At 38.4% G+C, this 487,495-nt stretch overlaps 1 protein-coding gene and 1 long non-coding RNA gene across 3 annotated transcripts; one reads left to right on the top strand and one right to left on the bottom strand.

The window, feature by feature from the left end:
* Positions 1-76,494: 76,494 nt before the first annotated feature.
* LOC5571129 lies at positions 76,495-465,889 on the bottom strand. 2 transcript variants are annotated; one of them, XM_021843403.1, is made up of 3 exons: positions 465,484-465,889; positions 206,472-207,182; positions 76,495-76,800 (listed from the first exon to the last, which is right to left on the bottom strand). In XM_021843403.1, exons 1-3 carry the CDS (start codon positions 465,622-465,624, stop codon positions 76,510-76,512), a joined length of 1,143 nt encoding a protein of 380 aa, XP_021699095.1. In that variant the 5' UTR covers positions 465,625-465,889; the 3' UTR covers positions 76,495-76,509. The 2 variants fall into 2 exon arrangements, with proteins under 2 accessions (XP_021699095.1, XP_021699096.1); XM_021843404.1 differs by lacking the exon at positions 465,484-465,889 and adding an exon at positions 412,504-414,241.
* Positions 367,185-369,714, top strand: LOC110676254. The gene is made up of 2 exons (XR_002500210.1): positions 367,185-367,383; positions 369,570-369,714. It is a non-coding gene; the product is annotated as an uncharacterized LOC110676254 (long non-coding RNA).
* Positions 465,890-487,495: the final 21,606 nt, after the last annotated feature.

Below are 487,495 nucleotides of genomic sequence, written 5' to 3' on the forward strand. Positions count from 1 at the left end.
CTACCAGACGATTGCTTCGAAGATTGTCGATGAACCTGTGTACATACGCAACAGCTTGTACCAGACGTTCCCATTTGGACAATCTTTCAAACTGCAGGAGTTGCTCCTTGGCTATGTTGCACTAAAGGTGGATTAGGCGAAGATCTTCCAGGTTCTCTTCTTCTCTTGTTGCTTGCTGAGGCCAAAGGTCCAGATGTTGGTACAGGAACGTCGGAGCTTGGAACCAGCGGCTGTTACCAAGAGAGGAAGGCGCAAGAATCACTTCAGAAGACTGTGCATTTAATTGGGATTGTGTGATTCTCAGCAACGGATTTCGATAACCTTGCGCAGAAAACAGCTGCTGACAGCTTCAGCCTTAGTATGGACAGCAGCATTGAAGCAACTTTTGTCTTTTCCGAAACCAGGAAATATCGAACTCGGGATCCTTCAACGATACGCTTCTCGGGAAGCGTCCACGAAAATGTGCAGCTCAACGGCTTGGTAGTCTTCTGGAGAGCAGTGATGAAAGTAGCAACGAGGGATTTCAACTTAATCCGGCTGCTTCAGCAACTTAATTGATCGCTTCCATTGCTCCATCAGTGGGTCTAATATACGCTTCTCTTATTCCGAAACCTAGTTATCCAGAACGCCAAATGTGCTGCACGAGCACCTTTTCGTGGACAACAAAAACTGGGGGTCCCGATGGGGTCGAAGACGCTCGTGACGATACGCAAAACCTCCCTTTCAGTCAAAATCTATTCCTCCTGTAGAAGCACTTGAAATTCTTCTCGAAAAACAACTTGGAAGACGAAGACGTCATGTTTTGGTTTCCAGAACACATCCAGAACACGTTCGTAAGGGTCGACCTATCGACCAGAAACTTCTTCGGCGATTCTGTTTGCAGTTCTCCGACCCGTACGAGAACATTGGATGAATTCAAAAGCCAATTGCGAACTGCGTTTCGGTGTTGGTGAACGTACTAGCGAGATTGGTAGTGATACGCTGTATCTCCTCTTTCAAATCCCAGCTAGCCCTCACAATGTTGGTGCCCCGATCGCTGAATATTTCCTTCGGAGCGCCCCTTCGTGCGATGAACTGTCTAATCGCCATCATGCAGGACTCCGTTGTCAGGTTGTGCACCACCTCATGATGCACTGCGTGTATGGTCAAGCATATGAACAGTACGACCCTTTGCTTCAGTTGCGTCCCTGCTTAACTAGCATCGGCCCGAAGTAGTTTAAGCCGATGTAGGTGAAAAGTCGAACGTACGATGCAGTCCTCTCTTCACTGGCAGTGGGGAAAACTGGAACTGCCTTATAGATCTTGCATCGCTTACACTTCTTTCCGGCTTGCTTCAAGGCGACTCTCAACTCCGACACGAGGAGTCTTTCACGCATCTCGTTGACCGTCGTTTCAGCATTGCAATGCTTGTACAACAGATGGTACTAATCAACGAGAAGTTTCGTACCTTCATGTTCTTATAGGAAGAATTGCGGGAAACTTTTGTACCCGTCCCTTATATTGTAGGGTTTGGTGGTTATTCGAAACTAAAATGTTTCTAGATATAATCGCCTTGAAATTTGGGCAGTGCTTTTATGAAAATATTAATCGGTGCACGATAAACACGTGATTCACCAGGCGTCTAGACACCTCTCAAAACTATTGGTAATTGTCTATGGGTCAGGCCAGCTAGCCACACTATATGTAGTGCGCTAGCGCCGAGGGAACCATACAAAATGACTCAAACGATGGAAGGCTACTAAATTTAGTTATCTATCATGTTTTGCTTCTATTCACTCTGATGCTTCATGTCCATGAACATTACTGCTTCCTATACATTATCTCTACTCACTAAAGTTATCGTTGGCGCCCATTCCGCTGCATACGATGCATCCATCTATTGGCAAGCTTCATCCATGCACGTCCTTATGTAGCGCGACAGAGAACACACCGATGCACCGTAGTCGTCGCACTAAGAGCGATGTGACATGGTCGTTGATGCACTACTGTACAAGCTCGAAGGCTTGTGATATACCATCATAGCAACGTGATGATTTGCTCGAGTGCACACACCTTGTCGTCGTCGCTGGCGGCTTTTCTATGCGATGCAGTTTGACCCCGATCTCTCTCAACTGGAGCTTGCGGTTGAACCTCTGCGGCCTCTGGTGTAGGGTATTTGAGATGACGTCCTCCGCTTCAGTCTCCTGTACCGTGACAGCTCTTCTCGGACTTCCTGAGAACTTCGTCTCTTGGAACACCGTGAGCGTTGGAGCCTACAAATAAAAGGCCGTCTATTAAGGTGGCTGTCGTTAGCTCATAAGTCAGGAACGGCGGTGACGATTATGTTTACCTGGTGAAGGCCTTCCTGCGCTTAAAATGGATGTTCTGCCACGAGCTGGTCCAATTGTTACTGGCACTGCTAAAACCACGCAATAGAATTTACAATAGTGCTAAAGGTTTACGACAACCAAGGTTACCTCATGTAAATCTTCTAGATTTGTCAACTCTAATGAGGCTTTGAGAATGTGGTCTATACTGGTGTTTGGTGACCTAATATGCGAATGTAACTCCGTCCGGTGATACTTCATTACATTACCTCTATTACACCTTTTAGCCGATGCACTCTGATTGGTGCACGTGGTTTTCATGCAATCTATACAATGCTGTTAATGGATCAATGGGAGGCACATTAGATACAGTTTTAGCGGTTTATTATCGTGTACACGGATTACCTGCTGAATCTCAACGTTTCGTGATGTACGGAGTATTTTAACAACACTTTGGCACAATTTAACCGCACTGATATTAGTCATTTCTTGGCTCATGCGACCAACCACTAGTTTTGACAAAGGTTCAATGAAGTCTATTGTTCGGGGCCTCCAATGCAAGGAGTTTCGATCAGATGGTCAAGGTTCAATAGTGTGTGAACCTAGTCACGCATGTAGTGTGTATTCTAGTGTTGACCAGTGAGAGAGATTTCGCTTTTAGATAATTTCTGCATTTATTGGTATAAACATTACACTCAGAGAATGTTTTTGCGCATTTTGTCCGCTTAATCTTGATAATGTAACAACAATCCTTCCATCCATCCAGATAACACCTTGCTCGTCCAGGAAAGTAGAAAGCTGGATTATCTTGATTGTCTTCTCAATCCTCTTATGTTCTCCAAATGGAAGGTCTTGGTTAATCTTGAGGATGACGAGGTCGTCACCGAAAGCATCTTGCTGGATCAGCTTGACGATAGTTGCCTCCGCCTTGACCATTTCATCCCAACTCAGCCATTCTCGTCTACCAGACGATTGCTTCGAAGATTGTCGATGAACCTGTGTACATACGCAACAGCTTGTACCAGACGTTCCCATTTGGACAATCTTTCAAACTGCAGGAGTTGCTCCTTGGCTATGTTGCACTAAAGGTGGATTAGGCGAAGATCTTCCAGGTTCTCTTCTTCTCTTGTTGCTTGCTGAGGCCAAAGGTCCAGATGTTGGTACAGGAACGTCGGAGCTTGGAACCAGCGGCTGTTACCAAGAGAGGAAGGCGCAAGAATCACTTCAGAAGACTGTGCATTTAATTGGGATTGTGTGATTCTCAGCAACGGATTTCGATAACCTTGCGCAGAAAACAGCTGCTGACAGCTTCAGCCTTAGTATGGACAGCAGCATTGAAGCAACTTTTGTCTTTTCCGAAACCAGGAAATATCGAACTCGGGATCCTTCAACGATACGCTTCTCGGGAAGCGTCCACGAAAATGTGCAGCTCAACGGCTTGGTAGTCTTCTGGAGAGCAGTGATGAAAGTAGCAACGAGGGATTTCAACTTAATCCGGCTGCTTCAGCAACTTAATTGATCGCTTCCATTGCTCCATCAGTGGGTCTAATATACGCTTCTCTTATTCCGAAACCTAGTTATCCAGAACGCCAAATGTGCTGCACGAGCACCTTTTCGTGGACAACAAAAACTGGGGGTCCCGATGGGGTCGAAGACGCTCGTGACGATACGCAAAACCTCCCTTTCAGTCAAAATCTATTCCTCCTGTAGAAGCACTTGAAATTCTTCTCGAAAAACAACTTGGAAGACGAAGACGTCATGTTTTGGTTTCCAGAACACATCCAGAACACGTTCGTAAGGGTCGACCTATCGACCAGAAACTTCTTCGGCGATTCTGTTTGCAGTTCTCCGACCCGTACGAGAACATTGGATGAATTCAAAAGCCAATTGCGAATTGTGAATTCAGCCTTCGAATGCAAGAGTCTCACCTGCTCGACCAGTTCCACTGCTTTATTATCCGTCCAGTTCCATTGCATACACAATCATCCAGATAATGATGCTTCGTGATCGCTTCTGCTGCTCGCAGGATCTGTTCAGAAAACTCCTCGGCATCCCGATTTTCATATACTGGGCCGCAGATGGCGAACAGATGGAGCCGAACGTGGCTACGTCCATCACGGAGACATTTAAAGGTTTGGACGGATCATCCCTCCAAAGGAACAACTGAGCCAACCGATCTTCTGGTCTAATCGTGATCTGGTGGAACATCTCGCATATATCCGCACTGACGGCCATCTCGAACTGCTGAAACGAAGTTATTACTGCCGGCAGCGGAGCGAGAAGATCTACACCGGCGAGAAGTACGGAGTTGAATGACTGGCATTGAACCGTGGCAGTCGCATCCCGCACCAGTCGTATTTTGTTCGGCTTCCTGGGGTTTCGTGAAAACGTTCAACGGTAGAAACCAAACCTGCTTTGGGTTGAAACTAGCTAGCTTCTCAGGACACGCATTATGCGAGTACCACTTGACCTGAAACTGATTGATCTAGTTTTTTACTTTGTCGTACATCTTGAGCTTCCAAGCTAGATGACGTTGGAGGCAGCGGGATCACTTTTTTTTTTGTCATGGGTCTTCTGTCCAAGAGCCTCACGTGGTCGTTTTACCACAGCAAGCCTGCCTGGAACCTGCCCGACTCTGTACGTACAGTAATGCTTTCAAGGTGCTGCTTCGCACGTCGGTCTTCGTCATTTTCCATCGTAGAAGATTCAGGAACTACACTCTCCAGTGCAAAAAAAAAACCTTCGCGAGGTCGTGCAGCTTTTGATCGGTACATCGAACCGAGATGTGGAATAACTGATGAGTTAACTGCCCAATTTCCGCTGAGGAACTTCCATAGACCGGGTTGCCATCACGAACGAGTGGAGACAGTATTTGTGTAGCGTTGTACCAAAAGGCCTTGAAGATGTGAAAACTGTTCCTAGAGATCGCTAAAATCCAGCGGCTGAACTGAAAGGTTCTGCCACTTGACGGTGTGAACTTTCCTCAAGTCATATCGGGTGCCCGCTACGACACCCAAAATTTGCAACTTTATCAATTGCGATTCATCTTCTATCCGTTCAGTGCTACTCGTCCACTGAAGATAGTAGACAGTGATTTTGGAAGTGTTCAGATTAGTCCCAACAAACTGTTAAACGAAATATGTCGTAGGCATATTGTTAACATCCAGGAAGGAAACTATAAACCTTTGAGATCTCTCTGATTTGCGATGTAATAAAAGTCTGATAGTCAGACTTCAGAATATTTCAATAACTGGTTAACCGTTTACATGTACTTTGGACCGCACATTGTGCCCCAAGTATAAGAAACCCAGAAGTTTACGGTCTCTCACCAGCAATTGCCAAACGTCCCACGCTTCTTTTGTCCCCACAGCAGCCGGACTAAAAAGCTGAGATTTACATGTGACAGTTTTAGAACGCTGTGCAATTTCAACAACTCAACAAACCCGTACAGCACATTCGCAATTCTCGGCTTCTAGCAGCAAGTATCTCGATTGCAATCTTAGCTGACGTATTTCTTTCCATCTCAATGCGCTTTATTGAAATTAATTTGCTTTTTTTTTGTCGAGACGTGCGACTAAACGAATGAGGGAGATCGAGTTGAGGTGACGCTGAAGAATAATAAACCAGATGCAAATGGGTTTGCATGGAAAGGAATCGAATTTCATGGGAGAACGAACGGGCGCACAGTGCTCCAATGATGGAAAAAAATGTTTGCGAACTCCGTTCCCATCTAAGCCAAATTCTATGTTTTGGAGATGTTTTGAATAATATTTGATATGTTAAACATTTGAGAAAAACAACTAGTGTATGAAAAGAATTCTTTGGATAAAAAAACTAAAGGTACATTTACTCTACAATGTTTCACAGATGTTCCATTCGATTCGGAAGGTATGGTTTGAAAAGTCAAATCATCAATTAGAATCGCTGATTGGCAGACCACACGAGCTGTTAAATTTTCTAGCAGCTAATAACATACATATAGCAGTTATTCCTGAAACTTATTTGAAACCTGAAACCAAACTCAAAAATCTTTAAAAAGTCACGTTTATTTTTATGCATTTGACTTTTAAGGCGATTTGATTGCGATGTGTATTATGAAGCTCGACCACTGTGAGATGGCCAGTCGATTGAACCGCGAAGTGTGTGGTTTTCGTTCTAAACGAGAGTGAATTGAGATTTGATTAATTGAAATTGATTAAATTGTCCCAATGGGGAAATCTAAACGCGGATATTTGTTTCTACATGCAGGAGGGTTGTCGTAGTGTGCCACGTGGGTGTGCGGAATTCAATCAGCGAACGATTTGTGGCTGTTTTTCGTATCCGGGAGAATGAGATGATTTGTTTGAACAGAAGCGGTAATTCGATTCATGTTTTGGTTTTTGTGTGAATGATGTGTTTATGGAAGCTAAATGCTTTTGTGTCAGTTTACCGTGAGAATACGGTGATTCAGCTTTCTAAGAATGTACATACTGTTTGTGCTACAAATGAAAAAAATGAATCAATTATTAAAACATACAAACACGTAGAGTTTAATAGATAATTTAACTATTTAAAATGTTCAAAAGATATTTTTTTTTATTTAGAAATGTTTAAACATTTTGAATAGTAATGCACGTTTTTCGAATTGCAAAGAGGACGAGTTGTTTGATTGTCTAAAAATAAATATCATAACTACATATAAGAGGCCCAAACGCAAAGGGTTGTAAGTAACATGTTTTTCGGTTTCTAGTTAAGTAGGTTTAAAAATCTGTTTTCAAGCTTTCCAACCATATTGAAGATGAGTTTCTGTCACTTACACCTCTTTATTTTTATTCCCTTCTAATAGCAGTTATTGGGGCCTTCCTAAGCCGAGTCGTTAGAGTCCGCGGCAACAAAGCAAAGCCATGCTGAAGGTGTCTGGGTTCCCCGGTCGGTTCAGGATCTTTTCGTAATGAAAATTTCCTTGACTTACCTGGGCAAAGAGTATCATCGTACCTGCCACACTAAATACAAATGCGAAAATGGAAACTTTGGCAAAGAAAGCTCTCAGTTAATAACTGTGGAAGTGCTCTTAAGAACATTAAGCTGAGAAGCAGTAAAACAACTATTGATACGCATTAATTTCCTCATGAAAACTAAACTGATGGAAATTGCAAACAACCTTAAACATGGCAAATTTACACTTCCATAATTGGTGTATCATTAACCAAATTTACCTCGACTTTAAAATGCGAGGTATCAGGTATCATGACAGCGTCTGGGTGAAATGACCTGCCACCTCGCAGATTAGCCACCCAAGCGCCAAAAAATCCAACCTGCGGAGGAGCATCTTGGCCAGTGAACGACGCTTATGCTGCTGTTTTCTTCTCATCACCGTCGTGAACGTTGATGAAGATGATGATAATGATAATCTTCGCGCGCTCGAGATGGGTGTAAAACAATACTCATCGCTGCGCACAGGGGTAATATGGGTTTATCATGGCAAAAATCTAAACTAGTTGACCCAATCGAAGAACAATCCTAACCCAAATCTATACAGCGTTTACCGTACTTTCAGAAGAATTGGTATCTGCTGAAGTTTAAAGTTATCATTGAAAATATTCGACAATTGTTCCAATGCTTCAACATTAAATATTCATTATATAACTCAAAGAAGAAAGCTTCAAAATTATTTTCAAAATTTTATTCAAGCAGCTAGTTCATTAGAGTGTTCAATCCCGGAAACATTTCCCGGGAAATGAGATTTCCCGGGATTACCGTTTCCCGGGAAATGATTTCCTGTTTCCCGGGATTCCCGTATATCCCGGGATTTCAGTATTTCCCGGGTATTTCTATTAAAAATGGATTGACCATCCATTTTCAAACCAAAACTATCGTATAATTTACTTTCCATATCATTCTAACCAATGACCTTACTAGATCACTAGTTATACTTCGATATTGATTTGTTGTTTTTTTTTCTTTGTAATCAAATAGTTGTTGATGAAATGGATAGCTCTTTGACGATATGTATATTTTTTTTTTTCAAAATAGATTATATGCTATACAACAAACAGGATTTTTCGAGGGATCATCCATAAATTGAGAACGCTCATAAAGTTTTCATGGATTTATTGTAATTTTCACGAATGATTAGACTTTCATGACGAAATTGAGAAGCTGCCAATAATGTACTGATGGTACATTTTCAAACATCATTTACCTTTCATCCTTGATTTCTGTCACTACTAGCTGGTTTCGACACACCAGCTGAATGTTAGAACAATGACGATGACTGTAAACATCGGAAGACCAGCTGGTTTTGTTATGTAAACCAGACCAGCTGGTGAGTCGAGAACAAAGAGAAAATGGTAAACACTGAGCCGGCCGGAGTGAACTGTCATGAACATCAGGATAATTGCATGGGCGGCGGTGATCGAAAAGGGGTAGCGAAATCTGAGAAAGACGAAATTCAGATCATCAAAGTCTAAGTGGTAAAAAAATCGCAATAACCATCACATTTTCCATCGTTAGCCTCTAGTTGGTTTTTATTCTAGTGCTTGAAAGGTTTGATTTAATGTTGGTGCAGGTCGGACTCGATTATCCGTTTTTTATCATTCCGTATCGTTTTTTATCATTTCAGATAATCGAATCTTCCTTAAAATCGAATTACTAGAAGAAAAATTAAAATCTGCATTAAAAGAACTAAAAAATTTTTCTTTTTTCGTTGTTTTATTTATATAATGCTGTGGCGTAGCCAGATATTATTTCTAGGAACATTTGGGGTCTTGGGAAGCAGTGTTGATAAACTCATCCTCAAATCTCAATCAATACGCTCTCCCGTGAGAGCAAACTTATTAGAGATCTGCTTCGCAAATGTCACGCTTGAGATGTTGATGCAAAATCACTCAATTAACTCAAACCGTAAAAAATGATTCAGTCGCAAAACCCATCAAAAACGGTGTGTGAATAAACTGTGGAAATACGAGATGATGAGTCAAAAAGGTGAGCCAACTCATCCATGATTTTTTGATTGCTGAGTCGCGTGATTGACAACTCACGCATGAAAAATCTCAAGCGTGAGTTATGAGAAATTGAGTTTTTCACAACACTGTGGGAAGAAATTATTTTGACCGGCATACAAAAAACCTATTTTTCAAACCCCCTTTTTAACCTACACCCAAAGCTGGAAAACCATTCATATTGTATATCGCAATACCAAGTTATCTCAAATGTATGCATAAAATCTCAAAACCAAGAATACCAAAGAACAGACTCCGTATAATCGAATCCCGGATAATCGAATCCGTCCTGTACATATTAGTTGAACTTCATACGATTTGTCAAGAATAATCTTCACATGGACTCAATATCATAATTTGTGTTGTTTTGAAGCCTAGCGTACACAACGAAATCAATGGATTTGTTTTTAGAAACATAAATAAGGCCGGAACAAATTTAAAATTTTACTTTTGTCTCCCCCCCCTTCAAAATTTTCAAAAAGTCAGAAGGGGAAAATAAATAAAATATCTTATTTGCAGTGTAGATTTTCATTATTCTTCGTGTTTTTTAGCTAGCTTTGTAATTGTTTTTTTGTAGCTCACCTGTATTATATGAGATAACGGGTGTTATTGGATTACAAGTTCTCAATCTGTTTGTTTTACTGTAACAGTGTGGCCTATGAAAATAGATTTTGTTTTATGATTTACATGAATTCTTCTTCTTATTGGCATTACGTCCCCACTGGGACAGAGGCTGCTTCTCAGCAGTGTCCTTATGAACACTTTCACAGTTATTAACTGAGAGCTTTCTTTGCCAAAGTTGCCATTTTTGAATTCGTATATCGTGTGGCAGGTACGATGACACTTAATGCCCAGGGATCGATCCTTACCATAAAAAATGAGTTCGGTGAAACTTTCAACTCTCTAGGTGGTGATTTGAAGGTGGCCTAAAGACGATGTTGGTTTATATGGAAATAACTATGGAGAAATGTTGAAAAATGTTCTAAGCAAGTTAGTACTGGAATGTAAGTACAAATTTATCATACCATAGTAAAAACTCCTTCTTCAAATCATAATAAGAAGAGAGCAATTCAATCCGACCGATCGGAGAAAATATATTCATGAGTTTGTTAGCTATTATTTAGCTTCACAGCCCTACAAACAAAAACAAAAATCCCAAACAAAATTTGCTCAAAATGCATTTGTTTCTTCAGCAACTTCCTCCATTAAGACTTGAAGAATAAGTTTTCTCTATGGGATGATATGTTTGTACTTACAGTACTAACGTAATTACAACATTTTTCTGAATTTCTGCATATTGATTTTCATATAAACCTACATCGTCTTTGGGCCACCTTCAAACCACCACCTAGAAAGCTGAAAATTTCACAGAACACTATTTTTATGATGAAGATTATAAGACAGATATGAGAGATTGGATTTTCAAACATTTTTAAAATTTGAATCGTCCTAATGTTATATACATGTTGGACCAAATTGATACAATCTAAATATGATTTCAAGTTGCATATAAGTGCAACATTTTCGCAGTCTTCTTGAAGTTGGTAATAGCTAGAGTACAATTTGAAAGCCGTTTTATGAAAAATGTTATGCCATCGATGTTAAGAACAATTAAAAATATCGTGTTTAATATTCAAACATTTTGATTTGACGGATATATAAGGCAAAACATGGTTTTTCACCATATGAGAATAAAATATGATGAATTTCCATTTCATTATTTTTGTCCCCCCCTCGACACATTTTGATGGAAGGTGACAAAAGAAGATTTTAAGATTTGTTCCGGCCTAAATTACTTACAAAAAAGAGAATGTACAGTATGGCCCATAAAAAAATGCGAAAATTGTTTGAACGTTAATATAGCATCCACAAGCGTTATTTTCATTGTATTTGATAGTGAATGTAATTTCTGATTATTGTAGTATATACTGACACAACATTGCTATCCAGGACAATTCATGTAATATTTGTCGTACTGTCCTAACTTATTTAATAAAGTAAATAAGTTCCAAGGTTTTGTCTGCCCAAAGCTAGAAACAGCGTCTGATTGTCGTATACTCTGGTGATGAACTTTCCAGCTTCAAAAATCACACTTTATTGTTGAAAATTTTAGTTTGTTTGGTTTTAGAGGATGGAGGAGTTCTTAGAGAACGTGTTCTTCATGATCACAATAAAATATTTTGCCAGGGTCATAGTTTTGAGGGCATTTGCGTCTTATAGGTTTGATTTGCCTTTATTTTTTGTTAAGGTAGAATACAAAATAAATATGAAGGCCTATAATAGATTTTTGAGGATGAAATTTGTTCCTTTGGTTAGAGACAACTTATAACAATACTAGCTCATAGGTTTTGAGCAAAACGGAGCCGTTTATCACACTTATATGAAGGTTCAATCAAAGCTCTCCAGAATTAGCCGTTTTTTTCGAAAATATGGTTAGGTCTCCAATCACCCAGGTATGAACCAATTCTATCGTTTGATATGGGCGTATGCTGGAGAAAAGGCCTGTGAAGAATCCCATGCCATCGTTGATGTTTTAGAAGCTTTCATCACACAGATATTGAACTCGACGTCCGCATGATAAAATTTGAAGGTGTGCTTTCAATTCCTCTCTGATAAGGTGAAAGTAACAGATAAAAATCATGTCCAAAGCGAAAAACTGAGTCTAAATAGATTAAACAATACAAATTATGAATAATATTTATGTATCATTCACATTTTCTTTGTAAAAACTACCATAAAACAAATTATGACGATTTTCACATTTTTTATGGGCCATACTGTAGGTAACATACAAGTTTACTGGTATAAAAATAATATAACAAAAATACGAATAATTAAAAAAATCATCAAATTTGCTTCATTTTCACGTTTTTACAATTTTCCCGGGATCCCGGGATTTCCCGGGAAATGGCAACTTTATTTCCCGTTTCCCGGGAAATTTGAAAACTCTATAGTCCATATTGGTATAGCATACAATATGACCGGCCTGAAAGTTTGGTTGAAGATCAAAAGTTTTGTCTCAAGACAAAGTTTCGTTACATATAGTTTGAATGGCCTCAATTTGATTTTTGACAAGTTAATTCTTATCTAGCATAAACTCTTGATATTTAACTTCATTTGTCCTTTTTATTGGGACTCCTCTCATCGTGGCAACATATCTAGTCTACTTGAAGGTTTCAAATAAAGAGCTCTTGGTTTATGTGGGAATATTTAAAGTTGAATTTTGGAAGCATTAAAAGGAATCTTCCGTTTTTGCAAGCATGAAGAATAAATATCCAAACATGTTTGCAATCTATTACAGATGACATAAATTTGGCGGATAGGCCTGAGTCATCCACAAGCAAAGATTTTTGACATCCTTGAGATAACTCAGGATGAGATGTGAAAATATTATACAATTTTGGTTCCAGAATGTTGCTTTCAGGAAAATTTACTTTTACATAAATTTTGTCAGACTTGGTGTTCTGATAATTAACCTGAGGTCAGATAACTTTGGATTATTCTAACAATGAATGTTGTGAAATTGAAGTTTTTTTTTTTATTTTACTATCAAGTATATATGCCAAACACTGTTGGTTTTATTATGTCTACAAGAGCAATATCAGTAGAATAGCCTCCAGATTTGTTGAAACGAATCAAATTTGTTTCAAGTTAAACCTGGTGAGTGGTCGAACGTCCATATCTGAATCCGAACTGTTCATCGGTAAAAATTGAATTTTCGTTGATGTGAACTATCATTCTGTTCAAAATGATCTATTCAAAAAGTTAGATAGAGAAAATCCCAGCTGATTGGACGATAGCTAGAAAATACAGCAAGATTTTTGTTCGGTTCTCAAATTGAGATATCCTTGACATTCTTTCATTTGTAAGGAGAATACGCCATCCTAAAAGAAAAAAATAATAATTAAAAATTAAATTATTATTTTTTTTCAAGCCTTAATGTTTGTTGACTTCTTTTTTTTTTAATTTGAAGCTATGGCCACAATTGTATTGTACTTACTCTTCTGTGCGCCGCGCAATAATTTCCACGAACATGTGGGCCAAAGACGTGGAAGCCAAATGAGCAGCGATGGGGTGGATTTTGTGTAGCACTAGCTCTGCCACTTGCCGCCCCATCAACTGCCGTTTTTGGACAGGCGCACTGACCGTCAATCCATCCATCTGGACAGACGCCTCCTCCTCCCCCTCCCCCACGTCTTATCATCGTCATCGGTCGAGATTGAGAGTGAAAATTTTTCGCGCTTTCACTTTTACGCGCGGCATTTTTTATCGTTTTTCTTTGTGTTTTGATATAATTTTTTGGCGCTGAGACCTCAGACTCGGTTTTGGGTGCCTCTGGAATCGGCGCGTGAAACCGGTGGTAGGGAAGCTATTGATACACACATTTTCGCAAATTATTTCCTCTCCGGGAATCGGTGCTGATTGGAGAACGGTATGATCGATACAAGATTTTTATGGATCTTGGGATTAAATCGTATCCCCGAAATAATCACATATTGAACACACCATATTGAAAGTTGGATTTCATGGCTAGCTCAATGGTCCCTTGGATCGCAATTGCACTGGTGTTATGTTCTACTAGTGGCCCCGGCAAACTTCATCTTTCCATCAAGTAGGCTGTTGAAAAACGCTTTTGATCGTCTCATAATAAAGTTAGTTCCATTCACTTACGTTTTTTCATCTTTCTCGGTGAATATCCTGGGATTTTTATACACACAAACACGTCGGAACCCTTAACGAACAAAACGGAGAAAGCATCGTTCAAATCCATTGACCCGTTCGTAAGCCATTTCGTGACATACAAACACCAATCCATTTTTATTTATATAGAAGATAGAAGATATCTCGATACCTCCCTAATTCGATTGTCCCTTCAATATCGAGGAAGAGGAAGTCAAGTAATTGCTCCAGAGTAAAGTTACTGTGCACGTGTTTTAGCCTTTTGTGCAAGCGCGGCATTGCTTGCCGACTCGTTCGTGCTCTGCACATTCAAAAACCTATGTTGGTGCCGGTGCGCTCCGTCGCATGCGCTGTTCAAAAATCAGCGCAATTTAAGTGAGGACAATAATTTTCAACAAGGATCGAAATTGTAACTCTCGGATCGTGCGTCTATGACCGTCTATGTTGTGCCGTCAATCTTTCAGACATGACGGCACAACATACTAGCATGTTCGCAAGAACTTGAAACTACACATTGAGCACCAGAGTCACAGGTCTTTAGGCCTAGTAAAGGTTGATGGTTGTGATAGCTATGACCGTGGTCATGAGGTAGAGTACAAACGGACAATGCTGTATTTATTTTTTACTTCGGATACAAAAAAGCTTCAAAAGCCTGGCCTGTTGTGTGTTGGCCCAGTGTGGGATTCGTGGGAAGCGTGCTTATCCAGGAAACAATTTTCTCTACTGCTCCTACGTCTCGATCTCCTCCGGAACTACATCACGCAACTTTATCCGGAGAAGGCTGTACTCATGCACTTCGTCAGTCTCAACCTATATCTGTTTTGCTATTTTGATGGTAGGATTCTACTGTACGACACAGAGGAGGGACAGAAATGCGTTTGAATTACCGCGGGAGTACCCCAAGGTTCAATCCTGGGTCCGCTGTTATAGAATGCGATGTACGATGACGTACTGAGACTGCCCCTTCCGACAGGTGTTGAAATTGTTGGCTTCACCGACGTTATCACCCTATTGGTCTATGGTGAATCGATGGAGGAAGTAGAGTTGACAGCAGCGCTCTATTTCCATTGTTGAGGAATGGATGAAGTCTAGGAAACTAGGACTGGCCCGTCACAAAACTGAGGTGGTGGTGGTCAACAACCGCAAGTCCGAGCGGGTGCTTATGTCGGTAGGTGATTGCACCATAGAGTCGAAGCGATCCCTTAGGCATCTTGGGGTAATGATCGATGACAAGCTCAGCTTCGCTATCCACGTTGAATATGCCTGTAAAAGAGCATCTATGGCTATAGCGGCGCTTTCGAGGATGATGTCTAACAGCTCTGCTGTAATTGCCAGCAAACGCAAGCTACTGGCAAGCGTGGCGCTATCCATACTAAAGTATGGAGGACCTATCTGGTCAAAAGCACTTAGAACGAGCAGAAACCTAAAGCGGTTGGAAAGCACGTACAGGATAATGTGCTTAAGATTAGCAAGTACATACCGGACGGCATCTAAAGAGGCCGTGAGCATCATAGCCGGGATGACGCCCATCGGGCTCATCATCAAGGAAGATGTTCAATGCTTCAACCAAAGGGGTACCAGAGGAGTCCACGACACGTGTAAAGAGGAAACGCTCAGAAGCTGGTAGCTGCAATGGGATAACTCCACTAAGGGTAGATGGTCCCATCGGCTAATACCAAATGTGTCAGATTGGTATGGTAAAAACCATGGGGAAGTGAATTTCCACCTGACGCAGTTTCTGTCAGGACATGGATGTTATAGACAATACCTGCATAGGTTCGGGCACCCGGAAAGTCCTGCGTGCCCCAATTGTGCTGGTGTGGAGGAAACAGCGGAGCATGTCGTGTTCGATTGCCCTCGTTTTATTGTTGTGAAAGGTTACATGCTCGCTACATGCGGAGGGGACACGTCCCTACAATATAATAGACAGAATGTGTGCGGATGCCGAGTGCTGCAATGCAGTAACTACGGTTGTCACTAACATTATGTTAGAATTGCAGTGCCTATGGTGCGCCGACCAAGAGTTGGCTTCAGAGGATTAGTCCTGCCGAGGCTGGTCCCTTGTAACATTGTTTAAGTCGGCTAGGCGAAACCGTTTGCCTAGGGTACTTCTGCCACACGTGTTGTGCTATATGCACAGGCCCCTCCCCGAAGAAATACCGTAAGGTGGTCCCAGGGAGATAAGGGTCTGAGGCCAAGGGTAATGTCGATGCACTGTTCACCACTTGAGCAATTCTAAAAGAAGTACATAGGCTGGTTTTAGCGGGTCGTCGTTGGTGCGTCATCCCCGCATTCCATGAGTTACCTTGTCAGGGGATCGGTTTGCAGATTTCCCCCTTGTAAAAAAAAACTATAGCTGTTGTGCTAGTTCCCTGTTGGAGCCTGTCACCAAAAACGCTGCTCACTACAACATTTCTACGGCGTCTCCGTGACTACTTGTTTTGCCCAAATGGCGGTTGAATCGGGACATTGCACTGCTTCCAGTGCGACGATGAGTTCTACTCTTGAACTGACCTCACGTCAGAGCCCTGTTCAACTTCTACTGGACGCTCATTTGAACTTCGCTACTCTAAGACAATTTGTTCCCCGCTGCTCTGCGCAAATTGTTGCTTTTCGAGCTCTCCTGGTTAACCAATTGGATGCCGACGCCGGTCTAGTGATTCCAATTGGAAGGTGACTTCCGGTTCACTGGCACCCCGTCGACTCAAAGCTGATGGTATGTGACCGATGACATTCTTCAGAGCAGTATCGAGCAAGCATATTGGTATATATGGAGCGAGATCTCCCGGCGGTTCTTCCGGTTTTGGTAGCAACACAAGCTTCTACACCTTCCATCTGTCTGGGAAGCAGCCTTCCGCTAGACACTCCAATCCTTTGTTCAGCTTGGTGGAAGTATGCATAAGAAAGAGACCGTCTACTATCACGTTCAGTTTGTCGGGGTACTTTTTAGCTGGTGTTACTGGGCCCATGATCTTCGCCATCACCACTAGATAGGCATTGCCTCAGGGATTTGCGTCATCTTCCCGGCACAAACCCTTTTTAGCAGTTCGATTTACTCGTCGCTATCTCCCGTTTGAACGCTGTTTTGGTCAGCCGGTAGATCACTTTACGCTCTTCCATGTTGACTTCCGATTTGGCTGTTTGCAAGAGCCAGAACTTAAGCAGGCTGCACGGAGGGTGCTGAGTCTGCAAGCTGGACTTATCATAACTAGTTGCGTCACACGCTCTCGCCAACGCTTTTATCAGCTCTCCTGCATTCATGTTTGGAGCGTCGCTTACTGCTCGGATTGCGTCGACGAAATCCTTCGTATTCCACTTCCGTTCTCCATTCCCCTGCCTCCAGTTCATATTGTTCGTCAGCGACGGTCTGCAAAAGGTCACGTCGATGAAGAATTCCCTACCGTCTTTGCGAAATGTGCTAGCGAGACCGTCGTTGCACAGCCTTACGTCGAGTTTCACCAAAGCTTACAGTAAACTATACCCTCTCAAGTTGGTCATTCTGCTTCTTTACTTCACGGTCAACTATTGAAGTCTTCTTCGATGGTTACCGGCGTTTATCCGATCAGCTTGTCGGTCAGCACATCCAACATCTGGGTGTACTGCTCCAGGACAATGCTATATCGTGTCAGCACCCCAACACACAGAATAGAGTATACCCATTGCAGAGGGATTTCCATGCTGAATTCGGCGTACACAAAACTGTCACGCATATTGTTTAACAGACTGAGATCTCTCAAGCAGCTTTTTGACGGAAAATAGGCTGGTTTTCGTGAAGACCGCTCGACAACAGATCGGATGTTAACTTTCGGAATAATTTTATATATATTCCGGTAGTGTAACTTGCAGACTCATTATCTGTTCATTATTTTCAAGTGTTCTGATTGCAGACGAGGTATCAATTGCGTTTGTGACTAGACGCATTTTCGAATTCACTGTTAAACATATTTTGGTCAAAATCATATTCACTTCTTGTTGCACACTATGAAAAAGGATATGAATGTAAAAAATAATAGCAGTTGGCTAACACACAACTGTATTTAGGTATGTGACATTTTGAAATGTACAATCAACTAAAAACACTCAAAAATTTCAATAACGTTTACTTGAATTTTAACGGTTTTCACACTCTGCCCTTCGAATGTGCGGTTTTCCATTGACAATTGGTGATAAGTTCCCTTGACTTTTGTGAACTCGCAGTCTAAGCCAGCTGTCTTCTCTCTCTCAGGAGAGGCCCTTTGTTTGGCGTTATCAAAAGTTAGGGTGGTACACATTTTCAAAGAAATAGTATAACTTTCTTATTTGCAGAAACTATAGTATGCATGCTTCAGCAAAGTTGTTAACCATTAAATCTCAAGCAACATTGTCATAAACATTTTTTCTTTTGTATCTCTTAAATTGATCGATTTAGAACTTTTTCCCTACGATGACATGGGGTGGTTCAAACAAAACTGGTTTTCTGGCGCTAGCGTTTTCGATTCAAATTTCTCGTCAAAGTAGTCTATGAAACACTTGAAAAAACGTAATTGAGTGGGATAAGAAACTCACTATCTCCTTCCGTAGTGAAGTTATTGTTGTTTTTCTCATTAAAACATGCCTACTTTGATAGTGCATATCTCTGATTGGAGCTAAGGGTATGCGAAATATGAGATGATTCCGTCAAACACGCTTCGAACGAAATTCCGCGGAATTCCACGAAACTCAAAGCGAAATTTTTATTCTACGATTTCATCTCGTTTCGCCAAATTGTAAAAATATTTGCACAGAATTTTGAACACAAACGGAATTTTGCGATATTTCAAGTTTAATTTCGAACAATAACGGCATAGCGCTCAATTCTACTCCTTTGTAGTATATCGCCCACATTTGTGGTATATTGCCCAGTGTTCAGGATTCACTCAGATTGCGCGGATCATTTATGGGTGCATAAGTTCTTTCTCTTACTTTCACAACTAACTGACGAATACAGAACATGTGAAGGTAAGTATTTACATTGTGTTATCGGAGCACTTTGAGCTAAAGGTGAAAATGAATCTGTTGTTTTGACCTCAAATCTTCAAAAGCACAAATCCAGGGAACCAGTCATCAATTGAGCTGAAGACTTGATCGATCGGTCAGATAGATAACTGGGTACCGGTTTCAAAGTTTTGAAATTCTCTTGTTTCTCCATCGTTCGATTTGTTTTTCATTCATTTTTAGGAAAAGTAACAAATCAGTTATTGATTAATTTGAATTTGATCATAATTCCGGATTTGAGTTCAAATTTGTTCAAATCGCAAAACCAATGTATAAAACCAAGCATAAAGTTTCACACATTGAAAGATGATTCTTCTTATTGAACATGGATGTTCTTTTCAATACAATTTGCAGTTCCTCAATGCAATGTTGTTGGAAATACTGTCGAGACTCAAAATTTATTGAAACTTTGACTGTGTAGTCAGTTTTAAACCAACAATCATTTTATACCAGAAAAAAATCCCAATTCTCACAAAAATCATCCAGAAATTCATTCACAGATTTTGAAATAGGATCATTTCATCAGTATTTGCTCAAGAAAATTAACGAAAATACCTCCAGTCATTCAGTAATTTCCACATGGAATACTTCAAAAAATTTCATTTCTCCAGATTTTTTCCATTTATTTTTCTAGTATTTTTTTTCAAATTATCAACCCCAAACGCGTTAAGGCTTTACGGAGCTGATTATTCTTGATAATAATCATCATTTATTTGACAAACCAGAGTCATAGCTACGCTTTGATCAAGTTTCCCAAAAAAAATGTTAGGGACTCCTGAATAAACTCTACCAGGGAATCCTTGTTAAATTCCTCCAGCAATATCTCTCGGAATTTATCACTTTTGCAGTTCTCTTAAATTTATCTTGATTGATTTTTCAGGAATAATTTCATAGATTCTTTAAAAAAATCAATTCAATACTCCAACAAATACTACAGCAATTATTCCGGTGATGCCTTCGTTCTTCTTCTTTCTGACATTACGTTCCAACAGGGATCCACTACCTGACAAATTAGTGAACCTGTCAAAAATATAAGAAGTCACCCTATTCACGTATACCAAAATTATTACTACCCAATTTCGTGAGGTTTTGATTTTGTATCGGCCTCTCGGAATATTTTATTTTTTTCTTTTCGTTTCGCTACGGTTCGTCTACGCTACGTTTCGCACGGGTCGTGTTGATAATTTCCACATATTCGTTTCGTACCGCCATCGAAAAGAAATGAGATCTCACATCACATGCCCTTTATTGGGGCAAGCATAAAAAATATCTTCTGACGTCATTTAAAAGACAAAATAAAATTGTATATTATATCAAAAAATAACAGATGTGTTATTCTTATAACTTATAACTTATAACAAAATGCCTTGAACAAAAAATGATTTTAATCATAAAAACTTTAAACTCATAAACTTAAAAACGCAGTTTTGATTTTTTTTCTTACTTCAAAAAAAAAATGGATGGATTGTTTTTTACTAGAACCTTTCTTACATTCCGCATTAACTTTTAGGAAGTTTGGTTTCCTTCCTTTTCTATAGAAATTTTACTACAAAAAGAGAACTCATTACAAGATTTCATCACAAAATTTTCAAAATCACCTGTAATTTTGAAAAAAAAACTGAAAAACCACCACCACTTATTGACCAATTTTAAGAGGTGACCTTGAAAATTTTTGATGTGTGCATGAATGATTTTTTTCACACTAGAAATAGTGTTCATTACTATTTCAACATCTGAAAAATTCAAATGAGTAATTTGAATTTTATTAAGCCTGCAAGACGTCCACACCTTCTACGATACTGTTCCGAATATTCATTATTTTAATTACATATGTTATACTGTGATTGACAAAATCTATAAAAATAAATATTAGATTTAAAGGCTCTGGTGCAAAACTAAAAATATATCATGTAACAAATTAAGCTGTAAGAAACTGGGGGACCGTAGACGCAATACAAAAATTGTGGCTTATCCACAGTTCATTCAAATAAGATGCAAAATACATTTATACTTTTAATTTATGATTGCATTCGATCATGCTTGTGTGAATGAAATGTATGTGTCATTATTGATTTAATTCAAGGCGATACTTCAATTTTTGTTTCGAACATCTAAAAAGGCGTGTATATTACAAAATGTTATTGAGACCTGTCCTAAGCCGCATGGTTATTTATGGCGGAAATGGGCAAATGTACTGGGCAAAGACCTCGGTCCAAACAAACTTTGAAATGGTTTTGTTAACTGAAGGCCACAAGGGGGAAAGAGGTGTGTAAATCCAAACAAATGACCATGTGGTTAACGCAATGCCTTTTATTCTATGCAAATTTTGTTCTTCAGTTTTTCTACGAGGGCTAATGGCTGCCGCAAACAGGCTCGCCGTCTGGTAGAGATCAAACGATATGATGTTTGGCCTGGGTCCGTTTAATATAAACCAGCCCAAAACAAACATCATACTGACGGATTTAAACTAGAGAGCGAATGTGTGTGCGGCAGCCATTAATGTCATTAAAAGCTGGATTGTAGCTCAAGTCTTTATGGTGATAAATGTAGCTTGAATGGCGAAAATTAAAAAAAATAATGAGAATAAAGTTTTCTACAATTTAATGTTCAGGGTTTATTTTTAATCCAGTCCAAATGGTTGTCGACATTTCTTTCATGGAATATTTCATCCGAAGACCAAAAAATTTGGAACCAGAAATTTTCATCATAAATTGCCTGCAAAACTCATAATCCCTTATCAAAAGTTTCTTTTGAGCCAATCTTATCGCCTAATATACAGAAAACACTTATTCTGTGAAACTGGAAACATCTATTAAATTTAATATAAAACAAAGATTGTAGAGCAGATAATTTGAACTCTAATTTCTCAAACTTTCGATCCTTATTTTAATTTCCAAATTTAATTTCCAGGCCATCTTACATTTTTCTCTTCAGACTATATCCCAAAATGACAAAATATTATCAGATATTGCTCGTGGTTTATTTTTGGCATTTCTAGTTTCTGCCGCACCGCAATCGACCGAAAAAAATCAGGTGATCATAAACAATATGGGATCGTTTTTTTATTGGTTGGTAAATTATTTCTCTTCTGATTGATCGTACAACTTTTTCCAGAGAATTTACGATCCGTGTACTCACCTGATACGGTCAAAGAAATTAATAATATTATTGAATCCAAAAACAGTACGTTTCGTTGTCATCCATCTTGCATCTTGCGTCGTAGTTCAATCGCCCCGAGCTACCAACGGACAAGTGGGTGGAACGGAGAGGAACGAAGATGACGGCTTCAATTATCGTCTCATATTCGTTCATATTGGAAGGTAATTAAAACATTTATGCCATGCACGCTTCCACGGCTGCGGCTGGTTATTTATGGATTGCCGGATGAAGGTTTTTTTTTCTCAAACTGAATACGGATGGAATGCAGAACATGTGGTTTATGCTTCATTTCAACATTCTTCGTTCAACTGCGTTGGATGTGTTTTCAATTGTTGTCAGAGTCTGACTCACTCAATTGAATACAGCTGCATGAGGATGACAGGTTTTCTACAAAGTAGCTGTGCACAACTCTCAAAACCGATCAAGTTGTTTCCAATTCGTAACATCATTAATCCAGACCTTTCAAAAAAACGACGACGTTACTCAAATGGCTTAATGTCCATTATGGCGGCAAAACAGAATAGTATAACTTGCTTAGCCGAGTGATTCGATTCTGCGGCTACAAGGCAGAGCCATGCTGAAGGTGTCTGGGTTCGATTCCTGGTCGATCCAGGTTGTTTTCGTAATGGAAATTTCCTTCACTTCACTGGGCATAGGATATCATCGTACCTGCCACACGATGCACAAATGCGAAAATGGCAACTTTGTCAAAGAAAGCTCTCAGTTTATAACTGTGTAAGTGATCATCGAACACTAAGCTGAGAAGCAGACTCTGTCCCAGTGAGGACGTATTATGCCAAGACGAAGAAAAGGCTTGCCAAAATCTGTGCTTCTATCTAAGAAGAGATATGTTTTCTAGAGTACCAGATAAATGAGTTGAAGAAACATTTAGCCAATAACATACCACCAAGTTAAAATATAGATTTGTAGTGAATTTTAATCAGAGATCACATTAGTACAAAAGTAACATGATATGATATAAGTCAACTTTCTTGTACTCAATATTCCGTACCTCGAAATCGAGTTAGTAAAATTTGGTTTTCATGGCTACATCGAAGTTCCATTATATCTCGTTTCCCCTAGTTTTGTGTTCTATAATCCGATACATCCCTAAATCGATGATCCCTTCAATATCGAGTTATGGAGAGTTGACTAGCTGTAACACGATATTGAAAGGACCATCGAGTAGGGGAATAAAAAGTTATAGAACATGAAATCCGTTCAATTGTGGTTCATGTAACCATCAAGGTAGCCATGAAAACACGAAGCTATAGGTATACTACTGAGTCACTAGCGTGTGAACGTTGAAAAAAAAACTTTCCTAGAATACACTTTTAAACATTCAACAATCGATCGTACCAGCGCCATAAAAATAACAAAAAATGCTGAAAGCCCATCACTCACAGTGAATGATCCATTAATAATCGACCAAATAGCTTCACGAAAACACAAGAGGTTGACATCATGAATCAATTCGCTTTTTTCGGTCGAAGACGATTCGTTTCCCATTAGGGTTGCCATCCGTTCGCTTCTAAAAGTGCTTGTACTCTTTGTTGCCTTTTAAAAATTGTGTACCGTAAAACGGGGTAACTTTGATAGTTTTTTCGAAGAAAACTTGAATATTTATTCATGCTGTTTCAAAGAATAATAATTTATATTTTTAAAACAAGTACTGGCATCCTAGCTATCGATTGCAGTCGATAGATTTCCAAAAGATTTATTATGAACGGATATATAATTTTTCATATAATCGAAAGTTGGTTTTCTGTTTTGGGGTAACTTTGATAATGGAGTATGAATCGAACAAAATTGAATGAATAACGAACATTTGTAGGGCATTGCATATCTCTAGGCGTTTAACGTTATATGGAAATTTCTGACTTAGATTACAAAAATGGTCCCAGTTTGTGAAAATGCTATTCGCTAAGAGATTTTAGACCGTATTCAAGTTCTATGATAACTAGGCTGTCAAAGATAAGTGGCCAACTATTCAAAACTACATCAAATAGTGATCGTAGAACAGATTGTTTGTAAGCGTTTCGAAAATGCTAAAATTTTGTCAATTTTTAATATTCGTATAAAAAGCCTCAAATGCACTTGATTCCAATGAAAATAGCTTTGACATGAAGTGTCATACTAATACTCTTTACTTTTGCATTTGTTTTGCTTAACTGATTAACAGAAACTTCGTTATTTCGTTTAATATGTTGTGGGTCTCGCACTATCAAAGTTACCCGCATTATCAAAGTTACCCCGTTTTACGGTACTATCCTTTTTTGCTGTACGGTAAAAAAAAAGCGATCGCATCGATTGCCCATAATCCAACATATAGAAGCGGTAGTGTGTTAAAGTACGTACCGTAATTTCGGGTGAAATTGATCACTTTTCACTGTTATCCATGTCTGTTTTCTATGATGTTGCCAATTCCAAACAACTTAATGAAGGAAAACAAGTACGACAGTGAGCCTCATTGATTTATATACTCAAATTTTCATATAGTTGTGATTTTAGTGTTGGAAGTCGTCTCTAAAAAAATATCAGGGAATTCCATATCGGGGTGAAATTGATCACCTGTCAAAACCATTATTGTTTGTTTTGAAAACAACTTTACTTATTTAATTTGAGCCTCCTGAATCCAAATATGCTTGCCAAATTCTTAACAATGCATAATTTATGGAAATAATAAACAATTAATTTTCAACAATACCGCAAAAAACGCCTAAATGTAGGCAATTTCTGAAGGAATCTTCTGATATCAATAAAAAATTCAATAATTACAAGAAAATGAACAAATTGGTACGAATTTTGATGATAAAATTCGTTTTGGGGATATATTTCAAGCATTTTAATAATAATTTTCAGGTTGACACCATGTCCAAGTCCTTGTTTAAAACTATAAGTTTATTGATGTCTGCCAATACCACACAGAACACGATTATGGAATTTTCAATTATTTTCATAGAAATAAATATGCCTTAACACAAAAAGCTTCATAACATGCAATTCGACAATAGTTAAGACAAACAACGTTCATTTACATAGGTTGCATTGATTTCTGTGCTCTACTGGAGGGAAATAAAATCGTGTGACACAGTGATCAATTTCACCCTGATCAATTTCACCCGAATTTACGGTAGCTCTCAATCTGTAGGTTATTAGTTCGAAAGCCCTAGTAGCTTTTTTTTTTTTTTTTTGGGTGACCTAGAAACTGATCATGAATTGATGCGCGAATCATGATTCCGAGCAATCAGCTACAAAAACATAACGCTTTTGTTGAGTTACGGCAATCTGACTCTCTGATTCATAATATCATGAGTCCAAATCATGGTGTATTTTCATAAGATGAAAACACTCAAGAATCATGATATCAGGAGTGACAATCATGGTTTTGGGACTCTGATTTCTCATTTGTAATACAGAATCCTTTATGAAAAGCAATTCAGCCTATTCGTTTGCACTCTTTTATGGAGTTCCAAAAGTGTTCTCCTTTCAGGCAAATATGGCAACCCTATCCCCTATATCGATCCAACCCGCTATCGTTTTGTTTTGAGTGACAACAACGTGTGTCATTTAATTGAAATGTAACTCGCACGATGAAAGTTGATGGAAGGGCCTGATCGCATATCCGATGGATGCCTGGTTGATTCCCCGTTGATATCGAAGAGACAAATTGTTTTCGGCGATGCAAAGCAATGAAAGGGAACAGCATGACGGGAGCAACCGATTCCAATCGTTGTTGTAGGAACAGCTACCCTTTGGGATCCGATTCCAAGCGAAGGGAAAGGAACATGGTACATTGAAGAAAAACTTTTTTTAATTGAAAGCTTGAAAATTTGATGGTGATTGATATTCTGGGCAGCTTTGCGGTGAAGTCGGTGCATGACTGTTGATTTTTTGTTTTGTTGCGTTGGAGCAATTAAGAAAGATCATCGAACCGGGACCACTGTGTGTATGAAAGGGAAAACTTGATGATATGTCGTTTGGTTTGGTTGGTTGTGTCTTCTTCTTCTTGGCATTGCGAGCTCGATGAGACAGAGCCTGCTTCTCAGCTTAGTGTTCTAATGAGCACTTCCACAGTTATTAACTGAGAGCTTTCTTTGTCAAAGTTGCCATTTTCGCATTCATATATCGTGTGGCAGGTGCGATGATACTCTATCCCAAAGAAAATTTCCATTACGAAAAGATCCTGGGCCGACTGGGAACCCAACCAAGACACCTTCTGAATGGCTTTGTTTTGTAGCCGTGGAAACCAAGGCTTCAAGATTTCCCTGAAATATAAATCTGGAATCTACGAGTATAAATTGAATGATTATACAAGCAGTAGATGTTAAAAAACTTCGTGGTAACGTAAGTTACGTACGTATGTAACGAAGTAACTTAAGCAAGTGACATTTCACACAAACGACATAACAAAACACTAGCAACTTAGACACTGGTGTACAGACTTTTGTGGAAAGTTTTGGGAAGGCCTCTGCTCGGACTTTAGGGGAGAGCTCTTTTTGGATACCGTTCCGGAAACTTGTGGGAAGACTTTTGTAAACTTTTATGACAATCTCCGCAAAGGCTTCTGGTAGGCGTCTGTGGAAATAGAGATATCTTTGAAGACCCAATGGTTAAGAGTCTGTCTTAAATAAGCCATCATTAGTCAAACGTTCAGCTTAAAGATCCTGAAGGCCTTTATGCCATGGAGAGCTTCAAGGACCATGAGAATCCATACAACTTACGGTGCGAGTATGAGTAGATCATTGACTGTACTTATAGATTCAAAAACTACAGATCACTGAATAAGTTGTCGATTCAGAATCTACATTTCTGAGTGTTCTTAGTTGATATAAAACATTTGTTGATTTGTTTTTTTTTTTCTCTTGTCGATAGTCTTTCACTTTGCTTCAACTGTAAGTGCGAATTCGATTAAAACATATTGTCTTCAGAGTTGCAATGGCTTATTCATTTGCCAAATGCCAATTAAGTTCGGTTACATTAAAACACGGTGGTCTACTATAATTCATTTATATTTTCTTAAAGACGAAGTCCTGCAACAACGGCTAAATGGCAGAGTGGTAATGTTTCTGACTTGTGACTTGAAGGTTAGAAGATCAGGGCTTGTCTGACGATTTTTTATTTGTTTTCTTGTTTGTAAAAAAATAAGTTATGTAAGGTGCAACACACAGTCATACACGCATTTATAGTGAACGCCAAATCAATTCATCTGAAGTTGTATTGATAATGATGAATTTTTATAATGTACGTATATGGCCTCCAGATTTGTGCGAATAAAGGGAGTTTGTGCATACAATCTGTTGTTACCGAATAAGTGTTCACTTTATTGAGTTGCAGTCTCAGTTATGTAAACATAATTATTGTTGAAAAAACATTCTAGAGGTTAGTAGTAATTATTCCACAGATTTTTTCTGAAGTTTCATTAGGTTTCCTAATCCAAATTGCTTAAAAAATCTCTTGGACTTTTCGAACATTTCTCCAGAAAGATCCTCTACGTACTTATTAGATTTAAATTCCAATTGTTAATTCAAAATATAATCCAGTTGATCATTAATAATGTGTTTAGGATTTTCAGGAATAACTATTGTTTCCAAGAAATAGTACAAGAGATTGGCTTCAAGATTACCAAACAAGGATTATTTTCACCCACAGTTTTTCCTGCTTTGCCTTAACTTCATCTTCAGATTCCTTCAACAAATTTCGAAATTTCTACAAGGATTGCTTGAAAAATTCACAGCAAAAATTGTGCTGAATTTCCTGCAAAAAAATAGATGATTTTGCCTAATATTCCACAAGACTTTCATAAGCAATTTAACAAAATTCAATTGGGAAAATGTTCTGACCCTTTTTTCAGAGAAGTAATCCGATATATTGTCTTTTGCACAAAATTTTAAGATTACTACCACATTCCCTTAAAACCCACTCAAAAAAAAAACCTAAAATTTCTTCTAAATGCCTACTTTAGAAAATTCCAAAGAATTCAAACACTTCTGTGATGTTTTAGCAGAATATGTCCAACTGTTCTTAAAAAAAAATTTCCGCGAAAATGCTCAAAAATTTCCAGAGCAAATTGTTCAGAGATGTCTTCAGAGAATTATATAATTGTATCCCAGGGATAGATTCCTGAACTTCTAAAAAAAAGGCATAAATGCAGGAATACCTCAAGAATTGGTTAAGGATTTCTTTAGAAATAACTCCAAGAATCACTCCAGATCAATACCAAAATTTTCAGATTTCTAGAGTAACATATCCAAAAAAGGTTTTGGAATAACTTCTGAAGAAATAAGTTGGATAATTGCAGCATGTTAAACTCAATTCGAATAAATTAAATGTACCGTAATCCGGGGGCAAATTGATCACTATTTTACAACTTTTCATTGTGTCATCCTTTGGAATTCAAATATTGTTAAACAAATTTCGACATAATCAGTACTTTATTGATGTTTATCAGGTTATGTTATCCATTCTTCATGAAATAATGTTTAACAAATTATAAATTTCTATATCAAAAATTGATAACGGTACACTAGAGCGAAATTGATAACCATATATCGAAGCAGATTTAAGAATAAAATATTCTCCTGGCTATTAAATTTGGGCATCCTGAATCTGAAAATGATGTCAAAATTCTTACAACTCGTGAATTTAATAATTTAATTTAATGTAGGCATTTTCCCTTGAAATAAGCATGATAAATTAACATTTAAATTTAGTGGTATAAAATAAATAAACATGAAACAAGATTGATTTATAAAAAAAATTCTATGAAATTATTTGCTTTTTGTCCTTTTGTTTGTTTTTTCTTCACGCAACTAGGGTTGTCATGCCTTATACTTCTCAGCCCAGCCGACGGTGTTTTTGAAAAAAAGTTGGTAGACACAAGAGTCTATTTGGAAAAATTGAGATGTAAAATAGTGAAAAATAATTAAATCATTCTGGTGACCATTTTTGCATGTGTACCTCGTGTGGCAGGTACGAAGATACTCTATGCCCTGGGAATCGAGAAAATTTTCTTTACGAAAAGATCCTCGACCAGCGGGATTCGAACCCACGACCCTCAGCATGGTCATGCTGAATAGCTGCGCGTTTACCGCTACGGCTATCTGGGCCCCAAGTGTGAACTACTGAACTATTTTTTTAAATCATGCAGTATTACAATGCAGTTTTTTGCTCAAACGTTTTATTAATCTGAAAAAAAAGCATTTTATTTTAAGGGAAATAGCCTTTTTTGCGTATTACGCTCATTCACATAGTTTAATTTCACAATGAAATGCAATAGACAAATTGTAAAAACTTTGGCATCATTATTCAAAAACCTTTTTTGTTATATTGTTATCATTTACGCACCAGAGTGTCATTTTCAATTGTCAACATCCAAGTTAATTTTATGAAAGGATAAAAATGATGTCATAAAAATTGATACAGATCAATGAAGTATTGATTTAATCGGAATTAATTCGACAGTATTTGAAATCCTAAAGATAATATAAAAAAGTGGTAATCAATTTGCCCTCGGTTTACTACTTTATAATTCGCACAAATGGCATTCGTCCGACCGGTTCATTTGGCCAGATGGCCCTCGGTCAGATGGTATTCGGCCGAATGGCGTTCGCCCAAACGAAGTTCGTCCGAACATGGTAAAATGGCCGAATGACGAATTGAGTTATGGTAAAACATTGAAATAGATATTCGGGATCACCCAAGAACTTTCTGGAATGTAGATCTCGAATCTACAAGCATAAATGTCTATCTATTGAAAAAAAATTGAAGCAATAAATGCTCAAAAGACTTCGAAGTAACGGAGTCTGTAACGGCCTCTGCGGAGACTTTAGGGGAGACCTCTCTTGGTACCATGGTGGAGTTTGGTTTGAACATTTTCGTAGAGATTTTTATGAGGACCTCTGCAAAGACTTCTGTGGAGAACTTTGCAGAGACATCTGTGTAGTCTTTATAAAGATTATTTGAAAACCATTGGGGAGACTCAATGGTTAAGTTATAGAAGAACGAAGCCACACCTCAAATTTTCAAGAGCACAAGACTTGAGAACCAAACAGCGCTTCGCGTTGAAAATTTATCCCATTGGTCCCAATCCTCCGCTTAGAAGCATATCATTGAACTGTAACGTAGATCGATAACAGACTCCACGTCGTCTGCTCCGGAAATTACATCGTCCATGTAGAGAGGATGGCCTTCGCAGCCAATGGAAATCGTTCCCTTGCATCTTAAGCCAATTGTCTGAGAGTACGAGTAGCTAGCCTTACGTTAATAAATACACCGCCCCTTAACTCAATAAGCTAAAGAACCACAGAAACAAAAATAAATAAAATTTTCAATCCCGTATTCGACAATCTATAATATAAGCAATCTTATCTGTCAATTATTCTCCAATAAAAATTAAAATTACAAAACTATGTTTTTTATGTGACTCCACAGGTTAATGTAATAACAAAATTGGTGCAAAAATAAAACCCTTGAACAAATAGTTATCACGATTTAGTATTTTCAAGGAGCATGTTGATACATAAAGAACAATGGAATTAAAATTGATTTCTACAGTTTTTATTTGATTCACTTACTGAACACACCGGCCAGTTAACACCGCTTATAACGTCACTCACCTGAAAAATAAAAAAGAACCTGGTTAGCATACCAAATTAACAAAATTACTCTGGACCTCCCATCGAGTTAAAAATCGAAATTTTACAAATGAGTAAAACATATTCTTCATTTTTTAAAGATCCACCTTAATTGCTTAATTTCCGCTCACAAACATCATTTTTTGGAAATGCACCCAATCACGGTAATCACTCACTCTAATGATATGCATTCCATCATTTGCAACAAAACCCCGAAATCGTTTTCCAAGCATTCGAACGAGAAATGCATTCACGTGCAACCCGATAATTTAGAACCGAAATCCATTTAAAACCCAATAATCGTTGGCATATGACTGGAAAACAGAACAAGAGAGCCTTGCAGCTGCTTTGTTGAGACACAAAAAATGATGCAGGCTTTTCGGGCAATCGTCTCGTTTCGGTTGAAACGTCCCCCGCTTAGGATCCGAGTTGCATACGTGAAACGAGTGGTGTTGCCGTTGGGACATTGAACTTGAAATACTTAGGGGAAGGTGATACAGACTGCCAAACAGAGCTGAATATCAAACTTGGCCACTAAGTTTACAGTATTTTCAATTGTATGAAGTATTTTTCCAGAAATCAGTTTATTTAACGTAATATATTGATTTTCATGAATAACAATACTGCTTAAAAATTCTACCTGGTAGATTGATTGTCTTTGTGCAGTAAACTCTACTAGAATCTGGTATCCCGAGATGAACTAACCCAACCCGAGATGAACTAATCAATCCAGAATTGTAATTCTTATTAATAAAGAAAACAAAATATTAAATAAAATCTTTTGTGTCTCTCCCTCGAAACCCTAGAAACGTCCATGCAATTTTATTTTGGTTACCCTTAAAACCTCTCGGATATAAATAATTTTTTTCTGAACCTTATGAGGGAATAGTAAAATGGGACCATGACAGAAGGAAGTGTCATTATGCATTATAGAGGGATTTGAAGAGAATCGAAATATAATTTAGAATTTGTATATGAAATATTAAGAGGAAACAGATATTAAAAAGTCAGCGATTACCCTCTCTTACACTTCCATTGGAATCTGGTTCGCCTGTTATTTTATCATTTTATTTCATATTTCATTTTATTTCATATTTCAAAGAATTTTCAAACAACAAAAATAAATAAAAAAGATCAGTTTTAAAAATTATTCAGAGATTTAACTCCGATTTCAAATTACATTCAACATGATACCAAATCAAACAATTAGCATAGATTAAGGTTTCACCCATTTTTATGTTCAAAACATCCATTAAACTAAGGAACATGTAAAAAATGGTGAATCCTATAAGATAGACAGTATAATATACATTGTAACTATGTTTATGACAAATATCCCTTACCACAGGAGGAGACAAATTACTTTCCATGGCGTCATCTTACAAGGTACTAAATCGCATAAAGCCATCAATTCTACCAACGGGTCTATCGTTACCTCCTCTGAGTTGAGATGCAACCCCAAGGCCTTTGCATGAAGCAAAAAATCTCCTGCCACACGATATCATCATATTTATTAAATGTTTCTTACTCAAATAATAATTATCATTAATTTATTGGCACTCAAAACATCGGTTACTGCAAAACGGTCCTTTCTGAGCTGACGAAGGCTTGATGCTGGTCGGATTGAGCCTTATCTAACATCGCAACCTGTTGTCAAGTTGCGTGTTGTCCCCATGGATGGTGGAACTTAACATGCCCAGCTCGTGTCGTCCGTTGTGGCAGCCAGGAAGACTTCTGCCGAGCAAAATGCACCGGGAGAGGGCGCGAAACCGATGAGTTATTGGCCGAAAGGCTCAGGCGCGTGCATTCAACGACCCAACAGCGAGCATCGATCAAACAGCTCCAAACCAGGGATGAGAAAAGTACTGGAGCAAACATTTACCGCCTCTACATTTACATCTTTCTACACGACCATCAAAATCCAAAGCAAACCATGACGGTTCAAAACAAAAAAATGTCACGGCTCTTCAAAAATGTAATCTTCTTCTTCCTAACGTTTTTCAACCCCGAATGCGAAATGACTCGAGCACAGTGGTGACACGATTTTTGCGGTTTTCGGGGTTTTGCATTTTTGCTCGATAAAGGCAGTATGAAATTGAACTTGTTTATATGTATCGTAACGGAATGATTGTGGTCTTTCTGTTAGAGCTAATAGATTTCAATTAGTTGAAAACACAAGCAAAATATTAGCGATTGAATGATTTAACACTTTTTTCAATCATTCAGCTTGGAATGGCTGCCCGAAAATGGTCATAGCGGAGAGACAAAAACAGTCAAGCAGTGTGTGAACCGTTGGCAGCGCAACGCCTGATGGTATTGATGCTGCTGCTGCTTTGTGTTTTGGTGGAATGGCAGAATCGATGAACTGTGGTGAATTGTGGTCACAGTTCCCAAGACTGCTCCAAACACACATGCTGCCTTCGAACTACACTGAATCGTTGTTTTATGAAGACTTTTTTTACGCAAATTCACCACATTCGCATAATAAAATTACGTTTCATCAAACGTTAGAATTTATTGAAAATAGATATTATTCAATTCTCTTGATTTGATGGCCTGAATTGGGCAGGGTATTTCTAATTTGGCCACTCCCATCAATAAAATTAATATGGTAGGCGCATTTAAGAAATAAAGTATGGCTCGATCTAGTTCATAAATTGAGGTTCCAGTGTACCTATGATGGGAATCTATGCAGACACCTAAAAGCTTCGTGACGCTTTTCACCTGTGCTTATCAAAAGCCCAATGCATGACCAGCGACAGCCAGACCTGCATGGAACGTTCACCTAGCGCCTACGACACGGAGTAGGACAATTTGTACCTCATTGGAAAAGTCACCGTCGAATCTCATGGATTACAAACTATCTAAACGACAAGTGTGAAATGGCTCAATTAAATAACTGTTATGGCAATTATTTTATTACTTTCAATCGTGATGGTATTGATTTATGATGCAAGTTCGACCCACACTCTCGTGCAGATGCTCAACGTGAGAGGCGAGCTTATAAAAATTAAATTATTTGCTTCGAAGACGTTAACATGAGATCTCACTATCAAAGAACCTTAAGTAACCCTCCGACACATTTAATCGGTTGATTAATTTCATCCCATGAAGGGAACAGAAACCATACTTATGTTATGTAATATCCCCAAAACCCGACGATGGCAAGAAACAAAAGGAAATGCGAATCATTTTACAGCCTTTTGAGTACAATTATGTACTTTTCGCTTTTAAGCAATGCCGCTCCGATGAACTGGGAACTGGGTGCGTTCAGTTTTAACAAGCTAGCACTTATTTCAACAAATCCTCGACTCATAAGCCGCAGAGATCAACGCATTCAGTAATTGCAGCTCTTTATCATTGGCGGTTGCGACCAGTGTTTCGGAACTTCAAGAGTAGATTGTGAATTTGACAAATTAGCTATGACATCACTAAATGTGTGAACGAATGCATGAGCAAAAATATAATTTTATAAAAATGTTTACCACATTATACTGCTTCGATATTGTAGCACCTTAAAAGAGGCACGAATTCCGAAAAGAATTTCTTGGATACTAAAAAGAATTCCTTGAATTCCTTAGATAATACCGTGGATTCTGGAGAGAATCCCTTGGAATTCGGAGATAATCCCTTGCCTTCCGGAGAAAATCCCTTAGATTTCGATGTGAATCCCCCAGGATTCTGCAGTGAATCTCTTGAATTCCGAAAAGAATCCCTTGGATTCCGAAGAGAAACCTTCAGGATTTTGAAAAGAATCATTCAGGATCCTGAGAAGAATCCTCCGGGAATTCTGAAAAAAATCTTCCAAGATTCTGAAAAAAATCTTCCAAGATTCTGAAAAAAATCTTCCAAGATTCTGAAAAGAATCCTCCGGGATTCTGAAAAGAATCCTCCGGGATTCTGAAAAGAATCCTCCGGGATTCTGAAAAGAATCCTCTGGGATTCTGAAAAGAATCCTCCGGGATTCTGAAAAGAATCCTCCGGGATTCTGAAAAGAATCCTCCGGGATTCTGAAAAGAATCCTCCGGGATTCTGAAAAGAATCCTTCGGGATTCTGAAAAGAATCCTTCGGGATTCTGAAAAGAATCCTTCGGGATTCTGAAAAGAATCCTTCGGGATTCTGAGAAGAATCCTTCGGGATTCTGAGAAGAATCCTTAGGGATTCTGAGAAGAATCCTTCGGGATTCTGAGAAGAATCCTTCGGGATTCTGAGAAGAATCCTTCGGGATTCTGAGAAGAATCCTTCGGGATTCTGAGAAGAATCCTTCGGGATTCTGAAAAGAATCCTTCGGGATTCTGAAAAGAATCCTTCGGGATTCTGAAAAGAATCCTTCGGGATTCTGAAAAGAATCCTTCGGGATTCTGAAAAGAATCCTTCGGGATTCTGAAAAGAATCCTCCGGGATTCTGAAAAGAATCCTCCGGGATTCTGAAAAGAATCCTCCGGGATTCTGAAAAGAATCCTCCGGGATTCTGAAAAGAATCCTCCGGGATTCTGAAAAGAATCCTCCGGGATTCTGAAAAGAATCCTCCGGGATTCTGAGAAGAATCCTCCGGGATTCTGAGAAGAATCCTCCGGGATTCTGAGAAGAATCCTCCGGGATTCTGAGAAGAATCCTCCGGGATTTTGAGAAGAATCCTCCGGGATTCTGAGAAGAATCCTCCGGGATTCTGAGAAGAATCCTCCGGGATTCTGAGAAGAATCCTCCGGGATTCTGAGAAGAATCCTCCGGGATTCTGAGAAGAATCCTCCGGGATTCTGAGAAGAATCCTCCGGGATTCTGAAAAGAATCCTCCGGCATGCTGAAAAGAATCCTCCGGCATTCTGAAAAGGATCCTCCGGCATTCTGAAAAGAATCCTCCGGGATTCTGAAAACAACCCTCCGGGATTCTGAAAAGAATCCTCCAGGGTTTTGAAGAAAGTGCTCCAGGATTCCGAAGAGAATCCTCTGAGATTCTGAAAATTCCGAGAATCTCCAGGATTCTGAAGAGATTTCTCAGAATTCCGAGAGAATCTCCTGCATTCCGAAGATAATCCCCAGGATTCCAAAGAGAGTCTCCCCGGATTCCGAAAAGAATACCCCAGAATTTCGAAGATCGTCCCCAGAATTCCGAAAAGAATTCTTCAGGATGCCGAACAGAATTTCCAGGATTCTGAGGAGAATCCTCCAGGATTTCGAAGAAAATTCCCCAGGATTCCAAGAGAATGCCCCAGGATTCCGAACAGAATTTCCAGAATCTGAAGAGAATCCCCCTAGATTCCGATGAGAATCTCCCAGATTCAGAACAGAATCCCCAATGCTTCCAAAGAGAATCCCCTACGATTTTTGAGAGAATTCCCAAGATTCCGAAAGTAATCCCCCAGGATTCCGTAGAGAATCCCCAGGTTTCCGCAGTGAATCCCCCAGGATTGCAAGAGAATCCCCTGTATCCGAAGAGAATCCTTCAGGATTCTGGAGAAAATCCCCCAGGATTCCGAAGAGAATCCCCAAAATTCCGATGAGAATCCGCCAGGACTCCGGAAACAATCCCCAGGATTCCGAACAGAATCTTCCAGGATTCAGAACATCCAAGGCTTCAGAAGAGAATCCCCAGGATTTCAAAAAGAATCCCCAGGATTACAAAGAGAATCCACAGGATTACGAAGAGAATGTCCCGAATTATGAAGAGAATCTACATGATCTCTACGCTTCCAAAGAAAATTCCCAAAATTTCGAAAAGAATCCCCAAAATTACAAAGGGAATCCCCAGAATTCTGGAGAGAATCTTCTGGATTCCGAAGATAATCCCCCAGGATTACGAAAACAAATCATCAAGATTACGAAGAGAATCCCCAGAGTTCTGAAGAGAATCTTCTGGATTCCGAAAAGAATCCCTACGCTTCCAAAGAAAATCCCCAGAATATCGAAGAGAATCCTCAGAATTCTGAACAGCGTGATTTGTGTTGGTAAAAAAAATGTTCCTGTTGTGTTCCGATAATTTTCAAACATAATATGAATTGAAATCTCTCATTCAACGTGTTTGTAGTACAGGAATTTTCATATGTTTTATATAAATGTTATTTCTTTTATTTTTATTAATCTTTTTGTAAGAAATGAAATTTAATCTGCATAATGGAATAAAAGAAACTGTGACATTATTCAGTGAAAATTGTAACTAGGATTGTTGCTACGTTATAAAACTCATCAAGATCAATCCAAACTTCCGTCGTCAAGAAAGCTGAACGATGCAGTTATAGTGACGACTTCCTTCGGAAGGGAAGTAAAGCCGTTGGTCCCGAGATGAACTAGCCCAGGGCTAAAAATCTCGTTAATAAAGTCAAACCAACCAACGATGCACAAGGACCAAAAGCTCATTATAATAATTTGTTAAATAATCGAGTTTTCCCTTTCACTTGATTTTCACACGCAATGCGCCTTTTAATCTACCTTTTTTACGCAACATCAGACAAATGTAAATTATTTTAATCCGGCAAACAAAAACAATCCGAAATACAAAATCGGCCCTGTTCCATTCATCTGCTGCCAGCTACCAGAAGCTGCCGTTTGCTGCAGATCACTCTCTCTGATAACGAGCCATGGTCAAAATTATTTACCACGCAGTAAAAGAAAATTAAACAAACCCAATATCAATGAATTTGATTAATTACATATGGTACTATCTCCGGTGCATCAAACTATGTTTAACCATCTCCTTCTGAACCGTTCGGCCGTTTCATGTGCGTGTGAGGTTCAGGTTGCTCCGTAGGTACTCTTCGCCGTAGCCTTTCACCGGTATCTCGTCGGATCGCGCCCTTTTGATTGGCCGGCCTTAAGACTCCGTACGATGATGAAGCAGACGATGCTCCCGGATCGCGCTTACACAAGTGCGTCTTCGAGTCTTCCCTTTTTCGAATGTAGCCAAGAATTACGCCTACCGGTTGGTTGGTTTAAAGACCACCGAAAGTTCCAATCGAAATCGAAATTAAATTCCCATGGTTTGTTCTTACGTGTGTATCCGTCGTCCGGTCGAACGTCAAGTTCATGCCCGATGGCTATCAGTAGTTGTGCTCTTCTCTGCACTACAACCGAGATCGTTGTGGTTGGTCAAATGAAATTGAAAACAAGGCAAAGAAAGAATCGAACTGATTGGGAACTCTCCATTTCGAACCATTGCAATTTTTTGGCGCACAATGCGTGCAATCACCGGATCGCTCTGAAACGGAAGATTCTTATCTTTTAGTGTCGAATTTCCGTTGGATTGTTGGCAGCAATCTGCAATGCAATCGAAAATTTCTTTCAGCGAGAATTTTATTGCTCTAGGGCTTTCGATCCTTTGTAGTCGAAAATCACATTAAGTAATGAGATGGAAATGTATCTTGCTGTGCTCGAAAGTAAGCGACAGGCAATTTAAAAATGGTGTTTTACTGCATTAAAAGGCTGTTATCTCAGCCTAATTCAGGATAACAATTGAGAGGTTAAAAATGCAAAATTAGCTTACCTTTGACCGTTCTGTAAACCAATTAGGTTCCTCGGCTTAACCCTTTCAGATCGACATTTTTTCTATACACGTTTTACGCATGGATTTACGTTTTACTGTGCAGATGTACTATGCCAACACAGTTACGGATCACTTTTTGACAAAGAAATTTCTCGATTAATCGCTTTGGAAGTGTTCATCTAACCCTAAGCTGAGAAGTGAGTTATATCCTAGTGGGGACGTAATCCTAAATTGTTCAATAACATGACACGCTAAAAAGTTTTATTTATGACAAGAAAACGTTTTTCTCAGAAAAACTTCTTATCTTATTTTCCTTACAAGTGCCCATCTTCAGGGCATGAACGGTTGGTAGTTAGCATAATTAACTATCTTGAGATACAATTTCATCAAAATAAGAAATGACATTTTTTATAATCTACTTTAGATATATATATATATATATATATTTTCAGTGTGAGCTTCAAATTACATTTTTCAGTGTTTTTGTTCAACAATTTAGACAATTATCCCCAAGTCATGCATACAACACTTTTTGTAAGAGTAGCCATTTTTAGATTACATTATTTGGAAAAAGAATCGGGTAGAATATTTGGCCCTTTCCAAAAAAAAGTTCAGATAAATTTTGTACATATTAAGTATGTAAAGTGGCTTAATTAGTCAAAGTCTACACATCCAGAAAGTTTCAATGAAATCAGAGAGGGTGCTGCCAGCTAGAAATACGATTTGACGCGAAATGGGTCAGCAATGATGTGCAAAAACCATCAAAACTACGTCATTTTATTATTTACATCAAGTATTTTGCTTGCAATGAAAGCTACGTCATGTGCGAGATTAGTTTTTGTGTGGGGGTTCAAACTAATGATTCAAAGTAAGGCTTTGGATATTTCAAACACGTTGAGCATTTATTATTATTATAAGCCTTCTCCTGAACCATAAAACAATTATTTTTTCTGGGATTGCTGAGTTTTCCCTATTCCATTACGTGTTGACATCCATCAATGAGCGAGCCGTCTCAGCAAATATTTATTGTGTTTTCATCACAGCAAAGCATAAATAGCCTTTTGAGCGAAATGTCATGCCAGCAAACCTCATAAGAAATTACTAGTTTTGCGTTTAGATCTATCAGCATCAGCAATTATAATTTATTTAGAATATATACAATAGAATATATTTAGAAATACTGTATACTTTATAATGCAAAAAAAGGATGGACCGACAAAACAGAGAATGGTACAGTGCAGCGAAAGCCGAAGTTGAAAGTGTGGTAGCTGAAGCTCAAGATGCCATGAACTGGACTGATATGCGGAGATTTTATGCAACGGTCAATAGCGTCAGCACAATACCGTACCAGTGCCCATATGCATTGATCGGTAAGATAGTTTGCTCACCATTAATAAGGCGTTGGCTGCCAGATGGAAGGAGTACTTACAGCAATTATTGAACGATAAAAATGTAAAAGTACCTAGAAACATGATGATCAAGGATGATGACGACCAAGCTGTGGACCAACCGACCTCTCCTATGGGTAAAAATCCTATCAGCGAGCTGAAGAACTGCAAGGTTACTGTGAGCAGCTTCACCAGTCGATCCACCGAGTAGGGGGGCTGGGGGCAAGAAGGACACCTTAAGATATGTAGGTTCAAATCATGGTTGATTAGCACAATTTTTGATGATTATTCCAGTGTAGGGGCAAGCTTACCTCTTGTTCTAAATGATGTTATCGATAGATTTCAAAAATATAAGAAACACATGATGATTTGAGATTTTTGAAAATGTCTCTTCTTATGAGATTTTTAAACGAGGCACGGGGCAAGAGTGCCACTCGTATGGGGCAAGAAGACCACCAGAGCAAAATGCCACAAATTTTGTATATTATTATTTCCCCGCCTAAACGATAAATTGTAGAGTAAGTAAAGATAAAAACTGAGGGATGAAAGTTGACTCATAGTTAAAAAGTAATTTTACGAAATTAATTTAATTCTCATCTTATTTGACTGTAAAAATTTTCAGAAACCATTATGAATGTCCAAGATGGTTTATTTTGATTATATTTAGTAGGAAACAATAATTGAATGCAATATTAAACAAGAAAAATAAAAGTTCATTTGATTTTATATGAGAAAATTGCGGTGTCCCTCTTGCCCATAAGACATACTGTTATTATATATGTAAAATTTAATGTCAAAAGGACTTTTTCGAAAAAAAAATCCTCACAATGAAAATCATCAATAATGTGCGGAAAAATCCATATGTTTTGTATTTATTGGGAGTCAAACCTTGTTTTCCAATCTTAAATTCTTATAATATTTCGCACATTTTGCGTTGGTGAGTTAAAGACATTTTACTAATTTTTTGTACTAAACATTTTTAACTGTAATATTTACACAACCCTCAATTAGTACTCAATTTATACTTATCCTGCGTTAAACATCGAAAAATTGTTTTGAACTACGTGAAATTAGAGGTAGCACTTTTGCCCCGGGTGACCTTCTTGCCCCATGTCCCCCTTCTTTTGAAGGTATGGGAGGACAAAGAAATTCCCACAGGCTGGTTAGATGGCCTAATACGCCCAATCTACATGAAAGGGTCAGATTGAAATGTGATAATAATAGAGGAATCATCCTGCTGAATTCGGCACACAAAATTCAGTCGAGCACCCTGTTTAACAGATTTAGCCGCGCAGTAGTGTAGCTAGGCGGGTGCGGTCCGCACCAGGCCTCGAATTCTAAGGGGCCCCGAAATCATAGTGAAATTTTTCATAGCAGTATAACTTTAGTTCGAAAACAAAAATAAAAACAGATTTTGATGGGACCTAAATTGGAAATGTGTAAGGGCCCCTACAGCATCCAGTATAATATTTCAACGTCATAGAACAGTATATTATAATAGAGCATCGTTTTTTGGATTCGAAAATACATTGTTCTGTAAATTATTGAACATTCAGGGGCCTGAAAAAGTCAGAAACAGGCTTGGAAACATATTCTGAACCAAGCCAAAAAACTGAAATGTAAGTTTGTATACAATATTGTATAGATTCTTGAAAAGTACCAAAATGCGAATAATGATGAATCAAGATCTCTAAATATGGGGTCGTGATGGACTTTGCTTTCATGTTGGCCGATTGCGCTGCAGAATCGTTACACGTTCTTTGGCGTAGTTGGTTAACGCGCCCAGTCTAGCGTATTGGGAGTCGTGGAACTGAAGCCTACCAGAACGATTCCATTATTCTTCACAATTTTACATCTCAATTTGTCCAAATTTACTTTTGCGTCTACGACCTTCAAGTTCTTTCAAAACACCGTTGACTGGTTTAAGCCATAATAGACTTGACAAGCCTAGTAGCGTATATACGTAAGGTTTTTCTAATTACTTATTGACGAGTTCTATTAACCTTAGTAAGGACCTTGGGTCTTTTTCGACCCATTTCAAAATTCAAATCAATGTAACTTTTGATTGAAATAACCTAGCAATTTGAAACTTTCTGACAATTATTTTTTTGTGGGAAATTTTGTTTTTGCGAAAACAAAACTTCTGAATGACCCCTAGGGGAGCTTCCATAAAAAAAGTTACAAATTGTGACTTAGGGTCGTTTTCGACCCGAAAATTCAAACAGCTCACAAAAATCAGTGTGTTGACCGAATTTAGTTCTGTTGGGCTTGAATGAAGGGCATACATGTCTAGTTTCAGAAACCCTCCCGGAGATCCGGATTTGGTCACTGTGGCCACCGGGAACCTGCTACATATGAAAAAAGTCCCTTAAGAGACCCTTACTTTGACGACCTGTAGTTTCGTAACTAAACAAGTAATCTGAACCGTCCTCATATTGTTGAACAGGTATTCACGTGGACTGTGAATAGAGATTCTCAAATCACTTAGTTATTCATACCCGGTTCCGGAAACCCGGAACATCCGAAAAGTAAGTTTCCATCGCTGTTCTGTATATGTAATTCACATCGGCACTATTCGGTTGATGGATATTTTGGCATACTTTTTTTCTGTAATGAGGAACCAATTACCGGCGCACATTCCCTGAAAAATTCGGTCCTGTATGGTCCATGCGGAACCGGTTCCTGGAGTTCCGGGAGGTGGCCAATCTGGACAATTCGATGAAATTACTCAGATTTGAACCCCAAAACCAAATTAACTGTGTCCAATTCTTTACGATTTCTTATGTTTGGATGTATTTTGCCAAAAGAATGAATGGATGGTTATTCTGGTCCTTTTGGAGCACCGGAATGGCCACCGGGAAACCCGTAATATGGGACCACAAAGTTTTAGCATCAAAAGTAGGCATGCGACGGCTCAATCTTCATGATTTTGCATCCCTGTGGCTCTGCTAGTTCAATTATTAATGAATGACCACTTTGGTTCTTCTGGCCCACCGAAATAAACCAGGAATGGCCACCGGAAATACCCGTATTGTGGGACATTTCAGTTTTTGTACCAAAACTAAGCATGCGACGGCTCATTCTCCATGATTCTGGATACCTGTGACTCTGCTAGTTAAATTTTAGATGAATGACCACTCTGGCTCATTGTTACCTCAAAATAACCCAGGAATGACCACCGGAGATACCCGTATAGTGGTACATTTCAGTTTTTGTACCAAAACCAGGCATGCGACGGCTTAATCTTCATGATTTTGCATCCCTGTGACTCTGCTAGTTCAATTATTGATGAATGACCTCGTTGGTTCTTCTGGCCCACTCAAATAACCCAGGAATGGCCACCGGAGATACCCGTATTGTAAGACATTTCAGTTTTTGTACCAAAATTAGGCATGCGGCGGCTCAATCTTCATGATTTTGAATACCTGTGACTTTGGTAGTTCAATTATTGATGAATGACCACTTTGGTTCTTCTGGCCCACCGAAATAACCCAGGAATGGCCACCGGAAATACCCGTATTGTGGGACATTTCGGTTTTTGTACCAAAACTAGGCATGCGATGGCTCAATCTTCATGATTTTGAATAGCTGTGACTTTGCTAGTTCAATTATTGATGAACGATCACTTTGGTTCTTCTGGACCACCAAAAAAACCCAGGAATGACCACTGGAGATACCCGTATTGTGGGACATTTCAGTTTTTGTGCCAAAACTAGACATGCGACGGCTCATTGCTCATGATTTTGAATACCTGTGACTCTGCTAGTTCAATTATAACTGAATAAGCACTGCACAATGGTCCGAATCGACAATTTAGCCGGAAAAAAGTGTTTTCTCTGATCTCGTCGATTTTAGACGTTCGTTGTCGTCAGAGAAGTTATTCGTAATTGAGTTTTAAAAGTCAATTTACACCCTCTTCAGCCATAGGCTGCACAGACTGAACATAACTAACATTAGACAACGGACACACGGAACGACCAGTGGACCTGTGAAGAATTTTTCGTTCGACGAAAAGATTTCTCCGACTGGGGCGGGAATCGAACCCAAACTCCGTAGTACAATACGCCTAAACGACTGACGCAGCTAACCGCACGGCTACGAAGCCAACAATGCATCTTCTAAGAAAAAAGTTTAAAAAGGTGGCCTCTATTTAAGTTAAAATTTTGACTCAATCTTTATGGTTTGATAAAATTTGTGGCTGCCCTCTTCCAAAAACTTTTGAAAAATACTTGTTTTTAATTATGAATCGTGGTTTACGGCCAACCAGCCGAGTGGAAGTTTAACAACTACCGAAAAGCTAAACATTACATAATCCAATTGCAAATTATATGTAATATTTAGCTTTTCGGTAGTTTTGAAAAATGTTATTTTGAACAACTTTGTCGAAAACATTTTTGATCTAACTCTTCATTTTAGCTAAGAAAATTGATTTTGAAAGTTTCAACACAGGGTGGACCCGAAAAATCAGTTATTTTGGTTTATCTATTGTATTTTCAGTTCTACGTGAATGTGGTCTTCAGAAGAGTTGCAGAGGAAGTAATGATATGCATTTTTAGAAGATGCAAAACTCAATAACGAATAACTTCTCTGAAGACATCGAACGTCTAAAATCGATGAGAACAGAGAAAACATTTTTTTCCGGCTTAATTTTCGATTCGGACCATTGTGCACTGGCTCTTCGGGACCACCGAAATAATTCAGGAATGGCCAATGCACTATGGGCCAGGGACGCAATCTGGCGGTACAAAATTAATAACTCGGTAACGAAGCGTTTCTGGTATTTGGTGTCTTCGGTAAAGTTTTTTGTAACAACGAGGACCATCTACTGACATAAACGGATAGTTCGTAAATCGTCCGCATAGGTGGCGCCACAATCTAACTTTTTACTGTGACGTTCTAGAGACTTAGCATGTTCGGTAAAGTTGTTCATTTTGATAAAATAAACAACTCTCTCGAAGACGTCAAAATTCCACAGCCTACTGTTTTCGAGTTATTGGCAAAATTAGAGAAAATTAGTGAAAAAACGATGTTTTTCACCGAATCTGACATTTTTCCTAAGAACCATGTCATATAATATTTTTTGCTGATAAATATATAACAAACACAAGCTCTGGTGGAAAAAATTTAATAATATGACGCATAAAACTTCAGAAACTATGAAAAACTTGAAAAATAGAGCAATTTTTGAACCTTAATGTCTCCAAAAGCGCAAAAAATCGCAAGCTCAAATTTTCAGGCAACATAGAGCAATACTTGATGAAACGGATGTCAAAATTTCAGAGAGGTATATTTTGTTGTTTTTGAGATTTTTTAATTTTTTTACGGTTTTCTTTTCATTACGCGATTAATATTTTCGTGGCAAATATTTTAGTGTATTTTAAAATTAGCGGAAAATTATGTTTTATTCTTTCATGAAATTATTATATCTGCTCACAGTACAAGCTGGCTTTGGATTTCATCTCTAATTCATTGGTACAGTTTTCCGGAAGCTCAAAATTTAAGTAAATCCGGTGGTTAAACCCATATTTGAGGTTAAACAACCTAACAGTTCTCAATATCGAAGGAATCTCCAAATTGATACCTTTGATCTGTATCCTCTGTTTCGAAACATGCAAGGATCAACGCTCTTTCCGCTTTAAAACAAATCTACAAGCTCCGAACAAGAGATCGTTCGCTTTGAAATTTTAGTATTTAGAGATATCGACATGAGTATGCTTTAAAATTTGATTTTCCGTGTTAAAAGTAACACATTCACAAAATAAATTGCTCACCTTGAACCATGATGACAACAATTAACTGACACATGATCAAGTTTTTCATGGCATACTATATCATTCGAATTATTAAAAAAAACACAAATATGTACCCAGTTTTAATCCACACTTTCACCTACATAACTCGATTTCAACTCAAGGAACTGCTCTTAAACTGAATTTCATGGCTACTATGATGGCTTTTTAAACAGTTTTCTGAAAGATTTTGTTCCACGACTCGTTATTTCTTAAGGTCGATCGTCCGTTCCGATTCCTCATGGAAATTAGAGTAATATAATCATTGTAAAAAAATGAAATATCTCAAAAACACCAAAATATACCTCTCTGGAATTTTGACATCCGTTTCATCAAGTATTGCTCTATGTTGCCTAAAAATTTGAGCTTGCGATTTTTTGCGCTTTTGGAGATATTAAGATTCAAAAATTGCTCTATTTTTCAAGTTTTTTCATAATTTCTTAAGTTTTATGCGTCGTATTATTAAAAAATTTCCACCTGAGCTTGCGTTTGTTATATATTTATCAGCAAAAAATATTATATCACATGATTCTTAGGAAAAATGTCAAATTCGGTGAAAAAAATCGTTTTTTCGATAATTTTCTCTAATTTTGCCAATAACTCGAAAACAGTAGGCTGTGGAATTTTGACGTCTTCGAGAGAGTTGTTTATTTTATCAAAATGAACAACTTTGCCGAACACGCAAAGTCTCTAGAACGTCACAGTAAAAAGTAAGATTGTGGCACCACCTATGCGGACGATTTACGAACTATCCGTTTATGTCAGTAGATGATCCTCGTTGTTACAAAAAACTTTACCGAAGACACCAAATACCAGAAACGCTTCGTTACCGAGTTATTAATTTTGTCCCGCCAGATTGCGTCCCTGGCCCATAGTGCAATGGAGATACCCGTATTGTGGGACATTTCAGTTTTTTACCAAAACTAGGTATACGACAGCTCAATATTCATGATTTTGAATACCTGTGGCTTTTCTAGTTTAATTATAGATAAATGACCGCTTTGGTTCTTCTTTACTACAACCCAAGAATTACACCTTAGATACCCGTACTGTGCGATATTTAAGTTGTTGTACCGAAACTAGGCATGCGACGGCTCATTCTTCATGATTTATAATACTTGTGACTCTTCTAGTTCAATTATAAGTGAATGACCACTCTGGATAAATAGATTGTATGACATTTGCCAGAAAACCATTTGCCAGAATCAATTTGCCAGAATGATTTTTGCCAGAAAACCATTCCCCAGAATCATTTTTTGTAATAAATTTTCAACTTTGATATGAAATCTATTGAACGAAAAAATTATGGAAAACTTAAGGCTACCGAAGTATTAAAAATTGTTATTTGAGTATTTTGATTATACTTATATTGGGGCGCAGAGCTACTTGGGCACTTCCATGATTCATGTTGGTTAGGAGAGTGTTTCTCGGTCGAATTATGTAAAACTTTGCGATAAGAAGCACTTGAATGCGACTCATGTTGTGTCTAAATATGAGCCCAGTAGCTTTTAAAAAAACACTACCGAGTAAATTAAATGTACCGAGAATTGGATCCAGCTCCTTATTTGTACTTATAGCACGAAACAATGTATAACCAACTTTCAGATAATTTTATCCAGAAGGGTGGACTACTAACACTGCATAGCTACTGCGAAAACTGAATTTGATTTTAGCATCCCTACTGCAGCAACATATCATTCGCGTCGTGGATGTTGGGCCAAATCAAAGTTCAATCTTGTAATATAAAAACAAGTGTAAAACAACGTGATTCGTCGAACTATGTTATTAAGTCTATTTTGTTACAATCTTTTGCATACAATTTTATGCATTTTTCATAACGTGAAAGATATATGGGGCGAACTGTCACCAGATTTCCATTTTTGTTGCATAACTGACCTGAGAAAGAGCAAAAATGTTAGGCAAACATACTTTCAGTCGAATGAATATTTGACTGAAGAGTGTATCTTTGTGAATTATCGCAAAACAATTAAAAGACCCGCTTTTCATTGAAATAAAAAAAAATATTTGAAATATCATCAGTTTGGCGCCAATAATTATCAGTATAACTCAAATGAAGAAGAAAAAATTCAGCTAAACGTTTTTTCGGTCATATATCTAATAAATTATTCAAAAATATAATGTTAAACTTTTGTTATCTTGAAAATAATTTTAAACCACGTACACTCCCGTGCATAAGTTTGGGTTCACCCCCTAAAAAACATGCAAAAGTGTTCTGTCCATATCTCTGTGATTACACGTCCAATTGAAAATCTCTAAGTCGCATTCGAAAGGCAAAGAGTTATTCTTACTTCGTATGTATTTTTCCAAAAACATTCTTTGAATTTTGTATACTAAATTTTTACTTAAAGTTGTGACATTTTTCAAAAAACACACTGAAAAATCATATTGAATTTCCTTAGCATTGGGTCGACCAAAATTTTAAATCAAAGTGTCATTAGAATCTTAATCTTATATTCTTTGAAGAGACCACACGAAATTTTGACGAAAAAATCTGAAAAGTATTCAAAATCAATGAAACAGTCAGTCAAGTCATCGTGCAAAAGTTTGGGTTCACCCATCAGTATGGTGTATCGTGCAAAAGTTTGGGGCTCCATTATTTGCGCTCAAAAAAGCTTTAAACTATTAAAATCGATTGAAAAATGGCAGAGATATTGACAAAAATGATGTGCGTGCGGCTCAGGTGAACCCAAACTTTTGCACGATTTGCATCATACTGAGGGGTGAACCCAAACTTTTGCACGATGACTTGACTGACTGTTTCATTGATTTTGAATACTTTCCAGATTTTTCCGCCAAAATTTCGTGGGGTCTCTTCAAAGAATATAAGATTACGATTCTAATGACACTTTGATTTAAAATTTTGGTCGACCCAATGCTGAGGAAATTCAATATGATTTTTCAGTGTGTTTTTTGAAAAATGTCACAACTTTAAGTAAAAATTTAGTATACAAAATTCAAAAAATGTTTTTGGAAAAATACATACGAAGTAAGAATAACTCTTTGCCTTTCGAATGCGACTTAAAGAGTTTCAATTGGACGTGTAATCACAGAGATGTGGACAGAACACTTTTGTATGTTTTTGAGGGGGTGAACTCAAACTTTTGCACGGGAGTGTATGTTTTAGTTATAAGATAGTTTTATATCATTTGCGACAGGCTGCCCAAAAATTCTTCAATTTTCAGTATTTGTCCTGATTGTAAGTTTCAACTATCTGTTACCGGATATATTCAGAAATCCTTTGGAGGACTGCCACGTGGACATGATCCATGATGTAGCGTGAGCATTTTTTTTTTTTCTTATATTCGGCCAATTTCTGTAAAAAAACAAATGGGTGATGGAGATTTTTGTTTTTGGAATCACTCCCTTAAAGATTACAAATCATTTTTTTTTTTCATTGTTAAAAATTTAAATATGGCTTCTTTATTTGGAGACAGGCATTGATTATCAATTTTACGATTTTTGAATTTTATCATTTCGTTAAAATCCACATTGCAGAATTTGTATTCCCACCTGTGCTTTATTCAATATTTTCAATCACTATATTTATTGAAAACTGAGATGACAGAATATTGTTGATAGAATTTTCAACAAATTTTCAGTACAAATAAGAAGAACAGCCAATGATATAAAGAAGGGTGAATCTCCTATGAAGCATATAAGTTCTTGTATAAATTAGTTCTAAAGGACAGCTTTATAGTCAAAAAAGGGAAAATCTTCAATATAATATTGAAAATAGAATTGTCTCTAATGGGTGTTATAGAATAGTCTGAAAGATGATCATCACAGAATTGAAAAAATAGTAATTTTTCGGAAATTATGAAAAGCTCGGAAGCATATGATATTTACTATAATTTGTTAAACATTTTATATAAAAAGATGAAAATCTTACGAAACAATAATTTTTCGTTTAAATTAACACCGAATGCTGAACTTCATAATAATTTGAAGGATTTTACACGCCTCAGCATTGCCATGTAAATCTTAGTTATGATGTATTATTATTTTCTGGGGAATGGTCTTTCTGGGGAATGGCTTTCTGGGGAATGGTCCATTCTGGCAAATGGTTTTCTGGCAAATGGTTTTCTGGCAAATGGTTCATTCTGGCAAAATGATTCTGGCAAACGGCTTTTTGGCAAATGGTTTTCTGGCAAATGTCATACAACCGGATAAATATTACCACCGAAAAACCCCAGGAATGACTACCGATGTTATCTCTATTGTGGGACATTTCAGATTTAGTTCCAAAACTAGACATGTGATGGCTCAATTTTCCTAATTTTCTGAGCACGTGATCCATCTCACCAGGCCAGTCTGGTCCTTCGCTGTCACTGGAATAACCCTTGAATGTCCACCGAAGAATCCCGTATCGTGGGTTACTTTAGTTTTTGTACCAAAGCTAGGCATGCGACGGCTCAATCTTCCTGCTTTTTCGGGCATGTGACTTTTCTCACACAATAATAAGTAAAAGTCCACTCAGGTTTCAGGTTGAGCGACTACGTTGTAGAATGGTTACCCGTTCTGTGACGTAGTTGATTAACGCGCCCAGTCTAGTGAATTGAGGGTCGTTGGATCGAAACTCACCAGAACGATTTCATTATTTTTTCACAAATTTTACATCTCAATATGTCCAAATTGACTTTTGTGTCTGCGAACTTCAGGTTTTGTTTTCGGTCACAATTATCCCGAATGATCATACATCTATAATTTAACTAGAAAAGTCACAGGTATTCAAAACCATAAAGATTGAGCCGTCGCATGCCTAATTTTGGTACAAAAACTGAAATGTCTCATAATAGGGGTATTTCCGGTGGCCATTTCTGGTTTATTTCGGTGGGCCAGAAGAACCAAAGTGGTCATTCATCAATAATTGAACTAGCAGAGTCACAGGTATTTAAAACCATGAAAATTGAGCCGTCGCATGCCTGGTTTTGGTACAAAAACTGAAATATCCCACAATATGGGTATCTCCGGTGGTCATTTCTGAGTTATTTCGAGGTAACAATGAGCCAGAATGGTCGTTCATCTAAAATTGAACTAGAAGAGTCACAGGTATTGAAAATCATGAAGATTGAGCCGCCACATGTCAAGTTTTGCTACAAAAACTGAAATGTCCCACAATATGGGTATCTCCGGTGGTCATTCCTGAGTTATTTCGGTGGGCTTGAAGAACCAAAGTGGTCATTCATCAATAATTGAACTACCAAAGTCACAGGTATTCAAAATCATTAAGGTTGAGCCGTCGCATGCCTAGTTTTGGTACAAAAACTGAAATGTCTCACAATACGGGTATCTCCGGTGGTCATTCCTGGGTTATTTCGGTGGGCCAGAAGAACTAAAGTGGCCATTCATCAATAATTGAACAACCAAAGTCACATGTCCTCAAAATCATGAAGATTGAGCTGTCGCATGCCTAGTTTTGGTACAAAAACTGAAATGTCTCACAATACGGGTATTTCCGGTGGCCATTCCTGGGTTATTTGGGTGGGCCAGAAGAACCAAAGTGGTCATTCATGAATAATTGAACTACCAAAGTCACAGGTATTCAAAATCATGAAGCTTGAGCCGTTGCATGCCTAGTTTTGGTACAAAAACCGAAATGTCCCACAATACAGGTATTTCCGGTGGCCATTCCTGGGTTATTTCGGAGGGCGAGAAGAACCATAGTGGTCATTCATGAATAATTGAACTAGCAGAGTCACAGGGATGCAAAATCATGAAGATTGAGCTGTCGCATTCCTAGTTTTGGTACAAAAACTGAAATGTCCCACTATACGGGTATCTCCGGTGGTCATTCCTGGGTTATTTCGAGGTAACAATGAGCCAGAGTGGTCATTCATCTAAAATTTAACTAGCAGAGTCACAGGTATCCAGAATCATGAAGAATGAGCCGTCGCATGCTTAGTTTTGGTACAAAAACTGAAATGTCCCACAATACGGGTATTTCCGGTGGCCATTCCTGGTTTATTTCGGTGGGCCAGAAGAACCAAAGTGGTCATTCATGAATAATTGAACCAGCATAGCCACAGGGATGCAAAATCATGAAGATTGAGCCGTCGCATGCCTACTTTTGATGCTAAAACTTTGTGGTCCCATATTACGGGTTTCCCGGTGGCCATACCGGTGCTCCAAAAGGACCAGAATAACCATCCATTCATTCTTTTGGCAAAATACATCCAAACATAAGAAATCGTAAAGAATTGGACACAGTTCATTTGGTTTTGGGGTTCAAATCTGAGTAATTTCATCGAATTGTCCAGATTGGCCACCTCCCGGAACTCCAGGAACCGGTTCCGCATGGACCATACAGGACCGAATTTTTCAGGGAATGTGCGCCGGTAATTGGTTCCTCATTACAGAAAAAAAGTATGCCAAAATATCCATCAACCGAATAGTGCCGATGTGAATTACATATACAGAACTGCGATGGAAACTTACTTTTCGGATGTTCCGGGTTTCCGGAACCGGGTATGAATAACTAAGTGATTTGAGAATCTCTATTCACAGTCCACGTGAATACCTGTTCAACAATATGAGGACGGTTCAGATTTCTTGTTTAGTAACGAAACTACAGGTCGTCAAAGTAAGGGTCTCTTAAGGGACTTTTTTCATATGTAGCAGGTTCCCGGTGGCCACAGTGACCAAATCCGGATCTCCGGGAGGGTTTCTGAAACTAGACATGTGTGCCCTTCATTTAAGCCCAACAGAACTAAATTCGGTCAACACACTGATTTTTGCGAGCTGTTTGAATTTTCGGGTCGAAAACGACCCTAAGTCACAATTTGTAACTTTTTGTTAGGGACTAAGGAAGGTTAAATTATAGGATTTGAATTACAATTTATTGGTGTTTACAATTTAGTTCACTGCGTGCTCTGAATCTCAAATATTGTTTTTGATTCTTAGGTAACTGTGTCTTACTTGATTTGCATTCGATCCATTGTTGTATTAAGACAATTTATTTTGAATAGAGCAAGAAATTTCAAAGAGAAACAATTGCTTCATTAGAACTTTTACCGCACGTTAAATTACTGTTCGCGACGATGTACAATGTATCGAAAATTTCTTACAGCGAGATTTTTTTTGCTCGAATGCTTCCCAGTTTAAGTCACATCGAACAATGAAATGTCCATAAATCTTGCCCTACCAAAAACTACCGACAGGTCATTTAAAAATACTCTTACCACATTAAACGGCAATTATCACAGCTTATTCCAGGAGGTTGTACTCCAATTGACAGGTTAAAAATGCAAAATTAGCTCACCCCTGACCGCTCTGCAAAACCAATTACCTCGGTTCAATGTGTCTCCTTCATCCGACTCAACGAGCTCACACGAGCGTGAAATTTAACCAGCAGCGCATGTCGCATCTTTTTGAACTTTCATCCACCTCTTGCCGATAATAAGCTTCAACGACAATCCCAAAAATTAAGCCGATATTGAGATTTCCCGCAATTGCTTTATCATCACGATCACGCTCCATCTGCTTGGACCGTTTAAGTAAGTGCGCACTGAGTCGGGTCATCCGCTGCTCAGCTTAAGCCGAAGATTAACACGCGCCCCAACCAAGAAGTTGCAATTATAACCGATGCACCCATCGCACTGTTACTGCCTGCTGACCGGTAGGTGCCCTTCGGAAGATAAAGTCACGAATCTTCAAGACCCCGTTAAGCAACCAGCTGGGACGTCCACACCGCACAATGGTTCAGAAATCCGATTCACAAGGAAAGATTCCTTTAGATCTTCAGAATAATTTACAAAAACTATCTACTGAAAAGTTTTTTACATGGGTGCCCTTTGTTTGGTGTTTTTATATGAAAAAACTCAAATCGTAAATAAAAAGCATTAGTATGGCCAAGAAGGCCAAGGAATCTCCCACGTAAAAAAAAACGCTTTCTGGACCATAGTGCACCGGGCACACCGCGATCAATGGGTGAGAAAATTAACGAACAAAAAGGGGTCATTCCCGTCCCGTGGTCCAACATTGGGAACCGACCGTGCGAGACCCCAACTCGGTTTGGCGGCCGGTCGGAGGTGGTGCAAATATGGGCCGTTCGGATTGCCATAAATTTTGGTTTCGTATTCCGTTGTTATTTATGGCAAACAACGGAGGTATTTGTCATCTTCAACCGATCTCTCATCTAACCGGCTCGTAGCTACATCAGAATGACTTGCAAGAAAGGCATCGCAAGCTGAGTGGATGCATTTTCATGGGCATTGGGGTCGTAGGGTGAATATCGATTGGCCTTGATGACCCAGAAATGGGCGCTTATCTATGCGATTTTATTTCACTGATTGCAATTGCCTATTTATGGATATAAGAAGCAGCTTGTTCATTAGATGGTTCAATTTTTGTTTGAACAAATTACTGTGATATTGTGGGTTTTTTTGAGCATTGTAGTATCAAACCGGAAACCTCATGATCGTAAATATGGTTTATAGTAATTCAGAAAGACCCTAGACTTGTGTAACAAAGCAACATTAAATGCAGCTACTCTCTTAAATAAAGTTACTCAAAATCAGTCTTTTCTTGACTAACACACCATGTGTGTCATTTTCACACATCCTGAAAAGTCGATCTTGTACTGACTACTGACTGATTCATGTTTAATTTTCTCAAACTTCAAGATTCACAGAGATGCTTAGTATTGTGGAGCTTAATTATGTCCCGCATAGCAAAAAACAGTTCGTCTTATATTGAGAACAGTAAACTTCTTCTAACTGAAATGGTTAATGTACCACAAACAGTAGTTTTGATATAATACAATATGGATCTCAAAACACATTACTATTCAAAACTGTTCAAATAATCCATACCGAACAGTAACAGAATAATATACTGTTGAGATATCGTTAAATAATATGAAGATGACATTTTAAAGGATATGGTGAAAATATTTCGCCACCATTTGGCAAATGAGTTTTGTTTAAATTTGTGCATCATACTAACACATCTGCAAAAGTAAAATTTGTTTTACCAATGCTCAAAAATTTGGCGAATAGTTACATGCATCGGTATCTGTGAGCAATTTTTGAAGCGTGTAATATTTTCGTCAGTTTATTTTTTGTTTTGTTTTGTTTTCGTTACCAAAGTGAAGTTGCTTCAGGATTAGAGTGGAAGTGAAAAAATTTTAAGTTTATTTTAGAAAAGGTTTACGGAGACAGATGGATTAACCTACTGCATAACGGAAACATGCCAGCAGCAGCTCTAAGCCCTCCGGCAGATGATTCCTAAAATTACTCCTGTGTCGTAAGTCACGGCTTGCTTTCAAACTTTGCTCCTTCTCAATGTCAATCCGGAAGCGCCACCAGGATTTTCCCGTAATGACCAACAACTGGATGTTTCATTACCAACAAATTCCACATGCTGGGTGGGTGGCGTCCAGTAGTAGATGTTTTCTAGCGGTAAAGTACGGCAGATGATCTCCGTTGGAATCCCGGTTAAAAGAAAATAGATTACTTCGAAGCCTCCGAAGTGAATGAACCACTAGTCGACCGAAAGTCAGCGAACGGTTTATCGGTGTATCATTAGAAGGAAAAGAGGTATAGTATGAATATTATAATGTAATAACTCGTAATGAGGAAATAAATGATACAAATGATAAATGATTTATTTTAAATGCTTGAAGTGAGAAGAAAAATACAAAAAATCATGATTAGCCTTAAAACAATTTCCGAAGAATCCAAATAAAAACCAGCTGTAGGAAGAGAATGGAAATAATCAAATTAAACAAAGTTTTTTTTAATTGTATTCTTTATAAGACACAATGAAACAAGGAAAAATGTGTTCGTATTGTGAATACATATTTCCTTGTTTAATTTTATTTTCTAATTTATTCAATTTCATATAATAAAATCTCACATGACAATACAGTATTGGGTTGAAATACACCAAACAACCGTAACAAAACAATTAGACATACGTTATTTTTTTTTATAAGTTTATGGTTCAACTGTTTCGCAACTGTTTGTCGTATAATAAATTTAGCGAAAAACGGATAGCAAGGTATGAGAAACAGTACTGATACGGTTCATATTTATTCGGGGTGTCATATACTTTGGAGAAGAAGACATCATACCAGGAGCAGGCCTTTTTCGCATATTTTAAAATTACACCGGTTGTGTAAGTCCAGAACAGCTCGTAAGAATCGTACTTTATTTTGTGTTATTTCGTTCAAGTATGAAAGTTTGAATCTTTGTCAGTCATGGATAATTTTTGGTTGGAAATTAGCTTGACTTTGATTAAAATATTCTCCTTCTTCTTGGCATTACGTCCTCCTTACTGGGATAGAGCCTGCTTCTTAGCTTATTGTCCTTATGACCACTTCCACAGTTATTAACTGAAAGCTTTCTTTGCCAAATGGCCATTTTTGCATTCATATATATATATATATATATATATATATATATATATATATATATATATATATATATATATATATATATATATATATATATATATATATATATATATATATATATATATATATATATATATATATATATATATATATATATATATATATATATATATATATATATATATATATATATATATATATATATAATTCTATTCCAAAACCATGGATCGGACCTTAAATTTTTCAAATGGCCCCCATGAGATCAAATAATTTGAAATAATTTTTTAAGTAAATCCAGTCTTTCAACTAGACTACGTGGACACGAAGGTTCCAAAATTATTTACCGTTATCAATTCAACGGATATCTCAAGATCCAGATGAGATAGATGCTTGAGAGCTTCGGTAAAGTTGTTCAGCAGATCAAGGGCTATCTGACAATAGAATTAATTGCGAAATTAGGCACTAAGTGGCATCAGCAATAGATTTAATTCATTTAAATGTATTATGTGTTCTCCAAAATCCTGATCAGCTAACAGGTTGCTGTCTTCGGCAAAGCTGTACACCAGATAAAGGGTTGTCTGGCGTCAGAATGAGAATTCATTCGCTAGGTGGCGCTAATAACACATTTTCTTTAGTCGTCTGTATCCCAAGATCCAAACAAAGATGTTCAGCTAGCTGATGGGATATGTGATTGAAACACATGCGCTATGTGGCGTAAGCATCAAATTTTCTTCATTTTGCAATACTTCAAGAACCTTTTCAGCTAGGATGTTGGTGTCTGATGATCTGGTGATAAAACACATATTTAGGAATTCATCCGCTAGGTGACGCTAGTATCTATTTTCAACCCCTAGAATCTCGGTACGAACCTTGAATTTTCAACTGGCCACAATTTGGAGACCAGTAGTTTAGTTAATTTGAATTAAATTTTGAAGCAACACCCAAACAACCAAAATATACGCATAACAAAATAACCTTTTGCGTTATGCGATGCTTATATGTGAAACGTTTCCGTATAAGATGTCGGCAAAAAACCTTATGCGTACAAAAGTGGAGGCGATATATGTACATATTTTACATGATGAAAGTTGGCATGCAATGCGAGTGTAAATATTTTATTACGAATTATTATGTAATCTTATGCAACTAAAATTCTGATAACAAAGTTGATTTGACAGCTGCTACGGATTGCTTCGTACGTAGTTTGTACATGTATACGGAATGAAACAAGATGCACTGATGAACTCGGAAAACAGTGTTTTATGCGAGGGAACTCGTCACTCAAACGATTTCCGACATCGTTTTGTGTGGGTGTGATGTTATTTGTACAAGTAAACGAGTTTTACGTTAATTCTTATGCGACTTGTGGTTGTCTGGGTCTGGTCCTATTATCCTAGGATGAGACAACCCCTTGTTGTCTTTCCATTTTCTGGGTATCGGAAAAAAACGTGGACACGAGGAGTCCAAAATTGGTCTTATCACCAATTCAATGGATATCTCAAGATCCCGATGAAAGAATGTATAGAAGGATGGTGTATTCGGCAATGTTATTCAGCGGATCAAGGGCTATCTGGCGATGAAAAATCTAATTAAGAATTTAGGCACCAGGTGTCGCCAGTACCAAATTTTATTCAGTCAAGTATATCTCAAGATCCTGATCAACTAGATAATCAATATCTTCGGCAAGCAGTTCAGCAGCTAATGGGCTATCCCAAAATGAATAATCTAACTGAGAATTTATCCGCTAGGTAGTGCTAGCAACAAATTTTCTCCGATCTCCTGTATCTCAAGATCCTCATTAGCTGCGAGGTTGCTGTCTTCGTTATCCAGCAGATAAAGGGCTATCTGGTAGTGAAAATTCTGATTGGAAATTCATTCGTTAGGTTTCACCAGCAACAATTTATCTTGAATATTTTGTAATTCAAGACACTGCTCATCCAGAAGCTATTCAACAGATAAAGTCCTAACTGGCGGTGCACAATCTGATTGGGAATTCATTCGCTAGGTGCTAGCCTTCCTTACCCGGGTGGTTAGAGTCCGCGGCTACAAAACAAAGACATGGTGAAGGTACCTGGGTTCGATTTCCGGTCTTTTTCTTGGCTTCCCTGGGAATTAAGTATCACCTGCCACGCGATATACGAATGCAAAAATGGCAACTAAGGCTAAGAAAGCTATCAGTTAATAACTGTGAAAGTGCTCTTAGAACACTATGCTGAGTAGCCAGCTTTGTCCCAGTGAGGACGTAATGCCAAGAAGAAGAATAAAAAGAAGTGACGAAAGTAACAACATTTCTTCAATATCCAGTATCTCAAGATAAGTACTAAAAAGCTAAAAGATTCGTGTTTTTGAAATATTCTCTAGTTATTTTTTTAAAACTTCCCATAATGAATGTTTCTCGGCTGTGCCATTGGACCATAATTAATGTTAAGCTCCAGACCGTGAAGCTAAATTGCTGAACACGGTGTCTGTTTATTTTTTGTGTCGCAGTGTCACAGCCTCAGATAAAATAGTCGTTGTGGGCAAAGCATGCGTCCTTTGCAGATGTGTGGATTTATTGAAAGAGGTATTATATTTTGAAGAGCGAAGACACCAACCTTCTAGCTGATCAGCATCTTGAGATACACATGATTGAATAAATATTGTAGTTCGTGCCACCTAGTACTCATTTTCTTAATTTGAATATACCATTAATCGTATATACTTACCTTAAAATTTATTTTTAATTGGTTGACTACTGGTCTCCAAATGGTGGCCATATGAAAAATTTAATGTTCGTCCTGGGCTGTTAAGGGTTAGCCTTGATCTTTTCGGTGTTACCTCCTCGTTGACCACAGCATAGCATCACGCTATTGCCACACAGAGGTCCAGCTTTAAAAAAAAACTGGCAAATACCCAATATCCAAACCTAGTTTTAAGTTGAAAAACAGAGTCAAACATTCATCTACATTACCAGATATTTAATAAAACATACGATAATTTAAACAGAAAACATTTTCGGACGCTGCTCATCTCCAAAAGCCAAAATTTTTGCTTCAAGTCATTTTTGCCTAATCATTTTCACCATAACCTGTGCAATTTCAGATTTCAGCATATTTTTTCTGTTCGGTAAGTCTTCTTCTTCTTATTCTTGGCATTACGTCCTAACTAGGACAGAGCCTGCTTCTCAGCTTAGTGTTCTTATGAGCACTTCCACAGTTATTCACTGAGAGCTTTCTTTGCCAAAGTTGCCATTTTCGCATTCGTATATCGTGTGGCAGGCATGATGATACTCTATGCCCAGGGAAGTCAAGGAATCAAACACAAACACCTTCAGCATGGCTGTGCTTTGTAGCCGCGGACTCTAACCGCTCGGCTAAGGTTCGGTAACTCATTCTTACCTAAATTTAGCATCCCCGGATACATTTTGTTTTTCAAGTGTCATTAAGTTTATTAAATAAATACTTGTCTCTGTAGGTACGTAAAACAATTGCATAACATCTTCTTTATACTGTGAAAATCGCCTCCCGCTACTTTCCGCTAAGATATTCCGCTCAAACGCGCTACCAAAACGAAAGAATCCAATTGAGAACATTATTTTTGTCTAAATTATCCCAACTGTTAGTTTTTTTTTTAATTGAGATTTTTAAAATGTATGAAAAACAGATATTTTGTATGAACTTTGACCTATAAGAACCAAATAAATATTGATTTAGAATACTATTAATGGCTAAAAATAGTAAAATATTGCGAACACGCAATTTTCGTCTTGGTTTTTAAAATGTGGTCCACTTTCTGCCGGACGTATTGTAGAGCTTCACCTTCGTCAGTCTTGAGCGATAGGTTTCCAAGTCAAAAGTCAAAGCTACTGAAAAGTCCAAAGTTCTTAGCATAAACATATCTAATGTAAGTAAACTTTCGTTATAAATCTGCATCAAACTTGTAAAATCCTCAATATGAATTATATACAGACTCAATAGATGTTTAGCAAACCCTACTGCGATTCTACCTCATTAACCCGAATGCCATTAATCCGAATGCTTTTTCCCCGAATGTCATTCATTTATTTAGTTAACATCTACACAGATAACACTGAATCAACAATTTCACGCCACAATACTCAGTTCGTGGCCGCATCTCTCCCGCCAAATCGATACGTACTTGATTCGCCCACCTAGCTCGCTGCGCTCCACGCCTTCTTGTACCAACCGGATCAGAAGCAAACACCATATTTACAGGGTTGCTGTCCGGCATTCTTGCAACATGCCATACCCATCGTATCCTTCCAGCTTTGGCCACCTTCTGGATACTGGGTTCGCCGTAGAGTTGGGCGAGTTCGTGGTTCATCCTTCGCCGCCAAACACCGTTGTTCTCCTGCACTACACCGAAGATCGTCCTAAGCACCAAACGTTCGAAGACTCCAAGTGCTTGCAGGTCCTCCTCGAGCATCGTCACGTTTCATGTCCGTAGAGGACTACCGGCCACTGTCGCGCTCGGCCTCATCAGCTAGCATGTACTTTGTTTTGGCCGCATTCACCACCAGTCCAACTTTTACTGCCTCGCGTTTCAGGCAGGTGTACAGGTCTGCCACCTTTTCAAATGTTCGGCCGACGATGTCCGTATCATCCGGGAAGCAAACAAGTTGACTGGATCTCGTAAAAATCGTACCCCGGCTGTTAAGCCCGGCTCTCCGCATAACACCTTCTAGCGCAATATTGAACAACAGGCACGAAAGTCCATCACCTTGTCGTAGTCCCCGGTGGGATCCAAACGAACTGGAGTGTTCGCCTGAAACCCTCACACAATTTTGCACACCTTCATTCAGGTGCTCGTCGAAGTGCTGCTTCCACCTTTCGATCACCTCACGCTCGTCCGTTAGAATGCTCCCATCATTATCCCTACACATCTCGGCTCGCGGCACGAAGCCGTTGCGGGATGCGTTGAACTTCTGATAGAACTTACGCGTTTCTTGAGACCGGCACAGCTGTTCCATCTCCTCGCACTCCGTCTCCTCCAGGCGGCGTTTTTTCTCCCGAAAGAAGCGGGTCTGCTGTTGCCGTTTCCGTTTATAGCGTTCCACGTTCTGCCGGGTCCCTTGCTGCAGCATGATCGCCCGCGCTGCATTCTTCTCCTCTAAAACCTCCTGGCACTCCTCGTCGAACCAATCGTTCCGTCGACTCCGTCCCACGTACCCGAAGTTGCTCTAAGTTGCATCGTTGATGGCGCGGCTGCGACATCCGGTTGCTTGAGCCGCTCTAGGTCATACCGGGGCGGCCGTCAGTACCGTACGTTGTTAACGACGAAGAGTTTTGGGCGCAGTTTAACCATCACCAGATAGTGGTCAGAGTCGATGTTAGCGCCACGATAGGTCCTGACGTCGATAATGTCGAAGAAGTGCCAACCATCAATCAGAACGTGGTCTATTTGCGATTCTGTCTGCTGTGGTGATCTCCAGGTGTATCGGTATGGAAGGCTGTGCTGGAAGTAGGTGCTACGAATGGCCATATTCTTGGAGGCGGCAAAATCAATTAGTCGTAGGCCGTTTTCGTTTGTCAGCCGGTGGGCGCTGAACCTTCCAATCGTCGGTGTGAATTCCTCCTCCTGGCCAACCTGAGCGTTTAGATCTCCTACGATGATTTTGACGTCGTGGCTTGGGCAGCTGTCGTACTCGCGTTCGAGCTGCGCGTAAAAAGCGTCTTTATCATCATCAGTGCTTCCGGAGTGAGGGCTGTGCACGTTTATTATGCTGAAGTTGAAGAACCGGCCTTTGATCCTCAACTTGCACATTCTCTCATTGATCGACCACCACCCGATCACGCGCCTCTGCATATCACCCATCACTATAAAAGCTGTTCCCAGCTCATGTGTATTGCCACAGCTCTGGTAAATGGTATGGTTACCTCTAAACGTTCGCACCATTGATCCCTGCCAACACACTTCCTGCAACGCTACGATGCCGAATCCGCGGTCCTTCAGCACAGCCGATCCTTGCGTGTGCTCCCGATGAAGTTGAGAGATTTACAGTTCCACGTACCGAGCTTCCAATCGCTAGTCCCTTTACGTCGCTGTGGTCTTCGCCGATTGTCCCGTTTCGTATTCTCTCGTTGATTATTCGTTGCTTGATTTTAATGGCTGGCTTGCGGGGCCTGACACCAACCCCCTAGATTTCCGGAGGACCATTCCCCCTAAATGTTCGGAGGACCATAGTGCACAGTTTAGCTTAGAGTCCTTCTCTGGCACTCGGAGGATGATCAGCCGCCCCTGACATGTTGTGAGCCGCTCCTAACATGGAGTACAGACGCTCAAGGTTTGCAGAAGTAAAAGCAAACACCCCCCCCCCCTTCCCAGTCAGCATACGACCAAAGTTCCCACCGGGGGTTGGTTACCCGATCTTCCCTAAGGTTACTCGTACTCCGGCCAGTACCGCGAGGAGGTAGGGATAGGAGTTGCTGGGCAAGAGGCTAAGGACCGCACAGAGGGGTCTATTTTATTCCTTCAGGTACGCGAGGTACCAATGGTACGCCATGCCCAGCCAGGTACCAACCAATGTATAATTACCTTGAATGACATTGACCCGTGATTTCGGTATTCGGGGTAATGTCTTTCGGGATAAAGGATCATTCGAGGTTATGGAATTCGTGGTGATGTCATTCGGGGTGATGTCATTCAGGGAAATGGGATTTGGACTGATCGTGACTAGGTGGCCCATAATAGTGTGAGCAGTGTATAATGAAAAAAATCGGATTGTAACTTTAGCTACTACAACAGGCTGTTCAAAGAAAGTGGTGTATTTTTAGGATTGATCCGAATACATGATTTAAACACATGAGGCGACTTCAGAGCCATCACACATGTCACACAAGGGCGGTTCAAATTTTAAAAATGTTTGAAAATCCAATCTCCCATATGTTCTATACCATCCTTACCATAAAAATAGTGTTCTGTGAAAATTTCAGCTTTCTAGGTGGTGATTTAAAGGTGGCCCAAAAACAATGTAGGTATATGGGAAATACTATAGAGAAATTTTGAGAAATGTTTCAAACACGCTAGTACTGTAATGTAAGTACAAAATTATTATCCCATAATAAAATTTCATTCTTCAAACCATAACAAAGAAATTTGCTGAAGAGAGAAATGTTAATCCGACGGATATCAGAAGAGATAAATATGCGTTTGTTTGCTATTAATGCTTAATATGGGATTGTAGCCCTGCAAACATGTAAAAAAATCTCAAAAAAAAATAGCTCAAAAAGGATTTGTTTCTTCAGCAACATCTTTGATTAGGGATTTAAAAATTAGTTTTCAATATGCGATGATAACTTTCTACTTACATTACAGTACAAGCGGATTTGGAAAATTTTTCAAAGTTTTTCCATAGTAATTTCCATATAAACCTACATTGTCTCTGGGTCATCTTTAAATCACCAGCTGAAAATTTCACAGAACACTTTTTTTACGGTAAGGATGGTAAGGAGCATATGGGAGATGAGATTTTCAAACATTTTCAAAATTTGAATCGCCTTATTTTTACACGTAGGCCTATTTTAAGACATTTTAGTTTTTTTGATGTTTGTTTTTCATTTATTTACATTTTTTTCAAATTCCCAGAGATAACGCCTTTAAAGGAACAATTTATTACCTTGAAGCTTTCTTTGCAATTTTCGTACTCATATCGTGTGGCAGGAAGGACGATACTTTATGCCCAAGGAAGTCAATGAATGTCCATCCCATACTAATCGGGGATCGAATCCACACACTTCCAGCGAGGCTTTGCTTAGCAGCCCCAAACGATACAACTAGGCCAAGGAAAGCCTTGAATATCATTAGGTGTATAAGTAAAAAGACGGTAGACTTCAGTAGACTGGTTACGTAGTGTGAATTTTGAAACAAAATTTGTGAAAACACTATTCCGCAGAGAAACAGATAAACGTCGATAGCTACTTGGTATGCTACAAATGCGTTGGCTATTTGATTCCCCTATTGAAGTGTAGAGTAAAGTGGGGCAAAAGTTCGAGTGGGGTAAAAGTTTCTTTTTAAGATTTCTAGCTCAATTCAAAACAAATCTAATAAATGTCATGGTGGTTCGAATGCTATTCAAGTAAGAGACTTTCACTCCAAATATCATAAAAATCGATTGAGATTTGGAAAAGTTATGGCTATTTGTTATTTTTCGACGTGAATATTGTAATTTTTGGTCAAACTTTCGTTGCATGTAACCAAAAGAAGATAAAGTCTTTTTCAATATTTTATGTAAGGCCGTTTCTAGGCCTATCATGAGGATGCTTTGAGGTGTACTAGTTTTTGCATAAAGGCTTGAAAACAATTTTTGGCCCATAGTGGGGCAAAAGTTCGAATCAGCGGGGCAAAAGTTCGAATCAGCGGGGCAAAAGTTCGACCCATGTATAAAATTACGGAAAAATTTGCAAATTGCCTAAAATCCACATATTATCTTCAAATTTAGTTAAATTTGTCTGATCGTGTGAAAATTGTCACAAAAATTTTACATTTCCACTTAGTTTCGCGAAAAACTGCTATTTTTGAGTATATTACAATTAACTCGGTTTTGGGCAATTTTTTGATGATAATTTAGTGTGTATTTTTCGTTAAACTTAAGTTTACGGCTGGTGTAAGGTATGCCTGTCATAAAAGGATCGATATTTTGTGTTTTAGCCAGCGAACTTTTGCCCCACACTAGATTCGAACTCTTGCCCCACCGGTGAGGCAAAAGTTCGAATAAGACAATTAATTTTGAAACTGTTATAACTAAAAATGAGTAAGTATTTTGACACAAGTTTGTTCAGCAAAATTATAGCCAATATGTTGAAGGTTCACTGTATGATATTTGTTTTGTTTTAACTGCTATTGCTTTCCTGGAAACTTCGATTATACCACTAAGGTCGAACTTTTGCCCCACCTTACTCTACTCTTATTATGTATAACTATGAAAGGAAATATATCAAACAGAGATTTTAACAGAGAGAAGTTGATAGGCAGGCTCATTGGGAGAGTAACACCAGAAAGAAGAAATATGTAGAACCATACAAATTTAAAACATGTTTTTCACATTTGCAAATGCATTTCCCTAAAACATATTCTTTAAACGTAAAATAATATTACAAGTCAAATTACAAGTCCAACAATCAACTTGCACATATAAATTTTTTACCCAAACATACTTCCTACGATGGTACATTCTTTCAAAGCTTCTTGATCAATACAGTGTGAAATAGGCTGAACTTTCCGTTGAGTTTCATTTGGACAAATTCTACCCTAATCAAGAAATTCTTCAGAACTTGCCATCATTCGTGCGGGTGAAATATTCCCTAACCCATATTGGCTATCTCTTTGTTGCGGAGATCCATGTTGAAACCCAATTATAGAAAGATTTATCGTCCAATAAAGCTCCAATCAAGATGCTCACGGATAACCGCCGTCGTTACCTCTAATAGATGTAGCTCTCAGGAAATGAAAACCCATTGAGGAGCATTGGATGCGCGTTCAGGGTGACGCGTGGACCCAACAGCAAGAAATCGAGAAAAAAAATGATCATCAACCAATAAGTTTGATTCTCCCGATTTCAACGGTCCCATATTCTGCTGTTCACGATCATCATTTCCAGCATAGTGACCCAATTCTGTTTCCTCTATTGGTCGCCGGCTTGTGTCCGGCTCTCGGAGATAAATAGACCCTAATTGGGCACTTTGGATGCGTCAAGATACTTCAGAACAAAAACCGGGCATTCCTTTGCTTGCTTTGAGAGCGCTGGTCTTCAGCTGGAGACTGCGTGATGCAGCGATTAAAGGTGAGAAAGAACGCTTCCCCACGCAGCTCGTGCAACCGATGAAAGGACCACACGTGGCGTTGGATGGGTGCCTCGATAGAGGTATTATTATTACGAAACCGGTGGTGACATTCCCTGCCTTCCTTCGATCAGTGATTGGATGAAACGTAACTTTTCCTGCCTTGTCGATCGGCGACAAATGAAGGAGACGATGCTCGTGTATTTCTCCTTCCTCTTGGCATTAGGTTCCCACTGGAACAGAGCGTGCTTCTCAGCTCAATGATCTTATGAGGACTCATACAGATATTAACTAAGAGCTTTCTTTGTCAAAGTTGGCACTTTTGCATTCGTATTTCGAATGACATGTACGGTTATTCTCTATGCTCAGGGGAGTCAAGGAAATTTCCATTACGAAATGATCCTGGACCAACCAGGAATCGAACCCAGACACCTTCAGCATGGCTTTGCTTTGTAGCTGCGGACTACATTAAAGAGGCTAAGAAAGGCCCCTGCTCGTGTACGTCGGTTTTCGATCAATTGATCCTGCCGCCAAGATTGAATTGTAAGGCGGTAAGGTGCGTGGTTCCAGCTATTAATCTTAATGATCGCATTTATCAACGATCGAGTTATCGCATTTAAAGGCGTCACACGTGTGAGGGGCGTTTGAGCGGTAAACCATTATACATAGGAAGGGACTAGTGAGGGTGAGCCGAGGTTGATTATTTTTCAACACGTCCGTTTCATGTTGATCTTATGATCTGAGCGCTATAATAAACGACAACTTTCAATGTTTGTAATTGTTATACAAAAGAAAATAGAAAAGCTTAGATTTCAAGCGTTGTTATTTCATTAAGACCTCGAATAGTAATTATATTAAGTTGTATTGGATTTGGATTGGATTTGCATTACCATTGTAGGAGATTGGAGTAGGCAATTTACCAGATGCTCTCTGTATTTTGTATTTCACCATATAGGGACTGTTCATTAATTAATTTTTCCTCCATTGTAATTATTGCCTAGTGATTCAATTTACTCTGTATTCAAGTGATTCCTACCTGCTTCATTTCATATTCAACTGTTTCGGGTTAGATTTAATTAATGTTCAATTGAATTTAAGTGGTTCATATCTGTATTACTTCATTTTCAAGTGTTTCGAGGTTGATTCACTTTATGTTCAAGTGATTCAAACTTGATTCACTTCATTTTCTAATGATTCAGGATTGATTCATGTCGGATTCACTGCGTATTCACTAGGTATTCAAGCGATGCAGGTCTGAATTACTTCATACTCACCAGTTTCAAGTATGAAATACTTGGTTTTTAAAAAGTTCAGGTCTGATTTACCTAAAATTAAGGTCATGTAGTTTTGTTTAAGTGAATTTTCTAGTTGATCACTTCATGTTCAAGCCGTTTAGGACTGATACATTCAATTTTCAATTGATATCTGAGCAATTCTGAGAACTTCTTTACTTAATTGATTTACTTCATTTTCATGTGGTTTGATTTACTTCATTTTTAAGTAATAAAGTTATGTTTTAATCTCTTCATTATTTAAATTCTTCTTTTTGAAATCTCTTCATAATTGAAACTTCATATAGAAGTAATTCAAGTCTGATTCACTTTATATTCAAGTGATTCAAGACAGATTCACGTCATAGTCAAGTGATTCATGTTAGATTTCCAAAACATGTAATTAACTTAGTTTTCTATAACCTAAACCAACATACAAAAAGGGTACCAACTATGTCTTTTTTGCGTTCATCCTTGGCGTGCAAGGGAAAATAAGCTTTGACTGTTTATGTATTTTCACTAGCAAATATAAAACAAAAAATTTCTTTGGTTCGGTTCGGGTCCGGGTTTGGTATCAAATTATTATCTCGATTCGGGTCGGATCCGGGTTTGATGAAAATAAATAAGAACCTGGTGCTGGTTTGTTATATGTGAAACCCGAACATTTCTACTAAATACGAAGAATAGTTTAAGCGTAAGGGTATATCCATTCTTAATGTAGTATTCATCACTCAATCGAAAAGTATCGCCGCTCTGTATAAGCGTGACGTAATTCATGAACGATTCCTATTGCAGATCAACAACAGCACTTTATTGGCGTTTCTATGTTGCAAATGCGATTAAACCTCGATGTCCCATTACTCGATATTGACTCATGAAACTATACAAAAAATCAAAATTATTTTATTGCATGTTTGGGAGCATTTAAAAATTACGTCCATCGTTCACGGGAAGGTGGAGTCTATGAAAATGTGACAATGCATGCATTAGGTACTGTAAAAATCGCGACAGGGGATTGAGGGGACGGAGTGTAGAAATCCTTTAAATATGATGGAGGTCATTTTTTAATCTTCCCTTACCATGATGGTCCCCTCAAACAATTTTCCAAAGCATTTCTATTCCATATCTCGATGGTGTCGACAAGTCGATGGTTCTCTTCAATATCGACCTCTGGAGGGTTGATTGTATGTTGAAAATAACGTTTTATAACTGCTGCGCATAGTAAGGAACATAGTTGAAAAATGGTTCCTTACTATGCGCACTTAAGAAGAATAAGAAAATGGAGAGAAAATAAGTTGAACTTTATCAGTGATGATTGCTCGATAAATAAACTAGAGCCTACGTACTAAAAATCGAAAATATTCTCTTTAATTTGCTTCAAATGACTTAAATGATGAGGTACTCCCTTAGCATTTTTGCTAACGGGCAGTCAATTTGGAAGTTTTTCAATATTTTTAAAGCTATTTTATTTTTTATTAAAGTAACAAACGTAAATTTGTCAAGAAAATTCTTCGTGTGCTTTTTTATTACTATTGTAGCAATATATGAAAAATAAATTTTGAACAAAAATGTAAGTATTTTACCAGATTTTGGTGGATTTTGGTGAAAGTGCGCAGAGTTAGGAGCTGCGCAGAGTTAGGGGCCTTCACGGTAATTTAGGTCTGATTCATTTCGAGTTTATATTATTCATTTTTGTTTAACTGCATTTTCCAGTGATTCATGTCTTCCGAACAGTTTAGGACTAATTCATTTCATTTTCTAATGATTCAGGTGTGATTAACTTCATGTTCAAATAATTTAAGACTGATTCACTTCATTTTCAAGAAATCCTGGATTGCTCTACTTATTTTTAAACAAATCATGTCAGATCCACCTCTTATTAAAGAGATTTAGGTAGGACATCATATTCAATAGTTTCAGGTCTGATCCACTTCATATTCCAGTGTTTCGATCTTGATACAGATTCCTGCGAGGTTGTCTTGGTAGTGTTATTCTAAAAAACACGCCAAGCCGTTCACATAGGGGACGTTAGCCACAAGAAAGGATGTTTCAAGTAATACTGTTTCATATGGTATGCCCTCTTCAACATCTAATCCAATTTCTCTCGCCGTTCCCTTACGGTACCTTTTTCTTCTTTCTGGCATTCACGTCCCAACTGGGACAAAGCCTGCTTCTCAGATTAGTGTTCTTATGAGCACTTCCACAGTTATTAACTGAGAGCTTTCATTGCCGATTGACCATTTTTCGCATGTGTATATCGTGTGGCAGGTACGAAGATACTCTATGCCCTGGGAATCGAGAAAATTTCCTTTACGAAAAGTCCCTCGACCAGCGGGATTCGAACCCACGACCCTCAGCATGGTCATGCTGAATGGCTGCGCGTTTACCGCTACGGCTATCTGGGCCCCCTTACGCTGCCGTTATACGCATAATTGTCCCATGTTACTTTTTGCGCATTTTGATTTCTTGTCATCAAACACTTTGTATTTACGTATAGTTTTAGAAAACACTTGCCAAAAATTAACTTTGTTCGGAAACTCAATGAAAAGCAAGCCAAGTCTATTTGTCCCATTGTTAAATTTCCACGCATAACTGTCCCACTACTGTATTTCTACGCATAATTGTCACACTATACAATTCGCTGCGCTGATCTCGAACAAAATATTCAGTAGACATTTCTGAATTAGCTGATGTTTGGGAAAATCATTTTGAATATCTTCTTACGTTGGATTTACACCCCAAGCGAAACACAACCTGTTTTATGTGTTTGTATTATCAGGATGCATTCATCATTCATGCGAGCCTAACGTCAAATTTGATTGAAATTTTCAATATCAAAATATTATTTCCGATCAGGTTTTCAATGAATTTCAGTTAAACTTTCAGGGTTGATCACAAAATTCTTCTAGTTTTTGGAACCACGTTCATCTATTAGAAATTTACCGTAATTTTGGATTCATCACGGGGAGTACTTAAATAATCCGACTTGAATAATCAGTAATCACTTTAATTTTGAGTCCATGGCTGGCGACAAATCAACTTCATGATTTAGCAAACCAAGTCTAAATGAATATAGTTTGACCGTTTTTGGATGACTTGGCCAAATCCAAAGGTTCTTGGATGATTGGATAACATGTCAGGTTGTTTTGGATACGCTGTTTTCCAGAGGAAGTGGCCATTATATATGCGGTTCTGAGACCTTATCTTGCGATATATCAAGCTTAGAATAGTTCAAGAGGTTTTGGAAGACCTGGCCACATAGTGGTTTTTTCTGGATAATTAATTCTTCGGTGCAAATGGCAAATATGTTGGTGGTTCTAAAACCTAATTTAAGATGTATCAAATATCGTGATTTTGCAAATCAAGTCCAAAAAAATGTCAAATCGTTTGAAGATTTGTGTCTTGAATTTTGAGTTAAATATTTACTTCGCAGAATAACCTTGAATTCGCAGACGAGTTTCTGTCAAGCCTGCAGCTGGAAGAGTCGATATAGGAATTTATTATATCTTTTAAACTCTCTAACTTACTCATCCACTCTTTCTTTCCCTAATTCATACATTTTCTTATTATCACACATACAGAAAGCTTTGCTTTCTATCCCAAACTATAAAATCGTTTTTCTTCACTTACCCACACGTGGCTCCGTTTGGCACATGTCCCTTGAGCCTTCATTAAGTGCCTTAACATAGACTTGAGGATAAACGTCCTCTACATTCGGTACATTCTATACGTAAGAACGGTCATCTACATCAGTATACTTAGCACATAATTGGTCACTACTATCAGTGGGACTGTTATGCGTAGAAATTCACCAAAAACCCCGTATTTCTAGGCATAACAGTCCCACTATGAATTTCGTAGGTAAATTTACTTTATTCCCATCATACAAACTCTTGACTTTAATGAACACGCTATTCTTTATACTATTGTAAAGTTTTTAATTTAATTTACCACACACCTGGTTAATACGAGGCCTAAATGTGTTAAAATCTTTAAACGCGTTTTTCTCGATTGCATATTTTGGAACATGGGACAATTATGCGTATAACAGCAGTACGGTACCTATCCATCTAGTATTCATTGCTTTCTTCTCCATGCTCCCTCTTACTTCGAGCAAAATAGACCAATATGCCGGTAACCAAATTAAAAAAAATCTCAATTTTACATGCTCACTAGCACCACCTATCGGCAAAATTTCGAACCAAAATGCTTAATTTTACATGCTCACTAGTGCCATCTAGCGGAAAAATTGCAAACCAAAATGTCTGTCTTCCGAATTAGAGGGTCTTGTCCCGAGAAACCGGAAATATTTTCGAAAATCACGAGATTTCTCGAAGTCGCATGTTGAACTATAAAGTGCCGTTGTATTATTTTCAAATAATGGCACAAAACAAGCGGCATGTTTTTTTGGTGACTGTTGATGCAAGAATGTATTTTATTTATTGCATTTAGCTTACTCAATAAGAGTTTTTCATTGAAATTTAAGGCCACTTATGCTTGAACTTGTGTTTCTCTGGTGTGTGAGTGACGTAATTTTCAATAAACTATAACAGGTTTGTTCCATTTGTGGTTGATTTTTTATCTTCCCGTAACAGTTTTAGTTATTATTTTATTAAGGTGTACCTTCCACTTTTCCTGGTCTAGCATGCCTAACGTGGCTCTAACGTCTAACGTGGCTGTTATGCCAACATGAAGATTCCATATGATACAACAATATAGGGAGTCGATGCCGGTTATGGACCCTTTGCGTATTATGGACCATATGGACGTATGTTTCAGAAAAAAATATTTGGTTTGAGACGCATTGAGATTTGAACAGTTTTAAAAATGAAACCACACAAGAAGGTCCATAATACGCATTTCCAGGTGGGTCCATAATAGGCAATAGACTGGCCCTAAAACAAAAATGTTGTAAAACTCAACGGGGCACCCCCTAGATATAAACCTTAGGGTAAGAAAAAATCTCTCAAAAAATTTCAACTCGATTGGTTGCTCCACCAGCTGCGCATCCAATTTGTAGTTTGTATGGGATATTCATTTCAAATATATAGAGAATTGACCCAATGTCACTGTTTCATTCCGTATACTAGTTGGTCGCGTTCTATTGAGCCCAGAATGACAAATACACTAGTTGATACCCTAATGAACATAATTGCAGAAGGTTGTATCTGAATTTGAGCTCGTTTTCATTAACTTTTCAGTTATTGAAAGTTAGGCTGAATCAGCCTCCCGTACAATCACATATATGCATGTGCCTTATGCAGCAGTTCGCCCAGCGTCATAGGTGGCTATGATGCGCTTTGTGGCTATGTTGAAGAAATACAAAGCAGTATAGCATGAGGTTAGCAAATCTACTTCAAATAGTTAAAACACCAACTTTATCAATTTTAATAATGATACAACCTTCTACAATATTGTTCACTATGGTATCAAGTAGTGTTTTTGACATTCTGCAATTGAACGCGATCAGCGATTTTCCTGAACCAAACAGTAAATAAAGTGCTGAAACCCATATGTTTGAGCTGGAAATCCCATATTAATTTCAATTCAAATGCGCCAGCTCATGGAACGACTAAATGAGCTGAAACTTTCAGGAAGGCTTCTTCCAAATCTAAGGAATAATCCTGGAGGGTGCCCTCTGGAATTATACAACTTCAATTTTCTCCCATACTAAGCTGGGCCAGTCTATTAGGCAAACGAGAGAATGAATTTCAGCTACTAAGGGGTCCATTACTAGCATTGAAACCCTAAATAAGTTGCATAACCATGAGAGTAGATTTCAAAAGATTTCTTGGCAAAATTTGAGAGTGATTATGCAAAAGGAATCACGATTGTTTTTAATAGGGTAACGACTGTTTATTTCGTTCTTAAATGCTAACAGTTGGCGCCAGCGGCAAGAAGTACAGGCAACAACCTTTCGAACTTTCAGTTTCTTTCACTGGTCGCCGAGCAACGACACTGTTGTTTATACCCATTTTCCAGATTATCTTGTTTCAGCACAAGCTTGATTATTCCAAAGTTACAAAACATTCATTAGAATGTTGCGGACCTAATTCCATTTACGTAATATCATTTAAAAAAACGTGGATTAAGATTTTGGTGTACGTCCAAATGGCTGACATTCCTAGCAAAGTTCACATCGAGGTTCATACAAGTCCGCACCGCTTTTATTTTTGTATTCAAAGCAACACATTACTTAATCCTTAACTATTTGTAAGAAATTACATAAAGAAAATTATATTCAGTTTTGTGCCCATTCAAAAGTCACTCAAGGCCGTAGTTTAGACGCAGAAAGATTTGCTTTCAATTGCACACCCAAGCAGAGCAATATCATCTGTCTTCCAATAATACCATATCTTTTGCATACGTTGGCTTCACTTAAAAAGGAGATCTTCACGTGCAATTTTTCAATAAGTCATTAATTACCTTCCCTATTATGGACCCGACGACATCAGCGGCGTCCAGAGAAGTCAATAGAATGCTGGCCGCCGTGCACCGATCGGCGTCTTACAAAATCGGGCAACAAAGTATCTAATGGGTTCACTGTCGGTTCAGTTGCCTATGGCGTCCACGGGTTCCATTTTCCTGCAATCTCCCCGAAGACGGCACACGGCGGGAAAACGCGCTTCGGTCGGAAGAGTCGCCTGCTTTTGTAAATGCCCAGAAGAAAAGGGTCGTCAAATCAGTCCACTTAGCCGACCGGCTCCAACCGTGCATTGATCGATGATTAATGGCGGGAAAATATGGACAAAACGGTCAAACAACGTCCTCGGGCCGGGTTCTCATCGGACTTTGTAGTCGTGGATGGCCGTTTAACATGGAGTGAACCCCTGGTCACCGTGGCAACCCGATCGGAAGAACATAACAGGATTGTAACACATTTTTATTAACAGCGGTTCAAAATAACAGAAGTAGATAAAATATAATTATGATTGCTTTGTTCTTAACTAAATATATTTGTTGTAACACATTTATAACAACATTCATTATATTTTTGACATTTGTAAGTTTGTTCTTAATAACATCTGAAGTTATGAACACTAAGATAATATGCAAATATTTTGTTAAATCCTAGAAAACCATTTTTTTATAACTATAATGAAATTTTTTGTACTTAGTGCAAATTTTGTTAGCACTTTTATTATATTTACCAGAGTTGCTTGCTGTCACCATCAACGCTTGAAATTTGCTGATTTGTACAGGCCAACTACGATACAATTCGGATCATTCCATATCACATCAACATCATGCTGTCTACTCCATCACCAATGGATTAATGGCGATAGGCTATGGATATCACTGATGGGTCAAGTTTAGTCTTAATTTAAGCAAATAAAATGGCACTTTATCAGTACGATAATCTTGATAGTGCTGCAGACGGATTGAAACTGTGTGTTGGTCACTGAAAAACATTGATAGTGTGGTTAATTACCACGTGATCACTCATTCTGCAGTGATTGTGATCTAGAGTGCGATGTCGCATCACCGCAGTTGGTTGTCAGATCAAAGTGATATTTATAGTTCGAAACTGATATTAATAGTTTTAGTCCATCAGCCATCAGCTGATATGACTGATACTGTGCAACTCTGAATATTTACTACCAACGGTACATGTTTTATAACAGCTGGTGACATGAAAAATCCTATCAGAGTAAAACATTCTAGTACAATCTTGTTTCTTCCGTCTGCTCGGGGACACAACAACAAACTGACTTGGCTGAGACCACATGAGATAAATGGCTAAATTAACACTTGCTGACAGTGAAATAATGTCACCGTGGGTTATAGATAAATTTTGTAGCCGGACGAAAAATTGCGATGCTTCTTCCGCTCGGATAACTGCAATCCGTTTGCATGTGCAGTCCAGGTTTGTCACTCGTAATGCCCGTGACTTCTGCGTATGCTTGTAGGGTTCCGCTGCTGTCTTCCATTGGCATCCATTACGGTTGCTGCCATTTGCGGTTGGCTCGTGTCTCTCAATTTCAACAGGTTTCTGGGAAATTAATTGACTTTGTTGCCAACCGTTTGTAAGTAGTTCAAGATGGCATGTTTACATGGCGGGTACAAATCGGTTGGATGGAAGTGGCGCTGCTTAGGAAATGAGGGTCTAATTTCTCTAGAGATTAAATTGTGAGCAATACCAGAAAGCGGTAGTGGAATCGACTGTCACTTTTTTATCGATCAATTCCGCAGAGATTTTTCGACTTGTTTGCAGAGGCAATGGGGCAATCTTAACGCAAAGCATTTTAGTATAATGCAAAAGAATTGTGCTTTGATTAAGAGGCCAAAAAATACGGTTCGATGCGGCTCTGGCACCCTATTTAGGAAGCTGTTTGAACCGATTGTTGATAACATGGAACTGCATGCTCTCATTTCGTTTATGCAATTTTCCATCTTCAATTTACCCACTGCTATTTCATCCTCCCGTTTCCTTCCTTTTCCCATCACCTTGATGATTAAATAAGATCAAATATGACGATGGCTCAAACCTCCAGTGGGCGGGAAACGTGTCTCTGAAGCCGACTTCTGAAACCTGATGCTCATAAATCAAACAGCGAAAATAATAAAGTAGCAATCGTAGCATACTTTTGATGAAGACAAATTTGCTGACACATATTAATATTTCCCGCCTCTAAAACATTTCAAATCAGCTAGATCAATATTGCCAATACATTTGATCCTGATTCTTATTGTCATACGTTTTCATCGCATGAAAAGAAATGGCAGAAATTATAAAATTCAAATCTATGTTGTAGACAATTTCCTGTTGATTCTGTAATTGGAATCATAGAATGCTTTAAATTTTTTATCATGCTTCATTCTGTATAAGCAGCGGCTATCTTTCTGTAGATACACCATCTTTTACGTCACACAACAATCGTTCCTTTGAATCCCCATCCAGAACAAAACTGTCGATTTGTTTCCCGAGTTCATCGACATTCTCCGGTAATAAATCTCTGACATTCATCTGATATCATTATGTTACCACAACACAAGCAACACAAAAGCAAATATGACAATGCCCCACTCTATTTTATCTGCATACATCTGCCATGCACTTCACGTCATATGAGAGCCCCATATTTAACTTCATACTGAATACGCAATCAGTGCGCAGTGAATCCGATATGCTCGTCAACACTTTTATTTTCTGCTGGACATTATCATTTGTAAGTACTTTCTTTCTCTGAAGCAGGAGGAAGACAGATTTCATCCAGAGATGGTTGACCTCGCTTTGCTGACATGTTCTGCTTTTTTATGTTTACTTGAAGTGTGCTTATCTTACACCTCAGTCTCTGACGGAGAAATGCATCTGCAGGTGTAATGAGAGCGGATTGTGGAAAGAAGAGGGATGAAGTTGTCGTTTGTTGATAAGGAAGATGTTAACACACTTTTTTGGGGTTCTTTGCATTTTGATATGACAAATCTCGGAACTGCAGTACATACAGCTGCAAACTGCAAACAGGTGACCTAAGCAGACTAATTTATTTTTGAATCTTTTAAATTAATTTCTTATGTCTAGGTGTTCTATTATTTTAATTTGTTGTTTCTAATCTTGATTTCTAAACTAACATCTCAATTTGGTAAAACTAAATTAAGCTATAATTAAGCTCTTTGTCTGAAACCTCCAAGTAGACATGTTGGCATGGCAATTAAACTAGACTGACACCCACAGTAACTGACTCACCTGTCCCTGAAGATAGCTGCTCTTCAGTTCGCCGACGATCGAAGCCGCCGGACGCAGGAAACCGGCCTCGAATCGTTCCAGGTCGCCATGGAAGGTGCACACCAGTAGATCCCGCGCCTGTCGGATCAGAACCGGCCGTGTGTGGTCTGCGTAATCGGGATACAGGGGCCCAAAGTGCAGGTCTACCAGCTTCTCGATACCGTTCGATGATAAATTGCTGTTACCCACTGGCGGCGGTGATGGCTGTATCAGAGGCCGAGCCTTTCGTGTACAGCGTGATGGAAATTTTTACATGGAACGAAACAAAAAAGAAGAAAAAAGGAACATCACCGAAGGAAAATGAAGCAATCATTTAGCGAGCAGTTTGAGTTGATGCAAATTTTCGCGTGCTTTACATCGTAAAAAACAGTCATTGGTAGAAGGTGATGTACAAAGAGGTGTTAAGTTAACATCATTTCCAGAAGATTGGTTTATTTCTTTGATTCCCATACAATTTGTATGGAATGAAAAATTGCTGAAAAAGCTTCAAAGTCGATTTTTTAAAACTAGGTTCTTATCACTTTCACCTCTCTGCTTCTAACCGTCTCATTTGATCTCCTTAGCTCATAAAACATAAATTCTTCATTTTTCGTGAAACTTATTTAATAATTCTAGTCAGCAAAATGTTCATAAAAGTAAGATCACCTTATTATTGATCCGAACTCAACCCTACATACGCCTTTGTTAGCTTCAGAATTGGCTAGAGTCGTTCGGTTCCCGCTGGCTATAAGAAAAGTGCAGAAAACAACATAAGTAGCCAAACTTGTTTACCCAAGGTACTATACTACTATTGCTATCCGTGTCTGTCGAACCAATCCGATAGGGATTTCCGTCGAAAAATTCGTATGATGATACATGTAACCAAAACACTGTTTGCCCAAACCTGTCAATTCTCAACATCCTTCAGAGCAAAATAATATATCAACAATAAAAGAATTTAAACTGTAGTACCAAACAGCCGTAGTGGTAAAGGTGTAGCAACAGCGTGTGAGGGCGTATGGTTCAAATTTCATGTTTTCGGGACGGAAATTTTCTCTACATTTTAGGTCGTAGAGTATCACACACATGATATAAAAAAGCAACAGTGACCAATCGGCAAAGAAAGTTCTCAGTTAATAACTGTAGAAGTAAGTAGGTGAATAACCGAATTTAGTACTACAGTCGACTCTCCACATCTCGATGTTATATATCTCGATATCTCTCCTTATGTCGATGATTGCTTCGGTCCCTTCATTCTGCATACGATTTCTCTCTCCATATCTCGATGAAATTCTGTTGATTTTTTGTTCCTAAATTTCTGTCCATAACATTAATAAAGGTTACTAGACCAGATTAAAGTGATTCAGAACAAGACGGGGTTGCACTGTGTTTTATTTTCTCGATTTCATGCGCTTTTTGAATAGCGCCCAAACCGTTGATTTTAGCGATATAGTTTGTTCGGAGAAGTCTCTTGGTATATTAAAGCGCAACTTTTGACGAAAAAAGTTTTGTGATCAATCCAACTAGCAGTGAGATAGGAAAACTATTTTTTCAAAATATTCAATATATTTTTCATGTCTTCTACAAAGTTGTTAAATATCTTTAAACGCGTATTTTTGCTGAACATCGCACCTCTCTATCTCTTAAGGAAAAAGAATTATCAGTCGAGTTCGTTTTAATAAGGCTTATTTGTTTGATAGTAAAAACCCATGCAAAGACGCTTATAGACAAAAGTTTTTATCAACTGCCGAAAGGGGAGATATGGTACATTCATGATTTGTAAGAGTTGTCTGCGCCATTTTACGCCGAAGCCAGTTATAGAGGCCTAAACTACACCTTGAAAAAAGAGTAATTCATGAATAACTTAGTTATTTCAAAAGATAGGGTGATGATATGTTCAGCAAAAACACATGACAAACAACTTTGTAGAAAACACGAACAATGTTAAAAATCTTGGAAAAAAGTTATGATAAAACATATTATTTTTAGGGGCCATTCACATACAACGGCATATATCTCAAAAAGTATAAGAGATAGAAAAATTGTGTCTTCGACAAAGTTGTTTCAAATTGACAATTCTACAACTTTGCCGAAGACACCATATGTTTATCTAAATGTTTTGAAAAAATAGTTTTTCTATCTCACTGCTAGGTGGATTGATCACAAAACTTTTTTCGTCAAAAGTTGCGCTTTAATAAACCAAGAAACTTCTCCGAACAAACTATATCGCTAAAATCAACGGTTTGGGAGCTATTCAAAAAGCGCATGAAATCGAGAAAATAAAACACAGTGGGTTGGTGGTCTAATGGCTACCGCTTCTGCTTCATAAGCAGAAGGTCATTGTTTCAATCCCAGCCCCGTCCCTCTCCTCATACTTTGAAGTTGTATATTTCCCTTGCTTCTATCTACCACTCATAATACATCACAGTTGATGTATCTATCACAGTTCATAGCATTTGCTAGAACCCGAGACGGGCGGAAATTCGCGTCTACGAAGGTAATTACCACAGTTGACCCTATGCGTGAAGCTCCGATTATTTAACATGGCAAAGCATAGGAAGTCAATTTTCAAATGCTTCTAAAAAATTCAAAACACTTTTTAATTAAATTCTGTTAAGTGTACGGGGTTAGATTATTGATCAACTATAGAATCAGCAGCATATTGAGAAAAAATATAAAACTCAAAATTATATGCCTATAATGTAGCCCATCAAAAGTATATCGACATATACTGAAAAGATTTTAAATAACTATTGTAGTTAATTTTATAGGAGCATTTGAAATTTCGCTTCCTATACCTTGCCGGGTAAAATTATCGACGCTTCACGCATCGAGCAAACTTTTCCCAGATGGCAGCACCGTACCTTCGTTTACTCGAATAAACCGTTTCCCTACGCTTCCATTCGTTCATCATTATAGCATGCCTTCCTTTACGCCTGATACATAGGCAGTCTGCTAACCAAACCAGCAAGCCTCTCTGCCATAAAAACTACCCCACCCATTCACCCTTCCCGCATGAACTGGCGTTGACGCAGTGGTATACACCCGATTCTGTTTTGCACGGATTTTTATTCTTACACGGCCGTGCAAAAAAGTTTCCATACATTTTTCTCCGCCAAAACCTTATTTTGGCATGAAACGTCGAGAAATGGTGTAAGGGTGCAGAGCTACTTGGGCACTTCCATTATTCACTTTGGCATGGCGGGTTTTTCTCGGCTGAAACTTTGCGATTAGAAGCACTCCAATACGACACGTATTGTGGCCAAATATGAGCTCAGTAGGTTTCGAAAAACCCCACTGCCGAAGTGAATCAAAATTGCCAAGAATAGGATCCACCCCTACTTTTTTTGCACGGTTTTTGAAATTTTGAACTGAAAACTTTTTTTGCACGGTACGCATCCCCCGTACAAAAACAAAATCGGGTGTATACGGTCGACCGTGGGAGCCAATTGAGTGCATCATCAATTCCTCCCCCTTCCCCTCATTGGTCTACATTCTGACGTGGCAGGCACCATTGTTACCTAAAAATAGAAGATCATCAGCACTTATACACTGAGGGTGCCAGTGCTCAAGCAGTTATCCGATTGGTTCCTTGTGTAAGTGCAGCTGATCTGGTGATACTGAAGTAGCAGTCACGGGCGGCCAAGCTCAAGCTCTCAGATTAAAGTGATTCAGAACAATTTGGTAACTCGAAACAATGTTTATTTGTTTATTATTTTCCTAGTAACAGAGTGATTTTTAATCTAGTGTTCATTTAATTGATGTTCTTTGTCTCGATCTTTCCCTATCTCGATGGTCCCTTCGATATCGCCACAGCTCGATAGGAGACTGTATACCATTTAATTCCACTAGAGTTTGTATCCTTTGACAGATACACGTATTTCGATCGCAACTGTAAGGCCGTCTTCAGTGTCGTGTACTAGAATCGACTTTCAACTTTCTTTTAAGTCAAGTCTAGTACACGACACTGAAGACGGCCTTACAGTTGCGATCGAAATACGTGTATCTGTCAAAGGATACACCTACTTATAGGTATTCCACTAAACAGCTCAAAGATTTATTATCAAGAACTGTAGGAAAAATGCACTGAAACCCGATTTACTGTAATCCACGTGAAGTGCTGCAACTCGAAGCGTTTGCTAACTCATCATCATCAACAAGAATCTTAGTTATCACTTCCATTATGAAGCATCAGGTTTAGTGTAGTTGGGGCGATGCGAGGTTCCTCAGACGACGATTTTAATAATATTGACTTCGGTGACACACTGCATTTAACGATCGGTTCTTTATATATTCTGCAGACGTATGATCCCTAATAAAAAGGAATGGAAAATCTCCAAATCAAAAGTTCGTCACAAGAAACATAAACCAAAAATTGGTTGTGTACATAAGACAGTTATTGGGCAATCGTTTGGACTTAGTTATTTAATAATAATTGCTTGAAAACATAATTCTATATAAAAAACGGAATGGCATTGGTATGACTCGAAGTAGCTTGAGAACGACTCAACATATTTGAAGGACTCTTTTTTCGGACTTTTTTTTAGACGGAAGCGGCGCCAGCAGAACCGCCTCTTTCGGAAGAAAAAAACGCCGCCTGTAGGAGACGGAATGCGAGGAGATGGAACAGCTGTACCGGTCTCAAGAAACACGTAAGTTCTATCAGAAGCTCAACGTATCCCGCAACGGCTTCGTGCCGCGAGCCGAGATGTGCAGGGATAAGGATGGGAGCATTTTGACGGACGAACGGAGTGATCGAAAGGTGGAAGTAGCACTTTGGCGAGCACCTGAATGGCGCTGAAAGCACAGGCAATGAAGGACGGGACAACGGAGGAAATGCCTTCGTCAGTACTAAAGAGGATGGAAACCAGCCAGCCCCCACTTTGAGGGAGGTTAAGGATGCCATTCACCAGCTCAAGAACAATAAAGCTGTTGGTAAGGATGGTATCGGAGCAGAACTCATAGAGATGGGCCTGAAGAGGCTGGCCATTTGTCTGCATCGGCTGATAGGCAGAATCTGGAAAACAGAACAGCTACCGGAGGAGTGGAAGGAAGAGGTAATATGCCCATCTACAAGTTAGATTGTGAGAACTTTCGAGCGATACCCATTCTTAACGCGGCCTACAAAGCATTATCCCAGATCATATTTCGTCGTCTGTCACCTGTAGTAAACGAGTTAGTTAGGCCGTTCGACAACGGATCAGATCTTCACTGTACGACAAATCCTCCAAAAATGTCGTGAATACCAGATCTCAACGCATCGACTTTCCATCGATTTCAACGTGGCATACGACAGTATCGACCGCGTAGAGCTATGGAAAATCTTGGACGAGAATAGCTTTCCGAGGAAACTCACGACACTGATAAGAGCGACGATGGAAGGTGAGCAAAATAGTGTGAAGGTTTCAGGCGAACACTCCAGTTCGTTTGGATCCCGCCGGGGACTGCGACAAGGTGATGGACATTCGTGCCTGTTGTTCAATATTGCGCTAGAAGGTGTTATGCGGAGAGCCGGGGTACATTTTAACGAGATCTACTCAATTTGTTTGCTTCGCGGATGATATGGACATTGTCGGCCGAACATTTGAAAAGGTGGCAGACCTGTACACCCGCCGGAAACGCGAGACAGCAAAAGTTGGACTGGTTGTGAATGCGGCAAAGACAAAGTACATGCTAGCTAGTGGGGCCGAGCACGACAGGGCTCGCCTAGGTAGCAGTGCACTATGGGCCAGGGACGCAATCTGGCGGGACAAAATTAATAACTTGGTAACGAAGCGTTTCCGGTATTTGGTGTCTTCGCCAAAGTTTTTTATACCAATGAGGACCATCTACTGACATAAACGGATAGTTCGTAAATCGTCCGCATAGGTGGCGCCACAATCTAACTTTTTACTGGGACGTTCTAGAGACTTGGCATGTTCGGCAAAGTTGTTTATTTTAGTAGAACAAACAACTCTCTCTAAGACGTCAAAATTCCACAGTGTTTTTGAGATTTTTCAATTTTTTACGGTTTTTTTTTTCACTACGCGATTAATATTTTCGTGGCAAATATTTAAGTGTATATAATAATTAGCAGAAAAATATATTTTATTATATCATAAAATTATTATATCAGCTCACAGTATAAGCTGGCTTTGGATTTCATCTCATGCGGGCGATTTACGAACTATCCGTTTATGTCAGTAGATGGTCCTCTTTGTTACAAAAAACTTTTCCGAAGACACCAAATACCGGAAACGCTTCGTTACCGAGTTATTTATTTTGTCCCGCCAGATTGCGTCCCTGGCCCATAGTGCAGTTTTACGATAGACGGGGATACTTTCGAGGTGGTCGACGAGTTCGTCTACCTTGGATCCTTGCTGACGGATGATAATAACGTGAAATACGAAAATACGGAGGCACAACATCAGTGGAAGTTGGGTCCCCAGTAAACACAAACTCGTGTACGATAGCGTATAAGTATACAAATGTGGAGGCGTTATACGTACATGCGCCATAAGGCTGCATGCAAGATGTACGTATATCGCCTCCACATTTGCACTCTTATATCCCATCAAATACGATGGTGTGTTGACTGGGTCTACTATGGCCTCCACAAGAAGCTGCGGTCAACAAAGATTGACAATGAGATTTCCCGGGATTCCCGTTTACCGGGAAATGATTTCCTGTTTCCCGGGATTCCCGTATTTCCCGGGATTTATGTATTTCCCGGGTAGTTCTATTAAAAAAAGGATTGACCATCCATTTTTAAACCAAAACTATCGTATAATTTACTTTTCATATCATTCTAACCAATGACCTTACTCGATCACTAGTTATATATCGATATTGATTTGTTGTTTTTTTGCAATCAAATAATTGTTGATAAAATGGATAGCTCTTTGACGATGTTTTTTTTTTTATTCAAAATAGATTATATACTATACAAAATACATGATTTTTCGAGGGATCATCCATGAATTGAGTACGCTCATAAAGTTTTCATGGATCTAACCATCACATTTTCCATCGTTAGACTCTAGTTGGTTTTTATTCTAGTACTTGAAAGGTTTGATTTAATGTTGGTACAGGTCGGACTCGATTATCCGTTGTATCGATTTTTTTTTTCACTCCGGATAATCGAATTTTCCTAATAATCGAATCACTAAAAGAAAAATTAAAATCTGCATTAAAAGAACTTAAATATTATCTTTTTTCGTTGTTTCATTTATATAATGCAGTGGCGTAGCCAGAAGTTATTTCTAGGAACATTAGGGGTCTTGGGAAGAAATTACTTTGACCGGAATACAAAAAACCTCAATTTCAAACCCCCTTTTTTACATACATTCAAAGCTGCAAAACCATTCATATTGTATATTGCAATACCAAATTATCTCAAATTTATGCATAAAATCTCAAAAAGAAGAATATCAAAGAACAAACTCCGGATAATCGAGTTTAAAAGTCTGGATATTCGAAACCCGGATAATCGAGTCCGTCCTGTACATATTATTTGAACTTCATACGATTTGTCAAGAATCTCCACATGGACTCAATATCATAATTTGTGTTGTTCTGAAGCCTAGCGTACACAACGAAATCAGTAGATTTTTTTTGAGAAACATAAATAAATTACTAACGAAAAAGAGAATGTAGGTACCATACAAGTTTACTGGTATAAAAATATATAACAAAAATACGAAAAATTAAGAAAAAATCATCAAATTTGCTATATTTTCGCGTTTTTGAAAATTTCCCGGGATCCCGGGATTTCCCAGGAAATGGCAAATTTATTTCCCGTTTCCCGGGAAATCAAATCCCGGGAAATTTGAAAACTCTATCCAGAAGGTAGCCAAAGCTGGAAGGATACGATGGGCAGGGCATGTTGCAAGAATGCCGGACAGCGACCCTGCAAAGATGGTGTGCGCTTCGGATCCAATTGGTACAAGAAGGCGTGAAGCGCAGCGAGCTAGGTGGGCAGATCAAGTGCGCATCGATTTGACGAGCGTGGGGCAGAACCAAAGATGGAGAGATGCGACCACGAACCGAGTATAGTAGCGTGAAGTTGTGGATTAGGTGTGATCTGTTTAGATGTTAACTAAATAAATGAAAAATGAAATATAGCGTTTTTGACAGACTTACATGATCGTTACCCACAATAGATTGTATTCCCGTGTTATGCATGTTTTGTAGTACCGTAATCCGGGGTAACATTGATCAGCGGGGTAACATTGATCGGGATGACTTATCTTGTTAAACGTTCAAATAAAGATTTATTGATGAAACATTTTCGAACCATGAATGGTGCCTCTCTTTCGTATATTCATAAGCTAATGATAATTAAGGTTTTTGCCAAAATTGCGTTTAGTTCATGCGCAAATTTGTCAACTTTTTGAAATAATGATTTCTATCATTTTCACTGACACTACCGAAAATTCATGCCTCACGTGAGTTCTGCACACGATGTGATCAAGGAAAATGCGGGTGTACTAAAAATGACATCGCCGAAAACGATTCCGTTGTCAAATCTTTCATAAGTTTATTCAATTAGGCAACATTAACTAATTACTATTACGAATGTAGAATTTCATGAGGAAATTGCCTACTTTTAGGCGTATTCCGCGGTTCAAGGTATTTTTAATTTTGAAATAACTCAAAAAGTAAATGACTTGTAAGAGTTTGGTCTTCATATTCGGCTTCAGGGGCCCTGATTTTAGTAAATAACGACATTTCCAATATTAGCGAACGTTGTTTACTTGGGTGATCAATGTTACCCCATATCAGCTGAATCAAAAAATCACTTAAAACATTTATTTAAACATGTTTAAATCTTTCGAAAAACAAAATAAAGTACATAGTTAGGAGCGGTGGGTGCCAGTACTTGTTTTAAAAATATGAAACTTGTAACATTTGTATTGTGAAATGAAAAATTTAAGAAAAACTAAAAAATGATCAATGTTACCCCGGATTACGGTAGTTTTAAACTGGTCGGATCTTTTGACTGCGCTGAACGTTACTCACAGAAGAAGCGGCTATGCATTGTGCATCTGGCTCTTTGTTGTTTTAATTAACGTCAATTCAAAAACTCTGTGTTCTTAGGTAAAATGACAACACTTTTGTAGTTTTTTTCGAGGCTGACCCTTCAGACTTGTCGTTTGTTTGTGTTTTTTCCTGACCTGACTGGCAGAAAATCCCTTCAATAAAAAAAAATAATTCAAACTCCAATTCAACTCAATACATCCGATTATACAAAACATTACAATATATGGTGAGCTCATTGGAAAATACATTTCGTTCTATGGTTAACCTTTTAGAAAATATGGTATCGTAACAATAAAACCTCTTATATTTCAATGACATTTTTTATCAGGGATGGTCAAGAAACCGATCTCACAAAACGACCTGCCTATGTCTGAACTGAAGTAGGAAGTCGATGCCGGTTATGGACCCTTCGCGTATTATGGACCCCCTACAGAAAAACATAAAATTAGCATTAAAAGCAACCTTATTCCTATGAAAATCCACCGGGGGAACTTCGATTGCATTGTTAGTCAGCAGTTTCAGGCAAAATATTTGGTTGAGGCGCATAAATACAGATATTTGAACGGTTTTGTAAATGAAACCACACAAGAGGGTCCATAATACGCATTTCCAGGTGGGTCCATAATAGGCACGTCGGCAGCGAGCCGGATTACATGGGAATCAAATGGAGGGTCCATAATACGCAACGTCAAATTTGTAAACAATCCTATTATGGACCCCGGGAGGGTCCATAATAGGCATTCGGACAACATTTTTCCAAATGTATATTTCTCTGGGAAAATCGTATGATTTTGTATCTTGCATGGGTGTACTGTGAAGTAAAGACATTGATATTGTTATTAGACTCCACAAAACGTATATCGGCCTGAGATATAATTGCGAAAAGGCGTCGAGAATGAATTTCAGCTACTAAGGGGTCCATTACTAGCATTGACACCCTAGTTTCATCTTGACCAGGGATCGAACCTTCATTCGTAGAACAAAATAGGTAATAAAAAGTGGAAAATCTCTGACAAATCCCACTCGCAAAAGCTTGGTTAGAACGTGATTACTGGACGCGACAGCCAGTCGTCATTTGTTTTGCGGTCCCAAGCAGTCGTTGGTTAGGCCGAGACCACCAACGTTGATCGCGGTTCTAGTCTGTAGAATCCGACCGCAAGTTAACTGCAGCTCAAACCATGAGCAGTAAATTCCGGAGTCTTGGCATGAAGGCAATAACCAATGCTTGACACGTGACACGATATTGGTTTCAATTGCAGTTTGCTTTTATTTCTTATCTAACGCGAGAAACTCCTAGGTTCTAGAAGCGTGAAGAAAACGGTTCTAAACGAAGAGCGTCCGCAAGTACATGAGACTGCAAATTTATGAGTGGCTTTTGTTATGGGTTTGTTATGGCTATTATGATGGAGACGGGTAGTCATTAGGGTGCGGCTTATTTTTCAAGTGTGCTCTTGTGGATTCCAATCACATAAGATTAAAGTCAAATGTTGAGTAAAAGATATTCTTAATGTTGAATTTTTGGGTCATTAAATATGATACTCAGCAAATTTTACATGTTTTTACGAAGTCAATTATGAATTATTCAGCACCCCCTCGAATTTAAATTTATGAAAAGTTGGCTAAACATCATATTTGTCTTAAGAATATAACAAGTACTGCATAAATGTAATTTTATCCACATTTTTTGATTTTAACGAAAAACCAGCTCTGTTAGACTATAACTTAATTAATTAAATGATTCCAAATATGTTCACACAGTTTTGAACATAATTTGGTTTTAATAAATGTGAATGTGAATAAATGGTTTTATATACTACAAAAGGTTTTGAAATCATTATTTTTTTGTATTCTCCAAATTACAAGAATTTTGAACGAAAAATTTAAATTCATGTTAATATTTGGACGACGATTCGAATTAACTGTTAAATTGAAGTTTTGGAAGCATCCTCATGCAACTTCGAGTGTAAAGTTGAATACAAGTCAGTCTAAATATTTCAATAACATTCAATATTCAAACATTTTCCAAAAATCCACGAATGTTTTAACTCATAGGAAACTTTTCTGATGTGCGTGTTAGAGTACTAACTAGTGGTCAAAAATAAAATTGGAATGATTACACAGCTACAGGAAGACGATTAACAATTACGCATCGCAAAACGAGTTTTAAGGACAATATGCCACATTTTTAAAACGCTTCACTTTATCATGTTGATATTCCGTCTCAAAATAATTATTAAAAATCTTTCACCAGTCAATAACCAATAGTTAAAGATTCCTTGTAATTTTTGTAATGTCGCCATTACACGTACAAGCTCGCTCAGTCCACGCATCACGATCGGCAATAATGTGCAATCAAAAAATTTCGGCAAAATTGTCGAACACATTTTCACGTGTTCTTTTCCTTTTCTCGACCACAGACAGTAATTTACGTTTTAATGAAAGAAAATTGAATTAAAATTTATCACCCATTCTCGTAAACCTATTACCCTCCAGCGTTGTTGAGCCATTCACCACAATTCCTGAGAGCGTCACACGAATGAATGTGACATGCTCTCGTAAGGACTGCTGCATAGCGTTTGGTGGGCTCACATGCTTCTTCTTTCCTCGGTCGATGTTCTTGCCGAACGCGCGCGATTATTGAAAATTATGATTGATGTACGAGCTTATGGGTGATCGTAAACATGTTACACGAAAATTGCCTTTCGCCCCGTGTGGACAACTTCAACAACTTCAACAGGGCGCATCGCAGCCGGCGACAACAACAAAAGCCCAAACGCGGCGGAACGACAAAAGCCCAAGTTCCAGTATTTATTGACCGGAAAAAAATATATCTACCGGCGCTTTAGGCAAATCTCTATGCGCAGAATGGATTGTAAATTTTTAATCATTTCACTTATGGCAACGTCACTATGCCAATCATCTTTTCTTGAAGATGATACAAAAATAGAAACAACGGCTGCCAATTGGGAGTATCAACTTTAACCTAAGTATTTGAAAAGACAAGACTTCCTCTAATCGTTGAAAGTATTCGTCACCATATTCATTATTGATGTTATAGGGCCTGTTAGGGTCCCAGAGAGTCGTAGCGATAAAAGCGCAGCTATACAGCAAGACCAAGCTGAGGGTCATGAGTTCGAATTCCGACGGTCGAGGATCTTTTTGGGTTGGAAATTTTCTCGACTTTTCAGGGCATAGAGAGTACCTTCATACGTGCCACACAATATACACATGCAAAAATGGTCAATCGGCAAAGAAAGCTCTCGGTTAATAACTGTGGAAGTGCTTATAGGAACACTTAGCTGAGATGCAGGCTATGTTCTAGTTGGGACGTTATTTCGCAGAAGATGTAATAAGTATCATGGGAGTATCCAGGATTTCCGTCTGGGGGTGGGGAGGCCACAAACCTCAAATCTGGACTCACACATATTAAAGGAAAACACTCTAGTAAGATATTCTGAAATTTTTCGTGAACCGTGAAACTATTCAGGCGGCATCAACAAGTTATGTAACGCTCTAGGGGGAGGGGGAGTAGGTAACGACTCATACAAAAATTTGAAATTTTTGGTACAAAAAGCGTAACGGAGGGGGGGGGGGGGGCGTTCGATGGGGTCAAAAATTTCCAGTTTTAGCGTTAGGTAAAAAATGAACGCTGCCTCAGGAATTTCTTATAGAATTAGTCCACGAATTATATCAGAAACTCCTCCAAAGTCATAGTTTTTTGTCTAGAAAAACCTTTTGCAATAATTTCAAGCGTTACTTTTAGCCGACTCTGAGCAGAAATATTTTGAGATTTTTCCACAGTTTTATCTAGAGCACTTCGTGGAAGTGTATTTATTCTGATGCTCCAAATATGTGCATGAAAATAAACAATTATTTACAACATTTGTTTAGCTGTGTATGCCCAGGGAAGTCAAGGAAATTTCCAACCCGATAAGATCCTGGACTTACCGAGAATCGATCCCAGACACCTCAGCATGGCTTTGCTAAGCCGTGGACTAGACTAAACCGTGGTTAGACCCCATGCTAGATAACACGATATATAGCTGAAACTTACATTATGCCATTGTAATTTTACACGATGTGACGTGTAAATTTGCGACATATCTGGCATTCCTTTTATGTGCATGTTTTTAATCTGAAATTTAAATGTATTTTTCTTTCTGTACGGCTAAGGAAGGCCCCCTTACTCTTATACTCACCCATACTCACACATAAAATGAACTCTTGAGTGGTCCATCCGAACAAAACAGGCTTCGCAGAGTTGTAATGACACTCTTGTGTCGCATCTTCCTTGTTTATTTTTCGTTTCAATTCTGCTTTGTATGTTTTGCTTTTCACAAAGAGGCAGAGATAGCACGCTGCTCTAGAGCATGCTAACGAACTCTGGTGGTATTAAGGAGTATTATCAAGCCATACCCAACTAACAATTCAGAGCCACAAACAAGCATGCATGTTTAATTATTGTTCAATAATGGTAATGGCAGCTGAATAAAAAAATTGCTCTATAAAGAGCTGAGAAGGTGCTTTTTCAACACAAACTTAGGTCAATGTTCAACGTTATGCATTAGAATGAACAAAAGTTGAATCGCCACTTATTAAACGTTTCCAAAGATTCTCATTCGACTAGTCAAGATTGTTTTATTAATGAGCTGAACAAGACATGTTTCCCCCAATTAAAAAGCCAATATTCCACTAAACAAATGTATATGTATAAAAGGATATTCAGAAGACGAACTAACGTTTTACTTGCGTCGCACTTCAGCTATTCCCACATGTTTAACATAAGCATGAATAAGAGCTGAATAAGTATCTTATAAAATCCTAATTCAGCTTCAGTATATTATAAGAACAGTTGATCCAATAGAGGCCAAAATGACGATTAACAAACACATTGTTCAGCAATAAATAAGCCTTGTAAAAGCGATCACACTATAGCTAAATTTCATAAAATGGACAAAATATCCGAAATTCGTGTTGAGTTCCGAATGCATTTCAAAGCTCATAAATTATGCTTTCTTAAAACTTTTGAAATAGCTGTTCAGAAAATAAACATGGTCAGTCTCCAGAAATGCAGAATTATTGTGAAAAACAAAAATAAACATTTAAGCTAAGTACTCCGAGTAGGAGCAAAGTACTGACAAACAAAGCGTGATATTGACTTGATTGACATAAGAGATAAAACATCAAAATTTTGTTCCTGGAACTTCTAAACCTATGAAAAATTTGAAGTACGCAGACCTAATGAATAGCTCGCAGCTATTGGTAAAATCTTGCAGAATCTAAATATGACATGCCAATTTTGTTCTAGCAGTTTATTTTAGATATCATTTCCAGATATTTTATATCATATATCTATCAAGTTAATATCACTTTTAGCTATCCATATTATATTTTCTATTGCTAAGCTTTTTTCGCCTGCTCGGGATGTTTTTCCGTACAAGAAAAATGGAAATTTCTTTGACAGAATTGATTAAATAAATTTCTATAGCCAGCTACATTTGAAATGAATTTCTTCACAACTGAATGAATACTGCGCTTCAAGAAAAATGATTTACTTGGCCATTTCCGAAAATAAAAATCGCATCAAGATATTCGAATATTTTTCTATTCAGGTGGGTTCTGAGGACTAACCCTTCAAATGATTCAAATATATTCATACAGAGAACTTTTACTTCAATGCATATGTAATAGGTTTATGAAAAATACAAATAAAAAAATAATCAAACTATAATTTATAAAATTATTTAAATTAATTAATCAGTTTTAAACAAACTAAAACTTATTATGAAATTACATTAATCATTTCAGACTGTTTTTACTTTGTGTAAATAAACATTATTTTGACCAACATCGACATAAATTTTCTCACTGTGCGCTAAAAATAGCCGACTGAACTCAGCTTGGATCAGCACTAAACAGCAGCTGAATAATATGCTTGTTCAGTTGTAGATTGGCGTACCATGCGTTGATGAGAAGTTGTCGAATATAAGCTCGAACATGGTCAATATTCAGCTATGAGAAGTTTATATTTTGCACTGGACGGTATAATCATCAACTCTAGGATGGCGCAGATGGCAAGGCATACCGCTGACGATTGGAAGGTCTCGAGTTCGAATCCAGTATACAGGCGATTTTTAAATAAGATTGATTTACTATCATAATAATAGTGCACGCTACATTTATAAAGTGCCTAGAAAAATATTTTTTTGTTTTTATTAGTCTTTAATTATTTTTAGACCAGCCGTATAAAAGCTGAACTAAATGCTTGTAAAACGTTTTTAAAGCTGAAAAATAAAGTTGGTATTCAACGACATGCTTTAAAGTTTCTCCAAATTTGTGTGAACAATGCTTTAACAAAGGTTGGCCATGGAAATTATTAAAATGTTATAAAACATGATGCTGGATAAAACTGCCATAAAGGTGTTTGTTAAATGAGTGAATGTTAGTTGGGTAGGAGGCCTCCTATGTAAAATTCCTTAAAAACGAATTATTCAGATGATCCCTGAAGTCATTACTTCGATAATCTTTAAAGGGAGCAACTGGTGGAGTTATTCAATGCGGTTTTGCTGCTAAATGCTTCTATAAATTCGAGAACTGAACGATTATGCTTATCTTCATTTAATTTGTTTAAATAGGTCATTAAAAAAATAATTATAGATTTTTCGCAAGTTCCAAAAATCAACCAGAGCCGGATCGAGTAGACCACAGTTTGGCTTCGGTATATCTCAAAATCCAGATAATTTAGAAACTTGGGGTCTTCAGTAAAGTTGTTCTGTTCAGCACAATCTGATGGTACCTTATTTAATTCGGAATTTGACCGCTAGGTGGCACTAGTGGGCATGGAACTTCTACTTTTGTTTTGCAGATATTTCAGGATCCTGAACATTTAGAAGGATGGCGTCTTCGGCAAAGGTGTCCAGTAAGTTGAGGACTATCATTGTTCAAGCCAGTTGATTCAAAATTTAGCCACTAGGCAGTGCTAGTAAGCATGGAACTTTTGTTTTGCAGATGTCTCCGGAGCCTGACCACTTAAAAAGATAGCGTCTTCGGCAAAGTAGTTCAGTAGCTCAAGGGCCAAGAAATATGATATTTTGTACCGGCTGTACAAGTGAGCATGAAACTTTCGTTTTGCGGATACTACATGATCCTGACTTTTTAGACAGATGGCATCCTCGGCAAAGTTGTTAAGAAGCTCACAAACTATCATTATTTTAACAAATCTCGAGTTTGAAGAATGAAACAAAGTGGCGAAATCCCGAATTTCTTGGCTAAAATAATGATAGCCCTTGAGCCCTTAATCTTGAATCTCTTAACATGAATAATAATAGCTCTTGAGCTATTGAACAACATTGCCGAAGACGCCATCTTTCTGAGTAGTCAGAATCATTAGATATCCGTAAACAAAAGTTTCATATACGCTAGCGCCGCCTAGTGGCGAAATTCCGCATATAAAAGGCCACGTCAGTTTTTGGGTTCCGGGTCATTTAGCCGAATGCCGTTGGGTGGAAATTTAAGACAATAGTGAACTACTGTTGGCATTCAATTGTACCGTTTTAACTCATATTACGGACAGCTTCTTATTTCGGACACTCTACTTTGTATGGGAAACATATCACACGAAATGTTTCAATTTTCGCCGTCCAAAAGTTATCACTTTCGAGGATCGTTTGAAGAAGCTTTTTCCATAGATATCTATGGAAAGTTATAATGCCCAACTGCCTTTGTCATCTCTTTAGTTGCTGCACGATTTCAATTGATAATTTTACTTTTCCATTTGTGATTTTCATGAGCTGTCCGGAATTCGAATCAAAGTGTCCGGAATATGATACAAAAAGGAAAAAGCGTCCGGAATGAGAATCATGAAATGCCCGCACATTTCTATTTATTTAAAATTTTCCATGTAATTGAACCAAAATTTTCACGCCCTGTTCGCAAGTTAAGTGTTTTGAAGGCTCGATATCGCGAAGAAATCGTATTGAATTATTTATTATATATGCTTTTCGATGAGTTATAGTTATGAGTTATGAGGTCTAAGGGTCCTTAATATGAATCAAAACGGTAATGAATTTCTAAGTAAGGACTGTTCGTTTCATAAAGTGGACACCTTGTACATGTAATATCTTTTTAATGTATCAATAAAATTGGAATCGGTTTTCTGTACATCGATCGACATATATTGTACAATATTATGATAATAAAAAGCCACAAAAATAATAAAATTTCACACTAATAAGGCAACAGTCGATTCTTGGAGGTTTTCAAACAAAATTATTATTAGAAATTGACTGGAGAATTCGATAATCTATATTTCTTATTTTCAAAAAAGGTTTGTTCTTCGAAAGCATCATGAATCAGAAGTCTTTACAAAATATCTGGTTATTTTTGGAGCAACAATTTTCCAGCTATAATAAACTCATTTTTCACTGAAATTTTAAGAGAAAACTCTTTCAAATTCCGATGGAACTGATAAGGGTAGAATCTTTAAGTTTAAAGTACGTCCTGATGGAAATACTAAAATAGTATTAATATGGAAAATAGCCTACGCCTTCATAGAGTTTCTTATCTGGTCCCCACGTTACACTAAAAGAACAATAGAAAAACATGTGTTATTCTTAGATAACCTATTAAAATATTTGAAGAAAAACGCTTACAATTTGCAGTAGATCAATAAATACGCGTACAAGATTTTAAAAGTACGAGACTTTTCAATAAAACGTCCAGAAAGGGATTAATTTATACCTAAAAATACGATTAAGATTCGCGATATCGCTCTTTTTCATTCAAATATGGTTTCCTTAGTAATCCAAACTAAAATTGGTTTGGTAACACGATTTTTAATTTATATTTTTGCTGAGATTGATGGGATGGTGTTTTATCAAATTTGACCGTAAAGGATAAATTACTAGAATGACGCAGTGTCAAATGACGGTGGAATTTTATTGATATTTTTTAATGCGTTACCTTTAGTAGAATGATAAAAGATACCAACATACAATTTGTTCATAAAAGTGAGGATTTTTGTTATGCGAAAAATAATGCTTAACTTTGACGAACAGTTTTTCATAGGAGTTTTTGGCAAAACTATATAGTTCTTCAACCAAAAGCATTTCGTAAGATTTTATTTTTTCATAACATTATAGAATAATAGTTGAACGATGCACAGAAAACCGATTGCGATTTTATCAATAAATAAAAAAGATATAGCAAAAACAAAGTGTCAACTTTATAAAATGAACAGTCCTTACTTATTCAGCTTATCCATATTTTGACCATCCAGCTAATGGCTGCCGTAAATAGGCTCGCTTTCTGGTAGGGATCAATCGATATGACGTTCGGCTTGGGTCCGTTCAATATAAACGACCCAAGCCAAACGTTAAATTGCCCGATCCATACAAGAAAGCGAGTCTGCTTGCGGCAGCCATTAGCGGTTTCGAAAAACTAGATTCTCGAAGAAGGATAAATCATCAATTATATACAAATCTCGCGTTCAGTATCATACAGGCGTAACTGCAATGATCGATTTCTTTTCATCGATTTTCTCTCTAGCTAATTACACGGCGTGTATATGGGAAAGGTTTATCACAAAAAAATAGGCATCGCTAAATCTTTCACCATTCGAAAATATAGGTTTTTAGCTTCCATTTGAAGTGTTCCCCAAAAAAATCCACCGAGGGATCCCGAACATTTTTTTTATTTAATTTTTTTGTTCTTTAGAGTACATTATTTTTAAATGTAATCGTTGTGAAAAACAGTTTGGTATTAGGCTCGATGAAAGTTTCATTTCCATATATAGGTTCATAAAAAAATATACATACATATATATTTGGTTTCATTTAGTAAAAAAACAGAACTGTCCTATTTGATTTTGAGAATTTAATGAGCTATAGGACACTTTTTCGATTAGATACGTTGAAAGTTCTGTTCACTGTTCACTTCATCGTACTGTGGAAGTATATCGAACCGAGCACTAGGAAACAGTCATGGTTAGAATACATCAAATTTATTCTTCTTCTATCTGGCATTACACCTCTGCTGGGACATAACCTGCTTCCCAGCTTAGAGTTCGTTGAGTACTTAGTTATTAATTGAGAATTTTCTTTGCCAATCAACCTTAATTATTAAGAGGTTAAAAAAAGTAGAATGGTTGAACATTGCAATAGCCTACGAGAGTAAATGGAATGTTCTTAAACGTCCTATAACAAAAAGCTTAAAAATCCTCATTAAGCATATTATTGAGGCACCCGGAGTGAGTGACAATTCAAAAACTTTTTTAATAGTATTGAAATTTTTTTGATGTTTTTTACATAAAATATCAAAATTTAACAAAAATATTGTGGAAGATATTTCCTGTTTAATCAGACCATAAAAATAATTCCACCGTGAAAGTGGTTTTCCGACAAGCATAACAACAATAACACATTTTTACAATTACTGTAGTAATTAAAACACGTAAGCAGCTTATAAACAAGAAAGTTTTACCATTTTATTTTCCTTTTGGATTGATACCATATTCAAATAATCTATGATGTCAACATAAAATGTGATTATTGACAACGGTAAGTGTTATGAGGTAGATTAAAAGTTAAATTTCATGTGCCCACTTGCCCCGCAGAGTTGAGTAACTTCACAGTGGATTTTTAAGACTTTCTTCACATCAGCGAATACAGGGTGTGCCATCTTTTACGTCGGTCAATTTCTATGTATGATGTATTTTGATATAATTCAAACGTTTGCAATTTATTTGGGCTATTCATGAAAACAACATAAATCAACTGGCTGCATTTATTGCTCGTAGCAAAATGGGCTCCATGCAGCATGCTGTTTACATTGCCTTTTGGAGCTTTTTGGGGGGTTTTGCGATGATATCGGCACAAGAGTCTGCCTTGAGCTCGCCAATAATCCAAGATTTTCTAGCACACACTTTGCTTTTCAAGTAGCTCAGAAGGAGTCAAATTAGGATCTTCAAAATCAATTCATATGTCCCCTATTTTTATATCAGATGTCCATGGAATTTCCGTTGCAGAGACAACAAACTTTCAAAGATATCGCATTCCATCGACTGTTCCGTACTGCTTGAAAAAAAAATGACTCAATGATTCTTTTGGCGCGAACGCTGGTACAAACTGTTAGTACCTGGTCAAGAAATGGCGTTTCTTGAATCTCGAATAGATTTTATGTTTCTCAAATGTGGCATTTTTGCTTATTAATGAAGCCAGATGGTTCCTGTAGACCACGATATTTTCAAGGATATAACGGTTGAGTTAACACAACTGCAAGAGTATTTTCAACTCTAAGAGTCACAATTATGGCATGTTGTATCGGTGTTAAATTATTCATGGTTAAAGGTGTACTGAATTGACGTTTCAAAAACATGTCAAACCAAATCAATCGGTTAATAATGTCAAACTTATTCAATATTCACATACTGACATAAAAGACGGCGCATCCTGTATGCTATCACAAGGTGATAAGATATTAAATATATTTGGAATCGAACATTTTATTGGTAAATTTACTGAATAACTTATATGTTCAACTGGCCCTGTCCATCTACTAGCACAGCAACTGCCTTTCTACGCTTACTTGTACATGTTCATTGTAAACCTTATAGACCGCGGGACAAATATGCGTAGAACGGCAGTCAACCATTATACTACATAAAAACATAGTTTTCAACAGATTGAAGGATTTATCTCCTCTTCCTTATTTTATCACTATCAAACTACAAAGTAAATCAAGCATCTTTGTATATCATATTAATTGTGAAAAAGATGAAAATATCAACACAGCAGCAAGAATTATTGATTTGTAAAAACTGTTTAAAAGAGCTCTATTTCGTATCAATCGTTTTCATTTTGAATTTGTACGAAATTAAACAGTGAAATATGTAATTGTAGGAAAAGTTACGTGAAATTGTAATGGATTACGTTTTTTTTTCAGGATGGTTGATTCGATCTCATCGGTCGAGAATATTTTTCTTACATACAATATAAAAAAAACACATTAATGAACGATTGGCGAATCAAATTCTCAGTTAAGGAGTAACCAAAGAACTCTTATCTGAGAAGCTGGCTTTGTCTCAACAGGGATGTAATTACACACAAAAGAAAAAGAAAATTCATCTATTCTAAACATGAAAAGAAACAGTTATACACTAGAATCAAATACACACTTAAATCAGAACACCGATCTCGGCTGTTGTAAATCTCGGTTAAAGGTCGTTTGCTGACATCTTAGTAAAAGTGACGTTTGGTGATGGCACCCAAAGGAGCTGTTTTGAGTAAACTTGATTTTTTGCTGACATATCAGTTAAAATTAATTTGCCTACCGCTCAGCTATGTGGATTTCGGTAAAAGAATGAAAATTAGTTGAATTCAACTGAGTGTGTCCTTCACTGTGCGAATAAGTGTCCTATGGCATATTAATCCACAAGATAACATAGGACAGTTATGTCCATTACAACATGTAATCTTATATATCTTTGTTATATAAACTTTCATTTGAAATACGGGCTACCATCGAGCTTGAGAGAAAAAAAAAACTGCCTTTTATCATGATTATATTTGAAAAAAATGTACTTCAGAGAACAAAAATTTAAAATAAAAAAAAATGTTCGGGATCCCTCGGTGGATTTTTTTGGGGAACACGTCAAATGAAAGCTAAAAACCTATATTTTTGAATGGTAAAAGATTTAGCGATGCCTATTTTTTTGTGATAATATTGTTCTACCAGACACGCCGTGAATTACTTGGCTAAGCGAATATTTTCGATTGTTATTAGTGATTCAGTAGAAAGTACTCATCGTCCTTCGTCATCCTGCATCGTAAAATGATTCGAAAAACGTTTGAATTTTGTGTACTAATCCAAAGAGAAAGTCGATGAAGAGATACGCCTGTGTGATACTAAATGCGAAATATAATAAGCTCATTAGAATTAGTTCCAGAAACATTCAGCGCTGAAAGAACATCCTACATGTAAGGAATTATTCACTTTTCTGCTAGCGACAATAGCTGCTGGCAGAGGTTTTTGCATTGCGTGTGCAGTCAGCTTTTGACAGTAACTAAAACGGTTTACGACTTACATGGTACTTTCTTACTTGGTATTTAACATTCTGCAGGATCGGTTTACTTCGATCCCTCGAATCGAATAAATTATTTCATACCGTCGATGGGGGTGACAATAGGCCTAGGGGGTGAAATCGGGTCAAATCGAAAAAATATGCTTAATGAAATATTTCAGCCAATAAGGCTGATATTACTTAAATTTATATTTCATATGCTAAAAACATATTATTACACATCATTAATCGAAATAAACACTTTTAAAATAAGTAGTTTTTGTAAAAGCTGTGAATGATATTGCCAGGGCCGCATTTACAGGGGGTCCCCACATTTCAGGAGTCCCACATAATACCAATATGGTGCTAATATTTTGAATCACATTTGTTGACGCACATTTCAGCATTTGAGAGGTCAGTGCCGTGAAATGACCAGCTTACGAAAGGAGCACAAGGACGACAAACTTATGGTTGGGCTTATATTTTAACTAGTCACACGTTATTAGTCTTATATACTACTGGCTTATTCTGCCCATAACTGCATATTTGTAGCATTCGACAAAAGTAGGCATTGAGTAAATGGGATATCAAGTTTGCATTTTATTGCAGTATGGGAGGAAACTAAAATTACAAAAAATCTCCAAGAATTCAAAAGTGCTTATTTGAGGCTGAGATTTTGTACAACCCATTTTGCATATTGGGTGAATAGTCAGAAAATAATTCTGATAGAAATTTCGTTGCTACTGCATTATGAGGCTCATGTATAATCTCAATGTGACTGTTATGCGATAACAATTGCCAATGTGACAAAACAACTTGGTATTTTTTCGAATTTTCTAGAACAATCTCACAGATTTCAGTAATTGGATCGAAAGTATTTGTCATGTGAGAGCATAATCCTTTGGCGTGCAATCTAAATGATTTTTGGGCTTCTCTGTTGTGTGCAGTATATTTTCCCTATTGTTTTGTATCTGAATTTCAGTTTGTGTTTGTTTCTAATAATTTTGTTTGGTACTCTTTCAAATGAATCTTAAAATAAATGAAAATGAAAAATAATGTTGAATCACTGCGGTGTACACATTTCTTGAATTGTAAAGAACAGATACAGGGTACTCCCGTTGGTTTGGCCACTTTTAATTGGAACACTATTTAATAGGTATCATTCATTGCTCGTGGAACGGAGTAAAACGAAGTGGAACGCTGTAAAATAAATTTCAAAATCAAAACAAAACAGGGTAAAAGTCAACACATTCTTCTATTGTTCTTAGGGAGACTAAAAGTTCAAATTAAAAATGGTTTGCATGAGGTATCGTTCAAATTAGCGGGGGTTGGTGCGTCAAAAAGTAAGGAAATTCAACATTAATTTGATATATTTTAAATAAGTACCATTGAATTACAATTGAGCAGTCCAATGTTAGTGAAAGTTACTTCTTGATAGATTTTAAGTTAGGTGTATTTGTGGGTAGTATTTCTAGTATATCATAAATCGTAGAAAATTGGCTTGATTTTTTTTTAAAGATCTCATACAATTTGTATCAGTGATGCATTTTGAACTGAATGCGAGCCTAAAGTGAACTGAACGCGTTCTGATTTTGTACGAGAACCTAGTAGAAATTGAACTCTTGTGCATGGTCATGAACGGCCGGTTCACTTCAAAATGCACATTGAAGTTGAAACCCAAAAAAAAATGTATCAGAACATAATGAATTCCTATCATTGCCAATATATGATACCTTAATGTTTCTTAACATCTTTGTAAAACTCCCGCATTGAAAAATGTCATGTGTCTGCCATGACGACAATTTTCATTTTGCGTTCAATTTTCAGCCCGCACGGGTTCAACTTTTTGAACTGCTCAATGTTCAAGCCTACTTGATCCCTCGTTCAAAGGTTTGAACTGGACGCGTTCAAATGCAACACTGATTTGTATTGCTGTTTGCGGTTGAGATGCAAAACTCGACTAAATGTGCCCCACATGCGGTAAGACAAAACACCTAGCAAGGATTATCTATATCACCGCCAACCAAGCATGAAAAAAACAATCTTGACACCGCATTTCTTGAGGACAATTTTACCGCGTTTGGTGTTACCGTATTTCATATTTGCGTTTGAAACGCACACAGCAATTAAAAGTACAATATTGCTGAAAAACTTCAAAACCGATTTTATGAAAAGCAAGTTTTGGGCACTTACATTCATTGATCCCAAATTGTACTTCTGAGTGGTTTAAAGTGGTTCAAACTTAACTTGTGATGGTTAAAACTTTATCCAGAACATTAAGCATGAAACCTATAAGGGAAATTACCAAAGAGAAACTACTGTGCCGACATTTTTTTTTTTTCTGAGAAAAAGGCTCCCACAAGACTTTGGCCCCAGTGCCCCCACATTTGTAAATCCGGCACTGAGTATTGCAATCATATTCTCAAAAGTTATTTCAATAACTATTACCCAATGTCACTCCATCTCAGGGGTTTGGACAGTTGTTAATGTACCATCAAAGAACATACACCACAAATTTGAAGTTTATTTGAGTTAAACGACGATAGTTATTCAATAAATTTTTCGTGCATATGCTTTAGAGTTCAGTTCACACGTTGCAATCGTAATCTTGGAGGAGGATAACATCTCACCTAAGTTGAACCTATATAAGCCTATATTCCAGTAACTATGATAAATAGTTTTATCTTGGAAGAACAGCCTTATTTAGATCATAATAAGGAAAAATTCTTTTGAAAGTTAAAGAAATTTTGCATTATGCATCGTTATATCTTTTGACTATAAGGAACTGCCGATGATTTAAACAAGGGAAAATTCCCAATTGACATATAAACTTCATTATTGCCAATCGTAATGAAACCAGTTTAACTCGAAAGAATAGTCAATGTTTGAAAAAAGGAAAAGATCATTTGAAACTCTAGCTCACCGTTGGTTACCCTAAGTGTAATCAACCATCAGCTTAGAGTCTTGGCGCAACCTGAAATGCTCAAAACTTCGTCTTGAATTAATGGCTCGATTTTATCATTCTCTTGAAGCACTTAATAACGACAAACATGACGTCCCGTCAAATAATAAAAATCAACAAATTAATAAGCTACTTTTAAATCCTACACATCCACGCTGTTGCAATTGGATTATTTTTTATTCATATATCGGCCAAAAAACATTTGGCCAAATGGCATTCGGCTAAACGGCATTCGTCCAAAAGGCCGGATACCCTTTATTAGCTACTGCACATCTTTGTCGAAGACACCAACCTTCCAATTCCTCAGTATCTAAAGATAATATATGTTAAAAATATTACATTCTTATCTCTCAAGGTTCATATAGCACCTCTACCGGCCGGATTCTCAACTAAAAGAATGATCCTCAACTCCAAAAAGTAGACCGTTCGGAGTACTGAAACTTCTTCGAAGACATTGTGCTATTTCTTAAGGGTTGCGTGATATTCAACAACCCTCCAAAATGATGAAATCCCATAACCTCTGGGTCTCCTACAACGCCCCCAACAATGTGTTTAATAAGACATCTGATTATATCACCGACTACCAGTTTGAAAAATATTGAGACTGTACGACGCATGGATGTTCATGTAGGTTCTCCTGAGATATGTTTGTGATCCTAAATACTATCTGATTGAAGGGTATTTTTTTAACAGCAAAACAAGGTTTCGCAACTCGTTGAAACACTCGATTTTTTCAGCACTCGTCGTTTTTTATTATGTTTGGTCGGCTCTACGTTTCTAAGAAATTCAAAAAATCTACAGGAAAAACCCAGAAGCAGAAGAACAGTTAATATTTTGATGCATTGAAAAATATTTGAAGCTGGTTATGATATGATTCACTCTCAATCATTTCATAATTTCAATCCGGTAAAAAGAACTATATTCCCATAATTGTTCATTGAAAAGATAAATCCACTAGATGAGTCACGTGACCTTAATATACTGACTGTTCCTTGCTTCGCAATAATGGTAGTGATGCACTCCACTATCATAAAAAGTTTCCCGCATTGAAAAGGGGGAAGCACCCTCCATGTCATCAACCAACAAGTGTGACCAAAAAGGTCGCTGCCATTAACTGCACAATTAACGTTACCCGGCGGCAGCCACCACCAACCCCTTTCTTAATATTTCATTATGCTTATTTACAACTGTAAACATTATTGTCCTTTCTTAGGATGCACCCTGATGTGACCAAAACGATGTGACTTTTTCATTTGATTAGACATTTTTGGAGGGGTTAATTATTTGATATATTGTCGATTTCTCTTTAAAAAATAAATAGGGTAAAAGTATAGCAAATTTGAGATGAAAGCACACTATGGAAATTGCATGGAAAAATCTAACGGCACTATTATCTTTCGTATTTGTTTGCTTGAAGCCGCATCGAAACGGTTAGTAACCTCAGAACGATAAATCTTGCTTCCTCCATATTTCATTCTAAATACATTGTTGTTTGTTTGGTGTCAATTACCGAAGAAACCACAACCGGCAGACGGTTTGGCACGTGGCATCCTCTCGACCACGCGTATCTCATTCAACTAGATCTAACACTGGACAGGGCCGCATATGATTCTCAATTCATAGCGAATCGGGGGAGTGTGCGGTTTCTCCCAATTAATCTAACGCCATTGGTTTCATTTATGTAAGAATTTGTTGATGACCTAAACTCATATAGCCATCGTCAGCTGGGACCAACTGTCACATTAGTTCCACTCTCTCTTTTGGGTTAGGTCTTCAACAACGTAGTCATGAAACAGGAAAGCCTTATCGCTCTTCGGACGGACCAAGATCAGAAGTTTAATTGAAAGATTTCTCGATGTGAGATGGACACTACAGCGAATGAAGCTTATGTGTAAGCCATGTGTCTTGCTTAGGAGATAGTTCAACACAAGGTGACCGTTGGTGTTCACGAGACTGCGGGCTTAATTTACGATCCGTAGAAGCACAGGTCAAAACGGTGTTCAAAGCTTTCGCGAGCGCTTCTCCTCCGCGTAATTAATTTGATTAAAACATATTGCCTCCTATTCATCATATCCATCGAGCGAGCACAGTGAATGTCGAATGCTTCCCGACGCTCCAAGAAACAATCCCCCAAACTTTGATGTGTTCGACAAACTTGCTGACACTGTAACTGGTGGGAAGCTTCATTCATAAATTGTGCACCCATCCACCGTTGTCGGCTAGCCATTCGTCCATCAGTTTTCTGAGTTCGTTTGAAGTGGTTTGCCGATTTACCTCTTTCGTTGATTATCTCAAAGATGAAATCTAGCGCCCATGTCATTACTAGGCGAAAGCAGAAGCTTTGGCGGCGTTTCATGTTTCGGTGACGGTTCAAGGTAGAAACCGTGGTTCCCAGTCAACTAGAATGGACGTATGAAGAAATCACTTTTTGCATTATGTGATGCTTAAATTTGCAAACTTTCACGTATAAAATGTCGTCAAAAGGCCTTACGCATAATAAAGCGGAAGCGATATAGGTTTTTATGTTATATGATAAAAAAATATCATACAATGCGAGGGTATAGATTGTATTGAGAAATAATCTATAATATTATGCTGCTATGGTTTGGCTTGGCTTATTTCATGAGTGTAGCGAGAATAATGACCTTGAAATTTCATTCAAGAATTTTACGCAAAAACGACAATCTCTGCACCCTTTTCCATGAAACGTTGAAATATAAAGAACATGTATACATGTACACGACGATGTATGTGTCAACTGTACATCTCATATATCCGAACGAAGTTTAGACTGCGAAATAATGATCCCATGTGCTTTGGGTTAATCGAGTTCAGTTAACCTTCGAGCGTCGGGGTCTCTTAAGGGGCTCCGGAGTCGTGGGTTCGATCCCCACCGGAGCACGTGGTTTCTTTTCGCAGTTTCAATTTCAGTATGTACATTTGACACGTGTTCCATCGTGTACATGTAACTTCAAAACGTCAAAACCATATTCATCTAGAAATTTTTCAGAAATTTCTCAAGGAAATGTTCCGGGATTCTAGTAGGGATTTATTCAGCATCTGATTTAAGTTCTTCCTTCGGTTATATATTCTATCAAACGCAAAACTTCGAAAACACAAGGCATAAGTTCATCAGTTTTATACTAACACTAGTGGTTCCGGCAAAATTTGTGATGTAGAGTGACAGATTAGCTTTCTCACGGTTTTTCAATAATTCCGGAGACTTTCGCGGACTTTATCTTTCTACGAACACGTCCGAACGCTTCATCAATGCAACAATGAAAGAGTCACATAACTTCATTTACTCGTTATCAATCCATTTAGTGACAAACAAACACCATTACATTTTTTGATTAAAAAGGAGATATGTTGCAAATATTCCTCTGTAAACTACACAGATAAAAATATTTAAATTTCAATGTAGCGTAATCAGAAGTATATAGTAAAAGTGAATCAAATTCATTTAAATATTTAAATTTCAATGTAGCGTAATCAGAAGTATATAGTAAAAGTGAATCAAATTCATCTATTGTTACAGCACCACGTTTACTTTTCAACTGAAAATGCTTGAATGTTACATGATCGTGTAAATCTAAAGTGCATTCGAATGAAAAATAAGCGATTTGTCGTTGACATTTCAGTTTATTTTGATGGGCCAAATATGTGCATGAAAATAAATTGAAATTTACAACATATTTTTAACTGTGTACTCCAAAGATTATCTGGATTCCTCTAAGTTTTTTACGCAATGTTCCACTAGCATTCAATTTCTCAACAGATTCTGCTGAACATGTCCTCTTGAATTCCTCCATGAATCACATTCATAATTCTTCTAGGAATTGTTTCGGGAAACTGTCAATATTTATTCCAAGATCAGTTCAAAACTATTTCAAGAGTTTTTTCTTAATTTTTGAAAACCAGGCTTCTTTAATCGATCTCTTTTGAGGAATTTCATTGAAGATTTTTAATTAAATATATTTAAAGATTTCTCCAAAAGTTCTTTAATATTTCTTCAAAAAAAAAACCTTGCTGGCATACTAACTGCAGAATTATCACCAAATATCCAACCTATCAAAGTGCAAATGCAAGTATCAAGCATTACTCTTAGATCACTCAAGACTCCTACAGTGGAGCTTCATATAAAAGTTTCACAACGAATTCATTTCGAAATTCTTGGCATTTATTACCATAAATTTTCCCAAGAATTCCTAAAACTCCCTAAAGTTTCTTCGCAAATGTTCATGCACATTTTTTCTAAGAATATTCTTCGCAGAAATTTATCGAATCTAAGAAGCAATTTTCGTAAGCAATTAACATTAAAAAAAAGCAATTTTCTATAGATTCTTCAGAACAGTTTAGGTAGTGTTCTTAGAAAAAATCATAGATGAATTATTACTAAAACAATAGAACACGAAGAATTCATTGAATTAAGTCCTGAAAAATCTCTGAACTATTTTCAAACTAATCCTTTGGAAGATATATGATAATAAATATTCTAGGAAAGTCACAGGATTAATTCTTGAAGAAACCAATGTGACATGTTTTAGATGAACTTTAATATAACACAGTCAACTCTCTATAACTCGATATTGAAGGGGCTATCGAGTTAGAAAGGTATCGAGTTACAAAACACGATACCAGTACATCCAAGATATCACCGGTTCTCTAACTCGATATCGAGATACGAAAGCATTCGGAACTAAAATTGGAACAGGGCCGCTTTTTTAAACAGACTCAAATAACCATTATTATGTTATCCGGGGGCCCTTTTAATACTTTAGCCTTTAACACTGACCAATTCATATCAAGATAACTTAACAAATGCTTGGAAAAAACCTTCTGAGATTCATATCAGATTTTTGGAAGATTTCTTGCTAGATCCAATGCAGAATGTTGATTAAACTTTAAATGATGTCTGATAAGATCTTTAAAAGAAAATCAGACTTCTCAAGTTTGATTCCAAGAATTATTCAAAAATTATAATGACGCAATTCTGCATGAACATGAATTCTGAACGATTCTTTCAAGAGTTCTTACAAAATATACACTTCTGTAGCAAACTTCTTCAAAAATAACTTCCTTCGAAAATTTAAAAAAGTTGTCTTTTTGTTCGCGTGAAACCTTATTCTAGTCAATTCTTTTTCCAAAAACCTAAATGCTACCGAACCATCGAATTTTGATTGTATCATTCAACGTCACTTCAATTTAGTAATGGTAGTTCTGAAACCTATCTCCTTTTAAGCGCCGGTCACGTTTTATTTTACCTTCTATAGACCTCCCTGAGTTAAGCTCACACAAGCAAATGAATCGAGTTTAGCAGTAGGTATCGCCACATCCAGCGAGATACTAAGGTGCCATATTTGCCAATTTTGTCGTCACCGCAATCAACCACCCTCTTCTTATATGACTAAGTACGTAAACACAAACTTTCTGCTCGATTTGCAACGATCTAGCTTCAGTGCCGATGACGCGATGCACACTGGGACGAATGCAAAAAATCCTTATATATTTTCGATAGCGTGTAAAATGTATTTTCTCATTTTGTAACTTTCGTCCTAAGACCAAAATATATTGCGCATCAAATGACCAGAACATCTAGTTCAAAATTTCACCACAGGTGGCGCTGTGAATTTCAACATTTTCGTATAATAATTTTCAAACATGGTATCCTTGGCAAAGATGAATATCGTTAAAATGTCAAATAAATGAAACTCTGTACCAAAAAAGCACTTTTCAAATTTTGAGAAAATTTGTATTTAGAGAAGGGAGCCGGATCTTACTCCTGGCGCTTTTGATTAACTGCGGCGGTGGGATTGTTTGAAAGCTACTGAGCCCATATATGGCCTCAATATGCGTCGTATTGAAGTGCGTCTTACAATGTTGAAATACACTATTTTTTCCAAGATAATGGGGTTCTAAATGGTCATATTAGAGATAAGAATAGTTACTTATGTATATCAAGTTTCCTCGTTTGGATAGCTATAGATGAAACCATTAGAATATGCAACTGCTTGTAATTGTGTTTAAACGCAGGGGAGTTTTGTTTACATCCACTTGCCTCCCTTATGACAACAAAACCGTAAAAAAATCATTTTTTCCGAAAAGTTGGCCATCCTATTTTGTTTGCACTTTAGAGCCCTATTCACCTCAAAAGAGCTGATTATTTTGGGAACTTGCATAAATTTTTAGAATATTATTATCATCAAAAACATGAAGTTATGAAAGTTTTTGAATGAAATTATATGTTGATGTTCCTTTATAAACTACCTCTGTATTTCGTTAGTGACCAAAACGTAACATAAAATAGTAGAATCTTACAAAGACGCGTTTAACGAGTTACTGAAAAAAGTTCACAATGCTAAGCATTCGTCCCACTGTGCAACGGTGGGTTCTGTATCTGATTTATTACCAAACTAGTGCGATTCGAGCTCATGGCACGGCACAGGGCTCCACAATAGGTCGGTAGAAGTCAGAAAAGGCAATGAAAGCGAAATCAAAGCGCGGGTGGCACAAGAACTCAAAACTCGCGTGCTGCCAAGCTGTCTCTGTGAGCAAATCAAAGGCATGATTTTGAAAGAGTCTTTTCTTGGGTATGATTTTTTTGTTCGTTTTCGGTTTCGAAAGTGGGTCATCTTACCAGACCCCAGCGCAGCGACCAAAAGCGTTGCCTTTCAATTGAAAACCTATGAAGATTGCGCTAATCGATGGGTTCGGAGTGTTGTGCCACGATAAGAATGTCCGTTTCCTTTCGTGAATAATGAGGGTATGCGATATTTCGTAAGATTCTGTGAAATATCGTTTGAAACAAAATACCGCACAATTCTTCGGAATCGTATGAGACGAAATATTATATTTGAAATTTTATTTTGTATTAACATGGAAAAATTCATATCGTACACCCTTAGTGAATAATGGTGCGATCTACCCCTTGCTGAGCATTGGCACTAGAGAGACCCCTAAAACTCGTGGGGATCGGTGAGGAAAAGATTAATTTCTTTAGGAATCACAAAATGAAGAGACCTCAACCGTTAAATAGTCATGCCCATCAGCACTTTAGCCGCGGGAAAGATCGACCCATTGCCGAGTGAGAGAAGGAGAGAAGGATGTGTGGGCGTAATCAGCGCGCTGGAATTGACCTCGATGCACTCGGTGAGGATCTCACGTCCCATCTCATCAATTAAGTGGGTATCCCTCCACTGACTGTTTTGCTTCATGCTGTCGGTTGCTCACTTTGTCCGTGTGCAGTAGGGTGCGGTTTATTTTTCGAAAATTCTCTGAATAAAAAATTCGTTTGCTCTTCTGAAGTTAAATCACATAAAAATAAAAGCCTCAAAGTCTGAGACAGATATTTAAAATTTAGAGGTGACACAAGCTATTTGGAGATGAATTTTCTAGATATAAAATATGATATCTAGTGAAGTTAACATAATTTTCTTATTCTTCGATAAGTTTATATAAAATATAAACTTTCAACAGGAATCTTTCTCTCTTAATTTGAGCTATAAAATATATGTGACACCTCTAATCTGTGAATGAACTTTCAATCTGCAAAAACCTTTATTTTTTTGTAAGATGCAGAAATATGACTTAAAATTACTTTTAAATAATACTAGCAATAGATTTAGACAAATGAAATGTACAAAAAACGTTTTATATTTTTTATTTTCAATCTAAACGATTTGAAATAGCTTGAAAATTTGGAAAAAATGTGAACTTTACGAATCCACCTTCAATTCGCTTGCACTAGCTCTAAATTTTGATATTTTGATTTGAGAAGATCACACGAACTTTTGGTTTAAAGAATCTTGGAAAAATAAGCCACACCCTAGTGTGCAGTATGCTGATGAGGCAGTGAAATATGGCTCAGTACGAAGGAGTTTGTCCAGGTTGCGGGATAGCACGCCTCTGTGAAGGTGAAGCTATGAGGTTGGAGTACGTACGCAGAGACCGTTGCTCGTCTAATTAGGTAATTTGATGGATGTCTCGTACGTGAAGAGCTGCCGATGGCTAGATGGTATGGGAAATTGGCAAGGAATTTCTCCGGTGAAGGTACTTACAGGGAAAGCTTATAGCGAAATTTGTCTTATTAAGATGGTTGGTCTTTGTTGATGGTTTTGCTCATATATTTAGGAAGATGTATAGGGATTCTTTCTGTGTCGCAAATATTGCCAAAACTAAACTGCGCGAAATATGTTGCAGCTTTCTAGTCATTCTCTAACAAAAAAAAACCTCGTTTTGGAGATAGAGTCTGCTTCTCAAGTTTAATTTTCTATGAGAGCTTCCAGACTTAGCCACGGAGATCTAAGCTATAGCATAAATAATTAATTACACTTTTCGGAGGATGATGTAAATGTGTTACATTAATCTCTCCAATGCACAATGGTCTGAATCGACAAAAGGAAAAAAGTGTTTTCTCTGCTCTCGTCGATTTTGAACATTCGATGTCTTCAGAGAAGTCATGCTTTGAAATTTGAAATTTGACATTAAGCGAATGACTAGAGATGCTAGTATTAGAAAGTCAGCAGAAATTGATAACGCCAAACAATTTTTCGACTGGGCTGTGTCGCAAAAGGTGAAAGACCAAATTAAAAAAGATTGGGAATTTATCTATGCAACTGAAAATGACTATTCAAAGAAAGATTTTCTTACCTTGTTCCAATTCCTGGAACAAAAAAATATCATTCATTTATACCAAAAGACGAACGAAGCATTTTTGCTAGTGAATTCTCAGATGTACATGAAAACTAAAAAAAATACAGCATGCTTTGTTCTTAATAATACAAAGAATGGTGTTAGCAACCAAAGACAATCTTCCCGGTTGAAAAAATAGATAGTCTTAAGAAAAAAATGTAAGTTATATACTGAATAATTGAATAAATAATATTTAAAAAAAATATAATTATAATCATATTTGTTCCATAGAAAAGAAAGAATCCCTTTTCAGTGTGATGAAAAATTGAGGCAGAAACAGTTTTTTTTTCAGTTTTTCTTAGCGGTGTAATTTTTCATGAAAAATATCATCCATTGCGACTTATACTTCATTAAAACCAATCCCATATCTTTTTTTCAGATGTTTTAGAAAATTTGCAATTGCTTTGATAAACAATCTTTGTTTTTCCGATGCTTCGATTGAAATATGGGTTTTCAAAGAAAAGGCTTATATGGTCATTTTCCACAAAATTTCAGCGATTAAAGCTTATGAAATTACCTTCTCAAAGATATATTTTTGAAAGTTTTCCACTAATTGGAACATAGTTTTTCCGGCTTTTCTTTACGAATTTTCTCAACGGTGGAAAATTTTGTGGAAAACTGTTTCCAGTTAATATTTATTTTCCATTTTCGAAAAAAAAAACTTTGTTTCTTTGATGCTTCTTCCTTGAGTTATAATTTTTCAAAGATTGAGCCTTTTTGCACATTTTTCATCTTCTCAAAAATATTTTTTTGAAAAATTTCCACGAGTTGGAGCATAATTTTTTCGGATTTTCTTTACGAATTTTTACAACGGTGGAAAATTTTGTAGAAAACTTTTTCCAGTTATTATTGTTTTTATTCCTTGAAAATTTGCTTTCATTTTCATAAAAAAAAAACTTTGTTTCTTCGATGCTTCGTTCTTGAGTTATGATTTTTCAAAGTAAGTAGTGTCAGAGGAAAACAAAAAAATCCAACTGAGTTTTCCGGGAAAATAAGTGACCCTGAATTTTTCTCTATTATTTTTTTTATTCATATATTGATGAATCCTGCCTGTGGAAAAAGTTTCATGAAAACCTGAGACCCTTCGGCCCACTTTGTACGGAAATGAAAAAAATCCCCTATTGCATCTTCTACGGGAAGGCTCAAAAGGGTGGTCCTTATTTAAGTTTAACTCATTTTTTTTTTGTTTCTGCAAACTTTTAGAAAATGTTATTTGAAACAACTTTGTCGAAGACACTTTTCTTTTAGCTTTTCATTTGAGCCCCGGATTCAGCTCCAGAAAATATCGGATTTTTTATAATTGACACTACAGTAGAAGCTCGTTATAACAACAACTTTTATAGCGACAAATGCGACATCTTTCGATTCCTTGGAAACTATTTCAATGTTATGACTATTCTCTCGAGTTTTCTCTATTACGACGGTCACTTGCGATGTCGTCATAACAAATTTCGACTGTATATTGTAAAAATCTGTATATTGTAAAAATCTCAAATTGATTCATATTATACTCCCAGTGAAAAAAAAACGAAGATTGATGTGTCGTATGATACAGATTGCAATCATTGGATTGATGTCCTTCTCCAGGGTCAGGAATCAGCTTCAGAACATCCCGAATGTACTTGCTAATGGTCCTATGTTGCAAGAAATTACTCAATATGCATCATATTAAACTTCTGGCGGAAAATCTTGAAGATTTTTTTTTCTATCTTTATTAACGAGATTTTTTAGCCCTGGGCTAGTTCATCTCGGATCCTTTTGAAGATTGATGTGTCGCATGATACGGTTTGTGCTGTTCAAATTTTAAGCTCCAACTTATTCCAGGAAATCCGTAACTAGCCAGAATGATTCCGAATGAATTGAAAGATAATTATGGAAATTTCTCGAATGACCTTCGGACGGATCCCAAGGAGCATCTGATAAATCCAGAATCGACTGTCCGACTGAGGTTTCCAGTACAGGTCACAAAACTTGAATAGTGTTGGGGTTTTGTGTCAAAATTTTATTGAAATCGGCTGAAATTTATGGAAATTAGAGGAACGCAGAGGTTAAGAGCTCCTTTAATTAGAATTATTTTCATATAATTTTTACATGAATATTGAAAACTTTAGAATCGTAATCTTTTGTAGGACGGAAACGGAAATCTTTTGTATGACTGCTTTAGAATTGCCTACAGTATTTTGTGAAGTAACCTATATATAAACCCGTATGTTAAATATTGATAAAATTCTGGTATAAAGACGAAAGGAAAATTAGGATATAAAACTTCAACAACAACATGACAATAAAGCAAACAGGTGAAATAAATGTCAACACATTTTTTGGCGGAAATTCCTAAATATTCCATGCATTGACCTAGCCAGGATTTCCGTCAGGGAGGGGAAAGTGATCATAAAAGTTCATACACAAATTTTACGCTAAAACGATCATTATACACAATGTTTGCACTTTTTTTTTGTATGAAACGTTGAACTATGAAGAAGACATATCCCTATTTTACATTTAAAGTTAGCAATATGGAGCTGAAACCCACTCTTGATTCATTTTTTTCCTAAGTAGCATATTCATTAACAATATAAAAAATACTATATTGTAAAAAAAATCTAAAATTTGATTGGTAGGTTTCTTCAGGATTTAATTTTAGGATTTTTCCTCTATTACACTCCCGTGCATAAATTTGGATTCAACCCCTAAAAAACATACAAAAGTGTTCAGTCCATATCTCTGTGACTATACGTCCAATTGAAACTCTCTGAGCCGCATTCGAAAGACAAAGACTAATTCTTACTTCGTATGTATTTTTCCAAAAACATTTTTTGAATTTTGTATACTAAATTTTGACTTAAAATTGTGACATTTTCCAAAATAACACACTGAAAAAAAATTCAAAATGAAGTGTCATTAGATTTGTAATCTTATATTCTTTAAAGAGCGCTCACGATTTTTTTGCGGAAAAATCTGAAAACTACTCAAATTCAATGAAACAGTCATTCAAGTCATCGTGAAAAAGTTTGGGTTCACCTGAACTTACCTGGAAAAAAAATTCTATGAAATCTCAAACTAATCATGTACAAGCCATTATTTTCGTTTGAAAAAGCTATGAACTATTGAAATCGGCTAAAAAATTGCAGAGATATTGACAAAAATGATTTGCGTGCGGCTCAGCTGATCCCAAATTTTTGCACGATACGCATCATACTGAGGGGTGAACCCAAAGTTTTGCACGATGATTTTGAATGTTTTTCAGATTTTTCCGCCAACATTTCGTGAGCGCTTTTCAAAGAATATAAGATTACGATTCTAATGACACATTGATTTAAAATTTTGGTCGATCTTTACTGAAAAATGTTGCCATGTTTTTTCAGTGTGTTTTTTTAAATGTTCCAAATTTAAGTAAAAATTTAGTAAACCAAATTCAAAGAACGTTTTTGGAAAAAAAAATATATACGAAGTAAGAATAACTCATTGCCTTCCGAATGAGCTAAAAAGAGTTTCAATTGGACAGTTATCACAGAGATATGGATAGAACACTTTTGCATGTTTTTTAGGGGATGAACCCAAACTTTTGCACGGGAGTGTATGCGCCAACGAACGGTAAGCCGATAACATGAAGGATGAATTCTAAGAGAGCCTATATAAGGCCTACGGAGAATGTCCCGTCATTGGAACAGAAAGCCTCTATTCCGTTACCCGTGATGATGACCTACGGCTTGTACCCTTCGCTGCTACTAAAACAAAAAACGGTGAATTGACGAAACATTCACTTAAAAAACATTATTTTGCCTTGTTATATATAAATGCTCGAACTTTTGGATTGATTCTATGCATAATTTTTTGCACAGTGCTCTTAGTAACAGTTTTGGAATATTTTCCCATCTTTTTTGCAACATCTTACGCAATATTTGCCTTTTCTTATGTTTCTGCGTGATATTGATTTATTATGGCCCAAAATCCCTCAATTGGTCGTAGCTCTGGGTGTATGGAGGGCCACAATCTTTTGGTACTATTTTGACGTCATGAATGATTGAAGTTATGAACGCGTGGACTATTTTAAACGGCAATAGCAATTTCCGCAGATATTTTTTGATGTTCTCTTAATGACTAATTGTACCGATGGTTATGAAGATCATGTTATATAAACTATACACTTTTTAGTAAATTTTGGCAACTGTTTGGTCCGGAAATTATCGTCAATCTTGCCTCGTTGAAGTGCAGTACAAAATGCAAGACCTGGAAGATGTTTGAAGTCTGCTTCAACGTATGTTTTTTGCATAACCACGCAGTTAAAGTTTTGGCAGCAATTTGCCATAAAGCTTACGTGCTCGCGTTTTTGCAGTTGCTACTTACTTCCGTTTCTGCTCGGGGCTTTATTATCTAGATCGACTAATACCTTGTTATTTCCATAACATTATAGACGTATGAAAACGACACTTTGACTTTTAAGCCATATTTTGGATGCTTATCCTAAGCACTGCATTCCGTTACAAGCGGAAGTTAACATTCTGCTTCCCACGTTTCCAGGTTTACATTTAAAGGCCCTTGTGCGTATACCATAATAAAAAGATTTTGTCAGTAAAGTATTAAAAAAATTCTCTACTGCTCACTAGTACGTAGTATACTCGAATACGCTGCTCCCGTATGGTGTCCTTATTATTCTACGCTGGTTCTCAAAATTGAACGCGTACAAAGGAGATTCATCAGGTTTGCACTACGCAATCTTCCGTGGAATGATCCCGTCCATCTTCCGCCTTATCCAGACCGATGCCGCTTGATCGGTTTGGAGACTCTATCACAACGACGTGTTTCGATGCAGTGTGTGTTCATTTTCGACATCATTCAGGGCAACATCGACAGCCCTGTGCTCCTTGAACAAATCCCTTTATACGTGCCACCCCGTCAGCTTCGTTACTCCTCAATGCTAGCAATACCACACCATCGGACGAATTATGGCCATTTTAATGCACTTGACTTTTGCCTACGAGAATTCAACAGATTCAGCGATTCGTTCGATTTCAATGTGTCAAAAAATGTTTTTGTTAATAGGATAAGAGATAGAATTTAAGTACATAATATTAAGTTTTCAGTCTGTGTGACGTGTAGTCAAAGACGGTGAATGAATAAATAAATAAAATGTGTATTTTCTTACAAGGGAAAGTAAATATTTACTTGAGGCTGTATTGAGCATAAATTATTTTTCTTATTTTTGACATAACATTCTAAATTATTTTTCTATGAATATTTCCATAGTTTTAACCCTCTCTTTCCCATGGTAGCGCAGGTGATCCACCGATTTTCGACGAACGCTAACTAAACCGAATTGCTACGATCAGCCTAATAATAATTGAAATAAACTTATACGCTCATGTGTCTCAGCAAACATCGAAATAAGTGACTAAGTGTCAAACTATTAAAAACAATCAACTAACTATTGAAAAACAATCAAATTTTTTATGATGATTTTGAATATTTTGAGCTAGGAGTGCTTCAACAAAATGGAATATGTTCTTAGTATACAAAATATATCAATAGTTGCGTATAAAATTGAGATTAATTTAAAAATATTCAAAATTATATTAATTTAATAGAAACAAAGAATACTTCACATTGAGATTGCGTCGAAAGTGAATTTAATTTCAGTCAAGAGCAAAAATTAGCAAAAAACTTCTTCTAAATCAACAGAGTGACTCGAGATATGCGTTTGTAAAAGCTGGATTACGAGTAAGACCAATGGAAGTCATGAGAACCTAAAATCAGACGAAGAAAATAAAGAGTGATTCAAGAATGAATCAGAAGGAGAGAAAATCTATGACAAATCCAGGATAAATCAATAGTTCACCAAAAAGAGGTAGTTATGACATAATCAAAATTATGCAAAAATGATAGAGTGAATTTAATGTAAATAAAGTGTTAGGCGTATAAGTATTCAGAATGTTTGGAGGAAACGTGCCTCTGGAGGTCAGTTTCCAGATTCCTGATAGCATATCGCAATTGGTTTGCTGTTACGTGTCGACCCACAAGTGTTGAAACAACTTGAAATGAATGAATAATTTCTTTCATGAAAAATTAAATCAATCTTGTTTCAACCTCATATTTCATTGATATTGTTTTGGTTCATGTCTTTTCCGTTTCTGGTAGTATTTCCAAACTGTTTTTATCGAATCAAAAAACTTGAAACTTACAAGAAAGGATGTGATTCCATACCCAATTAGTTCCGCATGTAGATGTCTGTCCCGGTGAAGTGTGACCCTGACTGATATTTTTGGTCATCGGTCTGTCAGCACCCGTGTTGAACATGCGGTTCCCGAAGGCCGTAAAAGGAAATTGTTCCACTCCTTCTTCAGTGCAATGACTCCTTGATGAATTAATGAACCAGACTCCCGGTTGTCTCTGCGCGAAGATGTGGAGTGCATTAATGGCGTAAAGCCGGGAAGTTTCCGATTGTGGATCAACCCCCGAAAACAGAAACTCGTTGACCTGGGTGCTGGACAGGTATGGGGTCCGATCCTGGAAGGGACTGAAGTTTGGGCACAAGTTTGCGCGGTGACCGTGTCGAAGAAGAGGTGTCTGCTTTCGATTTCACTGGCGCTATATCACAATGGCCAGCTGCATTGGCTTGAAGTCCAATATGAGCTCGTTGTTCCTGTTGTTGAATGTAGCTCTGTACGCCCGACAAACCGCAGACTGATTTTTATTGTAAGTTAATTGACTGTTCGGTTAGTTGTTTTTGTTTCGGCCCGGGCTTTCGATTTTCACTGATGCATCCTTGTGAGAGATCTTGTTAATTCGATCATTCTTTTTTCTTTCATGTCTGCAGCCATAATTTTGCGGTAGGAATAATTTTAAATTCGAAACAAATGATGTAGGTCTGTGGGGAAATTGGTGTTTTTTTTTTTTTGGTGGACGAGTTCTCTTCGCATGAGTTTAAGCTTTCTTATTGACGATATGGTTGCATTATTTTATTCCTTTGTGGTCAGTTGAACGTCCCGGGTGGCCAAGGTGTTGGACTGTGGCAGGTCATAAAATTATTTTGAAGTATCCCGCTTATGTAGAGTGTCGATACCAATGGTTGTTACTGTACCAGTAGATTGGACTTTGGGATAAAACTTATATCTTCAATAAAACCACATGTTCTTTTTTTTTTGTTAGATAAACTCTTATTTAATCAATTTGCAAAATTTAAACTTTTTATCATACTAAAAAGTCATAACAATAATTCAGGTTTGGCAAAAAATTGGCTCTCTCACGCTATTTGCAACTTCTGGAACATGTGTATCAATTGTGGCTTAAGTGATTACATGTAGAATAAGTTTTAACTCTCTTTTTTTATTTTGTTGCAGAGAAATACTACGATTGACGCAAAATGATCATTTATATTACTTTTTGTTATTGTGTTATGATTTTTTGTTCTAAGTACTATTGGTACTGGTATCCTAATGAAACTAATGAAACACTGAAGATGCAATTCTATAGCAGTTCTACATGAAATTACAAAAGATGTGTTTGTAGTTTTCGAGGAGATATTTGTCAAATTCATGTAGAAATTAAATGAAAAATCTTGATCAAGAAATTCTAAAAAGAGCCTCCGAAGAAGTTGCTGTCAGAGAAATTTTCAAAATTATGATTTGTGATCTAGAAGAAGTATTTAGATGACTGAAGTAGTTGCTGGTGCTAGTTTAGGAAAAATATCAAGAAAGAATCTCTTAATAAACTTTTAAAGTTGCTCTCAGAGGTATCTCTGAAAAATAGCCTCAAATTATGGAACCGAGTAGAAATGCGTGATGGAAATGTTGAAGTGACTAATGACTCTTGAGTATAGCAAACATATGTCCTGAGAATGTCTCAAGACAGAAGTTGGATTAATTAAGGAATCGATTCTTGATATATCCTGAAAAAAAAAATAGTTTTAGTTAGTTTTAATAAGTATTTTCTATAGATTCGTATGTGTATTTCGACTACTACTAATAGTTTCCGCACTGTTTTGGACTCGGGTGGTAAATGACTGGACAAAGCATATCATGGTACCGTAAAACGGGGTAACTTTGATAGTTTTTTCGAAGAAAACTTGAATATTTATGCATGCTTTTTCAAAGAATTATAATTTATATTTTTAAAACAAGTACTGGCATTCTAGCTATCGATTAAAGTCGATAGATTGTCGAAAGATTTATTTTGAATGGATTTATAATTTTTCATATAATCGAAAGTCGGTTTTCTGTTTTGGGGTAACTTTGATAGTGGAGTGTGAATCGAACAAAATTGAATGAATAATGAACATTTGTAGGGCATTGCATACCTCAAGGCGTTTAACGTTATATGGACATTTCTGACTTAGATTACAAAAATGGTCCCAGTTTGTGAAAATGCTCTTCGCTAAGAGATTTGAGACCGTATTCAAGTTCTATGATAACTAGGCTGTCAAAGATAAGTGGCTAAATATTGAAAACTACATCAAATAGTGATCGTAGAACAGATTGTTTGTAAGCGTTTCGAAAATGCTAAAATTATGTCAATTTTAAATATTCGTATAAAAAGCCTCAAATGTTCTTGATTCAAATGAAAACAGCTCATACATGAAGTGTCATAGTAATATTCTTTAGTTTTGCATTCGTTTTGCTTAACTGATTAACAGAAATTATGATATTTCGTTTAGTATGTAGTGTGTTCCGCACTATCAAAGTTACCCGCATTATCAAAGATACCCCGTTTTACGGTACTTCGCGTACCTGCAGGTTTAAAATAGACCCCATTTGTGATTGCCTCTTGTCCAATAACTCCTATCCCCACCTCCCCGTGGTGGCTGGGAGACGAATAAGCATAGGGAAGATCGGATAACCAAGCCCGGTGGGACCTTGGTCGTATGCTGACAGGGAATGAGAACCACAGAGCCAAATCCCAATCGGCGCCAAGACAGCCGTGGATGGTGAATGTTTCTAGTTTTTGCTAGAAGTGCGAGAAATCTAAAAAAAAAAAGGGGTTGGTGCAGGCCTTACAAGCCAGCCGTAAAAATCATCAGTACAGGAAGCATACAATGTAAATTCGTACCGGAACAATCGGCATAAACCTAGGCATCTAAAACGGACTAACAAGTGGAAACTCGGATCATGGAACTGTAAGTCTCTCAATTTCTTGGGAAGTACCCGCATTCTTTCCGAATTATTGCGGGTCCGCAAGTTCGACATCGTAGCGCTGGAGGTTTGCTGGAAAGGGTCGACGGTACCTACGTACAAGGATGGTAATACCATCTCCCAGAGTTGCGGCAACAGACATGAGCTTGGCACAGCTTTTATCGTGATGGGCGAAATGCAGAGGCGCGTGATTGGGTGGTGACCAATCAACAACGGAATGTGCAAGTTGAGGATTAAAGGCCGTTTCTTCAATATCAGCATAATCAACGTGCACAGCTCTCACCTAGCAAGTGACGATGACGATAAAGACGCTTTCTACGCGCAGCTGGAACGTGAATACGACAGCTGCCCCAAGCCATGATGTTAAAATCGTTATCGAAGATCTCAACGCTCAGGTTGGCCAGGAGGAAAGATTTAGACCGATCATAAGGAAGTTCAGCGCTCACCAGCTTTCGAACGAAAACGGCCTTAGACTGATAGATTTTGACACCTCCAAGAACATGGCCATACGTAGTATCTACTTCCAGTACAGTCTCCCGAATCGGTACATCTGGAAATCACCCCAACAGACTGAATCGCAAATCGACCACGTTTTGATTGATGGAAGACATTTCTCGGACATTATCGACGTCAGACCCTATCGCGGCACAAACATCGATTCGGACCACTACCTTGTGACGGTTAAAGTGTGCCAAAGACTTTCCGTTGTGGACAACATTCAGTACCGACGCCCACCACGGTACAATCTGGAACGACTCAAGCTACCCGAAGTCGCAATTGATTACGCGCAAAGCCTTGAAGCAGCGTTGCCGGAAGAGGGACAGCTCACTAAAGCCCCTCTTGAGGAATGCAGGAGTAGTGTCCAAGCAGCCATTAATAACGCAGCGGAAGGTGCCATTGGGTTCGTGGAAGCAAATCGACGGAACGGTTGGTTCGACGAGGAGTGTCATACGGTTTTGGGCGAAAAGAATGCAGCGCGGGCAATTATGTTGCAGGAAGGCACCCGTCAAAACGTGGAATGATACAAACAGAAGCGAAGACAGCAAACCCATCTATTCCGGGATAAAAAGCGCCGCCTGGAAGAGTTGGAGTGTGAAGAGATGGAGCAGCTGTATCGTTCTCAAGAAACGCGTAACTTCTACAAGAAACTCAATCCATCCCGCAAAGGCCTTGTGCCGCGAGCCGAAGAGTGCCGGGATAAGAATGGAGGTATCTTGACGGACGAACGTGAGGTGATTGAAAGGTGGAATCAGCACTATGATGAACACCTAAATGGCACAGAGGAGGAAGACCAGGGTAGCTGGATGAATGGCTTCACAAATTTCGTATCGCTGAAGGGGGCAAAAAATGTTGTGGGTGGTGGTACTCAAAATGTTACAGCCTACATAAAATATGTTGAATTTCCATACAAAAATATGGCACGAGAGGGTGGGTAAGTGTCAAAAATGGCAATTTTTACCGTTATGAAATTTGTGAATGAATCCTTGAAGTGTAAAAGTGCCCACTGAGCTGATAAGGCACTGTTTCAAAAAGAATAAGAAGACGATAGTTGCCAACAAGATATTTCGAAAGAATAGTCGACATATAAAAGAAGGGAAAATATGTGATGAACATTTTACCGACGAATTTTACGCGCTATTAATTACCAGTTTTTATTACAGACGAATTTTTGCCCGCAAAAAAGATACTGCACTGTATCTCATACTATTCGGGGTAATGGCTCATTCGGGGTAGTGGCGTTCGAGGTAATGGGATGGAATCCATTTCACAATACCCCCTCCCCGCGATGAACCAGCCTTTTGATTATTTTTTTAATTTTTAGTACATCGCATTTAAATTCGCTTTCCAAAACTACAAAGAAATTGAAAATCTATTTGTATTTCGCGAAGTTACAAAGTCGAATTTGGGGTCAACACTATTGACCCCAAATTGAGTACAATACAATGGACTATTTTCATGAAAATTACTGTAGAAAAATATATTTCAAGATAATTAAACAAAATCCTTTCGCAATAAAAAAAAAAACTCGCGGAAACTCACCAAAAAAATGCGAAAAAAAAATTAAATTGGTTCGCTAACAAAAATTTACAACCCCGTCAAAATGCTTTAAGGTTGTTCACAAAATGGAATAGCTTAATGTTGAAAACCTCTTCAATAAATATGAAAAATCATTTATGTATTGGCTACCTTTGATTAATGGTCTGTCTTCATTATCAGTGAGGCAGACAAATTGACTGGATCGTCTGACAGGAACACTTTCTATCGCAATGTTGAGCAACAGGAATGAAAGCCCATATGGGTTCCTGGGATAATATGCACCACTTGAGAAAAATGTGCCGAAATGAACACTAAACAACATGTATGTAGTATTTTAACACACGAATCTAGTAGGTTTGGGTTCACTTTACATGGTGTTGAGCGAATTTTTATCATAATCACATTAAAGTGTTGGAAAATTTAACTTTAACTAAAAACTACTTTTGCGTGAATTAAGATTGATGCGGAGCACGATGCACCGCTTTTTGGGGCAGAACGCACCACAACATTGAGGCAAGACGCGCCTAAACAAAGGGGCATGATGCACCACAACAATGAGGCAAGATGCACCATCGTGTTGTAAACGTATTTTCACTTATCAGAGTTTTGGATGATTTTCATCTACAAGATAATACAATTGTGTATAAATACGTTAGTAAAGACTTCTAATGACCAAACTTTTATGATTGTAGTTTATTTTGGAATGGATCGTTCTGCCCCGATCAATGGAGTGCATGTTACCCCAACCTGGCGCTTAACAGAAAATGTTATGGAAAAAATAAATCGTTGTGTTATTTCGCCAAATCATTTCGTCAACAACTTACCCAGTCTCTAATTATCTGTTTTATGATGAAAGGTTGTAAAAATTCTCAATTTATCGCTTTCAAAACAACAAGTGAAATGATCGGGAAAGTTACATAAACATCGCGCTTTTCGAATGTATTGTTCTATCTTCCTGTTATGTTTTTCAAAATTTATCAAATTCTCAGGGTGTCTACAATTTGCAACGTTTCAACAATCCGCAAAGTGTTTTTCTCTCAAAACCCGTTTATTTCAAAAATATTGACAAGGTGCATTTTGCCTCGGCAGTGCATATTACCCCAGGAGCCCCTAATCTAGTCTTAGCTGGCGGTGGGATTCAACAACCAAGAATGTATTCCGAGATCTTCACCCAATTCTGCACGTCGTTCATCGTTGCTTTCACTAGTTTTATTGGCTTCTTGGGAAAGTTGTTCTCGTCCATAATGTCGAAAGTGGGAAATGCATAAATGATAAGCGTTTTATGTGTGGATCTTACCGTGCTTTCCCATAGAGTCACTTGCTAAAGTGAAACTGGTACATGATGTTTCAATAGGTGCAAAAATGTGTTACCACCTCTTAAGAATGCATGCTTCTCGTATGAAACTTCCGCAACCTTATTGATACTCTATAGCCGGAGATGACTTCGACAACGACAACGATGACACTCGACAATATTGTCGCACATCTGATGATACAACATTCTTCCCGGCTAATGTTTCCCTTCCTCGAAGTTAGGAGAAAGTGGGTCGAAATGCATCTGTGATACAAATATACTTTACTTTTAAATTTTATGACACGCTTAGGGGGAGATCCCCCACTACCAGATAGCACCCAATACCGGACAAAGTCGAAAAACTGAGAAATCATGATTCAATCAAGATGGTGTATTAGTAAAAAAGGAAACTATTATGGAGACTAATGTATGCGTAGAATAACACATCCTTGAAATATGCATGCCTTTTTAAAAAAGTAGAAAAGTTTAAAAATCTTTAAAAATTTGTCGTATCGTCTTAATTTTGAGCCTATTTAGTAATTATTTTGAATATGAAAAATTACTTTGGATTATGGAAGCATGTTCAAACATATTTATTATTTATAATTGGTTTGTCATACTAATTCATTGGCATAATTTCCAGAAGCATCATGGAGTCATCGGAGATACTAACATAATCACTGCTATTAATATTTCAGCATGTCGTTCTATTCCGGAAATTGTAATTCGTCCTTATTTTGGAGACTACCTAATGAGGTTCAATTCATCACATTTAAAGAATGGAAATTCTGAAACATCTATATCACTGCGGAACACGGTTTTGTCTCAAGAACCAAAATACCGCTATTTACTAAATTAAGGGTTGCTGAGTCCATTGCCGTTTTCAGAAATATCATGGCACGTCTAGTTTTTGAGATATTGACGGTTGAAAATGCTAAATTTGGCTGTTTCAGCCAACTTGCATGCAAGTTTTCCAACTTGTACAGCAATTTATTTACTCAATTTGTCACAGAATTCAAACTTTATGCATAGAACAATAATTATCAATGAAGTTCATAATATTTTCGATGGTAAAATGTTATTTTTTGGTGGTTCAGAAAAGTATTGTATTATGCCATATAAGAGAAACGAAGAATTTTATATGAAGACTGCAAACATGTTGAAAAAAATGGATTTAACCTAAATTTTATGGTAAAATTTCAACTGATTTGTATCTAAATTGAAAGTTCAAGTCCTATTAAGCATGTTTGGTAGATTTTATCACAAAAAAGTTTGATAAATCATACTTTAAATTTCATGTAAACATCAATAAAACCAGTGTTTTATACAACTTTGGCGACCTGTAGCTAAAAATTGTGACGTGCTGGAACATTTCTGAGAACGGCATCAGATTCAGCGACCCAAAATCTACTAGAGACACATAATTTGATCCTTGAGACACGCGAAAGTGTCATTTTTGTTACGCTGTGTATTCATATCATATACAACTATAAATTCCATTTTATATATTTTATTATAATTATTTCATTTGTTATATGCTGGGTATTGAGAGGGTGGATTAAGGTGAAGATAAATCGAAGCCAAACCTCAAATTTCCAAAAGCACAAATCTGGAGAACCAAGAATTCTTTTAAGCTGAGAATTTAATCGATTGGTCACTAGCTGGTGGTGACCAATCGATTAAGTTTTCAGCTCAAACTGGTGTTCGGTTCTTCAGATTTGTGCTCTTGAAAATTTGAAGTTTCGCTTCGATTCATTTTCACCTTAAGGCATCAGAGAAGTCACAGATGGACGATTTAGTAGGGTGTCAGCCGGAGTCTAAAGAAATGTGCCGTAACATCCTTGCACTACATGCTGCTACAATGACCTTAATGTAATTGTCCTTGTTTACTACAGTAGTCTACAGCGAATGAAACGAAGCGTCTGATGTAATATTATTTTGTTTGTCCTCCCTAAACATATGGAAGCTGCAATTTTGTTTTTGATGTATCCGGAAACTTCATTAACAAATCACTGATTTTTTTTATTTTTATTAAAATTATTTGTTTATTTATATCATTCTTCCCTCGACCAGCCTAATATCGTCAGTAGGACAAATATTCCAAAGAAAAATGTATGTCAGCCGATATAATACTGCATGCATTCAGATGCTGTTTCACTGCGTCATATTTTATTGTTACTACCATTTTATTTTCATATTTTATTATCATATTGTTATATATATTATAATCTGTTCTAGTATATAACGTATCACTATAATTGAATTTATCATGTTTTGGGGAGGGAGGGAGCATCAGGGCATCATTGAATTTACAACTGGACAATGAAGTGGAGTGCCAATCGGAGTCAGGAGGAAAAGTGTTAGTCGTTCGCGTCTAGTACTTTTCTCTCCAACAGTTGTAAAAGATTTGACGCGCCCTTCTTCTAACAAACCTTTCCGTGGAAAGCTCGAAAAGTATTGCAAATTCTAATAGTCAATCTGTTGGATCATATTGCTGAAAGGAGATTTTCTATTTCCCGCGGGTTTCGCGTAAGTGTTTCTACTTACGGGTCCGCCACTCCCCTTTTGGCCCTTCATACAGCGATATGTTGAATGCAGATTGGTAATAAAATTTGACCTTACTGTTGAGTGGAGCCGCATGCAGAGCAAGACTCAAGCAAGGATTGGTGGCTACCTACATACATACATACATACAAACATGTTCAAACATAATCCTATTTTGACAGTATGAATGTTTTTTGTACCAAAATTTGAACTAAATATGGACAAATTTCAATTTTGGTTAAGCACCTCCTGTCCCAAGCTTCGGACAGCTTGATTTGTTATATGATATCTTTGTACATAACGCACCAGTGTCTCAAAATACACTCGTTTTTCATGGATTCCGTCGATCATGGTATCAAACATGCAATAACATTAAGAAGAATGAACATCCAAAACAACATCGTAAAATGTGCTATTTTTCATCATATATAAAAGAGGTTTTTGATAGACATCTTGCAAACTAAGAAAAACTCAGATTGTTCTTGTAAATGTTACAATCGCATTGAAGTGGCAATGATACACTATTCCTATAGTAAACACATTCAATGATGTTCAAATTTACAGAATTCGAGGCATTTCCAGATCGTGTCCGGTATTGGGAGCAACCTTTCAAGATCGATCAATTTGGTACTAAAATACAAACTGCAATGTCAAAATTCATAATTACATTTTCAAATTTATTTTTGTACTTTATAAAAATGATAATATTTATCATAAATGGGTAACTCGAGCACATAAAACCAATATTTTTGGAATTATAAATTTAGTGGTTTAAGTGTCCGGTACTGGGGGATCGCCCCCTACTTGATACGATGATAAATGAGCAAATGATATTTTTTGAGAATGTGTTAAATGTGGTGTCTGAAAACATTATTATTCAGAACATTTTTAAATTTTGATTCTTCACTTGGCAAACCTGCCTCATCTTAAAGCTTTTATCCCTAACGACTTTCCTATCCCGCAAAGATGTCTCCATTCTTGCCACTATCGTCACCGGATGATGGGTGAGAAAAAAGCGTGCATACGCCCACCGACCGATCTGCGCCAAGTCAAGTCGTTTATCGCATTTATTTAATCACCGTGCCTGTGAATAATGCACTTAATTCGAAGATATTTATTCATGCCATCGATACACAATGGTCTTTTCACATCAACACGGATCGAGCCAGTTAGGAGCATTTCCAGTGCAAAACGCAAATAAGAATAGCTTTTTCAGACTGACTACTTTCAAATACCTAAATTATTATTTTTGCAATGTTTCATCATGCCAATCCGCCATGGAACGGCTTACTTTACTGTACTGAATACAGTACGCTTTTTCGTTACGCATGAGTTACTTAATGAATTATTACACAACAATTTTCCAAAATAGCAAAATAACGGTGAATGCATTCCTATATGATTTCTGAGGCGCTCAATTGGTCTTCTACGAAATTGCAAAAATATTGTATGTAACTCGAAGCAAGGTGTTCTGTATTCGGTAACACTATCATTCTAATATGGTAAAGCTATTTTTTTTTACATTTTGTTAATAACATGCTGCATTTCATTTGCCGTAGCAGTTCAGATATTTTGCAGGTGATTTTAACTAAGCTGCTAATAAGTAAAAAAAAACGATTTCAATTAATCAAACTGATTTAGCCTTAAAATATACCGCACTAATCGTGACAATAGAAGTTTGTAACGATTGTACTCTTAAATTATTAATCATTTTATCCAACATTTGTTCCAATGCTTCAACATTTGACATGCTCTTATTTATTAGTACTACACTATGAAGAAAATCTCAGAATCATAAAAGTACATTGAATTTCATTCAATTCAAAATAGATAGCATCTACGCGATTTACGTTTTGGGCTGGAAATGCTCTTAGGCGAGAGTGCTTTCGATTATTTGCCTTCCGTCGTTGCGTTGCATCGGGGCAGAAGGAAGACCAAGTTGATGATCGTGGGTCCCTCCAATGGTGTCACTTGGCCACCAGACAGGAGTACCTTTGCCTAGTTGGTTCACACTGAAATGCACAACGTCATAGCTTCTCGATCAGCCAACAGTAGGTCAATGGGTTTCGTGAATTTCAAACTGTGTCAATGAAGGTGAGAATGAATGCAAACGGTGCTACGCATTAGATCCTGATTGGTTCGAACGGATTGACCCTCAACAATGGGCGCCAATAGATTGGCACTGAGGCATTTTGATAATGGCCCACTTTTAGATTACCGCTTGCTCTAACTGCGGGGGTGCTTGTCACTGTAATAATATAGTTTTCAAGCGTCACTGTTGCTCTCAATTCAGAAAAATCCGTTTCAAGGTTTGCAAGTACGCGGTTGACCAGATTCACAGCGAACAAGGGCAATCAGACAGTGGGTGTCAGTCGCATCGCCAAATTGGTGCCAAAAAATGATCATTGCATTGACCAACTCTCGACAATTACTTGTACACCCACCGAAGCCAAGCCGGGTGTTCTGCTTGCTAACTGGATCAGAGTTTGCTCTTTTCCATAAGTTCAAGGTCCAAAGATATCGTTTTGGGCCAGACAGATCGGATGCAACTAATTTGATTGACAGCTGGACAAAAAAGTAACACTCCGTGGTAATTGGGTTCTTCAGTCAACTTCAGTTTCACGATCAAGATTCATTGCGCCTCGTCTGTCCAACCGATTGCCTTATTGGATTACGCAATTCATGAGGTAGTGGAACCATGCGACGCGATATTGAAATTACCTTTTCGCAACTTAAATTTTATTGGACGCTCCATTCAACCGAAACTGAGCCCTCTCCATTAGCAAGCTTTTGATGTTTGCATTAACCCTTTGTCTGTGTTCTGGGGTCCATATGCTTCTTGAGAAATGTGATGTGGGGGGATTAGGGGCATAATGAACATACGGGGCGAAATGGACACCCTCTCAATATCTGATAATACACATATTTCATCAAAAGTTCATTCACTGCATGAAATCTGTAATGCATTTGAAATGCTTGACGGTAAAAAAAAAATTGTTTTGCTTCAATTATTCTTTAAAATTTGACTTAAAATTTTTCTCAGTTTCAAATTGGCATATAAGCAAGACCGTGGAAGAATCTAATTTTTGAGCAAAGTAACGAACCCAGAAAGGTTCTTTTTAGCTATTATGATTGAGGGAGAGTCCTTTTGCATATCGGAATGATTGACAGTCATTGAATATGTTGGAATAACTAAATTTCATACAGGTGTTCATTTCGCCCCGATACCTTTTTACCAGCCTTGTTTTCGACCCAATTTTCTATCTCGCTTTTCTGACATATGATATGATTTTTATCACTATGAATGAATGTGGCACGTCATACTAACATCAAACTTGAAAACTAGCCGGGGGTAAATTAAAAACATTGCCATTTAAGGGTCTTAAAACGAACATTTGCTTAACGTGTCCATTATGCCCCTAATTTCCCTGCTTGGAAATAGTACGTTGTCTGTTCCTTGCGATCATATTGATCCTAAATTCAAATCCGCTGATTTTCGTTTTTTTTTTTCAAAACTATAAGTGATTCGTTAATTGAAAATTATAAGATATATATGAAGCGTGATGGTGTGGCACGGAGAAGGGTTGCTGTGGACAAAGGTTCTATGCTAACAACATTTTAAGACTTTGAACGCTTTTACCTTAGTAACAAAACCATATAAAATCATACATATCTCAGTAAATATATGCAACAGTGAGGAGGCTGCTGCAGTAAACTTTGGATAGCTTGTAATTTCACCACATTGTGGCACTAGCTTAGAATATGTTACTTTAAGCAGCCCATATATATGTAATGGGGCACGGTAAATGGCTGGGCATGGCGTACCTGCAGGAATGAAATAGGCCCCTTTGTGTGGTTCTTAGCCTCTTGTCCAGTAACTTCTATCCCTACCTCCTCGTGGTACTGGCAGGGGTACGAGAAACCTTAGGGAAGATCGGGTAACATACAGCATACGACCAAAGTCCACCGAAAATGTAGAGGGTTGGTGTAAGGCCCTGTAAGCCAATCGTAAAAAAATAACAAGCGCAGGAACGTCAACAGAATAATGCAGACCGGAACAATCGGCAAAGACCACAGCGACGGAAAGGGACCAGCGATTGGAAACCTGGTACGTAGAACTGCAAATCTCTCAACTTCAATGGAAGTATACTCTCCGATGTACTGAAGGTCCGCGGTTTCGGAATTGTAGCGCTGCAGGAGGTGTGCTGGACAGGATCGATGGTGCGAACGTTTAGAGGTAACCATACCATCTAACAGAGCTACGGAAATGGGTGATACGCAAAGGCGCTTGATCGGGTGATGGGCGATCAATGAACGAATGTTCAAGTTATGAATCAAAGACCGATTCTTTAACTTCAGCATGATCAACATGCATAGCCAAAGCTCCACAAGCACTGATGATGAGAAGGACGCATTTTACGCGCAGCTCGAACGCGAGTACGACCACTGCCAAAGCCACGACGTCAAGATTATCATAGGATATTTGAACGCTCGGGTTGGTCAGGAGGAGGAGTTCAGACCGACGATTAGAAAGTTCAGCGCCCACCGGCTGACGAACGAGAACGGCCTACGACTGATAGATTTTGCCGGCTTCAAGAATATGGGCATTTCCAGCACAGTCTCCCGTATTGGTACGCTTGGAGATCACCTCAGTAGACAGAATCGCAAATCGACGTTTGATTGATGGACGGCACTTCTCCGACATAATCGACGTCAGAACCGATCGTGGCTCTAACATTGACTCCGACCACTACCTGGTGATGGTGAAACTGCGCCCAAAACTATCCGTCATCAACGATTTACGGTACCGACGCCCGCTTCGGTACAATCTAGCACGACTGAAACAACCGGATGTCACCAATGCGTACACGCTGCATCTTGAGACAGCGTTACCGAATAAGGGCGAGCTCGATAGGACCCCTCTTGAGGACTGCTGGAGGAAAGTCAAAACAGCCATTAACGACGCTGCCGAAAGCATTGTCGGATATGTGGTACGGAACTCAAGAAACGACTGATTCCACGAGGAGTACCAGGAGGTTTTAGAGGAGAAGAATGCAGCGCGGGCTGCAATGCTGCAGTATGGTAAGCGGCAAAAAGAGGAACGATACAGACTGAAGCAAGAAAAGCAACCCCGCCTTTTCTGGGACAAAAAGCATCGCCTGGAGAAAATGGAATGCAAAGATAAGGAGTTGCTGTACCGTTCTCAAGAAACGCGAAAGCTCTATCAGAATATCAACACATCCCGCAATGGCTTCATGCCACGAGCTGAAATGTGCAGGGATAAGGATGGCAGCAACGCATCACCTTTTCATCGATTTAAAGGCGGCATACCACAATACTGACTGTGTATAGCAAGGGAAGATCATGGACTAGAACAGCATTCCCGGTAAGCTCACAAGATTGATTCGAGCAACGATGGACGGTGTGCAGAACTGCGTGAAGATCTCGGACGAACACTCCAGTTCGTTCGAGTCTCGGCGGGGACTATGACAGGGTGATAGACTTTCGTGCCTGTTGTTCAATATTGCGCTTGAAGGTGTCATGCGGAGAGCCTGACTTAACAGTCGAGGCACGATTTTCACAGGATCCGGACAATTTGTTTGCTTCGCGGACGAAATGGATATTATTGGGAGAAAATTTGAAACGGTGGCAGATTTGTTCACCCGCCGGAAACGCGAAGCAAAAAGAGTCAGGCTAATAGTGAATGCGTCGAAAACGAAGTACATGCTGGTAGGCGGAACTGAACGCGGCAGGGTCTGCCTAGGAAGCAGTGTCACGATAGACGGGGATACCTTCGAGATGGTGAATGAGTTCATTTACCTAGGTTCCTTGTTGACGGCTGACAACAACGTTAGTCGGGAAATACGAAGGCGCATCATTAGTGGAAGTCGTGCCTACTATGGGCTCCAGAAGAAACTGCGGTTAAGAAAGATTCACCCCCGCACCAAATGCACGATGTACAAAATGCGCTTTAGACCGGTAGTCCTCTAGGGACATGAAACGTGGACTATGCTCGAGTTAGACTTGCAAGCTCTTGGGGTTTTAGAACGCCGAGTGCTAAGGACGATCTTCGGCGGCGGGCAGGAGAACGGCGTGGGGCGGCGAAGGATTAACCACGAGCTCGCTCAACTCTATGGCGAACCCAGTATCGTGAAGGTAGCTATAGCTGGAAGGATACGCTGGACAGGGCATGTTCCAAGAACCCTGTAAAGATGGTGTTCGTTACGAATCCGGTCGGAACAAGAAGGCGTAGGGCGCAGCGAGCTAGGTTGAGCACCAGGACCTGGAGAGTGTGGGTCGCAGTCGAGGATGGAGAGATGCTGCCATGAACCGAGTGAATTGGCGAAATGTAGTTGGCGAGGTTTTATCATGCTAATTGATGTAAAACCAAATAAACTAAATATAGGAGATAATACGACCCGGAACCCGGACTCAGATGTAGCCCAAGAATACTCGCTGTAGTTGGAAGTGGCCCTGCCAACGGTAGAGCAGCTTGGCGCCGCCACTCTTGAGGATGACTGGAGGCACATAAGATCCACCATGGGTAGCACCTCAACAGCAGCACTAGGCTCAGCAGCCTCGAATCAGAGAAACGATTGGTACGACGGCGAATGCGAGCTATTGAAGAATGCAGCATAGGCGAGAATGCTGCAACACCGCACGAGAGTGAACGAGGCACGTTATGAACAGGTGCAGAGCAGACAAAACTCAACCTTCCGAAGAAAAAAGCGCCAGCAAGAAGAACAAGGTCGCGAAACGATGGAAGAACTGGTGGTGGTACACTGACAAGAGCGCTGCACTGGATTGTTTCCAAGATTTGTAAGAAGGAAGTATTACCGGAGGAATTGATGGAAGGTGTCGTGTCGTGTGGGTGTGTGTGTGTTCCATCTACAAAAAGGGTGACAAGTGTGATTGCGTCAATTATCGTGCGATCCCAAATTTTGAGCGTCGCCAGTATCAGGCAGGATTTATGGGTGAACGAGCTACAACGGACCAGATATTCGCCATGCGCCAGATGTTGCACAAACTGCAGCAAATACAATCTACCCACTTATCATTTGTTCATCGATTTTGAATCGGCCTCTGGTACAATCGATTGAGATCAACTATGACAGATCATGCACGAATACGGTTTCCCGGACAGATTTATAAGATTGATCAAGGCAACGATGGAGCGAATGATGTGCGTAGTCCGAGTATCAGGGACACTCTCGAGTCCCATCGATTTTCGCTATCGAGCCTACTTTGGATTCCGCAGAACTCTTCGATCGAGAAAATGTCGCCATCGCACGAAGTTTATCAAGATGCTGATAACTCCTCTTGGGCATAAAACATGGACCCTACGTGCAGAGGATCAACGCGCCTTTGAAACGGAAAGTGTTGCAAACCATCTACATCGAGTGGATCGATCAAGTTTAGGACGATCTGCGGACCCTTCGCAGAATGCGTGGCAGGCAACGGGTAGCCATATGGGTCTAGGCCTTAGCCTGACTGGTAAGAAAAGGTATCTAAACCACCTCCAAGAATGAAGCGCTAGTTCTTGAAGTCAACCACCATCTATGTGGCGCTAGTGCTGAATAAACAAATTTAGGCTTTGCCTTCATCAAACCCCGCGCGGAAGCGACAAATGTCGTGTGAGAAAAATATACTTATGAGAATAGTTTATCATAATGCCTCATTTTGTGATTGTGTTGGTGGTATATTTTGCCTGTTTGTGTTTGTTCAATTCTTGATTGCATGTAGAATGCCTGCATTATTGCACTTAATCCATTTGTATTTGTTCTTTTGTTGATACTGTGCTCACTGTTTACTATATGGCACATTTCTAGACGAGGTAGTTTGTACTGTTTGTAATGTTTGTCTAAAATTTTAACTTTTTCTAGATCAAAACGAAGATTGTTCTGGATGCTGTGTTTGAGTAATGCTGTTTTATGGCTGAGGAGGATGATCTGTGGTTCGGTGGTGTTGATGTTTGCTGCATTTTATCGGTCCTTGATGTTGGTGAAAATTTGTTTGACTGTTCTTATGTTGGAGATTGCCTATTTTATGTTTGTGTAGTCCTTTTTCAGCAGCCTGTCGATTTTGCTCGACAGGCCCGGTATGTATGCCAGCGATCGGTAGGTATGTTTCTGGTGTTGTTCCTCTGCGTTTTCCGGTTGCCTATGATGATGTCGTTTATTCGTCCTGTTCTCAAGTCAGTGGCGAAGAGTTGTTGGATAGGGTAAATCGGGATAATGCGCCCCAACCGGGCAGTACGCCCCATTCCATTTTCAAGGGATTGAGGCTTCTTTAACACGTAAATATGATTACATATCTTGAATATCCACGAAAAAATTATGTTGCACATATTAGATCTTTGAGAAGTATGAAAAACCAATAGATATTTCAAAGATATTGAAAATCAGCTTTTTTGCGTAAAATTTCTTAACCGATAAGCAAGCTTCGTTGTAAATGAAGCCCTTCCATTACTATTGTACTTATTACAAAAACTTTTAACGGAAGACGACTGCTAATGGTCCCTTTTAAGCTTAGCAAGTGGTAGAATTTCTCTTGGACCATTTGTACAACGCTGTGGAACGTTTTTTCTGTGGGAGGGGCATATTGCCCGGTTTGTTTTGAAACGTCAAAAAGGTAGGGTAATCTGTTACACAAATGAGCGGTCACAAAACACATTACAACACACTGGACCGATTAAATGCAGCAAACATCAACACCACTGACCCACAAATCATCCTCTTCAGCCATAAAATAGCATTACTCGAATACAGCATCCAGAACAACCACCGTTTTGACCTAGAAAAAGTTAAAATTTTAGACAAACATTAAAAATAGTACAAATTACCTCTTCTAGACATGTGCCACATAATAAACAGTGAGCACAGTATCAACAGAAGAACAGATACAGATGGATTAAGTGCAATAATGCAGGCATTCTACATGCAATCAAGAATCGAACAAACACAAACAGGTAAAATATACCACCAACACAATCACAAAATGTTCAAACACAATAAAAACACACAACATCAAGGAAGAACATACACTTACTAGTTCATTTTCATCAGTTAGGAAAGGCAAAAGCAATAGTGCGCGGGCGATTATCGCGTAGAGCTTGTATCGAAAAGCGGAAATACAGTGAGAACCACAAAGGATGATACGCACAGAATAGGTTGGAAAGTGAAATGTTAACAATCAATTTTGAAGGTAATTTTTGAAACATCAGTCATAGTGGGACGCCATTAGCAATTTTAGACAGTCACAGGTCGGACAAGACACCAATACACACAACAAAACGCAGCATCTGTAAGTCACACAACAAAAACCACTTTTTTCGAAAATTTGTAACCTTATTTGAATCTTGTACTTTGTAAATCACCACAATCATTTATAATTGTAGAAATCCTTGAAGAAGGCAAAATATACGCCGAAACGTCGGAAAGTAGAGGAAAAAGTCGTTTTAGCTGCCTTAAGACGGATAGAGCCGATAAAATTTTAGAAAGAAAATAGTCAGCACAGTCGAAAGCATTGATCAAATGATGCTTTTATCATAAAATCTCAAAAATAGTTTTGAGTCGAAAGCAAATACAATCTTTGCAGCGTTGCTGTCCAGCATTCTTGCAATATGCCCTGCCCATCTTATCCTTTCAGCTTTGGCCTTTTTTTGGATACTGGGTTCGGCGTAAAGCTGAGAAAATTCGTGGTTCATCCTTCGCCGCCACACGCCGTTCTCCCTTCACCCCGCCGAAGATCCTACAAAACAACTGGTGTTTGAAAATCCTATGATCTCGCAGGTTCTCTTTTAGCATAGTACACGTCAAAACTCCTGCTTCTGGTCAACCTGAGCGTCTTCAATAGTGATAATAACGTCGTGCCTTGCACACTCGCGTTCGAACTGCGCGTGAAAAGCGTCACATCATCATCAGAGCTTCCAGAGTGAGGGCTGTGCACCGTCATTAAGCTAAAGTTTGAGAACCGGCATTTGATTATCAACTTGCGACCAATCACGCTCCATCAATCACTGTAAAAGCTGTTTCCAGCTCGTGTATATTGCCGCAGCTCTCTTAAATAGTATGATTACCTCTAAACCAAAGATAAAATTATGCCTCCATGTTCCTTGCAGTTGTCCAAAATTTTATGGCACATTGGGTAATAGAGCTAAATCTAGAATGCCGTGAAAAGTGTACTGCGATCTGCCAAACTTGGATACCTTTTTGCAGTACAAAGGGACCAAATGCAGTACTAGAAGTGGTACCCAATTTGAGCCCGAGTGGGACGGACCTGCACCATTGATCCCTTCCAACGCACTTCCTGCAACGCTACGATGCCGAATCCATGGTCCTTCAGCACATGGACGAGTATGTGTGTGCTCCCGATGAAGTTGAGAGATTCAAATAAAGTTCTACGTACCGAGCTTCCAATCGCTAGTCCCTTTACATCGCTGTGGTCTTCGCCGATTGTCCCGGCTCATATTCTCACGTTGATGATCATCAGCCCCTGACATGAGGAACAGACGCTGTTGTCAGCCGCTTCTAACATGGAGTACATGCGCAGGAGCAAACCTCCCCTTCCCTGTCAGCACACGACAAAAATACCTAACGGAGTTGGTCACTCGATCTTGCCTAAGGTTACTCGTACCCCGGCCAGTACCACGAGGTGGTAGGGATAGAAGTTGCTGTAAAACAGGCTAAAGACCACACAAAGGAGTTCATTTTATTCCTGCAGGTACGCGAGGTACCAATGGTACGCCATGCCCACCATTGACCAACCATCAAAAATAGCAAAAAATCGGAAAACCATTGATATTTCGCGAAGCTATCACAACAACGTAACTTTTTTAATACAGACAGAAGGTTGACGATAAAAATTAACCGAGCTCGAGGTACCACCGTGATGCCTCGGTGCATTAAAAAAATCGATCCACTCATGGAGTCGATTGCGAAATCCATGCCAACTTTTGTCCATTTATGTTGCCCAAATTTCCGGCAGTCAATCGCGATAAGACGATCGAACTAGGCAACAGTCATCGCCGTCAGCGCCTGGTCGCATATCTAAATACACACTGGATAAAAGCGCTTCGCATTCGAAGCGATATTAATGGTTATTATCGTTCGACAGTAATGACCCCGCTGCCGCTGGAATCGATCTTTGGCCCACCCGTCTTGATTGGAACCTTTCGTGAAAACGGTCATTTTTCTCGGTGATGTTTTGAACCCACAACGTTTTCGGATTTCCGCTTGCAACCAAATGAACACTGAATCAGATTCAGTTGGTTTATTGATTGATTGATTTGACTTTATTAACGAGATTTTTAGCCCTGGGCTAGTTCAATCTCGGGACCAACGGCTTTACTTCCCTTCCGAAGGAAGTTGGTTTAGAAGATGATAGAAAACTGAGACGTATGGCCTGGTTTGGACAGCAAGCAGAATTCGTCTTAAATGTACTGCAAATATTTATTGCTAAAGAATAAATCTTCTTGTGGGCTGCGGTGAGCAAAACTAAACAGCATGAATACCATAGTTTAGCCATAAATTAGGAGAGCGGTGTTGGTGCTGTTCTTTTGAACCAATGAGCAGCAAAGAGTAATGCACGGGAATCTTTAAAACAATATATTTACTATTCCCAGCTTTTAGAAATATTTGATAATTTTCGGTCAAATTGAATAAATATATATATATATATATATATATATATATATATATATATATATATATATATATATATATATATATATATTATATATATATATATATATATATATATATATATATATATATATATATATATATATATATATATATATATATATATATATATATTATATATATATATATATATATATATATATATATATATATATATATATATATATATAATATATTTTAATATCACAAAACTTTTCAGTCACATAGAAAGTAATTTTAGAAGAATGGCGCATTTTTAAGTGAATTCTATTAAATTTACTAGAAGATACCCCAGGGCAAGTGAGAATTCGGGAACACCATTATTCAACCGATACTATCCATTTCCCGAATGCAAACAAGTAGCATCCGACTGGAACGAGGTCATGTTTACACTAGAAAACTGAAGCCTCAGTTTCACTCATCGACAAACGCATCCACTCTTACTTGTCTTTTGCAACCATTTCATCAGAAAACCCACACGCGCTGCCACAAACAAAAGTGACACATCTCAGTGGCAGATCCGTGCAAACGCAGCGAATCCACGTGCAAATCCAACAGAGAGGATAGAACCATGACAGCCAAATCAACAAGCATTTAAAGAAGGGGCTCACTCTGTGGTTTATGAACAAAAAGCAACCAATCAAATGATTAATCGTAAACATAAAGTTTGAACATACTATGCAATAAATAAATTTAAAATACATACGGAATATATTTTTCCAGTAAATCGATGATATGTAATTGGCAATTTATAAACTGAGCAATTAAAAGATCGATCAATATTCAATGACTAATGATAAATAAGCAATAACAAATGAAAAAGGCACTAATATATGTAGAACTAGCTCTTCAAAATTAAAAATACTACAAGAAAAAATGTTAATAAGTACAACATAATTGAAAAGTGTTCAACGAAAAAATAAAAACTCAGCAGTTAATAATATGAAAAACTTCAGCAGTAAGCACTAGAAATATAAAAAATACTAGCAAATGCTGTAAAAAAGCTGATTGCTATTAATAAGATTTAATGACTATTTTCGATTATGCTTTGGAAAATGTATAAAATGTGGTGTTGGTTTTCAGTTTTTCTCAAAAAAAAAAAATATTTCGATTGTCGATTTTTATTGCCATTTTTGCGGATTATTTCGATGATAATATTTTCCGAAAAGCTGGAATATTTAGTTTGCTAATTTATACCCAATTATTGTTTGTTTCAAATTATTGGTAATTTCTGGATTAACTAGTGATGGTTATCATTCTCAAAGGACGTGATAATATTTTTTCCATAGAAAAGTGACAGGGTTCGATTTCCTGAAGACCAATTTGTTTGCCAACTTCGCTATCAGCACCGGGTGCAAGATGGAAAAGAGGCTTCAATGATGCATCGTTTTAACTGGATCCGCGCATGCATTCGCAAGAAGAAGCCAACTTGTGTGCTGACCCTGTTAGAGTTACACCGACTGAAAGTGTTTTTCTAAGATCCAACTTGCGCATTTGCCGTGTTTGCACTTTGTAGCCTGTGCTGCATTAGAGGTGGAACAAGAAATTCATACAAAGAGTTGCAAACTCCATTTTTGATGAATCTGATCGATGCGTGCCCCCTTATCGTGACTTTTTTGTGGCGTGCAGATGCAACTTTGTACGAATCGTAACATACATATGAACCAACTCAAAGTCTGCATGTGCCTTTTTGAGCAATATGAGAGTGTTTCAGGTTTGGATAGCTGACAGAATTATGTTGATTATTTAAGTATTAAAACATATTTCACGTTAGCTTTTCAGATATAGAGTAAGGTGGGGCAAAAGTTCAACCTTAGTGGAATAATCAAAGTTTCCAGGAAAACAATAAGCAGTTAAAACAAAACAATAACCATACAGTGAACCTTCAATATATTGGCTATAACTTTGCTGAACAAACTTGGTGTCAAAATATTTACTCATTTTTTAGTTATAACAGTTTCAAAATTGATTGTCTTATTCGAACTTTTGCCCCACCGGTGGGGCAAGAGTTCGAGTCTAGTGTGGGGCAAAAGTTCGCTGGCTAAAACACAAAATATCGATCATTTATGACAGGCATACTTTACAACCAGCCGTAAAACTTAAGTTTTGCCGAAAAATACACACTAAATTTTCGTCAAAAAATTGACCAAAACCGGGTTAATTGTAAATATACTCAAAAATAGCAGTTTTTCCGCAAAACTAAGTGGAAATGATAAAATTTTGGTGGACAGTTTTCACACGATCAGACAAATTTAAATAAATTTGAAGATAATATGTGGGTTTAGGTAATTTGCAAATTTTTCCGTGATTTTATACATGGGTCGAACTTTTGCCCCGCTGATTCGAAACTTTTGCCCCACTATGGGGCCAAAAATTGTTTTCAAGCATGTATGCAAAACTAATACACCTCAAAGCAACCTTATGATAGGCCTAGAAACGCCCTTACATAACATATTGAAAAAGATTTTATCTACAATTGGTTCCATGCACGAAGTTTGACCAAAAATTACAACATTCCACGTCAAAAACAACAAATAGCCATAACTTTTCCAAATATCAATCGATTTTCATGATATTTGGAGTAAAAGTCTCTTGCTTGAAATAGCATTCGAACCACCATGACATTTTATAAGATTTGTTTTGAATTAAGCTAGCAATCTTAAAATGAAACTCTTAACCCACTCGAACTTTTGCCCCACTTTAATCTACTGTGCGAGATTGCTGGTAGAGTAAGGTGGGGCAAAAGTTCGACCTTAGTGGTATAATCAAAGTTTCCAGGAAAACAATAGCAGTTAAAACAAAACAAATACCATACATGAACCTTCAACATATTGGCTATAATTTTGCTGAACAAACTTGTGTCAAATATTTACCCATTTTTAGTTATAACAGTTTCAAAATTGATTGTCCTATTCGAAATTTTGCCCCACCGGTGGGGCAAGAGTTTCGAATCTAGTGTGGGGCAAAAAGTTCGCTGGCTGAAATCCAAAATATCGATCCTTTTATGGCAGGCATACTTTACACCAGCCGTAATCTTAAGTTTGCCAAAAAATACACACTAAATTTTCATCAAAAAATTGCCCAAAACCGGGTTAATTGTAATATACTCAAAAATAGCAGTTTTTCGCAAAACTAAGTGGAATGTAAATTTTGGTGACAGTTTTTCACACGATCAGACAAATATAACTAAATTTGAAGATAATATGTGGATTTTAGGCAATTTGGCAATTTTTTCCGTGGTTTTATACATGGGTTCGAACTTTTGCCCCGCTGATTCGAACTTTTGCCCCATATGGCCAAAAACTGTTTTCAAGCATTTATGCAAAATCTTAATACACTTCAAAGCAACCTTATGATAGGCCTAGAAACGCCCTTACATAAAATATTGAAAAAAGATTTTATTTTTCAATTGGTTCCATGCAACGAAAGTTTGACCAAAATTACAATATCCACGTCGAAAAACAACAAATAGCCATAACTTTTCCAAATCTCAATCGATTTTCATGATATTTGGAGTAAAAGTCTCTTACTTGAAATAGCATTCGAACCACAATGACATTTATAAGATTTGTTTTGAATTGAGCTAGAAATCTTAAAAAGAAACTCTTACCCCACCTCGAACTTTTGCCCCACTTTACTCTACGGTTAACCAATCATGACAATGAAATTTTTCTTCAACAAACAATTTGCTTGAACCATTAGACAAACTGAAGCACAAATTAAATTTTAATCACGCGATGCTGGACATAGTCACATTTACTGCACTGCTCAGTGATTTTTACCAAAATTATAGTAAACTTAACAGATTATTGTAGTCGATTGAAAACCGTTGGTGCAGTTCTTAATTCTACCATGGCTTCGGTAGATTATACAACAAAATTTGGTGTGCGTGTTGCTTGGAACTAGAAGTACACGGCCAAAAATTAAGTGTAATAACACGTCAAATTAGATGCACATCATCCACGACTCAGTTGTGATACCACCTCCTAAAAACGTAAAAAAAATATATTGAAAAAATAAGATGTAATGTAAATTGAACGTAAAGAAGTCGATGTAATGAAAAACGTACGTAAAAAAGCTGCCGGCTGGTGTTTATTCGTATTTATTGTTTAAAAATTGAAAATATTTGATTTTTTTTTGCACTTTTTCACTTTTAAAATCTCATATGTTAAATCATTAAAATGTAAATTATCGTCATGCATGATTGAATGGCAAATATCGCCAGGTTTTATTTTTCATTGGTAATTGGTATTAAAATAAAGCCCACTGCAAAATTTCAAATAAAAATTCATGTTTTACGATTTTTAACAAATTTCTTATACTTGTTTTTAATTATGAATCGTGGTTTACGGCTAACCAGCCGAGTGGAAGTTTAACAACTACCGAAAGCTAAACATTACATATAATTTGCAATTGGATTAGATGGACAAATTGATGTGAAGATTTGCGAAAAAGTTACACGTCTTCTCAGTGAGAATCGAACTCACGACTCCCCGATCTCTAGTTGGGGCGCGTTAACCACTACGCCATGAGAGGACTCATGAACGCAGAAGTTAACCTTAATTCGATTTCAGCTCAATAATCACGTGGTCCTTTTTCGCAAAGTGCACCTCTTTCGGAAGAATTAGATGCCCATCCAAACACAAACGCTTTATATCCAATGCTTACCCCGAGAGCGAATTCAGGTTAACTTCTGCGTTCATGAGTCCTCTCATGGCGTAGTGGTTAACGCGCCCCAACTAGAGATCGGGGAGTCGTGAGTTCGATTCTCACTGAGAAGACGTGTAACTTTTTTCGCAAATCTTCACATCAATTTGTCCATCTAATCCAATTGCAAATAATATGTAATGTTTAGCTTTTCGGTAGTTGTTAAATTTTTCTTAGTTTACTGACTTTCTTGGTAGTGCAAAAACCCAGTAATTTTTACCGAACAGATTGAGTGTGTAATAATCACTGGTGAAACTCAATCAACACATGCCAATGATGTAAAGGTACAGTGAGAGGCAAAATAAAGTGCCCACCTTACCAGTTTTCGAATTTCTCTCATTGATTTGGTTCAAATTAAAGTTAACACACCTAAATCTTTTGTGATATTTTATTTTTGATGTTCTTTTAAAGTTGCACTTACGAAATTTTGATAAAAAAAGAATTTTTACTTAAAGAAAAAGAAAATCAATTTGTATTGAAAAAAAGTAGTGACAAAAATAAGTGCCCACTTCCTTCTTGGCCCCAGAAAAGATGATTTAAGAAAAATAAAAAGCAATTTAATAGTTAATGTGTCCTCCTTTGGCCTTAAGGACTTGCTGGAGGCTCTTCGGCATGCTTTTCACCAGGTTTTGTAGGTGTTGTGGATCTAGTTCTTCCCAGGCGCGCTCCAAGGCTTCAAAATAATTATTTTTGTTGGTAACACCAGTTTTTTCAACCCTAGCATCGAGAATCGCCCACAAATTCTCGATGGGGTTGAGGTCTGGGCTTTGTGGAGGCCATTCCAGCGGTTTAATCCGACAAGACCGGAAGAAAGACTTGGTCTTCTTTCCAGTATGCTTCGGGTCGTTGTTCTAGAGAAATATGAATTTCTCTTCAAGGCCCGTCTGGATCAGCGAAACCTCCAGATTTTCCAGCAAGATGTTAATGTAGGAATCTGCCGTCATTATTCCGTCGATTTTCACGACGCTTCCTACTCCACTCCATGAAAAAACACCCCCAGACCATCACATTTCATCACATCACACTTCCATGCGTCACCGTTCCTTGGATGTGGCGCTCCTGAAGCTCGAGCTGTCTAACCGAGAGCGGCGGGCTCGTGTGTGATGCAGAGCACCACATCCAAGGAACGGTGAAGCATGGAGGAGGAAATGTGATGGTCTGGGGGTGTTTTTCATGGAGTGGAGTAGAAAACCTCGTGAAAATCGACGGAATAATGATGGCAGATTCCTACATTAACATCTTGCTGGAAAATCTGGAGGTTTCGCTGATCCAGACGGGCCTTGAAGAGAAATTCATATTTCTCTAGAACAACGACCCGAAGCATACTGGAAAGAAGACCAAGTCTTTCTTCCGGTCTTGTCGGATTAAACCGCTGGAATGGCCTCCACAAAGCCCAGACCTCAACCCCATCGAGAATTTGTGGGCGATTCTCGATGCTAGGGTTGAAAAAACTGGTGTTACCAACAAAAATAATTATTTTGAAGCCTTGGAGCGCGCCTGGGAAGAACTAGATCCACAACACCTACAAAAACCTGGTGAAAAGCATGCCGAAGAGCCTCCAGCAAGTCCTTAAGGCCAAAGGAGGACACATTAACTATTAAATTGCTTTTTATTTTTCTTAAATCATCTTTTCTGGGGCCAAGAAGGAAGTGGGCACTTATTTTTGTCACTACTTTTTTTTCAATACAAATTGATTTTCTTTTTCTTTAAGTAAAATTCTTTTTTTAATCAAAATTTTCGTAAGTGCAACTTTAAAAGAACATCAAAAATAAAATATCACAAAAGATTTAGGTGTGTTAACTTTAATTTGAACCAAATCAATGAGAGAAATTCGAAAACTGGTAAGGTGGGCACTTTATTTTGCCTCTCACTGTATAGTTACAAAATCACTTACCGTGTAAGAAACTAGATTTCGCATCTAGTCTCCAGTAGAAACGTTACTACGAACAAACAATAGAAGCTGACGCCGCCATTTTTGGCAGCAATATGCTTTAAAAGATGAGCCTTATTATTTCCAGAATTGCTGCGTTTTCTACGATTTGTAAATTAAAAATTACGCCATCTGTTGTAATAACGCATAATATATTTGACATTTTGTTGTTGAACGGAATGAAACGTGTAAATGAATGTTATCATACAATTATTTATAAAATTAACCCATCAAAAGAATTTTTGTTTCAATCTGATGTGTGTTGGAATATAATAGAACACACTAGATGTAATAAAACATTGAAAAGCATGTTAAATAGCGATGGCATGAATATCACTTGAATTTTCAGATTAAAGAGCGAACACGAAATTACTGCAACACCGAAAATGTCATACCAATTTACTTATAATGTTAAGAATCACACTAAAATTCTAGGGTAGTTATATATATATTTACTTCAGAAGTCAGAAGAAAAATTAATCGATGGAGCCTTGAGTGTAAAATTATCGCTTGATGCCCTCCATAAAACTACTATCCTCCTTTTTTTTCATTTTATTAACATGTCTTTCTCGTCTTTGACTGTCTTCTTGCTCTTCCGAAGTTCCCACTTCATTATTTCCAGTACTGCTCCACCGAGCGCAGCTCCGGACAGTTTGGCGAATTCATGCCCTTTGGAACAAATGGACAGAATTGGCCTCATACCACTCCAGGACACTTTAAGAATAGTGGCATGATGCCAAATCTGGGGGCAAAGAAAGCTCTCAGTTAATAAATGGCGATCGAAGTGTGCGGTGACAGAAAACGGAAGCAAAAAGTTTCTGCTCCGTCAGTTTTATGAATATTTGAAGTTTTATTATCTTTTCTAAAGTTTGTGTACGTATTCGAAAATCATCCAACCAGTTCGTGATTATTCAAGTTCGTTTGTTCCGAGATGTGATGTATCAGCCATTCTATTATGCAGCCCGTCACTAAGAACTACCGCTACACGGATTGTCAGCGCGCTCGTCATTCCCTTTGAACGGTTCCGAGACGACGCAAAGCTTCAGCTGAGAAGAGTTGGATCCGGTGAGTTCGTTTCAATTGGGTCTCACTTGGTTCGTGAGTGCTCGAGGACTATTGATGATCGTTGTTTGTTTGTTCTGATGAACTCAGAAGCAGCAAGCTGCACAATCAGTTGTCCATTGCTTCTGAGGGTTTTTACGATTGCTGAAAAACGGGGGAGCCAGGTAGTTAGTTTTCTTTTCATTTCAGAGAGCGAGTGATGGCGCTATAGCCTAGACTCTAGAGCCAGGACATACGGGGAAAATACCTATGTCTCATCCCAGGAAAAGGATTGGAAACAACAATGGAGTGCGCAATAACCTTTTTACCAACGCCACTTCCAACGATTTTGCCTATCTCCCATTATGGAACGGTTGATACGGTTGTCCTCGTTTCTTTCGAAACAATTAAAAAAAAATCGTCTATCATGTTATTCATTCGTGAATAATCTGATCGCCGTAATTTTTCAAATTTTCTTAAAACCACAAGTCTGCACAGTGGGCCTGGCCGTTTTAGTATTTGTATCAAATCACTGATATGCTGCAAGTATTTATGCTGACAAGAAAATACTGGAAGCAATTTCAGTATTTCCAGGATGCTTTTCAATATTGGCTGTGCAAGCACTTAGAATAGATTAGATTAGTGGCATGATGCCAAATCTGGCCAAAATAGCATAGCTTCGTCGTGCTGCTGCAAGAACGGCAAAAGGCGCTTCTCGAGGCACTCAGATTTGTAGATCTCGCCATTTACTGTGCCCTTTGTCACGAAAGGCTCACTCCTCAGTCCGCACAATTAGTTAATTATATACATATTTACAAATTCAATTTTTAAAGTATGATCAGCTGGTACTGATCAGACTAATCACAGATAAGATATAAATTATTATGCAAAAAATGTGTCAAAATGAAATTTTGAGGATTTTTATGGAGAGTTTCAGGACTGGACAACTGAGGTTTGAATAGTTTTCACTGATAAATCATCGACACTACTTATTATTGTATTTTAACACCTTTTTATCAGTTCTTTAAGCAAAACATATTTATTGCCGAAGATGTGAATAACTGTTCAAAAAATAGATTTGATGAAATCTCTGAGTACCATCGTAATGGAATCAGAAGTTCACAACATGTCATCGGATGGATTTGTTGATATAAGAAAATTCCTCATTCCTGGCATCACTGTTATGTGAATGGTGAATTAGCTACCGCTTCTTGCAATTTTACATATATTATTGCTGAACTTTGTGTTCTAAAATTACTTTTGTGCGTTGCCGTGTTGTATTTTACCGACAGTTTGCGTGTTTTACTACAGTTTCGATCGCTCGTGCCCCCGTTTCACTAATTTGATAGTGTATTTTAGAATGTTCAATTCGCGTTGTGTTATAAATTGAGCAGCTCACTACCTCCACGTTATTTTTTTCCGAGAAGCGACATCTACCGGTAAACGAGTGGAAACAACACTGCATATTCAGCTTATTCAGCGTTTTTTATCATCGAAGAAGCTTTCAGCCAAGGCAGATGCGCAATCCCCATTGGCCTTGCTTACCACGGCAATCACAGAACTGCGCACCGAAATCAAACATTTGAACAGATTTGAACGCAAAACCAACTGCTCAAGCACCAACACCTGGAAATAACCGTTGGCCGCCACTCGAAATGCGTAGAGCCACAAAGCGGCCACGTGATATTGAAACTGTTGGATTACCATCCGAACAATGTAAAATTGGGAGCAAACAAGCCTCGAAAAATGTTGTCACGGTGCCTATGTGTAGCGACTCTACAGACAAGAAATTTTTGCTTTATTTCTCAAGAATTAGGCCGGATGTTACAAACGAGATGATATGCTCTATGTTTAAAGAAAAACTCGCTATGGATGATGAACCCGACGTCGTGAAGCTTGTTCCCAAAGGGACAGATATTAGCACGCTGAGCTTTATTTCCTTTAAGATTGGATTGGATCCATCGATGAAAACTCCAGCTATGGATCCAACTAATTGGCCCAAAGGACTGTTGTTCCGTGAGTTTGAGGATTATGGAATCCCAAAATTTCGTATGCCATTAAAAACCAGAAAACCAAATACACCATTGATTTTGCCGCAAAATCCATCGTCTCCTGCTACCTTAGTAATGGATCTCAGTTAGATAACTTCATCCCGGGACGCACCAGTTATTGCATGATGGAAGCCCCGTATCCTCCCAACACAGTTGAGCCATTCCTGCTAGCGACCAACAGTCGTCCCGGTCCTGTGTTTGGGTCTGGAGAAGGGGTCTTTCACCCTGCATTCGCGGGCAGGTACTCTTTTCACATCAATTTTTCGCCACTTGATGAATCCACCGCTTCTAGTCAACCGACATCGATATCGTTTCTCACCAACCTGTCACCGGAATGCAAGCCTGTCAGTTGCATGGAAGTCCCAAATCCACTCATCGCAGTCGAGCCCTTCCAGCCAGCGTTCACCAGTCATGCCGGTCCTGCGATTGAGTTCGGAGGAGGGGTCTTCCAAACTCCGAATACAGGCAAGTACGCATGCGTTATGAACTAGAGATGGTCGGGTCTCGGGTTTTCAAACCCAAAACCCGACCTGAACCCGACGGCTTCGGGTTTGATTTTTTAAATTTTTTTCGGGTTCGGGTTCGGGTCGGGTATGAAAGCTAAAAAATATCGGGTACGGGTCGGGTTCAGGCTTGAAAAAAGTCGGTTTTGGGTCGGGTTTGTTGAGAAATGTTCACAAAGTAACAACCTGAAAGCTTCCCAATGCTTCAGAAACGATGAATTTTTCATCATTTTAAACTCGGGTTCTATTCGGGTTTTTCTTAGAAAACTTTTTCGAGTTTCGGGTCGGGTTCGGGTTTGAACAGCAAAAATTTATCGGGTTCGGGTCGGGTCCGGGTTTGCTTTTCAATTTTTGTCTCGGGTTCGGGTCGGGTCCGGGTTTGAAGGAATAAAATATGTCGGGTACAGGTCGGGTTCGGGTTCGAATAATGCGAAACCCGACCATGTCTATTATGAACCATTCGCTTCCTGAGCTTTCCACCGTTTGCAGATTTTCCTCCCATCTCCAAGCAACAAACCAATCAGCCACTACTGTGAGACTCACTTTAGACGAAAGTCGGTCTTCATCTAGCCAACTGGAATCCATCATTTCCATACGTGAACCGGGACGCAATGTTGCCGCTTGTACTAAGGATGCCCCTATTCCTCTCAACTCAGTTGAGCCTCTCCTGCCAGTGACCCACAGTCGTCCCGGTCCTGTAGTGGAGTTGGAAGACGGGGTCTTCCGAAATCCAACAATAGGCAAGTACATTTATCCGGAGCCCTTATTTGTGCCTGATGGAATTTCAATTTCCAGCATGACTACTTCCAACTCTACTCAGCCAGTTGCGACGATCCGTGGCACTCAAAATACGGAAGCACAACACCTATTGACACTATATTACCAAAAAGTACGAGGCTTGCGAACCAAATTGGAGGACCTGCGGTTGGCGCTCTCTAGCTGCGATTACGATATACTAGTCTTCACCGAGACATGGCTCAGGCCCGACATGTGTGATTTGGAATTATCATCTGAATATTGATTTTTCCGTTGTGACCGCAATGAGCTTACTAGTGAATTCCTACGAGGTGGAGGAGATCTTGTTGCTGTAAAAACTAATCTGTGTTGACGTGGAATGACCCTGTAAATTTACCGGACTATCAAGCGCGTTGCAGGCTTATTGGGCTGGAGACTTTGTCAGATCGACGGAAAAACAGCCAACGATTGTTCGTTTTTGACGTTCTTGAGGGAAACACCGATTGTCCAGAGCTTTTGGAACAAACAAACTTTCAAGTTCCATCACGAAACCTGCGCAGCTATCCCGCGATTATTGTACCATTCCATGGAACTAACTATGGACAACACAGTAGCTACAGTTCTTGTTTAAGAGCATACAATGAAGTAAGCAGATTACATGACTTTGGTATGTCGAAGACGCATTTTAAATCTAGGATAAGGAGAATAGAATAAGAACAGTCTGTACAATTTTTATAATTGAAGACGAAGTACAAATACAAATACAAGTACAAATACAAAATCAGTGAATATACAGTACTGGACAGAATAAAGTACGCATTGGCCGTTTTCTCATACAAACTGGTCAAGTTTGGAAATCTGAATCTCAGCTTTTAGTGTTCCGATTGATCTGAAATTTTCACCACAGCCTAGATATAACATAGATTTTACTCAATTAAAATATCACTGCATTTGAAACACAATCTTTTAAATTATTGAAAATCTCTCAATTTGCAAAAAATTGCAAAATTTAGTTTTGAAAATATTTTGAAAACAATCAGTTTTACCGAAAAATGATGTTCTGCAAATTTGTGTGTCTTATCAAATTGTACATTTTTGCAGAAGGATATATTGCTCTAAATATTTTCATATAAAAATTATTTTTACTTTAAAATTTTGTCATTTTTATCAAAATTTGAGATTTGCGATAACTTAAAAGTTCGTTAATGAAAAACTATGAATTTCTAGCCTAGCAAATTTGAGGTTACTTTCAAGCTGCGGTGAAAATTTCAGGTCAATCGGACTTCTAGAAACCGAGATATAAGACTCCAAACTTGATCATTTTGTATGGAAAAATGGCCAATGCGTACTTTATTCTGTCCAGTACTGTAATACTACATAATTAGAGACAAGCGCATATTTTTGTTGTATGTATGTTCTGATGCATATATTTTAACAAATTCTTATCATTATTATCATAATTATCATTTTTTAAGGATGACGCCAAGTTAATTGGTAATTTGAAATATTTTCGGTACAATGTTGATAAGATACTGATCAAAACTTCAGCAAAGTATAGCGTTTAATACAAATATTCTAATCGTATACATGATTCAAAAAAATATTGCCCTCAAGTGGGCAAAAGTCAAAAAAGTTTGAGAAGCACTGTTCTAGAGAATCGATTTATTTGTCGCTAAAATTACAATTCTACCAAACGATTTAATCACTTTTTAACTCTCGTGTTTAATCAGCTCCGATAATCCAAAATACAGTGTCTGTACAACATGCAAGCTATTCACAAACCTACTGTTCAGGGATGTTTATATTAATGTACTTGCAGCAATGCAAATACACAAGGAAAAAAGTTTGTCCCTTGACTGCGTATTATGAACTCTTGACAAAATGGGCAAGACTAAAATGGAAATACTTAACTATAACGTAGGTAAGATACTATTAAATTTTTGTGTGTTTTTCTCATAGAGGTTCTACAATTCGATTCATGACGATGCACTAACAAAATTACAGTAACTATATATTCATTATACACTAGTGGTCCCGGCAAACTTCGTCTTGCCATCAAGTAGGCTGATGAAAACCGCTACGAATCGTCCCATACAAAATGATAGTTCCGTTCACTGTCGTTTTTCCGGCTTTCCCGGTGAATGTCCTGGAACTTTAATACACACAAACACGTCGGAACCCTTGACGAACAAAATGGAGAAAGAATCATCCAAATCCGCTAACCCGTTCGTAAGCCATTTCGTGACATACAAACACCTTTCCATTTTTATTTATATAGATAGATACGGCCCAGAGTGATTTGCTCGACTTTTATTCCAAATGTTTGTTGGGCATGAACACATTATAATGCAATACAAAAAACAATATCATATTCAACGTAACAAGTAGTTCCCATTGCATTCCCATGACAAAACTTAGAAAGCAAAAGTGCACCACGGTGGTTGCCAAAGCCAAATGGATAATCCAAAGCCGCCTTATCATTAAATTGTAATAAAAAGCCATCGACAATTGCCGCCGCGTGGTTGTGCTTTTTCGACGACACTTTTGAGCATAATTTCATTGGCAACTCACAGGCACGATCGCTACAGAAATGGAAGAATTCCTTCGTCACAGCCACAGACAAACAGACAAAATACTTCGAACAACTCATCTGCTGGCGCGGATTACAGTGTTGTGCAACAAGTATCAAACAAAAAGAAACCGCGCGCATCTGATTTAGGGACGTTCCGATATTGCGAAGTATCGATATTTGATTCGATATGATTATCGAAACAAAGTATCGATACCTCCGATATATTGATTCAAAATATCGATATATAGGTATATCATATGATATATTTCAATGGAGCAAAATTCATCTATCGCTTAGTGACTTGCCGTTTAGTTTCCCAAAATTCGACAAAAAGTCCTTTAAATACTTAAGATTATTGCAGTTTTTACCGACATTAACATAAACATCTTCTACATGTGACAAACGCGCGCAGGAGTTTTTGGTTCTAGTTTATTTTCGTACTCATGTTTCGTGCACTAGAGCAGCGAGCCCGATTTTGCGCACGGGGGTCATCTACCCCTGATAACTTTAAGGCCGATGGGGGACCACTTAACGTCCACGTACTGACTTCAAATTTGTACCTGTTTTTTTTTTTTCTTACAAAAACGAGCACGACGAACTTATAACATTCCGCATTTTCAAAAAATGAGAGAACGTCCCTAATCTGATTGTGAAGTTTACAATATAGCGAACTTGACATGATTGTTAAATGAGTAGCAATTATGGGAATTTCATCAGTGTCACGTCTGTTATTCTGTGTCAAAGCTATTGTCGTCGGTAAAACCTGCTGTAGCATAAATTCGGACGATTTTTTTCGTGGTTTTCTAACGATGTCGTAACCGGTAGGGCATCGCGTTGCAAGGTAGTTTTTTGCGATCGCTAAAACATGCTGCAGAATATTGATAATTTCCTGTCTCCCCGGTGTGATCGGTAACGAACGTTTTGCTAGGCAGTAGCATCGATGGGAAAATGACTCGGTAGAGATCTTTCTCCCTCAGAGGCGCTTGGCTAGACAGTTGGAATTGCGAGTGGTGATGGTGAGAGCATAGAGCAAAAAAAAATGGCCTATAGTATCTATTTGACTGCGACGTTTGAGCAAGAAATTAGTGTCACGTTTATTAATTTAATTTACATATTTCATGACGGAGGCTAGGGCGTCTGGAAGCTGGACGACGAATGTGAACAAGGCGTTAGATCGCGAGTTTAGTCATTCTGCGGACATACACTTGAATAGATCTTTTTAGCGTTGTAAAATGGAATTATTCAATAATCACGCCATCCTGCAGATCACACAAGAACCATCAGTGCACCAGTTAGTGTTCTTATAACTACTTCCACATTTGTCAACTGAGAATATTTTTTGACAATGGAAGACGAGGAGACAACAAATTTTCCATCTCCAACTGGCACTGTTTGGTTATGATAATTTGTATTGAAGATAATCTTTTTTTGAGGAAAATAAATGAAACATGATTATGCAATATACTCAACACAGTTTTCCCAAGCAAAATGTTTGCGAGACATATGCAGATTAAGAAAAATACGAACCACCGAAGTCATATTACAAATTGTTCTTTAACTTGCGCCGCCAAAGTGCGGCTACGTTGAAATTGAAATTAATTTATGCGCACGATGCCTATAAATTACCAGAAAATAATCCACTCTAACCACTCTCACTGCCAGTCTGGCATACGCGGGCTCGTCCCACCTGAAGCAACATGTGAGTGGAAAAACCTCCAAGCAGTAACATGCTCGAAAGTGAGTGAATACTGTCGCCATCAGTAAGTATGCAGCGAATCTTTGATCTCCGTTCAGGATGTGTCGCGATCAGATTCACCGCATGGCTCCGAAGAAGGTGCGGGTGGAGAGGCGAATAAAAGCAAATCGCCGAAACGAATGGGACATGTCGGTTGTAATGTCGTGGTTTTTCACTACATTGTTGGGGGTGAGCACGAAGTAAATTCGTACGCGATAAAATTAAATTCAAAAACGATTAAATTCATACGATTTGAGTTCAGCATGAAAAGCAAGCCGAACATTTTTAAACCGCGGGCCAAATCGCAGCAACAAAATTTGGTGGTCGACCATATTATTCGTAGGATGATTAGGGAATGAACACTAGGGCGGTTCAAAATTAAAAAATGTTTGAGAATCCAATCTCCCATATGATCCTTACCGTCCTTACCATAAAAGTAGTGTTCTGTGAAATTTTCAGCTTTTTAGGTGGTGATTTAAAGGTGGCCCAAAGACAATGTAGGTTTATATGAAAATTACTATGGAGAAATTTTGACATATGCTCCAAACACGCTAGTACTGTAATGTAAGTACAAAATTATTATCCCATATTAAAAACTCATTCTTCAAACCATTATAGTTAAATTTGCTGAAGAGAGAAACTCAATCCGACGGATAGCAGAAGAGATATTAATGAGTTTGTTTGCTATTATTCAGCTCAATATGGGATTATAGCCCTGCAAACATTATGAAAATCCCAAACAAAATGAGCTCAAAAGGGATTTGTTCCTTCAGCAACATCCTTCATTAAGGTTTTATGAATGAGTTTTCAATATGGTATGAGAAGTTTCTACTTACATTACAGTACTAGCGAGCTTGGAACATTTCTCAAAATTTGTCCATAGTAATTTCCATATGAACTTACACTGTCTTTGGGCCACCTTTAAATCACCACCTGGAAAGCTGAAAATTTCACAGAACACTATTTCTATGGTTAGGATGGTAAGGAGCATATGGGAGATTGGATTTTCAAACATTTTTAAAATTTGAATCGCCCTAATGAACACCCGGGGCGAAATGGACACCCCCTCAATCTCTGAGAATATGCATACTTCATCAAAAACTCATACACTGCATGAAATCTGTTTTGCGTTTGAAATGTTTGACGGTAGAAAAGTTTACGTTTTGCTTCAATTGTCCTTTGAAATTTGACTTTAAGTTTTTTTTCTGCTTCAAATTTGCATATAAACAAGGCGGTGGGAGAATCTAATTTTTGAGCAAAATGACGAACCTAGAACAATTATTTTTAGCTCTTATGATAGGGGGAGAGCCCTTTTACACATCGGAACGACTGACAGGCATTAAATATTACCTATTTACTAGCCTCGTCTTGGACCTAATTTTCCACGTCACTTTTCTGGCATATGATATGATTTTTATAACCATGAATGAATGTAGCACGTCGTACTAATATCAAACTTGAAAACTACCCTGGAGTAATTTGAAAAAATGTCATTGTATGGTCTTCAAACAAGCATTTGCTTGATGTGTCCATTATGCCACGATTTCCTCTACTCCACAAAGACAAGAAACTTCCATAAGGGATCTTGGCAAAAATCAACAATTCATGCAGAGCAAGTAAGATAAACCACTTGGGGTTTTCGTCATCCAATTGTCTGAAACACAATAGTAAGCTACATTTATGTACGGTTCAGAATGAAGTAAACTTTGACACTTCCAGGATCCACTTTGACAGGGGTGTAGCGAGTCTGAGGAGGTCATCCGAAGTGTTCAACTCCGTGATTGCGATACGAATGAATTTTATTCAAGTCTAATAAATCTATTGAGCCTTAATCCTAACCTACATAATTGGTTTCACGGAGAGAAATCGAGAGAATGAGAGAATCGGTAAATAGGAGGCGCATGGTAACATCGATATGCGTTAAAATTATATTGCAGTTGACAACCCGTCGATAAGTGAAATTCGAGAATCATTTAGCCTGGGAATATTGAGTTTGGGAAAAGAGCATCGTTGGCGATGGCAACATGGGCTATTGCACTTGGGTGCTCTTGACCACGTTGCAAGACCTTGACGATGGGAATTATTGTTGATGTGCCATATCTGTTGGCAATATGCAACTCAACTAATTTATGCACTACAGGGGGAATTTTCTCGGCCGAATTGTCTGGAGCTTGGTAATACGAAGCGCTTGAAAGCAACGCATTATTTTATTTATTTATTTGGTTTTACATCAATTAGTTTGACAAAACCTCGCCAACAAACTTTTCGCCAATTCACTCGGTTCATGGCCGCTTCCACCAGGTCCTGGTGCACCTGGTCAACCCACCTAGCTCGCTGGGCCCCACGCCTTCTTGTTCCAACCGGATTCGTAGCGAACACCATCTTTACAGGGTTGTTGTCCGGCATTCTTGATTCTTGCAGCATGCCCTACCTTCACGATACTGGGTTCGCCGTAGAGTTGGGCGAGCTCGTGGTTCATCCTTCGCCGCCACACGCTGTTCTCGTGCACGCCGCCTAAGATCGTCCCTAGCACTCGGCGTTCGAAAATCCCAAGAGCTTGCAAGTCCTCCGCGAGCCTAGTCCACGTCTCATGCCCGTAGAGGATTACCGGTCTTATGAGCGTTTTGTACATCGTGCATTTGGTGCGGAGGTCCCAGCCGAGACTCGAACGAACTGGAGAGTTTGCCCGAGATCTTCACGCAGTTTAGTACACCGTCCATCGTTGCTCTAATCAATCTTGTAAGCTTCCCGGGAAAGCTGTTCTCGTTCATGATCTTCCATAGCTCTACACGATCAATACTGTCGTATGCCATGAAATCGATGAACAGATGGTGCGTAGGGACCTGGTACTCACGGCATTTCTGAAAACAACGCATTGTGATCAAATATGAGCTCAGTGGTTCTAAGAAACCCCAGTCGATGTGAATCAGGAGTGCAAACAATAAAATAATTCACATGGAAACATTCCGAATTCCATTAATAAACCGTCAATAATTTTCCCAGGAGTTAGCAAATATGTCAGATATTTCCAAGGATTCCTGCAGAAATTATTCTAGTTTTTAATAATCAAAATCACACTGGATGGATCTTGTAACTATAGCTGACTTGCAATCGTTTTCTGACAGGATCACATTGATGGTATTTTTCTGTATTTTCACAGTTGAAAGGAACATAATAAGTTTTAGTTTTAAAGTACTTCACAGATCAAAAATTTGCAATTAGGTAATAATGTTCTCTTGAAACCAAGTTGGATTAAAGAATAATCACATTTCTCGCATTACAATTTTAAAGTACCAATGATCAAATTGCAAACAAATCAGGCTTTGATACAATTCGATAGTATCTCCCAACATACACAAACTATGCAAAAATTGTCAACATAATCATAAAACTTACCGTTATAAACCCGATTTTCAATGATCGAATCTCTCTTCATGAAGAGGGCTTACAATCGTAATATTTCGCGAATTGTCATTTGCCATAGGATGGTGAGGGGCCAATGACTCTCTCTCTTGCTCATTCGTTGAAATTTTAAAGGGCCTAGCCTTGGGCTACGGCACGCTAAAAATATCATAAATAGGCCAATGCCAAAAACGGGCCTAGTATTAAAACTTGTAATTTTTCCACATCGATTCCAAAATCGATTATTAACCTGTAGATATACCAAATTGTCAATCAACGAGCAAGAAATCCTATAGATTGATTTGAATACTGAACAATAAAAATTTAAAATGTGGTGAACAGTATTCTGATCTGAATCCACAATCTGAGGATTGGCCTATTTGAATTGTTACGCTAGACTTGTTCATCAATTAGGAGAAACGACACTTGCTCTCAATAGCTTCGCGGACCCCCTGACAACTCTTCACGGCCCCCTAGGGGTCCGCGGACCACCGGTTGAGAAACCCTGGTCTAAACCGATGCCGCGCTTCTTTTGTAATTTTGTAAATTTTGAGGTTTCACTAACTACACTTCCGTGCAAAAGTTTGGGTTCAACCCCTAAAAACATACAAAAGCATTTTGTCCATATCTCTGTGATTATCTGTGATTATGCTAAGGACATCAGCCATGTTTTTAGAAGAATGTCACAACTTGAAGTTAAAATTTAGCATACAAAATTCAAAAAGTGTTTTTGAAAAAAATACCTACGAAGTAAGAATAACTCATTGCCTTTCGAATGCGCCCTAGAATTTCAATTAGACGTTTAATTACAGAGATATGGACAAAACACTTTTGTATGTTTTTAGGGGGTGAACCCAAACTTTTGCACGGAAGTGTATGTGATTTGAATTCAAAAGAGTACACGAGTTTTTGATTTTGAGAACTTTTGAAAAATAAGCCACACCGTACTGGAGAAGTAGCTTATTATTATTATTATTATTATTATTTATTACACACGTAGCATAAGATTTACATCTTTTGAATGCTACAACGTTTTTTTGTATGAAGTGCGTCACAGAAATATTCAAACTACTTTCTACCATTTTTCTTTTCTATAACGATTATTTTACTAACAACTAACTATTTGAAGTGAACCTTGCATTGCTTCTTAAATTTAAACATTGAATTTAACTCCTTAATGACATTAGGCAGAGAATTCCATATAATGACACCTCTTACGAAAAAAGAACCTGCGTACAAAGTTGTGAGATGTGCAGGAATTAAAAAGTTTCTTATTCTATTACAGTGATACCTCCATGAGTCGATGTTCCATGACTCGATATCGACTCATGGAACCATACTAAAAACACAATTCCATGGTTACTATGATGGTCCCTAGAAACAGCTTTCCAAAGGATTGCTGTTCCATGACTCGATATTTCCATGAGTCGATGGTCCCTTCAATATCGACTCATGGAGGTTTCACTGTACTACGAAACGGTTGTAACTTAGAGTGTAGGTAAGAGGGCTGTTTCGTTATAATTATCTTATATAATAAAAGACATATACGTGTTTTAAAGAAACTAAAAAAAGAGTTACCTAACAATGTATGTTGCAGGTGTGTAACATGATCTTGGCGCTTGAGATTATAAACAAAACGAACACATGAATTTAATGCAACTTTCAATCGTTCTTGAGTGTTAGAGGACACATTGAAAAATAGAAAGTCACATGAAATAAAATAGGGTAAAATGAACGTTTTAAATAGTTTCAGCTTTACATTTGTGCTTAATAAACTAGCTTTAGTATAAAAAGATCGCAATGAACCGTAAATTTTACCACACTGACCTAACACATAACTATCCCATTTGAAGTTATTCCCTACAGTAAAACCTAAGCTGGTTGCACGATCTACAAATTCAATAGTTTCGTTACCTATTTTAATTTCTGGATATTCGACCTGAATGTAGCGAGAAATCAATAAAGCATTAGTTTTCTTCGCATTAAGTTTAAGCAAATTTCTCTCCGACCACGCTCGGATACATTCCTCATTGATTTTGTTTGCGACCATATTTAGATCGGATTTATTACAGTTCAAATAAAGCTGGACGTCGTCCGCAAACAAATGAACTTGACAGTGTTTGATAATCGGGGGAAGATCATTAATATATAAGCTGAATAAAATGGGACCTAGGACAGAACCTTGTGGCACACCTGATGAAACATCTAGAAAAGATGACAACATATCATTTGAAAAAACAGCTTGCTTACGATTTTTTAAATAAGACGAAATCAAATCGACAGCGTCCTTATAAAAATTAAAATTGTGTTGGAGCTTTTTACAGAGTAAAGAGTGCGATATAGTGTCAAATGCTTTTGAAAAATCTAACAATATCATTATTACACTATTTCCCCTATCTAGAACAAGTCCAATGTCATCACAAATTTTTATCATGGCAGTTTTTACACTATGGCCAGGCCTATAACCAGACTGACATTTTGAAAGTAAATGATTCTCATGAATATAAGCGCATATTTGTTTTTTGAGAATGCGTTCAAATGCCTTGGATAACGCGCTTAGAACGCTAATAGGGCGGAGATTGTCCAGCGAGCTACAGTTGTTCTTTTTCTTAATTGGAATTATTTTTGACAACTTCCATGCTCTCGGAAAAACTGATTTGGTGATGATACAATTATATAAATACGTGATTGGATGCAGCAACATCGGTAGAACGAATTTGATAAATTTAATCGGTGTGTCATCCAGTCCAACAGCATTTGAATTAATATTGATAACATCATACTCTTGTATATTACTAAATCGAAAGCCATTTGAAACGAATGATTCAGATTGAACAGTATCACTAGACGACGTTGAGAAATGTTTGTGGAGTGACCAGTTGATTTCATCTGCGGTAAAATTATTCTCCACATTCAAAGAGCGTGTCGTAAATCCTAGCTCCTTCAGTTTATTCCACAGTTGCTTCGAAGGCAAGTCTGTATTCAATTGACAGTTAAAGAAATCACGTTTTGCTTTTGTTACTAAAGTATTCGTAACATTTCTCAGTCGCTTGAAGTTTTGAAAATCGTTATAACTTTTTGTAATTTTCCATTTTTTGTATGCACGATCTCGATCTACCATAGATTTCTGGATTTGTGCGTTAAACCATGGATTACTTCTGCCTTTTGGATTTTTTAATTTTCGTAGGGGTATAAGGAGTGTATCGAAAAGTAGTCGCAAACATTCAAAACGGTATATCTCAAAGAATATTTCATCTTTTTAAAAGCTTTTTTCGGGCAAATCTTCATCATGTCATCAAATATTGAAGTAATTAAAAAAGTATTGAATAATATGCAGTCTTAATATAAATACAACAAGTTTTATAAAGCATGGAAAATAAAATCTTGCACAAAAATACATTTTTGAAGTGTCTTCTGAAGATTCGATGATTTGTATTGAACAAAATGTATATCAAACAAAATAGGATGAAAAGCTTTTTCTATCGAAAAATATGTTTACCTCACCCAGCACGTAAAAAGAAATTAAAAAAATAAATTATTGCTCTAAAAAAGCTCAATAATTGGAACAAGGTCGGTTTTAGAAAGTCACTTTTGTTTAATAAACTTTTGAAGCTCTATCATATACAGCGGCAATTATATAGAATAACATTTTTCGCTTACATTACTTCATAAATATGCAAAGAAACTTTTCCAATCAAAAAACAATTTTGTATTCATTACAATCGTTCGATATTACCATTAACGTGTAGAAAGAAAAAATCAAAAAACGAGGTGCTTAAAAATCGACTTTTTTCGATTTTTGTATTTGCTCTCAAATGCTTGTTAATGAATTTTTCAAAATATTTTTTACACTATGTCATGAGAGTTGTGGCACAGAATATATTAGCATAAACAAAAATCATGTTTTCTAAAAATTGTACACATTTATTAACATATCAATTTTTTCAGAGGTGTGCAAGATTTTCATCGACATCTGTTAGTAATTTGCAAAATTATCATGCAAAATGCCACTTTATCGAAACAATATCACCACATCATCATTTTTAAATACATTGTAAAGCATTTCTGATCAAAAAATTGTTTGTAGGTTCAATCCATTATTTTTGAGACTGTTTTGAAAGTTTGCGACTACTTTTCGATACACTCCTTACAGCATTCATAAAGAGTTTTTACATTAAGATTGAACAAACTAATAAGAGTATCAGGATTGTCAGCGTCATAAAAACCTACACAGTCAAGTTGATTAAACTGTTCAATGACTCGATTCGGATTAACATTCTTATAGTCACGATAGTAAACATCTTGTTCTGATTGAACTGTCGTTAAATCAAGGGACACAAACATCAGATCATGGTGAGAAATATTTAGAACGCTGACTTGACCGAACTTGAGAATACTGTTGTTATTATTGGTCATAACTAAGTCTAACTGGGAACAGCCTTGTGAATAAAAAAAGGTCGGCTCAATTCCAACGTTCATCAAACCAAGAACATCCAGTGTCTTTAACAAACGTTCAGACTTTGTATTCTTTTTTAAAAGATTAGTGTTGAAATCTCCTGATACTAAGATTTCATCGTAATTTGAACCATATTCAGATATTTTTTCAAACAAAACATCCGAACAATCCAATTCAGGATGATTGTAGAACAGACCTATTAAAATCTTCCTATTTTGAATATGAGCTCCAATGAACATGAATTCAATTGTATGGCCATTGATCGTCACATAAGAAATGTCTAGAGTTCTAAATTTGAAGCACTTTTTAATGTAGATCAGCAAACCGCCTCCTGTTCTACCAATCCGATCACTTCTTATTGAGTTATAGCCAGCAATTTCAATTAAGCTAGTATCGATTCTACTGTTCAACCAAGTCTCACCACACACATGCAACATCCACATTAGACACATTCATTATCTGTCGCAATTCATCAAATTTGATCATATTTCTAGCACACAAGCTCTGAACATTGAGACACATAACAGATAACTTTTCAGCCACAAATGCAGATCTCAAGACTATACCAGGTACACAAATATTCGTAGAGGTGTTCAAATCGGTTTGTTCAGCCATTATCCATGAATGAAATATTTAAGCAGCAATGCAAGGTGTCAAAACTAAAACTAAAAAACATTAATCAAACATAGCTACAGTGACGCAAATAAGAACTCAAAAAGTACACACAATATTCAAAATATTTTTTCAGCAATAACATTCTTCTTGAACAAATACATTTTTAGAATCATTTTGATAATCATCCCTAAATTCGGATAGCATTCTTCAGCACAGCAGTCAACAGCAACAGCAGCATCCTCGCAACAGCATCCCAACAGCATACAGTTCCAGATAACTTTTAGGAGAGGAAACATAGGATAATTTTGGGAATGGATTGGAAGGACAGAGAGCGTTCATTAGGAGAGGGTGCAAACTATCGAATGAATGGAGAGGAATCATGGGATTGTTATAGGATGGATTGGAAGGAGAGTGAGTGTAGCGAAGGAAAGGTTATAGTTGTTGAAGTACTTGTACCAGATGACTCTCCGACGAAATCAGGATAGCATTTGCTCGGGCAGATCTCTTGACGAATATTTCCCCGTTTTTCGAGAAGACAGAATGCAGCTTTCCTTCTTTTTTCACCAAGAGTGCCTTAGCCTTGATTGCTCTCGCAAGAGGTGTAAGATTTTCATTGATGAAAATCCTGTCGTTGCTCTTAAATCCAATTTGGTCCAGCGCGAGTGATCTTGCCTTCAGATACTTGTGGTAAAAATCGCTTCGTTGGTTGGTGATTGCGAACTGGAGCAGAATTTTGTAGCTCTTCCCAACATCCATCGCTTGTTTTGAGAGACGACGTATATCAACGAGTGGTACAGAGGTATATCCGAGTTGTTTGCACCATGTTTCAAAATAGTTCGTGAGAATCTCATCCTTGATGTACGGCACACCACTCACGATCAAGTCGTTCGTATACTAAGAACGACTTAGGGCTGACGTAGTGGATTGGATAGCATCACTGTTTGTAGCCACCGACTTGCTGAGATCACTTATGGATTTATCTAATTGAGAGCGCATAATATCCAATTCGGTCTTGATCTCAGTTTTTACGCTCACCATTCCTTCGTTGATCCTCTTCACCAGTTCCTCCTTCGTAGTTTGGATGAAATCCACTGGGCAAGCTGAGAGACGGACATATCCTCACTACTGGTTGCAGCCTCATCTTGCTTGGCTCGCCGAGTGCTCAGATCTCGTTTGGTACTCATTATCGATGAATTACACCGTAAACGATAACGATAAAACCGCTAATCAACCGATCCAAACTTTTGATGACACCAATCAACACAGCAATTTTTTTACTTTCAGTTTTTAAGCTTGTCAACTGATATTGGCACAAGATATCACTTCTGCATTTTAAATGATAGTTTTGAAGTAAATATGCACTACACTGGGGATTTAATTTACGGTATTATTGCACTTTTTGAGCATTTCTTTGCGTCAGCACTTAGCTTCTATGACTACTCCATATACCAGTGTTGCCAATTTCTTGTAGTCCGTATCACCAGATCAGCTGCACTTACACAAGGAACCAACCAGATGACTGCTTGGGACTAACAGACACACTCAGTGTATAAGTGCTGATGGTCTTCTAATTTTAGGCAACAATGGCGCCTGCCACGTCAGAATGCAGACTAATGACATGAAAGGAGAGGAATGATGGAAGAATAGAAGCGTAGGAAGACGGTGTTTTTTTGTCCGTCCGTGGTTCTAGCAAATGCTATGAACTCTGATAGATAAACTGTGATAGTGTGGCTGATCCATCACTGCAGTGATAGTGTGTGTATCAATAATGGACATTGTCAAAAGGATATGAATGTGTTAAAAAATTCTTGGAAATGAATAAGAAATAGTAGAAAACAATTGAAAACCTTAACTTTGCACCAGTAATAGTGGGTGGTTCTTATAAAAGTGAGTCTCATTGGAAAATCAATGTAAACCACTATTATAGGAACAGAAGTTAGCAGATACCACTATTATTGAAACATGTTCCAGTAATGGAGAAAATATTTTTTTGAAATATTGAATTATTTTATCATTCTAACAATATTTTTATGTGAAATATAATAGAAAAGCTTTTGAATAACGTATTCAGGTATAGAAAACGAGCTTCCGTTATTTTTTTTGCGATTTTTTATTGCTCAACCCGTTACTATTGCCTCTATCACTGGTACAGATGCCCTAATTCAACTGTGAGAGATCAAGAGTGGAAGACACAAGCAAGTGAAAGATACAACTACAAAGTACAAGGAAAACGGCGGGCCTGGGATTGAACCCATGACTTTCTGCTTAGCGGTAGCCATTAGATCACCAACTCCGTTTGGAGCAGTATCAGCCAACACCAACAAAATTGAAGCTTCACCAATAAGGTACGAGGTGCACAACTCAGTGGTACGAAAGTACGCAAAAGTGAACAACATATTCTAGAAAAAAAAAACTATTCTTAAACTCCAGCCATCTATCTGAAATGATGTGCATATTTGAACATAATTCCACTAAAACAATCACTTGTCAGCCAGCGCTCTATCGAGTCGATCGGTTTTTTGCTTTAGCGCAAACTTTCGCTAGTTAACGCTGTGAAATTCATTGTTGGTTCTTTGCACAATGGCTACCATACGAAAATATACGTTGGTCATGGACTTTAAGGAGCTTCCCGTCCGGTTAAGTGCAGGAGACATCTACAAGTTTCTGTGCAACAGATTGGAAATTCAGATGGCTGCCGTCAAAAATCTCCAAATGCACAACGTTCGGAAATGCGTCCTCATTGAGATAAACGATTTACAAAAAAAAACAGAGCGTATAGCTGCCTCTCACCATCAGTGATGGAAAGTGGCGAACACTTCTTCTGAACTGCAACAAAAACAAAACCAAACGCTCCCGAGCGTCAGAGCGCTGGCTTACTCGCATCTGTCGGCTCCCGAGTAACTGATGCTAAAAGTGATTCGCGAACGTGTTCGAAGCTGTTCAGAGTCATATTGTGCTTTTGGGAAAAAAGCTGCTTCCCCTCCGAGATTCATGGTTTTCAAGGGCTTTTGATTACAAACTAGTAGTTTAATGTCGATATGATGGTTATACAATAAATTTGTCTTTCAAAAGCATAATAAATCACACCTTGCTCGGTTACTCGCGAGTAAACGCTCCCGAGCTTGTTGCCACTTCTTTTGACATGTTCTCCCGAGCAGACGGGTGCGGACTTACTCACACCAGGCCAGTTCCCGAGTCTGTGATGTTTGTTATGCGTTGGTATACACTCGTGAGCTGCTTCGTGATGCGAACTTTTCCAGCACTGCTCACCATTTAAAGGATTCGATGTAAGCAGATAAAAGTAAATTCAACATTTCTGTCCACATGGAAGATACTGCGACGAATGGCCGCATTCATGATCTCCCGCCAGGAATCCCAAATGTTAAAAATATTTGGATTTGTAAAAGGCAGTTGATCACTCTTTTTCTATGACTTTCACGTCTTTTACGACATAATTAATCCCAAAATGAGCCTGAAGTTGAGTAGAAACCTTAAAAAAACAGGAATTAAAATCACTTGTCTTGTATCAAAATCCGTACACTCTAATAAGGTTGAATCAAAATCCGTACACCCGTGATTCGGCATCTGTACAGCTGCAAAAAATTCAAAACTTAAATGCTAAAGACGTCAATTTTATCTTTGTCTTTGTATTCCAAGTGAGCATCAAATTTAAAAACTATGCTTCCAGCAGCATATTCAGAACCATAAGACGCACTGACCACTGAACAGTACGTTCCAAGTGCCCTGGGGGAAGTTGCCAATTAGGAACGTATTTGGAACCATATCAATATGGGCATCAAACCTCAAGATTTTTGAAAGTATTGATTCCAGAACCACAGACTGCCATGACCACTGTATAGCAGGTTCGAGGTAGCCAGATGGAAGTTGCCAATTTCACACATGCACAGAATCATATCTGGGAGCTTTACCTTCAAAAATCTTAAAGTTTGACACCCATATTGATATGGTTCCAAACATGATCCTAACTGGCCATTTCCCTCAGAGCACCTGGAGCCTACTATACAGTGGTCCGTGTATCTAACGGTGGTCTACGATTCTAGTTTCTAAACAAATTGTAAACATCTGTATAACTTTATACCGCACAAAATTACAAGCGCCAGAAAAATAGCTATTTGGACATGACCTCGGATGTCCCGGAACATCTCCGGTGTCCGGTGGCCAATATACATGGCCAAGTCCTGAAACTAGACCTAATTTGCTGTCGACTGCTTCTTGATGCAACCAATTTCATCCATTTTTCATAAAGTTGTAATCATTTGAGTTTTGGAAAAATTTTGCCTATCTCAACCATTTTGCCTATCCTCTATATTACCGCATCACTGACGGTGATTTACAAAATTCCTAAAGCATTCGCAGCTTTCGGGAATTATTGGACATTGTATGCTGCTTTTTCTTAAATCGTCAGCGTTATATCTCAGCTTCATACTATCATATTTATTAGCTAAAACGTGATGAAATATGTTAAAGTTTTGCAATCCGTACATTACGATTCAATTTGGAAATATGAATCAAAATCCGTTCAGCACAATAATCCTCCCAAACAGTTATTGCACTGCAACAGAAAAAAGAAAAAAGCATTTACTCCTGTGGAATTACAAATACCGTAATCCGGGGTAACATTGATCAGCGGGGTAAAATTGATCGCAATGACCCTCTTCGTAAAAATCTCGAATCAACATTTGTTGATGAAATATTTTCAATGCATGAATGGCGATTCTCTTTCTTCTAATCATGAGCTAATAAACAATAAGGTTTTTGCGAAAATAAAGTTGTGTTCATGCGTAAATTTTTCAACTTTTGTAAACAATGATTTTCATGATTATGGATGACACCATAAAAGAATCATGTCTCACATGAGTTCTGTAAACGATATGAGCAAGAGAAATGCGATTGTTACTAAAAATGACATCACCGAAAACGACTCCGTTGTCAAAATTTTCATAAATATGTTCAATAAAACATAATCCACAAATTATTATAAAGCGTGAAGAATTTCCTTAGGAAATTGCATACATTTAGGCGTATTCCACAATTCAAGGTGTTTTTAATTTTAAAATAACTCAAAAAGTAAATGACTTATAAGAGTTTGACCTTTATATTCGGCTTCAGGGACCATGATTTTAGTAAGTAATGATATTTTCAATATTACCGAACGATGTTTTCATGGTGTGATCAATGTTACCCCATATCAGCTAAATCAAAAACTCACTTAAAACATTTTTTTAAACATGCTTTAAACTTTCAGAAAACAAAATACAGTACATAAACACGAACAATGGGTGGTAGTACTTGTTTTAAAAATATAAAATTTGCAACACATGCATTTTCAAATTAAATGTTTAAGAAATATTCAAAAAAATGATCAGTGTTACCCCGGATTACGGTACTCACTATAAGAAGTCATCATGATCAACAGTTGCTTATGAAAAAGTGCGAATTTGACTATTTACATATATGTTGGAAACTATTCTCACTCTTCTTAGCAAATCACTAAGAAAACACACAAACCATCATCACAATGATAAGCGGTCACATTTTGATTTTTACGATTTTCAAATCATGGCCTACTTGTATAAAATTAGCATGAACAACAACTTATAACTTATTGTAATTAGATGTGTAGTTTTAAAACTGTATATATATTGATTTTAATATTAAAATAATGAAAATTCAATCAAGTGTACGAATGTCGGTGTTGTACGGATTTTGGTCCCACACGGTATTCAACAAGTTGTATGTGTGGCTGGTGACAACCCAACACAGATAGGTGTACCAGTCGAAGTAGATGCGAATTGTGAACGAATGTAACATCGTCGACAGCAGCAGGCAAAAAGGAACATTCGTCAGATACAGTCACCCCACAGTTATGGATTAACTAAGGATCATTTTTCAGAACAAAATATGATTTTAAAAAATTGTTACGCTGTACAAAACAAAATTACCTCCCTGGCACCGCACAATTTAGTTGTTTTTGAGAATACACCTCGAAATTCCCGGTTATTTACAAAAAAAGTGTCGATTTCAATGGAAATTTCAAACGATGTCCACCCCACAGATGTGGATCAGTGGGAGAGGAGGATCCCTATCAAATCAACTCACATTATGGATCAAAGCAATATAACAGCAATTAACCTGCGAGTGTTGTACTATTGAAAGCATACGTTTTGGCGTTTGTTTCGGAATCGCCTTATCATTGATTTATAACTGTAGTATGGTTTTCAATGCCCCACAGTTATGATTCAACGCTTCTGGAAATAAGGTTGACATTTCATTTCTTACGGACGGAAAAAAATATTCTTAAGCATATTATAATTGATTGCGATGCTGTCCAAATTTATGGTTCACGAAGGTAAAATGTATTATGCGTAATTGCAACTCAATATGATGAGATATATGTAAGCCCAGTGGATAAATCAAAGCGCAGCGTCCATACCGGGCGTGCCTCGTATATCTAACAACTATGATGACGAGATGGAAGTAGAAAGATTTTTTGATGTGAGCACGGACTCTGATTCGGCTCCAGATCCCGAGCCAAATGATGTAACCGGATGGATAATCAAATTTGACAAGCGGTTAAATTACAAGCCAAGTTCATTGCTAAATATTGTAAATAATGTATGAAATTGAATTGTAAAATGATATGTAGTTTTTGTTTTATTCTGACACGAATGCACCTGTTTGGAGTTAATGTCGTTAATGAAACAAACAAACACTAAAACAATGTACTGTCGATTTATCCTAATGATGACAGCATTAGAAAAAAAAACGCAATAAAAAATGTACCGTAAAACGGGGTAACTTTGATAATGCGGGTAACTTTGATAGTGAGTAACCCACCGCATACTAAATGAAATATCATAATTTCTGTTAATCAGTTAAGCAAAACGAATGCAAAACTAAAGAATATTAGTATGACACTTCATGTAAGAGTGGTTTTCATCTTAATCAAGAACATTTTAGGCTTTTTATATAAATTTAAAAAAATTACACAATTTTAGCATTTTCAAAACGCTTACAAACAATCTGTTCTACGATCACTATTTGATGTAGTTTTGAATAGTTGGCCACTTATCTTTGATAGCCTAGTTATCATAGAACTTGAATACGGTCTCAAATATCTTAGCGAAAAGCATATTCACAAACTGGGACCATTTTTGTAATCTAAGTCAGAAATTTCCATACAACGTTAAACGCCTAGAGGTATGCAATGCCCTACAAATGTTCGTTATTCATTCAATTTTGTTCGAATCATACTCCATTATCAAAGTTACCCCAAAACAGAAAATCAACTTTCGATTATATGAAAAATTATATATCCATTCAAAATGAATCTTTTGCCAATTTATCGACTGTAATCGATAGCTAGGATGCCAGTACTTGTTTTAAAAATATAAATTGTAAATCATTGAAACAGCATGCAAAAATATTCAAGTTTTCTTCGAAAAAACTATCAAAGTTACCCCGTTTTACGGTATTCGTTTTTTTTTTTCAAGGATTTTTGAAACAAACTTATTGGCAATTCTACTCCATTACCCCGAGTGCCATTACCCCGAATGTACCATTACCCCGAATTCCATCACCCGAATGCTTTTTCCCCGAATTTACATATTGACACGATGAGATTGATGACATTTCTCATGATTTTGGAATTCGTGGTAATGGCATTCGGAGTTATGGGTCGATCGGGGGATTTGGAATTCGGGGTAGTGGCGATCGGGTTAATGGCATTCGGGTAAATGGTATTCGGGGTAATAGAGTAGAGTCCTTGAATACCCAGTTAAAAATCACTTATCACATTCTGTTAAAAAATACTTTTTGGGCGTATCTATAAATAAGTTAGTTTAAAGCGTGCAGATTTACTGCTCCCAATCAAGCTTTAAAACACCATGAAGAATAGCCCGACGCGATCAGAGGACACTCCCTTTCGTTGGAGTGTTTTCAGCGCGCGCAGGGCATGCATTAGCATAGTAGGTACCTTCCTATTCCCTGAAAGCGACGAAGCTCGAAAGGGCAACACGCTTCTGGTACGGGGAGGCACTCACCTCGACCTTCACGCGTACAGCTGCTAAATGCTTGTTGAGCCCCCAAACAATCTCTGAGGGTTTTTGCGCTCTTGCCTCATGCCGAGTTCAAAGTGTCATCCAGTTTCATGTTCCTACTCTGTGTCTTCGGAATAGATTTGAACTCGGATGTATGGTTAGAAACGAAGACGAATGCTTACGTAAAGGAAGCAAACATAATTAACGAAAGACATGTTTCACGTGCTGGCTATCAGGCGCTAAGAATCACACGACGAGAAGTCCTACTCGAAGCCTGGTCATGTTGACTCCGTTTGGCAACAGCCTCTTGCATCTTTTGGACTTCTTTTGGGTTTGCCGCCAGAGTGGTTTGTAAGAAACCACTTTACGATAATGTAATGATTACTAAAATAGCTCCACTTGTCACCTTCACGAAGCTATTTAAACAAAAAAGGTTTCATGTAAATCATCGTTGAGGTCGACACTTCATGCGTAAAATTTCCATAATTTCACCATTTTCGTCGAAGACCGCACTGTCATTGCGCGTCCTGGTCGATCACTGGCCATTTACATGCTCGGTAAAGACATGCAAACATGAAAGACAACCATTATGTCAACTACTGAGCTGTCATCCTTAGTGCTACTACTGATGAGCCTCCGTTTCGCAAAATCCACAAGGGAGTAAACTCCCGATGCCACATACTGGCGATGCGTGCTGTTTTCACTTTCAACGATTCATCAGGTACAACACACAGACCAAATGATCCGTGAATGTCACAGCCATCGTTCGTCAATCTTTCCGCTCAGTTTGTCAATCCTACCGTAGAAAATATCGTATACCTGTAAGCCTGCAGACGTAAACGTTTTCTTCAAATCTAATCGAATGCTAATCAGCTCCTGCAATCGAATCTCGGGAGATTCACTGCAGCTTTAACCCTTTCGGGACGGATGGATCAAATGGTCTACTATATCAACCAAAGCTCGCAGAAGGAAGCAGTTCTTAATGGTACATATTCAATCATGTCCTGTGAGCAGAGTTAGGTGAGACTAATGTTCGACCTTAGTGGAATTAATGTTTCTAGAAAAACTATAACAGATGAGAAGAAGTAAATACCACAGAGTGAACCTTGAAACATTGCTTACAATTTCAATCAACAAACTAGTGCCGAAATATTTATCTATTTAAAGTTTGAATAGTTTTATATTTGAATGTATCAAATGATTTTTGTTCAATTCAAGCATTCGAAACTAGTTGGGGCAAAAGTTCGGTAATTAAAACACAAAATATCGATTCTTTTATTACGATATTTTCGGCCATCTTTGAACTGATGTTTACTGGAAAATACAAACTTAATTTTGATCAACAATTTGCCTCAAATAGGATTAATTGTGATACACTCAATAATAGTGGCATTTCAATAAGTTAATAGGGTAAGTGTTCCCTTAGTTGTGGAAACTTGGGGTCTATAGTATAGTTGTTCTGGAGGTGAAGTGCTATCTGATGGTAACTTATTAAATTTGGAATTTGACCGCAAGGTGACACTAGTGGGCATGGAAGTTTTATTTTTGTTTTGCAGATATTTCAGGATCCTGACCATTTAGAAGGATGGCGTCTTAGGCAAAGTTGTTTCGTACGTCAAGCACTATCATTGTTCGAGCTAGTTGATTCAAAATTTTGCCACTAAGCGGCGCTAGTGAGCATGAAACTTTCATTTGCAGATATCTCAGGAGCCTGACCACTTAGAAAGATGGTGTCTTTGGCAATGTAGCTCAGTAGCTCAAAGGCTATCATTATTTGAGCCAAGAAATAGGATATTTTGCCACCATGCGGCGCTAGTGAGCATGAAATTTTTGTTTTGCGGATACTGAAGGATCTTCACTTTTAGGACAGGCACCTTCGGCAAAGTTGTTCAGAAGTTCAGGGACTATCATTATTTTACAAAATCTCGAACTTCAGGGATTAAACAAAGAAAAAATTTGAGCTACTGAACAACTCTGAAAAAGACGTCATCTTTCTAGGTGATCAGGCTCCTGAGATATTTGCGAAACAAATGTTTTATGCTCGCTATAGCGCTGCCTGGCCACATCCCCCGGGGCACCTGGAACCTACTATAAAGTGGTTATGGCAGCCGGTGATGCTGGAAATGCTTCGGAAAGCATAACCTTTGAAAATAATGAAGTTTGATGCCCATATTGATATGGTTCCGGATATGTTCCTAATTGACCACTTCCCCCAGGGCACCTGGAACGTTCTATAGAGTGGTCTGTGCATCTAATGGTTCTGAATACGCTGCAGGAAACATCATTTTTAAGGTTGATGTCCGCTTGCATATAGCTCCGGATAATATTTACATGATTGGAAATACAAACATGACTGACCATGCTTTCCGGAACCAGTTTTACGGAAATGGTCATATTTCTGAAGATTTCCAACCAATCTTAATGCGTCCGGTGGCATTCAACTTCCTATTAGTTGTAGTTTCTAGGAAAATTGCAAACATCTATCTTACTTTACACCGCACAAAAATACAAGCGACAGAAAAAATGACATTTGGACATGACCTCAGAAAATCCGGAACATCTCCGGTGTCCAGTGGCCAATATGCATGGCCAAGGAAGTTCCTAAAACTGGACCAAATTTGCCGTCGACTGCTTCCAGATGCATCCAATTTCATTCATTTTTCATAAAGTTATAAGCATTTGAATTTGGGCAAAATTTTGCCTATCTCAATCATTTTGCCTATCCCCTGTATCACTAAGATAAGAAAAAACTTTTCTTACTTGTACCAATAGTTGCGGTAAAGTATTCCTATAATGGAGGATCCCATAAGAAAGCAACGGATATCGCAACTATAGGAACACAAATTAAAAATATACCGCAACTAAAGGAACAGTGTACCAATAGTGGAGGTATTATTTTTCACTGACATGCCGTGGATTACTGCGATGAAATCATGTTTCTCATTAAGTCAATGGTCGTTACTTCCCGTTACAACATTAACATGCACATTGATTGCGCTTCTTTAATTTAGGCGGTTAAATGAAATTCCCTCCCTTACTCGATATTTCGTTTCTCGATATCGAGTTAGAGAACCATAATGAAAGTTGATTTTCATGGCTAACTCGAAGGTCCCTTGGATTGCAGTTGCACTGGTTTTGTGTTCTGTAAGTCGATACCTCCCTAACTCGATGGTCCCTTCAATATCAAACTTTTGCTCAACAGAGTCGAAGTTTTGCCCAACTATGGACCAAAAATTATTTCCAAACATTTATGCAAAAACTAATACATCTCAAAAAATTTTCATGATAGGTATTTCAATGCCCAAGTTGTACCAAAAATTACAATTTTCCCGTCTAACACCAATGAATTTTATGAATAACAGTCGATTTCAATAATATTTGGAGTGAAAGTCTCTTAAATGAACAAATTTCGAATTACCATGACACTTACAACATTTGCTTTGAATTGAGCTAGAAATCGCAATAGGAATCCTTTTGCCCCACTCCAACTTTTTCCCCTCTTAACTCTATATATGTAGGACTGCAAACCCAAGAAGTTCATATTACAAAAACCAGATGGGTTTATTCTACGACTGGCGTGAGGTGACAATTGTCGGTGTCGTATAGCGAGGTGACGATTGTCGACTCGAGTGAAGTGACTCGCCGTGTAAATCAAATGGAGAGTCACTTCACTCGAGTCGACAATTGTCACCTCGCTATACGACACCGACAATTGTCACCTCACGCCAGTCGTAGAATAAACCCAAGAGTTAAAAACCATAGTTTTCTTGGCCTATCCTACGATAATTGGGGAAAAATGCTCTAAAGCGATCAAATGTTTAATAACAAAAAATGTTTTATGCAAATTGATTGAAATATGACATAATTTTTGCAAACAATGAAGTTGATTTTATTGTTTTGTGACATTGTGGATCAACCTTATTTTAGATAGCACTGTATATCACATGAATAACAAAATTCCAAATACCAAACTTTTTTTTCTTCTTGTTTCTTGCGTTATGTCTAAACCGGGACAGGCGAAACTAGGAAAATTGAATAAGATAGCGAATTGGCATCATTCGACAAGCCATTATTCATGTTTTATACATATAAGTAAAAAGACGTATTATCGCTGACGAATAAGAACTTATGACCGCAAATACAACTTTGGAACCTGTTCAAACATAGCCCCAAAAGTTTGTTCAGGAAAATCTCTCATGATTACTTCAAATGTTCCTCCCAATATATCTTCAGAAATTTCTCCAGAGACTCTTCCTGAGTCATTCCATAAGAATCACTAAGAAGACTTCTCAAGGGATTTTACAAGAAATTCTTCCGATACAATGTACAGTAATCTCTACAGCGATTTCTTCGGCGACCCTACTAATGATGTCTCCAATGATTCCTCAAGGGATTTCTTCGTGAAGAACTTTTGATCACTATGATTTTTGAGACCAGGACCAAAGGGCTCTAGGAATACCATCATCAATTCTGTCAGGAGTTCTTGCAGGGATCCTTTAATTTCAAGAATATTCGCAATAAGTTTTCGCAAGAATGCCTCCAATAAATCTTTCACAGATTCCACAAGTAAAATTTTTACTGGGATTTATCCAGGAATTTTTCCAAGGATTCTTCAAGAAATTTATCTTGATATTCTTTCAGAGATGCCTCCAGAGACTCCTTTAAGGATTTATCCAGGAAAAACTCTGAAGGGATCCTTGCTGAGATGTCTTCAAGTCTTTTTCCAGGGATTACACTAAAACAATCTTTCTAAAGATTACTCCAAATATTTCATCAGAAATTGCTCCATGGGTTCCTCCAAGGATACATGTAGGGGTTTTCCCAGGTAATCCTTCTCAGAGCTCCATAGATTCTTCCTGAGATCGCTCCATGGATTTCATCAGGAAATTCTCCAGGGATTTCTTAAGGAATTCCTTCACGGATTATTTTTACTTCTCGGAAATTTTAAGAGATTCCTCCAGGAATACCTGCTAGAAAATCGCTAGGTCAATTACTCCAGAGATTTTTCGAGGTAATTTTTGAGTTAAAAACCTCAGAAATTTCTTCAGAGATTCGTTTATGCCTTCTAAAAAATCCTCCAGAGATTCATTCAAGAATTCATCTAGAAATTTCTCCAAAGATTAACCATGGAGTCATCCTCTAGCAGTTCTAACAGAAAATACTCTAAGTAAACAATACCTGGTTTACAAAAAAAAATTCTCACACTAATGATCGCAAAAATTCACAAACATTATACTAGCATATTGAAATGTACAAAATGTTGGCGCGTTAACCGTGGCCAACTCCGGTCGGGTCGGGGTGGACTGTATTTTCGGAATGAAAGAAAAACACCACTACTTTTCACACTACTACACACTACACTACTTTATTACTCTGCACTTTACTTTATCACTTTATTTTTACTTCACTTCACTTTCACTTTTCACTTGTTACTTCGATGTAATTTCCGCGACGGATAAAACAAAACTGATTCGCAAGCGATTCCCTCCGTGTATTTATACTCATCTTGAGTACTTCCAGAACGTTCTCACGCAAACGCGACACGTGTTCCAGAATGTTCGCGATGCGCACGCTGCTGCAGTGGTGAGAGCCATGATGATGACGATGATGACGGCGGGAATCGCTCAACGGCACTCGCGGATGACACTCACAGTCATGGATGTAACTCACACTCTCAGCGGCGTCGTTAGGGTGGGACTCATCGGGGGCTTAAACTGTGTGAGTTCTGCATTTCGGCTATGTTTCCGATTGTTGTTGGTTCTTTTACTGATGCGGGTTGTGCTCCATTGGGTTTTTATTTTTGTAGGAGTTTCCGCACGTTCCGTACGGAACATACTCCCCCCGGTTGACACGAAGTTCAACAGCTTGTTTGTAGTACTCAACGGTGCTGCTTTTCTATGGATAGTCGCTGGATCGGGTGTTCGAGTGTCGAAACCTTTAGGGCGTATTCGTGGGTAAAAGACCAGCCTTGGATGGCGGCGCATAAAATCCTTGTTTCCTCGGGTTTGATTGGTTAGTGATGGCTTGTCTATGGCTGGATGATACTCACTCTTGTTCCGTGCGATGTTTCGGAGAGGTCGTCGGTTGATGTTTGTCGGTTCTCGGGTTGAAATCACATGTAAGTTGGTCTCTCTTTTAACGTGTGTGGTTGGATTCGAAACTCTTTTGGGGTTCGAATAGCGTTGATTCGATCGGTTGGTAATGTCTACAACAGCGGTGAATGCATGTTGAGTTTCCTCAAGGATAGATCTGTCTCGGAACACACCAGAGACAACCCATCCCAGTCGTGTCTCTCGTAGTTCGGGGTAGTCCTCATCTAGTTTGATGTTTCCTGGTCGCAGAAGGTCGAAGAATAATTCGATTCCCAAGAGCATATCTACCTTGGCGGGTTTATGGAATTCTGGATCAGCAAGGCAGACTCCAACCGGAAAACTCCACGTTGAAATATCAACTGATGTTGACGGAATGTAGCTTGTCACGGTAGGCGCGACTAAACACTCCACTCTAGCTCGGTAGTTGGTTATTCGGGATCGGAATTCTATCATAGCCTTCTCCTGAGTATTAGTTCGGACGTTGCTGATACCTCGAATCGGGATGCTGACACGTTGCCTTTCTACGCCTAGACGGTTCGCTAAATCGGTCGAGATAAAGTTCACTTGCGAACCACTGTCTAGCAAAACACGGCATGGCAGCGGTCGGCCGTGCTGGTCTATAACGTTGACGACTGCGGTTTGTAGAAACACGGTTTTGGAGGAATCGACGTAGTTGCATTGAAGCGATGGTCTTGAGTCTTCACTCGACACTGCTGGACTGGTGGACACCGTGTTCTGGATCGGGACTAGTCGGGTTTCCATCGTTGGATTGGACACGTTGTTTCTCAGGCCTTGCAATGGTTCGTCGTTGTGGAGTTGTGTATGATGCCGCTTCTGGCATTTCTGGCACACCTTTGGAGAAGAGCACTCGCTGGAAGTGTGCCCTTTTTGAAGACAGTTGAAGCAGGCACCAGTTGTCCATACCTTTTCCATCCTCTTAACTATCGGCAGTTTCGCAAGCGTACTGCATTGGTAGTTGCGATGAGGTCCTTGGCAAAAGTCGCAAACACTTCTTCTGGGAGGTTCGTTTGGTTCTGCTTGTAGGGTCGAATCGGATGCAATCGTTTTGGAAGCCTTCGGTGCTGATTGGTTGAGTGAGCGCTCTTTGTCTGGGTTGAATACCATCTCACAGTTCTCCAGCATTTGGAATCGGGTCTGAAGAAATGAGACGGTCTGCGCATACGTCGGCAACTCACCTTTCTTCTGTGTGGCTTCCCATGCCATCCTCGTTGGTTGATCCATCGCGGACGTCAGAATGTGGACCAGGAACAGGTCGGAAACACCCAAGAACTCCTGCTCGAGGTATTTCAGGCTCTCGACATGGCGGGTACAGTCGTCGTAAAGCCGTCGAAGCTCCTTGTAGGATCCTGAAGCCATTTTCTGGATGTCGAATAGGCCACGAATGTGCGTCTCTACGATGATCCTCTTGTTCTCGAATCGTTCGGTGAGGATGGCCCATGCTTGCTGGTAGTTCCCTTCGCTTATCACTTTGGCATCGAGAACCCCTGCCGCTTCGCCAACAAGCGCCTTATCAAGGTGATACAGCTTGATGGCATCAGAGTCTCCAGAGTTTGCCATCAAGTCCTGGAATATGGCCTTAAACTTGGGCCAGTTGGCATACGATCCATCGAAGGTGGGGATTGGAACCTTCAATGGTTGCTGCTGCACGATTACTTGTGGCTGTGGCACTGGAGTTCTGACGGAGTTCATCTCGGTTGTTAACATCAGCTCGTCGATGGTCGTGCGGACGTAGTTGTATCGTTCTTCAAACGACACATAAACCTCCTCTTGCTGGCGGAAGGCTTCGTCGGGAATGATGGCGATCAGTTTGCTGTGCACTGTGCTGAATTCACTGTAGGCGTCGTCGATGTTCTTCAAGAATGTCCTCAGCTGGGAAGGACTAACCTGGTTGCGAGCGGCGACAAGTGCCCTTTCCACTCTCGTTAGTTTCAGGGTCACTTGGTCACGTTGGCGGGACAGCGACGAAAGCTCCTTCAATGTCTCAGCATCGGCGGTGACTTCCCAGTTGGAAGCGGCTTCAGCTGCTGCCTTAGCAGCCGATCTGGTCTTCGGGGGTGTCATAGTAGACGATCTTCAGTTGGAACACACAGCGTTGCGGGTAACGACAGCGTGTCGGGTCGGAACGGTGGTGCAGAGTCCTTCTCGGGCAACGGATGCTCGATAATCCACAAACGGTGGCGGCGGCGGTAGCAGTAGTAGCTTCTCCTATCCTCGGGCGGTACACGTTCTGGCTAGGGTGCCACGCAAACGTGTCGGGTAGCGGTGGTGCGTAATCCTTTCCTAAGAGCGGTGGGGCGGCACTGGATCCGGCTCGAAGGACCACTATGTTGGCGCGTTAACCGTGGCCAACTCCGGTCGGGTCGGGGTGGACTGTATTTTCGGAATGAAAGAAAAACACCACTACTTTTCACACTACTACACACTACACTACTTTATTACTCTGCACTTTACTTTATCACTTTATTTTTACTTCACTTCACTTTCACTTTTCACTTGTTACTTCGATGTAATTTCCGCGACGGATAAAACAAAACTGATTCGCAAGCGATTCCCTCCGTGTATTTATACTCATCTTGAGTACTTCCAGAACGTTCTCACGCAAACGCGACACGTGTTCCAGAATGTTCGCGATGCGCACGCTGCTGCAGTGGTGAGAGCCATGATGATGACGATGATGACGGCGGGAATCGCTCAACGGCACTCGCGGATGACACTCACAGTCATGGATGTAACTCACACTCTCAGCGGCGTCGTTAGGGTGGGACTCATCGGGGGCTTAAACTGTGTGAGTTCTGCATTTCGGCTATGTTTCCGATTGTTGTTGGTTCTTTTACTGATGCGGGTTGTGCTCCATTGGGTTTTTATTTTTGTAGGAGTTTCCGCACGTTCCGTACGGAACACAAAAGAAATATAAAATGGAATTTGTCGAGCAATTAGTGAGTGTCCGGTTCGGTTAATCATGGTTTTAAAATCTGGACGCTAAGCGTTCGAGTTATATTTAGCTGCTGGGGAAGAAAAATGCAGAAAAAAAAATTATTGGAAGTAATCCGAGTCTACCTACAATCAAGTACAGTAAGTAACCGAAACATGAAATAATCTTCAAAGCTCATAATTGCAAGCAATATTATGTGTGTCCATGTGAACTTAAAAAATACTACATTTGGCCAAATTTGAGTGCACTTTTTTAAACCGAGATTCGCACAGAAGCTCGTGGAAAAGTAGTAAGTTTGCATAGTCATTTCTTAGGTGTACGGATTTCGATCCCATACGGTATATCAAAATAGTTTGGATGACCTTGAACATCCCCAAAAAATCATTTTCAAGATATTTTGTTTTTAATAGAGTCTTTTATTATACATACGAGCAGAAAAACTCAAATTCATACTTCAAATGTGTTGAAAGGGTTAAGCGACGTACTTCACGAAGTAGGTACCTACAACATATTATTGGCTATCAGCGGTTCGGTATCTCCGCTCGCATGTTGGCCGTTGAGGAAAACATCGCGCCTGATGCTGTCCTCCTCACTTTCAGACCTTGCCATGATTCCAACAAAAACCGTTGATACATACTAACCTTCGTAGCTATCCCACACGCCCGTCACCCATTCCGTGGAGAGTTCAACGAAAGTGAATTTCAACCGCAAACCGAACGGAAAATCTCCCCAACGACGATCATCACCTCAATCATCGTTCCGGTTTTCCGGCGCTGGCAAAAGTTCGCCAACCGTACAAATCATATAAGGCAATAATGATTTGAATTGCGTTTTGTGTTTGTCATTCCCTCGCCTCGCTCGCTGCAATGGGGCTCTCTTCCCCGCCAATGCTCTTCAAAAGATATCATTTGATAATCCACGACCCGAGTGCATCTCCGTGCGTCAATCGGCTTCGGCTGCATGCTGCCGACATCTGCCTGTGTGCGAAGGAACCAGATTCGAAGATTTATTTCAAATCCTTCCACGCGGCACCCCCTGCGTATGACCCGAACGATGATCGATCGAAATTGTCCTCCTTCGGGCTCCTCGCTCGGGCTCTCAAATCGTGCGAACTTTCGATTTCAATCGCACAGTCGAACCACTTGACTTGAGAGAGGTTGCACCGCTTGGCATGCCCGGCGCTCAGGGATGCCAGATTGGAAGACATTCGAGCGGAATTGAAGCCATTTAAAATACATCTTATTTGGTTATTTGGAAGGTAACTCTAAATTATTGAATAATTTTCTTTTAGATTTTAATATGTATAAATAAGTTAGCAATTACAGAAAATCATGTAGCTGAATATTTGGAAGATATTTAAGAAATTGTAAAGTTATTTTGAATAGTAAGACATTCTAAATGATTGAATTAGTTTCTCGTAGTTTTCCAATTTCAATGAGTTATCAATTATAGAAACTCTTGTAGCTGCTCCCTCAAAGATTCCTTCCATGATTCTTGAAAGATTTTCCCAGCAATTCCCATCTAGCAACCTTAAATTATTCATCTAAGAATATTTTTAAAGATTCTTTCACAACATCTTTCAGGAATTCTTGGAAAAATTTCTGATGAAATTCTTCTACTACAATTAATTTTCCCTTACTCGATATTCAGTATCTCGATATCCCTCTCTAGCCAAGTGGTTAGAGTCCGCAGCTACAAAGCAAAGCCATGCTGAAGGTGTCTGGGTTAGATTCCCGGTCGGTCCAGGATCTTTTCGTAATGAAAATTTCCTTGACTTCCCTGTACATAGAGTATCATCGTACCTGCCACACGATATACGAATGCGAAAATGGCAACTTTGGCAAAGAAAGCTCTCAGTTAATAACTATGGAAATGCTCATTGAACACTAGGCTGACAAAGCCTGGACAAGGCAGTGAGGATGTAATGCCAAGAAGAAGAAGAGATTTAGTTACAGAACTATGGACCGATGCACGAGTTCACTAATTTGACGTTTGAGAGGTGCCGAATTCACTGGTTGCCATGGTCCCATAAATAACACGGCACCGCTAAAACGTCAAATAGGGAACCCGTGCATTGGTCCATAGTAAAAGTAGGTTTTCATGGCTACCTGGAATGTTCCTTGGATCGCAGTTGCTCTGGTTTTGTGTTCTATAACTCGATATCTCCCTAACTCGATGGCCTCCTCAATATCCAGTTATGGAGAGTTGACTGTTATAAAGTCTATTAGCCCCTTAGGCCATTTTTTTAACCTTCTGCTTTTTTGAAATCCCCTGCATCTGTCTGGAATCATCGGCATTTTTATTTTGCAGACATCCAACATTCCTTAAGGAGATGCAGTTTTCCCCCAGTTCATTTCACAACAATATTGGCCACATGAATATCTGCGTATCTGCAACAGGATAGACTAACGGGAACAGAATTTCCCGACACAACCAAACATTTGAACATAATTTGAATTACTGAGTAAGGTTGCATTCATGATTCAAAAGTATGAATTTGAAGTTGGACGATATTCGAAACAAAATCTCTGGCAACCCTGCCGGCGCTGACAGACGCCGCAGGTTGTTGCATCGATCGAAGGTAGGAAGATTACGGGGAGGTGCAGTAGTTTTATCATTGCACCCAGTCGAGTAGAAAGAAGGTACCTCCTGAGCGGCGGCGCGGGAGTAACAAGAAAATTCGATTCAATAAATTAATTTATGTTTGCGATGCATTTATACCCGTTTATGGCATGTGAATGAACACACATGAGCCCCGTTGATAGGTATAATAGCGTCTCCGTCGGGCTCGATGATTTCCATCAGCAGCGAGATAAGACACCTTTTTATCTGGTTTTTCATCGGATCAATCGGACACAAAGCCCCGTTTGCGGATTGAAAAGTGACTGAAAGCACCATCTAAGGGTGTGATAAATTGCTGCCCGGTTAGGCAAGTATCGGGATGGAAGTGATCCAGGGAACTACGGGTAATGGTGATAATGATGGCGATGATAATCTGTGGGTAAATCCGATACAATTTTGCTAGTTTTATTATTATCCATATTAGAATAAAATTCGTAAATTTATTTATGTCCAATTATTATTAACTATTATTTTCAAATACACTTAATGTTTCCCCGAAACACCCCAAATAAAATTGAAAGGTGGAAGCAGCACTTAGATGGACACCTGAATGGTGATGAGAGCGCAGATGATGGGTGTCAAGGCAAAGGAGGCAAAGTTTCTGTCAATACTGCGGACGTTGGAAACCAAACAACCCCCACTTCTAGGGAGGTTTAGGGTTAATTCACTCAGCTCAAGAGCATTAAAGCTACTGGTAAGGATCTATCTGATAATCTTTTCCGTCGTCTGTCATTTGTCGGCTGCCTCATATCGAACCGGCTTCGTTGACAATCGATCGACAATTGACCTGACCTTTACTGTATGATAAATCTTTCAGAAATTTCTTGATACCTTCTTCTTATTTTCTTCTTCTTCTTGGCATTTCGTCCCCACTGGGATAGAGACTGATTCTCAGCTTAGTGTTCTTATGCGCACTTCCACAGCTATTAACTGAGAGCTTTCTTTGCCAATGTCAGTTTCTCTTTCGTACATCCTGTGGCAGGTACGATGATACGATATGCCCAGGTAAGTCAAGGAAATTTCTATTCGAAAAGATCCAATACCGATCGAAAATCGAACCCAGACATTTTCAACATGGCTTTGCTTGGAAACCGCAGATTTTACCACTATGCTAAGAAAAGCCCCAACGATAGAAAAATGCAAGAAATGTCAATTGGAAAAAAAAGTACCGTGACCTGCTCTAATTCCGGTTGTTGCCTAATACCGTGTTTTTGGGAAATATGTGGATTTATAGCATATTATATTATTTATTTTTCTAAATGATTGTCACAAACGTTAGCACATTAAGTAGTATTTAGAAAGCCATGACAAACTTGAACTTAAGCTGCACACACAAACAAACAAAAATATGTTAGAATGTAATCGCCTGGGGCCAACACACGGTATTAGGGCACGGTTGCTTAGGTGTTCCAAATACCGTGTTTCAGTTATAATTCCAAAATGGCGAAGTGAAATATATATTTTATTTCCCGAATCAATCATGCAAACCTCAATACGTTGTTTGATACAAAAAAAAAAATATTTTTGATGCGCTTCGTTCGTTCAATTGAGATGTTTTTCAAAATGTGACCCGGCAGTCGGGGTCAGGTGCACGGTATTTGGAACACTGGTATTTTTAACAACATCAACTGTAACTATGGTTAAAATTTTCAAAGTGGATCAAATCATATTTTTTATGCAAAGTATATAAAACGGTCTACTATATAAAACACGAAAGACTTGAAAATAATCATACGTTATTTTTATCTGATCGATTGAAACTTGAGTTTTTTTAACCTCACGGTAATAGAGCATGTCACGGTACTCAAAAGAACGCTAGTTCTAGCTGGCACTTAACGTCCGAAACACGAAGAAAACGAGGCGTCTAAGTGCAAAACATAGAGATTCTCAAAGGGATTCCTTTAGGATTTTCACAACTCAAAACTTTTTCAGGAAATATGTTTCTGTTAATTCAGACTGTTTTATTCTCTCTTTCTGACTCATGTTCTCTCTTCAAAAATTTAGAAGTGGTTGTAATACATCTTCACCTTCTTATGTTTCCTACCCTATGGTAAATAACGAAACACAGTTTTAACAAGTCTTATACATAAGGTGTCAAAATCTCGATCATTGTCAAACTTTCATAAACCTCGAAAATTTTTACGAAAACTTTCAACATTTGCGCTAAGATTTGTAATTAGAAGGTTATATTCTGTCAGCGGAAAGTTTAAGCTGAAAATATGGATTTTCATGAATTAGGTATAGAAACAATCCTTAAAGTTAAAGAAATCCTATTTTCCCTGACTGAATATTTGAAACTTTCAATTTGTGAAAGTTGTGCAGGGATACTTGTCGGGAAAAAATAAGATACATGCAACTTTAATTATAATCGAAATTTTGACACCGTGACACATTATTTCACGAGTTTTGTAAAAATTATGAATAATTTCGTAAGTGTTGATCTTGTGGTTCACTCCTTCGAACACATTAATAATTTGGTTGAACTAAAAACAAAAGTAAGAAATTTTCCTTAACAAAAAATGCCGTTTCCAAACCACAAATTTTGAAATATTTGACGAAAAACCAATTATGATTTCATTCAGAAGCCTAAAAGCTCAGACATGTGATAAAAAGCTGACTCAATAATATAAAATAAATCTTTTTGCGATTCCGTTACTAATCAATCAACTTTTCATTGATGAGATGCACAACATAATGGCCTATTTTGCCTACTGAAAAACAATGCTAAAAAGTGCTACTTTTCAGCACTGGTTTCGGTGCTGAAAGGTAGCACTTTTCAGTACTGTTTGGGAGGCGTCAGCCAAATATCCCAGTATTCTCTGCCATAGCATCTGATTTCTCGCCGAAGTTTGGATGTTTCCCAGAACCTATGCGAGATACCTAACATCGGAAGTGGCGCATTCGATTCGCATCCGGATGCGCTCTAATGCGCCCTACTTCCGAAGCAGGGTATCTTGCAGGGATACCGGGAAAAATCCATTTTTGGCGAACTGCATTTTCTTACGATTGATCGATCTTACCATACTGGTCTGGGAACGGATCGTCCAGCATTCGCAGAGGTGGCAGCAGAACCCGCTACCCGCCCGTCTTACCTGTTCTGTCTTACAATAGGGATTATAAGTCTCTATGATGTGAACTAGAAATTTTGTGACATTCGTAGATACTACTATGTTGCAGCCTACGCGATTGAAACATACTGAAATGGATGTATGCCTACGTGGTTTCTGTTGAAATGTTTGTTTATGCTTTTGAAATAATCTAGTTTCAACAGAATTTTTCGTAATAGCAAAAAATTTTGAATGCAATTCGTTGCAAAACTCGATTTTTTCAGCACTCGTTGTATACTCGTTGTAACTTGTTGCATAAATAACTATTTCAGATTAGAATTTAAGGTTCAAAAATAAAACAAAATCAATGAAAGATCGACCAACATAAATCAAAATTCACGATTTTATTGGGAGTTATAGGGTTGATTTAAGTGTATAAAAAGTAACAATTTTATTTCAAAAAGTGTCTGCGAGCAAAAAAAGGCTGAAAACCCTGCATTAAAGAATTCTTCTAAGAGTTTCTTCGTTTGGCCCCTCCAGACATTTCTCCTGGAATTCCATTAAGGTCAAGGAATTTTGGATAAATCATATAAATCTTAAGGAAACAACTGAAAAAAAAACTCTGTCGTTGGAAGATTTCAGTAGCAGTTAAACATCCTGGATCGATTCACCTTATATTAATTCAAAAAATATCTGGAATTATCCCCTCAGTAAAAAAGAGGATTATATAGATAAAAAGTAAAAATCCTTGAAAAAAAATCTATTATTCCATCTATTATAGAAATTCCTGTACAAACTTCTGGAAAAATAAATCGAAAATACAATTCTGAAGGATGCCTGAATCTATAAATTAAATAAATTCTTGAGATATTTCTTCAGTTGGAGAAATACAATCACGAATTCTGGACAAAGCAGTGAAAATATTCTTTTCTAGAGGATTTCTTAAGAAAACACATGAAAACATAGCACAACAATGCTTATTCAAAAAATCTAAATGTAGAATTGAAAACTAAATTGTGGTAATTTCAGAAGAGAATTCCAATTTCTACATAAGGTATCCATAGGAAATCCAACGATATATTTTTGTAGATATTAAATATGAATCTTCTCTAAAACCTCCTTGGGAGAAAGATATCGTTTGAATTAATCCAGATTAAATCTGTAAAGGAAACAAACGAGTCTGCATATTCCCTATCCGAGCAATTGGTTTCTATTTGCATTACGCATTCTAGTTATCGTCCAACAATTACTTGTTCTGAATGCAGGCGGCTAACGATTGTCTTCTGTCTAACCTCAGGTCAAATCAACTTCGCAGATATCCTATGCCTTTTGAGGCCGAGAAAATTCTTCAATGAGACAAGATAAGATTAATCAACAACAAAAAGCTTAATTTATAAGTATTGACGATCGCACATGTTTCACCAGCAGTGAATCAAATTGTCATCAAAGGAGGCGAAAAACAAACAACAAAGCAAGCTCGCTCACAACCGTTTAAAGAGAGACAAATGCACATAGGCTGCACAGACTGAACGATCACTAACATTAGGCAACGGACAACACGAAACACCCGTTCGTTCGACGAAAAGTTTCCACCGGCTGAAGCGGGAATCGAACCCACACCCCGTGACACAATACGTCTAGACGACTGGCGCCGCTAATCGCAAGGCCATGAAGCCCAACTGTTGCGGATTTAGATACAATCAAAAGCAAAATTGTCATGACAATCACAAGACGCAACATTGTTGCAACCTTTTCCACTCGCGATTAATCAGTTATTTTAAACACACAACAAAATTTGTTTTATGGATGCTGTTCGACAATGTGCCAATGTTTACCAACGCAGAGAAAGTTCTCGAAAATTGCAATACGAAGCCCAAAATATCGATGCGCACGTGGTGATCGTTCATTGTCATATTCTGTTCAAGTGGTGATAAACTGATGTTGCGGAATGAAATTGTTGCCACAAGAATAGGAGATGACAATGTCTTTGTTGCTGCGTGTTGGGTGACAATTGATTCACTGTTCACTAGAATTCGACTCATAACATAACTGTCGGTGGCAGCAGATTCTTTTCTATTTTTAATCGGTATTATTTCCCATGCTTCTCAAAAAAAAAAAGACTGAAGACCTTGAGATTATCAATATTTATAGCAATTTGAATTTTGTATGTCAGCCTCGTAGCCTAGGGGTTAAGGAATCCCTGGCAAAATTGCTGAAGGAATTTCTAAAAGAAGAAGAAGGAAGAGGAACAAAATCATTTTTATAAAAAAAGGAATTTTAGGAGTATCCTAGAGAAATTCTTACAGAAATTCCTAAAAACTTCATATTTACGGAGGATTTCCCGCTAGATACAATTTGATTTAATAAAATTTAAGCAGTCATTTTCGAAAAAAAAAATCTTTTAGGAATTTCAGGAAAAAAATAGTAATTCCTTGAGAAACTTCTGGAAATTATGTTTGCCTATATAAGCCTTCTTCTTTTTTCTGGCATTATGTCCCCTCTGGGACAGAGCCTGCTGCTCAGCTTAGTGTTCTTATGAGCACTTCCACAGTTATTAACTGAGAGCTTACTGTGCCAATGACCATTTTTGCATGCGTATATCGTATGGCAGGTACGAAGATACTCTATGTCTTGGGAAGTCGAGAAAGTTTCCAACCCGAAAAGATCCTCGACCGGTGTGATTTGAAGCCACGACCCTCAGCTTGGTCTTGCTGAATAGCTGCGCGTTTACCACTATGGCTATCTGGGCCCTAAGCCTATATAAGCCTATAAACCTAAAAAACATATAACAACAACATATAGTTCTTATTGTGCTTTCTCCGAATAAACCGTTTACCCGAAAAGTAACGCAGTTAAAACAGGAGCAAGTTTTCAGTTTCATCACCAAAAGAAGAAGATGTTTGGTCATTCATATGTGTTTACATATTGCAAAAAATGCTGAGGATTATCAAACTCGAAAGAACCGCTCATAAAATAATATAAATGTCAATCATTTTTTTTCCGGGGATATGGACTGTTGGGGAAACGGGATATTCGGGGAACTGACATTCGAGGAACTGGCGTTCGTTGTAACGACATTCGATGAACAGACATTCGGAGAAAAGTAGCACAACCATAGTACTTCTTGTTGCTTGATATGAAATGCAAGTTTAGAGCTAACCTAGTTGAAGAATCGCATAGCCTTCTAAAGGTTTTTAAGGTTAACAGACATACACATACTGTACTGTGATTATTCCGGTAGTGATTGTGCTCCGATAAATGCTGCAATTTGATAGCAATATCTACTTATAGTACTGTTGCGCATATTAACAGCACATGTCGATTTCCTTACAAAATACTCAACCTTGGTATGCTCTACTTTTCAAGCAATCGAGCTGAATATGTTAATTTTGTAAGTAGTAGAAAAGCACTAATTTTCGACCTTCAAGAATTCTGTGCCCAATTTTCGGATTTCCATACAAAGTAGGAAAAAACCGCATGGATGCGTTGAACATTAGTGTTGGTGCTTTTCCCCTAGCAGGTATAAAATTATAATTTCTACATGACATGGATTCCATAAATTTTATGTTTCTCAATATTTGAACAACCTCCACGAACGAACGTGCACTAAAAACAAAAATTTCAAAATAGCTATTATTTTGAACATTTTTATATAGTATCTTACTTTTTGGAAAATATGGCGCAAATATTTGTAGTGAGTAGTGTTTGATCCTTCGACCTTGACGCTTGCTCCTGCGGGGGCGGGCGATGAGGGCAGGATCAAACATGTCGCGCGTCGGTCAAGTGAAAGTGAAAAGTGGCGTGATCCGTTAGTTGTGTTTGATCTTTCGACCTTGACGCTTGCTCCATGTGGGGGCGGGTGATGAGGGCAGGATCAAACATATCGCGCGTCGGTCGGGTGAAGTGAAAAGTGGCGTGATCCGTTAGTAGTGTTTGATCCTTCGACCTTGACGCTTGCTCCTGCGGGGGCGGGCGATGAGGGCAGGATCAAACATGTCGCGCGTCGGTCAAGTGAAAGTGAAAAGTGGCGTGATCCGTTAGTTGTGTTTGATCTTTCGACCTTGACGCTTGCTCCATGTGGGGGCGGGTGATGAGGGCAGGATCAAACATATCGCGCGTCGGTCGGGTGAAGTGAAAAGTGGCGTGATCCGTTAGTAGTGTTTGATCCTTCGACCTTGACGCTTGCTCCTGCGGGGGCGGGCGATGAGGGCAGGATCAAACATGTCGCGCGTCGGTCGGGTGAAGTGAAAAGTGGCGTGATCCGTTAGTTGTGTTTGATCTATTGATCGCATCGCTTGCTCTTGCGAGGGCGAGCGATGAACACTTGTCCGGCATACAATGCGATTATCGAATTATTTCGCGAATTCGGTTAGGCGTAATTATATCATGGATCGCATCACCTACCATTGGTGACTCCCAGATCTATACCTTACCCACTAACCCAATATCCTGTCCATGACAACCGTGGAGATGCAGAGGTGATCTCGGTCTCTAGTAACAACGGTAGTCGCACTAACATTCCTTTCCTTCCCCGATGACCGTAAGGACGTGGCCGGCGCCGTTATTGACTTTTAAAATTTGAGCTCTCGATTTGTGCACATTGAAGAATGGTAAGCTAATCCCAAGTCCCATTCATTAATTCCCTGTGCAACTTCGATTGTTCTGGTCAATCACGGAGTAGCAACTACGAATTGTACGGTCATATATGCTTATGCTTTAATATGGCGCAAATATTTGTAGTTCAATAGAAAATAATCAACCCTATTGCTTGAAAGGGAGCAAAACTAGAGCTTGCCGAAGGTGAACATTTTGAATAAAAATCGAAAAATATTATTCAGAACAGTGCTTCTTCTTCTTGCTGGCATTACGTCCCAACTAAATTATAACCTGCTTCTCAGTATTCGGTTGTGTGACATTTGCCAGAAAGCCATTTGCCAGAAAGTCGTTTGCCAGAATGGACTATTTTATATGTTCAAATAAAAAAAAAACATCATCAAATTGAATGCAAATAATATTTACTCGAACGCGATAGATAAAGCACATCGAAAATTGGGTATGGTGACCCAGTGACGAGGGGGTGGCCCATTTCGGATAAAGATGTTTCGTAAAAGGCCGTTTGGCAGAATGCGGTTTCATACAAGAAGGCAATGTTTCAAAGGAGGCATATACCATATTAATGTAAAATGGCATCTTCCTTCTCAGTTAATAACTGCGGAAGTACTCAAAAAACACTATATGGAAAAACAAGCTCTGTCCCAGTGAGTACGTAACTCGAAGAAAAAGATGAAGATAAAACATAAAAGTGCTCTATCTTGAAAGGCCCGTAATATTCAATTTTCTTAGAATTTCTCTGTCTCCACCCACCATATATGTTTGACACCAATCAGTGTGACACTCGAATAAAAGACACACAATTTATGGAGATTTAATTGATAAAATTATGCTTTTACGACCCACTTTTAACGGCCGATTGGAACACATCCACAACGCAGTCAAAAGGGGTAGGCCCACGATCGTTCCACACCGTTAATTTGACTCTTTATTTCGACGACATTTTCAGCGCCGATCGTTCTGATAACTTAGTCGACGACAACGCCCCATGAAGATCGATGCAGCACCGCTAGGAAGTGATTCCAGATACGGTGGGTCGATTAATTCCGTCAAAATCCTATGCTTTTCGAGTTCACCCATTTCTTTGGAGACTGGGAGAGGTTCGAAGGAGGGGACAGTCGCCAATTGTCTTAGGTCATGTATGCATAAATTTAGAGTCTAAGCAGGTAAGAAATTCGAGAATTCGTCTCCCCTTCCAGAAGACGAAAAATCTGAAAAAGTTTACGCAACGCTCGTAAAACATAACTGTGTATATCAACGGGTAGAGCATTGGATTTCCGATAGGAGGAATGCTTGAGCAACTGAGTTGAACCTAAACAGCCGAGTTATTTATGATTCGTTGACATCGTCTTCGTTGGTGAGCCAAGTCATTGGAAGCGTTTCCAATCGAAACTGTGCCTTATTGATCTGTATCAGATCGCTTCTTGGGATTGCTCATATGCATTCTCACTTCGGGCAGTGGTTGCGCCATCAGATATCGTTTGGTTCGAAATATAGGTGAAGTAACTGTGAGTGTTGGAATCGTTGGGTTGAATACATAATGTAAATTTTTGACCGATCAGCTGCAATAGATAAAAGCTGAAATAACTAAATGGTTCAACCCAACCAGTGGCTAAAGACGACAAAGCAGTAAATAATTTTAATGATTAATTTGCATGATTATGTTAGGTGTTGAGCTATCAGATGGAACTGTTTCAGAAGCTTATGGGCCTAATAAACGAGCCAAGAATCAAAGCATGGTAGTAAATGAAATGATTTAAATCCAACCAATTTGAATTAATGCTCTAAATTCCTAAATTTTGATAAAAATTGATTACCATGTTCAGTACAATTGAATTTTTGAACCATTGAACAATTAATTATTAATGGAATTATGTTTAAACAAATATTGCACTATTCTGAAAGTTCTGATCTACGAACTCATATATCGGAACGGTCAAGTTCAGATTAAAAAAAAATCATTTTTTGTCAATGAATAGTTCGGATTCCGACATGGACATTCGACCACTCATCATTATTGTAAAATTGGAAAAATCTTAAATTTTCAACATATATGTAGAATAATTCAAATTTGTCTGTTTAATCGTAAACTTCAGGTAAATCATCCGAATTCCAAGTCTGACAGAATTCTTACGAGAGCTGGTGTTCTTCAAGGCAGCATTCTGGGATTAATATTATACAAATATTTTACATATGACTTACCTGAATTACCTCAGGGATGTCAAAAATCTTTGTTTGCGGATGACACAGGCTTCTCCGCCAAAGGACGAAACCTGCGTGTCATCTATAGTAGATTGCAAAAAAGTTTGGATATTCGTATCTTCATACTTGCGAAAATGGAAAATTTCTCCAAACGCTTCTATAACTCAACTGATAATATTCCCACATAAATCAAAAGCTCTTTATTTCAAACCATCAGATAGACATGTTATCAGGATGATAGGGGTTCCAATAAATAAATAAAATTTTGGAAATGTAAATGTAACTAAATCTTGGACAAATTTTGATGCTATTGTTGTTTTAGCTGCCCTTGGAATGGATACAAAACTTTTTTTAGAGTTGATCTTTAGATCATGAAGCTGTCTTCAAGAGGTTATGAAAAGGTTTTGACTGATCCATGAGTTTTATTATCGGTTGGTCATGAAATACTTTTAAGAAACATAATGGTTTTATAGAAGGCTATGTTTGAGATTTGAGCTTCAAATTACTACTCTTTCTCGAAATTCTTCAAAAACTGAAAATTGTTGCTAATTTCATAAACACGTATACCAAGCTATTCTACGAGCACTTCCACAGCTATTTACTGTGAGATTCGAACAAGAAGCGAGTCTCGCGATTAGTTCTTTTGGTAATTAATATAATATCTCTAGCTTTGATCAATCGCAGATAAGCAATAGGCTTTCAAATCTTATTGGGCATGTACCGATAAATTGTCGCAACACCCTTTCGCCGGCGCTACAATCAATTCACTGGAACCGATCCTCAAGTGGTGGCAAAGATTTATTTTAATTTCTCACATCACGTGCCCACATGTCACATTTCCCGCACCCATCGGGGAATTGACACACGAACCAGATTCGTACTTATAAAACCACTTCTGCAGAGGCTACCGTACCGCACACCATGGGTACTTTGTGTTCGAAGAATAGGAGTTGTCTGCTACTGATTGCATGCCGTGCCTCCTCCGCGGAAGATGTAGCCCAGGGTTGCCCAACAAACGGCCCGCGTTTCGCATCCGGCCTGCGGCATCATTTTGTCCGGCCCACTAAGAGTGCGAAACTTGTCTCATATCTGGCCCAATGAGAGTACTATGTACGAACATTAAGTGAGTTAAATATTTCCTCTTATTGATTTCTAGCATAGCAAAATTGAAACTCAAATTCCAAATGTTTCAATTAAGTGCTTGTTATGATAAAGAGAAACCAATCTGGCATACGCCGGAATATTTAAAAAAAAAGTATCAAAAGCAATCTAAATAATATTTAAGCTTTAGAAAAAACAAGACTCATGTTCGATGTCCGTGTGACATTGGAACAATGTCAGAAACCTGGTGAACAACCTGGTGAAGAAAACATTGTCGCATGGATGCTGAATGCATGTTTTTTGGAGGTTCTTCCCACGATAAGGACCTGTGTTTTGTGAAGGAAGATACCAAAAAAAATTGTATGCGCAAATTGCAGGGACAACCATAAGTCTAACTATTGGTATTGCCCTTTTGCACAAACCAGGCAAATGAACGGCAACGTTTTTCGTAGCCGGAATTCCGCAGGCAGAATCTCCAACAATTCTCAATTTTTCAGTTAACGATCGCTTGCTTGATGCTTAATGGACTTCATAGGCTGTGAAATGATGAGCCGACAACCAGGATGGAGCGTCCAGCATAGCTCTGGTCCTCGAAAATTCATACCTCACGCTTCCAAGGGTCAAACGATGACAAAGACCGCCAGCCAAGTGTTGCGTACTTAGCTGGTAGTGCAGCCTGGGCACTGTTGTCCTTCTGGCATCAGCTAGAGTGAGGAGGTGCGTCTCGAGCATCTGTCCGCCAAGGAGGTGCGGCTCAAACAGCGTCTGGCATCCAGCGGCTGAGTATGAAATGCTGTATCACGTCAACTGCACCTAAGGTGGCATCGTGATGTAGGTATCGCGACCCTGGTAAGGTAGCATATCGAATTTCTTATCTACCACGAAAAATGGAGAAATCAGAAATAACGAACGATATTTTCGGCAACCGAATTGGCATCGAAATAAGGACTATGATTGGAAATTCGATACCTGGAATGTCAGGACGTTAAATGACCCTTTTGGCTCGTGAATTGCAGAAAGTTGGAGTGAGCGTGATTGTTATTCAGGAAGTAAGATGGCCTAGAACTGGTGAATTCAGGGCGGTGGATCCCGTCGCCAACACGCTTATAGATACAACATTTACCATAGTGGCAGCGATAAGGCAGAGCGTGGATTCGGATTCATAGTGATCGGGAGCGAGTTTCGGTTTCCACCTCCGATTAATGAAAGAATCTGCTCATTGAGGATACGGGGCAAATATTTTAACTACAGTCTGATCAACATCTATGCGCCGACAAACAATAAACCCGACGACAAGAAGGATGCGTTCAATGATTGTCTCGACAAGACCTACGGAGAGTGCCCAAAACATGATGTAAAAATTGTTATCGGGCATGCCAACGCTCAGGCCTGTAGAGGGTTTTTTTTCGTCCAATAATTGGTACGGAGAGCCTTCACTCCGCCACCAATGGCATCGATCTAAGCACGCCTTACTTACTTACTTTTGCTGGCGCTACGTCCTTCAAGACATGACCTGCGCCACAATGTTACGCCAACTAACTCGGTCCATGGCTGCTAACCTCCAATTCCTCGATCGCCCCACACTTCCAAGATCCTGCTCCACTTGGTCAAACCACCTAGCTCGTTGCGCTCCCCTTCGTCTTGTACCGGCCGGATTTGAGTTGAACACCATTTTTGCGGGATTGTTGTCCGGCATTCTCACAACGTGTCCCGCCCATCGTACCCTTCCAGCTTTGGCGACTTTCGTGATACTGGGTACACCGTAGAGTTGCGCAAGCTCGTGGTTCATTCTTCTCCTCCATACGCCGTTCTCACATACTCCGCCGAAGATCGTCCTAAGCACACGTCGTTCAAAAACTCCTAGCGCTTGCAGGTCCTCTTCAAGCATTGTCCACGTCTCATGCCCGTAGAGGACTACCGGTCTTATTAGCGTCTTGTACATGGTACACTTAGTACGGAAGTGAAGTTTACCAGACCGCAAGGTCTTGTGGAGTCCATAGTAAGCACGACTTCCGGCGATGATACGTCTTCGAATTTCTCTGCTGCAGTTGTTATCCGACGTTATCAATGATCCGAGATAGACGAATTCGTCCACCACCTCGAACTCATCCCCGTCGATCGTCACGCGTCTGCCTATGCGAGCTCTATCGCGCTCGGTTCCTCCAGCCAGCAGATATTTCGTCTTCGACGTATTTACCTTCAATCCAACCCGATCTGCTTCACGTTTCAGCCTGGTATACTGTTCAGCAACCACCTGGAACGTTCTTCCGACAATGTCCACGTCGTCAGCGAAACAAATGAACTGGCTGGATTTATTGAAGATCGTGCCCCGCATGTTGAAGCCCGCCCGTTTCATAACACCTTCTAGCGCAATATTGAACAGGAGGCAGGAAAGACCATCGCCTTGTCGAAGTCCTTTGCGTGTTTCAAACGGGTCCGATAAAGCACCCGATATCTTCACACAGCACTGTACACTATCCATCGTAGCTTTGATCAGTCTAGTCAGTTTCCCGGGAAAACCGTTCTCGTCCATAATCTTCCATAGCTCTTCGCGGTCGATGGTATCATAGGCCGCTTTGAAATCGATGAATAGGTGATGCGTAGGGACTTGATATTCGCGACACTTTTGAAGGATCTGCCGCAACATGAAGATTTGGTCTGTCGTCGATCGCCCGTCCACAAATCCGGCTTGATAACTTCCAACAAATCTGCTTGCCAGTGGCGATAGACGGCGGAAGATGATCTGGGAAAGCACTTTATAGGCTGCATTAAGAATGGTGATCGCTCGATAGTTCTCACATTCTAACTTGTCACCCTTTTTGTATATTGGGTATATTATTCCCTCCTTCCACTCCTCCGGTAGCCGTTCTGTATCCCAGATCCTGGCTATCAATCGGTGCAGACAAGTGGCCAACCTGTCCGGGCCCATTTTAATAAGTTCCGCTCCAATACCATCCTTTCCAGCTGCTTTGTTGTTCTTGAGCTGTTTGATAGCATCCTTAACTTCACCTATTGTGGGAGTTGGCACGTCTCCCTCATCCGCCGTACTGATGAAGCCATTCCTCCTGCTGTCTTGATCTTCCTCCTCTGCGCCGTTTAGGTGTTCATCGTAGTGCTGCTTCCACCTTTCAATCACCTCACGTTCGTCCGTCAAGATACCACCATCCTTATCCCGGCACATTTCGGCTCGCGGCACAAAGCCTTTGCGGGATGCATTTAGTTTCTTGTAGAACTTACGTGTTTCTTGAGAACGATACAACTGCTCCATCTCTTCGCACTCCAACTCTTCCAGGCGGCGCTTTTTATCCCGGAATAGATGGGTTTGCTGTCTTCGCTTCTGTTTGTATCGTTCCACGTTTTGACGGGTGCCTTGCTGCAGCATCATCGCCCGCGCTGCATTCTTCTCGTCCAAAACCGTCTGACACTCCTCGTCGAACCAACCGTTCCGTCGATTTGCTTCCACGAACCCAATGGCACCTTCCGCTGCGTTGTTTATGGCTGCTTTGAGACTACTCCAGCAGTCCTCAAGAGGGGCTTCGGTGAGCTCTCCCTCTTCCGGCAACGCTGCCTCAAGGCTTTGCGCGTATTCAGTTGCGACTTCGGGTTGCTTGAGTCGCTCCAGATTGTACCGGGGCGGGCGTCGGTACCGAATGTTGTTCACAACGGAAAGTCGTTGGCGCACTTTAACCGTCACAAGGTAGTGGTCCGAATCGATGTTTGCGCCGCGATAGGTTCTGACGTCGATAATGTCCGAGAAGTGCCTTCCATCAATCAAAACGTGGTCGATTTGTGATTCAGTCTGTTGTGGTGATCTCCAGGTGTACCGATACGGCAGGCTGTGCTGGAAGTAGGTACTACGTATGGCCATGTTTTTGGAGGCGGCGAAATCAATCAGTCTAAGGCCGTTTTCGTTCGTAAGCTGGTGAGCGCTGAACTTCCCTATAATCGGTCTAAATTCCTCCTCCTGGCCAACCTGAGCGTTGAGATCTCCGATAACGATTTTGACATCATGGCTTGGGCAGCCGTCGTATTCACGTTCCAGCTGCGCGTAGAAAGCGTCCTTATCGTCATCGTCACTTGCTAGGTGAGGGCTGTGCACGTTGATTATGCTGATATTGAAGAAACGGCCTTTGATCCTCAACTTGCACATTCTGTTGTCGATTGGCCACCACCCAATCACGCGCCTCTGCATTTCGCCCATCACGATAAAAGCTGTGCCCAGCTCATGTCTATTGCCGCAGCTCTGGTAGATGGTATAACCATCCCTATACGTATGTACCGTCGACCCTTTCCAGCAAACCTCCTGCAGCGCTACGATGTCGAACTTGCGGACCCTCAATAATTCGGAAAGAATGCGGGTACTTCCCAAGAAATTGAGAGACTTACAGTTCCATGATCCGAGTTTCCAATCGTTAGTCCGTTTTCGATGCCTGGGTCTATGCCGATTGTTCCGGTCCGAATTTACATTGTATGCTTCCTGTACTGATGATTTTTACGGCTGGCTTGTAAGGCCTGCACCAACCCCCTGTCTCGCCGGAGGATCATCGTGCACAGCACTGTTTAGAGTCCCACGCTGGCACTAGGACGATGATCAGCCGCTCCTAACATGGAGAACAGACGCTGTTTTGAGCCGCCCCTAACATGGAGAACAGACGCTCTGATAAGCTACACCCTCAGAAGAGAGGAGCCCCCCTTCCCTGTCAGCATACGACCAAGGTTCCACCAGGGTTGGTTACCCGATCTTCCCTACGGTTACTCGTATCCCAGGCGGCACCACGGGGAGGTAGGGATAGGAGTTACTGGACAAGAGGCTAAGGACCACAAATGGGGTCTATTTTATACCTGCAGGTACGCGAAGTACCAATGGTACGCATTGTCCAGTCATTTACCACCCATCTAAGCACGCCTGGATGCACCCAAATGGCGAGCTCTGCAACCAAATAGACCACGTTTTGGTGGACGGCCGGCGTTCCTCGGATGTCATCAATGTGAGGATCTTCAGGGGTACAAACATCAACTCTGATCACTATCTCGTTGTCAGTGAAATTCGTGCACGGTTATCTACCGTAGCGAACACAAGAGCACAGCGACCGATGCGTTTCAATATCCAGCGCTTATCAACAGAAGGTGAAGCAGACGAGTACCGTCGGAAGCTTGATGAGCGGATAAGAGGATCCAGCGTAGGCGATAACCTCAACAACTTGTGGGAGTCTATCAACAGTGCGATGAGCACAGCAGCGCGAGATGTGATAGGTACTGCTCAGAGACGACCCAGAATTGGTTGGTTTGATAAGGAGTGCCAGAATGTGACGGATGAGAAGAATGTTGCCAGAAGTCGATTTCCAGCAACGATGCGTCTCTGGATTTCTCAGCTGGTGTTGGCGGCGGTCACCAATGAGCCCAAGTACACGAATACTTCGACATCCTCGATTTCATCACCGTCAATATGAACTCGAGGTGAGGGCGTGCCGTGTTTTCTCTTCGCTATCATGTACTTCGTCTTCAACACATTGATGTTCAGTCCGATGCGTGTAGCTTCGGCTCTTAGTCAGATGTACGTATCCGCCATCGTCTCAAAGTTGCGTGCAACAATATCAATGTCGTCGGCGAAATCCAGTAACTGAACGGACTTTCTGAAGATCGTGCTACTCGTGCCTATCCTCGCTCTTCTTATCACACCTACTAGCGCAATGTTGAACAGTAAACACGAAATGCCATCACTTTTCCGTAACCCTCTGCGAGATTCGAAGGGACTCGAGAGCGTCCCTGATACTCGGACTACGCACATCACTCGCTCCATCGTCGTCTTGATCAATATTATCAGTTTGTTCGGGAAACCGTATTCATGCATAATCTGCCATAGCCGTTCTCTATCGATTGTATCACCAGCTGCCACCCGAATAAATATACGGACCCCAAAAATGACTGATTTTTGCACTTAAACGGTTATAACTGCTTTTCCTTGATCTTTAGATATCAAGTGTCTTCTAGAGAATGATTCATTTTGACTGTTTACATAATTTTGTAGAATATTGTTGCTACCGGAAACTTCGTATTTTCAAAATATACGAGAAAAACTAATTTTAGGGGGTCGTTCATAAAATACTCCCGTATTTTGGAAATGCGGCTGAATACACATTAGGTGTCTTCAGCAAAGTTGTTTGTATATGAATTATCTACAACTTTGCCGAAGAAATCATATTTAAAGATCGTCATTTTAAAAAAAATATTTTCCCAGCGCCGCCCTTGGCGAAGTTGCGAACTAACATTTACCGTCAATATCGTCCGAAGACACCATTCCGAAAAAATCACGTTTAAAGGTGCTACAGAATTAAGTTCACGATTTCGGCCGATCGAAATACTGTGCAGTGTCCAGCTGGCAGTCTTTGTCATCTTTTGACCCGTGGAAGCGTGAGGTAGAAACTTGTGAGGACCAGAGCTATGTTAAACGCTCCTTCCTAGTTGTCGTTTTTTGCAGCCCAGAAAAAGATAGTAATAATAATAATAATATTTTACCTCTTATGCAGGGCTCATTCATTCTCATTCAGGAAATTATCTGGTATGGAATACCTCAGTTTTCCGACGAAACTGATTAGACTGATTCATGTAAAGTGAGATGGATCGAAATCAAGCATGCGGATTGCGGATAAGATTTCGACCTTATTCGTTACCTTAGACGGATTGAAGCAAGGAGATGCGCTTTCGAACCTTTTGTTCAACATTGCCCTTGAAGGAGCGTGCGATAATGATGTTACCCACGAGGTGAAAAAGCGTCTTGTAGCTGAAAATAGGACTTTTTATGGACTCGGTAGCCAGCTTAATTCGAGTAGCCTTCAGACGAAATACACATTTGCGCTATATAAGACACTAATTCTGCCGGTTGCTCTATACAGCCATGAATCCTGGACGTTAAACAATGTTGACCGGAAAGCGTTTGGAGTTTTTGAGCGTAAAGTGCTGTGAACAATACTGGGCGATAAACAAGAAAATGGCATCCGACGGTGTCGTATGAATCATGAGTTGTACCAAGTATATAAAGAAATGGATATTGTCAAGCTCATAAAAAACGGCAGGCTGGGTGGGGCTGGTCACGTGGCACGAATGCCGAGAGAAAGACATGCAAAAATAATATTCAGTAGAGAACCCGGACGAGGCCGTCAGCTTCGTGGTAGGCCGCGCATACGTTTTCTTTTTGTAGTTGGTACTCTTCAGTAGATAAGAATTTTTCATTGCACATGGACTGAAACCTAGCGGATAAATAGTATTCAATTAAGTATCAAGTAAATACATTTGGCTTGAATGCCTTTAACGTGATTTTTGAAAGTTAAATTTTTACCTAGCATGAGCCCTAGAAACTTAAATTCATCTGACCAATTCATTGGAACCCCTCTCATCGTAACAGCATGTCTCCTTGAAAATTTCAAATAAAGAGCTTTTGCTATATGTGGGAATGTTAAAAGTTGAATTTTGGAAGCATTAAGAGAAGTCTTTTATTTTTGCAAGTATGAAGAACAATATGCAAACTTTTTTGCAATCGACTACAGATGACACGCAGGCTTCGTCCTTTGGTGCTCAGGCCTGTGTCATAGGCAAACAAAGATTCTTGACATCCCTGAGGTAACTCAGGTAAGTCAGGTGTGAAAATATTGTATACTATTGGTCCCAAATGCTGCTTTGAGGAACACCAGCTCTTATGGGAAGTGTTTCAGACTTTGAGTTCTGATAATTAACCTAAAATGTACAGTTTGACAGATAACTTTGGATTATTCTGCCAATGTATGTTGGATAATTTAAGTTTTTTATTTCTACAATCAAGCTTTCACACCAAATACTGTTGAATACTTTTTCTATGTCTAAAAGAGCAAAACCAGTAAAATAGCCTCGCTTCATAAACGTTGGGCACGTCTGATGCTGCCGGCTGAGTTAGGATAAATACCTTAGTAGCATATCGGGCTGAACTCGGTAACCGATACCCCCTGGGTTGTGCCGCGTGCGTAATCGAAACCGTTTCGTCGAACTGGTTGAGGAGATGACTCCCGGCTTTGCATCGAACCGAGCGCAAAAACGATGTTGCATGTGCGCACGTTATTGAATTTTATGTTTGCAGCATTTCACTTTCTGGAGTTGCCGCAGCTCACGGGCACGCATATTTATTTATGACACAGTTATAAAAGTCTTATTTTTTCATACGCTGAAGACTTGTAGGAGCAAAGGCAGTGCTGGAGAATATCCAGCCCGACAACGCAACGACATCAAACAGAGGTGCACTTTATGGTGAAATGCAATTAATGTAATTTGCATCGTCGAGCACAAACCCAAACATACAATTCCTATTTAATTGGATTTATTGGATGATTTCACTGAATCGATTTCAGTTGAAGTTTGTTGTTGGAATTGACCCTGATCATAATCGAATGGGTCTGTCTCGGATATCAGGATGTTACCAATTTACAACCGTTTTAAGCAACAAAAACATACATTGATCTGCGTGTTTTCCAAAATAAATGGCATATCTTTGAGACGAGTCATGATTAGGGTGGCTCATTTTCGCATGAAAATTTCAACTTGCAAACTTTTATTTCACACCTCTCAAATTTGTTAACTTGAACCTCTTCAAGCTTTTTAAAATTCACACAAAATCCACTAATTCAAAGGGGGGTAAGCAAGCTTGGAATTTGCATGGAGAAAATCGAATAATTATATGGAAAAACGATTTCGGTTTTATTCCCGATCATATGTCGCTTCTTCTTTTTTCTTCTTGGCATTACGTCAACACTAGGACAGAGGATGCTTCTAAGCTTAGTTTTCTTATGAGCACTTCCACAGTTATCAACTGAGAGTTTTTTTTTGCCAAAGTTGCCATTTTCGCATTCGTATATCGCGTGACAGGTACCATCCTAGTCACGATTTTAACAGCTAAGAAATAATTCAGGCAAACAATAAACTTACATATTTGATCCATCATTCAATTTTTGTTTCGTTATATGCCATGGCTAGTTTCTAATTCAATCTCGCAAATGTCATTGCCCTCTTATTTTTTCGCGCAAATTTATAAGCTGTTCCATTAATCCATGAATGGACAAAGACAGTTGCATAGTTAATGTTCATTATTGAAAACGAAACTCCGTTGTCCCAAGCAGAGCAGATGTTCCCTGAGGCTCTACAAAACCGAAACATAAAAGATTCCAATCAACGATAGAGAAATTAATCTTCTAAACTCCCTCGCATGCCAGCTAAATACAGACTGGCTGGCATTGCTGGTATTGCCGTAGTAGGGGAAATCAGGGTAAAATCGACACCCTAAGCTCATCGATCAAGTTTGATTATTTTAGCTAGTAAAATCACCTATAATCATTGTGTAATAACATATTGGTTATAAATGTATTGATGTTTTACATCTCTCGAAGTTATATTAAGGTTAAATTGTGATTTCTGTCAGATAACTCGTTATCGAGTACGGATAATATCGACACCCTTATAGGGTAAAACCAACTTCAGACCCAAAAAAAATGTTGTGAATGTAAACACTGAAAAGTCAGCTTCCTCTTTATAAATCAGTCCTACCCAACCTTTTTGGCTTTTTTTATATCAATGGTTGTGGGTGTTAGTAAGAATAGTGCGATAGCTTGCAAAGAGTTCGATATACATTATGATTTTTATACATGGATTAATAAGACTAAATAGCAATCTTTCATTTCAGGAAAAAATTTCTTACACCAGACTATTATTGCGAACACATCTTTCGTTAATGTCAATAAAGCAATAGTGTTAGCGTTAGCATTAGCGTAGCGATAGCATTAGCGTAGTTACGGTATACTTCGTAGATTGGATACTAGCTATATTTGATAGTCTCATCTAAACTGCTTTCAGGAATAAGGCTTGGGAGTTAAGCTTGATGTAATCTGAAGCAAGAATACCAAAACCATGAATATCGCTATTCCCAGCCACGCCCATCTTTGCCGTAACTTGGGATTGGGGAAAGAAATGTTGATGTAACACTTACTTAACGAGAGGCCTCCGACTTATTGACACCCACATAAGTGCCACAGAGTTAGGAGTAGGAAGGGTAGTAGGTCGCTTGAATTCGTTTGAAAATCTGGCGATGGACCCAGAGCATTTGATATTTAATTGTTTTCAATTTAAACTTTTGAATGCTGGCAATCAAAAGAAAGAAACATTGTTCCTTTTTTAAGTATGAACAATATTGTTTCCCGTAAAAAAAAGAAGAAAAAATCACGTGTTTGACGATAGTGACATTCTGCTCTGTAAAAAGCAGAGCCGATCCCTCCAGGGTCATCGGGATCAACTGAAAAAAAGAAATACGCATATGACATCTCGGATCAAAATAAGTATTGTCCAGAACGTTAAAACCGAGCGGCCCGAGAAAATGGAAGTGCTTTATGCATGACCAACTTTGCGACAACGACCGACTGATCACTGATTTCATCTTCCAATACATCATTAGAACATATAATTATGTTTTAATGATGTTTTTAAGTAGCATCACCTATACTAACTTGTTATATTAAAGCTAAGAAGATGTATTGGTTTACAAATGAAATCTATTTTTATTTTGGTAGTGTCAGTTAAAAACAAAAACGAAATAATGAAAGTGATTGTTTTTTATCCATCACGAATTGCTCATTGTCGAAATATTTTGTAATCCTATATTAGATTATTAACTATTCTTCTGCTGATTTCCAATAGTGTACAGTGACCCCACGCAGTTGAATCACCCACAATTTATGAATCAGGTGATTCCAAAAGACAAAATTATTATCAAACTTGCCACAAAACATCATAGAATTATTTTTACACATAGTTTCTTATCAGTAAAAATAATTCTGTGATGTTTTGTGACAAGTTTGATAATAATTTTGTCTTTTGAAGTCAGCTGATTCATAAATTGTGGGTGATTCAATTGCGTGGGGTGACTGTACGTTAACTGTATTTGGTACTTACTGTGAAATGGACAATTTTATTCATTGTGAATTCATGCGCCCTACATAAGATAGGAAAATATAACAAAATATCCTGAAAATTTGTGTTTCTTTATTTTTTTATCCAGCGGATCAATTCCTAAATACAGAATATGGCAATATGACGTGTTTCTCATGAAGTCTACACTTTCCATCAAGGATAACCTAGTAACTAATAACCACATTAATATCAACCGCACTACACAGTATAATACACTACTTGAGGATAATCTCAATGTGTTTAGTGCGTTTACTTCTCAAACTAATATTTGGACACCATAATTCAAAACGACTCTATTTACTTTGACGTGGAAATTATTTTGAACGTCAATGTTCCATTCGGCAATTTTTTAGTATGCAATAATTGCATCTGAAGTGCTTGTGTATTTATTTTATCAAATAATTTAAGACGTTACAATAACATGCATATTTCTCAAACCATCAAGTTGGCTGAAATTAAGTGTCCTTAATGCGCTGCTGACGTTTTACATAACATCTTATTTTGAAGAAAGCTAACGAAGTCATATACCGTAAAATCGGGTGTAATTGATCAGAAGGGTGAAATTGATCATCGTATCACACGATTTTATTTATTCGTAATGGAGCACAAATATCAATGTAAGCTGCAGTAAATGAACGTTGCTTGTCGTAATTATTGTCGAATTGTGTGTTGTGAAGTTTTTTGCGTTAAAGAACGTTTATTACTATGAAAATAACGTAAAATTTCAAAATCATGCACGGTGCAGTATTGACAAACACCTATGAACATCTATTTATAAGCAAGGATTTGAACATGGTATAAACCTGAAAGTTTGTGAGCATACTTGAGATATATTCCCAAACCAGATTTCATAACCAAAACTCGTACACACTCAATCCCAGTTTATCTGTTCGGTAATATTTTTTACGGTGTTGGCACTGTAAATTACAACAAAATACCGAACTTTCAGCTTTTTTATTCGGACTCACTGATGTTCAGCAAAATATTTATTACTTTACTGAATTCGGTAACCAGTTTAGCTGATCGTTCAGTGATATTCTAAAAATACCGTACGAACTCAGTGAGTTTAAAAAGTCAGTAAAATCAAAGTACAGACTTTCAGTGATAATTATTTTTTACCGACTTTTTTCGTTAAAGTGCAAAGAAAACAAAAAGCGCGAGAGAGAATTTGACACAAAAACAATTACGGATAGATTCTGAATCAGAAGTTGGTATGTGTGAGACTGATGAGCTGCTTCCAAATGAAAAGCAGTTTTACTTCCTGAATGCTGATTCCTGTGGGCTCGGTGCAAGGTAAGGAATTGATTATCGGCAGTATATTGTTATCTATTAAGATATTAAGGTTTCAAAAACCTGTAAATTATGGAACTCAATCACAGCACCAATTTGTTGAGGTTAGGTAAGAAGCAGGGTTGTTCCCGGCCCAACATATGACAAACAATTTGTAGCCGATTTTAAATTCCTTTCAGAAGTAACGAGTTTCTCCATATAAAATCATTATGGAAATGGTTTGGATGATCAGGGTGATGAATTGGGATTTTGACCAACAAAAATATGGAATAAAAAGGGGACTCTGTTCAAAAGCTGAAAAAATCAGCAAATTATGGTAAACAAATAAATTTTATTTACCGAAAAATCCAAAACAAATAAATTTTATTTACCGAAAAATCCAGTAAATGACTGCAGAAAGATTTACTGACTAAACCAGCATTTTTAATGACAGCTCGAGAATCTTGTCGATTTACGGAGTTTTTCAGTTCTTATGGAAATTACCGAGAAAACTCTGCTGTTCAAAAACCCAGTAAAATTTTACCGACTTCGGTAATAAAATCTTAGTGTGTAGCAATTAGCTCATATGGTTGAAATAATTGAATTTCTGTTAGATATCATTGAATTCCTTAGGAAATTTAGCTGTTGTTGTCCCATCATAAGCATGTTCTGCAATAGTTTTAAACTTGTCCGTCCATTTGTTCGCTTTGAATGTTAGGCACATAAGAAGTGGCTCCTTATTGTACCCCCAGCTTTATGTTGTGTTAATTTGTGGCTTTTTGTCAATTAGTTTTATCTAAATCTCACTCGATGTAATAACTATGTGTCCCTAGACTAGTTACAATATTTTTGTTGTTTTTCTCAGGCTGGCCCTTCAGGCTTGTCCTGATTTTTTTAACCTGACTGGGGATGAACCTGCCTACGGCAGAAAATCCCTTCAATAAAAAGTAATTCAATTCAATTCAAATTCCTTAGGAAATTGCATACATTTAGGCGTTTTCCGCGTAATTCTTGAAATTTAACTATTCGTTATTTATATAAATATTGCATTGTTAAGAATTTTACAAGCATTTTCGGATTCAGGGAGCTCAAATTTATCATATAGAGTTGTTTTGGAAACTAACAATAATGGCATTGACAAGTGATCAATTTCACCCCGAAATGAGATCCTCTGAATTTTTATTTTAGAGGTATTTGTTAACACTAAAATGACATTTGTTAGAAAATTTCGGTACATAAGTCGATGAGGCTCACTTTCGCACTTGTTTTCCTGCATTTAGTTGTTTGGCATTGTTAACATTATAGAAAACAGACTTGAAAATCCATGAAAAATGATCAATTTCACCCGAAATTACGGTACTTGTAAAATAAACGTATTCCATTAATTTTATTTTATTTTTTAATTGAAGGTTGTAAAGCAAATTGTGATCATCAACACTTACAATGGCTTTATTTTACCACAAGATGTTTTTCAACAAGATTATAATACAGTTGTAAATCATCATATGTCAAGTCAATCTCGAATAGGTTCGAATGTAATCGCTGTAGCTTAGCATTGATGATGACGGACTTCAAAGAATAACAAAGCATGTATTACTGTATAGAATGCTTGCATTTATATTGGCAAAATTTTGAAAAATTGAGGTAATTTGTAGTTCATCGCATGAAAATGAGAAAAATCGGTTGAGAAACGGCGGAGATATAGCTCTCTGAAGTTGACCATTTTCTATGGGAAAACGACTTTGGTGCATTTTATATGACCGATACTGTAGCTTCTTGGTAGTGGACGCAACTATCTCGATTTGTTCAACATTAAATCTGGCAACAAAATGGCATCGTGTAAAATTTGCTTTTACGGTCTGTTTTCGACATACCCCTCTCCCATGATAAGATTTTTGTATGTAAATAAAAAAAAAATGTCTGGCACGTAATAAATCGCAATACCCCTACTATTATGAGCTATTATGTTTGATCTCTAGTTTTCGAAAATTGAAACGATCCACCAAATTTATAGCCAGTTCTTCAGGATTAAAAGTCAACGTGACACCGTCCGGTACATTTTAAATGATGTAAACCTCTTCATTTAAAATGTTGAATATCAGATCCTTATAATTTATGAGAATTGAAATTATTGTCATTGCAAATGAATAAAGATAACTTGGCATTCCCAACAAATAGCACTTTTTTACCCGACTTGACCCAGTGACTCACCGGAATAGCTCCGACCACATGAATATTCCCGAGTTCCTCTGGCCACTTCTAGAAACTAGATCATTTGTGTATCAGTATACTGCCAAAAAATATTTGAATCCGTTGAGCATTCGCTGAGTGGTGAGGGTTTTAGCATTTTTGCTTTCACTCAGGACTATATGGGTTAATAGTGTTTTCAGCTGTCAAAAAAAAACAATTACATTCACCTTCAAATTCTATCTACGATTTAGGCACACAACATATCACGACTTTTGAAAAATGTTATAGGTAAAATAGTTAAATAATGACAGTGAAATCTTGTAACTGTCGTTTTTTCTATGTGGCTCAATTTGATTTTAATTTTTGTTTTGTTAATTTATTGGTAACATTAATTGTAATATCATCAGAAACTTAACATTTCAAAAGTGTTTCAAAACTAAATAACAATCTGCTCAAAAACTGAAAAACCAGATGGGTGTCAGTTTTACCCTGACTCCCCCTAATAAGGGTTCGATCCTCGCTATCAGTTCTCGTCGATCTGAGTTAGTTCTGCCCTAAAACAGTGTGCACGGCATCGCGAGTCGTAAAGTTAGCAAAAGTGAAACATCGAAAACAGACTCCGACTTACCTCTGATCCCTGCGCAACGGGACCGCCAGCGGCGTCACTTTCATTCACGGAATCTAATGGATCATCATCCTGGGATTGGACCCTATTAGGTTCGGGTGGCGTCGTTTCATTCTCATGACCCAGTTGCTGGAGTTTTTGCCTTGCCTGCTCTTCATTTTCCAGCAGCTGTTCCTTGAGCCTGGCGGAGGCAAACGTCGAGTACGGTTCTCGGTTATCTTCCGGGCGGATCTCACACAGCTGATCATCCAGATACCAATTGGCCGTGGGGATCTGGATTGTGGCAGGCTCTTGCTGATGTTGAACCACCGCTTCGTGATGTGTGATTGGACATGTGTCCTCAGTGCTCGTTTGGCTTCCGATTAGGGCTTCCTTGCACCTTTTAAGGTAGCTCTTCATTTTGGATCGAGACTTCCTTACCTCCCCGCGGCTCAACGTTCCACAGTGGGAATAAGGCTGGGAATGGGAATCACTTTCGCTACTTTCGATCACCAGAATATCATCCAGACCCCCGCCACAGCTAACGGCGTTTCCACAAATGCTCGGGCCTGGATCAGGATCTACATTCGAACGTTGGCGATCGTGTCGGGCAGATGAAAGTGCTACTGATGACACAGCGGATATGTTCGAGGAGAGATTCAGCGATTCGTCGTCGCGTTGTGATTTCCACGCGTTATCGTCGAAGGATTTAGTACGACGAGTAGTTGGAGTGACCTGTTGGATAGATACAAAAATAACACGGTAATGAGGTGAGCAGCAAGAAAAAGCATGCTTAGACAACATTCAATATATACTCTGATTTCCATGACTAAATGTTGGATTATGAAAATGACAAGATCAGAAAGCTCAAATATATGGATCTCCAATGGAGCATCAGTTGCAAATTTCTGACAGCATTCTGAGAAGGATTCTTTCAAAATCCTGGACTTAATTTTCAGTCTTGGCCAAGCTTGGGTAGGGTTTTCAAAAGAATTCTTGAGGAGATTCAGACGTAAGACTGAGCACATCGACACCGGAACTTGAGCAAGATGGGCATTAGCCTGGTTCTAATTTGACTGAAAATTGATGTTGCTAAATCGATTCAAGTTTGATCCGTGGAATCCACTCACCGATGTAATCGAATAATGGAGATAGGGAACTATAGAGGACGAATGTCTCGCTCGCAAACTTGTTGAGTACATAAGTGTCAAACTGCCTTGACATTTATATTCCCGCCTATCTCCTCTATAGTTTATTATCTGTATTAATCAAATGCATTGAGTGTTTTTTTTTAGATTCAATTTGATTCGGAAATTGGCAATTCGAAAAATAATAAAATTGATTTGTATTAGAGTTTGCTTCAGTGAAATCATTCTTGATAATCACAACTATTTATTACATGTTTCAGAACTAATTAAAAACGAATAGTTTCATTTTGAACGGCTGGTATACTAAAAGATCCACTATCGATTCGAAACAAACAAAAAACGAATGAAGAAAATGAAGATAACAGTTGTGCATCAGTACCATAAACCAGTGGTGAATTAATCACTATTTAAGAACTTTTTGTTACACTATCCTTTGGAATTCAGATATTGACAAATTAATTTCATCAAAATCAGCACTTCATCAATCTTTATCAGTTGACGTAACAGATTTTTTGTATAGCTTTGAACATTTCATAATACAGACCTGTATTACCGACCTGTCGGACTCGATTATCCGGAGTATCGATTTTTTCACTCCGGATAATCGAATCCTCTGAATAACCAAATCACTAGAAGAAAAATCAAAATCTGCGGTAAAAAAAAACCTAAATATTATCTAGTTTTGTTGATTTATTTATATGATGCAGTGGCGTAGCCAGAAATTGTTTCAAGGAACATTAGGGGTCTTGAGAAGAAAAAATAATTTTTTACCGGCATACACATTGTACACAATCCCTTTTTCAAACCCTCCTTTGCTTACCCACGTCCAAAACGGCTAAACCATTCATATTGTATATTGCAATATCTAATTATCTCAAATTTATGCATAAATACTAAAAAAACAAGAACATCAAAAACATATTCCGGATAATCGAGTGTAAAATTCCAGATAATCGAGTCCCGGATAATCGAGTTGCCGGATAATCGAGTCTCCATATAATCGAGTCCGACCTGTATTTGCTTAAACCTGAGAAAGTGAAAATGATTTTCGAGAATCATTGGTTCAATAGCCGAAAACTATGCTTGTGGTGCTGTTATTTCAAAAATGAGTTCAGTAGTTTACACTTAGACTTACACAACTTTTAAAACAACCCAAATTTACACGTAGGCTTGGCTCTAACAGATTGTTTGATACTTTAATCTGGAGTAACATTGACCAGTTTAATAATATTTCTTTCTACAAATTCATTTGATAATTCAAATGATGCAAGTTTTATACAGTCACCACTCTATAACTCGATATTGAAAGGACTATCCAGTATGGGAGGTACCGAGTTATAGAACACAAATCCAGTGCAAATGGGGGCCAAGGAGCCATCAAGTTAGCCATGAAAACCAACTTTAATTATGGCCCTCTAACTCAATATCGATATACGAAATATCGAGTACAAGAGATTTGACTGTATTCAAAAACTTATAAAAACATTTTTTTTTTTGTAAAAATTGAGATTTGTTTATGCGTAACTTTTTCAACTTTTCGCAACAGTTGTTCCTATGATAATGAATACCACTACCAAAAAAGACACCTCACATGAGTTCTGCAAATGATAGGAGCAAGAAAAATGCTGTTTTTACTCAAAGAGGCGTCGCAGAAAATGATTCCGCCTTTATTTTTTTATAAATAGAACCATTTCAGCGAAATTAACGAATAACCATATATCCGTAGGAAATTTCCTACTTCTTGACGTATTCGGTGGTTCATGAGGTTTAAATACTAAAATAATTAATACTAAACGCGAGTTATAAAATGTCAAAAAAATGAGATTGATAATTGGTTCGAAATCAAGACTTGTGAAAAGGTAACGAGGAAATATGAACACTTTCGTGGAATTTAGTGAATACAATATTATTAATGATTATTATTCTTCTTTTAGAAATCATGTCCAGACAAACTGAGACAAATTCCTCAGCTTGTTCCAAGAGCACTTGCCACATTTCCTAATTAGGAGCTTTCCATGCTAATGTTACAATTTTTTGCATTCGTATGAAGGATAAAACCATACCTTCAAGGTATCGATACTTTTATTTGAAAGGATTGTACCCCGTTTGGCATAAAGTCGTTTGGCATAAGGTCGTTTGGCATAAAGCCGTTTGGCATAAAGTCGTTTGGCATAACGGTCGTTTGGCATAATGGCCGTTTGGCATAATGGTCATTTGGCATAATGGCCGTTTGGCATAATGATTGACTAGAAATATATATCGGCATTTTTTAAGCTTTTACCGAGATCAACACCACCGAGCCCACAGCAAAAAATGTTGGTATATTCCAAACAAGCATGGTGTTCGTTCAGAGATTATCCGAGCTAGGAATTTCAAAAATTTTTGTGACATTATAGAGCATTACTAAATAAAACTCGTGACAGGTCTCGACATCTCAGAACATAGAGTACCCTTGAGCTTGTTGCGAAATACATATTTGAAAACAGTAAATTGCCAAGGAAAGTTTGCAGTTATTCATCAAGGGAACGCTCATAGAATAGTTCGCTGCATATCAAGCTCTGTCCCAGTTTGGACGTAACACTCGCTGAAAATTGCTTGATAAAAGAATGATTTTTTTTTTTTTGCAAAATATCAAAAGCTCTTATCAAAAGATCTATAAATGCGACTTAATACTTTATACGACTTAATAGCCTTTATACGAGAGCAGATTATTTTTCGTTTAAAATGTTTCAGACTCTAACGCAAAAAAAATCTTTTCACAGCACAGCTCAAATGAACAACACATCTTTAAAAGAAAATATTTGTGGCAAAACTTTTCAACGGTTCAATATAATATATAATATAATATAATTCTAATTTTGGAGGTGTACATCAAAAACACTGTCTACCGTTTTGCTTCGAAATCCGGACACCTAAGAAGAAGTGTTATTTCAAACTTACATATTACAGGCATATTAAAACATAGGGCATTTTTTTAAATTATCGGACAGGTTTGGGCCGGAGGTCCTCCGATTTGCATGAAATTTTCACCAGAGGTAGAGCTCGTGGATACATGACCAAAAGTGAAATTCAAAAAAATTATAGTGGCCTATTTTCCCGGAAAACTCTAGATGAATTTTCACGATTTCTCTATATTCCTCAAACTTTGAAAATTCATATCTCCTGAACTATGCATCGTAGAACAAAAGTTTTTTAGTGAAAACGAAAGGAAATTTTCTCAGCGATCTATTTAAAATATAAAAAGAAAAACATTTCTTGAAAAAATTTTCACCATGGAGAAAATTGTCGGAAAAATTGCAAAAAAACTATCGTCTGTATCATGAAAAATTTTCAAAAAAATATGTTTTGTTTCATCAATCTATACCAAAGTGGTATCTTTTACCGTTTAGGCGACAGAACTGAAAAACCGATGACCACCCGCACGCTTCCCATAGAAAAATGTGTTCTATTGTGGACCTCATAACCGTGCGCTAACGGCGGCAGTAATTTACACGCATTGTAAGTGTAACACAGTAAACCATCCTTTCCTTTCCAGTCAGAAGAAGCTTTTCGTCAATTGGACCACTCTCCATTGGTCAGTTGGGTGTTTTGTGTGCCCTTCATCAGCAACGTTATTTAGTATTAAAGCTAACAGCCTCTATGAAAGCCGCACGGGAAGTTCTTGTTACAATCAATCATTATGGTAACGTTTGAAGGATCAAATATCAAGATCCACTTTCTTTGAAAACTTATGAATATATTGTTAATATTTTGTTTCGGCCAGGACGTCTTTCCTACGTTGTGTCTTTTACGATACAACGGACGGCAAATCAATCGAACGGCTTCACTTTAATAGATTTATTACCACTGAGAGGCAGCATGCCTACTCGGTGGAGAAACGAAAGAAACTACATTCTTACAAATTCAATGGGTGCGCCTTATATAAGCGCACGATACGGCCAGACAAAACATACAATAATTATTCATTACGCGCGTACGCTTCTCAATACAGTTTGGCGCGCTGTTGGGTTGGCGCCAACTGACTGGCAGTGGCAGAGGCTGCACGCTGACTGGTAGTGGAATATTCCACAGCAGCCATCAATGGAACAATAGATAGCGTCCCTGAGTGTTATACAGTTGATTGATATTATATACATGCAAATACTATACTATATTCTTCCAAGGAGCAATCAGAATTTATATCAAATATATTACTTTGTAAAGAAAACAAAAATGAAAATTAATTCGCGCGCTTTTAGTTAATGATCTCTCGCGGAACATTACTAAAGGACCTATCTAACATTGAGAGGCTCTCTTTGTTTACTTTCTCTTTCATTAATAACTGAGTCACATTAATCTCTTCTGTTGCGTTTTTTGTATGAAACGCTAGTCAAGGAAATTGACTTTCGATCTATAGTGAAAAACTTCCCAAAATCTTTAGTGTTCCACTGTTATAATCGAAAGAGAACGAGAGAGGAGAGAATCTCTCATTTGTACATAGGTCCTTTAGTAATGTTCCGCGAGATCTAATCATTTGATAAATTGAACAAAACTTGAAAAAAGCAAGAAAATTACAAGCATGGGAAACACTCACTTAGTTATTGTGTTTCCCTCACTCGCTTCCACGCACAGTCGGGAGCGAGAAAGCCGTTTTTTTAACCAAGCCGAACGTTTCAATTTCCAGTGCCCATCCTGCTTTTTCGGCGAGCACTAAGCGAAACAAAAAACGGATCTGATCAGTCGAATGCAATACCAAAATTCGGACAAAGGACAAAAATTTGAAAAGGGCCCAAGAGCCTTTTTTCAGAAACGTTGCTGTTGAGCCCTTTTTAGCCCGCCCACGAAAACTAACCCCACTATCAGAAAGATTGGTGTTAGCTCTTCCTGATAGTGGTATTGGTGAGCGTGATCGAGTCGAATTGGGTTCAACAGCGGCTTGCAAAGCCAATGTTTACCAATGTCGATGTGCCCTTTTGAAATGTTTGTCCAGGAATGATTGTTTACATTCTGATTCCATTCGAATGGCATTCGGGTTTGAGTGCTTATGAGCGTTCACTGACTGGCAGTCCACACCACGGAATGATTCAGAGAGTAGGAATCCTCTCAGTCAGTTCAATGCATTCGGCGAATGGATGCTAAGTGCATTAACTCGTGCCTCGCAGATACAAGTGTATTGGTATTCACTTCTCTTCGCGTTCCTTCCGATTGTCGCTTTTACACAATCGGTTTCGACGCTTTCATGCTACACTCCGCTTAGGACGGTTCAGCTATCACTGAATGTTCGATAGCAGCAAATTTTTTGCCAATTTTGCATCGGTGGCGTTCGGGTGAGTGAGTGAATTATCCCATGCTTGCTGAGGGTCAGTTCCTATAACCTATATGGATCAATGCACGAGTTCACTAATTTGACGTTTAAGCGGTGCCGAATTCACTGGTTACCATGGCCACATAAATAACACGGCACCGCTCGAACGTCAAATAGTGAACTCGTGCACTGGTCCATTATTAAATGTTAGGATCGTTTTCAATTAAAGACTGTTGGTCTCAATAGTAAAGGTTACGAATAAAGGACATACAAAACACCCAACAGACCAAAGGAGAGTGCTCCGATTGACGAAAAGCTTGGTCTGACTGGAAAGGAGAGGATGGTTTACTGCGATACACTTACAATGCGTGTAAATTACTGCCGCCGTTAGCGCACGGTTATGAGGCCGACAATAGAACACATTTTTCTATGGGAAGCGTGCATGTGGTCATCGGTTTTTCAGTTCTGTCGCCTACACGGTAAAAGATACCACTTTGGCGTCTATGGACGAAAGTTAGAGTATAGATTGATGAAACAAAACATATTTTTTTGAAAATTTTTCATGATACAGACGATAGTTTTTTTGCAATTTTTCCGACAATTTTCTCCATGGTGAAAAATTTTCCAAGAAATGTTTTTCTTTTTATATTTTAAATAGATTGCTGAGAAAATTTCCTTTCGTTTTCACTAAAAAACTTTTGTTCTACGATGCATAGTTCAGGAGATATGAATTTTCAAAGTTTGAGGTATATAGAGAAATCGTGAAAATTCATCTAGAGTTTTCCGGGAAAATAGGCCACTATAATTTTTTTGAATTTCACTTTTGGTCATGTATCCACGAGCTCTACCTCTGGTGAAAATTTCATGCAAATCGGAGAACCTCCGGCCCAAATTGTCCGATAATAAAAAAAAATCCCCATACTCAAGCCATATGGCATTTCTACAACGTTTGTAGGTTCTTATTTGTTATAATGAACAGAAAAAACACCATATATAAAGCAAAAGTCATTAAAATATTAAAATTTTAACAGTGACTCTTGCTTCAAAATCCGGACAGCATTTTAGAGCTGATTCAAATTCCGGACACATATGCTTCGAATTCCGGACACTTCTATTTATCTATTATATTTAAAGATTTTGTAAGTATTTCATTCAATTCGAACAGAAATAACAAATTTTGTGCACTTTATCAAAGATAATTTCACCAGTTTTCCGTACAAGCTCCAGTTACATTTGTTAATGAGCATTCAAAAATATGGTGAGCGTTGCGGAAAATTTGAACGACTCTCTCCTATTGCTGCCTCCGGTTCAGCAACATACAGCATCTAGAGAACTAAACTCGTCACATTGTAAGAGAATTATTCCACCAGAACAAAAATAAAACACACACAATTTTTTAACTAAGAGTTTCATAAACACTTCTGACACCACCAAAAAGCTGTTTGACTCATTTTCAATTATGTTTTAAAGATATTTAAAGGCACATTTCACTCCATATCCGATGGTGTCCGGCTTTTGAAGCAGCTGAAAATCATGCTTCGTATTCCGGACGCAGACATTTAATCGTTCTAAACACTATTTTAACACATAATCCAGTGAATTTCACTAGCTGCCGACGCGAATACACTTTTCTTATTCTGTTTATCACATTCAATGGAATACAAACGAATATTGGATACCAAATCTAATGGTTTGTTGACTGGCCACCAATCTTAACAACTTGTTTACCAGAGATAAAAATCCACGGATGATTAGACACGCACAACATGTTTATTATTATTTTAACGATTTAAATGCCTACTGCGATGCATTAACGTTTTCAATAAACTTGTTAATCCATAGAATTGATCTATTAACAAGTTTCGCGTTATTGATTGCTTAAACATTACATACATCAAGAAAACTTTCAAGGTGTCCGGCTTTCGAAGCGTCCGGCAATTCGATGCAAAACGGTATTATCGAGAAAAGGGAAAATTTGTGATTGAAATAATATATTTTCCAGCATATCTCGTAAGGAGATCACGCGTTTGCCCCAAAAAAAGTATATATTGAATATTGGCTTCTTCTTCTTCTTCTCTTCTTTCTGGCATTACGTCCCCACTGGGACAGAGCCTGCTCCTCAGCTTAGTGTTCTTATGAGCACTTCCACAGTTATTAACTGAGAGCTTACTGTGCCAATGACCATTTTTGCATGTGTATATCGTGTGGCAGGTACGAAGATACTCTATGCCCTGGGAAGTCGAGAAAATTTCCAACCCGAAAAGATCCTCGACCGGTGGGATTCGAACCCACGACCCTCAGCTTGATCTTGCTGAATAGCTGCGCGTTTACCGCTACGGCTATCTGGGCCCCACGAATATTGGCATGAATATTGGCAGGTTCTTTATAATTATAATTCTAACAACACATCTGGCAAGAATTGATAATAAAAATGGTTCACAATTAGCTTTACTGAATAATAAAATTTATAACAGTATAAACATAAAGAACAGCCTATTTTTAAAAGAAGGCAAAATTTACAATTAACCCAATACAAGAATTGACGTCAAAAATTATTGCGACAATGACTGGTTCCCCCGAAAAGTGGTGACGAGAAAGAACGATAAACAGTCATAAGAAGGAAGTATTCTGTCATTCTCGGCTATACACATGTTGGCAAAAATGCTGGTCAGTTCGTTCACCCCCTGAAATGTATATAGTTACGACAATTATCGGTGCTAAAAAATTTCCGAGGGAATGGGCTAGTCGAGGAAACGGGATATTCGGGAAATGGCATTCGGGGAAACGACATTCGGGGAAAAGTAGCACAACCCATCAAAGTAACTGCAGTAATCGATTTCTCTTTTCGCTGATAATTTGAGCAGATCAATGTTATCGATTGCCGCCCTTTTGTCAGTTGTATACAAAAATACTTAAAAAATATAGCTCCAAAGAACAGCCTATGCATAAAAGAAGGAGAAATTTATTGAAATTTAAAATCAACAGTTTTCATACCTATAATAATGGTTACATTATATTTAGGAAAAAAATAGAACAATTAATAGAAGGGTAAATTTGTGCCAAATGTATAAAAATCTTCAGTGCAAAAATTTGTTCCAATAGCGAAACTCAAAAGAAGAATTAATATATGAAAGAAGAGTAATTTCTGGATAAATAATAAAATACTATTGGCAATAACTTTCCTAATATGCTTAGATTTATTCAAGAGCGAATGATTGTTGAATAGAATGCCATTTTGTATCAATTGACTCCAAAACAAGTCTTGTGTCATCAGAAAGATTCAATAGAAACGTAAAAACGAAAATTGAGAAATTATTGGTTTCAGACTCATTATGCCAAACGACTATTATGCCAAACGACCATTATGCCAAACGACTTTATGCCAAACGGCTTTATGCCAAACGGCTTTATGCCAAACGGCTATATGCCAAACGACTTTATGCCAAATGACCTACCACCATTTGAAAGTAGTATATTATTTGAACCAAAATACTCGATAAATTTTCGTGTATAAAATAGGATTTCTCGAAGGCTGCACCAGCCTTATTTAAAATGTATATGAGAAAGTACTCATTCGATTCAAGTAGTTTCATTCGATACTTACTTGGTATCGTAATCGTAATCAAAAGTATCGGGTATTTATTCGTATTTACTTGGATCGATTCATTCCTGTGTGTGACAGGAACGGTGATACGAAATTATCATACGAAAAAATCATGGATTGACCGGGAATCGAACCCAGACCCTAAGCATGACTTCGTTTGGCAGCTGTGGTCTCAACCTAGCCTAAGAAAGGCCCTGTAAATGAATTCAAAATTCCTTAATTCCATTTCTTAAATCTTGATACCGTCAAGGTACCATTCACCGCGCATTTATGGAAAATCTGCGCTTCAAAATATATATTATTTCCCAAATAATTTAAAGCGAACTAGAATACCACTACGAATCGTGCAATTATACCATAATGCAGGGAAAAAATCTAAAATCAGTGATGTATAACAAAAAAATATTCAAAAATTGTGTTTACAAATGTCATGCTAATGTCGCCTCGTACCAGTTTATGGGACCGTTTACCGTGCACGCTGGTGCGCCATTTACCGTGCGTATAGTTTGATTTAATTTCTTATCTTGATGAAACGTTGTTGGTGGATCAATTATGTTGCTAGTAGTGTGCTTACTCATTTTTAAGGGTATTCAAACCTTAATTTACAATTAAAGGCAAGAAAAGTAAATAATCAATATTTTTAGCTCAATCATTTTTTTTATGAAAATTGTCATAGAAGATTTCACTGTATTTTCCAAACCATTTCATATTCGTTAAAAAAAACTAAATATGAAATAGTTAAATGACGACACAACAAAAAATCCAATATTACTCAATAATGTCATGCCTTTTCCACTAATGTAATAACGTTAGAACCATACACATTAATAGAAACCATACACATTAAGAAGAATCCATTCATCATGCATTTACAAATACACAAGTGTTTTGACTGCAACACAATAAAAAAAATCTAATTTGCATAATATCTCAACTCTCATACGATTAAATACATCATACCAGTAGTACCTACAGCAAAAAATGTTGAAATTATGAAAATTTTATACCCTTACGTTAAAACGAAAAATGTGAGTTTATGGCGTTTCTACTAAAAGTGTTAAAAAGTCTCATTATTGAACAGAATCCACATGATTTTGACTACATAAACTAAGTTTTGACAAAAATTTATATTTTATCTTGCCAACAAAATAATAATTTGTGAAAATTGTATGAATATTCTGTAGGAATCTGTATATGTGACTGGAGGATTGACGGGTAGTAGAATCGAGAATCTTAAACTAAATTGATAACAACACACAGCCATATTTCTGACCCAAATTTTTACACATCTAGTTTACTAGGACTAAAAGTCTTGCTAAAAAAAATAGTTTACAAGTATTACAAAGACACACATAATGTTTCAAATTTCCTTGCGTTATGAAAATGGTGCAACATGTGAGAACCGGTACATGTATTGAAACTCAAGAATATTTTTATTAAACGTATCATTATATCTTTATCTGGCTTGTAAAACAACCCTGGCAATTTTATTCAATTGAAGTTGTGCCTCATGGTCTTAATTGTTCAGTATTTTTACTTGCTAGGATATATCTTTGCAAGAAAATTGTAGTTAACAAGGAGAGTAAAAAGAATAAAATTTTAAATTAACGATTTATCATCTGTGAAAAACACTGCAAAAAAATGTTTACGATAGTTATTACCTGTATGCAAAGGTAGAAAGTAAGAACTTTATGTTGCCATGGCTAGCTGCGTTATCTTGTGTAGAATGGATATTTTTAGGGTGAAAATGGACTAAAATTAACATAAATATGTTTATAACTTTTGAAAGATAGATGATAGAAGATTTTCGTGTTCAACAAAAATGTGTACTTTATTGTTCCAAACAACTTTGTAGGAGATGCGAAAAATGAAAAAAATAAAATCTATTAAAACGTTATGTACTGAGCTCCATGTCTCATTATCGCGAATATATAAAAATGTTGTGTCTTCGGCAACGATGCAGTCGAGAGCAACGTCGGGTACGTGGGACGGCTTCGACGGAACGATTGGTTCGGCGAGGAGTGCCCAGAGGTTTTGGAGGAGAAGAATGCAGCGCGGGCGGTCATGCTGCAGTAAGGGACCCGACAGAATGTGGAACGTTATAGACGGAAACGGCAACAGCAGACCCGCCTCTTTCGGGAGAAAAAACGCCGCCTGGAGGAGACGGAGTGCGAGGAGATGGAACAGCTGTGCCGGTCGCAAGAAACGCGTAAGTTCTACCAGAAGCTCAACGCATCCCGCAACGGCTTCGTGCCGCGTGCCGAGATGCGCAGGGATAAGGATGGAAGCATTTTGACAGACGAGCGTGAGGTGATCGAAAGGTAGAAGCAGCACTTCGATAAACACCTGAATGGCGCTGAGAGCGCAGGCAATAAAGGTCGGGACACCGGAGGAAATGCTTTCGTCGGTACTGCGGAGGATGGAAACCAACCAGCCCCCACTTTGAGGGAGGTTAAAGATGCCATTTACCAGCTCAAGAACAATAAAGCTGCTGGTAAGGATGGTATCTGAGCTGAACTCATAAAGATGGGCCCGGAGAGGCTGGCCATTTGTATGCACCGGGATAGGCACCATTTGGAAAACAGAACAGCTACCGGTGGAGTGGAAAAAAGGGGTAATATGCCCCATCTACAAGAAAGGCGACAAGTTAGATTGTGAGAACTTTCGAGCGATCACCATTCTAAATGCGGCCTACAAAGTATTATCCCATATCATCTTCCGTCGTCTGTCACCTATAGTAAGCGAGTTCGTGGGAAGTTATCAAGCCGACTTTGTTGACGATTTCAAGACGGCATACGATAGTATCGACCGCGTAGAGCTATGGAAAATCATGGACGAGGACAGCTTTCCCGGGAAGCTCACGAGACTGATAAGAGCGACGATGAAAGGTGTGCTAAATTGTGTGAAGGTTGCAGGCGAACATTCCAGTTCGTTTGGATCCCGCCGGGGACTACGACAAGGTGATGGACTTTCGTGCCTGTTGTTCAATACTGCGCTAGAAGGTGTTATGCGAAGATCCGGGCTCAACAGCCGGGCTACGATTTTCACGAGATCCAGTCAATTTGTTTGCTTTGCGGATGATATGGACATTGTCGGTCGAACATTTGAAAAGGTGGCAGAACTGTACACCCGCCTTAAACGCGAGGCAGCAAAAGTTTGACTGGTGGTGAATGCAGCCAAGACAAAGTACTGTAGGTACTTAGGACGATCTATGGCGGTGTACAGGAAAACGGTGTGTGGCGGCGAAGGATGAACCACGAGCTCCCGCAACTCTACGGCGAACCCAGTATCCAGAAGGTGGCCAAAGCTGGAAGGATACGATGGGCAGGGCATGTTGCAAGAATGCCGGACAGCAACCCTGCAAAGATGGTGTTCGCGTCGGATCCGGTTGGTACAAGAAGGCGTGGAGCGCAGCGAGCTAGGTTGGCGGATCAAGTGCGTATCGATTTGGCAAGCGTGGGGCAGAACCGAGGATGGAGAGATGCGGCCACGAACCGAGTATTGTGGCGTGAAATTGTTGATTCAGTGTTATCTGTTTAGATGTCAACTAAATAAATGAATGTCATCGGCAAATTTGTAATTATTTAATCTACAACTTTGCCGAAGACTTTAAATCTCTAACTTCTTCTTCTTCTTTCTGGCGTTCCACAGTTATTAACTGAGAGCTTTCTTTGCCGATTGACCATTTTTGCACATGTATATCGTGTGGCAGGTACGAAGATACTCTATGCCCTGGGAATCGAGAAAATTTCCTTTACGAAAAGATCCTCGACCAGCGGGATTTGAACCCACAACCCTCAGCATGGTCATGCTGAATAGCTGCGCGTTGACCGCAACGGCTATATGGGTCCCTAAATCGCTAACTTAAGTTTTTGAATTTTGATCTCACTTTTAGGTGAATTGATTATTTAACTCATAATACCAAACGAAGCGCCTTTCAATATCAAGAAACATCATCGAAAACACCATACATCTAGAACTAATAGTCTGAAGTTATTCTATTTTGAAATCGATAAAATAAATCACTGTGCAGTGTTCAATTTGATCCTGGATTACGGGGCCCATAGTGGAGGGTCTCATAAACTATGCCATAAACATACCTCCCCTAAAGGATCAGTGTTTTTATAATTGGTTCAAGGATTTTTTGCAGGGAAATTATACATGAATCGTGATTTTTAAACAATAAAATGATAGAATGGTTTGGAATAGTCATAGTAGATAGATACGCTTGAATCAAATATTTCATGATTTTATCAACATATTATAGTTGTTCTCCTTGGGTGCATCAGTAATAGTAGTTTTGACCTACTAAATAATAAACTAGGGCACTACTCGTACTGAGTTTTTAAGGAAAAAGTTAGCTCAAGAAAGGATTGTAAGGAACCTTCATAAATGTGCTGTTTTTTTTTTGCAATTTACAAAATTATGATCTAATTTAAAATTCTAATAAAATTGATGTTTTGGGCTGCTCAAAAGAGTTGCTTGAAGAAGATTTTGTTCATTGCTTTAAGGAAGTTCAAACAAGTAATTTAATGTAAAAAAAATATTCAAAACATCCATCATACCCATTCAGATGTTGACTGCAAAGTCTAGCTCCTTCTTGAGATGAACGGCTGTTCATATAAATCGTGCGAGCATTACAATCGCGTTGCAATCCATAAACAAACAATCCCCTTAATAACATCAATTATATCGCAGTCCACTACCCCCGATCAGATCGAATCGAAAGTGATAATTTCTAACGATGGACTTTTCCGTCCAATTAAGTATCGCACGCTTCGGTTCCGCATCTGCTGCCGCGTGCCGCTTTGTGAGCATTCACCAATTTCCTTCTTCCAAATTTGGGATTCACGCCGGCTCCGACTATCGAATGCCGATATGCCAAGCCTATCGTGCCAAGTAGTGAGCCTGGACACTACTGGTGAGAGTGGACGATCTCCTTCCTGGCCAAGATCGTGCGTATGTTTCGCCGCCGCAACCCAAATAGCGCTCCGTAATTGAAATGGACGAAATTGACGTCCTCGAGGAAGCCATTTATTCAAATAGCTCAACCGACCGGTAGCCATGTGAGAACAAACCTAATAATATGACAGCGACAACAACGGCAATAATAATAACAATAATAACCGGCGGTCATGTTGCGGCTCTGCATAGCGACAACCAACAACGATCGATCGCGCCGACAACAACCGTCGCTTTACTATTTTTCGCGGATCACCCAGCCCATCTTGGCCCTCTGTTGGAACTAGGGTTACCATCCGTACTTATGTCCTGATTTTCCTGACGCAATATTTTGTATCTTACTTTTATAAATAATATTTATTAGTAAATGAAAATACCGAATTCAGTACTAAACCATTTAATTCCACTAAATTTTGTATCCTTTGACAGTCGAGTCTAGAACACGACACTGGAGACGGCATTACAGTTGAGGTCGAAATACGCCTATATGTCAAAAGATACAAACTATGGTACTAAATTCGATTTTTCATTTTATCATAGGTATCCCACCAAACAGCTCGAAGATTTATTATTATTTTTATGTTTAACTTTTAGCGTTTCATTAAAACAAAATGTTTAGCAGAAAAAAAAGTAAAAAAACGTTTGGGTTTTCGCTCGGGTGCTGTCAATTCAATCAAAGATGGCGTCGAAACAGCAAGCACTCCGCGAGCGTGTTGTAAGGTTTTACAAAACGCCGTACGTGCGGGAAGAAGAGAACTCGATCAACTTGCCCCTGTGCCGTCCCATTGAGGGATTTTTTTTTCGACTCTCATAGTGTTCAAAACTAATTGGAGGGCCAAGGAGACGTAGTTTTTGACCACGAGGATCCGGAATTTTTTAAGGAAGATGGATGTTAGTGCCGTCCAGCGCTCTTTTTAGAGCATCGCGACCAAATTGCGTCGTACGGCTGATCAGGGTCCCTTTCCCAATATTCATTGATGTTTTTTGAAGAATATACTGACGCTGATGTTTTTCTAATGGTTTGATTAGTTCAACTAATGATAAGATTTTTTACATAATTACTTCATTCGCGTCTTAAAGATTAGATCACCAGTTGTCCGGAATTCGACTCAAAGTGTACAGAAACTTTAAGATTTAACTTTAATGTCAGATAGAATTAAGTTGTTTTTATCCTGAATTTCAAACGAAACCAGATAGTCACCCTATTTGGAACGCTTGGCGGTGGAGTTCCGCGATCGGCTATGGTCGTTAAATAGCCATCGCATCACCAGAAGCTACTACGATGCCCTGATCCGGATAACTCGGATAGGATCCCAGCAATGCAGATCGCATAAAAATAAGTAATTTAATTTCTCTGTACATTATGTTTGTTTCTTCGTTTCTCGACATCGCGGCTACTAGAGCTGGATCGGCACACAGAGGCGGTTGATGCCTTCAGAAATGGGTGACAGACTGCAACACGGACGCGGCGGTGGCCTTTACGGAGTGCCAGAAAACGATACCCCATTGCAATGAGGTTTGCAAAGACGTTACCGCAGAAATATTTTATCGCCGTTGTACACATGTAGATAAACAATCCCCATAACCATCATAATTAGAGCTGCGCCTGAATAGTTTCCTGTTGAAATCGATACGTTGTTCATGATTTTATTGATTTTCTTCTTTATGGTAATATGTTGCCATTGGTAGCGTGTTACTCACCTAACTTCTTTGAATTATTTATTTTCTTACAAGAATTTTCCAACCAGAAAAAAACTTCATTGCTTTTAGGTATTTTTGAACCCACTGAGCAAAATATCAATAAAAAGAATCAACATCGGCGTATGAACAGAGAACTGCAAACCCACGACCGCGAACTTGCCGCCAAATAAAACCATAGGCATGTTCTACGCATTTTATATACAGCGATATAAAGTGAGGGGAAATACGATAAACGCCATAGTGGTAGCCATTTCTAGCTTCCTTTTATAATGTCCTTAAAACCTGAGACGAGACTCGCGAAGACGGTCTTCTTTTTCTGTGATTGCTGAGTTTTTTTCTTATTCCACTTAGTGTTTATACTAATTATGCGCATGCTGTTCAAAACCTCACATGAACCTTTCAGCAAAAAAAGATTGAGTTTGCATCACATCGAATCATAAATAGCCGTTTGAGTGAAATTTCGCACCAGCAAACGTAGCAGACATTAGAAATAATTAATCTTCTGCTTAGATTTATCTGCAACTTTGGAAAAAACTGCCGTCTGAGGTTTTTAATAACAGTTTAATTTGAACACAATACTTTTCACTTTTTCAGCCCTAAAAACGGTGGGCTGCATTTGACGTTTCGTGAGAGGGGAATCTGGGCTGCATATGACGTTGATATTTTTCCTCTTCGCGAGTCTCTCTCAGCTTAAAACCATCCTATTTTTTTTTTTTTTCATTTTTCCTCAATGCGTGAAGTTTTGCATAACGACGTTTCACATTGTGTTAATGGTAGACGTTTCGCACAACCCTTTTAAGCTTAACACGTGGTGGAATTCTCCTTGGAAACATTTCTACAACGCTGCGCACTATTTTGAAACGTCAAAATTTGTACCGTTTACAGAAAATGTCTCGCACTCTTTTGAGAAGCTACCTGGCAATAGAAAGTTGCATGCAGAACATGACCAGCTAAGTAAATAACACTTTGACACCAAAAACTATAGAAGTATTTCATTTGCTACTGTGATTGAGCAGTTTTTCTTTGGGGGGGAGCGAATTATACCTGTTTATCCTAGCGGCCACAAACAACGATTTTGTAGGCTGCTTGGGCACGTCAGGAGTTAATCATCAATATTAACCTCCTATTCCCGAGCAGCCTAGATAGCCGCGTAGTGTCGGTAGCGGTTGTTTCAACTGGCTAAGAATTAACACTACGGACTGCCTGTTCCGGTGGTAAAAGTCCACCTCACAGGTGACCCCTAATTTATGGTGTGATGCGTACCGTGCCTAGGAATGAATGGTTAGGGGGGTCTAAATAAAACCTAACCGCTAACGGAGCCTGTGGGGTACCAGGGCGCCCCCCACAGTATTGAGTCCTTCCTGTGCTACCCGGAACAATGGTGCAGGTGACCTTGTGTTTCTCTGAGATAATCGGCTGCCCTTCTTCAGTCTTTATCCTGAGGCTTAATAAGGGTGGGATTATGAATATGTTGACATTAAATTTAAATTATCACCTATATGGATTCGCATTATGCGTTTCACACAGTGTACTCTGTGCTCTTTCGCCTTTGGCGACTTTAAATAGATACCGATCTGGTTTTTTCGTTGCTGGTCTTTTTCGTGCTGAGGTTGCAAAAAGCTTAATCCTGCCTAGTTTGGGTAGTGGCTACGGTTAGGTTAGCTCAGATCAATCTTCAGCATAAAAGAACAGCAACGATCAATCTTTGCAGACTCATGCAAAATGGTGCAGCCCAAGTGGCGCTAGTACAAGAACCCTACTTTCGTAGAGGGAACTTCTATCTAGGTAACCTTGTGGACCCAGTTTTTGCTACTTTCAGCAAACTTGAAATGGCAAACTCGCGCTGATCACATCATCTGGGGCAGCTCAGATATCAATTTGAGAGGCTCCAGTCTGATGGAATACTTACGTAGTACAGACCTTGGATTACTTAACATAGGCAATCGCCCAACCTTCATGGTTTCTAATAGAGAAGAAGTGTTAGACATAACGCTCTGCTCGAATAGAATCAGTCACGAGTTGACGAATTGGCATGTATCTGATGAGGAATCATTATCTGATCATCACTACATCTTCTTTGAACATTCAAATGTAACTGCGCAGACTTTGCGTTTTAGGAATCCCCGCTCAACAAACTGGGAACTCTATATTGAATTGGTTGCGACCAAATTTCATGGATATTCTCCGTCCATTGAAAATCCAAGTGATCTTGATGATGCCGTTGATACTTCAACATCCTACATTATGGAAGTTTTTGAAGAAGCATATCCTCTGCGGTCTGTAAAGACTACAAGAGTGCTATAAAAGCTCCTGCTTCGGCCAACTCTAGGTCGAAGCTTGTTATCGCATGTCGAACTCAAATTGAGGAACTGAATTCAGTCAATTCTGTAAACCTTGTATGGGTACCTGGCCATTCTTCCATCGTTGGAAATGAATTGGCCGATGAGCTAGCTCGCGATGGAGCATCGCATGACTTCATTGGCCCTGAGCCGGCTATTCCAATTTCGAAGTGCTGGGTGAAGCTTCAGATAAACTCTTGGGCGGCAACTCAGCACAAGCAATATTGGAATAGTTTGGAGTCATGTCGTCAAACAAAATTGTACATTACTGAGCCATCTCCAAGGGTGGCGAAGTATTTAACAAATCTGTCAAAGCAGAATTGCAGTCTCTTGGTCAGAGCGTTGACAGGCCACTGCCGACTCAACTATCAAATAGCAAACATTCAGCGTGCTGACTCTTTTGTTTGATAGTTGTGACTCCGATTATGGAACTTCGTATCACCTGATATTACTTGGTAAACACTTATTTAGTGAAACTGAATTCAGAAGCCTGAATCTTCAGGACATTCTGTTATTCTTAACCCGCTGTGGTAATGAGCTATAGGCTCTCTTTACGCTCATGCGTTTTGCAGTGCCCTTTTAAGGGCGCTGTTCGAACCCATTGTGGTATGGAGCTTCATGCTCTCATTTCGCTTATGCGATCTTCCCTCTTCAAGGGACCCCACTCCTATTTCCTCCCATCTTTCCCTTCCCTTTCCTCTCCCATCGGGTAGATGATGAAATAGGCTCAAATATGGCGATGGCACAAATCTCCCAACTGGTGGGGAACGTGCCTTTGGAGCCGGCCTTCTGATACCTGATACGTTTCGTGAGAGGGGAATCTGGGCTGCATATGACGTTGATATTTGTCCTCTTCGCGAGTCTCTCTCAGCTTAAAACCATCCTATTTTTGTTTTCATTTTTCCTCAATGCGTGAAGTTTTGCATAACGACGTTTCACATTATGTTAATGGTAGACGTTTCGCACAACCCTTTTAAGCTTAACACGTGGTGGAATTCTCCTTGGAAACATTTCTACAACGCTGCGCACTATTTTGAAACGTCAAAATTTGTACCGTTTACAGAAAATGTCTCGCACTCTTTTGATAAGCTACCTGGCAATAGAAAGTTGCATGCAGAACATGACCAGCTAAGTAAATAACACTTTGACACCAAAAACTATAGAAGTATTTCATTTGCTACTGTGATAGAGCAGTTTTTCTTTGGGGGGGGAGCGAATTATACCTGTTTATCCTAGCGGCCACAAACAAAGTTACTTTCTGGCAGGGTTCAGTCGATTTGACGTTTGACTTGAGTCGTTATTGTTTTAGAAGGGGCGAATTAAGCATCAAATTAGTGTTTATGATAACTTCAGTTTTAAAGTGGTAGTTATGCGATGCCAACTTCGGCAAGCCGAAAGTTCACGAAGTTGCCGAAGATGACGGCGTGTCTGGACAGCTGTGAACATTTTTTTGCAGTCTTATCAGAGACAAATAGAGACCTCCATGTCCCTTGCAATTGCCCAAAATTTTATGGCTCATAAGGTAATCTAGAATGCCGTGAAAAGTGTACTGCGATCTGTCAAACTTGGGTACCGTTTGCATTACCGAGGGACCAAATGCAGTACTAGAAGTGGTACCGTGATGCATCATTACCCGGACACTTAAGCAACACCAAAAGATCAAACGCTACTTTAAATATGTTTCTACCAGATCTAGTATAAGTGTTATTATTATTCACATAGATACACGTCTAAACTTTGAATCATGGACAAAAAATATAATTAAAAATGCAAGTTATACACGAAAAACGTTAAATTAATGAAGCATGTCGTGTTCTTAAATCCGGACACATGCACCGAAATGCCGGACGCTTTTGAATCGATATCCGGACAGAAGCGTTTGGGTAGACAATACATGTGAAAAACTAATAAAATACACATAACTTAAACCAACAATCTTCAATATAATAGAATTTTACGTATTCGTATGCTTAAACATACATGGAAGGCCAAAACGTTGAGTAAAATTACTATTGTTTTACCTGCACTCCATGCCAACAGCCTGCATTTTGGGTTCACTGAGATGACCCTCAATATTTATATGCGTAAATCTTTTGTCTGGTAATTAGTTACACTTTTTATTCTGTTATTATACAGTTTTGTTTCAAGTCACAATAAAATGTTTTCCAAAAGCTCAATAAATATATGGTTTTTACGAAACGTCCGGGTTTATGATCATTGGCCTATAAATCCGGACAGCGTTCGAGGCAGCTTATTTTCACATCACAAATGCTTTTTTGCACAAATTTCCCCACTTTTTCGTGCACTACACATTAAAACTATCATTCCGAACACTTTTCAGACACAGACAATATTAAAATTGTATGATTAATTAGCTTCAACGTCAGTCGAGAGTAGCTGACGTTCTTGTCGAAAACTCTTCACCAATGGATTCGATGCTCTGGAGAAACGACGTTCAACTGGTGCTGCTTATTTGTTTTTATTTTTTATATTTAATTGCAAAGGATTACTAGATGGAACAATGAATTAAAATGGAGAGCAATATTGAAAGCTATGAATGTAAATTACAAGCCTACATTTATTGTTTGATTTCATATTTAATTTGATAAATACAATCAGAGTGTCCGGATATTGGTACCGTCCGGATTTTGATTCACCACGGTACCCAATCTGAGCTCGAGTGGGAAGGACCTGGTCTTATCATCACCATTAGCTGATTTTTTTCGTGACGGTTGTGCTACTTTTCCCCGAATGTCGGTTCCCCGAATGTCGTTTCCCCGAACGTCAGTTCCCCGAAAGCCAGTTCCCCGAATAGCCCATTCATATCTATCATATCTCCACACATTGCAGGGTGGTGAACGTACTGGTCATCTGATATGCACCCTTCTTTATTTGATTGGCGATTCTTACGAGTTTTACCGTCCTCAGCATTTTTGGCAACATGTGTATAGTCGAGAATGACCAAATACCTCCTTCTTTTGATTGCTTATCGTTTTTTCTAATTCACCATCCTGCCACTGAAAACTATTCTAACACCTATTTGAACTGCAGCTACTTTTCGGGAAAACAGGCCATTCGGGGAAGCGGGTGATTTGGGGAACTGGCGTTCGGGGAACCGACATTCGGGGAAACGAGATTCGGGGAAAAGTAGCACAATCTTCGTGACACATACTAAGAATCGGACCTTCTTCTATACGACATGTATTGAACAGACCCAATCCAAACGTCAAATCGTTTGATCCCTACCAGAAAGCGAGCCTGTTTGTAGCAGCCATTAGCAATTTTTCGCGACTCGCATAATATCACTGAGAAAATAAAGGATCACTACATGCACAGTATAAAATCGAAAAGAAGAATGAGCGAAGGAGCAGGAATCGGTGTGCTTCTATAGTGCGAAGTAGTGATCCTTTATAAGAGAGATTCGCGGAAGCTGACATTTCTGTCAAAGTGTGAGCCAACCGAGCATTGTCAAAGCGTGAGCCGAACGAACATGCGTTATGTTTGTTTTGAACTTTTCTTGAGGGGTAATGTAATCCGCTTGAAATTATTTCGGTGAAATTTGTTTTGCATAGAGCAAAAATTATGAAACATGTTCCATGAGGAATTTTTGTCTATCCGATATTTAGTTGTTGATTGTTTCTAGTCTTTATTAGTTTGGAAATGTAGCTCATAGATCTATAACGAAACAAAATACACTTTTTAGCAATGAGGTAGTCATGTGCGTGTTACAATATTAATCTAGACGCCGAGCAAATTTGGCACTGCTGATCTGTTGCCAAATCATTCAATTTTACTTCCGCTTATATAAAGGATCACTAGTGCGAAGCGGAACGCAAAAGAAGCGTGGAAAACTGCTTGAACGTGATTGATTGCGTAAGAAAAGGGTCGACATTTTATCAATTTTCAATAGTTTATTATCGATAATCAATAGTATTCTCCATTCTAGTAAAATGTTGTATAAATTTCCGACCGATTAGTGAGGAAATATTGAAAATCTATCGACAAACGGTTGAGTTATTAGCGTTCATAACCTAACATAATTTCGTGACGATCGCAAAATTTTAAATTTTTGTTTGACACCCGGTATATTGCCGTAAGACGTAGTTAACGTCAAAATAAATCACGTAAATCAACAACTTTTTACTACTATTTCAAAAATATCAAAAAAAAAATAATTTTAAAATTTTACCAAAAAATGTGTAATATACCCAGAAGTTTCAATGTTACTAAGACAAATTAAACATGTTTGAAAATCTCCAGAAATTCCGTTGATTTTAACCCAATTTAACCAGAAAATTATTTAGTAAATCAACGATTCTTTCTGCTTTTTCTCCATAGAGTATGTTCATGAGTTTCAATTTAATGTTTCATTCATATTTCGAAACAAAAAAACCTCTAACAAATTTACAAGGAAAATCTTCGTGGCCGTGCGGTTAGTGTCGTCAGGCAAGTTAAGCGCATCGTGTCATGGGGTGTCGGTTCGATTCCTGCTGCAGCCAGTAAAACTTTTTGTCAGGAATGTTTCTCGGCTGTACTATTGGAGCATGCTTGTCCGTTGTCTAGTGTTAAGTTACAATCCGTGCAGCTAAATGGCTGAAGACGGTGTCCGTGTCTTATTTTTTAAAATTATTACTCAAGAAGTTCTTTGAAAACTTGGAAAAACATCAAGGACTTACCAAAAATTATTAAGCATATCATATCAGTTATTATATAAGATCCTAATTTCCGGTAACGCGGATAGATCAGCTTTTTGTAATGCGTTACAAGGTAAGGTTTACCAATCTGGAATATATTACGGTTATTCAAGGAATCACAGTACACAACTGGCAACAGTTTCTGAAATGAAATCTATTTTACCCAGCAGATAGTTATTCGGAGATTCGGAGTTTGTCAGTCCCGAGACTACGCTTGAAGCCAAAACAACAATCATAAGTAGGGTAGATGTACCAATAGTGGAGGTACTAAGCACGATTGAACTTCGTTTAACCGCCTAAATTCAAGAAGCGCAATTAATGTACATGTTAATGTTGCAACGGGAAGTAACGACCTTTGACTTAATGAGAAAAATGAATTCATCGCAGTAATCCACGGCATGTCACTGAAAAATAATACCTCCACTATTGGTACACTGTTCCTTTAGTTGCGGTATATTTTTAATTTGTGTTCCTATAGTTGCGGTATCCGTTGTTTTCGTATGGGATCCTCCACTATAGGAACACTTTACCGCAACTATTGGTACAAGCAAGAAAAGTTTTAGCAATTTTAGTGATATTTCATCAGTTTTGAAGCAATTTGAACGCTCTTTTCAACTATTCCGTGTATCAACAAGCCAAGACGTCGATTGGCAGTGTCGGTTCTGTGGCTAATGTATTAAAATCAGTGAAAACGGCACTACAGCAACTATAGGAACACCCACAACTAAGGGAACGCTTACCCTACTAACTCAACAAAGACCGTTAAATACTGGCAATTCAATGACTCACATGAATGCTGATTACAAAACAAAATTTCTAGCTTTACTCGGTTTTGCTGCTAGTGCAAAGCCTACTACCGATATTGTTCCTTAGAAATCAAATCGGTTATGTTTGATGAGGGACGCGCCTTCGCTGAGATGTTAGTCTTTATGAAGGTATAAATGATGGGACCTTTTCATCACATTTGATTTTTCAACCAATCTCTGAGGAATGTTCCTAAAAACAATAAAAACCGATACCACTGAAAAATATGTCAATTTTTATCCGAAACCAACCATCGATTGCCATCAGGCTTTTGTCTAACAATTTCGTTGAAAAATGTTCTTGAAATTCCATGTTTTAAATCCAAATTTTGTAGAGAAAAAGAATCAACTAGCAGACTTTAGTATTTTGTTCCTTTTTATTTTGCCCTCATTGCGTATTAATATTTGAAAGGTTACTAAAAATTTCTCATCAAATCTGATGAATTTGATTTTTATACAAATAATTCGTCATTTTCAGTATCTCATCAAACGCAGTTCCAAAGCTTGTTGCACAAGTGTTTATGACTATGTAAAAATACATTCTGACAAAATCCATGCGACAACGAAAAGCGAAATCAACAAAGCTGCGATTACTATTAATAAATCGCCATACTTTACGCTATTTCACAACCGTTTTGCTTCCTAAATGGTGGCAATATTCGATTTCATCCAGCCCCGCTGTCGTGTCGTCGGAACCTCTAGGAAGTGAAACTGCACTTATGAAAAGTAAAACACAACTATCGTCGAACGGAACGAAGAAAAAGTCCCCAGAGAGGTTACCAGGCCATAAAGTGCGCGCCTAAACGGATTCATATGCCTTCTCACGTTGTTAGCTATGACGAAGACTGGGGTTGAGTTGGAGACGAGGAGCTTGTTCATAACTGGGTTCTCCACGGCTTGTGTATACATTATTAGGAATGGGCCAGAACCAGATCAAATCCTTTGGACAGCCCATTGGAGGTAAACAGGGAAAGGGACCTGAACTGAGGTTACCCATTCGTCTATATATGGTCATCGACCAGATCATGTCTCTATAGGATTATAATTTCCACATTTCCACTATCATTTCTCTATTTTCCATATCAATCTTCGTGCTGGCCAAGTCGCAGAAGAAGCGTACCTATTAGGGTGTCCCAAAGTTTTCACTTTGTCGTTTGAACTTGGGGACGTCCAAATCAAACTTTTGTATTGGAAGAACTCTAAGAAATTATTTTTGGAGGTTGCCCCATTGAGATTTTTGGAAAACTTCGATTTTCGTGACTGGGGGATTGGAGATATAATGAGCACATGATGCGAAATGGACACCCTGAGAATATGCATATTCAATGTTTTATACAATGTATCAAATCTGTATTGTATATGAACAGTTTCACAGTATAAAATATTATTACACGTAAAACTAAGAGTACGATATCTTCGGCAAAGTTTTTCCTTACAAAATTTCCTTAGCGTTTAGTTTGATACCCGCTTTTGATGGTTTAAAACAGGAATTACTCTACGTGACTGAATTTCTATGGGAGTCGACGGGTGACATCTGAAATATGCATGCTTAATTTGATCGACAATGACTACAGTCGAGTAACGGAATTAGCTCGAATTACAAAATAGACCCCTTAATCAACACGGCAACCTCTAAACGTAACTTCTCAGCATTACTTCATTACAAACGTTGATTTGTAATATCCTTAGCTACCATTTGGAGTTTGAGCCTCCAAGTTCTCTAACAAAGCGAAATTTGGGACACCCTAGTACCTATATGCTTAGCAGCGAAACTTATACCCTGGAGGCAATCTGAAAGAGCGACTTTCGTTGGCTGAATTATTTTCCCATCATCGATCCGTCCGCCACAGCAATATACAAAAGAACGTGATTTTACTCCCCCTATGGCGGTGACTAAACTAAATGCGATTTGGGTGGCAGCCTTTTGGTGCAGTTGAAGGTGTGAAAATTATGCATGCGACGGCGACGCCAATGACGGCGATTGTCTGGCTGCAAATGCATTTTATCGTATGGTAGGTACCGTGATCGATAACCTTTCGACCAAAAATGCCACGGGTTACTACTTCAAAGAATTTATGATGAATTTCCATAGATATTTTCCTATATGTGTTACACACTGTCATAAAATATGATAATTTGACTCCCGATTAAGCTTTTATTTAAATTTTAGGAGCGAATTTCAAAACTGCATGTCATGGACTCGAGTTTTTAATAAAGTTTGAATGAGATAATATGGAAAAATGCTTAGATAATTGGATATTTTACACCCTACGACGAAAGGTATTTCAATTTTTTATATTTTCAAAATTAGAAGGTATAGAAGAAATTCCTTGAAGCAAATATCAAGGCATCTTAGCATTTGTAAGAACTTCCATTTAAACGTCTGTTTTAAAATTTAAACTACTGTACCGTCAAGTCACTAGTCGCCGTGCACATTACAGATTGTAACATTATATTCATCTAATTCTCACAAGTTATTATTTTAAGTAAAACTAAATAAATTAAGTAGTTCTTGACTTGAAAAACTTTGTGTGATCAAACTTATCTAAATTTTGTTCGATAAGGTGTTGTTTTAACATCTTAATAAAAGCGACAAAAGTTCACCTTTGGTATTTCAACGATAAAATGAACAATTTTACATGATTTCAACATTTATTCGTTATAGAACTATTCAATAAAATATATTTCATCGTTTGAGCCTAAATATTTTAAGGAAATTCATTTTTTTATTATGTTCTGATCAAAAGATCTATGAATGATGAAAGAATCGTTTCTATTATGTATGGTTCCAATTACCGTCTATTAGTGTGAAAATCATGGAATTGTTAAGAAATGTGAGATTTATTGTTTAGCCATGATTTATCTGCTTCTTGCACGGGTAAAAATGTGTTTCTGAAACCACGAAAGTTATGCATGAAATCATGAATACCCATATTCATGGCACTCTTTTCAAAACAAAATCGGACCATGAATATAGATATTCATGATTTCAGGAACAGTTTTTTTCCGCGTTTGAAGTAGTTAGAAGAGTGTGGAAAGGTATGGAGTAGAATTTCCATTTCCCCGCCATTTTGCTCGTCCCGAGATTCGGGACAAAATCTAAGCTTGTCCCGGGAAATCCCGGAATCCAGGGATTTCTCGAATTTTCTATAAAACTATTATTTAGGTTGAAATGGAAGTACAAATTCAACAATGCAATGGTTTTTCAAGGAAATAGAAAGATAATGTAACAAATCACATTTCTTATTCTGATGAAGTACCTTAACAAAAATCAAAAGTTAGCTTCACTAATTACGGGTTTGCTAGGGATTTTTACAAATTTTCAGTAACATTTATGATTGGAAATATGGTAAAACATTAAGTCACAATATTAAAAGAATTTGCTTTAGATATTTGAAAAGTCATCAAAACTTTAGAACAAAAGAAAGGATTTAAGATCTTTGGCGGTATTGAAGAATATCATGCTAATAACTAATTACTGAAAATTATTGACTAAAGTTTAGGTGTACAGTCCCGGGATTCCCGGAATGTCACAACAAATATACCAGGAAACGGGAAATTCCGAAATTCGTCAAATCCCAAGATTTTTTGTCCCGGGATGGACACTCTACTCTGCATGATTTCCATACAAACTGACAGTTTCGTTTTGCCCCTTTTTTTTCGAATGTCCTGTTGAATATCTACTACTTTTCACACTTCGGAACACTTAAAGAATAATTTAGCGAAAGAATTTTCAAAATCCTGGAAGCCCGTTTCGTTACAAACTAACACCACTACTTTTTTTGGTAAAGATGCATCGCAGCCAAACCTGGAATTTCCGAGAGCTCAAATCTAGAGATCCTGGCAATCGATCGCGCTGAAAGTTTGATCGATTAGTCATCACCAACGAGAGTTCTTGAAACAACAGACAATGTCATTGTTGCTGCGTGTTCGTTGACAAATCATTCACTGACTAGTAGTATGCGCATTCATTTTTAAGGCATCTCAAACTTAACGTTTGTAAAGCCATAGAAAGTTGAGAAAAAATGTTAAATATATTTTTACTAAAAATGCTTTAGAGTATTTAAGTGATTTCTCCATACTAGAGTGTCCATCCCGGGACATCCCGGGACAAAAAATCCCGGGATTTGAAGAATTTCGGGATTCCCTGTTTCCCGGGGTATAAGTTATACCATCCCGGAATTTCCGAGGTGACTGAAAAAATGTATGAAAACCGCTAAATTTACAAGCAAAACAATGACATACTTTTTTTTTTTGGACGGTGTCCGATATTGGGTGCTGTCCGGTACTGGGGGATCTCCCCCTATTCATCGTATAACCAAAGGCCACAACGATCACTTTCGATTTTACCGGTTTGCCACTTCCTTAATGGACATCTCAAAACAGCCGTGTACTCCTAAAGGTCACGTTCAGCTAGAACACCAATTTCTCGGAGTGACAAATTCCAACATCTTTCCCCGTCGATCCGTGGACTACAATCGAAATCGAAAGTTTCCGACTCCATAAAAGGACTTCAAATAGTAGCACGTCTAGTACAAGCTACTAATTGTTTTCTCGCGCGCCGACAGCCGCTGGCAAACTCGCTGTGAATGGCGCGAACTCTCGCGTTTTTTCACGCCCGTCGTCGCTGAACCAATTCGTGATCAATTTGAAGGCAAACCGGGAGGAAAACGCGCAATCGAAACGTGCCAATTCGTGGCACGTTGACAAAATCGGGATCAATTATCAAGTTCTGTAAAACCCGAGCCGGCTCTCGGGGCTCAGGCTGCAGGTCATTACCAGAATCGGCCTGTCACAGCTTGAACCAAATATATCGACTAACCAAGCGACGACAAGCCGAACAGCTGCATTCCTACATTGAAACCAGAGAAGTCAAGCGCAGCCACTGCTGCCTATATTGAATTAATTTAATTTAATTATTATTCAAAAGTAATAATAAAATAAACAAATCGTTCATTACATTTCTATCACGATTTCCGATCCACGTCACGGCAACAAGGGAAACGTCGACAAGAGTGACTGTTTGTTGCAGAGCAGAAAAGGCGGAAAGGCGCTAACTTGGCGGCACCCAATTTAGATAATCTCCGGGCCAGTTGGGGAACTAAAGCAACTGTTTCCTCCTGTTTGACAAGCGGAATGGCTTGTACCGCCGTCAACACAGTTCTATGGAGATACAGGCGTGACTTATGAAATCGCTGGTTTTGGCTATGTGAACTTGCAGTAATGAAGAGTGTTGAAACTGTTGGTAGTCTGAATCTAAATTATTTTAAGAATACTGTTATGAATCAAACAAATAAAGAATTATGACTGATGAAGTTCTATTCAGTTTCGTTGTATTTTTTGTAAAATAAGTTGAATGGTAATATTGCCTCACTGAAATATGTACGGTAGATTCGAAATATCATGCCTTTAAGGTGCAGTGCACATCGTACCTTCGTGCTGTGGGCACACGAATTCTCTCTGCTCTTGGATGTTTTTTAAAACTACCTAAGGCAATAAAACAGTACTTCTCAGTGCCACATAACAGTACTTTTCAGTGCTAAAATAAAAAACGTCACTTATCAGTACTATTTTTTTCTACTATTGATCCCTTTACGCTCCTTATTTGGACCCGTGCCTTCGATTTTTCGTTGGACCCGTTGGTTAAAGCTACGGGTGGTAATCCTTTTTGGACACCGTCTTGGGTAAAAAACCTCTCGAAGGTCTTCTTTCGTTTATTCACTAAGCATGGTTGCAACAACAAACAAAAGGAAGGGTGAATCTCTGAATTCCCAACTTCCTTCCGAAAAATTGGGATTTAAAACTGTCACTAAACGTGGCAAGAAAGGAAGAAAGGACGTTTCTCCGGAATGCGAACTTTCTTCCAAAGGTGAAATGAATAATGTTGATAATAGTATCGAAATGAGCAATCAGTAGACTGTCGCGTTTTGCCGGAAACTCTTAAACATCGCGAACTTCTTCTCAAACATCTTGAAGAGAAGAAGCACAAATGTTGTACTTATGACGACAAAACTGAACGTTTATTCAAAGTTGTCTTGAAAGGTCTCTTAAGTGACTATAAGTCATCTGAAGAGATCAAAACTGGAATAAATGTACTTAGATTTTCCACAGTCCAAATAATCATTATGAAAAAGAGAACCCAATCTGGCATTGTTCGGAAAGGGCTTTCTCAAGAATATTATTTAGTTCACTTTAACAAAAAAGAACTAAATAATATTGAAACTTTAGAAAAAGCAAAACTTTTGTTAGACGTCCGTGTGACATGGGAACATTTCCAGAAACCTGGAGGATATTACCAGAACGCTACTCGGTACCGTCAGTGCCAAAAGTGGGGTCATGGTACAAAAAAATGTCGCATGGATGCTAAATGCATGATTTGCGGAGGATCTTCTCACGCTAAGGACGTCTGTCCAATGAAGGAAGATGCCACCAAGTTTATATGCTCGAATTGTGGAACCAATCATAAATCAAATTTTTGGGTTTGCCCTTCACGCAGGAGAGTCGTTGAGGCTCGTGCCAGGCAGATGAAAGATAATCTCCGTTACGATAACGGTCGTTTCCGGAATTTCCCTGGTAGAGTATCGAACAATGCTCATTTTTCAGTTAACGATTGCTTGATCAAGAATCATACCCATCAGGAAAATCATAATCATGCTCATTCGCAAACTAATTTTAATCCGTCGGGTAGCCGTTCAAATCTTCCAATTTCGAATGTATCTACCCACGGAAAGTCCTTTGCCGATATCGTAGCAGGTAATTTGAAATCCTCCCCTATTCGTACTATGAGTACCCATTCTACTTGTTTCAAATCAAATGGAAAAAACCCTGCCGCCACAGGAAATTCCTACTCCGCCTCTTCGTCTACTGAAAATTCTAACGGAAAATCATCAAATGTACCCACTTCAAGTGATATGTCTGCCTCCAAGTTGGTGTGAAGTTTACCAATCAAATTGTTATTGGAGTACGTTTTTTCTAATGGATCCAAATAATAATTTAAATATTTTAAATTGGAATGCTCGTTCCTTGAATGGTAAAGAGGACGAGCTGTTTAATTTTCTTACAGCTTGCATATAGCAGTTCTTACTAAACATATTTAAAACCTGGATACAAACTTAAAAAAGATCCTAACTGTTTTGTTTATCGTAATGATCGACTTGATGGGGCATGTGTAGGAGTTGCAATCATCATTCATAGGCGTCAGCGGTTTTCATATCGTGCTCCGCGGAGCACTTGATACTCCGCAAAGCTTTGGCAAGTGCTCCCCGATAGCCTTGAAATTTTATACCAACGCCTTTAGATATTTTAACTTTTTGCTCTAAAATACTGTTATAATTATACCAAATCAAGCCATACCTAGAATTTAATTAAAGAGTACAAACAAAGTGCTTCAAAAATAAATTACTGCGCTTAGATTTTGATCGATTTGTAATTTGTTGGTTTGATTGCGGATAACCGTTCGGATTTTTCTTAGGACCACAGTCTTGTTCTCTAGATTTGTGCTTTTGAAAATTTAGAGGTGGTTTGAATTCATCTTCACCTTATGTTGTTTTCGACGATATGGCACATGAACTCATACACGCGGTTTCAAAATCGAATATTATTGAACTTTCATGTACCTCGGATATTTTAACGGAAACTTTCAACATTGGGGCTAAGATATTGTAGATATCTTTACCCGTAACGCGGGTAGATCACCTTTTCGTGGTGCGTTACGGGGTAAGATCTACCAATTTGAACCCTAGTCTCATCTTGTTTGTCGGGCTAGGGTAATATGTTTTGATAATTCAAGGATTCGCAGTACAAAGTCCTTGTTACTGGCAACAGTTTCTAAAAATTAATCTATTTTACCTAGCAGATGGTTAAAGACTCGGAGTTGGTCAGTCCCGAGACTACACTTGAAGCCAGGATAACAATCATGAGTATTAACTCAACAAGGACTGTAAGTACTGGTAATTCAAGGACTCACGTGAATTCTGATTACTAAACAAATTTTCTAGCTTGATTCAGTTTGCTGCTAGCATAAAGTTCCTTTTTTCTAGTATTTTTCGGGGACTAAACTAAAAGCGAAACAAGGATGGGACTAGAGTTCCGTTGCATGGTCAAATATCAGTAGTACCGATTTGGTTTCTCAGAAATTTATTCGATTATGTTTGCTAAGGGGCGCACCTTCGCTGAGATGTAAATTTCTATGAAGGGTGTAAATAGCGGGACCTTTTCATCATAGTCGATTTTTATCAATATCTGAGGAATCAAAACAAGAACTGTACAGAAATCGATGCTTCATTACCTATCAGTGGAAATGGAGTAATGCGACATGCACTATACACTAAGGATACGGGTAATGCCACAATAGATCTAAATACTGGTCGCAGTGGCGCATCCGAACAGAGAAAAAAAAAGATATTGTAAGTGGATGGTTAAAAATATTCTGTCGGGAAAAATTATACCATATACGGGACAGTTTTAGCTGAATTTATGTTTAAGATAGACAATTTTCCCCGACAGAATATTTAAAAACTTTCTGGGTGCTTTGTCGAGATTCTTATTAAAAATATTCGAAGAACATGCAACTTTGATAACAATCGAAATGTTGATACCGTGATACAAAATAAAGAGTGTTTTATAAAAAATATGCATATTTCAGTGGGTTCTAACTTGTAATTAATCCATCCAAATTTTTTTTTCTATTATAGACGTTTTAAACGCAATTTAAAGACAATTTCCAAACACAATAGTATAAGCTTGAATAAGAAATATTTAGCTTCAGAATTAAGTTCGCACTAAAAGCTAAAGTATTATTTTTATTGGACGAAACATCATGCATCATTTATATGCCTTATTGTAGTAAAAAAAACTTCCTCAACCAAATAACACAAATCTATTCAGATAAGAAATAAAAGTTAAAAAGAAGCAAAGTTAATTAAAGTTGCCCATAATATATCTTGCTACACCGTATTCGTAAGAATTATAGGGTCAATTTAAGTACTTAGGTATGAAGTCCACAATTCAAACTAAGTGGCGATAAAGAATAGGTGCTCCGCGCAACAATTTTATTTCAAAAAGTGCTCCGCGAGCCAAAAAGGCTGAACACCCCTGGCGTATAAAACATCAACTGTTTTCGTTATTTAAAACTAAAGTTTTTGAAACTTTAGGTGTTTCAGTTGAAACACAGCTAGGTAAATATACTTTCATAGCTGCCTATTTGCCTTTTCAATGTTCTGGACAGCAAGTTAATTTGCTCCAAACTGACTTGCGAAAGTTGACTCGCAATAAACCAAATTTTTTTGTCATTGGTGACTTCAATGCTAAACATCGGTCAAGTAATTCCAACAGCAGAATTTTCTTTGATGAGTGCTCTTCAGGATATTTTTCAATTCAATACCCTGATAGCCCTACGCGTTTTTTCTCTTCTAGAAATCCTTCTACGATTGATTTGGTCTTTACCGACTCTAGTCATCTTTGTAGCCAATTAGTTACTCATGCTGATTTTGATTCTGATCATGTCCCTGTTACATTTCAAATATCCCAATAGGCGATTCTCAATCCTGTCGGCTCCACTTTCAATTACTTTCGAGTCGACTGGAATATATATGAAACATTTAATGACTCTAATCTTGATGTTTATATTCCCTTACAAACAAAACTTGATATTGACAATGCTCTTGAAACTTTAACAAATTCCATTGTTGAAGCCAGGAGCTTTGCAATTCCAAAATGTGAAGTAAAATTTGAATCCGTGATTATAGACGATGATCTTAAACTTTTGATCCGTCTTAAAAACGTGAGGAGAAGGCAATTTCAACGCACTCGCGATCCTGCTATGAAAATTATAAGGCAAGATTTTCAGAAAGAAATCAAGAAACGTTTTGCTCAATTAAGAAACAACAATTTTGAAAATAAAATTTCTCAATTGGACCCTGGCTCTAAGCTCTTTTGAAAATAAATCTAAAATTTTGAAAAAAAAAACCTCAGAAGCCACTACCGGCATTGAAAGAAAATAACAAATCATTACTAACCAATTGCGAAAAAGCTCAAAAACTTGCTATGCAGGTTACTCAGGACTTTGAAAATATTCGCAATCAAGAGAACGTTGCTCCTGGCGATGATGGCATTTTCTACATCCTCATCAAGAAACTTCCAGAAAGTAGCTTATCATTCTTAGTTGATATATTTAACAAATGTTTTCAATTAGCATATTTTCCTGATAAATGGAAAAATGCTAAAGTTGTACCAATTTTAAAACCAGACAAAAATCCTGCAGAAACTTCTAGCTATCGTCGTCCGATCAGTTTCCTTTCTTCCATCAGTAAACTTTTTGAAAAGGTCATTTTGAACAGAATGATGGCCCACATCAACGAAAATTCAATTTTTGCCAATGAACAGTTCGGATTCCGCCATGGACATTCGATCACTCATCAACTTTTACGTGTAACAAATTTGATCCGTTCCAACAAATCTGAAGGCTATTCTACTGGTCTTGCTCTTCTAGACATAGAAAAAGCATTCGACAGTGTTTGGCATGTAGGTTTGATTGTAAAATTAAAGAACTTTAAGTTTCCAACATACATTGTTAGAATAATTCAAAGTTATCTGTCAAATCGTACAGAACTCCAGATCTAAAGGACATCCTGTAAGAGCTGGTGTTCCCCAGGACAGCATATTGGGAGCAATATTATACAATATTTTCACTTTTGACTTACCTGAATTATCTCAGGGATGTCAAAAATCCTTGTTTGCGGATGACACACGACACAGGCCTTTCCGCCAAAGGACGAAGTCTGCGTGTCATCTGTAGTCGATTGCAAAAAAGTTTGGATATTTTTTCTCCACACTTGCGAAAATGGAAGATTTCTCCTAATGCCTCCAAAACTCAACTAATAATATTCCCACATAAACAATTTTTTTTTATTTGAAACCTTAAAGTAGACATGTTGTGACGGTGAGAGGGGTTCCAATAAATTGGTCAGATGAAGTTAAGTGTCTAGGGCTCAAGCTAGATAAAAATTTAACTTTCAAAAATCACATTGAGAGCATTCAAGCCAAATGTAACAAATATATAAAATGTCTGTATCCACTTATGAACAGAAAATTGAAACTTTGTCCTTAGAATAAGCTTTTGATCTTTAAACAAATTTTCAGGCCAGCCATGTTGTATGCTGTACCAATATGGGCTAGCTGTTGTAATATCAGGAAGAAAGCTCTGCAGAGGATTCAAAACAGAATTTTGAAAATGATTCTGAAGCTCCCTCCCTGGTATAGTACTAATGAATTACATAGAATATCCAATGTTGAAACATTGGAAAAAATGCCGAATAAAATTAATAATAATTTAAGACAAAAATCGTTGCAATCTTCTATTGCCATGATAAATCCGTTATATATATTGGTTCAGTTAGGATAAGTAAATGGAAAGCTATTTTTCTTTCTTTTATAAGCAACTGCAAAAATTCGGAACTGCTATGGCAAATGAAATGTGATATGTTGTTAACAAAATGTTAATAAATGTTAAATTTAGTTTAATCAAATTAGGATGATAGTGTTGTCTAACACAGAACACCTAGATATAATTAATTTCTTATATAATATTTGGAATGGTACTGAAAAAAGTAATAATTCAAGATTTTTTACAAGGAAAGTGAGGTTGAAGATTCTTTATTTGCTAGTTGGTGGTGATAAGTGTCCTTTAATTAATTTGCATTGCCATATTTGAAGCTCATTCAGACAAAATTTGCACGTTAATTACAAACAGCAATACCAATAAAGGATTTGTAAAAAACAAAAATGTAAGTTTCAATTACAACAAGTCCAAACGACAGTTATATTTCATAGTTTAACCAGTAACTCAAAATTCCTAGTGGAATTAAAACATAATGAGCTAAGAAGACATGTATGAGATCCAAATTCTCTCTGCACAGCGTCGCAAACAAAATCAATTATATATGTAGTAAATCCTGGTCCACCACCACTCACCATTCTAGACCACTCGTTTAGGTTCTTATATCCTACCACACCTATATCGGCAAACGCCGCGGCGTCGCTAAAGTTACCCGCAAAGAAAACGTCTCATAAATTATGACAAATTCAGGAAGACAGAAACGTGCGACACAACACTAACATCGGGGACGGTGCGACAATATCCCAGTATGAGCAGCAACTTGAATGGCAAATTAAAACAAAAATGTGTTTCGCTTCCTTGGTCTGGCTCGGTTACCGCAGTTTCGTAGTCTCGGTCGTCATCGTTGTCGTGCAGAAAATCAAAACCACCTTCCTTTGAAACCGTCCCGCGTAACAGGAGGATTTGCGGCGCTGGTCAACGCCTTCATACCAGTGTTTCTCAGGGCAAGAGCCATAGCTTACGAACTTGCATATGATTTTTATAATATATATGTATATTACAAAACATTTAAACCTTCTATGCGTTCAATATTTCCATCTTCGTCAAATTTTGAACATTTTCTCCTTATTTGTTTCCAAGGGGCATAGAGTATCTTTGTGCTTGCTACACGTTATACGATCACAAAAATGGCAAAGAAAGCTCTCTGTAAATAACTGTGGAAGTGCTCATAAGAACAATGAGCAGAGAAGCAGGTTCTGTCCCAGTTGGGGCGTTACTTCAGAAAAAGAAATCTTTCTGAAAACATAACGTTTCGAAAATTACTGTTTCCTTGAGCCCTAATTAGGAACCCAAGTAGCACAGGTGCACTATGGTCCAAGTCTGGGTGCCCAGCCATTGTGGAATTGAGGGGAATGAAATCGCCGACAATCTAGCAAGACAGGGTGCAGCTTCGAACTTTGTTGGCACTGAACCGTTCTGTGGTATTCCTGAGGGCACTCTCAGGATGAAACTGAAAAATTGGGAAATTCTCATGGTAGAACCCAATTGGAACGCCACGGATACATCCAAGCAAGCGAAAAGATTCATAAAAACCCAGTCTAACAAAAGCCCGGGCTATATTGAATCTTAATAAAGGAAATCTTAGGGTAATAACTGGCCTGATGACCGGTTACTGTCCAAGTAGGTATCATCTTAAAAAGATAGGAAAAATCCAATCCTCTGAATGTCGTTTTTGTCAAGCTGAAAACGAAACTGCTAAGCATTTACTCTGCAAGTGCGGAGCATTGCTTAACCTTCCTTGTGCATTGGGGTCATTTTTGGCCAATCGGCACGGTAAAAGACCTGTAACTTTGTATAGAAAAGAGATAGAAATCTGAAATTTTCTGACTTTTCCTAACTTTTGTAAACGAACATTTTCGTGCTAAAATGAGTTTTCAGCGACCTCTGGGAGCGGCGCTACAAAAAAAGTAACACATTATGCATTAAGGGTCAAAAATGACCCATGACTTTGAAACCCTCTTAAAAATCCATTTTTGAACCAATTTTCATTCTTTTAGCTTTAAATGAAAGATATGGAACTCTAGAATGGAACTCTGGACATTTCTTGTAAGTATGGTCATTCTGGACACAAGGGCACCTAGAACCTGTTTCAGAAGGAACTGGTCCATACCATATTCAGAAGTTTATATGCATGTATGGTAAAATTTTAATGATTATTAGTTATGATGTACAAGAGGATCAAGAGAACCAACAATTTAGTTTGTCCGGATGTGGTCGGAATATTTCGGAACCGGTCCGGTAGGGTGTGATGTGGACATTTTTTGACCATCATACAGTGTGATGTGGACATTTTTTGACCATCATACAGTTCCATCATGCGACAGCTCAAAATTCATGATTTTTCATCCAGATCTAAGAGCCAATGCCGAATACCATACATAAATTTCGTCTTCTTCTTTCTGGCGTTACGTCCAAATCGGAACAAAGCCTGCTTCTCAGCTTTGTGTTCTTATGATCACTTTTACAATTTTCAACTGAGAGCCTTCTTTGTCAACTGACCATTTTTGCATGTGTATATTGTGTGACGAGTACGAAGGTTTGATACTCCGGTTTTATACTCTGGGAAGTCGAAAAAATGTCCAACACGAAAAAATTTTAGACAGCTATGACCCTCATTTTAGTCTTGCAAAAAAGCTGCTACGGTTATCTGAGTCCCCTCACCATACATTTTTATATCCAAATACTCGGAGCCGTATCATGAATTTCAGAAAATTCTGGATTGTTTATTCATATATGATTTACGTGTTAGAAATATTCGCAGTTTTCCAAATTTGTGCATCAATTGCCATATCCTACTATTGCCACCGAGGTTATAACTTATATCAGAAGTATTCATTCTTACTTCTCATTAGCACGAGTCAATTAGGTTAGGAGTCGAAGGAGCATACTGAAAACAATCTCATTCGTATTCCTTTTGCTGGCAAGAGTGTATCGAGTGTTATAGTTCTCAAGAAAAATTAACCGCTGATAAATTGACGGGAAAACAACTACAAACTGTGAGTAATATATTAGTCTTCCAAATAAAATCTACATAAACTATTTATCAAACTAATCGTACTAAATGAAAACGCTACAAGTGAATTCGAGCTACACAAATTGTGATGAAATGTTCGCGAAAACATTGCTCCAAATATTTTCTGGTTTCAAACATGCTATGAAAAATATAACTCCTATGTTTATAGAACTGAAGGTTACGTTATTTTCGAAAAGTTATAAAACTAAAAACGTCAGCCGGTATCGTCACAATTATTAAAAATTCCTGCGAAATTTTCTTGGAAAACATCCATACCTAAAATCAAAAAGATGCTTCATGAATAACAATTTTGCTTATTGTAAACATGAAAAACGAAAGATAACCTCACCTAATGGCTGGTTAGGAATAAGGCCTCAAATATTACACAGTGTAACAACGATAACTCTCTTGCGTGTCGCAAGGGTTAAATTATGTGTGTCTAGTAAATTTTGAGTTATTCGATACCGCTCTCAGAAATGTTCCAGCACGTCACAACTTTGATCTTATCCACTAAGCATTCAGAATAGAACTTAAACTTGCACGTTTGAAATGCGATAATATCGATCTTTTTAACTTTCTAGCACTCTTCATACAAAATTATTCGTTTTTTTCCATATGGCAAGATTCAATAATTTTCCAATGCATCAAAAATAACTATTGAACTTCGAAAGTATTATGAACTTCGTTGATAAGTATTGTCAAACACATAAAGTTTGAAATCTATGATTAAGAAAGCAATAAAACTTTGTAAACATGCATGCAAGCTAGCTGAAATCGTTAAATGATGCATTTGTAACAGCTAATATATCGAAAACTGGACGTCCAACAATGGACTCAGCATTTTTAAATTAACCCCTCTACTAGCAGCTTCATTTTTCACCACAAAAAATATTCAAATTGCAATTACTTTTTTTGTATTTCAATATGTTTGCACCGTTTTCTTACAAGTTATCAAAAAACTCTTCAATCTTTAGGATTAGTGTCAGTTTTAGCCATTGCTCACTTGGATCCAGAGCCGTAACCCACGTAAATATTTCAGGCATGTTACGCTATTCGCATTTCGAAACGATTATTTGATGAGAGCCTGTTGTGAAAAAATGAAATCAAATGGTACAACTGATTTTAATTTATGAGAATTTAAGTTTTTGGTACCACTCCGGTCGGAAAACATCTTGAAAACTTCAAAAAACATCGTATTGTAATTTTCAGATATCTTGAAGACAACTCAACCGATTAGCATGAATTTTTCAGAGAAGCTCTTTATTATTTGATACTGTATAGCCCTAATTTTATATGGTGATAATTGGCTAAAAACAAAACTACTACCAAACAAATTTTACATGGGAAGTGTCGATCTCCCAAGTAATATCGGAATATCTTGAAAGCCAGATGACTGATGGTCAATATTGCTTCTATAAATAGATGAGATTTTGAAGAAATTGAGAAAAAAGGTGAAAAAAAATATTGAGAAACAAAAAAAGTAGTCGCATTTTCAATATTTTTGTGGTGAAAAATGAAACTACTGGTAGAGGGGTTAAGTGCACAGCGAAAGTTTGGTTCTTGGAACAAAAGTAGGGGAAGGGGTGGTAAAATGAACACCTTAAGGAAATCATCTTGTTTCTGATAGAAAAACGAGGAATTTGTATAGTTCTATCCCACAACATCAAAAACAGGGATGTTATCTATAATAGTGACACGAATTCAGACTAAAATGACTGAATTTTCACATATTTTTGTCCCTAGCAAAAAACGATGTAAATGTTCATTTTACCTGCACTATGTGGGTAAAATGAACAGCTATTGGTGGTAAAATGAACATCATGCAAAAAACGTGAGCAAAACAAATATTTCTGAAAATTTCATTGTCCTACCGAAAATATATCCATTTATGATCGTAACCCATTCAAAAAGATTTCTAAAGGTATCAGATTTGACCTCATATCATAACGATATTCACCTGACTGAAAAACCTCCCGTCTTCCGAGCTGAAAGTTACGTCAGTTCTAATTTTCAAACGTGGTTTTCTAAAGTTCTTAGTTTCCGTTGATATTTTCACTTCAATTGACCTACGTATCAACTCGAATACTCTGACTTATGCTATAAATCGTCCGTGCGTGATAAAAAATCATCGAAATTTGTTTTTTCTCGATAAAAGGCAAGGTGTTCATTTTACCACCCCTGTTCATTTTACCACCACTTCCACAGTGTCATCGAGATAAACTTTTTTTCAACGCATTATTGCAAACATAATCCACGATAACCAAATCAATGAAAAATTTATTATTTCATATTCAAAAAATTATAACGTCCAAAGTTAGAGTAATTGCCTTCCACTGGAAATGGATACTTGCAATGGACACAATAAAATCATATTCACAGCAAATCTTTTCAATATTTATACACCCACTTCTATTAGACAGACAGATAGATACTATGGAAGTTTTTATTTTCAGACCAATTTCATTATGGATGATGATTTTGATTTTGGCTCCTCAGACGATGAAGCAGTCAATTCAGAACTTGAGGAGGAGGAAATTGAAAGTTCTTCGGAGTCTGACGATGAAACGACTAGTGATGAAGAAGATTGTTCATGGACTTCTAAGGATGGAGCTCAGTGGTCTCAAAATGTTGTGAAATCGGATTCTAAAGTTGGACGGAAGCGGTCATACGAAATTTTGCGTACACGTCCAGGGGTAACAAGTTTTACAACTACTCGTGTCGATAATGAAGTTGATGCTTTCAAAGCTTCATTCAATGACAATCTCATAGGCCTCTTGATAGAACATACAAACGAAAAAGGTATTGAGAAATTCGGTAATAATTGGAAAATGATAGATGCTGTAGAATTTCATGCCTTTCTTAGATTACTCGTTTTGTCATCAATTTTTAAATCTAATAAAGAGCCAGTTGAGACATTATGGCACGAGATGCTAGGACGACCCATCTTCAGAGCAACAATGTCAGCACGGAGGTTTAAAGATATTTTGGCAATGATTCGAACTGATGACAAATCTGATCGACCTTGTGATACTAGGGGATCCGGTATTCGAGAATTTTGGGATATGTGGAACGTTCAACAGTCGCTTCTCTTCACGCCCCACGAAGTCCTTACGATCGACGAACAGCTAGTTCCCTACCGTGGAAGAGTTTTTTGTAGGCAATACATGCCCAATAAGCCCGCGAAATACGGGCTGAAGTTTTTCAACTCTTGTTGCAGTCTAACTGGATACGTACTACATTCCCAAATTTACATGGGAAAACGGTCAGACGGAAAAAAAGAAGTAAACCAAGGGCAACGTGTAACTGAAGATCTATTGCTGAACAGATCATATGAAGGTCGAACTGCAACTATGGATAATTGGTTCACCTCGTTGCCTGTGGCCAAGAGTCTTTTGAAAAATAAAATCGGTATGGTCGGCACCCTTCGCAAGAACAAAACGTGTATTCCCCCTGCATTGTTGGTGACAAAAGGGCGAGAAGCATATTCATCTCTATTTGCGCATACCAACGATGTGACATTAGTGTCATATATTCTTAAAAAAGGAAAAAATGTAATTTTGCTAAGTAGGGTGCAGAGCTACTGTAACAATGTTACAAGAGAGTATAATAGGTATTAAATTTTTTCTTTGATTTACGTTGGATTTACTTCTTCTCGGGCTACCATAAAGCTGAGAGTAAAAAAAAAACATGTATATAAGAGACGATATTTGAATTCGAGCACTTTTAGCCGATCGCAACGCCATGGGTGGCGAGAATTTGAATCACCCATTTTTAACGGATCGCGAAGCAGATCACATCGCTCCGATCCTAAAAATAGGCAGTATAGCCAATGGATTAGAAAAAAAAAATTGCTATTTTTAGATGTATGTTATTTTTAGATTGTATGTGTGTCCTGGGAACCCCACGAGTTCGGGAAGGCCAAAATTTGAAGGCCATCTTATTTTATCAAATTATCGTTCTTTCTCGATTCGAACGGCTTAGTGAACGGACGTAGTCCCGAAGTTAGTGGAAGTCAGTTTGAGTATCCAGTGTTAGCCAACCGTTAGTTAAAATGTGAGTTGTACCTGTGAATGCCTAGAAACCATAATTTAATGTTAATTGTAATTTCCCTTAGAAATCGAGAAAATCTAGTGGTTGAGATCGTGATTGTAGGCCCAAGTGAGCCAAGTCTTTAGAGCAAACCAAGTGAGTTGTGAATGTAAAGATCTCATTGTGTACCCTAATTGTTCCATGTTCTTTGTTAGATTAAAAAAAAAGCTCGTTAATTCCTTATCTCTTGGAATATATCTAAGCGGAAATCGCTCGAGGTCAAGGTAATTGAAGTCGGAACAAAATTTGTTAACCAATATGACCTAATTTGTGCTAATTTGTTCTCACTTGAAGGACCAAATATCCTTCAAGTGAAGGTGTTTCGTCCGGGTAGGTGTAGGGAGTTACGCACGTCGCGTGACTTCTGGGCAGGTCCGAAGACCCGACCGCTTGTAGCTGGTCTCGTGGCGGGTTAGTGATCCAGCCCCAGCGCATCTACGGGCCATCGGAAGTCGCCACTACTTCCGGGGTGCTAATCGGTCGCCAATTGCCGGTTCCACTCCATTGTTGGCCTCGAAGCGACACTCGCGAGTGAATTCAGCGGGCCCGCCATCAAGCAAAAAAAACCGTGTACACGTGTGGTTCTAGACGGCAAGCCATCGTAGCCGAGGCACGAACCACTGACAGCACAGGAGCAACAGGTCGATCGTCATCGGCCAATCGCAGCGGAAAAACGAACAGGTCAGAATATCTCATTAGGCTAATTAACAAATTATAACTATTACTCCACCCCGACAAGTGTAACAAACGGGAATATCCCATTCTAGAATAATAAATTGTTTAAGTAGAGGGACAGTAGTACGGTAGCTACCGGTAGAAGAATTCAGTGAGAGTTATTTTTAAACACTGAGAGTCGGTAAAGCAGAACCCCGACAATAGGTTGTGCAAGTTTGACCCTTTTAATACCGAAATAAAAATTTATGCGAAAATTCACGACTGTCGAAAGAGGAGAGAAATTTTGATAATTTGAGTTCGTTGCGTAAATTAAATTTCACAGTGGTTCCCCATTGATTATCCCGTCTAAAATTAAGATTTGGAGCTAGTGGTGTGGAGCGAATCGCCGGTTCGGTTGTAATTTTCGTTTTTGAAGAACTCGCCTTGAGAGTCTCGCCGGGTACACAAATCTCGCCTCTTCGCATGCAAGTGGAACTTGAAGCTTGCTTGGCGCTTAAGCGAAGTGGTTAATTCAACCGATTCGGGTTCGAATCTAGTCGCCCGTTACACTACTTGGGCACTTCCATGATTCACTTTGGCATAGGGGGGTTTTCTCGGCCGAAACTTCTAAAACTTTGCAATAAGAAGAACTTCAATACAACGCATATTGTGGGCAAATATGAGCTCAGTAACATTTAAAAATCCCCACTGCCGAAGTGAATCAAAAGTGCCAAGAATAGGATCCAGCTCCCTACCGTGCATCATGATCAAAAAGTTGACTCAACGACAGAGAAGAAAAAAACAGAAATCATCAAATTTTACAACAAGAACAAAGGAGCAGTGGATACTGTAGATCGTCGAATTGCGTCGTATTCGGTAAACGCGCAACGAAAAATTGGAAAACCGTAGTCGTGTATAATAGCATCGACTTGTCGCTAAACAACGCATTCGTCCTGATCAGATCTTTGAACGATGGAGTACGGCACTCAATCGGAAACGGATTTTTCTTGAAAAACTAGGAACCGCACTGCTGTTTCAACAAACAGCCCGCCGAGAGCGGGTTCCAAGAAACCAGTTTTCAGCGGATATCGTTCGAGCTTCAAAAGCAGAACTAGAAGGCAAAGCCGGACCGTCCAACCCGCCGGTGCCAACAGATTCAAATGTAAAAAAAAAGAAAAAAATGTAGTTTCTGCGAAAATTCACATAACAAGCATACCACAAAATGTTGTCAATGTGGTAGCCATACATGTAAGATCCACACCTACACACTTTGTCCTAAGTGCAAAACTGACTGAATCAGAATATCACGTTATTTCTGACTGAAATGTAATCCTTGCGAGACTCTAAATAAAAATTATGAATGTTATGTAATAAAGACAATGATATCTACCGCATATTTGTTTATTTTTATGAAAACGATTGAAAAGTGCATACAGTCATCAGAAATTTTATCCAAATTTTACTAGGATTAAATTTTAAACACATTGTTTCAAAAAATAAAATTTAAATAATAAACCATTACTGAAGTCTTTGGAAAAAACATCATACCAAACTAAAAAATTTGCCGAATTTTATTTTCCTGAAAACATTTATTTGCAAAAAAAAATCCCGTAATTAATTCCGAGAGGAATCCAGAAATATATGTAAAAACAATTTCTGGACGAACTCTAAGAGGTTATCTATAGATGAATCCATGCAGGAACACATTGATGAATTCTTAGAAACGTCCCTGAAATAACCCTTAGTAAAAATCTGAAATTAGCTTCGGTGATTTTCCTGAGTTATCTATAAAGGAAATCCAGGAGGAGTAAATTGAGAGATTCACAAGCAATTTTATCCCAAGAGTAACTCCCAAAAAATCACAGAGGAACACCCGGAAGAATTCCAGGAGGAACTCCCGCAAGAATTTCAGGAAGAAACTCCCGGAACAATTCTAGAAGAAACTCCCAGAAGAATCCCAGCAAGAACTCCTGGAAGAATCCTAGGAGGAACTCCTAGAAGAATTCCAGGAAGAACTATCGGAAGAATTCCAGGGGGAAATCCCGAAAGAATTCCTGGTGGAACTACCGTAAGAATTCCAGGAAAAACTGCCAGAAGAATTCAAGGAGGAACTTCCGAAAAAAAAATAAAGAGGAATTCTCGGAATAATTCAAGGAGGAACTTCCGGAATAATCCAAGGAAGACCATCTAGAAGAATTCCAGGAGGAACTCTTAGAGAAATCCCAGGAGGAACTTCCAAAAGAATTTCTGGAGGAACTCCTGGAAGGATTCCAGAAGGAACTCCCAGAAGGATTCCTGAAGGAACTCCTGGAAGGATTTCAGCAGGAACTCCTAGAAGGATTCCAGAAGGAACTCCTTGGAGATTCCCAGGAGGATTTCCTGAAATCCCAGAAGGAACTCCTGGAAAAACCCCAGGAGGAACTCCTGGAAGAATCTCAATAGGAACTCTTGGAAAAATCCATGGAGGAACACCTGGAAGAATCCCAGGAGGAACTCCTGCAGGAATCCAAGGAGATACTCCTGGAAGAAGCCTGATAGAATCTCAGGAGGAACTCCTAGAAGAACCTCAGAAGAAACTCCTGGGAGAATCCCAGAAGGAACTCCTGGAAGAACCGCAGGAAGAACACCTGGAAGAATATCAGGGGGAAATCCTAGAGGAATCCCAGAAGATGCTTCTGGAAGAGTCCCAGGCGGAACTCCTGGAAGAACCGCAGGAGGAACTCTTAGAAGAATCCCGGAAGGAATTCCTGCAAGAACTCTAGAAGATACTCCTGGAAGAAGCCTGGAAGAATCTCAGAAGGAACTCTTAGAAGAAACCAAGGAGAAACTCCTTGAAGAATCCCAGGGGGAACTCCCAGAAAAATCCCAGAAGGAACTCCTGGAAGAACCCCAAGGAGGAACTCCTGGAAGAATATCAGGAGAAACTCATGGAAGAATCCTAGAGGGAACTCCCGGAAAAATCCCACGAGGAACTCCTGGAAGAACCCCAGAAGAAACTCCTGGAAGAATCTCAGGAGGAACTCCTGGAAGAATTCCTGGAGGAACACCTGGAAAAATCTCACGCGGAACTCCTGGAAGAATCTCAGGAGAAACACATGGAAGAATCCCAGAAGGAACTCCTAGAAGGACCCCAGGCAGAACTCCTGGAAGAATATCAGGAGAAACTCCTGGAAGAATCCTAGGGGTAACTCCTGGAAGAGTCCCAGGTGGAACTCCTGGAAGAACCCCAGGAGGAACTCTTAGAAGAATCCCAGGAGGAACTCCTGCAAGAATCCAAGAAGATACTCCTGGAAGAATCGTAGTAGAGTCTCAGGAGGAACTCTTAGAAGAACCCCAGGAGAAACTCCTCGAAGAATCCCAGGGGAAACTCCCAGAAAAATCCCAGAAGAAACTCCTGGAAGAACCCCAAGGAGGAACTCCTGGAAGAATATCAGGAGAAACTCATGGAAGAATCCTAGAGGGAACTCCCGGAAAAATCCCACGAGGAACTCCTGGAAGAACCCCAGAAGAAACTCCTGGAAGAATCTCAGAAGGAACTCCTGGAAGAATTCCTGGAGGAACACCTGGAAAAATCCCACGCGGAACTCCTGGAAGAATCTCAGGAGAAACACATGGAAGAATCCCAGAAGGAACTCCTAGAAGGACCCCAGGCAGAACTCCTGGAAGAATATCAGGAGAAACTCCTGGAAGAATCCTAGGGGTAACTCCTGGAAGAGTCCCAGGAGGAACTCCTGGAAGAACCCCAGGAGGAACTCTTAGAAGAATCCCACGAGGAACTCCTGGAAGAATCCAAGAAGATACTCCTGGAAGAAGCCTGGAAGAATCTCAGGAGGAACTCTTAGAAGAATCCCTGGAGGAACTCCTGCAAGAATCCAAGAAGATACTCCTGGAAGAATCCTGGTAGAGTCTCAGGAGGAACTCTTAGAAGAACCCCAGGAGAAACTCCTTGAAGAATCCCAGGGGGAACTCCCAGAAAAATCCCAGAAGGAACTCCTGGAAGAACCCCAAGGAGGAACTCCTGGAAGAATATCAGGAGAAACTCATGGAAGAATCCTAGAGGGAACTCCCGGAAAAATCCCACGAGGAACTCCTGGAAGAACCCCAGAAGAAACTCCTGGAAGAATCTCAGGAGGAACTCCTGGAAGAATTCCTGGAGGAACACCTGGAAAAATCTCACGCGGAACTCCTGGAAGAATCTCAGGAGAAACACATGGAAGAATCCCAGAAGGAACTCCTGGAAGGACCCCAGGCAGAACTCCTGGAAGAATATCAGGAGAAACTCCTGGAAGAATCCTAGGGGTAACTCCTGGAAGAGTCCCAGGAGGAACTCCTGGAAGAACCCCAGGAGGAACTTTTAGAAGAATCCCAGGAGGAATTCCTGGAAGAATCCAGGAAGATACTCCTGGAAGAAGCCTGGAAGAATCTCAGGAGGAACTCTTAGAAGAATCCCTGGAGGAACTCCTGCAAGAATCCAAGAAGATACTCCTGGAAGAATCCTGGTAGAGTCTCAGGAGGAACTCTTAGAAGAACCCCAGGAGAAACTCCTTGAAGAATCCCAGGGGGAACTCCCAGAAAAATCCCAGAAGGAACTCCTGGAAGAACCCCAAGGAGGAACTCCTGGAAGAATATCAGGAGAAACTCATGGAAGAATCCTAGAGGGAACTCCCGGAAAAATCCCACGAGGAACTCCTGGAAGAACCCCAGAAGAAACTCCTGGAAGAATCTCAGGATTAACTCCTGGAAGAATTCCTGGAGGAACACCTGGAAAAATCTCACGCGGAACTCCTGGAAGAATCTCAGGAGAAACACATGGAAGAATCCCAGAAGGAACTCCTGGAAGGACCCCAGGCAGAATTCCTGGAAGAATATCAGGAGAAACTCCTGGAAGAATCATAGGGATAACTCCTGGAAGAGTCCCAGGAGGAACTCCTGGAAGAACCCCAGGAGGAACTTTTAGAAGAATCCCAGGAGGAACTCCTGGAAGAATCCAAGAAGATACTCCTGGAAGAAGCCTGGAAGAATCTCAGGAGGAACTCTTAGAAGAATCCCTGGAGAAACTCCTGCAAGAATCCAAGAAGATACTCCTGGAAGAATCCTGGTAGAGTCTCAGGAGGAACTCTTAGAAGAACCCCAGGAGAAACTCCTTGAATAATCCCAGGGGGAACTCCCAGAAAAATCCCAGAAGGAACTCCTGGAAGAACCACAAGGAGGAACTCCTGGAAGAATATTAGGAGAAACTCATGGAAGAATCCTAGAGGGAACTCCCGGAAAAATCCCACGAGGAACTCCTGGAAGAACCCCAGAAGAAACTCCTGGAAGAATCTCAGGAGGAACTCCTGGAAGAATTCCTGGAGGAACACCTGGAAAAATCTCACGCGGAACTCCTGTAAGAATCTCAGGAGAAACACATGGAAGAATCCCAGCAGGAACTCCTGGAAGGACCCCAGGCAGAACTCCTGGAAGAATATCAGGAGAAACTCCTGGAAGAATCCTAGGGGTAACTCCTGGAAGAGTCCCAGGAGGAACTCTTGGAAGAACCCCAGGAGGAACTCTTAGAAGAATCGCAGGAGGAACTCCTGGAAGAATCCAAGAAGATAATCCTGTAAGAAGCCTGGAAGAATCTCAGGAGAAACTCCTGGAAGAGTCCCTGGAGGAACTCCTGGAGGAATCCCAGGAATAATTTTGGAAAAAATCCCAGGAGGTGCTCCTGGAATAATCCTAGGAGGAATTTCTGGAAAAATTCCAGGAGGAACTCCTGGAAGAACCCCAGGAGGAACTCCTGGAAGAATGTCAGGAGGAACTCCTGGAAGAATCTCCTGAGGAACTCATGGAAGAATCCAAGGAGGAACTCCTGGAAAAATGCCAAGAGAAATCGCAGCTAAAATTTCTAAAGGTATTCTTGATATCCTGTTCAAACTTATGTATTTTCTCATATGTTTGAATTTTGACTCGTCGAATGTTAACTATTATAATATGAAACTGCCCAGAATTGACCGTAAAAAATCCGCTGCTTATCCGGACTTTATAAATTTCCAGTATATATATGGAGTAGTGTCCATTTCGATCTGCATGAATAATCATGAATTTTGAGCTGTTGGATGATGGTACTATTTAATGTTTCATAAATGTTCACACCAATCCCTACTGGAACCGGTTCCGGAATATTCCAGACAAAACCATTCGGTTGTTCGTGACGCAATAAAAAATCATGAAAATTGATGCGTCGTACCATACATGCGTATGCATTTTTGTATATGATTTATACCAGTTCATTTTGAAATAGGTTCCAGGTTTCCTTGTACCCAGAATGGCCAACAATTTCGAGGATCTTTTTGGATTGGAAATTTTCTCGATTTCCCTGGTTTGAGTATCTTTGTACCTGCCACACGATATTCACGTGCAAAAATGGTCAATCAGCAAAGAAAGTTCTCAATAAATAACTATAGAAGCTTTCATAAGAACACTAAGCTGAGAAGCAGGCTCTATCTGGGTTGGGGCGTAACGTCAGAAACAAGAAGAAGAATTTTATATTTGATTTTTGGCATGGTGGCTATTTAGATCTGGATGAAAAATCATGAATTTTGAGCAGTCGCATGATGGTACCATATGATGGTCTGAAAATGTCCACATCACACCCTACCGGATCCGGTTCCGGAATACTCCTACCAAATCCGGATTAATCTAGTTGTTGGTTCTCTTGATACTCTTGTAAAACGGATTGAAAAACCATGAAATATGAACCGTCATCCACTATCTTGTGTATGAACTACTGAATATGATATGTACCATCCCCTTCTGAAACAGATTCCAGGTGTCCTTGTGCCATTGTGCCCAGAATGGCCACACCCACAAAAACTGTCCAGAGTTCTATTTAAGGATGTTATACCTTTCATATAAAGCTAAAAGAACGGAAATCGGTTCAAAAATGAATATTTGGGAGCGTTTCAAAGTCAGGGGTCATTTTTGACCCTTAATGCATAATGTGTAACTTTTTCTTAATGCATTAGGAAGGTTAATCAGAGAATGTTAACATTTGGAAAAGGGTTATAAGAGCCCTTGGAAATTTGGCAAGGTAGTCCTAATAGGGTAATAGACTTTATAAAACGAGTTGTGCCCAGTTGGGACAGTTTGACACATCAACCAATGTCTATCACATCTCAATTGTGAAAGGTTATTTGATGAGCACCAAATTAAATATGGGTCAAACCACAATATTCCTAAATAATGGAAGCAGTAGTTAAAAGGCTCTACAGATTAGCATTAGCATTAGCATTAAGCATTTCTCACAAACTCGTAGGTGGTACAGTCCTAGACCATTGTATGAGGGTTGGCTCCTTCCCGTCCGTTACCAAAGTCAGAAATTTGGGACTAACCTCTAACTCTTAGACAAGATTGACGAATCCTCCAATAATCGAGAGCACGTCCTTGCGAAAGCTGGGGGATGGGAAAGGATTATTGATTGAACACCTACAAAGATGCAGAGAACTCTACGACCTCTCATAGGTGTTACGTGATGTTGTGGAATGTTGATGGAAAGGGTAGTGCCATAGGATACGTTCGGTAGAAGTTCTGGCCGACAAATGGTTAATATTTAAGCATTGTTATCATGCGCTGCTGATCAGAACAAACTCACCGAATTCCTTTTTCGAAACTCCTCTGCAATCCGTCGCTCCTCAATAATGAACAATAGCGTGAGCCGTAACATAGCCCATCGAAATGCACGCACCGCAGACATAAAAACTGCAGTTCATAACCTATACCGAACCGAGCATCCGCGAACCACAGAAGATATTAAAACGAGTCGCGCGAAACGAATTCAATTTCCGGAGCCATCACAGAGCACTTTCAAGTAAAACGCAAGCAAATCATCTTTCGAAAAGAAAAAACACTTTTACCACTTTGAAAAACATGTTTCCACAGAACATTTGCACGTGGTTAAAAGGCTCTACAGATGAGGAAAAAAATGGTCCAAGTCCCTGAATCACTTCACGAAAACTCTATAAGTTGACCTTTGAATAGCATTTACAGCATTGGATAATACATTTGCAACTTTTCTGATCTTCGATTTGATTTGCTTTTTCGTATTTTTATAGTTCTTCAGACATAACTTGAATTTCAACATTTATTCATGAGTTATTTTTCCAATCATGAGTATATTACGTTATTACGGTTTGACTAGAATTCATATTTTGAGAAATTTTAACAATTGACATTAGCACAAATCTACACAAAAAAATATAAAAGTTCGACAACCACTGCTCTATACCAAGCTTACTCCATAGATTTCATGACTCTGTAGGGAGAGAGAGTAATTTGCGCCGATTTTGTTTCGCCTACAACGACGACAGCAACGGTGGCAATGGACGGAGAAAAGTACTTCTCCTCTGAAATAACTCCACACGGAAACCAGGAGAAGGAACTGTCAGGGGCTGGGTAAAACTATGCCCTAACAACCATTCGAAAAGTGAAGCAAATTTCTTTGAAGTCTAATGGAAGCATTTTCCCTCAACAGCAGCATTATTTGGCGCCCAGAAGGGCAGGAAGCTTCAAAATAAAGTTCCCGCGCGTGAAACTCCAAGGGACGACCGCCGTGCCGCATAAAAGTTTCATTCATTATGAATACAGAGGAAAATCGTGACAAAAATCAATTTTCCGTATCTAATCAAGTTAGAGGAGTTAATGTGTAGTTTTTTCGTGTTTTACTTTATATCGATTACACGACTATGGCGGCACTGTATGGTCTAGGCTGCAGGCCGGTGGTTGGCGTAACGAGACGATAGTTTTGAACTGGCGGATCACGACGATCGCAATCTCTGGTGAGCTGGAATGGAATCACGGTGTGTCTGAAACCATTATTAACGTGAAAAATATAATTAATCCTGCACTTAGTATTCGAAGGATATGGAAATTAGAGGGGCCTTCATTAGTCGAGTGGTTAGAGTCGGTGGCTAAAAACAAAGCCATGATAAAGGTGTCTGGATTCGATTCCCGGTCCATGATCCTTTTCGTGCTGGAAATTTCCTTGACTTCCCTGGGCATAGAGTATCATCGTACCTGCCACACGATATACGACAAAAATGACAGCTTTGGCAAAGAAGGCTCTCAGTTAATAACTATGTAAGCGCCCATGAGAACACTAAGCTGAGAAGCAGGCTCTGTCCCAGTAAGGACGTAATGCCAAGAAGAAGAAAAAAGTAAGAGTAGTTTGAAGCTTAAGGGCCATTTTCAAGGAATATTTTCAAGTTAAAAAAATCCGTACATTGCATTATTTACATATAAAACCAAATTAAATAACTTTCAGGTGCAAACTCAATATAAATTGGGATTTTTTTAGACATGGTGTGTAACATCCCTTGAAAATTACCTTGATTGTTCAAATTACTATAACTTTCATTTCCCTCCACAAAACAGTTTCAAATTCCCGGAGAGGATGCTGAGATGCAATATTTTTCAAATGATGGGCTTAGAACTAAATTTTTTTTTATTAGTGACACTTTGCGGTGTATTCGTGTCATTGGAAATTCAATTTAATTTTACATTTACATTTGACGTATCAAACCTCGCACAACTTTTGTTTTTCCTGGACCTCGTGTTGTCGACTCTCCACTCTGAACCAGGGTCATTCTGATTGCAAGTCCGTTTTGATTCGTTCTCAACTTTACCATCCGCTTCAGTTGACAACCGCCGCTTTCCAGATTCGAGCTCCATAGGCATTTTCATGTGACAGGTCCGTCTATGCATTTGTTTACATCGGTGGAGGACCGGTGCATACACGAGGCTGTCATTTTCATAGAAGAACTGTCAAAGAGCTTCCCGATCAGCTGTTTTGGAACGTCATGTGAATAGGCCTATTGTATCGCCTGCATGCTGGTCTTCATCGCGGTCCTTCCCAGTCTTCGCATGTTCTGCTTCAGATTCAGCTTCGCTTGTATTTGACTCCTCAAAGTCGGTCGGCGATGGAGCAGTGGTATCGCGTTGAACATGTTGGTTGTTGCTTATGGTTTGCCCATTGCCATCACTTGAAGGTGTTTGTGGCTTAGGATCAACACGAGCCGATTGTTTGTTTGGAAAGCTGATGACGGTGCTGTAGTTTTCGATCGAAATGAACGATGGCAACGTTTTGACCATCCGCATTCGAACTATCCGAACACCGTTTGGCACGCCCGGAAAAAAGTTCTTCCAAACCTCCTTTTGGATCGAAATCACTTTTCCGTACTGCTCTAAATGTTTCGTTATGACGGCGTCAGACATATGTGGTGGAAGATCCAGGATCCTCACTGTTGTAGTGGGGCCGTCTACGTATACAGGGATGTAATACGTCACTCCCTCATGTACGAAACAGTACTGCAGATGGTGTTGCTTGTGCAGCCGCGGAGCTACGCTAGCGTCGAGCATTTCAATATACACACACTTATTCAGATTGTGTAATTGAATGCTCTTCACGTCGGCCATGTCGAGCTTCATAAACTTTTTAAGAAACTCCTCTACCTGCTCCAAAGGGGGTCGCTTTGGCAGGACGCTAAAATCAACGACGAGGGTGTTTTTCCTGTACGCAGACATCTTGCACCAGTGCAAAATTTTCGGCTAGGAATCGCGAGAAAAAGATGAACGAGAGAACGAGATGCAACGAGAAAGACGTGTGTCGCGCACGAAGAGCGGTTGTCAACTGAGAACTAAATTAATGATAATTGTTTCGTTAATAGCGATTTTAGACCCACCGTGGAATAGGTACAGCCAGGACGCAGCGAAGCTGACATTCCTCCCGGGCGCATGCATGTCCAAAGGCGGTGCGAAATCTCTCGCGGTCCGTGTTACAAGAAAGTTGTGCGCAAATTTATCATTCTGTAATTAACAAGACAATAATGTATGACATAAACTGTGACTAATTAACGACTAATCGGGAGCGATAAATATTACCTCCTGAATGCACGTAGCTTGATACCTTCTTGTCGGGTGGGGGTCTTTTGAATGCGTGACGAACAAAAAAAGGAAACCGAATAGAAAGAACCCTGATGATCTTTTGTGCCGAGATTTCTCGGAATTCCTCAAGCTCAAAGAAAGCGAGGAGCAATGATCCCCCGGAATCTTGCACTTCCAGTCTTCCCTTCCGAAAGCTCGCGGGGTTTCAGAACAATACAGAAACCCCTTTTTAAATACGACCGACCGACGACGTTCTACTTGGCGCCTGCCCTTTCTGCACTAGACCTGTGAGCCGACGTGCCACGGCGGCGCTAACGATTTTGTATTTTAATCGACGTGAAGACGTGGAAACTAACATAAATCTCAAAAGTTTATTTGAGGTACCCCGGGACAAGTGAGAATTCGTGATAAGAGGGTCCATCAGGCATATCTCATATGTGGTAATATTTACAAGGGGGTACACTAAAACCTCAATTTACGAAGTCTTTTTTTACGCTACCTCAATTTAAGTCACTTTTTTACGCAGTAAACTCAATTTAAGTCACTTTTTTTACGCAGTGCGTAAATTGAGTTTTGACAATTCTGTTGGAAATCATTGACCTCCGGTTTGGGAAAAACGTTGAAAACCCATACAATATGGGTATTTTTAGAACGGGCATGACTAGGGGATGAAGAAAATCGATGTCAGACGCCATTTTGAAATCCAAGATGGCGACCTCTGGTTTGGGAAAATCGTTGGAAACCCATACAATATGGGTATTTTTGGAACGGGCACGACGAGGGGATGACGAAAATCGATGTCCGACGCCTTTTTGGAATCCAAGATGGCGACCTCTGGTTTGGGAAAATCGTTGGAAACCCATACAATATGGGTATTTTTGGAACGGGCATGACTAGGGGATGACGAAAATCGATGTCCGACGTCATTTTGGATTCCAAGATGGCGACCTCTGGTTTGGGAAAATCGTTGGAAACCCATACAATATGGGTATTTTTGGAACGGGCACAACTAGGGGATGATCCAAGATGGCGAACTACGTTTATAGAATATTGTTGACGAAAATCGATGTCTGACGCCATTTTTAAATTAAATTCACCTAAACTAACGAAGTCTGGTTCTATGCAAATCCCATAGACGTCACTTGTTTAACGAAGTAAATTCATGAACATCAGTACAGATCAGTACATTGATCCATTTGCTTATATTAAGGCCAAGTAGGCCGTCTTTGAAATTTGTAGTGGGCATCGATGATTGTGGCCAAACCGTCTCACGATTGCGAATTAAAGAAAATCACTAGGTTTTGCACTGACATTGCTGAAAATATATCAGCATATTTTCTATATGTAAGTGATACTTTTATGAATCAATATTACTTAAGATGACTGAGTTTAATCACTTTGAAATTGCAATCTGGAAAATCAACAAGGCTACCAAACCGAATGACGGGCTACTTAGCCTTAAGAGTTTATATTTTATGCTATAAATAAGTATCATCAATTTACAACTACTTTAGTTTGTAGATACTCAGGTCTATATATCGTGGAGTCCTCGGAAGTACAAAAACATCGACACAACTCAATACAACACTTCGTTTGCAAATATGGACAGTAAGAGGCCTTTGCAATATTGAAGAACAATCTATTGATGATTGGTTACGCTTGTATATCCTAATGCCCATATTCTATAGAGATTTTAGAGGACCAAGGACATCCCCACAAATTCATACAATACACCGTTTACCCACAGAAATGGTAATTGGCCTTTGGAGTATATGAAAACTATTTTCTAATCACTTATTATGGCTGCAGATCCAAAGGCTTTTATTCCTTGGAGCACCAAAAACATCCGTATAAATCAATAAAATATTCCGTTGACTTAAATGAATGGTTAAGAGACTGTGCCATATTAAAAAACTACCTATAGACCATTGATAACGTTTGTAGATTCAAAGGCCTCTATTCAATGAAGTCTTTGGTGGACCTAGGATATCGGTACAAATTCTTTCAATACTCATTTTACTGCTACATATAGATATGTGCCTGTGCCATATCAAAAAAGCATCTATTGATAATTGGTTACGCTTGTAGATCTTAAGACCTATATTCGATATAGATCTTGGAGGACCTAGGACATCCATACAAATTATTACAATACACCGTTTACTCACATGAATGGTTAGGGGCCTGTGGAGTAATTGAAAAGTAACCTCTAATCTCTTATTACGGTCGTAGATCCCAAGGCCTATATTCAATGGAGTTCTTGGAGGACCTAGGACATCCACACAATTTATTACAATACACCGTTTACTCACATGAATGGTTAGGGGCCTGTGGAGTAATTGAAAAGTAACCTCTAATCTCCTATTACGGTCGTAGATCCCAAGGCCTATATTCAATGGAGTCCTTGGAGGACCTAGGACATCCGCACAAATTATTAAAATACACCATTTACTCACATGAATGGTTAGGAGCCTGTGGAGTAATTGAAAAGTAACCTCCAATCTCTTATTACGGTCGTAGATCCCAAGGCCTATTTTCAATGGAGTCCTTGGAGGACCTAGGACATCGGCAAAAATTATAAAAATACTCATTTTATTACTATGAATCGATAAGGTCCTGTGCCATATCAAAAAAAAACATCAAAGGATCGCTAAATATACCAGTACATTGCAGGTATATATTGCAGGAAGTTTTTGGATGAACTAGAACACATGTTGTACTCACCTAATTACCATGTCTTGGATCTGACAATACAAACGCTTCCTAAAAATATAACAATCTTCTAGGGTCCAGTATTGTGAGACATTCTTCTACATAGAAATGATATATTGGCAAAACCTCGTTTTACGAACTGAGCTCCCTCGTTTTACGCACTGATTCAATTTACGCACCAACTCAATTTGCGCACCCCCGATCTAGTTCGTAAATTGAGGTTACAGTGTATTCTTTTTGGATATTGGAGCTTTAATGACAAGGAATATATTACACACAAAAATGCAGTTGTTTTTACAGTTAACTCTCCCTTACTCGATATTCCGTATCTCGATATCGAGTTAGAGAACCATAGTAAAAGTTGGTTGTCATGGCTAACTCGATGGTCCCGTGGAACGCAGTTGCACTGCTTTTGTGTTCTGTAACTCGATACCTCCCTAACTCGATGGTCCCTTCAATATCGAGTAAGGGAGAGATGACTGTACTAACATGTGATACGCCGAAGGATTTTTAACAAGGAAGGCGAAGACAAAGATTGGTTTTCTTTGCTAGGTTGGCGGTGAAATGGATCATGATCCTTTGGTTACTTCGTGTTACCACATTTTAAGCTCTGTTTGACTGGATTTGCACGTCAAACGCAAACAGCAATAATTTTAGCACCATTTTCAACTTGCATAGAAAATTGCGGTACGATTAATGTCTTGTTTTGTAAACCAATGAAATGATTGTGTAGAAAATCGGATTATCACCATGAAGCATAAGTTTTGAGTATCATTGGAAGGTGCCCACGTTAAAATCACAAATTGAATTACAGTTAACTCTCCCTTACTCGATATTCTGTATCTCGATATCGAGTTAGAGAACCATAGTAAAAGTTGATTTTCATGGCTAACTCGATGGTCCCTTGGAACGCAGTTGCACTGCTTTTGTGTTCTGTAACTCGATACCTCCCTAACTCGATGGTCCCTTCAATATCGAGTAAGGGAGAGATGACTGTAATTTCATGGTAAAAGTAAATTGGTCTAAATAACCCCGATTTTCTTCATATCCGTAGTAAATAGGACCTAGCAAAACAAGCATTTAAATCAAATAATTTTCCGAGAATTTCAATCATTACCGTGCTGGCTAGTATTGTTACCTTTTCAACAAACAATATTGCCAAAAGTAGGCTTTAGGACATTTAGTCGAATGACATTTGGTCGGCGTTAAGTCAGAGTGGACCAAGTGACATTTTTGATATTTTGAGAAAAATGGGTTTAATGTCTAACGCTCTGTAATTTTTGAACTCGTTTAAATTTCGGTTCAATATTTTTACACGTCTTTATGTTACTTTCAAACAATATAATGTGAAGTGATAATCATGAAAAATCAAAATCCAAACCTCTAATAGAACGATTTTTTGATGGACTATGTGTACTTGGTCCACTCTGACTGAACCAAAGATCACCGTTCAGTGAGCTGGTTCACTCTGACTGAACAATTTCTTGAAAAATAACAATCATTTAATGCTTGCATGGTCAAATTGGGTGCATATCTCTAAGATAAACAGATTATCAAGACCCTTCGACACCAGTATCGTAAATTCTTAAATAACCCATATAGTAAATACCAAAATCAGTGACATTACGATAGCTTGAAAATTAAGGTTTCGCAGGGTCAGGGCGTTGAAGACCAGAAATATTCAAATATGCGTTCAGTCAGAGTGGACCAAGTGAAAATCTTGAGTACCGACCAAAATATGCTGGTCCAATTAGCGGATCGTAGGACATGCCATACATACACCATAGAACTACCATAAACTTCTATCGGACTCTGAAATTGGCTCAAAAAATGCAGTAATCAATCAGTTTATTGCTTTTCAACACTTGGTCCGCTCTGTCTGCACAGAATTTGTTGCAATTTCTGACCAACCATCCGAAAATGGTCAAAAATCAAAATCAAATGCGTCGAATCATGTAATATTTATAAATTTCTATTGATGGATAAGTAGAAGAATGATTCGATGTCAAAAAATCTGACAAATCTCCTGAAATGTCTTTCATTTCCTCGCATTCCTCAGCGCGCTGATCATTTTCGCTATTATGGTAATAAGCACTTGGTCCACTCTGACTGCACACTCTTATCGATTTTTGTTGATCATCCAAAGTAAATTTATTACATATCTCTCGCAGTTTACAGCATTCTTCAAATCGGATCAAAGTGTAACGAAGGTAAGGTAATTTTGCATCTAATGAGAGAATAATCCAATTTTCTCAAGTTTTGTACTTGGTCCCCTCTAACTTAACGGCGACCATTTGGCCGAATGACGTTTGGTCGAATGACGTTTGGTCGAATGACATTTAGTCGAAGAATGGTATACTACTGCCACGCTGCATCTGTTGCTTCCCTGTTCAATTATGATTATTCCGGTTAATCATAGTGTTTCCATGTGATTCATATAGCAATTCTTTCAGTTCCTTTATAGATTCCTCCAGCTATTCCTGAATTAATTCTTTAAGTACATTCTCTATGGATTTCTCGGGAAATTCTACCAAATGTTCCTACATGAATTATGGTCCATCCATTATGATTGCAAGTATATTTTCACACTATCCTAACTGTTCCTAGAGGTTTTCCGGATTTTGAGAAAGAATTTACCAAGATACAGCTCGCATAAATACTCCATGTATTCAACCAAAAAATGCTGTAAATTTGTTTCAGGAAATACTTCACAAATTTCTCGGTGTTCTAACTGGCGTATTTTTTTTAGAAATATTACTAGAATTTTTATCAATTAAAACAATTACATAAATCCCTACAAAGTTTCACCAGCAATATAACTCAACATTCCTTAAAAGATTGCTGTAGAAATGTGATATTTTTTTTTTCCTCAGAGGGTTCTAACACGACTTTACTAGAGATTATTCCAGATGAGCAAATATAGGAAAACAAATTCATTCGCTGAGTTATTTTGAGCTGTTTTATTGAAATATTGGTAACGAAGCTTCAGTATATAAAGCGGTCATGGGTTCAAGTCCGACTGAACAAAGATCTTTTCGGGTTAGAAATTCCTTCTACTTCCCAGAACATAGAGTACCAAGAAGACCCTCACGCCGCCGCCTATCAAAACTTTTTCGACGCACAGGTCTGTTCTGAACTGCATCCAACCGGGCCGCCTGGCTCAACATCAAAAGAGTGAAAATGAGTTTTTTACCCTTGCCTCTCATTGTTCTGGCCTTATCTTTACAACTGATTTTGCGCAGTTTTGCATCGGCTGGACACGACCCCGCTGCATGCTGGAACAAATTCTTGGCCAAAGAGCAACATCAACATCGCCGACGACTTCTGACAGCGCTGCTCCTCGAAAGCAAGCAAGACGACACTGATGGACACGGTAGCAATGCTGTGATCCAGGAGGTCGGTTATGAATGAGCTCGGGAAGCTAAATATGCAAGCACGCGCATCTCAGCATCAACTCCAAGGAGGCAGGACTGCTGTCGATGATCGCTCCCCGTCCAGCGAATGACGATCGCTAGCTAGCTGCTGCTCTACACCGAACGGTGAATAGAAGAACCCATCGGGCATCAATATTCAATCACGAAAATTTAATAAATTTTTATGTTTGTTTCACTACCGGATGGGGTCAAGAAGTGACGCCAGGTTCGTTGTATCTGCCTGTCAACAAGACATCTTCAAACGATGTTGGAGTGATGCCAGGTGGAATGTCTTTCTGTCTTTCTGTTTTTATGTTTTACTGTCTTTCTGTCTTTCTTTTTTTATGTTTTACTGTCTTTCTGTCTTTCTGTCTTTATGTCTTTCTGTCTTTCTGTCTTTCTGTCTTTCTGTCTTTCTGTCTTTCTGTCTTTCTGTCTTTCTGTCTTTCTGTCTTTTTGTCTTTCTGTCTTTCTGTCTTTCTGTCTTTCTGTCTTTCTGTCTTTCTGTCTTTCTGTCTTTCTGTCTTTCTGTCTTTCTGTCTTTCTGTCTTTCTGTCTTTCTGTCTTTCTGTCTTTCTGTCTTTCTGTCTTTCTGTCTTTCTGTCTTTCTGTCTTTCTGTCTTTCTGTCTTTCTGTCTTTCTGTCTTTCTGTCTTTCTGTCTTTCTGTCTTTCTGTCTTTCTGTCTTTCTGTCTTTCTGTCTTTCTGTCTTTCTGTCTTTCTGTCTTTCTGTCTTTCTGTCTTTCTGTCTTTCTGTCTTTCTGTCTTTCTGTCTTTCTGTCTTTCTGTCTTTCTGTCTTTCTGTCTTTCTGTCTTTCTGTCTTTCTGTCTTTCTGTCTTTCTGTCTTTCTGTCTTTCTGTCTTTCTGTCTTTCTGTCTTTCTGTCTTTCTGTTTCTGTCTTTCTGTCTATCTGTCTTTCTGTCTTTCTTTCTTTCTGTCTTTCTGTCTTTCTGTCTTTCTGTCTTTCTGTCTTTCTGTCTTTCTGTCTTTCTGTCTTTCTGTCTTTCTGTCTTTCTGTCTTTCTGTCTTTCTGTCTTTCTGTCTTTCTGTCTTTCTGTCTTTCTGTCTTTCTGTCTTTCTTGGTCTTCTCTAAGCCATTTGTTGAACATTTCTTTATTTTTTAACTTTTCTCGATCTTTTCTTGATACTTTATTGATTTTTTTTTGCCTTGCATCGGTATTGTCTTGGCCTTTTCTTGGTCTTTTCGTGATTTTTTCATTGGTCTTTCCTCAGTCTTTTCTTGCTCTCTTCTTGGCCTTTCCTTTGTACTCTCTTAATTTTTATTTTGGTCTTGTATTTGGGCTTTTCTTGGTATTGTTTTGGTCTTGTTTGCCATTGTTTTACTCTTCTTTATTTTGTTTTATCCTTCGTGTCCTTCTTGTCCTTCTTTTCCTTTTTGCTCTTTTTGTCCTTCTTGTCCATCTTGTCTTTCTTGTCCATCTTGTCCATCTTGTCCTTCTTGTCCTTCTGTCCTCTGTCCTTCTTGTCCTTCTTGTCCTTCTTGTCCTTCTTGTCCTTCTTGTCCTTCTTGTCCTTCTTGTCCTTCTTGTCCTTCTTGTCCTTCTTGTCCTTCTTGTCCTTCTTGTCCTTCTTGTCCTTCTTGTCCTTCTTGTCCTTCTTTCTTGTCCTTCTTGTCCTTCTTGTCCTTCTTGTCCTTCTTGTCCTTCTTGTCCTTCTTGTCCTTCTTGTCCTTCTTGTCCTTCTTGTCCTTCTTGTCCTTCTTGTCCTTCTTGTCCTTCTTGTCCTTCTTGTCCTTCTTGTCCTTCTTGTCCTTCTTGTCCTTCTTGTCCTTCTTGTCCTTCTTGTCCTTCTTGTCCTTCTTGTCCTTCTTGTCCTTCTTGTCCTTCTTGTCCTTCTTGTCCTTCTTGTCCTTCTTGTCCTTCTTGTCCTTCTTGTCCTTCTTGTCCTTCTTGTCCTTCTTGTCCTTCTTGTCCTTCTTGTCCTTCTTGTCCTTCTTGTCCTTCTTGTCCTTCTTGTCCTTTGTCTTTGTCCTTCTTGTCCTTGTCCTTCTTGTCCTTCTTGTCCTTCTTGTCCTTCTTGTCCTTCTTGTCCTTCTTGTCCTTCTTGTCCTTCTTGTCCTTCTTGTCCTTCTTGTCCTTCTTGTCCTTCTTGTCCTTCTTGTCCTTCTTGTCCTTCTTGTCCTTCTTGTCCTTCTTGTCCTTCTTGTCCTTCTTGTCCTTCTTGTCCTTCTTGTCCTTCTTGTCCTTCTTGTCCTTCTTGTCCTTCTTGTCCTTCTTGTCCTTCTTGTCCTTCTTGTCCTTCTTGTCCTTCTTGTCCTTCTTGTCCTTCTTGTCCTTCTTGTCCTTCTTGTCCTTCTTGTCCTTCTTGTCCTTCTTGTCCTTCTTGTCCTTCTTGTCCTTCTTGTCCTTCTTGTCCTTCTTGTCCTTCTTGTCCTTCTTGTCCTTCTTGTCCTTCTTGTCCTTCTTGTCCTTCTTGTCCTTCTTGTCCTTCTTGTCCTTCCTGTCCTTCTTGTCCTTCTTGTAGTTCGTAGATTTCGAATTTGTAGTGAAAAAAGAAATAAACCCATCCAAAAAACTGCCAACACTGGCACATTCTTAACCTCCAGTAGTCATTACCCGGAGAAGCAGATGCAGTGTTTTGATTTTCCTCGCTTTGCGACCACGCTAAATGCTACCCACTTGGCTCGTTGTCGACCACATCGTACCGTAATACGTAAGCAGACCCTCCGCACTGCCCCACGATAGACTATGAAGATGTACGGTCATGACGCGCACGAGGGCAGACTATGAAATTAACATATGTTAATGGGTGTTTTTTGTTGCACTCTGGCTATATTACATTTCATCGGCCACCTCCCGTGCACCTCCAAGCTTGGAAAGGGACAGCGTTGCATTTTGAACCATCGCCGTAGTCTTCTATTGTTGTCCCGCAAAAAACCGGCAGCAGCAGAAACGAATCCTTATTCCCACTGAATTGCCTCGGGGGAAAATCTGATGGTTCCATATGAGCCACTGTTTCAGAAACGTTATTGTTGTTATTCAATACCTGCGGGTGTGCGGCGGTGCAAGTTCGGTATCGGAAGACCACCCATCAGAATCGAGCAGACTCAGCATTCAGCAACGACGTTCGAAAGTGTATTTTCTTAATCTGTCTCGATCGACGTAGAAAAATACTCGACAGAATTTCGTTCTCATCTGTGGCGATCGTTTTCGATGCATCTCTATGGGAGCTTCGTCTGTGTCAAGAAGTGTTTATTCAGTCCACTATTGATTCATCGCTTTAGATAATATTAGATCAAGCTTCTTATATTTGATTAGTGAGAGCAGAAAATAATATAAATAGAAAATGCCATTCGCTAAATTGAAGTATCAACGAGAATAAAATAATCGAATCAATGTTTCCGTTTGAAAATATCTCCAAACGCGCGAATTAATTAGTATTAATCAAAAAAAAATGTAAGGAAAATTTTTGCTAGTCTAATTTAATTACTGAGGGATCATGAATTATATCACATTGAATCATTATGAATTCCACAGTCTACTCCTCAAATTATTCTACCAAAACCATTTCAAAGAAGAATTATTTCTGTATCGTTTCCAATATTTTCCTCAAATCTCACTAAGAATTCTTTCGCAAATTTCATCAAAACATCCACCAGGAAATGTATCAGAATTGCATCCTAAGTTTCTTCTACAGCCATTGAAAGAAATCCTCTTGGAATTTCCTTAATCACACTAATATTTGATTGCGAAGAATCTCGTCAAAAGCTTCTAGGATTTTCTTCAAAAATTTGTTCCAGTAACTACACTAAAAATATCGAATATAGAATTCGAATTCTTAGTTAACAGTGGATCCAATTTTTGTCTCAATAATTTGAATTAAAAAAATCTGAAAGCATTCTGCTGGATATAACTTCAGATTTTTTTTTTTGGATGCTACGTTAAAAACTCTAGCGATTTTTTTTTTGTAAGAATAATACATGCCAGAAGTTCAAAATTTAAATCCAAACATGATTATTCCAGGTTTTTTTTCTGGAACATTCTGTTAAAATTTCTTAATGAATCATGGAAAAATCGTGGAAAGTAATTTATAATTTTCTTATGAATCTAGTAAATCTTGTTACAAATGTTGAAAACTTGTTACAAATTACCTGAAAATTCTTGTTATTTTTATTCAACGTGAATTAAAACAATAGCAATGGAAGCTACTAACAGGAATGTTTATTAATAATTCATGAAAAAAGGTAAACTCTTTCAGAATATTTATCAACTCCTTTTGACAAGATTCTGAAGAAATTCATCGACGGAATTCCCACATAAATAGCTAGAAAATCCATAATTTCAATGAAGAAATTCTGACACACATCTTAACAGAATTCGAGAAGTTATAACTAACGTATTTTTATAGTTACTTAAGATGATATAATTGAAGAAATATATAGTAGAACTTTTGAAAGAATTCCTTATGGAAACTCTAGCATAATCTATAATAGAATACTTCAAGCTAAAATAATGAAAAAAATGGCGTTCTCATATAATTCGTATCAGATGTTTTATAATATTTATTTGGTTATTCCATCTGGAATTTTATAAGGATGCTTTCTTGGACAAGTTTAAAAAAAATTTCAACAAGAAATTTCTCAAAGATTAATGTATTAAAATTGGCAGAACTATGCCAAACGTTCTCCAATGAATTTTTCCATAAGACATAATGGGAAATATCTTTAAGAAACTTCATCAAAATACAGAAAAAGATTTTCACTAATTTAGAAGCTCCTGAGTTCGTTCTCCAAAAAATTCGTTATATTTTAACAGATTAATCTACATGCATTTCACAAAAAAAAATACCCATGAAATGTCATTTGGAATTTTCAAAAAATGACTAAAATCAGTTTCTTAAAATATTTTCCTTAACTTCGCCAAAAAAAATCGTGTTTTTTTTTCTCATAAACCTAAGTATAGGTTAGTCTGTACGATTTTATCGAAGACCATATACAATAAATAAATTCTTCCAAGACTCAGAATACTCATTCCAATGCCTTCCTGTATTCCGCCACTAATTGCGTAGAAAATAATGACACTGTAATAGACTGTATTCGATGACATTTGGACACACTAAATAGGTCACCAAAATTTTCATTGAGCCCGATTCTTTTCAAACTTTCTGGAAATAAAGCACTACTAAATGGTTAAATTTTGACATCATTGGTTTATTGAACCTCTTCTCCCAACCCAAATGCCCGCACCTTTGCCTTGACCCCTTTCATTAGATTTTGGGAAATGATAGAAGCGACTTGCTTACTTACTTTTAACCTCACTTTATTTAGCTCAAGTTCATTTTTATCAGTTTTGGAGTTTTAACGAGCTTTGCCTTCATGATTGCCCAAAATTTTTCAATTGGACGAAGTTCCGGAGTGTTTGGAGGGTTGACGTCTTTTAATACAAAAACTACATCATTATCTTTGTACCAGTCCAAGACGGGCCGGGTATAGTGGCAAGTGGCCAAATCTGGCCAAAACAGTGTCGGGCCATCGTGAAATCTCAAGAAGGGCAGAAGTCGTTTTTGGAGGCATTCGTCCTTGTAGATTGGCCCGTTGACGGTCCCAGAGGTGATGGAGGGCTGACTCATTTTGCCACATCCACAGATCGCTTGCCAGACAAGGAATTTTTTGGCGAATTTTGACAGTCTCTTCTTCCGTACACTCTCCGGAGCGGCCAACTTAGAGGTAGCGACGTAGTGTTCCTGTCCTGGCATTTGTTTGGTGTCGGCTTTAATGTAGGTCTCATCGTCCATCACAATGCAGAATGGTTTTGTGAGCCAGTTTTCTTGCACGAGTTTTGGCCACTGAGTTCTATTTTTCGCTCCGGTTCGGTGCCTTCTGGACTTTGTACACAGGTAATCCAGAACGTTTAATTATTTTCTGCGAAAAACAAACTGAAACTTTCGCCTTTTTCGCAACATCCCTGATCGAAATGTTGAGATAACGCTTAAATTGGTTCAATACCATCCTGGCCTTCTCCGGATTTGATGTGCCACGTTTTTTTCTCACTACCATTTTTCCGCATGGTTGCCTTACGGTCCTTGAACGTATTTGACACATGAGATACGGTTGAATGTGCGATTCCGAGCTGTTTTCCGATCCATCGATGAGAAGCGTTTGGGTTTTCGAAGCCCAAAATTTGTTGGCGCACTATTTCTTCATTCAAAGCAATCACTGAAATCACTCGACCAATTTTCACGAAACTCAGCCTATGTAAACATTACACAATGAAATATATTCAGTCAAAATTTCTATATTGTTTACCCACACGCTAAAAAGTTACGAACAATCGCGTGTGTCCACATTTCATCGAATACAGTCTTTATCAGCTAGAACTTAGTCAAAATATCGACACGCGACAAAAAACCTCGGATTAATCCACCAGCTATTCCTCAAGGATAAAAGCAATATTTCTTCAAGATAATTTCGTAATGAGTTTTATTGTATTCGTTTAAGTAATTCAATGAGACCCCAGAAGGTCAGTTAGAGTATCTGAAATAAACAAATAAACAAATTTAAAATTCATATTTATATTATTCTGGGAATCCTGTAAAACATTTCTTCAGGAAATTATGCCAGGATCAGGAATAACTTCAAAAAAAAAGTAAAATTGTAAAAAATCTCAAGAAATTCTGTTGTAAATTCTTCATTTATTCACAACATGTTTGCACATCTAGTTTCCCTTTCTATTCTATTCTAAGTGCTTGCACAGCCAATATTGAAAAGCAACCTGGAAATACTGACATTTCTTCCAGTATTTTTTGTCAGCATTAATATTTGAAACATATTCGTGTACACTGTGCAGACCTTGGTTTGAAGATAAATCAAACACAATACGACTATCATAGGGCCAAATAGCCGTAGCGGTAAACGCGCAGCTATTCAGCAAGACCAAGCTGAGGGTCGTGGGTTCGAATCTCACCGGTCGAGGATCTTTTCGGGTTGGAAATTTTCTCGACTTCCCAGAGCATAGAGTATCTTCATACCTGTCACACGGTATACGCATGCAAAAATGGTCATTGGCACAGTAAGCTCTCAGTTAATAACTACCAAGTGCTCATAAGAACACTAAGCTGAGAAGTAGGCTCTGTCCCAGAGGGAACGTAATGCCAGAAAAGAAGAAGAACGACTATCATGGATGATATGTATGAATAACGTTATAAACGCAAATATTTGAATGTTTAATTGAAGAAACGAGAAAACTCGCATGTGTTGGTTTTCCTTTTCATGGGATGGGACACACGTATCTCTCTCTTGTGCCCTGGCTCAAAAGCCTTGGCTTAAGCGCATTTTCTCGCTCTCTGAAAAGACCTACAGACGCACCCATAATGCATTAGTTTTAAATAAATAACAGAAAATTAATTGACACCAACTGCGGAAAAAACACCTTTAAAGAGTGTATCGGAACAAATTCATCAAATTATCCAAGTCGATTTAGCTCAATGTGACAAAATGTCGAAAGACGAAACGTCGAAACCCAAAACGTCGAATGCCAAAATGTCGAATCCCAAAACGTCGAAAGGGAGACAAAACGTCGAATGGACAAAACGTCGAAAGCAGTCATTTTTCAAGCGACTATAACGTTGCCAAGGAAAATATGGTTGCGATACGAACGGCGATGAATACTGCAAAATTTGCAATGTTCATCAAAATAAGCATGGAACACATTTAGCTTAGCTTAGCTTAGACTGACTACACATATCAATGGTTGCTATTCCGTGATTGACCGAAGTCAGTGAAAATGCACAAAGAATCAACTAGAAGTTCGGCTGGGATTGGCCATAATATTCTTCAGTGTGCATAATTCAGTGCCTCTATTTATACATGGTCAATAACGGCGCCGGCCACGTCCTTGCAGTCAGGTGGGATTGAGGGAAGGAATGTTAGTGTGTAATCTTTGCTATTTGGAGACCGTGTTTGCCTCTGCATCTCCACAAAGGTTCCTGGGAGGGATGTTTGTTAATGGGAAGGATCGTTGGGTCACAGGATTCACTTTGATAAGCGATTAGACCATGATAAATAATTATTTGTGAGATATAAATATGCCGACACTTGATGTGACGAACGTTTCAATGTTTGTTGAATAAAGTGAACCTTTTGGAAGTCTACACTTGAAGTGTCGAACCATTCAAAGTTTTTTTTTAATTACAAAAATGAAGGTAAAAAGAAGAAAGTGTTTTGAATAAAAAAAAAATTTAGACATAAAAAATTTATGAATCTGAGTTTATGTCGACACTCACAGTGACGAACCATTCATATTTTTTTGAAAAATCATATTTACGTCTCACCATTGTAACGATTAAGGGTGCAATCATACATATTTTATAGATTAGAAACAGTACCATAAAACGAGCTCACCAATTGATCCGTCATCCTTGAGCAGCAACAATCCTCTTTGAACTTCACTCGTTTATAGCCTATATATAAAAGCTCTCAGAGAAAATAGGCGTGCAACCCGTGAGGGAAAACAACTGACGACTGCTCGGGCTTTCTTGACGCACTGCCCAGGAGCAAGCGTCAACGTCGGAAGATCAAAAAGAACTCTCAAAATAAGCATGGAACACATTTTCATAAAAATGTCAATCTTACACCCAGTTCGGACTAGAGAAAAAGCACTGCAGCAATGATAAAAGTATGAAAAAGACCAAGCCGTTTAGCCTTCTTTCGCCGCACCTCTGGACTCACATAACGACAGAGGAAATGAATTCCGAATGCAGTCCACTATTTATTTTTTTTCTTTTCTTCGTGGACAAACATTTTCTTTTCCACCAGATGTATCAGAATGTGGTAATTCCAACAGTTTTCTACATTAAGCATAAATAGTTTTTTTTTGTGAATACTTTTCAGTTAAATAAATTCTTTAAAATCGTTGCAACATCTTTAAAGTGAATTGGATTTGGTTCTGGTTAAGATATAGGGCTCTGCAAAGACATAATTCTGTCTCTTTTACTCTCCCATGAAATTAATAAACAACAAGGCCGGTAAACGTCAAAATTTTATACAAAATCAAAACAGTGCAGAGCTTTATAGATCTCGCCTTCTAGTAATCGCAAATCTGCAATTTTGACAAAAACACTTTTTTTTATATTGTATATAGGCTTTTCTCGGTGACAACAGACAAAAACAGCATATTTTGCGTTACGCGTTTCGGCTTACTTCACCTTAGCCCTCATCAGACGCAACATGCTGAACGCAACCTTACAGCTTACTATAGAGCTTAGTGACATTTGAACACACGTAGACTAGCATACGCTCGTCATACACAGTTTGTTTTTGTTTTCCTCAAAGAAACTTGCACACGTTTTGCAGACTCATCAAAATGCATATGGAATTATTACCCATTAATCTGAAATTCATTCTACAGTAGCCAAACAAAGCCAATCGCAGTCAACGAAGCCAGTGAAACTCACGCCTACCGCTGCTGTAGGCAAAGAGCCTTGAAAATCGCAAAACACCCGTTGCTAAGGGCAACCCAAAATTACTGTAGAAAAATGTTATATTTCCCGCTGCATTTCCCGCATTTAGAGCCTTCAATGACACTAACGATTTAGAAAATTCATGCACCCAACATAGGCTACTTGATGAGATTCACGTTTTTGAAGTACTGTACTGGGAAAGCCACGTGATTTTCGCGAAATTCAAGCCTACTACTATTACCATTCCCAGCACTGTTCACAACTACATCTACACTAGGGCATGCATACCATTGGGCGTGATAACCACTATAGTATAGTTGTGACAGACCAAGCTGTAAGGTTGCGTTCAGCATGTTGCGTCTGATGAGGACTAAAGTGAAGTAAGCTGAAACGCGTAACGCAAAATATGCTGTTTTTGTCTGTTGTCACCGAGAAAAGCCAATACATAATATCAAACAGAAGTTCACAATTCAACCAATAGAAACGATAAAATTCTTGAATTGAAAAAATAAATAAATAGAAATACCGTAATCCGGGGTAACATTGATCAGTTTTCGAGATATTTCTTAAATTTTTCATTTGAAAATGCAAATGTCGCAAGATTTATATTTTTGAAAGAAGTACTGGCACCCAGCGCTCGTGACTATATACCGTGTTTTGGTTTTCAAAAGGTTTAAGTATGTTTAAATAAATGTTTTAAGTGATTTTTTGATTTAGCTAATATGGGGTAACATTGATCACCCATGTAAACAACGTTCGGCAATATTGGAAATGTCGTTACTTACTTAAATCATGGCCGTTGAAGCCGAATATCAAGACAAACTCTTACATGTAATTTGCTTTTTGAGTTATTTCAAAAATAAAAACTCTGCACCACGGAATACGCCTAAATGTAGGCAATTTCCTAAGTATATTCTGCATTATTAATAGTAATTCGTCAATGTTGCTTAACTCTCAAACCCCCAACGTCTGACTTTTCATTAAAAATGAACTTTGAAAAATCATAACTTGGCCAATTATTATTCAATTTTGGATCTTTTGGTCTCAAACAAACCGCATACTCCTCAAGATTTATTGTGTTCCGGAAGAAATGGGATTGGCCACTTGGTTCCGGAGTTATTCGTTCCGGAAGTGATAGTTCCCTTAGATTTTTCAAGATTAGCGGTAAGAAAATTATTCATTGTGTACTTTCTATAAGTAAAAAGCTGCCAGAAGGTCGAATGACATTGGTTTTCATTGATTCTGGCCATTTCGGATACCTGGTCACCTGGCACCGGTTCCTGAATGTACCCAGAGAGTACATTTTCTGAAACTCAAAGAATACTACCGTGCGACGGCTCAAAATTCCTGATTTTTTATCCAGAACATCATAGATATAATGCCAAAGACCAATATGAGATTCCGTCCACATCCGGATACCCCGGAATCGGTTCCGCTAGGGCCTCAGTGGGGCACTTTTGTAATCTTACTCACTCATATCGTGCGACGGCTCAAAATTCATGATTTTTTATCCGAAACATCATAGATATAATGCCAAAAACCAATATGAAGGTCTGGCCACATCCGGATACCCCGGAATCGGTTCCGGGAGGGCCTCAGTAGGACACTTTCGTAATCCTACTCATTCGTATCGTGCGATGGCTCAAAATTCCTGATTTTTTATCCGGAACATCATAGATATAGTGCCAAAGTCCAATATGAGGTTCTGGCCACAGCCGGATACCCCGGAATCGGTTCCGACAGGACCTCAGTGGCACATTTTTGTAATTCTTCTCCTTCATATCGTGCGACGGCTCAAAATTCATGATTTTTATGCTGCACATTATAGCTATTATGCCATGGATCAATATAATATTCTGGTAACATGCGATTACTCCAGAATTGTTCTGATAAGACTCATATGCACTCTGTGTAATCTTCGTTGAATCCATTGAGATAGCTTTGGATCCATATCGATAAGTCCATGAGACATTTCTGGCTAACCGTTTTTGTCAACATAAAAAAACACGATAAAAAACCGGGTTTTTTTTTTATTTCTTTTATCGCGGATTTAAATGTTGTTTTAGCGATTCGATTATCGAGTCCGACCTGTATTTGAATCTACAGACATATTAAGATTAGTTTGTTTTTCATTACACAATGCAACTAAATAATCTATTGGTACTACAGATCGGACTCGAGAATCGATTGTTTTTCACTCCGGATAATCGAATCCTCCGGAGTTGAAATCTGCGAAAAAAGAACTCAAATATTTTTCATTCGTTATTATATTTATATGATGCAGTGGCGTAGCAAGATATTATTTCTAGGAACATTTGGGAATCTTGAGAAGAAAAACATTTTTTGACCAACGTACACAAAAAAAACTTTTTCAAACCCCCTTTTCTTACCTACGTCCAAAACTGCTAAACCATTCATATTGTATAGTGCAATACTAAATTATCTCAAATTTATGCACAAATACTGAAGAACAAGAATATCAAATATTGTACTCCGGATAATCCAGTTTAAAATTCCGGATAATCGAATCCCGGATAATCGAGTCCGACTTGTACTGAAATTTATATACAAAAAAAAATACATCATGGGTTAGTCCCCGATCTTGGTTATCTTAATGTTTCTTTGTGTCTTTTTTTTTCAAAATAGTTAAATTTAATCCGTGTTTATAAATACAAAAGTATGATTAAAAACAACTGTTTGATTTTGACACGGTTCGATATTGGCAACATGATTTTTTTCTGGAATTCTGCCAAAATCAAACGGCACTATACTTTATCAAAATTTATAGAGTCCCTTTCATAAATGTTGTTGAAAAAAATAAATATTTAGAGAAAATTCTAAGACATGTTCGCTACAAATTCTTTTGACTATTTCATCCCATATATCTTTTATGACAATATGCCGTTTTTTGGAATTCGTTCTCAATGCTAAATACATTCTTATACAATTAATTGTTAACCTTGATGCAATTGACTAGAAAAAAGTATAATTTTATTTTTAGAATATCAGTTAATCTTGTGGCAGAAATGCTTCAAATTTAAATAATAAAGAAATTTGAAAATGTCTTTGAAAGTCATATGATGAAATTCTATATCATTTGTTAAGCTTTGATGCTGGTTTATAAAATACATCATTTTATTAATTTGTATTCGTGCTTAAAATAAAGCATTTTTTACACCTTGTATCCCTTATTATAGTTGCTAACGACAGTATTGAAATTAGTTGCCAAGCTCTTCCGTGAGCTCCTCCCAACCAAATTCACCTAGCATCAATTTCTCCAGACTACCAAGTTCCTTCCAACACTGTTGACCAGTTCCTTAGATGAGTCAGCATTCGCATCACGCTGAATTTGTTCAACGCGTATTGACCTTTAAATCTATATTAGATTTTCGTCCATGCTAACTCTTCCTCCAGACTACAGCTCAGCCTCCAGGCTATATCTCCACGAAGAGGCTCTGATTCCGCGTCCATGCTCTGTGTCTTAGTCCAGGTTCTGTTTCCTTTGAACCAGCCTCAGCATTTTGCTAAGATTTCAAGTATCTAGTCAGAACCTTTAATTTGATTTATGGAGTGATGCTGTTGGATAAACAATTCGGGGTATCCGGATGTAACCAGAACCTCATATTGGTCCACGGTAATATAGCTATGATGTTCATGATGACAATTCATAAATTTTGAGCCTTCGCACGATATGAGTGAGTAGGATTACGAAAGTGTTCTACTGAGGCCCTCCCGGAACCGATTCCGGCGCATCCGGATGTGGCCAGAACCTCATATTGGTCTTTGGCATTATATCTATGATGTTCCAGATAAAAAATCAGGAATTTTGAGCCGTCGCATGGTATGCGTGAGTAGGATTACGAAAGTGTCCTACTGAGGCCCTCCCGGAACCGATTCCGGGGTATCCGGATGTGGCCAGAACCTCATATTGGTCTTTGGCATTATATCTATGATGTTCCGGATAAAAAATCAGGAATTTTGAGCCGTCGCACGATATGAGTGAGTAAGATTACAAAAGTGTCCCACTGAGGCCCCACCGGAACCGATTCCGGGGTATCCGGATGTGGCCAGAACCTCATATTGGTCTTTGGCATTATATCTATGATGTTCCGGATAAAAAATCAGGAATTTTGAGCCGTCGCACGGTAGTATTCTTTGAGTTTCAGAAAATGTCCTCTCTGGGTACATTCAGGAACCGGTGCCAGGTGACCGGGTATCTGAAATGGCCAGAATCAATGAAAACCAATGTCATTCGACCTTCTGGCAGCTTTTTACTTATAGAAAGTACACAATGAATAATTTTCTTACCGCTAATCTTGAAAAATCTAAGGGAACTATCACTTCCGGAACTAATATACCCCATTTGAATCCGGAATAACTCCGGAACCAAGTGGCCAATCCCATTTCTTCCGGAACACAATAAATCTTGAGGAGTATGCGGTTTGTTTGAGACCAAAAGATCCAAAATTGAATAATAATTGGCCAAGTTATGATTTTTCAAAGTTCATTTTTAATGAAAAGTCATACGTTGGGGGTTTGAGAGTTGATTGAACAAATTTATAAAAGATTCGACAACGGAATCGTTATCGGCGATGCCAGTTTTAGTAACAGTCAAATTTCCTTGCTCATACTATTCACAAAACTCATGTGGGACATGAATCTTCGCTAGTGCCATCCATAATGATAAAAATCGTTGATTCAAAAAGTTGACAAATGTAGGCCTGAACCAAATGCAATTTTCACAAAAAAAAACTCAATATTTATTAGCTCATGTATGTAAGAAAGAGCAGCACCATTCATGCTTTGAAAATGTTCCATCGATAAATGATGGTTCGAACTTTTTTCGAGAAGGTTCATACCGATCAATGTTGCCCCGTTGATCAATGTTACCCCGGATTACCGTAGTCAGAGCAATATTCTTTTCTACAAAACAAATGTTTCATTTATAAGCCACACAAGTTTGTAAAATATGATTTTGAGTAAAGCTGATTGGTTTCCAAAATGGGAGATTTTCAAGAACTAAAAAATTTAGTTCTTCAATTATTGTGATTTTCCAATAAAGTCAAATTCATGTTATTTCTGAACTGCGGTGAAAAATATCATGTCAATAGGACCATTAGAAGCCGAGATCTATCCATGTTGTATGAAAAATGGCCAATTTGTACTTTAATCTGTTCAAAACTCTATTTCTCACTGCTGTAACTGCTAAAAACATTCATTAGAATATGGATTTTTCGTAACGTTTGTATCGGTTTTCACCGTTTTCTTTATTAATTGAATAAGTCGGCATTTTATTAAGCATTACTCAAATTTGTTTTCAACGTTTTGTCCTTTGGACGTTTTGGCATTCGGAATTTTGCGTTTCGGCATTTTGTTTTTCGACGTTTTGTCTTTTCGACGTTTGGTCCCTTCGACGTTTTGTCCCTTCGGCGTTTTGTCCTTGCGGCGTTTTGGCATTCGACATTTTGTCTTTCGACGTTTTGTCACCCAACCGTTTATCCACATACCGTCGATGGGAGTGAGATTGGGTCAAAATATGATTTATGAAATATTTCGGCTAGTAACGCTGATATTGCTAAAATTAATAATTCATATGTTTGGGAACATATTATTACACGTGATTCATCACAAAATACAATTTTAGGAATAGTAGTTTTTGTTTACTATATCAATAAACTTGTATGTTGAAAGAAGATAAAATTTACAACATTAAATTTCTCCTGTGCAAAGTATCACGCATGTACTTTTACCTCTATCGTTATAATAGTAGAAGGTTGAAAGTCTTTTCATTACACTTCGCACGTATTTTCCGGAATCTATTTGATTGTTCCACCAAAATTTCATTTTTTTCGTTACGGTGTCTAAAACATCAAAATGGGGGTGAGCTTGGGTCAAGCAAGAACGATAGTAAATGAAATTGCAAGTCCACTTTTTTGACATTCTACGGTGCCGGGTGTTCTCTTTTTTCATTGAGATGAGTTTATTTTTTCTAAATACAGCTTCTCTGAAACATCAAACAAGTCTTCTTGAATATTCCCTGCATTGAATAACAATGCAACGCATTTTGACAACTTCTCAAACCAGCAACTATGTTTCGTGCGCAGTAACATCGTAAAATATTATCAAATGGAATTTTTTAATTTAAATATTTATCAGTGTTTTCATATTATAGAAACATCTCACGGAAGAACAAATGAGTTGAATAACTGAAATACCGAGACTATGACGTCAACATCTGCCTGAAATGTGTTGATCGTGGAATGTCGCACCGAATTTTAACTATTTGCGTAGATTTAAAATAATCACTGTTTCAGTACACCTTTGGGGAAACTGAATAGGATGTATGGCGATGGATATGATACTTTGAAGACGATTTCAGGGAAAAAACAAGAAAATTTATGTAAACTTGACGATAAATGTTGGGTTTACATATTTTTTTTCTCATAGCTCTTAAATTTTTGGGTATAATCATTCTTTTAAGTGGGTTTATCATGCCTGTGAAACATCTTAGATATCTTTTCGTCTTGTTTGCATCGTATTTCATCAATATTTTTCAGCTGTGAATGGTTTTGCAATCATATTCTCAAAAACAAGTTCCCTCTATGGAGTGAGATTGGGTCATTTTTCATTCACTTGTGGTGCCGCTGTGAATAAATATGTTTATTTAATTTTTTGAACAGTTGTTATTGTACCATCAAAGTACATACTCACCAAATTTGAAATTTATTGGAGTTAAATTGCGATAGTTATTCAATAAATAAATCGTACATATCCCTTTTTGACTCATTCTCACCCCCAACGACGGTATAAAATAAGTAGTAATGTGGATTTTTACTTCCACCAGCCGAAATGATATTTCGCCGTGCAATTTGTAATTTTTTCGCGAAACGCTAATCGATCAGTTATAAAAATGGCGCAGCATTAGCTATAATTGTAAAAATATTAGTCAAAGCCAATGAAAATTTGTTCTTGCACCTGCCAAATTGCAAACTCGTCAGCCGAATTAAAATTATAAGCGGAGAGGAGAAAAATCGCGTTAGTCAATTTCAAACACGTCTGTCGCACGCGCGATGATTGCTGCGGTTTTGCAAATCTAATCTCCCTTTTGATAAGAACTCTCATGGAAATCACAATAATATATTATGTTTTTATTTCCTAAAAGGCCTATTCCAGGATAAAACCTAAGAATAATCCATAAACACATCCTGAAAAAACTCTGTATAATTATCGGGAAAATATGTATGAAATGATTCCTAGAGAAATGTCAGAAAAAAAAATATTTGAAGAAAAAGTCCTAGAGTAGTTCTTTAGTAATTTCTGAATTTAAAAAATGATTCTATTCCAGGTGGATTTCCAGAAATGTTGTTGGGAAATCTCATAAATAAATTTTCATTGAATTCATCCATTTACTCAAGAATTTTGTTCTTGGTCAATTCACGAAGAATTGATAGATAATTTGCGCAATCTTAACCTAATTGCTGTAGAAAATCCAAGATAATTATAGAAAAACGTATAGGGAAAGTGTACCAGTCATGGCCATAGTGGTTCCCTATTTGGCCATATTTAAAATTTTGATAACTTTTACATTTTAAATCTTTTTGAATGTTTTATCATCAAGGTTTATTTTAAATATAATTACTACAACACAAAAAAAATTCAAAAACTGAAGACATTAAAGTAATCACGTATGGCGAAATAGGGAACCACTATGTCCATAACTGGTACACCTACCCTATAACAACATTTGAGGAAGAATCTGTAGAAACATTTAAATACATACAAATGAAAGAAATCTCTTTGAGGATTCTTAAAATAAAATCCTGTACTATTCCCTATAAAAAATACTAAAGAAATATCAGTAAGAATCGCTAGAATAATTTTTGGATGAATTATAGGACAGATTTCTAGAAATTCGCAAACTTTTGGAAAAACCTACATGAGATCTCGCCGAAAAGTTGATAGAGGTTTTCCAAATGATGTTTTTTGAAATAATTCTATTTCTGAAAATTTCTAATATGCTGAGTGATTAATGATACTTAAAAGAATTATCAAAGATATATCAAAATAATATCCAGCTGAATTTTGGAAGAAATTTCTGAAGATACTTTTGGAAGAGTTCTCCGAAAGAGAATATTTGAATAAATCGAGATCATTAACGAGTAAAAATTTGCAAAGCGATTTAAAGCATTTTTACATCCTTGCACCTTAAGTTCGAATCATAAAAAAGAACAATGACTAAAAATCCATGAAAAATACAAGATCTTATTAATGCGACGAATATTACATCCATCACACCAGAACACGCTGGGATCCCCTCCAGAAAAAAAAATCCCAGCTACGCCATGAGCTGGCATTAACAAGAAAAATCAGTGAAAGAATTAGCAAACTTCAATGTATTCTTGTTTGAATAGGTTTGGATCACTCTGCAACGTTAGAAAATGAAATATTTAATCTCAGCGCTGCAACACAATTGAAACAAAAAAAAGCTTTCCTCTGTTACTCCAAAAACCCAAAATCAAACTGACCTGCTGGCATTGTGTGGCAAACAACCTCATGATTTACTTTTTCCGGATGGTACAATGATAGTGCACGTAGAGTTTTCGAACCAATATGAAACGTATGGCTATCTGGAGCAGCAGGAGTCCGAGAGAATTAAACAGCTCAACTTGGTTGAACATTTAATTCCAGAATTCATTGTGTGCTGACCCGGGGAGGAATATAGTCAAACTCCGGATGACGACTACCAGTCGCCAAAAGCACCACACTGGGAACCATCCTAGAACCGCAACCGCCACACTAATACGACAGCAACAAAGCCTCCCGACCAGTGGGTTACACTATAATTGTGACATATTTCAAGACTCAATAAGTACGTCTTATTTTTCTAAGTGTGGGCGGTTTAGAAGTTAAAATAACAACAAATCTAACAAAATTTTCTTCGCAATAAATAAAATTGGAACAAAATATGTTATTATTTAAACATAAATATCAGTCACTATGGTTTTTATTAAGACATTTACACGTTAATGCTTCCAGTGGACGGTTATGTCCTTTGAAGGAAGCACCACACACACTAGACAACGGACTAGCATACAACGCCCAGTGGCACATAACTATTTTTGTTTTGAGTGATCCACTAACTCCAAGTGCTCCTAACAAAAATGGAACAAAATTTGCTATTTGTAGTAAATTTTTATGAAACTTTGTTGTAATCCACTAGTCGGGCTGACTCGATGAATGCAGAAGTTTCACCTTCCGCCCATTTTTCGCCGAGCTATCACTGTAAAATGTTAGATTACAAAAATTCAACATTTTGCTACAGTTCCCCAGGATGATGCACATTCGCACAGAGGTCGAAGGAAAAAGGTTGAGGATTGTTTCATTTGCATACGGAGGCCGCTCGAGCGGTGCGGTGTGCTTGTGTTTGAAATTGCTAGTCTAACCGAACAAAAGCAATATCGCTCGAGGTGGGACAACCCACCACCCTCCCATTTTTCTGCTTCTTTTTGGCATTACATCTCCACTAGGACAAAGCCTGCTTCTCAGCAGCACAGTTATTAGCTGAGAACTTTCTTTGTCAAATTTCCCATTTTTGCATTCGTTTATCGTGTAACAGGTACATAATACTCTATGCTCAGGGAAGTTGTGAAAATTTTATATGACGAAAAGATTTTGGACTGACCGAAAACCGAATGCAGCCACCTACAGCATGGCTTTGCTTTTGAGCCGTGGACGTTACCACCAAGCTAAGAAAAACACCTCTCCCCTAGACTAGGCAAATAAATCTCATGGCTTTTTTTTTGCACTCGACTCTGCTGCTAGTCATCGGCCATGTCCTACCGCACCAGACAGTTTATTGCGGGAGTGTCTAGCCAAACAGTCTCGAAGGAGTTGTTTGACTGCGTCATTGAAGCAAAACTGTGTGCTGGGAGTAGTTTAACAATGCTATGATGTATTAGTTTTCAAAAACTTAACAGTAGACTTTGAAATTGTCCTTGTATTCATATGTGTGTTTTATGGTCGAAAATCGTTCCCAATTTATATAAATTGAAAGTCTCATAATGTACCAGAGCGCTTTTGTTCTTCTGAAAAAGGTTGTATGATGTTTGACCATCGTATCACTTTACAGTTTTCTGCACAGTTGTTGAGCATAAACTTTTCTAGTAGAATTTAATTATTGTGGTTGACGTCTACTATTGAAGAATATATGAAATCATGCCATTTCAATACACAAGACCCCCGTTAGTCATACAACATTCAAGCTAGTAGAAAATCGCTTAAGTATCTTTAAATGTTAAGTATAATTACAAATTTTAAAACAATCTTCGATATTGCACAGTTAATTAATGATCATGTAGGCAATTCCCGCCTAAGGAAACTTGCTGTTATATGGTTTTAACGTTTTGAAGTTTACATATACACGACGAAACACGTGTCAAATCTACAAATTGAAATTGAAACTGAGAAAAGGAACCACGTGCTCCGGTGGGGATCGAACCTACGACTCCATGCGGAGCCCCTTGAAAGACCCCGACGCTCGAAGGCAAACTGAACTCGATTGCCCCAAAGCACATGGGATCATCATTTCGCAGTCTAAACTTCGTTTGGATATATAAGATGTACATTTGACACATACATCGTCATGTACATGTAAGCATCAAAGCGAGTGAGATGTTATAACAGTAATTATTTGTTTTTACGATTACTTTAATAAAAAAAATGCTTAATTCACTGATTTTTGTCAAACTTCATTTACTTTTTTTCAATTTCATGCTAATATAATATAAAATGTGAATATAAAAACTGGTCCACAACACAAAATTGTTTCTGCTTTTTGGCCCGCGGTTCAAAAAGGATGGGCAGACCTGCTGAAAAGGATAGAAAGTAAAACAGCAACTAATTGATATCGCAAAACTATAAAATGGTGCTTTCAAAGTTTTTAAGGACCGATTTCTTCACCTTCGCTTATGCCGTTAAACCATGTTTAGGGCTTAAGTGGTGGTGAAGAAACCACTTATAAGACTTTTATCCGTCCAGAGTGGTACCAGTTGCTTAATTTTTCACACTAGACAATTTTTAATGTATTCTGCCGTGAATCACGAGTCAGTCCCATCTGCATTTTCGTAAAAATTGAGTTGAATTCAGTTTTCAACATATCTTCCAATGCTCTTTTAGCTGCACTAATGATATAATATGATTTGCTCGGAAAAATTAAGAAAAAAAACAGCAAGTCTAATTGTCCCAACATGAAAAGTAATCGCATATCAGCAACTTAAAAAAGCAACTTGTGAAAGTTTCATTAAAAATTGAACATGTTCCAATCCTCTGGAATAATTTTGAATAGTCGTATGGAAACCAAGTTAGGAAACTTCAAAGCCCAGTTTTTCAATGCCTACTTTTTACAGATGGGGCTGACTTGCGATTCACAGCAGTATTGTTCCAAAAAGTAACCAAACATGAGAAAAATTTTGTTACCGATCAAAAACTGAGGTAAAAATGCTTTTGAAAAAGGGAATTACAGTGTTTAGGAGTGACATGAGGCTTTTACCCACCCTGGAATACACCTCTGTCATAGTTATTAGGGAAAATGAGAAAGTGACGATTTATTAGCAGAGAGGAAGGTAATTACGTCATCGTTACACGATCACGACGAGTAGATCGGTAGGAGACTAGAATGTTATAATTTAGTGCTACTTCAAGCAAGGCGGTGAACGGTCACCAAGATGTTATCCCAATAACTATTTGTATATATGTAGATATTTAACTGTCTAAAATAAATGTAATTGTTCGTGTAAAGTGTAATAAATAGTGTTTAACGTTAATTGAGTGTTTCAATGTGATCATCCTGTGGAAATGGAGGCTCCCAGCAACAATTAAGCAGCTCTAGAGGAGCTAGTTTCTTCTATAAGAGGATGGATGGTTGGAAGATATGGTGGAATCCCCTACTTACACGGATTGTTCTTTCGGAGGCCTAAACCCCCCTACGATGTTGCGGGTCGGTGGATCTAAGCCCCAACATTTTGGTCCTTCGAGCCGGATGCCTCCGGAAGGACAATGGAATCACGGTTCAGGAGTCTACTTGCGCGCCATCGGGTAGACATGGCGCTGGATATGCTCTATTCATCTTAAGACCCAAATCGCCATACGCCATCATTGGATCTCATGGACAATGGTCAACTCCAATTTCGTCATCTCGATTCAATCATGGCTACTACAGTTCACAATACGCAACATCACTTCAAATGAAATGGAAGGCAAAGACTTCGCTAATCACCACCATCATAAATTATATCGGCAACATCACTATCGTTTGGAAGCCCTCAACAAGGAATGGCTTAGTGCTGTTAGCTGGAACAACTTGGATTATGAAGCCAAACTACATCATTCAAGGATTCGAAGTCACCAACTGTTGAATGGACGTGGTATATTCACTTCGCTGCGGCTATGGACAACAAACACCGAATCAGTGAAATCTCCTGGTTCCACAGGTAAATACAAAATTTCGGTGTATATGTCTCGCCGAAGCAAAATCAAACAGCCACTTAACACTTGGTTTTTCAACATCGCTTACATGCACTCCCGGGTTCTTCATGTTGGATGCCTGAGCCTGGACTAGAAACTGGAGGACACATGCCGTAATCAACTGGATTGCACTGAAAAGCGGCTAAGGTAGCCCTTGAAGAGTACGAAACTTCTTCACCTACGGATTGGGTTTCATTGGGAAGCGCGAAATAAACTTCACATCCACTACGAAATGGCTCAATACTGGATACAATTTTCGTTTTCAACTACGGAGGGTTAGCACCAACTATTGGTTTCCCAGGTCAGATTACTTAGTATGTGTCCGCCGAAGCCTGGACACTGGATACTACACAACGTTAATTCCATATTATCATCTACATACACGCATCGTACGACGAGATGACCGCTCAGTGTTGGCCGAACTTGCACACTGGTATCAAGGGTGTAGTATCAACATTCCCTGTATTGGATATGTAGATAAGCATCACACACAAATGGAGGAATTAAACTGGTCAGCAGAGATATTACATCGCAGGTTTCTCTTCATATCTCTGTTTACAATCGATACTGAGGTCGATTTCGTATTGCTATGATCACTGTGATACACACTGAACGGACCACGGCTCAACACAATTGCACATCCTTACTTTGACTATCATCGTCGTCATCATCACGGAAGGTTTAAGGTGTTGGGAAACATTCGTTTACCTACCGATCCAAAGGTTTTCAACTATTATCATTGCTGAATCCCATCAGCTATTTGGATCTTGATGCTAGGAGATTCATTCACGATTCCAATATTCGAGCAACAGGTGCTCACGGAGGTTTATTCCATTGGTCTAGGTGACCCACTTGGTATCCCAAGTGCTACTAGGGGTGGCACAAATTTAGGAAGGGTAATTGATTGGAACATCATTTACCTAATGAACGAAGACGTTTTACACGGTTGCACATGGCATAGTTAGTGACCGGCGTCTTCAGCCAACACATAATCGTCAAGGGGCGGTTAATGATTTTCAAGGATCTTTGTCAACGGAAACGACGGAGATCTTCACACTATCGGAACGGAATGGAATCCTACTTCAAATCGGTCGTACGACGATACCACTTCAAACCACTTCAGAACCCGGAACGTAACGAACCAAAACGATCTACGCGACGGACGGAGGTCAACTGGATATACACTCGTGTGGTGTTGGCTTTCAATCTCACATGAAAATTAGGTCCGGCTATGCAAGTTAACACAATCATCCTATCATCAATTGGATACATCCATACCTGGAGATGAGATAACAGTATGGAATTTGCTTCAACTATATCGACGGCGTGTGGGCCTGATGCGTGTGTATTCTACGTCTACATCTGCTAAAGCTTTCCATACTCGCACAGGGAGTGCGATTGTCAGTACCCATGGACGAACAAAGATGTTCCGTGTTTTGGAAAATCCCAGCAGCTGCTACTGCTTGGGCAGGTAAGCAGCTTACTAGTATATGTCTGGCGAAGCTAGACATTTCCTACAGAATACTACACCAATATCATTTCTCGGTTATACAAACGACGACGATCAACAACGAGGAGATCTCTAGTACTAGTTGGACTCGATTCGTGGATACGTTTGGAAAACACGGTCCTATAATCACCAATCCAGTACGGTCAATGACAAGGAGTCAGCTGTAAAATGGAAATTAATCCTACGGAGGGCACACTGGGTGCCCATGGCAACGATGTCAGGGACATAAGGTATGTTCCTCATCTAATTATCCCGATGCAGTTGGAGACTAGGCGGTCTACTGCAATCAAATTCATGGACACAAGTGTGTCTATGATCAAACCAAGGGACGATCACTAGGGGTGCCCATATCTCAATGGCTATGGACGAAGGAGTCATCCTCATCCTATGCTAACCACAAGGACGTGGTCTAGGTGGAATTATCCGTAAGGATCATAACGTGTGGCAAGTGGAACTGGGATCAAGGTGTTCTCAAGGATGTTTGCACCAAATCAAGGAAATGGAAACGCACTGCTTCAACCAAGAACGACGGAACACAGAAGCAAAATCTGCACGGCAACATAAAGGAATGAAAGTTGACTGGTGATGCGACTACCAACTCTTCATCTATTCCTGGAACCAATCAATGCGGCTACAAACATCAAGTAAACTGGCGAACTGATTAAGAGGAAAACCTTGGTCTCACAGGTAAATATTAGGATCAGTATATGTCCAGTCGAGGACTCACACCATTCGAATGCTAACATCACGTTTTATCGTAATATGTACAACACGTCAACGAGTCTGGCATCTGCGACTACCACACATTTCGGAACTCATCTGGGTACATGGACATCATAAGACACCAGCTTATTCATAATCAGCGTATGGCAGCATGGACGTGATCATTCGGATACACCCCCCAACCGACAGGAAGTATCGCTCAAATTCGTAAGGGTGATGCCGATTACACATGGTGGGTGAGCGGAATCTACCAGCAGCAACAAGAACTAAGGCGGTTAACAATTTCTATGAGTATTTATTCAGAAATGTACGACATTTCAGGGTGGGTGAGTATGTTTAGGAGTGACATGAGGCTTTTACCCACCCTGGAATACACCTCTGTCATAGTTATTAGGGAAAATGAGAAAGTGACGATTTATTAGCAGAGAGGAAGGTAATTACGTCATCGTTACACGATCACGACGAGTAGATCGGTAGGAGACTAGAATGTTATAATTTAGTGCTACTTCAAGCAAGGCGGTGAACGGTCACCAAGATGTTATCCCAATAACTATTTGTATATATGTAGATATTTAACTGTCTAAAATAAATGTAATTGTTCGTGTAAAGTGTAATAAATAGTATTTAACGTTAATTGAGTGTTTCAATGTGATCATCCTGTGGAAATGGAGGCTCCCAGCAACAATTAAGCAGCTCTAGAGGAGCTAGTTTCTTCTATAAGAGGATGGATGGTTGGAAGATATGGTGGAATCCCCTACTTACACGGATTGTTCTTTCGGAGGCCTAAACCCCCCTACGATGTTGCGGGTCGGTGGATCTAAGCCCCAACATACAGAGATTTAGTTTTTATGTGTAAAAAGCGAAGCTGAAGAGGGGTTATCTTGAGTCGAGTTGATCAATTTAACCAAACGATAATGAAAAAGGAACAGAACAAGAACACAGACAGAACTATCAGAAAACACACAATCTTTTTTCCAGGCGAATGAAACGCTATAGGTACATTCAATTATTTAAGGATTCTCTTCCAAGCTCCCCATTTGGGGATTTTTTAGCAATCTCTTTTGTTAGGCCACGAGAAGGAAGAGCAGTCCCAAAATAGATTCAATGCAATTTAAAAAGAAACGAAACGGTTGCATAACCATGTAGTCTTCAGATAATTCTACCTTTCTTTCGAACTTGTTACATAATACATTCTGTTATAACCTCTACACAGATTGCTCCGTTTGAATGGATGACGCCTGATTCGAGCGAAGAATCGTACATATATGAACTAATTGGTTTTATCGATCTGTAAAAAACCGCACGAATATTTGCATACCGCATTTTAGGTTTGTATCACTCGGCTTTTTACCGTTCCCATTCACAAACCAGATTGTTTTGCTGTTCATTTACGCCGCAACGTTTCATAAAAAGTGCAGTTAGTCATTCGGTAGGTAGGTACTCATTGCCACCGTTACCTCACTGACAGGATTGCATGTTCTCACATTTATTGACCGCGGTCGTAGATTAGCACTAAAAGCATGTCGAGTCCTTGAAAATGGCTTGCAGTGCATGTTGGAGTGTTTTTTGTCCGAATCGGTATGCTGACTTACAACAGTGCGCTTAAGTATATGTATGAGTAAAAGTGATTTGGTTTTTGTTGCAGTATTGTAGGCACAATGACGTAATCAATAGAAATGGAAATTGTTGCCTGCCAGAGTAGCGGTTGCTATCAAGATTCGAGCTGACATGAAACTAAGGTAGACATTAGTCGGCTGGTGGTAGTCGAGTGATGTAGGTCATGTTTATGGTTCCATTACAGAATACTTTGCTCCATTTAAATTCCATGATGCTTCATAAGAACCTGTTTTTTAATAAGTATTGATTTATGTAAGGTACCCCGGGGCAAGTGAGAATCCGGGGTAAGTGGGACTATTCGTCATAGTTCAGTCAGGAAAAGTTTTTCAAGGGGATCTTCTTCTAGAAAGTTGGAGATACAATTATACGGAATGAATTTAGTACAAAATATATTCTTATTTTTGGTACTATGTGCTCCATGATTCCGAACATGTTCGTAATTGACCATTTCCCCTAGGGCACCTGTAATCTACCATAGAGAAGTCAGTGCGTCTAATGGTTCGGAATATGCTGCCGGAAGCATCATCTTGAAATTTGATACTCACTTGAATATAGCTCCGGATAATATACACATGATTAGAAATACAAACGTGACTGACCATATGTTTCGGAACCAGTTTAAAGTAAATCTAGAAAGTTAAGCGAACTAGGTGAAACTGACAAAATGTGCACAATTCAAGAAAATATAGCGTTGAAATTGTAGCTTGATTGTCTATTCACTGCACTTAAAACTTTTCCCCTATCGATAATTTAACTATTCAAAAAACGCAAATTTGTAGAAGACGAAACTTCACTTCATGCAAAACCACACACACATGCAAACCAAACACGCCTGTGTTTTTGTTTATCAAATTGATGGGCGCATCTACACGGTCGTTTGCGAATACCCTTTAATGGGTAAAAATTCACCCATTTCCGCTAGAAGTGCCTCTCCACATTTAATGAGTAAACACGGTTTACTCTTCATAGAGTAAAAGCGGTTTATGTCAATGGATGGGTATTTTTTACCCATTATACGAAACGCCACCGCACCGGAAAATGAGTGAAAAAATACCCTTTTTAGGAAAGAAGAATGGAGGAAAATGTTTTTTTTTCTTGTTTGGGTTTAGTAATAATAAAACTTCTCTTTTCATATAATTTATTGACGAATACATAAACAATGCACTTAACAAACTCATTGAAAAGAAAACTCAATAGATTTTCATATTGAAATCAGCCATTGTATCTTCCTGAGCTGAGCTCAAAGCAACCAAGAGTTTCTTGGAATCTGGAAATAATTTCAAATAATCTAAATTAGATTTCATTTACACCTGTGCTAGTATCACTTACCACTTATTATTAATGTTCTACGAGCATCACTCAATTATCAAACATAAACATCTAGTGGTTTGATCAAAATGACTTATGAATTGCCCGAAATAAAGTTAATGATTTATAACTGTTTTTTTCACCCATTTATGGGTTCACAAAGAGTTTTCAACAATGGGTGTTTTTTACACTTTTCGAGTTTTTAAATTCCCCCATTTTTTGACAGATCGGTACGCTTTTCAACAATGGGTATTTTTTCACCCATTAAAGGGTATTCGCAAACCACCGTGTAAAATCGAAATCAAAACACGGCGATAGTAAACGGCGACACTACTGGAAACAAAAAATAAACAAGGCGTACATGGCGGGCTTAATTGAAACCAGAAGGTAAACACGGCGCAAAAGTAATGGGCGACACTGAAAATAATATCGATTACAGGCTCATAACATTGGGCGATACTGGAAATCTCGAGTGAATTTTAGGCGAAACATCATAAGATTTTTGGAGTACGAAATAGCTAGGAAAATTGTAGGAGATTTGTGTGGTATTCATGAGGATTTTAAAACTAGGTTTATGAAATGTGAATTAGAGAGAAAAGGATGAAGTTTGTGTATTTTCTCCAATTGGGATTAAAAATTGCACATGAGAATTTCATTGGTTATTGGTTTGTCAAATAGGTCCTTATCGCTAACCCCTCTCGAAATGGTCATGTTTCTCAAAATTTTCAACGAATCTTAATGTGTCTGCCGGCATATAACTTCCAATACTCAAATGGTTTGGATTCATGTATTTAAACAAATTTGCACATTACTGAGTCACCTCCAGGGGTGGGAAAGTTTTAAATTTTTTTCGGCGCACAGGTCTAGTCTAGGGGGTGAGATTGGGTCAGAACGGAATAACATGATTTATGAAATATTCCAGCCAATAACGATCATACTACTAAAGTTATTAGTTCATATGTTAGGGAACATATTATTACAGATCATTGATCAAAATATACACTTTAAAAGTAGCAGTTTTTTGTGTGAAATATCAATAAACTTGAATGTTAAAACTAGAGAAAATTTACAACATTAAAATTCTACTGTGTACAGTATCACGCCTGTACTTTAAACTCTTTTGCTGTAGGGGAAATCAGGGTAAAACCGACACTGTGGGTAAGCTCGACATCCTTTGATTTTTCATGTTTTGAACAGATTTTCATGCAGTTTCCACCACGCTCTATCTTATCTTGTGAAATGTTGTGTTTCGATTGACATTACAACTGACACTACCAATAAACTGCCAAAATAAACAACAACATCATATCGGATAACAAAGAAGCAACAGCATTTGTAATATTTCGCTGTTATTATTTAACTATTTCGCATGTGAAATTTTGAAAATATGATTATTTGTTCTGCGTCTACATCATCATTTACTATTATTACGTTGATACAACATGAAGAAGAAATTAATGTTTGGTTTTTCGACGCTATTGAAAAATAAATGACCACTCGGGGTAAGATCGACATTTTTATTTGGGGTAAAATCGACACCTTTCTTTGCTTCATACTCTACTCCAGGGAATCTTTCTTATCGGAAGACTATCTCTGTGGTTTATGTGAGTCTTTTTTTTTCGAATTCCAGTGAACTCCGCGGATGGCGAACTTGTTAACATGTAAAATATGGCACTGTATGACTTGCCACAAGCTACCATTAAGTATTGAAAAAATATATTTCTATGTTATCACGTTTTAACTTATTTGATGAAGCTTGAATTGTTCTCATTTAAAATTGCAGAATTAATAGTGTTTTAAATATTTTCACATAAATTTATCTTATTGTTTATTTACAAACCATGAGGTTCGGCAGTTTTTATAATCTAAATATAATTACAGTTTTATGTTTTGTTAAAATAAAACAGAATTTATTATCACAACCAATCATTCGCTAGAACTTCATGTTCGTAAACATTCCATGAACACAAATTAATAATATCCATGTGTATTCACTCCAACTTTATAATTTTAGCATATATTTAGTGCATCGTTGGCCTCTCTTAAATAATTTACGTAGTATGTGAATAATCCTTTGGAGGAAGAGGTCATAAATGTCAAAAGTCATGTTTAAAGCATTCTTTTAAATATGCAATGTGATGGTGATGTTCACAACGTATAAATTTTACTCAAAGTGGATGTGTCGGTTTTACCCCAACACGGTGTCGATCTTAGCCGCACTCTCAATTGTCTTACCTAAAAATGATGAAATATCAATTCGATTTAAATCACTAAATAACCTTAATAAGCGATAGAAAGGATTGATAGATTTATAACCAATATGTGATTCTACAACAATTTTAGGTTCGTTTAACAAGCGAAAGTACACAAATTTTATCAATAAGCTTAGGGTGTCGGTTTTACCCTGAATTCCCCTAATAGTAGAAGGTTTAAAGTCTCTTCAATACACTTCACTTGTATTTTCCGGAATCCATTTGAATTATCCACAAAAAAAAATATTTTTTTTTTCGATGCGGTGTCTAAAACATAAAAAATGGGGGTGAGATTGGGTCAAGCAAGGACGATAGTGAATGAAATTACAAGTCCACATTTTTGACGTTTTGCGATGCCTTGTGTCCTCTTTCCTCATAATGGTTATCACGCTCAATGGTGTGAGTGCCCTAGAGTAGTTGTAGTTGTGAAACTCAGAGGAAAATATATGAACTCTGTCTCGAAAAACACCAAGCATCTGGGTTCAAAAAAAATCAATTTGGGTAATATTTCCATATGCTTTTGATGAGTCTGGAAAGCGTGTGTAAGTTTCTTTGAGGAAAACAAAAACAAACTGTGTATGATGAGCGTATGCGAGTGTTCGTGTTTTAAAATGTCACTAAGCTCTATTAGGATGTGTTTATTCTCTCTATGAATGCAGCATCCCTGAAACATAAAACAAGTCAACTTGTGGATTCCGTGCATTGAATAACAATGCAAAGCATTTTGATAGCTTTTAAAATCAGCAACTGTTTTTTCGTGAGCAGCAATATCGTAAAATTAGACAATTTGAAGAAAATAAACAAAAAAAACTTAAACTTGACGATAACTACTGGTTCTACACACTTCTTGCACATATCTCTACATTTTTTTTGGTATAATCGTACTTTTGAGCTGGTTTATCATAATTATGAAACATCTTAGATGTATTTTCTTCTTGTTTTCAATGTATTTCATTAATAATGCTAGAAAAAAGCTATTTCAATTACAATGACCCGATGTCACCTCATCTAAGGAGTGAGAATAGGTCATTTTTTATTTTCGTGTAGTGCTGTAGTTAATACTGTATTTTAATTATTTGGACAATTCCTAATGTACACAAAACCTATACACCAAATTTGAACGAAATAATATTCATTTTAGGTGATGCAAAACTTTTTAAAGCTCTGCAATATTCAGTATGAGTGTTGCAGTACACGATTCTATATTTATGTTTGACAGTGTATGTATATATGCAGAACTTTTATGACATCGCAATGTCAGTTCCCCCTGGAATTATTCTTTATATGTAAACATAACATCCCCCACCCGGCAAAGGCTAGACTTGTTTGTTTGTTTGATTTTCCCAACTTCCCGCAAACTAGCTTGTTTGCCCCAATTCTCATGCAATAGGCACTCCCTTCACACAAACACAGAACCCATCTATGAATATTTCATATTCCTCTATTTGTGTCAGAAAAACAGTAACCGCAATCGTACTTTCCACTATGCTTTTCACCACGCTACTACCAAATACCTACCGAAATCACCACGCGAATTTCACTTTTCAACCTTCAAGCGACAGTAAAAATTCAATCAAACCGTTCTCCGTACACGACTTTGAATTTATCCAATTTCTTAAACGGCAATATTTTCTTGATTAAAATGGCTTTTCTACTGCGAATGACACTTCGCGAAACCAAGCACAAAAAGGCACTCCTTCCACAAGAATTCTTCCGCGGGTCACTTTTCAACGATGGCATACGCGAAAGCTCGCACTTTAAAGAGCCCTTTTCGTTTTTATTAAAATACCAATCGAAAACATTGAGATGTAGTTGCGTGTTTTACTTAGACTGGTTCATTATTATGAAGATTGTTTAAATATGCCCTCATTAGGATTTCAGTGCAACAATGCAATCCAAAGTCGTCCTTGCTCACAAACACAGATCTTCATAATCGTCCTGATTTTTTGAACCAGTTTAGGGCCGATGTCTTTTCGAGAGGACATGCCCTTTAGACATCCACTCGTATTGGCAGCGTTGTGGCCCTGCAGTTTCGTTAATGACATTGTTTTGGTGTCAACCCATTACATTGCGCCAAGTTCACGTCCGTTGACAACTAACTAATGAAGCACGTACCAAGAAGCCAACGCCTCTCAGAAGCCCGGATATTGTCAAAACGCATTAAATCTGCACGTGCAGAAGAAACTGCCGCCCTTCTCCCCTGCACTGCACAACCAGACTCACAATAACACCGTTCACCGTTTAGCAACCACTACCCGAACCGCAAAGCTCAGTTACCGACGAGCATTATTCCATTGATTCAAACGAAAAGACTGAATCAAGACACTATATTCACTTGCCACGCACTGTAAATTCAGGGCACTGTTCCTTGAACAGCATTCGGTCGATAGGTATTCGCGTTTCACGCCCCGAATAACTTCTTCCACGCTCCCGGCGACGATGCGTGGGCACTAAAAATTGATCTTCCTAAAGGTCGATTCGGGTGAATGCAGACACAACGGTAGCATCAATAACAATACGGAATGCCACGCACGCAGAATAGAATCCACCAGTAAAGCGAACTGCCAAACTACCGACAATCGACTGGTCGGACCGTTGGAGGAGAGGTTCCTCGGTTTGGTAGGTTTGAGGAGTGGCACGATCTCTGTATAGGACAAGGAAAACTGTCAGAAAGCGGTTGGAGTTCTAGAGCATGTTTTCCTTACATGTTTGCCATACGGTGGAATACCGAACGGGAGCTTTTTGGTCTACATAACTGATTGGTGAATGCTGACACTGGGAAGGAATTTTGCATTTCTTCAAGAATTAAATTCATTAATGAGAATATAAATTGGTACATTAGTTTCGTAGTAAAAAACAAATTTAAAAATTCATGCTACTCAACTGTAGAATAATAAATATGCTCATTTTTATTATTTTTGTGGAACAAATAAACTTTCTAAACAATCGTTCAAAAATTGTTATTGTGTTATTTTAACGCTTTAAGCAGTTGAATTCAAAAATCATTTTTTATGTTTTCTGTGTGTATTGTTGGGCATTCTAGCTGTATGAGTTTTTAAAAATATTCAGCTTTCTTGTTTACACAGCAGTTTAAAACTAATTCGAACATGTACCTCTGTTCGCAGGGTGTCTACTACCAGGAAATACCTGGAATTTTTGCGTCAAAACCCAGAGCAATCATTATTTGCAAGAAAATTCGTTTCAATCGAATAAAAAATCGGCTGAGCCGCTATCAAGACGATATTTGAGCTGTTCAGTGAGGATCCTTTCGAATATGAAATATTATCGACTTACCAAAACATGATTGACGGTTTCAATATCTCTATATTTAACCAGTAAAGGATTAACATATCTAGGGATGGTATCTGGTTTCTTTTTAGAGAGTTAGTCTTTATTTTTTATGTAAATTTCTATTTTAACCAAAATGGTCTCTAAAGTCTATTTTTTTCCTCATCTTGCTTGCATAAATTATGATGCAAAATTTCTTCTCATGTTTCTCAAGCTTCAGGAGTTATCCTAGTGGTTTCTCCAGGAATTTCATCTAAAATGCTAGCTGGAACTAATACGGGGTTGTCTCCAAAAATTTCTTCAACAAATTCCACTACAAATTCTTTCAGTAATTTAAAAGAAATGCACAAAGATTTTTTTTTCCAGAATTTGCGTCAGGAAATCCTTGAGCACTTCAACTAACTACCTATCAGCCATTCCATTAAAAACCAATCTAGTACCTCACTGAATTCCGTGAAAATTTGCTATTTCGTTCCTTATTCGAAATAAGGATACACGTGTTTTTGGATTTTTTTTTTATTAGAGTGACCATTTCCAAAATAACACAGCGCAACAAAAATGATATATTTGCGTGTCTCAAGGATCAAATTATGTGTCCCTAGTAGATTTGGGGTTGCTGAATATAATGCCGTTCTCAGAAATGTTCCAGCACGTCAGGATTTTTAGCTACAGGTCGCCAAAGTTGTTTAAAACACTGGTTTTATAGATGTTTACATGAAATTTAAAGTATGATGTATCCAAATTTTTCGTGATCTAATCTATCAAGCATGCAAAATAGGCCTTTAACTTTCATTTAAGATATAATTTGATTGAAATCGCACGGTTAAATTTCGATTAAATCGATTTTTTCAACATACAAACAGTCTCCATACAAAACTCTTCGTTTCTTTATATGGCAAAATACAATACTTTTAAAAATCATCAAAAAATGACTTTTGAGATTTAAAAATATTATGAACTTTGTTGATAAGTATTGTTATATACAGGAAGTATGAGTTCTGAGGCAAATTAAGCAAATAAATTACCTTATAAGCTGGCAAACTTGCATGCAAGTTGGCTGAAATAGTCAAATTTCGTATTTTCAACATCCAATATCTCAAAATCTAGACGTGCTATGATATTTCTGAAAACGGCAATATTTTCAGCAACCCTTAATCAAGTAAATAGCGGTATTTTGGTACTTGAGACAAAAACGTGTTCCGCAGTGTAATGTGACCTGAAAAATCGCGATTTTGCTAAATTTTTATTTATTTAAAATCATAGCTTTTGAACCGCTTGATCGATTTTCAATTTTCTTGGACGAAATGAAAGCTTAAGATTTTGATTTTTCAAGAAATTTCCGTTGTTTCGTGTTTAGAAGGCCTCAGGACCAAAAGAATTATTGCTGTTCTAATTTTTTCTTGAAAGTTCAGTAAATTTTACGTTTATTGACAAATTTTCAGAAATGTAGGTTTTTTATTTTTTGAGATATATTTTTTTGAAAATAAAAAACAGTCATTTTTCATCGGCACACACTGTAGGTCTCAGCGGAATACATTTTTTATTTTAAAAAAAATATCATAACTTTTGAACAGCTCAACCGATTTCCAATCTTTCTTTATGAAATGAAAGCTTAAGATTTCAACTTTTCTGAAAAAATATAAAATCTTTGATTTTTTTACATGAAAATATATAAAAATTTCCTAAAAAACTAGAAAAAAAAGTTTTCGGATTTTTAATTTTATTTTTCTGTAAAGTTGAAATCTTAAGCTTTCATTTCATAAAAAAATATTGGAAATCGGTTGAGCTGTTCAAAAGTTATGATATTTTTTAAAATAAAAAATCTATTCCGCTGAGACCTACAGTGTGTGCCGATGCCGATGAACTTCCAAGAAAAATGAGAACAGCAATAGCCCCTTTGGCCCCGAGGCCTTCAATACACAAAATAACGGAAATTATTGTTTTTTTTTATGTAAAACATTTTTTTTTGTGAAATTTTATATTTGTCTTGAAAAGTCAAAACCTTTAGCTTTCATTTCGTCCAAGAAAATTAAATATCGGTCAAGCGTTTCAAAAGTTATGATGTTTTAATAAATAAAAATTTTGCAAAATCGCGATTTTTCTGGTCACCCTATTTTGAAAATGGTCACCATAATAAAAAATCCAAAAACACGTGTGTCCTTACTTCAAATTTTTACGGAATTCGGTGACCCACTAGATTGGTTTTTCATGGAATGGCTGTATAGTAATTTTCTTGAGGATTTATTTGAACAATTTTCCAAAGACTAGCCTATAACTTCCTCCAGATATATTTTTCCCTAAATTTTCAACCAAATTCTCCAGTCGTTACTCTTAGAGATCTTTCAAAGATTCCCACAGAATTTTTTTTTTCGAAAAAAAAAAACCCGCAAAGGTTAATTTTATAGTTTTTGGTAAAATTCGTTCAAGGATTTATTTTTTTCCAAAGAATTGCTTTAAAAAATCCTCGAGGATTTATTTGAGTGGATCTATTCAGAACAGGCATTGCAGAATTCGCTCTCATTTGAGTATGAAGCACGATCAAATCAAGCGAAGAAAAACATCCAATCTGTTGCGGTCCACGATCGTCAATGTATCGCAAGTTGTAACAAGTCTGATAAATGGAAACAGCGAACAAGAGCCCCAAAGAAAGGGCGATGATAAATTCAATTTTTCTCGCTTTTTTACCGTTGGGGGTAGGTGTTTTTCTTTACTGACACGATAAACAATTCACGAACTTCCAATAGCAATAGTGTCCCCCAGATTTGGAGCATGTTTAGAGGGGTTTTATCATGCACTACTATCCCCCCAATCTGATCAAAGTTGTAGCAGTATACGATAAACAGTCTCTCATAACGTACAGCATATTATGATAATTACAGAGAGCAATACGTGAGAGATTCTCTCAATTTTCTCAGGATTCAATCTCTGATTCAGATCATTTCAAATAATTTTTAAAATTTGACCAGTGTTTTATTATCGAGTTTCCCTAGATTTCCCTAGGGATTCCTAGATTTTAGGAATCCTATAGAATTATTGCATGACCTCCCAAACAAATCTCAGGAGCATTCTCTGGAGTTCTTCCTAGAAATATCCTTAGAGAAATTTCTAGTTAAAATCTTCAAAAAAAATCAGAAGGGTCAATTTTGAAGATAATCCTGATAAATCCTTAGAGACATCTGGAGTAGTTTATTCCAACATGATTTTAATTCTTGAAGAATGTTCTAGAAAAAACAATAGAAGAATCACTAGATAAAAGGGCTTTCTTGAAAACAAAAATATCAGAAATAATATATGAAGGAATCCCCGTTTAAATCCCTGAGGTATTGTTTGTGGTAGTTTTTTGGAAAAATCCTGGTTTTATTTTGAAATATCTAAAACCAAATGAACTTCTGAAGTAAAATAAAATCTCTCAAATAAAGTTATCTATCCATTCATCTAACCTGAAGAAATTACTTGAAATGTCACGAGAAATTTCCAAAACAAGTTTCAAAAATATTCTTCGAGAAATTTCTGACCGTCTCAAACTTTTTTCTCCTGGATACTGTTAAGTCTCATTTTGTTTTTAGATTATTATTTGGTCTCTTTTTAATTCTTGTTTAATCTCTTTTTTCAGGAGAGAGATTTTCAAATTTTTCTCTATTTCCAAGACACTCAGTCGCTACCACAGCTACTTCATGCACAATTTTCAAAATAATCGGAAAGTATTTGATTTCAGAAAAAAAACGTCATTTGAAAAGTAATTTGAAATTTTTACATTTTAAATTTAAAGTTTCGTAACAATTATGATTAAACCTCTGTTTCCCATGACTTACATCGAATAATTCTTTACGAAAAAAGCGTTTGTGTTTTGTATTAATGTGAAAATTGCTTAAATAAATAGGGTTACAACCTCCTCTTCTTCTTCTTGGCATTACATCCTCACTGGGACAAAGCCTGCTTCTCAGCTTAGTGTTCAATGAGCACTTTCACAGTTATTAACTGAGAGCTTTCTTTGCCAAAGTTACCGTAATTTCGGGTGAAATTAATCATTTTTCACGGTTCTTCTAGTCTGTTTTCTATAATGTTAACAATGCCAAACAACTAAATGCAGGAAAACAAGTACGAAGGTAAGCCTCATCGACTTATGTACCGACATTTTCTAACAAATGTCATTTTAGTGTTAACAAATACCTCTAAAATAAAAAATCAGAGGAACTCATTTCGGGGTGAAATTGATCACTTGTCAATACCATTATTGTTAGTTTCCAAAACAACTCTATATGATAAATTTGAGCTCCCTGAATCCGAATATGCTTGTAAAATTCTTAACAATGCAATATTTATATAAATAACGAATAGTTAAATTTCAAGAATAACGCGGAAAACGCCTAAATGTATGCAATTTCCTAAGGAATTTAATGATATCTAACAGAAATTCAATTAGTTCAACCATATGAGCTAATTGGTACGAGTTTTGGTGATGAAATCTGGTTTGGGGATATATCTCAAACATCCTCACAAACTTTCAGGTTTATACCATGTTCAAATCCTTGCTTATTAATAGAAGTTCATAGGTGTTTGTCAATACTGCACCGTGCATGATTTTGAAATTTTACGTTATTTTCATAGTAATAAACATTCTTTAACGCAAAAAACTTCACAACACACAATTCGACAATAGTTACGACAAGCAACGTTCATTTACTGCAACTTACATTGATATTTGTGCTCCATTACGAATAAATAGAATCGTGTGATACGATGATCAATTTCACCCTACTGATCAATTACACCCGATTTTACGGTACCATTTTCGTATATCGTGTGGCAGGTACGATTAAACTTTATACCCAGAGAAGTTCCATTACGAAAAGATCCTGGACCGACCGGGAATCGAACTCAGACACCTTCAGCATGGCTTTACTTCGTAGATGTGGACTCTAACCACTCGGTTAAGGAAGGCCCCTTTTAACAATTGTCGATTATTCATAACACATCAGATATTGTATGATGCTACGAGAAGAATCAAGAGATAATAGCAAGTATGTGGTACACACATTAGGAAATTTTACACAATTAACTCTTTAGCACACATTTGTTGACCCTGAAAAGGGACGATTGAACGGTGAGATTCGAGTAACATGGACACACATTTTGACGGCGCACATGTTGGAATCCTCCTCGTTCGATGAGGTTTACGTTGGCGATGACGATGGGCGCTTCTACGAGCGGCTTTGGCTGATTTTCTTCAGTCATCTAGTACAAATCTTGCGTTAGCGCACCGATTCCTGCAGGGCCAATTCTGGAAACGTGAGTCAATCTACAAATCTTGAGCGATTTCACAATCCGGACGCTGGATTTGCATTAGACTCTGTGGCACAGGTAACGAGGAGCTGAGCAAGTTCGGCGAAGCTCTTGCCAGCTTGAAAGCGAAAATAGAATGAAACCAGAAATTCAACGAAGGAGGTGCTTTATACTTTTAGAATAGCAGATGATGCTCCTTCTTTTCGCATTCTTCGCTTTCTAAAATAGGGGGAAATAGGCTACATTAAATTGATGTCTTGACAAGGGATGTACAAGATAAGCACATGCTGTTATTGCATCCCGACGGCACTGCAGCAGCGTCCTCGGACACATCCTCAAATTTCCGTATTGTCGATTATTCGTAATGAATCATATATTGTATGATGCTACGAGATGAATTAAGAGATTATAGCAAGTGTGTGGTAAACACATTAGGAAACATTACACAAATAACTCTCTAGTACACATTTGTTGGCCCTGAAAAGGGCCGATTGAATTGTTGAATTCGAGTAACACGGACACATTTTGACGGCGGTTGAAATCTTCCTCGCCCGATGAGCTTTGCGGTTGCTTATTCGGGGTCTTCTTCATCGCGGCGGTCCTTCGGTCAACTAGGGGTCCTTCGCTATCGATGTATGTGCCTCAGAAGCACGTCCGGTCAGAGCAAGCCGATCTGTTGGCTGCTGAGATGCGATCCAAGCGCAGAGGGAAAAGCAAATGACACCAACTTTTTGTTATCAAATATGCAACGGTAGGTAGCCCTGAGTTCGACCAGTTTGCCAAACCCCCTTGTTTCGACCACGACAATAAATGTTTTACGCTTTGTGAATGACACAGTCGAGTTCTCTCCCGGGGTTATAAACGTTTAAAATATATCATGCCAACGTAACGCTCTTGGTTTTGAAATTCCACTTTTACTCCTGTATAGAGAAGAAAGACGTAGTCCTACGTCAAAAAGTAAAGTATATTTGCGTAAACAAAGATTTCATAAATCGAGGTTTTTGTGTTATGTTTGAAAAGAAATTAAAAATTAACATCCTCACTAGTTGACAGTTGATGCTCAAACAAAATACAGTGATACCTCCATGAGTCGATGTTCCATGACTCGATATCGACTCATGGAACCATACTAGAAACAAAATTTCATGGTTACTATGATAGTCCCTCGAAACTGCTTTCCAAAGGATCGCTGTTCCATGACTCGATATTTCTGATGGTCCCTTCAATATCGACTCATGGAGGTTTCACTGTAATTCAGAAAATGTGTTAAATACATAAACGATTTGTACATATCAATCAATAAATGAACAAAACTTTTCTCCATACTTTGAGCAACATTCAAACATATGTTGATATAATAAAAAAAACACGGCCATTTTATTTTTACTTCAACGTAAAATGACATTTGCAGTGGAATGAAGTGAGTTAGGCGTATTTCTATATTTTTAAATCTTTACCATAATTTTTACCATCTGTACGACCAAGTCGAAGATATGAATAATAAATATAAAACACACAATTAAAGCTTATTTTCATCAAGTGTCTTCCGATTTCAAATAGTCAGTCTACACATGAAAAGCTTTTGAGAACTTGAAAGCTTTCCTTACATCCTAACGCATTTCTTCTTCCCTGAGCGTATGCTTTGAGTTACTTCCATATTACATGGCAAAGCGCCTGCGCTGAAATCACATGTTTGCTTCATTATCATAATAAAAGAGCGCTTTTTCGAAGAAACGTAACAAAACATTCACTATCAGTGACAGCGGTTGTGTCGTGGCAAACTGTATGTTTGTTTTAGGCTTGGTTTTTTTTTTTGAAAAATTATTTGTAGGAAGAATCTGGCTGATACCACACGGTGTGCTGAAACACACATATTATCGAACTTGCATGAACCTCCGATCTTTTTTCACTAAAAGTTAGCCTTGATAGTCAAAAAAAGCTTGTAGAATATTAAAAAATCTTTCATCGGCAAAAAATTGGAAAAAGTCGATTTTTATATTTGTATCCTTCTCTCATATATGAGTTCATAGGATAATATTAGAGTTACACTAATATGATGACTTTTAACGGCTTAATGACCAATTTGACATATCTTTAACATGAACAAATTCTTAGATGTTTAAAATTAAGCATCATTTCCTAAATACACTCACACAATATGACCAGCCCATGATGGTATGCCGTATTTTATATAATGGAAATTTCACTTTTCACTTCAGAAAAGCTCATACGAACAATTTGTATTCTTCTTTCTGAATCAAATCAGTAATATTTTACGTATGTGACATAGTTTTCTAATCAGAATAGGAATTCCCAGAAATGGATACACATGGCAGTACAGGCTGTATTCATGTGCTTATACGCGTAAAAGTCTTGAAAGAGGGTTCACTATAACATGAAGTTTTGTGCAGTCACTAATCTACTCATATGCAATTTGCACATGATATTTGGGGTTTGAAGTGCCTGATTTTGAATAAAAGGGCTGGATTACTTCGGATCGACATTATGTCATCACTCAAATTATTTGTCGTGAGATGAGTAATAAATGTGGCGAAGATGACAAATCGGTCCAACGTAATCTAGCACTTTTATTCACGACTTCGCACTTATGGAGGGCACATTTTGCGAAATGAACACAACAATTTCAATAACCAACATGGACACATAGATTTTAGTATCGTAAAACGAGGTAACTTTGATAGTGCAGGATCCGCAAGGTACTAAACAAAATAACAAAAATTATGTTATTCAGTTAAGCAAAACGAATGCGAAAGTAGGGAGTATCATTGTGACACTTCACCTCGGAGCTGTTTTCGTGCCATTCGAGAATATTTGAGGCTTTATATTCGAATATGAGGGAATGATGAGATTTTAGTACTTTCAAAACGCTCACAAACAATCTGTTTTACTATCACTATTTCATGAAATTATAATGAGTTCAGTACGTATGCTTGATGGATGACCTTGCTATAGTAGAACATGAATCCGGTATCAAACCTCATAGCGAAAAACAGTTTTACAATTTCGAATCATATTTGTAATCAAAGTCACAAAGTCCCATATAGCATTAAAAGACTAGAGGTATGCAACACCTCATGTACTGGGATTCATTCGATTTGTACTCATTCATGTTCCAAAAACAATTGATTAATGGTGAATTGAATCATGTCGAAACATGATTATTGATAGATTTCTATTCAGAGATATAATTTTATACCCATTATTATTAGTGTTTTTCATGTTTGTTTCGACTGAAAAAAACTTTTAAAGGTGTTTTTGGTTCAATAAATTGTGTACTTTAATTGATAAAATCTAATCCAATTTCTCTATTAACATTCTCCAATCCAATTCAAACTGTAATGATGTCAAACAATAGTTTGTTGTGGATTTTCATGTGCTTATCTACTCATTATCAATGTTACCCCATTACCAAAAACTGACTTTCGATTATGGAACCGTTATGCAATCTATCATGTGCATTCGATAACTAACAAACCAGTGCTTGTTTCACAAAAAAAAAATATTTCTCTCAAAAATCTATTGAAGTTACCCCGTTTTATGGTATGTTTTTAGTTTAAAGTGTGTGAATGTAACTAAGGATATGTTAATGATGTGAGGATTTAGCAAACGCGCCCAACAAGTGGCTGCAAGATTTCAATATAAATCTGCACGACAACTTTACAAATATTATATAATATTGTTACTCATACAAGAAATATAAGTCTATATCAGAGATTTTTTTTATTTTCACATCTTACATTTTCTGTACAAACCCTGTATATGTAACGATATTTTACAATATTTGTATGCTTTCTAGTTTTGGATGTAGACAGACCGTATGCAGGTTTGCGTAAAATCTTCCTCCACCTTTCAATCAAAACAAATGTGAATAACAAGACCAGCTAGAGTGAACATACCATACAAAATTGAAACAGTACATTGCTCTATATAATTGTATGGCTATGTATTTTAATACAATTGCCTGTTATCTTGAGAAAGCTTCATGTTCAATAACGAACTCCAATGATTTCAATTATTCAGTAGAATAGGAAACATTGATGGGAATTTGATAAATTGTAGTATGTTTATAAACAGCATACCACCATGGGCTGGTCACATTGTGTGAATGTCGGTAGGAATTATGTTAAATTTGAAACGTCTTGTAATCGATTCGTCTTCAAGGTATATCAAATAAGTCTTTGAGCTATTGCAATGCATCAAAATTAGTGTAACTCTAATATTCTCCCATGAATTCATATATGAGAGAATCGTAAAAATACAAAAATCGACTTTTTTCAATTTTTTGCCGATGAAAGATTTTTTAATATTCCGCAAGCGTTTTTTGGCTATCAAGGCTAACTTTTAGTGAAAAAAGATCGGAGGTTCATGCAAGTTCGATAATATGTGTGTTCCAGCACACCGTGTACCATACATCAATCACACAAAAAGTTGTTTTCCAACCAGTTTAGTCAATTTGCTGCCAATAGTCTATTTTAAACTGATTTAGCTACCCAGAGAAAGAAAAAAAAATTCTAAAACCCTCATCGCTCAGCGAACACTCAATATACTGGTATACATATCTAGTTTCTAGAAGTGGCCAGAAGAACTCGGGAATATTCCTGTGGCCTGAGTTATTCCGGTGTGTCACTGGATCAAGTCGGGTGAAAAAGGCTAATTTTTGGGACAAGTTATCTTTATTTATTTGCAATGACAATCATTTTAATTTGCATAAATAATTATGATCTGATATTGAGCTTCAGACCACGTTATAGAAATTATTTGTGACTCGAAATATTTCTACCTCCAGGGACACGGAAACAAAGTACCCTTTTCCCCCGGCCTGACCTGTGACCAACCGAAATAACCGAGATCCTTTGGCCACTGATATGTGTACCAGTATACTGTCAAAACTAATTGGAATCCGATAAGTATTCGCTGGGTAGTGGCGGGTTGAGAAAAACTCATTCCGAGATGAGCCAGCCTCGGGCTGCAAATCTCGTTAATAAAGATAATAATAATAATAATAATAAAAACTCATTGAATACTAGACAGACGAGAGATTACAGTGGCAGAATATCAACAATGAGCTATTTATGACCTCTCTTTCCATTTTGTATGGTTTATAACTCAAAAAATCCCTAACATCTCAAAAGATAATTGAATGTAGTTTAGTGTGTAACGTTATTGGCTCTCTCTAAAGTAGATTCTTCTTGTCAGTCCAACCTGTAAAAATAAGGCATAGGGATCATTAAAAAATGACGTCCATCATTTGGGGGAGGGGGGTCTTTGAAAATGTGACATTGCATGTATTAGGTATTGAAAAAAGCGTGACAGAGAGGAAAGGGGCGTCTAGAAATCCTGAAAAACGATGGACGTCATATTTGAGGCTTCTCATGGAGAAAATGGACTGAGAATTTTACAAAATCGTTAACAATCGTTTATAATAAAGCTATCACAATTTACTCTTCATCACCAAAATATTGTAAGCAAAACAAAAAGATGACCAAACCACGGTTCATTTTTATGTTACACGATGCGAAAATCTATGATATGCGATAACTTTTGAATATTGGTCAATTCGACATGATGATTTATCTAATTTTAACAAAACTTATTATGTTATCTTGTATTTACAGCTGAAAGATCGTTGTATTTCAACTCAATTTTGACAAAAATTACCAGTTGCAGGTCTTAAACAAAATATGATTCGTACCTACACAATTGAAAATCATGTGAATATAATTTTATACCATGAACTCAAGGAGAAAATTTGATTGTGGAAATAATGTTCACAAAATATCATGGCAAGCTCAATAACATCATAATAGTTTGTAATAGAGCGATTACTCAATAAAAGCACAAATTTTCCTACGCATTACAGCAGCTCCCAATCAAGGGAGGAAGTTCAGCAAGTCTTCACCCCGAACAATCAGCATAATAACAGTGATTAGTATACACTTCATACTCGCCGATTTAATCTATCATCTCAGCGCAATAATCGGGTCCCATAATCCCCGGCAAAGGCAGAGACCAACATCAATAACTTTGTCGAAGCCTCTTGTGAGCGTCGTCGCGGCGGTAGATCGATGGGTGATCAATCGACTCCCAGTTGGAAGTCATTACTGGGAAATTTCAACGGCGGCGGCGGCAACTTGATTCACGATCTCTTCACTGCCAGATTCAGCAGCCGCCGACTATGGAAACATCTCTTCCTATAAATTTGCACGCGCGCACGCTGATCATCAGACGGGGGACTTTATTTGGCAAAAGTGAGTGCACATTTGCGGCACGACCATTGGCGTAGGAACCGGGAGGAACCGGTTACGGCACCCAGAATCTTACAGACCATCCCCCTTCCCGAGATTTTCAAGTTTTGTTTCCCAAGATTTTGAAATGCCCCCTTTTTTCAGGATATTTAATATTAGAAAAAATAGAATATTAAGGCCTTTTGGTGCGTCATCACAAAATGGCTTCTTCCAAAATCATTAACATATTGTTATGATAGTATTGGTATTTGCAACATCGATGAAATATAACTGCTTATCACCTGATTTAATAAATAATTTATGCGAAGAAAAATGCTTCAGGTGGTATTTCAATATTTAATCAACACTTTCAGGTACAGCATTATCAATTTAGCGACAATATACATGAGATTTATATTCTCAAAAAAATCTCCGATTTTATGCCGCATTTCATTGCCTCACACAACTACACTTGTAAATAGAAGGTGCTTACCTTTTCCATTGTAATTCTGCAGCAAACATTTGTGTTTTGGATTTCATATTGCGTTCACTACACTTCCACTAAACAAATCTTTCATTTACTTCCCTTAAAGGAACACATTTCAAACGGGAATCAAATATTTATAAAGTTTTATCAACCGCAACACTCAAAACTCTTATGGCGGTGGTTTTCACTTGCTGCGAATCGACGCCGCCACCGCACACTGAGACATGCCTGTGTTTATAGTCTAAAATATCCAACTTTTTTTCTGTTGTATTAATTTTCAGTGCGGATAGGTTGGTCAAAGCATAGAAACCTGAAATTCATACGTTGTTTGGTTTTCGATTCTCTCAAATTACAAAAACCATCTCTACGAAGCATAAAATCATACCAATAGTTTATCAATTTGGACCACCCAAAATAATTGAAAAGCTCCACAGTGCGATGCGTCGGGATGCGTCGGAACGCGTCAATCGTGTGTGCACAATCATCGCGATCGTTGAGCGCAGTGATGTCAGAGTTGCTATCTGTAAAATCATAGCATTTAATGTGAATTGATCACAAAAATCACTAAAATTTTATCAAATCAGTGATCTTGTGATGGAAAACTATTTGCAAAATGATAAGTTTTTATGATATGCAGCAAATGTTCCGAAAACAAGCATATAAAAATTGCTAGAAAAATCTGTCACCAATCACCTGGCAACACCGTCATCCCTTGCAAACACAAACCGTACCGATGCATAACAAAAATATGAGATAAATCCAATTAAAAACTGAGAAATTTCGTTGCCCTTCATTAAATTGTAATGTTTTCTTTTGATATGTACGATTGAAGAGTTGATTTTGATTTCCAATACTCGTCAATCTACTAAATTTCCCATGTGTTTACATAAAAATATGCTTAACACAAATGTTATTTTTTTGTTTGTTTGTTTTGAAAATATACATGGAAAGGCGACACTACTACTATTACATCAATGATGATTCTAATAATTCTTAGACTTACACGCCGCTTCACCTTAAATCAGAAAAATCAGAAAAATAAAAATAAGTTTTGGGTAAAGTTCAGTTACGGACAAAACAATGCGGCCATCACGCTGATTGTGTTGGATTTCTTTGTAATAATTAAAAGTTTTTGTGGCAGTTCTTTTATGTAATGATCATGTGAATGCAGACCGCACGGCGTCTGGTGACTTGACGTTACAACAATAATAAACAGAATAGAAGCCTTGTAAAATTTTGATATGATTTAGTTTTTGCTGGGACCAATATTATAATTTTGTCACTCAATGTTTTGAACATCAAATTTATAATAATTATAGCGTGGTAAATATGGATCAACTATGAGTGAAATTTTGAAAAAAAAATCGACGTGCTCAGATGGGATTCGAACTCACGAATCTTGTATGCTAGACGAGTGCTTTACCAACTAAGCTACCCAGCCACTTGGTGACCCAAAAACTGAGAAGGTTACATGTTTCACATAACAGAAAACCGTGATTATTTAGTCGTGTATAACATCCGTGACACCAGAACATGATTGGCTCCCTCTACAGAAAAAAAAATCCTAGCTACGCCAATGGGCACAAACCTTTCGTCGTATCATTTAAGGTGTCCTCTCGATTTCATAGATGGATAAAGCACGAAGATGACGACGGCGAAGATGGCGAGGGTCACACAAAGTTGATCCCCATTATGCATAACCGTGGCACTCTGAACTGAACAGGGCAAGAGTGTAATAAAACTTAGTTGCTGCCGTTGCGGTTGCTTCAATAGATAAATGGATTGGCGTTTGAACGTTTCGGTTTGGTGGGCTGATAATCAATCCCATCGCGTCATCGTCTTCGTGTGGTGTCCCCCTACCTTGGTCACCATGGTCGGGGCCCATTATGGTCGTGGCCTATCATGCTAATAGGCTTGGTAACTGCGGGTACCTCTGGGTAGAATAACTTCCGCTTTCAATGAGTGCGCAATTAGGGGATTACGTGAATTGCTGTTAACAAAAGTACAAATTTCGTGAAATATCTAATTCGTTTTTATTGCAATTCAGTTCAAGTGTTAATTGTCTAAATTATCTATTATACATCTATACATATAGAGATATGGAAGTTAAGAAAGATGTAGCATTCGCAATCAATTCGAATCACTCGAATCTCGCAGTGCCCTCAAATTAACCATTGCGCCATAAATCATCTGAAATGGGTTTGTGGGTCACAATCATCGGACCGTGGAAGAACCCTATGCAGTCCGATAATGCTTCCCAGTCCCAACTGCAGCAGCTGCAATCGGAATGTGGGACAAAATATCAATTTTCACAGCTCGTGAAACTCTCCCGCGTTTGTTCCAGCATCCGCATGTCAACCATTAATCCTTGAAGCAACCTCGGCGGATGAAACAGAAGACGCCACTGCTATCGAATCGGTTCCATACTGTGGCCGCTTGTTACCAATTCGGCAGACTTCATCGGCAGGGTTAACGAGTGCAACACACATTTTACGCGATTGTAGGTATTTCTCCATTCGAAACACTGCGCCACTTTACCGTTTCACAGAGGTCCAGTTTTCTTAAACGCTGGCAAAAGCCAAGGTTCCAAAAATGTTATTTGTTGGAAAACATAGCCAAACATACATCTACAACATCTGAAAGTTGAGAATACGTACGAAAATTTCAAAAGTTATTTGTTTTTCTTTATGTTTAAACCTTAAATAGGTGCACATGTCAAAAAAACTTATTTTTTGTTTAAAAACTCAACTACTTCATCTTTACCACTCATGCAAATTTAGTTTTCTGCATAAGGTTTTCGTAACTCACTTAGTTTCTGCATTCCCGAGTGCAAATTTATTTCCATCTCCCGTTAACATCTATTATTGTAGGTACATATGTCAAATAATAAAGGGACAGCTTTTTCATATCGTGAAAATCGCACTCCGCGGAGATATCCTACTCAAATGCTATTATAAGTTTAAGGAATTGATTATAGAAGAATTATTTTCCTAAGCTTACCTGATCATTCGTTATTTTAAGTTGAGAGCGTCAAAATGAATGAGCTTCAGCAATTTTGTTCACATTTTGTGTTACTTTTGCCTTTCTTTCTTGGTTGGTGAAAAGTTTCGATACGCCACCTAACCAGGGTTCCGCTACCTACATCGTGCTAGAGGGGCTGCCTCCTCGGTTTTGACACGATACAGCATTGTCCGTTTGTTATTTACATGATGACCACAGTCATAGCCATCACAACCATCCACCTTTATCAGGGCTTTGGACCTGTAGCTCTGGTTCTCAATAGTTTCAAGTTCTTTCGGACTTGTTACTATGGTGAGCCGTCATGCGCTAGCGGTGTGCTATGAAAACCAAAAAAATAGTGGCTATGCCTGAAACAGGATCTGCATGTCTGAAACATATTCCTCAACTCTTGTCATGATCAAAATATGTAAAATTTCGATAATGCGTATTTTTGTCATGATTTTTGTAAATCTAGACCACTGTACTTTTGACTTGATGATCTAGGTAGCTTTACTTAACTCACAGCATCCCGCCAAACGATGAATCATTTATTTTATCGGAGTTCCGATTATCGCAGATGGTGATATACCTTCGCAGGTTTCGTTGCTGCACAGTCAGTAGTTGAGTCAGTGCTGCGCCACGGGGTCTGATTGCAGTCAAAGCTGGTTCGTAAGTAAGTGCAGTGCTCTCCGCTTTCTTGATATAGCCTATCGTGGTTTTGTATTGCTGCAAGAAGTCAGTCAGAAGCTTCTGCGCAACGGATGAGAACATATGTTTATTTACCGCTTGGTGGAATCAACTGAATCTCAAAAGTGAGTAACATCTGATAAATATTCGCTTTATCTGTATCTTTAGAATTGCAACTTTATGCCACTGATCGCAAGTGTATGCTAAAACATTTTGAATTTATCCGCCATCTTGATTTTCGTCAGAAAAAAAAAACGTTTTTTCACCATTAGCGCATCGTTCGTTTTGTCTTCTGAGATCACCATCAAAAAGCTGAGACAAAACTGAGTAAGAGTAGCTACAAAAACTAGGTGAGGTAAATACCATACCCTATGAAATGAACGATTTTCTAAATCATGTTTCATGATTTTTACGTGCATGGCGAGTAAGGGTTTGCAATATTTTGAACGATTCCGTCAAATGCCGTTCGAAACGAAATTTCGCGGAATTCAACGGAATCCAATAAAGCAAAATTTATGTTTTCCTTTTTCGTTTCGTCTCGCAACATTGAAAATAAATCGTCGAAATTTCCCGGTAACTCACGGAATTTCGCGAAATTTCGATGTGATTTTGTTAGAAAAAAAAAAGATTCAAAGCACCTATAGGGAAAAATGATCTAAAGTGCCACTTTGAGGATTTGTGTCGTTATCTCATAAAAATATCAGTAATAGTGCTAACAGTAATTTTACAACATTTGCTACCTACTACTATGAAAACATTTACCCAATTAGAGTGATTTACATTGTGTTGAAAAGTTGGTTCAAAAATGAGGGTGGTTCAAAATGACCGAATGGATGGAGTAGAATGCCATTTAGTATGGAGAACGAAGAGTCAGTAACCAAGCTTCTCCATGCGTTCGCTAATAAAATCATCGGAAAAGCAAACAACTTAGGCAAGAAAGTGATAAATTGTGAAATTTCACCGGGAAATCGAGGTTAAATCCATGGGTTTATCTGCAAGGCTTAAAACGGCAACTTTTGGCAACAAACGCAAAATTAATCGTTCCAGGAATGATTCAATGAGCCGAGCCATTTTACGCCACCAGTGCGTATTAGGCCATGCTCCCCTAATATACATTCATTTAGTCCTGAGAAAGAGAAAAAATATTAGTAGGGGGCCCAGATAGCCATAGCGGTAAACGCGCAGCTATTCAGCTAGACCAAGCTGAGGGTCGTGGGTTCGAATCCCACCGGTCGAGGATCTTTTCGGGTTGGAAATTTCCGTGACTTCCCAGGGCATAGAGTATCTTCGTACCTGCCACACGATATACGCATGCAAAAATGGTCATTGGCACAGTAAGCTCTCAGTTAATAACTGTGGAAGTGCTCATAAGAACACTAAGCTGAGAAGCAGGCTCTGTTCCAGTGAGAACGTAATGCCAGAAAGAAGAAGAAGAAATATTAGTGGGTCATGAATATATCACTGTGACAAAAAATATTACTTAATGCAAATTTATTTTCAAGTGTCCTTAACCTTATTATATTAACAGTTCTTTTTGTAAATATGCCAAATAATCAAAGGACGGCTTTATTTAATTGTTCCCCGCCACTCCCCTCGGAGATATCTTGCCTAAACGCGCTTTCAAGACTATGAAATCGATTATGGGAGATTCCTTTAGCCTAAGTTTGCCTAAATATTATAGTTTTTTTTTTTTAATTTAAGATGTATGTTCTATGAGAACCAAAAATTTGTGACTATGTCTAAAGTAGAGTCTATAGTATATAGAGTAGAGGAATCACGAATCGACCACGTTTTGATCGATGGACGGCACTTCTCCGATATAATCGACGTCAGAGCCTATCGTGGCGCTAACATTGACTCTGATCACTATCTAGTGATTGTGTACCTGCGCCAAAAACTATCCGTCATCAACAATGTACGGTATCGACGCCCGCCTCGGTATAACCTAGCGCGACTGGCCCAACCGGACGTCGCTACCGCATACGCGCAGCATCTCGAGGTAGCGTTGCCGGAAGAGGACGAGCTTGACGAAGCTCCTCTTGAGGACTGCTGTAGCAACATAAAAGCAGCCATCAACTACGCAGCCGAGAGCATCGTCGGGTACGTTGAAAGGAGGACATGTAACGATTCGACGAAGAATGCAAGCAGATTTTGGAGGAGAAGGATGCAGCGCGGGATAAGGACAAAAGCATCTTGACGGACGGACGTGAGGTGATTGAAAGGTGGAAGCAGCAACCCGATGAACACCTGAATTGCACGGACAACACAGGCGCCGAGGGTCACGACAACGGAGGAAATGACTACGTCAGCACGGCGGATGAAGGAAACCAACCTGCCCCCACATTAAGGAAAGTTAAGGATGCCATCAATCAGCTCAAGAATAACAAGGCCGCTGGTAAGGACGGTATTGGAGCTGAACTCATCAAAATGGGCCCGGAAAGGTTAGCCGCCTGTCTACACCGGCTGATTGTCAGAATCTGTGAAACGGAACAGCTGCCGGAGGAAGTGGAGTGGAAGCAAGGGGTCATATGCCCCATCTACAAGAAGGGCGACAAACTGGAATGTGAAAACTATCGTGCGATCACTATCCTGAATGCCGCCTACAAAGTGCTATATTCTTTTCCGTCGTCTATCACCAATAACAAATGAGTTTGTGGGAAGTTATTAAGCTGGTTTCATCAACGGCCACTCGACATCGGCTCATATCTTTACTGTACGGCAAATCCTCTAGAAATGCCGTGAATACCAAGTCCCAACGCATCACCTGTTCATCGATTTCAAAGTGGCTTATGATAGCATCAACCGCAAAGAGCTATGGAAAATCATGAACGAGTACAGCTTTCCCAGGAAGCTCACAAGACTAATAAGAGCAACGATGGACGGTGTGCAGAATAGCGTGAAGATTTTGGGCGAACATTCCAGTTCGATCGAATCCCGCCGGGGACTTCGACAGGGTGATGGACTTTCGTGCCTGCTGTTCAACATCGCGCTAGAAGGTGTCATGCGGAGAGCCGGGATCAATAACCGAGGTACGATTTTTACAAGATCCAGCCAATTGTTCGTCTACCTCGAATCCTTGTTAACGGCTGATAACAACGTTAGTCGTGAAATACGGAGACGCATCATTAGTGGAAGTCGCGCCTACAATGGGCTACAGAAGAAGCTGCGATCGAGAAAGATTCACCCTCGCGTCAAATGTACCATGTACAAAACGCTTATAAGACCGATGGTCCTCTATGGGCATGAAGCATGGACCATGCTGGAAGAGGACCTGCAAGCACTTGGAGTGTTCGAACGAAGGGTGCTTAGGATGATCTTTGGCGGAGTGCAGGAGAACGGTATGTGGCGACGGAGAATGAACCACGAGCTCGCTAGGCTCTACGGCGAACCCAGTATACAGAAGGTTGCGAAATCCGGAAGGGTGCTCTGGGCAGAGCATGTTGCAAGACTAGCGGACAACAATCCTGCAAAGATGGTGTTCGCGTCGAATCCGGTTGGCACAAGAAGGCGGGGAGCACAGCGAGCGAGGTTGCTTGATCATCAGGTGCAACAAGATCTAGAGAACGTGGGCCAAAATCAAAGTTGGAGAGACACAGCCATAGACCGAGTAAATTGGCGTAACATCGTTAACGAGGTTTTATCAAATTAATTGATGTAACATCAACAAAATAAAATAATAAAGTAGAGTCTTCCATCCTAAATCATGTTCCAAAACATTTTTTATTAGTAAAAGAAGTAAAATATGGAGAATGCGGAGTTCCTCATATCTGGACCATTGTGGGCCGGTGTAATGGCCGATTCAGTAAATATTCCTTTAGGTAAACCATGTAAAGTTTGGTACCGTAATACAGGGTAACATTAATGAATTTTTTGGATATTTATTAAAAACTAGTGGTCCCGGCAAACTTCGTCTTGCCATCAAGTAGGCTGTTGAAAACCGCTACGATTCGTCCCATACAAAATGACAGTTCCGTTCACTCTCGTTTTTCCGACTTTCTCGGTAAATGTCCTGAAACTTTTATACACACAAACACGTCGGAACCCTTGACGAACAAAATGGAGAAAGAATCATCCAAATTCGCTGACCCGTTCGTAAGCCATTTCGTGACATACAAACACCATTCGATTTTTATTTATATAGATTCAATTTGAAAATGCAAATATACGAACCAGCCACTGGCTGAAAGTCTCCTTAATAAAGATAAAAAAAAAATGCAAATATTGCAAGTTGTATATTTTCAAATACTAGCACATATCACTCGTGACTATATACTGTATTTTTTCTGGTAGGTTTAAGCATGTTTAAAAATATATTTGGAAATAATGGTCGGTATTATTGGAAATTTCGTTACTTACTAAAGTTATGGCCTCTGAAGTTGAATATGAAAGCCAAACTTTTACAAGTCATTTACTTTTTAAGTTATTAAAAATATGAAAACACCTTGAACCACAGAATACGCCTACAGGTAGACAATTCCTTAAGAAAATTCTGCATTCTACATAGTAATTCGTCAATTTTGCGTGCGTGCGTTGCCAGTTTTTATTAAAAACCACATTTTTCTTTCTTACATCATTTGCAGAACCCAAGTGAGACATGAATGTTAGGTAGTGTCATCCATAATCATTGAAATTATTGTTTCAAAAAATAAAAAAAAATAAAATATGCATGAACTAAACTCAATGTTTACAAAAAGTTTAATTTTTATTATTCCATGATTATATAAAAGAGAAGGACCATGCATGCATTGAAAATATTTCATCGATAAATGCTGATTCGAACTTCTTACTAAGAGGAACATTCTGATCAATGTACTCATACTAATATGACTCCATTCATGTTTCGTATTGGACACATTCTCCGTGTCTTCAGTGACACTTGTAATCTAGCAAATAACTGCTTAACTATCGTCTACAAATTTATGAGATTCGATATGCAATTTGATATAATTCATGAAAAGAACACAAATCATCCCTTTTTTACCCGTTTTTGTGGAAATTTCTTCAACCAGTTTAAATATCTACAATGGTCAAGATTCACACCAACTAAAAACAAGCGACAAAAATTGAGTTTTTAACATACCCTATGGAAACGCGTATCGTTTCGTTTCGTATCGACATGAAAAAAATCCATATCGCATACCCTTAATGACAAGTGCAATCAATGCAAACACCATTTTTGTACAACAAAGACACAGGTTTACAATCGTTGGTTTTTTGTTCGAGTCGAGTGAATAATGAAGTATTATTTTGAGTAAAAAAGTCTGGCAGCCATCTTGGATTTTGACGCCATCTTGATTTTAAGTAGTAGAAAGTGTTTTTCACTTTGTTAGCACTCAAAATGTTGAATTTCGAGGCTACCATTACGTTTTCTTCTTCTTCCTCTTATTCTTCTTCTTTTTTATTGTTCTTCTATTTCTTCTTCTTTTTGTTTTTTCTTGCTCTACATTTTTCTGGCATTACGTCATTAGGAGAACAGAATCTTCTCTTCAGCTTAAATAATTATAAAACAGGTTATTAAACAGGAATTTTCTTTTATAAGGTACCGTGGGGTAAGTGGATACAGAAAAATCAATAGTTAACTTCATTGTTATGTACAGCTAACGTGAATAATGTAACTCAAACTTTTTTCTGTGGATAACAAATGAGGGACTATTATACTTCAAATCGTCATTTATTTCGATTTTTCTGATTGTTATGCATTGAGTATGAGAGACTTAAAAATTTGCGCCAAATGATCTACTTGCCCCACCATGGTGGGGTAAGTGGATCACCTTTAAAAAAAATCTGTTCTCGAAACAAATGTAGTGTGATTATGTTTAATAAGAATGATATTACCCTCGCTTTTGTTATTAGTGCTACTAATGTTACATTTTAATAGTAAAGTATCTTTATTAAATCAAAATATTATAAAAAGTATGTATATATTAATTCATACTAATTTGAACAAAAAAAAACATTAAAAAAACTAGCAAAATTTGGAGAAAATTCATCCATTTGCACGCATAAGTTATACAGAAGTATTGTAGGATTATTCTTAAAGATATTTTTGAAAAACTCTCTTGGTTTAAAAATATTAGTTACATTTACTTTTGAATAACAAACTGAAATCATTCTTTTTTATTTATGAATATGTGTGTATCATCTGTCTAGAACAATTTATATGGTCAAATAAGGTACGATACTATGCTTTCGATTGGAAAATAAGTATTTTTTGCTCTTTTACAACTCAGCTTAGATAAACCACGAAAAGTTTCGTGTAAATTTTGAAATTATTATTCTTTTTATATTTTTTTTATACAAGAAAGGTTAAAAAAACTTTTAGGTGGAATAATTCAAATTTTCTATGGTCAATTTGACAAATTCAAGCTGGGAATGGAACAAAATAAAGGAAAACAACATTTGCGGATATTATAGCTTATTAAAATTCTCGTAAGCAGTCTGCCAATAAATGATAATTATTCTTGATCCACTTACCCCACCCCATTAAAAAGTAGGGGTAAGTGTACCATGTCCAATATATTTGTATTTATTTATAAAAATGACATATTTTTCATTGTGATTCATTCAATTAGAACTGAAATGCTCACCATGTGTCGAAAAAAATAATAGAATTCGATTTTAGACAGAAATACAATGAATTTTTGATTGATGGAAAACAATTTTCAAATTAATTACTTTTTGCAGCTAACAAGTTTGCTTGTGTTAGTGTACGTGTAGTACCAGTTTTGCAATAGTTTCAGTGTGGGCGTAAGAATATAACCTAAAACGAAGCAATGGTACGAAAACATTCAACATATTCAAGTATTTATGCTTTATATTGACAAATGATCCACTTACCCCACTGCTACATTTCCCCCACTGTACCTTACTGCTTATTTGGTACCGGAATGATTCTTCGGCATAGCTTCGAGTTTCGGATTAGCATTTATTCTTTCATTTGTTTGGTTCAAAACCATCAATTGAAATGAACACCGCTATTTTTGAAATCTGCATTTAGCTACCCTTGATTGAGTAGATTGCGGTATTTTGATGTTTGAGACAAAAAAAAAGTTCCTCAAAATATTTTTTTTTCTTTCGCTACGTCGGAATCGACTTTTGAAGCTTTTACAGCATTTTAAATTACTCTGTATTATTGATTCCATCATAACAGTCCACCACCATGTGATGTGGCTGACGCGCCTGATATCATTTACGTATGGCTTGGACACTCGGTTTAAATCTCGCCCTCTAAAAATTGTGCAACAATTGGGCCAATTTTAAGCCTGCAATAGGCAATTTACCCTATATACACAATTATATTATTTTACCTACCTCAGCAAAACGATTTGACGAAAACCCAACAGCTGAGAATCCGGTAATTATAATACCGAATCTCAGTACTTATTTTACCCAGATATACCGAACGCTATAGGGATTCGGATGTTTTAATGATATTCGGCGAATAATTACCGAGATCTCAACCGTTAGATTCTCGCAAATCCATTTACCGAGATCGATATCCGAACTAAAGTGTAGAAATGCAGCAATTTTATAATATTTAATGTTAAGTGTCGTTAGAAGGTTAAGGTAAAAAGAGAGAGTTTCAAACTAACGGTTTGAACCAAGCTTCTCACAAGTACTTATAAAAACTCAATCCTATTCTACACAATGACACTCGCTTCCCCCATTTCAGAGCCATATTTATCACTCAGTTCTTGACCACTCTGACAGGAGTCCACATAATGTAGGCCAGATAGGTTGACGAATTCACCGACCGTTGACAGCCACATACGACGATAGGTTACTCCAAGTAGGTATCGCGCTTGATTCTCAGCTGATTTTGTCCCCACGGCAAGCTTGAACCTCTGTCGGGATTGTTGTGCTCCAAACGTCCAACTTGGAAGCGAGCTCTAAATCATAAATGTTTGCCCCACCGTGACAGGGTTTGAAACATGTGCGTCTGTGTCACGCCAGTCAAATGTCACAACTTGAACGGCGATTAGACTCTCTGCCAGCACACAATTGCAGCAAGATCTGGCAGTCGTATTCTTCTGTGTGCGGCCCGTAGTGATACAGGGAGATGCTTTGTGTGTTTACCGTGATCGAGATTAGATTCCCAGGACTAGACTTAACCCTTTCAGAGTGGTTGGGTCATATTGACCCAGCTTCAATAAACAAAAACAACTATAAATTCTATAAATGAGAAGTTCATATATTTAAAACATTAGAATAATTTTTGATCTTGAAGTAAGTAATACTTGATTTATTTTCTTCTCGTAGCATTGATATTCGAGAACATTTTATATGCTTTAGAACCACGTTTCTAAACAGGTCATGTAAAAAGCACGCTGAAACAAACACCTCACAGTGAGCCGTTTTTTGTCATTACTAAGGTTGAGAAACAAAAAAAATTAATGTGCTTTTTCTATGATCAGAAAAAGTTTAACTCGTTCGTAAAATATGTGCAGAAGTTATCCTGAAAGGGTTAAGGGGGCGCTATTGAGATCATATCGCTGGTGTTAACCGCGGACATGGCAATTTCCATTTCAATCGTTTTATTTTTTCTTTCGTTTGCCCGCGTGACAAAACTGGATCGGGAAATTCGTTTTCAATATTTCCTTTCCTGGAACCAGGCAGTGGGCCGGAATGATAACGTGAGTTTCCCTCCCCGATGTCTATCATCGCTGCCGTCGTCGACGTCTTTCGTTCAAAGGAGGACTGAGCGAAGAAAGGCAATGGCGCAAAAGCGCGGCCTAATAAAAGTGAATTTTATTCCAAGAATGTTTAATGTTGTTCGAGCTTGGTTGTGGTGGCTGCTTGCTGCTGAACGTGAACGAAATGTCGTGTCACGCGGTTACCCTATATGTGCGATGATCTCCCAAGTAGCGACCTGTAAGTCAAACCTCTCCGTATTGGAATCGCTTATGATCCATCTTGCATCCATAATAATAAAATGTAAGCCACGACATCATCGGGCGAACCTGCGGTGTTAAACACGGCAAAGGGTTTTTGCGACAGTAAAAATAAAATACTCCATTAAAATAAGCTTATTTTTCTTCTTCTTATTCTTCTGCTTCTTGGCATTTCAGTCCTCATTGGGACAGAGTATGTTTCTCAGTTTAGTGTTCAATGAGCACTTCCTAAATATATTGACAGCTATAGAAGGTATGCTATTCACGACTGTGCCTTAGTATTAGTAGTTAGTTATGAACTTTTCCGGATTTGTATGGCAGTTGTTATATCTTAATACAATTTAGATAAATTTAGGTATTTAGGATAACAAAATATCGATAGCTTAGCAGAATAATTTGTTACGTATCCGATTGGGAGGTCATTTAATGCATTTGTTAGATGTTCTGAAGAGTATTTTTCATGGTTCTCAGCACAGCCCATTACCTCCCTCAGAAATAACTAGCCGTGCAAGTTGTTTTTTTTTTATTTTATATACAAGAATATCTTTACTATATGTACAAAGAAAAGCCTTTTTGTACTGAAAGCAGAAATTGAATCTGATATAATTTGAAAAATTAGACTGAATGCCTAGGTCACATGAGGGGCCTAAATACAAAGGAGTGAGAATGATATTGAGGTCGGTTTTGAGTTAAGTATATTGAAAAAAATTAAGCTTTACATCAGTGTTTTTGGAAAATTTTCAATCGACCGTTTCGATTTTAGATAGGTATAATAAAATAAATAACACAAGGTACATTTTCTTGTTGTTCATTGTTCAGTATAATTTAACTTTCGACAGTTGTTCAAAACATACATCAGGGTTTTCTTTATTTTCTTCCGCTAAGGTACTGCTCTCTGATTGCCAAAAAAATTGCCATTTTCGCATTCGTATAAATATCATGTGTCATCAATTAATCAGTATCCTTATGCGAAAAGTCTTCATGTGAAATGTTCCAACCACCAATGAACCCATATTTGAAGTAATCTTATTTATGTATGGATAATGTCATGATGCATAACTGCTTTTATTATGGAGTAGTTTATAATTATCTATGGGACATTTTCAATTTTTTATTGGTGCATTAAATAGGCTGCCGTTAGACACACCGCAAGAAGCCATTAGACGATCATGGAATGCCACAGATAGTTATATCGGTGGACTCGAGGAGCCTGCTGCAACCGATCGTAATCGAATGGCGGCGTAACCCTTCGGCATCGGCGGGAAACGTCGCACCGTGGCAGTTATATTGTTTTGTGATTTTTATCATGAATATTGAACATTTATCAAAATGTGGTGGCGCGGGAAATTTGTGTCGTGATTGCTTTTACTTTCCTGTGGTGAAGAGAGTCCCGCCGTCTCGGAGGCCATAGAAGATGCTCGGACGGAAGCCTACGAATATTCGAAGAATGGTCGCACATTTTGGAACGCGAGCAATGCATTTGAAAGGGAAGAATGTAAAATTGAAACTAGGCTAAACACGAACATTTCCAACTCCCGATGGCTATGCCAGGCCTGTTATAGGAATATACTGTACTATGAGGGCTCACCAGAAGAGTTGACCCTAACAGGAGATTTACTGAAACTGAAAATTCCCAAAATATTATTTAAATTGCTCCTCCAAGGATATCTCCGAAAATTTCACCAAAAATCAGAAATCGTTTTTGATTTAAATCTTCCAAGAAATTCCTCTAGCACTTTTGTTTAAGAATTATTATTTGTATTCTTCTTCTTGACTTTATGCCCCCACAATAAACTAAGCCCAGGGAAGTCACATACATTTCCATTTCAAAAAGATTCTGGACAGGACGGGAATCGAACTCAAACACCTTCAGCATGGCTGTGCACTGTAACCGCGGACTTAACCAGTACGTTGTTTGTATACATCTAGCAATTCTTGCATTGCTTTAACATTGGGGCAACATCTTTAGGTGACATTATGTATCGTTTATAAATGAGTTTTTGTATAGTTAAACAAAACCAACTATTTTTAATTTTTACCAAGAATACTCAGCAAAAATTCAAAATATTTAACTTCATTCAATAAGTGTTCTTCGTATTGTATTCAAATACTTAACTCGAACAGATTTTTGTGTTGAGTTTATTATTATTATTTTTTTAATTTCTTTGTTAGTATCATTCCAAACATTATATTCATTTCTTATATCTCGATGTTCTGTGTTACTAGACAACACTATCATCCTTATTTGGTAAAACAAATTTAAGATTTTATTAACATTTTGTCAACAACATATTACATTTCTTTTGCCGTAGCAGTTCAGATTTTTTACAGGTGCTTATAAGAGAAAAAAAAAACACGTTTCCAATTTACTTAACCTAACTGAACCTAAACATATAACGCATTAATCGTGACAATAGAAGATTGCAACGACTTTTGCCTAAAATTATTAATTACTTTATTTGACATTTGTTCCAATGTTTCAACATTGGATATTCTATGTAACTCATTGGTACTATACCAGGAAGGAAGCTTCAGAATCATTTTCAAAATTTTATTTTGAATTTTCTGCAGAGCTTTTTTTCTGGTATTAGAACAGCTAGTCCATATTGGTACAGCATACAACATGGCTGGCCTGAAAATTTGTTTGAATATCAAAAGCTTGTTCTCAAGATATAGTTTTGATTTTCTATTAACAAGAGGATAGAGACATTTTAAATATTTATTACATTTGGCTTGAATTCCTCAATGTGATTTTTGAAAGTTAAATTCTTATCTAGCATGAGCCCTAGATACTTAACTTCATCTGACCAATTTATTGGAACCCCTCTCTTCGTGGCAACATGTCTACTTGAAGGTTTCAAATGAAGAGCTTTCGGTTTATGTGGGAATATTATTAGTTGAGTTTTGGAAGCATTAGGAGAAATCTTCCATTTTTGCAAGTATGAAGGAAAAATATCCAAACTTTTTTGCAATCGACTACAGATGACACGCAGGCTTCGTCCTTTGGCGGAGAGGCCTGTGTCATCCGCAAACAAAGATTTTTGACATCCCTGAGGTAACTCAGGTAAGTCAGATGTGAAAATATTGTATAATATTGGTCCCAAAATGCTGCCTTGAGGAACACCAGCTCTTACAGGAAGTCTTTCAGATCTGGAGTTCTGATAATTAACCTGAAGTGTACGATTCGACAGATAATTTTGAATTATTCTAACAATGTATGCTGGAAAACTAAAGTTTTTTTTTTTTAATTTTACAATCAAACCTTCATGCCAAACACTGTCGAATGCTTTTTCTATGTCTAGAAGAGCAAGACCAGTAGAATAGCCTTCAGATTTGTTGGAACGTATCAAATTTGTTACACGTAAAAGTTGATGAGTGGTCGAATGTCCATGGCGGAATCCGAACTGTTCATTGGCAAAAATTGAATTTTCGTTGATGTGGGCCATCATTCTGTTCAAAATGACCTTTTCAAAAAGTTTACTGATGGAGGATACCAAACTGATTGGACGATAGCTATAAGCTTCTGCAGGATTTTTATCTGGTTTTAAAACTCGAACAACCTTAGCGTTTTTACATTTGTCAGGAAAATATGCTAATTGAAAACATGGAAGTTTCTTGATGAGGATGTAGAAAATACCATCATCGCCAGGAGCTTTCATATTTTTTAATTTCTCAATAATAGTTCTCACTTCTTCCAAATCAGTCTCCCAGGCATTTTCGAAAACGTTCTCTTGATTGAGAATATTTTCAAAGTCCTGAGTAACTTGATTTTCAATTGAACTAGTAAGTCCTAAATTCAAATTGTGCGCGCTTTCAAACTGCATAGCAAGTTTTTGAGCTTTTTCGCAATTAGTTAGTAATAATTTGTTTTCCTCTTTCAATGCCGGTATTGGCTTCCGAGGTTTTTTCAAAATTTTTGATAATTTCCAAAAGGGCTTAGAACCAGGGTCCAATTGAGAAATGTTATTTTCAAAATTTTTGTTTCTTGATTGTGCAAAACGTTTCTTGATTTCTTCCTGCAAATCCTGTCATATAATTTTCATATCAGGTTCGCGAGTGCGTTGAAATTGCCTTCTCCTCACGTTTTTAAGACGGATCAAGAGTTTAAGATCATCGACTATAATCACGGATTCAAATTTTACTTCATATTTTGGAATTGCTGTGCTCCTAGCTTCAACAATGGAATTTGTTAAAGTTTCAAGAGCATTGTCAACATCAAGTTTAGTTTGTAATGAAATGTTAACATCAAGATTAGAGTCAACATACGTTTCATATATATTCTAGTCGGCTCGAAAATAATTGAAAGTGGAGCTTATAGGATTGAGAACCGCTTTATGGGATATTTGAAATGTAACAGGGACATGATCAGAATCAAAATCAGCATGAATAACTAATTGGCTACAAAGATGAATAGAGTCGGTTAAGACCAAATCAATCGTAGATGGATTTCTAGAAGAGGAAAAACATGTAGGGCTATCAGGGTATTGAATTGAGAAATCTCCTGAGGAGTATTCATCAAATAAAATTCTGCCGTTGGAATTACTTTGAGAATTATTCCATGACCGAATTTGTCACCAATGACAACAAATTTTGACTTATTGCGAGTCAATTTTTGCAAGTCAGTTTGGAGCAAATTAACTTGCTGTCCAGAGCATTGAAGCAAATAAGTAGCTATGAAAGTATATTTACCAAGTTGTGTTTCAACAGAAACACCTAAAGTTTTAAAAACATCAGTTTCAAATGACGAAAACAGTTGATGTTTTACACGCCTACACAGTACCAAAAAATAATGTGATTTACGTCTTTTGGGATGCACATAAAAGAAGCGAGCCGAATGACCTAAATTTGTGTCGAGTTTCAAATACGTTAGTGTCTGATTCGGCGAATGTCGATCACAGTTCCATCGTTTTCGTGTCCTTTAACATTTAAAATTACATTTTTTGTTCAATACATCTTCAAGGGCACGTTTTTGTGTCGTTCCATCACTTACATCATGTGTCATTCAGTCATAACCAGAATTACGTCCAGAGTAATTTTCATTATTTTTAAGAGTGTATGTATGATGATTGCAACTCCCCCACATACCCCATCAAGTCGATAATTACGATAAACAAAACAGTTAGGATCTCATTTGAGTTTAGATCCAGGTTTTAAATACGTTTCGGTAATAACTGTTATATGCACGTTATTGACTGTAAAAAAATTAAACAGCTCGTCCTCTTTACCACTCAAAGAACGGACATTCCAATTTAAAATATTTAAATTATTATATGAATCCATTAGAAAAACGTAATCCAAAAACAATTCGATTTGTAAATTTTACACCTACTTGGACTGCTTCAGTCATAGTGGTGACTTTGGACATTGCATCAATCAATTGTTCAGTTAGAAAATTAAAATCAGAGACAGACATATCACTTGAAGTGGGTACATTATCTGATGATTTCCCATTAGAATTTTCGGTAGACGAAGAAGCGGAGTAGGAGTTACCTGTGGCGGTAGGGTTTTTTTTTTTTCATTTGATTTGAAACAAGTAGAATGGGTACTCAAAGTACGAATGGGGAAGGAGTTCAAATTACCTGCTACGATATCGGCAAAGGATTTTCCGTGGGTAGATACATTCAAAATTGAAAGATTCGAACGGCTACCCGAAGGATTAAAATTAGTTTGTGAATGAGCATGATTATGATCCTCTACCAGGCAAATTCCGGAAACGACCGTTAGCCGGATTTTATCTTTCATCTGCCTGGCACGAGCCTCGACGACTTGCCTACGCGAAGGGCATGCCAAAAAATTTGACTTATGATTGCCCCACAATTGGCGCATATGAACTTATCGGTATCTTCCTTCACTGGACAGACGTCCTTAGCATGAGAAGAACCTCCGCAAATCATGCATTAGCATCCATTCGGCATTTTTTTGTACCATGACCCCACTTTTGGCACCGACGGCACTGAGCGGGGTTCTGGTAATTTACCCCAGGTTTCTGGAAATGTTCCCATGTCACACGGACATCAAACAAAAGTCTAGCTTTATCTAAAGCTTCAATATTATTTAGATCTTTTTTGTTAAAGTGAACTAAATAATATTCTTGAGAAAGTCCTTTCCGAACAATGCCACATTGGGTTCTCTTTTTCATAATGATTATTTGGACTGTGGAAAATCCAAGTAAATTATTTATTCCATTTTTGATCTCTTCAGATGACTTATAGTCACTTGAGAGACCTTTCAAGACAACTTTGAACAAACGTTCAGTTTTGTCGTCATAAGTAAAAAAATTGTGCTTCTTCTCTTCAAGATGTCGGAGAAGAAATTCGCGATCTTTAAGAGTTTCCGGCAAAATGCGACAGTCTCCTTTCTTTGCGATTCGAAAGGAGACATTGATTCCCCTAATGGAGTTCAAGATCTCGTGCCTAAATCCCGCAAATTCGGAACAACTGACCACGATAGGCAGCACTCTTTGTTTCCTCACTTGAATCAAAGATTTGGTGTTCGGAAAATTTGTCTAGAGCATCGAACTGATTGCTCATTTCGATGCAATTATCAACATTATTCATTTCACCCTTGGAAGAAAGTTCGAATTCCGGAGAAACGTCCTTTCTTCCATTCTTGCCACGTTTAGTGACAGTTTTCCCACTTTTTTGGAAGGAAGTTATGAATAATTCGCGGAACATTACTAAAGGACCTATGTACAAATGAGAGATTCTCTCCTCTCTCGTTCTCTTTCGATTATAACAGTAGAACACTAAAGATTTTCACTATAGATCGAAAGTCAATTTCCTTGACTAGCGTTTCATACAAAAAACGCAGCAGGAGACATTAATGTGACTCAGTTATTAATGAAAGAGAAAGTAAACAAAGAGAGCCTCTCAATGTTAGATAGGTCCTTTAGTAATGTTCCGCGAGAATTCAGAGATTCATCCTTCCTTTTGTTTGTAGTTGCAACCATGTTTAGCGAATATTGCCCAACACCTCCTAAGATGCTTTTTCCCAAGACGTGTCCAAGAAGGATTACTACCGCTAGCTTTCGCCAACGGGTCCAACGAAAAATCGAAGGCACGGGTCCAAACAAGGATCGTAAAGGGATCAATAGTAGAAAAAATAGTAATGAAAAGTACTGTTTTTGTAGCACTGAAAAGTGCCGAGTTTAATTCTAGCAATGAAAAGTATTGTTTATGTAGCACTGAAAAGTACTGTGTTATTGCTTTAGAAGCAATCAAGTCAGATAAAATATATTCCTATGCCTTTTAGTCATTGAAGAGCTTGCATTTTCTTTCAAATTAAGTGTAGCTTTCTCACTTTATTGCATACACCTGGTGCTGAGTATTGGAAACATGATTCAGCTTTTCCGCTGTCTGAGCTTTCGACTACAGTGCTTTTCAGCTAAAATGAGAGCGGATAAGCTTTTGCTAAATCCCAATATTGGATGTCACGTGGGGAGCACCGTGGTTGAGAGAGGATCCAAAATTCTCTCGTATTTGGCCAAAGCGAATGTTTGATCAAAACAAAATACGAAAATGTTTATCCAACATAGCGTGGAAGCCCCCCCATGTGCCGGGTCACAGCTGTATTATTAAGTAAATATATAAGCCGGCACAGAGCAAACGTTAGTCATCTGAATCGTCCGAGTCCGTATTCGAGGGTGTAGACATTTAAGTTGGATATTTATGAATGCAGAGTCTTTGGTTCCGCTTGGCGGATCTTCGTGCAAAAATAAGCCAATTTTTCCCGGCTAAGATGGGTTGACGATCCCACGCTTCTTCTTCAATGTTACTAAGTCCAGCCAAGCGCTTAATTAGTACAGAACATAACTCTGCATTTGTCATCAATTTAAAAAGATGATATATAGTGAACTATATACTTCACCCGTTATTGAAGAGACCATCGAGTTAGAAAGGTACCGAGATACAGAACATTCTTCTTCTTCTTCTTTCTGGCGTTACGTCCCAACTGGGACAAAGCCTGCTTTTCAGATTACTGTTCTTATGAGCACTTCCACAGTTATTAACTGAGAGCTCTCTTTGCCGATTGACCATTTTTGCATATGTATATCGTGTGGCAGGTACGAAGATACTCTATGCCCTGGGAATCGAGAAAATTTCCTTTTCGAAAAGATCCTCGACCAGCGGGACTCGAACCCACGATCCTCAGTATGGTCATACTGAATAGCTGCGCGTTTACCGCTACGGCTATCTGGGCCCCATACAGAACATAAGATTTTCAAAATTTGAACTTTTCATTATTTTGGAAAAATATATTCGAAATGGTAATTCTAGCGTGAAGGTTATGAAAAGCCTGCAGAAATTCAACCACGCTGAAATATGTTGTTAACCTTCATTTTACTATCAGCATTATCATAATGATTAAATTTATGAAATTTATTAGCATTTGGAATATATTCTAAAGTTTTCATGAAACTGTCGAGTTAGGTGATTTAACTGCATGAGAAAATGAAACAGATAGTATCGAGTTAGTGAACATCGAGTTTGAGGGGTATCGGTATGATCCCTGCTAGATTGAAGAGACCACGCATTACAACAAGTCAGAGGAAATATCAAGATACAGAATATCGAGTAAAGAGGAGTTGGCTGTAGCTGAGATTCAATTCATATATGTTGTTTTAATTAAAATTTAATTTTTGGAAAAACGAAATATTGAACTCATACAACACTTATACAAGCTCATCTATGTCCATGTTCAATATCAAGTGCTCGAATTACCAACAGACGTGTTAACATAGGTACCTACATGAGACACCCATATAAGCTGGGTGCGCCTTAGAATGTGATGCAGTCAGTGCAAACATCCATTCAACGCAATGCACGAGCGTAATGGCAACCGTCAAATTGCTTGGGGTTACTCAAGCGGAACATTATGATTTGATTTTGCCTTATAAATAGCGGCGCGCGGCCTTCGATTAACTTGATTAGCCACCCATTTCAGCTAGGTTTACAGCTTGTGTGTTTGACCTGGTTTTAATTCGTAGGTTCAACAAAATCGACTAAAAAAATAGTGATTTCGATAGTAAAAAAAAGTGTTTTTATTATCTATTCGTTTTCTTCTTGTAGTTACATCTCTACTAGGATAGGTCATTCTTCTCAGTTTAGTGTTCTAAAAGTGCTTAGGGATCGTTCAAATATTACGTAATGCAATAGTAGTATACGATTCACAGAATAGTAGTTTACGCAGGAAGGTGCAGAATGAAGATTTTTACAGCACGAATCGTACATTTATCCAAAGAGGCTTGCCGAGTAGGATAATAGGGTAACGACTGTTCATTTCGTTCTTAATCGCTAACAGTTGGCGCCAGCGGCAAAAAGTACAGGCAACAACCTTTCGAACATTCAGTTTCTTTCACCGGCCGCCGAGCGACGACACTGTTGTTTCTATTCCTCCCACTGATCACGCTACGCTGGAATCTCAAATTTCTCAAATTTTCAACACAAGCGCATGGAAGAATGGTAGTCGGAGAACTGTCAAAACGTATGGAAAACAATGAAAAACGTAAATTACTTGCAATTTGGAAACTGGATCAAAAAAGTAGTGATTAGAAATCAAGTGTAAAGTGAATACATAACTTTTTGTGTTTAGTTCATCTTCCGTAGAGCTTTCTTTGCTTCAGGATCTCGTTTTTACTACCACTGAAAAAGAGCCATCTATTGCCTTTTCAGTTTTGAATATCGCCCCATTACGACGAGTGCTATAAAAATCGAGGTCTGCACCGAGTTGCGTACAACAAAAGTCAATGAATTTCCACCTGAGCGGAAGAGGTAAGAGCGGAAAATATTCCACAGCTTGTACTAATAATGATAATTACACAAATCCTGAACAAAAATTTAAAGACCTCTTCGTTTTTCTACATAAGAATGATAGTTATATAAATCACATGTGCTTCATTCCGTTACTGAAAAGCGTTGGGCAATGAAACATTACGCAACTCAAATACACTGCGTAATGAGTCATTACCAAACGCTTTTCAGTTATGTAATAGACTCATACGACAATGCGGGAAAGAAGGTTATTCCATGACGGATTGGCGTGATAACAATAGGGTAACGACTGCACGGAGAAAAATGGCTCTAGTTTGAAACAACCATTTCGTTGGTTGAATTTCAACCTAATATTATGTTTGTTTCAAACAGCAATTTTGTTAATGCAAAACCAATTTTTTATTGAAACAAAACGTATTCGTAGTTAGTATCAACCTAAGATATAATGTTGTTTTCAATTATATTTTGTTTGGTTTGAACTTCTATGTTACATAATTTCAACAAATGTTTGCTTTAATTTTAACAAAATGGGGGTTGTTATTTTTCGCAACCACCCAACTAAAATACTAGTTTGATTGTTTAGCCGACGATGTTCAGTACATCCTAAAACTGCTTCTGGCGATAATAAAACCTGCAGGTAAAGTTAAATAATGGGCTTTTTTTCTGTTTAACTATTTACCTAACATTTTTATTATATTTTTCAGGATCATTCGTTGCGAACTAGCAGGAATGAAAAAGATCCCCAACAAACAAGATCTGAACAGATTTAATATTTGCTACCAAAGACATGTTTGCTCATATTTTCATTTTACAGGAAAAAATGGTATCTACTCAGTGCAAACAAGCATAAAATCCATGAGGGCGAATCGAGAAGAATCAATTTTATGAGAGGAAATATCAGTGCCATGTTGCTTCATTTTCGATAAACCTGTAAATGATTTTTCGTGTATCAATGCAAAATAAAATAAATTGTTCATAATGCAGTGGTCATGTGTTTCATTATCATTAGAATAAAGAATAACAGTAACAGTAACAGTAACCTGCCAACTAACTATGATTTGTTTATTTCAAACAAAAGATTAGTTTATAACAAACTGAATATTGTTTTTTTCAAACTAATGTTCCTTGTTTGAAACAACCTAAAGCGTTGATTGTTTCTACAACTGTCAAAATAAACAACCAATTTCTTGTTTGTTTCGAACAATCTTTTGTTGATTTTAAATGTTAATCCGTGAAAAAATCAACCTTGTTCCAACCAACGTACAAGGTTGAATCAAACTAAAATTTCGTTTGTGCGAAATTCAACCTAAACTTTAGTTTGAAAATAGCTAAAATTTGTTTGTGTTTACCATATTTTTTTCTCCGTGTGTTTATTTCGTTCTTAATCGCTAACAGTTGGCGCCAGCGGCAAAAAGGACAGGCAACAACCTTTCGAACATTCAGTTTCTGTCACCGGCCGCCGAGCGACGACACTGTTGTTTGTATTCCTCCCACTGATCACGCTACGCTGGATTCTCAAATTTCTCAAACTTTCAACACAAGCGCATGGAAGAATGGTAGTCGGAGAGCTGTCAAAACGTATGGAAAATAATGAAAATCGTAAATTGCTTGCAATTAGGAAACTGAATCAAAAAAGTAGTGATTAGAAATCAAGTGTAAAGTGAAAACATAACTTTTTGTGTTTAGTTCATCTTCCGTGGTGCTTTCTTTGCTTCAGGATTTCGTTTTTACTACCATTGAAAAAGAGCCATCTATTGCCTTTTCAGTTTTGAATATCGCCCTATTTGGAAACTGGATCAAAAAAGTAGTGATTAGAAATCAAGTGTAAAGTGAATACATAACTTTTTGTGTTTAGTTCATCTTCCGTAGAGCTTTCTTTGCTTCAGGATTTCGTTTTTACTACCACTGAAAAAGAGCCATCTATTGCCTTTTCAGTTTTGAATATCGCCCTATTACGATGAGAAATTGCAAAAAATAAATTTTACATTTAAGAGCTATTACGTGGGGTAGGAAAGGGGCCTAAAAATGTCAAATTTTGCGACACGTAATATTTGAATCATCCCTTACACATTTTTAACGTGATGATGAATCGAAGTTACTATTTAACGTTTTAAAAGCACAAATCATCACATTGAAATGTTAATTTAATTAAAAGTAACCAATTTATCGACTGTTCGCCTCTGCGATTTTTGAACTTGAAAATTCTTGATGTGGCTTCGGTTTATCTTCACCTTAAAAGAAAGCTTTCTTTGTCATAGTTACCATTCTTACATTCGTGATCAAACGTCAACATCCCACCGCAAAATCGCTAGTGTTTGGAGGTGATTTTAACCTCCAACTTGCCAAATAACCTCCAAATCATCACCTCCAAGTTAGTTCTAATACCCTCCGTTATATAAAATATGGTGGCGCGTCGATCGTCGCAAGTTTATCGTTAAACAGTCAATACTTGTATCGTGTGGAAGATATGGTAATACTTTACTACCCGCGAAGTCAAGGAAATTTCCATTACAAAAAGATCCTGGATCATCCTGGAATCTAACCAAAGACATAGTAGTCGGACTCAGAAAAGGTGCCGCTTCTAGTACTACATTTGGTCCCATGGTATTTCAAAACGTACCAAAGTTTGAGACATCGTAGTACACTTTTCACGGCGCTCCAGATTTTGTTCTATTAGGTAGCTTATGTGCTATTCGTGATCAAACGTCAACATCCCACCGCAAAATCGCTAGTGTTTGGAGGGGATTTTAACCTCCAAATTTCCAAATAACCTCCAAATCATCACCTCCAAGTTAGTTCTAATAACCTCCGTTATATGGAATATGGTGCCGCGTCAATCGTCGCAAGTTTATCGTTAAATAGTCAATAAATGTTAAGGCAACTTCAAGGAACATGGAAGTCTCTATTACGTATTTGGTCTATCCTAGTTACCATCAGCAGCATGCACATGGCTTTACTTTGTAGCTGCGGACGACATCGTTAAAATTAGGCACTTGTTAGATACCTAATTCATAATAAACACTAGGTTAATGATTTACACGAAATATATTTCAGTATTGTTCACGGAATTCAACCTAAAGTTGCATCATCTTTCAAAATGAGAGTTAAAGCTTAAAACTGATTTTCTTGAAAATTGTCCGTTGAGTTTAAATATGTATTCTTCATTTTTTTCAGGCTTCTCCTAGCGAACTTGTCTAGGAATTTAAAAACAATTATTCAAGAATTCACAATTATTCGAGAACATCAGAATAGAACACCTCCTAGTACTTTTCTGAACAAAGGTTACCAAAGAATCGCTTCAAAGGCTTTTAAGTGATTTACATATGATTTACGATTCGAAAATAAAACGAGCAAACGAACAATAATTATGAAATTTGATCGAATAGCTCTTTACAACAATTACTTTGATTAAAATTTTTGCTCCTTTGCACCTATAGTAATGTATCAGGATTATACCCCGTTTGGCATAAAGTCCTTTAGAATAAGGCCGTTTGGCATAAGGTCATTTGGCATAAAGACGTTTGGCATATATGATTATTGATTCGTTATCATATATAATTATTGATTTCTTCGGCCTCTTTGAAAATTGAAATACCTTTTTTTTCTCTGAGTATTAGCATTTTTCAAAGCTTTTTATCGAGATTGGCACTATCGCGCACATAGAAACAATTTTTGACTAATTCTCAGCAGACTTGAACATAAGTGATTGTCAAGAAAGCAGATTTATGTGGAGGTGACCCATTTCGCATAAAGACGTTTCGCATAAGGACGTTTCGCATACGGACGTTTGGCATAATGGACGTTTCGCATAAAGCAGTTTCATACAAGAACAGGTAGCATTTTAAAGAAGACATATTATGATTATGCCAAATGTCCATTATGGCAACGTCCGTATGCGAAACGTCCTTATGCGAAACGTCTTTATGCGAAATGTCCCACACAGCAGAACTTGAACGTAATATACATTTTTAAAAGAAAATACCTGTAGAATAATTTTTGAACGATCCAATTAAAAAAATGATGTTGGCTGTTGTAATAAAGAGAACCGCCTTATTTTTGGAAGATGAAAAAAATTGTAGTTGAAATAATAATCTATAAGCATATCTATAAACAAAATCCAGTTTTTGTAAAAAAATTATTGCGTGCTGAAATATTAACAGATTTCAAAACAATCATTATTCAACAAGGCTTGAAATAATGAAATTATTAAATAACGTTTCACAAAATATTGTCTCTTAACTATACATTTCTGAAGAACAGTCTATGATTAAAAGAAAGCAAAATTAATGAATAAAACAATAGAAGATTGGACGCCACAATCAATTGCAACATAAGAAAACGAAAGAATAGTAAAAATTGCGTTTAGTATCATCGGGGTAACTGATCGATTTCTCTTCATAGTTTATTTTATTGCCGATAACTTGGGCAGGATAAATGTATTCGTTTGTCACCCGTATTTTAGTAGGCAGTTGAATATCAGCTAATAAACCAATAATTATTGGAACAATATAGCTCCAAAGAACAGCCTATGTTAATAAGAAGGTAAACCACACAGCTAAAAATATGTTGTAAATTTAAGTTTATTTTCATGCACATATTTGGAGCATCAAAATAAACCTAAATTTCAACGACTAATCCTTTATTTTTCAATCGAATTCACTTTCATTTTACACGATCATGTAATATTCAACCATTTTTAGTTGAAAATTGAATGTATAGTCATTTTAATTAACATGATGGTGTAACAACACATAAATTTGATTTATTTTTACAATAGACTTAAATTTACATCACATTGAAAATTAAATATATTTTTCTGTGCATGTCATCTTAAAAATCCTTGTTTTCAGACTCATTATGCCAAACGACCGTTATGCCAAATGAATTTATTTCAAATGACCATTATGTTAGTTAAATTTATGCCAGACAACTTTATATATAAATATACCAATTGACCTAGCAGATTATGCAAATCGAATGTAGCTCGGATTTTTTTTTCCACTAGGGTTCAGTAATTGGGTTATTCGTGATCAAACGTCAACATCCCAACGCAAAATTGCTAGTGTTTGGAGGTGATTTTAACCTCCAGATTGCAAAATCATCACCTCCAAGTTAGTTCTAATACCCTCCGTTATATGAATTATGGTGGCGCGTCGATCGTCGCAAGTTTCTCGTTAAACAGTCAATATTTTCGGCAAAGTTGTTGAGTAACTCAAGTGCTATCGTTATTTGAGCCAAGAAATTCCAGGTTATGGCACCAGGTGGCTCTAGCGAGCATGAAACTTTTGTTTTGTGGATATTTCAAGATCCAGACCATTCAGAAGTATGGCGTCTTCGACAAAAATGTTCAGTGTGTTAATGACTACTATTGTTCGAGATAATTTTTACAAAATTTTACTACCAGGCGGCGCTAGTGAGCATAAAACATTCGAATTTGCAGATATCTCAGATATATCTCCACTTGGAAATATGACGTCTTCGGCAAAGTTGTTGTGTAACTCAAGGGACAAGTAAAGCTGATATTTTGCCACTAGGCAACGCTAATGGGCCCTTCAACGCCTACTTGTCCCTTGTTCTATGTAAATCTTATGGACCGAAGCAGCATGAAGCATGAAACTTTTATTTTGCGAATAACTCAGGATTCTAACCTTTTAGAACAGCACTATCTTCGGCAAAGCTGTTCCGTAGCTCAAGGGAAAAATCTTGAATTTGTTGGCTTGAATAATGATAGCCCTAGAGCTACTGAAAAACTATGCCAAAGACGCAATCTTTCTAATTGGTCAGGCTCAGATATTTGCAAAACAAATGTTTCATTTGTTTTTCAATTCCTTTATAAGTATCATTCTAAACATTACATTCATTTCTTATACCTAGGTGTTCTGTGTTATTAGATAACACTATCATCCCAATTTGGTAAAACAAATTTATAATTTTATTAACATTTTGTTAACAGCATATTACATTTCGTTTGCCGAAGCAGTTCAGTTTTTTTACAGGAGAGTTGATTTCATGCTTACTAGCATCACTTGATGCAAATATATTATATTAATGTAATATATTTGCTTGATGGTAAAATCTAAAATCATCAAGCTCGATCCATCCAACAACTGATGCGTTAAAGACACATGATTTTATTAGCATCTTTTAGAATGTGGGGTCGTAACGGACTTTGGTTTCAGGTTGGCCGACGGCGCTGCAAAATCGTTACCCGTTCTGAGACGTACTTTTTTCTATCATTATTAACGAGATTTTTAGCCCTGAGCTAGTTCATCTCGGGACCAACGGCTCTACTTTCCTTCCGAAGGAAGTCGTTACAATAACTTTTACGTCATAAATGACAATCTTGAGAATGGGATTCGATCCCAAGTCCTCGGCGTGAGAAGCGTGTATTCTAACCACTACATCAGGTCTGTCCCCAGTGTGACGTAGCTGGTTAACGCACCCAGTCTAGCGTATTGGGAGTCGTGGACCCCACCAGAACGTTTCCATTAGTTTTCACAATTTTACATCTAAATTTGTTCAAATTGACTTTGGTGTCTACGAACTTCAGGTTTTTTCACCGTTTAGCTGTATTCCTTTAGGTGCATCACTACAAATAAAATAACCTTACGAACTGAGAAGCATCTAAATCATACATCGATAGCAATCTTGATTATCACATTCCTTTACAAAAAAAATATATATATATACAATGCTCACGAATTGGATTTATGAAGTGGTACGGGCATTTAATGCATCGACCTTTCACCCAGCTACTATTTTTCAATCGTATTTACTAGTTTTAAATGGAATATGAATTGATCCAAAAAAAAAAGAAAATAAAAAAATCCCGTTTTTATAATCATGCTCATGCAAAACGTACAAACTGGGTAATAAAATTAACCACAACACAAAAAGGTAGCACGAGATACAATGGTAACAATATAAAGCATTGAAGCATAGCCTCCATAAATGCGATAACAAATAGTATCATAAATCCAAATGATTTGCAATCAAAATCAACACCGTGCCTTAAAACTAAATTGCATCATCCTTCAAAGCAAATAAATCTTACCCAAATACCTAAGGTGCAATAAAAACCAACCTGAAACAAAGGCATGAATCCAAAATTGGGCGTAGCCGGAGAAAACGAAAGCGCAGAATTTCTGACGGTGTGACAACTGCTGGCGGCCTAGTTTTCTCTCGCTTCAAATTCGCATTCCCAGAAGGGTTAAAGGTATAAATTTTTAATGAACCAGATGAAGCAGTCATGACCGTTTGTGATTGCACCCCGACTAGGTGACGACGGAACACTAACGCTGATAAGCATCGGAAACCCGTTAATCTCGCCCGCGGCAAGTGTTTTGATTCGTAAGAGATGAGTTGGTACGATAAACCACCGAAACAAAAAGGCATTCGACAGCACAAACGATGGCTGACTGGAACAAGAGTTTTAAGTGTGAAAATTTTGAATGAATGGCCACAAGACGTGAGGAAATAATCTAGTCATTAAGTAAATGGCTCATTATGTCTCGGGCACTGCTTGTGCGGTAATTTTTTGTGAATGAGAAAAACTTGCTTTGCTACACCGAGTGTCCGAGATGGTGATCTTTTGGGGTGAGATTCAATGTTTGTGAATGACTCAGGTTAATCGTTGAGAGAAGAGCATGGGGCCAGAAAATAAGACAAATTATTTAGAAAATTTTTGATTAGGAAAACATACTGACTGGATAATCCAACAATTTTTTTAGATCGTTTGATTGGCGAAAAACAACTTATGATGTAGCCATGAGAAATCGAGGACAATTGGTTGAGAAATTTGTGGTGCTGAATCACTTGTGCATCAGAACTTGTCATGTCATCAAAAAACGATAATTTTTGACACATTCCGCAGTATGTACCCTGATTGGGTTAAAGTTGTATGAAACACATCACTGTTTCAGCACAGTGAACAAAACTGTTTTCCAGGAACCTAATAGCTAACCACGTAAAATATCTGTCAAACACTGGATAGCATTGAAATATACCCAAAATGTGAAAAAGGGTCAATATAGGGTGCAGAACCACTTGGGCACTTCCATGATTCACTTTGGCATGGAAGGTTTTTCTCGGCCGACTTGTATGAAACTTTGCAATCAGAAGCACATTAATGCGACGCACATTATGGCCAAATATGAGATCTGTAGCTTTCAAAAAAACCACTGCCGAAGTGAATCAAAAGTGCCAAGAATAGGATCCGACTCCCTACTGGTTATCTAATGCTTGCTTTAGGGTTAGGAGCCCAATGGAAAAACTTTGTATATCTTTATTGAAGGATTTCATTCAAACAACACGACGTAAAACTTAAATAATTCACGAGATTTTAAGAAATTCCCTAAACGTTCGCATAATTGTTAATAGGGTAATGACTGTTTATTTTGTTCTCAAACGCTAACAGTTGGCGCCAGCAGCAAAAATTACAGACAACAACCTTTCGAACATTCAGTTTCTCTTACCGGCCGCCGAGCGACGACACTGTTGTTTGTATGTCACCCACTGATCGCGCTACGCTGGATTCTCAAATTTCTCAAACTTTCAACACAAGCGCATGGAAGAATGGTAGTCGGAGAACTGTCAAAACGTATGAAAAATAATGAAAATCGTAAAATACTTTCAATTAGGGAACTGGATCAAAAAAGTAGTGATTACAAATCAAGTGTAAAGTGAATACATAACTTTTTGTGTTTAGTTCATCTTCCGTGGTGCTTTCTTTGCTTCAGGATTTCGTTTTTACTACCATTGAAAAAGAGCCATCTTTTGCCTTTTCAGTTTTGAATATCGCTCTATTGAGAACGTAAACAACGTTTTGCATTCGTCCGGACTGAGAAAAAAAACTTGTACGCATTATTGTGTGCGTGATGTTCGGCGTAGCAAACGATTCCTTTGATTGTGATTGTTTTCACTTCACTGTAAGCAGCAGGCTTTATAGAAACTCATCTGCGAATGAAAGAGGAGGCGATGTTGCCGTTTTTGTGAGGAGAGAAAATTGAACTCAAAATTTTCAACACAGATCCTCAAGTGGTTCAAGTGAGAGTGCAAAATATGCGAAGATTTTTTCTGGTACTCTCTCTCTCTCTCTCTCTTGTTGCGATGCTCACCTTTACTCACGCTTCAAAAGTACTCTCGAGCGTCCCGCCCGTACAAGACAGTCCTCGGGGAGTTGTGATGGAAATCTTTTTTGATGGAATTTTACTCTAGTGTGTTTGGGTGCTGCATCTTCCTTGCTCATTTTTCGTTGCCTCTCTGCTTAGCATTTTTACGCTCCCTCGAAAAGAGGCAAAGGCAGCACGCTACTCTAGAGTATGTTACCGAACTCTGATGATGTTGAGGAGTATTATCAAGCCTGGTGAGCAGTCATCCTTTTATTTTGTCAAAAGTAATTGTGCTTATATGTTTGGGCTGTATTTTGATGGAGTTAATGAATGTTAAGGGAAATCCACAATTATCCCTAATTACAGGTTCCCTCGGGGACATCCGGTGGTCCCAAAAGTAGTCACTGTAGTCAACTATCCATTTTGAGTCTACAGTTGCCCTATTTACGACAAGACATGAAGAATGAGCCGTCGCATGATATGTTTTGGTGTCAAAATCGAAATGTCCCCTATGGAAGGTTCCCCCGGGGCACTTGGCGGCGCCATGAGTGGCCAAATCTGTACAAGACTCATTTTCAACTTATAATAGGGTATTTTATGATAAGCTAGAGAGAAAACAATATTGCGCGACATATTTTGAGTGAATAAATTGTTTGATCCCAATTCGGATCCACTACCGGCACCGAATCCGGGGAAATGGCCATATCTTGGTTGTTTCTGGACCGATCTTAATACTTGACGCACCAATCGCTTCAGAATTTGATCTTCTATCTTCATGTGCAGTAAAATTTTGATTTTTTAACCGAGATCTTTGCTAAAAATACGTCATAATTTTACTGCATAAGACATGCTTCCGGAAATCCAGATTATTTCCGGTATCCGGTGGCTATTGTTCATCTCCGTAGATGCACCTCAAAACTAGATTAGTTGACCCGTCCATTACTTCTTAAAGAATTAAAATCGATCAATTTTTGTCAAAGTTACAGCATTCCAAAGTTGGACCAATTTTTGCCTGTCCCAGTTATATTGACAACCCCCTGTATGTAAGATCTAAATAATCTAGTTAAACATTTTATTATAACGTTTAAGTGGCGTACTTTGACCACTCACTATATCACAGTTGTGAGACGAATCAAAACAGATTACGACAGATATGAAAATGGATACGGCAACGGTAAGTAATAATTTTTTTTCCGTAACGCGGGTAGATCACCTTTTCGAGGTGCGTTACGAGGTAAGATCTACCATATTGTACTCTTGTTGTATCTGTTCTTGAGAACACTTATAAGTTACGGTCGGAAGAGTATAAGAGAGTAACAAGCCACTAAGACCCACCTATTTGTCCTAGATGATGAGGAGGTCGATGTGGAAAAATGGCTCAATCAGCATCTGAGGCTGGTTTCAACTCATGAGACAATTTCTTTCCGAGTTCAAGAGTTTATCTTTCGATATCTAGGAGGGAAACGATTCCGAATCAGTGGAGTAGCAGACCTCTTAGCTTCTAAAATAAGCTTTCTGTATCAAGGAATCTAAATGTCTCACGACTTTGAAACTTATAAGTAGAAGCAATAATTTGATACGCTAGAGTACCGATGCATGGTCAAAATCAGTATCATTCAACCAGCTTAGTAGCCGAACCTGATTGAGGGGCGCGCTTTTGAGAGTTTAATGGTGACAAACTGTTTTCTCCAAAAGGTATAAATAGCGGTATCTTTTTCTAAAGTGGCTCTATGCAAAATGGTAAAGAATGATATTTGTATAAAAATCGACTACTTCATTATTTCTCAATAGTAATGGAGTAGAACGACATGCACTAAACAAAGGACACGGGTATACCACAAAATATCAAAGAAAACTGGTCGCAGTGGTTCATCCCGAACAGAAACAGAAGTAATAATTTCATTGCATTATTTCCAACAAACGATTAAGATTTATCAAAATATTATTGCACAATGCGAGAGCCCGTCTAGAGAAATAATATATTTGACATCGGTTCTTATCAACATTAGGGGGATTCAAAATTGAAAATGCTTGAAAATTCAACATCCCGTATCTTCCTTACCATAAAAATATTGTTTTGTAAAATTTTCAGCTTTTTCGGTGGTGATTTAAAGGTGGTCAAGGATGATGTATGATATGTATGTATGTATGAAGCTAAATAATAGCAAACAAACTTATTAATATCTTTTCTCGTATTCATCGGATTGAATTACTCTCTTCTGCATTTCTTTTACTATGGTTTGAAGAATGAGTTTTCACTATAGTATGAAAAGTTTGTACTTACATTCCAGTACTAACGTGTTTAATTCTTTTTTTTTCAAAATTTCTCCATTGTAATTTCCTTATCCACGTTTGATTGAAGCTCGTTTTGAAGGGATTGAACTTTTAACTCAATTCAAAACACATAAAAGTATATAAAACATAAAGTAATCATGGTGGCAAAGTGTCAAAAATAGACGTTTATGATTTCGAAATAATTTCTAAGGTCGTTCGGACCCCCTGATGGAAAACCACGCAACCGCATTTGCTTAAATCACCTGTCTGGGATCGCGTGATATCACTTCTCACTTTCGATAGCGTGAAGCAGAAGAAACCCATCCACTGTTTCACTCGGTTCACCACTAACGAATCGGAGTCGGAAAACTTGTGAAAAGTGCTGCTTTTGAGATCTGCAGCAAATAATATTGCTTTTACTCGTGTAAGTCCCACAAAACACCTCAACCAGTTGCTCTCGGTGTCTACAGTAGGTCTCATATGTGTGGCCGTATGCAAGAAAACCTTAGCTAATGAGTGGGTGATAGAGAACCGCAAAAACAAAAGTACTTCCATTTCTTTCAACAACCCACCTAGCCCCCAAACGCGTGTTGCTTCTCTTCAGTGAATGCGCCAAACTAGTGTGTATAATAAGCAGATTAATTATCCAATTACCAAGCGAGCCCATATTTTTGTAGGCCTTGAAAAACACTACCAGATGATAGCAAACTGGAGCTTGGCAAAAGTGTTTCAAAAGCCATCGGTAGACAACCGGGCAGACGAATTTGATGATAGATTTAACACGTGTCTCACTCAATATTATGGGGCGATGTCTGGGAAGGTGTGGAAGAGTTTTATGTTTAATGGGCGATGCCTCCTGTTTATGTAGAGTAAGGTGGGGCAAAAGTTCGACCTTAGTGGTATAATAAAAGTTTCCAGGAAAATAATAGCAGATGAAACAAAACAAATACCATACAGCGAACCTTCATCATATTGGCTATAACTTTGCTGAACAAACTTGTGTCAAAATATTTACCCATTTTTAGTTATAACAGTTTCAAAATTGATTGTCTTATTCGAACTTTTGCCCCACCGGTGGGGCAAAAGTTCGAATCTAGTGTGGGGCAAAAGTTCGTTGGCTAAAACACAAAATATCAATACTTTTATGCCAGGCATACTTTCTACCAGCCGTAAACTTATGTTTGCCGAAAAATACACACTAAATTTTCATCAAAAAATGAGCAAAACAGGGTTAATTGTAATACACCCAAAAAATAGCAGTTTTTCGCAAAACTAAGGGAAATGTAAAATTTTTGTGACATTTTTCGCACGATCAGGCAAATTTCGCTAAATTGGAAGATAATATGTAGATTTCAGGAAATTTGAAAAATTTTCCGTGGGTTTATACATGGGTCGAACTTTTGCCCCGCAGATTCGAACTTTTGCCCCGCTATGGGCCAAAAATTGATTCCGACTATTTATGGAAAAACTAATCCACGTCAAAGCATCCTTATGATAGGCCTAGAAACGCCCTTACATAAAATATTGAAAAATATTTTATCTTCATTTGGTTCCATGCATCGAAAGTTTGACCAAATATTACAATATTTACGTCGAAAAACAACAAACAGCCATAACTTTTCCAAATCTCAATCGATTTTTATGATATTTGGAGTGAAAGTCTCTTACTTGAATAGCATTCGAACCACCATGACATTTCTAAGTTTTGATTTGATTTGAGCTAGAAATCTTAAAAAGAAACTCTTGCCCCACTCGAACTTTTGCCCCACTTTACTCTATATATGCTGGTAGTAGAAGTGTAGCGACTTTGTGACTATGAAATTTCATGCGAAATTAATGTTTGTGAAGGGCTATCATTAGCTACACGGTCTATTTATTGCATCTGGAATATTACTAGCCGGAAATATATGTAGGTGCAATCAAATCAAACTAACTTTTTTTCTCTCGTTCATTTTGTAGGCTCGGGCGCCAAAGGACATAACAGAGCCAAAATCATCTAATTTAATAATCAAACCTATTCTTTAAACCAAATAAATAACAAATGATTGATAAATTTACAAAAAAAAAGATTTTTGCATTTAACGTTTCAGTAAGGCATAAGAATTGTATCGGTTAAGACAGTAGAAGCATTAACCTAAGAAGGCTAATGTCACTGCTGTTCGTGTTACCAACATCTAGTTTGCCACGAACTGACAATTGTCACGTTAACGTGAGTACCGGGCATCCAAAGTGTCAAATTAATTATCAAAAACATAAACAACGACAAGACATTGAACAAACAATGAAAACCCATAATTAGGCAATAATATTAGGCAATAATAATTAAAATCAGTTTTGTGACAACAGCGCCACTAGCGTTCTACTACTAGTATTTCTATTTTAAAGACGTTGAAACATATTTACTGCCCATAAAAGCATAACTGTCCCATATGGATTTTTGACCCAACATCTTTTTTCATCTAAACATTCATGTTTTAATATATACTTTACTGTGCATATAAAAATTAACACACTTTGTTTAAAAATGTTGTGGAAAAATATGAAGTTGGTGTAGTCCCATATTGAAAAATAAAGGCATAACAGTCTCTATATGAACTTTCAACCCGAATATCAACAACAAAACGTGAATTGTGTTCTTGTTTATTTTTTTGCTGATCAATAGAAGCAAAATGAGTTATCTATGCGATGATACTAATTGAATATAGCATGCAGAAATGTACAAGACAATAAACATTTGTGTGAGAGGTAAAACTTTGAAAATCTGAGCGCAATTTTCTCAATGCCTACTAATTATATATGGGACAGGTATGCTTTTAAAAAAAATTGAAGTTATTTTAAAGTTTTCTAATATGATAAACTTTTATATTTCATAAAAAAATATTATTATAATTAATATCTTTATTCAAGAGATTTTCAGCCATAGGCTAGTTAATTTCAAAGATCCATAAAAATATGGATGCTAAATAAATATAACCCCAGTTGACTTTCTATCCAAGAATTGGCTGAGTTTTTTGTTCTATTTTTTTCTATCACAATTTTCCTCTATTTTTCTAGTAGTTTTGGGCTTCACAGTCAGGCTAGACGACAATCGTCACCGTCAAATGGAAAAAGTCGGCGACAAAACTAAAATAAGCATCGTCATCGTCACTCAACCAGCGTCGGATGACGATTTGCCGCAGAGATCCGATCACATAGGCTCGGCGTCATGACGAACAAATACGATTCCTTCGTTACGGGCAAATCTTCGTTCGGGAGCACTGCAACACCTATGAGATGTCGCAAAGTTCTCTGCATCTTTCTTAAGTAGGTGTTCCATCAGTCATCTTTTCCCATTCCCCAGCTTTCGCAAGGATGTGGCCAGGACAGCTCTCGACTATTGAAAGATGCGCAATCTTGTCTAAGAGTTAGAAGTTAGTCCCAAATTTCTTACTTTGGTAACGGGCGGGAAAAAGGCAACCCTCATACAATAGTCTAGGACTGTACCACCTACGATTTTTTTGCGAAATGCTTAATGCTAATGTAACTGATCGGATCTAATTAATTTTAGAAATATACTTAGAATATCAGCATGAAAAATGTTAAATAAAAAACATCATAAGTAGATAAACAGCGAAACAGAAAAAAATGATAAAACAGCTTTACGTGTTCCGTAACTATTTATCAACACTCAGTATTTGTTTCGTCAGCTCACTTTTATGATATCCCCAACAGAGCTAGAAAGCGTCAGTATCAATAAAAGATGTCACGCGACTTTTACAGTGTTGCATCCCTCATTGTCATAACTCATAAGCCGCGGTGCGAAAGAAGATATATTTTCCTCACATTCACTTTCATTTTTCTGTCGCAACAGCCTGTGACAGAACAATACAATTTTTAGTTCATTACCTGATATAATTGTTCATAGTACCGCAGAAATCATGTAAGCGTGTCCACTTTACCTATTAAACACTATTATTCCTCGAAAATCCATTAAGTGATATAAAAATTTGAAAAGCAAAACAACTTTGAAACTACTCTCGTGAGAGCTTCGTCGATGCGACATGGCAAAGTGAGCTCATGATAAGCGTACACTAGTGCTTCCCAAACTTTTTTGACTTTCGCCCCCCTAAGGCCAATATATTTTTAGAATCGCCCCCTGATATATTTTTAAAATATTTGTATTAAACGCTCTACTTTTCTTTGGGGGCCCAGATAGCCGTAGCGGTGAACGCGCAGCTATTCAGCAAGACCAAGCTGAGGGTCGTGGTTTCGAATCCCACTGGTCGAGGATCTTTTCGGGTTGGAAATTTTCTCGACATCCCAGGGCATAGAGTATAATCGTACCTGCCACACGATATACACATGCAAAAATGGTCATTGGCATAGTAAGCTCTCAGTTAATAGCTGTGGGTAAGCTGAGAAGCAGGCTCTGTCCCAGTGGGGATGTAACGTCAGGAAGAAGAAGAAGACTTTTCTAAAATTCAGACCAATATATTATTATAAGTAATCAAAGATTGGTAAAGTTATCAAGTTTACTTTTGTAAAAATGCTAAACATATGTGGTTACGAAGCTTAAGAAAGATCTATCTGCAGACCTGCATAATATCATCAAGATATATTTTCTCAAATTTAAATAAACGACCGTTTTTTTTAAAATGATGTATCGATAAGCAATTCATAACAGCAAACAATCCAAGTGTATTACATACTACTGACCCAGTTTTTACTGTACTAAATAAATTTGGCTTACTTTCTGAATTTCGAAACTTATTAATTTGATTGGGAATTTTGTGAAATACATGTTTGACAATTTTAAAACATCGAAAATTAAAAAAGAGCATTGGTAAACAAAAACAAAATTCCGCTGGCTTGTTAATTGCAATGTAAGAATGTTTTTGTTTAAAACAAACAGAGTTTTTTCCTAAAACCTGGAAGTTTTTATCCGATAATTCTTCAAATCTCTTTTTAGTTACATGATTAACGTCTTCGGTAATTATTAGTTTCGACGTTGGCACCTGATTTCAGCGAACACAATTATCTGATTTTTTATAGTTTGTGCTATAAGTAACTAACAAGTTTTGTCGAAAACTTTGCCTGTGAGGACCCGCCAATAATCATAACACTTGCTGCCCATTTCTGAAGCTCTTTTATTGATAAAACATAAATTTATTGAATTTAGATACTTGAACCAATATCTAAAAATGTTTAATAATTAAATGAAATTGATCACTTTAAAAACACTTTCAAACTATCTCAGACTACACATATATAATATAGTTTCCAATACGTTATGTTTTGGGAAAATTTTAGATTCCAATTCATAATTCATAGCGACTTTTAACACTTATACATAAAAAACTGAATGCTTTACAAACTGTGTCCAAGTTTCATCCATCCTGATTTTGAAAGAAAATGTTAAAAGGTACAAACAAAAAGTATTAACTCCTATCAAATTGAGTCTCTTCTCCAGTGTCTGCATATTTCAATATACAGTCAACAACGCCGATCCTCAGTAGGCTACGTCATCGTTGAATTCTTCTTTGTGTGAATGTTTGTTTGACAATACATGCACGAATCTGGTAGAACGTGCATTCATTTTTTCAATTACTTTTGCTACACTAATTCTCATCCACTACTGACATTCAAATTCAATTTCACTAGTGAAAAAAATCATTTCCCTCAGAATACCCCACAAAACATCCGCAAATTGCAAAAGTTGTATTTTTTTATTAAAAGACAATCATGATTCATCAACTGAAGGCATCACATTGCCGTTTTCTTACACCAGTAATATAAAATTCATTTGTAATTTTTTATATTCAATTTTCAATTTCAGTGCCTCTAGGTGAAACTGAATGTTGAAATGACACCAACAGTGGGTGAAACTGAATGTGTGCGTGTGTTGCACCCACTCTCTTTCTCGTCGCATTCGCACTCAAAGTCAGATTGGCTTCTTGCTAACGGAGTTTGTTTTTGTTCGTTTTCGCACTGATCGGGTATCATTCGGCTGAATTTTTACGACACTGCTCTTCTCCAAATAAATCGTAGTTTTCAGTTTCCCCACTTTCGCCCCCTTTAGTATTTTCGATCAACAAATTTCATTTTACTAATTTTCGGCCCCCTGGACCTGAAAATCGCTCCCAGGGAGGTGAATTCGCTGGTGTACACGGTAAAAAATAAGCACCATGATATCAATAGTTCTGCACTAGAATTTGCACTACTGTTTAATCTTGGCAATACCAAAGAAACATCCCTTGAATTCAACGTTGCATGTTTTTATGTGAAATTTTAAAAAAGACAAAATAAACGTTTCCGTCTTACTCAGACTTGAACCTTCAATCTTTGGGGTGCAAGTCCTGTATCTTATTTCGACACCAACTCGCATCTGCTAGAAGTGGTTAAATTAATTTCCATCACTTTCTACAGTCAGCTGTAAATGATTGCTTTCATACAAACGACATGATGAGCAAAATCAACGACTTTTCACTTCAGAGTCTAGTGCTAGAGTCAATCCTAAGTTAGAGCTCTTCAAATCAAGGTGATTGGAGTTTTGAATTGAGTCAAGAGGTCAATCCATTAAATCGAACGTGCTGATTTCTTACCGTGTAGTTTCTTCTCGCGACAGTGAAAAGACTTGCTTGGGCGTCATGATACATAACAGCCCTGATCCCCTAGTTAAGTATTGTCTGTCAGATTACAACTGCATTGTAATTTGGTGTTACAGAAATTTGAGTCCACCCTGTCGTCCAAATGACTACAAAAAGTCAAGTAAACTGCTGGTGTAACTAATTGTTGTTGAATTGTTGAAATTTTTGAATTGGTGTAACTTAAATGTTGGATTGTTTTTTTTTTTCAAAAAAAGACACCTCCACGTTTAATGCTTCCAGTGGACGATTTGCCCTTTGAAGGAAGCACCACACTAGACAACGGACTAGCATGCAACGCCTCATGAAAAGTTTTCCGGTCTGAAGCGGGAATCGAACCCACACTCCTTGACTCGATGCGGCTAAATGCTTGGTTACACTAACCGAACGGCCATGAAGCCCAATTTTTGTGTCGCCCTAGGTATTTGAAGTCAAATTAAGGAGAAGATGAAGAGAATCCAAACTTCTTCCCCTCAAGAGCACCCACTCTTGCGTTACGTTGGTTACATGACAATACTAATGAATAGTTTGTTAGGAATGATCCCTTCAATTCATTTTGAGTTATGGATAGTTGCCTGTACTACTTAAGTCTTTCTCAGCTTCAAATTTCTTGGAAACACAATTTAGGGTTCAGATGAAATGAAGCCTTTTTTCATAAGTTGTAAAGCACAAATCAGATTACCAAACATAGCTTGTGTTGAAATCCCACAAATAAGCAAGCACCCAAAAGTATGATCAATCGATCAAATTTTCTGTTTTGTTTTTTAGAATTGTACCCTTGAAAATTCAGAAATGTGGCTTTGTTCTAGATTCGCGGGCATTCAATTGACATAAAACCATAGAAAATCAATCAACTCGACTGGTCTCTTTTCCAAAATCCTTAATTTTTCGTACTATCTTGTTTTAAAAAAGTCCTAATGGAAAACTAAGAAATACAGGTCTAATTATTTTCAATAACTCATATATACAACAACTTATACAGTTAACTCTCCATAACTCGATGTTGAAGGGACTATCGAGTTACAGAACAAAAAACCAGTGCAACTGCGATATAAGGGACCATCAAGTTAGCCATGAAAACCAACTTTTACTATGGTTCTCTATCTCGATATCGAGTAAAGAGGAGTTGACTGTGTTTCAATTACTTATATTAATTATCGGAGACGAACCAGGCAAGAACTAAATATCTCGGTAGTAAAGATAATAATAAAAAAATATAATAACTCATTATTTTCAAAGGATTGCTACACGTACCTAAAATAAAGGCATATGTTATGCTACTAAACGCGAGAAATGTACGACCAGTGCTAAAGTCGTTCAATAAAAAATCTATTTTGTCATTTACCGTCTCGTTTGTACTTCTGCAAGCTTCTATACTATTTCCCATGTGGTACAAAATGTTTTCAAAAACCACGATAGGGTAGAAGTACCAATTATGGCTATAGTACCAATTATGGCAATAGTGGGAACAAAAAGAGATTTTTCTTATTGTTTCACTAGACTATAATGGCTTATATTCACAGGAATGATTAAACTATTTGTTTTTGATGGTAACTAAACCTTGAAAAGAACATTCGTGCAATAAACTTCGAAAAATGAACATTTGAAAATTTTGCCTCACATATATGTCACCTTCTTAGCAGTTGGCTAAGGGACCTCCGTTACGAAATGTATGTTTTCATCCTGATAAACTGTTTCAACCGATGAATGTATGTTGCCTAGTGAGAACAAATGAATAAATTTAGCTGGTATGCAATCAATTCTACTGTTTAAAGTTGGAAATCGTGTTATTTCCACTATGTCGATAACTGGTACAAAGAGTGTATGAGAGCCCAATTATGGCAATACTCTGGTGGCGGTTTGTTTACATTTTTTGATCAGTGAAATAAAAGAAGAAAAGCTATTTTACGAGTGACTTCCACGACGGGACGGTTCGGTAAGGCATTATCTTCATGTTTTGTACTCAATTACAAAGATTTTTCAATCACACGTTCGAAAACGTTCGCGAGCGGAAGATGCTAATTTCATGGTAGAGAGGGGTTTTCAGCGACACTCGATTTTTGAATTTTCCCTCTTTTTTCGATAAAAATTGGCACTGGAAAGATAATGTGAGATCATTAATGCTGTTTTGTATCATAATTTGCATTTACACTACATTTTGACTTCTTTTTCGAAAATTAATTTTCTCCCATGAACCCATTGCAAAAAAATGATATAACATCTATTTAACCCAAAATTTTTGGAAAATTTTATGAGCGATATCTTTATTACATATTAGCGTTGCATTATCATTCGCTCTTCATGGCGTTTGAGTTCATTTCGTGCAAATATTCGATAGTCCATAATTGGTACACTTTTATGTCGAATGCTAGGAACGCTATTGCCATAATTGGTACAAAGACAACGCTTTTTAAAATCCATTTTTAGAAGCGTAAAGTCAATTTAGTACTAAAACTGTTTAAATCAACAGAGTCGCAAGGCTTTAAACTAGTAATTGACACCAACAAGTCATGCTTGCGTTTTAGAAACGCGGTTACAACTTGATTTTTATCACTACTGTTGACATATTGCATCCATAATTGGTACACCTACCCTACAAGGTTTGGCTGCACTCAGCTATTGTTAATATTAACCACCGATCTGCACACCGGGCAGTGATCATGATCATCACTAACTAATAAGCAACAATGTACAAAATACAGAACAACGGAAGTGGCTATCCGACGTAACTCTAGGCTATAAAATTGATCGAATGTTCATTTATCCATTTATTTTCCCGACGCTGTTTGCCGCCGCTCGTTATCTGTTCCGCTCGCGTTTCCCGCTTGAATTAGAGTAGGTACCGTCGCTGAGGGATAGATTGTTCCAAACTTGCATATGCCCTGATTGACATTAGACCAAACAAACTAAAAATGATTCGCAAGAAGAATCAAGAGAATCGACTTTTTCTTTGGTTTTCTACAGCTTTCCAATAACAATTCTTATGAAGGACATGAACTAAAGATTTCAAAATAGTATCCATACACGTAAAAGAAATATGTTTTTATGGAACCTTGAAAATAACAATTTAGTAAGGCCTTATTTTTGTCCTTTTATCAATATTTTTTTTTTAAATAAACTACTTTCTTCTGAAATCAATTTTATTTTACGAAAAGATCCTCAACCGGTGGGATATGAATCCACAACCCTCAGCTTGATCTTGCTGAAATGTTGCATGTTTACCGCTACGGTTATCTGGCCCCCATATCAATATTCATGATATTTATCTATATAAATAAAAGTGGAATGGTGTTGTTTGTCACGAAATGGCTTGAGGGAGAGCTATTGGATTTTGAGAAAAGTTCTTCCATAGTTGAGTTTTTATAATACTGTGACATGTTTGTGAATGTAAAAAGCACTGGCTATTGAACGGGAAAGTCGAAAAAACGGGAGTGAATGGAAGTAACATTTTTACGGGACGTTTTATGGTCTTTTTCAAAAGCCTACCAAGACGAAGTTTGCCGGGACCACTAGTATTTATCTGAGAGAGACTCGCGAAGAGCAAAAATATCAACGTCATATGCAGCCCAGATTCCCCTCTCACGAAACGTCAAATGCAGCCACCGTTTTTAGGGCTGAAAAAGTGAAAAGTATTGTGTTCAAAGTAAACTGTTATTGAAAACCTCAGTCGGCGGAGCAGTTTTTTCCAAAGTTGCAGATAAATCTAAGCAGAAGATTAATTATTTCTAATGTCTGCTACGTTTGCTGGCGCGAAATTTCACTCAAACGGCTTTTTATGATTCGATGTGATGCAAACTCAATCATTTTTTGCTAAGAGGTTCATGTGACGATTTGAACAGCATGCGCATAACTAGTATAAACACAAAGTGGAATAAGAAAAAAAAAACTGAGCAATCACAGAAAAAGAAGACCGTCTTCGCGAGTCTCGTCTCAGGTATTTATATATTTCAGATTATACTTTGCCCCATTGTCTCCCCGTAGGTTCAATGTTACATCCAACGACGGTATCCGGTAGACAACTGCCACCTCCCTCCAGTAAGGTTAGTGGCTATTGGATAGCGACTAATCGTGAGAGAGTTATATAAAAAATAGCTTTTTTGCAAAATTTTGTGTGGTTCCCTTTCCGTCAATGGTAACGAAGATTTAAATGAGGCGAATGGATTGGAAAGCGATCGAAACAATGGTGGTGGTTTATTTTTTAATCAATGCTCGGATGATTGAGCTGCGCTGTAGGTGCACTAATCATAAATCAGACCTGATTATAGTACATTGTATAGTAGTCTAAATTTTCAGTAAACAACTGTCTGTTGACCATTTCTAAGCATTTTTAAAACGATTCTCGAATCATGACCTAAAATTTAATACCAACTAGGGCAAACGCTCCCTTAGTGGAGGTAGCTCCAATAGTGGAGGTAGTGTGTTTTGGCATGTTTCGCGCTATTAAATGATTATGTGATATTTTTCTATTAGAACGATGCGAAAATGATACAAGTAATCGAAAAATATTCATGAAATTTAACCGTAAAACTATTTAAAACAATTGTTTTGCTTGACTTTTTTGCTCCTTTGCACCTATGGTGGTGTATCAGTACCCATAGTTAAGGGTCCCATAAGAAATCAATGGATTGCGCCACTAAAGGAACCATTCTTAAAACATACCTCCACTAAAGGAACAGTGTTCCTATTATTAGTGCAAGGCTATTTGTAAGGAAATTTCAAATGAATCGTGATTTTCATACATTTGAATGATAGAAGTATTTAAGATCTATCGAATGATACGTAAAAATTATATATTTCGTGATTTTAACACCATGTTTTAGCAGTTTTCCCTTAGGTGCTGTTCCCGCGGATACGATCCGGTAGGGAATAATTACGCGAAGAGAGATACGTTCGAATTCACGGTTTATTTCATACTGATGTGGTATATTACATGGTGTTGTATTTATAGTCCTCTACCCTATTGTACTTGCATAGAATATTCTCGATGTGCTTTGTTGTATACAATATTGTGCTGTGTTTAAACTGTTATACAATTGACGGATTGAATATTCTGGAACTGTCAGACAATAGAGAGAATGAAAAGGTAAATAAACAATCGTTGGATTGTGTTCGGTCTGGAAAGATCGAAAGGTAAGTTGATTGCTTATGATGAAATTATAATGGTTTACTGATGTTTTCTATTTTGTTTCAGGTATGCTCTACAGGTAAGTAGTTTCAGTGGTGGAAGTGGTGAATTCGAAGTGTTTGTGGCCGGCAGCATGAGGTATGCTGCGTCCACTGGTGTGGTGCTGTATCAGGCACCCCGGTGGCTTGCTGCTGGCCTGAACATTCCGCCCACCAAATTGGATACAATTTCAGGACTTTGGTCATATTGATGATGACGCAGGGATAGGGTAATTCTGATCGGCTTGATTCGGTGATGATGAGAGTAGAGATGATCGTATTGATTACATGGTGAGATAGCCGTGTAGTTCCGGCGTATAGAATAGAACTACGGACGACCTGTTCCGGTGGTAAGAGTCCACCAAACGGGGTAACCCCAATTCAAGGTGTGATGCGAAAAACCGTGCTGAGGAATGAATGGTCGAAGGGGTGAAAAAGATGTTCGGCCGTTAACGGAGCCTGTGGGGCACCTGGGCACCCCTCACAGTATTTTGTCCCTTACCGCGTTAATGCAGGGCTCTGGCGTGGTGGACCTCTTTTCCCGTGCTACTCGTGGGATCCAATCATGAATACAAACTTAAACCAAAATCAAAATAATAGTAGTAGTGCAGGTAGTAGCAGTAGTAGGGAAGCGAACCCCTTCGCAAGAAGTGGGTTAGCTAGGTCTCCGTTGAGGAGAGCGGAAGCAGGAGGAGGCAGCAGTGCACGTAGTGCCAGTGCTGGAAACCATATTTCATCCCCGGCTAACGCATCGGGTGAGGTTATGGATGGAGCGTGGTTGATGAGGGCCATCAATAAAAGTAGAGATGGGCTCTCTGCGATGGAAGTGGCTGCACAGCAGCTCGACTCCATAATTGACTTTGCGTCCTCGAAGTCTAACATCAGCAAGGGCCTCAAGCAGGCCCTGTTCAGACTTCGTAAGTCGATGTTCGCGGCCAAGCAGAACCATGCTGAACCCATGGCGACTGTGGCTGCGGCAGAACCCGTGAAATTGAAGGTGCCGAAGTCTACCCAGACGGAGCCCTTCGTCTTCGCGGGTAGCCCCAAAAGTGCGGAAGCGAATGCTTACAACAAGCAATCGCAGAAGCGCGCGAGGCAGCCGTCAGGGGAGGAGCTACCCGGCGGCGCTCGCAAGGCCAGGCGGATATTAACCCCGAAAACCGGCAGAAGTGCCGGAAAATCGGACCCCAGCAAGGCGTCCCGGAAAGCCGAGAAGGGTGGGCCCGAAAAGGCTGGCCCCTCACGGAGTGATGGGAACAGGGGGTTGCGACCTTTGAGAGGTCCTCAATCACCACAGGTTAGGGCGGATCAGGGGGGGGACGCCCCCTGGACAACCGTAGTGAGAAAGAAGAAGAAGGAGAAGCAGGAAGTTCAAGAGCGCAGGGATACCAGGCCTAAGAAAAGTAGGAGGGTAGGTGCCAAGCGCGAAAAGGGTGATGCGATCATCATCAAGACGGAAGAGTCCAAGTACTCGGAAGTCCTGAAGGCGATGCGCAGTGACGCGAAGCTCGCAGATCTTGGAGCCGACGTACGCAGTGTCAGACGCACTCGTACAGGTGAAATGATTCTCGAGCTTAAGCGCGACAAGGAGCGCAAGGGCGCCGCCTACAAAAGTTTGGCGGAAGAGGTCCTTGGCGAGGGTGTCGAAGTGAGGGCTCTGACGCAGTCAGTGACTCTGAAGGTGATGAACCTTGACGAGATCACCAACGCAGAAGAGCTCGTCACAGCACTGCGGCAACAGTGCGAGATTCAGGTGCCCACCGCTGCCGTTCAGCTACGGAAAGGTCCGGCAGGTACTCAGGTGGCCTTAGTACACCTACCTGTGGCGGACGCAAATAAGTCCGCTAAGGTAGGCAAGATCAAGGTTGGTTGGTCAGTATGCTCACTGAACATACATGAGCAACCGGTGATCTGCTTTAGGTGTAGGGAACCAGGACACAAGTCCTGGGGCTGTAAAGGCCCTGATAGGACCAAGTTGTGTAGGCGTTGTGGTGAGGAAGGTCATAAGGCACTAGGCTGCAAGAACCCTCCCAAGTGCTTGATTTGTTCCGGCAAGTCCGTGAACAACAATCATCCAACGGGAGGCTCAAGGTGCCCGACCTTCAAACGAGCCATTAACGAAAAGTCACAGTGCAGGTAACGCAGCTGAACCTGAACCACTGTGACGCAGCTCAGCAACTGCTGTACCAGGCAGTTGCTGAGTGGGGGACGGACATCGCCATCATATCGGACCCATACCGAGTACCCGCCGGCAACGGCAACTGGGTCGTGGATGGATCCGGAAAAATGGCGGCGATATGGACGACGGGTAAATACCCCGTCCAGGAGTTGGTGTCTACTACCTACGAGGGCTTCGTGATAGCCAAGGTAAACGGGGTCCTCTTTTGTAGCTGCTATGCGCCTCCGAGTTGGTCGACCGAGCGGTTCACGCAGATGCTGGACTGCATGACGACCGTGTTGACAGGGCGAAGGCCAGTAGTAATAGCGGGTGACTTCAATGCCTGGGCCGTGGAATGGGGAAGCCGCATCACGAACCAGCGAGGTCAAATCCTGCTAGAGGCACTGGCCGTGCTAGATGTCGATCTGGCTAATGTTGGTACCAAAAGTACCTTCAGCCGAAACGGAGCGGAGTCGATTATCGACGTTACTTTTTGTAGTCCTGGCCTAACGAGTAGTTCGAACTGGAGGGTAGACAATGCCTACACTCACAGCGACCACCTGGCGGTTCACTACAGTATCGACTACAACAACAGCAGGCAGCGCGTAGAGGAAGCGGCTAGGTCACGGCCAAGCCCTCGTAGGTGGAAGACATCGTACTTCAATGACGAAGTACTTAGGGAGGCGCTCCGTCGTGAGCGTAACCTACTCGGCCTAAGCGGGGACGAACTGGTAGCGGTGCTTTCGCGTGCGTGCGATGCGACCATGCCTAGGAAAGTCCACCCTAGAAATGGGAGACCACCGACGTACTGGTGGACTCAAGCAATTGCGAACCTGCGCCGTGCCTGCCTACGGGCCAGGAGGCGGATGCAGCGAGCACGTACCGAGCAGGAGCGTGAAGAACGACGGGCGGTGTTCACCGCTGCCAAAGTCGCGCTGAAGTCCGAGATAAGGGCAAGCAAAAAGGCCTGCTTTGAGAGACTCTGTCAGAGTGCCAACGTGAACCCGTGGGGTGATGCCTACAGGATCGTTATGGCGAAGACAAGAGGTGCAATTGCTCCTACGGAGCAATCTCCACAGATGCTGGAGGGGATCATCGAGGGGCTCTTTCCGCGCCACAACCCTAGCCCATGGCCTCCTTTTGTAGGACAGCCGGGGATTGGGGCTGGCGATGAGGATAGAGTAACCGATGAGGAACTTGTAGGGATTGCAAAATCCCTAAGCATGGGGAAGGCACCAGGTCCGGACGGAGTTCCAAACCTGGCCCTCAAAGTCGCAATCTTGGAGGCTCCCGGTATGTTCAGATCTGCTATGCAGATATGCCTGGACGAGGGAGTATTTCCAGATGCGTGGAAGAGGCAGAGCCTGGTACTATTGCCAAAGGCGGGGAAACCACCTGGTGACCCGTCGGCGTATAGACCAATATGCTTGATTGACACGGCGGGGAAGGTGCTCGAGAAGATCATCCTCAACAGACTGTTGAGGTACACTGAGAGTGTAAATGGTCTCTCAAGCAACCAGTTCGGCTTCCGGAAAGGGAAGTCCACCGTAGACGCTATTCTGACGGTTAAGAAAACCGCTGAGATAGCACTCCAGCGTAAGAGGAGGGGGATTCGCTACTGCGCAGTAGTGACTCTGGATGTAAGGAACGCATTTAATAGTGCCAGTTGGGCGGCTATTGCCGATGCGCTCCTGCGTCTGGGGATACCCGAGTACCTGTACAAGATTCTCGGAAGTTACTTCCAGAATCGGGTATTAGTCTATGACACAGAGGTGGGTCGGAAGTGCTTTCACATAACCTCAGGAGTCCCGCAAGGTTCCATCCTGGGCCCGGTGTTATGGAATGTCATGTACGACGAGGTGTTGAGATTAAAATTCCCGGCGGGTGTGGTCATCGTTGGCTTTGCCGACGATATTACGCTGGAGGTCTACGGTGAATCGATCGAAGAAGTGGAATTGACTGCAGCCCACTCGATCGCAATTGTGGAGGAGTGGATGAGCTCCAGGAAATTGGAATTGGCTCACCACAAAACTGAGGCGGTTGTTGTCAACAACCGAAAGTCGGTGCAGCAAGCGGTGATCAGTGTAGGCGACTGCACGATCACTTCGAAGCGCTCCGTCAAACACTTGGGGGTGATGATCGACGATAAGCTTACCTTCGGTAGCCACGTCGATTATGCCTGCAAGAGAGCCTCCACAGCTATTGTGGCACTGTCCCGGATGATGTCCAATAGCTCTGCGGTGTACGCCAGCAAGCGAAAGCTTCTGGCCAGTGTCGCCTCGTCCATACTGAGGTATGGTGGCCCGGCTTGGGGCACGGCCTTAAGTACCAAGAGCTACCGTAGCAAGCTAGAGAGTACTTATAGGCTAATGTGCCTGAGGGTTGCGAGCGCGTACCGTACCGTGTCACACGATGCACTCTGCGTCATCACCGGTATGGTGCCTATTGGTATCCTTATCATGGAAGACATAGAGTGCTTCGAAATGCGCGGCACAAGAGGCATACGCAGGACTGCCAGACTGGCCTCCATGGTCAAATGGCAGCGTGCGTGGGACAGTTCCACCAAGGGAGTGTGGGCTCACAGGTTGATTCCGAGGTTAGATATCTGGGTCAATAGGCGCCATGGGGAACTAACATTCCACCTGACACAGGTCCTTTCGGGCCATGGTTGCTTTAGACAGTATCTACACCGTTTCGGTCATGCGGGTTCTCCCGAATGTCCAGTTTGTGCAGGTTTAGAGGAAACGGCGGAACACGTTTTGTTCGTGTGCCCGCGTTTCCGCACAATGCGTGACCGCATGTTAGCCACATGCGGTCGGGACACGACTCCGGACAATTTGGTCCAGAGGATGTGTGAAGACGAGTTTGGCTGGAATGCCGTTTCATCGGCTATCACCCACATCGTCTCGGAACTGCAAAGGAGGTGGCGAGTGGACTCGAGGAGTGGCTAGTGCAGACGCTAAACAACAGGTGGTCCAAGGGTTCGCAGTCGGCCACGTAGGTCATACCGGTGCCCTACGGTCGAAATCGACCCTTACAGCGATTAAGTGGCCGCGGGGAGAACATCCTGGTAGCGCTGCTGTCGTGGCGCCGGCCTACTGGGTGGATACGAGCCTCTGGTTGTTCGGGGCAGGTGGAGGCCCCTTCGTCAGCAATCCCAGCTGGTGCTAGCTGATAGGGCCTGAGCCTTCAGTAGGTCAAATTGCGAAGCCCGCAGTATCAGTTCTTGATACCTGCGGTGCAGCTGGGCGCGGGCGTAGTGGTCGACCCTGCCCGCTTTCAGCGGACAACGGGAGGTGAGGACCACTTGGGAAGCTGGCAAAGCGCCAGCATGCTACCTTGGTGGACCCCCCTAAGCGTGTCATCGATGTTCGTTGCTTCATGGCTACGCAGCTAACCTGGAGGATGCGATGTGCAATAGCCCCTCTCCGAAGCAATGCCTTCTTGGTGGTCCCGGAGAGACGAAGGGTTTGGCGGCAATGGAAATGGTTTAGTGGGTCGGGGGTGTAGTCCTGTTTACTGCTTGCATGTAGTAAATGGTCCCTAACCCCACACGGCGTCTGTTGAGCAGATTATCCCCCCATTGCTTAGAAGAAAAAAAAAAAAAAAAAAACATGGTGAGATATCGCCCACCTTGGTTGAAGATTTGAAACGATGACAATGATATGCCGCCCACCTTGAGCAATCGGGTTGAATGAATGACGAAGTTTGCATGCGAGTGAACTGGTAGTTGTCGGCGTGACGTAGATCTCTGATGAATGAAGCTGTCGTTGATAAATGTACGTTGATGACTTGGTTGTTGAATGGGATGATGTTCGCATAGAATTTGATCTTCGTTTGAGCTTTAATGCGCCGCCCACCGTGACGATCGCATAGGCAGCATAATACGATGTTGAAACGATGAATTGAGTATTCCGATGATTTCGATGAATTTGGATGTCCAAATGTATCCCGAAGACATTCGACGCTGGCTGGCAGCGGCCGCTTCGGCGATATGGGGTGTTGAAGAGGATGACGTTAATCCCGAAGTAATAGTCGCTGTCTGGCAGGGACTGTTCGGCGATTTGAATTGTAGATGACGATGACGCACACTTCGAAAGCAATAATCGCTGGCTGGCAGGGATCGTTCCGGCGATGTGAGGTCGTGGAGGATGAAGTGAATCCCAAAGCAATAGTCGCTGGCTGGCAGGAACCGTTCGGCGATTCTTGTGTATTTGTGCAACGGATTGTTGCACGATGCGAAATGTGACGGTATCCAACTCGAAGGCATTAGCGCTTGATGAGGCCGCTCCGATGTTGAAGTACACCGTACATGTAATGATATCCAACTCAAAGGCTCCACTGCACAGTGATTTTTTTTGCCGATTTTGTGATCGAAATAGAATAGCGTCTAAACCGTTGGTTTTAGTGAAAAAGTTTGTTCAGAGAAGTTTCTTGATTTGTAAAAGCGCTTCTTTTGATACTAGCGGCCGGGTGATTAAATCACCTAAAAGTGAGATAAAAAAATATTTTTTTTACCTGTTCGAGATAGACGGTCGGTGTCTTCAGCAAAGTTGTAGCACATGTTAATTCAAGACACTTTGTCTAAGACACCAAATTTCTATCTCTTATACATTACAAGATATGTAATTTTATCTTAAAATGACCCTTAAAAATCAAAATTTTAGTATAACTTTTTTCTTAAATTTTTGACATTTTTTGTGTCTTCTACAAAATTGTTCAACTACCAAATCTACATGTTTTTGCTGAACATTGCAACTTGCTATCTCTTATGGTAAAATAGTTATTTTCAAATAATAGATTTTTATGGGGCTTTTTTGGACTAATAGCATTAGTTTGGACGCAGATTGACGCACATGACGATTTGCGATTCTGAAAGCACTGTTTTTTCACTTTCAAATGACATTAAGAACTTTTGGCCAGAAGCGGTCTATTGATTTTTATGTTTAAACTAGTTAAACCATAAAAATGCATTTTATAGCTCCTACTCGGAGCATCATCGGTCTGTTTTGCCGGTAAACAAATTAAACAAACAAATGAAAATGATAAATCATGATAATAAGGAATGGTACAACTAATTTATAATCAAATTTATACCTGTATTTATTGGACCAGACATTTTTCAACAGTTCTCACTGAATTCACAGAGTTTCTAACAGTTATAACAGAATTCAATAATATGCACTGAATTTAAGGTGAAACTCCTTTGAATTCGTAAACTTCCGTTTCAAAGTAGTGGTACACAAAATATATTCTCTTACTAGTTGGTAATAGTGTAGTTACAATTAATAAGACTCCGTTGGCATTAATCCCAGCATCAGTTCCAGTCTTTTTATTTTCAACTGAATAATATTGCTTGATATCATGCGTAACTATCAACATTCCTGACAGCACTGCAAGCGTGCAGCCGACTTGATATTAGAAAAATTAGAAAAAGCGGAAAGTTGAGAACGGGTGATTGTTTTGAGCACGGATCTATAAAGTTTTATGTTGTATCCATCAGAAATCAATGAGAAGGTGTCTTTCAATAAATAATTAATGAAAATAAACTGAGTACGGAGTTCTACGTGTAGCGGAAATGATAAAATTGGGCGAAAAGTATTTTTCGTTAGCGGGTGAGTAAGTATAAACAAACGAGGGAATGTTCGTCGTTCGTGTTGAAAATTAGCACGATTTGTGAAATTTGGCTAGTTATGAGTTACTTTAACTACAATAATGGTAACATAACAGTGTTCTGATGTACAGTTAGCAATTTGGGAGTGAATAATATTAGGTAAGTGAAATATTTTGAGAAAAAATGTGTTTGTTTGTGTGAGGAGGCCATTTTCCCTGCCATGACAGGGATTCCTTCCTACATGTCCTTAAAGTTCTGATTCATGTCCAATCGGCGTTCACTGTTACAGTTTTATATCAAATCAGCATATACTTTGTCTGTATTAGTATAAGTGAAATTTACATTCACTATAGAAGTGTCAGCACACATATTATTCTCGATATTTTTTTTAAATTTTGTTCCTATATCATAGAAGAATTTGTATAACACAAAGAGGATTTTTATTAGCTATGCCGCGTATCGCGAGATTTTGAAAGGAACAAAGACATTACATGGTAGCGCCACAAATGAAAGTTGTGTAACAAACGAATGGCACCGTTTACAAATTACGTAACGCTCTATCGAGAGTCAAAAGTTGGGTCAAACGTTATGACTTAAAAAAAAAAATAAATAAAAGCATTTCCATGCTAAATGAAGTTTGTGGGTGAGGTAGTATATCAAAAATTATATAAATGATCATAAAGTATCAAATCCAACATTTTATATATGAAATAACGTTATGAAAACGAGAAAAAAGTCGTAAAAGCGTAAAAAAATGCAGTTTTATGGTTCAACTAGTTTAAATATAAAAATCAATAGACCGCTTCTGGCCAAAAGTTCTTAGTGTCATTTGAAAGTGAAAAAACAGTGCTTTCAGAATCGCAAATCGCTATGTGCGTCAATCTGCGTCCAAACTAATGCTATTAGTCCAAAAAAGCCATATAAAAATCGATTATTTGAAAATAACTATTTTATCATAAGAGATAGCAAGTTGCAGTGTTCAGCAAAAACATGTAGATTTGGTAGTTGAACAATTTTGTAGAAGACACAAAAAATGTCAAAAATTTAGTAAAAAAGTTATACTAAAATTTTGGTTTTTAAGGGTCATTTTAAGATAAAATTACATATCTTGTAATGTATAAGAGATAGAAATTTGGTGTCTTAGACAAAGTGTCTTGAATTAACATGTGCTACAACTTTGCTGAAGACACCGACCGTCTATCTCGAACAGGTAAAAAAATTATTTTTTTATCTCACTTTTAGGTGATTTAATCACCTGGCCGCTAGTATCAAAAGAAGCGCTTTTACAAATCAAGAAACTTCTCTGAACAAACTTTTTCACTAAAACCAACAGTTTAGACGCTATTCTATTTCGATCACGAAATCGGCAAAAAAAATCGCTGTGCACTGGCTGGCAATGGCCGCTTCGATGATGATGAGCTTACGAAGGCAATAGTTTTGGCAACGGATTGTTGCACACTGGGAAACTGCTCCGACCAGGATTAAATATGGACGTGATGTACAGCGAATTGTTGTCGTTGACGATTACGAAGATCTATCGCCGACATGGGTGTGTGGAGGTCCGAAGATACAGTCAACTCTCCCTTACTCGATATTGAAAGGACCATCGAGTTAGGGAGGTATCGAGTTACAGAACACAAAACCAGTGCAAATGCAATCCAATGGACCATCGAGGTAGCCAACCAACTCTTACTATGGTTCTCTTACTCGATATCGAGATACAGAATATCGAGTAAGGGAGAGTTAACTGTAGTTGATGTCAAGGGATGGACATGCTTGTGGTGGTGGATACTGGATTGCAGAGTGTCAATTAGAGGTCAACGTCAGTTGGAGCATCCTCACGGTGGATCAAACTAGGTCGTCGCACGTTATTTAGCACTACCCGCAATAACTACGTAACTTCACAATGCACCACTACTACTTGCACTCGGATGCTAGTTATGAACTAGCATCCTGTCTACAGCGCCAAACTGTTCCCGCGAATACGATCCGGTAGGGAATAATTACACGAAGAGAGATACGTTCGAATTCACGGTTTATTTCATACTGATTTGGTATATTACATGGTGTTGTATTTATAGTCCTCTACCCTATTGTACTTGCATAGAATATTCTCGATGTGCTTTGTTGTATACAATATTGTGCTGTGTTTAAACTGTTATACAATTGACGGATTGAATATTCTGGAACTGTCAGACAATAGAGAGAATGAAAAGGTAAATAAACAATCGTTGGATTGTGTTCGGTCTGGAAAGATCGAAAGGTAAGTTGATTGCTTATGATGAAATTATAATGGTTTACTGATGTTTTCTATTTTGTTTCAGGTATGCTCTACAGGTAGTAGTAGAGAATGAAAAGGTAAATAAACAATCCTCGAATACTATTTCAAATGAACGTAAGTCGCAAAATATGGGAAAATGGGTTTTTTGTTACAAACAATTGCAAAAGTAGCAAAAAACATGCCAAATTGAGAATTTTAATGTATACCGTCCATAGAAAATTTTTACACAATGACGAAACATTACTACCATCCCTTTCGAAAAAAAATCGGTTACACCATTTTGGTAACAAATCGACGAATCCATCAAAACAACTGAAAGCATAGATACGCTAGAACGAAAACAGCGAAAGTAGTAAAAAAATAAACATTGAAACAAATCGACATTCGTCGTTTTGATGCCAGTTGTTGTGTTTGATTAAAACCACATTGTGCAACTAAGGGTTGAACAAATCAGAAGTGGAATTGGGGTTATTCAATCAGAATTTACGAGTCAAGTTCTATTCAAAGCCGTTTATGTTCAGATATTATATATTATAGATATTATGTCACGTTTTAATGGGAGGAGGTAAGCGTGAATAACCTTACAAAATTTTCGGTAGTCTCATACAAAAAGTGTAGCAAAGACCCTCTTCTGGCAAGTGTGGCAAAAAATGTTGAAATTTAGCGTGAAATAATTTGTGTACCATACCTTAGCTTCCGGATCCACGCATGACGTTCAACTTAAATAAATAAAAAAAGTTCCTCTACTCGTTCCTCTTCTGCACATTGGGAACCTAAATGTTTTGGGCGGCCAAATCCATGACGATGTTCCCCAGGTCTGATTTATCGCCGGTTCCTTCGTCGACAGAAGCGACACGGCCGTGTAAAACAAATCCGTACAAAAAGAGATCACTTCTCCTTTGAGCTGGAACGTTTCCGTTGCCGTTCCCGTCGATGGCGATCGTGTTCATTGGAGCGGCAATACCCTCGGTAGTCTCAGCTGCTGGTCGATTTTTCGGTGGTGGTGATCCTTATCACTGCAGCTCGAGTGTTTATCCCTATCGCGAGATTTTGACCAGGATCGCCGACGGGGATGCTCCCTTGAGCGAGACGGCAACCAGGAAGTAGGCATATCTGGTTTGGGACGATTGATATAAGTATGCACTGAAATGAATTTTATTGTCGAAACTACTGAATCCATGGTAAAATTAAGAACTGCACCAACGATTTTCAACCGACTACATTAATCTGTTAACTCCACCATAACATAGTCAACAAGAAAATATATTCTGTTCATTTAACCAGAGTTGTAGTATTTATGACTAGAAACATTCTAGATTTGACAAGTTTGGCATTATACTTTTCACCATACTGTGTTGCAAGGTGGGTGTCACGGATTGAAATACAATGCTTTGTAGTCGAGACTACTATGGACATAGTCACATTTACTGCACTGCTCAGTGATTTTTACCACATTATGGTAAAATTAACAGATTTTTGTAGTCGGTTGAAAATCGATGGTGCAGTTCTTAATTCTACCATGGATTCGGTAGATTATACAACAAAATTTGTTTGCGTGTGTAGTATATCCTAGAAAGTAATGTACACTTACCTCACAGAAGATTTGGTTCCAATTCAATCAAAACTAACGGCAGACTCAGCTGCAAACTAACAAAACTAACTTGGCTATTTCAAAACATACAAAAACAACCCGTTGTTTATCTTTATAGTATACTGTTTATAAACATTGAGATTCTTTGTATAATTTAAGTATGGCGTAAGTAATGTTTTCGTTGCAAATTGACGGAACATTACGACGTAAGCAAACATGCAGATGATAACATAACGTAACGTATTGACGAAAGTAACGCACATACTTTCAGCTCGACTTATGAAAATGTCTTATCTCGGTTTATGGTAGCAAAACGTGGTAAAATATATTTTCTCAAAAAAACATAATAATTCCCAAATAAACTGTTATTATTACCGACAGAATGGTAGATCTTTTATATATTATGTATAAACGACATATTCTCATTGAATAAAACGCCTGGATCTTAAATAGGATTTAAATTTAGATCAAAAATCTTCGAAGTTGATTATCTCAACAAAAAGTGCAAGGGACTTACGTCTATTTGAAAAATTGTTCGAGAATCGTTGGATTGTGTTCGGTCTGGAAAGATCAAAAGGTAAGTTGATTGCTTATGATGAAATTATAATGGTTTACTGATGTTTTCTGTTTTGTTTCAGGTATGCTCGATTGGTATGCTCTACAGGTAAGTAGTTTCAGTGGTGGAAGTGGTGAATTCGAAGTGTTTGTGGCCAGCAGCATGAGGTATGCTGCGTCCACTGGTGTGGTGCTGTATCAGGCACCCCGGTGGCTTGCTGCTGGCCTGAACAGGTGCGCCACTAATGGTACACTTGCCCTACGAGCATATTTAGCTAATATAAGCCATTTTACGAGACGTTTCGGAACAGCTGATCGTCGCTGCGGCGTCAATTGACAGAAGACCTGGGATTAAATCCAGCGTGATTTTTAATAACGCCTCATCTTACCAAACGGGGACATGGAGAAAATGACAGAAAATAGATCCAAACATGTTCGTTACTGCAACATTACACCTAGTTATTGTATCAGCTACCTCAGTGTTACCCATATTGCACATAAAAAGGCACTTTTGTGATCAGAAATATTTTAATAATTTTTCTCCATTTAAGTTTTCGCCTGGATGAAAAGCTACGCTAGGAATGCGCACAGTCATCAACCATCATCATCGCGAAAACTGACGGCGATGATTGAAAAATCCCAGGTCTCCTGTCATTTGACCTGCTTTGTAAAATGGCTCATAATTTCGACAAAACATCTTACGTAAGTGTATACAATTTTCTACTCAAACATAAGTGTCACCCTCCAATAAAGAAAAGATCGCTTCAATTGAAAATTAATAAAACAAACAATCTACTTGGTATACATTTTTTTCTATCTTTATTAGCAAGATAGGGGCCCAGATAGCCGTGGCGGTAAACGCGCAGCTATTCAGCAAGACCAAGCTGAGGGTTGTGGGTTCGAATCTCACCGGTCGAGAATCTTTTCGGGTTGGAAATTTTCTCGACCTCCCAGGGCATGGAGTATAATCGTACCTGCCACACGATATACACATGCAAAAATTGTCATTGGCATAGTAAGCTCTCAGTTAATAACTGTGGAAGTGCTTATAAGAACACTAAGCTGAGAGGCAGGCTCTGTCCCAGTGAGGACGTAACGCCAGAAAGAAGAAGAAGAACAAGATTTTTAGCCTTGGATTAGTTCACACGGGACAAACGGCTTTATTTCATTCCGAAGTAAGTCGCCTCTGTAACGTAAATGTCAAGTGACTATCTCGAGGATGGGAATCGATCCCAGATCCTCGGCGTGAGAGGAGTAGTAAACATCAAATTCACGAATTCTTAACACTGAACGATAAGCAACGGTAAGAACGCAAAGTTTTCCAAATGTCATTTCCACGAGGATTTATCAAAATTGGTAATCTGATACCGTGGTGAATCAAAATCCGGACGGTATCAATATCCGGACACTCTGATGATAATTAAAGGCAAAATAGAATGTTAAAATTACTATTTGAATTCACAACTTTTTGCTATGAACATAGCTGTTTTATTTTACATTCATCTATAGTCTAGTTATCATTGCCAATCAGTTAAAAACAACAAAAACTAAAAAGTTGTTCTAGTTGAACGTCATTCCTTCGCGGTGCAAGTGATTCTGGTGATGGCGTCGATGAACGCACACACAACGTTTAGTTGACGAGAACATATGTGAATTAAACAATTAATGTAGTAATTCAATCTGATTTATTCACGAAATGATGGGTTAAGTGTTCAGTTACATCCCAGTGCAGAATTATGGAGTAATTAAACATTCGAAATAGGTACAAGATCTAAGAAAAGAGGCCGTCCGGAAACGAAGCCAAGTGATTATAAACCCGGATATTGCAATTAAATCGTGTATTTACTTAGCACGAGAACATAATTTACAAGTGAAACTGATAGAAAACCTTCAAAATCATCAAATTATTTGGAATAGTGATATAGTGATATAAGTTGACGCACATGCTATGCAGAAAAAATGAACTAATAAGTGATTGTTGCAGCTCAAACCATAGTCATAACAGCTCAGGTAACAACATAACAAATGTGGCTTACATTTAAATATTTTATTCATCACAGAACACGCATATGGTCCTTAGAGCGTTATAAATAGGGTCCTAAAGGCCTGTTCCAATTTTAGTGCCAAACGCTTAAGTTTAGGTCAAAAACACATGTTTACTCAATTTTATAATGTTTTTCTTTTGTTTTAGCCCAAAAAATATGTTTTTAGATTTTGTCATACTCCTTGGCTTAAACTCAAATTTTGGGTGTATTTTGCTTTCCGTGTCCCTTCCGAAATGTCAGATAGGAACAACCCCAGTGTTAAAACTAAAAGCCCTGTGGTGTTTTTGTCGATTAAGCGAACGTCAAACATGATCAAAAGTGTCAAGGTTCATTTATGGACCAAATTTTTAAATTAAAGTTTAAATATGATATAGCCGTTATTTGAGCGGAAAAAAATGCTAAATTAGTTGCAGTAACATGCTCTTTCGTTTCATTAAATAAAAACAAGATTTCATTGAACATTTTAGGACCCAATTGAGTTTATTTAGAAAGTTTTGCATTTTTAATACCGTGCTGCATCAATATCCGGACGCTTAAGACACTCTAAATCTTCCAGAGCTATTTTCACTACCTCATTATATTATTTTATTATAGAGTGGTCTGTATACAATTAGTTTAAGATCTCACAATCATGAAAACGAAGGATATTTTACCAAAAAAATTACATTTTCTACGAAAATCGTGAGAATAATTCGGCATGTCATGTCCTTAAATCCGGACACATGAATCAATCATCCGGACGCTGGTGAATAAAAATCCGGACAGCTTAATTTTAAGTGTTCAAAACATATAACCTCTTCGGGAAAATCAATTAAACTGAAAAAGATCTGAATCACCGAAACCGTACCACATGCACTTGCCACATTATACTATGAAACACGTAACTTCATATTAAATTCAAGTTTTTATTATCTCCATTCCTTGCTTGTTGTTTGATACCGGAAGCTATGTAGTAGCACCATTGCAATTAGCATTGTTTCAGCAGATTTTCTTTGTGAGACTATTATTGTATCACTCATAACGTTTATTTCTTCAGTTACTACTAATTTTCTACAAATATTCTTCACAAATTTGCGTTTACATTGCAATTTATACCGATATAACCTTATGTCCGGATTTAGAATCACTGGCTCGCAAACCCGGACAGCATTTATCTATGCATAAATTATTCAATTAATTAGGTAATTTGCACATACACGTACCATTTGCCTCCATTGTTGCTTATAATTTATCACCACAAAATAATAATATAATAATACTTTCATTGATTTTGAATAAAACCTATTCAAAACGTATTTGAAACAGCTCAGCTTTTTCTTCTTGACATTATATCCCCATTTGAACAGAGCTTGCTTCTCAGCTCAGCAGTGTTCTATGAGCATATTAACAGTTATTATCCTAGAGCTTTCTTGACCAAAATTGCCTTCTACATTTGTATATCGTGTGAGTGCCTACATAGATCATACTTTATGCCCAATGACACAGGAATGCTCATAACAAAATAATTCTGGACAAGCCGGGAATCAAACAAAGTCATCTTAAGCGTGGCTTCGCTTTATAGACGTAGGCTTCACCACATGGCTGAGAAACATGTTTACATACAATACAACAACATACAATAAAATACTCATAAGTTCGATTTTAGATACAAAATTGAACGATGCTTTACTAACTACCACAGTTTAAGCCTACAAATTAATGTGTGTAAAAGCACTTTTAGTCAAATCAGCGTGAACACGATACCATTTACGAAGCATACCAAAATGGATAATGCCATATGAAGTTTATTGGCTATAAGCCATTTTACGAAGCCTGGTCGAATGACAGGAGACCTGGGATTTTTCAATCATCGGCGTCAGTTTTCACGTTGATGATGGTTGATGACTGTGCGCATTTCTAGCGTAGCTTTTCATCCAGGCGAAAACTTAAATGGAGAAAAATTATTAAAATATTTCTGATCACAAAAGTGCTTTTTTATGTGCAATATGGGTAACAAAGAGGTAGCTGATACAATAACGAGGTGTAATGTTGCAGTAACGAACATTTTTGGATCTCATTTTTGTTATTTTCTCCATGTCCTCGTTTGGTAAGATGAGGCGTTATTGAAAATCGCGCTGGATTGAATCCCAGGTCTCCTGTCAATTGACGCCGTTGAGGCGATCAGCTGTTCCGAAACGTCTCGTAAAATGGCTCATTAGCATCGTGCGTATAGGTAAGGCCATTAGCCTAGTACAATTTCATTCTACTTTCAGCTATTGCTGTTGACGCGATGGTGATGTCGTGTTTCGAAAAAAAAAATTATAACAAAAGAATCACATCTATACCGAATAAACGAGGGGCTATCATCTATGGTCTACAGAGCCCCACCATCATATTTTGACAATCACCTTGTGGGCTGATGTCAACGACCCGGAACATTCATGTACTAGTTAGGTATCGTGGTTTGATGTTTGGGTTCACGCAAAGTCGAATGCGAAATTCAGATTTTTTGTGCTGGCATGAGATGTTGCAGAAAAGTTGACTGTTGTATAGAAATTTTGATTGTTTTGGATTTTATCATGCTCCTAAATTTCGGAACCATTGAGAAACCCGGTTCTATTATGTGGACTTGGCAAAATTGAGATAAATTAGTATCAGTTGCCATTGACTTCAAGAAAACCGGTTAGAAGAAACTGACTTTTTAAAAGTTTAATGAAGATTTTAAAATCCTCAAGAACAGACGTTGGGTACGCAAAGATTAAACTTGCCCAACCCGTTTGAGTTTACCTCGTTGTACCTAAACACAAACAAATTAGCATAATCCCAAACATGAAACACCTCCACAGAAAGCATCAATTTGCTTGCCAGCTTTTCGTTTTGTTTTCTAATTTTCACATGCATAAATTTTCCTAATCATAACCATTTCAAACATGTGATTATGGTTTTCGAACTTCTCAACACACATCTCTTTTCGGTGCTGGTGGTAGCTAGTGATATTAGCAGGCACACCTGAGTAAAACAAAAAAAATCCAACGAAATGTGCGTGCACTATGTGTGATGCTCGAATTAGGTCCTCTAATGGGGCGATAATCAGGTGTGGCCAACCACTCGGCACTGCGGCGGCGATTCGTTTGGTTTGGCAAACTTTTACCGCCACAAACACACACTGATTGGAATGAAAAACGGTCGGTCATCAACGCGATGTAGCGCAATGACGTGTGGCTGGACTGGCTTTCTTCTTTACGTGAAATATTCATTTAGCTAGAAAAAAAAAGAACCCGCCCGGTGCCTAATGTGTTGTTGAATGTCTGTAATAAAGTATGTATGGTGCTCTATATGGCCAAATCCGAATTGTACACACCGCACAACGCGTTCCGCTGCTGCCGAGTTAAATTTAAAATGAAAAAAGAAGCCTCACAAATTTCGATTTTCCACTTTTTCCTTTCTCGATGGGGCGGCTTTGGTGTGGTACAACCCTCTTTGCTTGGTTCGATAAATGAGACCGGCACGCTAACACCCAAGTGTTGTTATGTGAGTGAATAATAATCAGCTCAAGTAAGAAAACAGCAGCGTTCAGCAGAAGAATAATGCACTGCACTTGAACCTTCAGCTGGAAAATCGATCGGAAAATAAGGAACCACTCGAAGAAAGCGCTGAACTGGTGGAAATTGTTATTGCTTGATCCAGGTCTTCATGGGTCTTCGGGTCAAAAAGCATAGATATGTATGACTTCGACAAAGTTGACAAAGTTTTGGGGAGTCGGAGGGTATAAACAAAGACAAATTAAAGACCTTGATGTCCCTTGCAGTTGCCCAAAAGTTTATGGCTCGTAAGGTAATCTAGAATGCCGTGCAAAGAGTACTGCGATCTGTCAAACTTGGGTACCTTTTGTACTACCGAGGGACCAAATGCAGTACTAGAAGTGGTACACAATCTGAGCCCGAGTGTGACGGACCTGGTATAAAGCTAGAGAGCCTGTAAAATTGAGCATTTTCAACTACTTTCATCTCACAATTTTGATTGCAGCGTAGCTAGAATGGGTCGGTGGGTGCGATCCGCATCAGGGCTTAGGTTCCTCGGGGTCCACTATGGGCAGTTGCCATATACAGTATGATAATCCATAAAAAAATGCGAAAATTGTTTGAACTTGAATATAGCATCCACAAGCGTAATTTTCATTGTTTTTGATAGTGAATGTAATTTCTGATTATTGTAGTATATTCTGACACAAATTAGCTATCCAGGACAACTTTTGTCATATTTTTCTTACTGTCCTAAATAATATAATAAATCAAATGAGTTCAAAGGTTTTGTCCGCCCAATGCTAGAAACAGCGTCTGATTGTCGTATACTCTGGTGATAAACTTCCCACCTTAAAAAATCAGACTTTTTTGTTGAAAATTTTAGTTTGTTTGGTATAAGAGGATGGAGGAGTTCTTAGAGAACGTGTTTTTCATGATCACAATAAAATATTTTGTCAGGGTCATAGTTTTGAGGGCATTTGCGTCTTATAGGTTTGATATGCCTTTATTTGTTGTTAAGGTTGAATAAAAAATAAATACGGAGGCCTTTAACCGATTTTTGAGGATGAAACTTGTTCCTTCCGTTAGTGACAACTTATATCAATACAAATTCATAGGTATTGAGCAAAACGGAGCCGCTTATCACACTTATATGAAGGTTCAATTTAAACTCTCCAAAATGAGCCGTTTTTACGAAAATATGTTTAAGTCTCCAAATAACCCAGGTATGAACCAATTCTATCATTTGACATGGGCGTATGATGGAGACAAGGCCTGTGAAGAATCCGTCGCCATCGTCGATGTTTTAGAAGCTTTCATCACACAGATATTGAACTCGACGTCCGCATGATAAAATTTGAAGGTATGCTTCCAATTCCTCTCTGGTAAGGTGAAAGTAACATATAAAAATCATGTTCAAAGCAAAAAACTGAGTCTAAATAGATTAAACAATACAAGTAATGAATAATATATATGTTTCATTCACATTTTATATGTAAAAACTACCATAAAACATGATATGACGATTTTCGCATTTTTTATGGGCCATACGGTAGAGTAAAATGGGGCAAAAGTTCGAGTGGTGCAAGAGTTTCTTTTTGGGATTTCTAGCTCAATTCAAAACAAATCTTATAATTGTCATGGGGGTTCGAATGCTATTTAAGTAAGAGACTTTCACTCCAAATATCATAATAATTGATTGAGATTTGGAAAAGTTATGGCTATTGTAATTTTTGGTCAAACTTTCGTTGCATGAAACCAAATAGAGTAAGGTGGGGCAAAAGTTTGACCTTAGTGGTATAATCGAAGTTTCCAGAAAAATAATAGCAGTTGAAACAAAATAAATATCATACAGTGAACCTTCAACATATTGGCCATTATTTTGCTGAACATGCTTGTGTCAAAATATTTACCCATTTTTAGTTATAACAGTTTCAAAATTGATTGTCTTAAACGAACTTTTGCCCCACCGGTGGGGCAAGAGTTCGAATCTAGTGTGGGGCAAAAGTTCGCTGGCTAAAACACTAAATATTGGTACTTTTATGACAGGCATACTTTATACCAGCCGTAAACTTATGTTTTCTGGAAAATACACACTAAATTTTCATCAAAAAATTGCCCAAAACAGGGTTTATTGTAATATACCCAAAAATAGCAGTTTTTCGCAAAACTAAGTGAAAACGTAAAATTTTGGAGACATTTTTCGCACGATCAGGTAAATTTTGCTAAATTTGAAGATAATATGCGGATTTTAGGCAATTTGAATTTTTTTTCCGTGATTTTATACATGGGTGGAACTTTTGCCCCGCTAATTCGAACTTTTGCCCCACTATGGGCCAAAAATTGTTTCCAAGCATTTATGCAAAAACTAATACACCTCAAAGCATCCTTATGGTAGACCTAGAAACGCCCTTACATAAAATATTGAAAAAGATTTTATCTTTATTTGGTTTTGTGAAACGAAAGTTAGACCAAAAATTACAATATTCACGTCAAAAAACAACAAATAGCCATAACTTTTCCAAATCTCAACCGATATTTATGATATTTGGAGTGAAAGTCTCCTACTTGAATAGCATTCGAACCACCATGACATTTATAAGTTTTGTTTGGAAATCTTAAAAAAAACTCTTACCCCACTCGAACTTTTGCCCCACTTTACTCTATAGATAAAATCCTTTTCAATGTTTTATATAGGGGCGTTTGATTTGAGGTGTATTAGTTTTTGCAAAAGGGCTTGAAAACAAAGTTAGGCCCATAGTGGGGCAAAAGTTCGAATCAGCGGGGCAAAAGATCGACCCATGTATAAACTAATGAAAAAAGTGCAAATTGCCTAAAATCCACATACTATCTTTAAATTTAGCTAAATTTGCCTCATCGTGCGAAAAATGTTACCAAAATTTTACATTTTCACTTAGTTTTGTGAAAAACTGCTATTTTTGGGTATACAGGTATGTTCCGTTTTTATCAACACGATCGGCAATTTTCAGTTGACAAAAACGGAACCGTGATAAAAACGGAATAATATTCTTAGACAAAATATTTTACAAATTTAAAAAGAAAATTGCAGTTTTGTCAGGATAATATACATTTTGATCATTAAAAGCATTGATGTTTGAGAGCTGTGAAGAGCATTTAGTTTGTTCATTCTTCTAGGTTCGTATTGAAGGTTGATTGCATACTCCTACCAATCAATATGATAGTTTTAGTTTTAGTTTCCTTGGTTAGAATTTCAATTAATGTAACAAAGAATATTAAAACGATATTCGCATAAATGTCCTTTGCATCATATTTGTAAAAATGGCTACAAGGAAGTGAGTCAATTTTCACTATTCATCCTTTTATCCTTCTGCTTTTGCTTCTTCTTCTTCTCCTTCTTCTGCCAAGAAAACATTGTTTGCAAACTGTAATGAATGTTTACGGTTTCCTGTACTTTGAATTGCCGAAATTTTATCAGTAAAAAAAGTGGTGAGGATCTTTCTGCTAAAGTTATTTCTACCAAATTCGACAGGGATGCACTTACCGCCAATCTACAACAGCGTCACCATCGCCTTTTAGCTTTACGTTAAATCACGAACAGACTGGCAATAAACTAACCTGAAGTTCTACTTTTTCGTTGAGTAAAAATAATATTGAATACCAGTGATGCCGTCAAACTTCGTTTTGCCATCAAGTAGGCTGCTGAAAAATGGCATACAATCTTCCATACAAAACGGCATATTAGTTTTCAGTTGTTTTTCCAGTTATTCCAGAGAATTTTCCAAATCGTTTCCTTCACTGAAACACGTCGGAACACTTGACGAATGCAACAGTGAAATAATCATGTAAATCTATTAGCCCGTTAAGCCATTTCGTCACAACACTATTCCATTTTTATGTATACAGAAGTTCATATCAAAAAACAAAAGTGTGCAAACTTTAGAACAAGCATCACCAAATTCGATTTTTTTGGTAAAAAAAACTCTTTTGTAAAATTTTATGAATAAGCGTATGGTGGTTGGTATAAGACTCATAGCCCCTCTACTGGCAGCTTAATTTTTTCCGCCAAAAAAAATTTTGTTTCTTGATATTTTTGCACAATTTTTCACAAGATCTTAAAAAACTCTTCTAGTTGTGTGGTGCAAAAATATCGAGAAACAAAAAAGTTATCGCGATTTGCATATTTTTTTAACGGTAAAACATGAAGCTGCCAGTAGAGGGGTTAATTAAGGTATCGTAGTTAAGTCTTCATGTGGGGATGGGGGTTCATGTCTGCTCAAATCAAGATTTGGGATGTCAACGTGCGTGACGTGGGAACGTCCAGTATCAACAGTTTATCAAATTGTCAGCTCTTCACCCTATTCCTCGATGCAAACTTATTGTATGGAGATTCCAAAATTTTCTATAGATGGCTTAGTTTTACTGGACCTTTTCCTCTACCCCTTGGAATAGGATCTAATCAATGGCTGTTTGCTAAAATTTGTGCAATGCTATCGATTTGAGAGATAGAAGATAATGTCCAAAATATGTCAGGATAAATAAAATAAACTCGATCATGTCTTTTGCAGTTGCCTAAAACATTCTTAAGTTCATCTCCAAGTGCATCCCTTATAAAAAAGAACTGAACATATATGGGATCGTCCATCAATCACGTGAAGGGTTGTGGGGGTAAGAGGGTTTGAGATATCTTACGTGCCATACAAATTATTTTTTATTTTCATACAAAAAAATCATACCCTAGAGGGAAGGGGTCGAAAAGCCGCCAGAATTATCTTACGTAATCAATGGACAGCTCCTATGTTTAACAAATTTACATAGAAAATTTTTGATGCCATGTTGTGTAAGAGAAAGAGAGACCTCCTCTCTGCAACTCTCTTAAGTACGTAATCAACTAATCACAAATTCCAGTTGTTGCTAGGACGTGGCCAGAGCAACTTTCGATTGTTGAATGATGAATCAATCTTGTCGAACAGACCTTGCTAAGTTTGAAAACTCCAATTGATTAGTGGATAAGAAGGAGTCAAAACTTTTTGAAACGTATATGAGTTGACACCTATCATGAATCGTAGATGCTCAACATTAACATAATGTCAAATATTCAACTCTGAGGCTATTGAAAAGCATTGAAATTGCTTCAAAATAAGTATTTAGTTTATATTCTAAACATTTTGAAAACTAAAAAAAAATGTGTGTTGATAAAAACGGAATAATTTGTTGACGAAATCGGAACGTGACAAAATCGGAGCGTGACAAAATCGGAACGTGATAAAAACGGAACATACCTGTATTATAATTAACCCGGTTTTGGGCATTTTTTGATGAAAATTTAGTGTATATTTTTCAGCAAACATAGGTTTACGGCTGATATAAAATATGCCTGTCATAAAAGTATCGATATTTTGTGTATTACCCAGCGAACTTTTGCCCCACACTAGATTCGAACTCTTGCCCCACCGGTGGGGCGAAAGTTCGTTTAAGACAATCAATTTTGAAACTGTTATAACTAAAAATTGGTAAATATTTTGACAACATTTTGTTCAGCAAAATTATAGCCAATATGTTGAAGGTTCACTGTATGGTATTTATTTTGTTTCAACTGCTATTGTTTTTCTGGAAACTTTGATTATAACACTAAGGTCGAACTTTTGCCCCACCTTACTCTAAGGAGTGTATCGAAAAGTAGTCGCAAACATTCAAAACGGTATATCTCAGAGCATAGTTCATCTTTTTAAAAGCTTTTTTCACGCAAATCATCATCATGTCATCAAATATTATAGCAACTAAAAAAATATTGAATAATATGCAGTCCTAATATAAATACAACAAGGTTTATAAAGCATAGAAAATAAAATCTTGCACAAAATTGAATAAAATGTATATCAAACAAAATAGGATGAAAAGCTTATTCTATCGGAAAATATGTTTACTTCAAACAGCACGTAAAACGGATTTCAAAAAATAAATTATTGCTCTAAGAAAGCTCAATTATTGCAATAAGGTCGGTTTTAGCAAGTCACTTTTGTATAATCAACTTTTGAAGCTCTGTCATATACAGCGGTAATTATAAAGAGTACAATTTTTTGCTTACGTTACTTCATAAATATGCAAAGAAACCTTTTCCAATCAAAAAATATTTTTTTATTCGTTACAATCGTTCGATATTACCATAAACGTCAATAAAGAAAAAATCAAAAACCAAGGTTCTTAAAAATCGACTTTTTTCAATTTTTGCATTTGCTCTCAAATGCCTGTTAATGTATTTTTCAAAATATTTTTTACACTATGTCATGAGAATTGTGGCACAGAATATATTAGCATAAACAAAAACCATTTTTTCATAAAATTTGACACATTTATTAGCACATGAATTTTTTCAGAGGTGTGCAAGATTTTCATCGACATCTGTTAGTAATTTGCCAAATTATCATACAAAATGCCACTTTATTGGAACAATATCACCGCATCATTATTTTTAAATACATTGTAATGCATTTCTGATCAAAAAATTGTTTATAGGTTCAACCCAATATTTTTGAGATTGTTTTGAATGTTTGTGACTACTTTTCGATACACTCCTTAGACAGGCGGCGGCCTAAAATATGTTTGCCAAATAGAAGTAATAAACCATAGAAGAAGAATGTCGCTGGCGTCGCAGCAGGAACATCTTTTGCTGGCGGAGATAGGCGGGGCTATAAATGTCAACGCGAAAATGTATGCAGTTTGACACTTATGTACCCAACATGTTTCTGAGCGAGAACAAAGGGAACACCAGCAACATTATTCTTCTATGGTTTATTATTTCTACTGTTTGCCATCTCATGTCATATTTAGAAGTTTTAAGATGCAAATATGATACATATTCAGTTTTCGAAAAAAAAAATATTTGGGACGAATTTTTTAATAGGGACTATATCTTCTACTCATAAAAGCATAACTGTCCATATGGAAAAAGTAGGCATTAAGAAATTGCTCAAAGTTTGAAAGTTGTCTTCTCATACAAATATGCATAATTTTCTAGTACATTTCTGCATGGCATATTCTTCAAGAATCATCGCACACATAACTCATTTTGCTTCTATTGTTCAGCAGAAAATATAAACTTGAACACAATTCATTTTAGAGTTGCTATTTGGGTTGAAATTTCATATAGAGACTGTTATGCCTTTATTTTTCAATATAGGACTGCACTGCCGTTCTACGTATATTTGTCCCGCGGTCAATAAGGTTTATATAGAACATGAGACAAGTAGGCGTAGAAGGGCAGTGACCCAACTTCACGACATTTTTAAACAAAATGTGTTAATATTCATCCGCACAGTAAAGTATACATTAAAACAGCGGATTTCATATCGTGCTCCGCGAAGCCTTGGCAGGTTTCCCATGACAGTTTTGGAAATTTGTACCAATACCTTGAAATCGACATTGATTCTTCATAAGGCAGCAAAAATTGGGGTAAATGTTCCAACAGTGGAGGTACTAAGCACGGTTCAACTTTATTTAACCCCTCAAAATTCAAGTAGCGCAATGAATGTACATAATATTGTTGTAATGGGACGTAACAACCATTCACTTAATGAGAAAATTGATTTCATCGCAGTAACCATCGGCATGTCAGTGAAAAGTAATACCTCCACTATTGGTACACTGTTCCTTAAGATAAGATAAATTCTTAATTTGTGTTCCTATAGTTGCGGTATCCGCTGTTTTCTCACGGGATCCTCCATTATAAGGACTGTTCATTTAAGAGAGTGGACACCTAAATATTAACATTTTGATATAAAAATGCCATAAAAACTAATAAAATTTTGTTTCAGTGTGCACTCAATTGTTTATTTTGACAGCATACAAAAGTTAACATCAAAAAAATTATAAATTCCAAGCGATGGGTCGGATTGACTTTGCGACACGCTTTTTTTCAGCACAAATGGTGTTCAGAAAAACAGTCGTTCCGAGATTTGGCTAAAATCGCGAAATGTCCAAAATTAATTTGTTCATCGCTGTGGCGAAAACAGATATTCCTGACGACGTACGATACATCCGAACAGAAAAATAGGGAAAAATAATTTGGTACGGCAAGTAATTTGCTCCTGCGGTATGAAAATACTACATATTTCACAACGGGCTCAATCAACGGCGAAAATTACAGAACTGAATGCATTAAAAAACGGCTTCTGCCCATCTACCGAAAGCATGCCATGTCTCCATTGTTTTTGCCAGACCTAGCATCGGCTCACTATGCCTCAGCTATTCTGGAGATGCTCAAGTAGGAAAAAGTCGAGCCCTATGCAGTAGGAAAAAGTGGGAGCCCTATGCACCTCGGCAAGTTGGAGTCTTCAACAAAGTTGTTTTGAATCAGTTTAATATGAAGTGACTAAAAACTAGATTATTTAAATTTCAGATAGATCAGACTTGAATCTATTGAAAATAAAAATGATTCAGACATATATTACTTGAATTTTCCAGCTCAAATCACCCAGATCTGATCTTGAATATGAAATCAATCGAATCTGAAAAGCTTGCAGAAAATATAGGCCTATTCACATGACGTTCCAAAACAGCTGATCGGGAAGCTCTTTGACAGTTCTTCTATGAAAATGACAGCCTCATGTATGCACCGGTCCTCCACCGATGTAAACAAATGCATAGATGGACCTGTCACATGAAAAGGCCTATTGAACCCTTGTTCAACTTCAAATCTTTGTGAACGTTTTATTCAGGGCAGCTTGAAAAAAAAAATGAATCTCGAATTAGCCTGTATAAAAAGTTCGTACATCAAAGAAAAATTGCCTTTTTCCCGCCAATCATTTGCATAATAAAGTACTCAGCACTGCTGTACTGTCGTCGCGATCAAATTCCGGTTATCGGAAGACTTTTGTCCGGCTACTGTGTTAATAGTTGGTACCTCACGCGACGGTCGGTCAACGCTTTGAAAACGAAAACCGCCGGCAACCAATTGCGATTATTATGCAATGATTTTGACTATTCATGAGAACTATGGGCGTTGATTTGCTCCAGCCAGAGCAAGGTTCGTGTCGGTTTTATGTAGAACATTTAGCGTCTGGGGCACGCGACTATTTATACACTTTTCGCGGTTCCAATCTTCTGCCATATTATTCAAATTCATCAACTCAAGGTTTTCTGTTTCTTGCTGTGACCTTCAATTGGAAATTCAATGTCAGCTCGTTTGATTGAATTTTCAATCTGGTGCAAGTAAGTTTTAGTCTATGATGTTGTTGTTGTCGTAGTTACAAATTAACACCACTAGTAATCAAACAGCACTTTAATTCGTCATATGTGCTAATATAGTACTATTTTAGAGCTAAAATACCCTATATTAGCCGTATAATAGCCCCATAAGACAACAAAGACAAGTAAGTGGGCTAGTTTTTTATTACTTGTTTTTAATTTGAATCGTGGTTTACGGCTAACCAGCCGAGTGGAAGTTTAACAACTACCGAAAAGCTAAACATTACATATCTAATCCAATTGCAAATTATGTGTAATGTTTAGCTTTTCGGCAGTTTTTTTTTTTTTTTTTTTTTTGTTCATTAGTATCATTCCCAACATTACATTCATTTCTTATATCTAGGTGTTCTGTGTTATTAGACAACACTATCATCCTAATTTGGTAAAACAAATTTAAGATTTTATTAACATTTTGTTAACAACATATTACATTTCATTTGCCGTAGCAGTTCAGATTTTTTACAGGTGAGTTGATTTCACCTGCTTATAAGAGAAAAAAAAAACGCTTTGAATATACTTAACCTAACTTAACCTAAACATATAACGTATTAATCGTGGCAATAGAAGATTGTAACGATTTTAAGTGGGCTAGTAATTACTTGGGACTTCCTTTATTACATCCACTAAACAGTTATTGGTCTCAGTTTGTACAAATAACTACGAATAAATTATGTTGCCATCATTTTTCCCAAAAATCATAAACATTCAATAAGTAATTTTTAGCATAGTTTCTTCGCTTTCAAAATTTTTTTATTTATTTTTTTTTCTATCTTTATTAACGAGATTTTTAGACCTGGGCTAGTTCATCTCGGGACCAACGGCTTTACTTCCCTTCCGAAGGAAGTCGTCACTGAAATGTTTAGTGACTATCTCGGGGATGGGATTCGATCGCAGGTCCTCGGCGTGAGAGGCGTGTGTTCTAACCATTACACCAGGTCCGTCCCCTACTTTTCAAAATTTGGCTTAAAATGTACAAAAAATAAAAATCAATGCGTTGAACGACATTTCAATTTCATGCCGTGAGGTTATTCAGCGGTGATTTTTAATGCAGATTCCCAACATGTTAAAAACTGGATATCCCTTAGTAACTCCATTAGGAGAAATGGGTAATCATCATATATAGGTCCTATTTACCTGAACTAAACTAAACCAACGTCCATTAACTCCAAAAGAAACTAGTGTTACACACCTTGGGTGATTATTTGCCACGCCTTACCTTTGTTACTTTTTACAGGTCTTTCTGACTTTTTTCTTCATCATTTGAACGGCTTTTATACAACACAATTTTACCACTGCTCTCGCCAAGTCGAGCAAGGTCATAATCGATGGTAGGCATTTCCCAAGCGAACCATCAACCCAATAATCAAAACAAAACGGAAGGTACATACCACCAACGGTTTCTCTCCTGCGGTTCAAAAAAAACCCAAACTGGGCCAAACGGCATGGGATTCTTAACCTTGCCCGATTGCAATTAGGTTCTTCTTGCTCGAAGCCTACAAATGCGTATGGTAATGGAAGGCATAAGTTTTTTATTTGAATGTTGTTTTGGCGTTTATTCCGCGCTACAATTTATTTACAATTTTAATTTATTCACAATTTAAAAAGAACTTAGCACAAACTTATCAAACGCGTGCGGTTTACCAAATTTGAATAATTTAGTTAAAAAGCAGTTTGCAAAGCATTTTTTTTAGGTTCATACTTCAACAAGACCCTAGCGGTACGTCTTCGACAAAGTTGTTGCTGATAAATGTATTTAACAATATCAAAGCAGTACTAACTCTCTATGCCACTTTTTTTTATTGTTTACAAGGGGGAAATCTTCAAACAGATCCCCTGAGAAGGTAACTCAGGGAATGCGGGGATGACGCACCAACGACGACCCGCTAAATCCAACCTATGCACTGTACTTGAGCAATTATTTTAGAATTGCTCAAGTGGTGTACAGTGCATCGACATTACCCTTGGCCTCAGACCCTTATCTCCCAGGAACCACCTTACGTTATTTCTTCGGGGAGGGGCCTGTGCATAGCAGAACACGTGTAGCAGAAGTAGCCTACGCAAACTGCTTCTCCTAGCCGAATTAAACAATGTTACAAAGGAGCAGCTTCGGCAGGGCTAATCCTCTGCAGCCAACTCTTGGTCGGCGCGCCATAGGCGCTGCAATTCTAACATAATGTGAGTGACAGCCGTAGTTACTGCATTCCAGCACTTGGCATCCGCACACATTCTCTCTATAATATTGTCGGGGGACGTGTCCCCTCCGCATGTAGCGAGCATGCGAACTCTAACAAAAATGAAACGGGAGCAATCGAACACGACTTGCTCCGCTGTTTCTTCCACACCAGCACAATTGTGGCACGCAGGAGATTCTGAGTGCCCGAACCTATGTACTGTCTATAGCAACCATGTCCTGACAGAAACTGCGTCAGATGAAAGTTCACTTCCTTATGGTTTCTACTATACCAATCGGACACGTTTGGTATTGGCCGATGGGTCCATCTACCCTTAGTGGAGTTATCCCATTCCTGCTGCCAGCTTCTGAGCGTTTCCTCTTTACACGTGTCGTGGACTCCGCTGGTACCTCTTTGGTTGAAGCATTGAACATCTTCCTTGATCCTTCCGCCCGATGGGCGTCATCCCGGCTATGATGTAGGGCAAAATGGTCCAAAATGCCACTTTAAGGATTTGTGTCGTTTTCTCTTAATTAGATCTACATTTTAACACCATTCTAAGTCATAACAGTAACTTTACAATATTTGCTAGCTTCCACATTGAAAACTTATCCCAAATTTGAGTTTTTTAATACCGTCGTTGGGGGTGAGAATGGGTCAAGAAGGGATATGTACGATTTATTTATTGAATAACTAACGCAATTTAACTCTGATAAACTTCAAATTTGGTGTGTATGTATTTTGATGGTATATTAACAACTGTGCAAAAAATTAAAGAAAATATTTATTCACAGCGGCACCACAAGTGAAAGAAAAATGACCCAATCTCACCCCATAGAGGGGGTGATGATTCGATGCAAACAAGACGAAAAGATATCTAAGATAATTCACAAGTATGATAAACCCACTTAAAAGACCGATTTTACTACAAAATTGAAGAGCTATGAGAAAAAATATGTAAACCCAGCATTTATCGTCAAGTTTACATAAATTTTCTTGATTTTTCCTTCAAATTGCCTTCAAAGTTTCATCCCCATTACCATAAAGCCTATGCAGTTCCCCAAAGGTGTACTGAAACAGTGATTATTTTAAACCTTCGCAAATAGTTTTAGATTTCGGTGCGACATTCCTCGATCAATACAGTTTAGGCAGGTGTTGACGTCATAATCCCTGTATTTTTCAGCGAACCAACTCATTTGAGCTTCCGTGAGATGTTTCTATAATATGAAAACACTGATAAATAATTTAATTCCAAAAAAAATCCATTTGATAAAATTTTACGATATTGCTGCGCACGAAACGCAGTTGCCGGTTTGAGAAGGTTGTCAAAATGCGTTGCATTGTTATTCAATGCACGGAATCCTCAAGTAGACTTGCTTGATGTTTCATAAATGCTGTATTTAGAAATAATAAACACAATTTTAGTAATATCAGCGTTATTAGATGAAATATTTTATAAATCATAGTTTTCCGTTTTGACCCAATCTCACCCCCTAGACCCATTGTCACCTCCATCGACGGTAGTCTTAAATCGTGTAGAAAAGTTGGTTGAAAAATGGGGATGGTTCAAAACGACCGAATGGGTGGGGTAAATGCCATTTAGTATGGAGAACTAGGAGCTATGTTACTCCATTAGTTTGCTCTGTGGTATGGAAACGCTTATTCGTTAATAAAATCATCGAAAAACGCGAAGCCAACAATCTTAACACCCGTCGGAGGAGGCAGCCTCAGTACATCATCGTACATCGCATCCCATAACAGCGGACCTTGGATTGAACCTTGAGGAACTCTCGCGGTAATTCGAACGCTTTTCTGCCCTCCTCTGTGTCATACAGTAGAATCCTACCACTAGAAGCTTACACAACTGCACCGGTACCTTGAGGCGGTGGAGCGCGTGTGCTATGGCTTCCCAGCTTGCGCTGTTGAACGCATTCTTCACATCCAGAGTGACAAACGCGCAGTACCGGATGCCACTCCTTTTATGCTTTTTTTTTACCTCAGCTATCTGAACGACCGACTGGATGGCGTCCAGAGTAGAATTACCTTTTCTAAATCCAAACTGGTTGTTGGACATGCTGTCCGCACTCTCCATATACGGTACTAACCTGTTGAGTATAAACCTCTCCAATAACTTGCCCGTCGTATCTAGTAGACAGATAGGTCTATACGCCGACGGGTCACCTGGTGGTTTCCCCGCCTTTGGTAGTAGCACCAATTTCTGTCGTTTCCATACATCCGGGAAGATTCCTTGATCAATGCAGCATTGCATCGTGGTTCTGAACATGTCCGGATCCACATCCACTGCCGCTTTTAAGGCAACATTCGGGATACCATCGTATCCCGGTGCCTTGTTTGACGCGAATGATTTCACGACCTCTGGCAGCTCTTCGTTCGTCACTCTCGCCACTTCTTCTCCTCTATCTGCCGCATACGGCGCTGGGAGCCATGGGCTTATGGGATGGTTCGGGAATAGTACAGGCACTCTCGCATAGACTATTAAAGCATGCCCGTTTTCGAGTCTTGATTTCCTTTTTGAGAGCCAACTTTGCCTCTCTGAATGCTGCACCGCGTTCTTCTCTTTGTGTTTCTGTGCGTGCGCGTTGCATTTCTCGTCTAGCCCGAAGGAAGATTGCTCGAAGATTTGCAATTGATTCGCACCAACAGTACACCGGGGGCCTGTTCTCTCTAGGAGGGGCTTTTCTCGGCATTGAAGCATTACACGCTCGTGATATCACAGCAACTAGCTCTTCACCGTTTAGGTCCAGAGTGTTCCGTTCGCGCCTCAAGGCTTCAGTGAATACTTCACCGTCGAAGCGCGCTGTTTTCCATCCTCGGGCTTGGGTCCAGTTACATCGCCCGCCTTCCACCCACCTGGTATTATACTATAGCGAATCGATTGATGATCGCTATGAGTATAACCATCATCAACGCGCCAGTTCATGGTGCCTAAAAGGTTAGGACTAGAATATGTCACGTCGGTAATCGGTAATTTCTGCGGAAGGTACTCACTGTACCCACATTTGCCAGCTCTACATTTATTGCGGCAGGGATTCCAACAATAGCTGGCCTCTTGAATGTGGGCTCTGTGGCCGTGTGGTTAGTGTCTTCAGGCATTGAGCCGCATCGTGTCAAGGAGTGTGGGTTCGATTCCCGCTTCAGTCCGGAAAACTTTTCGTGAGGAAGGTTTTCCGACTGTGCCACTGGGCGTTGCATGCTAGTCCGTTGTCTAGTGTGGTGCTTCCTTCAAAGGACAAATCCATCCACTGGAAGCATTAACGTGTCTGTGTCTCTTTGATTGGTGCAGCGGCTACCCCACTCCATTGCCCATGCATTAAATTCGCCAGCTATCACTGCCGATTAGCTAGTTCGGCTATCATCCTGTAGACCATGTGGGAAAATTCCTCAACTGCAATAGAACACGCCGTTGATTTTTGCTATCGCAAAACCGTAATTTGAGCTAGAGACTACTTCTTGGATTGGGTATCGTTCTGTCGTCCCTATACCTGCTAGCTGTTGAGACCTATCCCCCACCCAGTTCCCATTGTTGGCTGGTATACGGTATGGGTCCGATAGTAACACTACGTTAGTCTTGGTTTCCGAGACTGACTGCCAAAGCAGCTTCTGGCCTGCATCACAGTGGTTTAAATTTAACTGTGTTACTTCCGTTTTGGCTGCTTTGATACTCCGCTTGTGCCCGTACATTTTGGTCCGCCCGTTAAGTGTCCGTTGTCTGCTCTGTCGACACATATTAGGCACTTAGCGATTTGCTTACAATCGCTTGCCCTATGGCCTTCGTTGCCGTATTTTCTGCACATCTTACTTCTGTCGAGACCATTGCAATTCCACGACTTATGGTCCTTCCCGAAACACTTGAAGCAAACTTCAGGAGGCTGTTGTATGTTCAGCCGGCAAACCGACCAGCCTACCTTGAGTATGCCCAAGTTCTTCGCTTTGTTGGCCTCTGCGACCGGCAGCCTGATCGCCGCCACCTGGGTGCCCTGCAGGCCCTTTCTAAGGTGGATGGCCTTACTAGCTACGTCGATGTCACACCGCTCTTTGAGGGCAGCCGAGACCTCCGATGCGTCGGTGACCTCATCCAGATTTTTACACTGGAGAGTCGCTTCAGCAGTAAGAGTATGCAGTAAGTAAGATCTTACATCAACCTCGTCGCCAAGTACTTCTTGTGCCAGTTGCTTATAGACTGCACCTTTTTCCTTGGCGTCCTTCTTTAAGACTAGGATCATTTTGCCAATCCTAGTTCGCCTTATGCTCCGCACGTCTGCGCCCAATGGCGATAACTTCTCCGTGCTTCACATCGCATTCAGAACCTCGGCGTATCTCGCTTCATCCGTTTTGATAACGAGGGCTTCGCCTAAATTCCTTCGTTTCGCTGTTTTCGGTTTAGCGCTCTCCTTGGGCTCCGTTTTCGGTTTCCTCTGTTTTTTCTTATTTCCAACTCGTATCCACGGGTTTCTGTTGCCTTGCGCCCGTGGTTCCTGTGGATGCACTGCCTGGTTCGGGTTATCCCGTGGCTCCTTTTTCTTGGCTTTCTTGGCCTTAGGCTTGGTGTTGGCCTCTCCTTTGTGGGCATGTCCTCTTGATCGCGGGGCTTGGCTCGTGCCAGCTTTTCCGCTCTGGAAAAAGGCCGCGTAGGTCACTTTTCCTTTAGCAACCATACGTCTCTAGGACACTTACAAACATTGAAAGGCTTGTGCAACCTTAGCTTCAATCCAAATGAGCTCAAAATTTGGGAGGGAACTCAGAATTCGACCTAGAATAAAGTGAGCGGTGTAGAGTAAAAACGATATTTTTAACCATCCTAAAGCATACATTGCATAGGGTGATGTGCATGTGGGTATTATGCTTTGATCAGCGACAATCTGCAATTTAGCTACTTTTGCAGTGAATGATGCTGATACAAACCGATGACAAACAATTATATCCCAAGACAGCTTTCACATTTATAAATATGATTTTGATAAATGTTGTATACGATCAACATTTATCAAAATCATATTTATAAATGTATTGGAAATGTATTAGAAATAATGTAATGAAATTGACACATTCAGTTGCCTATATCCATCGTATCCATTTTTATTTCGGACGCAATCAGTTTTGATCAGAGGCGTCGCGTGGTCTATTTATCAACCTGTGCACTTCAAATTTGGCAAAGAAAGCCCTCAGTTAATAACTGTGGAAGTGCTCATAAGAACACTAAGCTGAGAAGTAGGCTCTGTCCCAGTGGGGATTGCTAAGAAGAAAAAGAAGCACTTCAAATTTAGTGTAATTTTATTTTTGTCATTATTGGGTTCAAGCCATTTTTTAAAGTAAATGAAAATTTGAAACCAGTGGCTTCTAGCCTTTGTTTTCAAATATAATTTTCTTCTGATCTTTCAGTTGATTCAAAATGTTTAAGATTTCATGTGCTAATCGGGTTGTTTAGTTTGATTTATCAACTCAACCAACACTTTCTCAATTTTAATGATTAGTCATCATTATGGGCAAATGAATATGAAAATAATTCTAACTATGCGGGTCATCAGTGACTATTTATAAAGCACTGGATTCTAGTTAATATTGCAATACAGGTCGGACTCCGGGATCGATTATCCGGAGTTTTAGACTCGATTATCCGGAGTATGTTTTTTGATATTCTTGCAATATACAATTAATGGTTTAGCAGTTGTGGAGGTAGGGAAGAAAAGGAGGGGGGGGGGTGTAAAAATGTTTTATTTTGTGCATGCTGGTCAATTTTTTTCTTCTTCCCCTAATGTTTCTAGAAATAATATCTGGCTACGCCACTACATCATATAAATAAAACAATAACAAAATTTAATATTTAAGTTCTTTTATCGAATAATTTTTCTTTTAGTGATTCGATTATCCGGAGTGAAAAAAAAATCGATACTCCGGATAATCAAGTCCGACCTGTACTACAATCATTGCTTACATATCTGTACATATAATTAAATCAAGATCGGTAGCATCGTATAGTGCACGCCTCTTGAAAAATGCTCGCTTTTCAGGGGCAGCATCCGTCCTTTTTTCGTGAACACATTTTTATCGAATAATTTTTAGTTTTGAACAGAAAAACTGCTTTTGAAGTTTCGATAATGACGATCGACGGATCGATGACGGAGCTTTGACCGTTAAAACACACCATAAGCGTCAAATGCTGACGAGGAGAAAACGACCGCTCTTGAGTTTATTTTCGGGTTTTCATCTACACGCTAAGCCTGCTCAACGCAGCCCATGTGTTGAAACTACACAGAATGAGGCAACCAATGCAGGACTCTCTGGCTGAGTGAAAATTCTGTGTAAGTCGCACTCATGCTATGTGTAACCGATGTGTTGGCCAATGGCTGTGCGCGGATCGATGGAAATGGAACTGTCAGTCATCTCCCGCGCGGCCAGGGGGGTGGCATGAGCCAATATTTACCAACCCAACATCAATTCAACATGGCGTCCAGTGTTCTTGTTTTGATTATTTTGAGAGGGACAAAACATATGTTTTTATGGGTAGGAGACATCAATTATACCTCGCTGATGCGTAAAACATTAAACAAAATGATGAACTACTGAAAAGCGATATATACGAAAAAGCGATAATACGACGATTCAATGTGATATGTTTAATTGCCAAAAACTAGCACTAGCAGCGTATGAGCCGTATACTCGAAAATCAGGAGCAAGGTTAGGGCAAACCGACCAGAAAGTGGGTACCAAAACTCGAAGTACCAAAACGATGTGAGGAAGAGCCGAAATGTATGCAGGATGACAACCGTGTCAGTCCCCTGCGCGCGGCAGCAAACAGTTGGCCGTTGGTAAGATAGGAAGTTTTCAAGTATTTTTTTCAGCGAAGAGCCGGAAGATGGTCGCAAATGAGAAAGTTTTTTTTCCCATTTGCTTCCGCTTCGGCGTTCCTCCTCTGTGCGCATTTCACTCATTCGGTTTGTTTACCACCGTTTGCACAAAACTGTGTACAGCCCCCTTTGCACAGAATCTGAGCTGCATGAAAAGAGGCCGATTTTGTGTACTCGGCACTCATTTTTGAGCGGATGAAGTATAGTGAATTCGCTCTTAACTCTCCCATCCGCTCGCTCGCACTGATCCAATTGGTAATGTAGCAAAACAGTGAACCCGCCCGAGCTGACGCTTTGGCTACTTACACACTCGCATTTGTAGTTTAAAAAGCTTGAGAGTGTACGCGTTGGTCTTCATCGTCATAGCAGCGAAGTGTAGCGTGGAATAAAGTGTTGCGTAGCATGCATCGCGCTGGGGGCGTAGAGATAATTTGGTCACATATCGCGCGTCGCACCAAATAGCTTTTGCATTTAATGTGCATAGCAAAAATTTATCAACAGATATTTTGCTAGATGAAAATTGCGTTGCAAACTATCAATAATAGAGACAACGAAATGGGCTAAATTTAATTTTATTAAGAGAATTATTGAATTGTACTTCAAATGTAGTACATATTGTAGGTGGTTATGATGAGTTGCCACCTGTGCAGTGCACATGTTGCACATGTGGACGCAACGCCTCTGGTTTTGATTCGTCTCGCAACTAACGGTTCACTGTGATATAGTGAGTGGTCAAAATACAACACTTCAACATTATAATAAAAAGTTTGTCTAGATTATTTGGATTAGTCCACAAATTACGTAACGCTTAGGGGGAGGCGGTAGGCTAAAGCGTTATGATTTATACAAAAATTAAAAAAAAACACAAATAGCCTTACAGAGGAGGGAGAGGGTCGAAAATTTCAAATATTAGTGGTAAGTAAAATTGGGGCGCTGCCTATGTAGATTTCCCTTGAAATTCATTGGCACCATAAAAAAAAAACAGCCCAAACATATAAGCACAATTGCTTTTGAATGAACAATGACGGCTCACAGTGTTAACTTCTAAATTTTATCAACCGCATATGATGGAATTTCTGTGTACGAAAAGCGTTATGTGCATACCTGTGTAATACAGTGATGCAAAATTTGAAATTTTGGCTCCCCTATGCTTAAATGATTTTAATTATGGTAAATAGCAGCCTCCCAAAGTTTGAAGTGATTCGGTAGAAATTTGACTGTGCACACGCCATTCGAATTTAATATGGAGATTACTATGGAAAACGACAACCTTTTGTGTTCAGCCCTCTATCTCTTCGTCGTAATATTGTATCGGAAACCAAACAAACTCCTCTTATGTGAAATTTTTCCAGCTACAACTTTGCCGAAGACCACATTTTGATTGGACGTCAGGAAAAATTGTTATTCATCATCATAATGTGGGTTTGCATGTAGTAAGCTTCACCAACTGTTCGGCAGGCAACAGTGGTGCTCCGGGCGGGAAGAATAGATCAAAGTAATCCAGGCTACTATGTTCTACAGCAAAAAAGCAGTGTTGCTCTGAAAGTAATTGAATGATCATCTCAGCATGGTTTAGACTTTGGAATCAAGAATAGCAAATTATCCTTACGTCCCAACAAAATGTGGTCTTCAGAAAAGTTGTAGCTGGGAAGATTTTACATGAGAAGAGTGTGTTCACTTTTTCATATATCATTATGACGAGTACATAGAGGACTGAACACAAAAGGTTTGCCTTTTCCATAGTAACTTCCATACAAACTTCAAATGGCGTGTGCACAACCAAATTTCTTCCAAATCACTTCAAATTATGGGAGAATGATTTTCATCATAATTGACACCGTTTAAGCATAGGGGAGCAAAAACTTCAAAATTTGCATCAGTCTACTGTGTATCACAGCACGACTACTGATCTGTTAAAATCACCAGTTGATATCTATGTTGAATGCCTCTTGCGCTAAGCAATTGGACAAATTCCCTAATTGCTAATTCTACAAATGAAATGTAAAGTCCGGAAAAATACGAAGAACTTATACACTAGAGTGGTTCAAAAAATCGTTTTTACTCCACACCGCTCATTCGATTTTAAATCAAATTATGAGTGTCCTCCCAAAATTTGAGCTCATTTGGATGAAAACTGAGACTGCACAAGTCCTTTAAAGTTTATATGGGAATTACTATGGGAAAAGCAAGCAATTCATTCAATCGGTCATAGTGTTTTCCTATGTGCTCTTGGGGATTAGAGCTACGTTGATACTGTGAGATACATTCATCAGCTACAACTTTGCCGAAGACCGTTTTGAAATCGGACGCCCTGGTAATTAGTTATTGATTTTTGAATGAGTTGTAAAACTTTGGCTATAATTATTGGGCTGTTCTGCAGGCATCACTGGATATATGCAGTAAAACATAGTAGCCATGATATTTGCTTGCTATCTTTCGCGCCAAGTGCAGCAATGTTGCCTGTTCAGAAGTTAAATGAGCACTGCCGAAGAATTTGTGACTGGATATACATCAATAACTAATTACTGAGGCGTCCGATTTAAAAACGGTCTTGGGCAAAGTTGTAGCTGATGAATGTATCTCACAGTATCTACGTAGCTCAAATCCTCAAGAGCACATTGGAAAACACTATGACCGATTGAATGAATTACTTGCTTTTCCCATAGTAATTCCCATATAAACTTTGAAGGGCTTGTGCAGTCTCAATTTTCATCCAAATGAGCTCAAATTTTGGGAGGACAACCAGAATTTGATCTAGAATCGAATGAGCGGTGTGGAGCAAAAACGATTTTTTGAACCACTCTATTATACACCCTATATCCGAAGGTGTAAGCTACATTGCTGTTCATGAAGTGACATACATATGCACCCAGCATTGCGATCTGATTGTTGTGGTGCATACACAATTAAAAGCATTCCTTCGATGCTCTTTTAAACGATTGGATTGCAATCAAAGAAGTAGACGAATGTGCATGTTGGTCTTGCGGATCTTCATGGTCACACGACCATGACGATCATCGTCATACGTTGTTGGAGGGTACCCATCAGGTTCCATTTCCATGCCCACATCATTCAAGTAATGCTATTGCCATGCGGAGCTGCACATAACGAAGAAAATTTTTCAAATTTCTGCAGATCATCACCATTGACAAAATACAACGAAAATTAACGGTTTCGTGGACTCTCACTCTCTGGGCGATACCCATGACTGGAATTAAAAAGGCGATTCTCACCATTATTGCAAACAAGTCTACAGCAATACATCGACAAAAGCACAATCAACTCTCTGTTTCACAGCTTTTAAATTCCGCGAATATTTAATCGGTACCCTATGTAGCGAGCAAAGTACAAATAATAAGGGGCAAATATGAGTACCGGTAATAAAAAAACAAATCTCATTTCTTCAGCTGACAGTGGATGAATTAATTTGCCATTTGTTTGTGGTAGCATTCCGGTGTTTTAATCTGTTATTTGATGCTTGTCATGAGAAAGGCAACACGTCTTTTCTCATACTGTTGTCGTCGTTCTGAACTCATTGTATGTTGCTGTAGAAAACATAGCTTCTCTAATCGGATCTCGGTAATTAAATCATGGTGATGTGTTAATTACATAACTAGACTTAACTTAACGAAAGACACCAAATTGTATACATTTTGTACGTGAGGGAAATTTTCTAGACTTTCCAGTGCATAGAGTATCTTCGTTCACGATATACACATGCAAAACTGGTCAATCGACAAAGAAAGCTCAGTTAATAACTGAGGAAGTACTCAAAAGAACACTACGCTGAGAAGCTGGCTCAGTCCTAGTTGGGATGTAATGCCAGAAAGCAGAAGACATATTCCCTAGACACACCATTTTGATAAGGAAATATTAGGCGTAAAGTGTACTATCGTAAGTACTCTTACCAACCTGGTGTTTTTGGATTCGTATGTCATTTGACGGGCACGACACATCGTTGGGAAATGCTGGGCATGGCGCACCTTTGGTACTTTTTAGGTACGCGAGGAATAAAATAGGCCACTTTGTGTGATCCCTACTGCCCAGTAACTCCTATTCATAACTCTTCGCTGTATGTACTGGTCGGAGCGTGGTTGCCCCTTAGGAAAGATCGGGTAATCAACCTCAGTGAGAACTTTGGTCGTATTCTGACACGAAATGTAGGGTAGCATGTAGGGTAGGGTTTAGAACCTGCAAACCTGGAACGTCTGAATCTCCATGTTCTCCATGCCTTGGTCTCTAAGCCAAACTGTGCACTAGACTTATGCAAATTTTGAAATTTTTGCTCCCCTATGTTTAAACGGTGTCAATTATGATGAAAATCATTTTCCCAAAATTTGAAGCGATTCAGAAGAAATTTGGTTGTGCACACGCCGTTTGAATTTTATATGGAAATTACTATGGAAAAGGCAAACTTTCTGTGTTCAGTCATCTAACTGCTCGTCATAATAATCTATAGAAAAATGAACAAACTATTCTTATGTAAAATTTTCCTAGCTACAACTTTGCCGAAGACCATATTTTCATGAGACAGGATAATTTGTTATCATTGATAACAAAGTCTAAATCATGCTGAGATGATCATTCAATTACTTTCAAAGCAATACTGCTTTTTTGCTGTAGAACATAGCTTCCCAAACTTGGATTTCGCGACCCCCCAACGTCTGTTCAGCTCGCTTTTTGATGATAAAACGAGCCAAGTTTGGAAAACGATGCTGTAGAACATAGTAGCCTGTATTACTTTGATCTATCCTTTCCCACCACCACTGTTGCCTGCCGAGCAGTTGGTTAAGCATGCAAAATGCAAACCCAGTTTATGATTACGAATAGCAATTTATCCTGACGTTCAATGAAAATGTGGTCTTCGACAAAGTTGTAGATGAAAGGATTTCACATGAGAAGAGTTGGTTCTCTTTTTAATAAAATATTATGACGAAGAGATAATGGGTAGAACACAAAAGGTTGGCATTTTCCATAGTAATCTCCATACAAACTTCAAATAGCGTGTGCACAGTCAAATTTCTTCCGAATCACTTCAAACTTTGGGAGGATGCTATTTACCATAATAGAAATCGTTTAAGCAGGGGAGCCAAAATTTCAAAATTTGCATCACTCTACTGTGCACTATAGCACGTGACTAAAGTCTACCGAAAGTTTAGGGGTTATGGGTCTGGAAGCCTAGAGGGTTGTGTCAGGTCAAGCCCTGCAATCAAGTAACGCAAACTCAAAGAGAGATTACGGACCGGAACAATTTGTGAAGATCATGGCGACGAAAGAGAACTACCGATTGATAGCCCGATACTGTTCTACGTAAATATCTCAACTTCATCGGAAGCACGCACATAATCGCAGATATGCTGAAGGATTGCGGATTCGGCATCGTCTCGTTGCAAGAGTTGTGTTGGAAGGGATGAATGGTGCGAACCAGAGAATTTGTTTAAAATATAATCATATTCTCTGGTGCGAACTAGAGTGTCCATTTACCGGACATGTTGTTCGTTTCGGGATTCGGGACATTTCTTAAAGTTTTAAGAAGAATAGTATTTTGGTGGAAATGGAAATGCAAATTCTTCAATATAATGTTTTTTTCAATTACATAAAAAGATAACATAACTTTTCAAGATAATATGTAAATTATAACAAATCACATATGAAAGACTTTCTTATTCTGTTGAATTTACTTAACAAAAATCAAGGCTTAGCTTGAGTAATTACGAATTTGCTAGGGATTTTTTCTCAAATTCTCTATAACGATTGTAAATGAAGGATAAGTAAAAACTTTAAGTCATAATAATAAAGTGATTTGCCTCAGACATTTGAAAACTTTAGAATCCAAAAAGAGATTCAAGATCATTGAAGGTATTGTAGAATATAATGCTAAAATTTGAAAATTCAAATTGAAAATTATTGACTGAAGTTTAGATGTACTTTCAAATTGGCTTTCTCAGTCTAGGCTTCTAGAAACGACTCATGTTAAAGAGAAGAGCATTAAAACTTTGCAACCAGACAAATAAAATTATGTGCTTCTTACTTGGAAAATTAGTCTTTTCATGAATATAATTACTCATTTATCTCTTTTTCATGATGCTTTTCTTTTTTATCAAATAAGATTTTATAGTGAGGAAAAATGTTATGACTTCTCATTGAAATTTAGTGTTTTTCATCAAATACTACGTACTTTTCGAGACACCCGGGATGTCAGAACTAATATCCCAGAAAACGGGAAATCGTTAAATCCCGGGATTTTTGTCCCGAGATGGACACTCTAGTGCGAACTAAAGAGTCAAAAATACAAAGAGACGAAATCTGATCATACTGAAAATAAATCAGCTAGCAACTATGCTAAATCTATTGGAATGACATTGACAGTAAATTTGGAATTCCAATTGGAACTTTTCGGTTCTTTGTCTATAGTTTAAAAGTAATCTAAGGGAGCAGAATCCGTCATTGATTTCAAAATTTTCAAAAGCAGTTTTTTCGTTCAAAATCAAGAACATTTACAGGAAAATGTGTTAATTGTATTCAAATCTCCAACGGAAAAACAGTGCACAGCAAAACTGTTTTTGAAGTTTCGATTATGATGATGATTACGATGACGGAGCGTTGAACGTTGAACGGATCCTGCCCCCTTAACATCTACCAGAAATGGCCACACTTACAAGCTTTTATAGTGGGCGATCAACGAAAAAATGTTCAAGTAGAGTATCAAAGGGCGGTTGTTCAACATTACAACAACTTAATAGCATTATAAATGTACACAGCCCTCACGCCACCGGAAGCACTGATAACGATAAAAACACGTAGGGGAAGTGGTGGTAAAATGAACACCGTGCCTTTTACCGAGAAAGAATAAATTTCGATGATTTTTTATCACGCACGGACGATTTAGAGCATAAATCTCAGTGTTCGAGTTGATACGTAGGTCAATTGAAGTGAAAATATCAACAAAAACAAAGATTTTAGACAACCACGTTTGAAAATTTGAATTGACGTAACTTTTAGCTCGGAAGACTTGAGGTTTTTCAGTGAGGTGATTATCGTTATGATATGATGTCAAATCTGATACCGTCGATGGGGGTGACAATGGGTCTGGGGGGTGAGATTGGGTCAAAACAAAAAATATGATTTATGGAATATTTCAGTTAATAACGGTGATATTACTAAAATTAATAATTCATATGTTAGGGAACATATTATTACACATAATTCATCACAATATACATTTTTAGAAATAGTAGTTTTTGTTTACTATATCAATAAACTTGTATGTTGAAATTAGATAAAATTTACTACATTAAATTTCTCCTGTACAAAGTATCACGCATGTACTTTAACCTCTATCGTTATATTAGTAGAAGGTTTAAAGTCTTTTCATTACACTTCACACGTTTTTTTTCCGGAATCTATTTGATTTTTCAACAAAAATTTTATTTTTTCCGATACGGTGTCTAAAACATCAAAAATGGGGGTGAGATTGGGTCAAGCAAGAACGACAGTAAATGAAATTGCAAGTCCACTTTTTTGACATTTTACGGTGCCGGTAGTTCTCTTTTTCATTAAGATGTGTTCATTGTTTCTAAATACAGCATCTCTGAAACATCAAACTAGTCTACTTGAGGATTCCGTACATTGAATAACAATGCAACGCATTTTGACAACTTCTCAATCCAGCAACTGTGTTTCGTGCGCAGTAACATCGTAAAATTTTATCAAATGGATTGTTTTTTTTTTAATTATTTATTTATCAGTGTTTTCATATTACAGAAACATCTCCTGGAAGTACAAATGAGTTGGAACACTGAAATATCGTGATTATGACGTCAACATCTGCCTGAAATGTATTGATAGTGGAATGTCGCTCCGAAATTTAACTATTTGCGAAGAATTCAAATAATCACTGTTTCAGTACACCTTTGGGGAAACTGAATAGGCTTCATGGCAATGGGGATGAGACTTTGAAGACAATTCGAGGGAAAAAAATAGAAAATTTATGTAAACTTGACGATGAATGTTGTGTTTACATATTTTTTTCTCATAGCTCTTCAATTTTTTGGTATAATCGTTCTTTTAAGTGGGTTTATCATACTTGTGAAACATCTTAGATATCTTTTCATCTTGTTTGCATCGTATTTCATCAATATTTTTCAGCTGTGAATGGTTTTGCAACCATATAATCAAAAACAAGTTATTTCAATTACAGTGACCCAATGTCACCCCCTCTTTGGGGTGAGATTGGGTCATTTTTCATTCACTTGTGGTGCCGCTGTGAATAAATATTTTTCTTTAATGTTTTAACAGTTGTTAATGTACCATCAAAGTACATACACACCAAATTTGAATTAAATTGCGATAGTTATTCAAAAAATAATTCGGACACATCCCTTTTTGACCCATTGTCACCCCCAACGACGGTACCTTTAGAATTCTTTTTGAATGGGTTACATTCATTAATGGATGAATTTTCGGTGGGGCAATGAAAATTTTCAGAAATATTTGGTTTGCTCACGTTTTTTGCATGGTGTTCGTTTTACCACCAACCACTGTTCATTTTACCCACATAGTGCAGGTAAAATGAACATTTGCATCGCTTTTTGATAGCGGTGAAAATATGTGAAAATTTAGCTATTTTAGTCTGAATCCACGTCGCTGCTATAGATTACATCCCTATGTTTGATGTTGTGCGATAGAACTATACAAATTTCTCGTTTTTCTATCAGAAACAAGATGATTTCCTTAAGGTTTTCATTTTACCACCCCTTCCCCTATTACGCACAGCTCGAACCCATCGCCGCTTCCAAAAATATGGTCGTCGTGGCGCTAACTTTGACTCTGATCACTATATTTGGTTATTATAAACTTCGCCTAAAACTATCTGTCATCAACAATGTTCGTTACCGACGGTTGCCTCAATACAGTCGACTTCCCACATCTTGATGTTCTGCATCTCGATATCTCTCCATATGTCGATGATTTTTTCGGTTCCTTCATTATGCATACATTTTTACTCTCCATATCTCGATATCCTCCTTATCTCGATATCTCCCTATCTCGATGTGATTTTCATTCCCGATTTTCTCTCCGTAGGTATGTCTATATGCCCATTATCAAAGGTTACTAGACTAGAATTTAGCGCAGTGATGCTCAGGCTCATTATTACGCATTGCGAGAAAAATTTTGATTCCAGGAAAATTAAGATTTGTCGATCGCTAAATTTTCCGCCAATATCATCATAGTCACCGTTGACTAAAGAATGAAATAATTTTGTTTATGCTGCATCAAATGTCACGATAAATCTAATGACTTCAACGGGTCCGCCCATACCTTGATGAAAAACTCTCTTCAATTGGTCGAGTGACTCGAGTCAGCAATCCCTATGTGTGGGACGCTGATAGGTACCAGATTACACTTACACACATGGAAATCTGTAGCATTTGGGTAACTTAGAAAACCGCGTATACTCGTTTCATATAAGATTTAACTTATTGGTTCCAACATAGCACTTTTGCATTTACTTCTACGTTAAAAATGTAAATAGTGTATTAATAATGGGATTCCACCAGTTTGAATCCCACAAACAACGAGAAACTTTGCACACTGCCTTTCATAAAACCTCGGAAGTTCAATTCAAACCCACGGTCGAGCAATATGCATGAAGCTCGTAAGTCACAAAATTTAAGATACGTAATTGGATTTGCGAGCAATTATGGTTATAAATGCGATGAACACGTACAAATGGAAACATATTGGCCTAAACGATAGGCTATCGTTATTTTGCAAATCTATCTTGTCAACGAATTGAAACATGTTCAGAACTGCAATGCTTGCTGTGGTTCATTTGTACTGTGCGGAGATTGCTCTCTGCGCGTTATTTCCACGAAGCATTCCAAATTTTTGAATTTCCCCGCAATATTCAATCACCTATATTTCTGATCGTAGATAGTTATCCGAATAGATCAGTGTGTTATTCATGATAACTTTAGGGGTAGTATAATCTCCTGAAGGAAAATTGTATGAAGTTTGTCACACTCAGGAGATCTGGGCCACGAGTGCACTTTGCGCACCAAGGATTTAGCGGTTCACAACAATTCACAAACAAGAGATGACATACCGTAAAACGGGGTGAAGTGGGGCGAATAGAAACAAAACGACCTACAGTTAGAAATGCGACTATTATGTAATGATAAACTTGAAACCCCAACTGAAATATATTTTGTTTCCATTAGTTCAATAGCAACAGAGCATCAATAGACTATTTTCAAATAAAAAATATTGCTACCTTTCTCCTGAAAATATTAAGAAGAAAATATCGAAATCCCTTTTTATTCTTCACTGAGTAAATACATTTTGACATTTCTTCAAGATGCATTTGAAAATAGGTCTACTTTTCCATAAAAATGTAAAAAGTATTGATATTTAGAAAACTTTCTATTCATAAATCTTTGTACGATATATTTTTATGTTTTAACAGGGTTACAGCAAAGGAAGACGCGACCCATATTTGAGACAAATAAAATTGGTTATTATTCGCACGGTTTAAGTAGTACACACGTAGATTGAAAATCACTCCGTTATGAGGAAAAACTAAAAACAAACATATCGTAAAATGGGGCGAATAGAAACACTATCCGACATATTTGAGATGTCGGATAGTGTTTCTATTCGCTTTATTTTACGGTATGTTTGTTTTTGGTTTTTCCTGGGAACGGAGTGATTTTCAATCTAGTATTCATTAGAAATTTGTTCTTTTTATCGATCTCTCCTTATCTCGATGTCGATATCGAGATGTGGAGAGTCGACTATATTACCTGGAGCGACTAAAGCAATCGAATATTCCGTCTGCACCTCGAGGCTGCATTACTGGAGGAGGATGGCTTGCTGGATCTTCTCTTCAGAGCTGCTTGATTCAGCTGATAGCAACGTCCGGTACGTGGGATGGAGTCGACGAAACGAGTGGTTCGACGAGAACTGTAGACAGCATTGCAACGCGGGCGGTCATACTACAGCATGGCAGCATAACGTGGAACGAAAAAAACGAATTCAGACGAAAAAATGCCGCTTAGACGGAACGGAGTGCGAGCGGAGTGGTCTAATGAAACGTGAAAGTTCTATCAGAAGCTAAACGCATCCTGCAATGGCTTCGTAACGCGAGCCGGAATGTGTAGAGATAAGGATGGATGGACTAACGGGAGATGATCGAAAGGTAGATGCAGCACTTCGATCAACACCTGAATAATGTTGAGTGCGCAAGCAATGAGTCTCAAGACAGCGGAGGAAATGTTTACGTCAGTACAGCGGACGATGGAAACCAGCCAGCCCTAACTTTAAGGGAGGTTAAGGATGCCACTCACCTGCTCAAGTAGAACCGGAGGAAATGACCAATTTTCTGCACCGGCTGATAGGCACAGTCTGCTACCGGAGAAGTGGAAGGAAGGAGTAATACCAACAACAAGAGGGTGTTTGCTTCAGATCGCGTTGGTTCAAGAAGGCATAGAGCTGAGCGAGCGTTGGCGGAACAAGTGCACAACGCTTTGGCGATAGTGGGGCGGTACCGAGGATGGAAAGATACGGCCACATAAGACATAAGTAGAACTTGGGGAGACTTAAACCCACTCTATTTTTTCGAAATCTAAATACATTTTCTTTTTATGTAATTTTATGCAATACTTCGTTTGTACGTAAGACAATGTCAGAGCTGAAGATTCAACAGTAGGTTTAAAACATGGCGGCGACCATTTATTACGTAACGCTAAAATTGGCAATTTTCGACCCTCCCTCCTCCCCATCCATAACGCTTTTTGTATGAAAAATTTCATTTTTTTTTTTTTTGTATGAGCGTAACGCTTGAGCCTACTTCCCCCCTCCCCCTAGAGCGTTACGTAATGTATGGACGGCGCCTAATGTTTAAGGAACAGTTTGGTTGATTTAACTCAAATACTCTTACTTCACATGTATTTCTGTTAACGATGAGTCGACTTGAAATATAAACGCTGGAGACACTTAATCCTTCAAATAATATAAAGTTTGCTTCATTTAAAATTGGAACAAACTTTTGTTCATATTGTGGCGCTCCTTGTGGACGGATTTGGAAGTTCTTGGCGCCAACGTGTCGGGAATTTTGTCAGCTTCATGTACCGTGGACGTACCATATTTGACGCGGTTAAGAAAATTCTAAATTCAAACACTTGTCAAATCGTCTAAATCTGTCCGATTTTGTTGAAATTTGAACCTATGCTAGCTGAACTATTATAGAATTAGGGAAAAATCAGTTAAAAAATATTAAACTTTTTTTTACTTCATGTTTGATTGACTTTTTGTGGAACACAATCGGTTCCTTAATTGACGCATCAATTCTTCAATGTGCCTAATTTGACGCACTATGTTCCTTATTTGACGCACTTACAAATAATTGCTTAAGTTTACAAATATACAAGAGTTTCAGTATTCAATAGTTCAATTAATTGAAAAAAGCGTTTTAGAGTGGACATAACAGTTGGAACCTATGGAAAAAAGTTTTGAATGACGTCATCCGGTAATACTTTTGCTATGCGTTTAGTTAGTGTAGAAAATAAAACCGGCGATTGAGTTCAATCCATAGTTAAGCATTATTGTTTAGTTTAATGTATTTTCGTCGTGATATCAAACAAGGGAAAGGTTTGAAAACTAAGTTGCGCTGGAACGGGGAAGGTAGTTGCTAAAATAACGACAAATTGGTCAAAAACTAGAACGAAAACAACCGGTTCCAAAAATGGCCGTTTGATAATCTTCGTTACTTATAACACGTGAACTACGCCTACTTGTCCCATGTTCTATGTGACCCTTATGGACCGCGGGACAAATATTCGTAGAACCAACGGCAGTATGGGCCTCTAAATAGATCGAGAACCATATATGAACCTACATCTCACCTCCTGACGCATTTATTGAAGCATCCTTGAAACATTAGGGGACGTTCATAAACCGCGATAAATTGAACCATTTTCAACCCCTCTCAACCTTGGCCACATTTATTTTATGAAAAGTGCGAATATGAATCGTTGCGTTTCGCTGAACCTCCTCCTCTTTCTAAAAACGTGACGTAATCTATGGATGACCTTTTACATGTGGTTACATAAAGCATTGGGTTGTTCTGCGGACGGATTTTTTTGAATGCAAGCACCATAAATATTTCTTTTCCTATTTTCGATTCAACAAAACATGCTAAACAAAATAGCAAATAATTAGGAACATTGTGTGCCTAACTTGACGCACAAGATTTTCATACAAAAATATGTCTTAAACACTAAAAATAGAAAAATGTCGGCTTCAATTTATGAATAAAAGAATATTACTGACTGTTGGTGATGATATTGCTGTATCACAGCGCAATGTTTTCATGAAAATGAATTAACAATATTTAGCACATTCACTAAGGAATGAAAAAATTGACGCAGTTGTCGGACGCATTTTTGAAATAATTTTTATTTTTTGCCTATTATTAATGAAAAATAAACTTTTTTTGATTTAAATCTTTCAATAACATGTAAATGAAGATTAAGGAATACATTTTCGAATGCTATTCTGAACTAGAATTAATTTATAACAAAATTAGTTAGACAATGCGTCAAGTTTGGACCCGCGTCAAATATGGTACGTTCACGGTATGCATTTTTGACACTCCGCAAAACGACTGTACTTTGTAAACAATCAACTTGGAAGCCGAAAGAAGGGAAAAAAATTGTGCACTGTTATTTGGAAAATCCATTGTGGTCTGCATCTAGGCTAGCTTAATAGCTGAAATTGCCCAGAAGTACCATACAGCGTGTTATCAACCGGTATAAGGAAACATTGACGACGATTCGGAAGCCTCAAGCCAATCGTCTGAGTGGAACTGTCGACCGGAAACAGCGTGGTAAGATTTCGAAGACGATTAAGAGGAATCTCAATCTGTCTGACCGTGATTTGGCCAGAAAATTCGGTGCTGCCCATATTACCGTGAGGAAAACTCGACTCCGGGAAGGAACCAAGTCGTATCGAGCTAGCCAACAGCCAAATTGGACCATAAAACAGAATAGTGTGGCCAAAATCCGTACTCTGAAGCTATACGACCAGGTGCTGACCAAGTTCGACGGGTGTCTATGTCAAGGCTGACTTCGGGCAAATCCCAGGTCAAAAATATTACTTGGCAACGGCTCGGGGGGATGTTCCAGCCAAATTTAAATTTGTTTTTGCCGATAAATTTGCACGAAAATTCATGATTTGACAGGGCATTTGCAGCTGTGGCAAAAAAAACGAAAGTTTTCGTTACAAATAAATCAATGACGTCGGAACTATACAAAAAGAAGTGTCTACAAAAACGAATTTTGCCGTTCATTCGATTCCACGACCATTTTGTAATGTTTTGGCCAGATTTGGCAAGCTGTCATTACAGCAAAGTCGTTCAAGAATGGTATGCAGAGAAAGGGGTCCAGTTTGTTCCAAACAACCTTAACCCACCCAACAAGCCCACCTGCAATCAGATGAAGACCTGGTGGAATGAGATAGCTAAAACGATGGACGAAGAAGGTGTGCGCCGCCTAATGAGCCGTGTTGCAGAAAAAATTCGAGAATTCCTTCGAAACCGTGACGACAAATTTTATCCGTATTTTTTCTTAAAAGTGTGAAGAAAACGCTACATTTGTATAAAAAAAGATCTTGAATTCAATCATAAATAACTGAAATACAGGCAACTGTTTTTGTTCCAATTCTATCTGAAGCAAGCTTTACACACATTATTATTGAGGTGCAATAAAATTTTATTTTAAAACTTCAATTTCATTAGAATTATAAAATGTGTTATAGAAACATTACTTCGCTTGGCTGCACGTATTTCAAAAGAGGGATCGAGTCTCTCCAAATTAAATGAATAGTTCTTACCTACTAGATAATTTTGGTCAACCTCATTTTTTTATTAGGTTCTTTTATGTAAGGCCTCAATGATATAAAACAACTCTTTTTTTAAACAAACAACACTTTCCGACTTTAGTTACCTTTACATTAGTCATTGGCGTAGGAACAGGGGGGGCCAGGGGGGCCTGGCCCCCTCCAGAATCATCCAGACCCCCCCCCCCCCCAGAATTTTCAATGATAATAATAATAAAAGTTTGAAAAAAGAAAACAAATAAAAAAATAAAGCATGAAGCAGAATCTTCTGAATTTTAACGTTATGTTATGTTGTACAACTATAGTGAAAAAAACCTTATTTGTCTTACACAACATCAGCGTGGCAGTTCTGGGTGAATCGCACGACATCCGAATGCTTAACCGTCCGGCTGCCGATCGAATGGATACTGTTAGAACTTGCTTCTTGTGATATGCGGTAAGTGCAATTTTTCGAAATCTTTGTTGCAAAAAAATACCATGGTACAAAAAACGTTGATATCCTAGAAATTTTATTCCCAAAATTCGTATTTTCCTGAATAATGCTGTTTCGGCATAAAGCAACATATTCACTGCATTCTCATGTTTATGGAGGAAACCTTTCTCGAGGTGTCCGGTGATGATGATTTCCCTCAGGAGAATTCACTAAAGAAATCCATAAATTAACTATAACTCGTACAGTGTCCGAAAACAAATAATTGAAAAACTAGACGAAATTACTAAAGGAATTTCTCAGACAATACAAAGCGGGGAATTTTGTCAATTCCGGCATGGCCAAGTTTTCTTCTGACGAATGACAGAAACTTAACCTAGGATGAAAAAATGTAACAAAACCGACCATAATGTTTTATTTCATCAATAAATTTTCTCTTTGATTTTGATCAAATTACTAGTTATTTTTGCATGAATAAATTTATTGCTTAAACTATATTTTTCCAAGACAACTTATTATTTGGTCGGTGTTCAGACAGACCGGACTAGACGATATTTTGGTGTTCTGAATATTCTTAAAGGACTTCATAAATTCTGATTTTTTCGATGCTATTTTTATATAGATGCATCATCAAACACATAAGTTCCATTCTTAAAGCAAATGGAGCAAATATTTTGATGTTTCGAATGCCTGGAAGACGTTTTTCTGAAAACATTAAAAAAACACTTGATCCAGTCTGTCTGAACACCGACCATTTCATGAATTATTAGATTAATTTCCAACAGATATGTTGCAAAATTTTTCAAAAAATTTCGATGTTCTTTATAGAATTTTAGTATAAATAATCAAATTCTTCTAGAAATATTGAAGGGTGGCTTCAGACCTTTTGCAAAGCACTTGGAAATTAGTCAAATACTATTGTTGGGCTTGTTCAGACTTTCATCGCGATTTCTTCCTGGTTGACATCCATTCCTTCTATGTCTACTTTGTATAAGCAATTGATTCCGGAAAATTTCCCCGGGGTTTACCTAAAACTGTTAATTATTTTTCACAAAATCAGTTTTCCCTCGCAATTTCTCCAAAAAAACATTATTTCTGTTTAATCTAACATCGAGACAATTTGCTAAAAGTTTTGCGTTCATTCGTAAATCGGTAATACACCCTTCAAAAAAGTTTTTTTTTTATTTATCAAGGTAGGAATCAATATGTTCAGTGAACATTGTTCACGAACAATAATTTTTTGTAGTAAAGCTATTCTGTGAGGTAGATTGTCAACAAGTTTCAGAAATTCAACAATTTTAAATTCTTGAATTTTACGATAAGAATGTAGTAAATTTTCCAAATTACGTTTAAGCTGCAATTATTAAAACATACCAAGAATGTTCTTTTGAATCTTTTTTGTATGTGTTTCTTGAGAAATCTGGTATAAAGTGATTCGTAGAGAATTTTGTAAAACAATCCCTTAAAATATTGAGATATTCCGGGGGTAGTTTTTAAACCAAAAAACTGGAGAGTGGATACACATTTAAATGTTGTTTATGGAAGAATCCATAAATTACCATCCCGAAAAAAATGAAGTTATTTTCAGAACCAAAATTCTGCTTGATGGAATTTTTGGAGAAAATTTTTGAGAAGTTGAGAAAAAAAAGCTAAATCCTAATAAATCTGGTGGAAAATTCCTTCAAAAATTTCCAAAAAGAATCGTTAGTGCGGTTTGAAGAAAAAAAAAACTAGAAAATACTCAGATGAATCTCTGGTATTTTTTTTTTTTTCAGAAGGATCTTAGGACAACAATAATATAATTCCCTAAAAAATCCCTGAATCAATTACTTGGGATATTTTTGAGCATTTTCGCGGAAAAGTTTTTGAAAGAACAGTGAACATATTCCGCTAGAAACTTTGAAAGAATGTTAAAATTCTTTGAACGTTTCTTAGTAGTAAGACTTCGTAGTTCTTAGTTAGCATTTTTGAAAAAAAAAATCCCAAGAGAGTTTCGAAGGAAGGCGAGATGTTGCTTCTTGATTTTAGGGAAATCAAAAACAATAATTATCTGTGAAATAAATACAGATAGATCTACGGAGAACTTTTCTGAGAAATCATGAATAACATATTCCCAATTGGATTCTTTTTAATTGCTCATGAAATTCTTGTGGAATATTACGAGGAATCCTTACAGTAACACTAGGAAGAGTCAATCATATTTTAAGCAGGAAGTCTGGTTAATTTTTGCTGCGATTTCGTGTAAAGAAACTTTAGGAAGAACTTCAAAAGCCAAGTTGGAGAAACTGTTGGTAAACTCTCTGAAGAATTCGTAGAATGAATCCTTGCTTAGTGATCTTGAAGACATTTTTGGTGAGAAACCTAGAATTTTGTGTACTATATTTTGGAGAAATCTTCAGTTATTCCTGAAAATCATGAACAAACTATTAATGAACAGTAGATTGGAGTACCGTGTACCTTTTAATTCCGCTCTAAATACTTATCTTTGACAGATATGCGTATTTCGACTACCACTTGCAGTCTTCTTCAGTGTCAGTTACTCGTATCTATAGGGGATACGAGTAACTGACACTGAAGAAGACTGCAAGTGGTAGCCGAAATACGCGTATCTGTCAAAGATAAGCATTTAAAGTGGAATTAAAAGGTTTAAGGTACTCCAATATACTTTTAAGTTTCTCTAATGAGATTCTGCTCAGAGGATTCGAATACATTAAAAAGAGTTATTGATGAACACTTTATACTAACAAATGCAATTTATATAAGACCTTTCAGGAGAAATGATTAAAACAATCTCTAATGCATTCTCAGGCGAAATTCTTCAAGAGATTTTTTTAAGCAATTCGATAGAGATTGTTCGAGAAATTTTCTGGTGAGATAAAAAAATCTGGGAATGATTTTGCGTGGGAATCCCAGGACGAACTCAGTGAAAACTGGTAAGAAATTTTGTGGAGAAAGTACTGAAAAGTACGAAAATAATTCATGGAGAAATTCCCGCAGGAATTATCAGAGCAATCTCTTCAAAGCACATGGTTGAATACCTGAAAAGTTTGTGGAAGAATCACAAAGGACATATCTGGTGAGTTTTTTATGCTAGAATTCTTGAAGGATTTTCGACTGGATCACAAAAAGAATGAAGCTTTTTCGTAGCGGAAATTGCTGATACAAATATAACAATAAGAAATAAATAAAATCAATACAAATCTGTTGAAACTATGAAATTTGTGAAAATAGTGATTATTGTGACCGACATTACATCTGCAAAACAAATATTTGCTAGGCCCCCCCTAGGCCCCCTCCAGAAAAAAATTCTAGCTACGCCAATGACATTAGTATATATTTTCTAAAGGGGATCAAGTGTCACCTAAATGTTTTAAACGCATTATAAGATATGCCATTTGAAGAACGGAATTTGGAGTACTTCTAACGCAGTTTATAATAATTTTGTAAATTATTTTTAAACCCAAGTCTGCACAGGGGCCCTGGCCATTTCGATATTTGCAAATATTGATGCTGACAAAAAATATACTAGAAATTCTGGCATTTCCAATATTGGCAATATTGACTGCGCTTAGATAGATAGATTTTGTTATGTAAGATCTTGCAAAACATGTTAACTTAAGAGCCTGTGCAGAAATGGCATCAAATTATGATTTTCCTGCAGAGTTACAGCCGCATTAAAATAGGAGATAAAGTCTGCCCTACTTGAACAACGTTCTAGGGCTGTATATACCACACAAGAATTCGTGCAATAATCTCAATGTAAATGTTGTATTAATTTGATATTGACAGAATATATTTTCTAAACCAATGCTAAAACTTACTTCATCATCCAAAGGAGAATTCCTTTGAACTCCAAGGCGAACCTTGGAGTACTGCTTGACCAGTACTCGCCACACAACGTACGCCATAATATAATCGATATCCGATCCGTTGAATCGAGCTTCTTCCACAGCAAAGCAAATTCAACGTTCCGATTGGAAGCCGTCGTAGTCTCTCTCACAGTGGCTGGTGGGTGTTTCCGTTCGTAACGTCGAGTTAAATCTACGCTCGTTCCAGAAAGTCAATCCAACACACAACTCGCGGCTGCACCAGCTCGATGAAGCGCATACATATTGAAATCGGGCTTTTCTTCTGAATGATTTTTTTTTTCTCTTTTTGGCTCGTAACTTCTGCTTTCCACTGCGCGGTGCTAATTATTTCCCGATACACACAACATACAATCAGAGATGGGGCTTGCCATTTTTCGTTTCCATTTTCCTTTGCTTCACTTCCTCACTAGATACTTCACGCAGGTGCACCAAACCAACTAACGCAACGGGCTACAAGAAGAGGGAGAGCACATTTCCGAATTATCACCGCCGCGAGTTTTCAAGACAAAAGGAAAAACGGTTATCGCGGGTGCTATCCATAACACACTTATCATAACCTATATTTTCATCAGCATCAGCCAAGCGTAATTATCGATTTGGATGTATTAATTGTAGAAGATACAGCCAGACAGCATCCACAACTTTTTCTTCTACAGAGGCATTTATCAAGAAGCACTGATGAAGGCACCACAGTGATTTTTTTTTTTTTCAAATTTTCGCCACACTTGTTAAACTGACTCTTTCTTCCTAAATTTGCCCATTATCACCGGATTTTGGCATTGCTCGTTCCGCACTTGTGTTAACTCGCACAATACCAACAGTAGGAAATTGCAATGGATTCGTTTCAACTCACTTTTCCCGGTAACACCTGATTGAATCAGATTGGATCCACTCAGCGGTATTTAACAAGCCCTCTCATTATCCATTCAAATTTCGGTACTCGTACTGATGTTTCTTATCTTCCGTCGATTCAACCGTCTTGCGCCTTTTTTTAATGGTCTTCTAGAACACCGAAAAACGGTCGGTTGGTGATTCTAATTGACCATAAATAGTTTGGAGCAAATCCCAAAAACACTCGGAAAACTACTATCCCTGTAAAAGAATCCCTACAAGAACTTTGAACTATGCTGCCCTAGCTTTGACGCCTTTCGAAGATTCCGCGCGCGCACGTGCCATTGCATCAATCAAGCAGAAGCGCGCCCATTTGACGAATGATTGGTCGGAACTCGGTTCGCGTAGACGCGGGCGGCCTGATGTTACTATTGCTACGGCAGGTTGAACACTGGGAGTGAATCCAGCCAAGTGGCACCGGTAAACCTCCACCACCGGCCAGTAGCAGCGGCTCTCTCTCTGGTCTCTGAGCAAGCAAGCACAGTTAGGCGGCGTCGGGCTTACACCATACGTACGATGGCTGATGGTTATGATGGCAGACTTTGTTTTGATCCAGTGCTTTGGCGGATAACAACAGAAACGACCAGCTGAGCGAACAGTATGAGCCGGGTTATTTCTTTTTATGTTGGATGGTAAAACGTGATAGTTTCCACTGCTGAGCGGATGTCCAGAGAGGAAACCTGGTTGTCTAACACTTTTAATATAAGCTAATTTCAATAGGGCAAAGTGGTTCCAGCGGACGATTGAGCGTGATGCTGAAGGTGATAGGAAGGAAATTGTTTTCGTTGCGTGCTATTCGTCACAAAAACAGCGTAGAGTTTTGATGTAATTTCCGATCAATGAAGTGTAATAAAAATCTGGCTTCAGTTGCAAAATAACATAACGTTTTGAACCGAAAATGGGAAAATGTAGATACGTCACCGTAGACATGTACATGAGTTCTATTTGATCTTTCCACCTTGACACTTGCTTTTGCCGGGGGGAGCGACGAGGGCAGGATCAAACATGTCGCGCGTCGGTCTCGTAAGTGAAAAAGTGGCGTGATCGGTGAGTTCGGTTGGAGTAACTGAAAAAGTGCCGCGATCGGTTAGTTCTGTTTGATCCTTCGACCTTGATGCTTGCTCCTGGGCAGTGCGTCAAGAAAGCCCGAACAGTTTTTTTTTATTCTTTTTGGGTCGCGCGCTTATTTTTTTTTCCTGAGTGCTTTTTTATAGCCGAGCAAACGAGTGAAGCCGAAAGTGGATTGTGGCTGCTCAGTCAAGGATAACGGATCAATTGGTGAGCTCGTTTCATGCTACTATTTCTAATCTATATAATATGTATGATTGCAAATTCAATCGTTACAATGGTGGGATGTAAATATGATTTTTCAACAAACTATGGATGGTTCGTCACTGTGAGTGTCGACACAAACTCTGATTCATGATTTATTTATGTTTAACATTTTTTTTTCAGAACACCTCTTATATACCTTTATTTTTGTAATTAAAAAAACTTTGAATGGTTCGACACTACAAGTGTAGTCTTGCGAAAGGTTCACTTTATTCAACAAACTTTGGATGGTTCGCCACTGTAAGTGTCGGCATAAGAATAAGAGTGTTCTATGATGTCCCAACCAATCGAGTTTTTTGTTTCTTTTCTAATGAGTAAAATATAATAACACATGCTTTCGTCCTGACAGCTGTAGGAATGTTACATTTAGATATTTGTTCAACAAACTTTGAATGGTTCGTCACCTCAAGTGTCGGCATAATTTTCCTCTACATAGAAATTGTTCATATCAAATGAAAATATTATATTTACGTATAAGCATGTATATATCTCACAAATCATTGTTTATCATGGTCTAATCGCTTATCAAAGTGAATCCTATGACCCAACGATCCTCCCCATTAACAAACATCCCTCCCAGTAACCTTTGTGGAGATGCAGAGGCAAACACGGTCTCCAAAAAGCAAAGGTTACACACTAACATTCCTTCCCCCAATCCCACCTGACTGCAAGGACGTGGCCGGCGCCGTTATTGACCCTGTATAAATAGAGGCACTGAATTATGCACACTGAAGAAGATTATGGCCAATCCCAGCCGAACTTCTAGTTGATTCTTTGTGCATTTTCACTGATTCGGTCAATCACGGAATAGCAACCATTGATATGTGTAGTCAGTCTAAGCTAAGCTAAGCTAATACGTCACCGTAGACATGTACATATAAAGGAGGAAAAATAAAATTAACCTTAGTTAGATACTGGGGTCATAATGACCCAAAATCGATTTTCAACCTGCAATCTCTCTGTTGTTATCAAACGGATCTTTCTGAAATTCCCTGACTTTTAATATTTTGTGGAAACGAAGCGCAAGACCAAACAATTTTTTTCTTAAGGTGATTCTAAGATGGCGCCACAAAAAAACAACTTAATAAGATACTGGGGTCATTATGACCCAGAAATGTATACCCCTATAAATCAGCGAAATATCAACCGAATAATGAAATTTATGCCGCATTCGAAAGATATACTCCTCAAGATTCTGATCACTATCTGGAATACCGGTTCCGGATCCAGTGGCCACCGGGAATCGGCTACGAAGAAGACCATGTTGGCCACGTGGAATTTCAGTACACTCAGTCCAGAAATCTGCAGTCATCACCAAATTGTATAAGATGCAGGCCATATAGGAATGTACTGTCTTCAGCAAACTTGTTTCGGGGACCAAGAACTTCCACATTGGATACAATTTAGTTCAGAACTCGACCACCGCGTGGCGCTAGCGTCGATATGAACTTCCGGTAGAGGCTAATTATGCGATAACTCGAGATCGCGAGCACATAGAAGGATGCTGTCTTCGGCAAAAGCTCAGGAGGATAAGGACTTCCACATGAGATACAATTTAGTTCAGAACTCGACCACAGCGTGGCGCTAGCGTCGATATGAACTTCCGGTAGAGGCTAATTATGCGATAACTCGAGATTGCGAGCACATAGAAGGATGCAGTCTTCGGCAAAGTTGCTCAGGAGGATAAGCACTTCCTTATAAGATACAATTTATTTCAGAACTCGACCACTGCGTGGCGCTAGCGTCGATATGAACTTCCGGTAGGGGCTAATTATGCGATAACTCGAGATTGCGAACACATAGAAGGATGCAGTCTTCGGCAAAGTTGCTCAGGAAGATAAGCACTTCCACATAAGATAAAATTTAGTTCAGAACTCGACCACAGCGTGGCGCTAGCGTCGATATGAACTTCCGGTAGGGGCTAATTATGCGATAACTCGAGATTGCGAGCACATAGAAGGATGCAGTCTTCGGCAAAGTTGCTCAGGAGGATAAGGACTTCCACATAGGATACAATTAAGTTTAGAATTCGACCACCGCGTGGCGGTAGCGTCTATATGGACTTTCGGTAAGGGCTAATTATGCGATAACACGAGATTGCGAGCATATTGAAGGATGCTGTCTTCGGCAAAGTTGCTCAGGAGGATAAGGACTTCCACATAAGATACAATTTAGTTTAGAACTTGACCACCACGTGGCTGATTTTTAATGAAAACAAAGAAATAAATTGCTGAAAGAAATTCGTGAGAAACTCCAAAAAGACCTAAACAGTAATTTAAGGAGTTATTTTTAAAACCATTGGATAAATAAATAAATTGATAAACTTACGCTTTGATGAGCACTGGGGTTGTTTCTCCTAGGAAATAATTTATAAGGATGTCCCCGAAAAAAAATCTGTGGCGTATCCCTAGAAGAAATAAGAGATAGAATTCCGAAAGAAACTCTTGAGCACATTTCATAAGAAACTTCCTACATTTTCTTACCCCTACTTAAAAAAGTGCACGTCATAAACTTTAATTTGAACGTAATCTTCTGCATGAGTTGTGATTATCTAATCACCTATACTATTCTTCGCAAGTTAGAGTAAGTAGATTTTCGAGCATGACTTGAAGTATAAAGATGTGAATGTGTTCGGATAGTGATAATTATCAATATTATTATTGAGATAATAAAAAGTTTATAGTACAGTGAAACCTCCATGAGTTGATATTGAAGGGACCATCGACTCATGGAAATATGGAGTAATGGAACAGCATTCCTTTGGATAGCTGCTTCTAGGGACCATCATAGTAATCATGAAAGTTTGTTTTTACTATGGTCCCATGAGTCGATATCGAGTCATGGAACATCGACTCATGGAGGTATCACTGTAAAATCAATAGAGTGTGTGAATTTGATTTAACGTAAAATTTAGTGATGAAGTAGTTGATTTGATTCAGAATCAATTATTTTTGCGTAAGTATAAACATAAAACATTCTTCTCCGTTAACTTCTGGACAACACTTTAGAATCAGTTTCTGCAGAAATTTCAACAAGAATTTGCATAAAGGTTTTGCATGATAACAATATTGGCAGGCAGAACAGCTGGAGGAATTCCAAAAATAGCTTCGCATTATTAAAAAGTACTCTGAAGTGTTTTTTAAAAAATCCTCTTGAGAAAATTCAAAATTATCCTTTAGAAAAAAAATCAGACTATTATTCCGTCAAATCCAAAAATAATAACTTGAGAAATACCGAAAACAATTTTGAAATCAGATCGTAGAAGAATTCAAAAAAAAAGACCTGTGAGGAAATTGCAAAAACTCTGAAGAATCCACTCCAGATAAATTTCTCCGGGAATTAATCCATTCTTAGGGAACCTTTCCAGGAATTATTGCATAGATTACTTCAAGCACTTCTCCAGCGATTCTTTCAAAGATTCTTCAAGCGATTTCTCCTGACATTACTCTAATAAAATATAAGAGATTCCCCTAAGGATTCCTCCAAGAAGATCTCTACAGAGATTTTTGCAGAATGTCAGAGGTTTCTCTAAGATTCTACCCCATTACCCCCAATCCCATTACCCTGAATGACATCAACCCGAACGCCATTACCCCGAATTCCAAAACCCCGAACGACCCATCACCCCTAATGACATTACCCCGAATTCCTATATCATGGGGGAAATGTCATCAAAATCATCATGTGAAGATAATTGTAAATTCGGGGAAGTAGCATTCGGGGTGATGGAATTCTGGGTAATGATCCATTCGGGGTAACGGAATTCGGGGTAATGGCATTCGGGTAAATGGCATTCTGGGTAATGGGGTAGAATCTTCTCTAAGTATCATTTCTTCAAGGATTACTTAAAATATTTCCACAGTGAATTCTCCAGACATTCCGCTGGTAGTCCTCTCAAAATTCCTCTACGATTTATTTCTTAGATTTCCTCCAGGTATCGCTGCAGGAATTCTATAACGAATTATTCCAGAGATTCTACCATTTAATTGGGGATTTTACAAGAAATTATTTTAAATTTATTTTATTATCTTATAGGGATCGCTGGAGAAATTCTTGCAAGAGCCCAAGAAGGGATTCTCGAGGAAAGCTCTGGAGGAATTCCTTACAAAAATCCCCAGAACATCATGTATGCTTTTCAGTTACGCAGTCTTTACTTTTTTCAACGTTCTATTTATAATGAAGACTGCGCAGACGAAACTCATATTTCATTTATATATACAGTCAAATCTCTACCAGTTCATTCCTGAAACGATATCTACAGGACACCATGTAGAGATTTTTCTGAAGCGATGCTTAGAGAAATTCCTGAAAAAAAGCTGGAGAAATCTCTGCAGGAATTCCTGTAAAGATTTGCATGGAGAAATCTCTGTAGAAGTCTTTGGATAGACTCCTGTACTGCCCATAACTGCATATTTGTAACATTCGACAAAAGTAGGCATTGAGTAAATGGAATACCAAGAGTACATTTCATGGCAGTATGGCAGTATTCAATTTGTCAAAAATGTCGAATGTGACAAATATGCAGTTATGGGCAGTGTAGGCATCCATGAAGGACTCTTGGAGACATCTTTGAAGGAATCACTGATGAATGGAGGTATCCCAGGAAGAATCGATGTAGAAATTTTGCTGGTGGAATCGCTAGAGAAATCCCTGAAAAAAAAACCCCTGTAGATATTTTGCTGGAAAAAAAAACCCTGTAGATTTTTGTTGGATAAATCCCTGAAAGAATCCTTATAGGAATATTTAAATAGAAAAATTTCTCGAAAAATCTAAGGAGAAATATCTAATTAAATCCATGAATAGATTTCAAAAAAAAAATATGGAGATTTTTTTTTATGATATGTAGAGATTTTTTTTAATGAAATCCATGGAGAAATTTTTAGCATAAGTTCTGATTATATTCTAGCAGGAATTAATGGAAGAATCTCTAGAGAAATTTCAAGAAGAACTCTTGGGGGAATCCATGGAATCCATTATTGAAGACCCAGTACGAATCCCTGGAGAAATTCTTGGGGAATCCCTGGAAGATTATCTTGAGAAATTCTTGAGGCGTTTCATGAAATTTCATTGAGGAATTCGTGAGTTTTAGAACACCTGCAGAAATTCCTTGTGGAATCCTTGTAGAATTTCCTCGTAGAATCATCCCTGGAGGAATCCCGGAATAATTTCTGAACGAATCTCGAGAGAACTGCTTGGGGACAGAAGGGCATGGGTTTGTATTACATTGGATGAGCTCTCGGTAAATAACTGTAGAATCCATCATACAAATCATTTAAGGTTACTGGACTATATCCTTTGAATAACTCCGATGTGAACTACGTCTTGAGATCTAGATAACTTTTTGGAGGAAATCCAGAAGGAAATACTGGTATAAAGTTATAAGATTCCTCCGGATCCAATTAAAAACTAAACTGCACAGTTACTGCAACAACTTCTAAAGAAAACTAGAAGTAATTTTTTTTTGCAACTTCATGACGTTATTTGTATTTGAACTCTTGTTGGAATTTTAGAAGTGACTACAAAATAGTTCATATCATATCATAGAGCTCATTTTATATTATATACAATCGACTCTCCACAACTCGATATTCTATAACCCGATATACTCTATAACTAGATGGATTTTGCGGTTCCTTCAAATTTCCATACATTGTGCTCTCCATAAGTCGATATTTCTGTAACTCGATATCTCCACAAGTTGATGTTACGTGAGATGTGAATTTCTCTCCATAACTCGATGTCTATTTTAATTTTTTTCTTTTTTGGGGAAACATGATCTAATTTTTGTTTGAAGGTGAATAAATACTTGCAAGTTTTAATAACATGAAAATGATAAAAACTATTGTCAGTAAAAATAACGTGATTTTTCAAGCACTTCGAAAAATGTTTTCAAATAATAGTTTGTAAAATGCTATCAATAAAATAATATTGCTTTCTTACAAAAATGATGATAAAAATATTGGAAATACAAAAATTTGTTCCTTCGATTTTGTGTCGGTATATTCTATTATACCATAATTCTATAAGTCGATGGTCCCTTGAATATCGAGTTATAGAGAGTCGACTGTAGTTTATATCGTAACATATATTTCATGTTGGATCGTGTAGTTCATATCATATAAGAGCAATATAATGACGAGCGTCACGCGGAATTTACTACGCAGAATTAAAAAAAAACTGAACAACTTTGCCGAAGATAAAGAGTTCCTTCTGGAAATACATATAGACGCCAGCACCACATGCTGGTTAAATTTTAAACATATGTTCATGACTAATTCCTTATTCTCTCGAACAATTTTACCGCAGACAGCATCCTTCTATAAGTCGGGTCTCGGAATTTCAAACCCGAACTCGAATGGTTCGGGTCGGATTTGAAGGCTAGAATTTTTTTTTCGCGTACGTCGAAATCGAGCTTGTAAAAATTTAGGATGGACTTTAGTAAGAATTATGGTAAGAGTAACAACCAGAAAGCTTCCTTATGCATCAGAAACGATGAATTTATCTATTTTCAAAATTCGGTCTTTTCTTACAAAAAATGTTTAGGTTTCGAGTCAGATTCGGATTTGAACAGCGGATTTTTTTTCAGGTTCGGGTCAGGTCTGAGTACGGGTCGGGTCCGGGTTTAAAAAAATAAAGTAAGTCGGGTACGGGTCGTGTTTGGGCTCAAAAAATGTGAAACCCCCTCTAATAATTAACCTCTATCGGACATACAAATCGACGTCCAATCCACCGGGTGGTCGAGCAACTTTGTGGAAGACAGCATCCTTCAAAATGACCCATAACGCAGGTACGTCACAGTTTCGTGGTGCGTTATGGAGAAAAGATATACCAGTGAACCCTAGTCCTAACTGCTTCAAACGAAGAGAACAGGATGTTTGAGTAATGAAAAGAACACTTATTAGTCCTTGTTACATTTTAAAACTTGTTGAAAGTGACAAGTCTCGGTTTTCCCAGTTGCAGAGAATGATCTGACAATGATCGAGACAAGGAAAAATACGAAGTCGAATTGAACAATTTGTTTCATAATCCTTCATTCATTTGATTCTCTAGTTTGAAGAAGAAGGGACTATGATTCTGATGCACGGACAATATCTGTGTAATTTCTACCGAAAGTCCATATCGACGCTAGCGCCACGCGTTGGTCGAGTTCTAAACTAAATTGTATCTCATTTGGAAGTCCTTATCCTCCTGAACAACTTTGCCGAAGACTGCATCTTTCTATGTGCTCGCAATCTCGAGTTATCGCATAATTAGCACCTACCGGAAGTTCGTATCGACGCTAGCGCCACGCAGCGGTCGAGTTCTGAACTAAATTGTATCTCATGAGGAAGTGCTTATCCTCCTGAGCAACTTTGCCGAAGACAGCATCCTTCTATGTGCTCGCAATCTCGAGTTATCGCATAATTAGCCTCTACCGGAAGTTCATATCGACGCTAGCGCCACGCAGTGGTCGAGTTCTGAACTAGATTGTATCTCATGTGGAAGTCCTTATCCTCCTGAGCAACTTTGCCGAAAACAGCATCCTTCTATGTGCTCGCAATCTCGAGTTATCGCATAATTAGCCTCTACCGGAAGTTCATATCGACGCTAGCGCCACGCAGCGGTCGAGTTCTGAACTAAATTGTATCTCATGAGGAAGTGCTTATCCTCCTGAGCAACTTTGCCGAAGACTGCATCCTTCTATGTGCTCGCAATCTCGAGTTATCGTATAATTAGCCTCTACCGGAAGTTCATATCGACGCTAGCGCCACGCAGCGGTCGAGTTCTGAACTAAATTGTATCTCATGAGGAAGTGCTTATCCTCCTGAGCAACTTTGCCGAAGACAGCATCCTTCTATGTGCTCGCAATCTCGAGTTATCGCATAATTAGCCTCTACCGCAAGTTCATATCGACGCTAGCGCCACGCAGTGGTCGAGTTCTGAACTAGATTGTATCTCATGTGGAAGTCCTTATCCTCCTGAGCAACTTTGCCGAAAACAGCATCCTTCTATGTGCTCGCAATCTCGAGTTATCGCATAATTAGCCTCTACCGGAAGTTCATATCGACGCTAGCGCCACGCAGCGGTCGAGTTCTAAACTAAATTGTATCTCATGAGGAAGTGCTTATCCTCCTGAGCAACTTTGCCGAAGACAGCATCCTTCTATGTGCTCGCAATCTCGAGTTATCGCATAATTAGCCTCTACCGGAAGTTCATATCGACGCTAGCGCCACGCAGTGGTCGAGTTCTGAACTAGATTGTATATCATGTGGAAGTCCTTATCCTCCTGAGCAACTTTGCCGAAAACAGCATCCTTCTATGTGCTCGCAATCTCGAGTTATCGCATAATTAGCCTCTACCGGAAGTTCATATCGACGCTAGCGCCACGCAGCGGTCGAGTTCTAAACTAAATTGTATCTCATGAGGAAGTGCTTATCCTCCTGAGCAACTTTGCCGAAGACAGCATCCTTCTATGTGCTCGCAATCTCGAGTTATCGCATAATTAGCCTCTACCGGAAGTTCATATCGACGCTAGCGCCACGCAGTGGTCGAGTTCTGAACTAGATTGTATCTCATGTGGAAGTCCTTATCCTCCTGAGCAACTTTGCCGAAAACAGCATCCTTCTATGTGCTCGCAATCTCGAGTTATCGCATAATTAGCCTCTACCGGAAGTTCATATCGACGCTAGCGCCACGCAGCGGTCGAGTTCTGAACTAAATTGTATCTCATGAGGAAGTGCTTATCATCCTGAGCAACTTTGCCGAAGACAGCATCCTTCTATGTGCTCGCAATCTCGAGTTATCGCATAATTAGCCTCTACCGGAAGTTCATATCGACGCTAGCGCCACGCAGCGGTCGAGTTCTGAACTAAATTGTATCTCATGAGGAAGTGCTTATCCTCCTGAGCAACTTTGCCGAAGACTGCATCCTTCTATGTGCTCGCAATCTCGAGTTATCGCATAATTAGCCTCTACCGGAAGTTCATATCGACGCTAGCGCCACGCGGTGGTCGAGTTCTGAACTAAATTGTATCTCATGTGGAAGTCCTTATCCTCCTGAGCATCTTTGCCGAAGACAGCATCCTTCTATGTGCTCGCAATCTCGAGTTATCGCATAATTAGCCTCTACCGGAAGTTCATATCGACGCTAGCGCCACGCACTGGTCGAGTTCTGAACTAAATTGTATCTCATGTGGAAGTCCTTATCCTCCTGAGCAACTTTGCCGAAAACAGCATCCTTCTATGTGCTCGCAATCTCGAGTTATCGCATAATTAGCCTCTACCGGAAGTTCATATCGACGCTAGCGCCACGCACTGGTCGAGTTCTAAACTAAATTGTATCTCATGAGGAAGTGCTTATCCTCCTGAGCAACTTTGCCGAAGACTGCATCCTTCTATGTGCTCGCAATCTCGAGTTATCGCATAATTAGCCTCTACCGGAAGTTCATATCGACGCTAGCGCCAGGCAGCGGCCGAGTTCTGAACTAAATTGTATCTCATGAGGAAGTGCTTATCCTCCTGAGCAACTTTGCCGAAGACTGCATCCTTCTATGTGCTCGCAATCTCGAGTTATCGCATAATTAGCCTCTACCGGAAGTTCATATCGACGCTAGCGCCACGCGGTGGTCGAGTTCTGAACTAAATTGTATCTCATGTGGAAGTCCTTATCCTCCTGAGCAACTTTGCCGAAGACAGCATCCTTCTATGTGCTCGCGATCTCGAGTTATCGCATAATTAGCCTCTACCGGAAGTTCATATCGACGCTAGCGCCACGCACTGGTCGAGTTCTGAACTAAATTGTATCTCATGAGGAAGTGCTTATCCTGCTGAGCAACTTTGCCGAAGACTGCATCCTTCTATGTGCTCGCAATCTCGAGTTATCGCATAATTAGCCTCTACCGGAAGTTCATATCGACGCTAGCGCCACGCAGCGGTCGAGTTCTGAACAAAATTGTATCTCATGAGGAAGTGCTTATCCTCCTGAGCAACTTTGCCGAAGACAGCATCCTTCTATGTGCTCGCAATCTCGAGTTATCGCATAATTAGCCTCTACCGGAAGTTCATATCGACGCTAGCGCCACGCTGTGGTCGAGTTCTGAACTAAATTGTATCTCATGTGGAAGTCCTAATCCTCCTGAGCAACTTTGCCGAAGACAGCATCCTTCTATGTGCTCGCAATCTCGAGTTATCGCATAATTAGCCTCTACCGGAAGTTCATATCGACGCTAGCGCCACGCGGTGGTCGAGTTCTGAACTAAATTGTATCTCATGTGGAAGTCCTAATCCTCCTGAGCAACTTTGCCGAAGACAGCATCCTTCTATGTGCTCGCAATCTCGAGTTATCGCATAATTAGCCTCTACCGGAAGTTCATATCGACGCTAGCGCCACGCGGTGGTCGAGTTCTGAACTAAATTGTATCTCATGTGGAAGTCCTAATCCTCCTGAGCAACTTTGCCGAAGACAGCATCCTTCTATGTGCTCGCAATCTCGAGTTATCGCATAATTAGCCTCTACCGGAAGTTCATATCGACGCTAGCGCCACGCGGTGGTCGAGTTCTGAACTAAATTGTATCTCATGTGGAAGTCCTTATCCTCCTGAGCAACTTTGCCGAAGACAGCATCCTTCTATGTGCTCGCAATCTCGAGTTATCGCATAATTAGCCTCTACCGGAAGTTCATATCGACGCTAGCGCCAGGCAGCGGCCGAGTTCTGAACTAAATTGTATCTCATGAGGAAGTGCTTATCCTCCTGAGCAACTTTGCCGAAGACTGCATCCTTCTATGTGCTCGCAATCTCGAGTTATCGCATAATTAGCCTCTACCGGAAGTTCATATCGACGCTAGCGCCACGCGGTGGTCGAGTTCTGAACTAAATTGTATCTCATGTGGAAGTCCTTATCCTCCTGAGCAACTTTGCCGAAAACAGCATCCTTCTATGTGCTCGCAATCTCGAGTTATCGCATAATTAGCCTCTACCGGAAGTTCATATCGACGCTAGCGCCACGCACTGGTCGAGTTCTAAACTAAATTGTATCTCATGAGGAAGTGCTTATCCTCCTGAGCAACTTTGCCGAAGACTGCATCCTTCTATGTGCTCGCAATCTCGAGTTATCGCATAATTAGCCTCTACCGGAAGTTCATATCGACGCTAGCGCCAGGCAGCGGCCGAGTTCTGAACTAAATTGTATCTCATGAGGAAGTGCTTATCCTCCTGAGCAACTTTGCCGAAGACTGCATCCTTCTATGTGCTCGCAATCTCGAGTTATCGCATAATTAGCCTCTACCGGAAGTTCATATCGACGCTAGCGCCACGCGGTGGTCGAGTTCTGAACTAAATTGTATCTCATGTGGAAGTCCTTATCCTCCTGAGCAACTTTGCCGAAGACAGCATCCTTCTATGTGCTCGCGATCTCGAGTTATCGCATAATTAGCCTCTACCGGAAGTTCATATCGACGCTAGCGCCACGCACTGGTCGAGTTCTGAACTAAATTGTATCTCATGAGGAAGTGCTTATCCTGCTGAGCAACTTTGCCGAAGACTGCATCCTTCTATGTGCTCGCAATCTCGAGTTATCGCATAATTAGCCTCTACCGGAAGTTCATATCGACGCTAGCGCCACGCAGCGGTCGAGTTCTGAACAAAATTGTATCTCATGAGGAAGTGCTTATCCTCCTGAGCAACTTTGCCGAAGACAGCATCCTTCTATGTGCTCGCAATCTCGAGTTATCGCATAATTAGCCTCTACCGGAAGTTCATATCGACGCTAGCGCCACGCTGTGGTCGAGTTCTGAACTAAATTGTATCTCATGTGGAAGTCCTAATCCTCCTGAGCAACTTTGCCGAAGACAGCATCCTTCTATGTGCTCGCAATCTCGAGTTATCGCATAATTAGCCTCTACCGGAAGTTCATATCGACGCTAGCGCCACGCGGTGGTCGAGTTCTGAACTAAATTGTATCTCATGTGGAAGTCCTAATCCTCCTGAGCAACTTTGCCGAAGACAGCATCCTTCTATGTGCTCGCAATCTCGAGTTATCGCATAATTAGCCTCTACCGGAAGTTCATATCGACGCTAGCGCCACGCGGTGGTCGAGTTCTGAACTAAATTGTATCTCATGTGGAAGTCCTAATCCTCCTGAGCAACTTTGCCGAAGACAGCATCCTTCTATGTGCTCGCAATCTCGAGTTATCGCATAATTAGCCTCTACCGGAAGTTCATATCGACGCTAGCGCCACGCGGTGGTCGAGTTCTGAACTAAATTGTATCTCATGTGGAAGTCCTTATCCTCCTGAGCAACTTTGCCGAAGACAGCATCCTTCTATGTGCTCGCAATCTCGAGTTATCGCATAATTAGCCTCTACCGGAAGTTCATATCGACGCTAGCGCCACGCACTGGTCGAGTTCTGAACTAAATTGTATCTCATGTGGAAGTGCTTATCCTCCTGAGCAACTTTGCCGAAGACAGCATCCTTCTATGTGCTCGCAATCTCGAGTTATCGCATAATTAGCCTCTACCGGAAGTTCATATCGACGCTAGCGCCACGCACTGGTCGAGTTCTGAACTAAATTGTATCTCATGAGGAAGTGCTTATCCTCCTGAGCAACTTTGCCGAAGACTGCATCCTTCTATGTGCTCGCAATCTCGAGTTATCGCATAATTAGCCTCTACCGGAAGTTCATATCGACGCTAGCGCCACGCAGCGGTCGAGTTCTGAACAAAATTGTATCTCATGAGGAAGTGCTTATCCTCCTGAGCAACTTTGCCGAAGACTGCATCCTTCTATGTGCTCGCAATCTCGAGTTATCGCATAATTAGCCTCTACCGGAAGTTCATATCGACGCTAGCGCCACGCAGTGGTCGAGTTCTGAACTAAATTGTATCTTATAAGGAAGTGCTTATCCTCCTGAGCAACTTTGCCGAAGACTGCATCCTTCTATGTGCTCGCAATCTCGAGTTATCGCATAATTAGTCTCTACCGGAAGTTCATATCGACGCTAGCGCCACGCTGTGGTCGAGTTCTGAACTAAATTGTATCTTATAAGGAAGTGCTTATCCTCCTGAGCAACTTTGTCGAAGACAGCATCCTTCTATGTGCTCGCAATCTCGAGTTATCGCATAATTAGCCTCTACCGGAAGTTCATATCGACGCTAGCGCCACGCTGTGGTCGAGTTCTGAACTAAATTGTATCTCATGTGGAAGTGCTTATCCTCCTGAGCAACTTTGCCGAAGACAGCATCCTTCTATGTGCTCGCAATCTCGAGTTATCGCATAATTAGCCTCTACCGGAAGTTCATATCGACGCTAGCGCCACGCACTGGTCGAGTTCTGAACTAAATTGTATCTCATGTGGAAGTGCTTATCCTCCTGAGCAACTTTGCCGAAGACAGCATCCTTCTATGTGCTCGCAATCTCGAGTTATCGCATAATTAGCCTCTACCGGAAGTTCATATCGACGCTAGCGCCACGCTGTGGTCGAGTTCTGAACTAAATTGTATCTCATGTGGAAGTGCTTATCCTCCTGAGCAACTTTGCCGAAGACAGCATCCTTCTATGTGCTCGCAATCTCGAGTTATCGCATAATTAGCCCCTACCGGAAGTTCATATCGACGCTAGCGCCACGCTGTGGTCGAGTTCTGAACTAAATTGTATCTCATGTGGAAGTGCTTATCCTCCTGAGCAACTTTGCCGAAGACAGCATCCTTCTATGTGCTCGCAATCTCGAGTTATCGCATAATTAGCCCCTACCGGAAGTTCATATCGACGCTAGCGCCACGCTGTGGTCGAGTTCTGAAATAAATTGTATCTCATGTGGAAGTCCTTATCCTCCTGAGCAACTTTGCCGAAGACAGCATCCTTCTATGTGCTCGCAATCTCGAGTTATCGCATAATTAATCCCTACCGGAAGTTCATATCCACGCTAGCGCCACGCTGTGGTCGAGTTCTGAACTAAATTGTATCTTATGTGGAAGTGCTTATCCTCCTGAGCAACTTTGCCGAAGACTGCATCCTTCTATGTGCTCGCAATCTCGAGTTATCGCATAATTAGCCTCTACCGGAAGTTCATATCGACGCTAGCGCCACGCAGTGGTCGAGTTCTGAACTAAATTGTATCTTATAAGGAAGTGCTTATCCTCCTGAGCAACTTTGCCGAAGACTGCATCCTTCTATGTGCTCGCAATCTCGAGTTATCGCATAATTAGCCCCTACCGGAAGTTCATATCGACGCTAGCGCCACGCTGTGGTCGAGTTCTGAACTAAATTGTATCTTATGTGGAAGTGCTTATCCTCCTGAGCAACTTTGCCGAAGACTGCATCCTTCTATGTGCTCGCAATCTCGAGTTATCGCATAATTAGCCTCTACCGGAAGTTCATATCGACGCTAGCGCCACGCTGTGGTCGAGTTCTGAACTAAATTGTATCTCATAAGGAAGTGCTTATCCTCCTGAGCAACTTTGTCGAAGACTGCATCCTTCTATGTGCTCGCAATCTCGAGTTATCGCATAATTAGCCTCTACCGGAAGTTCATATCGACGCTAGCGCCACGCTGTGGTCGAGTTCTGAACTAAATTGTATCTCATGTGGAAGTGCTTATCCTCCTGAGCAACTTTGCCGAAGACAGCATCCTTCTATGTGCTCGCAATCTCGAGTTATCGCATAATTAGCCTCTACCGGAAGTTCATATCGACGCTAGCGCCACGCTGTGGTCGAGTTCTGAACTAAATTGAATCTCATGTGGAAGTCCTCATCCTCCTGAGCAACTTTGCCGAAGACAGCATCCTTCTATGTGCTCGCAATCTCGAGTTATCGCATAATTAGCCTCTACCGGAAGTTCATATCGACGCTAGCGCCACGCTGTGGTCGAGTTCTGAACTAAATTGTATCTCATGTGGAAGTGCTTATCCTCCTGAGCAACTTTGCCGAAGACAGCATCCTTCTATGTGCTCGCAATCTCGAGTTATCGCATAATTAGCCTCTACCGGAAGTTCATATCGACGCTAGTGCCACGCTGTGGTCGAGTTCTGAACTAAATTGTATCTCATGTGGAAGTCCTTATCCTCCTGAGCAACTTTGCCGAAGACAGCATCCTTCTATGTGCTCGCAATCTCGAGTTATCGCATAATTAGCCTCTACCGGAAGTTCATATCGACGCTAGCGCCACGCGGTGGTCGAGTTCTGAACTAAATTGTATCTCATGAGGAAGTGCTTATCCTCCTGAGCAACTTTGCCGAAGACTGCATCCTTCTATGTGCTCGCAATCTCGAGTTATCGCATAATTAGCCTCTACCGGAAGTTCATATCGACGCTAGCGCCACGCAGTGGTCGAGTTCTGAACTAAATTGTATCTTATAAGGAAGTGCTTATCCTCCTGAGCAACTTTGCCGAAGACTGCATCCTTCTATGTGCTCGCAATCTCGAGTTATCGCATAATTAGCCTCTACCGGAAGTTCATATCGACGCTAGCGCCACGCACTGGTCGAGTTCTGAACTAAATTGTATCTCATGTGGAAGTGCTTATCCTCCTGAGCAACTTTGCCGAAGACAGCATCCTTCTATGTGCTCGCAATCTCGAGTTATCGCATAATTAGCCTCTACCGGAAGTTCATATCGACGCTAGCGCCACGCACTGGTCGAGTTCTGAACTAAATTGTATCTCATGTGGAAGTGCTTATCCTCCTGAGCAACTTTGCCGAAGACAGCATCCTTCTATGTGCTCGCAATCTCGAGTTATCGCATAATTAGCCTCTACCGGAAGTTCATATCGACGCTAGCGCCACGCTGTGGTCGAGTTCTGAACTAAATTGTATCTCATGTGGAAGTCTTTATCCTCCTGAGCAACTTTGCCGAAGACAGCATCCTTCTATGTGCTCGCAATCTCGAGTTATCGCATAATTAGCCCCTACCGGAAGTTCATATCGACGCTAGCGCCACACAGTGGTCGAGTTCTGAACTAAATTGTATCTCATGTGGAAGTGCTTATCCTCCTGAGCAACTTTGCCGAAGACAGCATCCTTCTATGTGCTCGCAATCTCGAGTTATCGCATAATTAGCCCCTACCGGAAGTTCATATCGACGCTAGCGCCACGCTGTGGTCGAGTTCTGAAATAAATTGTATCTCATGTGGAAGTCCTTATCCTCCTGAGCAACTTTGCCGAAGACAGCATCCTTCTATGTGCTCGCAATCTCGAGTTATCGCATAATTAGCCCCTACCGGAAGTTCATATCGACGCTAGCGCCACGCTGTGGTCGAGTTCTGAACTAAATTGTATCTTATGTGGAAGTGCTTATCCTCCTGAGCAACTTTGCCGAAGACTGCATCCTTCTATGTGCTCGCAATCTCGAGTTATCGCATAATTAGCCTCTACCGGAAGTTCATATCGACGCTAGCGCCACGCAGTGGTCGAGTTCTGAACTAAATTGTATCTTATAAGGAAGTGCTTATCCTCCTGAGCAACTTTGCCGAAGACAGCATCCTTCTATGTGCTCGCAATCTCGAGTTATCGCATAATTAGCCTCTACCGGAAGTTCATATCGACGCTAGCGCCACGCAGTGGTCGAGTTCTGAACTAAATTGTATCTTATAAGGAAGTGCTTATCCTCCTGAGCAACTTTGCCGAAGACTGCATCCTTCTATGTGCTCGCAATCTCGAGTTATCGCATAATTAGCCCCTACCGGAAGTTCATATCGACGCTAGCGCCACGCTGTGGTCGAGTTCTGAACTAAATTGTATCTCATTTGGAAGTCCTTATCCTCCTGAGCAACTTTGCCGAAGACTGCATCCTTCTATGTGCTCGCAATCTCGAGTTATCGCATAATTAGCCTCTACCGGAAGTTCATATCGACGCTAGCGCCACGCACTGGTCGAGTTCTGAACTAAATTGTATCTCATGAGGAAGTCCTTATCCTCCTGAGCAACTTTGCCGAAGACAGCATCCTTCTATGTGCTCGCAATCTCGAGTTATCGCATAATTAGCCTCTACCGGAAGTTCATATCGACGCTAGTGCCACGCTGTGGTCGAGTTCTGAACTAAATTGTATCTCATGTGGAAGTCCTTATCCTCCTGAGCAACTTTGCCGAAGACAGCATCCTTCTATGTGCTCGCAATCTCGAGTTATCGCATAATTAGCCTCTACCGGAAGTTCATATCGACGCTAGCGCCACGCAGTGGTCGAGTTCTGAACTAAATTGTATCTTATAAGGAAGTGCTTATCCTCCTGAGCAACTTTGCCGAAGACTGCATCCTTCTATGTGCTCGCAATCTCGAGTTATCGCATAATTAGCCCCTACCGGAAGTTCATATCGACGCTAGCGCCACGCTGTGGTCGAGTTCTGAACTAAATTGTATCTCATTTGGAAGTCCTTATCCTCCTGAGCAACTTTGCCGAAGACTGCATCCTTCTATGTGCTCGCAATCTCGAGTTATCGCATAATTAGCCTCTACCGGAAGTTCATATCGACGCTAGCGCCACGCACTGGTCGAGTTCTGAACTAAATTGTATCTCATGAGGAAGTCCTTATCCTCCTGAGCAACTTTGCCGAAGACAGCATCCTTCTATGTGCTCGCAATCTCGAGTTATCGCATAATTAGCCTCTACCGGAAGTTCATATCGACGCTAGCGCCACGCGGTGGTCGAGTTCTGAACTAAATTGTATCTCATGAGGAAGTGCTTATCCTCCTGAGCAACTTTGCCGAAGACTGCATCCTTCTATGTGCTCGCAATCTCGAGTTATCGCATAATTAGCCTCTACCGGAAGTTCATATCGACGCTAGCGCCACGCAGTGGTCGAGTTCTGAACTAAATTGTATCTTATGTGGAAGTGCTTATCCTCCTGAGCAACTTTGCCGAAGACTGCATCCTTCTATGTGCTCGCAATCTCGAGTTATCGCATAATTAGCCCCTACCGGAAGTTCATATCGACGCTAGCGCCACGCTGTGGTCGAGTTCTGAACTAAATTGTATCTTATGTGGAAGTGCTTATCCTCCTGAGCAACTTTGCCGAAGACTGCATCCTTCTATGTGCTCGCAATCTCGAGTTATCGCATAATTAGCCTCTACCGGAAGTTCATATCGACGCTAGCGCCACGCTGTGGTCGAGTTTTGAACTAAATTGTATCTTATAAGGAAGTGCTTATCCTCCTGAGCAACTTTGTCGAAGACTGCATCCTTCTATGTGCTCGCAATCTCGAGTTATCGCATAATTAGCCTCTACCGGAAGTTCATATCGACGCTAGCGCCACGCACTGGTCGAGTTCTGAACTAAATTGTATCTCATGTGGAAGTCTTTATCCTCCTGAGCAACTTTGCCGAAGACAGCATCCTTCTATGTGCTCGCAATCTCGAGTTATCGCATAATTAGCCTCTACCGGAAGTTCATATCGACGCTAGCGCCACGCTGTGGTCGAGTTCTGAACTAAATTGTATCTCATGTGGAAGTCTTTATCCTCCTGAGCAACTTTGCCGAAGACAGCATCCTTCTATGTGCTCGCAATCTCGAGTTATCGCATAATTAGCCCCTACCGGAAGTTCATATCGACGCTAGCGCCACGCTGTGGTCGAGTTCTGAACTAAATTGTATCTCATGTGGAAGTGCTTATCCTCCTGAGCAACTTTGCCGAAGACAGCATCCTTCTATGTGCTCGCAATCTCGAGTTATCGCATAATTAGCCCCTACCGGAAGTTCATATCGACGCTAGCGCCACGCTGTGGTCGAGTTCTGAAATAAATTGTATCTCATGTGGAAGTCCTTATCCTCCTGAGCAACTTTGCCGAAGACAGCATCCTTCTATGTGCTCGCAATCTCGAGTTATCGCATAATTAATCCCTACCGGAAGTTCATATCCACGCTAGCGCCACGCTGTGGTCGAGTTCTGAACTAAATTGTATCTTATGTGGAAGTGCTTATCCTCCTGAGCAACTTTGCCGAAGACTGCATCCTTCTATGTGCTCGCAATCTCGAGTTATCGCATAATTAGCCTCTACCGGAAGTTCATATCGACGCTAGCGCCACGCAGTGGTCGAGTTCTGAACTAAATTGTATCTTATAAGGAAGTGCTTATCCTCCTGAGCAACTTTGCCGAAGACTGCATCCTTCTATGTGCTCGCAATCTCGAGTTATCGCATAATTAGCCCCTACCGGAAGTTCATATCGACGCTAGCGCCACGCTGTGGTCGAGTTCTGAACTAAATTGTATCTCATTTGGAAGTCCTTATCCTCCTGAGCAACTTTGCCGAAGACTGCATCCTTCTATGTGCTCGCAATCTCGAGTTATCGCATAATTAGCCTCTACCGGAAGTTCATATCGACGCTAGCGCCACGCACTGGTCGAGTTCTGAACTAAATTGTATCTCATGAGGAAGTCCTTATCCTCCTGAGCAACTTTGCCGAAGACAGCATCCTTCTATGTGCTCGCAATCTCGAGTTATCGCATAATTAGCCTCTACCGGAAGTTCATATCGACGCTAGCGCCACGCGGTGGTCGAGTTCTGAACTAAATTGTATCTCATGAGGAAGTGCTTATCCTCCTGAGCAACTTTGCCGAAGACTGCATCCTTCTATGTGCTCGCAATCTCGAGTTATCGCATAATTAGCCTCTACCGGAAGTTCATATCGACGCTAGCGCCACGCAGTGGTCGAGTTCTGAACTAAATTGTATCTTATGTGGAAGTGCTTATCCTCCTGAGCAACTTTGCCGAAGACTGCATCCTTCTATGTGCTCGCAATCTCGAGTTATCGCATAATTAGCCCCTACCGGAAGTTCATATCGACGCTAGCGCCACGCTGTGGTCGAGTTCTGAACTAAATTGTATCTTATGTGGAAGTGCTTATCCTCCTGAGCAACTTTGCCGAAGACTGCATCCTTCTATGTGCTCGCAATCTCGAGTTATCGCATAATTAGCCTCTACCGGAAGTTCATATCGACGCTAGCGCCACGCTGTGGTCGAGTTTTGAACTAAATTGTATCTTATAAGGAAGTGCTTATCCTCCTGAGCAACTTTGTCGAAGACTGCATCCTTCTATGTGCTCGCAATCTCGAGTTATCGCATAATTAGCCTCTACCGGAAGTTCATATCGACGCTAGCGCCACGCACTGGTCGAGTTCTGAACTAAATTGTATCTCATGTGGAAGTCTTTATCCTCCTGAGCAACTTTGCCGAAGACAGCATCCTTCTATGTGCTCGCAATCTCGAGTTATCGCATAATTAGCCTCTACCGGAAGTTCATATCGACGCTAGCGCCACGCTGTGGTCGAGTTCTGAACTAAATTGTATCTCATGTGGAAGTCTTTATCCTCCTGAGCAACTTTGCCGAAGACAGCATCCTTCTATGTGCTCGCAATCTCGAGTTATCGCATAATTAGCCCCTACCGGAAGTTCATATCGACGCTAGCGCCACGCTGTGGTCGAGTTCTGAACTAAATTGTATCTCATGTGGAAGTGCTTATCCTCCTGAGCAACTTTGCCGAAGACAGCATCCTTCTATGTGCTCGCAATCTCGAGTTATCGCATAATTAGCCCCTACCGGAAGTTCATATCGACGCTAGCGCCACGCTGTGGTCGAGTTCTGAAATAAATTGTATCTCATGTGGAAGTCCTTATCCTCCTGAGCAACTTTGCCGAAGACAGCATCCTTCTATGTGCTCGCAATCTCGAGTTATCGCATAATTAATCCCTACCGGAAGTTCATATCCACGCTAGCGCCACGCTGTGGTCGAGTTCTGAACTAAATTGTATCTTATGTGGAAGTGCTTATCCTCCTGAGCAACTTTGCCGAAGACTGCATCCTTCTATGTGCTCGCAATCTCGAGTTATCGCATAATTAGCCTCTACCGGAAGTTCATATCGACGCTAGCGCCACGCAGTGGTCGAGTTCTGAACTAAATTGTATCTTATAAGGAAGTGCTTATCCTCCTGAGCAACTTTGCCGAAGACTGCATCCTTCTATGTGCTCGCAATCTCGAGTTATCGCATAATTAGCCCCTACCGGAAGTTCATATCGACGCTAGCGCCACGCTGTGGTTGAGTTCTGAACTAAATTGTATCTTATGTGGAAGTGCTTATCCTCCTGAGCAACTTTGCCGAAGACTGCATCCTTCTATGTGCTCGCAATCTCGAGTTATCGCATAATTAGCCTCTACCGGAAGTTCATATCGACGCTAGCGCCACGCTGTGGTCGAGTTCTGAACTAAATTGTATCTCATAAGGAAGTGCTTATCCTCCTGAGCAACTTTGTCGAAGACTGCATCCTTCTATGTGCTCGCAATCTCGAGTTATCGCATAATTAGCCTCTACCGGAAGTTCATATCGACGCTAGCGCCACGCTGTGGTCGAGTTCTGAACTAAATTGTATCTCATGTGGAAGTGCTTATCCTCCTGAGCAACTTTGCCGAAGACAGCATCCTTCTATGTGCTCGCAATCTCGAGTTATCGCATAATTAGCCTCTACCGGAAGTTCATATCGACGCTAGCGCCACGCTGTGGTCGAGTTCTGAACTAAATTGAATCTCATGTGGAAGTCCTCATCCTCCTGAGCAACTTTGCCGAAGACAGCATCCTTCTATGTGCTCGCAATCTCGAGTTATCGCATAATTAGCCTCTACCGGAAGTTCATATCGACGCTAGCGCCACGCTGTGGTCGAGTTCTGAACTAAATTGTATCTCATGTGGAAGTGCTTATCCTCCTGAGCAACTTTGCCGAAGACAGCATCCTTCTATGTGCTCGCAATCTCGAGTTATCGCATAATTAGCCTCTACCGGAAGTTCATATCGACGCTAGTGCCACGCTGTGGTCGAGTTCTGAACTAAATTGTATCTCATGTGGAAGTCCTTATCCTCCTGAGCAACTTTGCCGAAGACAGCATCCTTCTATGTGCTCGCAATCTCGAGTTATCGCATAATTAGCCTCTACCGGAAGTTCATATCGACGCTAGCGCCACGCGGTGGTCGAGTTCTGAACTAAATTGTATCTCATGGGGAAGTGTTTATCCTCCTGAGCAACTTTGCCGAAGACTGCATCCTTCTATGTGCTCGCAATCTCGAGTTATCGCATAATTAGCCTCTACCGGAAGTTCATATCGACGCTAGCGCCACGCAGTGGTCGAGTTCTGAACTAAATTGTATCTTATAAGGAAGTGCTTATCCTCCTGAGCAACTTTGCCGAAGACTGCATCCTTCTATGTGCTCGCAATCTCGAGTTATCGCATAATTAGCCTCTACCGGAAGTTCATATCGACGCTAGCGCCACGCACTGGTCGAGTTCTGAACTAAATTGTATCTCATGAGGAAGTCCTTATCCTCCTGAGCAACTTTGCCGAAGACAGCATCCTTCTATGTGCTCGCAATCTCGAGTTATCGCATAATTAGCCTCTACCGGAAGTTCATATCGACGCTAGCGCCACGCTGTGGTCGAGTTCTGAACTAAATTGTATCTCATGTGGAAGTCCTTATCCTCCTGAGCAACTTTGCCGAAGACAGCATCCTTCTATGTGCTCGCAATCTCGAGTTATCGCATAATTAGCCTCTACCGGAAGTTCATATCGACGCTAGTGCCACGCTGTGGTCGAGTTCTGAACTAAATTGTATCTCATGTGGAAGTCCTTATCCTCCTGAGCAACTTTGCCGAAGACAGCATCCTTCTATGTGCTCGCAATCTCGAGTTATCGCATAATTAGCCTCTACCGGAAGTTCATATCGACGCTAGCGCCACGCACTGGTCAAGTTCTGAACTAAATTGTATCTCATGAGGAAGTCCTTATCCTCCTGAGCAACTTTGCCGAAGACAGCATCCTTCTATGTGTTCGCAATCTCGAGTTATCGCATAATTAGCCTCTACCGGAAGTTCATATCGACGCTAGTGCCACGCTGTGGTCGAGTTCTGAACTAAATTGTATCTCATGTGGAAGTCCTTATCCTCCTGAGCAACTTTGCCGAAGACAGCATCCTTCTATGTGCTCGCAATCTCGAGTTATCGCATAATTAGCCTCTACCGGAAGTTCATATCGACGCTAGCGCCACGCGGTGGTCGAGTTCTGAACTAAATTGTATCTCATGAGGAAGTGCTTATCCTCCTGAGCAACTTTGCCGAAGACTGCATCCTTCTATGTGCTCGCAATCTCGAGTTATCGCATAATTAGCCTCTACCGGAAGTTCATATCGACGCTAGCGCCACGCAGTGGTCGAGTTCTGAACTAAATTGTATCTTATAAGGAAGTGCTTATCCTCCTGAGCAACTTTGCCGAAGACTGCATCCTTCTATGTGCTCGCAATCTCGAGTTATCGCATAATTAGCCTCTACCGGAAGTTCATATCGACGCTAGCGCCACGCACTGGTCGAGTTCTGAACTAAATTGTATCTCATGAGGAAGTCCTTATCCTCCTGAGCAACTTTGCCGAAGACAGCATCCTTCTATGTGCTCGCAATCTCGAGTTATCGCATAATTAGCCTCTACCGGAAGTTCATATCGACGCTAGCGCCACGCTGTGGTCGAGTTCTGAACTAAATTGTATCTCATGTGGAAGTCCTTATCCTCCTGAGCAACTTTGCCGAAGACAGCATCCTTCTATGTGCTCGCAATCTCGAGTTATCGCATAATTAGCCTCTACCGGAAGTTCATATCGACGCTAGCGCCACGCGGTGGTCGAGTTCTGAACTAAATTGTATCTCATGAGGAAGTGCTTATCCTCCTGAGCAACTTTGCCGAAGACTGCATCCTTCTATGTGCTCGCAATCTCGAGTTATCGCATAATTAGCCTCTACCGGAAGTTCATATCGACGCTAGCGCCACGCTGTGGTCGAGTTCTGAACTAAATTGTATCTCATGTGGAAGTCCTTATCCTCCTGAGCAACTTTGCCGAAGACAGCATCCTTCTATGTGCTCGCAATCTCGAGTTATCGCATAATTAGCCCCTACCGGAAGTTCATATCGACGCTAGCGCCACGCTGTGGTCGAGTTCTGAACTAAATTGTATCTTATGTGGAAGTGCTTATCCTCCTGAGCAACTTTGCCGAAGACTGCATCCTTCTATGTGCTCGCAATCTCGAGTTATCGCATAATTAGCCTCTACCGGAAGTTCATATCGACGCTAGCGACACGCTGTGGTCGAGTTCTGAACTAAATTGTATCTTATAAGGAAGTGCTTACCCTCCTGAGCAACTTTGTCGAAGACTGCATCCTTCTATGTGCTCGCAATCTCGAGTTATCGCATAATTAGCCTCTACCGGAAGTTCATATCGACGCTAGCGCCACGCTGTGGTCGAGTTCTGAACTAAATTGTATCTCATGTGGAAGTCCTTATCCTCCTGAGCAACTTTGCCGAAGACTGCATCCTTCTATGTGCTCGCGATCTCGAGTTATCGCATAATTAGCCCCTACCGGAAGTTCATATCGACGCTAGCGCCACGCTGTGGTCGAGTTCTGAACTAAATTGTATCTCATGTGGAAGTCCTTATCCTCCTGAGCAACTTTGCCGAAGACTGCATCCTTCTATGTGCTCGCAATCTCGAGTTATCGCATAATTAGCCTCTACCGGAAGTTCATATCGACGCTAGCGCCACGCTGTGGTCGAGTTCTGAACTAAATTGTATCTCATGTGGAAGTGCTTATCCTCCTGAGCAACTTTGCCGAAGACAGCATCCTTCTATGTGCTCGCAATCTCGAGTTATCGCATAATTAGCCTCTACCGGAAGTTCATATCGACGCTAGCGCCACGCTGTGGTCGAGTTCTGAACTAAATTGTATCTCATGTGGAAGTCCTTATCCTCCTGAGCAACTTTGCCGAAGACAGCATCCTTCTATGTGCTCGCAATCTCGAGTTATCGCATAATTAGCCCCTACCGGAAGTTCATATCGACGCTAGCGCCACGCTGTGGTCGAGTTCTGAACTAAATTGTATCTCATGTGGAAGTCCTTATCCTCCTGAGCAACTTTGCCGAAGACTGCATCCTTCTATGTGCTCGCGATCTCGAGTTATCGCATAATTAGCCTCTACCGGAAGTTCATATCGACGCTAGCGCCACGCTGTGGTCGAGTTCTGAACTAAATTGTATCTCATGAGGAAGTGTTTATCCTCCTGAGCAACTTTGCCGAAGACTGCATCCTTCTATGTGCTCGCAATCTCGAGTTATCGCATAATTAGCCTCTACAGGAAGTTCATATCGACGCTAGCGCCACGCGATGGTCGAGTTCTGAACTAAATTGTATCCCATGTGGAAGTTCTTGGTCCCCGAAGCAAGTTTGCTGAAGACAGTACATTCCTATATGGCCTGCATCTTATACAATTTGGTGATGACTGCAGATTTCTGGACTGAGTGTACTGAAATTCCACGTGGCCAACATGGTCCCCTTCGTAGCCGATTCCCGGTGGCCACTGGATCCGGAACCGGTATTCCAGATAGTGATCAGAATCTTGAGGAGTATATCTTTCGAATGCGGCATAAATTTCATTATTCGGTTGATATTTCGCTGATTTATAGGGGTATACATTTCTGGGTCATAATGACCCCAGTATCTTATTAAGTTGTTTTTCTTAACATCCCCGGAAGGTTAAAATTCTTAAAAATCTTGTTTGGAAACTACATCGCTGATATACAGCTTTAATTCGAGAAAAATCGAAATTCTAGAAATATTCACTAACTCGCAAAAAATGTTTCCCCTCCGAATCCCTCCATGCATTCTTCTATGAAACTTACCTATATAATTATATTACATTTTGCACATAAATGCACCTGCGACCGTTTGCGACCAGATTGGTGGTAACCGCTTAAGTGTCGTATGTCCAGTTTAGCAGAACATAACTTGATTAACTACAAGTATCTTATTTTTGAGTTTTAAACGTAAAATCATAAATATTATGTGCTGTTGGTTTTCGACGTATACTATCATTGCCATGCTAAGCCTCAGTCTTCAAAGATCATCATTGCTGCACAGATACTTTGAAAAGCATGCTTTGAAAAACTCAATGCTTCGCAAAGGATTCGCGCCTTTTGCATTTAATTGCTCATATGCTCACTTGATCAAAAATAATGCATCATTGATTCAAATCATTTCAAAGCAAACTGAATTCTCTAAACCTCGGTTTCCCAGTCTCGATAAGCATAAAAAAACGCAGTGTAAAATGTCGATTTTCAGTTCTTGGATTTTTCCGTAATAGAAATTTTCTTGACTTCCCAGGATATAGATGATTATCGTGCCTGCAATACGCGAATGCGAAAAACGGCAATTTTGGCAAAAAAAACTCTCGTTTAATTAAACAACACTAAGCAGATGAGCAGACTCTTTCCCAGTGAGGACGTAATGTCAAGAATAAAAGACGAAGGTGAAGAAGTTGATATACTTATCATGGTGGCAAACTAAAATTTCTTTAAGTAATATAATTTGTTTACAGATTAGCTCTATCTACGAAAACAAAAATAGTTTGCTTCAAAATGTACGGTAATAGTAGTTTACGGAACAAGTTGCAGAATGATGATTTTTACAGCACGAGTCTTAAATTTATCCTACGAGGCTTGCCGAGTAGGATAATTACGACGAGTGATGTAAAAATCGAGTTCTGCAACGAGTTACGTACAACATTTTTTGCAATTTCGTAGAAGACCACTTGAGGGTATCATAAATAATATCGGAATGCATTCTTCATCATTTTACAATTTCTAAAAAATCGTTGCGTAATGAATCATTACAGCACTGGTTTCAGTTGCGTAATGACTATTCCCGCACTGCATACTTCCGTGCAGGAAAGTAGGCCGTTTCATGACAGATTGGCGTGATGAAAATCAGCCTATTACGATGAGAAATTGCAAAAATATATTTTCGCTAGTAGAGCTCATTTACGTCGCCAGTATTCGGCAAGTTATGCAAGGTGAATATATCATGATATCGTTCAAGACAATGCGTAGGCATGTTATATGCTTATAAAAGGTGATCTGATTTGACCATCGGTTAACATGGACTTAAAAAGAAAACTTTCGATCAGTTTGTTCAATTTAGAGTAAGAATAGAAGGGCGTAATATCAGAACAACGTTTTCCGTTATTTTTCGTTTGGTAGATCTTTCCCAGACTTTCCAAATGCATTTTTATTGTTACAAAACAAAAGATCAAACATTGTCAAGTATTGAATTACAGGGCCTGTTCTGAACGATGCAAGAGTGTTTGAACTCCGATAACATGCAAATTTGAAACGATCCATACTGCCAACAGCGTTACAGAGGTGGTGCTGATTCTGGCTGTAATAAAAAGATTGCATTAACGCATTTTTCAGACATTGGGGCAACTTCAACAGATACTCAACAACAGCTTGAGTGCTTACAGCAACAGAACTAGACGACTTGTATTCAGAATAGAAGAATTTCGTTTTTTAAAGAATCCATCTGTACACACAAGATCGTTTACCGTTTAGAGAAGAAATTTCACTTGTTAACTACTGACGCGCACTTTGTGAAGTCGCAATGAAAAGAAAACAGTGTTGGTTGCTAGGCCTACCAACACTGTTATCCTCATGCAGCGTAGTCTGCCTGGTAGAAGGAGTCACAAATGATTCACATAAATGATGCAGTATTTTCACTGAAATGATAGGAGAAAATCAAAGCCTCTTTGGATTGGAAAATAAAGATCGTGCATTCTCTTTCTCCTTGTTTTATGAATCAAAGTAACGCAAAGCAAAGGAAATTTTGAAGACTGCTAAGCCTTTTGGCTCCTGTTAGTAGCTAGTAATGCTCTCGTTTTCCGCCATTCAGCGACTCATCTTAAACTATTTGCCCATCATGCTAAGCCCTTTGGCTCCTGTTAGTATTCTTCGTAACATGCTATACTTTCGCTATTCAGCGATCCTGTTAACATAACCAACTATGTTCAACTGTCGCCATTCAGCGACCCATCTTGGAATCATTTGGTTCTCAAAGAAGAAATTTTCCCCCATGGGCCTCGTGATAGTCGGCTTTGCTGATGACGTCGTCCAACAGTAATAGGCGAAACGCTGGAGGAAATGGAAGTGCTAGCCACAGAGGCAATGGGCACGATCGAGAACTGGGTGAATGTAGTCAAGCTGAAGATAGCCCACTACAAAACTTAGGTGCTACTAGTCAGCAATCGCAAAGCGGTTCAACACGTTGATATTACCGTAGGGGGACATGTCATAGCATCACAACGATCGCTCAGACATCTGGGCGTTGTCGTAGCCGGACGTCATGCCGGAAGCGGCCTCGCTCTGCATGATCACCGCTACCGAGACGAGAGTAGCTCGAAAACAGCCTCGTCGTACGATGGCTGTCCACTACCGCTTTCCTCTTCTCGTCGTCGTTTGCGATCTTTCGCAATTCAAACGGAGCACCGCTGCTGTGCCGCTCTGAGCAGGCTGGGGTTGCTGCCGTGCCGAATAGACAACGTGTTGTTGTCGTCGTCTTCGGGCTCTCTCGGTTTTCACCTGTTACTGCTGCTCTGCTACTGCTGTTCTGCTACCGCTGCTCTGCTGCTGATGTGTCGTCTTCAGCATCGGACTATTGAATGAGCTAGTCAAAGCAAGCGTTGCGTGTTATATAGCTGCCAACGTCTGAACTGCAACTAATCAGAATGAACGAAGGGGAAACGACGAAGGAGAAAATAAGATCGGGATGCAACGGAAATAAAGAACCAGAACAAGAAGCAGTGCGACAAATTAGCTCCACCCTTTCCAATTCCAAAGCCTTTTTTGCTTTAATGCATTGTGGTAACGGCTATATTTCGGGAATCTAAAATTAATGGAAATGCTGATTATTATATTTTTTTCTCATCTCTTTATTATTCGCACCGCTATCTTATGCTACAATGCCCTACATCTGTACTCTCTAATCATAGATACAATACAAAACCATGTCATTGAAACGAGAAGGTTTTTTTCTCAATCGGTTGGGTTTCTGTGTTTCAGCCAAGGTTTCAGATACATTTTGCTTCAAACATTCTGTAGAAATTTCAGGCAATTCGATTTCCGACGAAGGGGGGCTATTCAGCTCTACAGGCTCTGTGTCGTTATTCTTACGCAGCGTTACAGGAATTTTCTTCACGTCTTGTACATTTCTGGAGTATTGTACTCCCCTGTCGCTTTGTACAACTATTTTTGCTCCATCGCGGGTCAAAACAGTGTAACGTTCTTCTGAGAAAGTAGAATCTCCTTTCTGTTTCGAGTTTTGAGCCAGCAGCACTCTATCTCCGACTGAAATCTGAGATTCTTTCGCTCCTCGATGCAGATCCGCGTACTGTTTACTGTTCAGCTTGGTTACAGCGTCTTTTTCGCGGATATCCGTTCGATCAACTTGGTCAGAGGGCAAAGTATCCCACAAAAAAGGAAATGTTCCTCTGAATCTCCACCCAACTAGTAGTTCGAACGGCGTAACACCTAGTCGTGATAATGGTCGAACCTTGTTATGCATGTGCAAATACTGCTCTAATGCACTTTTCCAATTAATATTGTCTATCTTGGCCGCGGTCAATGCGTCCTTCAGACCTTTATTTTGGCGCTCTACTGCTCCATTCGATTGAGCGCTCAGTGGAATTGCTTTCCTGATCTTGACTCCTCTATCTTCCCATGTCTTGACGAACTTTTCTCCTTGAAAGGGAGGGCCGTTATCACTGTGGATAGCGAGGGGGTACCCCCAAACCTCAAAGATCCTGCACAGTGCGGCATTAGTGCTGTCGGCATCGGTACTCTTCATTTCAATGACATGCAGATACCTCGAGTATGTGTCAACCACGACTAAAAACTCCCCTGATCCGCAACCGTTGAAAGAGAAGAAATCTATTTGAATGATCTCCCACGGACCATCCGGAAGCTCGCGGCTAGTAAGTGGGATTGGTGCGTTTTTCCTCGATAGGCGGAAGCAAGTTTCACATCCTTTCACAAATGTTTCTACTTGTTTAGACATTGACGGCCACCAAAAATAATTTCTAAGAATCTTCTTCATGGCCGCACTGCCCATATGTCCTTGATGCGCCGAATTGAGAGCTCTTTCGCGGAGGACTGAAGGTAGTATCACTCTGTCATTCATGAAGATAAGACTCCCTAGTACTCTGAGGTTCTTTGCCTCCGATTCGTATCGCTTCAGACTTTTATCCCAATGACCACATCTGATTGCCTCGTGAACCAAAATCTGTTCCTCATCCTTTTCGGCTTCATATTCGATGTCTTCCCAAGTGAATTCCATGGTGCCAGTGTCAAGAAAATACAGCAGGTGCTTCTCATCGGATTCGTCGAATGTTTCAGTTGGTTGCGATTCTGATACTAGCCTTGATAATGCGTCCGCCATGTTCATATCGCTTGGGACCCGTTCAACCTACATGCAATACCTAGTTTAGTTCCAGTTAGTTAATATGGTAAAAAGCCTTACATACCTTGAAGTTATACGGTTGAAGTCGAAGAGCCCAAGCTTCGGCTCGCGAAACCGCCCTCTTGCCTATTCTATGCGAGCCTCCGAATATAAATTCATTCGACTCGGCATCCGTTCGAATTGTGAAAGCTATGTTTAGGAGATATACCGAAAACCGCTCAACACCCCACACCATTGCGAGGGCTTCCTTTTGCGTTTGGGGATACTTTCTTTCAGCTGGCGTCAACGCTTTCGAAGCACATGAAATAATCCGCGGCTTGGATTCAGCATCGTATTGGACCAAAATAGCTCCTAAGCCATATGGGGAAGCATCCACGAATAACTCCGTTTCATCTTCACGGTTGAAATACCCCAGGGTTTTGATCTGTTTCCACGCATTAATTTTGAGATACTGGAACTCATCTTCAAGGTCTTGATTCCAATAAAAATCTCGAGCATTGGAAAGCTCTCGCAAGTGACGTGTCTTATCTGCTCTCTGGGGGATGAATTTGTCGATAAATGTGACTAGTCCCAGGAAACTTTTCACTTCTGCTGTAGATTCAGGCTTGCGTGCGTCCTTTAGAGCGCCAATTTTTTCATTCTCTATTTGCCAACCTTCATCTGATACTCGAAAGCCCAGAAATCTTATCGAATCCATTCCGAATGAGCATTTCTCACTGTTTATTATCACATTGTGATCTTCAAGTCTCTCCAGTACTTTTTTTAGATTTCGGTCGTGTTCCTCTTTCGTTAGGCCAAATACCATTATGTCATCAAAGTAGTTCACGGTGCCTTTACATTCTGTAAGGATTACTGTCTCCATAACTTCCTGGAAGATATCCGGTGAGTTTGTCAGTCCGAACGGTAATCGACAACATCTGTAGAGCGCTTCACCAGCGAAAAAATTCGTGAGGTGCCTTGAACTCTCATCCAGTTCAATGTGGAAGAAGGCGCTTTTCAAGTCGATGGTTGAGAAATATTTTGCTCCGTGTAACTGCATCAGGATAGATTCGAATGTTGGCATCCTAAAGGGCGTTCTGTTAATGCATTTGTTGGGCCCCCTGAGATCGACAACCAGCCTTATATCAGTTTTTCCTTTCGGAATTACTAACAAGGAAGAGCAAAAACTTTTATCCATCTCGTTGGTCACTTTTTCAATAATACCAGTCTCTTGTAGTTCTTTCAGTTTTTGCCTTGTCAAATCCTTAAATGCTGCCGGAATATGTGTATACACATTTCTCGATGGTGGCATTGAATGGTCATAGCTCAACTTGACTGCCGGGATATTGAACTTGGGAAATACTCGATTGGAGGCCATCTGTACGCTATGCAGAGAGAATTCACATCGTCAATCTGTGTCCATATCGCGTTTAACTGATACATCTAGACCTACTGCTAGCAAACTGTATCGGACAGCGGTATTGAATCCTAGGAGTGCCCTTGATTCACGTACAACGTAGAATTTTTCGATCGATACAGGACGATCGTCTGTCACAAAAAGTTCCGCTGAGAATGTTGCTATCACCTCAATGTTGCTATGTGATGCATAGGCACGCAGCTTCTTATCAGATCCGTAAGTAAGCTCATACAACTTGCGTTTAGCAGTTTCATCTTGCAGTATTGCGTTGAAAGACTCTGATGTAACTGTATTGACCTGCGCACCAGAGTCAATGAAAAATCGGACCTTCTTTCCCGCCACATATCCCACGACGTAGGCATCATTGTCTTCGTTTACGCCGTATCTGACTTTGTCGATGGTTATTTCGTGTTCGTCAGGTTTTAAGATTTCTTCCACCTGTAAGTTAAATGTGCATGACACTTAGTCATTATTCAGTTTAAATTACTCAATTCATTGTTTTTTTTTTTTTTTACTGTAATCATTTTGTGAACAGAACCTTTATTGGACTTCAATCATTATTTCAACACATAAAATGCCAATGCCATATTCAAAATAACCAAAATAGAAAATAACTTTGCTTAAGGTAATTTCAAGAAACTCTTAGATATCGTCATTTTCTTTTACCTTTACATCCTCCATATCTTCTTCAACTTTCTGAACTGCTGCAATCTTAGTCGGCGGCTCCTGTTCGTCTCCTTCCCAACGTCGCTTGCGTGTTTCCTGCTTCACCTGCGTCGAGCATGCCCTAGCAATGTGACCTCGACGGTTACATCTGCGACATACTTTGTCGGTGTGGAAACAGGCTTCTGCGGCGTGGTATGTGCTCAAACATCGCCAACAGGATTGGGCAGACCTCTGAGTCCTCATTGCATCACGAAAAGCGACTCCCCTACCACGACCAGTAGCGTATCCTCTGGCTGGTGGAACTGGACCACGTCGACGTTGCCCCAGGTCCTCTGGATGGCGTGATACGGCTGCTACAGTCGCTTGCCGCTGCTGATGGAGTCTCTGGTAATCATTCTCGTTTTCCAGTTCCACTTCCCGTATGCGAACTTGATCGATAAGTTCATTTAGAGAGCCTCCGTCGGTTAGCACACGATATGCAAGGGTTCTCACACGACTATCGGTCGACCCTCTAGTCAATGTTCGAGAAATGGCTTCAAATTCTTCGTCTGATTTGTAGGTGCAAAGCTTTGCTGCCGCCGCAACCCTTTTCACATAGTGGATGTTGGACTCCTCGCTCCTCTGTACCATGTTTGCTAACTTATTCCTTTGGGACAACATATAGGCTCGTGATCCAAAGTGGGCATCCAGTCGGGCAATCGCGTTCGAGTACGGGTGCTCAAGGCGATCTGGCATACCTGGTTGTGTTGCAATACCGTCGAGGAGTTCAATCAGCAGTGGACCAGCTTTGATGCGGAACAAATCGATTTTGGTAGACTCATCAACTGCCTGGATGAGGTTCATCGAAGCGTTCACGACATTCTTCCAGTGGTCGTAGTCTCGTTTGCTTATCTCCGTCTCACCTGTAGCTGGGACACATTCAGGAATATTGAGACTGCTCAGTGACATATTCGTCATTGTCAGAAGCAATGAGTCGCTCGATGTGGCTTGTGGTGCTCGCACAACGGTGTTGTGCTCCTCACGCATTGTGCTCGTTCTCGCCTCATGAAAATCGTTTTCATCATGGTCGATGTTTTCCAAAATCCGGCTAAGTTCGTCCCTCTCCATTCGCGTCTTTTCTAATTCCGCTCGTACTGCGTTCAACTCATCTTCGTCGGTTGTTATCGCATTCTGACGCTCGTTTTCAACCGATTCAAGATTTTCCACGATCCGGTTCAGCTCTTCTTTCTCCTTTCGGGTCCTTTCAAGTTCTGCCTTCACAGCCTTCAGCTCATCTCTCAACTGCTTTCTCGTAGGTCTCGTGATCCTGCAGAAAAGAAATGAAATTCTGCTTGATTCATTCTGTAAATGTGAATGAATCAAGCAGAATTTTTACTTTTTTCAAATCGCTTCAATATGAAAGAAAAAGTCTTTCTCAAGCAAAAACCTCCGCCTTTCCAATCGGGGTTCCGATACTTTCGAGTTCCGCCTTTCCCATCGGAACATTTGACTCCCGCCTTTCCAATCGGGGTCCATATTTATTGCTGACACCCGCCTTTTCAATCGGGGTCAAAAAAAGAATCTTAACGCCCGCCTTTCCTATCGGGGTCCAAAATATTTCTAACCACCGTCATTTCTCATCGGGGTTCTTGATGTTTTCACATTTTTTTCAACTTCAACCACTTACCGTAGAACTGGAGATTCGCCACCGCTACCCACTGCACCATTGTCGTAGCCGGACGTCATGCCGGAAGCGGCCTCGCTCTGCATGATCACCGCTACCGAGACGAGAGTAGCTCGAAAACAGCCTCGTCGTACGATGGCTGTCCACTACCGCTTTCCTCTTCTCGTCGTCGTTTGCGATCTTTCGCAATTCAAACGGAGCACCGCTGCTGTGCCGCTCTGAGCAGGCTGGGGTTGCTGCCGTGCCGAATAGACAACGTGTTGTTGTCGTCGTCTTCGGGCTCTCTCGGTTTTCACCGGTTACTGCTGCTCTGCTACTGCTGTTCTGCTACCGCTGCTCTGCTGCTGATGTGTCGTCTTCAGCATCGGACTATTGAATGAGCTAGTCAAAGCAAGCGTTGCGTGTTATATAGCTGCCAACGTCTGAACTGCAACCAATCAGAATGAACGAAGGGGAAACGACGAAGGAGAAAATAAGATCGGGATGCAACGGAAATAAAGAACCAGAACAAGAAGCAGTGCGACAAATTAGCTCCACCCTTTCCAATTCCAAAGCCTTTTTTGCTTTAATGCATTGTGGTAACGGCTATATTTCGGGAATCTAAAATTAATGGAAATGCTGATTATTATTTTTTTTTCTCATCTCTTTATTATTCGCACCGCTATCTTATGCTACAGGCGTGATGATAGACGATCGGCTAAACTTCAACAGCTGCGTCGATTATGCATGTGAGAAGGCGGCAAAGGCGACCAACGCACTTACAAGGATCATGCCGAACGCTCATGGCCCGAGAAGCAGTAGGAGGCGTCTTCTGGCTAGCGTATCATCATCGGTACCGAGATACGGAGTTCCGGCCTGGGGTGGAGCACTGCAAACTAAACGCAATCGGAGGAGAAGGAAGCGAGAAGGGCCCTTTGTACCTAAAAGGATGAATGACGAAAGGAGACAGAGAAGCGGATGAAAATTAAAAGTCTGCTCAACTTGCAAGAGCAAATTACTGGCAGACTGCGCAGAGTGCAAGAGCACAAAGCGGGAAAACGTAATAGAAGTGCGGATGCACAGCACCCAAGCTACGGGTAGAAATGTTTCGAGCACATTTTAGGGATCAACGCCAGTACGGTCCTAGTTATGTATACTGGCAGCGCACGACTAAGCATAAGTAACGGTATATGTACTGGATAATATGCGTTGAGGCTGACAGCGGCGACATTCTACTCCCTTAGTAGGGTCTGGTGACATTGGCCTAAAACGGAGAGTGGGCTAATGTCGCAGGCTATCCCCGCCCGAAAAACAGTGTCAGGCCTTAAAGTACCTTCCAAATCCGGCACCTGGTTATTCCAACTGGGCGGAAGTAGGCTCAGATGCCATTACCTGACTTGCGCCGATCCAGCTCTGAACATTCGTACCCCATGACGGACAATGTTAACCCTAGCATGGCCTTCCAAGTTGCATAGCTAACCATGGGAACACAAAGGCTACTGTTCCAGCGGAGATGGATAGCGGCTCTTAGGGGGACCCGAAATAGATGATCAACCGAAACAAAAACAGCTATCGAAATGTGAAGGAGAGGCTTCTAGACCCATCGACCCATCAGTAACCGGCTAAGGTTCCCGCCAAGAAAAGAGGCGACCAACTTATTCAAAGCGTTTTTTTTATTACAGTAATACCTTGATATAACGTAACTCGATTTTTATTTTCGTTACGTTATATCGAGGTTGCGTTATATCGAAGCATAATATTTTTGTTTCTAAATTTCGTTCAACTTGTATTGTTTGATGAGAAAATGGGTCTAACATTGATATGATTGAAGTAGCAGGCATTTTCAGTTAATCTTACATATTTTGTCGATGATTCTACCCCATTACCCCGAATGCCATTTCCCCGAATCCCATCACCCCGAATTCCATTGCCCCGAATGTACCATCACCCCGAATTCCATCACCCCGAATGCTATTTCCCCGAATTCACAATTATCTTGACATGATGATATTGATGACATTTCCCCATGATTGTGGAATTCGGGGTAATGTCATTCGGAGTGATGGGTCGTTCGGGGTTTTGGAATTCGGGGTAGTGGCGTTCGGGTTAATGGCATTCGGGGTAATGGGATTCGGGGTAATGGGGTAGAATCTTTGTCGATATTTTTCCGTATTTAATTTATTTATATTTTTCTTCTTTTTTTTCTTTTTTTTATTCAAATATCTTTATAGTAATCCTAAAAGGATGTGTACAGGAAATTTTTTTTAAGGATCCTTGATTTTTTGGAGAAACTATGAAAGAAATTCATGCATGAGATCTTTCAGGAATCTTTAAAAAAAGTTGTTGTTGAGCTGTCCATGAACATTTCTAGCAGACAACTATGGAATTTCAAGAATTTTATTATGAGGAACTCGTCGTTAAACTTCTAAAGCATTCTTTTTGCAATTTCTGGACAGAACTTTCGAATGAATGTCCCAAGAATTATTTGACAATGTTTTTTTAAGGATTCATGAAGAAATCACTAGAAAACTCCATTAAAAACATTGAGGAACTTTCTACGCAAAAGTTTCTGAACGAATTCGTGGTAAAATTATCGGCAGAATTCTAGGAGAATTATCTGGGGGATCTGGGGAACTTGCTCAGTTTTAGGACGTATCCCTAAATATATTTTTGTATTAAAAACAATCTAAAGAAAAATCTCCAGACGTTAACTTTAAGAATTACTTGAAGAACCAAATAAAAAAGAATCATTGAGAACTTTCTTAAGTAATTCCTGATGGAATCAATGAAGGATTTCATTTCATATAGAATCTTTGAAGAAACTTAAGTAATACATGTAATGGTTTTTGCATGCATATTTGGAGAAAGTTCTGCAGAAAATCATAATTGAATTGCTGGAGAAATGCCGAGAAAATTATTTTTCAGGTTTTTGGACGAATACCTGTACGATTTTTCGAAATAATTTATAGAGCATTCCAAGAATTATAACTGGATTGTTCTCTAAAAGGACAGCTGGAAGAGATGATGGAAAATTGTTGAAATAATTTATGAATCTTTAAGGCAAGGAATACTAAGGAAAAATATCAGATATCATAGGCGAAATGATTTTAAGAATTCATAGATAACCCCATGTTCCCGCGGATACGATCCGGTAGGGAATAATTAATACGGAGAGATACGTTCAAATTCACGGTTTATTTCAGACTGATTTGGTATATCACATGGTGTTTTGTTTATAGTCTTCTACCCTATTGTACTTGCATAGAATATTCTCGATGTGCATTGTTGTAAACAATAATGTATTGTGTCTGTTATACAATTGATGGATTGAATTTTCTGGAACTGTCAGACAATAGAGAGAATGAAAATGTAAATAAACAATTGGAGTTTTGAACGTGTATCCATTTTATGATTTGATACTAATTGTTTTATGTTTGTAGGTATGCTTTCTGAATGACTGTATGATCATATGTTACAGGTGAGTATGAAGTGTTGTGGCCGGCATGTGGTATGCTGCGTCCACTGGTGTGGTGCTGTATGATGCACCCCGGTGGCTTGCTGCTGGCCTGAACACCCCACTTTATATACTGGAGAAATGTTTGTACAAAGGCACAGTAGAATTCATAGATATATTTAAAAATATAACTATTAAAGAAATTCAAAAGAGTTGAAATTGAAGCTCCTAGACTCCGGAATTCCTTGGGAATAATTCTTGGACATATTCTGGAGAAATTCCTGAATGAATATTTGAACCATTTCTTGGTGGAAATGAATGAGAACTTTCTGATGAAATTCCTCAAGGAATTCTTATGATGGGAATCCGTGAAGTCAATACTGATGAAATATTCCTAGAAACTCTTAGAGAAATCTCTGAAATCGCTTAAAAAATGTGGTGGAATCCCTGGCATCATTTCAATCTTAAAACATGAATATCAGGAAGGTTAACTAGTGGAATTTCTGGAATATGCCTGACGGAATTATTTTAAAAATTTGTTTTAAATTTTATACATGGATACCAGGAGAGTTTAAGATGAGCCCATAGATAAATTATTGGCGGAATCTCTGGAGGCATCTTCAGAATGATTCTAGTTGAAATTCGTAGAGAAATTTCAGGAAACTTCAAATTCATTGAGAAACCATTTGAAGGATATCTGTAAAAAATCCTAAAGCAATAGCTTAATATTTCCTTAAGCATTTAAAAAAAAAAGTTTATCAAACATACGTAAGTGATTATAATAGATCGGCGATGGCAGCCTGGCATGTTGGTTTTAACATAAGCTTATAGCTCACTCGATATCGATTTATGACTGTATTCAGTGATAGTAAGCGCTTGCATTGTTTTGATTTAGTATTGGTTGGTCTTTGAATCTTGAAAAATGTCTATTGCAGTTCATAAACCATATTTTTAATAAAAATTGGAAAAATAAATAGGAGCCAAAAAAATTTACGTTATATCGAGGTAAAAATTACGTTATATCGAGTTACGTTATAAAGAGGTTACGTTATATCGAGGTTACGTTATAACGAGGTATGACTGTATTCAAAGCGTTTTTTTTTCTCTTATAAGCAGGTGAAATCAACTCACCTGTAAAAAATCTGAACTGCTACGGCAAATGAAATGCAATATGATGTTAACAAAATGTTAATAAAATCTTAAATTTGTTTTACCAAATTAGGATGATAGTGTTGTCTAATAACGCAGAACACCTAGATATAAGAAATGAATGTTTGGAATGATACTAATAAAGAAATTAAAAAAAAAGGAGGCTGCCAACATCAACTTAAGGGAGAACAGTGTGAGCTAAAGCCTAGACACTGTGACGACGGCAGGCACTTGCCGCTCCAGTGCAGCATTTGAGGTGATCGATGGCCCAGGACTAACTTAAGGTGGTTCCAGGGAGATGAGGGTCTGAGGCCAAGAGAAATGGCGGTACACTCTGTATACCACTTGAGCAATTCAGCGAAAATTGCTAATGTTCAGTGCATGGGCTAGTTTTAGTGGGTCGTCGTTGGTGCGGCATCCCCACATTCCCTGAGTTACCTTCTCAGGGGTTCTTCTCAGGCTTCAACAGAATCGTACCAGTTTCTAGGTTTTCAAGAATTATAGATTTTTTTTGTAAAATTACCAAAAATAACAGGGTAAAAATAACAACTTCATTTCACGATTTACCTGCTACCTAATTCATTAGTATAAATCTGGTTCCAACTCAATTTGTTTAAATAGCTTCTACTGCGTTTGTCATGCGAAAACTAAATTATGCAATGGAGTTTGCTTTGGCCTTAGATAATTGCTCGATTCTTTATTGGACCTGTATGTATGTGTATGTAACAACTAAAACGAATTAGACCTGTATTTGCTAAAACGAAGGCAATTCATCTAAAATTGAGGACTGAGTGAATACGGGTTAAGTACGTCTAAGAAACTGATTTGTCTTTACATTGTTTGAATTGAATTTAATTACTTTTTATGAAAGGGATTTTCTGCCGTAGGCAGGTCTCTTCAAATGTCAACTATTATTCTGATTGATGATTAATTTGTTTTCAAATCTCCTATCAAAGTTACCCCTAAGCTAAAGTGACCAGACGTCCCGCTTTTGGCGGGACAGTCCCGCATTTTGAGCATTTGTCCCGCGCTGAAAAGTGTCCCGCGAAATGTCCCGCGTTTCACTCCAATCATTGTAATGTCCCGAATTTCAAACGTAGTCGATATTATTATATTTTGAATTATACGGCCATAAAAATGGTTGGGACAGAATAGAGCTTCCATAGCCTTTAAATGGTTCGTTTACAGCAATAACGTTTTTTTTGTAAAATCCAGCATTAGACTTTGCTAAACTAACCATTACCATACATTTTCAAGCATCTCTGAGCCACAAAATAAAAGACAGATTTGTCTAACTTTTTTCAGAGACGGTCCAATTCTTGGAAATAATGTATACTCAGGATTATTTAAGAATCTATTTAGGAGTCTGTAATAATCTTGATCTAGATTCTGTGAAATTATGCACAGCGTTCTATCAGATAAATCTCGCCCATGATCCCAAAATCGTGAGAAGTACTATGTCAGAATACTGATCACAGTTATTAATACTCCAGTTCATAATTCTTTCAGAAAACTACCTAGGATTTTTTTCAGAAATAGTATTTACACCAGAGCCTTTCTCTGAATTTTCTTAGAATAATGTTCTAAAATCAGTGTCTTAGTATTCTATGGAATTCTGCTAAGTACCGTAATCCGGGGTAACATTGATCATTTTTTTGAATATTTCTTAAATATTTGGTTCGAAAATGCAATAGTTGCAAATATTTTCAAAACAAGTACTGCCTCCCATAGCTCGTGACTATATACTTTATTTTGTTTTTTGAAAGGTTTAAGCATGTTGAAAAAAATGTTTTAAGTGATTTTTTATTTAGTTGTTATGGGGTAACATTGATCACCTATGTAAACAACGTTCGGTAATATTGAAAATGTCGTTACCTACTAAAATCATGGCCCCTGAAGCCGAATATGAAGGCCAATTGCTTACAACCCATTTACTTTTTGAGTTACTTTAAAATTAAAAACATCTTGAACCACGGAATACGCCTAAAGGTAGGCAATTTCCTAAGGGAAAGATACATTCTTAACAGTAATTCGGTAATGTTGCTTAATTGAACATACTTATGAGAGTTTTGACAACGGAATCGTTTTCGGCGATGCCGTTTTTAGTAAGAACCGCATTTTCTTTGCTCATATCATTTACATAACTTATGTGAGACATGAATGTTTGGTAGTGTCATCCTTAACCATTGAAATCATTGTTTCGAAAAGTTGCCAAATTTACGCATAAGGTAAACGCAATTTTCGCAAAAATCTTCATTTTTATCAGCTGATGAATATAAGAAAGAGAAGCACCATTCATGATTTGGAAATGTTCCATCAATATATGATAATGCGAACTTTTTATGAGATGGGTCATTCCGATCAATGTTACCCCGCTGATCAATGATACCCCGGATTACGGTACTCTGCTTCTAGACTTTAAGCTTCAAATTGAATAAAAACCGTGCTCTGCGTAGCTAAGACATAGGGTGCAGAACCACTTGGGCACTTCTATTATTCACTTTGGCATTAGGGGTTTTTCTCGGTTGAATTGTCTGAAACTTTGCAATAAGAAGCGTTTCAGTACGACGCATATTGTGGCCTAATATGAGATCGATAGCTTTCAAAAAACCCTACTGCCGAAGTGAATCAAAAGTGCCAAGAAGCTAGAAGCTCTATTTTAAGCACCGTTTGCTTCCAAAAACCAGATTATAGGACAATGCCAAATATGTTTTTCTTATGGAATACATCTTACTGAAAATCATCTGTTGTCCACAATTGACATAACTGACAAAAAAGTAGAAATGTCGAACACTGATGGTTTGCTAAGAAGCTTAAGTAGTACACTTAATTAGTCGCCACTAGCATTACTTACTATCGGGGCCCAGATAGCCGTAGCGGTAAACGCGCAGCTATTCAGCAAGACCAAGCTGAGGGTCGTGGGTTCGAATCCCACCAGTCGAGGATCTTTTCGGGTTGGAAATTTTCTCGACTTCCCAGGGCATAGAGTATCTTCGTACCTGCCACACGATATACGCATGCAAAAATGGTCATTGGCATAGTAAGCTCTCAGTTAATAACTGTGGAAGTGCTCATAAGAACACTAAGCTGAGAAGCAGGCTTTGTCCCAGTGGGGACGTAACGCCAGAAAGAAGAAGAAGCATTACTTACGTAGTTAGTTTGGAAATGTATAGATAATATTTAAACTTCAAGCAATTGTTTGTAGTTTGCTCTAATGCTTTGCGAGTATTGCTGTTATTTATCGATTACAGTCGCCTCTCCACGTCTCGATATCGAAGGGACCATCGAGATAGGGAGAGATCGAGACAAAGAACAAATCTTTGATGAATACCGTTTTGATTCATATTACGGACAGCTTCAAATTCCGGACACTCTACTTTGTATGGGAAACATTTCACGCGAAATGTTTCAATTTTTGCTGTTCAAAAGTTCTCAACTTCAAGGCTCATTTTAGTAAACTTTTTCCATAAATATCTATGAAAAATTTATAATGCCCAACATAAGATGTCTCTTTGGTGGTTTAACGATATCGATTGTTGATTTGACTGTTCCATTAATGATTATCATGAGCTGTCCGGAATTCGATTCAAAGTGTCCGGAATATGAGGCAAAAGTGAGGAAGCGTCCGGAATAAGAATCATGAAAAGGCCACACATTTTGATTTATTTAAAATTATTGAAGTTGCGGAAGCGTATTCTTCACCCACCGTTCGAAAGTAAAGGGCTTCCGACGCTCGATAGCGCTAAGGAATCATACAGAATGATTTATTTTGTATGCTCTTCTTCTTCTTCTTCTTTCTGGCGTTGCGTCCTAACTGGGACAAAGCCTGCTTCTCAGCTTAGTGTTCTTATGAGCACTTCCACAGTTATTAACTGAGAGCTTTCTATGCCAATTGACCATTTTTGCATGTGTATATCGTGTGGCAGGTACGAAGATACTCTATGCCCTGGGAAGTCGAGAAAATTTCCAAGCCGAAAAGATCCTCGACCGGTGGGATTCGAACCCACGACCCTCAGCTTGGTCTTGCTGAATAACTGCGCGTTTATATGCTCTATGCTGGGTTATATTTCCCTGAGTCCTTAAGTGTCCGTAATATGAATCAAAACGGTACTAGATTGAAAAACACTCCGTTGCCAAGAAAGTAATACACAAACAGACGTCATTTTGCGCTTCTAATTTGTTATGAATCCCTAAAGTTCGGTCTAGTAACCTTCGATATTGGTCATATCGACATACGGAGAGAAAATTGAGAACAAAATATCAACAGAAACGCATCGAGATATGGAGATATCGAGATAAGGAGGATATCGAGATATGGAGAGATAAAATATATACAGACTGAAGGGACCTATGAAATCATCGACATACGGAGAGATATCGAGATGTAGAACATTGAGATGTGGAGAGTCGACTGTATATGAAATTTTGTCCCGCTTTGGAGCAAAATACATCTGGTCACTTTACCCTAAGCTGAATCTGAATTGAGTTTTGATTGCACAGACTTTCAGTTGATTAATTTTCCACCTGCAATAGTTTATAATTGAATTAATTTTTCATGTTTTGAAACTATGAGAGAAAACATTTTAAGACAGATTGAAGTGACATTCAGATATTCCACTCAAAAACTACCAAAGGTATCTGACATAAAATATAATTCAAATAACAATGAGTTTTTTTCTTGGTCAAGTAAAAAAGCAATAAATTTGAAAGGTACACACGCATCACATCAAATTTCCCTCTTCTACACCGATATGCATGCCAAAACATGCCTATTATTGGATCAAATGATTGATAATTGGAAAAGTATGCCTCCCCATAGCATAATAAATTTGATTTACAATGTTTCGATAGGTAGCCTAAACTGTAGCAGCTCGAGAGTAAACGAATCGGACGGTACGATATCCGCTGGACAGCGAACGCCGCACACTGTAGCCGTCGCTGAAAAAACGTGATCGAAATTGTTTTGACCTTGAAAACATGATTTTAGTACTATAGTGTCTTCGGGAAAGTTTTTCCATAAAATAATCGCTATTTTATTAAAGTGTCAATTTGGTGATTAATCCACCTAAAAGTGAGAACGAAATTTTATTTTTCGTATTTATGAATTTAAAAATAAACTTTATTCGGGAAAGTTGTAGGTAATAGCGTCGGTGTTCCCTTAGTGGACAGTCCCCTATAGTCGCACTAGTGACTTTTCACGGCCGTTTTGCTATAAATATTTTCAAAACATTTTTTGACATGAAGGTCAGGACCTATTTATCTAAGTACCATTGATTTACATCTTGATTTTGCTCAAAAAATGATCGAAAAAAATATTTTTGCTTAAAATTTGAGCTCCCTTGCGCCTATAGTAAACCTATTGTTCCTATAGTAGCACTACTGAGAGAAACTATTTTTTATTATACGAAATAATTGATTAAATTATAACTTTTTTTACATCAAACGAAAGCTTAAGATCCACACTTTGTAGGAAAAATATAAAAGTTTTGTAAAAATACGGTTTTGATAAGTATTTTGCCGACGCCGTGATGCTAGTGCTACTATAGGAACAGAAATTAGAAATAGTGCTACTATAGGCACATGTATTCCTATAGTGGCACACGCGATAATAAATACAAACATTTGAGTTTTCGTATGTTTTATATTTTTCCCACAAAACCAAGATAAAAAGCTATCAGATGATGTAAAAATAATGACGCTAGCATTATTTTTCGATTTTATACGAATTTTTGTTCTTAGCTATGCGGCTATTGGTACATCGACCCTATTAGAAGAAACAACTTCGCTGAAGACACCGTATGCATATTTTTTGATTTTCATGTACATTTGTGGATTTTTTTTGTGGAACACCCCTAAAAATCATTTTTTTCATCATAACTTGGTTGGATGATTTTGTACAATTTTCAATTGTTCTAGTGTTATTTGTAACTTGCAAAAACGCATAACTTTCTCCAAAAGAGCATATTTTTATCTCTCATACTTTTCGAGTTGTTGAAGGTTTTATATAAAATTTCGCACCTTTTTGACACTAAAAATCATTAGGTTGCGCACATTTCCGCAGTCTGAAACATGTTCATCCAATGGTTTGAAACTAATATTATGAAATGCAAAGAAAGCCACTTTTAGCCTGCTTTAGCCTGACGGTCAAAAGAAAGTCTGAAAAAATGTTTACTTACATGCAGATATAATTTACACTTATTCACTACACCCCATATTGGCTTAACTTTAATATCTGGCATCACTGTATCGAATTTTATGCAATCAAATCAACAATGACATCAATCAACAACAGATCGGAAAAATCTGTTCAGACAGGTTTACCATAGACAAACAGACTAAATATCATACACTCTTTTCATCGTTCACTTTTCTAACGTTAGTTCCATAAGGTACCCCGGGGCAAGTGAGAATCTGGGGTAAGTGGGACATTTCGTCATAGCTCACTTAGGAAAAGTTTTTCATGGGGGTATTCTTCTAGAAAGTTGAAGATACAATGACAAGGAATGTATTAAGTACAAAACATATTGTTATTTTTATTACCATGGGGTTCATGTAACAGTTGTCAATTCAGCGCCATTTTCAACTTGCATGATAATTTGCGACACGTTTCACGTCTTGCATTGACTCGCAAAACATAAATGTGTTATAAATTGAATTTCCATCAGCAAGCTACAACTTCAATTATTATTACAAGCTGCTTATGATAAACCAGCATTTTGTTTTCATTTCATATGAAATTTTCGATGATCTAACATACCCCAAAATATCTTTGTACGCGGGGTAAGTGGGAACTATCAAAACAAAAACCAGAATCAAAACTTTTCGTAGACGTTTTATACATTTTCCTAGAGAGTAGCACTAAAACATTCAAACAAATGATTTTTATCAAAAAAGATAAATCTAAAATTACTTAATTGCATAAGAGGGAGAAGAAATGTGTAATTCTTCTATATGTTTTTTATTTATTTTTTATTTTTAGAATACGACTTTAAAATTGAACAAACACAGAGATGAAATTTGAAATGCATCATGAGAAAGATCATTTTTCTATCTTATTAGAACTTTATTTGTTATTTCTACCAAATTTAGTAGTGACGGAAAACAATTCCACCCTATTAAGCGGTTTTATACTATGCATATAAGTAATAACAAAACATATTTATAATTTCGGCAATTATTGATGGTTTATGTGCTAATTTGTAATTAACAACTTATAAATGATATATTTTGAACATATTTAATTCCTCTTTACGCTTTTATTGAGGTAGTTTCAGTAAATATACAAAGCGAGGTGACATACTATTAAATAAACGTTTTCTTCCTAAAGCGTTACGTATTTTATGGTTGATCCCTTATGTACACCAAAAATGTACTCGAAATTAAAAATATATGATTTATCAATCCTTTTATTGTAATGGTTGACTTACTGATGTGGATTGACGCATGAAACTGGATGTGTCCCACTTGCCCCGTTTAGCGAGGTAACTGCGTCAAATGGCTCATTCTAAAACTTTCCTCCAAGGTTTCCACAATTTCGAATTTATTCGATCGGTTTCATGCACACACCAGCAAATATGTTGCCAAAATGTGATTGTGCTGTTGGATTTGAAAAATATTGACATTTGAAAATTTTATTGAAACATTTGATTGAACTACCGTTTTTTTAGTTCCCACTTGCCCCGCGGTACCTTATAAGAAGTAGGTGGTCAATTAGGGATTCCGGCTCCGACTACTTTTGCTGAATACCGATTCAACGGTACTACATCGATCAGTATCGGTAGGGTTTATGGACAAAAGGTCGAAAGACAAAACGTCGAAAGGACAAAAGGTCGAAAGACAAAAAGTCGAAAGGACCAAAGTGCGAAAATGATTTGCTTGGTGGGAAATTTTTCCTTCTTTGAAAAAAGATTTTCGACCTTTTGTCCCTTCTTTTTTGTTCTTCGACCTTTTGTCCTTTCGACCTTTTGTCTTTCGACCTTCTGTCCTTTCGGCCTTTTGTCTTTCAACCTTTTGTCATAGATTCATCGGTAGTACTAGTAAAATACCGATAATGATTTTTTTCCCACTAAACCAATAAAAAATGTTATAGTTTTCGTTTGTTCATAAGAAATCCCTATATTTTTGTTTTATTCACAATTATTTTGTCCTTTCGACCTTTTGTCTTTCGACCTTCTGTCCTTTCGGCCTTTTGTCTTTCAACCTTTTGTCATAGATTCATCGGTAGTACTAGTAAAATACCGATAATGAATTTTTTTCCCACTAAACCAATAAAAAATGTTATAGTTTTCGTTTGTTCATAAGAAATCCCTATATTTTTGTTTTATTCACAATTATAACATTTATGCATTTTGCAATAAATAGTTGATAATTTGTGGAGAATGAAATAAAATACATTTGTTGAAATATTTTAGAATATTAGTAATAGTTATCGGAAATATTTACCCTCGTGTCATGTGATTTGCCATCACCAGAATCGCTTGATTGATGATATGATTGGCGAAGGTTATTTATCAGCATCATACAAAATAAAACAGCGGAATTACTGAAATCTTAAGATGATCATATTAAAGATCATGTAACAAAATTTGTTCACACATTTTTCTATAATAACATTTTGTTGAATTTCTTCATTTGTGGTGATCGAACCCATGTATAAAAGGGACCATTCATAAATTACAAACTGCTTACACTGCTCATCTACACTTACTTGTCCCATTTTCTATGTAAACGTTATAAGCTGCGAGCCAAATATGCGTAGAACGGCAGTATACGAAGGCGATTGTGGATTGTTTCTTCATAATAGGGTCCTAAAGCCCTGTCCCAATATTAGTGCCAAACGCTTAATTTTAGGCTAAACATACATGTTTACTCAATTTTATAATGTTTTTCGTTTGTCTAAGCCCAAAGAACATTTTTTTATGTTTTCAATAGATTTTGTCACACCCCTTGGCTTAAACTCAAATTTCTGGTGTATTTTGTTTTCCGTGTCCCCTCCGAAATGTCAGATAGGAACAACCCCAGTGTTAAAACTAAAAGCCCTGTGGTGTTTTTGTCGACTAAGCGAACGTCAAACATGATCAAAAGTGTCAAGGTTCATTTATGGACCCAATTTTTAATATAAAGTTTAAATATGATATAGCCGTTATTTGAGCGGAAAAATTGCTAAAGTAACTGCAGTAACATACTCTTTCGTGTTAATAAATAAAAACAAGATTTCATTAAACGCTTTAGGACCCTATTGTGTAAATATGTTTTAATGCGAGAAAACCGCTAAGTATGCATTTCAAACCGTTTAATTGCTTTTTGGTTCATATGAGTGGCACCCAATATCACATCCGTACTAGCTTTGGCTGAGTTTAAGTTGATTTCGAATATTTAAGTTGTCATTACGATTATCGATATTTTGAATCGATGTTTGGAGCATCTAGAATCGAATAAGCTGATTTTCCTAATTCGATGTGTTTCCTTATCAGGATGGGAAAATCTTTTGGTTAAAAAAGATAACGAACAAACCAGTGATAGCGAAGCTAAAAATAATGATGATAATCTTAAACATCAATATTTACTGATTTATGGATTGCATATGAATTTTAAAGGAAAAAATAAATGTTTCATAGTCATATTATACATTTTAGTTTTTGCTGCGAGCTCCGAAAAACTCTCAAGAAAGGACTGAGACTTCCTGCAGAAAAAAAGCAATAAGTGTTTTTCTGCAAAAAATAAACAGCTAACGTTGGAAAGGTGAACGACGAAAAGTGTGTTTGATATGTTGTCTGTTTGTCTGTGGTAAACTTGTCTGAACAGATTATTCCGACCTTTTGTTGATTGATTATATTGTTGACTTTATTGCATAAAATTCGATACAGTGATGCCAGATATTCAAGTTAAGCCAATATAGGGTGTAGTGAATAAGTGTAAATTATATCTGCATGTAAGTAAACATTTTTTCAGACTTTCTTTTGACCGTCAGGCTAAAGCAGGCTAAAAGCGGCTTTCTCTGCATTTCATAATATTAGTTTCAAACCATTGGATGAACAAGTTTCAGACTGCGGAAATGTGCGCGACCTAATGATTTTTAGTGTCAAAAAGGTGCAAAATTCTATATAAAACCTTCAATAACTCGAAAAGTATGAGAGATAAAAATATGCTCTTTTGGAGAAAGTTATGCGTTTTTGCAAGTAACAAATAACACTAGAACAATTGAAAATTGTACAAAATCATCCAACCAAGTTATGATGAAAAAAGTGATTTTTAGGGGCGTTCCACAAAAAAAATCCACAAATGTACATGAAAATCAAAAATATGCATACGGTGTCTTCAGCAAAGTTGTTTCTTCTAATATTACCTACAACTTTCCCGAATAAAGTTTATTTTTAAATTCATAAATACGAAAAATAAAATTTCGTTCTCACTTTTAGGTGGATTAATCACCAAATTGACACTTTCATAAAATAGCAATTATTTTATGGAAAAACATTCCCGAAGACACTATAGTACTAAAATCATGTTTTCAAGGTCAAAACAATTTCGATCACGTTTTTTCAGCGACGGCTACAGTGTGCGCCGTGCCGCATTCGGAAGACTGTTCACCGGTGGACCCTTTCTAATTACTTTGCTAAGCAGACATCCTACTCTACTACCTTCTTCAGCGGATATGCTATTTCTCCGAGTGGAAGCTAAGGCTTGTTTCATGAGTAATTCACAGCTGAATTGTTTCGTGGAAATACAAATTAATGTAAAATTAAAGAAAATGAAAACAAAAATACATTTTTAAGTTTTAAGATTTTTAAGAAATATATTAAACATTTTGGTTAAAAAGTATTTAGTGATTATAAACTAGTTATTTTATGTTTTATTTTCTGCTAATTGAAATAGCCTTACACGCTTATACCAACAAACAATTCACCACACAAGATAGCAAAGCAATCGCGTAATCGACATTTTCGGTTTTAAAATATGGTTGCGGTTGATTTACACCCCACGAGCCACACCTGTACCTTCACAGTGAAGTCGTAAATCGACTTCTGGCAATCAACGTAGGTATGCGCATGAATGAAATTTTAGGGATCCACCTATCCACAGCAACATATGCCGCTCGGAAACAATGGGGAAGATACGGTAGCATTACATCTTTAAATGGAGTGAAAACATTACATTCGAAAGGTAAACGCCAATTTAAAAAGCAATGGGTTGGTCATGTGAAGATAATTATCTGCCTATTAGTGAACTACCGTTTACTTTTACTGCTATACATAATTGCTCGGGTAACGCGAGAGACATTGTTTTGGGAAAGTGATTCTACGGATTTGGCTTGAAACATTTAACATATGCTAAAAACTTTGCCAATGTTCATTTGCAAAAAAAACATCTGCCATCGGTGACTCTTGGTGTTCAATCATTAGTAATAGGTAAGGTTACTATATAACTTCAATGTTATTATAATCTTAAGCAGTGTTGTGAAAAACTCAATTTCTCACAACTCACGCTTGAGATTTTTCATGCGTGAGTTGTCAATCATGCAACTCAGCAGTCAAAAAATCATGGATGAGTTGGCTCACCATTTTAACTCATTGTCTCGTATTTCCACAGTTTACTCACACACGGCAATAATTTCCTGTTAGTCTGGTAAAATTATTAAATCCTTTCTAACGTAAACAACAACATTCGGGTTTCACGAGTTATTGCCGGGTTTTGCGACTGAATCATGTTTTACGGTTTGAGTTGATTGAGTTGATTTTGCGTCAAAATCTCAAGCGTGAGATCTGCGAAGCAGATCTCTAATGAGTTTGCTCTCACGGGAGAGCGTATTGATTGAGATTTTGAGTGTGAGTCTATCAACACTGATCTTAAGGCGAAACATCTCGTAATCCAAATATGGTGGTCATAATTGCCGATTTTTGACCCTACTCGCGTTTTCAAAGGCACTAAACTGGAGAAATAGTAGGCAAACGTTCCTGATCTTCTGATTTTAAGTTTTCTGCCAGTGCACAAAGCCAAAATAAAAAGTGCACTATAGAGAGTGCAGGTATAGAGATAGATGACAATAAAAAAAGTGTAACGTTACCAAAAAATTCTGCAGGTAACATTCTCTTTGTAACGATTTATAAGAGTGATAATTAACGTACCTTGTCAATAAACCATTGTATCCATTCCTGAGCAGTAGAACTCATAGTTTGAAAAGATCCGTTGATGTTATTCATTAAAGCACAGTAGAAAACGTTCAAGTTATGTAAGAAAATCAAGAAGTTATTCACAAAATTTAACATTTTTCCGCAATGAAATACCACTCCGATACCATAGATAGAATTCAATTATTTGATATGTTCAACCCTTATTGAAATATCATCAGTAAAAACAGTTTTTATATGCATGAAATCCGCAAACCGCATGGAATTCTATCGACCAATATATGTACCAAAACCGTTATCGTAACCGCGCCTGTCGACAAACCGCGTAATACTGACTGTAAGGATACAAATGACCAAAACAAACCAAACAAATTATATATTTTAGCTATGTCCGCTTGCAACCATATTTCATCCATTCCTCGAGCAAGAACACCTATTAGGGTGCCGGTACCAATGGTTGTAATGTACCAGTAGATTGGACTATGGAATAAAACGTACATTTTTTGATAAAAACGACATGTGCTATTTTTGGTGGATAGATCGTCTCTAGTTTAGTCGATTTGCCAAATTTCAGCTTTTTATTTCATCAAAAAGTCATATAAATAATTAAGTTTACGCAAAAAATTTGCTCCCTTGCACCAATAGTTGCCGTCGTGTTCCAGTAGTGGATCAACGGCTGGAAGCAGTTTTTAAAATGGATGTATAAAAATGAAGAAAAGTCCCAGAGATGTTCTTAATGCTTCATTCGAAAGATATTAGTTGCTGTTCGAAGGGAAAAATGTTAAACCTGTGTAAAAATTTGCCTTTTTGTTTAAAATTCCTTGTATAATTCCCAAACGTCTACTACTGGAGCACTAGCGCAACTACTGGAACACGTGTACCAATAGTGGCTCAAGCGATTTTATGTTAAAAAAATAGTTTTATCACTCTTTTTATATTTTTCCCATATAGTAGAGGTTGAAATCTTTCTGTTGACGCCAAAAGATCTCTGCTAAGGCTTTTCGTTATTTTGTTATGATTTTTTATAGCTTAGGTAGTCCACTAATGGCACCGGCACCCTACACGCTTTGCATTTCTTCCATGTATGATTTGCATGGCTGAGCCCAGTAGTGACACTTAGAATGACTCCTGTGGAATAGCTCATGTTCAACGCAACTACTAAAGAAGCCATATAGTTGAAGCAACTAGCAAACCTTTGAGGACATTGCTCGCCCACCTACACTGGCTAGCGTATATTTCCGACAAAAAAAAAGAAAACAAGAGAAAATGCGATATTGATATACTCCACTGCACTGTGACGTCACGCATCAATTTTGACAGGTACTGGTCCTGTTGTTTACAGTTTGGACTTAGTACTTTTTTCGAATCATTCTTAATTTCGTGAAAGTTTGCTGCGAGGAGAGGTCAAATCCACTGCAGATACCCACGGATCGTATTATTCTATCTTCCTACCGTGGAAAATCGTCACCATCAGCATGCTGGTGATAGAAATGCGAAGATGAAAAAATGATGGAAAAAACGACTAAGTCCGAAACGTAAACAACAGGACCAGCAGCTGTCAAATAAGTGAGGTTAGGCTCGTCATATGCAGTGCTCTATACGAAGCATTAGCGCAGGCAAACAGACCCAATACTTGAATTTATGTCATCGTAAAACAAAATAGCGCTCAATTATTAGCGTATTTGCTCAAAAAGACTAGTTCCTGGATCACCAAAATCAGTATTTTAGGACATTAGCGTAACTTGACCTTAATGTAAGGGAGAGCTTGACCCCATTCGATCGCAAAATTCATACTTAGCTTGAAAGTTTAAATTTTTCAGTGGGATAGGGCTAAATTATTTATCAAGTCACCCCCTACTTGGGGGGGGTCTATTTTACCAGCCGGAGGGGGGCGTAGACCCCCCTGGTCTTTTGTTAGTAATCAAAAAAATTTATCCCATAAATGTCCACGTGCTCGAAGGACGACCCGTACTATGTTTTAAATTGATAATCGTGCTAGCTGTTATGTCTGCTTGTCTGTGATAATGGTTCAACAAACTGGCGTATTGAAGCGTGTTGCGAATATTCGATCATAACAGTTTTAACTTATTCTATAGATGTTTTGATAGATATGGGTTAGTAGCACCTAATGAGGCTGTCCCCTTCCTCTTCTTCTGCGCTCGAACATTTCTGCAATTGAAACCCCTCTTCATTTTATTTATTCAGTAAACATCCTAACTAAAGATGTACCGAATATTCGGGCCGAATATCTCGATTATTTTGATTTTGCGAATATTCGGTATGCCGAATAAAAAACTCTGTTGTTCAGCCGAATAGGCCGAATAGTAACCGAATAATAACAAAATAAACTAAATTGCAATAAAACATTATGTTTTACACGAAGCAAAGTTTAAAAAAATCAAATGATTTATTCAAGTGATTAAGCATCATTTTTTTATAGATTCAATAAATGGAATTTAAAGCCAAATATTTAAAACTGTGAGTTTTTTTTTCATTCTCTGGCATTACGGTGCTGTAAGCATATCAATCTCTAATAAATACTGCAGGGTAAGGTCAAAGACAAAATAAAGACCTCCATGTCCCTTGCAGTTGCCCAAAATTTTATGGCGCATAAGGTAATAGAGCAAAATCTAGAATGCCGTGAAAAGTGTACTGCGATCTGTCAAACTAAGGTACCTTTTGCAAGTATCTCATTTTTCGATATGTTAGCGATAAATACAGATCAAGTTCGTTCTTTATTAAGCGCTTCAGTGGTTCTTTATTACTTTATTAAGCGCTTCAGTGTTGAAAACACTTCCAGAACTCAAATAAGGAATCAGCGATGTATTGACGAAGTTTCTTAAAAACAATATGAAGTGGATCAGAAGTGCCAGATATACATTACAGCCCTTTAATTTTTGTACATCTGAATTACTATTTTTGTATTTTTTTCTAACGATCTCAAAAGTTCAAAAAGATTCTATAACATTCCCCAGAAACCATTCCCCAGAATGAACCATTCCCCAGAATCTCATTCCCCAGAATGTAACATTCCTCAGAAAACCATTCCCCAGAAAGCTATATGAATATCCATTTTTTTTTTAATTTTTGCTTTGCGTGAGTCACTTTTGTGACAGGCTAAGGTCTGATGTGACAGAACAAATATGTAGGTAGGGGGGTAGGGGGCATAATGAACACACGGGGCGAAATGAACACCCCCTTACTCTCTGGGAATATGCATACAGTCGACTCTCCACATCTCGATGTTCTACATCTTGATATCTCTCCCTAAAGCCTTGATTACACAGTGCGCGCAATGCACGAACGTTCGCTCGAACATATTCGTTCAAAGTTCGCGCGAACTGTTCGAGGTTTTGTACGGACGAACTGTTCGTCTATATATTACATAGTTCGAACAAACACGTAAGTTCAAGTTCCATGACTGATGGTCGTAGCAACCTGTAGCAACCAATGTGTTAATTGTTTGTCAAAATGTCGCAACTGCTGTTGCTGTTATTGGAGTATATTGTTAACAAATGTTTTCCCTCAACTAATCCTTCTTTATTTTTAGGTATGAATTCAAATTCTCCGATGAATGCCTTCATAGGCCCTTCCAAAAAGGAATGCAAGTATTTTCAGAATTGCCTTAATGAATGACGCAATAATAATGTCAAGGAAGTCCTTTGGAAATTTCGTTCGGAACTCGGAAATTGCATGGTTTTTAGAAATTCCTCCAGGATATCGTATATTGAACTTGCAGCGATTCCTTCCAAAACCCAGTTACAGACTTCATGCTAAATTTCTCCTGCGTTTTCGTCAAGATTGTTTCCAAAAAGTTTTGCTGTGATTTTACATATATTATTTGAATCAATCCAACAAATCCTCCATAAATTCACTCTGTAAATCTTCAAGACATAAATCAAAACTATTTTCCGGTTTTTCAACATTCTTTGTCAGTTACTTCTAGAAGATACCTCACGAATCCGTCCTTATATTTCAAGGCCATCGTCTAAAAAACTGTGAAAAACTTCATTGAACGTTTGTAGAGATGTATACGGGAATATTTATGTAAATTTCGGAAGTATCCTGTGCATTTCTCAGATACATAAAAGTTTGTAATCTGAAGAAAAGTTACACAAATATATACAGTGCTGTTCTGAATAATAGCAGCGCATGTCGATTTTCATACAAAATGCTCAACTTTGACATGATGTAGTTTTGTTCCCTTTCAAGCAATCGAGTTGAAATTTTCTCCACAGAACTACAAATATATGCCCAATTTTGTTAACACAAAATTTCAAAATTTTCTAAGCCCCTGCCAGAAAGTGAGATACTAGGTGAAATTGTTCGAAAAAATAGCAGTTTTAAAAATTTGAACTTCGGCTTGACATTATAGTTTTAAATTGTATATCACTTACCATTGGAACAATCTTCTCCTACTTATCAAACCTACACCTAAACCGAAAATGTTTAAAATATTTGTAGAAGAAAAATTTTAAAATGAAAAACTGCTATTTTTTCGAAAAATTTCACCTAGTGTCTCACTTTTCGGCAGGGGCTCAGAAAAAACTGAAATTTTGTAGTTACAAAATTGATCATATTTGTAGTTCTGTGGAGAAAATTTCAGCTCGATTGCTTGAAAGGGAACAAAACTACAGCATGTCAAAGTTGAGCATTTTGTATGAAAATCGACATGCGCTGCTATTATTCAGAACAGCACTGTGAATACTAGGTACTGCTACATCGCATTCCTTCAGAATTATCTTGGTAGATCTACAAATATTTCAAGAGTTTCCTTCATTGCTCTAATATTTCTCATAATTATCCTAGAGTAGACTACCTGGCTTTTAACCAAAAATATCCACTTTTTTAGAATGTCACTTTTTTGAGGACTCGGTTTGGAATGGAATAGAATTTTCAAAATTGAATTCAATATGATTAAATTTCTTTTTTAATGTATTTAAAAAACTAATGGAGCATTGCTGATCCAGATTATTTGAGGAATCCTTAAAAAAAAAAAATCATTAATCGGACAGGATCCGGCATTAATTTTAGGATTTATAAAAGCAGATTTTTTTTTCTCATTTGAAATCGACAACATTTTCATTAAAAAGTGTCCACTATATATTATTCTTTTCAATAGGGAGCAGAACAACTTCTTCTGAACAATCTGAAGTTTCGATCATTACGATGACGGATTTTTCAACGTTAAAATATTACGAAATTAATTAAGAAAACTTTCTTAGAGAACTTTTTTGCGAAAATTTGGCAACAAATATTTTTACGGAAAAATCTACTAGTGTTTCCTGAAAGCCAATATAAATTCTTCATTTCATAAATATTTACTGCAATTCCTTAATCATTGTTTCTTTTCATTCGCTAAAGATTTTTAATATCTTCTCGAGATTCCTCAAAGATTTCCTTGGACACATAAGCGATGAATTTTCTTGAGATTCTATCAAGAATTTCTTCATGAATTATTTTAATTTATAGTTTCAGTGAATTTGTAATTCATTGCTCTAGAAAATTTCCACCGTGTTTTTTTTTCAAAAATGTTAACACATGTATTTCAGAGAATTTTACAGGACAGGTGTTCTTACACCAGGATCAGTTCTAGAATAAAGTTTTACTGATAAATTTTACTAATTTAAGCTCACCTCGTATGTAGCTTCCAAACGAAATCGAGGTTGGAGGGGTTATTCTCTGTAAGAATTGTAGAAAGGACCCATAATGAGAGTTAGAGTTATACTAGTAGCTATTTGTTGAAAAAACACTGGGAAAAATTCTGGTAGAACTCCTGAAACCACTCTTGGATGAATAACTAAAATAATTGAATTGAATTCCTGAAGCATTGAGCACCTTCGCGTTATTTGCCATATTTTGTTTTTTTTTGAGTTAATTACTGGTAGAATCCAAGAGAGAATTTCTAAATGGTTTCCTGAAGGAATGCCTGAAATAATCCTAGAGGAATCCTTGAAAGGAAATTGGAAAAAAAAACCTTTAAAATCTTTGGACTGATTTAAGAAGGAAAGTATTTTTAAAAACATCCTGCGATAAGGGGCCGTTCAAATATTACGTAACGCAACAGGGGAAGGGAGGGGTCTTACATAGTGTTACGGTCCATACAAAAATTTAAAATTTTCCATACAAAAGCTGTTACGTGGGGGTGGGAGGGGGTCTAAAATTGGCAAATTTTGCGTTAGGTAATATTTGAATGAACCCTAAGTTCTTGGAAAAATTCATGCTTTTATTTTCACGTGGAAATAATAATAAAGTCATTATGCAGCTTTTTATAATCTACTAATCTACTGAATAATTTTAAATTGGGAAATTGTAGGAAAGATTTTCAATTTAAAATGTTTGATAAAGATTCCTCACATTCTATAGCTTTCTTTTGGATTTTATTATCTATTCATGGATTTTACTTGGAAACGTTCTTTACCTAACTTAATATATTCCTTTGAAAACTTCATCAATATCAATGCACTTTTACGATATATTTACAAAGATACTTTCAAAAACTTTACTGTTTTATGGATTTTTCAGATGCTCATCAAATTTTACATCGTTTTTTTCAAAAACTCTCTAAGATCCCTTTTTAAAGTTATTCGAAAAATTTATTAGGGACTTTCGTAGAAAAAAAAACTCCCGAGATTTCATTTCCGAGTAGTTACCCGGCTAACGTTATACTGCCACCCAGTAGGTCGTTTCATTATTCAAAATTTTCTTCAAATCTCTACAATATCAATTTCTCCTGGGATTCCTCTAAATATTTTTTCAATGAATTTCTCCAAACAATAATCTAGGAATTCCTTTAAAAAGAACTTTCAATCACAACCGTATATTCTAAACCAGTTCCAATAGAGCTCCATTCCAATACTCCCAAGAATTTCTCTAAATAATTTTTCCAGAGACTCCTCCGGTGATTCCTCCAGTTGTTGTTTGATGAGGGGGATTTTAACCCGAGGGTCATTCGTCCCTTGATTCCTCCTGTAATATTTCCAGAGATGTTTCCTGGTATTTCTCCATAAAATCCATAACTCGTCCAAGGATTATTCCAGGGAAATTCTACCCCATTACCCTGAATGCCATCACTCCGAATTCCATTACCCCGAATTCCATCGAATGTGATTTCCACGAATTAACATTTAGCTTGACATGATTAGGGATCATTCAAATATTACGTAACACAAAATTTGACAATTTGAGAACCCCCTCTCCCCCCCACGTAACTGCTTTTGTATGGAGAATTTAAAATTTTTGTATGGACCGTAACATCATGGAAGACCTCCTCCCTCCCCCTATTGCGATACGTAATATTTGAATGAACCCTTATATTGATGGCATTTCCCCATATAGGGTAGATGTACCAATAGTGGAGGTACTAAGCACGATTCAACTTCATTTTACCTCCTAAATTCAAGAAGCGCAATTAATGTACATGCTAGTGTTGTAACGAAAAGTAACGACCATTGACTTAATGAGAAAAATGATTTCATCGTAGTAATCCACGGCATGTCAGTGAAAAATAATACCTCCACTATTGATACACTGTTCCTTTAGTTGCGGTATATTTTTAATTTGTGTTCCTATAGTTGCGGTATCCGTGGTTTTCTTATGGGATCCTCCACTATAGGAACACTTTACCGCAACTATTGGTACAAGTAAGAAAAGTTTTAGCAAATTTAGTGAGTTTTCATCAGTTTTGAAGCAATTTGAACGCTCTTTTCAACTATTCCGTGTATCAACAAGCCAATACGTCGATTGGCAGTGTCGATTCTGTGGCTAATATAATAAAATCAGTGAAAACGGCACTACCGCAACTATAGGAACACCCACAACTAAGGGAACACTTACCCTATTGGAATTCGGAGTAATTTCATTCTCGGGGTTTTCGAGTTCGGGGTAATGGCGTTCGGGTCAATGACATTCGGGGTAATGGGATTCGGGGTAATGGGGTAGAATCGTCTGAGCATACTCCAGGGATTTACTGATTTACAATTTACTCGAGTAATCCTCCTTAGATTTCTCCAGCAATTTCTTAAGGAATTTCCCCAGAGATTACATCAGAAAACTATTTTTATTATTCCTTCGAAAGTTGTTCTAGGAATTTTGTCAGCAATTCCTCCAAAGATTTTCCCAGGTATTCCAGAATTTCTCCAGGATTTTTTTTTCCAAAGATTTAACCAGAGATTCTTCCATGAATTCTCGCAAAATCCTACAGGGATTCATTTTTTTTTTTAAGTGGCGAACTCGCCAAGAGCGAAAAGCCACTCAAATAAAGATAAATAATAATAATAATTTTTTTTTAGAGGTTTTTCTAGGGCATAGTTTCCCAGACCTGGGAACCCCCAACGCCTCGTCACCTCGCTTTTTATTGTACATACAAAGCGAAACGCTGACGGGTCGAGGATGCTCTAGGGATTGCTCCTGGAATATATCTAAGAATTTCTCCAAAAACGTCCTTTGATAATCCTCTGATTAAATTCGGGTGGAATTCATGGTTGAATCTCTGGAGGAATTTCTGTTTGTTTGAGGCTCGGCTCAGAACAATTATTTGGAGAGATTTCTGGAGTAATGTCTATAGTAATACTAGAAGAAGTTGCTCTGGTGTAATCCTTGTAGGATTTCCTGAAGAAACCCAGAAAGATTTTTCTGGAGGAATCTTTGGAGCAATCTCCACAAGATGCCTGGAGAAATCTCTGAGAGAACATCATGAGAAAGCGCTTGAAAAATCCCCGAAAGAATCCATGGAGGAATCCTTGTACAAGCTACTGGAGAAATTCTTTAAAAAACTTATAGAGGAATCTCATTAAAAATATTAAATCTATGGAGGCACTTCTGCAGAAACTCCTTAAGAAACTCCTTGTGTAATCTCTAGCGGAATCCCTGTAAATATATTTCTGGAGGGATCTTTGGAATAATCCTTGGTGAAATCCGTGAAGAAGCTTCTGGTATAATTCCTAGAGGAATTGCTAAAGGTACTCCTGGAGTTCTATCTGAGCCGGTCTGAAAAAAATGAAGGTTTTTACATATTCTTCCTAGAGGAATCTCTAAAAGAATCTTTGGAGTAGTCTACGGAAGAATTCCTGGAGAAATTTCTGAGGAGACATCATAACAAATTGCTTGAAAAATCCCTGGAAGAATGAAGGAATCACTGGAGGCATTCCTGCAGGAACTTCTTAAATTACTCCTTGTGTAATAGTCTAAAAATATTTCTGGAGGAATCTTTGGAATAATCCTTGGTGAAATCCGTGAAGAAACTTCTGATAGGAATTGCAAGGTACTCCTGGAGCCCTATCTGAGCCGGTCTGGAAAAAATCTGGGTATGATTAAAAGTTCTTCCTAGAGGAATCTCTGGCAAAATTCTTTATGGAATCCCTGGAAAATCGCTGTTAGGATCACTGTAGAAATTTCTGTAACATCCCTGGGGAGAACTTCAGAACCATCCTGAAGACTCTGGGGATTTTTTTCCGTCACCAATGTTTTCATTATCAATCTGACCAAATGAGTAATTTGTTTTCCTGTTGTTCTACACAACATTCTACGGTTGCTATGCAACGCAAGTTCGACGAACCAACATATTTGATTGCACGAATATGTTCCAATAAAATGTTCGCTTGTAGTTCGTGCACATATTACACAGTTCGCGCAAACATTCGTGCAACTTGCACAAATGTTCGTGCATAGCGCGCACTGTGTAATCAAGGCTTAAGTCGATGATTTCATAGGTCCCTTCAGTCTGCATACATTTTCACTCTTCATATCTGGATATCCTCCTTATCTCGATACTTCCATATCTCGATGTGTTTCTGTTGATTTTTTGTTCTCGATTTTTTCTCCCTATGTCGATATGACCAATATCGAAGGTTACTAGACCAATGTTTTGGGATTCAAAACAAACAATTAGGAGCGCAAAATGACGTTTGTTCGTGTATTACTTTCTTGGCAACGGAGTGTTTTTCAATCTAGTATTCATCAAAAATGTGTTCTTTGTCTCGATCTCTCCCTATCTCGATGTCGAGATGTGGAGAGGCGACTGTATTTCAGCAAAACTTAATAAACTGTACGAAATCCGTATTGAATATGAAATTTTTGACGGTATAAAAGTTTACGCTTTGCTTCATTTGTCCTCTGAAATTCTACTATATTTTTTCTCAGCTTCAAATTAGTTTATAAGCAAAGCGGTGGAAGAATTTAATTTTAGAGCAAAGTAACTAACCTACAGAAGTTTCTTCTTGCTAATGTGAGGGGGGGGAAGTACTTTTACATATTAGTACGTTTTGACAACCATTAACAATTGAGTTTATTTTACCCGGATACCTTTTTATCAGTCGTGTTTTGGACCCAATTTTTTGTCTCGTTTTTTCTGACATTTGATAAGATTTTTTCTCACCATGAGTGGATGCAGCACGTCATACTAATTACGAACTTGGATACCAGCCGAGAGTAACTGAAACATATTTCCATTCTATGTAAAATAACCATTTACCTAATGTGTCCTTTATGCCCCTAATCCCCCTATTCATGACTTTTTTGCATATTATAATAATACACCCTTCTTTCAGTAAATTCCCATAAAATATACAAACTATATGTTTATTTTTGCCTTTATAGTGATGCACCCTTTTTTCAGTGTTATCTCATTAAATGATATAGGCAAAATATATCGATGGAGAGCCCATATAGCATAAGGTCACATGGCATAAAATGATTTGGTTACAGGGTGTCTACTCATTTACAGAAATGAAATTCCCTGAGTTTTCCAGGTTTTCCAGGTTCAAAAAAAAAATCTAGGGCAAAGAAATTCCCCAAAACATACGAATAGTTAATTAAAGATGATTAAAAACCTTTTTTTCCAAATGAAAGGTATGTATGGAAATAAAATTATCTAGGAAAAAAAAATGATTATTTTTGTTGTTTACCACGAAAATCAAGAATGTTTATCCAGTGATCTGAAAGGGCCTTACCAGTAACGCAACCAGGATTTCACTCTAGGGGGTGTTTTGGGCGATGTAACAGCAATCAAAGTAGAAAAATGCAAAATATGTTTCTAGACAAACGTTTACGAGGGACGAAACAACATTTGCAAATTTCAGTTTCTCTCGTCCGCTCCAGGCATACACGCAGCGAACTGGACTATCGAAATTCATACATTTTGCCTTATGAAAGATGGAACGATTATCGCAATACGAACGCTTTATGTATCGTTTTAGTATCACTCCACATCAAGGCGTCGATAGGCGCGGGGTGTACGCACGAGCCTATCGATCGCAAGGTCCTTGGTTCGATTCCAGGTTGCTGCGAAAACTATTTTTGTTTTCAAATTTCGGTTTCATAAGGCAAATTTATGAATTTCAACCCGATTCCTTGTGGCGAATTTTCATAAGGGGTTCCTATGTTTATCGATAGTCCATTTGCCTGAGTGTACATTTTTGTATGAAGTTATATAACTAGTTACAAAGATTCTGTTGTAACTGGTGTAATTTTCCAAGACTTTCAAAAACACCTGTGGTGGATGAAAGAAGCTTCGTGTTTCACAGGATATTTTATTACCGTTTTGATTCATATTACGGACACTTAAGGCCACAGTGAAGTATAACTCAACATAGAGCATACAAAATAAATCATTCTGTATGATTCCTCTGCGTTATCGAACGTCGGAAACCCATAACTTTCGAATGATGGGTAAAGAATACGCTTCCGCAAGTTGAATAATTTTAAATAAATCAAATTGTGTGGCCTTTTCATGATTCTTATTCCGGACGCATCCTCACTTTTGCCTCATATTCCGTACACTTTGATTCGAATTCCGGACAGCTAATGAAAATCATTAATAGAAAAGTCAAATCATCAATAGAAATCCCCGAACCGCTAAAGAGACGCCTAAGGCAGTTGAGCATTACAAATTTGCATACATTTTTAATGGGAAAAAGCTTATTAAAACGAGCTTCGAAAATGAGAATCTTTGAACGGCAAAAATTGAAACATTTCGTGTGAAATGTTTCCCATACATAGTAGAGTGTTCGGAATTTGAAGCTGTCCGTAATATGAATCAAAACGGTATTTAAAAAACAAATAAGCATAGATTTTACTTTTTTTTGTGAATGGTGAAAAAAGTTCATTTGAAATTCAAATTCATTGTTAACTTTAAAAATCCTTATCTATGGACCGATGCACGAGTTCACGAATTTGACGTTTGAGCGGTGCCGAATTCACTCGTTACTATGACCACATACATAACACGGCACCGCTTAAACGTCAAAGAGTGAACCCGTGCATTGGTCCATTATGGACCTATGCACGAGTTCATTATTTGACGTTTGAGCGGTGCCGTGTTATTTATGTGACCATGGAAACCAGTGAATTCGGCACCGCTCAAAAGTCAAATTAGTGAACTCGTGCATTGGTCCATAGTTTGTTCGAAAGTTCATCCAAAACTGTTTATTCACTTATAATTATATTTGAATGCACATACATTAGAGTGATAGCGTTTCATCCCTCTTCGCCAATTTTGTTACTTAAACCTTCAGTCGTCGCGTTGTTGTAGGGTAACCAATATAATTTGGACCCCTATATATTTTGGACCCCCTTGGCCATTTTCCTGCAAATTTCCCAGTTTAAGAAAAGAAAGACCAACTCAATTTGCATGCTATTTAGGAAGATAGGACTATTCCGCACTTGCATCAACCGTTTGTACAAAGAAAATGTGTTTATTTTATCTGACATTATTTTAATTTAATCGGTGCATCCATGCAACCGTTACACCACGTTACACACAGAAAATGAAGCCGTCAGAAATTTTTCAAATGTAAACAAAAACTTTTTTCAAATTTGTGGACAAACAGCGTAGAATTTCTTCGGTTTTCCATTGTTGATCGATTGATTAGAGTATGGGCAAGCATATTATACATCCAGTGTCATAGACTTTGTCACCAAACGATAAAAAAATGCCGGGGGTCCAAAATATGTATTGATGTGTACAAAATAATGAGAAACAGTGCTTCACAGTTCAATTATTTTCGACGTTTATTGCATTCTACATGACCGTTTGGGCATTTTTATCTCGTAGAGGAAGTTTTTCTCTACATTTTGACATATTCTTTGACTTCGTTACGCTGTGCAATTAATTAATTGGGACACAAAACTAAAATCTCTTCCTTAGGGGGTCCAAAATACAACCGTTACCCTATTTTTACATCACTGCTGAAAAAACCTCGCTTTTCGTTCACATCAGCAGCGCAGTATATACGTTTTCAAAATTTTTTCAACAGCGAGAATGATTTTTCAGCGCCTTAAGTTGCAGTAGGAAACGTTGCGATAATCATTAATAGTTGATCGAAGGAAAATCAGCATTACGGATTTTGAAACAGCTTGTTGACGAATATTTCGACATTGATTTTTGATAAGGGCTTATCTGCATTCATCGATTTCTCTTCATCGTTACCCTCTTTGTATTATTGCAGAAAACTGATACACTTTCCGTAACATGTTTTCGTGCTGTAGGATATAAAATTACTAAATATCGCTTCAAGAAACAAGAAAGATTTATTTTAATTTGAAAAAATTGTTTGTGAAAGAGAGGATCGATGAAGAGGAATCGCTCATGTCGATTAAGCCCTTATGAAGAAACAGTGTTAATTTGTGATTTTTCAGCTTAGGAATCCATCCCCTTTGAGCTTATCTCGAACTAGGATTTTATTCGTAATTATTGAAATCAAAAGAAATGCTTTTCCAACAATCCACGTGCCCTGAAGATCGAAAAATTCGGATAAATGCTTCGCCAACTAGCGTTGGGCGATTTTGAATCGATGTTCCGAAAATCGATGTTTGCTTTCGGATTAATCGATTTTTTGAATCGATGTTTGGAGCACCTAAAATCGGATGAATCGATACTCTTCATTCGATTTTTTGATTCGATTCAATTTGTTGAAATCGTTAAATATCTCTTAATGAGTTTGTGGAAAAGAAACCATATTTTGAACTTATCTTGAAGTAGTAAATCTGTTCGATTGATTTTCGAAACTGTTTTGATTGAAAGATGTCGAAATTGAATGCTAATGCATTTGGTCTCATTCAATGTTTCATAAATGTCAATTTTCATCCGATTCGAATCGATTCAAAAACATCGATTCAAATGATTCGATTTAATCGGTGAATCGATTCGGCAGTTCAATTGTGAATCGATTCAGTAACATCGATGTTCTGGACAAATTTGCCCAACGCTATCGCCAACTAAAAGATTGTTGAAGCTCCGGATATTACATCAATCAACTGTTGATAATCTCAATATATCTACTTGTATGTCTGAAAAACATCTTGTCAGAAGCTTTCAGTGTTACAATTTTTGAAGATTGCAGTATGGTAAGTCATTTTTTTTTTGCTCTGGGGGGGTTTTGGGGGTCATAATCTTTCTCTTAAAATGGGATTCAGATGTATGGACTTCATTGACGTACCCACAATATTTTTTCTGGAGAGCGTTTTGCATTTTTTTTTTCTTTGGGGAAATTGAGGCTGATAGTATGATCGTATTAGAAATAATTGCATTAGATACCTACAAGTGTCTAAAAAAGAGACCATACATATATTACGAATAATAAGAGATACCTAACAGGAAGCACGAGATGGGAGTTTGATTGCTACGTTGAACAGACATTTTTCTATGTATAATTCTACGGCCCTTTTTGTAATTTCTCTTGACATTACAAGTATAACAGCTTGATTTACAATAGATTTCTGTCCCGTATTACTCCGCAGATCTATTCAGGAGTTTGCTTTGAAATTTTTCATGAACTTTCTATATAATTCTTCCGAAAAAATGTTTTATACCTTTATTAATCCAATCTGGATTTTTTCTAATTTCTCATTTCCGTTTAGAGTATCTTCACAAACTCATACAGTAATTCCTCCATTTTTCTTTTTGAAGAATTTTCATTGAAATCTTTATATATTTTCTAGTCATTTATACAAATTTCAAGCAAAATTTTTAGATTGTTTTGGAAAAAATGAATTTCGAAAGAAAATCATGGGGTAATTTTGTGTGAGTTCTAAGTACGACTTCCTTGAATTCCTTCGAGGATCTATGAAAGACCTCCTAAATGTTTGATTTTTGTATTAATGACACTTTACACCAGAAGGGTGCATTCGTGTCAAGGAAAAAGAAACCTTCTTAAAATATAAACAAATATTATCTCCAAATAATGTTCTACAAGACATTTTGAAGAAAATAATTGAAGTGGTTGGTTCGAATCCCTGAACCTTGAATAAAGTTTTAAAAAATCTATGAAGATTGGAAAATTTTACAGAAAAAATATCACAGAAATGTTTGAACCACAGCAACAATATTTTGAAGATATGCTGGAGAAATTCCAAGAAAAGCATCTGGAGGAACTTAATGAGAAATCCAAGAAAAAAATTATCGAGCAGTTCATCGAAAAGTTTAAAATAGACATCATCGAATAATGCCTGAAGATTTTTTTGAGCAATTCCTGAAAGTAGTCGAGGATAAATATTTGAAAAAATCCTTACGAAAATGCCTGGAATAAATGAAAAAATCGACTAAGGAATTATTATAGGTTTTTGTGGAAAAGTGTCGGAACGAATAAACTTTTGTGAAAGCGTTAGAGCGCTCTAAAATTTTTGGACCAAATCCTAAAGAAATTTCTCTAAGCATCCATTGAAAAATCGCAGGTAGCATCCCTGAAGAAATTTATAAAGGAGAAATTACTAGAAATCCTGAAGCAGTCTGCAGATCTGAGAAAAATATCATTAAGAACTTGTGGAATAGTCGCCTAATAGGTTTTGTAGGTTTCTCTGGAGCCTCTAGAATTTTGCACCAGGTGCTTATTTATTTTGTATAATATCCAAAATAACATTTTTGTATTTTTTTTTTTTCAAGTTTTCAACTTATCAACTGCTCATGAACGCAGTGCTGGAAAAGATCGCATCACGAAGCAGCTCACGAGTGGATACCAACGCATAACAAACATCACAGACTCGCGAACTGGCTAGGTGTGAGTAAGTCCGCACATGCCTGCTCGGGAGAACATGTCAAAAGAAGTAGCAACAAGCTCGGGAACGGTTACTCGCGAGTAATTGAGCAAGTTGTGATTTAATATGGTTCTGACAGACAAATTAATTGCATAACCATCAAGCCGACAGTAAACTTCTAGTTTGTAGTCAAAAACCCTTGGAAACCATAAATCTTGGAGGAGAAGCAGCTTTTTCTCAAAAACACAATTTGACTCTGAACAGCTCCGAAACGTTCACGAATCACTTTTAGCTTCGGTTACTCGGGAGCACGACGGATGCGAGTAAACCAGCGCTCTGACGCTCGGGAGCTTTTGGTTTTGTTTTTGTTCCAGTTCAGCAGAACTGTTCGCCACTTTCCATCACTGCATGAACGAGACCCAACTGAAAATGTACTTGCCTTTACCAATTTGGCAACCTTAAGTCCTTGTCCAAACATGTTTTATACTGATTAATTAGAAATCGTTAAAAGGACTGAACATGTCAAATAGCGTTTTGATAGCGGCGTAGCCGACAGAATTTATGGTTGAGGAGATTTTTTGCCACAGAACGGACATATTCTACTATCTATTACTGTTTCAAAACAATTTCCCTAAGTGTAGCCGAAATTCCCTGAGAATTCCAGGTTTTTCCAGGTTGAATAAAATTCCCTGAAAATTCCATGTTTTCCAGGTTTTTACAGGTAGTAGACACCCTGGGTATAAAGCCATTTGCTATCCAGCCATACTTATATTCTTCTTTTCAAAAAGGATGTTCTTCATGTTATGCCAAATGGTCATTGGCCAAATGGTCATTGGCCAAATGGTCATTGGCCAAATGACCATTATGTCAAAGACAAATTTATGTAAATATTTTGATTATGTCAAATGCCTTCTTGCCATTTGGTATCCTTACGGAACATTTTTCCTATATCGTCAACAGGATAAGACTGAAAGAAAAAACAAGTCATTTGTATTTTTTTAGACTTGACGTAAAGTTTACGTAAATTATATCGGAAACGTATAATATGAAACTACAAACGTCTTTATTCTATTCGGGGTAGCCCCAAAAAGTAATAGATAATTCACCTTCTTAAAACATTGATGAGAAGCTGAATACATCACTACATTTGACAAAAATTGGACATAGGGGCAATATGAACACACGGGGCAATATGAGCCACCCCGGTTTTGACCTCAAAAACAGTGTTTTAATGACTAGTGTCATTATGATCTGCTAAAAGATCCCTCAAATAGCAAACACAATTAAAACCGTAAGAATATTCGATTGAACACTCAAGATATTTACAAAAATGTACAAATTTGTCCTTCGTCATGAAAAGCTTATAATTTTGGCAGTTTTTAATTAACCCTCTAATACCCAACCCCGCCTTTAGACGGGGTACACTTTGGAATTTTGTGTATTTTTTCGTAGCTCGGAAATCAAAATGATTTTATTTTTGCCTTATACCTTGACTCATAACACGCATATAAGAAAAGTTTTTTATGACTTACGAAACTTTTTTGTATTTTTAGAAATTGTTTAAAAAATTGCATTCTTATATAACCTACAAATGCCTGGGCTTCATTTAACGTGTAATATAAAAAATCGTACCTTTTATATTTTTCTACGATTAACCTATCACAAAAGAAGAGCTTGGTGGTATTAAAATCATTTCAAACCTGTTTTTCCGTTAGTTACACGGAAAATAATATACGCTTCGAAAAAAAAATAAAAATTTAATATATTTAAAAATACTGTATCAATTTAAATTTTTATTATTGCCAAAAATCAACAACTAGAAAAGGCTTCAAGAAAAAATGAAAAAGGCTAGGGATGTTCAAAAATAAAAATTATAAAAATCAAAAACCAAAATTTAAAAATTTTCGAATAAAAATAAATAAATGCCCAAAACGTGTTTAAAACGATTTTAGATAACGAAAAATAATACTTAAATCGAAAATAAAAATTTGGGTATTAGAGGATTAAGGCTATAAAACAATTATATTTATAATTCTGGTAAATTTTACCAATCCATTGAAACTTCTGATCATAATGAACAGTTCGTGAGCGAAATATATTATTTTAATATTACGCGTTGCAAGAAAAATTTTGTTCCTGGAAAATTGAAACACTCAGGCTGCTAAATTTTCCAGGCTGAATATCAAAGTCGCCCTTGCCCGTCGTTAGGTGTGATTATTTTGATTTGCGTGACGATCTAGAACAGATTTGAAGATCACCTCTACGACAGTGATTTGTATGCTTTGAACACATGTCACATTTGTCACAAACATCTAGATACTGAGAACTCCACTGTGGGGCGCAGTTCTGTAAGTATAAACTTGCCTACGTTAGTGGTAAAAGTTTTTAATTCAATACACAATCGTATCGCGCAGGTGGAAATGGGATTTGATCCTATTTGTTCTATAAGTGAAAATGTGAGCCACAATAAGGGCCTTATTTTATAAGTCGAGTCGATCAAAAACGACTCGACTGGAGTCACTGTCGACCAAAAATTTCGCTCGTCTCGGCTCTGTCACTCGAGTTTATCGACAGTTGTCACTCTATGTGACTAGATTACTATGGACCTATGCACGGGTTCACTATTTGACATTTAAGCGGTGCCGTGTTATTTACGTGACCATGGCAACGAGTGAATTCGGCACCGCTCAAACTTCAAATTAGTGAACTCGTGCATTGGTCCATATGGGAGTCGATGGGTGACATCTGAAATATGCATGCTTACTTTGATCGATAATGACTCCAGATGAGTCACATGAAACCGCTCGACATGAAACCGGAACGAATACAAAAATAGACCCCTAAGATTCGGTATTTGTGTTTTCGCACTTTAGCAGGAAAGTATACCATGATGACTTCATGACAGCAATGTCCCTTATCTTATATACTGGCTCCATCTACGTGATTCCATAAGCGTCCCCCACGAAGGAATAAGTGCCTGAGAGCATTGCAATTAATTGGAAGACTCAATTTTCCCAACGATGTGAAAAGTAGTGAATGATTGATGTTTTTTTTATCAGTCTTCAACGCACACTATGTGATTTTTGTTCTATGCGGAGATAGCTCACTGCGCGTTATTTCCGCGAGCCTATCCAAATTTTTAAATTTCCCCGCAATATTATACAATATATTATTTTCAAGATGAAGGGGCGGGGCAAAATGAGCCACCTAGATTTAAGCAAAACAAACGATGTTTTGAACATAAAAATGCATTGCCTAAATATACCAGATTATTTTTACTGCATAGTCATCTTTATGCACCATTACAAGTGGAACATTTTGCTAGAAAATACGTTGAACCAAGTATCGCTATTAAGTACTAGTATAGCATGGTCTGTTTACTATGTATTACGTATCTACGTATCAAGCAAAGCTAATACAATTTCCTTTCCAATAATGTACTCTTCACCACTAACTCTTCTCTATACTGTTTTAAATAAAAATCATTCTATCTCCCTAATAAAGATAACTAACTAACTAAAAATCATTCGATTGAATGAGGAGGCTCATACTGCCCAGTAGGGTGGCTCATAATGCCCCATATGGTTGGTGACCACGTAGAAAAACATGGTTTTCCAAATAGTTCCTGAAATAATTTGCAAGTTGATGTTAACATTAATTATCGACGTAACATGGAAGATAACATTTTATGGTACAAGTCACTTGCATTTAAACCATATGTTTTGCTGTTTTTCTATGCATTCCATGACGTTTTTCTTAGGCGGCCCATATTGCCCCGATCACCACTACATGTGACATTATGCATGAGCAATTCTCGCTGAAACCAGGCCGCTATCGGCACCTATCGTTAGAATTCCAATTTTATGTCACTGATCGCTAGTTTTCGATAAAACTTAAGGGTAGTCCTTTCGGTTTTCTCAAATTGGTGGACCCCTCGTACGCCAGCTGGCTAAACAGTTTGCGAAAAAGCCTATTTTTCTATAAATCTTGGGTATTTCTTCACGCGATGAGTCTCATATTTTTCTTGAAACACATAGCAAACTTAATGGCATTGTATAGAGAAAGGATATAGCTTTCATTTGAAGTTAAAAAAAAGTTAGCGGCCATTTTAAATTTGGCCGCCATCTTGAATTTTGTTAGAAAAATCGTTTTTTCACCATTAGCGCACCGCACGTTTTGAATTCTGAGATCACCATCAGAAAGCTGAGGAAAATTGCGTAAGAAAGGCTAAAACACCAACGATTGAAAACAAACAAAAAATAATGTTCGCATTGATTGCACTCGCCATATATGTCAAAATCGTAGAACATGATTTAGAAAATCGTTCATTTCATAGGGTAAATACCATTGCTCACCTAGTTTTTGTAGCCTATCTTACGCAACTTGTCCTTAGCTTTCTGATGGTGATCTCAGAATTCAAAACGAACGATGAACTAATGGTGAAAAATCGATGTTTCTAACAAAATCCAAGAAGCCAAAAAAGTTTTTAACTTCAAATGAAAGCTATATTTTTTCTCTATACGATGTCACTAAATTTGCTATGCGTTTCAAGAAAAAAATAAGAGACATATCACGTGAAGAAATACCTAAGAAATATAGAAAAATAGGCTTTTTCGCAAACTGTTTAGCTAGCTGGCGTACGAGGGGTCCACCAATTTGAGAAAATCGAAAGAACCACCCTTAAGTATTATCGAAAACTAGCGATCAATGACAAAAAATTGAAATTCTGACGATGGGTGCCGATGGCGGCCTGGTTTTAGCGAGAATTGCTTACATTTGAAAACTACTTTACCGAAAGAAGGGTGTAGCTCTATTTTGTGCAGAATAGGGATGAGTTGTATATTCTTTTAAATAAATATTGGATATTGTGTTTCCCTTTAGACTGATCTATCAGTCTTCATAAGTGCCAATAAAATAGAAACTACTGTGATAGTTCACTTTCAAATGAAATTCGAATTATGTGAAAAGTGTTCATAATTAGCAGACCAATGCTAATCTTCTCATATACTTGTAAACAACTTTGTGTGGAGTTTCATTTTCAAGTATTTTTAACTAGAGTATTTCAAAACCTTTAAAGTAGGTGTATAATTTTCTGGTGAGTGAAATTCCGGGGAATGGTACATTCTGGGGAATGGGTTTCTGGGGAATGGTTTTCTGGGAATGTTTTAGAATCGTTCAAAAAGACGATGTCATTTCATTTTTAATTCTTCAGCGTCAAAGCACGAGTCACTTTTCTTAATTTAGGATTAAACATGCAGTTTTTGAGAATTTGGACAAATACTCCCGATTCTGTTTTTGCATGGGGGATCCGTACCGTGCAAAAAAAGTTTTTAGTTCAAAATTTCAAAAACCGTGCAAAAAAAAGTAACACCATTTCTCAACGTTTCATGCAAAAATAAAGTTTTGGCAAAAAAAAAATATTATGGAACTTTTTGCAAAAAAAAATCCGTGCAATAACAGAACCGGGTGTATACGGGTTGTAGCGATGATCGCTGCCACAATCAAGGATGTTTTCTAATCGTAGTCACCAGTGTAGCTACGACTACGCGAGCATTAGCAACAACCACGCGACAGATGGGTTCCGAAGCTTCTAGAAGACAACCGGAGTGCTATAAAAGGAGAGTACGTGCCATAAATTCTTTTGTTCTCATGACTTTTACTATGCGCCGTGTGTTTGTGCTGTCTCGCTCTCTCTCATGGGCAATTTGAAAACAGGGCGCACAGTAAAAGTCAAACGTTTTATAGTATGCATAGGCTCATTCGGAAGCCAACTAACAAACTGTTTACCTTGCGAATGGTCCTAGATTAATTCTGGGAGTATACACGGTCGCATATGCTCCTTAGCTTTGCGGCCGATATCGATATTGGACTCGATAGCAGATCAATGGATGAGGCCCTCGAGCCTCTGAATAGGGAGACAGCAAGGATAGGCTTGACCATTAATTCTAAGTGCATGGTTGCAGATAGAGATAGAGATAGACTTGGTGGTGTAAGTGCTGAGGTAGTGTTTGAGTCAGATGTGTTGAAGAATTTGTTTACC

Source organism: Aedes aegypti, chromosome 2 (genome assembly GCF_002204515.2).
Source record: "Aedes aegypti strain LVP_AGWG chromosome 2, AaegL5.0 Primary Assembly, whole genome shotgun sequence".
Classification (NCBI taxonomy): domain Eukaryota; kingdom Metazoa; phylum Arthropoda; class Insecta; order Diptera; family Culicidae; genus Aedes; species Aedes aegypti.

What these genes read in the sequence shown, in the direction of transcription:
- LOC5571129 (XM_021843403.1), bottom strand. Translation starts at nt 465,624, where the DNA reads ATGTTAAATTTTGTGAATAACTTCTTGATTTTCTTACATAACTTGAAC. An exon ending in TACAATGGTTTATTGACAAG is followed by an intron (nt 207,183 to 465,483) that starts GTACGTTAATTA and finishes TCTATCCAACAG; the next exon opens with GTCACTCCAACTACTCGTCG. An exon ending in CCGTTGCGCAGGGATCAGAG is followed by an intron (nt 76,801 to 206,471) that starts GTAAGTCGGAGT and finishes TGTACACGAAAG; the next exon opens with GCTCGGCCTCTGATACAGCC.